This window comes from Vulpes vulpes, chromosome 12, assembly GCF_048418805.1.
Source record: "Vulpes vulpes isolate BD-2025 chromosome 12, VulVul3, whole genome shotgun sequence".
In the NCBI taxonomy this organism is placed as follows: Eukaryota; Metazoa; Chordata; class Mammalia; order Carnivora; family Canidae; genus Vulpes; species Vulpes vulpes.
The window spans coordinates 187,751,840-188,328,555 of NC_132791.1; the positions used below are offsets into that span (position 1 = coordinate 187,751,840).

The 576,716-nt window shown below is 40.7% G+C and overlaps 1 protein-coding gene and 1 long non-coding RNA gene across 4 annotated transcripts; one reads left to right on the forward strand and one right to left on the reverse strand.

The window, feature by feature from the left end:
- Nucleotides 1-5,741: 5,741 nt before the first annotated feature.
- On the reverse strand, nt 5,742-7,360 carry LOC140594933 (uncharacterized). 2 transcript variants are annotated; one of them, XR_011996206.1, is made up of 3 exons: nt 7,010-7,360; nt 6,139-6,247; nt 5,742-5,991 (listed from the first exon to the last, which is right to left on the reverse strand). It is a non-coding gene; the product is annotated as an uncharacterized lncRNA (long non-coding RNA). The 2 variants fall into 2 exon arrangements; XR_011996205.1 differs by having other exon boundaries at nt 6,139-7,360.
- Nucleotides 7,361-9,184: 1,824 nt separating this feature from the next.
- CDH8 (cadherin 8) lies at nt 9,185-366,632 on the forward strand. Of its 2 annotated transcripts, XM_072731755.1 has the most exons (12): nt 9,185-9,318; nt 24,717-25,162; nt 128,859-129,153; nt 169,419-169,538; nt 205,031-205,198; nt 208,613-208,800; nt 212,234-212,487; nt 232,483-232,619; nt 299,567-299,688; nt 312,873-312,990; nt 363,608-363,859; nt 365,984-366,632. In XM_072731755.1, the coding sequence occupies exons 2-12, from the start codon at nt 24,911-24,913 to the stop codon at nt 366,475-366,477; spliced, it is 2,400 nt and encodes a 799-aa protein (XP_072587856.1). In that variant the 5' UTR covers nt 9,185-9,318; nt 24,717-24,910; the 3' UTR covers nt 366,478-366,632. The 2 variants fall into 2 exon arrangements, with proteins under 2 accessions (XP_072587856.1, XP_072587857.1); XM_072731756.1 differs by lacking the exons at nt 9,185-9,318; nt 312,873-312,990; nt 363,608-363,859; nt 365,984-366,632 and adding an exon at nt 10,304-10,404 and having other exon boundaries at nt 299,567-300,513.
- The last annotated feature ends 210,084 nt before the right edge of the window (nt 366,633-576,716 follow it).

Genomic DNA, 576,716 nt, shown 5'->3' on the forward strand with positions numbered 1-576,716 from the left:
AAGGGCTGGTTTGCCTGGAGCTCAGAATGTGTTGGAGAATAGCGGACGATACTACTTATAGGATGGGCTGGGGTCGGACTGAATGCCCCGCGTAGCCCCAAGACAGCACTGTACGATTCGGAGGAGGAGTCTCACTGCAGAGATCTTGGAAGGATCTGATTCCTGGTCAACTGCTCTTCTTGGGTAGATATTGACAGGCTGGCTGGAGAGGAAATATATATATATATGCTGAGAACTAGACATTTTTTCCCCACTGCATCTTTTACTGCAACAACTCTGTGAATCAAACACTCCATAAAGCATACTGCACCTCATGCACAAGGGCCCATGAGCCTCAAGAGTGATTTTCGAACTGGTTAACCAGCCCACAGAACCAGTAGTATGCTCAGCCAGGATTCGAAACCAGATCTGTGACTGGTGTGTCCTACTCTTTCTTGCAGGCTTCATACCTCCTACCCCTCAAGGGTGTTAACATTTTCCAAGGAAGGAGAACTAGTTTAGCTAGTGCACGCAGGACCGATAGGTTGGGCTATGAAGTGATGGTGGAGGGATGAGCAGGGCCAACTGGGATTCAGAGAAGTAAAATACGCTTCCCTTCACAGCTTCTGCATCTGAAAAATCAGGAGGTGGTTGTAGATGATACGACATACGCCTTCCAGTCCCTAGAGTGCCCAGCGAGACATTAAATACTCACTGTAAGAACACTTACCGCAACTCCTAGCACCACTTACTATCACTTTCTATTCCAGAAAAGTGACTATGTAATTTTGGGGAAGAAAACGACCGGGTGAAAAATAAGGTGTTCCCTACTCAAGCACAATGAGATAATTTGGTGGCAGAAAGCCAGCATAGCATCATGGAAAAAATATGTAGAGGAAGAAGAAGAAGGAGGACAGGAGGTAATAGGCTCCTTCCTTTTGGCAAGTCACACGCATTTGTTTCCTCTTCTTTTGGTTCTAGAATGCGAAAGTCCGTCTTTTAACGTGGGCCTTCGAAATGAGTGGTTTCTGTTTGGACTTCCTATCGGGAGACACCAGAGAAAGGTTTAGGGTCCATCAGCCCCTAAGAGCACGATTGTTGTTTCTTACATCGTTTTCACCTGATTCCCCAACAATCCTCACCCCCCAAAATCTGCATCACACAAGAGCTGCTTTGAAGGAGACCCTGGGGCTGCATCAGTGAGCTAAACTCCAGGGAACTAAAATAATTCAAGCAAAACGAGACAGATTATTAGAATGAGCAGATACTAGGTGAAGGGAGTGAATGTATAATCTCACCAGAAAACGGAAGTAAACCTTTATTGGACTGCGTTACTTTGGACCTAAGTGCCTGAACTATTTTTTTTTTTTTTTCTCCAGTCTTCCAACTTCTTATCCTGAAGACTATTCCGATTGTTAGCTTAATGATTTTTCCCTGGGCCATATTTACAGGGACAAGTGACAGCCTGACATATCCTTTAATGACCAAAGACTTGGGATCTGGTGTTGACGGTCTTTTTTTCTTTTTCTTTTTTTCCTAAGAACTGGTTACATAAACTTAGGCTCAGAAGTCAAAATTCTTACCCAATTCTTTTCCTATAAAATGAAAAAGTTGAACTAGACAGTCTCTAAAGGACCCTTTTGGCTTTGGAAACGTGTGACTCTCTAAAACTGAGGAAATAATACGTCTTCTCGCCTCATCAGATTATTGTTGCAAGGATCAAATAAAAGAGCTGCTGTTTTTACAAACGTAGGAAGTGCTACTCAAATCTAAAAAGTAATAGCACAAGTAAGCGGGGCCTTAACCTTGGGCTCCAGTACTAAGGCGTAAGCAAGACCTTGGAGGCCATTTGATTTCGTTATTCTCAAAAAGGTCTTCAGAATGGTGTTTGTTTTGCTGAATTGGACTCACCTTACTTGCTTTTTAAAAATACACATTCTCGGGAGCCTGGCTGGTTCAGTCGGAAAAGCATTTGACTCTTGATCTCAAGGCTGTGAGTTCGAGCCCCACGTTAGGCGTAGAGATTCCTTAAGTAAAGAAAACTTAAATAACACGCAAACGGTACAATACGTTCTCCCTGGAAAGCTACTTAAGTAAAGAAAACTTAAAAGACAGACAATACGTTCTCCTTGGAAGGCCTGATTTCGTTGGTCAGCCGTGGAACCTGGGGATCTGTATTGACAAAACCACCCGCAACGAAAGATGCCGATTTGGTGTGGGAGCATAGAACGTTCAGTTCATCCTGCGTTGCGGTGTGCGGGTCCCTTCCACTATGGGATCACACGTGCCTCAAAAATAGTTTTAGTCACTCCTCGGTATTGTAATACTGAGAGGTAGTACTACACCACATTTAAGGTCGACGTCTCTGGGTTGAAATTGTATTCGTTCCCTGGTTACCTGTGTGACCTTGAGCCAAATCACTTCTCTGAGCCTCAGTTTCCCCATACCTTAAAGGACACCAGCGACGCCCTTTCCGTTCACAGCGCCTCCAGGGTAAAAGAGATGCTGCAGGTAAAGAAATGGGTGGAGTGTGTGTGAGAAGGTCGGCTCACCTTGCTCTTGACTCGCCCTCTAAAATACGGGAGCAGTGAGGGGAGCGGGAAAGCACAGGCTGCAGAGCCATCATACTACTAGTAAATAAACCTCTGAGTTGCATAACAGGCGCTCAGACATTCTAACCATCTGAACGGACGCCAGCCTATAGGTTTGTTTACAGGTATCGGCTTCTGTCTCAGAGACGAAGCGTTCAGTGGGTGGCGTTTGGGTGAATAAAGCTGCCTTCTGTCATTGTTAGCTTATTTTCAAATGTGCGGAGATGGGCCCACACGTAGGTCTTGCAGGAATCTCGCCTCACCGCCCAGCTGTGTTCCTCCACACACGGGCATGTTTGCAAAAGCAAGTACATTTGTCTTCTCCGAATATCCTTCCCCATCTCCTACCATTCCAAGCCTCCAGAGCAAATCCGCTATTTACAACAGAGTTGTTTTAACGACACGTTTATGAAAATACAGATCCCGACCACAGCTTCCCTCTGGGCGACCGAAGAGAATTGGAAACCCTGCTAGTGGATGTGAGATAAAAGGCGGGTTCAACTGTACATCAAATTGTATCCGAGGAACTGAAATTGTTTTATAAACCTCAATTAGGCCTCATACCACCCCCCTGAGGCAAGAAAGGAGTATTATGCACTTTTATGGAGACACAAACCGAAAACCCACGGAGAGGTTAATCAATCTGCATCGCATATCTTAGAGCCCGGCTGCGGTGAGTCGGGAACAAAACGGAATTTCCTCCCAGGGAGCAACTTACCTTCTTTTATTTGCCTGATTACTGCAGTGTATGAAACTTCTGGAAAATTATGATGAATGTTCAAAAGAGACCCCTGAGAAAGGATTAGCATTTGCTTCCCAGTTTAGTAAATGAGTGATTTGTTTTTCATGCAAAAGCAACAGCACCTTTCTTTGTTGTTTTGGCAAACACTTTGGTAGAAATGACCCCTTTGGAGGAAGGAGCCAAGGAAAAGCAGAGCAATTCGGGAGTTAGGAAAGCAATCGGCGGGATATTTCCTTTTCTTTCTTCCTCCCGTCTCCTTCTACACAGCGACCTGCCAGATACTGCACGCTAGAGGGCACTTGAGGTAGAGGAAGAGAGCCTGGACCGGCTCGGCCAGGGCAGCTGCCTCGGCAGGCAGGCGGCAGCGGCGCCCTGAAGGCGCTTCCCCTTTCCACAAGGCAGCGCAGCTCTGACTCAGGATCACCCGCTGCAAACGGAACCCCTGGTAGCACGGGGAGCGTGGCCTCCTGCAGAGACCCTCCTGCCTTCCCAGCAATGTGGTTTCCTTGCAGCTTCTTGGAACACGTGTCAAATGCATATATGGCATTCCTCTCTCTCACACCCAGCTGGGCAGCAAGTAATCCGAACCATAAATCCCATCATTTTAGGCATAATAAGAGATGCCGACGTGCCCCCCCCACGACTGCATCCCCCCCATGTATGAGGATACATTAGCCTACGTGTGCAAATTGCAATGATAACCTCAACCAGTCTTAAGATAAAACGTGACTATCGTATTTTAGTACAGAACATAATCCCAGACACCCAACAAGTGTCTCTCCGTGGGGGGTGCAGGGAGAAAGTCTCCTTTCCATTTCTTCTCTTCTTCTTCTTCTCCCCCCCGCTTTTTTTTTTTTTTAAACACAACGTGATTTTCTTTTTTCCCTCTTCATGGCCCTCGCTTTAACAAGAGGGGTCTGGGATCTGAATCTGGTGGCTGCTCAGTTTCGGAGAACAAAAATGAAGAAAGACGCAACACAGCAAAACCAACCCCAAAATGCTAAGTGTCTCACCCGCGGGGCCGGGTTGGCCTGCCTGAGAGCTTTGTACCAGTTGCCCTGCATCCATCTACTGGCCCCTCAGCCTGGGTTTCTGTGTAGAAGCTGAAAGGGAGCTTATCTCTCTTCCAGCACCTGGGAAGATGGGAGATAATGCCATGTTGAAAACCTTCTCCAAAATGCTCTCGGCACAGATGTGGTTTTCAGAGAGTGTTTGCACCTCCATTTACTGAAGATATAACGGCAAGCTCAAGATTAGCAATTACAGTTAATATTAAGAGATCCAGGCCTAATTCCAGGGACAGCCAAACCCAGGAGTCGGGACACGCGGAGCATCACAGGTCTGGACAGCGAGCTCAGTGATGATTCTACGCCAAGAATCTATGGCCACTTCTAGAGAGCTCAGTCCAGGTTTTCAGATCCTGTGATAGACATTGGTGGAGTAGTCACATTATTTAGGGTGCACGCACTTTTCTTCTCCTTTATTTTTTTTTAAAGATAGTATTCTGTCTTAGGATATTCCAGGACAAAAACAATAAGTATTCCTACGATACCCCACTTTATTTTTATTCTTCTCATTTTTTATATATACCACCTGAGAAAGGAATAGCCTAAGGCACTGGTTCTCAAAATACAGCAAGCAACAGAATCCCCTGGAGCATTTGTTAAAACCCAGATTGCTGAGCCCCACCCAGATGCAGGGTACGGGGATCTGCATCCCTAACAAGCCTCTGAGAACAGGGAGGCAGTATCTGGTCCAGAGATCAGTGGGAGAGCCACTGTAATTTGAGCACTAATCACATCTTTTCATGATTTTTAGCAAAGAGGCTGATTTAAAACAAACTCGTAAAGGAAAACTTTCCTGCGTATACTTAGACATTTGCAAACTTCTTAAAACTGCCTTCTTAATTTTTTTTTCATTCTTATGATCTATGTTCCGATATCAGACGTCAAAATGAGACTCCAAAGTGTCTTTTGCTTAATGACACCGTTGTTATTAATGGCGACCCCCACCCTCCAGGAAAAAGGGACATGGTGGTTTTCAGATCTCTTCATTAGGATTTCGTAACATGAAATCTGAGGGAAGTGTGCTGCATTCCTGGAAAAATTACATATTAAGTCGTGTTACATGTATGGTTTGGTCTTCTCCGTATTTCAGATTCTTAAAGTCCTTCGATTTTTATTTTAAACTACCCCAGGCAGGAATTACATTGTGATATATTTACAGTGGTGGAATCCACACTTTTCAACCTCACCTATAGGAGAAAGCCCACAAATTCATCAATTAATCTAAATTTAAAAGCAAGCCAAGAAACCTCAAAGTTCTCACAATCCTATCATGGTGAGCACCTGTTGTTTTTTTTTTTTTTTCCCCTGTGTGTGTTTTAGTTTATTTATTTCCATTTTTCATTATGTACTGAAGAATGAGAAGAAGAGAAGTTTGCATTTTATTTTGTTTTGTTTTGTTTTTTTTTAGAAGTTTGCATTTTAATCCAGCGAATGATAGGCTCCATTCTACCATTTTCTGCTCCAATGAGAGAAGGTGAAGCCTCCCTGTTCTCCCGCCTCCAGCCAGCTCATCCTTCGCTCTCCAAGAGCCAGTCGCCTGGTGTCCTCAATTATAACACGAGCTCTACCTGTAGCAGCAAAGGCTCACTGGGCTCCTCTCCGAGCCAGTCACCTGCAGTGGAGTCCCCGTCTGCCTGTCACCGGGCGGGTGGCAATTGCAGGCTGGAGGCCTCGTGCCCCCCCCAGCCTGAGCTGCAGCCCCCCCCCCACACACACACCCTCTCTGCTTAAACCCCTGCCCTGCCAGGTAATTCCTCACCCTTCCTCTCTGCAAAGCTCCACAGCTCGGGCGAGCTCAGTCTCCATTCTCCAAAGCCTGGGGAGCGCAGTCCTCTTCCTGCTGGAGGGCTGTGACCCTGGGGAGGATGCTGAAGAGAAGACACTTCCTTAGGGAGTTAGGCTCTCTCCGTGGTGACATGACACTGCATCCTATTAGGTGTGGGTGGAATTGTTAAAGAGGCAAATGCCTCGTCTTTCAGCATCCCTGATTATTTTAGAAATATCCTTATAGGGCTTTTTAACATCATCCTAATCCTCTTTCGCGCTGCTTAATCACCCAGACCTCTCCTAAGAATCAGGAGAAAATTATTAGGAGATTCCCACCGCAGTGCTTGGGGCAGAGGTTAGCACAGGCGGAGAGGGCTACCTGGAGTCCCAGGTGCCACCTTGGGGGGACGGGCTGGGTGGGTGCCCCGAGGGCCTGTGCTGGGGTGGGCCCGGCGAGCCCCGCCAAGCCCCTGGCTCTGTTCACTTTGTCAAAGTAGCTGCTGCTGTGGGTGGGGGGATGCGGCTGGGCGCTGCCTCTGCGCCGCCCACACCCGGCTTCCCCGAGGCGAGTTTGCTCCTGGACACCGCGCCCGGCGGGATCCTCCAGCACAAACTTTCCGGGTTCTCCGGGGCCGAAGGAAGGGCCCCGCGGAGGGTGTGGGGCGGCTCGCGGCGGCGGGGGGCTCCGAGTCCCGCGGCCCCAACCCACCTGCGGCCCCGCCCCGCCCCGCCCCGCCCCGCCCGCCCCGCATCTCCCCGCGGGGGTCTCGGCCCCTTCACCCTGCGAGATGACCCGCTGAGGTCTCCCCACGCGGTCAGGGGGTGACACAGACCCACGGCCCAGGTTCTCTCACGCGTCTCACCACGGACGTGGGGGCGGCGCCCGCAGGGGTCCAGTCGCCCAGAGCCTCGGGAGCCGCGGGCAGGTTTGGGTCGGGCCGCGGGGCACCGGCAGCCCCCACCTGGCCGCTCCCCCGCCCCTCCCCGCGGGCCCGCCGGGTCCCCCCGCCCCGCCCCTGCGCTCCGTCCGCTCCGCCCGGAGGAAAAGTGAGGATGCGGGGCCCCCGGTGCCGGATCCGCGGTGCCAGATGCCCGCCCGCCCCGCAACCCCGGCCCCTGCTCCCCCCGCCCCCCCCTGCCCCCTGCCCCCTGCCCCCTGCCCCGCGGGGGCTGCACCCCAGGACCCACCACCCGGCCCCGCGGGGACCCGGACGACTCGGCTGTCGGGCAACAACCCCCCCCCCCTCCGGCCTCCGGGACCCCGCACCCCCGGACCCCGCAGCCCCGGACCCCGCACCCCCCTGGCCTCCCGGGGCGCACCTCCCCCCGCGCCTCCAGGACCCGGGACCCCGCCCCCCGCGCCCTCCCCCTCTCCGACGGGCGCTGCTCTGCGAGCAGGAGGCGCCCGCACCGCCCAGGGGAGCCGCCCCCCCCCCCCCCCGCGTCCGCCCACCGGGAGCTTCCGCGGGTCCTGGACTCGCCGTCCGCCTGCTCCCCCACCCCCTCCCCCCTGCTCCCCCCGCGGTACCCCTACCCTCCTGCCCCCTCTGCACCCTGCTCCTCCCGCGCTGCCCCCGCCCCCTCCCCCCTGCTCCCCTCCGTTCCTCCCTCCTCCCCACCCCCTGCCCCCCACCCCCCTGCCCCCTCCGTCCCCCCCTGCTCCCCCCTGCCCCCGCCCCACTGCTCCCCTCTCCCCCCTGCTCCCCTCCTTTCCCCCGCCCCCCGGCTCCCCCTCACCTACTGCTCCCCCTCCCCCTCTGCTGCCCTCTCCCCCCTGCTCCCCTCCCCCCTGCTCCCCTCTCCCCCCCCTCTTTTCCCCGCTCCCCTCCCCCCTGCTCCCCTCTCCCCCCCTCTTTTCCCCGCTCCCCTCCCCCCTGCTCCCGTCTCTCCCCTGCTCCCGTCTCCCCCCTGCTCCCCTCTCCCCTCTCCCCTCTCCCCCGTCTCCTCTCCCCCCTGCTCTCCTTTCCCCCCCTCCCCCCTCCCCTCTCCCCCCTGCTCCCCTCTCTCCCTCCGTTCCCCTCTCCCCCCCCCCGCTCCCCTCTCCCCCCCCCTCCCCTCTCTCCCCACCTGCTCCCCTCTCTCCCCCTGCTCCCCTCTCCCCCCCCGCTCCCCTCTCTCCCCACCTGCTCCCCTCTCTCCCCCCCTGCGCCCCTCTCCCCCCCTGCTCTCCTCTCTCCCCCCCGCTCCCCTCTCTCCCCCCCTGCTCCCCTCTCTCCCCCCCCGCTCCCCTTTCTCCCCCCCTGCTCCCCTCCCCCCGCTCCCCTTTCTCCCCCCCGCTCCCCGCTCCCCTCTCTCCCCTCCGTTCCCCTCTGCCCCCCTGCTCCCCTCTCTCCCCCCGCTCCCCTCTCTCCCCCCCTGCTCCCCTCTCTCCCCCCGCTCCCCTCTCTCCCCCCCTGCTCCCCTCTCTCCCTCCGCTCCCCTCTCCCCCCCCCCGCTCCCCTCTCTCCCCACCTGCTCCCCTCTCTCCCCCCCTGCGCCCCTCTCCCCCCCTGCTCTCCTCTCTCCCCCCCCGCTCCCCTCTCTCCCCCCCTGCTCCCCTCTCTCCCCCCCTGCTCCCCTCTCTCCCTCCGCTCCCCTCTCTCCCCCCCTGCTCCCCTCTCTCCCCCCGCTCCCCTCTCTCCCCCCCTGCTCCCCTCTCTCCCTCCGCTCCCCTCTCCCCCCCTGCTCCCCTCTCCCCCCCGCTCCCCTCTCTTCCCCCTTCCCCTCCCCGCGGCGGCGCGCACCCAGCGGCAGGGCAGCGCCGGGGGCGGAAAGTTGGGCGGCCGCGGGGAGCGGGGCGGGCGGCGGCGGCCGGGGGCGGGGGCGGGGGCGGGAGCGGGAGCGGGGAGCCGCGGCCCTGCCTCCGCGCGCCGCCCAATGAGATCCGTCGGGGGAGGCTCCGGCTCACTTTTCCACATCACTTCACAGTTGCGTCTGGCAGGCGGGCGGGCTCGCACGGGGAGCGCTCGGCCGCGGTCGCCGGAGCCGGAGCCGGAGGGAGCCGGAGGGAGCCGGAGGGAGCCGCCCGCAGCGCAGCCCGCAGCCCAGCCCGCAGCCCAGCCCGCAGCGCAGCCCCCGCGGCATGAGCCGGGCCCGCAGGCGCCTCGGGGCCCGCCGCCCCCCGCAGCCCGCCCCGCGCCCCTGCCGCCGCCGCTGAGCCCGGAGGCCGCCCGCGCCCGCCGACCGCGCAGCAGTAAGTGGCCCCGCCGCCCCCCGCCCCTCCCCTCCCCTCCCGGCCCCGGCCCCGGCCCCGGCCCCGGCCCCGACGCGCACCGCCCGGGCCCCGTCCCCGCTGCAGCCGCGCCCGCCGCGCCCCTGCGCGCCCCCCTCTCGCCGCCGGGCTCCGGGTCCGCGGGGGCCGGGGAGGGCAGGGGCGGGGCGGGGGGAGCCCGGCGGGACGGGGGGGGGGACGGCACCCGCACCCGCCCGGGACCCGCACCTGCACCCGCACCCGCCCCGCTCCCGCCCCGCTCCCGCACCCGCGCCCGCCCGCTCGCCCTGGCCGCCCCTGCTCGCCAGCCGCGCCGCCCGCTGACAACTTGCCGGCTCCGCAGCCGCCCCGCGGGCCCGGTGGCCCGGACCCCCCCCCCCCGCCCCCCTGCACCCGCCTGCACCTGCACCTGCACCTGCACCTGCACCCGCCGGCCCGGGTCGGGACCCTCCGCCCGCCCCCCGCCCCCCTGCCCACCTGCGCGCCCGCCTGCACCTGCACCCGCCGGCCCCAGCCGGGACCCCCCGCGCCCCGCGCCCGCCGAGGTCGCAGCCGGGGACCCCCGCGTGGCGGCGCCGGGCCCTCGGGGTGCGCTCCCCGCCGCCGTGCACCGCCCCCGCCGGGCTCCGGCTCCGGCTCCGGCCGCGCGTAACAGGTCGGGGGCTCCGCAGGCCGCCGCCCAGGCCGGGACGCGCCGGGACCCCCCGCCCGCAGGGACCGCGGCCCCCGCCCCCTACCCCCCCTCCGGGAAGCCTCGGAGCGCGGGGACGGCGGCCCTGCCCGGGGCACGGAGCGGCTGCGGGGGCCCAGTGCGAGCGGCCGGACCGCGTTGGGCGAGCGTCGCGCCGCCGGGGCTGGAGACGCGGGGTCGGGCCGCTCAGTGCGCGGGGCGGGGGCAGGGGGGCGGGGGGGGCGGGGGGGCGGGCAGGGGCGCGGCGGCAGGGGCGGGCAGGGGCGCGGGGGGCGGGGGCAGGGGCTGCAACTTCGCGCCGCTCCTCGCCCGGGGCCGCCTCGGAAGGAGCCGGGGCCCACGTCCCTCGCGGAGCTGCGGGTCCCGTCCTGGCCGCGGTGAGCAGGACCCCGCGGGGGGCTGGGGGCGGGGGGCGGGGGGCGCGACCCGGTGCGGGGCCGGGGGCGGGGGCGGGGAGACTGGGGCGCCTGGAGCCGGGCTGCGGGGGGCTGGGTGCGGGGACGGGGAGCCGGGGTGCGGGGACCGGGGGGACTGGGGGGACTGGGCTGCGGGGCCAGGGCGCGGGGCCGGGATGCCCGGAGCGGGGCTGCGGGGACGGGGGCCGGGGAGACTGGGGCGCCTGGAGCCGGGCTGCGGGGGGCTGGATGCGGGGACCGGGGGGACGGGGGGACTGGGCTGCGGGGACGCGGTGCGGGGCCGGGATGCCTGGAGCGGGGCTGCGGGGACGGGGGCCGGGGAGGCTGGGGCGCCTGGAGCCGGGCTGCGGGGACCGGGTGCAGGGCTGGGGGCACCGGGTGCGGGGACCGGAGACCGAGCTGCCTGGAGCCTGGCTCGGGGGACCGGGAGGGACGGGAGGGGGCCGGGGGCCGGGCTGCCTGGAGCTGGGCCGGGGAGACCCGGCTGCGGGGACCGGGGTGCGGGGACCGGGCTGGGGGCGCGGGGGCGCGGGGGGCCCGGCTGCCTGGGGCCTGCGCGCGGCGCCCCGGCACGGCCCCGGCCTCGGCCTCGGCGGTCCGCCGCCCCCGCCCGCCCCGCCCCGCCGCGCCCCGCCGCGCCCGCCCCTCCGGCTCCGCGGTGGGAGCTTTTCAACTGGGAAAGTCTCCGTGGGCAGAGCTTTACGTAAGATGCCCGAGCGCGCTGCCCGGCCTCCCGCCGCCCGCCCGCTGCGAGCGCCCCCGGGCCCGGCCCTGCTGCGCCCAGGCTCGCGGGGACCCTAAGGGGCGGGGGGCGGGGGGGCGCGGGGCGGGGGGCGCGGGCGGGGGGCGCGGGGCGGGGCGCGGGGCGCGGGGCGCGGGGCGCGGGGCGGGGCGCGATGCTCTCCGAGGGCCGGTCCCTCCCCTCCCGCTGAGGCCGCTCTGCGGACCGCGCTGTCCGGGCACGTGCTCCCGCTCCCAGCCCCGCGGCCCGAGATGCTGGGTCCGCCCGCCCTGAGGAACGACCAGATTCCGTGATTCCTGAGCAGCCGAAGCCGCCCGGCCCGGCCCTGTCACGCTGGAGCGCCCGCAGGGCTCCGAGCCACCTTTGGGGCACATACGTGTGTGTATAATATGGACGTTTCTCCCCCTGGACTCCGAGGAGGGCTCGGAGTTGAGAAGAATCTCTGAAAACCGAGAGGAGCATCTCCAGCAACTCGGGGCATCGCTGCCTCCGGGGCTGCTCCCCCCCCCCCCCCATGACTACCTGCGCAGGTGATGCTCGCAGGATACCCCGTACCTCCCAGACCCCGGCTAACGTCCTCCGAAGCGCGGGCCGTGATGCTGTTCTTGAAACTTTTAATCTCGCCCCCCCCCCCCCCGTAATCTGGAGCTCGTATTTCCAATCGTTATTACTCTTAAAAACCACTTCCACTTTAAAGTCCAGCCTCCCCAGACTCTCGGGATATCAGCCGGGTAAACCTCTTATCATTTTTTTGCCTGCGTTTTTGGTGCCCAGGTTGCATGTTTTGAGTTCCTGGAAGTGTTCTGGGTTTTGATGAACAACGTCATAGCAGCCCTCGCTAGAAGAGCGGCTCCTTTTGCCTGCTTGACACCCATCAGCTCCAAAGGAAAGGAGGTCTTTAATCTGAAAGTGACTTTATTGGGGCGTTCTGTAGGGCTCGGGGCCTGACAACTCCTCTAAGGCATCCCCTAGGCCAGTCCTGAACTCGCTTGAGCCAGCGGTGCTGTGCTCGGTGGAAAAAACAAACAACCCATAAAACATGCTCAGCAGGATGCAATGGAGCACGTGAGGCAGCATTTGTAAAGGCTGCCGGGTGAGCACACTGTGGTACAAGGCTTCCTTGTAAGCCCTGCACACATTTAAGGTCTGGGATTCCTGGTTTGCAGGGAGCATCGGATTTGGGAGCAAAGCAAGGGAACTCCAAGGAATGAGGGTACACGGTTCTTCTCAAGACTGTACTTCAGGGCTTTGCTTTCCAGGTGCCGCTCGCTCGCTCCTGGCACTGGTGAAGAGAAAGGAGCGATCACAGATAGGAAAGTTAGAATCCGTACCTCACCCTTCGTTCAGAAAACCTTGTAAGGCAACTAAGGCTTTTAGGGAAAAAACAAACAAACAAACAAAAACAAAACAAACCTTCGTTCTCCTACTCCAGGTGGCACACCTCGCGGCTTTATCAACATTCCAGTCTGAGCAAACTCCCCATGCAAAACCAGAAGCTTTTCAGGGGTAAAATGACATTCAATTTATATTTCCGACCACGCTTTCCTGGCCCATCAGCACAGCCTCTCATTTGACAAATCAGGGAACAGGCATAATCAGAGTAGCCTTTTAATTATGGATGGAGTCCAAAGTCTCAAGACTTTCTTCTGAAAATCCTGTGCTCAGTGATGCTGTCGGTGGTGGCTTCAGTCATTTTATATCGCTTACAAAGTTATTCAGAGAAGCAGGAAAGAGGCTTTTTTTTCCCCCTTTGGTTTCAGCTCTGTTGCTTTCATAGCCACAATGCACTGATTTTGCTTTTCAGTTTAGGAGACGGCTCCTAACTTCGGTATATTATACAACACCTACGGACTGTCCGGATTAAACCACGGCTGGTCCTTGCTGCTCTGGGCCCTGTGTGGTGCACGCTCACCCACGGAAGTGAGCACATATGCACGCAGATACACAAAACTTCTAGAAAACCCTCAGAATGTGCCCAACTAACTCATTTGCTGGTTCAAGTCTAATCTAAGAGTTTCATTACGTTCCTTTTGCCATTTCATCTGCCTTAGATTGTTTGATTTCCCCTCCTGGCTTCCTAAATTTGTATATTGACCACTTAAAAAAAAAAATGTTTGTCGTGCTGGAATTTTTTTTTTTTTTCACCACAATCCCATAATTGTATCTTTGTGAAATAGGATGATATTTTGATGGGACAAGGCCGTCATCTGAACTCGTGGGGCTCAATTAACCAAAGAGCTATTAGTCTTTTGTCATTCAATTCCCATAGAAAGTGGTGATGAGCAGCATATTTCTGCTGAACTGTTGGTTCTTGCCTCTGGAGCCTGCTTCAGATATAACCATGAGGAGAAAATGAGTTGAACCTGGCAACTTCAAAAGGTCAGAAAAGAAATAAGTTCAAGGGATGCCATTCAGCCACTTCTCCCATATGCTGCCTCTAGCGAAATCTCCAGTGCGACTTCGTGGCAAAACACCAGGGCCAACACTGTTTCCTTTTTCTATCGTGTCCCAAGCTTTTATTTCCTGAGTTTTAAATGTCATATGCTGTTCCTTATCATAAATACCATCCACCTTCTTGCCTTTAGAAGTCTTGCTATTAAGTCCTATTAGTTTGTAGAAACACTTAGATGTGGTTTTTCTCTCTATCTTTTTGGAAAGCGTCATGAAACAGTAGCACTTGTATTCGGAACCTTCATACTTTGCTACCCTTTTTGCCAAAGACCTGCCCCGGGGATGTTGCTTCGTCGAGGGCTAAGCCCAGAGTCGGTGCTTGGTATCCATTTGTTCCATGCATCGACAATTAGCAAGTTAGCCCCCCTCCTCTTTACTACAGGATTCTCAGTAAAGGCTGGGAGGGGTGGGATACGATCATATCCAAAGTCCAGTATTTGTCTACCTCAATCTTCTCTACAGAAATTGCAAAAATTATCCTAGGTTGATCTTTAGATAGAACTCATCTTTTTTTTTTTTTTTTTTGATCAATTTGTGCATGTTCCACAAAGCATTTTTTTTTCTCCCTCAAAGTCATTTGTTCAATAATATGGGAACATAAAAGCAGCATAATTCAGCTTTGAGGAAAGGAGAATCCTTCCAAGACCAGACTTACATCGAAAATGCTATTAAACTGTGTGGGCTGTAAAGTTGTGTTTTATGGGGGAAAATAAATCGTGGAAGTGTCACATGTGTGACTCGGTGTCCACACCTTCCCCTGTTGGGGATGTATCCGATAACTGAGGGAAGGGCTTTGCCTTCTTTGCTCCTTCTCTCTCCCTCCTTTGCCTGTCTTTAGTCTATTTTATATTCGACTGCAACAGTCCACATTAACCTCACGTGAACTGAAGTCTGAGTGTCTTAGACGACAGTTCCGTGCTCCTCTATATTATCAGCAGGACCCCTGGCACTCACGTGTACACGCAGGAAAATAATATGTTTTCCATGATGAGGTCTTTCTGTGGACCTATTTATATTTTAAGCATGTTGAATATATTCGCAAAGGACTATTAAGCGGAATCTTATTCTTTCTGTGTATGTTATTAACTGAAAATGTCATCACAGTATGTTCACGTTCTGTAACGTGCTATAAGGTTGTAACACGTTGTTTCTTCGTAGGCAGATTAATGCATAAAATAAGATTACTGGGTTCCTGATGTGACACAAATAACACAAAATAAGCAGATGAGGGGGTGATAGAGATATCGTAAGGGAATGCTTTTCTTATGCGTGCAAACTCCTCTCCAGAATTTGATACGAAAATTACAAGGATGCATCCCATTCCTTATTTCTCTATTGATGTTTCACCCTGGCAAACAGAGTTTAGGTTTCTGTGCTCAGGTACTTCCGTCTTCGTATTGGGGATGCTCAAAAATGCAAACAAAAAAAAAATTGTACCTATTTTGGTCGAATGGGAAGACATACTTGTGTTTGTCTTCTTTTTGCATCTTACCAAAATGTAGTAGGGGAAGATAGTACAGAGCAGTATCCTGAAGATGCTTAGTTAGAATCCGAATGAGCATTTTAGGTGGTTTCCATCACCTGTGCATTCTGCGTTATATCTCAATATTATTTTTCTTACGTGATTGCTTGCTGTCGTCTGTCCATCCGTCATTGGCGTCTGTAGTTCCTGGTGATAGTGTCAGTGGGTGGTTCCTAAGCTAGAAAGTCTTTGCAACATGAAAGGATGACAGTAGGATGCCCTCGCGAGGGTGGTTACTACGCAGCGTAATCCAGCTGGCAGGGTCTTGACCTATCAGGCCGGGACACTGGGCTGCATTTCAGTTTCAGTGTCACAGGCTCCGTGGCCTCGGTTATGTGACACGCCTGATTTTAATCATTTCCACGTTACTTAAGAAGGGAGAGGTTCTAATTCTTAGCCTTTATAGTAGTGCTGAAATTCATTGGGATAAACGGAAAACATTTGTTGAACGCTTTTGGAGGAAGGCGCTACCTGAACCCAATCTCTACTTAGATTATCTTCCCTCAGAAGCTTCCTGAATGGTGTTTAGAAATCATTTTGGCCTCATCCCTGGGTCGGTAGGGACTCCCTACTGGGGCCATCTCCTTAAGAAGGTAGATGAGTATGGAATGCAATGGAATTTTTATTTTATTTTATTTTATTTTATTTTATTTTATTTTATTTTATTTTATTTTATTTTATTTTATTTTATTTTATGAAAGTATCTAGCCAGTGAAATGTTTGTCATTGAGTGATTAAAACCGGGTTGTGAAAAAAAAAATAATAAAAAAAAAAAGACCGGGTTGTGGTGCTGTTGTACGATACGACGTAGCAGACCGTGTTTTCATGGTTGGGATCCACGTGGATCTTGAAGGCTTGTGCGTTGTCCCCTCAGCAGGAAACAGTGAAGGGCAATGCCACGTGTTCCATGGAAGGAGACGTGGTTGGCTCTTGGGAAGGGGCTAAAAATACTGCCCTTTGGAAGCTTAATACAACTATTTGAAGTCGTTAATTGTGTGTTAGCTGTGGGTAGGGAAGGCTGTTGATGAAAGGCGTCATTCATATCCAACATGGTTCCTGTCACTTAAACCACGAAACGAGAATGAGAAATTCTTTTATTGACCTCTCTAAATAGAATCCTGGGAGTTTCTCTAGTGACCTACACAGCAAGAAATTGAAATAAGATACTTAAAAAAAAAAAAAAAAAGAAATCAAGAGTCTTTGTAAAGCACATGGAATAGTTGATAAATAGTAGCTGTTCTTGCTGCAGCGGTAGAGTTTTAGGTAGCTTATGGGATTTTCCCACGACCCCTCAGGTTAGAGTATGGAGCGCAGAGCACCTGTTCTCTCGTCTGCCCCCACTGAGATCCGCGTCCCCCTCTGTTGGGAGTGAGGGAACAGTGGCTCGAGCCACTCCTGACACCGGACTCTGTGCTTTCGGCCAGGGCGCCGCGGAGCCTCCCTCGGCCAAGGGTGGGGGCGATGTCTGCCGGTTGCTGTGATTTAGAGGCTCTTGGGTCCCTGGGAGTCCCCGGGGGGTGGGCCTGGAAGCTGGCTCTGGACGCGGTGGGCAGCGAGTGACCAAGGAAAGGCAGGCTGGTAGGTGGCAGTTGTAGCTCACGAGGCCACTCACATAGTGAGCCTCTCCCTCGGGTGCCCCCAGGGTGGGGACATCTGCACGCCTCCCTGCGAGAAGCTCAGGGTTTTATCTAGAGTCCCATGGGGTCAGGCCCCTGGTCGGTCCCGGTGGTCTGCACAATGCCTGCCTCCTTCCAGGCTGAGGTCCTGAAGTCGCTCCCCGCAAGGGGCGGTGGGTAGAATGTGGTGCCCAGGCCGGGGAGGGAACCCGAAGTCTGAGCCCTGGGGCCGGGCCTCTGACCCACTGGAGCTCCCATCCTCACCAGGACCCCTTCCAATAAAGGGCAGGCACCTTGGTGGTTTTCACTCCTTGGGTCTCTGACCATTAAGTTTTGAGCAGATGATTTAAAGACCGTGAAGGATGTGGCTTTCCAAAGGAGAAGGGGGGATTTAGAGGAGGCCCGAGACCCCTGGCCTCGTGTTCATCTTTTTTTGAGATGATCTCAGTCTAGTTGTGCCTTAAGGGAGCCCAATAGAATATTTATGTATCTTCGAGATCTTTATGATTTCAAGAAAGTTCTTATAAATACTTCTGGATCTACGATACTAGCAAAGGGGTCTTATTTTGACTTCGCCTTAGTCACAGGCCTGGTCCCCCCGTGCTGAAATTTCTGTAACAAATAAAAGAGCTTCTATGGGAAGAACGAGGTTTTAGGTTTTACCCCTTGGGAGAGGAGAAGGCAATTATGTGTGCCAAGGTCACCAAAACCTGCGGGGCTTTAAGGGGAAAGAGTAGCGTGTCGGTCACAGAGCCAGGTGGGCTTGGTAGGCATTCTGGGTGGCAGGATTAGCAAATGATGCGTGCTTCTGGGTGGAGGAGTAGCGGGGTTGAGGAGAGGGCGTGGCACCGCAGAGAGGTGACCACAGGGCCGCGGTGGTGGTGGTGGGGGCGGTGCATGGTGCACAGGAAACCAGCCATGAATCCAGCACCTGCCCTGCCCAGGGAATCCGGTTGGGGAATCCCAAAGGCTTTGGGAGGCAGAGCCCCCTTGAGTGGCATCTGCACGCCTGCAGGTGTCACCCCCCTCGGAACCCCAAGCATATCCCTGCTGGTTGTGTTCCAGTCCCCCAGAGCCTGGTGTGAGTTGCCGGGGGCCACGCGGAGCGGCGCACGCGTCTGTGTTCCTGGGACACCCCCCTGACCCCCCCCCGCCCCGTGCATTTACGTGTTTTGAGGCCGCCTGCTAAGGGTTCTGAATTCAAGGTCAGAAACGTGTCTGATGGAAACTCTCCGGGCCTGTGTGTCACTTTTGCTTCTGTGAAATAATCGCGGCCACTAAGCCCGGTGGATAATAAAAGCATAATTTGCTGTCAACCACAGTCATCTGCTGGATTGGATCCTAAAGTGTCCGTTTTTATTTTGGGCTTCACCCACCGGTGTGCGGCCGGCCCTGCACAGCTTCCATCCACGTTATTTCCCGGATCGACCGTGCGGCCCGTGGGCGCGAGGTGACCTCGCAGAGCTGGGGCCGGTGGGGGATGGGACCGGTGTCTCAGTGCGGGTGTGAATGAAGAGTCCACGGCCGGGACGCTGCCCGGCGCAGGAATTGGCTCACAGGGAGGGTTCCAGACTCCCCTAGTTGCGAGAACTCCAGAGAGGCTGTGAAACCTCTTCGTCGCTCTCTGGGTGTAAGTCGGGGCCGCAGCATTATAATAACGAGCATCACTTGGCCAGACATACGTGCTGCGGTCGGAAAACCTAAAAATACATTGATTTTTTTTTTCTTTTTCTTTTTCTTTTTTTTTAACCCAAGCTTTACAACCCAGCTCAGAGTCTCCTTCCCTTCGTGGAGTCCCGCAGTCGGGGTGTGTAGTCTCTGTTCACGATGGACCTTAATTCTGATGACGGTGACGGGTCCCATCGAGCTCTTTTCCGACCAGCACAAGGACACGGGCTCCCCGTGCACGCGGTGTCCGTGGTGTGACTCTGATCGTCACACTGGAATCTCCTTCGCCCCGAGCGAGGCTCTCTGAGCGGACGTCGCCAGAGCGAAGGCCCAGCTCTCAGCAGCCCCAGTCCCGCTTGTGCGACCCGCCTGCCTGGGCACCGAGAGGCCCACGTGGTGTGTGCAAGTGGGGGGGGCATCACGGAGAGTCCCGGGCACTCATTCCCGGCGGGGCGGCCGGGGGCCCCGGGTCCGAGAAGCCCGTGCTCCTGTGCGCAGGGGGCGGTGGCAGCGCGTGCACCCACCAGGACACCCGTGATGTCCCCGGGGAGAGGCCTGGGCTGGGGATGAGCTGATCTGCTCACACGCAGGCTGCCGAGCCCTGGTCCCGAGGCCTGCAGCACGTCTCCCCCCACGGGGCAGAGGTCCAGAGACACAAAGTCACGGCCCTGCCCCAGATTTTCTGGGTCATAATCTGCACTTTAGCGGTGTTTCCAGGTGATTAGTGTGCTTAGGTCTGAGAAGCGCCTCCAGGGGCGTCAGGGGGGCTCCTGCTAGGATTACAGGAGCCGCTGGGTAGGTTTTCAGGGACTGCCACAAGTCGTTAGTGGCCACACGGCCGGCCGGGAATCGGTGCGAGTATTTACAGTATGGAAATTGGGAACCAAGCATCCTTTTTTCTTTTTTGTCTGAGACCCACTGAGATGTGTAACCGCGTGCCTCTGCCTCTAAGCTCTGCTGCTCTTCCTTTTTCCCAGAGAGGTGACCTCAGGCTTCGACAGTATCAGATCAAGTGCGAATAAAGCATCACTTAAGATAGCGTCTCCCTGTGCTTCAGTCTGTGTCTCCCTGAGATGGGAACGGTGGTGGCAGAGGGACGCTCCCATCACGGTCCCCTGGGGAGCAGGTTCAAGGGCCCGGGGAGCTGCGTGTGTCCCCGCGACGTGTGTGCACGTGCTGGTGTTTCTTGGTGACTCGCCGTGTGTGGGCGCGTGTATGTGCATGACTCGGGGCGCCTGGGGGCTCGGCGGTGGGGCGCCTGCCTCCGGCCCAGGGCGGGACCCCGGGGCGCCGGGATCGAGTCCCGCGTCAGGTCCCCGCAGGGAGCCTGCTGCCCCCTCTGCCTGGGGCTCGGCCTCTCTCTCTGTGTCCCTCAGGAATAAATCAACAACGTCTTTTAAAAACCCACCACCCAAACGCTTCCTAGGCGCTCACTGTGCATCTCCGTGTAACCAGCGGCACTGGCTTCCCACTTTGGAATGGGCACTGAAGGGATAACCAGGACCTTGGGTCGCAGTACAGGTGATGGGAGAGGGCCAGGGGCAGCCGGGGTGCCGGGGTGTGCGCAGGTGCTGCACGTCCAGCCGGGAGGCTGGTGTGGGTGAGGGGGGGTCCCAGGCGTTGGGGCGACTCGACCTCCGCCAGCGGCTGTGGGACAGGAGTGCGTCCTCCGGTCCCCGGGAGGTGAGGAGTGCCAGTGAGCGGGGCTCACCTGGTCTGGCCGCCGGGCCCCTGTACTCAGGGCCCCCCTCCCGCCCTGGGGTTGGGGCGCTGGCACCCACCACCCATCAGGGTGTGCTCGGGTCGGGCAGGGCTCGGGGGATGGGCGGCCTCGCCGGGGATGGTTGGCCGCCGCTGCCCTGGGTGGGCCGGTGGTTGTGCTCCGCCGGGGCCTCACCTGCAGGCCCTTGCACAGCAGCCCCGGCGGCTGGGCGATGCCTCCTGGAGCCGGCCGGCCGCCGCCTCCACGGAGCCTTCCCTGGTGCTGCAGGATGAGCATCCGGGCCGGCTTCCCTCGCCTCCCCACCCGGCACTGACGCTGTGCACCTGTGCTCCAGGGCGCTGCGGACCAGGCCCTGGGACCTGGGACCTGGCACTGCCCGCCTGGCACAAGCTTACGCTGCCAGGCAAGGGCTGGTGAGCACAGGGGACCCTGGGGTTCATCCCTAGATGCAGATGACGGGCTGTGCCCTGCCGGGGTGGTCGTTTGTCCGCTCGTCCTAGCAAGTCCCTCGGCGGCGGGGTGCGTCGGTGTTGGGCAGGCCGCACGAGCCTGGGTGGCCCCGGGCCGTGGACACTGCACGGGGACCCCTCATGGCCCACGTCCTCTGGCCGCCTGGGGCCAAATCACTATGTGCCATCACTTCGGCACCTGGGCCAGTGGTCGCTGCCGACCCGAGCCTGCTGGGCTCAGCTGCAGAGCCTCCCCCCCCATTGCATTCATCCCGTGCTGGGCGCCCTCGGGGCCAGCGGAGGACACAAGCCGCGCGCGCGTGTGTCAAGCAGAAAGGAGTTTTCTTGCCCCAGAACCACTAAGGGCAGAGCAGAGGCCCCGTCGACTTGCAGAGTATGTGGCACAATTTAAAAAGAGCTGTAGGTTCCAGGCCTTCCGCGCTGCTTGAACGAGGTGACCCCTTGAATGCTCAGGGCCGGCCAGGTGGGCTACGTTGTGAGGCTGCTGCTGCTCTCATGGGGGGGGTGGCCCCCGATGCAAAGCCGGCAAGTCGACCTCAGGCCCCGGAGGCTGGGCTCCGCACCCACCGCCCGGGAAGGCCACGCGTGGCCCTGAGCCCCGAATAGGGCTGCTCTGTCCTACACAAGCTGTGCTTGCAGGGGACTGGCCCTTTTCCTTTCCTTTCCTTTCCTTTCCTTTCCTTTCCTTTCCTTTCCTTTCCTTTCCTTTCCTTTCCTTTCCTTTCCTTTCCTTCTTTCCTTTCCTTTCCTTCTCTTTTTTCTTTTCTTTTCTTCTCTTTTCTTCTTTCTTTTCCTTTTTTTTATTAGATTTTATTTATTTATTCATGAGACACAGAGAGAGGCAGAGACACAGGCAGAGGGAGAAGCAGGCTCCCTGCAGGGAGCTCGATGTGGGACTCGATCCCAGGACCCCGGGGTCACGCCCTGAGCCGAAGGCAGCTGCTCCCCGCTGAGCCCCCAGGCGTGAGGCTGCAGGATCAGGATCAGTCCCACGTTCCCACGCCCCCAGCACCACCTCCACCCACTTACACCACTGCTGGAAGATCCGTGAGTGCCTGGTGTCACGCCTGTGCCTTGGGTGCTCCACCTGTAGAGGCCACACAGCTTAACCCTCGGCTCTGGCATTTGACTTTCTGTTTTCTGCCTCCCAAGGGCAGGGAGCCTGTCCCCGCCACCCTCCCAGTCCCACTTAGGAAAACCACAGGGCCACGGCTGGGGGCCGTGCTTACCGTGTTCCCGCTGTTTTCCAGGACTTTGGGCTCTGACTGCCCCTGGGGCCCGGAGGGAAGTGGGATTTACTGCCGCCGTGTTGCAGAAGGACGAGTGGAGCTCAGAGAGCTAAGTGGCATCCATCACGACCGGGGCAGCGAGTGGGGCACGCTGGGGTCCCGACCCAGGCTTGTCTGCCCCCACACAGGCCGCGCAGCTACCGGGGTGTTCCCGCGGCTCATCCCGGCCGCTTGTGCGGGACGGGTCAGGGCCCGCGGTGGCCCCACTGCAAAGGCTGCTCAGATAAGTAGGTGGTCCTGGCAAGTCAGACAGAGATGAATACTTTGAGGTCTTTTCATGGAGAACTTGCAAGCTTTGTTTGGCTTTAAATTTGAGGCCTGCGGAGGTCTGCTCTTGCGCTGGACCTAGAGAGGTGTTGATGGAGATCTGCTTGAGGGACAGCTGGTCCTCTCTCTGTGCGCGGCAGCTCCAGGGGAGGGATGGGACGGTGCTCTTGCCTCTCGTTTGCTCCGAGGTACTTTCCTATTGAAAGCTTCTCTTCCCTTCGGTTTGTAAAGCAGCTGCACTGGTGCGGGTTCCTGGGTACCCATCAGGGTAGGGCCGCTGGAGGCCCCAGCCCAGGGATGCAGGCGGGCCCAGGGCCAGGGATGCAGGTGGCCCCAGGGCCAGGGATGCAAGTGGGCCCAGGGCTGGGGATGCAGGGGATGCAGGGGGGCCCAGGGCCGGGGATGCAGGGGGGCCCAGGCCTGGGGATGCAGGGGGGCCCAGGGCAGGGGATGCAGGCGGGCCCAGGCCCAGGGATGCAGGGGGGCCCAAGGCCAGGGATGCAGGGGGGCCCAGGGCCGGGGATGCAGGCGGGCCCAGGCCTGGGGATGCAGGCGGGCCCCAACCTGCAGATGCAGGGGGGCCTGTCCTCGGGTCCCTAGCTGGGTTAGAGCAGAGGCAGCCTGCATCTGCCAACCGTCGGCTCCGCCTGCAGCTGCCTGCGCCCCGGCCCTGACCCGTGTTCCAGACGTTGCTGCAATCCTGCCCTGCACCATGCCGGGCCCAAGACCTGGAGGCCAAAGGTTCCCTACCCCGTTACAGATTCCCTGAGCCCAACCTGTCCCGGTGGTGTCTTGAAGAATTATTTTCCCGTTTAATCTAATTCGGCAAGACTTCTCCCTGGGATCTGCAGTGAGCATTATTTCTTTAAAAAAATATATATTTTTTTTTGAGAGGGAGGAAACACATTTTGCCATGCTGAAGGTAAGCAAAAAATGTATTTGACACCTCAGGTAATGGGGGATTTTTTTGCCCATCCCTTTCTGTATCTCCTCAATTGGAAATTGTATTTTTACCATATTTCATTCCCAGAGGAGCTTTTCATAATTTAAATCTCCTGTTCAACTGTACATTTAGAACGGGAGCCCTGACACCATCCTGATTACAGCGCACATGCTGGACATTACCGAGTTTCTCTCTGGGAGCATTCTAATTTTATTCACTCATTATTAGCATCGAGGCACAGAATTGCATCCTGTACCCTGAACGGGACCGTCCCTCCTGATGCCTTGTGGCAGCTAAGACTGTAGATATGGGAACTTTCCTTTCCCAGTCTCGTGTTAAGTATATATTTTTTAAATTACCCATTAGAGGCTAGTGTCTTCACATAGCTCAGCAGAGAGTGAACTAGGACCCATCTTTACATTAGAGAGGGAGAGACAGAGAGAGGAAGGGAAAGAGGGAGGAAGGAAGGGAAAGAGGGGGGAGGAAGGGGAAGAGGGGGGAGGAAGGGGAAGAGGGAGGAGGAAGGGGAAGAGGGAGGAGGAAGGGAAAGAGGAAGGAGGAAGGGGAAGAGGGAGGAGGAAGGGGAAGAGAGAGGAGGAAGGGGAAGAGGGAGGAAGGAAGGGAAAGAGGGAGGAGGAAGGGGAAGAGGGAGGAGGAAGGGAAAGAGGGAGGAGGAAGGGGAAGAGGGAGGAGGAAGGGAAAGAGGGAGGAGGAAGGGGAAGAGGGAGGAGGAAGGGAAAGAGGGAGGAAGGAAGGGAAAGAGGGGGGAGGAAGGGGAAGAGGGGGGAGGAAGGGGAAGAGGGAGGAGGAAGGGGAAGAGGGGGGAGGAAGGGAAAGAGGGAGGAGGAAGGGGAAGAGGGAGGAGGAAGGGAAAGAGGGAGGAGGAAGGGGAAGAGGGAGGAGGAAGGGGAAGAGGGAGGAGGAAGGGAAAGAGGAAGGTGGAAGGGGAAGAGGGAGGAGGAAGGGGAAGAGGGAGGAGGAAGGGAAAGAGGAAGGTGAAAGGGGAAAAGGGAGGAGGAAGGGGCAGAGGGAGGAAGGAAGGACGGGCGGAAGGCAGGCAGGCAGGCACTTGCGTTCTCTAAGGGATACAACAGGGCCCATGTTCCAATTTGCGTTATACTTTTTTTTTTTTTTTAAGATTTTATTTATTTATTCATGAGAGACACAGAGAGAAGCAGAGACACAGGCAGAGGGAGAAGCAGGCCCCATGCAGGGGTCCTGACGTGGGACTGGACTCCGGGACCTCGGACCCCGGATCATGCCGGACTGAAAGCAGAGGCTCAGCCGCTGAGCTGCCCAGGGGTCCCCCAACTTGCATCACAAAAAAGAGAAAGAAGGGAGGGATGGTGACGGGGAGGGAAGGAAGAGAGGGAAACAGGGAGGAAGGACAGAACTTCTGGTGCTTAAGTGGGTTTTGATCAGCGTAGACCCGGAGCAAATACTGAAAGGCGAATAAGGCCTGACTGAGCGGGGGCCCCACGGGTCGTGATTCCTCGGAGGCTCCCGGCTGGAGGGCGGGGGCCGCTGGGCTCTGCTGGGGCCCTGCCGCGGGACCCTCACCCCTCTCGTCCTTGTTTTGCAGGGAGCTTCGATGCCAGGAGGCCCGCGGATCGGGGTGCTGGGGGAGCGGCCCAGGCGATGCCCGGTTCCTGAGCCCCAGGCCGCCGCGGAGCTGTGAGTGGACGCTGGGCGCGGCGCGGTGAGCTGGATGGCTGCAGGCCGGAGCCCCAGCAAGTAGTCGTCGGGCTGTGGGGCGCCTGCCCCGGCGGCGGGACCATGCCGGAGCGGCTCGCGGGGATGCCCTTGGATCTCTGGACCCCGCTCCTGGTACTATGGATGGCGCTGCCCCCTTGCGCTCCTGCGGCTCCCACGGGCCCGGCCCCGGTCTTCCTGGGCGGGCCCCCTCTGGACCCCAGCCGGCTGAGTGACGAGCAGCGGGTTTTGAACCGCTCCAAGAGAGGCTGGGTTTGGAATCAAATGTTTGTCCTGGAGGAGTTTTCTGGACCTGAACCGATTCTCGTTGGCCGGGTAAGCTGCGTGTCTAAGATCCCGATTTCAGGATCTGCTTCTCCTTCTTAGGTCTGTAACATCGGACTCGGCCCACCCGGTGGCACGTAGCTGTGGCCTGTTGGCCCGGTGGCTGGTGCAGTTACCCTGGGCCCCTCGGGAGTACGGGCAGCCCCACGGCCTCAGGTGTGCACCGGGCCCCTCGGGAGTACGGGCACCCCCACGGCCTCAGGTGTGCGCAGTGACCTCGCCGAAGGCCGGCTCCCCGCCCCCATCAGGTGCCAGCACGTGCTCAGGCGCGCTCAGCTTGGCCTCTGCCCCCCTTTTGCCCCGGGGTCTGCGTGCCAGCCGGACTTGCCCTCTGGCTGGAGCGTCCGTACGTTTCTGTTCGCTCGGAATTTCTGTGGCCTCAGGTCCTGAGACGTCATCTGTCGCATTTTGTTTTGAGGCCACGCAGCTTCCCGTTGGAGGAAGATCTGTCTCCCTTTTTGGTTTCAGTTTTGTTCGTGGCTTGTTTCAGTTATTAACCGGGATGCAGAACGGGACGTTGTTGGCGTGCGTGCTTCATAGAGCTGCGTGCCGTGGTTCAGTGAAGTTTGCACTAGGAGATGAGCCCTTCAGTGTCCCATGGGGTCAGAGGTGTGCAAAAGGAATTTCATACGGGGCTGTGTGCGGGCGGGTTTGCACCTGCGCTGCTGTCGGCAGGTTAGACCAACCTTCCTTGTGTAGGTGAGTGGTCCCCAAGATCACACCACTGGCTATTGACGCTCACGGGGTTCTCCCCCCAAAGCGTTCACAGGCTTCCCACACCGTCATCATAGGAGGAGTCCGAGTATTCGCCTGCCACTGGCTGATTTTCCTAAGTCTAGATTTTTTTTTATAATAAATTTATTTTTTATTGGTGTTCAATTTGCCAACATACAGAATAACACCCAGTGCTCCTCCCGCCAAGTGCCCCCCTCAGTGCCTGTCACCCATTCCCCTCCAACACCCGCCCTCCTCCCCTTCCACCACCCCTAGCTCGTTTCCCCGAGTTAGGAGTCTTCATGTTCTGTCTCCCTCTCTGATATTTCCCACTCATTTTTTCTCCTTTCCCCTTTATTCCCTTTCACTATTATTTATATTCCCCAAATGAATTAGACCATATGATGTTTGTCCTTCTCCGATTGACTTACTGCACTCAGCATCATACCCTCCAGTTCCATCCACGTTGAAGCAAATGGTGGGTATTTGTCGTTTCTGATGGCTGAGGAATATTCCATTGTGTACATAGACCACATCTTCTTTATGCATCATCTTTCGATGGACACAGAGGTCTAGATTAAGAAGTGAACCGGGCCAATGGTACTCATTTCCCAAAAGCAGGGATTTAAAAGGAAAATAGGAAGAGCATTGAATATTGATCATCAAGACCTGGGTTAACTCTCTGTGTCTTGCTGGGAGCTTGTGAGGGCCCTCCCACCTCACCTCGCTGTCTCGCGGGGCAATTGGAGACCCTCCCAGGACTGTGTCTTCTCACCTCATGTAGCTGGTCTGCTTGGACATAGGAAGCCTGCATGAGGGGATGCCAGCAATCACCAGGATTCATCAGGCCCTCTCTTAGGCACACGGGAGCATATATCCGAGACCAGAACCGTGCTCTCCGCCCCCGTTGAGTGTGTGGCCCATCCTGGCCAGTACCATGGGGGCACCTGGTGGGCACCGTCTTACTTGATCCTAGCAATAGCTTGCCCTGCTGTTTCTGCGTGTACATGTGTGTGTTTGTGTGCATATACGTACATACATGCATACACCAATAATATGTGTCAAATAGGTCTGAAGACCTTTTTCAATGTGTCTAAAACACAAAAATCTCCGAAAGTGTGTTCTTTTTGTTGTTGTTGTTGTTGTTTTTTGTTTTTTTTTTTTGCTTTGCCTGATACAAACTCAGGTAGCAGACTTGAGGTTGTTTGCAGACCTAGTGCGTCCCATTGCCACAACCGTGCTGGAACACAGGCCGCGGCCCACTCGTACTCATGTCGTGGTCACGGTCCTGCTCCTCCTCGCCGTGCGGTGTACGTGCCTTAATGTGTGTCTAGGTGTGAAAGTTGCTCAATTGCCAAACACCTCAGGCCCAGTGGGCTTTGAATACGGGCGTCTTGACCAGCATGATGCCCTTTTCGTGTTTTAAGTACGGCAGCCGTGAGCCTTAGAAGGATCGGTAAAGCAAGAGCATAGAGCTGGGAAGAGCTCGGGTTTGAATCGCGTTGGGCACTCCCAAGGCCATGATCTTACCCACCGTATCCTGTTACGCTTTTGAGGAGCTGCCATGTGTTTGAACCACAATTTGCACTCAAGAGTTCTTGCCTACGGGGATGCGGGACTGAGTCGGTCGTGGGACGTGCGCCGCTTGGATCTCAGGGTTGTGAGTTCAAGCCCCACATCAGGTGCAGAAATTACTTAAACATAAAACCCTTAAAAAGCAAATAATAAATAGTAAAGCTCAACCTTTTGTTTTTTTAAAGGAGCTATTGAATATTGAATTCAGAGTCCCTAACGTCCTCCCTCCTGGATATTTAGAACTTGAGCCAGCCCCCAGGCAGTTCGTTTTCCAGAAAGAAATTCTGGATCTACAGGCTCACGCATGTGTAATTGAGTATTTTCTTACCGTTTCTATTAGTTGATTCTTTATGGAAGTACATGACTGCAAATAGTATCTTATATAATATAAATAACTGAACATGCTATGCCCAGGAGAACTTTCCATATTTGTCTGAATAGAAAAGGTAATTAAATTGGGGTTTGTTTTGGATTCATAGGAGTCTGATGACTAATTTTAACTCTGTTCTTTCAATTAAGTGATAGAGCTGGAAGCAAACAGCCAGGCATTTAGCATCGATTTGTGATTTAGTAATGCTCAAAAAATTCTTGCTCGAGTGACAGAAATGTCACATGTGAACCCTAAGACTTTGAAGTGGCCAAAACACCCCTGAGTCTTTATGACTTTTTTATTTTATTTTATTTTATTTTATTTTATTTTATTTTATTTTATTTTATTTTATTTTATTTTTTTATGAATTAGCTCTTTCTCTCTTCTCTATCCTGGCCAGCTCAACTGTTAAATCAGAGTCGAACTCATTTTCTGAAGAAATTCCGGCAAACATTTCCAATCCTACATATTTCCCCTTAAAGAACATTGCTCCTGAGATATTGTAGCTTCGGGTTTGAGGCTCTTGGGTCGTAGCGAAGCCAGAACTACATCTCGGGTGACCGCTTCAGATTCTGAGTCAGGCTGGGGGAGAGGAGGATCCGCATCCAGGTGCCCACCGGTGCTTCAGGTGTTCTGTCTCCGTGCACGCTCTCCCGTGTCCAGCTGCAAGCCACTTCATTGCCGAGCTTCCCCCAGGCTGAGGAGCATCCGTCACGTAGGACCATACCCGCTGTCCTAAAGGCCCTCCTGTGATCGCTGTGCTGGGGCCTCAGTGCCGCGGGCTGTGCTCAAGCTCACGGGCAGAGCTGGGTTTTGAGCGATTGGCTTTTCAGAGCTTTACGTGCACCCTCCCGTGATCCGTCGTGTGTTTTCACTCTATCCCTAGACAGCTGAGTGCAGAGGAAGAGCAAGCCCTCGAGGTGCACTCTCCAGAAGTCCGAAGTTTGACTTTGTCACTTTCTGAATGTTAACTCTGCAGAAATTACTAAAAGGTCTTCAAACGCTCTCCAAGTAGGATAAATAAGAGTATGTGAGAGTCCATATCATCATGTATGCATAGTCTCTGTACATAGCAATTGTAGCCTTGACTGTATTCTTTTTTTTTTGTTTAAGATTTTATTTATTTATTCATGAGAGACACAGAGAGGGGCAGAGACACAGGCAGGGGGAGAAGCAGGCTCCATGCGGGGAGCCTGATGCGGGAGTCGATCCCGGGTCTCCAGGATCAGGCCCTGGGCTGAAGGCAGGTGCTAAGCTGCTGAACCACCCGGGCTGCCCAACTGTATTCTTTTTTAAATGGTTTATTTATTTATTTTAAAGCTGGGGGTGGGGCGGTGAGGTGGGGTGGGGTAGGGGCCGAGGGATGGACAAGCACACTGTGCGCTGAGCACGGAGCCTTAGGCAGGGCTCTCTCCCGGGACCCTGAGATCATGACCTGGGTGGAAATCAAGAGTCTCGGGTTTCACCGACGGGGCCGCCGAGGCGGCCCTCTGATGTGTTCTTAGTTACAGGCGTGTGTGCATCCATGTATGTGTGGGTGTCGTTGCAGTGGTGGCCAGAGAGTTACGCTGCCGGGTGAGCACAAGACATCGGGAGCCCAAAGAAGGGTCCTTTCGGGTGTCCCAGGGCGTGTTGGCTGGAGGTGATGTTTCGGTGTGTTTGGAAGGATGATGCGCCACTTGGGTTGAGGTGGGGTGGACTGGAGACCCAAGCTATGGCAGCAGGACAGAGGGGTTGTGCGGTGTCGTGGGGACACCATGGCCCTACTCAGGGTCGCCTTGCGTAGAAGCACGTGTGTTTCTGGCTGAATTAAAACGAGGTTGAAAGTCCCATTCACAGAGAAGCCTTCCCTGTCCCGTCCTGCCCCAGAAATAACTGCCCTCTCTAATATCTCACACCCCCTGGCGGTGCTTTACTTTTGTGTCTTCCTGATGATCGTTGCCTCACATACCCTATACTTTGTCTTGTTTGCGATTTGTTTCCGACGATGGTGCATGTTCCACGGACGAGACAGGTTTCGCCTCCTTTGTTTTTCACTGTTTCCCCAGAACCCAGAACACTGCCTGTAGACAGGGGGCGCTCAGGAAGCCTTGTGCACAAATACCTGAATGGGTCACCTAAATAACGGGGGAATTGATTAAAAAGTAGCATAAACCCAGTAAGATTTCATACAAGTGGCTTTTTTCAATGAAGGGGGCTGTGCAATCCTTTCATGTCCCCCTTTAGTGTCAGCACTTTATAGAGCAGCTGGTAGTTTGAACATTGTTTCTACTTCGCGATTTTAAAGGTCATTCTTGGGGCGCCAGGGTGGCTCAGCCGGTTAGGCGTCCTGCCCTTGGTTTCGGCCTCGGTCGGGGTCTCACGGGTCCTGAGACTGAGCCCTGCATGTCCTGGGCTCAGTGGGGGAGTTGGCCTGAGAGAGCGGGAGACCGGGAGACCGGGAGAGCACGCGTGAGTGGGGCAGAGGGGCAGGGAGAAGCATGGGGGGCCGCTGGCCGTGGGGCCCCGGGGGGCCTGGAGCCCCGTGACCTGGACGGAGAGCAGACACTCAGCTGGCTGGGCCACCCAGCTGCCCCTCAACTAAGTAGATCCTTTCCTTTCCTTTCCTTTCCTTTCCTTTCCTTTCCTTTCCTTTCCTTTCCTTTCCTTTCCTTTCCTTTCCTTTATTTCCTTTCGTTTCCTTTCCTTTCTTTTCTTTCTTTCTTTTTTTTTTAAAAAGATTTTATTTATTTATTTATGATAGTCACACAGAGAGAGAGAGAGGCAGAGACACAAGCAGAGGGAGAAGCAGGCTCCATGCACCAGGAGCCCGACGTGGGATTCGATCCCGGGTCTCCAGGATCGCGCCCTGGGCCAAAGGCAGGCGCCGAACCGCTGCGCCACCCAGGGATTCCTCTTTTCTTACTTTTCTTTTCTTTTTTCTTTTCTTTCTTCTTTTCTTTTTTCTTTTCTTTTCTTTTCTTTTCTTTTCTTTCTTTTCTTTCTTTTCTTTCTTTTTTTTTTTTTAATTAAATCAAAGCATTTCTTTGCATTCGTGCTAATGGGTAACTTGTTAACCCGGCTTTTGGAGGAGGCTGTGCCAAGTGCTCTGCAGAGACCGCCCGGACCCGTGCGGGCTGGTTCCACGGTTCACCATCCATCTGCCAGCTTAGGTTTGTGCGGGTGGCACGGGTGCCCCCAAACTCCTCTTTCTGGATTTCTGTAAAACCAGTGTCAGCCAGAGACTCCGCTCCTGACTCTAGTTCTTTGTGGAACAGGTGGTGCAGAGCCCACTGTCCGTGAGTACCTAGCGTGTCACAATCCTCAGGACCTTCACGTTGGCTTTCTTTGCCGGTGCTGGTGCAGGATAAGGTGGTGCCTGAGACTCTGTCCTATGTGCATATGTGTTCTTGTCTTAAAAAGGAGAGAGAGAGGAAAAAGAAAAAAAAATGATGGTTTTCATACATCTTGCAACTAAGACTGAAACAGTCACGTCCCTTGGGTGATACGCACACGAGGGGACCCGCCCGCTGTTATCCTGGGAGCCCTGTGCTGACTCAGGAGGGTGTTAGATGAGGGCACCCTACAAATGCGCACTGAGCACTTAGGGTCCCCCAAGCACCATGGATGAGACATTGTCTGCCCTGAGCCAGCCCCGAACCCCAACGCCCACCCTCTGTCATGGAACTGGTGGGGTGCTGTGGGGGGGACAGGCAACGGGCAACGCGGCCTGTTAGCGACTGTGGCACTCAGACTGAGACGGGGACCCCGAAGTAAAGGAGCCTGGCTCCGTGGGGCACCTGAGCGGGACGATGGTCTGCTGGGTGGGATGTAGGCTCCTCCCTAAGGAAACCACCTGGGGGCCGGACCATAACCAAGCTGGGAAGGGACAGGTGCTGCGGTGGAGTGGCCTTGGGAAGGTGGGGAGGGGCTCCTGGAGACCTGGCTGCCCTCTCCGCACCTCTGCCGCGGGGGACCCGTCAGAGAACCTCATGGGCCTGTCGTGTGCGGTTTCCTCACCAGTGATGGGATCGTGGATCACGAAAGTATATTTAAGACACGAATGAATCCCCGTGGAGCCGGCAAAGAGGGCGATATGAGAGAAATGAGCATGGGGTCTATTGATTTTCTGCCCAGGTCCCTTTAGCTCTTGTTCTGTGGTCTGTGATCCTCGGTTCCTCATGTTGCTTTATTTTGGGAGAAACCAGTTTGTTCTGCAGGTGGTCAGAGTCCCACCCTAATGGGCTCTCTTGCGTCAGCTCCCTGCTCTCTCCTCCCTCTCCCCCTCCTACCTGGGCCTCGGAGCAGTTCCTTATTTGGATAGAACTCCACTGCTGGTGATGCTCCGTCTATTTATAATTCTCTCCCTCCACGGCTCTGACTCATTTTCTCTCTTTAAATTTGCCCTTCTAACCTCCTCTCTTCTCTGTAACTTGGAAAGCCTTTGGGTGGTGCTGAGTGTGAAGGCCCAGGTGCCAGGCGATGACGCTGTCTGCAGCGGCGACGAGGTGGCTCTGGACAGGCCGTTCTGTGGCCGGCCGTGTGCACGCAGGGTGCTGGGGTACGCGGCCACTGCCTGCCGTATCCTGGCCCGTGAGGCCCACTCGCTGTCCGGTGTGCGAAGCCTCTGCCCTACGCAGCCTGGGCCCCAGTGACGTGGCAGGCACGCAGGTCAGCATCACGTGTCCCAGCCCGGCCAAGGCCACGGGAAGAGCTTGCCCCTTACCCAGTGGCCCGGCTGGGACATAACAGGCATCCCGGAGCTTGGGAAGTTTTCCGACACTCATAGAGAGGAATGAAATGGTATCAGTCGCGTGGATCAGAAGAAACCCTAAATGCACACATGCGCGCAGACTCGCATTTGTGTGTGATCTATCAGCAGGGCTTGTGCACCAGTAAAATCCCGAGTCACCTCCTGATCCCTTCTCTCTGTGGCCCCAGACATTCACCCTGTTTGCTTTGGTCCATACCCAGGGACCAGGTGAGTGTACCGAGAGTCTGTGCTTATCTCGCAGAAACCCCCCCAAAATACACTCACTCAAACCTCTTAAAAGTCTTGCATATATTTTCAGTCTCCTTAAGGGTCAACTCGTTGAGACGGGTATATTTTTCCCACTTGAAGCAAATAATAGTAGTCCTATGTTAATGGATGAAAAGCCGGATCATGTCATCTATTTTATGAATAAATGACAAGGTAATCGGTATCAAAAAATTTAAAAAAGCAAATGCAACACTGATTTCGATCGCAAGTATGGAGCTGAAGCTCACGGGGCAGAATTGGTGAAACGTAAATGCTACTCAACCAGGGAGGCCTTCCCGGTTTATTCACGTTAGCGGGATAGTCTGAATCATTAAACATCACTAAGATTTATAACACAGGGACATTGCGACTGAATAAATACCCGAAACAAGATGCAAAATGTGTGTAGACTATAATGCAAGACTGCGTGTGCGATATGAACAGAGTGCCTGGCGTATATTAAGACGTGTGTGCATGTGAAAAAATACATATATTCAGTCTCTTACAAAAATAATGAACTCCGGCGTACTGATCCCCCGATCATTCGTATGCAGAGATGTTCGCCATTCTGCTATTTGTTTTCTTGAGTTTTTCTCCTTTCACCCCTGAGAATGCCAGTACTCTTTATTTTAAAAATCAATGTAGGAAGAGTCCTATTCATATTTATAAGCACCACCCATTGTTTCTGAAAAAAAAAAAATTCCCGATTGAGAAAAATATGAGACTCAATGATAGGTATGTAACCCCCGTGAAAAACAAGTAACTTAAATTGTGACATTGATGCATATCAATGCATCAAATACCAAGAAAGAGGAGTCTGTAAGGAAATGTGCCATTATAGTCAACCTCCCCCCCCATTTATGTGATTAGATTGTCAGTTTCTTTTCTTAATAATTTTGCCCATTTTATTTTCTAGGATATGCTATTATTACGTCATAACACATTACAAAACAAAATGAGAGGAAAGTAAATGGCGATATGTTATATCATTCAATTTTTCTTAGAATATCAATGCTCCCTATTCATAGCATATTCTTGGAGACCGTTATTTAGTTTGAATCACATTTGGTAAATGTGATCTTATTTAAATACTTGGAAGGACAATCTCATCAATTAATAAATTAAAGAGCTAGAGATATTCGATCGTTTTTACAACACTATGAAGAGAACCAGGGCAGCCATAGCCTTGCTGTACCGCTAAGTGTACTTAAAGGACGTCCATTACCGTGGGACAGACCAAATATGAACCAGAAATAAAGGGTTTGTATCTGGCTTTGAAATGGGAACCTGTGTTTGTAATGTTCCGAGTATTATGGTCAGCCTGCATGCTGCCTGCAGCTTTTCAATAATTAAGAATAACCTAGGAAAGGTATTTATGGTCTCATGTTGTTTAAGAAAGATAACAAACGGTGCTGCAGCATTTCCTTCAGCCTGGCTATGTGTGTTTTCTAGACGGTAGTTTCTTTAATATTTTAGCATTTTCCTTCCATACATATCATTAACTTTAAAAATAAAACTCCCAGTTATTTCACCAGCCAAAGATGAGCTTATTGGAGAATAAAAGAGAATTGCCATCTGGGGTAAGCAAGCTGCAGCAACACCATGGGGGAGTCTGGAGAACGAAGGAGAGGTAGCTCTCCTGGGGGTGGGGGGGATAGAAAGGCTCTTGCAAACAGAACGTCCCTTGGAGTCCTCTGGGAGTTAAAAGCATGGTGGTGCCCTCTCTTTGGCTGAGCTGTCGCTGACGGGAGACAAGCCTGCCCTCCCCTCCTGGGCCAAAGAGCAGTATCCAAGTGCAAGGCCCATCTCTTCCTTTTGAGTATTCAGTAGGGTGTAAACTCTCCCTGCGGAGCCTCTTGACTCCACTTTAGTGAGCTTTCCTTTTGCTAATTTTCACATCGTCTCCTTTATAGCTAACTTAAACTCACCCTCTATACTCTTTCTCTCTCCTTCCCTCCCACCCTCCCTCACCCCGCGCCCTCCTTGTGATAGTCTGACCACATGTGTTTCTGTCCCGACTCCTTGAATGTCTTGTCAACGTTCACGTATCGGAATATTTAGTTAAGATGTGGGCATGCTTTCTCGGTAGCGACGGCGACCTCACCTAACTTTTCAGTACATGTAGAAGTCCTTTTAGATCTTACAACTGGGAAGAGAAATAGGATTCGCTACACTATTGGTACTAAGAATGAGGGGTCTGCAGACCCGCAGCAGCCCCTGGGAGCTGGTCAGAAATGCGGAATTTCATTCACCACCTGTATACCTGATTTACTGAATCAGAATCTGCATTTTAACGGTTTCCCCCAGGTAATTCCTATGCACATTAAGGCCTCAAAATATAGATATATTCACTCAGCTGTCAGTCATTCCCAGGATAGCTTGACTCATGCTTTTCGTTCTCTGTATCCAACTTGAGTAAATTTGGTGTACCGCTTAGTTAAAGGAATGGGTCATGGGCACTGATGTTTGGAAGAGCTCTAGGCAAGGTATAGGGTAGGAGCCACAGCTTATTTCATTTGAACCCCATGTGGTAGGTGCCGGGTACCATAGGCTGCGACATCAGTTTGCGGCTGGAACTCCTCCATGCTGCAGGTGAAGGCAGAGGCAACAGCCTATGGACCCCCCACCCCCCAGACTGGATCAGTTAACAGGAGCCACCCCTTGCTCAGACCCATGGAATCCTTTCTTTCTGCACGTATTTACCACAACATGGCAGATGTGCTCCGAAATCTGCAGAGTCTCAAATGTCACTGGGCTTCCATGGGAGGCAATAGCGGAATCCAAATGAGCCTGATGAGAAGGACTGAAGGATATTGGGAAACAGCAGGGGATAAAAGGCTAGATGCATACTTCTGCTGCTCTCTAATCCTAAAAAAGCCCAGCTGTGTTGCATAGATCTCTTTTTGTTGTGAATATATGTCGGAGACTATGAGATTGATGACATCGTGCAGAGAGACATTCGGGTGGGGGAGAGAAGGAGGTTTTTAAGTGACCAAAATAAACTGATCATATCTACTGAGTGTTTGCTGCATGGTAGGCACCGTATAAAGGCTGCTTGTTCAGTCCTCACAGAAACCCTGAGGAAGGCATCACCATCCCCGTTGTCAGGCTGGGAGAGCTCGAGGGAAGAGTCATCTCTGTTAGCAGCTGCAGGTTAGACACACGGTGAGTACTTGATGCAGCCTGGAGTCAGGCCTGGACACCGTGACCCAGGGTGTGTCCCTGTAACCACAGCAACACCTGGCCTCTTTTGAACCCCATATGGGAGGTGCTCAGTGGGCTTGGCTGCCACCCCAGTTTGCAGATGAGTAAAGTGAGTCTCGCTGAAGGTACAACCAAGTTAGGGTCTCGTGACAGGCCTGTAAAATCTAGTAGGATTTGAATATACGTTTAGAGACGTCTAGCTAACTGCGAGACCACTATGCCTGATCGTCCGCAGGCATCACTCTATGCCTCGCTCATGGGGCAGAGAGGCCCGTGTATGGCCCTTGAGAGAAGAAAAGTGTGCTGGAGGGTTAGGTGTATGGTGGCTCAGTTACATTTCCTTTACGGGGAGGTGAGATTGCGACAACGTGGGTCTGGGTAGAGCTCGAGCCGCGTACAAAGGGATTCGTGGGGGAGTGTCCAGGTACAGGGTAGTGTGCCCTCTGTCTTTTTTTGCTTTCTCATTTAAAAATATACATTTCAATACTTATGATAATGAAGTAAGAGAATAATGATGTAGAGGGAGTAGCAGGAGAACGTTTGTCCTGACCACTTTGGGCGTCTTGCTTGGTTTTTAAAATACATTTACAGGTGTCATTCTCACCGTTTGGCAGGTGAGGAAATTGAGACAGTTGCATTGACTTACCTCTTCATTGGTTGGGTGACGGTAGTGCAAGGTCCCAGCTTTTTCTTCTGATCTGGGCAGAGTTCGGCATCACTTGAGCTGTAGCACTATGCTAGAGAGCCCGCTGGGACCTTGGGCCGTGACTGGGCAATCGCGTGGGCTCCTCTCAAACGGAGGGTCCCCAGACAACAGAAAGAAGAGAGAGGGAGGCTTGAGTGGGGCACAAACCAAAATCCTCTACTCCAGACTAAAAGAAGACAAAAAGCTTGTCCCCTCCAGCTGCTTGAACTAATTGTGTTAATGCTGAATAATTCATTCACAATTCCCTGTACGCTTGGAAACCGAGCCGGTGACCAATACCCCAAAGGCTCCAGAGGTGGGATCTATAATTTACTTTTCTCTCCGCCGTGACTTCCCTGATTCCTCTTGCAACGCCGAGGGTCTTCTTCCAGAGGGATGTGGGCTCCTCTGTTTCATCTCTTCCTTCTGGACTCTTACTACGGAGGGGGACGACCTTCCTCTGGACGGTTCTGGTCATGTCCTTTGCTACCGGCGCACTTTGGCCGCGGAGAATAATTCCCTTGGGCCTGTAGCAGATTCTCCGAGGAGGAGTAATTTGGTGAGAAAGCAAACACAGCTATTAAAAATGACCAAATCCTATTAACTCCTTGAAGCAAGTCAGACTCCCCAGCCACTCAAGGGCTTTATTTAGAATGTGGCAGGGTTATTTATAGTGGGGTTTTCTTTGCTTTTATTTTTTGTGTGCTTCTGGGAATCTAAAAGTATAAATGAATTTCTCATTGCAGTTTGCTTCTCTGTTATACTCGTGTGTGTGTGTGTGTGTGTGTGCTCACATGCGTGTGCGTCCGCGTCCTGTCGCGTTTCCCTTAGAGCAGGGCTGCTTCGGCAGAGCTCATCCTCTAATTATGTCCCTGCCTTTGCAGGAGCGTTTACAATCAGGCTTGTGAGGTGCTTTCAGAAATCATTAGACGTGTGCAATGGCTGTGCCTGTTGATCACAGCCACTAGTTCGCTCCTCTTCTCTGCTTTTCCTGTCATTAAACTCCTATGTGAAGTTCTTAGTTGTTCTGTTTGGTGGTTTGTTTTATAGCTGAAGCCAGATTCCACATCCCAACTAGATTATGGGGAATGCATCTCAATGTTTGTGGCTTTTTCTCCATCCCACAGGTTGGATGAGAGACACAAGTTGAAGCCGGGGGCGGGGGGGGGGAACCAAACAGTAAACGTGGAGACAGCCCCTCCCACCCACACAAATGGGTCGAGATGATCAGAGAGTGGGACAAACGACAGCGCCAAACAGCAAACGTAGCCTAAGACCAAAAATCCTGAATGACAGAGAGAAAGTCACGTTACAGATGTCACAACCTAGGAGACGGGTTTAGACACAGAAAGCAGAAACTGAGAGACTTTCACAGGAGCCGAGGATTCAAAAGCCGCACAGGATCAGAAACAATAAGAGGAAAAATAAGACGGGGTGATGACGACGATGAAGAGAGAGTAAGGGAAGGATAGTGGAGGGACAGGGAAAAAGAGAGACGGGGAGAGAGAGAGGAAAGGATTTGGGTCCACTGAGTGGTTTTCGCCAGGAAGACACTAATTTCCTACAGGAAATCCTCTGGGCCCGTCCTCTGGGCAGATGGGCTTCTGCATAGTTTCATGGCTCTTCTGGTCGCTCAGCTCTGCTCTGTCTCGACGAGGAGTGGGTTTGGTTGGGGACACGCGGCGCTCGCCGAGTAGCCGTGGCTGCCACCACTGGGCATGAGGTCAGAACAATCTGGGTGAACCAGCAAGCCAAGATCTTCCTAACCTTTCCCAGAAACATGTTTTTGGCTTTTAAATTGATACACTTCCTAGCACTTGGTGCCAGAACCCGAACGGGGCCCATGTTACGTGCAACCCGATACAATGAGTGAAGAGGGTCTTGATCACCCAGTTCCTCCTGAGGGGCGCTGGCTTCCAAGAGAAGCCGGAGAGTGGCAACGGGTTATAGGTAAGCCCTTGGACCATTCGCATCTCCTAACCCTCTTTGAAATTGTAGAATGGGCTTTTGAAACACTGGAAGGACAAAAAATTCATTAGAATTTCTATTTCTTTTTTTTTTTTTTTAAGGTTTATTGATTTAGGTTGAGGGGGAGGGAGGCGTTCCCGTGTGTGTGGGTAAGAGCAGGAGCAGGAGGAGGGGCAGAGGGGGAGGGGGAGGGGGAGCTGAGCATGGAGCCGAATGGGGGGCTCGATTCCAGGACCCTGAGATCACGACCTGAGCTGAAACCACGAGGTGGACGCCTAACCCGCTGAGCCCCCCAGGGGCCCCTAGAATTTCTGTTTCTAGTACAGAACTGATTTGACTTATGTATTCAGTTGTGAGTAATCTGAAATGTCCATGGAAGAGGCTAAGAGCGTTTTCTGTCTCTGCTACTTGACAAATGTATTTGAATCAATATATTCGTCATGGCTTAAGGAAAAGTAGGCAAAGTGAAAGTTGAGGGACGCATGTAGGCAGGAGCAAGGGGAGTATTACACGGTACATACCTGATACCTTCCGGGATATCCAAGGTCTGACTTCATTGAACCCCGCGAGATAGAGCTGTTGACATCACTGCCCCCCACCCCACCCCTTAACAGATAAAGGGATGTCTGCTCAGAGAAAGGCAGTCACTGTCCCAGAATGACCAGTGAAGTGGGGGAATGGGTCCTGGAATGCAGAACTAGCTGATTTCAAAACCTATGCTTCTTTCTGCCTACACTGTACCACCCCCACCCTCCCTTTATTTGGTTCTTCCTTATGTTTCTTTGCACATGGGTATGCTCTTATGGATATGGAAGAGTTCTTATTTTTACACAACACAGTTTGCTCTTCCAAACACATATTTGGATCATTCCAACAACCCAGAGGCCCAAGTAGGATGACTGGGGTAGGGGAAACCCAGGGCTCCTGATCCTTTGCTCGGTGTTTAATGTCACACTGCCCGCCCAGGGTCCTCTGTGCATCACTCCGCGCTGAACAAGATGGGCATTTTCCTATGGTGACTCCTCTCTACTAGGAGGTGTGTTGAGATTACTACTGTAATTCCAGTTTGTACTACAGAGCCTGACGCTTAAGACGTGGGCTCCTTGATCCTGTGGCATGCCCCTGCCACGATGGGATGGGGTCAGGATGGCATTATGTTTTGGAAGACTACCACCCAACCATATGGTTTATGTGATCTCTCCTCTCTCTTTTTTTTAAAGATTTTATGTATTTATTCATGAGACACACACAGAGAGAGGCAGAGACCCAGGCAGAGGGAGAAGCAGGCTCCATGCAGGGAGCCTGATGGGGGACTCAACCCCAGAGCCCCGGGATCATGCCCTGAGCCAAAGGGGGATGCTCAACTGCTGAGCCACTCAGCTGCCCCTATGTGGTCTCTTAAATCTGAGGAGTCAACTGCTTTCCTACTGATGCTGCAGACGAAGACTGAGAACTTGGACTGTAATAGCCGTTATCCCAGGGGATATTGCACAAGGAGGCTCTCAGAATCTTCACTGCCGTGTGACCTCCTCGCTTCACATTATCCAAGATGGTGTCCCTTACACACAGCCTAGCACCCCAGGTTCTGGATGATGCATGGTCCAGTCCAGGAGCCCAAGACTGTCGGATTCGGTTAACATTTGAGGAAGTCCTTCGCCGTTGAGTTTTTTCCTCTAGAAATACTCACCAGGCTTGGATTGGGGTAGGGAATGGTGGAGCAGCTCTGTGTCGCTTGGCATGGCAAGCCCTGGGATACAGTTTGATCCTATGACCTGGCAATAAAAAAAAAAAAAAATTGCTTTGTTGTATTTGCAAAGGAAATCAGCATGCCTGGGAACTGCTGGCTGAGATGTGATAAGGAGCTGAAAGTCTGTATCTGAAGGCTCCCGCTCTCAGGAGAGAACTTTTGAGGTGGATGAAGAAAGCACGCCCACCTTGGAGTCGAAGAGTCCTTGCAAATGCAAAGTCCTCAGCTCCGTTCCTCCTTCCTCCGTGAGCTCCCCAACCTTTCTGGCCTTTTCTTTTAGATCTCATCCAAGTGTCAGCACAAGAAAAACTTCTCTAGCTCATCAAGTAGGGGGGCTAAGTCTTTGCTCTCTCTCTCCCCACTGCCCCCAACTAAGCATGAAAGTGCCACATGCAGATTTTCGATTCGAATCTCCTTCCTCTTAAAGGATTAGAGTTTTCTATTTTACAATTTACTCTTCAAGGTATCTTGTTCCACCCAAGACGTACTTGCTATGAGCTATAGGCTTCGGTTTGCAGCTCCAGGAGGCATAAACGCTCACGTAAATGCAGAAACAAACATTTAACACAACATTAGCAAACCGTATTTAGCACCCGTCTCTGAAGCCTCTAGCGGGCTTTCAACCCAACTTCTGTGTGTTGGGTGATGCCTGCGTGGCTAGCTTGCTTCTCCTGTGGTTATTGCTTTTCTGGGGCACTACAGGGTGCAGCCCCGCCGTCGAACCCTGCTAGTCCCAAGTTGAGGCTTGGTTTTGTCGTAGCTACAAACACGCTAGCCTGGACTGCTGTGGTCAGGAGCTCCGGCTCTAAGTCGGACAAAGTTGGGTTTCAAATCCTGTCATAGCAGACACACTCCAGCTTGCAGCCTCATTTAATTCTGTTAAGCCTCTGTTTCCTCATCTAGAATATTGGCTTGTAGGATTTTTTATTTTTTTCCACTAGGGATCCCCCAAGCAATGGGTGTGATCTGTCGTAGTTCACTTAGAGGGGACTAGATGTAACGGGAGGTGTTACTGTCCTAAGCATTTTACACTTGGGAGTTCTGTTTGTCGTTAGAGCTCTAGCTGCCGTGGCCCAGAACTTTCTTTCTTAGGTCGCGCCGTGCTGCGCCCGTGTCACTCAGCCGCAAGGTGACGTGGGTGACCGCAGGCCTCTCTCGAGCCTCTGCAATGCAGCGCCCTGTCTCCGGCCCCCGCGTCCCCTGCCGTGCTGGCCCGCTGAGCTCGGTGGTGGAAGGGACGGCCCCCCTGGGAGGCTGCACCCAGTGGTGCTTGCCTCTCCTGGCCGGAGGAGGCCGATCGGAATGACACCGGGCATGCCGCCTCCCAGGTGACAGGTGACCTGGTGTCGACGCCTCTACGTGTCACGGGACCCAGTGAGGACCTTGAAGAGCGAGAGGTGGGAGAGGTTAGGGACGTTCCCCACCTTTGGGTGCTGACCCTCAGGTGCTGCTGGGGCTGGAGAGGGGGTTTGAGTTGGGCCGTGCACCCAGTGCCCCGAGGTGAGCCTGGCGGGGGCTGATTCCCTCTGAGCCGCGTGGGGAGAGGCTCGGTGCGGCCTTACCTGGGCTCCAGCGGTCAGGTGCAGAGCCCTCGGCCCCACGCTGCTGTGGCCGGCCAGGCGATGCTGCAGCCAGTGCACCGGGCCGGCCCGTGCGGGGACCGTCAGCAGACGTCCCTGGTGAGAACCGTACCTCGCAGTAGCTTAGGGCTGCTCACGGGCTGTTTCCTTCCCTGCGAATTTTCGAAAAAGCTTCACCTACCAACTCTTGAACATGCAAAAAAAAAAAAATATCTGGAATTTATTGACAAAGAAACACATTTTATAAATATTGAAGGGAAGGAACCTTTATTTTTTTTTACAATTTTTTTTCTTTTTTTTAAATTTTTATTTATTTATGATAGTCACACACAGAGAGAGAGAGAGGCAGAGACATAGGCAGAGGGAGAAGCAGGCTCCATGCACTGGGAGCCCGACGTGGGATTCGATCCCGGGTCTCCAGGATTGTGCCCTGGGCCAAAGGCAGGCGCTAAATCACTGCGCCACCCAGGGATCCCCGGAAGGAACCTTTAGATTCATAATTAGATGAACATTTTATACCCTTCTACACACGCATACCCCATACCTACTCAAAAATTTTTTTAAATATTTTATTTATTTACTCATGAGAGATGGAGAGAGAGAGAGAGAGAGAGAGAGGCAAAGACACAGGCAGAGGGAGAAGCAGGCTCCACGCAGGGAGCCCGACGTGGGACTTGATCCCGGTACCCCGGGGTCACGCCCTGGGCCAAAGGCAGGCGCCAAACCGCTGAGCCACCCCAGACGCCCCCCAGACCTACTCAAATTATTACATTTCCCAGCAGTGGATGATTATTGTGCTGATAAGTCTGATAAGTATGTTTTTAGATACGATGATGGTTAAATCTGTGATCTAGGTTGTATCACTGTATACATTCACCTATGATTTGCCCTGAATGTCATTTTTCTGAAAATGAGGTGTTTTGTAGGAAGAAGGTCTTCTTTAGACTAATATTGTATCACGTGTATTGAGATTTCCATTCCACGGTTCTCAATTAGGGAAAATAGGGGATGTGACTGCTGTTAATGAAACAGATGACTGTCATTTTGAACCCTTCCATGCTAGCACTAGAATGAATACTGCCTGATACTCACAAAATCTGTATAAGGTACACCCGGCAATATATTTCAATTTGTAGGCATAAACAGACTTAATGAGGTTGTATAATTTGCCTACAGTGAGCCAGCTGAGAGTCGCTGAATCACATTTCGAACATAAATGTATCTGCCATCAAATTTTGTCCCTCAAAAGTTTCCGATATATAGTCTCTTATAAAAAAAAGTTAGAGTTCTTAGATAAAGTAGTCACGTCGTGTCATTTCATCGAACACGCGCACAAACGCACACGGAATTCAGAAACTAATATGACGTGCCACGGGTTTATTTACTTTTCATTTTCAAAATCAATACCGTTGACTGATGTGTTATTCTTTTTCTTTTTTTTAAAGATTTTTTAAAAAAATATTTATTTATTCATGAGAGATACACAGAGAGAGGCAGACAGACAGGCAGAGGGAGAAGCAGGCCCCATGCAGGAAGCCTGATGCGGGACTTGATCCCGGGACCCCAGGGTCACGCCCTGGGCCTATGGCAGGTGCTAAACTGCTGAGCCCCCCTGGGCTGCCCCTGCTGTGTTATTCCAAAGTGCTGGGTAAAAGTAGATCAAAATATTTGTCCAGCAGCATTTATCGGGGACGTGCTATGTGCTGGGGCCTTTGCTGAAATGAGGAAGACACGGGCGAGGGTTCCGGGTGACATCGACGTTCACTTTGAAGAAACGAGGTGGGGCTCTTCGGGGTGGGGGGTGCTCTTTGCTCTGTGAAACAGCACACCCCCCCCCCGCCCTCCTGCACGATCCATGCGTTTCCTTGGCGACAATATTGCTACCAGTTCACCCAAATTATCCAGATTTCACATCACCTCTGGGAAGGAATCAGGAATCAAACCAGCTTGAAATAGGAAGGATTTCTGTCTTCCCGACTCTTAACAGAGCACATAGCTGGAAGCTAGTGGAACTTTCCAGTCAGGAAGAGAGAGGCTCACTATGTAAATCATTATCGCTGACAAGTTAAGCCTCCAGTCAAAAGCAGAACGTACAGTTTGTGTATTTACCTCAGGCTATTTGTCTCCACAGGGTAACTGCTTGAAAAGAGACACTTGCAGCAGATTGGCTTCCACACACGTCCAGGCAGACACACACACGGGAACACTCCCATGTCGCCTTGGGTCGCCCGAAGTCCAGGGTTTAAATCATCCTCAGAATAAATAAATAAAATCTTTAAAAAAAATAATAAGTTATCCTCAGGACTCTTGACAGCCCCCGCCCTGTCCCCACCCAGGAATCCCAAGTCCGCGAGGTCAACTGAGCGATCCTTTAAGAACCAGTTGGAAATTATCTGACACCGTCTGCAAGTAGGAGGTGGAACCCGCTGTCCCCGCCCAAACTCCCCGGTTTCCTTCCACTCGATTGTCCACATCTCGTAACTAGGTGTGTTGTTATTATCCTGCACGTAGCATTTCTGTGTCTCCGTCGCCTCGCGTAGATGGGCACAGGATCGCTCCCTAGCTCAGTGCATAGCGGTCACCCTTGTGTGACCTTGGGGAGTCACGTGACCTTCCACGTGGGTTTTCAACATTCAATGAGTCATAGGAAATTGTTGACGGTTGGGCTAGTGCAGAGTGGTGCCATCTAATTGTTAACTATGATAATGATGGTGCAACTAATTATTCATATCCACCAACAAATAGCTGTTACTACAGATGCTACTAGAATAATTACCGTTGCTCTTAAAAATACCTCAGAATTTGTGCCTCCAGATATTACATGAGAAAAAAAAATGTCAACTTTGCTCAGCAGCCATGTGATGAGCTGAGCTCAGAGAATCGAGAAGTAAGATTTCAGCCAACTAATCCAACTAAGATGTGAGCCAAAGGCTTTATCTTTATTTATTTATTTTTTTTTTCTGTACCATGTTGTCTGCAGCAGCCTCTATTTTGGTTTCTTTGACAGATTGGGGGTAAAACTTTATTAATTGAAATATCTGTGTATCATTTCTGTTGCAATATTAAAAAAAATACCCAACACTAGTAAATGCTAAATAAATGCATGTTTTCTTTTCTTCTATCTGTCTCTCACATGTTTTGAAAAATTCATCTACTCTAAAGAAGTGAAGCATGAACTGTCTTAAGCCATGTGTTTCCAAGATAAGGAGGGGATTCATTATGACCTTATAATTATTTTGTTTGGAAAACATATTTAACTCGGGTCCTTACAGTTTACCAACAATCACAATAAGAGCATCGGAAACACATGCAAAGCTCTATGCATGTACATTAGCTTTTTTCCAGTGTCTTGTTAAAAAAAAATTCAGCTGAGTAAATCTTAAAGATCTCATAATTCATGGCTTCATGAATTGGGCAGCATCCCATCTAGCAGATAGAAAGGAGCCCCCAAGATGTGTACAAAGTGAAAGACTTATGGGCAGAAGAGACTGGGACAAGGAAGACACATCAGTAAAAAGTAGACTGGTAGTGGCAAGGCCGCTTTTCTTTAGGGGACGGCAGGGGTCTATAGGACAGATCACTTCACTAGTGCTGACCAGATGGCTCCTGATTGGCTGGTTTCAGATTCCATTTTTAGGAGAAGCTGAAACTGTAATCAGGTCTCCATTTGGAGGATGCCGGGGTGGCTCAGTGGTTGAGTGCCCACCTTCGGCCCAGGCCGTGATCCTGGAGACCCGGGATCGAGTCCTGCATCGGGCTCCCTGCATGGAGCCTGCTTCTCTCTCTGCCTGTGTCTCTGCCTCTCTCTGTGTCTCTCATGAATAAATTTTTTTTTTTTAAAGTCTCCATTTGGTGAAATGAGACTGAGCCCAAGTGACTCCATGTTGGGTCTGTTGTCTTATTTGTCATCATGAAATGATGATCACTCCCTGCCACTCTCATACTTCTCATACCCACTTCTCGAACCTAAAAGTTAGAGGTTATTATCTTTATATATTCTCAGTGACAAGAAACCCAAATGCACCAAGAGGTTAGGTAAATTCTCCAAAGAGGTGAAGACAGATCTAGATCTGCTCATACCTGATATGCGTCTGTCTAGCTCCAAAGCTGTCATCAGGCTGAATATGCAGAACTAGCCTAGCACTTCCACGACTCTCTTGAACCTGTTACTGTGAGAGTTTTGGTCTCCAGATCTCAACCCTCATTCTAATAACTTCCTGTTATTAGATGCAGTAACCTTATAAAATTTTGTTGGAGTTGTGTCACACCCCCAGATTCATGTGACCGTGAAAAAGCTTGTCCAATCTCTGAGCCCAGTTGTAATTTGTTGTTGTTGTTGTTTGTTTGTTGTTAGTTTTCCATCTGTAAAATATTTCCTTATTTTACATTCTGAATTAAATGAAAATGCAAATGAGAAATACTAGCACCGCGTCTTTACACAGTAGGCCCTCAGTAAATGGTGGCTTCTTTTTATTTTTCTTACTCTTCTGATTATTATTAATAATCAGATCATGTAGAGGTATCACTAATCATTATGAGTTTCATCCTTCTAAGGCTGTGCATTGGGCTCTGTTTGCTAATGAGACTCTTGGACTTAACTGATTTTATCTGCTTTGTCATGCCCCAGTATCTTAGTTTTAGCTTGATGTAATATTTTCTCCTCCTGATTTCTTAGAACCGAATCTCTGTGCTCCCTCTGCCCCCGACTATTGATTTCATTAAATCCTTCAGCACAATGAGTCATTCGTTTGAAAGATGTGGTCTTAGAGAAAACAGTCTTTGAAACCAGAAACTCAAAGTTTCAGTCCTGAGATGAGTAGAGGACTGGAAGAAGCAGGGACCTGAATTTCTTTTCCAGATGACAGGTAGCTTCTCTGTAGGTGTCGGTGCTGCTACCCATCGCGGACGTCCTTTGAGTCATGAACTCAGGTTGGGTATCTCAGCCTTCTCAGTAATGCCAAACAGATGATGGGCATGACTCATTTGTCTACAAGATGAGAGCATATGCACGGCTCAAAGGAAGCAAGAAAGGGCTACACCGAAGTCTACACCAGATTTCTCTGTGCCTAGAAATAGGGGAGGCTGGTTGAAGGCCACATGATAGACTGGGGAGTCTTAGATGAAGACAGTGCTGGGTTAAAATTCTGATTCTGTCACGATATTGCTCAGGGCTGTCCAGAGAAACTGAACCAGTAGGCTATGTAGAGATGTGTGGAAAGAGACTTATTATGAGGATTGGTCATGCGGTGGTGGAAGCGGCAGAGTCCTACCATCTGCTGTCCATACGTTGGAAGCCCATGAGAGTCACCGGTGCAGTTCGGGTGACTGAAGCCTGAAGGCCTGAGAACCGGGAGTCAGTGGTGTAAATACTAGTTCAACCCTGAAGGCCTGAGAGCCAGGAATGCTGATATCCAAGGGCAGGAGGAGCTGGATATCCCATTTTAAGTAAAGAATGGATTTTCCACTCCTCCTCCTTTCTGGTCTTTTCCAGCTCTCCGTGGATTGGAGGATGCACAGCTACTTCTTTATTCAGTCTCTCCCAGAAACACCCTCACAGACACACCCAGACATGATATGTGTTCTGTTTTTTTTTAAACTGTATGCCCGACGTAGAACTTGAACTCATGACCCAAGGTCAAGAGTCACGTGTTCTGCTGACTGAGCCAGCCAAGCACCCCCAGAAATAATGTTTTACCAGCCTGCTAGGCTTTCCCTAAGGTATTAATTTCTTAAATAAAATCAACGGTCACAGCCACCAACTAGTCCTGTATTCTTATGCAAATAATCTGATCTCTTGGAACTTCAGTTTACTTAACCTATCAAATGAGATGACACTTTGTAGAAGTTTGATGCACAGATGTAGTTATTATTTGCCATAGAGGGTCACCTTTTATTGTGATGTAATTTCAACTTTATTAGGAAAATTGGCAGAATAATGCAAAGATCTCCCCCATATTTATCAGTTTTTGCATTTTGATCCATTTGTTTTATCATTTGCTCTGCATATACCTATGCGTATTCTGTTATTCTTCGGAATCATTTGGTGGCAGTTCGGGGACATTCTATTACCTTAAAATACTTCATTATATTTTCTAATCGCAGGATAATTATCATTAGCAGGAAATGTAACATCGGCCCAAAACTATTATCCTATCCATAACTATCTAAAATTTCATCAGTTTTCCCAACAGTGATTTTTATAGACGTTTGTATTCCTTGGTCCAGGTCATGATGCCAAACTGCAGTTCATGGTACTTTTTTGTTCCCTTTGATCTGGAACCATTGTTTCAGTTTTTCTTGAAATTTATATTCTTGAAGGATTCTAGGCCACTTATTTTGTTTAATGTTCTTCAATTGGTGGATCTGATATTCCTTTGCAAATACATGCATGTTATGCATTTTTGCATGAAAAACCTGGAGAAGTGATACGGTGTTCTCAGTGCAACATATCACAACATGTGTGATGCTGACTTGTCCCAGTCTTGATGGTGCCACTTTGCTCATCTGGTGACGTCTTTTTGAGTCTCTCCTCTCCTAGAAAGTGACTGTTTCCCCCTTAGTAATTAGTAATTTGTGGAAAGATCCTGCATAAAAATTCTATTTCTCATCATACTTTTATCTAATAGTTTTAGCATCATTGGCGATTTTGTATCTCCATTATTGCTTGCATATTTCTTAATTGGCCTTCTACTTTAAGGAAGTTCATGATCATTTGACAGCTGCTCTCTATTAGAAGAAAAGCAAAGCACAGTAGGCATATGAGACAATATAGGGATATAATAGTGCATAGACCTAAGTGCCTACATGAATAACTGGTGTATGGGTTTCTGACCAGTCATTTTGATGGCATGTGTAATATAATACAGGTAGGACCTCAAAGAAATATGGATTATATTCTCATTCCAATAGGATGTCTTCATTTTACTTCGACAATATAGACAAAGCAAGGTGGTGGAGTAATGGGGGAATTCTTGGTAATCGGCAAAGTAAACACTAGGAGACTCTACATTGGAGAGGGTTGGATTTACCATTCGAGATTATGACTACTATTATTTACTTATTTGAGAGAGAGCGTGCACAGGCCAGCGAGTGTGAGCGGTGGGGAGGGGCAGAGGGAAAATGAGAGAATCTGTAGCATACTCCGCACTGAGCGTGGCCTGGTGCAAGGTTCGATCTCACAACCCTGAGATCATGACCTGAACCGATCAAGGGTCGGAAGCTTGACCGACTGAGCCATCCAAGTGCCTCTGTATTTGACATTAGAATTATGAATGTTTTTTAGAAAAATCTAGATCTTGAGAACAAAGAGATTAGACAATTAGATATTATTCTTAAAAATATGAAAACCCTATGGTGGTGAAATACTTGTTTGAAGATAGTAACTTCATATATGAAAGAAAGCAAAGTGGGGATTAAACTACCTAATGTTTCAGGATTGTTTAAATTTTAGAACCCATAAGGGATCTAATCAACAACCTTCATTGCCATTATACATAATTCAGTTTGTCTTTTGGAAATCGTTGTATAAATTAAATGACCTCCAAACTATGGATTTAGGTGAAAATATTGCCTATGTCTTGGCAACAATCTTGTCTGGCTTTGTGTTTGTGGGAAGCTTTCAGACTTTAGAATGAAAGCTGTTATAGCTTTAGGAAATATTAATATTATATGACTTCATATATTCCCAAGGAAAGACTATTATAGATGAGCATTCTTAAGTGTGCTGTGTTATGTCTCCTAGGAATGTGCCGAGGCTCTCTTAAGAAGCGAAAATTCGAGAGCGTGCCTTTGCTTCACGTGGGTACAGGTTGACGGGAATCTTTGCGTGTGGTCCTTCTTGAGGAAAGCCAAATTCGCCTCCAAATGCAGTGTTTGCCACTCCCTGCAGTGGCGGTGAAAGACCTGTGCTGTTCAGTCAGAATGCCTGGTTCTTCCCTTCTGGGTTCAACCTCAGCCCAGATGCTATTATTTTTATCCCTGCTTCTGGGGATTGGGTTTGGATGACCTGTCAGGTCCCTTCTAGCTCAGATATTCCAAACTCAGAAATAGAGAGCACACTAGTAAACATTTCCACAGGCCTTGAGTTTTGATGAATTTATCTGCAAGGATGGATTAGGTTTATTTTTCTTTGTCTTGAGGCGAAGGAGACATATGTCTTTGAAGCTGCCTAGCTGGACTGTCTCTTCAGCATGATTTGAGAACACAGGAAACTTTCACATAGGATTAGGGTCAGTGTGAGCCAATGAGAGATCTGACAAATTCTTTTTGGTGGGTGAGTGGATGAGGAGGCCAAGGGTGGATGGATTATGACTACTGAGTTGGGCGGGTAGGATGAGAGCTTGTGAGATTGAAGCGTGTTTCCCTCTATCTCTCTAACGTATTTTGAGTGAACAATAATGAGACAAGATACTGTTGAATATAATTACGGGCACTCAGTCTGCCCAGCAGAAGCTATTCTGTTCCAGTTTATCGGAATGAAGAAGGAGACGTGTGGAAAGTCAAAGGGAACTCCAACATGCTTGCCCCCAGCACAAGCCTGTCTTTGTCCTTAGAATCTGAGGATTAGATCATCTTTTGTGGGAAAACAGGAATTGCTTTGAGTAACCTCTCAACAATTGGTTTGATTTATTTTTATTTATTTATTTATTTTTTCCTTCTCTCTTTATTATAACTTTAAGTGATACCTGGAACGGTATCTCATTCATAATCATCTATCCTAAGAAGTGTTTCCGATGTCTTACAGAGCAGAGTGTTTCCTTTGTATGTATATGAGGCCTAGTCCCTCTTTAATCAGACGTTACCCGAGAGTGCCTTGGCTGGGAAAAAGAGCGCTAGCGATGATTTCACATAGTAATCACCTTTTTTTGAAACTTGGTTCATTGTTCTTAATCTCCCGGGGACCCAGAGTTAACCTCCAGCCAGTTCTGTTTGCTGGAACTAGGTATTGTGGGACACAATCAGAACTTCAGTAGGATTCAAAAAGGGGAGAGGTGATATTTTGCTACTTTTCCCAATGGGTGGTTCCAATGTGAGGAGCAAAATGGTTGTGGGGGGGAATAGACGATGTGAAGAAATTGAGAATTGAGAAAAATACTCTAACAAGTGCTTCAGAAAGTAGAGTGCACATCGGAGTTACAGAGAGGGCTTGCTGCAGCCGAGTGGTGGGCCCTGCCTTCAGGGTTTCTGAAGGGGGGCACGAGAGTCTTCATTTCAGACGACTGCCTACATGATGCCGATGCTGCTCGTCTAGAGATCATACTTTCAGGACCGGGGCTCTAAGAGATCTGTAAACTAGATCGATTTCAGTAGCTTTGGTCTGTAATAGAGAGAACATTCAGTTGGAGTCATACAGCTTTGTGCATTTTATCAGTCATTTGATGAATTTTCCTTGGCCTGTAATAGGTAAATTGTGGGTTATGCCCTGTGGATATAGAGATTAATAAGACATAATCTTTGCATTCCTGGAGGCTGATAGTCAACTAGGAGAGACACACAGTAAGGAAGTCCATCCATAACCTCAATACAGCATAATAAACAATCTAATGGAAGTCAGTACTGGTCACCGTGGAAACATATAGGAGCTGTGCCTGAACCCGCTTGCACCCAGGGCCTGCAGTCAGTGTAAGGTTCTTGGGAGCAGACCCCGAAAATGAGTTTGACCACCATATATAAGACCTATTAGATGGAGGGGCAATATCACAAGCAGAAAGAAAAGGGTTACAGGCACAAATGAGTGGAGTGACCATGCAATTTAAAAATAGTTCAGTAAAAGTAAAAGGTACTTTCTTCCTCCATGGCTTATCCCTACTCACTTCCCACCCCCTGACTTCTGACTGGTATTCTTAGGGGTTTGCACTCCACTGTGAATGTGACGGGCTTGGAGAGTGAAGTCGGGCATTGGAGTTATTATGCAGAGGTGCAATAGATTCGATTTCTATAATGAATGCCTAAATCAGTTATGATAGTCCACTCTTTGGAATACTATGCAGCCGTGAAAAAGGATGTGGCCACACCATATAGGCTGTGGACTGGTCTCTTAAACAAGATACAGAGTAAGGCTCAGAAAATGCTTTTACTCGTGTACAAGTTAGAATGAAAGCAGTATCTGCACGCACAAAGATTTGTCGAATACACAGATATTTCTTTGTGTGTGAGCACAGGTCCATGCACGAATGTGCAAAGTGTGACTTGATAGCAGCACTTGCCTCTGGAGAGCAGTTGGAGGACAGGGCTCTGCATTGGGGAGGACACTTTATATGCCTTGTGACCTTTTTGTGTGTGTGTGTGTGTTATTTATGTGACCTGATTTAACGCGCACGTTTTATTTCTGATATTATCACACATATTTACTATGACTCCAACTAATAACAGATCGTTTTAGAGTAAAAAGCTTACTATTATACATAATTTTAAAAAGGATGCCAGGATGAAGGCTGAGGAAGGACCAACAGGTGCCTCCTCTTTTCCTTTATGCCCCGAATATATTTAAAGTTTGAAATAAGGTGGTGCTAGGGTATAAGTAAGGGAAGAAATTGATCCGGGGAAGTTAATAAATCCCAGCTGTTTTCTAGAGTCACTCTGTATATACACAGTTTATGTTTGAACCACGTGTATGCACATGAAATAAAATCTGTCTTCCCCGTCGGACGGGATGCAACATGAGGGCAAGGGATTTATTTTTCCTGTTCACTGCTGCATCCCCAGCACCTCCTGGGTAGGTGCTCAGTAAATGTTGTTAGATGAATGACTCCCAGGGCTTTAATTCCTTGCCTCTCCTGAATTTTTATCTCTGAACCATGTACTAAATATATTTTCCCCCTCACGGTGGTGTAGAGCCCAAAACTTAATATATTTCTTCCTATTACAGAGCTTCTAAATAGGGGATATGGCTTCCTACAGCGGCCTCTCCTTGTCCATGGGGGGATATACCTTCCAAGACCCCCGGTCAGTGCCTAAAACTGCAGGTGGTACAGAACCCCATATAAATCATGTTTTTTTCTTACCCATGCACACGTGTGGTAAAGTTTAACTTATAAGTCAGGCACAGTAAGAGATTACCAACGACAGCGACTAATAAAATAAGGCAATTATTGCAATAAATTGTAATGAAATTTACGTGACTGTGGTGTTTCTCACACCTTTCTGTGCCATATGCACTCTTCTTGTGAAGGCGTGAGAGGATAAAATGCCTAAGCGATGAGATGAGACGAGTGAATGGCGTGGGCATCGTGACAGCATTAGGCTGCTACTGACCCAGTAATATCTATCACATGCATCAGGAAGAGGCTTATGGGCTTTGGACCTCGGTTGACTGCGGGTAACTGAAACCGTGGAGAGCACAACCGTGGGCAAGGGGACCGCTGTATTTTGCTTCCTGCAAAGATGACACCACTACAAAAAGGCTTCACGTGTATTTTGCTGGAAGCAGGTGGTTGTAGAGATACGTTCAATATATTGACTGGCCAACAAGTGAGAAAAGCAAAGCATTAGGCACCCCAGTGTTTCTTAAGGGCAGCTTGCATCTCCAACGTGGTAAATACATTTTGGGATTGCAGTTTTAGGAATCAGGTTAGATGAGAAAGGCAGAGAGGGAGAGAGAGAGAGAGAGAGAGAGAGAGAGAGAGAGAGAGACTTGGGTAACTCCCAACTTTCTGACGTCTCTAAAATGGTTGAAAGGGCTTGAGCAGCATCTTTGTCTCCGACTTGGTTGCTTTGGGCAAAACTCCCATCTTCGTGGAAACCCTCTTGTCCTCACCTGTAACATAAATGATGATCTGTCCTTCATCTGTCTGCAGATGTTGTTTTCAGTAGCCGGGAAGGTGAAATGTGTGAAAACATTCTGTGCACTTCCTCCGTGCTGCCGAGATTGAAGTCATGCCATTGTCTGCCTAAATGGAGTCTTTGCAAATTTGCATTCGGTGTTAAGAGCCACTAGAAGGTTATGATCACTTACGCTCCTGCTACTTTGGGTTTCTGTGGGGGAAATGAGAGCAGAAGTTTACAAAAAGGAAGATCTGTAGTACAGACGGAGTGCACAAAAGCGCCTCACACTCCGCCTGGCAGATGGTAGTGCCTTCATGGATGTGTTTCCTTCCCTTCCGCCCCTGCTTACCTAAAATGTCTGAGAGATGCTAACTCTGGCAGTTTGTAGAAAATTGGATTCCTGGACTTGCCAAGCTGGTTCAGGGTATGAATATATGATTTTTATCACAGTATTGTTAGTGAAGACGTATTGTTAGTGAAGGCACAGAGGCAAGGAGTCAAGTCCTGACTACTTAGGATTATTCAGCTAACGCGTACCTGGACACTTGGCTCTCTCAGCTTTTCCTGTCTGTACAATGAGAATACCTTCCACTGTATCGGGATGTTAAGAAGGTTCGAGCAAAAATATGCAAATTGCTTGTTAAAGGATCTGGCTAATAGTAGGTAAACTGACAAACAAGAGTGTGTGGTATTCACCAAAATAACCTGGATTAGTGGCTCTCTTCCTAATCTGTGGGACTATCAGCTCATGAGAACGCCCACGGGGTAGGGACGTAGTGGTTACTGCTTCGCCGTGCCAGCCATCGAGTCTTGGTTTCTGTATCTTGTGATGGAAAACTACTAGCACCTGTCAGTTAATCTTGCGCTTTGAAGAGTGTCTACACTGCTCATAGTAAAAAATCGAGTAGTTTGAAGCATAGCAGTTGGACCTATTCTCGTCCATCTCTAGAGACTTAGCTGGCTTCCAACCAGCATGTGATACTTGTGTTTCCTAAGAGCGTTAGAATAAGGACAAGGAAGGCTGCATTCTGGGTCCCCTCGCTCTTCGAGAAGGCATGTGTCGCAGGATCCCGAGCTTAAAACAGACAGAAAAAAAAAAAAAAAAAGTGTATCCTTAGCACGATCTCAACAGATGATGGGAAAGACCTAATTAATGTTTAGGGAGGGCTTCCTTGTTGGAACAGGAACATGCTTTTCGGTCCCTGAGCTCTAAGGGTCCCGTGCAGTTAATTTATCTCAGCCCCTCCCGGATCAGCCCCGGGCTGCGGGTGGCCAACCGGCCGGGGGCTCACCTGGAGCTGCCTCACCTGGAGCTGCAGGGAGCGGGGCCTTGGCTACGCGAGCGCATCCCCGAGGAAGGTGTCCTAGAGATTGGGGATGGGCCCGGCCCCGATGTCATCTCTGGGTGTGGACACAGCTCTCCCAGGTCCCACATGTGGGACGGCGCGTTGAAGTCGCCGTGGACCTTACTAGCCCCCGCAGCTTAGGGCCTCACCATTCCCGCAAAGCTGGCTGTCCAAACCCTGACGTCGGCCCGTTGCCCCTACCAGCCTCCCTGCACGGGGAAGCCCATTCAGTGGATCATGGTATTGATTTATCTGGAGTGTTTTGAATCACTCTCTTTGTCTAAAACTAACAATGCATCGATCGCATGTAGCCCCGCCTGCCAGAAGTCTCCAGATGTGTGAAATTACAGTCTCGGCATCCCCTTTATTTTTCTTCTACCTAGTTTATCTTCCTCCATCTGCCTTGAGGAGTTAGAACCAGTCTCTCCGCCCATTCACTTCCAAGGGTTTGCAGAGATTCCAGTGACTTGCAGATCTCACATAACCAAAGGTCCTTTCCCTGCCTGTGAGCCCAAATACAGACCCAAGAACGAATTGCTGGAGTGTTCTTAGGAAGTCTGTCCAAGTCTCATCTGTACCCTGACCCTGTTATTATTTTTTTTTCCTGCCAAAAAAGCCAATTCTTTTTGGAATGAAATTATATGGATGCTGTGCTTTCATGTGTGAATATCACTGGCCTCAGCAGCTTCCTTTATGTTGTGACTCAGCCTAACATTGGGATTTCCTAGATCACATTTCAAAAATTTAAAGGGTTTGGAACCACAGAGTTAAAGATTGCTGACGAATGATTGGCTGACAGCATTTACTACTTATTTAAATTAATAATAAAACATCATTTAAAAACTTCCCATTCAGGGATGCCTGGGTGGCTCAGTTAAGCGTCCAACTCTTGGTTTTGGCTCAGGACATGACCTCAGGGTCATGGGATCGAGCCCCAATCGGGCTCCGTGCTCAGCACAGAGTTGGCCTGAGATACTCTCCCTCTTCTACTCTTCCATAAATAAATAAAATCTCTTTTAAAAAGCAAAAAAACTCTTCCTATCCAAACTGTAAACTTCCCATCCAGTGTGTTACAACAACCTGTGTAATTTTTTTTCACATGTAGTTCATTGCATTTTGTGTCTAGAAGATGCTCCATTATTTGCACATGTTGGAGTTTCTTTCTTTCTTTCTTTCTTTCTTTCTTTCTTTCTTTCTTTCTTTCTTTCCTTTCTTTCCTTCTTTTCTTTCTTTTCTCTTTCTTTCTTTCTTTCTTTCTTTCTTTCTTTCTTTCTTTCTTTCTTCTTTTTTCTTTCTTTTTCTTTCTTTCTTTTTCTTTCTTTCTTTTTTTTTGTATTTATAGTTCTTAGAAACAGGCCAGGGATGGATGCTGGATTGTTTCTAACCGCTACATGCTTTTAGGAGTGGTTTCATTTTGTTATTACAAAAATATTTACAATTAAAATGCAGAGCTTGGTTTAAAGAGCACCTGTTTAATCAAGGGTAGAAGTCATATTTTGTATATGCCACTAGGTGAATAGCTGCTTTGCATACCAATTCTGTCCCCTGATGATGGCTTTGTTCTTGTGGAGTTTGCTCTCATTAGAAGATCATTCTTTGTAGAACCAGTGATTAAAATTTTAGGACAAATATTTCTGTACCGAAGGTTGCATGGGCACCAAGTTAGGTATTTGTTTGTTTGTTTGTTTGTTTGTTTTTAATATAACTTATGTGTAAGCTCCCTTTTGCCTTTAAAAATAATCTCATATAGGAACATCTTACCGGGAGGAACAAGCAGCAGATAACAGCAGTGTCCTGAATCTTCTGAGTGTTGTGATGATCGAATGTTTTTGTAAATTGAGCAGTATTGTTTTCTAAGAATAAACATAGAGTAAGTTGATCACAGCTTGGGCTCTTCATGTTATGAAGTTAGAGAGACTTGGGCCATTTAGTGGCAATGTAAACTTAGGAAATTTACTAACTTAGATTTTCCCTATTTGGAAAATTATGAAAATTATATTACATACCTCATAGTGTTATTGAGAAAATTAAATGAGGCAATTCATACAAAGTGCCTGAAATGAAGTTAGCACTTAGTAAATGCTAACTATTAGTGTTATGATTAATATCCAAGCAAAAACTAAATAAGGGGAACGATTTTCAGAGACTGAGCATTTTTGCCAATCTAAAACACCAGACCGATTAGAACGTGAGTAATGGGGAAATTTGTGTTTTTGACATCATATTGTAATGAGAGAAGCAGAAGACTGTAAAACAGGCCAGATACTTATCTGAGTCTGAGATTTACTACTTAATAGCTAAGCTTTACTTTTCTACCCTACCCAATGGGGGTAATAATCCTTGTCTCTGATGGTTATTATAAGGAATAGGTGACATGATATTTCCAAGCTGTGTGACCTGTAGTGAAAACCCAATCCATTTTCTTTATATTTTTTTAAGGTTTTACTTATCTTTTATTTGGGGGGGGGGTGTGGGAAGAGTGAGCACGGACGAGGGGCGGAGGGCTAGGAGAGGGAGAGAAGCAGACTCTCGGCGGAGCGCAGAGCCCAATGCGGGGGCTCGATCTCACAGCCCTGAGATCATGACCTGGACACCCAACCAACTGAGCTACTCCGGCGCCCCAAGCCCAATATATTTTCAACCCCTTATGCATTCTCTTTTAAACTCTTAATTATTAATTAGTACCACAGAATAGGTTAATTCAGTGGGAGCACCTTGTTTCCCCCCTCTCTTGAGTGACGTGGCTTTAACTCTGTGGGGGTTGGAAGCAGGACATATTGTTTTAAAAGCCCAGTGTTAGGTTACACTTTCTCAGCATTTTTCCATTGTTGTAAATGATAGGCAATCTACCTCACCTGAGGTTTGTATCTGAAGACTCTGTCACAAAACCGGAGTTAGAAAACCTGCATTAAAATGCTTAGACAAATTCCATATCTTGATGCCTCTTCTTCATCCTTTGAATTGTAAATGGCCTTTCCAGACAAAATCATTCAATATGTGCTTGAAAGCTCTTTCTCAGCTAGTAGCCTATGGAATCCTCCTTTACCTGGTCTGACTTTCTAATCCATCTTCACATAGTCCTGGACTCCCTGCCTCCAGTGCACATAGAAACTTCACCTGTGCTTTGTGTAACCACCTCCAAACCCATTACTATGATGACTCGGTTTGGACACATGTCTCCAGTTTTTACTATGATTCAGTTCTCATTATTTCAGGGTTGGGTCACGGAACACTTTTTGTTAAACCCCTGTTAAAGAACAAAATTCAGTTGAGTAAGTCATAATGACCTTGTAGGCTTTATTCAGCAGTTTGTGAATTGAGCAGCATCCAGTCTAGCAGATAGAAAGAAGCACCAGTTGAGTTGTATGGTTCAAGACGGTTTCACAGCCCAAAGTGAGCAAGAACAAGAAAATAATACTGGGCATTTATTGATGGGTTAGAGCAGAATTACTTCCCTTATATGGAAAGGGAAGTCTTAGAGCCAGGTTAGGTAATTAGTGCTAAGTAGGCAAGTGCTGATTGGTTGATGTAGACGTCCTCTTCTGGGAGAGCAGAACACTAAAGCTTAGTGATGTTTTTGTTTCCTGAAGTGGGGCTTAGCATGGGTGACCCCATATTGGGACCAACCTGGTTATATTCAACACCTGAAATAGCACATGCTCTTCCTTTCGCTTTCATCTATATACGTATAATAGACCTTCTTGCCTTTTATAGCTATTGTAAGATGAATAGAGAACCCAAGAAGATAATGAGTTTTTTGTCACTAGGCAGGTTCAGAGATCACTTATCCTGTAAGTTACCCACAGATTCAAGTATCCAAAGGGTAAAAGAGATAAGAAAGTTGCATATCAGAACTCTGAGGTCCAACCTACCCTTGAGGCTATGATGATTTTTTTTTTTTCTACTCAGTACACCATTATTTTTCAACTGCTCATATGTCGGAATGAGAATAGTTATATTCAGCAACAAACACATTACATGTGAGATTTTCAATAAATCCAAAGTAGAGAGTAAGAAAAAAACACCGAAAATCAGAAGACCTATTGTTAGGCTTATTGTTTCAGTGTCTTCTTCAAAAACAAATAAATCAGCTCTATTTTATCATTTTGTGTTAAGGGTCTGAAACAGCATTATCTGATAAAATTTTCTGTGATGATAGAAATGTACTATATCTGTGTTTTCCAATATGGTGGCACTAGCCACTTGAGGTATAGGGAGTGCAACTGAGTTAACTGAATATATGTATGTAATTTTAATTAATATGAAATTGTGTACGTATGGCTGGTTATAGTATGGGTTAGTTGCAGGTCCAGAATGTAAAATGGCTTTGTCAGAGAGATGTTTAACTCCCAAACAGTATTTCAGACCCCCCCTCCCCGCCCCCGCAGAGAGACTGCAAGCTTGCCATTTACAGAGGATAGAGGAGACATCCTTAAAAGTCTCTGCATTTGAAAAGATAATCCTTCTTGGAGAAGCAAACAAGGTAGGGGTAGTTGCACCAACATACATTGAGACTCATAGTGAAAGGAATATAAATTGTGTCATTGGCTCACTGATAGCCAAGTGGGACTGGAATAATGGGGCCAGAAAGAGGCTGTGCATATACCAGAACTTGCTGTACAACAGAAAACAAAACAAAACAAAACAAACATTATAGGTCAGCGAGCAAAGACTGGTCCATACTTGATAAATAGCTCAGGAACGGTTAATTGTCCACAGGGGAAAAAAATGGTTTTCTATTTTAAACCATCTTCTGCAAAATTAATTTCAGATGGAAAAAGGCCTAAGGATAAAGGATACATTTTGGAAGGCATATAAGAAAATATCTTCCTGTCTTTTTAATAGGGAGGCATTTATTAAGCAACAAATAAGAGAAAAGCTATTTGTTACATGTAACTGTCAAGGGTTTTCATCAAAATACGTACCAAGTAAGATTAGTAAGTAAAAGAACAAATAAAAATGAGCAAAAGATGCAGAAAAAGAGATACGTGTGTTGTCTTTAAGCATCTTAAAAAGTGTTCAGCTCACTAATCATCAAATTAAAAATCACAGATAAGTGATGTTGTATATCAACAAATTGCAAAATTAAAAAAAAGTTGAATAATATCAAGTGATGAAAACGTAGAGCAGAAGGAGTTGTCATAACTGATAAGTAGTGTAGGAGCTCATAAGATCGTTTCACGAAACAATGCAATACTGCCTTATATATAGATTTTAAGGTAGGGAAATGGAAGCTACGGAGATATTTCTGTTCCCCATGGGTAAATGCTGTAGGAACCCTCTTGGACATAGGCACTAGAGTCTAAGGCAAAGGTATAAATCAGCATTGTCGATATTGCTAAAAAATGTGGGAATAACCCAAATTTTCATCTGTTGTGGAATGGCTAGACTTGGTATCATCTTTCCATAATTTCCTGGAAATGAATGAACAATAAGGTAAAGCATCAGCAGGAGTGAATCTCAACGACAGAGTTGAGCAAAAGGAAAGTCACAGAAGCATTTATGGGGCTGAACTTAAAAGAATAGAAAGGTGTGTTAAATGCAGCATTCAGGGTACCAGTTGCCTTTATTGATGAAAGAAGAGGATGCTGTATTATTGTAGGGTAATATTTAAGGCTTCAAATATATTAGAATTGTTCAATTTTTAAAATTATGTGTGTATTTTTTTAAGATTTTATTTATTTATTCATGAGAGACAGGGAGAGAGAGAGGCAGAGACACAGGCAGAGGGAGAAGCAGGCTCCATGCAGGGAGCTCGACGTGGGACCCGATCCCAGGACCCTGGGGTCACGTCCTGAGCTGAAGGGAAATGCTCAACCACTGAGCCAACCTGGCGTCCCTCAATTTTTTTTTTTTTTTTTTAAGATTTTACTTATCTGAGAGAGACAGCGAGTGAGCGAGCATGTGCGCCTGAGCAGGGGGTGGGTGGGAAATAGAGGGAGAGGGATAAGCAGACTCCCCACACTCACAGAGCCCCAGCCGGCTCCACCCCAGGACCTCCGGAGGTCATGGCCTGAGCCAAAGCCAAGAGTTGGATGTTTCACTAACTGAGCCACCCAGGTGCCCCATGATTGTTCTATTTCTTTAATCTGATTGATAGATTCACGAATGCTCCTTTTAGCATTATTTCTTAACCTGACTTTTACATGTTATAGGTATAATTTGCATGTAGAGAATTTGTTTCACAAGAAAAGTGAACGTTAAAAAAAAAGAAACAGTTTTATGGCAGCATAGAAATTGCTTGATATACATCTACATTACTAACTACAGAAAAGTTCTTGGCTCGCTCATTAGCTAAGAGTGTGCAGGTTCAGTTCACCGTGTCACGTGAGGGCACGGGGACAAGAAAATTAAAAATAAGATAATACCTTTCTTTCCTGAAAGCCAGCAGTACTCAGGCAAAAAGAGAGGGACCAGAGAGGGGGATGGAATGAGGGAGGAGGAGAGGGAAAGAAAGAGAAAGAAAGAAGAAAGAAAGAAAAGAAAAAGAAAGAAAGAAAGAAAGAAAGAAAGAAAGAAAGAAAAAAGAAAGAAAGAAAGAAAGAAAGAAAGAAAGAAAGAAAGAAAGAAAGAAAGAAAAGAAAGAAGAAGAAAGAAGAAGGAAGGAAGGAAGGAAGGAAGGAAGGAAGGAAGGAAGGAAGGAAGAAAGAAAGAAGAGAGAAAGAGAAAGAAAGAAGAAAGAAAGAAAGAAAGAAAGAAAGAAAGAAAGAAAGAAAGAAAGAAAGAAAAGGGGAGAGAGAGAAAGAAAGCAGACCAGGGATTAGGAAGGAATTTAATTCCTTTGTGGGGTAAACGACCTTAATAGGACAGACAAGGCCCTTTATTTCTGCTTCCTCCTTGCTCCATAACCTGAGATTCTTAATCTACTGTATTACTTCGCAATTCCCGACACACGTTCTTAGGCTGCCCCTTCTGCCCAGGATACCTGTCTTTTTGCCTTTCTGTCCCGGTGCACACGTTCCTCACTACCCCCACCACCCCACACATCCTTTGAAAACTTCAGCTCAGAATGTATGGTTTTTTTTGTTTTTGTTTTTTGTAGTTTCCTGGCTCCCCTTGATCCCTGGGAAGGGCGGATGAATTACTGTGTTTACCGCATTCAGAGACAGGGAGAGAGACCACCTGGCTCCCCGGAGTGGTCTGGAGGCCCTGACCCGTGCTGTATAAACCCAACCTTCCACCTTAGATCCCTGCAGGCGACCAGGAACTAAGAGATTTCAGCCTTCTTGGGAAACATAGGGAAGAAAGCAATGTTCACCGTGTTTGCAACAGAAGAACGTGCCCAGCCAGCCCAGGAGGCCGAGTCGCTGACTGTTGTCACACGATGCGGCCCTCTTGTCCTTGGCCAGCCGGCCCAGGGGTTTCGCTGCCTCGGGACCATCAGCCTGCTGCACAGAGGCGCGCTGCTGCGGGTGCTGGCCCCCGGCCCCCGGCTCCGGGCCCCGCGCGGGCAATCCTGCGAGCCCCGACGGGAGGACGCTTGCTCAAGCAAACAGAGATAATGCAAATGAATGGGTGTGCCTGTGTTCCAACAAATCTTTTTTTTTTTTTTTTAGATTTGGTTCATTTATTTGAAAGAGAGAAAGAATGGGGGAGCAGCAGAGGGAGAGGAATAGTGTAATCCCCACGGACCGCAGAGCCTGACATGGGGCTCAATCCCAAGACCCGGGATCATGACCTGGGCTGAAGGCAGACTGAGCCACCCAGATGCCCCCCCACCGCCTGCTCCCAAATCTTTATTAACAATACGATTAAAAAAGAAAAAAAACAACAACAAAACAAAAAAACAATACAATTGACCATAATTGGCCTGAGGGTAGGAGAATGTGGACCTTGGTTTTATAAATAATTCTTAAAAACAAAAACAATACACTTCAAGTGCCATTGACTCTTCAGCTACACGGGTTTGAATCCACTCAATTGTGGATTTTTTTTTTCCTCCAATAAATGCAGTTCAGTCCTGCGAATGTGTTTTCCTAGTGATTTTCTGAATAGCATTTTCTGTTCCCCAGCTTACTTTATTGTGAGAATGTACTATCTAATACATGTCATGTAAACGACGTATGTTCACTGATTCTTTGCGTTACTGGTAAGGCCTCCTGTCCACAGTGGGCCGTGAGCTACGTTTTTGGGGGGAGTCACAGGTTACGTGTGGATTTTGCTGTGCGTGGGAGGCTCGTTGGTGCCTCTAAGTCCCGTATTGTTTGGGGTCAACTTTATTACTATTGGGACGACTGGGTGGCTCAGCAGTTGTGCGTCTGCCTTTGGCTCAGGGTGTGATCCTGGAGACCCGGGATTGAGTCCCACATCGGGCTTCCTGCATGGAGCCTGCTTCTCCCTCTGCCTATGTCTCTGTCTGTCTCATGAGTGAATAAATGAAATCTAAAACAAAAAACAAAAAACAAAAAAAACCTTTATTACTATTATGATGGCAACCGTTAAGCATAAGAGGAAACTGAGGTAAATAGGTAAAGTGACCTGCCCAGAGTTACACACTGGGTAGTCCACAGAAGGAGGGTGTGGAGTCAGCAGGACTGCGTTCTTCGTCGTTTGCGTGATGCTGCCTGCATTTTGGCCCGGAGGGTCCTAGATCCCTGGATTTGGGAGGCAGTAGGGGTGACTCACCGTCTCTCCAATCCCAGGGCGCTGGCCCGGGTCCCTGTATGAAATCTCCGTGCTGTGAGCCCTTCTAACGTTCATCACTGTTCCCGTCCTCGCCTTCTTCTCTTCCCCGGAGAGCCATGTGCTTTCCTTCTGGCTTCGACAAGGTTGCAACGCCTCATTATACAATCCCGAATGCCTTCTGCCACCTTTGTAGGCTCCTCTTTCAGCATCTATTTTCTCGTTCCTATTTTTGGGCTGTCTCTGGATGGAGTGGATCAAATGTTGCGCATCCTCCAAGCAGAATCTTTATAGGGCTTCAAAGGAGAAGGAAGGCACATTTCTGCCTGCTGGAATTACAATAAAGGAAGGCATAGATGGGTAAATTAGTCTGCCTTGAGGGTGGAATTTGACAAGATTCATCTCAGTTTCTCCAGCAGGTATTACAGGATCCGGCGTGAAATAGATGCTTAATATGTGTTTGTGGGATTAACTGGCGGCTGAACGTCCCGTCCCCTCTTATTTGATAGTCTTAAAGCATTTCTGAAACCACGGGAGTAGTCACCAATTAGAGCAGTGGCTGACTCTAGGAGTACCTGTAATTAAATATTGGGGACCCTTGAGAAAGTCCCTTCTGTTTCCACAGATGACTTCATCTATCTCTCATTTTCCTTTCCTTTTTAACAGATTTATCGAGGTATAATTAATATATAAACGCTGCACACAGTGTACAGTTTGGTGGGTTTGGACAGACGCAGACGCTTGTGAAACCATCGCCGTAATCAGGTCAATAGAAATGTCGGTCGCCTCCCAAAATGAAACAAAACAAGAGAAGAAAACAGTGGCTGATGTTATAGAAGAAGCTGAGGGTGAATAAAACAAGCAAATTAAAAAAAAAATGCAGGCATCCATATCCCCTGTCTCCCGTGTTCGGGCTGGACCGACGACTCTCTTCCTTTGTGCCTACGCCAGTCGATTGGTAGAGGCTGCTTGGAATGGTAGGTTGAAAAGGATGCTCTAGCCCTGCGAGGCCACGTCCCCTGATGCGCTAGTGATGCCTGCGTGTGATGTTAAGAGTTGAGGCCCCATCCAAGTGTCTGTTGATCTTCTCTAAAATTTATGTTGCTCTTTAATGAAGGTTTTTATTGGGGATCCCTGGGTGGCGCAGCGGTTTGGCGCCTGCCTTTGGCCCAGGGCGCGATCCTGGAGACCCGGGATCGAATCCCACGTCGGGCTCCCGGTGCATGGAGCCTGCTTCTCCCTCTGCCTGTGTCTCTGCCTCTCTCTCTCTCTCTCTCTCTCTGTGTGTGACTATCATAAATAAATAAAAATTAAAAAAAAATGAAGGTTTTTATTTTACTGATCGATGAGAAAACCTTTAATTTAATGACACATTATGAAACGGGGCCTTATTAGTGTTTGTCAAGTCTTTTTTTTTTACCGTTTATGTCCCTGGATGCACAGGGGATGGGGCAAGTCTCTTACCCTACCCTAGTTCCAGAATTCTATATGAGGTCCCATCCTTTCTAATATCTGATACATGTGTTGTCGGTAGCTGACATTTATCGCTGGGCCCACCTTACCGAAGACACTTGTACTTTGGGCCTGTTGTTCCTGGCTCTGGCTTTGCACTGGGGCTTTTTATTTCTCTCAGCCATTTTTTTTCCCCCCAGTTCCAAAGCAAATTGCTCTTCAAAAGTTTGAGGAGAAACCAGAGCATTTTGGATGGGTTAGAATTGGGGAAAATGGCTCATTTCATGAATAAATATTTGCCTGTGGTTCTCCACTTTGCAGCCTCAAACAGGGATTAAAAGGTAAAGATTGGCAGGAGGGAGGTGAGGAGGCTTTTAGGCAAAAACCAGCATGTGTGCTTCAGCTCCACACACAGAGAATGCAATTTTCCCTTTGTTATAAGTAAAATCAGCTATAAGTAGCCCTTTGTAGCTGCCACTACAAAGGGTCAGTCTACAGGTAAAAGCACAGGCTTTGAGCCCAAAATATCTAAATCTGGATCACTTGCAAGAGATGTGCACTTATGCAGGTGGCTTACTGTCTGCAAATGTCAGTTTCCTCATCTGTAAAATGGGGACCAATGCATGTAAAGTGCCATCCGGAGCCTGACATGCAGTACATAATCACCAGTAAGACTTGATTTTCTTATTTTTGCCGTAAGGAAAAATTGGGAATTAATAGGATGTGACTAATTAGAAGCTAGTCAGAATTACTCAATTTTAGAAGAGTAGCGTGAAGCAAACCTCCTCAAGCATTTTATTTGGGTAGTGTGTTTGCCATACAAAGACTTTACCATCACCACCATCATGACCACCAGCACCACCACCGTCATCACCATCATCACCACTACCACCACCACCAACAACACCATTACCACTAACATCACCACCACCACCTCTATCTCTATCACCACCACCATCACCATTACCGCCTCCAGCATGACCACCACCACCACCACCTCCATCATCTCCAACAGCAGCAGCACCACCACCACCTCTATCTCTATCACCACCACCATCACCACTACCACCTCTGTCTCTATCACCACCACCACCACCACCACCACCACCTCCATAAGCACCACCACCTCTATCTGTCACCACTACCATCACCATTACCAACTCCAGCACCACCATCACCATCACCACCTCTATCTCTATCACCACTGCCATTACCATGACCAACCTCCCGCACTACCACCATCTCTATCACCACCACCATCACCTCCATCAGCACTACCACCACCACCACCACCTCTATCTCTATCACCACCACCATCACCATTACCACCTCCAGCACCACCACTCCCATCACCTCCATCACCTCCATCAGCACCCCCACCACCACCACCTCTATCTCTATCACCCACACCATCACCTCTATCTCTATCACCACCACCATTACCATTACCACCTCCCATCACCACCACCACCTCTATCACCACCACCATCATCACCACAACAAAACAGTAGCAGCAAAACAGTCAGTGGGGAACTTCCCTGAGCAGGTATAGTCAGGGAGACACATCTTAGCCTTCTTATTAAATTGGCCAAGGAACTCATGATTTGTGCAGAGAGAAATTCACACACACTCACGCACACATACACATAATGAGAACATTGTGTTTCAGAACCACGAGCCTGATATACTCCCTAAAATGCTGGCAGAGCTTTTAAAGTTGTATAAAGATTTTAATAGAAGAGCAGAAGAAAATTTTGGAGTAGGCAAAGATAGTATGGCTTCCTTGCCAAAAAAGAAAGAAATTATAAATCAATAGATTCTGGACTTAAACTGAGCATGGATGTAGGTGGAAAAGCTGTTTAAGGTATTGGCACATTTCACATGATTCTGTGCTGCAGGAACAATTAAAGCAACAACCAATATAGCTGTGATAAAAATAACGATCACTAAAGCCAATATGTCCTGAAAGCTTACTAGTGCCAGGCATGTGCCAAGCCCTTTAATAAGCTTATAAGCACCTATGTGCTGTGGTTATGCAGGAAAAAAAATGAGTTAATAAATATAGTTTGTCCGCGGACACACAGTTCGGACGTGGTGGATCTAGCCTTGGAAGGGAAGAGTTCAGATGTCATGTGGCAACGTTAAGGGCAAGCATAATCCTAAGTGTTATTCTCCATTTCTGTACCTTTAACCTTAGATATGAGAAAACTTACCTTGATCCATTCACTTTACCTCCCAAAGTTTCTTACGGGGATTCTAGGGTATTTTTTTTCTCCCAAGGTACATTGTTTGGTTTCACACTAAGAAATGCTTTCATTATGGGTGTTGCATTTGTGAACTGATTTCAGTGATCCTTTACCTTTCTCATCAGGAAAAATCTATCATTTTGACAGTTAAGCCATCGTGTTTTTTTGGGAAACAAGGCTCGGGGAAGAGGCACTTCTCTTTGAAGTTGTTAGGAAGAAGCCTTTGAGATGAATGGTCTTGGAGAAATGTATAATAAGACCTTCTTCTTATGGTATTTTTCCCCCAGTGTGTTTCAAGATTTGGCCTCCTTGGCTTCCTGCCTCTCCCTTTCTTTTGTTACTTACAACAGACATTATTGAGCATTTATTATGCTCTGGACACAGCTTGGGGCTGGAGAATCAAAAACAAATAAAGTGTTCTTTCTGCCCTGGAGGAGCTGCCCTTCTAGCACTTCTCAGGAGGTTAACTGTTGCACGAGTGGGAGAAGATAGTAGAATCCTTGAGAAGAATTTAAGTGACTTAACCCCATAGCAGTGAGAAATCACGTTTTTTTTTTTTTTTTTTTTTTAGATCAATGTTGCCAGAATTCCATGCTTGTGTGTTTTTTGCAGTTCAAGAGCCCATTAACCATTAATTGCACGTGCTGTTAGGTGTTCTGGAAACTGATATTTATGCTGCGTGTCTGTCCACATTCCTGACCATTTTCTCAAATGGATTCATGTGCATTTTTTCTATTATATTTGAATTGTTTGCCGAGTGAAGCCCCCAATGATGAAGGAAAGTTACCACTGGCTTGGATATCAAGGAATCATGCTTATGAACGATTCGGTTGCTCGTACTCTTCCAACTTTGACTTGTGATTAAGGTCTCCATCAATGTCCGTTATGCTGTAGTTACGTGCTGTTGTGTTCTTAGTGTCACCATCACCAAATTATAAGCTCTCATTCTCAATACTGTTTCCATTCTGGAATTCCGGTCACCAGTAAAATGCTTTCCACTGGCTTAAGCCTAAAAAAAATGATAGAATATGAGAAAGTTCGTAGAAGCCACGAGAAATCCATCGAATCTCTCAGATAGCTGGAAAGCTTTGTAAGAGTCCTGCGGCTGCCCCCTCCAGCACTCCTTGCTGAAGTCTGGACTTCCCACCTAAATTCAGCAGTGGTGCTGGTTCTGCAAGACATCAGGGGAAGACTCGGGAACTGTGCCACCTGAGAGAGAAAGAAAAGGACAGATAGAGACGCAGAGACAAAGAGAGGAAGGGGGTGGGTCCTCTGCAGGATCAATCTGCCCTATTAAACTATGTACAGCTCTTTGAATCCACATTCCCAGTCTCCCCTGGTCTTTATAGATCAGAAATCTTCCGGAGCCGCCTCATTTTACCGTCATGCACTCAATGGAGCTGGGCGGGCGCAAGGACTTTATGGGCGTCAGATGACATTGGCCAGATGTTCTCCTTCTACTTGCTAGCTCTGTGACCTTCAGGAAATCAGTCTTCTACACCCTCATGGTACCCTGAAACAGGAAGGCTTCGTCAGTGCAGGGCCAGATCTAACTTTTCATGACTGTGGAACATTTAATGAATAAGCGAATGAATGATTAATTCATTTGTTAATTCAGTTTTTCATAATACAACTATTTACCACATTGAAAGTGTTTTGAGAACATCCGTGTCAATGGTACGGTTTCCATGCTGTTGTATTCACGCTATTTGGTCATCTTCCTTATTTCTGTACATTTATTATTTTCACCACTAGTGTTCCTTACAAATTGTCGACAACATGCCAGTCCCTATGCTTGGCCTATCGTATACACTAGCCCTCCTACGGGAAAGGGTCCTTCCCCGAGCACCGAAGAACAGAGAGTTCACTTACCTAGATATTAGGTGGAGCTAGAATTTAAGCCTATCTCCTGTATTCATGGTCACTTCTTTTTTCTCCTACTCCAGCATTCCATATCTGACGGTAAATGCCACAACAGTATAGATTTTCTACTTTGGATTTCCAGTGTCAAAATGCTGAGCAGCCTTTTTCTTGGCAGGAGGATGATCACTTTTTTTTTTTTTTTTTTTTTACTTTTTCTTTCTTTCTTTTTTTTTAATGTCAGTGACACTTCCTACCAACTCCATAGACCATTGCAGAACCCTGATGATCCAAAGGAAGACAAAGAGATTTATGGCTTCTTGAGATTGTCTCCTGCTTCTCTGAGAATAAAATGAAATTCTTTGTACCACACTTCAATATACTTGACATCTTTTATTATTTTCAGGTCATACACATCTTTCTTCCTATAAAGAGAGTCATTCTACAAGCATTCATTCATTACTCTTAAGGTCATGTCAAAAAGAATCATAGACTTATTGTCAACATACTCAGTGTAAAAATACAAAACCTTTTTTTCCCCCAAATCCTCTGTACGTTCTTATCAGGAAATCAATGTGCTGATGGGGCACTGAGGACTGGGAGACTTGGAGAAATTCAGTGCACTTTGCCATCTGCCCAAGCAGATGGAATTGGGATTGAGTGCTCTCACTCTGATCTCAGATCTGCTGGGTATTATCATCCTGGATGTCATAACTCCTAGACTTACTGCCCGTGAAAAAGATACCACTTAAGATGCTGAAAAAAATGTGTAGAGCATACTTTGCTGTTATATGGCTTCTATGTTTTCTATACTATTTAATTTATTGTGTGCTTTGGAAGGTTTTTTTTTTTTTTTTTCCCCAGGGAATATCTACAATTTCTTTCTTTTGAATCTGCTTTTAGATTTCCCGAAAGCTATGAGACCGATGGTAACAATGTCACATAATGTCCTGAATGGCTTAACACTTTTAGAACTGGGAACATCTTTGATTTCATGGTACTTATTACATTTTTTCCTCATATTAGTTCTTGATGTATGCGAGCCAACTGTACCCTGCATTCCCAGACTTAATAGATGAAGCAGATGCTATTATATATCCAGACCTGGGATCCCTGGGTGGCGCAGCGGTTTGGCACCTGCCTTTGGCCCAGGGCGCGATCCTGGAGACCCGGGATCGAATCCCACATCAGGCTTCCGGTGCATGGAGCCTGCTTCGCCCTCTGCCTATGTCTCTGCCTCTCTTTCTCTCTGTGACTATCATAAATAAATAAAAAATTAAAAAAAAATATATATCCAGACCTTTTCCCTGACACAGGTTGGCACCATTTTCATGATAATACCAGCCTGGTTCAGATAGGGCTGTCTATGCACTTAATGCAAAATTCCACTGTCTCATGGGTGGCTATTGTCAACCCAGTATACTCCCCATCCTTTTTGAAAACTCTGTTTTATTGAAAGCCAAATATATTGTCTCATTTCATGAATGCATTTCTTCACATGGTTGTGCTGTTCATAGCCTCTTGAATTATTATGTAGAGGTGTCAGCTAGACCCATTACTAGCCGCATTCATCAAGTTATTTACCCTCCCTAAACCTCAGATTGTTCCATTCAAAATGGGACTAATTATGCCTCCACCATAAAACTCTTGTGGTGGTTAATACATGCGAATTGCTTACTGTATTTTAGGCGCTGGGCTAGTGACTCACTAGATGATGAGTCTGAGAATTAGGCAAAACTGATGGAGGAGACTGAAGAGAAATAGGGCAACTATGTCCATTTTCATATTTGTGATGGAGGCGTTAGGGTATATGGAGTTCTTAGTACAAACAATTTGGAAAAGTGTCATGTAAGTATAGAATGGTTGGATATCAGTCTACGAATTAGAAATCTGACGGTAATGCCACCTACGACTTGAGACTGAAGAGTTATGGATATTTTCTCTAGGTCATTCAGGAAATTATATTTCTGGGTTTATTTAGTTCCACAACACTATTTTCGTAGACTACACTTTAGTTTCATAGCAACCTGTGGGTAATTCCTCTGTATTTTTGTGCATGTGGCTTTATGGGACGATGGGCTCTGTGGTTTGAAGAAGAGGTGGGTAGGTCTTTAGGGAATATCATCAATATATTTATGATCGTATATAAGCTCTTCCTTCAAACTCAAAATAGTAGGGAAAATTATGTCCATTATCACTGAGCACTCATGTCATTCCATGGAAGGATTGTGGTCAGCATTAATTGTGTGATATCTCTGCTCATAGTTAAGTCATATCATCATGGAAAAGGATATTCTAAACCTCCTATGAACCAAGCCCAATTAAGGAAATAAAAAACATGGAATGAAACATGAACACACACACACACACACACACACACACACACTATGTTTTCAGAAAAAGTACCATTTTTCTTGCTAACGGAGTGGGGGAGGCCGGAGTTCACCATGGGGTCACTCTCTGCGTCTTCACCAACCCCTTCCATTGTCTGTAGGAAGAACACAGGACGCTCACACTGCCCTCCCCAATCTAGATCACTACAAAAATAGAATCTTCTGCATGATGCTCCTCAGGGAGTTTAAACAGGTTGTCTTCATTCTCCTCTTATGTTGATGCGCTCCATTCTTCTTCTTTCTTTCTCGATTTTGGGGTGTCTGCATTTTTCCTGTTGTTGATGCTTTCTTCCTCATTTTTCTATGACTTCAGCAATCTCTCTTCAAGTTCCATTTACAAAAAGAGACATTTTCCAATATTTCCTGCTTAAATTTATTTTTTTTTTCATCCTTCCCTTGAATTTGGATTTCACTTAGATCAGGATAATACCCAAATATACATCTCTAAACAGATCTCGCTTTTAAGTTCCTAAAATACATGGCTAGGGGCCCCACCTAAACATCTACATCAATACATTAAGCTCAAATTATCTTGGTACAATTAAAGTACACGAATTATGGTGTCTTCTAGACTTTGTGTGGAAAGTCCAGCATCCTAAATCTAGTAGTGGGCGACCTTGTAGAAAATAGTGTGTATTGTAGCATGCTTTAAAAAAATTTTTTTTTTTTAATTTTATTTATTTTATGATAGGCACACAGTGAGAGAGAGAGAGAAGCAGAGACATAGGCAGAGGGAGAAGCAGGCTCCATGCACCGGGAGCCCGACGTGGGATTTGATCCTGGGTCTCCAGGATCACGCCCTGGGCCAAAGGCAGGTGCCAAACCGCTGCGCCACCCAGGGATCCCTTGTAGCATGCTTAATATGGTAATGTTAACAATAATACATGCCTTTAAGAAATACGTTGAAGATCACAGATGCTTTATATAAGATACTGAGCAGATGACCTGGCATATGGTCTTAAAGGTTATCGATATCATTAGGGCCTCTTACCCTTTCAGTTTCCACATATCAGTCCTAGGGAAGCACCTTAATTGGAGGCTTTGGCTCCTGTAACTCTCTCTCTGAGTCAAAACAGTGTTATTCAGATGGTTCGCCCACACCTGACTCATGGTCTCCTATCAGAGGCCAGGAAAGTACTTCCGTACACCAAAGTCATCCTCATGCCATTCCACACAAAGAGGATGCAGTATAGGGGCACCTGGGTGGCTCAGTCGTTTAAGTGTTGGCCTTCAGCTCAGGTCATGATCCCGGACCTGGGATGGAGCTGCATCAGGCTTCCTGCTCAGTGGGAAGTCTACTGCTTACCGTCTCCCCCTGCTACCTACTGATTACTACCTTCCCCTTGCTTGTGAATGCGCGCGCTCTCTCTGTCTCTGTCTCTCTCTCTCTCTGTCTCTCAAATAAGTAAATGAAATCTTAAAAAATTCAGTAGAGAGTAATGGCATCAGGAGTGATATCACACACATCCTACCCCACCGTGGCCTGCTCCACGTCGTATGTTCAGTCAGTCTTTGTTAGTTAATAAATGCGTTAGGAGACACACATATTTAGATCATTGTCCGGCTTGCGGAATTATAGTCTGTTAAAGCTAGAAGCAAAATCCGAGGTTATTCAGTACATCCTGCAGGTAAACCCATGCAGCATCTCTGTGCACGCGGCATATTCTTTGACGGATTTCAGGGTCAGTGCGGACAGTATATGAGGGGCCTGCTACGTGCTAGGATGACAGTAGCTCCAGGACCCCGAACACTCTTCCATCACACGTCTCGGTCAGCGTTGCCTCCGGGTAAAGGGAAGGAGAACAGAGGCCCGCAGCCTTGGGGCCAGCCTGTGGCTCTGTGCCGTGTGCCACTGGGTGTCCCCAGGTCACAGGGTGCACTTGCTCTTAGCGCCTGGCACCGGGGAGCCCCTCTCAACATTCCTGGTCCTGGAGGGAAGGTGCCTGCTGGGGGGGGGGGTGCACCCAGCGACGGGCGACGCCGGGCACCCTGTGCTAGTGATTCTCTGGGTTTCCTGCCTTCATGTCTGGGGACGTTCCATGGGCTCGAGAGTGTCCTTGTCGTCTGCCAACCGTCCTTCCAACCATGCGCAGCGTCCGTGGGGAGCATGCTGACTGGGTGCTTCAAGGCATCGGGGCGCATTGGAGGGCAGGGCAGGTCGGCTGCTGCCCCGGGGCCACGCGGCCACCACCCTCAGTCATCCCGAGCGCAAGGGCCCGTGTGGCTGGGCGGCCTGGCCTTACCACGGCCTGCGGTCCTTTGCCTGGCACCATCGGGCCCTGGGGCAGCCCCTGGAGGTGTGGGCCCGGCCGGGACACGCAGGCCCTCAGCAGCAGCTGCAGGCCGCTCAGTGCGGACCACAGCGTGCCGAGCTCGGGGTCCCCGGCGCGGTGCCCCCTTCGGTGACCCCAGCTGCACGAGCCCTGTTCCGAGTGTTAGCGCTGCATTTGCTCTGAGCTCGGCTTTTCCCTCAGTGACTCGTGCATGTGACCCTGTTGGCTTATGCTTGCGACAGACGGAGAGTGAGGTTTGGGGCAGGCGGGCCCTGAGACCGCAGCCGGGTAGGACTGGCTTTGAATGCAGGGACACCCTCGCGGGCTCTGGGTGCCTGGCGGCCCCAAGACCCTGGGTCACCCTCCCAATGGGTGCAGCCACCCGGCCGCCCGGCGCGGGAAGGAGACGAGAGGGCAGATCAGCAGCCTGCTATGAGCAAGGGGGACAGCTCATCCACACAAGTGCGGCTCAGTGGCCCTGGGCCACATCCCAGGACCCCCTTTCACTCATTCACTCATCCATTCATTCATGTATTCATTCACTTGGTGGGGAACTGATTGGAGGCTTCTGCATGAAACCATCCTCCAAGTAACCCTAAGTCTTGGTCAAGAACCACTAACCTTAAAGCCAGGGTCTCTATCTAAATCCAACTGTGAAATAAGCAATGGGAGCATATTTTAACCCCAGCGCGTGAGTTCTCACTAGGTGACTAATGATCAGTGTCAGCGCATCAGGAGGGAGGGAGTGTGGTGAGGTTGGAAACGGAAAACTGAAGTTTGGGATTTTTTTTTTTTTTGAGGGGGGGGCGGCATGTTTATCTTTCACTGACTATCTGACTCAGGCTAGTATTTCATTTCTTCTGAGACTAGTTTCCTCCTCTCTAATGTGAGCAAGTCCTTGTGTATTTGCACGATTGCTTTGATTAATAAATGAGATAATGCACGTGAAGACTCTAGCACAGAGTTTTGCACGCGACGGTCGTTTTAGGCCATTCTTCTCCCTACCTACATCCTAAAAATTAATAATTGCTCATTGTTTATATCTACAGTTCGGAACATAATTGATTTGATTGATTTAATTTTACTGGTTTGACTCAATGTCTTCTTGGGGTTCTTACTTGTGCACGGCTTTTATGATGATAAGTTAATTATACAGTTGGATATTTAGGTTCTCGGCGTGTGTGTTTCTGAATTATCGTACTGTTCTTTTTTTCTTTTCTCATTGCCAAATTCTATCAGTATACATACAAGTTGGTTTGCTCTCAAATTACTGCTGTGCCATGTTTCTATAAAAGAATCCCAAGAAATATGTGGACCAGGGCAGTGTTTTATGCTCTTTGGTTCAAAGCAACCTTTTCAATGAAGAGGTTCAGCCTAATAAGGCCCTTTGTGATAAAGCCGATGAACGTGTGTTTTAATTGATAATTCTTCCTGAATCTTGCAAACATGGTCTTTCATCCTAGGAAGCCGATTTTGCTAACCCTTTAATGGTGTCACATATGTGATCAAGGCATAAGGTGTTCCAAGAACAATTAGCTGTTAGGATTCAGGTGTAAACAGAAGGATAAAATCACAAATGCATTCCCCATGCATGCGATGTTAAAAAGCCCCTGCAAATGAAAAGAATTAACATACGTTATGGCCCATTTTCATGAAAGTGCCCGCTTGCAAATTAGTATACCTAGTTGGAAATGTACAGTCACAGTGCTCCCCAAAGTGCACTAACACCACCTCTTATCCTCGTCAGCACGTTTCATCGGGAAGGCGAATGCTGTAAGGTGATCTTGTGTGTATGTTTGTTTTAGTTCTTACTTTTGTTCTTTGGTTTTCCTTTACTTGGTATCAAGTATGTTTGTTAGGAGGGAGGAGTTCTTTTGAGCGGCATCCTCCAAATGGGAGCTCATTTTAGGATTTTATGTTTAGGCTTCTGAGAGCCATGACTTAAAGACAGTTGGGTAGCTGAATACTCAAGATACCTTGCTGTTAGAGACCTTGGAAGTCATGAATGTGTCTTCGTTGGAGACGTGTAATAAATACGTGGGAGACAGATGAGCCATTCAAGTCTCTTGCTGGCTCTGGAAGTTCAACAGTTACCATGTTGAAATGATTCTAGGCTTTTTGATCTTGCTTTCCCTACGAGAATGTAAGCACATTACTAAATTAAGCATCAGAATAGGGATAATAAGCTAAGCACCAGAATGAGACATCAGCTGAGAAAAAAAAGAAACAGGGTAGTGAAAAAAAAAATTAAAAAAAAGAAAAAGAAACAGGGTAGTGACAAGAAATAGCAGATGGGTAGGGAAAGTCTACTTGAAACGACTTGGTCATAAATTGACCACTTTTGACATTTAATTAAACCGTGATGCCCACTTGAGGGAGTTCGCGCTTGTTATTTCTTATATTTTGAACATTCTTGTCCCCGACTTGAACCCCATGAGCCAGAGAGAGAGAAGCAGATGTGGGAAATGGAAATTGTTTCATACTTAAGGAGCATCTTGCAGCAAAGGCCTTGAGGAAGATGGAGATGGGAAATAACGAGGTGATTTGAGGTACCAAACAACTGTGGTAGAGGTCAGGTTAGGCTGGCCAAGTCGACCACTGTAAGGAGTTTGGATTTTATAGTTCTTGCCCAGGAGAGCCATTGCAAGATTTTAAGCCAAAAAAGGATACAAATTAAAAAAAAAAAAAATCTATCTTCTACAGAGCATCAAGGGAGTATGAGAAGAGAAAGGCAGCCGGTAAGACCATCTGGAAGGTCAATATTTAGGGCAGGGGAGCAGTGATGGTATTTTATAGAGAGGATGGGGGCAGACATTGGATTCACTGCATATTTGGGGGCTGATTGAGGGCACTGATTTGCCTGCGGCCACTGACCCAGTCAAGAGTTGGTCCAGGATGCAGCCAGGTATCTTTCCCCTCTAAATCTGTGCTCATTGTAAATAGGTGAGGTTTGAAGGACTTTCTAGAGAGAAATGCCCAAGGGTATTATTGTGTTGCCCTTAGCTGCCTCTTGTTTGGTTGAGATAAGCAAGACAGGAAGGCTTCAAAATGAGTTTCTAAGTATTCGTTTCATAGGATCTGTTAGAAGGCCCTCCATGAAAGAAAACAACAACAAAAAAAAATCAGCGAAGGTTGCTGGTGTGTTTGGTTCCTTGAGTTTCAGAAACTGTAGGAACTTGGGAAATGCTTTGGACACTGGGTGGTTTGTTATTTCCCAGGGCATTCCCTCTCAGTTTTTGTTTGTTTGTGTTTGTTTTTGTTTTCCCAATCCTTATCACAATGGAGTGGAAAGTCTCAGTTTATTGTTAGTCTTTAGTCAGTGTTAAAAAGAGAGATTAACACTTCCCGGGGCCTGAGGCCCCTTCTCTCTTTCTTAGTGCCTTTGGCAGGCAACAGCATCTAGCCAGGATTTAATAACATTGCTTTGTTTTCATTGAATTTACTTTATGATTACATTTATTTATGGCCTGTGATATAGGTTTTCTGTTATGGTAGTGATATAGAGTGTTCTTTTGAAATAAATTTGAGTAAAAAGTCAATTTAAAGACAAAAAGTAAAAAACGTAACGGATGGTACGTTACAAACGGTGCAACATTTTCGATGCCCTTTGTCAGTTTCCTCATGATGGTTATGGTGACCTAGTAGGGCCCTGGTGATGGGTGTGCTAGGGGCCAGCTTCCTGGATCTGCCCCCCCTCCCCCATTCCTTTCCCTCTGCCTACTTTGCTCTTCACTTTGGGGGAAAAATCAGTTTTCCTTAGTAACGCAGGGCGTGCAAGATACAAAACAGCCCTGATCTTCAGAAACCTACTCTTTATGGGAGTGGGGATTGGGAGAGAAGAAAGACTTAATTCTGTCTTACACAATTTTATACCAGTGTCTCACTTTAGCACATTATACCATACTTTTTCTCTCCCAAACACAAGTAACAGCACATGTTCAACTTGGGAAGGAAAGGAGAAAGCAGTTATTTTAAGGCAAAGTCCTTTGAGTCCAACGGTGTGTGAAGCCCCCCTTCAGTCCAGCAGCCCCAGGCTACCTGGGCCTGCAGCAGACATGCTCCGAGCTCTCCCGCAGCAGCAGGTGCTTGCACATCATGTGATGGGAGCACGAAAGGCTGCAAGTAGCACAGTCTCGGGACATCCTCCTGTCTCTTTCTCTCCCCACCTCCATTGAGGATTCAATGCTGCACCACTCTTAGGGAGACCTGCTCACTTAGGATTTGTATTTTTCTCGCTTTCAACGATGACATACTGAGTTTCTGCTCTTTGCTAGGCCCTGCTCCGGTTGCAGTGCAGGAGACTGCCTTACCTAACAAGATTAGGGCGTGGAAGAAACAATTTACATTTGAATGGAAGAGAACCATACTCATTTACTTATGTGCTCCGTATAAGGCAGGGTTAGGAGATGAAGAGAGGAATACAGTTGGGGGATCCCTCTGAGAAGCAGTAACATCAGTGTGGAGACTGGAGTGAAAGAGTATTTATGTTTTCTTGGGAGACCATTCTGTCTTCTTTTTTTTTTTTTTTTTTAAGTTTTTATTTCTTTATTCATGAGGGACACACACACACAGAGAAGCAGGCTCCATCAAGGGAGCCCGACACAGAACTCGATCCCGGGACCCCAGGATCACACCCTGGACCAAAGGCAGACGCTCAACCACCGAGCCACCCAGGCGTCCCCCATTCTGTCTTCTTTGGGAGGAATAGACTACAGGGGGAGGTAGGAGTAGAAGCAGGGAGGCCACTTAGGACACTACTCTGATCTTCTTTGAACTTTCCTCTTAGAACTTTAAGGAATGCAAATTATCAGAAACTATGGAAAAGGAAAGAGAGCAAAATGGGGTGAATGATGCTAAAGCTAGCACAGAGAGCTCTGGCAATATAGTTTTAAAAATAAGAAGTGTATTGCTCAGCTTGACCATGGGGATCCAGTCACTCAAGGCTGGGATTGATGATGGATATAGTGAAGGACAGAGGATGCAGGGAAGGAGAAAAACAGGTGAGCCGACTGGCTTAAAAAACAACAACAACAGTCTGGATTAGCAGCAATTCATCCATTTCTTCAGTTATTTATATTGTGTTTCTTTCAACTTTGGAGTATTTTTGAACCCTAGGTTATAGGTCCTTTATACTATGCCGCACTGTTAAGAAAAATCATCTTTGAACATTCATTGCATGCTACAATGTGATAGGCTCTGTGCTGAAGACAAAAAAAAAAAAAAAAAAAAAAAAAAAGCAATATGGCCATTATGTCCTGGGAATTCATATTCTAGAGAGACAGAGCTGGCTCCTTGTGTGTGCAAGTTGTGGGATTGCATGGGCATCTGCTGCTCAGAAGATCCCCATGGCTGGAGTACTGCTCTGCTGTTGTTGTCTGGAAATTCTTAATTTTTGTACGTGAAATCCAGTGAGACAAAGGAGCATGCACGTAAGTGGAAGAGTCACGTGGGAGAATGGAAAACACTTTATTATATTTTAGTACCTAAGTGACACTTTCTTCCTGCCCTTTTTCTACATTTTCATTTTGCACAAGGCACCGCAAATTATATAGCTGGCCTTGCAGCCAGGCATGTGGATATAGAAACCAGTAGCTCTAGGAGACCATGACTTTTCCTGTATGAGAGATGCCTGTGAAGAGGCACAGAGTAGAGGCACTTAAATCAGACAGAGGTGGGAGGTGCCAGTGGTCAGAGAAGAATTTCTGGAACCAGTCATAATGCCATTGGTCTTTGAAGGAAATCAGGCCAAATGAGAGAAAGGACTTCGGGTAGAGAGAGCAGACAATAGGTGTGAATGCTAAGAGTTGTGAAGAGGCTGTGCCTGGGGGTTCCCAGTGGTCATTAAGGCTGTAGTCCAGGGAATGGCCTGGGGGTCATACTGACCGGAGAGGAGATGCAGCTGGAAAGAAATGGCTGGACTCCGACTGGGGAGAGCCTTCTGCTGAGTAGAGAAGCAGATTGTCTCTGAAATAGTGCTCTTGGTGGAGAAGCTCAGGTGTCTGCGGGGTACCGAAGGTGTTGGAGGAGAGTGACAGTCGTTGTTACGAGGTACTATAGGGCACTCCTTGTGCAAACCTTTCCCTGTGCACTCTCTCCCTTCATAAGGTGGTTCTGAAGGTTTATGAATAATCTCTGTCCTGGATGAAGAAACTGACATTGGGCCTGAGTTACTCTCTAGACCCGTGTCTTAGACCAAGGGAGCAACTGAGATTTGCGCAAAGTATTTTGACTCCAGAGTCCATGCTCTTAACCTTCCTCCTCCCTCTTCTCCTCCTCCTCCCCTTCCTCCTCCTCCTCCTCCCCTTCCTCCTCCTCCTCCTCCTCCTCCTCCTCCTCCCCCTCCTCCTCCTCCTCCTCCTCCTCCTCCTCCTCCTCCTTCTTCTTCTTCTTCTTCTTCTTCTTCTTCTTCTTCTTCTTCTTCTTCTTCTTCTTTTCTTCTTTCTTCTTCTTCTTCTTCTTCTTCTTCTTCTTCTTCTTCTTCTTTTCTTCTTTCTTCTTCTTCTTCTTCTTCTTCTTCTTCTTCTTCTTCTTCTTCTTCTTTTCTTCTTCTTCTTCTTCTTCTTCTTCTTCTTCTTCTTCTTCTTCTCCTCCTCCTCCTCCTCCTCCTCCTCCTTCACTATGGAATGCTGGGTAAACAGCAATGGTGGTAAATCTGACAAATGGACAGAGCTGAGTCGTAAGGATCTTAGATTATTATCGTGTTGCTATTACGGATGAATGTGACGACACTGCTTTCTTATATTGATACAGCCCTGCTTTGTTCAGCTGCTTTCCCACATATCACTGCACTTACAGAGAAATCCAACTTTCAACTAGATCAAGAACTCTCATAACTTCAGACTTACATACTTGCTTTTCTTTAGTCTGGAGAGCACTTTCAAGCACTCTTTTACTTAACTCAGTCTCTCAGGGCCCACCTGAGCTATCTACAGCCTCTGGAATCTTCCCTGCCTCGAGCAGACTCGCTTGGTTTTCCTTTTCCAGATTTCCTTAATGTCCCATCTTCCTCTATCTCTTCCCATCCACGTAGTTTGCTCAGGTTTCTCACCCTCTCCCACAACACAGGAGGCTGTTTGATCTCTGCATACCCTAGTCAGTCCCTAGACCAACGTATTATGTAGTCGGTGCACAGTTCCCTTCTGGCATGTGTTGCCATCATTTACCCAAGCGGAGTTCCTCATTGAGTAGAGCACCTAATATTAGCAGAAAATTGTACAATTAGTGCCTACAATAAGGCAGACACTGTGCTAGGTTCTGGAACTAGAAAGGTAAAGGAGAAGACATGGCCAAATTGAAGGGGAAGAGGAAGAAAAGATGATTTTAAAGATGGTGGTCAGCAAAGGTGGGGTAATCTTCCAACCGTATGCTGAAGGGCAAGAAACCAGCCAAGTGAAGATTTGTTTGGAAAGCATTTCATGCCCCGAGGAAATAGCAAGTGGAAGGGGTCTGCGCCACCAGGAGATCTGCCGTGCTCAGAAGCCTGTGGCTAGAACAGAGCAGGTGGATGTGTGTGCACAGGTGAGCGTGTGCGTGCTTGCCTTCAGGTACCTGCATAAGGTCCTTCGCGCGTGTTTGAGTGAGTCCATCCGTTTCCATCCTTACAGCCTGTGCTCTCCTCCTCTGCGCCTGTGCTGAATGGCTACTTAAATAGTCTGGAGTCTCTTGAAGTCACATTAACGGGTGTTCTTTTTCACAGAAACGGTGAACCTGACAGATAGGGAGGGTTTCCGATGTGTTCCTTTTAAACTACACTTAGCTGCTGCTAGTGGCTCTTAAATCGACATTCTCTCCGGCTTCCTTGAAGGGAACAATCAGATAGTCTGTAGGTGGTCTTGCTTAGACATTTGAAGCTTTATTCTTAGACAAATAGTGCCAGGATGTGCTTTGATTCCTGAGAGCCGCTAGAACCTTTCAAGGGCCGTGCGTGTGCGCCTGTGCGCGTGTGTCTGTATGTCTAAGGGGTGGAGAAAAGGACTATTAACTTGGATCTCTTGAGTCTCTGATTGTGTAATTAAGAATCAATTGGCCAAGACCTAATTTTGAACATTTAACCACTTCCACTAACTTGCTTCTGCTGAAACGATGTGCCGGGCAGGGTAGTACATTAACACCTAATTTACTCTGAAAGTCACAAATACTAGATTCCCCAGCTCGCCCCATGTTTCCCATGGAGTGTGTGTGTTGTATTAAACACCCACGTTGACTCCTCCACACTTACTCGCGTGAGAACGGATCCAGGAACGTGGACTGTTTGGGCCACGAGTGGAATGAAAGTGGGTGGGAGAGAGAATGCGGGCCCTCGTGTCACGTGCTGCTGTCAGGGTCCCCCCCCCCCACCCCGCCCTGTAGGCTGGACCTCCCGCCTCAGGTACTCGCGTCTGTTCCTGGGGGCACACGGTGAGAAAGAACCAATCCCAGTGAAAACACTATTGAAATCGGAATGGGTTGTATAGAACTGAGCATCTCGCTTAGCTTCTACTCTTCTCTTCCCCCCTCTTTCTTCTTTTTCTGTTTTTCACTTGAGAAGTAAAATAACTTCTTCTTGCCAAGGAAGTACAGACTTGTTAAGCGGCGTCATAAAAATGCTGTTCAGGGACTTGGTATTTTTACTGTAAAAATAGATACTGCTTTGTGCTTATGCAAACTAGGCTTAATTTGCCCTCATAAAATAGAATTTGCATTACCTTGGGTCTGCTGTTTGGAAATTAGATAACATTAAAGAATATAATAAAACACAATGCAAATTTACCTCCTCTCCTTCCCTTTTTCCAAGATGAATTTTCTTGGAATCTAGTGATTATTTGAGTCCGGCCCAGACATTTTCGCTAAGTTTACCTTAAGATTTTGCTGTGTGCGGCTTCTGCTTTTTCCAAGGCTGTCTTGCCTGCTTTAGAACAAAGTAAACAAACACTTCTGTTGTGCAGTGAAGACTTTCAAGGAATAGGATCAAATTAGATATATTGTTTTTAAGTTTCAGAGTGTAGGTATTTATAGTTAAAGAGTGTTTGCGTGTGTGATTGCACGTGTGGACGTGCGTGGATGCGTGTGTATGTTCACGTATTCCTTTCCGGCAACTAATTTACAGGATTGACGATGTCCATCTAATGATTAAAGTACACATTTGGACGTGTGTATTAGAGAAAATCAAACGCATTTTATCCATTTGAATATTTATTAGTGTTCAAGTAAATATTTGAGCACAAATTTAGCTTAAGTGAGCATGTGCAATTATTCCCATGCTTAATGGTGTTGGCGTAGAGAAAGAGGCTTCAGTGCTCCCTAACACAGGACTCATTTCTACTTGCGGGCTTGAACGTGGGCTAGCGTCTGCTCTGTGTCGCACGGCCGCGTTGGTAACAGCACTATGCTTATTTGGGCGTTTATCGGTCAAATGGCGCTTTCAGTATTTACGTATTTGCCACGGAGTCCAATAATTTGGGGTCTTCAAGGAGCCTCCTGAGACACATCATTACAAGGTACTAGTGCTGTAACTGGAGACGGTCTGACCTCCTACAGAATATCAAACAACTCTCCCCGCAAGGATTCTCCAATCCCAAGTTAACCATAGGTCTTTCCTTGCAGCCGCTTTGCAGTCACCTTATGGTTAAATCTTTCTCTTAAGCTGTCAGTCAAAAAACAAAAACAAAAAGCCCCAAACCTAGGCAATGGTAACCACAAAATAGAAGAAGGCAATGTGAGACAGTACATGAAGGTCCTGTCTTTGATACTAGGACATCGGAATGGCAAACTGGAGTCCACTGGGTTCTGTGCACGTGAACATCCTGCGGTGCAGGATAGCATGGTCTTTATCAGGTGGAGTTCCACTTCTTAGCCCCTGCGGGCTTGGTTTCCTAATTTCCCTAATTCTCTTTCACTTCCTCAACTGTGAAAGGGAGCCAGTGACCAGTTTAGGAAGTTATTGTTGAAATACAGTGAAAGTTATGGGTGAAATACAGTGATAGCTCCTTACGCGTTAGCTTTTACTACTGTTGCCCCCCAAAAGAGTTCATAATTAAAAACACATGCGTTTCTGCTTAGACGTTTCACTTCCCATAGTTAAAAACTGGGACCAAATTTATAACAATCAGTTAGTTATGGGAGTTAAAACTGATTCTCAGAAGTATTTTTGTCGTGCAGATTCGTTTAGAGCATTTATCATGACACGAGTTTAGTCCTAAGGACTAGGGATACAGAGATGTTTCAAGCCTTCTCCTCGTCCTTGTAGAAAGCTTAGTGTCACGGTCGGTGTTGGCCGTGGAACGGGAGAAATTGTTTTAACTTGAGCTCTTGAGTAGAGAAGAGGATGTGTAACCAAGAGGGACAAACTTCCCATCTTTTTCTTTTCTTTTCTTTCTTTTCTTTTCTTTTCTTTTCTTTTCTTTTCTTTTCTTTTCTTTTCTTTTCTTTTCTTTCTTTTCTTTTCCTTTTCTTTTCTTTTCTTTTCTTTTCTTTCTTTTCTTTTCCTTTTCTTTTCTTTCTTTTTTTTTCTTTCTTTTCTTTTCCTTTTCTTTTCTTTCTTTTCTTTTTTTTTCTTTTCTTTTCAATTTTAGTTTCAGTAGGGTTAACATACAGTATTCTGCTACTTTCAGGTGTATACTTAGTAATTCACACTTCCATATAACACGGATGCTCATCATGACAGGTGCCCTCCTTAATCCCCATCATCTATTTTACCCAATCCCCCCCCCCCAACTCTCCTCTGGTAACCATCAGTTTGTTCTCTATAGTTAAGAGTCTGTATCTTTGTTTCTCTCTCTTTTTTTCCTTTGCTCTTTTCTTTTGTTTCTTAAATTCCACATATGAGTGAAATCATATGTCACTTTTCTCTCTCTGACTGACTTATTTTGCTTAGCATTATGCTCTCTAGTTCAATTCATGGCAAGGTTTCATACTTTTTTTAGGATTTTTTTTTTTTTTTGAGAGAGAGAGAGAGAGACAGAAAATGAGAGAGAGAGAGAGAGTGAGCATGAGCAGTGGGAAGGGGCAGAGGGAGGAACAGTCCCCGCTGAGCAGGGAGCCCTATGTGGGGCTTGATCCCAGGACCCTGAGATAATGAGCTGAGCTGAAGGCAGACGCCAAACTGACTGAGCCACCCAGGCGCCCCAAGATTTCATTCTTTTTATGGCTGAATCGTGTTCCATTGCATACACATACCACATCTTCTTTATTCGTTCGTCAGGCGATGGACACTTGGATTGCTTCCAAAATTTGGCTGTTGTAAATAATGCTGCTATAAACATAGGTGTGCATACATCCTTTTGAATTAGTGTTTTTGTGTTCTTCGGGTAAATACCTAGCAGTGTGATTGCTGGGTCATAGAGTAGTTGTATTTTGAACTTTTTGAGGAACCTCCACACCGTTTTCAGAGCGGTTGCAGCAGTTTGCATTCCCACCAACAGTGCACGACGGTTCCTTTTTTCTCCACATCCTTGTCAACATGTGTTGTTTCTTAACACACACATTTTTTTTAATTTTTTAAAAGATTTTATTCATTAATTCATGAGAGACACAGAGAGTGAGAGAGGCAGAGACACAGGCAGAGGGAGAAGCAGGCTCCATGCAGGGAGCCCGAGGTGGGACTCGATCCCAGGGCTCTAGGATCAGGCCCTGGGCTGAAGGCTGCGCTAAAGCACTGGGCCACCGGGGCTGCCTTTTCTTAAACACCTCCTTTCTCCATAGTGGATAGATGAGAAGTAGACAACCAACTTAGCAACGTGCCCTCCTGAGTTATGGGAACTCTGCTAGGAAAAGATTTTAGCCTAGTGGAATTGTTGAGAAAGTGTTCCAGGTTATTTCCTTCTGTCCGACGGCCCCGGTTCCCCATCTGTACATTACACTTAATCATAGAGGTGATGCGATTTGATTTGCATTTTGGAAAGACCATGCAGGACACTACCCATCAGTTATTTTTCATTGCTTACAGGAGATTAAATCCTGAGGATCTAGTAGCCATTGCACGATTTTGCCCCCTCAGCCTTCTGTGCACCGCGCACCCTCCTCAGCGGTATCCGTGTCTCTCCATTCTGGCCTCTTTTCATTTCTTAATGTTTACATGGGTTGTTTTCTCTGGGTTTTTATATAGGCTGTTTTTTCTTCATTTGTTTTTATTGGAGTTCGATTTGCCAACATACAGTATAACCCCCAGTGCTCATCCCGCCACGTGCCCCCCTCGGTGCCCGTCACCCAGTCACACTGTCCCCCCGCCCACCTCCCTTTCCACCACCCCTTGTTCATTACCCAGAGTCAGGAGTCTCTGTGGTTTGTCTCCCTCCCTAATTTTTCCCACTCAGTTTCCCTCCCCTTTCACTATTTCTTATATTCCCTGTATGAGTGAAACCATAGGCTGTTTTTTTTTCTATCTTGAATTCACTTCCTATGTTATCCCAACTCCCGACTCTTAACTTCTAGCCTTTTTGAAAATCTCATTTAAATATTTATTTCACTTGGGAAACCTTCCCTAATACCCCTCCGTGAAGCCAAGTGTCTTTATTCATTTTCACATGATCTCCCATACTTATCTTTTATAATAGGTAACAACACAAATGCCAAAAATAAACACACATATAAGTAAAACCATAAGTCTGTCCCCCAAATCAAACTGTGCATTATTATTTTCTTGGTGTTCACCATTATAGCTTTGCTACCTCACAGTGAGGGAGCTCAAAATATATTTATTTTTGAATTAATTATTGAATGGAATTCCCCTGTGGTATTCTTCAGCTGTGGTACATGTATTTTATTTCTGTGTAATCAGCTCATACAAGAAATTATAGTTTATTGGCTTATTTTAACTCCTATTAATGAGAACAACTTCCACAAATTTCAAAAAAGACATTTTATTTCACCAGATACTTATTAAACATCAGCTCTAAAGAACTCTGCTTTGGAAACCACACAGATGAACAAGAAGACATGGCCACTGCCTTCAGGGTGTCTAATAATATTCAGTAACTGATTTGGGGTTTATTCAATTTCTCTCTACATCAAAGGTTTCTACTAGGTTATGCAATGAATGAATTCCAGCAAAGTTGGCAAATTCCTGTGAAGCAAATCCCATTTCCCATCGACTTCCATTATTAAATTGGAAATGCATTTCCTCTTGTGAGGGACCTGCAGTATTCTATTGCATAGCACAGTGGCTCTTTGGGAAATCATATCCCTTTAAAGGAGTAAAGAGAAAAGGAGGAGCGATAGGCATGGTAGGAATTGTTAACGTTCCTCTAAAGGTGCCGCGGTTAAAGGATAATGGGGGTTTAGAAGCTCTTTCTGGCTTTTAGCTTCAGTATAGAATGATGTGAGGCTCAGTGGAGGAGATAAGCAGGACCTTTTGATTTTGGATCCCAGTTTTTCCACACTAGTTGAATGATCTAAGTCAATTTACTTAACTTCTTTGAGTTCCATATATCTCAAGTGTGAAAAGAGGACAATATGCAGTCTCTCACAGGTGTATTGAGAGGATTAAACGAGGTATAGGTATATTGCTTAGCATGATGTCCAGTACAAAGGAAGCACTCATTCAAATATATTTCTGTTAATAAAGTAATAATAATAATAATAATAATAATAATAAGCCAAAGACTGGAGTGTGGAGTTTTAGTGGAAAAAGATTTAAAGAATAAGAAATTATAGTTCAACTGGTGTTGGGGAAGAAAATAAGAAAAAAAGCAATCTCACATCTTGATGCTGTATTTCTTTGTATGATCATTTTTGGCACTAAGCCATTTGAATCAAAAGCAATAGGGGGGAATAGACACCCAGTCACACTCCTCATGGTACTCTGCACTCATGTCATTTAATCTTTTTGACATCGATTCACTCAACAAACAAGTATTGAACTTCTATGCGCAGTTGCTAAATAGAGTACATCTAGCTCCCACCTGCAATATTTCCCTAAAGGTGTCTTTCTTATGAAGAGCTATTTCTCAGCTAAAAATATCCTATTCCCTGTCTTATCTTTACTACCTTCTCTCAACACAGAAGTCAAAGAGGGAAAAAAAATCCATTTGGGATCAAAAGGTCTTGCCTTCTGTATTACAACCTGTATCACTTACCAGGGAGTGTGCTGGGCTCATCCTTTATAGACAGAATGTGCTTTATCAATAATTTTGCTCTACAACCTCATTTACAGGTCCCTGGCTGTCTTGATTTCAGGATTATTCAGCCTGTACATGCTGTAAAAAGCCAGGCGGTAGCAAGGCACCAGTGTGATGTTGAGGTTCACTGAGCTTGAGCTGTCTTAGCTCTAACATGTCCCTAACTGCATCCTGTGAGGTATTAATACGTGTCACGTGAAATAGTCCCACTGTTGACCACAAAACCCATGAGTTCATTATATTTCAACATGTCTCTTTGCTGAAGGAGCTCAGAACTTTTAACAGGCTGATTTGTGTATCTCCAAATTAGGTATAAAGTCTAAATAGCAGATATATTTTTCTCCCCAAAATTTGGATTACTTTTTGTACTTAAGATTATTTCTAAAAACAACCACTTTCTCCATGGAAGGAGTATAATCCCCTACCCCACTTTTCGTCAAAAATATCAAGAGGGGAAAGAATTTGTCTAAAAAGATGCTGTATTGAACAACTAGAACATACTCTTATCTGTAGCATATTCTCGAGAGGGATTAAAAATATGCATTTGCTACCTGTGGTTGGACTGCTGACTGTTTCACTCAGCACGAGATAGGCTCTATGCCACTTGGAGCCCCAGCTGTATTATGGTTACACATTGGGAATATTTGGTGAATAATGAGTGAATAGCATGTCCACTGTTAGAGAGGCACTGTGCTACCTGTTAAGTTCTGGCTATATTCTAGACCCCTTTTGGGTGCTTCTTTCAATTTTGTGAGTTTTCGAGATCTAAATGATTTAATCAGAATTATCAGAAAATCAAGAGATCTGAAATTCTCAGAAGCTAGTTCTTATAGAAAGCTTAACTCTTTCCTACACATCTTGATGCCTCCCTGTTTTATTACGTTTTTCTTTACAGTGTCTGCTCTCCCCAAACATCTTCTTAGATCTTCCCCCAATGGGATGTCATGAAGCCTAGCTCACTTGGTCAGTACTGATTTCCAGTAATTATCACGCGGCTTTCTCATGACATTGTCGTTATCCAAGCGTGGTTCTTAATGACCTGATAGCCAGGACGAGCGTGTGGACAGGGAAGATTGAATGGAAACTGTTAAGTCCATGTGAGCAGGAGCCTCCGTGCTTTCAACCACTTGGTTTGCCTGACTGCCTCACTATAATACTAATTTCATCAGATGAACATGTCCTTGGATTATTTTCCTTTCCTTGTGACATCTGTTATTTGAGAACAGAAGTGCAACAGCCTTGTAAGTTGACCAATACTGATTCCGTATTGAAATTTAAGTACATTTTAACACTGTTTGACATTTATCTTAATCATAGACATAATTTGTAAGACTCTGGAGTAATGAGTAAAGCTTTTTAATGAATGAATTGAAATAAATATGTAGAATAAGAAAAAAAAAGTATACCCATATATCAAGTCTGAATAGGAGTATGTTACTTCATTTAGAGGAAAAATGTGATGTATTTTCTCCCAGATTTATAATACCTGAACCTCAAATTCTATTCCACTTTTATTTTCTACTGAATCATGTATTTCAGGAGAAGAGAATTCAACCCAGAATGAGAACTCCTTGAAGGCAGGGGCCTTGTTTTACTCATCATCCTTGTATGCAACTCCTCTGGAAATAATAGGGAAATAATATGTTTATTGCATCTGTATGACTAAAAAGGAGCTGAATCTATCCTTGAACGGTACAGTTACAAAAATATGTGCTTGGGGAATGGTCAGCATTTTCCTTGACACGTTCAATACGCTTTTTATTCATACTGTTTAAATATTTACAAAAAATCCTTAATACCTTACAGAAAAGTCACATTCACCTGTTTCCTCATAATCATTGTAATAATAATCATACTCAAGCCTAAAGTCAAATATGCTTCAATTTAGAAATAATATCTATAATAGTATTTCTGTATGGGAAATAAGTGATGGTTTGGAGTTGTTTTGATACTGTAGTGATACTGTTTTTGAGCAATCTTGAAATTTATGGCTTTAAGAAACAAAGAGCTATTTCAAACCCCCTAGCAAGAGAATACTCAGTAAACAAGTGGAAAGACTGATTCAATCCCTGTGGAATATTTCACCCAGTAAATAGAGTCGAGCACTTATCTGGGAAATAGACAATGAAAGTTGGTCGATCTTACCCTATAGTCTGATTCTAGATTTCACCTAGATGATCAATCACTTGTCTTCTCCTCTCTGAATTCTTCACCTAAGATTTTTTTGTACCATCCGACAAGAGAAGTTTTGCCGTTCAGTTCAACTCGTGTATATTAAGAGATACCAAATTGTCAAGATCTAGAGTCTGCAGATAGCATTTATAGGCCGTGCCTCCTTGGGCAAATTACTTAGTGGCATTGAACCTCAGAATAATCCTTGTTCTCCCTAAATTGCATCTTGTCTTTAGGGCCAACAGGGCTAATTTGTGTGAGAGGTAAAGGTGGAAGAAAACCGATACGCTGTACGTACTTACGTGTACCAGACAGTGTCCCTTTCAAACCTTAGCTTCTAGTCCAGTCAATAAGGATGCTGGTACCTGCCTACTTCAGAGAAAACAGATGCTTGAACAAGCATCAGCTGTTGGAGTTCTTGTACCTGGTTCAAAACGGTGAGGCAGGCCTTTGTGCTGGCTTGATGGTTCAGCCTTCAGCTGAAACATCAGCCGGGTGTGTGTGCTTGTGTGCGAGAACACACGTGTGAATATTAGGGATGCACCGTAGGTGGTAGGGGCTTCAAAGTAATAAAATGGCCTCAAATTTTTGAGAATCCTTTGACAGGCAGTGATTTTGAAGATGCTGAAATCCATTCTGCCTGTGACTTATTAAAATGAAGGGAAATCACAAAAGCATCCTTTGATTCAGTGGCGTTTCTTTTCACATTTTACAGCCATTCATTCTCCAGCCTTCCAGAGGATTTAGAAGAAAAATAGGAGGAAATAATGAAACAAAACAAAACAAAACAGAATCACCATGCCTGAGAAAGCTGTTAGAAAAGCCTCGTTCTCTGTAAACAGCTCGCTTTACCACCTTTTAGCAAGAGTTCTCTTGATTCACACCAGCTGCTCATTTCTGGTTTCCCCTCAGTGTCTTGGAATAACTACTTTTCCTTGAAGCAAATTATTCAGCCTTTGCAGATGACTCCCTGAGTTTGGAATTCCTGAAGAAGGTGTTAGACCTCGTCAGCTTCCTGACTGTTTCTGTTCTCAATGTGTTAACTCTTCAGCAAATTTGGCCTTCATGGCTCACCTTGGAGGAGGGATGATCCCAGGGATTTATGCTGCCTGTGAGTTTGGGTGACCTTTGGGAGTAAGTATGGTGGCGTAAGGGGCTGGCAAAACCCGAATCTCTGACTCTCTGTCCTGCACCTACGTACATAATGAAATGGACTGTTTGGCAGGACTGATGGAGGCCAGAGGACCAGGCCACCTACCACCTGCCACGGAGCAGTGACAACAGTTTTAATGGGGAAACTGATTTTATGGTGGTTTAAATGCAAATTCGGTTAACAAAGTAGAGCACATTTCTCATGTACTGTTGCATTTAATCTTTACAAGGATCCTGTCAGGTGGGTATTTTCATGTCTTCTTTAAAAGTAATTTCAAAAATGCTCAGAAAGCCTAAGAAGTTGCTAATATCACATTGCCTGTAGGAATAAAAATCTCATTCATACGCAGACTGTTAGACTCGAAAGCCAGATTTTTATTCCTAGTGAACAATGATGTCCAGTCCTCCGTGGGAATAAATCTGACGGACTTGCTGTTTTTTAAACCTATTTTTTGAACTTTTTTTTGTCCTCCCTTTGCCATTGGTAGAACTTTAATTTTATATGTATATAAAATTAAATATGAACTATAAATACATAATAAACATATATAAATATATAACAATGTATGCTTATGTACATATAATATATATAAGTGTGTGTACATATACACATATGCTTTTACTTGAGTTTTTGTTCTTGTATTATTGAAAGACTTCTGGAATTTGAGAATCCTTCTTTAGGAAATGAGGAAGTTATAACCCTGCCTGGTACATTTCTCTTATTTATTGTGCATTTAGAGATATCATGCTTTTTTAAAGTATAAGTGCTTGATATATATTGGATTCATTTAATATAATTAATTACTGTATTTGCTATATTTAATCCTTATTACCGAGTAAGCAAGCTACTGACCTCATTTTTGTTTTAAAAGAAGAAAGGGAGGGGATCCCTGGGTGGCTCAGCGGTTTAGCGCCTGCCTTTGGCCCAGGGCGCGATCCTGGGGTCCCGGGATCAAGTCCCATGTCAGGCTCCCTGCATGGACCTGCTTCTCCCTCCTCCTGTGTCTCTGCCTCTCTTTCTCTCTATGTCTATCATAAATAAATAAATAAATAAATTAATTAATTAATTTTTAAAAAAGAAGAAAGAGAGGGAACTTCAATAATTTGGAAAAGGTAACACAGCTTCCAAGGCAATAGACCACCATACTGTGTATCAAAGGGACAGTGGCCTCTCCCCCAGCAGTGTTTTAGCAAGGAAAAACTGAACCCTTCGAATAGAGGATTATTTTTTTGTTAAAAATGTCTTAGCCTAGAGTCAGCAAGAATTCTAGATTCTTTCGTAACAACTTTCAACTATTTTAGCTCATTTCTTGTCACTCTGTGCATTTTGTTTGGTAGCATTTATTGGTTACATTATGGACATGGATGTTACGTGCTTTGTACCTGCTGTTGTCCCATTCCAACCTCTCAATGCTCTTCTGAGGTGAGGGCAATGCTCTCAAAGCCTTGATTGTTCTCTTAGTAGAAGGAGACAGTAAGTAACTTTCTCAAAGACATAGGACTCAAGTATAGTGAAGCTGGAATGTGAACCTCCCTTTGCCTGATCTTAGAGCATCTGCTCTTCACCGTTACGCTGTGCTGTGCAGACTCTGTCTACACCCGTCTACTTACAGGCTTTGGTGATCTAACACTTTTCTTTGGTTGCCGCTATCCCTGATTCTATTTTTCGGGATTCTCAGCTAACTTTTATGTGGCTTTGACAATTAGATCCGGTCTTCACTTCTTCAAAAGAGACCTTCTCTGATAGTCACCCTGTGGGCTGCATAACATTTCCCGAAATATAATTTTACTTACTATGGTGAAATATTTATATTCTGTTGATTGTTTTTGCCACTCCCATTAGAGTGTGAGATCTGAGAAAAGGGGCTTTGTTTTAACCATATTTATATTTACCCAATTCAACCCAATACATGAAAAATAGACTGTCATTCAATAAACATCTATTAAATGCCTTGTATGTCTGAATAAGTCCAATTCTGACCCAGATAAGGAGTGGGATTATTTGGCATTCATGTGAGCAACTAGGTTTTGAATGAAACGATATTAGAATGACCACTCTATCAAAAGCTCTGTACCATTTTGACATGAAATTGATCTGCAGACACTCATCCTGAATCCCAGAGTAATCCAAAGGACAGAAGATATCCTCTGAATTTTACCTTTCCTGTCCAGAATCTAGAAGATAGAAATCCATTGTATTACTGCTATGTTCTTTGCCAATCACCCATTCTCCCATTCATCAATTTATTACATGGCACTTAATTTTGGTAAGATACTCTTCCAGATGCTGAGGTAAAGACTGGCAAAGACAGATAAGTCCTGTACTCTCATGAAGCTCATGCTATAGTATTGAGGCTTGGGGAGTAAGAAAATAAGATGAAACAGTGATCTAATATGGAATTTTCGATGATTAAACTTATTTGGGTTGTCTGGAAAAGCTTTGCTGATTAGTGATTTTTTTCTAAAAAAAATAAGGAAATATAATTGACATACAAGGTTATAGTAGTTTCAAGTGCACAACGTGGCAGTTCAACAATTGTATACATTGCTCAATGTTCACCATGGTGAATATAGTTAGTTACCTCTGTCACAGAATTGGTGATTTTTTTTTTAAGCCAATGTGTGAATGATGAAAAACCAGCCTTGGAGGAACTAATGGAAATGCCTTTAGCAGGAAATACAGTGAATTTGCTTTATTCTAAAAGGAATGTAGGGTGGCTGCAGAGTGGTGAGCTAGAAGTAGAATAGTATGAGATGAGGTTGGAGTATACGACCAAAGTCGGTAACAGATGCTTGTGGACTGAGATAAGGAATTGAGCTTAAATTCTAAATGTGATGGACGGGTATTAAAGAGTTTTAAGTGAGGGGCAGAAGCATATATATTTCTTTTTCTTTTTTTTTTTAATTGAAATGATCACCCAGTTTACAATATGCAGAGTGGACATTAGGGAGGTAAGAGTAGAAAGGGAAGATCATTTAGGTGACTCCTATGTGGTCTAGTCAAGGGATGATATTTCATTGGTCTGAGGATTTGAGTCACAAGGGAGATAGAAACTAGAATAGTTTAGGGATATTGTTGAGAGAACAAGCCAACACTTTTTTCCACTTGGATGTAGGACTTATGAGAAAAAGGGTCAAGGAGGACTTGTTGGTTTTTGCTTTGAGCAAGTGGGTAAATGATATTACCATTTACTAAGTGAGGAGCAAGTTATCAGTAGGGAAGAGTTCAAGGTATGGAGAACTCTGTTCATGGTAGCATTGAGGTTTCTTTGAAATATGCATGTGGGAATGTCAAGGGGAATATTGGGTATATGAGGTTAGGGATCTAGAGGAAGGTCATTCGTTAAACATGCACATTTTTGTGTCACTGACCATGAAGATAGGATGAGATCACCTAAAAAAAAGTGTGAATAGCGACAGAAGATTGAGGAGACCACTGTGGGAACTCCAGCCTTTGAGTTCTGGAAAAGGTAGGCACATCAGCAGAAGAGAGGAAGAGTTTGGGTGTGGAAAATGACGTGCTCTAGAAAAAGAAGTGTTTCAAGTAGAATATGACTCTTTGTTGTATTTTCTGGTATCATTATTTTAATTAAAATCATATTGAGTCAGAGCAGGGAGCTATTTGAAAACACTCTTTGAAGAAATCTTAACTTCCTAGAAAAGGGGGAAAAAAAAAGTATTAGTTGCATTTATAGATCACCTCTTTGGAAATTTCACCGTACAACTGAAACTGTCTTTTAAGTCTGCACATGCATAAAATGAGAACCAAACATGAACGTAGTCTGCCAAAAGTGCTTATTTTTTCTTGTGGATTATGCCATAATTATTTGAAAACAATGTTGTACTGTCAAATCATTGCTTATTTTTCTCTGTGTCAAGTTCAATTTGACTGAATTTTGTGTGCCCTTTGATGGGATGAGCACTGGGTGTTATTCTATGTGTTGGCAAATTGGACACCAATAAAAAATAAATTTATAAAAAAATGAATTTTGTGTGACCTTACAATGGTACAAGATTAATATGCTCATTTATGGTTCCCATATCTCCCAACATTTTATCATTATTCGCATTATTGTTACTTTTCTGGTTATTTTTATGCATGTGTTTTGCTTGTCTTTACGATGTGTGACTTCTTAAAACTTGGATTTGTAATTCTTGAAAGATTGACAAAGACCGGGAAAAGAGAGCCTCTCTTGGGGTGTTCCATATAGCGTCTTCTTGCCAAGAAGTTGTTGTTGAAGCAGCCGTGGTTACACTGGACCCAGGGAGACTTCAGGGATTCCAGCAGCCTGTGTTCTGGGCCTTTTTGAAGATAAAAGAACCCATTAGCACAGTTCTCCCAGCAAGGCTGTAAACTCTGGCCCTGGTAAGGAGCACACATTCAAAAGCCAATTTGGGCCAGTAATGAGATCTTTAATGTGCAAATAAATATTAGCTAGGGCAAGAAGCACGGTATGATTCCATCCTGTGGTGGCTCATTTATGTTGATGTGCACCATTTGACATAAGAAAGATGTAAAAGGAGATAAGAAGGGCATGTATTATTTTTAATGTATTCTTCGTTTGTGTAAACAATCCATGAACTATCGAACGAAATATAACTCAAAGACTGAGTTTTATTTTCTCTTTGATGTTTATTATTTTGGATGTGGTAAAAATTGGTGAATAAGAGGCGAGGCTGAGCAAGGGAATGCACCTTGTTTATGTGATGTTGGAAGAGAAGTATTAGGAGGAGGGTGATTGGTGAGCCAGGCTTTTCTTGCTTGAGTCTCAGCCCCATCGCTTAAAGTGTGTAAGTTTCTTAGACTCTTTGAGGCTCAGCTTCTCATTGATGAGAGGGGACAAAAAACGCTGATGTCCCTGGACATGGCAGATACTTACAAAATTTACAATATTGTTTCACATCTTTCTCTAAATTTCTAACCCATTAGCCTTTTCTTCTAACTTTATATGTAGCGGGAGAGGCAGATCTATTTGCATAGCCCATCATTTTCAGATTATGGTAGGAGATGGTATTTAGCTTTTTGATATTAACGTCAATTACAATTGATTTATTAGCTACTAGGAAGGTGCAGTATAAATAATAAACTTGAAGGTTATAGATAAATTATGTTTTTAATTGGCATGCTAATAAATTATAATGTCATGTTATGAAGAATGTAGATGAATTCTTCAAACATCAGAGTAAAAGTCACCTGATGAAAATGTACCCAGCAATGGCATAAAATTAAACTTAGCTGTCAGAATAAAATATGCCAGGGAGGAAAAAAAATAATCCTTTCCCATCTCTATAGATTATTTGAATTCAAAATGATGTCTACAGATCTATACTTTCATAAATCTGGAATCCAGAAATCATTTTTTTTCCTGGTTAGGTAACAATAAACCTTTTCCCCCAGAAAACTGTTTTCTCCTTGAGATGAGTAAGCCATATTCTGTTTGCAAGTATCGCCCAAAATTGAAATGTGTGGCTTAACTCTTAGTAGAAATAACTTGAATTGTTACGATAAATGGAAGCGTTCTTCTAGTACCTCTTCATGTTTCTGGATTCAATACCAATATCCATATTGAAGCAGGACTCTAAAAAGTGTTTGGTATTTGAGACGTAGCATCACCTCTGGGAATTGAGAAATTCAGATTCTGAAGAAGAGATGAGTACCTATGGAGCCTGGGCTTATTTCTTCACTTCCCTTGGCTTTCCTTTTCCTGAGTGACAGAAAGAAATGTTTATGGTACAGCAACGTGTAAGAGTAGCACGACTAACACTTACTAAATGCTGACTGCCTAGCGTGTACGAGGCTAAACACTTCACATGATTACCTCATTCAGTCTTCACAAACAACCCCGGGAGATCTGGACTAGCACCATCCCATTTTCAGATGAGCAAATTGCTTAAGGTCTCACGGTATATAGCTAACAGAGCCCAGGACAGAAGCCGTCTACTCCACGCTTAACCTCGGTTCAGAACCTCCACTTTTTGATGAAAGCCCTTGGAGACAATGATCTTTGGGCACTTGAGTGATTTTGCTCACCTGTGATTGTCTAAAAGAGGTTACCAGGCGGTTGCATTTCGTATTTTTATACCCAGTTTAGCTATTTGCTATTACCTTACATTTTAATATTATTCTTCAGATGCGTTATTTACTAATTGCAACGTTTGGGAGGTTCGTTTGCAATTCTTAGAGATGTGGCCAAGGTACAGGGCCTCTGCTTCTGTATCATGTGGAGCAAAACAGAAAACAGGGATATAGATCTTCTGCACTCAGAGAGAGATGCCAGCCGAAGTGATGGGGCGGGGAAGGGGGGCTCCTCATTAATATCTAACTGCAAGGAGTGAATACTTCCAATTTTATGGTATTCTTCTCCCTGAATGAGCTACTGCAGTTCTGAGATGACTAGTAAGAACATGGAAATCATGTATATTGTAAAATAAGTGTCATTTGGGATAACTGAGTAATTAATTCATTCCTCATCAACTTGTCTGTAGCTACTGATGTAGTACATAGATCTGTGCTTTATTAGGGAATCGGTGAGATATGCACTCAATGAAATCATTTTACATATGATTGGGGAATTTTTTTTATTCTGCATTACTTTATCTCGATGATGCAATGTGAGGTGTTGCACTTTTCCAGGGCATCAATGAAATATGGAATTGTACCATTTGTCTCTTTTAAACCGATTTAATTCCATTACATTTAATAATATTTAGTACTTATGGAGCATCATCTCCTTTCAAATGGAAACATTAACTGTTGTAATTAATTCCCCTCAGTACTTCTTCAGGCTAAAAATATAAATAGACATAAAGAAAGCAATTAGGAACAGGTGTGGCCTTGATAAAGGAAGGGAACACAATTGGATGTTCAGCCTCGGGCTCAGGACTCCTGGGTTCAGTTACTGCCTGTAGTAGGTTTGTTCTTCAGGGAAGAAGCAGTGTCCTCCGTGGAAATTGTAGCACATACCCGAACCTCGATTGGTTGGGAGCAGATATCTGGGTCCCTTTATAGATACTGTGAATAAAGCTCTATTGTGAGTGAAGAAGGTTAAAAAGTAGGTAACGTGGGCTCGTCTCCATGCTGAAATGCTATGATTTTCTTTTATTTGTATGTGAAAAATTGGACCACCAGGTATCCGCTGTGCACTGTCTCTTGTGGCTTATGCCAGTTTTCCAAGATCTGACAAAAAGCGTGTGTATAAGGGGTAAGGGGACATGCGGCCCGGAAGAGTTAACCAAAAAATGTCGTTTTCTTCGGTCACTTGGTGTCCCGCTCTGAGACTCATCATCTCTCAGTTGAACTATAACTCAAACATGATTGATTTTTTTTTTTTTGATTCCTTCTAAAATGTGAACCTGAACATTCCCTATTGTCCTTCAGTGATTTCCTTCTGTCCTCAGGAAAAAAAATCCCAGCTCCTTCTCATGGCACAGGACATGTCATAATAAACAACTCATTATTTTTTGTTGCTAAGTTTTTGAGGCCCGCAAGTCTAGAACCATGGTTTAAAGTTTCACACATATGTAAGTATGCTAGTTAAAAATTCAGATTTCTTGAAGAACACTGAACTAATTATAGCTGGGCAAGCGGCGCCCCACCAAAAAGCAGTGTGACACGGTTTTCAACCCGAGCAAACGTTAAAATTTCCTGAGAGGCTTTAAAAATACCAATCCCTCGGCCCCACCACAATTTACTATTTCAGAATATAGGGAAAGGGTTCCGGGGCGTGGGTATTTTACAAAATCCCCTAGAGACAGATGCCTGCAAGTTGCCTCCACATTTTAAAACCACCCCAGTTTAATAAGGGGCAGCAGTTAAGAATAAGGGCTGGGAAATGAGGCAACCCTGGGGTTCTCCGTGTGTTCCTAAATGAATTTGTAATTCAATATTTTTGTAGAGACATAGCAGGACATTGAAAATGGCCAGAAAAGTAGGACGCCTGGTGGCAGGCTTCGGGTGGGTCTTGCTGGCACTACCAAGCTCCTGGCCTACACTAGCTTGTGCCTGCCGCTCAGCAGGACGAAAGCCTTCGCTTCACTGGGCCTACCGACCTCAGACACCAGTAGGGAGATGCTCCATTAGTACTTGGACGGTCCTCTTTGGGGGGCGGGTCCCAACTGACTTCTCACGTTACTCTTTCCTGCCTCAGACATCCTCTTCCTGATGGAATTGTGATAAATCTGGTGTTTTCCCCATCTTGTTCCGAAAGCCAGTGATACTTTGTCAGTCCCTCTCTCCTAGCCCTCCTCGCGAGGATCAAATACAGCACAGCGCCTGACGTTGTTAAATGTTCAATACACGTTGGCTGTTGTCATTATTTTTATTTTCAGCACTGTGTATCTAATTACCAGAGTGCCTCATAACTGCGATTCTTTCATTGCTCATCATTTCTGAAATGCCATTTTCTTCTTTTACCAGGGAAATATACAAAGTAAGAGCTAGCACGCTCTAAGTAGAATGTAATGGGCACTACTTTAGGTACTTAATATATGTTATATATATTATGTAAATATATATTTATATGCGTAAAATAAATATATGTAAAATATATTTACGTGTATAAATATATGTAAAAAATATATATTTATTGGGATCCCTGGGTGGCGCAGCAGTTTGGCGCCTGCCTTTGGCCCAGGGCGCGATCCTGAAGACCCGGGATCAAATCCCACATCAGGCTCCCGGTGCATGGAGCCTGCTTCTCCCTCTGCCTGTGTCTCTGCCTCTCTCTCTCTCTCTCTCTCTCTCTCTCTCTCTGTGACTATCATAAATAAATAAAAAAATATACATATATATTTATATATAATAAATTATACAAATTATATTTATATATAATAGATTCTAGATCATAATATAATAAGTTATATGTATTTAGCTTATTTAGTTTTTGTACCTATGAGGTAAGTCTTGCTATTACCCCCATTTTAGAGATAAAAGCACTAAGTCACCAGGGCACGTACCTTTCTTTGGGTACAGCTAATATGTGGTGGGTCAAGGATTCGAACTCAGGAACTGTGATCCTCCTAAGATTTAGCACCCAAGTATTATGCCTATGTAAATCCATCAGACATCTCCCTCCGAAGGACAACAATCCGTTTTCTCCAGTGTCTCTTAGACCAAAAATGTATATATACTGTGTGCATTCCTTTTTCGAGGAGCACATTCCTTTTGCAAGGAACATTCCCCCAGTAGAGGAGCACACATGTGTCTAATTGAGTTGGGTGTCGTTAGTCCACAGTGAAGTATCAGGCGTATACTAGATGCTCAGCAAATGTTAACAAGAGAACCAAAGAGAAGAGCGAATAGTGAACTCACAGGAAACAGAAAATGATACCAATATCCAAGAAATAAGAGGTCCCTTCCTCCCTTTCTAATCAAAGGTGTACAAGTCGGAGTTGCTAGTCAGGATGGGGATGGAGGTGAGGAAATTTAAATATATATTTTCATTCTTTTTTTCTTAATTGAACAATAGTTGATACACAGGGTTACATTTGTTTCAGGTGTAGAGCGTAGGGATTGGACAACTTTATGCTATGCTCACCCAAGTTAGCTACCATCTGTCATCATACTGTGTTTTCGTTCTTGATGATGCATTACCAAAGTCCAGACATAGTTCTAGTTATATATTTTCAATGATATGCCACTGCCATTCATCTACATACAGCTGTATTTGAGCCTAATGGAAATTTAATGAAAATGTATAGGTTACTTCATTTCATGAAAAGTCGTATGATGACTGTATTTTTCTAGTTATGCACCATGCATACACATCTTAAAGTTGACTGATGCATTCAAAATACAATAATTATATCCTACTCTTACATTCATCGTGCTAGCTTAAAGCATATAGACTGCAACCGTTTTACTTTAGGCTCTTCCGAAGTCAGCCTGCAGAGTTTTGGCATATTGTCATCAATGATGTCATCTAAGGGGAAATCCGTATGTAATCATCACCCCCTGACCCCTCTGATGTCAAGATGGCATTCCCTGTGGCTACGGGATTTAATGCAAAAGATGAACGGATAGTTGATATCAGTGTTAACAAATTCAACATGTTGCCAGTAGGCAGTCCTCTCGGCAGTTTCCCATCTAGACTGTGTACTGGGGACGTGGTGCGGGATCTAACGCTAAAACCATGACCTGAAGTTGTAATTATTGCACTGGAAGCTGAAGCTCACATTTTTATCCTTGAAAAGCTCCAGGTGACAATCCGACTTAAATTTTCTGGTGATTTGAGTGCTAGAGATCATCTGATAATTCTACAGGCATGTCTTGAATACCAACAATACGCTAAGTCTTACGTTCAGTGCCGTGGATACAAAGAGGAGGGGAATGTGGATAGGAGTTCATGTCCATTTTGGGGAAGGAAACGAGTCATGGTACTCGTAGTCAGGGAATAATTGCAGCTTCCATTGGGTAATTGCTACATGCTAGACGCTTACGTCCCAGAGTTGATGACAAGGGGCCAAAATTCTGCAGGCTAACTTCGGGTCCAGTCTGGTCACAGGAGATGATTTCTGCCCCGGCTTAAGCAATGTTACTACAATCCCAGGCTTGGTTGTGTTCGTTGCCCTTTCCATTCAGAGAAAAAGCAAACCATACATTTAAAAATTGTTTTCTCTATACAACTTAAAATTAATTAGCCTCTCTCTCTTTGGGAAACACAGACTTAATACAAAATATGCTAGACCACATAAAATCTTAAAGTAGGAGAAAAAGTATCCTAGAACTCTGTCCCATTTGCTACATGCAAAAGTTGCAAAAAAAAAAAAATACAAAGCAAAACCCCAGGCATGTAGAGTTAATTGATATTCCCAATAAAATCCTATCTCAAGAAATAGTTCTTAAATTTTACCATGCCTCTCCATTTTTGCTGTCACCACCTTAAGCCATATTTCCATCCTTTCTCGCCTGATGTATTTCACCGTGTTTTTTTTTTTTTTTAATTTGATATCTAAAAATTTCTTTCCTGAGTTCTGGATCACACTCTTTCAATCAATTTTCAACAGCATAATGAGTGATATTTTTTTAAAACAGATATCTGGCCATGAATTGTCCTACTCTAAATCCCTCATTAACTTCTCCAACCCCCTTTGAGTAAAAGTCTAGTGTCCTCAATGTCTATAAGATGCCCCCTCGCATCTTATACCACTGCCTATAAATTCAGCCCTCTTTCTTGACACTCTCCTCATTATCCTCTGCTCCCCAACCATATTAGACTTATTCAGGTTTCTTGAAACTACTCAACTAATATTGATCCCCTTAGTTAGGTACACAGTGGGGTTGGTTGTAAAGAGAAAGAGCTTTAGACCTAGATTTGAATTTGGCTCTACACTTTCTCTTGGCCTGTTTTTGTGTATATTTCAAGTGGAGATGAGGAGGGTCTCACTCTCAGTGTCATCATGAGTAAGAAAGAAGGCAGCGTTCTTAGTAAATGGAACCTCTTTCTTCTAAAGCAATTGTACCTTATCCTCACCTTCCAAAGAATAGGTTCCTGCCTTGCTCTTCTGAGTGTGTGTAATGGGTTCCCTAAATCATACAAGTCTCACCTGGGAGCTTCTTAGAAATGTAGAAACTCAAGGTCCATCACAGACTTGCTGAATCAAAATCTGCATTTTAACAAGTTTCCCCACATAATATGGGTACACACCGGGATCTTAGTTTCCTGCAGAAGATTCTATTTCTTAACTACTATGTCTTCTTTTGGAGAATTCAAATCAAGCTATCATGTCAGATAAAATATATGTCACTGAGGGCAGGAGATATGTCTGACGCATTCATTGCTGTAACCCCAGGGTTTGGCACGGTGCGAGCAATGACAGTTTTTTTTTTTTTAAAGTGAGAGTAGTGGGGCCCAGAAAGTAAAGACTCAATTTTCATCACTCTGAACTATTGTTATATCTTAATCCTGATAGCTCATAAGCATCCAGTGGCATAATATTCAAGGACCCTAAATATATATCACAACTCAAACAACTCCAGATTAATTTTCCTCAGGACGTAAATATACTCCTGTGTGGAGAATATTTGCAGAAGCATTTACATATATATATATGCCTCAAGTATATCTTTGGAGCACAACATCCAAAACCCTTGAATTGCATTTTTAGACTTTATAGTGGTTTTTTTTTTTCAGTTTGTTTGTTTCTAGCATTCTCTCTAATAGCTCCCAGTGTTCTCCTCTAAATTAATAATATATTTTGTCATGGAGATGTTTTGTACCTTTTCATTATGTTTTATAACATCTCATTTCTAATTTAGTTATTGATTGGATATGTAAGTGTTAATCTGGTTATTGATTATGTGTGTTTGTGTATGTGTGTGTGTTTTCAGCTCAAATCCCAGGACTGTGTACATTAATACCGCTGATTTTTTTTAAAGTATATTTTATCATTGCAGGTTTCATATTCATGCTGTTTTTTGTTTAAGGTTTACCACTATTATAGTAAGCAAAATCCCTCATGACCTTTTTGATGGACCCAAATGGCATTGTGGTTCACAGTTACTGACAGTGGAAAGTGAGTGTTTCTCGTATCCAGAAAAAAATGGCACAGCATTGTAATGAGAGCCCAGTACAGTTTGCATCCCTCCTTTAGCGTGCCCCTAGACTGAGTGATTCCTAATAAATGTTAGAAGTCCTCATTATTTCAGCTTTTGTTTTTGTTTTGAATGAGACATATATATATATATATGTAATACTACTAAAAATATACATATATATATTTCAAATTGGTATAATTGAACACAGAGAAAAATATTGCAGTAAGTACTGTCTTTGATGGAAGTTCTAGCAAATTTTAAATTTCAAGGGTGTGGTTGTATGTACATTTAGCTAGTCAGGCCCAGCAGGTAGCGAGTCGGGCTCTTTTGAAAGCTTGCAGTTTGTCTCTTGGGCTATTCAAGCCAATGAGGAATAACACCAGGAATTTCATTGAGGGTGACATTTAGGGCCTTCCATTTTGTTTTGTTTTGTTTTGTTGCACTCAAATACCTAGAGACTACTTTTCTTAACTAGACAAAATTGTAGCTAGAAAATCCTTAATGGTCCATGGAGAAAGGAATGATATAGTACAAAGTCTTGCTTTAGTTGTTATTTTAAATCTGGACATTATTTTACCAGGATCAAGATAGAGTTTATAGTTTGTTTTTATGGAATAAAAGGTCCACACAGTTCTCAATACATATTCTATGCCCAAAGCAAGTGTCTCTTATGGTTTGTGAATGATGACTCCAGAATTCCAAAGGTCAATGCAGGGTTATAGACTTACATTCTTTTTGGCATTAAAGAAATAAGCTGGTTTTAAACATTTTTCAAAAGTGCATTGACAAATAGGCAATCTGATTGTAGTGCAAAGGTCAGCGACTTAATGTGCTAATTACGAAGCATTTTAATCCTGTTCTCAAATTGGAATGAGTCCTAGCAACAGTTGGTTAACTTGCATCTAAAGATGATATGCATTTAAATGTAATAAAAATGAATTTTTCATTTAAAAATATATATGTAAAATATATATGTATATGTGTGTATGTCTTCTCTCGTTTTGCTAATTAATTCACATTAGTGATTTTTTTTGAAAGAGATTTTTTTAAAGGTTCTTTTTAAATTTATTAATTAATGAGAGACACAGAGAGAGACGGACAGACAGACAGACAGAGACACAGGCAGAGGGAGAAGCAGGCTCCTCACAGGGAGCCCAATGCGGGACTCGATCCTGGGTCTCTGGGATCACACCCCGGGCTGAAGGCGGCGCTAAACCGCTAAGCCACTGGGGCTGCCCCACATTAGTGATTTTTACTTTCACTATTCATACTTCTTTCTTTTTTTTTTCTTTTTACTTTAAACATTTCTCTTTGTTCTCAGTTCTGCATAAAACATATTTAAGTAAGCAGTTGTTTTTAGACACTCATTTATAATCACCACTGTGATATAAAATGATCAATGACTGCCTTTCTGTTTAAAACTAGCCCTGTAGCATATAGGGATATAGTGATAGGCATGTATTTGTCACAGAACAGAGTCGTTGAGCACATGGCTAATTTGTAGATATTAAGCTGACCTATGAGTATACTTTATTGCATTTTAGTTTTTGTCTAAGTCATGTAATTGACATAAGTTTTATATGTATTAATCTATTGATTAATTAATTGATTCCTTTCTTATTAAAAATATGGTATGCTTTTGATTAGGTCTTTCCTTTGGTGGACTTATTGGAAATCTCTGCTGGCAAGCTCAATACAATGGGTTTCTTCCCAAGAATCTCTGGTTTATATGGGTGAACAACCAGCTGGTGAGACATTTGGGAATGAAAATACCTAGCTCAGAAAGTTTTTGTTGTATTCACTTGGTTAAGAGCAGGAGTTTGCAAGCCAAGTGATTGGCTTAATATCAAGTCAACTGGATATGTAAGCTGAGCCCCACTATACCCATTTGGAAACTGAGACTCAAGATGCTTGTATGAGTTTATACATACCACATAGTACACAGTACAATAACTGGCAACAGGTAAAAATCTGAAAACAAATAGGAAAAGCAAACATAAAACCAACCTGTATGTTCCATTAAGGAACTATTTAATGATTATAGCTCCAAAAATTGTTCTGCTTCTTCATAGATGCCCCTTTTCTAAATCTACCAGGTGCCCTCTTGGCCCCCAATATATCTGCCTGTTAGAGTATGGGCAGAAGGGAAATTTTGATGATGTGATTTCTACAACAGCACCGGTACCTTGAACATCTTCAGAAAAGTCCTAACATTGATTTTCATAGGGTTTCTAAAATATAATGCTATTTTCATTTGCTCACTCAAAAGGATGCTAACCCTTTTCTATTGACCATTGTTAGGTTCATTAATACTGGGGTGGAATCAGAGTGAGGCCACTCATTGGGTGTGAAGTCTGTCTTCATTAGAGGTGGACAAGAGGTAACAGGAAGTAGTGGAGGAAGAGAGGTGTGTAGGCATGCAACAGATGCAGTTACTTGGGACAGTCGAGAGTCCTGGTAAGAACAAGCTTTCTTACCAGTTTTTGAACTGACCAGGTTCCTTGATGGAAGAAATTATAAATAAAACATTTGTAATGTGCAATCGCCCCTGCATGTGGTATGTGTGCATTTGAGTATCTCAAAAGCAAGTTTTCTGTATTCACCTAGGCATATTAAAGCTTACCATAGATGAAAATACAAATCTAAAGAATTTAACCAAAACCTAACATAAAAGCAATGACTGGCCTTCATAAACTTGTAATAGTTGAGAACCAAGTCATAAAGATGGAAAACAAATGGGAGCAAAATAGTTAGTTTAGCCAGTCCACAAAATTGCATAATATACTTCCTACACGTTTGTTAGTTGTTGGGCCAACAGGCTGACTCTTGGCTTGCTGGTATCCATTGTGAAGCATAGAAGATGATTACTAGTACAAATCAGAGTGTCCATAAGATAAAACAAGCCAGTTCATCTGAAGAGATTCGGTTACCGGCTCGGCCTTGGGAATAGTTATTTATACTTCAGTGTTTTCTCCCCGAAGGACATTAGGCAATGGAATGAGCAACATCCCTGATGCTAGCTGTGTAATATCACACTGAGGTGTTTCATAAGGCTTTTAATTTCTAGCATTCCTTAATGTAGGTCACAAAAGTGCAACTTTGCATGTAAAGTACAATTCATTGGAACTAACTCTACTAACTCGACTGAAGGGAAGGACTGTTCGTAGGGATGGTTTTGCTCTTGAAGCTGTCAAGTGTTCCTATATAGTTTATTTAGCCATAAGGTTTAGACTATTCAGAGCAATGATTTTCAAATATTTTTAAATTAACTCGCCTTCTTGTCAGACCAGTTCTTAAATAAAAAAACATTTAAAGGTGATACATTTGAGGCTTCAGCATTATGCTTCGGGCCATGTAGGTCCACGTGGTTCCTCATGTTGCATCTCCTGAGGCATCTTCTAACGTGTCGCTACAGACCCTGCCCTTGGCACAGAGTCGTCCGTGTATTATGCATGTGTGTCTGTCTATCTATCTATCATCTATATCTATCTATCTATCTATCTATCATCATCTATCATCTATCATCTATCATGCTTGCAATTTAGCATTTGTTTGTGGGTGTGTACGTGCACACGTATGTATGTGTTTAATGACACATCTGTATTAGAAGAAATAAAAGAATGTTTGGCAATTCTGACCCCCACTTATACCTTACACACATATTATCAGTTAACAGACATCCTTCTAGTTAACATAAATCTCGCACTGCCTTTGGGAGATATTATTGTCCCTATTGTGATGTAGAAACTGAGGATAAGTAAAATGATTTGTTTAAAGTCACATGATGTTTAATTGCAAAGCCAATGTTGGGGTTGAGGATTGACTTCAAAATCCATATTATTTCCACTCTACTGTGTTGTTGAATTACATGGCAAGGCTAAATGGTGAGGCACTCAGACCACAGGTGCTCTTGCAATGCCTTCTAATGTGTCTCTTGTGTGTGTGTGTGTGTGTGTTTCTCTTTATCCTTGAAATTGTCATAAAAGGTATTCATGGCAGAGTTCAATGGCAGTAATTAGCCACTTGAAATAAAAAGTGCATAACAAATGGGACCTTTTGTAGCCATTTTCCTCTCCAATCTCACCATTAACTCAGCACACCCTAGATGCCAGTTTCCAGTGTGTGTCTACTATAGTTGCTATTACTATTAATGAGACTTATTTGAGCTCACAAAAGAAATAGGGGAATCTATTAAATCAAAATTATGAATCCTTTAATAATCCTTGTGAGGGAGCACACTGCATCCTGGTGATTCCTAGTGCATAGCCAACAATTGTTTAAATGCTGGGTCATTTGTGGGCATATGCTCCATCTGTCAGGTGTCACAGAAACCTAAGGACATAAAAAGCCCTTCTACCACCTAATGGTTTTCATCTGGTGAATTCAAGAGTTGACCCTTTAGAAGAAATAGCTAACAAGGACACAGATCGGGGTGTTAATTTGGAAGGTGGAACAGAGACAGGAAGAAAAACTGTCTATAAATAAGTAGGGAGACTTTAGAAAGGAATGTGAAGTATTGGAAATTAATGGGCCGGTGTCAGGCATACGTGGGTTCAAATATCTGTTTTGTTTGTTGTCTTCTGATGTAAATAATCTACCAAAGGATCAATTTTCAATAAGTATTCTATTTCCTTCTTATATTTAGGGCATAGATGATATTTAGGGCATAGATGGTTTTTTTCCCCCTACTATCCAGGAGGTATCAACAGAATTCAGGAGAAAAAATAGAATATTTATTTGAAATGAAGAAAATTGATTGAAATTTTTTATATGTATATTTTTTTATTGGAGTCGATTTGCCAACATATAGTATAACACTCAGTGCTCATCCCGTCAAGTGCCTGAAAAGTAATTGTAAGGAAATGTATAGCCCCACACACAAGCACACGTACCTTTGGAATTCAGGACCAGAACTCTATGATACTGCTTCTAATTAGCTTGTGTGTCCCGCAGTAGTTGATTTAACTACTCTGTGTTTCAGATTTCTTGCCTACAAAATTTAAATAATAAAAACCACCATGGAGAGTAAGAATGAAGCACTCATGTTAATCAATTAGAACAGTTGTTTGTTTGTTTGTCTGTTTGTTTTTAAGAACAGTTTTTTACATCCTATCAGCACATGGTAGGTGCTGTATTCAGAACATGGTAGGTTCAACTTCTCCTGCCACAACTTGACCTGATCCTGGTAACAATCATCTTTGAAATAATAATGTTAGAGATTTTTTACTGCTCTACAGCGGCACCTGCCTCCCCCCTGCCCCAAGAATACTTCAAAAGCCAAGTCATTTATGGGGGTAAACAAGTTATTTACTGTGAGTCTTAATTTTAACATTTCATTTCATGACATACATTTCCTCTAAGGAACAGTATATTGCACTTCTGTAGAAGAAAGTCCTTTTAAAATTTATGTTTTATGATGCTTTGGAATACATGTGGGATGATTCCTCTGTAATTAGGTAAGATGCATTAAGTATTTCCTAATGAGGTCAAATGAAGAAAAAAATAAAAAACAAAGGTAATGTAATATCACATTATTTTCTTTCCCTAACTAAAACCATCAAAAACATATATCTAAGAAGTAGAAATACTTATTCTCCTCCAAATGGTAGCTTGGTTTGGGGAAAGGTGAGCCTTTTGATTTTGAGCTATTCAGTGTTATCTATAATAACACATTATTCCATTGAGATTTGGTCTTTCCTGGGATAAGGAAAAACTGTGACTCTCCTGGTTGCCACTCGCTCCTTGAGGTTCTATTAAAACAGCAAGAACGACAAAAACTTCTTTGCTCTTTTTATTGTGTTTTGTCTTGTTATTTAATCAGCCTGGCCACGTCTGATAGGCACTTGACAGTGTTGCTGCCCCACAGTCTCACGGGCTTTAATTGGACAGTGGCAGTTTTCAATTAGTGTAAGCTCGGCTTCTTGGACTGCCTTTGCAATTTCTCTCACACATATATTGTAATTATGTGTGTACCTCAATGTGTGAGACTATAAACATATGCTATATATTTGAATAAGAGTGCTGTCAACACTTTATTTTAGAAGTGTATTAATTATGACTGAATAATAATGTGGATGCTAATGCAGAGCAATATCCTGTGCCTGGTTGATATTTACATTACCAAATGCGTCTCATTCTCAGAAGAATGAATTTTAAAGTAAGGAACAATTAGCAACTCTATGGAAATTGTGTATTAAGAGTGCCTTACAAATAATCCTTCTCAAGACAGCTAACAGCTCTTTATTTTAAATTGTTTCTTTGCCAAAACAGGCAGAGATGTTAAAAATAGAAGGTTGAATTGTATTTAGAGTCGCAGCAACTAAAGATGACTGCATGGCTAGATAAGATTTTTAAGTGTGTATAGCTCATTTTTTTAATGGAAACTAATATCCATTTATCTTGATTATATTGCTGCATCAATCACCAAGATCCTGTATATTTATGAGTGCAATTTTTGAGGACGATGCTCTTTGACCTTCACATGAGCACACAAAGATGATGCCTGGGAAGATGATTATTTTCAGCAACTTTCGATAGTCAGAGTAGATGTCAGGGGTGGGAAAAGGATTCTTTTATTAAACATCTCAGGTACTTGTGTATCTGGGCGAGCTGTTAAATTTGACCTGATATTTAACTCTGTAAGGACACTATGAATCTGCTATGTCCCATCACAAGTGGTTGGGATTGGAATCTATTCACTGGGCATCTAGTAGAAACACTGTATTTGTTGACCATATTTCCCAATAGACTATAGGGACAAATATGAATACTCTATTTCTATATAAATTAAGTGTTTTAGGATTCAGGACATGGATGTCTGAATGTCCCTAAAAAATGTTTGGAACCTAAAATTGATTATTGCTGGCAAAAAAACCAACTTGAGCCGTTTATTAAAATTAGCATTTGTTGTTATTGGATAAACAGTTCCACTTAGAATTTTTCAGGATTTAAAAGAAAATCACAGAAATAAATTACTTTTTGATTTCTTAATCAGTGATTTTCAAAGCGTGCCTGGACCAGTAATATTAGTATCACGGGGAAGATATTTAGAAATGCACTTGTTTGGACCCCAACCCCAAATTGCCAAATAGGATCCTGAAATGTGTGATTTACTTACAATTGTGATACTAACTAGTGTTTGCTCTGCTCAGGTATATATATATGAAAATATGTTCATTCCTCTTTCCTCTAGCCACGTAGATTGCCAGGGCTTTAGAATAAATAACCTGACCTAATATTCACCTAAAATTTCAGATGAGTGCCCCATGTCTCAGATTGCTGTAATATGCAAATTATTGTTAAGTTTGCTTCAAACAAGGACATTTTGGGCAGGGAACTTGAATGTGCTAGCTTTGTGCCATGTATAGTATTTCATTTAATATTCACAAAATTTCAAATAGCTCATTTCTCCATTTATGAAACTTGCCTCAAATTGAAACAAGATGAGTTTAATTTTCCTATGGTTGTCCGTTGAAACTTCCAAACCTAGGTTTTGTGAAGTTAACCCTATAATTTAAAAAAAATATTTATTTATTAAGATTTTACTGATTTATTTGACTGAGAGAGCATGCGCAACAGGGTAAGCAGCAAAGGGAGAAGGACAAGCAGGCTCCTCACTGAGCAGGGAGACTGAACTGGGGTCCATCCCAGGACCTGGGATCATGACCGGAGCCAAAGGCAGACTCGACTGAGCCACCCAGGCGCCCCTGTTTATTTATCTCAGAGAGTGAGCAAGCAAGCAGGGAGTAGGGGCAGAGGGAGAGAGTATCCTGAAGTAGCCTCCCTGCTGAGCACAGAGCCCAGCTGGGGGCCTGATTCCAGGACCCTGAAATTATGACCTGAGTTGGAATTAAGAGTTGGTTAGCTGCCTAACCAACTGGGCCTCCCAGGTGGCCCATATAATTTTCTTGTTTAATGTAATTTTAAGTTAGCTTTTTAAAAATAAACTTTATTAAGGTAATTGTATTAAATTTAGATTAGTGGTTCTCTAATTTTTTTTGGTCATAGGATTAAAAAAAAAACTTATTGAGGACTCCACAAAGCTTTGATTTATGTGAAGTGTATTTATTATACTTGCATGCTTGTCATTTTAGAAATTTACACTAAGTTTAAAGATTTAAGTCATTTAAAGATAAAAATAATAAACCTATAACATAAGTAACATTTGAATGAAAATAACTACTTTTATAGCAAAGAATCCTGAGAAGAGTGTTATTGTTTTACATTAAAAAGAAAATCTCTTCAATTTCTGGGTTTAATAGAAGATAGCTAGATTCTCCTATCTGTTTCTACATCCAGTCTATTGTAATGTGTTGTTTTCATTAAAAATATATGAAGAAAAATCCATTCTCAAACAAATGTGTAGTTGAAAAGGCATGGATATTTGAATAATCTTTTCAGATAATTGTAGATATTTTCCTTTGATATCATACCAAAGTTTCCACAAGTGGAAGTGTCTTAAATCTAGCTGCAGTGTGGAATCTGAAACCATATCAATACATTTTTGTTCTCTTCTACACTAAGACTGTTGGCTTCCCTTGTGTTTAGAGTGGATCTTTGCCAGTTTATAATTTTCTAACATCATGCATTTGGAAAATATTGTTTTGCTGAGCTATAGAGATCTTTCCAATTTTATTATAAAATAATAAAAAAAATCACATCTAAGAGTATCATCAGATCATTAATCTCACAAAAAATCTTTAAGTATCCTGAACCTTCAATCTCACAGAGACAGATGCCGATTTTCTTATATTCTCAGATTTACTATAAAGCTCAAATTCTCTCATGGACAACAAATAGCATTGCTTATCTTTGAAGTGATGAGCTTATGTTACTTATAAATTTTTAAATTTTATTTTATAAATTGTAAATTTTTGGTAAAATATATATATATATATATATATATATATATATATATATAATATACTCAACTCAGAATAGTTTATCCATTCTCATAAAAAGTGTGACTTTTTAGCTGGCAACTGAAATAATCAACTATGATATTCCTTGAGTCAGTCATCGTACCTCAGTATGGAGCAGAAGTGCCATATGGGTATTGCCCATTCCATTACACAGAATACTAAAAATGTGTGCTCAGATCTGAGATTTAATAAAATTAATATTATGAACTGTCTCATCAAAGACATCCTTAAGTGAAACTGGCTTTGTTTAAAAAAAAAAAAGTTAAGAGTATGTGGTAGTGAAGTTTGACTCTGACTCTTAGTATAGTTTGGTGTCGCGGCCTTGATTGATACTAACATGGTGACAGTTTTGTCTTGATTATACTTGTACTCTCCATCCAAGTGTCAATACGGTGAAGAAAGCAAATAAGTTTGACCACCCAGAAGGGGCTCAGGCATCCCTAGAGGTATATGGACCCATACTTTGAGAATTTCTGCTCTAGCCCTTCCTGTTCGTTCCAGCGCTCAGGTGGAAAGTGCTGACAGAGGTGTCTTCTATCCACAGAAGTAGAAGAGATCTCTTCACCAGCCTTGCAGCTTTGCTTTTTCCCAGGATTTTTCTGATACTTTGACAACAAAGACTAGTTACTTTCAAACATAACTATAGGCTATTAAATGTGCCCACCAGGATTATGGCTTTCAGTCCAATCTACCCATTTCCCCACCATTGCTCCTGAACTGCCAGGTTACACACACACACACACACACACACACACACACACAGAGAGTAATTTGTGCAATACTGACCTATATGAAGTCTATCTCAGTATATAGTCACTTTTTTAAAAAAGATTTTATTTATCCGTGAAAGACACACACATATACACACACACACACAGAGCCAGAGACACAGACAGAGGGAAAAGCAGGCTCCCATGGGGAGCCCAATGTGGGACTCGATCCCAGGACCCCGGGATCAGGACCTGAGCCAAAGACAGATGCTCAACCACTGAGCCACCCAGGCGTCTCACGTAGTCACTTTCAAAAAACCCTCAGTCTCACATCCAAAGATAACTGGAAAGCGATCTTCTTCTTTAGTATAATCACTCCATAATACACCAAAGTGAAATCTTTATTTTATTGTTAAGTGAAACCTCTTAGCAACCTGGTTCCCTTCTGGTATTTCTGGAAATCTTTCTCATAAGTGTTCCCAAATCTCTTTTCTCAAATACACCAAAATTGAAAGTAAAGAAATAATACACAAAAAAGCTAATATTTTCTTCTAACCCCTGCTCATGCAAACTCTTTGTCACTTTGATTCCCTCTCCTGTCCACATTTATTGCTTCTGTATTACTAGCTCTTGAACTTGCCATTGCAAATAAACTAGCATGTCTGATTAATAGGAAGGAGGTTAAAGGGACCATTTGATCTATTTTTAATGGCCAAAGACTCCACTAGGCTAGACACACCTTTTTTCATGATCAAAGAGGGTGAAGAAGTTATGACTGCGCACGCCCATTATAGTTTCTTATCACAAATACATAGAAATACTAGGAAGAAGAAATTAAGTGGGTTTCCCATATTCAAAATTACTCAGCATCCATTATGCACCTCAGTGCTGTTCTGTTATCAGTGTTGTTGAATGTACAAAGTTTTATATATATATATATATATATATATATATATTTATTTATTTATTTATTTATTTATTTATGGGGGGTGTGAATACATGGTCATTTGAGAAAATATTTTCCATTAGGAGATTCAGATTTGCAAAGTGTATCTTATAATTCTCTAGTTTGACACTGTTTTTTTGCAAATTCCCCATCGCTTCTCCCTATCTCTACCTCCTAGACTTGCTAGATTTCCCAAGAGCTAGGGCAAGTTCTTTCCTTTCCCCTGCTTGGGGAGGTTTCTATCATTAGGCTCCTTCCCACAGGGAAGTTGGGGGATCCAAGACTCTGAGGTGTTAATTGGATGTCATAGGTTTCCAGAGTTCATTTGATCTGGAACTCTGTTTCCTACTCGGTACTCAGAGTAGGACCCTTACCTTGACTATAAATCTCTTAAGACATTGACTATAAATGACCCTTACCTTGACTATAAATCTCTTAAGACTCTTTTTAAGCAAACAGGTACAATGTGAGATGTGTGTTGTAAAAAAAAAAAACCTATTTTTGTTTTGTGAACAGTGAAGTATTTGGTTCCTGGTATTTTTAATTTTTCTTACCCTGTGTTTGGTTCTCACACATGACATTAAAACAATAAAATGATTATGCGCTTCAGAACCAGATAGACTTGGATTCAGATCCTTTCTCCACTGCTCACTCTATATGATACTGAGCCATGACTTAAAAATATAATCTTCAGTTTCTTAACCTGCAAAGTGAGGAATCTAGTATGAAACTCATAGTATATTGTAAAACTGAAATGAAATAGGAAATGAATGTAACTAGTGGAAACTCATCAATGTTCTTGAAGAAATGGCTGGATAAGTAAATGGATAGGTTATCCCCTTATTTTTTAAATTAAGGAGGATATCCTTAGAAGAGGCAAGATCAGTAGATATCTGATATGTAAACTTCACATTCCAACAATTCCGTAACTATATTGACCGAAATACGGTATTAGTTTTCTGTTGTGGCTATGACAATTTGTCACAAACATAGTGGCTTAAAATAAATGAGTGTATTATCTTATATTTCTGTAGGTCAGAAGTCCACTAGAGATCTCACTGGGCTAAAATAAAGGTCGCTGACTGTGTTCCTTTCTCTAGCCTCCAGGAGATTGCCTTTTCAATCTTCTAGAGCTCACCCACATTTCCTGTTAGTGGCCCCCTTCCTTCATCTTCAAAATCAGCAAGCTTGAATCTCCGACCCTTCTGCAGTCATGTCTCCCTCTGACCACAGACAGAAAAGGTTCTTCTAAGGATCCATGCAATTAGTCTGGGCTCACCTGGATAATTTAGAATAATCTACCTATCTCATGTTCTCAAAATTAATCACATCTGCAAAACCTCTTTTGGCAGATAAGGTAGCATATTGGTAGGGTCTGAGAATTAAAACATGGGTATATCTGGGGAGGCTTATTTGTGTTCCACAACGGGATTCGCAGCATATCATTAGTAGCATCCAAGTCGCAGCCACCATTTTGGATAAGTAGGGTATTCGTAGATAAGTGGCTAGGATGCTTTAGGAAGACATACTAGTTTACTAGGGTTGTCAAAATAAAGCACAGATCGCTGGGTAGGTTAAACAACAGGTCTTTATTTTTTCAGAGTTCTAGAGACTAAAAGTTTAAGATCAAGGTTTTGGTGAACTTGGTTTCTGCTACTACTGAGGCCTTTCTCCTTAGCTTGTGGATGGCTGCTGTCTTGCTGCATCCGCACATGGTTTTCCTGTGCACAATATCCTTGGTGTCACTGTGCGTTTCTAAACTTCTTCTTATAAGGACATGAATCAGATTGGATTAAGGGTCATCTTAACCTTATTTTAACATAATCACCTGTTAATGGATCAGTCTCCAAATATAGTCACATTCTGAAGTATTGGGAGTTAGGGGTTCAACATACGAATTTTAGTATCTAGTAAATATATTTTTAAAGATTTATTTATTTATTCAGAGAGAGAGAGAGAGAGAGAGAGAGGGAGGGAGAGAGAGAGAGAGGCAGAGACAGAAGCAGGCTCCATGCAGGGAGCCCGACGTGGGACTTGATCCCAGGTCTCCAGGATCACACCCTAGGCTGAAGGCGGTACTAAACTGCTGTACCACCGGGGCTGCACTCAACATATGAATTTTGAAGGGAAAGAGTCTATCTCATAATACAGAACTTGAGAGGATTATTCTTGTTTCTTTTTAAAAGTCTAATAAACAGGGGCACCTGGTTGGCTCAGTTGGTGGAGCATGTGACTCTTGATCGAGGGGTTGTGAGTTTGAGCCCCACGTTAAGTGTAGAGATTATTTTTAAAAATCCTTAAAAAATGTAATAAACCATTTTTATAAAAGTTTGCTATGTTGATGATGATGGGAAATTTACAGATTTCCAACAGATCTATAGATCTGTGGTAGGAAAACTGAGAGCATTTTGAGTTTTCAGATTTTCTTTCAAGTTTTGTTGTTGCTGTGTGGTATTTTCTCAGCTAATTTCTAGGTTTTGTTAGTGTAATGGAGACAGAGATGAGAGATACACATTTGGAGCACTGCAAGCTATGTTACTAGTATTTAATTCTGATAATTTGATGGTATATTGGGCTCCATTTTCAAATATTTGCTATATAGATGATTGTACCTGAGAAAGGAAGAGTTTTAAAAAGGCAACTTTCACATACATGCTATCCTTATAACAATCTGAGTTGATTTTTTTATAATATTGCTGTTTGCCTTGTTAGAATCGTTTTAACAAGTAGAAACTAAAATAGAGAAAATGTATTATTTATTTTTGACAAGGTGTGAGCAAGCAGGGTTGGGGAAGGGGCAGAGGAAGAGAAGGAGAGAGAAGCTTCCTTTTAAAAAAAATATTTAATTGGGAGAGACGATGGGATGAGGAACAGAGGGAGAGAGAGAATCTCTCAAGCAGACTCCCCTACTGAGTATGGAGCCTGCTGTAGGGCTTGTTCCCACAACCCTGAGATCATGAGCTGAGCTAAAATCAAGGGTTGGATGCTGAGCTGATTGAGTCACCCAGGTTCCTCTAAACTAGAGAAAACTTAAATTAGTTGTTCAAGATAATATCTAGTACAGTAGTCTTCCCTTCTATGGGGGATCCATTTCAAGTCCTCCAGTGGATGCCTGCAACCTTGGTTCATACCAAACCCTGGATCTACTGTTTGTTCCTATACATAAATTCCGATGATGAAGTTTAATTTATAAATTAGGCACACTAAGAGATTAACAACAATAACAAATAATAAAATGGAACGATTTTAACCATATACCATAGTAAAAGTTTAGTGAATGTGCTCTCTCTCAAAATATCTTATTGTACTGTGCTCACCCTTTTTCTTGTGTTGATGCAGACTGATAAAATGCCTACACAAAGTGGAATGAATGGTATAGGCACTGTGATGTAGTTCTAGGCTACTGCTGACAGTCTGATGATAGTTCCGAGGAGGATCATGTGCTTCAGGACTGATGTTGACTAAAGGTAACAAACCAGGGGCACCTGGGTGGCTCAGTGGTTGAGTGTCTGCCTTCAGCTCAGGTCACGGTTCTGGGGTCAAGTCAAGTCCCACATCGGGCTCCCTGCATGGAGCCTGCTTCCCCCTCTGTTTATGTCTCTGCCTCTCTCTCTCTCTCTCTCTCTCTCTGTCTTTCATGGGTAAATAAATAAAATCTTTAAAAAGAAAAGTAACAAACCATGGAAAGGGAAACTGGGATAATGGGGAGCTTCTATAGTTGTACTTTAGGTCTTTTGATTCTCTTCTGTCTGAAAGGAAGGGTATTTGGGAATCTGTCCAGTTAGCAGTCCTCTCATCCACTCTTTCATGCACCTATACATTGTCAAGTAAACCATTTATCTACCCACCTTTCTCCCCTTAATTCTCTTATCAACACATTTATCCATTCACTCATCCAGCCATCAACCCATTCATCCACCCACTGAGTAGTCATGGATCAAACTTGAAATTATGATTATTTCTGTTAAATCTGAGCTTTGATCATGACCCTCTGCTTTCTTACAAGACTTTGAATGAGACAGTTTGCAAAGCTCAAGGGGTAATACCGGGTAACACAGCTAAGTTATTATTAGGCATTTTGATCCAGAAAAAAAGATGATTTGCCAATGTCACACCCTATTTTATGACCCAGACTAAACTCTAGGTTCATGTAGTTCTTTTTAAACTTCAAATGCAATGTTCTTTCAAGGTCACAGCATTTTGATTATCCCAGTCTCTTTATAAATATAGAATTTTAGAGAGAGGAGATGACTGTCATTTGGTTATCCACTGTGTTCTTTCCCACTGTGCTCTTGTCAGTTATTTGGATAACAAGATACATCCTGTTTAGCAAGTAATTGTGATTAGCACATCAGAAATCTAACTCATATTTTTGACTCCTCTTACTTCTCTGGTTAATCAAGTTCTTTTGAAACATAAAGAACACTGACACAACGTTCTCTTAACGTTTTCCTCCTTTTTCACAGTACAACTGAACGTTCCACTGTAAATTGACCTTTTGAAAACATCCTGGATGTTTTAAATATCCATATCTGTTTAGAATCCGCTTGTTTGCTTGTTTTATATGACTAATAATCATGTTTTTGTTTGTTTCATTTCTTTTTTACTCTTACTCATCTTGCTTGTATTGTGTATTATCACATTGTATATTGATTTGGCACAAAATTTCCCCCTTCCATATCTCTATATCCATCCACCATCCTTTTAAAAATATTTTATTACTTTTTGTGTGTGTGTGTGTGTGTGAGAGAGAGAGAGAGAGAAAGAGAGAGAGAGAGAGAGAGAGAGAGAGAGAGAAAGAGCATGAGTGAGGGGAGTGGGGAGTGGCAGAGGGAGAGAAAATCTCAAGCAGACTCCAAGCTCGGTGCAGAGCCTGATTCAGGGCTTGATCTCAGGACCATGAGTTCATGATGTGAACTAAAATCAAGAGTCAGACACTTAACTGATGTAGCCACCCGGGCGTCCCCATCCATCTTTCTAATTGAGGTAGATAGGTTTTCCCAGGAGATTTGTGAAGAGTGATTTGCTAATTGTTGAAAATCATGTGTGTGCCAAGAATCTTCATACAAGAATCTCTTACAATCTGTAGTTGAACTTCCAAAGACTATGTCTTGTTTAGTTTGAGACAGGGACTAGTAATCTGAGAGAGAATAATTTGTTATGTTTTTCCAAAATCAATCTTTCACTGAGAAACTCTGTGGTCCTTTTAGCCCGCCCACTCACTAACAAGTCCATCTGTTCATTCATCCATTGATTCATAGTATTTACTGTGTATTGGAATCTGAATAGGGATGGCTTAGAATCTTATTCAGTCAGCCAGTTCCTTATTCTGTTATTTCCTTTATTCATGAATTCTCCAATAAAACCATGTAGCTACTCATCCTCCTTTCCTTAATTATCTTATCAGCAATTCAGCCACTCATCCATCCATCCACTCATTGTGAACCTAAATCTAGTTTTAGTAATTGGTCCACTATGACAATTCACCCACACTCTTGCCAACACTAGCATTTATTCAATGACCCAAAGCACATCGACTACTGCCCCCCTACTTCTAGGCTTACAATTATCAGGTAACAAATTTAAATGATGTGCCCTTTATTTTTATTTGTTAATTATACCTCAATAAAACTGGAAAAAATAACTTCCATATGTATCTACTATTTTTGTTTATTAAATGAGTGAATAAGTATTAAAAAAAAGTGATTATCAAGTGCCTTACCCAACGGAAGAGTGTTAGCTCAGATCTCATTGTGCCCAGATTATTTAACTCAAGAGGTGACATTGTTATTTTTACTATAAATCAATGTTGTATGTTGAATTCTGAATCAGAATATGAAGTTAGGTATATTTTTTTTCCTGGAAAGCATTTCTAGGTTGGGGACCACCTATCATTATGATTCCAAAATTCCATCTTCACGAGAATTTTTATTTTAATATTCTATTTCCTAGAAGATATCATGCCTTTATCAGCATTATTTTTGTCACATTTTAGTCATTACAAAAACCTACAAGCAGGGCACTAAAACTATAATTAAAGCCCTTTTCAGATAAGAAAACTGAGTTTTGGGGATGGTTAAGTAAATTCCTAAGTATCTTATAGCTTTTTCTAACCTAGTTCTGTTCCTTATCGGCCCCTCATTCTAGATTCCATAATCTGGACTACTACTCCATAAATCTTTGGTTGCCTTACAGAAACATATTGATTTCCAAGCTTCAAAGATTTAATATAGTCACCAGGCTGTTATCAGAATATATTAGAAAAAAAATGTATCTAACAGAAGGGAAGAAGGGAGTCAGTCCATTGTTTGGTTTAGTTTTTTTCTTATGATTGCTTGGTTAATTGTTGGACCTCCAACACAGTACTTAGAGGCAAAGAGAAAATCTGAGAATATAAAAGTCCAGCCTGCTTAGAGCATTTTTAGACCATTTTTGGAAGATGAACATACTTAATAAGCTAGTTTTTGTATGACATCGTTACACAATTAATCCGTCTAATTCTCCTTTCTCTGAATGCTATCAGCACAGATAATTTGACTCCACTTGTGTGGGGGTCTTTCTATAAAGAGAAATTTTGCTCAACATGATAGCTTAAATATTTGAAATGCTATTTATCATCAATACGTTGCTCTAAAAAAATGGGAACTTTCTTCATTAGGGTTTGGCAAAGAGATATGGATTTGCTCTGGGGCTGACACATCATGTCTCCAAACCTGTGAAGTCCAGACTGAAGATAGCAAATTCGCCAAGGTCATGAATGTTGGCTTGGAAAGTCTCTTGGCAAACAGCCTGCCAGCCTCCTGTTAATGTGCTCCTTTTGCATTCCCATTTCATGGAGCAGCCTTCCTTTCTGTGTCTATGTCTATTCCATTTCAGACTTACAAGTTAGTTCATAAAATGTGCCTGTACTGTATAGTTTCATACACATGACTTGTAAATATATATATTAAATATTGTCATTCAGGAGCAAACCAGGGAGGCTTTCCCACTCTGCCTCCTTCCAGCTAGGAAAATGGAAGGTCCCCACCTAACTACCTATGCACTCCTGAGGATCTCTCTAGAATCTTGCTAAAGTGTATGTGCTCTGCAACCCGATTTACTAGGTTGCAGTTGGATCTGTCATTATTGATTATATGTGCTTGAGAAAGTCAGATGAGCCCCTCCTCAACATAAAGCCATTGCCAAGGTGCAGGATGTTAAGATAGGTCTTGTGCAGACAAAAAAATAAAAGAAAATAAATAGACTTCAATGAACGTTTACTTTGTGCCAAGGATGATGCTTGTTGCTGGGCATAGTGTTGAATATTATATATATAGGTCCTTCCCTTGTGGAAATATCTATCTATCATCTAGGTCTATTCAAATGAGTAGTGTAGGCAACACATTTCCTTTTCTGACTGTATTTTTAGGTCCCGGCAGCCAAAAAGGAGTTCATTTGGCCTTGCTTCCAATTTTCTGTTCCTCTGGACACCAGTCCCCATGGCCAGGTCAAGCTGTTCATTGCTCACACCAGCAACTGACAGAGAATGCAGAGAACACATGTTGAAGATACAGATACAGGTGCTTTAGGAAAAATAACATTTTTGTGAGGCAGGAATCATTTTCAGTGTGGGATGCTGTGTTCTATTTAATCAGGGACTATTTCTTCTTTGGCTTTTTTTACCTCTTAAGACAAACTTAATGGTAAGTTGGTTTATATGAGAATTCCTTGGAGAACTATTATTTCCCTGAATGCTTGTTTCCTTAAAGTGTATGATCACAAAAGTAACTGCATATTCCCAGCTTTGTTTTATGAAATGTTGGGGTGCTATTCCACCCATTACCTAACTTTAATCCCTGCTCCTAATTGGTGGAGAGCGGCTCAGAAATATGAAAAGAACCTATGGACTTTTGCTCTTTCTCTTCACCTGCCTTTGCAACCTCCCAGCAGCCTAAATATGTCTTTTATTTTGATTGAGGTCCGCATTCTTATCATTTTGGAGACTTAGGCCAAAAACTTAGATTGTGTCGAAGTCCCTGATGCCATCTTTGCTATTGAAGGGTTGTGACCCAGGATGAGAGTATTGGTCTGCTCACGGATAGGCTCACAGCCGTAGCTCAGTTTCTCCTTGACACGCACATACTAGATACGGGCAATATATGCTGAGGTGTAATTCGACCCAAGAGCGCTAAGCTTGCTCTCTTCTCCAGAGGCGAGCAGACTCCGGAAAAACAGGGACCAGTAAGTGACAGTTTTATGCTTCACTGATCCCTGTTAACCCCTTCGGATTCCGAGTGATGAGGATTCTTTCTTAGCGAGCAACCTGGATACTTCTCGAGGGCAAGAGCGGAAATGAGACTCTCTTCCAGGATGTCCTTCTGGAGAGACCAGACCTTCCAATTAAGCTCCGGTGCCAGAGCTGACCGATTTTCAGTTGATGAAGAAGTGATGAGTAATTTCCCTGCAGTTCACTGGATGTCATCCGTCATTGCTCTAGAGGAGAAGGTGGCAGAGTGGTAATTAAATCATTCTCTGGCATTCAAATAGGCACTAAGAGAAGAATTTATCTTTTCTAGACTCCCTTGTCCCAGGAGAACTTCAGTGTCCTCAGGGGTCCTATGTGAGAAAGTTGAAAAGTCCTCTGAACTGCTTATTGACAGCCACAAAAGAAACACAGGTGACATTGAAGTCTGTGGGGCGTGGGGGGCCCTTGTTCTGAGAATGGTGATTTCTGGGTTTCAGATGCTTATTATCTGTTATCCACGTAGCACGCGGCCAGTACCCATCCATCCACCATCCTTCGGTCAGCATTCCCATGTGCCGTGTTCTGGATCTTATGCTGGATGCTAGGGTTGCACACATATTTAGGGAAGTCCAGGGCTTTGGGTTTAGAGCAGATTAGAGTTTAGGTCACTGGGCCTGATTTTTCTAAATTCCTTTCTCTGTCCTTTAAATCATTGTTTTGGAAATAGATATTTTCTCCCTTGCCATCGCATTTACTTTATTCCACAAAACCTTTTTGAGCTTCGACAGTCTGACAGATGCCTTACTGAGCAGTGGGAATCCAAAGGACAATGCAAATGCAAGTGATTCTTTTCTTGACTTTCAGAGTCTAAACTCCTTTTAATGGGGGGGGAAGGGGGTATTATGCAAATATATGGAGGATGGTGAGGGTGTAATTATACTGATACTCAGAGTTCAGCTGGATTGTGCAGTGGTTCCGTTATGGTCCCTGAGATGGAAGACGTCATGGGGGAGACCAAGATCACCCTCGCACCCCGACACTGCCTGCGGGGAGGGGCCGGTGGGGCAGTTTGGTCTGGTTGTGGATGTGACAGGCTATGGGCATCAGAACTTGAGAACCCAAATCAAGGTGCTTTGTGCATTGGTGTGTAAGTGTTCTCCGTGACCTCCTCTCCTCTCTCTTTTGCCTGCAAGACCTTTGCTTATAGGCACACACCAGCCTCTGTGAGGTCACTAAGACAAAACCATGACAGCGTCAGGCTCCTAACCGAAGCCTTGTATCTAGGGACTCTTCCTACTGTTACAGTCAAATCTAGACTCCATCTCTTGTTTTTAGGACTCCATAAAATCAGGCCCCTGCCTTACTTTCTATTCTTATTTTTTTGCCACATTTTCTCTCCTTAACTCAGTGCTCTAGCCATATTAAATCATCTTTACTTCCTCTAACGTAGTGGGCCCTGTCTTTTCCCTGGATCTTTATCTGTGCCATTACCTGTGGCTGGCTTGCGTTCTCTCCCTTCTTTGAGATCTGAAGTTTTAATCATTACTTCCTTGGGGAGGCCTTTTCTGAGTTAAGTAAAATTTCTGTATGCTGTTATAGGCCTCCATATCATAGCCTTTAGAGCATGCATTTGAATCCAGGAAATTGACTCTAAAGCTTATGCTGTGAAGATTGCCACTCGCTGATAGTGCCTTCTGCGGAAAAGTTCCCTAAAAATCTCTGAATTGCAGTCATTTCTTTGGCGAAACGGAGAAATGCTCTCCAGTTTGCCATGAGGATAGCACCGCATTTATACCTGTAAAATGTTTATCAGAGAATAATGATGAGTAATAATACTAATAAGTCTGCTTACCCTAAATTTTCTGTTTGCATGTATCTCCCACTAACATACGGGCCTTTGAGAGCAGCGACCATACCTGTGTTGTGTGTAAACATCTTCTGTTCATATTTAGTAAATGAGTGGCTGAGATCTTTCTGTACCACAGCCAGGTCAACAAGCCCTACCTGTCAAGGAGAATTTGCAGGTGTCCCTTATCCTGCCCGTTCTTTCTTGCAGGAGCAACCCCTGGGAGAGGTGGTTTTTGCACTTCCAGATGATGCACAATATGTGAAACATTTGGGATATCTTGTGCACCATGATCTCACAGAGAGGGTCTTGAGGAGGATAAATTGATGGGAACAGTGGAGTTGCATTGAAGTGAGCGGGTTCTGACAGACATATGTGATGAACAACAAAGAAAACAGCTTGTCTTCATGTACCTCGAGTCCTTTTGAAGTCCAGACCTGGAGTCTTATGAGTATTTATTTGCTGCCCGTAAATTGTTATTTTTGCATACTCACAAGTCTTTTTTTTGTAATGTCAAATTGGTTACTTGAATAACCATATGCCAGAATGTGTCTGTGTGTGTGTGTGTGTGATACAAGCAATAAGATGAACCAAATAAATACAGAAACACAGTTTTCTGTGTTTCAAGAATACCATTAGCCGAGGGATCTGGATTTTACTCAGATTTGCTAAAAAATGAATTTCTGGAGGAAAGAAGGAACATACAGTGTTTACTAAGGGTTTTCTTTGGTTTGGTTTTTGTTTTGTTTTTACCATTTTTTCAAGAGAGTCTTGGGAAACTTGCTTTCACTGGAGTTGCAGCTAGGCTTGCTGCAAGGTTTTCAGAGAGCTGCACATGGTTGAGTATGACATAAAAATAGTTTTAGTTATCGTATGCTTACTTCGTCCATTCCTTTTTCACTATTTCTCAAATATTATCTCAGATTACAAAATTAAATCTGCAGAGTAGATGCTTTATCCCTAAATTATAGACAAAGTAACTGAAGTTCAAATAAATGCATTCATCTCTCCATTTCATATAGAGACATAAATATTAGCTTTTTTTTTTTTAATATTAGCTTTGTTTTACTGTTTTAGAAATCTATGCTCTTCCCTTCCCCTTCTGTTACTTTTAAACACAAGAGACCATCAAAACCTAACTTAAGACCGTATGCAACTTACTTATCAGAGGCTATGATAAATGAAGAAAATTATGACACAAATAAGTTTGAACATAAATGATGATAACACCATTTTGAATGACTTGAGTTTTCATAGCTAAAATGGTGTGCACAAGAGTTGACGCATACCAGTACTCCATGTCTCAGGATTGCCTTGTATGTGGATGGAAACCTCTTTGAAGGATATATTATTCAAATTTTCTTTTTTTAATAAAAATGCTAATGGAAATGTTAAAATGCACATAAATTAAAATGATCATAAATTAGGATTAATATCACATTAATGAATTATAATCCCACATTCATTAAGATAAAGTGGCATTTCAATATTTGCTCTTGTTAATAAATTTAATACAATAAATGAAAGGGATACATTTGGAGATTCAATAAATATTTGATGTAATCTTAGGCTTTAACTTTTTAAAATATTCAAAAGTAAAGTAGGAGATCTAGATGCATTTGGATTCTTTGTTGCTATTTTATGTCTTTTTTTATATTCTTTTCTTTTCATTTATTGAAGCGCTAAATACAATTTAAATTGGCGAAGAAAGCAATAGAGCCTGTTCTGAATAAAAGTGATCCCAGGAGAACACAATGTCTTTTAAGTTTCTAGGAGTTTCTTTCCACACAGCATTTTTTTTTTAAAGTAACAAGTATTTGAAATTCAAAATTATATGGTGCAGTGACTGGTCCCGAGTCCTGTCCTCCACATGCGCTCCTTCTCAGCCGGGAGCACCACGTGGTCCTGAGCAGCCTCCTCCCCACCCCTGCCCTACCCCAGGGTAAAAAAGAAAAAAAAAAAAAAAAAGATATATATTCTTGACTGAAGTCCGATTGGCAAATATCTCCTGTCTTTTATTTTAAGCATCAGATTGTTTTAGTTGATTTAAAAAGGAAAAAAAAAAATACAGAAAATAAAAAAAAAAGGCTGAGGGTGTTGTTGAGTGTCTGTTTAATGAGGAGGGTCTTTTTTTGAGGGTCTCCTAAGATAAAGTATTTTGATAAGCAAAAAAAAAAATATATATATATATATATATATGTATATATTTTTTTGTTGTTGTTAAACATGTAATTCAAGGTTGGTACAAACAGCAACTAAAAATGTAATACTTTTTTTTTTTCTTTTGGTGCATCCCCATGAAATGTACAGTAGTGCATATTATTCCGCTGGAGACTTCTTGGACATATAGAAAGTCATTTCATTAGCAGTGCAGGACGTTTAAAACACTTATTTGACAATGGGAAATGAACAACCCCCACCCTCATAAGGTTTTAGTTGCATGATAAAGTTTAGCGGGTTGCCATGACTCTAATGCTATGGATTTCAGACCACTTTAATGTGGCTACAAGGTTTATTAAATAAAAAAAGTTGAAACATTTCAGCATTCATATATATATATATTATATATATAAATATAATATATATACCAAATATACAATGTGTATATATATATATATATACCAAAAATATGTGCATGTAGGTACTATTTCATACCCTAGTTCAATGATTTTTTCTTCTGAAAATGCAAGCTATATATATATATATATATTAATATATTATGTATATAATATATATATGTAGTTTTATTTTGGTTTTTAAACAGGAGTCAACAGAGCATAGAGAAGATGAACTATGTGTCAGAACACTCCTGTCTCCCTCTTGAGGGTAAACTGAAAATTTTAAAGCAGGGATTCAGTTTTCCCTAGTACTTACCAAATGTTTCAGGTAGAGTAGGAGTTTAGTAGATTTTTGTTGCCCTTATAACTGAACTAACATGAGTTCGGTGCTTGGTGAGGCACAGACAGACACTGCACCAGGTGGTGGTGTTGCCCAAGGGACCTTTATTTGTGGCAGGTAAGGAGACCCTGGGGAGTAACGGAAGCCGTGACTTGTCGAGCAAGGGTGACTAGGTTCCTTTTATTTAGGGTTAGGATGAATATTTCGAAAGGGGAGCCTTGTCACTGGATGTAGAGGCAGACATAAAGAAACAGGGTTAGGCGGATATGTGTATGTCATGTAAATGAGGCTTGTGCTCGCCCTGGGGAGGAGATTTTACTATTATAATAAGATAAAGGTAACTGTCAGTCACTCCATGGGTCACTTCATGGTCCATCTTCTCAGGTGTGTGTCAGGGATTTAGTTCACACTGGGCTGGGTGGTCTGGGCCCCTGGAAGCTTCCTCCAGGCAGTTCTTACCATTTGAGAGAGTTTCAGTTTCCATCATGGGATGTTATGCCCATAGGGTCTATTGCCCGAGCTAAGAGATAAGCTGGAAAGAGAAAGATGTGGAACAAAGGTCAGTGGATACAAGCAGGTAAGCAGTAAAGGTCAGGTCTTGGGGTCTAGCTGGTGACACCCCAACCTGAGATGAGTCTGTGTTTCTGCAGTAAACTTTGGATTTTCCAAGGGGATCCCTGTTTTTTGGCCTTGGTGCTCTTTGTAAAATGGAAATAAATTTCCTGGACAGAAGAATTGTACAAATCAAAGAAAAGAAGGTACTAGAGAACATATTATCTTAATATGCATCAGATTGAGTATTTATTTATTTATTTATTTATTTATGCAAATGTAACACATAGATCTGAGTTGAATTCTGGGTCTACTGCACTTGATTCCATCAGATATGAACTTTGCAGAGGTTATTATGCGCCTTGTCAAACCTCACTTTTCTCATGTTTCATGTGAACTACTGTAGCTCATCAACTTTTGGAAAAACTAAGAGAATTATCATATAAGGGAAGCAAATCCCTTAGTTCTTGGTGCACAGAGTGTGATCCATCAAAGGTAGCTAAGAAGAACTTTAAAAAAAATGTATTAATAAATGGAAAATAATTCATACATTTTTGTGTTTTCCTCTTGATCTTTTTATCAATCTAAATGCACGTTAGTTTACACCAAATAAGTCAGAGTACTTCTTAGGCCTGTTTTAACTGATTTGTATAAATTTCATTATATTTTGTTTTGATTGATGTGCACACAGAGTAAAAACTCTTTGTGCAGTTACTCTTAGCGGAGATTGATGAAGTTAGGATGAATGTAGAAAGAACCAGCTTGATATTCAAACAGGAGATAGTTAAAAAGTAACTTTGCAAATTGCTCCATTGCTAACCCGTGTCACTTTTCCTTTTAGCTGCACACAGACCTGGATCCCGGGAGCAAAAAGATCAAGTATATCCTATCAGGCGATGGAGCTGGGACAATATTTCAAATAAATGATATAACAGGAGATATCCATGCTATAAAAAGACTTGACCGGGAGGAAAAGGCTGAGTATACTCTCACAGCCCAGGCCGTGGATTGGGAGACGAACAAGCCTCTGGAGCCTCCTTCTGAATTTATTATCAAAGTTCAAGACATCAACGACAATGCGCCGGAGTTTCTTAATGGACCCTATCATGCCACTGTGCCAGAGATGTCCATTTTGGGTAAGTATGCTTCCAATTTCACAGAACTATTAAGAATCATCTTTAAAATAGCTCCTGGCATCAGGGCTGGTGTGTTGCTGAATAAAAGACATTTATTACCGTCTTATCTCTAATTTGCATTTCCAAATCCCCTTTTTTGGCCTAAGTTCCACAGCTCAATAGCTTTAGTCCCTTAGTAATAGGAACTGACGAAGCAGTTTTTATTAAAATATGTCTCCTTACAACGACAGTACCTCAATAGGCTGAATTTGTATTCCTCTCATAGACGTGGAGTTTGAGTATTGTTACTGAGATGGATTTATCAAGATTTGTTCCAACATGCCAGACTAATCCTATTGATATTTGCTTGATGTTTAATTATTTGTTTGTGTATATTCACATGCAGATGCAGTGCATAGAGAAATAGAAAACGGTCTAGATCTGTAGTCAGCCAGATATTGGATTGAGCTGGTGGGTCAAGTCAGGAGTGAATTAGGAAATCACAGTTGCCAGAGACTTCTTCATAACCGAACTTTTTCTGGCAGTGGATATTTCAAAACATGATTTTCTCCCTTTCTTTTTTCCTTTTGTGGATATACTTATCTATTCCTCAACCCCTGGCGTTGGTCTGGGAAAACCCTGTTCCCAGACTTTATACTACATGAGAGGAGGGGTTTTAGGGCTCTTCCTTATGGGACAAAAATAGGCAGGATCCAAAGTTCAGAGTATAAGACCACAAGAGAAAAAATAATAATAATAAAAAAAAGACCACAAGAGTCATTCCTATGTGTATAGCATGTACCCTAGTTTGTTTCAAATTGCATTGAAGACAAACTACAAGAATACATGCCGTGCAGCAAAGTCACAGAAATTTGAAGCAGCTGAAATGATGAGGCAAATAAAAAACACAAGTAGACGTCTAACTTGAAGGCCAGCATTAGGTAAATAACCTGGCTTCATTTAATTTCTTCTCGTTTTACTTACAGTATAACTTTGGTAAAAATATCCACTGCAGCAGCTAAGGAGGACTGATCTTAGGTCTTCGTGTGTTACCCATGTATATCTCCTGCCGGGACTCCGCTTTGCCTATTTCTTCTGCAAGGAATACTACTTTTTTTTTTTAATTTATTCATGAGACACACAGAAAGAGGCAGAGACACAGGCAGAGGGAGAAAGGGAGAAGCAGGCTCCATGCAGGGATCCCGATGTGGGACTCGATCCTGGGACCCTGGAGTCATGCCCTGAGCCGAAGGCGGACGCTCAACTGCTGAGCCCCCTTGGCGTCCCCTTGTTTTTCCTTCTTATCAAAATTCAGTTGCTCTTCTACATCTGGTGGAAATGATACTTTTTCTAGGGAAACTTCTATGGCTTTGGAGTAGGCAGTTGCCTTTCTACCATCATCATCACCACCAAAAGAAACCCATAAATGAGCAAAAGCACCTCCATGTTTATAGTCCCTTGAGAACCTGACATGCAGACAGGAACTGAGAAACACTACCCTTTTCTTTCTTTTTCTCCCCCCTTTTCTTTGATCAACGCTTTAAGGGCAGAGAATTTCCCTAATTAATCTTTTTTTTTTTTTTTTTTTTGAATCCAGATTAGAGTAAAACGGCTTTAAAGGACTATTGATACCTACAATACAGACAGAACACTCTATCTTAATTGCCAATAAACAGTGAAGTATTATTTTCATCTCATCACTGGGATTTCTGCATCATAGTGACCAAATCTATATCCATTTATTGTAAATGTGTCAGAGGTTTCCATTTCTGTGTAATATGAGTCATGTACCTGATAAATATGTTGAGAAAGAAAACCCCAAAAACTTCTGCAGACTCCAAGGTCATTCAGCTAAGAAAAGGATATTAAAGATATTATTAGCTACCTAATGCAGTGTATAAATATCTACCTGTAAGTATATATATACACATATATATATATGCATTTTCCCTCTATTAAGATATTTTTCTTGATAAGAAAGTAGAGAGTAAAGGAAATAAACTATTCTAACATATACACAGTTATTTTTTTAAATATGTATCTTGTGACATCTCTTCCAAAAACCTGTGGTTTGTGCTACAATTGCAAGTGTGGTTTTTGAAGTTAGATAGATGGAGTTTTGAATCCTGGTTCCATCCCTTATTATCTGGTTGACTTTGAAGTTCAGGGAGGTTAAATTACTGCTTATTTTCCTGAGCTACAATGCAAAGATAATAATTTCCATCTTGCTCTCATTGTGTGAGAATCGCATGATAAAATACAAGGTAAAGATATGCCATAAAGTAAGTAAGTGTTCAAAGTCGGTTGTTGTGGTTTTTAAAATTATTTTTATTAATCTACTTTCCACGTTACCTTTGGACCTTTCCTCATGTATTGATTTTATGCATTGGGTGTCTGGTTTCTGTTTGACTCCAGCCTCTCTGGTTAAAGGAAGCAGAGGCAGCTGCACTATTTTATTGTCAACTGTGAATTATTCCCTTCATTTCTCATGAAGGTGAATATCAGGATGAAGGTCAGCTACTATCTCCTTTCTCTCCCCATTACCACTGTTCTCTCTAAGCCTGTCTCTTCCCTCCCCTCCTTAGTTCTTTCATTTTTCTTCCTTTGCTACTGCAGAAATGCCAGCACTTGCACCTGTACGCCCTGAGGAATGCCAGCAAGGACTAGGGATTTCATTGTGCAGAAAGTGAAGAATAAAAATTGTAATTGAGAAATTTACCAATATTAAATTGAAATGAATGTGATGTTCAAGAACTGTCTGCCAGTTGACAAGCTGTCAAGACAAAACACACATATATATTTGCCCAAATGGCAGCCAAATTATTTTAGAAATATCTTACTTGGAAGCTGGAGACACAGGTCTTTTATATTCTACTGTGAATTTCAGAACTTGATGAGAATTCATTTTTATAGCAATACCACATAAAGAGTGGCATGTGAGCCTGTCTGATTTTGACTGTGAATCCCAAACTAGCATTGTTGAAGTTGGTTTTCCAATGCACATTTGCCTACACTTATTGAGCTCCAGACAAAATAGATATTTTTAATGCCGTTGTACATTGGGGCGAGGGGGTGTTTAGCCCTGACCATATGCCTACACCTGTGTTCAGATAAAATAAAGTTTTTATTTGAGTTGAAAATAGAATCTCATATTATTTGGCTGCAAATGTGCTTTCTGTTTGTGTAAGTGACATAATCCATCTAAGCCTTACTTTATCTGTATAGTGTGCACAGTGATCTCTACCGAAATAAACGTGTTTGGAAAAATTCAATGATTATATTTAAAGTACTTAGCAGAGCATAGAGTTAGTGACCAACATATATTAATTTCTTTACAGCCACCCATTTGTAAATTACTTCTACCGGCAAGATTCAGTAAACTGGTACGAATGGCTTCGCCAATGAATAATCTCTCAGCGAGCCTTACCTTTGTACTTCAAAAATGTACATGTTGGAATGAACCCCATTTATTCAAAAATTTACATGTTGGAATGAACTCTGTTTTATTTTATTAGTGAAGGGCTGAGAAGCTAAGTAGTGCTTAAGCTGGTGGCATTACTGTGTTGCAGAGTACACAGTTACATTACACGTAACACTGAAGGTTTTTTTTTAGTTTTCTTTGAGACTCAGAGCTTCTCTAATGATGATCAATGTGTATTGAAAAGTTGCTATATGCCAGAAGCCTTTAATATCCGTGACAACCCTGTAACATCAGTACTGATATTAACTTCCTTATATCTCATTATTTTTAATCAGAAAAATGGGGGAAATAATAGCTAATCCAAATCCAGATATTAAGTGGAGGAGCTGGGATTTAAATCCAGACATCTGGCTCTTTCTCTCATGGGTTTAACCAGTATGCTGTACTAATCTTTGATAATATCTCTAGAGAATTTTGTTTATACGAGCACTCCGCTTCTGCTGCATATTTATAATAGTTAATATTTTTTCAAGGTGGAAGAGCACTTGAGGTCAACACACTTTGCAAATTAAATCGAAAACTAAGACGGGATTTGGAAAGGAAAAGTTTAGGTAAAGTATTACACAATTTTCAAGATAGGCACATAAGCACTTGAAAAATGTAAGAACAATACATCCCATAGAAATTCAAATAACAATAAAATTAATTAGCAGACATGTGGTGAACACTGGCATTGAAGTGCTGTTAATATAATAGAGATAAAGACTAAAGAGAGGAACTGAGATTGACTCTAGATTTCCTGGTTGTGCATGCAAAAGGAGAATGCACTATCCACAAAAAATTCTGTGTCAAAATATCAGAAAAAAGTTAAGAGATGATTTAATAAGCTATATTTTTTAAAAAGAGTATATCTGACTGCTTTCCAAAGGCTTATAACTGAAGTGGTTATGGAGGTCAGTACACGATGCAGGTGAACCTACTCTCCTTGAACACGAACTCAGCCAAAGGGAAATGTAAAAATTTGAAAATATTTTCTGTCTTCTTCTTTCTGTTATTCTTATTCTGTTTTATTTTGCCATTAATGTTAAGCCTCTTCTTTATGAATATCTTCTTTTTTGATAAACATCCTCCACTCCTCTTGAAGGAAGGCCCGTTTAAACTACATATTATTTATTTTGTATCTTCGTTATCTTTGATTTGGAATACATTTAATCATGGAGAATTTCTCTTAGTCTTCAAAAAAAAAAATAAAGTGAAAACATTAAATCTTAGAGAAAAGGGGGAAATGTAATTCAAGTTTTTTTTTTTCCCTTGCACCATTTGAGATTGAGTTGCTGACTTGCTGCCCCATCACCATGGAAAATCTCAGGAAGTCCTTCCCGCGTGGATGTTATTTTCCACAGCCATCACTATCAGAAATTCACATCAATGTACCATTGCTCTTGAAAGCACAGACCTCAGTCAAATGTTTCCAACTGTTGCAGTAATTTTTTTATATTAAAAAGATCAAAGCCAAGACTGTATGTGCATTACCGTTATGTCTCTAGAATGCTTCCATCTGGAATGGTTCTTTAGTCTTTGCTTTGCTTTTACGACCTCTACACTTGGAGATTATAGAAGAAATAATCTATAGAATTCCTTAGTTAGGATTTGTCTTGTTTCCTTGAAATCAGATCCAGAATATGTATTTTAGGTAGTGCTGTCACAGATAATATTGATTTGTATCAGATGGTAAAGGATTTTGATTTATTCCATTATTGGTGATAATAATTTTTGATTCTTTCATTAAGTTATCTGACCATGTATGTCCATTGCAAAGTTTTTTTTCTCTTTGTACTTAATAACAATTTTGTCAGCAGATATTTTGCCTCTGAGTAAATATCTTTTTCTTTATCAAATTAATACACCCCCCCAATTTTAGCATTCATTGAAGCATCTTGGCTGAATTATTACCATGACAGCTGCCAAATGGTGGTTTTGCTAATTCCCTCATTCCGTTTGCATTTATTGCTTGACATTCTTCTATAAGAAAAAGCTTTCTTTTCTTTCTATGTATTTGCTTGTGTATTTATTTATATTAGTTTGCACTTTTGGAGTTCTGTTTATTTAATATTTGTTACTTTCACTATTTATTGTGATGGTCTTACAATAATTATGAATATCATTTATACCAGACTTGGCCATGACATGCCCTTGAAGCTGAATCTGTGTCCTGTTGACATGCCTCATTATTCTTTGGGTACAATCTTATCACTGGCCAAAGTGTTCTGGGCTTCTTTTGTACTTTCCCTTATCCAGCCCTGGGATTTGCCATCTATCTATCTATCTATCTATCTATTATCTATCTATCTATCTATCTATCTATCATCTATCTATCATCTATCATCTATCTATCTATCTATCTATCTATCTATCTATCTATCATCTATCATCTATCTATTTATCTATCATCTATCTATCTATCTATCATCTATCATCTATCTATCTATCATCTATCTATCATCTATTATCTATCATCTATCTATCTATCATCTATCTATCATCTATTATCTATCATCTATCTATCTATCATCTATCATCTATCATCTATTATCTATCTATCATCTATCTATCTATCTATCTATCTATCTATCTATCTATCATCTATCATCTATCATCTATCTGAAGGAAAGCATGAACAGAGGGGAGGGGCAGAGGGAGAGGGAAAGAATCTCAAGCAGATTCCCCACTGAGCATGGAGTTGGACTCAGGCTGGATCTCATGATGCTGAGGTCATGACTGGAGTCAAAACTGCCTTAGACAACCTACTGAGCCACCAGGTACCACATGGAGTTTGCTATTTGTACAAAGAAACCTGGTTCCCTTTAAGTGAGACTGGCATTTGGTACCAAATTCAGGGTATTGGTGGTATTTATTGCTACCAGGGTGTTGCTACTCTCAAATCCTTTCAGTGGACAGGACAGGACAAAGTAATGTATGGGAGCATGCACACATGCACACACACACGCATTTATCTCTACTGAGTTTAATGCTGTTCCCTCCAAATTTTGTCTGCCCAGTACCTTAGATTGTACCTTTATTTCAATATAGGGTTTTTGCAGATGTAATTAGTTATATGGAGGCAGAGATTGGAGTTGTGCTCCCTTAAGGAATGCCAAGAGCTGCTAGTAGCTGGAAGGGGCAAAGGAACATCCTTCAGAAGAAACGTGGGCCAGTCAACACTTTGATTTTGGACTCCAGAACTGTGAGAGAATAAATTCTTGTCATTTATTCCCAAGAATAAATCAGCCAAATTTGTGATAATTTGTTATGGGAACCATAAGAAGCTAAAACACTATCGAAAACCATGAGTTTGTCTCTGAACCTCCAGTTCTAAAGCAACCTGAGGGGGTTCATTATGTACCTATTTTTTTTTTTCTGCAACAATGAAAAAGCTGAGTTTCTTTATCCTGAATATATTTGTTATTTGGATTACCCTTTAGGTCCTGTAATAAGGGATTTCTATTTACTCCTTCCGCCCAATCCCTGACCCCTCACATGCAGGTTGATCTGCTGTCGTATCTCCCTCTATCTTCCTGCCTTTACACAGATTCCTATCTTGCTCAGTCACACTGAATGGCTTTTGTACTACATTGGTCAGATGGTAGACAGGAATGGGAGCAGGAAGCTCCATAATACTCTCTACTTTTATTCCCCTGTATACCTCAATGATTTCTTATGATACAAAAGACCTATAGCAACATTTTCCAATCTATATTCAAAATAGGTTTACTAAAAGGAAAAAACAATCAAATTCAGTTGATAAACACTGAATTAATGAAAATTAAATGCTTTTTGTGCTTCCTGGTCTTTAAAGTATTAATATATCGTAATATGATGAATTTGTATTTTATGCTTTTTGGAGATTCAGACATTTATATGGCCACAGAAACTATTTTTAAAATAAATATCTTGCAGCACTAACATAATTTTACACTACAAAAGCTTTCCAAATGCATGTCTGATGAGAAAACATTTTTGATTCTATGCAAGACCACATGTTGGTTTAACATGCAGCTAAACAGTAAAATTTGCAATTTCTGAAGAGTGAATTAAAAATCATGATGACTGTAGCTTACATGGATTAACTTGTCATTCTTGTCACTGCCCAGTACTTACTCTAGTCCCATATAAAGAAGATTCCCAAAGTAATAAGGAGATTCATTTTCACATTCTTTTTTTATTATTAAGGAAACAATTTTTTGTCACATAAGCTTTAAAAGATCAAAGAATGTTTATATTAACAAACAGTCTTAAACCTAACCTTCTCTTTTCTTAAAATTTAGAGGTTGTGGATTTCTTTCTCTCTCTTGGCTAGATTTAAAAAAAAAATTGGTACTGTTTCTCTATTTTAAAGGAAAGAGGCAAAATGAGGAAGAGGAAACACATATCTTGATGGATTTGATTATATTTTTTTGTCTTGTTTGATTCAGAGTGATGAACAAAACTTAAATTCTTTAGGAAAACATGGGTGGGAAATCATGGGGATTGAAATAAATACTCTCAAAAGAAATCCAGCTGCTCTACCTGGTATGAATGCCTGTAACAGCTGTGGTTCCAAAGCTCTAGGATGACGTCAAGATTGTGTGGTTTTGTTTTGCATAAAGAGTCTAACCTTCGTTAGGGATACATATTTGAAATACTAAAATATTCTCCTATCAGTAAGTCTGTACTTATCATAAACAAATCTAAAATAATCTAGAAAACCTTAGTGTTGTAGGCGAAGGGTTGAATGGCCAAGGTCGGATTCCACCCAGACAATCCGATGATCCTGTTGTCTTCTTCGTCTCTTTGCCCTCATGTGAGAATTAATATTTTAGGACTCAACATATTTATTGATTCCAGAGGCAAAAGGGCAAATCCTCAGTAAGTTATTCAAGCCATGTTTGTGTCCAGAGCTCTGTGAATTACCATCAACACCTACAGTTTTATGAGTATTTTTGTTACATTGTGATTATAGGAAATCATGAATTAAAAGGGACCAGAGAGTAAAAGCTTATAGAGTTCAACCTTTGCTCACATTCGCCTGTTAGAGAAATGAATCAACTGCGTGTCAGGGCAGCTCCAAAACACACATTTGTGAAATTCTGATGTCTTGGCCGAAAATGAATGTTGGACATCTTTGTCAATATATTTTTGGTGTCAGCATGCTCTTCTCAGAACCTTGCCTCTTGGAGCTTGGGCCGGGGATGGGGGTGGGGGGGTGCAAATTCCTTAGGGTCTCTGCATGTATTAACATTATTTCTTTAACTTTGATGTTTGTGCATAATGGGCTTAATAATAGTACTTCCTGGATTCAGTGGACTTTAAAAATTACCATTTGATTTTTTTTAGATCCAAATACCTTTATTCCTTGGTTGATTAGCAATCACAGTTATATAAAATATGTATTGTTGTTGTTTTTCTGTACTTCTTACCAATAACTTCACCTAGAGAAAAACAGTAAAATTTATAGGGCAAGATAGCTACTTGTATAGATAAGCACATAGATTAAGAGATAAAATATGGTAGAGCTATTAAAATAAGTAAAGGAAAAAGATATTTAGATAGATGGCAAAAATAACTGTGTGTGTGTGTGTACTTGATATAGAATTAGATATCCTAAAATAAGACAAAAAAAATAGTTACATATGAGGCTGTAGATGAGAATATACAGATTGTTTCAGATACATCTCCCATAGTAAGAAAACAGGTTTTCATCCCTTGTGTCTGTATTTGAAGAGTCAAAGTCTGTATAACCATATTTGTGTCACCGTTGAAGATGATTTTATTCATTTTCTTTTTGCCGGTGAGCATGACACCAAGGAGTATTCCCTTTATAACCATGTCAGATTGTTCAGGTCCCATCATTATCTACCAATTATGAATCTTTGCAAACCACAAGAGTCATGCGAGTTCAAGAAATATATTCAGAGTGGGAGAAGAGGAGAGGGTTTGGGGAGGGGGAGACTACAGAAGTAAAGGTTCCATTTTCATCGCCTTGTATCAAGGGTACCTACTATTAATAGGATTTCTTCCTTTTGATGTTCACCTTGGTCACTTGGCTGAGGTATTATTTTATCAAGTTTATCTACTGTAGAGTTACTCTTTTCCTCTCCTTTCCATGATATACCCTTTGGAAGGAAGTCTCTTTGTGCAGCATTTACTTGAAGAGTGGGAAGTTATACCCGCCCCCGCCAGCCACCACACCACATAATGACATTACTCATGTGGATTTCTCATTTCTCGTACATAGGAACTTTGTCTCTTTCCTTCTTTTTTGTTTTTTTTTTTTCCTCTTTCATTTAATCAATATGTACTCAAGGGTTATTTATTTTACACTTTGGTTTTATAATCCAATACAGCTTTATTTTCTTGCTCAATTTTTTTTTTTCAGCTTTAGCAACTGGCAGCCCTTTTGGTTGTCTCCAGTGTTCCTTTGATGTGCATCCATCATCACTGTTATCATGATTAGTATTTGGGTTTGGACTTTAGCACTTATTTACTTCCTTACTTTCTTGCACTGCATGATGCTGTAGGCTTATCGTATATAATTGTTGCTCCCATTCTAGAATTAACTCTTTCTCCAAGGAGTTCTACTGGGGTATTGGAAGCCAAGATGAGTGTTGCTCCTGAGTTGCCTTTGCTTCTAGGCCCTTTCAGTTGATACAGGGAGAACAAATGAATGTGGGTGTAGTAATTTATATGCACCGCACATATATACATGTATGAATAGATATAAGAAGAGTATATTAGTGGTCACTTGGCTCATAGTATACTAGTCCATATATTAGTGTGTTGGGGTTTGTGTGCATATCATATGCTTCTACATACATACACTTAGGTGTTCTCCTCCCACCACCCTCAGTAAGTCTTAAAATACATATATAAGATTATTGTATTATTTTGTCACAGGTTGCATTTTATCCTGAGAAACTCCAACTTCCTAATTTAAAAAAAATGTATATATTGAGATTTACTCATTGTGCTATAAAGTTTAATGGTTTTAACAAGTACATTGTGCCATGGGCCCATCATTTCAGTATTATATAGGATAGTTTTAGTGCCCTGAAAATATGCCTTGAGTTTTACCTATTGAACTTTTGTATTTCCTTAACTCCTAGCAACCACTGATCTGTTTATTGACTCTATAATTTTGTCTTTCCTAAAATGCCATATAAAGGAATAATGTAGTATGGAGACCTTTCACTTAGTATTATGCATTCACGATTCATCCATGTTTTTGCATGGTTCAAGAGTTCACTCCTTTTCATCCCTAGGTAGTATTTTGTTGTGTGGATGACCATAGTTTGGTTATCCATTTACCTATTGAAGGATATTCTGATTGCTTCCAGTTTGGTGTGATTGTAAATAAAGCTGCGATAAACATTCATATGCAGGTTTGTGCCTAGAAGTAAGTTTTCATTTCAGTTGGATCAATATCTAAGAGTATGACTGCTTGACCATATGGTAAGCTTATATTTATTTTTGCAAGAAATTCAAATTGGTGTTGCCAAAATACTGACCACAAAGCCCTACCTGTAACCTATAAAACACTGTCAAGATATCTCTCTTTGGTTATCAGGAAGCACAATGGTAGAAAACCTAGAACAGAAAGCAGTTAATATCGAGAGGAACGTAAGGACTTGAATGAGTTCCAGTGATCGCATTATAAGCAGGAGCTATCTTAAAATGTTGTCAGACCTCTGGGATATGCTGCTTAAGAGGATTTTTTTTTTAATCTTTTTTCTTTCTTCTGGTGAAATTGGGTCCCTGGGTTCTTTTCTTTGACAGTGTATTCATGGACACTGTTCACCAGCTTGCCACTAACAACATTACTCCGCCTATACCTGCGTTTCGAAAGTTTATGTGAAGAAGGGGATGAGTATAGGGGTGAGTGTGTGAAAAAGGGGATGAGTATAGGGTAACCACCTCTAGAAAGCATACCTCCTTCCCGGTGGTAGTGAATACCCACGGGGTGTGTGCCTAACTCATGTTTGGTTTATTCTCTACCAACTTTCCATCTCCCCATTGACGGTGTGGATAATTCGTGGTCAGTTTATATAAGGTTGTTTCTGCTCCAACACAGGTAGACATTTCCTCAAATCTAATTCAGTCAGTCTCTACCCCAGCTATTTGCCATGAAGACTAAGAAGATATTGAAATAGTATCTTTCCAAGTAGCTCAACATGGAAATGGGTGAATGTGGAAACCCCGAGGTAGACACCATCTTTTCACGGTATATAGTAGAGAAATGGAAAAGCTATACTTCACAGTGCAGGGAAGGAGAGGAGACAGGTAACAACGAGGAAAAAAAAAAAGTGAGAGACTGGGAAACTTCTTTTTGGATTTTTTAGTCTCTGATTTTAGAAACATACTGAGCTTTAAACAGCTCCCATCTCTGGCTTCCATGATACTCCATCCATCCATCCATGACATCCCCAGAACAGGAGGGAGCGTAGTGTATTTCTTAAAAACAATACCGTCTCTTAAGAAATAGAAAATTGGCCTTTGCGTGCTGTCGGCACCTATGAAAAGAAGTTATTAGAAGAAAGTTTCATCTATTAGAGAGGGCACATAGAAGCATGTTTCTTCCTAGATATGTAAACAGTGTATAAAGATATGAAATATTTATGACCACTCAAACTGTATGCAGTTTTTTCATTATATGGAACTAGGGAATAGACCTCCTGTGTCTTCTCTTTGAAAGATCTTAGTCCTTTAGCACCAGGCGTGGTAGGAGTAATATGTAGTACTTATCTTCATAATATAATAAGAGTAAAAGAGGACGTTTTGTCTTTAGCTGGCACCAACTGCTGCCCATATAGAAACAATGAGCTGGAATGTTCTATTTTGAGGAATGTTTAAACCAGAATTGGGCAGGCATGCCCAAGGAAGGCAGGCATCCCTTCCCCCAGGATGTTGAGAGAGGATCATGCATCTCCTTGTCCTGGGAAAGAAAGAGAAAGTGAGAGAAGGAATATTCTCACTTCGATAAGAAAAAAAAAAAAAAAAAGACTCTTGATGCCAAGCTCAGTGTCACTCTTCCATCCATTTATATTCATAGATCCTATTAATGGATGTAAGATAACCTACAGTCTTCTGTGCTTTGTTCTTTTGAAAATTACTATTAAAGAAAAGCTGGATGATCAAGACTGAAAACAAAGGACAAAATTCATTCCTGAGTATGTCTTTATTGTCCTTTTTCTCACCTTGACAGAATCATCTGAATGATAATCACCCCAGGATCCTTTTTTTTTGTATTATTATTCCTGTATAATTATTAGGGCTGCTGATACCATTAGGTGACAATGAAATAATATTAAACAATCCTCACACATTTATGTATATGTAACAAGTTACAATGTCAGAATTCAATGAAAGGAGAGGCGCCAGGACCCCCCTTAGGAGCGGGTCTTGCGGCGTCTCACTGCTCCAGGAAATGCTCTGCAAGTACCTGCAAGGCCAGCACCTTTGAGGGGGACCACACAGGAAGGGAAGTGAGACCATGTGTCGCAAAACCCGCTTGGTCTCCCTTGCTTCACTGAGCGCTAAGGGCATTGGTGAGTCAGGAGTATCGTAGGCATGGACAACAATTCTTGTTCCTGTGCAGCTTTTCTACAGCCTTTTCTTGTCCCTTGTACATATTTTTTACATTACGCATCAAAAAGGGAATATCCACACAGTAGACTGCATATGCCATAAGAGCACATGGTCACAAGCTGCACAGATTCATGTAATTAAGCACCCAAAAAAATCAGAATAGTACTTGCCTTGCAAGATTCATTCTTGGGCTTCTCTCTTCCACCGTTCCCATAAGGGTAACCAGTGTCCTCACTTCTAAAATGGTCACAATTTGCCTCTTTTGCACTCTAGACAAGTGGAATCATACCCTAGTTTTGCTTTTGTGTCTGGTTTCTTTCTCTCAATACTCCAGTCGGGCTTGAAACCAGTTCTACCAAATTTACAAGATATGTGAATGAGTCAATGAATGTATTGATTTTTATATTCATTTATCCTATTGATTCCTGCCCCCTTTCTCTCTCTCTCTTTTTTTATTCTGGTGTTAGAAGGTGACTTTACCATTAGATATGTTATGTCGTGCATCCTCTCATGTACCCAGCTCAAGGCAGCTAAATGGGAACTTCCATATCAGGACCAGGATGGGTTTGGTAAATCTGCATCCATGGACACAGAAGGGGTCTCTAATCTGCCTGAAACAAATATTACTTATTCGTAAAAGGAATTTAGTTATTAAAACTACCTTTATCCCAGGGGCACGTGACTGATTCAGTCAGTGGAACCTGCAACTCTTGATCTTAAGAGTTATGGGTTTGACCCCCTTTTGGGCATGTACCTGACTTAAAAAACAAACAAACAAACAAAAAAAACAAAAAAACAAAACTTTAAAACTACCTTTATCCCAATGAGGGGGGAACAGTCCTGCCATTCTGCTTTTATTTTTTGTGAATTTTACCCCCCTTTATCTACTTTCTCTAATGTCGTCATCAAATACCTTTAACAAACATTGATTGAGCACCTACATTTATAGACAGTGAAGTCACAGGATTCAAAACTCTGTGTGCAGATATAAAGACCCAGTGGTAGGGATTCATTCTCTGGAGTCAGCAGGCCCTGTTGCAAATCCCCGGGAGTTTCCTTAGAGCACCAAACTCCCCTTAGTCCTTTGAAATTCACCTCTTGGATTTTTGCTCAGTATCAAATACAACATTAACCTCCATGGAGGCTATCATGTTAGAGAAAAGTATTTTAATTTTATTTATTTATTTATTTATTTATTTATTTATTTATTTATTTATTTAATTTTTTAAAAAAGATTTATTTATTTTATTCGGAGAGAGAGAGAGACTGAGAGGCAGAGACACAGGCAGAGGGAAAGAGCCCGACATGGGACTCGATCCCAGGTCCCCAGGATCACACCCCAGGCTGCAGGCAGTGGCAAACCACTGCGCCACTAGGGCTGCCCTTAATTTTATTTATTGATATAAATTATTATTTAAAAAGGGGACTTTGTTACTACTATCACTTGCCACAAATAGGAGATAAATGCCAGATAAATATAGTGTTAGATACAATAAACTATATACATAATATTAGGTAGATAGAATGTGAACTCTGTGTAAATATATAAAGTCAATAGCTTTCGTATAGACACTGTCACCTGCCAAAGGCTTTTACTTCCTTTTTTTTTTTTTTTTTTTTTTTGGCTTTTACTTCTAAGCTTTCTTGTTCCTTGATATATAAAGAGATACTGGTGAATGTCAGAAAGCTGTTAAACGCACACGAGCATAGAATGAGTGAACGCCGTCAGTATAAAAGAGCAGTGGAGTGGCTGTCCAGGTGCTGATTCCTTGTACACCCACAGCACCCTGCTGGATCCCCCCACCCCGGCCCATGTTGGAGACCAACAGGGTATGCAAGATGCATGTTCGCGTTCTGGTGGACGCCAAGCAAGGACTACAGGGTGGATGCTCTCTCTTAACCATACCTGGCTCCAGGGGCACATAGTTTGGCAGGGAAGGTAACCTGCTTCCAAGGCTTGCTGAGGATGTGAAAGGGGTGTCATAGGAGAAACCATGGAGCAGAAGGACCCAGAGCTGCCAGGTGTCAGTGGGAATCTTGCGCACCTAAGATCTGCACGGCAGGGCATCCATCACACTTTCAGGTTTCCTTATGACTCAGAGGGGCTGCAGCCATTTCTTAAGATCTTTGGAGCCGATGAGAAATAGGCCCATAGCATCATCCTCCTAGAAGTCAAGTCCTGAGAGTAGGTCAGAGGCTGTGCTTGTGGGGCTGTGTGGACTCTGCTAAAGGATCCCTTCCTATAAAATGGAATACATTTTAGCATCATTTCTCCATTCCTAGGCTTAAGCAATCCAGCCCATTCAAGCAATTAACATGGTTTCCAGTGACCAAGCAGTTGCATGACTTTAATAAGAGTGTGATTGTTTTAAATATTTGGCGGGAGCTTTTGCATCATAAGGATCCAGTACCACACACCCGATCAGAAGATATTTCAAGGTGTCATGATAAAAATGAGCTATTGCTGTGCTATCAGCAATGGTGAAAAAGATGGCTTGAAGCTGCCCTGTTCCCCACCAGAATGGACATTCTGGCACATTCGACAGCATCTGCTTTGAACAGAAAAGATATCCCTGATTAAGTTTAAGATTTGCCTGACTCTTTATGTATGTCTGTGGCTCTTTAACATCTGCAGAGCTTCTGATACTGGAAAGGCCAATTTGAGCAGGGTGGGGAACGCTCAGATACGTGGGATTCAAGGTTAGGCTTAGGACTGCAGAGAGAATATAAAAATCTGCTTCCCTGTGTCTGATGTAAGCCTCCTTGAAATGTTCAAAGATAAATGCTCAGGCTTTGAAGCCAGACTGTGTTTGAATTGAGGATCTTCTCCTAACCACTGGGTGACCAGGGGAAGGGAATTTACCTCTCTGAATCTGAGATTCTTTTTCTTTAAAATGGGATCTAAAAGGGAAAATTATGTGAAAGGATAAAATACTCCGCCTGGCGTGCAGTATTCCAGTAAATGTCAGCTGGCCCCGGCTCCGAGGCGCTGAACGTGTGTTGCAGAGATCACCCCCACTGGCCCTCAAAGGCAGCAGGCTCCTTCTGAATTCTCCAAACATCAGTGTACATGAATTTGAGTCTCCCCCCCCCCCGTATTTTTTGGTTTGGGGTACATTTTTGGAATCAAGCTAGTTCATCTGTTCAAATAGTAGATCATTCTGTTACCTCTTCCACCGATCGTATTTTTACCCTGTGTTTCTAGGATGCTGCCTACCCTTTAAAAGAACTTTTAACCTCTGATTTCTGGACTTTTTGCCGAGTTCCAGGCCTATACCTCAGACCGCCCACGTGACGTGGATGTGCGTGATTGTGGGGCGTTTTTAACAACCAGTACATTCAAAACTAAATGAATCTGTTGTTTGTTGCTCTGTTAAGTGTTGCCACAAACCTCATGGCTTTTCACAAGATTCATATATTCTCTCATACGCCCTGTGGGTCAGGATCCACCTGGGAGATCCGTAGGTGCTCTGCTTCTAGAACCATATGAAGTTATGATCAAAGTGTCAGCTGGGCCGAGATCTCATCTGAGGCTCGACCGGGGAAGACTCCCAGTCCCAAGGCCTCATGGTGCCTGGCAGCGTTCAGGTTCCGGAGGGTCTCTGTGTCTCTCCCGTCTGGTGACCATGCCCCCTTCCTCCCTGCATGGCCTTCCCATGTGGTGGCTCGGGTTGAGGTGGTGGCAGCTGGCCTCTTCCTAGTCAGCAGGAGAGGGGCTCCCGACCACAGTCCTTATGGTCTCACGTTGCATGTCGTCACTTGCTCCCATCACCTTTGCCATGTTGTATGGGTTAGAACAAGTCCCATGTTGGGGTCCTACGTGTTACCTCCTCCCCCGTGGCCCTACCGGGGCAAGAGTGCTCACCTCTAGAACAGGGTGTCGGGCCTGGCAGTCCCTTGCCGTGCACCCCCATGCGCTGTCCCGTTCCTCTAAGGAGTGAACGTGGGCAGATGGTAACCGTCTTACTATAAGGAAGGGCCACCTTCTACTTTGCAAATGCCGTGTCTTCTCTCACCGCCCTGGCCTAAGAAGCCGTGATGCGTCATCCAAACCCCCGCTGGTTTCCCTCCTGGTTGTCAGGGTTCTGTGTGTTCTATGCATCCTCTGCCCACCGCGTGGCCCTGCCCCTGTGCTTCACTCAGTGTGTCCCTGTGGCAGGCCTGTGTGGTGTCCTGCCTGGGCTGGCCTCAGGGCCCCAGCACGTCCCAGGGGTCTTGCCCAGGACAGCAGGTGCCTCTTCATCTTCCCAGTCCTGGTTGCTCACCGCCTCCTCCTGGTGTATAGAGACTTCCTGTCGTGCTGTCTTTTCCTCGGTCCACTTAGAGCCGACCAACCATCTCCTGGCCTGGGTGTCCGGCCAGTCGCAGGCCCTGTGCAGGTGGCCGTGCCTGGACCGTCCCTGCTGCCTTCCTGTGCCTGCCGAGGCCGCCACGCAGCTGCATCAGGAAATCAGTCCGTCCTGGGCCAGGAAAGGGAAGATGGGACCAAGTGATGAGCGACGTTCCCTCCAAGTATGTCAGCTGCAGTCGGGGGGACAGGCAGGGGGCCCAGGCCTGAAGGGCAGCCGCGTGCTGGTGGCCGGAGGGCCTGGGGTGGCGGAGGAGCTGGGCAGCTCCCGAGAAGGGCAGCGGGGGGCCTGGCTGATTGGCCCCAAGCCCCGGGCCGCAGAGACACAGGAGGTGTCCGGGGCTCACTGTTAGCAGGCCCCGTCCTGCCCCTCGGGCTCACAGGCAGCAGCCTTGAAAGGTGACCAGGCAGGAGCTTCTCCGACTCCACTCTTCCCACAGAAACCACCCCGACATGGAAGTGAGGACAGTGCTGTCTTCACTTAAGAGAGGAGATGTCCACGGCCTCCCTCGTTGGCCGTTCTTTGGATATTCACATTTCTCCCACCTATTTAGGAGAAACTCATCTGAAACAGTAACATTCTTTCCCTCAATGACTCATTATAAATAAAGCTGATTTATATTTATTTCTCTTTTTTAAAAAAGATTTTCTTTATGTATTCATGAGAGACACAGAGAGAGAGGCAGAGACATAGGCAGAGGGAGAAGCGAGCTCCCTGATGCGGGACTCGATCCTGGACCCCAGGATCACATCCTGAGCCAAAGGCAGATGCTCAGCCGCTGAGCCACCCGGGCTTCCCTATTTTTTTTTTCTCTCTTTTTAAGATTATTTATTTTAGAGAGAGGGAGGAGATAGAGATGCACGTATGTGGGGGAAGGGTGTGGGGCAGAGAGTGAGGGAGGAAATCCAAGCAGATGTCTTGCTCAGTGTGGAGCCTGAGGTCGGGCTCGATCTCACAACCTTGAGGTCATGACCTGAGCCAAAACCAGAAATTGAATGCTTAACCGACTGAGCCACCCAGGCGCTCCTCTTTATTACTTTTGGTTTTTGGTCATCACAGGCAAAGGTATTGTGGAAAGCTGGGGAAGAACAATGTAATAGTCTCCTTTCAAGGAAACTCATTTGTGTAGGATTTAGACAATGAAATATAAGATTCGCTGTATCGTCTTTTAGTTTTCTGTGGCTTTAGGAACTTAGGCAGAACATGGAGGTGAATACATTAACCTTACCCACGTGTAAGGGATCGGAAACTGCAGGTGGCAACTTAGCCTCTTATAAAGTAGGATTTAATGTGTAACATGAGATGCTAAATGGAGACTCCAGTGGGGCAGTGGGAAACATGTGGACTCTGGAGAGGAAATCCTGGAACTCGAGGCCACTCACCAAACACGCACATTTGGATATATTGACTCCCTTCGCTGCACGTCCAGTTTGTGATTTTTAAAATGATGTTCTTCTACCGTTATTTAGAAAACTAACATACATGTTGCAATGACACTTGGTAGACCTTCAGTAACTGCGTTAAGAAATAAAAATGTCACCCATAGAATTCCTGGGCTAGTGTCTTAAACACAGTAGGTGCCCAGTAAATCTGTGCTATTGACATCCTCATTACCAACACCATTATTACTAGTACCGGAGAACAACACTACGCGAGGCAGTTTCCCATGATTTGATGCGCACACTGATCTTTGAGGTTTATTTATTTATTTATCTATTTTTTTTTGATCAAGTAAAGACAATACAGCAATTGGCTAAGAGTCTTTCAGCAAATATGCAGTGAATCTGGGGCTGTGTTCTTACCAGTTGTACCACCAACACTTTAACTAAAACATGATTCTCTCTGCATCCTGATGGAGTACATTGTATGTTAAATATATATAAATAAATATTTATAAATATACATTTATATAAATATAACTGTATTTATAAATAAAAAATAAAAATTAAAATATATAAATAAAATAGAAATGTAAATAAAAAATTAAAAATATATAAATAAAATATAAATAAAATATAAAAATTAAAATATATAAATAAAATATAAATATAAATAAAATATAAAAATTAAATTATATAAATAAAATATAAAAATATAAGTATTTATAAATATTTATATATAGTACATTATTGTACTATATATAGTACAATATATATACAATTGTACATATATATTGTTGTATATAGTACGATATAGTACATTGCTGTATGTTAAATATATATATATTTAATTATGAAAATCACAGCTTCTTTGAAGGTAGGTGTGGTTTCACTCACTTCCCATCGTTCCCACACTAAGGCCTTTGCAGTTATACTGAAATACCTAAATCCAGGTGAGGAAGCCCAAAGTGTTTCGTCTATTTGGGCAAAATTATTCAGGGTACTCCTTGAGCATGTTTTTCGGGATGCTCTTTCTAGGAATAGAAAATGAAACTGAATGCTCAGTCCTCCATCCTTCACTAATACATGTATAGAGATCTTCAAAGGAAGATCCAAATTCTTCTAACATCTGACTAGGTGCTCAGCTCCGTGAAGGCCAGACCGTTGCTCACACACTTTGGCATGACATTTCCATGAGTGGTTTGCACGCAGCAAGCACTGATCTGTGTTTCTGTTTGCGATTATTATTATTATTATTATGTTTTAATTGCGATGAAGGAAAACTTCATTGTAACCCTCCTTCTTCTTAGTTTTTAACTTACCGTTTATGAACTGTAGGTTAATGCAGTTTCTAAAAAGAATGTTCTCTTACTCCTTGAAGGAAGCAAACATCTCTAATATTTTCCTTTTTCTGCACACCTTCTGTTCCTCCCCCTTCCCTCCCCCCTCCTGCCCTGTCTCTCTCTCTCTTTGTCTCATCCACACACATTCCCTCACCCTTCACTCTCTCTATATGTTCCAGCGTGTGTGTTTGTGTGTGGATTTGTGTGATATATACTCTGTAAGTTGGAGGGAAAAGGCTGCTTTCTTTCCAAATCAAAGAGAAAAATGCGTAGAGTCTGGAACAGCAACAAAAATAGCTGGCTTGACTCACAGTCTCTCTCTACTCTGAAATATAAATTCTATCCTGAAGGGAATTCTCTTTGCTGTCTAGTGCAGTCTACTCTCCATACATACGCACATAGTAAAATACGTGCAGATTCTAAAGTCTTCATAGGAACATGGGAGATCATTAATTTTGTATTATCTTGGCAAAAATGGGGGCGAGAAATTATTTATATTGTGGGCTCTAATTCGAGGCAGTCCAAGTTCCAAAGCATTGAGTTTCAGCAAACGCTGAGGAAGCCTCTGTTTTGAGAATCCCACATTGCCCCCCTTTTACTTCTTCGTGAGTTTGCCAGTTCCAAGCGTATTACGCGGTACGGGCTAGTCTTGTTCTGAGATGATGACATTATTTCTTTATGATGGCGCTTGAAGTAATTGCGTTTGAATTCGGCGGGTTTTATGAATGTAGTGGAAGGGGAGCTGAAACGACCCACCGTGCTGGTGGCGGAGATAGAGGCTCAGATGTAAGGGGACCGGCGCCACGCGTGTAAGTCCGGGTCACAGTTGTCTTTGCGGATTCCTTAATGTGCGTGTGAGACTTTCACATGTCGGGTGTTGCTGTTGAGAGCCCTTCGGATCCCATTGCTTTGCATCGCATTGCATTGATTCATTGCATTGATCCAGGGTAGCACAGTCATGTGAGGGAAGCAGGTAAGTATATATACACCTTATTCTCAGTGAAGGGCTCCCCTCCATTTTCCAGATCTTTCTTGCAAACAGTGAAATGGCACTAAGAGATTCAGAGATTTACGATTTGCTTTAAGTCTGTCTGTTCCAGCTCTTGTTATTTATAAGCCCCCCCAGAGACAGATCATCTATGCCACTGTGCTTCCCGCCAAATCTAGGACAGTGCTCGGATGAGAAAGAAGGGGCTACAGGACAGACACAGAAGGGAAGTTGAGGTGAACCTGCTCTTGGTGGTTGGCCACCAGGTAGTCATCTAATGACGAGAGAGGGGAACGTCTTTACTGTAAGAATATATGTGTAAGAGGATTCTTTTTTTTTTTTTTTTTTCTGGTCCACATCTCATAGTCTTGTTGCCTCTTTTGTTGCTCGCACAAGCACGTGCAGAGGAATGGGCTGAGCCCAAGCAAGCAGGGGCCATTTCCCTGATGATGGATTCAAACGGGCTTAGACCTAGGTTTGAGGGCTATTTGAAAACTGTCATATAAGCAAAATGTCTAGATTTCTTAGTCACCCGAAAGCCCCGAGGTATGTGGGTGCCTTCTATAATAAATGGGGGCCAGGGAGTTGTCATCAAGACTCTGAAGTCTTTTAATGTACTATGGGAGCTCGGAGAAGCAATTTCATTTCTTAAGGGGTTTGTGAAATTATGCCTGGAAATTTATTCTTATTTAATTCTCGTTCAACAACTTTAACGAAATATATAATTTTAATGACTGTGCTTAGCTGTATTATATTAATTTCGTAGAAAAAAGTATAATTAACATGAAAACTATACTGCATCCTCTATTTCTTAATTTGCCATCCTAAAAAAAAAAAATGTAGCTGTTCTGATCATGACACCCTACCATTTGGTGGTAAGATACCATAATTCCTGGAAAGCAGTAGATGAAAACAGGAGGATTTATTACTATATCCTTGCTGACACTAAACTGAAAATGAAAAGATTGAAAAGCACACCTATGTGTATTCCCGGTACCGGTACTTCCCGAACCACTTTTGAACACAAGGACGTTAGGGGAGTTTTTCAGTCTAATTTTCTGTAAAATCAGAAGCTTCGGAATTGTCTTACTTTCCTCAGAAGGTAGTAGGGTCGTCAAAAGAAGCTAAAGCATTATGAGCACGTTATATGAGGGGTTTCTTTTCTGGCTCATAGCCGCCGATGTTGATCTGATGTAATAGGACCACACTATTAATCTCTAATACAGGGGTTCCATCATCTGAGTGTGCATCAGAAGGACCTGGGGTGCTGGTTAAAAATAGTGTCACAGCTTCACCCTCAGAGTCTGTGGTTCAGTAGATTTCGAATAAAGCTAGAAACGTACACGTCTAACAGGTTCTGGAGGAGGCTAATGCTGCGGGCCTGGAGACCACACTTGAAAACCGCGTGCTCGGTGGGTGGCTATCATGGCATGTGTCTCTACTTGGAGCCCGTGGTGAGTGTGCCAGGAGATCCTGAACACAAAATGAGAGAGGTGTGACACATCTTTCTGAGGTGTTACCGGAACATTTGCAAGGCTACTTCATATTTTAAAGAAATATGTTGATATATTAGGGAATGAAGCGCAGCAACAGCATGACATATTCCGAGAAAAAACACAAAAACTCGGCGTTGTTCCAAGCTTGTGATTGTCTGCTTCTACCTATGAAAGCCGTCACCCAACCTCACTCCCTACCTCGCCAGAGCTTTTCAAGCATGTCCACGCAAACACGGTAAAATTAGAGGTTCCACGGGGCAAGGACTGTGCCTATTTATCTAATCTGTATCCCTAGGTTCTGGCGTGAGGTCTGGCAAAAAAAAAAAAAAAAAAAAAAGAGGCTCAACGATCTGTGTGGTCTTAAGCAAGACTTCTTTTATTTTAACCTCTCTTGTGTCTAGTTGCTTCAAGAGGAAAATTAAGGACGATGATAGAACCACTTCACTGGGGAGACAATATCCTAAGTTGGGCCTGTCCTACTGGTTCAAGACGATATTTGATATTCTTTATCAGCTACAGTAAATGCACTGAGAACTTGCTGTGGACCCCACAGCTATGTAATTACAGTTAATAGGCAAGTCGGGGTGTGCTATTCCATGTGAAATTCTGTTGGGGGGGACCTGAGGATTTCACGTGAACCAGTTCATAGTGCACTTCCCCACTAGCTGCGTGGCTCACAGTTTGGAAGACGCAGCTATAGAGGTTTTTATCCCTTCTAGAGACAATGCCTGCCTGGGGATATGCCGACCAGTAAAGGTCGGCTGAAGAATCCAGCCTACTTCAGGCTTCTTTGTGTAAATTAAGAGTCTAGTGGACGCTTACCATTGTCTAAATGACTACTCTTTTTTGTTATTTCTATATCAGCAACTGTATTCATCATTGACTTCCGTTAATAAAAACACACATTCACAGAGAGAGAATTAGAACCGTCTGATGCCTTCCTACTGCAGGGGAAAAAAAATTACAATATATAGGTTTAAATATTTACCAAAGTAAAGCGTAAGCTGTTATCTTTTGCAATTTGCTGGGCTCCCCTGGATGCTGTTCACAGGGTTTGACCCCCTATGCGTCCTACATTGCACTCACTGCTCTTTAGAATGCAGGTGCTAATTAACTTCTTAACACTTTCTGCACAGTACTAAAAGCCCAGCCTTCGTGTGTCTGCGGCTTCTCAGGTGTTTCTTTGAGTTACCTGCTAAAAAAAGGTGTATTTCCCACAGTGAGCATGTATTACTTTTGTAATTAAAAACTTGAAATAACATATAACTTTTAAAAGGGTTTTAGCATCCCTTCCTCTTCCTAACTCACAAATAGCTTTTTTTTTTCCCCCCAGGGGCCAGCATGCAGTGGAGTGAATTCCTTGCTCCCTCCTCTGATTAAGAATTGGTTTCCCAAAGGGTAGAACCTAGGGATCCATCTGCATTTTAAACACCACTTATCTAGAGATTCTGGTCCTGGTGAAGGAATCATTCACCCAGAGCTGAGCTCTTCTCAAACTAGATACGTTTATGTTTTCTGACATACAGTGCTTGGTTTGCTAGTTTCAAAATATGTCTAGTGAGTGTCTCCACATTGGGATTCTCAAACAGCTGCTAAGTTCTGGGTGATTTTTTTTTTTTTTTTGATCCTGTAGGAATAATGTAGTACGTATTACGTACTGCGCAGTATACAGCGCGTAAGGCGTAGCCTAGGACACGGTGTGCAGCCCCGGACAGTAGTGCACAGCACATGCCTTTTGCTGCCAATCAGTCAGCTTCTGATTGTAGTTGGTTATGGAAACCCATGATAGAGACCTAAACACTTTAGTTTCTTTTTTTTTTCTCTTTTCTTCTTTTCTTCTTTACTTTCCTCTCCTCTCCTTTCCTTTCTTCTTTTTTTTTTCTTTCAATAATATTTTTCTTTGTTTTTTTTTTCATATTGTATATCCTACTTTAGCTTTAGCTTTTCATTTTCTTTTCTTTTTCTTGACTATTTTAAGGTTTGTTCTTATAACTATTGCTGATGATATTCTAAATGTATGTATGTATGTATTTTTGAGTGAGAGAGCAAGCGAGGAGGGGGGGGGGCTAAAGAGAAAGGGAGAGAAAATCTCAAGCAGGCTCCACACCCAGTGCAGAGCTCAGTGTGGGGCGTGATCTAATGACCCTGAGATCATGACCGGAGCCAAAATCAAGAGTCAGGCACCGACTGCCTGAGCCACCAAGGCGCTCCTCTAAATGTTTTTAAATAGGTATTCATTTGTTCTGTCAACATGTAGCCCAAAAAAACTTACTCGTATTTTGGATTCTTTCTCTAAGATAACTTGAAAGAGGTGGAATTACTAAGTCAAATATTTTGACTATATATCTATCTACATTTATGCATCTATTTATCAATTTTCTATCTCCCTCCCTATCTATATATCAATCATTTGTTTTGTTTACTGTACTGTACTAATTACTGGAGTACTTGCTATTATAATTATGAATCAATTATCTGTAATTGAGCAGATGAATGAATTGAAAATAAACATTTATTGGGTATCTATTTATTCCTATTCTTTTTCAGGAAGCTAGAAGTGATTTAAATCTAAGTTTTAGGGTTTAAGTGAAATCTAAATGAGGTAATCCAAGTAAATTCTTGGGCCAAAATATATAGTGGTTCTTCTATATTTGAAGGTAATTATCAGTATCTAATTAAAAGAAAAGACAAATATTTGGAAGAAAAGGCCATTGACAATGAATGGGAAATAATGGTAGTTAAAATGATGTGGGATTTTCTAGAAACTTGTGGATTTTCCCTGTTATGCTTTTCCTTTGAAGGAATGCCATGAGTGAAGTTTGTATTTAATGACCATCCAGATTCCCAATTATTTTCCTGGAGAATCTGGAGAGCTACTATAGGTAGCTGTACATCCTGCATGAAACAGAGTTTTGAAAATATTTCTCTGGAGAGTTTAAAAACAAGAAAAGCTCAGAGTCCGCTGTTTTGAGACATATCCCGGTGCTCCTCATTTCACACATTTATACTCAAACATGTACAAAATCCTTGCTGCCACATTTTTCTTTCTGCCTGGAGAACAGCTGTAAAGATATTAATTGTGCTTCAGTTATAAATGGATTGCCAAAAGGGACAGAACGGGTTGTGTATCTCATCAGCATGCCCTGTCTGGTATAAATAATGAGACAGGAACTTGGTAAATTGGAAATTTGTGATAAAAACGAGATGTGATATTATAAAGTCCCACCAGTTCTTTCTTTGAACACATTGATTTTTAAGGCATTCTGGAGGACTGCTAAATCAATGATGTCTGTCACAAAACGTTGGTTAAAAGGGCTCTATTACTGGGGTCAACTGCAAATTAGCCCAAAGGGTAAACACAAAGGTAGTATAAATGTTAAAAAGAAAAAAAAAAGTCATAGATGTTGTGAAATAGAGTTGGAAAGGCACAGCTGTAAGAAAACATATACAATCTTTTCTCCCATTCCACTTAAGATTCTTAACTATGTTAAGTAGGAAGAATTGAAGAGTGGAAGTATAACTGAATTGAATGAGGTACTTTATCATTTCACTTGTTTATTTTTTATTTTATTTTTTAAAATTTTTATTTATTTATGATAGTCACACAGAGAGAGAGAGAGAGAGAGGCAGAGACACAGGCAGAGGGAGAAGCAGGCTCCATGCACCGGGAGCCCGACGTGGGATTCGATCCCGGGTCTCCAGGATCACGCCCTGGGCCAAAGGCAGGCGCCAAACCGCTGCGCCACCCAGGGATCCCTCACTTGTTGTTTTTTTTTTTTTTAAACAAAGTTGGGATTCTCTTTGATGTTTCTCCAAATTCTCTGTCTTTCAAATCTGCTGATGTTCACATTTACCTTTTGTGAGCACCTAGCAAAGCTACTATTTCTCAGCATGATATCATGATTAAAATTTAAACAAACCAAAGAAAATATTGATATTTCCAAATGTGTTGTACAAATAAGTGATTGCGTCTTGACTTCTTCTTTCTTAAATAAAACCCAACTTTGGGAGGGGTCTTACTTTAAAGTGGTAAAAAAGGGGGGATAGAATTAAAAAATCCTGTGACTATACACAGACATGTATGTTCCTGTTGATTTCTTTCGGTAAGCTTAGAATTATGAAATCACAGAGTACCCTTGAAGGTGAGCTACCTGTCATGTTATGTCGTCAGGGGAGGTCGCATCTCCACTCCTCCGGTCCGTCTTCCACCTTTCCCTAGGAGCCAGTCTCCTCTGCGCACACACTGCTGAATTGTAGCCTGTGCAGCGATGTCTCTTTCTATGACTCTCCTCCTGTTAGACTACGAGCCCTCCTCAGAGACTGTGGAAAACCTACATTCGTTTTTGAAATCCCATGGTTTGATGGTGTCCAACAACTGATAAACATCTGTAGAGCAAGAAGAAGGAACTAAGGAAGGGAGAATAAAGAGAGAGAAGGATACAAACAAAAGGATAGAGAAGAATAAGACGAAAAGTTAATTCAGTTTCCTCCTGCTATTTTGTTGAACTATTTAAAGGTATGGTCCGCATCAAAATCAGCTTCACATCTTCAGGATTAGAAGCATAATCAATCAGTTTCTGTCTCACCCTCTCTCCCTCTTTGTTCCTCTTTCCATCCTCTCAATTTGAAAAACACTCAAGATGTTGGCAGATCCTTAATCATTTTTTTTTTTTGTAAACTCAATGCCTAGTCTTTCACATATTCTTTTGTTTTTGCCAAAATTTTAATTAAGGCAGGTAGACTTTTCAGTACATTTCCCCCCACCCCCAACTCTCTCCAGGCTTACAGGTGTCAAGGTCTCAGTACATTTTTCTAGTATTTTTGTTTCCATGCTACAGTCTGCTTATTTAACATGATCACATTTAATGTCTTCATGTTCCACTGTAAAAGTCTCTTTATTTTTCTCATACATCGTTTAATATGAGCTAGGGGAAAGAAAACAGGCTCTTAAGTGCCAGCCACGAATTCCTGCATCCAGGAATGAGCTGATGGCACCAGAGCTACAAAGGATGGGGTTAGGAAATGACCTGAGTTGACTTGATTTCAAATCTGATGATTAGTTTTCCTCAAGGTGAAGTTTTCTTGCCAAGGCTGGTTATTTGTGAGGATTATATGTATGTGAATCTCTTGCTTGTATGGTTAGGTTTCAGCCACATGGCTAACCTTGACTATTTATGCTAAGGTGCTGCAACTTCAGAATCGGGTTCTTTGGGTTTGAGGAAAGAGGAAGAGTAAGTTAGAATAGTATCTCTTCACTTGCTGTCTGCCCCAGTACACGCATTTAGCTTTGTTGAGTGTCATTTCTCACACTCTTGAGTATCTTGGAGGCAGCAATATCAGGTTAATATGTATATCTGAAGTCTAAAAATGAGCAAGGGAAGGACACTGCATAGTAAGTGTGTAGCACATAGTTGAAGATAATTAATAGTCATGCTGTCTCTGTCCCAACTGGAATTTGAAAATAGGACCAGTGATATCTAACTCTTTTAGGTTGAAAGTCAAGGTGCTTATAAGAAGTAAAGTTTAATTTAAAATATACGAGTACCAGAATACAGATGCTGTATGCTTCCCTCCTCCCTCCCCTTTTTAATACAGTAAAAGAAGACTTGGTTTTGGGTCAGATGGAACTGGACTTGAATGATAGCTTCTTAAATTATAACCTAGACCCTGGTAGTAAGAGATGGTGATATTCTGTGTCTTATAGTCAGTTGGGACTATTAAAACAGATATTTGCAGACTGGGTAATAGCAAGCATTTATTTCTCGTAGTTCTGGAGTCTGGGAAGTCCAAAATCACGGTGCCAGCAGATCCAGGATCTGGTGAGAACCTGCTTCCTAGTTTGCAAGTGGCTGCTTTCTTGCCATGTCTTCACATGGTGGAGAGGAGAGGGAGAGGAGAAAGCTCTTTTGCCTCTTGTGAGGACACTAATCACATTATGAAGGGCCACCCTCAAGACCTTATTACCTCCCAAAAGTCCCATCTCCTAATAGTGTGCCTCTGGGGGTTAGGATTTCAACATGGACATTTGGGAGGAACACAAAGATGCAGTCCGTAGTACCCTGTTGCTGATTTCTACCCCTGTAAGGATTGAAGAACTTCTCTATTTAATGGTAGTGGAACATCAAGCGATGAGTAGCTAAGGTTCAAGACATGCTTTCTTCATTCATTTTCTCTAGTTTAAGTAGAATTTAAGTAGAATTTCCTTAAACACATTCATTTTCTCTAGTTTAAGTAGAATTTCCTTAAACACAGATAGGCAGAAAGTCCTTGTTTTTTTGTGAATCATAGGCAAATCCAGGAAGATTTACTTATAAGAGAGAAAGGTCTTATCAGACTTCAAGCTCCACCAGCAGGGAAGGTGAGGTTAGCCTTTTTTCCATCTGACGCCATAGTGTCCTCTCGCCCATCACCCATCCTTGTCCACTGCTACTGCACTTTACTGTCAGATGATTTCGTTGATTCATGCTTGATTGAGTCAAATCTCCTAGTCCAGTTCTCTGCTAAGACTACGCTTGCCCTGCCTGGAAGGTAGCTTTGAGGCTACTCATTTACTCCAGGTTAAGCTAGTCTCTGAGGCCTGATTTCCAGGTCTGGACTCTAACAGATTAGCCTTCATGGGTGTGACCGCAGCCTTCCTCAATGCAGGGTTGTTGAACCTAAAGAGGCTTCATTTTGACATCCATGGAACTTAACATCATTGCCCTTCTTCCTAGTCCCTTGGAAGGATCTTACCTCCTCCTCTTTCCACCTTCGCACCCCTGAAGTCAAGTCTTCAGGCCATCAGTTCTTCTACAGGAAGTTTTCATGAGCTCATATAAGGGTTCGGTATCATATTGGCTTTGGTTTACAGCCACAGAAGTGAGCCCATCCTTAGGAAGATAAGATCAAGACTCACCTCCTAAGAAGAAGAAAAATCCCTACTGTTTATTTTCTAATATATTTAAAATATGAAAATAAGATAAAACAGTGGAAACAACAAATCAGAATATCAACGGATCAACCTACTCATAATCTTTGAATATGTCTTCCTAAAGAAAACAACCGTTCATTCAATTAGTCATTTATCTATTTGACAAATATTTATATCACTTTCTGAGATGCTGGTGAGAAAAACAAAAATATTAGGCTATGTTCTCTGCACTTGAAGATCTAAAATCAGAAGCAGTATAGCAGTTATGAAGGTATAACCGGTTTTGTATATTAGTTTTATCCCTTTCTGTTTGAATGGAGATGATCTTAACAGATGTTCAAAGGCTTGTTACAAAGATTAGAAGAATAAATATTTTATACCAGGCACTGTTCTTAGCACTCGTACCACTAGGATAATGCGGAGGCTTGCCTATGATATAAATAAAGGGTGAGGCCACATTACAGAGGAATGGGTTAATTCTGCAGAGGAGGATTAGATGGGAAAGTTGAGGGAATAAGAAAAAAAAATATTATTTTCCAGAAACTTTCAGTCTGCAGGGAAAAAATCTGCACCCACTGCAATTTATATATGAAAGGAAAAGAAGCCCCCAGAGACAGTCAAATAAAGTGTTTTCAGCGTTGAGAAGAGAGGACAATTCAGCTTAGAGACAGCTAATTCTTGAACCTGGATGTGAACGAGTTAGGCAGATGTGTTAGGGAATCCTAGGAATGTACTTGAGCAAGTGTGGGGGGGGAAAAAAGTCATGGGGAAGATTAGAAACCTTTGGTGTAAAAGAATGTATAATCCCTTTTCTAAGGTTCTGTTTTCCTGAGATAAGCTCCAAACTTACCAACCTCCTTCATGAGGGCCGGGGGTTCCTGATTTGCAACCCTGCCTCTGAACTCTGACTCCAGATCATCCTGGTTCTTAACTGTCATCTCCGTATCAATGCCCTCTTCTCCCCGAAAACTTGCTTTCTCGGTTTAGCTGCCCTTCCCGGGTTACTCACTACCGGTTCTTTCCCCTACATCCAACATTTATCACATCATTTGTCATTCGTCATGTCATTTTCTAGCCTTCCCCTTGTCTGCCCTTTAGGAAAGCAAGAATGTAGGGCACCCGGGGGGGCTCAGTGGTTGAGCGTCTGCCTTCAGCTCAGGGCGTGATCCTGGAGACCTGGGATCGAGTCCCGCGTGGGGCTCCCTGCATGGAGCCTGCTTCTCCCTCTGCCTGTGTCTCTGCTTCTCTCTGTGTCTCTCATGAATAAATAAATAAAATCTTAAAAAAAAAGCAAAAATCTTGAAACTGTAAATTCTCATAGGTGCCTAATACGAAGGCTTGGCACATAATAGAAGCTCAGTACAAATATACTGTAATAATTAAGTGCCCAAATAGGAGATACCCGAACTTTCCTCCATTTTAGCTACAGACATCATGGATGGTGGCACATATGGGATGGTGTATTTTGTGTGAGTTAGTGAATGATTTTTAAAAAATCTTCTTGAAACCAAAGGTCTCTAATGATTGCCTAATTAAGCCTTTTTTTTTTTTGGTCTAAGACTTTGACTTCCCATTAGCTCAATGGCTCAGTGGTTTTTCACTTTGGCCAGGTATGAAATTTGGTAAGAGATTTACTCATTTTGTCTCTCAGTTAGGGAGGGGAAAAAGTAACCATGTGAGGTGAGGAATATATTAATTAATTTGATTGCGGTAATCATTTCACAATGTGTCCGTATATCAAACCATCAAGTTGTAGGCCATTCTATGTATATATTATGATTTTTTTGGTCAGTTGTATGTAAGCAAAGGTGGAGGGGGGTGGAAAGGAAGGGGTTGTAGGCACACTACCTGCCATTTTTAAAAGTCCTGGCTTTTGACTAGGGAATTGAGCTCATTCTAAAAGAATAAAAAATGAACAGCCACTGGAGTGGTTATAATTTTATTCTCATGCCTCTCAAGCTCAAATTCATCCTTCATCAAACGTACATAAAGTCGCATGCCATAGAGAGCCAGGGGCGCAGCTCAGTGCAATGTCCCCACACCCAAGGAAGACCGACTGTTTATCCACGGGGAGCAGAGTAAGAATAGGATGTGGGTAATATTCCCATTTCTTACTTAGGAAACTGAGTCTCGTAGATGTAAAGAATAAAAAAGAAAATCCTTGCTGTGTAGCAGTGACGAGTCATTAGTGAAGAGTATTATCTCAGTCTAATAATAGGAGGATGTGAATAAAACCTCTGACGTCTTAAGTAGAGCACATACCTGTTTTCTACTACCCCATGCCGGTGACTTCTAGAAACAAATTTAACAGAGATTTGCAGTTTCCTGTAGGACGGTGAAGCCATGTGAAAACAGAGCTGCACTAAACTTCAGACGCTCTTGGGACGGAAGCTCTGAGTGCTGCACATCCCTGTACCTTCCACACCTGACTTAGAGCTCGGCACACAGTGTCTACGATGCAGATGGCCTTTGTGTGAGTGAACGAAGGAGTCCGTGTGATAAAATACAGTGAAGGAAGCTTCCACCCGCTGCAGTCCTGACACACTGTAGAAGGCACCTGCAGAGCCCCTGGTAGCATAATTTTGCAAGGTCAGGATGGAAGTAGCTGCCAGCCTAGAGCATAAATGATGCTAGTTTACTTCTTAGGTATTTATAGGATTTCATTCCATAGGTAACGGATCAGCAAAGGCTTGATTGCTGGCAATAGGCAGCCCAAGAAAAGAAAATACACTTTTTTGGGTCCCATTGTATGATAAGAATCATTCTGATTCTGAAAGGGTTTAGTTATGCACACGGAACTATAACACAGACAGCTTATTAGTTTTCACAACCAGGCCTCCAATCGTCCTCATTATCTGTTTGCAAAAGCAGTGGGTAGGCCACCGTACTGGCTGTTTGTGGGAAATGCAGAAGGTACTTTCCTCCGGTGCATAGTAAACGTGGCTGAGGCTTTACAGTCACACATTTTCCTACAGTATCTTTCACTTCTCTCACCCAGTGCGCATTATAGATGTTCGCTGGGATGATGCATGGGTGAATGGAAGACATCTGTGTGCTCGAACGCGTTTTCTGAAGTGTTTTAATTGTTCCAGAAAGTTTCGGGCTCGTTTTATAAACACGAGGTCAAGTGTGGATGGGCGTTTCATTAAGTCTCAAAACTGCTTATACCTCTGAATGCTCCAGAATGAAACATGGAAACGGGATTTTATTTCCCCGGTTTATGTCCCAACTCATAGAGCCAGAGAAATGACAGGGTGCATTTCGGTGCTGTCCATCCGCCTGACTGCAGTTAAGAATCTGTCCCGGTTCCCATAATAAATTCAATTTGGAGCATGTAGAGTTTGGCAGCCACGTCGTGCTGCAGGCTGAGAGCTGGCGCGCGAGAAGAACACCCAGTGAGCGATGGTTGGGCCTTTGCAGGAGATGATGGAGGGGGACGTGGTGGTTTAGGATTTCCTTGTGAGGTGTGGGTCTCAAAGACCAGTTTCTGAAGTGAAACAGCAGGCACGTGCTGCCTTTGCCTCCTGTCTAATTGGCTTTTTATGAATCGAATCGCAGGATTGACCACCAAAAAAAGAGAAGGGTCTGATCTTCTATTATCACCCTGACCGTAACTTCCCTAGTGAACCGATGGTTGTTCAGAGCAGAAATTCTTAGAAGGAGGTAAAATCCTGCCTTTCTGCTCATAGATGGAACATTTCACTCTTTCCCCTCAGAGCTTGCTTGAGAAAGAATACTCCATAGGTAGGGTTAAAAAAGCAAGCCATAAATTTTACTGATCCATGTTTAATCCTCCTCATCCTCCAAAGATCCTCTAAGGCGTCCCTTGGAGGTTTGTCTATCTGGCATGTGTCTTCTATAATTAAACAGCAAAACTGAGGGGGGAAAAAATACTGGTAAGGATTTAGGCCATCGTTGCGCTGGGAGGATTCGCTCGAGGCCCTTCCGGAGAAAGTACTGACTCCGGTGTCACTTGGAGGGATGCAAAGGAAAGTGCCTCAGCTGCCTGCAATTATTGTCCGCTTTCCCGTAAGCATATCAGGTCTGTGTCCTCGTGTTACGGGGGCGGAGGTGGGGGGACAGCACAAACCAGCGACCACCCTCTAGAAGTGGTCCATACCGCCAGTCACGGACGGGGGCATCCCAGAGCACGTTTCCATGAAAGTAAAAACCAATGGAAAAAAAAAAATAAATAAATAAATAAATAAATAAATAAATAAATAAATAAATAAAACCCAATGGATTTGGCGTGTGACACCGCTAAAAACATCCGGGCCGGACGCCGTAGCTTCTAGTAAGCGATGATTTAAACGTCAACAAGTTGCGCAGAGGCCTCGAGAAACCGTTGCTCTGCTATTCAGCAACAACCAAAAAAGGTTGCCATGGCAACACCTGGGCCCCACTACCTCCTGCATCGCCTAGTACTGGGGGAGCGAACAAGGAGGATGAGCGAAGATGGGCCCAGGGCTTCGTTTCATTAGAATAACGAATGCCCGCTGCATCGCTGCTGTGACCCGGTCGGGCGACGGTCTCTGGAATGTGTGAATGCTTCACCGGGACATCTTCAGATGATGATGCCAGACACTCTGTCCGCAGACGGTGCACAGCGAACTCGGACCAGGGTAGCCGGCAGGTCAGATCAGAAGTTTGAAGATGATCACAGGAGGCCAAGAACATATGCCTCCCGGATTCCAGTTACTGCAAAGGTTCTGCTGCTTTATTTTCTCAGCTGCTAACGGAGCGCTTATTCTCCGAAAACGTATTGCAGATGACTCTTTGCAAATGGGGTTTGTGTTCCTCTCGTCATAAGAGTCTTAGCTTTTCCAGTGTGCACATTTTCACGCTGCACCAAACCTTTGTTTTCCTGCTCAGGGTGTCAGCACCAGCATTTTTCTTTCTGAATAATGTGCAGAATTGGTGTGCTGACTTGCTCATAAAAAAAGTATAGTCTAGCTAACGGAGCTGCACTACCCAGACCCAACATCTTATTTTCCCGAAGGCCTTTCATCTTAGTTTGTCAGCAAACTGGAACCTCTAACCTGACAGTGTAAAATTTTTGATGGTTAATTTTGCTTGTAGTGTTGGCTGTCATTACAGGGGGAAGATGTGCGGGTCCTGCTGTTAATGGGAGGGAACTTTCAGGTGTGGCAGGAGGCACAGGATACCATGAGCCCTATATTAATTAAAATCCAAGTGCGCATTGGCAAATCTCACTTACCCAAGAAGCTAAATGCAGAAAAATGGGCTTATTAAACACAGAATTCACCTTGGAATTGACGTCGTCGTACTTGAATTGATACTAGCAGGATGCATTGTGGTGACAGGGATCATTTTTGTTGACAACAGCTGGAAATACAACAGCTATATTATTATAATTAGGATCAGCATCAAGTTGGATCATAATAGGGGCTTTCTTGGAGAAATGGCACAGTGTCAAATTTATAGTCACTGGCTAAATGAGTCTCTTGTATCCTCGACAAAGGGACAAAAACAGTTCCAAATGAAAACACAAACAGAGAATCCTGTTGTTATATTTCCTGGGTATTACGCAGGGTCCTATTTATCACACACCAACACTTGCCGCTTTGAAGGAACATTATCCTGCAAGGTTTACACTGTTCAATTTGCCTCTGTGGTCTGCATTCTGCATGCATTTCCACGGAGAAGCCTACACCGCGGCTTGCCTAGCAATCTTTTCTGCTGCAAGATTAACCTCAAAGCATCCATTTTCCCCCCTCTGGGTAATCACTTGACAAATGCATCCACAAAACCTCTCCACGCATCTCTTCCAGCGTACAGGTGCATCAACAGTCTTGAATCACTATTAGGAGAAATATTATCCTTGACGGGAAGGAGTGTTGCCTTTTCATTTCCAGATGCCTGAAGGGTGAAGGATGCGGGTTTCCCAGGAAGCCGGGCATCGGGCAGAGATATGACGGGTGAGGATGCGGGTAAAAGCCCCCTTCGCGGGGTTCGTTAGTCCACCTTGGCCAGAGGGTGGGACTCGCGTGGGCTGAGACACCTGGCCTTCATCGGATGCCGCCTCTTCAGCTGCCGTCGAGACACTTGCGCTGATGGGGCGCTCGGAGCCTGGCCTCGTGCTGGCTGCCTGGAGGCACGTTTTCTCTCCGAGCCCACCGCCGTTGTGTACCATCCAGTTGGGATGGCCTGGATGGGAGAAAGTGAGCGTGTGTGTGTGTGTGTGTGTGTGTGTGTTTTCTGATTGACTTTCTTATTAAGGACGTGAACGTGTTATTACATTTGGGAACATCTTTTTGTGTTTTCCCCTCAAATTTAAGGAAATCCACCGCGATGAAAGTAATCAGGCAAAACTACACTCACAAACTACACCATCCACCACCACTTAAAATGATCAGACTCTGGTTGATATTCAGTCCCTCGTGTACACACACGTGGTGTCCGTGGGGTAACAGCGACAGTGGGCTCTCGGAAAGGTCCATGGTCAATAACTCTTCATTACTCTTTGCATGACTTATGACATTCAATCATCTCGGTCAGCCTTGGGAGGCAGCAGTTACTGCCAGCTTCCTTTTGACAGATTAAGAAACAAACCAAAGCTTAGAAAAGTGTTGTTGCTTTGGCCAAGGACACAGGACTGAGAGACGTTGAAGATAGCTAGAAAGCCAAGTGTCCCAGGACCTTGCCTGGGAGGCACAGTCAGTTGAGCATCCGACTCTTGATCTTGGCTTGGGTCATGATCAGGGTCATGGGTGGGATCGAGCCCCATGTTGGGTTCTGCACTCAGTGTGGTATCTGCTTGCACCTCTCCCTCTGCTTCCCACCCCCCCCCATAAGTAATAGATAAATAAAATCTTAAAAAAATAATACACGTTCCCTGGTTTAAGATAGTATGACTCAAGGCATATCTTCTTAGTCAACTGATCTCTACTTAATAGCATCATCTCATTTAATTCTTACACAGAACTTTGAGGTGTGCAAAAGAGAAATGGTTGTCTTTGGATGTGTAAAAAAAAAAAAAAAAAAAAAAAAAAAAAAAAAAAAAAAAAAAAAAAACCCTGAATCCCAGAGCCTGGGAGTGTTGGAAATCTGGCCCTTTACTCCTGCCTCAATGATCGGTAACATGATAGAACAATAAGATAACATCAAGTTACAGTAAACATTGATAATAGGATCATCCTCTGTCTTAGTAGTTTAAATAGTAAACTTCCCAGGAAGTATCTCCAGCTTCCATTTAAGGAGAAATGATCTCCATGGGGTTTATGCGGTATGAATGGTTTAAAAATATATATTTTAATATAGAAATATGTCTTCAAAGTAATTATGATAGAAATTAATGTTTCTTTGGAGAAGGGTGAAGTTAGGTCTTAAAAATGTGCGTTACCTACGTGGTCATTCTGAACTATGGCTTGTCTGAGAAGTTGTCTGAGAAGACATCTCTGCGCCACCATCCCCGTGCTGCCGTGCTGTAGGTCTGAAAGGTGCCCCAAAGACCTGCGTGTTTTTCGAGCTAGATTCCAAAATGTAGGCAGAGTTGGTACCCAAGGGTTTAGCGTGTGGCCATTTGTGTGCTAAGCCTCTACGTATATTATTTGGTGTAACCCTCAAAATAATCCCGATATATATAGTAGGTTAGAAGTTTGAGGCTAGAGCAGGTTAAACGGGTCACTCCTTCAGCACAGGCTGGAAGTGTTCCATCTGCAGAACCGCCACCCGCACATCACTCTGCCCAAACGCGCCCGCAGCACACACACATGCAGCGAGTCTATCATTGCTCAGAAATCTGATTTCTTTTTTTTTTTTTTTCTCTCTCTGTGAAGGTGTTTCTCAATTTCAGAGTCACCCACTAGTAGGTAATTTTGGTGATGATAGAAATTTCTAACTCCTTGTTCACCTTTTTGTTTCCGGCACCTAGACGGTGGCTACAAGAGAATGCTGACTTTATTTTTCTGATGATGTGTCATTCCATAATGAGGGGGAAATATTTCTCCTAAAAAAAAAAAAATTAACATGCGAGGCAAGTCAATAAAGCAAAGCCGTTGTTTCACGGTCGTCTGCATGGACGAGTTCACCCTTTCTCTTCAGTCTCTGAACTATGAGCGCTCGGTAACTCCTGAGTCTGTTTCTTGCGATTCAGTCTTTTTTTTTTTTTTTTTTTCTTTAAGTTCTTCTGAACTAATCTTAGACTTAAGGAAATGCTGCAAGAAGAGTTCCATTTACCTCTCAGCCAGTCTACCATCATTTGAACACCATGTGGAAAATTAGTGCAAGAATTAAAACTAGAAAGTGAGCGTTGAGATCCGTATTGATTGTTAATGGTTTATCACCCGGTACCTGCCCTACTGCTGTAACCTCAGAGCTGGGCCCAGGGCCTAACCCCAGCGTCTCTGCCTCCAATTAGATCCAAGGGCGCGAATAGAGGGGAGGCCCACGGCACGGGTCTGATCTCTAACTGAAATACCGTCTCTGTTTCCTGCAGGATAAGCCGACATTCCCCATCTTGGCGTTCAGGTGACTGCTGAATTCTGTGCTCCAGCTTACCCCCTCAAAACTAGCTCGGTGACTGATTTTTTTCAATCATCCCTGCTCCTAAAATGTATTCCCTTCACTTTCTTCCTCTTACCTGGAAGATTTTCCTTCCAGTTCTTCTCCATCCCACACGATACTCCAATAGCTACAAATATTGTACTTCCCTGTGTTCATCTCCACCAGCTAGTTGATGAGGTATTTGTGAGGATGAGTCTTATTTCTTTTTTTTCTCCTTGATACTGTTCCCAGTGCCTGGTGGAACGTGGAATGTATTACATAACCAACATTAGGTGCTTTTTTTCTTGCTTGCTTTTTTTTTTTTTTTTCTTTTTTCTTAACGGTAGATTTTGTAAAACCTCTGAATCATCCTTCTGAGTAGAAATTTCAATTTTACAGGACTATCCACTTCTCAACAAACATTATTACTCTGTACAGCGGCCATAATTTAATACCCTTAAAAGTGTCTTGATTGGCACAATCTTGCAAAAGCTCTATTCTATTTCAGTAAACAGGGAGCTCTGCTGCTCAGACCCGCCTCCACCTCCATGCCCTTCAGGTTGAGAACACTCTTCCCCCCGTGCTGCTTGAGAGTGTTGATTGTTGACATCTCAGGGCTGATGATCATCCAGCTGAAGAGAGCTGCCTGGTAAAGGCCAAGGCTCCATTCTCAGGGGGGTTCCTACATCCAATAACTGGTCAGTATTCGAGTCTAAAGGTCAGGCCCCGTTTGCTCGGTGACCATCCCCGCTGTAGATTGTCCAGTGGAGTCTGTGAAGGCATCACAGCCCAAGGGCTCCTTCTGCCCAGTATTGGCCTGACTCCCCGCAGACATCACTGGAAGAGACCTCCCCTATACAAATTCCTCAAGAGATCTATCTCCGAGTCTATTTATTAGGGAACTCGTCTGTGATGCTTACCTACCATTTCTCTTTAAATCATCGGATTATTCATTTGCCCACTCATTCAGTTATCAATATGTCTGATAGTTGTTATGTGCCTGGCACTTCCTGGATGAAGGACACTGGCCCTGCCCTTGCAGAACTTGAAGCCTGTTATCATACAAGACATCTCCGATTTCTCTTAGGTCCAGCAGTTCCCAGGATTTCACAGTCTCTCAGACGACTTTGCCTTTACTGATGCCTGACTTATTGCTTGGAGTCTCTTCTCTCCCCTTCTCCAGGTTAAACTCTATCCGTTCTTAATAATGTAACCCGGGGGACATCTGGGTGACTCGGTTGGTTGAGCATCTCCCTCATCCCAGGATCCTGGGATCTGGTCCCACATCTGGTCCCACATCTTCTCCCTCTCCCTCTGCCCGCGGCTCCCCCTCCTTGTGCATGCCCATGTTCTCTCACTCTCTCTCTGTCAACTACATAAGTAAAATCTTTAGAAAAATAATATAACTCAAATGCAACACGTCTCCGAAAGCTATCCCTGACCCCACTCTCGGTGGAGTGAGTGAGAGGTGGGAATGTAGTGCTCTTGCATTCGGCTGAATTTCTATCTGCATGTGTTTCTGTCCCTCTTCTTCTCTTTCACCAAAAAACTGCATATTTATTAAATGTAGATTTTATCTTAGTATATGTACATCACATCAGGCAAGCTGTATGTGTTCAGTTGCTGAATGGATGAGTGAATAGCAAATAGAAAATGAATCTGGAAAAAAAGTGTTTTTTTTTTCCTATTATCCATAAGACCTAATTACTTAAACATAATGATTAATTGGTGGTTCCAATCTAATTTTATATGCTGGGAAGTTAGGTGAAATGGATAAAATATATTCCTCTGATATTTTCATGCAGCTTTTCTCAGCAGCCATTTTTTTCCAGGTATATTCAGTTGTATTTCTGCAAAACTTAAATGCTACATATTGTATCATGTTATTAACCTGGTGTTTCATGTTTCTCTGATATATTTCCTTTTTCTATTCTCCAAGCTCATGTGAATCTGATATGTATCTTTAAAATGGAAACTAAACAGGATTCTTAAGTAATACAGGTTCTAAAAGGGTTATCTTTATAAGGTACTCCAACCTAGCAGTACTCTTCTTTTAAAAGACTTGGATATATCTGAAGTTATGACAGAGTAGTTTATCTCCATATTTTTGAAGAGATTTCTCTTTTTTTCTTTATTCCCACACATGGATTTCTGTATGATATGCTTGGCAAAATTTAGCTGTTGGCAAAGAATAATGTGTTAATTATTATCTTTTTCTCTCCCTCTTTTTCTTTTTTTTTTTTATTTTCTGTCCCCCCCCCCCCCCTTTTTTAGGTACGTCTGTCACTAATGTAACAGCTACAGATGCTGACGACCCAGTTTATGGAAACAGTGCAAAGTTGGTTTATAGTATCTTGGAAGGGCAGCCTTATTTTTCCATTGAGCCTGAGACAGGTTTGTGGCCTAAATTTTGAATTCTATTACCATGTTATTGCTTCAGGGAAACACTTTTCTTGGGATTTGGATTATGAAATGTTATGGTTAAGTACTTCACTGCCTGTATCAATAATATTTGAATGTGTTATTTCTGTGCAGTATGTAGTACATGGCAAGTCCAACAATCATTTTGATACTGATTAAAACAAATTGCAGACCCTTTGTAGAATATCACCTATTTAACAGATGGCCTGGCACCATTTCTCATCCTGGGGTGGTGGGGGGAATGTGCTTATACATCAGGCACACTCAACTATCAGAATGAAGAATAAAGTCAGGTGCTTATTGGTTGTATGATGTTTGGCAGGAAACACTTATAAATCTTTTTTAATGGAATCTACTTACTAATGTCATGATGAAGATCAAGTCAAGTAATAAACATCAGCTATTTATAGTGCGTGGCATGTGGTAATTACCCAGTAGGTGGATATTACTATTTATGCTATTAGATTCCTTATTTATGAATCAGGATATTGATATCTGCCCATTAGAGTTCTTCATGAAGATAGTAGAAGTAGCAGTAGTAGTATTAAACCCAGACAGTATCCTGAGCCTGGTGGTACAGACTTTAGAAATCATTAAGGCATTTTAAAAAACAAGACTTTTTTTTTAACTGATTAGAAAAATAACTCCATAAATTATAGTTTTTGCAAATGAAGATATATTTCCCTATTGTTTGATTTTGACAATACATTAAGAGAGTAAGTCCACTGTATCAGATTTTTTATAATCCTATGGGATTTTTTTTTGTAGCACATATAAAAAATACTACAAATAACATTATCCTTTGTGTGAATATTTTGTGTCTTAATTGTGTCAAAATTTTCAAATTGAAAGATTCAGTATACAGCTATATATACATGTAATTTCTTTAATTCATGAGTTTTCAGTATTATTCAGATAAATTTTCATGTCTTACCATTAAGTCAATTATTAATTAAATTAAAAATTTAAAGCCTCTCTTTGCTTTTTTTTTAATTCAAAGAGTAAAATTCTCATGCATTTAAAAGTGAGAAAAAGTGCATTTATATATAAATAGGTCATGGCTTAAAATTGAATTTAGATTTAGGAACAGGAAAGAACTCTTCAAAAACACATTAATTAGGGGCATAATTACATATTCGTCTTCAGTGAAGAAGGAAATCTGTCATAAACTTCATCTCATTTGGGCTCCTTGATGACCCTAGGGGAAGTGGCAGAGAAGCTAGTCAGCTGAAAGGGAGGGAGAGAGAAAAGGAGGGAGGGAGCGAAAACGAGAGGGAAAGAGAAAGAGAAAAAGAAAAAGAAAGAAAGAAAGAAAGAAAGAAAGAAAGAAAGAAAGAAAGAAAGAAAGAAAGAAAGAAAGAAAGCCTGGAGATGTTCTGATGTTCTTCTGGCCAACGTCACAGTGACAGAGTTGGAAACAGAACTGGGACTCATACCCAGGTCCTTAATTTCAAAGCCATCTTTGTACTTCACTTTCCTTAGGTAATAACTATGGCATAGGGGCTCCTGTAAAACAGAAATTGTTGATTGCTTAAGTGGACGTAAATCATTTTCTCCTTTGCTCCTTGCTTATTTGTTCACTTGGATCTTTTTGTTCACCAGGCCCACTGTAATCCAGCAAAAATTCATTCATCATTCACTGTGTGCCAGGCATTGAATTAAATATAAGGGGAAAAATTCACAAAGGCTAATGTCAGCCTGCAAGTATCTCACAAGCCATTTTGGAAGACAGAGTTTTGCTTTCCATATAAGCACAAGGAAGCATGGTGATACCATTTAAATAATTTATATATCGAGAATATATTGCCATGAGGTATAGATAATAAAAACCCCCACTAAGCCAGAGGATTTGGCTACTTTTAAGTCTCATTGACATCTATTGCCATTTGCTTAATCAAATGTCAGCAACAGTTAATATTTGCATTTTTGCCCAGCATAATAAGTGTCTGTCTCAACATACATTTATTTTAGCTTTATCATTTCTGATTTGAAAGTTACAAAATTATCTGGTTTATATTTTAGAAGGTTTATTCTGATACTACTGTAGGAAATGTAATGGGGAGAAATGATACTCGAAGAATATATGTAGTTATTGTTTAATAAATATCGGGTGAGTGAAGTTGAGATTTTTAATTAATGCAGACAGAATGCTGAAGGAAATAGAGGAAAATTTAGTAATCAGTAGCCACCCTAAATTCTTTTGTTGCAATATAAATATGTACAAGTGAAATATAAATATTTGTGTGTGCATGCCTACACAGTTACACTTGAGTGTGTTCAGATGAAAGCAGAGTATAAGTCGTTCCTATAGAATCTAAATTTGACTCTATCTGTGAGGCCTCTCTTTTTAAATTTTTTTTTTTTCGAGACTGGTATGAATGTGTGTGTGTGTGTTTCTAAGTGTTCTGCATAAGTGTTATGCAGAAACAGATTAAGAGCACTTTCTAAAATTTTTACATCAAGAAAGTACAGGAGAAAAAAAGTGCAAAGACCATTGAGCATTTGGGTTTTTTATTTTGTAAGCAGATGGAAAGTAAATATATTTTCTGGTGGCCAAAAGATGTGTATCAGTTACTGTGTCCTCTGGAAGGCATTGAGACAGGGTTAGGAGAACAGGTGGCTTAGCATTTAAGGACTATAAAGGATAAAAGAGGCACTGTCTTAGTTCTGGCTGCTATAACAAAATACCTTAAACTGGGTGGCTTACAAGAAACAGCAATTCGTTTCTCCCAGTTCTTGAGGCTGGAAGTCTGAGATCAGGGCGCCTGTGTTGTAGAATTCCAGTGACGGCCTGACTCCAGGGTGCAGAGGGCTGACTTCTTGGGTCGCGTGGAAAGAGACTGAGCTAGCTCACTGGCTTCTTTGAATGTGAGCACTAATACTGTTTTTAAGAGATTTACTCTCATGATCACATTGCCTGTTAAAGCCACTTCCCCCAACTACCATCACGTTGGGGATTGTATTTCAACATATGAATTTTGGGAGGGACATAACCCGTCCATAAGAGGCATGAAGCACCATACTGTGATGCAGATCTGATACCCATGCAAGTTTAGAGGAGAGGAAGCAGGATAAGGCAATATGTATGTGACGACATCTTGGCCAAACTTATGGGGATCCTTAGAGCAAAGATTTCTCTTAAAAGATGCCCCATACGTTACGTACACAGCCAGGTTTTAATGCCGTCATGCCATGCTCAGTCATTGGGTCCAATGTGCCTGGGAAGAGTGGTCCTCTACTTGAACAGTAAAACTAATCCTTTTTTTTTTTTTATTTTTTTTTAATTTTATTTATTTATGATAGGCACACAGTGAGAGAGAGAGAAGCAGAGACATAGGCAGAGGGAGAAGCAGGCTCCATGCACCGGGAGCCCGACCTGGGATTCGATCCCGGGTCTCCAGGATCGCGCCCCAGGCCAAAGGCAGGCGCCAAACCGCTGCGCCACCCAGGGATCCCAGTAAAACTAATCCTAAAGGTGATTCAGCTGGGAGATGTTAACTAACTGCGCACCTAGGCAAATTCTTTGAAACCCCAAGCACAGTGGGTCTCTCTGGCTGTCACAACATGTGGCAAACACAAAAGAGTAAATACATTTTTGCCCTATCAAGTCAGCAAATGTGATGTTTGAGACACTAACATGTAGGATTAGTAGGTGTTGGTAAATTACTTCGTCAAAATCTGGTAGTTAAGAGTATTAGTAAGTACATTTATTGAAAGAATTTGAAGGCTATATATCAGAACCACTAAGAATGTCCACTAATTTCGACCTAGGAACTTAAATTCTAGCAAAATAAAGCAAATTTCAGGAACGAGCACAGAGTCATTACAAAGACCTGTCTACCTCTAAGAGGGTGCCTGAAAGTGCTCCTCTTTGTGGTTGGTATGTCCGTGTGTTGAGCAAGTGACCTAAAATAACTCAGTCAGAAAATGTTGGCTTAAATACCAATACGCATTTCTAGTGAGGTGGGATCATTCCTCAGTTCCTTGTTTTGGTTGTTATTATTATCATTAAAAGAACCAGGATAGTGGAACTTATATTTTGGTAATAATTTTGAAAGATTGTTTCTCTTTAAGTTCTCAAATTTTTTTATGACTTGAATTTTTTAGAGCAGTATTTGGTTTGGAATATAAGAGGGGACTACAGAGATTTCTCATATATGTCTTGCCCCACAAATGCAGAGCCTCCCCCATTACCAGTGGCCTTCACCAGCGTGGTACACTATTTACCAAGAATGAACCTACATTGGCATATAGGAATCACTCCAAATCCACAGTTTGCTTTAGAGTTCATTCTTGATGTCATTGTACATTATACAGGTTTAGACATGTGTAAGGATATATGTCATTATAATATCATACGTGGTGTTTTTACTGCTCTAAAAATCATCTGGGCTCTTTCGGTTCATTTCTCCCATACCCCAACAACCCCTGGTAACTACTGATCTTTTTATTGCATCCACAGTTTTGCTTCATAACCTCATTTAGTTGGCATCATAAAATATGTAGTTTTCTTTGATTCCTTTATTTCACTTAATGATATATATTTAAAGGTCCACCATGTCTTTTCATGACTTGGTCACTTACTTCTTTTAAGGGTTAAACCATATCCCTTGTCTGGATATATCACAGTTTATTCATCCATTCACCTACTCTAGGACGTCGTAGTCACTTCCAAGTTTTGGAAATTATGAATAAAGTTGCTATAAACATCCATGTGCAGGTTTTTGTGAGGACAGAAGTTTTTATAAACACCAAGGAGTGCAATTGTGGGATTGTATGGTGAGGGTATATTTAGTTTTATAAATATAAAACTATAATAGTTTTATAAACCACACTCTCTCTCAAAGTGTCTGGAGCATTTTGCATTGCAGTCAACAGTGAATGGAAGTTCCTCACCTGAATTTGTCCAGATTTTGGCCATCCTAATAAGTGTGTAGTTGTACCTCATTGTTTTAATTTGCATTTCCCTGTTGGCATATGAAGTAATGAATCTTGTTATAAGCTTATTTGTCATCTCTATGTCTTCTTTGGTGAGGTGTCTGTTCAGGTCTTTGACACTTTTTTTTTTTATTATTAGTTCCTTTGTTTTCTTATTGTGTAATTTTTAGAGCTCCTCAGTATTTTAGATAACAGTCCTTTACCAGATATGTCTTTTGCAAACATTTTCTCCAAGTATGTGGTTTATCTTTTCATTCACTGAAATGTAGTACCTTTTACCCAGCAGAATTTTAAGGTTTAATCAAGTCTCACTTATCAGTCTGTTCATGGATTGTGCCTCTGCCATTAATCTAAAAAGTCATTGCCAAATGCAAGGCCATGCAGATTTTCTCCTATGTCCTAGGAGTTCTATAGTTTCTTGTTTTACATTTAGGTCTGTGACCCATTTTGAGTTAATGTTTGTGAAGGATGTAATTTCCATGTTTAGATTCCATTTTGTTCTGTTTTGTTTTTGCATATGGATATTTAGCATCCTTTGTTGAAGACATTGTCTTTGCTCCACCGCTTTGCCTTTCTTTGCTCCTTTGTCAAAAGTCAGTTGATCTGATTTATGTGATTCCATTATGGGCTCTCTATTCAGTTTCACTGGTCTTTTTGTGTCTCTCTCTCTCTCTCTCTTTTTTTTTTTTTTTTTTTTTCACCAATATCATGCTGTCATGATTACTGTAGCTCTGTGGTAAGTCTTGAAGTCAGGAAGCATAAATCTTTCTAATTTGTTCTCCTTCAGTATTGTGTTGGCTATTCTGGATCTTTTATGTCTCTATAAAACTTTGGAATCAGTTTGTTGATATCCATAAAATAATTTGCCAGTGTTTTGATTGGGATTGCATTGAGTCTATGGATCAATCTGGGGAGAACTGACATCCAGATGTTATTGAGTCTTCCTATCCATGAACATGGAATATCCCTCCATTTATTTAGTTATTCTTTTATTTCTTCTTTCTTCTTTTTTTAAAGATTTTATTTATTTATTCATGAGAGACACAGAGAGAGGCAGAGACATAGGCAGAGGGAGAAGCAGGCTCCACGTGGGAATCACAATGTAGGACTCAATCCCAGGACCCTGAGACCACAACTTGAACCAAAGGCAGATGCTCAACCATTGAGCCACCCAGGCATCCTGGTTATTCTTTTATTTCATTCATCAGAAGTTTGCAGTTTTTCTCATGTAGATCTTGTACATATTTGTTAGATTTATATTTAAGTATTTCAGTTTTGGGGTTACTAATTTAAAGGGAAAGCATTTTTCATTTCAAATATATCATTGTTATGTAGGAAATCATTGACTTTGTATCCTACAATCTTGCTTCATTTGTTTATAAGTTCTAGAAGGTGTTGTTGTTGCTGTTATTTCTGTGGATTTGTTTGGACTTTCCACATAGATGATCATGCCATCTGTGAACAAAGAGTTTTATGTCTTCCTTCCCAATATCGAACCTTTTATTTCCTTTCCTTGTTGTATTAGTAAGGACTTCCAATATGATTTTGAAAAGAAATGGTGAGTAGAAACAAGGACAGTGAAGATCATGTTTCGGATCTGATCTCAGTAAGAAAGCTTCACATTTATCACCTTTATATATAATATCAGTTGTTGGGTTTTAGTAGATTCTTTATGGAATTGAAGAAGTTCTCTTCTAATTCTATTTTTTAAGATTTATTTATTTATTTTAGAGAGAGAGAGAGAGAGAGAGAGAGAGAGCAAGCAGAGGGAAAGGGCAAAGGGAGAGGGAGAGAGTGTACCAAGTAGACTCCATGCTAAGTGCAGGACCCAACGTGGGGCCGGATCTCATGATCCTGAGATCACCTGAGAAGAGACCAACAGCCCAACACTAACTAACTGAGCCATCCAGTACTCTTCTTCTATTTCTATTTATTATGAGTTTTAAATCATGAATGCATGGTTAGATTTTGTTAAATGCTGTTTCTTCATCTGCTGATACGATCATCTGACTTCTCTTTTAAATCTGTCAGGGTGATGAATTTCATTAATTGTTTTTTGGATATTGAACTAGCTTGGCATATCTGAGATAAATCTCACTTAATCATGACATCTAACTCTTCTTATACTCTTTTTTTGGATTCAATCACTAATATCGTTTTGAAGATTTTGCATCCGTGTCTCTAGTTACTGTTTCTTGGAATGTCATCTGATTTTGGTTTTACAGTTATGATGGCCTCATAAAATGATCTAGGCAGCATTTCCTTGGCCTTTGTCCTCTACAAGAGACTTTAGAGAATTGGTATAATTTATTTATTAAGTGTTTGGTAAAATTTATCAGCAAACCCATCTGGGGCTGTCCTCAGTTCCATTTTATATCAGGATTTTGGCCTTAACAGTAAGAGCCAGACTTGTAGCTATAATGATCAATATTGTGACAGTAAACATTCTCTCAGCAGGCTATGGGACTTGAACATATTTATGATATTTATAAAGAAGATTGCCCATTGGCAACTGTCATCAAGTTCTTGATACTGGAATATTTTTAATAAAAAGAAACCAGAGCATAGGAGACAAAAAAAAAAAAATCCCATATGTGTCTTATTTTATCCTCACAAGAATGCTAAGAACAGCTCTGGACTTTGGAACAGATAAGTTCTTCCATCCTCTTACTTGTTACATTTCAATTTAATAGAATTATTTTCTGTTGCCATAACACATCAATCTCTCTACCTTAGGGAGAGTTCCTTCTCTTGTTTCAAATATAAACTTAAGATTACAGAGAGATTTGCCATTTGTTCTGCTTATTATCTCCTTTGAGCTTATCATAGTCAGCAATTATCTTGCATATTGACTTGTTTATATTTTTATGTTCTAATGCTAGAACGGATAGTCCATGGAATGGAGCTTGTCAGATTTGTTCCCTTTACGACCCTATGCATCGCAGAATTTTTGGCACCTAGCAGTCCTTCAATAAGTCTTTTAAATGTGAAGACAAGAAGGAAAAGAAAAGCAAAGGAAGGGAGAAGGGAGGAATGTATTAGTAGAGGGAAAGCAAAAACTTGCCATAACTCATGGAGATGTATGATGAACCAGGTAGGGAATACAGCTTAGTTTCCACACTGTATTTCTTCTGTTTGTTCCTGTGGTGAGAATAACCCTGCTGTAACCTTAGATGGAATTTTGTGGTGGTTGTTGGTGAGATTCACTTAGAGCTAAAATTCATGCCATTTCCAAGTCTCATGCTATGTCTTAAGTGTCTAGCCAACACAATGCTATTCTTGTACTTGCAAAAATGAGCCTTGAGACTGTGACAAACTCTTGCTCAGATTTAGTTCTAGATCATATGTTGATATAGAAAAGTTAATGGGCCACTGCACAAGGAAGGAATGGTTATTAACATATCTTCTTGTTCCAGAGGTCAGTGTGATGATAATAATAATAACAACAGCAGCAAAAGAAAAATATTTTTGTGTTTCTACAGTTTTCTAGGTTTGACAAAACACTAAACCAAACTGTAGAGGGAAGAATTTCTGTCCCCACTCTGCAAATGACAGAACTCTGTTCCAGAGAGAGTGTAAGGCAAAATGCTTTCTCCATCTATAAATAAAACCCCTTGTCAAATTATAACACCAAAAATATAAACAAAAAAACACCCCTCATTTATTGAATACTTACTATGTTCTTGGCATTGACTGGGTTTGTGTGCATTATCAAATTTCTTTTAATTTACTGCACACAATATTTTGAGTTAGTTTCTCACTTCGTCTCAGTTTTACTTATGAGAGAACAGAGGGTCAGAATTGATATATTTCTTACACGAAGTGCCTGAAGCAAGATTCAAAGTGAATCTGTCTAATATCAAGTTTCAATTTTTCAACAGTCTCCTATACCCCAACTTGACTTCCCAGTAGTGTAGCTGATCCCTTGGCTATCATTGGTTTAGAAAGGGACTTTTAAAACTTTGAAGCAGGTCCACGTATACTTTATACCTAGACATAGGAGGCGGTTTGGTGTGAGAGAAGATGTAAGCCTTAGTAATGGTAAAATGAATTTTCATTTTTTATGTATAGCTTTAAAAGACTAAAAAAGAGGCTTATTTGTATTCTATAAATACATTTTTGGTTGTTATTTTCCCCTTCATGCCACCCCAATACCATATGTTTGCTTGTGTCATCTTGGGCACAGACAGGGAGAGATGTGGCATTTATTTTAAAAGCACTAATTTGAGGACAGCCGTGAGGAAACAGTTGCCTTCCATCCCAAGTGATTGAAGATGGAAAGTCTAAATGAAACACAAGGCAAGTGAATAATAAATGCTTAATTATCTACAGAAACCAGGATAAAGTTGCAGGACAGTCTAAACTTTGCTCCAAGCAAGAAAGAGTATGAAAAATGACCTGCTTGAAAATAAACTAACTTAATTCATTGACCTTTTTTTTGAAACTCAGAACATCGTTCTTCACTGGATGCAAATAGCATTTGTCTCAGTAGACCCTGTAAATTGATCTAAGGAAAAAATACTCCTTGGGAAAAAAAATCCATGTAATAAATTGTTCTCTTTTAGAAAAATCACAGTAATACATGGGGATGCCTTCATGGAATTGAGTCATTTTTATGTATTCTGAGTCAAAGTGGTAAATTGCAAACACACAGAATCTTGTTTTTTTTTTTTTTTTTTTTTTTTTAATCAGTATTGCATGGATTACCATTTTCACTGCCAAGGGGTCTGGCTAAAGAATATTATTAGTGCAGATCTTTGAGAAGAAATATTCAGATAAATTCAAGCAGACCAACAATGCTATGATATACATTGATAAGTGAGAATGTCTTTGTAATTCACATCAATCAATGGAATATTACTCAGGCATCAAAAATGAAATCTTAGCATATGAAATGACCTGGATGGAACTAGAGGGTATTATGCCAAATGAAATAAGTCAGTCAGAGGAAGAAAATTGCCATAGGATTTTGTTCATCTGTGGAATTTAAGAAACAAAACCAGATAACAGGGAAAGGGAGGGATAAAGTAAGATGAAATCAGAGAGAGAGACAAACCATAAGAGACTCTAAACTGTAAAAAACAATCAGGGTTTCTGGAGGGGAGGAGGGTGAGGGGATGGGGTAACTGGGTGATGTAATGAGCACTAGGCATTATATACAACTGATGAATCTACTGACCTTTACCTCTGAAACTAATAATATACTATATGTTAATTAATTGAAATTTAATTAAATTTAAAAAGTTGCTAAACTTATAAAAAATTATAGTCAGTGTCAACACTGACAAGTCATGTTCTTGGCATCAGGGACACACTGTTGTATATGATAGATCCTAAAAGGAGAACCATATGGGTGGGCATCTTACATGATGTGGTGACATAGAACACAAGCCAGAATTTTTGTTAAGGGATGGAGTGAAATGCCAGCAAAGCAAACATGTAGAAAGAGAAGAACAAGGGAGCCTTTTTAAAGGTCATGACACCAAAGGCCATGTTTAAATGGGCACTTTAACAAATGATCAGTGTGAGGTGGGGAAATAGTTAAATAAAGCCTTACAGCAAGAGACAATCAAAAGGATAGTGGTCACAGGGAAAAAAAAGAAAAGACATTGGGGTCATATTGAGAAATAGTTTTCATTTACTCAGTGATATCAGAAGTTTTGTTTTTTGTTTTCCCTTTAAGAGGTTATTCTGTATAAAATAAATTTAGACTAAAATTTAAAAATGGAAGCCCCCACTAATATTCTGTGTGAATTTGGTTGGGTACTATCACCTCTTGGGATGAAGTATCCAGTCCTAAAAAACACTGATATAAATGCTTTTTCCAGCCATTCATAATATTAGGGGGGGTGCAGGAAGCATATATTCCATACTTTGCTTTTGATCTTTGCAATATAATATCTTTAATAATTATTATTTTTTATTTTTATGGAATCAGGCAAAGTATGATTTCTTTTTTTGATAGGACATTTCCACTTAGAATAACCCAAAGTGTTTGTTTGCATTAATAGCAGGTAGATAGAAAAGTAGGTCAGCAATATTAAATACAAGTCACATTTCTATTAAAACTGCTGGATTTCTGAAAGTGATAATACAATACATGTTAATTAACTGAATTTAAATTTAAAAAAGTATACATAAAATTTTAAAAGCCCTGCTGGATTTGGAGTTGAACGTTTGACTTCAAGGTCGGAGTGCTACGGAGAGGAGGAATGCTGATGTGACCAATTACCTAGGCAAGTTACATCCTAGGGGATAAAGACCTCTTCTTAAGTGCTGGCCAAAGGCTGAGGCAGCTCCACCCATCACACAACTGACTTGCTTTTAAATTCCAGAGCACCCTAGATCAGGCTTCCCCGTGACGTGGGTGGCCAGTAGTGGGGAAGGAGCAGTAGGCAAGGATGGCTTCTTACGTAACACGTGGAGTCTCTTCTAAGTCTCCTGGAAGGACGCGGGCCCTCCCTGGAGAAGTCAGGCCTGAAGCCAGAAGACAGGAGGGTTTGGACAGGGGCCATAGAGTGATTCTCTCACCTGGGGGGATATCCGCCTCCTGTTGACCTCTTCTTCAGTTTATGCTTTCTTTGACAGTGAAGTGCATAGATTTCTATAATTTTGGAGGAAAGGATACACACAGAGAGACATCTCTTTTTTTTGAGAGACATCTCTTTTCAAACATAATGTGCGCACACACGCACACATACACACACATTTGGAGCAACTAAAGAGGGGAGGAACATATCAGTGTGTGAATCTGCTTATTTTAGGCCAAAAGAGAAGATGGAGAAAAACAGTTAGTTGCCTTTCTTATATTTCTTACATTTCAGGTAGAAGAACCACTAGTGGATACATAGATTTTCTAGGAAACAGCAGACTTTGCCTTCACTGTCTTTATTGTTTTATTTAATTCCTATATCATGTAATGTGGCTATTCTAAGATAAATTATTAAAGATGAGGATTATGGGGATTTTTGAGGTTTGATGATACGGCAAAATCAGACAGGTAAAGTGTTTGGTACATATAGCTCACAATAAATATTTGTGGAACAAATGAATGGATGAATAAATTAAAGTGTGTAATTCCACCTGTACCTAACTTTATTTTTTTATTTTTTTAAGATTTTATTTATTTATTCATAAGAAACAGAGAGAGAAAGAGGCAGAGACACAGGCAGAGGAGAAGCAGGCCCCATGCAGGGAGCCCAACGTGGGACTCAATCCGGGTCTCCAGGATCACGCCCTGGCTGAAGCAATGCTAAACCGCTGAGCCACCCAGGCTGCCCCTGTACTTAACTTTAAATCTCACAGTGTTGAGATTCCTGGGTGGCTCAGGGTTTGAGCATCTACCTTCGGCTCAGGTTGTGATCCCAGTGTCCCAGGATCGAGTCCCACATCGGGCTCCCCACAGGGAGCCTGCTTCTCCCTCTGCCTGTGTCTCTGCCTTTCTCTGCGTATCTCTCATGAATAAATAAATAAAATCTTAACAAAAAATAAACCTCACTGTGTTGATAATGATGACAAAATTTAATTTTAAATATCTAATAGATCATTATTCTAATCTACTCAATATGTATAGATAGTATTCCCAGCAAAATCATATCCCTCCCCAGTTTCACTGATGATTAAATCCTAATATCCCGGTGAGCATGACAGCTGGCTGCTTGCATATACTAACCTAACAATCATTTATTTTTCCTGCTTGGAATCTCCTGTGGGAGATAAAGTAGGTTGAGTAAGTGTTGTGGTCAGTTTAATTGTTTTATGATTACTAAAAATAATCTCTCGACCTCAATGGCATAGAACAATTAAATATATTTGGATAAATTAAAAATAGTGCTATGTCATGTTACTTACACTTTTGGACAGTTTTTAAGTCCAGAGAGAGCTGTCCAGTGCTGACTGTAACTGAGGTTGAAGGGATGCATTTGTAGAGAAAGCAGGTCTTTGAATGTGCGTAGTGAACAGAAAGACTATGAACCACACAGACTCCACAACATGTAACATCTGCTGTCACACTGGGTGCTTTGGGATGGGTTTAAGTGGAAGCCGAAGCAAATGCTTATTCTCAGTGGCATCCATTCAACCTCAGCAGATCCACTAGGATCAAGGATTTTCCCCAGCTTACTATGTATCATGTCCCTAAAGAATTAAATTGTAATCTCTATCTCTATGGTGATATCCTTTCTGTCCTTTGAAATAGAGCTTTGAGTTTTATTTGGACTAGTTCATAATAACTTGGTGAAGAAAGACAAAAAACTGCATTTGCATGGATTTTATGGGAGAGGATGGTTTATCTAAGAATATCAGAGATTAATCAATATCCAAGAAGAGTACATTTTGACAGCCCTTATATCAGAAGTGTGTGTGTGTGTGTGTGTGTGTGTGTATATATATATATACACATATATATATAAATATATATGTATATATGTATATATATGTATATATGAATATATATATACACATATATAAATACACATATATAAATATATATATACACACACACATATACAGTCTGGTGTTTTATGGAAGGATAGCAGTAAGTCAGTATGGCATTGCTGATAACAGACCAGGGACAAAAGGTGTGCCCATGGGTCCTACCTAAGCATATACCACAACACCAGTGTACCTTTTTTAGATAATTTGTGTCTCCCCTTCCAGAAACAGTGATCTTTAACTCATTATAGTGGCACATAGCTCTGGACATTATAGCCTGTTCAGAAAATCAAACAGAAGGTAAGTGCCATTTATTGATCATCTAGTATATGCCATTTCTCATAGTTGTCTTAGTAACCAACCATGTGAAGTGGGTGGTAGGATCCTTACTTTACATAAAGGAAATGAGAGCTCTAGGGAAATTAATTTCTGGAAGATACCCAGATTGTAAAAGTCAGAGCTGATTTCCTGACCTCATCTGCCTGATCTCAGCTCTGCTACATTAGTCTATCTATCTCCTAATAGAGTTAAGGTTGGTAGGTGGGGTGAGGAATGATGAAAAGTCATTGTGTTCAGGAAAAAAAAAAGAAAGAAGGAAAAATAAGAGAGAGAGACTGTAAACAGTTTAATGCCCTCTTTTAAATTATCATTTATTTTAAATTCAGTAAATAAATATTTATTGATCACCTCCACTCTCAGGGACAAAATGATGTATGAGGTAGACATGCCCCTGATTTCATGGAGCTTATGGAACAACTAGAGAGATGTCAACATAAATAATTATGTTATAAATACATCAATTGGATATTTTCTTATTTATTGTCCAAAGTGTCATGAAAAAAAACATGTAAGGGAATGAGATAGTTGATTTATTATTGTTGCTGTAGTAATTTGAAAGATTGGGCTGAATTTCATGAAAGGAAAGTAGAAAAAATAATATTCTTGAATCATGAGAATAATTGGTTCAGATGAATATGATTATGGGTGGTTCTGAACTATTGGATAAGGGAGTCTTAAATAGAGTTGCTTGCAAAAAATAGTCTCAAGAGAATCAGTCTTTAAAATCAGGGGGACTTTCCACTTGGGGCAAAGACCTGATTCAGAAGGAGCTTTGATTATAAGTGGTGGCCTTTATTCCCTTGCAGTCAGAAAAATTTGTGGCTATAAGTAGGAGATAAATGGATATTTCTACTTCAGGTTTAGCCGATATTTATAGAGCAAATGGATTTTTCAAATTCGTATGTCCCTAATTTAACTGTGCTTAGATCAAGTGAAAAAGACACAACTTTTGAGTTCTCATAGACAGCAGCTAAGGAGCATGTGGCTACATAAATAAAGCAAAGATAAAACTTTTTTAATGGTTTAGGAGTTATACTAGAGTCACTTCATAATTTGTGATTATGTGTGATTTCCCATTCAAAATCTTATATGTGATTCTGTTATTATGAACCAGGCTGTTTTATATGACCACAAGGAGCAGCAATATGGAATCCAGTAAATTAGTGATTTTAGTGTTCATAAGGTTAACAGGGTTGAACTGGTTGGTAAATGTAAGCATAGCCATAATTAGATTATTTATTTATTTATTTATTTATTTATTTATTTATTTATTTAATGTCTGGAAGGTTTCTTTAAAAGTAGCTTCCATGAGCGGTAAAATTTTATTGTGTGTGACAGAGTACCATTGGCACTTTCTTTTCCATCCCATTAACTTTAATAATGTTGCTGTGGTATTATCTATTTTAACCGCTACCTTTGCACTCTGACACCTGTGGATCTCTTAAAGACAGGAATTGAGATTGCCTAATTGTGCTATTTAATAACAAATACATTCAAGGGCTATAAATGGAAATAATAATAATGACTATATTTACATGATGAAACAAAAATGCAAATTAGATTCCCTTGCTCTCATTCTCAGCAGAGTATAAATCAGCAACCCCAGACACAAATAGTAATAATAGAAAACACTATGTACTAGACCTTGGATAATAGAGGTGGGATGTTTAGCAGTGAAAGAGTTGGGATCGGACCTCACTGGCCCTCAGTTCCTCATTTTTACAAAGATGGGCTCAAACAAACAAGTAGCCCCACAATGTTCTAAAAGGAACTTACAGGAACTTGCAAGTTCTTCAAGGAACTCGCTCTAACCCTTTAGTCAAATCATTTGTGTTTAGATAACTCCACATCAAAGTAGCAATCTTAGTAACCACCTTCTGATAACTTCACAAAGTCCTATTTTTAAAATGTTTTTCCCTTTTGAGGTAACAAGGATTTGTTAATAATTGGGTATCAAGAAGATATTTAGAAGTGTGGTACTGGTTGTGTGCTTTTTCTCACCGTGTGTACCTATCTATAGTTAGCCTGTGATGGACAGAAGGAAGCAACCTCACTCACCACCGTGTTCTATTTTCTGTCCACGAGGTACACCAAACTGCAGTAATAAAACATTAGAATTGTCACAACGGAATCTATTCTGAGATGACATCACTTTCTATCACATTTAAAAATAGATAATGGGGGAAAACACATTTAAAAACAGCATTTGTCTTATTTACATTTCATATGAACTCTAAAGTAACGTGCCTCCTACACTCTGGAAGATAGTTATTGAAGGCTGTCATCTAAAGTAACTGAAAAATATGCTGAAAGAAAGCCAAGAGACAAACAAAGGCTGTGTTACATATAAACATTTATTTATAACAAAGCTAAGCCTCTGAAAGGTCACTGTGTTTCTGAGAAAAAGAGATGCGAGATGGTGACAGTCTGGCTTAGAGTTTCAGGGGAGACAACATGGTGTATGAAGTCCTGCGTGTGAACTTTGGAGTCAGAGTTAGGTTCGACTCCCATCTCCAACATTTACTACTTTATAATTATCACAAAGATATTTCATATCCTTGAGACCCTATTCTTTGTGTCTCAAGGAGGAAGGATGAGTGTAGCTACGTTTAGAGCTCTTATAAGATTCAGATGGAGACAACATCTGTAGCGTGCACAGAATACGATTTCCACTGAACTCGTTGAGTTCTCTTACCTGACATAGCTAGATTTTTTCTTAAAGTGCATTAACCCAACTACTGCCCCCTTGGATCTTGCATTTATCAATATCATGTCACACCAACTAAAGTTTTTTGGTGATGTAGGCCATTGATTTGAGAATGAATTTGTGCTTAATACACACACAAACACACACACACACAGCCCCTCCCTATTATCTTGGCGGAGCAGCCCTAGAATGCAGGGCCAGGAGGCCCAGGTGTATGTTCAAATCCCTGAGAAACTGATGGAGAAATGGCATCTTCTGAGCCAGTTTCCACTCCACTTATGTGACATCCTGGTTTCTGCATGATTTTTCCATCACTCGTGGTTGCTGCATTGACAAAGGACTGTCTTCCTTCGTGCTGACTGTCAACACCTGTCTCTGAGTCAATTTGTCTCACTCTTCTCTGCAACCATTACAATAAATGTCAGGGTGCTGAATTTTTACGTGTGCAAATATTTATGTAAGAGGGAGCATAAGCACAACAGTAATTTGATCCTAAGGTATTCAGAATGTTTCACAGGCATAAATTAATTACACCGTGCAGCTCCCTGTTAAGTAGAACTGTACTGCTCTGGCTTTTGAGCATTCTGTGGGCAGAACTTTCCACCACAGAAAGGAAGAAGTGGAGAAAATCAGCTCTACCTAGGCCCCCGTCCATCTTCAGAAAAGGTCTTCAGATAGTCATTTATTTGTATGTATTTACTTTTAAATAGGATTCCTCACAAGTTCACATGGGGAAAAAAATCATTCATGCATTGACTTATTGAAAAATATTAAAGTGTCTTGAGAGACTACTACTTGTCAGGTACTGTTGTAGGGCTGGGTGGACATCAGTGAACAAGACAAGTCCATTTGTTTATCGGGGGATCCCACTGGCAGGCATGTGGGCAGAGACTCTGATAGCCAGATAAGGAAGAAGGGACATGCCAGCCAAGCGTGGTGATTATTTTGTAAAGCTGGACAGGGAAGCCTCGCTGATAATGGGACGTTTGAATGGAGATATCACAAAAACGTTTCTGTAAGAGGGGGTCAAAGAGAGGAAGTGACTTCCCCATGGTCATGCTACATATCACGTGTACCTGGGACATAATATTGTGCTGGAAATTACTTCCATCTGGTCTTATGGTATTTATCAAAGTGTTCAGGGGATTAAACAAGGAATTCATTGTATATATTTTGGAATGAAAAAAGATTAGAGCAGGAATACTTTTACACAAGAGAAGATTCTTAAAGCCTCGGTAAAAATTGACAGAGGGACAGGCTAGTTAGATGTTAAAATAAGAACAAAAAACACATTGAAAAAAATTTGGTGCAATGAGTGTTATGATAGAGGAATTCATAAAAGGATAGCAGGGTTTAGAATGGGAGAGGATGAATTTGCATTTTATAGGCATTTGCTTACGCCGGCCTCATCTTTTGGATTATGAACTATTCCAGTGCAGAGAACTGTACCTCTCCTTTATCTTTGTGTCTCCAACCCTTAGGACAGTTCCTATTTCCTTAGAGGTTCTCTCTCTCTCTCTCTCTCTCTCTCTCTGTTTTTTTTTTTTTTAAGATTTTATTTATTTATTCATAAGAAACCAAGAGAAAGAGGCAGAGACACAGGCAGAAGGAGAAGCAGGCTCCGTGCCAGGAGCCCCATGTGGGACTCGATCCCAGGTCCCTGGGATCACACCCTGAGCTGAAGGCAGGTGCTTAACCACTGAGCAACCCGGGCATCCCAGAGGTGCTCTCTCAATGGCCATTGATTTGAATGACATTACCCAAGGTTTTGCAAAGATGAGGAATCAAGGGCCTGGGAGCTTGGTGGCATGGCTTCTTTACTCTTGCTGTGCTGTGGGCATGCGAAGAAATTAGAGTTAAATTTGGATTTTTTTTTTTTTTCAGAGTTAGCGTAAGTATGGAAGACCATTCAGGAAGAAGGAAAGGCTGACTTTATTTATCATCTTCTTGATTTTCTCACATGAGGCTTCTTTGGATATTAATATCACCCACACCAGAAATGGACCCCTAGAATTTCTTCCTAATAACATATCATTTGCATATGTGAATCTAGGGAAGCTTGTGAAATATTATTCAAAATCACCTAAAACATAAACGTCAGATTTGAAGACAAATTTATTCCTGTGCCCTAGTCCAAAAAGGTTTTTTGAATCATGTGGTTTCTCTTAAATACGTTGCACTGATGCACACTCAGAGGTTACTTCTAGAGGTGGTATTTTATTCAGTATAACACTGCATAAAATGGCACCATGCAAGTAGCGATGGCACATTTCTCAGAATCGGTGGCTTGCGTTCTTTGTATTTTTGGAAGACTAAAAGCATAAACATATAAATGTGTTTCTTACTTAACTTACCATAAGCAACTGATTGAGAGTTTGAAAGAAGCCGCCTTTCACCTACTGTGGGTACATCTTTAGAGAATCTCAGTGTGGGCCCTTTCACCAATGCCTTCTGCTTGGCACATAGGAGGTCATCACTGGGTGCCAATGGAATCGAACTGTGGGAAATGGAGATGTTGAGAAGGTGGAACTTCACCATTCATTTATGCATTCATACCAAATGTGTGTTCCCATGCTATGTATCTTCACTTAGATTTGTTGGAGCAAAGTCATTAACGGGAATACGTACAGCCACAAGGAGGAAGAAATGGAGAACAAGAACTGATTGATAACCAGGAAGGGAAGGAGAGGGAGTGTCACGTAACTGTTAAGAATCTAGAGCAGGAAAAAGAAAACGTACTTATTTGTTAGCTTTTTTAAAATTTTAATATAGAGAATAAAAATCGTGAGCCACTTAATGTATTTGGAGAAACAGTTCTGATGTATTGTGACAACTGTCATGAAGGGAACAATAGACATAAAAACCTGCTCTTACTAACCCTCCGTGTGGTAACTCTGCTAACTAGAACATCTACCTCACTTGCCGTTCTGACTGGTTTTGCCTCTGGCTTGCCTCCTGGGGAGGTCAGACAGCCTCCTGTTAATGCAAGTCTAATTATGTCTGTCCTGGAGGGACGCAGAGATCCGTTCCCCTGCGCTTGCCTTTCCATGATAGGTGATAATCATACTTGGATTTCAATACTCAACAAACGTTCTGGGTAATCATAGTTAAAATACGGCCTATGTATATGAGGACCACTGGTAATAGCTCCTGCGGGTGACATCTGTCGGTTTTGGTTTCTTTCCTATAAGACAAATTTTATTGTCCCAGCTTTACAAATTAAAAGACTGGGGCCCCGAAAGCCATGGAGTTGTGAGCCTGCTTGCCCTGCCTTGCGCAGCTCTGCACATTGCAATACGTTCCCCAGCCTTTATACTTGGAATGCAAGAATTGTGAAGTCCGCCTGCTTATCTGTCTTCTCTGCGGTATCCATAGTACCTGAAACAGTATTTGATGTATATTAGGTCCTGGAGAAACATTTGTGCAATGACAGAATTATTCCTTGTCTGTTATTTTGTCCTATGACTTCTTCTCCCTTTTCTGTGCAGAATAGAGCCCAGGGCATTTTGTGCCACCTGCCTTCTTAGGTCCATGAATGGGAGCCGAAAGGTGTTGACTGCATGAGTACAAATCATTTTGGGTGGGGAAAAATTTTTTTTGGGGGTGGGGAAAATTTGAAAATAAAAATAACAAAGCCCCTTATAATAAACAAGGGTGAAAAGGTATTATGCCCATGGAAGGGAGCTGATGGTGCTTCTTGCACAGACGCTGATCTGATTAAGGGAGAATCACACAGCAGCGTTGTTCGAGAAGACGCTGGAGGGGAGGAGGAGGAGAATTCTATTTTGAGAGAGAATGTGAAGGCAGAGAGAGAAGTCACTCCGCCGGGAAGAAAGAGCTCGCATCCCCAAAGAAGGATGTGGGAGGATTTCAAAAGCAGACCTTGCAGAATGCAACAAAGAGGTCAAAGAGAATCTTGGATCGAAAGGCACAGAAGGAATGGTGGGAAGATTATCCAGGGTTAGTTGTGAGATCTGTGCCCCTCCAATGATTTTAAACAAATCCAGTTGTCAGAATTTTCAGTGATTCTCAGATGTGACTCCTCTAGGTACTTGAACACTTTTCACTCTGTACATCTCAGTGTTTCAAAGGAGCCTTTGGCTGACAAGGGAAATGTAGCAGACGCGCGACAGTGGTAGGAAGCCCTAGAATATTTCTTTGAAGCCCAATCTGGTTCCTGATTCTTACTTTAAAGGGAACTGAGGCAAGTTCTCAGCACATTTTTTTGCCCATTGTGGCAGCCACCATAATTAAAGGAAGACCCACCCTTTGTGATCAAAGGTGAAGTTGCTGTGCTCCTCTGTCCTGTGTTAAAGTGATGGAAGCGGGATCCCTGGGTGGCGCAGCGGTTTGGCACCTGCCTTTGGCCCAGGGCGCGATCCTGGAGACCCGGGATCGAATCCCACGTCAGGCTCCCGGTGCATGGAGCCTGCTTCTCCCTCTGCCTGTGTCTCTGCCTCTCTCTCTCTCTCTCTGTGTGACTATCATAAATAAATAAAAATTTAAAAAAAATTAAAAAAAAAAAGTGATGGAAGCAAATTGTTGGCCCATGTTCCTGAAGTCTTGGGTTCTGATTTTATGCGTAGGAACCTCAGTCCCACCTAGAAATCGTCCATTTGTTGTGAACATGCAGTGACCTCGTGGGGCAAAGGCATGGTTTATGAATGAGAAATTTGTCTAAGAATGTGCGTTTGAGGATTTAGTTAATTGGGGATATTTGTGACAGGCCAGTCTTCCTGTCTGTAATTGTATAGATCCTTCAAATCGGGGTTAACGGGTCACTGGAAATCCCCTGAGGGGGATCACGGAGTTGGTTTAGCATCTCTGAGTTACATCATGAAAAGAGGAACAGCCCTAAGTATCACCTGAAGCCAACAGGCAGGTTTACCAAGCAGATGACTCTGAAGTTAGCAATCAGTGGTCTAGAACCCCAAAGTGCGGGGGAGACAGGTTGGCACACCGGGGAGTGCTGAGAGCAGCATGAGGTCTATCACCGTCTCAACCATGTTGAAACTCACAGAATATAAATAATTTAACCAAGACCGCAAAAGTTCGCGTTTCTTCATGTTTTAGTGGCGACTGTACCGGTCACCTAACAGGATGGTCACAAAGCGTTAAGATGAAGTGATGATGGTGATGTGATCGCTGTGCCGGCGAGTGCTAGGCCCTTGTCCGTGCCTCACCTGTGTACCTGGGGGCGGGGGGGGGGTGTCCAGCGCAGAGAAGGCTCACTGGGATATGAAGCATTGCCATTTTTAGTATGAACAATCCTCATAATCATCCAGCCACAGTGTGGTATTACTGGTAGTTCTAGTAGGGGTGGCGGTAGTGATCAGCTAATTACTGTCTTATTATTGGCCAAATATTTGCCATCAGCAATAATCATCTTAAGGAAATAAAACACCACCAACAACAACACCATGGGGTAAGCATTTATTTACATATAATAGATGTAACAGAGGAGATATTACATCTCATACGTGATGATGTAATACATCATCACATTTGAGCTCTCTGGATGTTAAGGAGCTCAAAGACGTTAAGAAGTCGCTCCGGTTACTTGCCGTGCTTGGAAGTGAAGTGGCCAGAAATCAAACCCATGGTCTGAGATCAAATCCTGAGCTCTAACAATGCCCCGTCCTGCGGGTCTCCATTGCCAGGCCTTGTTCCATGTGACAGCTGGATCTGACTGAGGTCTGAGGTCACAAGTTCCAGTGGAGCATGAGCCGAATCAGGACCTTGAGGATCATATCAACTCAATTAAATTTTGTTTTGAGTGTCTGTTATGCTCTGTGAACAGTGTTAGATGTAATTACGTATAATGTCTGTTAGGCGTTACTATTTCTAGTGCACTTATTCATGAGAGACACAGAGAGAGGAGGAGACACAGGCGGAGGGAGAAGCAGGCTCCCCGCAGGGAGCCCAATGGGGACTCCTCCGAGGACCCTGGGGTCACACTCTGAGCCAGAGGCAGACGCTGAACCGCTGAGCCCCCCGGGAGCTCCCCAGGTGTTACTCTTTCTGTTTTACAGATGAAGAGATAGAGGTTCTGGGTTGAAGAGTTGCATCTCAGTCCTCGCTCCATTTCCTAGGAGGCAACTCTAAAGCCTGTGCTTCATTCGCCCCACAACCCTGTCCTATCATTCTCATCTGCTTAAGTTCTCAATTCCGAGGAGAAAGCATCCATTTTTTTTTTATTTTTTTAGCGACTTTTACTTTGCTTTTTAAAACCACCCATACTTATTATGCGTATAATTAGTTATTGGAATTATGGCTTAAGGAAAGAATAGTGCCATCATGCTCTTCACAGAAATAATTCCACTTGATTGAGGAATCCCTGGAAGTGTTTTCGTTTAGGGGAAAAGAAATTTCACCTTAATTCTGAAAAGGAATAATTGCAAGCATTTCAGTGTAACTCAGAATTGGCAATTCGAGTAGCATCATTTATTGGCTAGCCATGTGTTGATGCTGTAAGTGGTGGCCTGTGCAGAATTATTTAATAGGAGAATCCAGGAGCAACAGAAGGGACAGTCCATACCCTACAGTCACTCTGCACAGTGCATGTAAAATATAGGGACAGGATAGCAGTGTTAATTCACTTACAGCTATTTTATATGCTCTTCCATAAGGAAATGGGTATAGATGTGACCACGATCCACACAGTGGGGTAATTAAGTGATAGTTATTTAGTCAAAGAACATACCGCTCTACAAGACAGGAAATTCACGTATAAGGATGCAATTTGTACACATCGAGACACTTGAATAATCCTCCGTGTTCTGATTTAAAGCTTTCAAGCTTGCTGTTCTCTAGAAACAGTTTTCAAACACAAATGGGGAAGGTCAACCAGAGGTTAATATATAAAATCTATGTGGAGAAGTCATGTCTGTCAAACAGATTCATGTTAAGATGCTGTAATAGCATAGGAGAAGATTATTAGAGAAATGTCTCACTAAGTACTTTGTAGAGATTTTTTTTGGCAAAAGGAGAGTATATGACTTTATTAACACATCATAACTAAGATCCTAGAGGCCCACATTTGGGTCTCTGTTCAGCCACAGTCTGTGTGACCTGGCGTAAATCCATTTTCATTGCTGAACTACATTCAGAATCCCCAATATTCATGTGACAATAGATTTTCAACTGTTTTCCTTTGAATTATTTTAGGAAAAATCAGATGTCATTTCTCTCTCCATCCCCCCTGTAGATAGATAGATAGATAGATAGATAGATAGATAGATAGATAGATGATAGGCACATATGTGTGTGTATGCCAAGAGAAATAAATAATAATGCAGTTTCAGAAATAACAAGTATGACTAGAACATCATTGCTAGAAGCATGTAGATCCAAGCAATTGTTGTCTCGTGAATTCACCCTCGATTCATGAAATGTTACTAGGATACATAGTTCATAAGTATCACCCCTTTTTCTGAGTAATCCTGGGAATTTCTGAAGTAGTAGAACACTGCACCACAAACATATACTGAGACATTTCATAGATATAAATGTCAATTATGAAGTGGATAAAACATCTAGAGAAACAGTGAGAACGCCTACGTTCTTTTGTTTTGTTTTGTTTCTGTTTTTGTTTTAATAAATTTATTTTTTATCGGTGTTCAATTTACCAACATACAGAATAACACCCAGTGCTCATCCCATCAAGTGTCCCCCTCAGTGCCCGTCACCCATTTCCCCCCACCCCCCGCCCTCCTCCCCTTCCACCACCCCTAGTTCGTTTCCCAGAGTTAGGAGTCTTCATGTTCTGTCTCCCTTTCTGATATTTCCCACTCATTTTCTCTCCTTTCCCTTATAGTCCCTTTCACTATTTTTTTATATTCCTCAAATGAATGAGACCATATAATGTTTGTCCTTCTCCAATTGACTTCTCACTCAGCATAATACCCTCCAGTTCCATCCACTTTGAAGCAAATGGTGGGTATTGGTCGTTTCTAATGGCTGAGGAATATCCCATTGTATACATAGACCACATCTTCTTATCCATCATCTTTCCATGGACCCCGAGGCTCCTTCCACAGTTTGGCTATTGTGGACATTGCTGCTAGAAACATCGGGGTGCAGGTGTCCCGGCATTTCATTGCATCTGAATCTTTGGGGTAAATCCCCAGCAGTGCAATTGCTGGGTCGTAGGGCAGGTCTATTTTTAACTCTTTGAGGAACCTCCACACAGTTTTCCAGAGTGGCTGCACCAGGTCACATTCCCACCAACAGTGCAGGAGGGTTCCCTTTTCTCCACATCATCTCCAGCGTTTGTGGTTTCCTGCCTTGTTAATTTTCCCCATTCTCACTGGTGTGAGGTGGGATCTCATTGTGGTTTTGATTTGTATTTCCCTGATGGCAAGTGATGCAGAGCCCTACGTTCTTTAATCTGAAGAACACACTCTCCTCACCAGCCTTCACTCAAGTGTTGTGCCCATGCTCTTGGCACACTGATCATGACCCTTGAGATGGTATGGAGTAGCCCTTGAGCTTTGTAGACAGCAAGACTTAAGTTTGAATCTTGACACCTTTTCCCCACTTAGTGGCTCTGCTACCTTATATTTGGCATTTTATTTTAAATTTAAATTTTAATTTTAATATTTGGTCATTTTTTAAAATTCAAATTCAAAATTAAATTAAAATTAAAATTTTAACATACAGTGCAATAGTGGCTTCTGGGGTAGAATTCAGGGATTCATTACTCAACATACAACACCCAGTGCTCATCACAAGTGCCCTCCTTAATACGCATGACTCACCTAACCCATCCCCACCTACCTTTCTTCATCAACCCTCAGTTTGTTTTCTATCTTTAAGAGTCTCTTATGGTTTGTTTCCCTCTCTCTCTCTTTTTTTTTCTTTTCTCTATTCCCGTAAATCCATCTCTTTTCATTCTTCAATTCCACATATAAGTGAGATCATTTGCATTTTTCTTTCTCTGACTTACTTATTTCACATACCATAATACACTCTAGCTCCATCTACGTCAGTGCAAATGGCAAGATTTCATTCTTTTTGGTGGGTAAAGTAACATTCTTCCATTCCACATCCTCTTTATCCATTCATCAGTTGATGGACTTTTGGGCTCTCTCCATAGTTTGGCTATTGTTGATAATGCTGCTATAAACTTCGAGGTGTATGTGCCCCTTTGAATCTGTTTTTTTTTTTTTTTTTGTATCTTTTGGGTAATGCATAGTAGTGGAATTGCTGGATCAGAGGGCAGTTCTATTTTTAACTTTTTGAGAAGCCTCCAGAGTGGCTGCACCAGTTCGTATTCCCGCCAGTAGTGCAAGAGGGTTCCCCTTTCTCCACATCTTTGCCAACACTTGTTGTTTTTTGTGTGTTAATTTTAGCCATTCTGCCAGGTGTGAGGTGGTATCTCATTGTGGTTTTGGTTTGTATTTCCCTGATAGTGAATGATATTGAGCATCTTTTCCTGTGTCTGTTGGCCATCTGGATGTCTTCTTTGGAAAAGTGTCTGTTCATGTCTTCTTCCCATTTCTTAATTGAATTGTTTTTTGTTTTTTTTTTTTAATTTTTTTTTTTATTTATTTATGATAGTCACAGAGAGAGAGAGAGAGGGGCAGAGACACAGGCAGAGGGAGAAGCAGGCTCCATGCACTGGGAGCCTGATGTGGGATTCGATCCCGGGTCTCCAGGATCGCGCCCTGGGCCAAAGGCAGGCGCCAAACCGCTGCGCCACCCGGGGATCCCAATTGAATTGTTTTTTGAGTATTGAGTTTGATATTTGATAAGTTCTTTATAGATTTTGGATACTAACCCTTTATCAGATATGTCATTTGCAAATATCTTCTCTCAATTTTAGTTCTGCTGTTTCCTTCACTGTGCAGAAGCTTTTTATTTTGATGAAGTCCCAATAGTTCATTTTTGCTTTTATTTTCCTACCCTACAGTGATATGTCTAGTAAGAAGTTGCTGTGGCTAAGGTCAAAGAGGTTTCTGCCTGTGTTCTCCTCTAGGATTTTGATGGATTCCTGTCTCACATTTAGGTCTTTTACCCATTTTTAATTTATTTTAATGCATATGTAACAAACTGGTCTAGTTTTCCCAACACCAATTGTTGAAGAGACTGTCATTTTTCCATTGGATATTCTTTCCTGCTTTGTTGAAGATTAGTTGACTAAACAGTTGTGGGTCCAATTCTCGGTTCTCTATTCTGTTCCATTGATCAGTGTCTGTTTTTGTGCCAGTACCATATTGTCTTGATGACTACGCTTTGTAATATAGCTTGAAATCTCTAGTTTTGTTTTTCTTCTTCAGAATTGCTTTGGCTATTTGGGGTCTTTTAGCTCTGCAAAATGCTGGTGGTATTTTGCTAGGGATTGCATTAAAAGTACATATTGCTTTAGATAATATAGACATTTTAATAGTATTTGGTCTTGCAACCCATGAGTATGGAATGCTTTACCACTTCTCTATGTCCTCTTCAATTTCTCAAGTGTTTTATGGTTTTTAGAGTACAGAACTTTTACCTCTTTGGTTAGGTTTATTCCTAGGTATCTTACAGGTTTTGGTGCAGTTGCGAATGGGATCGATTCCTTGATTTCTTTTTCTGCTGCTTCATTATTGGTGTATGGAAATGCAACAGATTTCTGCATATTGATTTTATATCCTGCAACTTTACTGAATTCATGAATTAGGTTTAACAATTTTTTGGTCTTTTGGATTTTCTGCATACAGTATCATGTTGTCTGCAAACAGTGAAAGTTTGACTTCTTTCTTGCTGATCCAGATACCTTTCTTTCCTCTACTACCTTTTAATGGACCTAAATGCTTCTGGTCCCCGAGACATGACAATTATTAACACTGAGTTCTTCCATAGTCCGGTGCTAAGCCCTCAAAACAACTAGAAAAGCCCCCGATTACCCTTTTAATTTGTCTTTTTCCTCCCTCCTCACTCCCATCTACCTTCTCTTTTTCACTTTGTATTGTTTTCTTCTCTACTACTTTTGTTCATACTATGTGTGAAGATTGTGTTTGGTTCTGCGCATGTGAGAAAGAATGAGGCATGGTTCCTGTCTACAGTGATTTGCTATCAGAACAGGTTGAAATCCTGGGGGAAGTGATGAAATGAAGAAGAAACATGAAAGTAAATGCTGTGAGAAAGTGGCTAGCAAAGGTGAAAAGCTCAAAAAGGAGAGAGTAATTAGTTCTACCTGGGAAGGCTTATTAGCCTCTAAAACATCAGAGCTGGGCCTGAAGGGATGAGTGGGATTTTAAGAGGTCCAGGAAAAGGCAAGGGTGGTCTAGGTTGCATGATCCACACAGAGTAGGGAAGGCGCTACAGTCTGTGGAAGAATCTGAAATAAGGTAAGTATCTAGGGATTCAAGGGCATATGCTATGCAGAATGTTGTAGTAAGATGAGTTTGTGTACAAATCGTACAGAGGTTTGAATACAAAAACTAAATTTCGTCTATCACCTGGAAATCACTGTGGGGCTGCTATTATTTTGAAGTTGATGAGGGACGTTCGTACTTTGTAGCATCGCTGAATATCATTGTTTCTAATTTTTAAAATAAGGTGAGTTTCTTTTAATTATTACCACTAAATTAACAACTAAATTTTACTTACATACCCATTTATATGTATATACTTATAAAATATAAATACAAAAGTACATATATACATCTGTAAGTATACATATTTGTAAATATATGTAAAATAAATATAAAATATATATTTACATATATCTGTGAAAGTATCATCTGTATTTATAGCTATATATATATATATATATATATATATATATATATATATATATAAATATAAAGAAAGACATCTGGCCTTTTACTTTTCAGTTAATAACATTTTACATATAATGTCGGTAAGCCTCAGAAAGTTTCAGTGATTTACCCAAGATTACATGACTGATAATCTCAGATCAAAATAAATTCTCATCTGCATAACCTCAGAGTTCATGTTCTAAAACGTATGGTCCTATGTTTTCCATAACAAAGTGCTGAAAAATATGAGGAAGGGGGCAACCTTCAACTCCTTTACAGAAACATGTCATGTCATCTTTGTTTATATTCTTTGCCAAATTTTTATAAGCACATTACAATATAGAATAATAATTTCATGTTATTTTTCAAATTTAAGGGTTGTTATAAACATTTTATGTTGCTGCAGAATTTATATAGCACAGTTTTTAACATCTGCTTAACATTGTATGCCTTTGATCTGTGTAACCTTCACACTAGTTTAATATTTCCCAACTGTTGCATGTTTAAATTGCTTGGCTTTTTCAAAATATCATAGAAAAAAAGGGAACATCTTACTCTAAAAATCTGAGGTATCTGGAGAAAGGAAAATTTATAATTTCCTTAGAATAAGTTCTTAGTTTCAAAAATACTAAATCAAAGTGTATAAATAAGCTAATTGGTTCCTGGTACATTTAACTCACCAGCTTTATAATCACATTGTAATATTTTACAAAAGCATGAGAGATTTATGAGAAATCTAGTTTTTCCAAATCCAGACCATTGTTTGTCTCTTTCTATTTACCTATCTGTCATCCATTTATCTATCATCGCCTCTCATAAGCTATAGTCACAAAGGAAGGTAAATGCACATTTTTGAACCCTAGAGAGGCTAAAGAGTTTTCTGACGATTTGCTTTCTCCTTTGTGATATATCTGTGCAAGTTGGACATTATTGCAGTTACTATACAGAAGCTATTATTTAGGGATAAGTTGGGCATTTCTGGTAATATATTCTTTACCCCTCATTCATGGTAGCATATAGTACCAATCTCACAGTTAGCAGAAATTGTGGGTACAATATATGGTGCCGAAAAGGAATTTATCCTGGGTGAATTTGTATCATTTAATCTCATAAATGAGAGGCTTTTTTTCCCACAGATAGTAAAATGATAATTGCACATTGAATTGGCAAGAGTTTTGGGGAATGACAAAGCTAGTGGTTTCATAACTAGGATAATGTGTTCAACAAGTCTTATTCAAAAGCGGAGTCTAGCACAGCATTTTATATCAACTGCAATCTTTGAACAGCACAATCTGGGAGACCCGCAAAGAGTGAATTACAGTAATCAGCCTTCAAAATGACAAAGGAGTTAATCAGCAGCTCCTTGCCTTTCTCGTGAAGCCTCTCAATCTGGTGATATCACAGAAATTATAAAAAGAAGTCTTCATGATGGATACAAAATGCTTCTCAAATGATAACACCAAAGACAATGGTAAACACACACACACACACACACCTACAAGTTTTAAATTTTTGAGACGACTGAAACTGGATTCTAATCAGAAGTACTCCCTGGATAATGAGACAGAAGGAACAGCTGTTTAGCACATAGGAAGACCTTAAGGCCAGCCTAGGACTTAAAATTTTAAACTACTGCAACAGGGAAATCTCCATTTGATTGAATAAAGTTAAGGCAAAAGCATGTCTTTTAAATACAGGAGAGTCTACTCACAGTAGGTTAATGAATGCCATTTACAGGACCAGTCAATTCCCTCTTTCCCTCCTTAGTTATCCTACTGGGGTTCACCTCCCAACTTACACACTCCCACCCCACTCTCCACGGACAAGTTCAAAATTCCCCATTGAATTAAATTCATGGAGAATGATTTGTTTTCATTCATTCTCATGAAATTTCTGATTAGATTAGATCTTCAAAATGAAGTTCCAGGGAAACTCTTCTAAAATATGATTGCTTATGTTCCCCTTTCTGAATTTACCGTTAACGGTATTGAGAAGCCAGCAGAATAGGCTCATCCTCCTAAACACCAACTATGTTTTTGTTTTGCTTTGCTTTGCTTCTCTTTTACAGTTTAGGGGCTCCTATTTTCAAGGAAAAATCTTTGTCCCAAGGATGCCCCATGATTTATCCAAGGGTATCTCGGAGCGGATCTAAGTATAAATACTAGGACCGTTACTGAGTTGGAAATTTATAAATGTCAAAGACAAAAGATGTAATATTTTTTAATTGTATCAACTCCAAGTCAATCCTGACATTATTACCATGTTTAATCAGCTAAGCTGATTTTCTTTTTTTGTGAGGCTATTTATCAAATGCCTACATCAGAGAGTTTCGCTGACTGCCCCAGAAGAAAGCATTTTGTCATCCTGCTTGCCATAAAATTGAAAACTCTAATTTGTTGCCAAGCTGATATAATGGAAGTTTAAACATAATATTTAAGCTTCCAAGAACATTACTGGGCATTGAAAATGTGTAACTATGATCATGTGGGAAGACATGAGTGTTAATTTTGCTTCACCACTTTGGTGAAAAAAGACAGAGACAATTCTTGTCTTGAGGAGTGGGAAGTTGTTTAAAATCTGCACCATCGAAGGTGTTTTAAGTTGGTTCATTTTAGCAGAAAGGGTGTAGGCATCTCCTGTCTGCTGTTTTAAAATGAATGTTGGAAATGGATAAAAAATGCTATTTAACTGAGGATTTCAGTAACTTTTTACATAGGTCAAAATTTTTGACTTCTCGAATCCGAGAGGAAGAATAACACGGTATCTTCTGCTCTGCTCTGTGCGAGGTGGTATTTGATAGCAAACAATACTTTTAAAGTAAGGAAGTTCTTTCTTTTTTCTATAAAATAAACAGCCTAAAGCATGGGAGAACATGTGAGCCAAAGCAAATAATTCAGGAAAGAAATAGAGGCAGCTTTTAAGGAAATTTTAAGTTTCAGTATCAGGAGTTTATCATCGTATTGCACCATCTACGCAGGTGAAATGATCTGCCTTTGAACAGGAATTTTAAAAAATACTTTAGTGGCATGTATACATATGCCCCAACATGAGGAGAAAAATGGGAGGGCCAAGGGCACTTGAGGTTTCTTCCTAGCCTGCTTTTATGGCTACAAGGTAGCTGGGAAAATGTTCCAGAAATTCTTACTTGAATTTTCTAATGAGTCATTGCTAGTTGTAAGGTTGAGACTAGAGGCAGCTCAGGAAGCAAGAGCTGTTCATTATACAGTTTGCGCTGAAGCCAACGAAGTGCGCCGCGTGCCCTAAAGAAAACTTGGAGAGACTCCTTGCTTCCCTTAGAAATCAGAAAACCCACACCCAGTGTTGTGTAAGAAAAGAGAAAGTGTGAAGGGTTCCATGTGCAACTTTCCAGCTGGGTCGTCATGAGCAACTTCACTTAACTGGATACCTGTTCTTCTCTTTTTACCGATGGGGAAGCACATACCTGCCCTGCCATGTCCAGGAGAAGTCCTTTGGGCAAGAATGTGTTATTGCACTCAAGACTTTGAACTGTAGATGTCTATGTAGGAATGACAGGCTGGAAACATGTTTGACCCTTGGATAGTGAGCCAGTATCCTAATTATATTTTTTAGGTTCTTGGCAGGAAAAGGATCATTGAGGAGAGTTTAATGAAGGAACCATTGACAAATCTTGGCCAGATTAAGAGAGACCATCAATGGATAGAGATGCACCCCAGGGCTAGCAGCAGCAGAAGTGCCATCATCACCCCTAGGCCTGAGAGAACAAGGGGTTGGGGTAGCTAGTGGACACTAGAGTTTTGCTCTAGCAACATCTGAAGGTCCTAACCATAAGGTGGCCGAACATATGACTGGGGTCTGTGGGGAGTCCAGAACCTCAGTCTGCTGCATCCTCACAGTCTTCTAGGGTAATGTATGTTGGTTGAGTCTAATGTAGAGTCAGAAAGTAAGGGAGTTCACGGGTGCCTGGGTGGCTCAGTCAGTTGAGTGTCCGACTTGATTTCATCTCAGCTCAAGGTCTGGGAGTCTTGAGATTGAACTCCTTGTCAGGCTCCCTGCTCAGGTGGGGGGAGTCTGCTTGGTGTTCTCTCCCTCCCTCTGCCTTTGCCCCTTCCCCTATTCCTGCTCTCTCTCTCTCTCTTTGTCTCTCTAATGAATAAATATACAAAGAAAGAAAAAAGAAAAAGAAAGAAGAAAGAAAGAAAGAAAGAAAGAAAAGAAAGAAAGAGAGAAAGAAAGAAAGAAAGAAAGAAAGAAAGAAAGAAAGAAAGAAAGAAAGAAGAAAGAAAGAAAGAAGAAAGAATTCATTAAGGCAGTCCCTAAAAGGTCACTCTTCCATGTCAAGAGTAGGTGGAAAAGGCTGGAAATTGCATCCGCAGGGTCAATTGGAGAATTCTTAGCACTCTAACTATCATTCAGGTAAACATTAAATGAATTCTGGTTGGGAAGGAAGATAGCATCGCTGAGTAACTAGCGTATGCCAAGGACTTTGAGTTATCCCACACACTCTTAGCATACCCACAGTGGAAGCCTGGTTACTGTTTCCACTTGGCAGGGCAAGATGTTGAGTCATGATGAGTTTAATAACTTGTCCGTGGTCACAAAGCGAGTCAGTGTGAGAATAACATGAGAAACCAAACTTGCTTGACTTCAATATGAAGCAGCATTATAAGGGGACTCAAGTCTGTCAACAGATTTGCATATTAGGTAGTAGGAAGCTGTAGACCTCGATGATGCAAAGCATAAATATTTCTGTAATGAGACCTGTGGAGCTGTTCTTGTCCCATTTAATCAAGTCCATCATAATGCTGCTCTCATATTTTGATATAAGTCATAGTCATTAAACCCTGATATGTAACTGAGCCTCAGAGCTGTTTTAATTCCAAGTTGTCTGAGAGACATCACAGGTTTTTGTTTTTTGCTTTTTTTTTAAACCTAATCCTCTCACAGTACTTTTTTTTTTTAAATGATGAGAATAATGCATATCACACTTTCTTGGGTCTGAGGAAATTGTAAAAATTCTTCCTCTGAAGTAACCTGAAAGGACTCATGTGTAGACTTCAACCCATCTGCTTATTTGAAAACAAAACAAAACAAAACAAAACTGCTACTCTCCTTGGGGAATTATATCAGTTTCCTCTGATTATTAGATGTTATGTGCCAAATTCCAAAGTCCAATGGATGGCTTTAATTCATGATGACCTTGGAATGTGACGGTGCCTAAACTTTACAAACACTCCTGTAAATATCACGGGAGTAAAACAATTTTCAAATCCTCATTGAATGGGGCCCATAATGAGGATGCTCTGAGTAATGCAATACACACCCATGGCAGAGTAGCCCTATTGGCATCTCATCGTGCTAATGACGAGGTTTTGTTGTTATTGTTGGTTTTTGCTCACATTTGTTTTCCCTCACAGGACTTTCAGTCTGGATGATTATTATATTTTTTGTTTTCTCTTAACTCTGTTTTTGTTTAGAGTCCTGTAAGTATGGTCTATTGAGTCATATTTTGATATGATCAAGTACTGAAACAAGCCGTTTGACTGAAAGATATTATGTTACCATCGATATTTCCTAACAAGCAGGGTTATCTGGTTATTGCTCCCAGAATGAGAATCTCAGATGTAAAACTGGTGTCAAGGTGTAATAAAGGACATCGGAACTCAGCTCTTCCTGCAGCCTGCCCACTGTCTGGGTGGATTAGATTTCACCAGGAACCCTTGCGCCCCGCCTGCTACTCAAGTGATTCAGGGATTTGAACTCCTTGCAAACCTTTTACAGACAGATGATTTAATTAGAGCATCAGAGTAAAACAAAACCAGAACAAAAGAAACCCCAACCGGGATGCCAGCATTGCCTCAGAAATGGCCAAGGGAGTGGCTCATCTACAATTTGAAATGAACAACTCTGATGTCCCTGGGGTTATCAGTGAGGGGGTATTATCTTCAATCCAGACAGTTTTCTTTAATTTGGGCCAGAGATGTAACACACGTTCATTTAACAGGAATTTTTTTGGCTGGTCACAATACTTCTTGTTATGGGCAATATGGTGGTGGGAGGTGCGTGTTATGAGAAAGAGTTAAGGAAAACTGCAGGACACAGAAAAAATAATCGCTGTAAAGTATCAAGTTGTTCTTTGAAATGGGAAAACTGAAATAACTGCAATATCCATTGTTATGGGAAAGCTTAAGTTACTGATAGCGTATTCACAAATGAACATTCTACAGCTGTGGGAAGTCACGGGTTGGATGTCTACATGCTGACCAAAAAAAAAAAAAAAAAAAAAAAAAAAAAAAAACTCAAAGATTTCCATTCTGTGATAAAAGAGAGTCGTAGAGCAGTGCCTATATCATGGCCACGTCTGTGGTTAAATGTTCATATGTACCTTTGTGTGCATGTCCCCGTAATGGCCTTGGAAATGTACCCATCCAAATGTTAGCAAAATTTATCTATAAAGAGATGTGAGAGTAGGGAGAGGGCTAAATAGAATTTTTTTAAAATAACTTCAAAAGTATGTATCCAAATTTTGAGTCTTTAACAAGAATAATAAATTGCTGGTGAAACACATAAAGAAGCAGATGGATGAAACCCTGAAAATACTGCAAAAGAAAAAAACACGAACATTTTTTGCTGATAATATTATGTTATTTTGTATGATTTTATGTTTTACCTCCTTTCTCTTCTCTCCGTCTTTTCATTTTTCTCCTAAATTATTACTTTTACAATATAGAAAATATAACAATTAAAATGTAAGTGTGACTGAACAGCACCTTAGTATTTAGACATTTGCCTGTATTAATTCTGATTGGTGTTTTATTCATCTGAGTTGATCCTAATAATGCATTTATTTCTTCCATCTCTCTGATGTATTTGTGAGCTTCAGAATAATTTATCTTTGACCTCAGAGCCTTCAAGCTATTTATGTATTTACTCCTCTTGTAGGGGAATTGGAGTCTGTGATAAATTGTAAGATTCTTTCACTTCCAGGGTTTTCCTGGGTAGATGAGGCTATGTTATGATTTATACTTTAATTTGGTAGGCAAGAGTATGCCATTCAGTTTACTTTCTAATGTATATTTTTGCAAGTTCTCTTTTTTTATACACTATAAAATGTATTTTTGCAAGTTAGCCACTAATGTCTGTGACTAACATCTTTCTCAGTGTTGGCATCACAGATGCACACCAGCTAACAGGCAAAAGAAAATAAAATTATCCGAGTGGGGACTTGACGTGTGCACGTGTATGTGTGTGTGTGAGAGAGAGTCACACATTTGTGTCGAAAGAGCCGTCTGTCTGAAAGTCCTTCTCCCATTTTTCGCCCTCAGCGATTATAAAAACTGCCCTTCCCAACATGGACAGAGAAGCCAAGGAGGAGTACCTGGTTGTTATCCAAGCCAAGGATATGGGTGGACACTCCGGGGGCCTGTCTGGGACCACGACACTCACAGTGACCCTTACGGACGTTAATGATAATCCTCCAAAATTTGCCCAAAGTAAGTGAGTTCCCTGCACTGGGTGCAAGTCTCTAAGTCTGATGTTTTCATTTGAATTTACGTTCTAATTTTCAGCCACATCCAAAAAAACGGATAGCAGTCATTGAATGCTTACTGTATGCAAGGTATGCCAATTTATATATAGATATGAAACAACTCTCCTGTCCTTTTGGTATTAGATGTATCCCCACGTTACAGACTCCAAAGAAGTTGGGAAAATTTCCAGATAGTAAATGTGTAAATGTATAGTAAATAATGGAACTATTTACTATACATCGTATAAAGGAAACCAAAATCTGTAGTGCTGGAGGTGGGGGAAGCAGATACGCAGGATACTTGCTGCAAAAACAAGCAGTTCTCCTTCCTGGGACTTCCTGAGACTCCTCCTTCAGCCATCAGGGGTCACTGACCTTACTCATCCCTATGAAAGCCATGCTCTACCTCAGAAGCAGCTCAACAGAATTGTAGGCATCCACCATCCATGAATCAGGGAAATAAGTATTTTCCAACTTCTTTTGTGCTCTCACAGTACATGTTCCCTTTCTTGTGAACACTTACCCAAATAATCTGACTTAGATGACTTGGGAGGACCTTTCCGGCCCGGAGACTCTTGAATTGAGATATGAACGATGAATATGAATTGGCTGGAACTAGGTGAAACCAGTGGCGTGGGGGTGGACACTGCAACCGGAAGAAGAGGATGTTGAAAAGCCCTGTGGAAGAAGGATGCATGGCCCTAGATGAGAATTAAGAGAATCTTACTATAATTGGAGTCTAGAGAGTCAGGTTAGGCAGGGGTTAGCTAGGCTTGGATTTGTAGGCCCTTTTAAGTACCATGATCTTTTTCCTAAGGTCACTGGGAAGCCATAGAGGTTTTACATTGTAGGGGAAGTAATAATGTTGGATTCCAGGGCAATCGGAGAAAATGAAATTGGACGCCCTTCTTCCAACGTGTTCCCCACACTGCAGCCGCTTAAATGATGTTCATAAGCTTTCGTGTAAAAAGTGAAATCAGAGCTAGCGAGCAAGGGTGGGCTCAGTGGACCTGGAGAAAGTATATGGGTGTGACAGACACTTAAGAGTTAATGATTACCAAAAATTCAAGGATACGTTGCATCTTTCAATTGAGGAAGTGAGTTATCACACTTCTGCCTTAAGAGGTTACATACAGGCTGATGCTCTTTGGTGGGATAAGGAAGCCATAGGAGGAGCTGTTTTTGAAGAGAAAAGAGAAGGAGAGGGAAGGAGAGGGAGGGAGGGGGAAGGGGAGACATATGCAGGACTTGAAAATGGCACATTTGAGGTATCTTTGAGGATTTATCTACAGAAAGAAATTCCAGGGTAGGAAGAACAGGAAGGATTCATTTTCATCAGTAATTTTAGAATTTTCACTTCTGGCCATGCATAAATCAGGTAACAAGGCCACCCTTTTTAACCAAATTATTGGAACGGGGAGCACTATTTCTCCTGTCCCTTCCTCGGTTCTTTTATTTGCTTTTCAGTGGCCATTACAGTTCAGGCTCTAGTATGCAACTCTTCTTTCTCAGAGAATGATTGTTTCACTTCAGCAGTGGCAGGTGAGTTCCAAAAATGTCCCCTTTCTTAGGGATAATAACTATTAACTGTGATCACACTGATAGAGATGATGAGTGAGCAGAATAGGAATGGATAAACGTTCCATTTGCTTGGCTTCCCAAGGCTCCCTGATGCAGGACTAGCAGTAAGGTGAAGCCCCTTGCTGGCTTATTTACTTAATAAGCATACCTAGAGGGATCGTCTCAGACCTTACCTGGGATATAAAGTTTGAAGGAAATAGAATCATTATACCAATTACGAGAGAATTGGGAGACTTGTGTTTGACATGAGGATTTTCAGTGTCTACCTTATGGTGAAACTATTTGGAAAACATGTTTGTTCCCCAGTCCCATAATTTCATGATTCTGAGACATTTTTATTTCATCATTAAATAAAAGTCTGTTAGTGCTACAAGAAAATCTCACCCATCATCTGAAATAATCTTGTTAGATCGGGTAAAATGAGCCTTGGTTTGTCCAAGGGACTCAGTGATTGAGTTCCAACTACAATTAGGTAATGTTCTCCAGACTTAATTTTTGCTTTTGGTTTATAGCTCATCGAATATTTATCTTTTTTTCCCCTTGTTTTGGTTGCCATGGGACTGAAACTTCCTGGTTGTCTGGAGTTTGGGTTCCCCAGAAACAGGCACTGAGACAAGAATTTGATTATTAAGTAGGTTATCTTGGAGATGATCCCAAGACTTGCCAGTAGCGAGGTGAGATGTGTGAGGGGGAAGGATAGAGAGCCAATAATGTGCATTATCAAGCCAGCTGGGACGGTGGGGAACTGGAGTTTTATCCTGTTGGGGAAACTCTGAAACCCTGTGAGTAAGCAAAAGAGAAGGAATAGCTCCATGTTACCCTATCAGAGAGGGGAGGAGCCTGGGATTTTTACCTCCTAAGTTGTGTGAGTCATTGAGGGCTGCTTCTGTGGGGACATTCATTTTCTGGTAGTTCTGGCCTGACAGGCGGTGGGTGAAATGGGTTCTGAAGTCCAGAAAAAAAGCCTCAGGCAAAGCAATGTAGGATTTGGCAGTTAGATATAGGGCAGGTGTGTACTGAAGGGGTGATGGCCAGGGGTTATGGTTGCCTCCCTCCCCCCCCCGTGAAATGAGTGACACCAATGCACCAACTAAAGCTGTTTGAGTAAAAATGGGACTAATACCACTAATTAGACACGTTTCACTGGACCCATGGGAGAATAGCGTATACTGTAATTGTGTTTTGCCTAGAGAGTTTTGGAGGTAGGATTTCTGGTCTTCAGAGCGATGAGGACTTTAGTAACAGGAGGGCTGTTTCATGTGTCTGAACAGCTTGCTGCAGGGCACAGCAGAAGTTTAGTAATTGGATTTTATCAAAAATGGTCTACAAGTCTGTAAATATAAAGGTAACTTCAAAAGTGACTTTCAGTGTGGTGCACATTGCATCTCTCTGTGCTGAAATTAGCTTAATATTTTATGTTGGGCAACAATGAATATCCCCACAGGCAGCCAATGTGATTATACAGCAAATGGGACAGAACATTCCACGTAGACTTTCTAATATCCTGATATAACTCTGCTCCAAACGTATGTTTGGTAAACATATGATTGAATAAGCTTCATATCTCAGAAGACTCTCGAAGAGAGGTCACTTCTTCTTCTGGGAACTCCTTGTCTCTGATTCATGTAAAGGACTGTACATTTTGCAGCAAAAGGGATACTTTTGTCTTTTCCGTCCCTGTATTCTTGATATCGATAGGCGTGCTCAGAGCAAAGAAAGGGCCCGATAAGTATTTGCTAAATGGATTAGTGGTTGAATGGAATGTATGCGATGCTCAGTGCTTCTTTCCTTTCCCAAGGTCTGTATCACTTCTCAGTACCCGAAGACGTGGTTCTTGGCACTGCCATAGGGAGGGTAAAGGCCAACGATCAGGACATTGGTGAAAATGCACAGTCATCCTACGACATCATCGACGGAGATGGCACAGCACTCTTTGAGATCACTTCTGACGCCCAGGCTCAGGATGGCATTATAAGGCTAAGAAAGGTAAGCTGAGGAAGGGTGTGTCCATCCTCCGAATACCTTTATGACACTTGAGTTTTGAAGTTTGCAGGAGCTGGGTAGCCTTCCTGACATGATCTTAGGGCTGACCGACGTTCAGTTTCCTTAACTGTGAAAAAGTCGAGTCTTTTCTGCACCTCATACCCTTGGCCCCACTTCCTATTTCAGCTGAAGCTGTGCCAGCCTGTTACCAGGCTGTTGGCAGCTTCCCGTCTCACCCATTAGTTCTCTCTCCTCATCTGGTCCCAGTGTTCTTCCCTAAGCCAACGGAATTCGCTCCGTTCCTTGCCAGAGCGCTCCAGTCACAAAGGGAAGTCAACACGCAGAAGGGGAACTTCAAGCCACGAGGGGCATAGATAGGAAGGGCAATTTGTATTATTCGAAGACATTATTCGGAGGCATATTTTCTAAGGTTCTTAAGAGGATTCCCAGTAGGAGGAGGACTCAGCTGCGCACAGTGGTGGCAAGTCCAATGGCTTTTTTTTTTAATTTTTAATTTATTTATGATAGTCACACAGAGAGAGAGAGAGAGAGAGAGAGAGAGGCAGAGACATAGGCAGAGAGAGAAGCAGGCTCCATGCACCGGGAGCCCGACGTGGGATTCGATCCCAGGTCTCCAGGATCGCGCCCTGGGCCAAAGGCAGGCGCTAAACCGCTGCGCCACCCAGGGATCCCAAGTCCAATGGCTTTTAATCCTTCTCCTATAACTCCCCCCTTCCTGCACGCCTGCTTCCTAGAACACACTTCCTCCACACCGAAGATCCCGGAGTTTATCCTGCAGGCCCTGCTTCCCGGTAAACTCAAGGATAGAGGACGCAGTCTGCCTCGGCTGCTCTGGCCAGCTCTAGCGCAGGAAGGGCAGGGCCAACCCTGCTTCCATTGCATACTCCAAACCACACGTCAAAAGTCTGAGCGTTATGGTAAATGCGGCTCCTTTTGCCTTGCTCCTGGGTGTGGGGCTTCCGTCGGAGAAAGAACTATCTCCATGAATAGAACAGATAATGTACAGCGATTTGCATCTACTTTTGCCAGCAGCCATTTCTTTTGTGATAGATGTGAAAAATTCTGCACCGCATTTTCCATATTTATCTATCATCATGACATACACATTCCTAAAAAATGTGTAGAACGCGTTTCATTATTTTATGGGCACTGGCATTTGCAAGGAAAATGTCCTTCAAAAAGAAAAGAAAGTGCCCTCTTATCCTCATCATGAGTATCTTTTTCAATATTACTCTTCATATCTTTTCCATGAAATACTACCAGTTAATTTCAATTAAATTGTTGGTTCGTGAATAAGAAGATAGATGGCACAGCAGGCTACCGGGAGCCAACAATTCTCCGGTCTCTTTGGCTCAGCATTGCAGTCACATGATTCCAAGCTTCCTGTCTTGTCCTCTCTGTCGTGTCGCACAGGAACGTGCTCCCAGTGCTCATGCCCTTTAAATCCCCCATCGGAGACATAGTGGCAATGGGAACCTTGACTTTTCTGGATAGACTTTTGTGTGCAAAATCAATTGTTTTAAGTGGATTTTGAGGGGGGAAGATGGCCGCCTTTACCTTGAGTCTGCGCACAGGAACACCAGCTTCCTGCCCGGCTTGAGTTTAGGTTAAGAGTTGCAAAGCATTTAAAAACTCATGTGTAAAACAGAGTACAGTATAATTATACGTGAGTCAATTATTGAATAACCCAGAGCCACATTTTCCTTGGTTAATGATTCCTAATGTCATTTTTATTGTTATTATTAACTGCCATCCTTTGCTACCATAAGGTGCTTTTATAAACTGAAGCAATTAGCCGTGTGTTGTAGTTCGATTCACTGTTATTCATAAATATGGAACTATATACTACATGTTTTGACACCAAGAAGCCCATGTGTCTTACTGTAGAGAACAATGTGTAGGGAGTCCTATTTCTACGACCCGTGGGTCTTCCTTTTCGTCTGATAAAATCCTGAGGACCCCGGGGATGTGTGTGGATACATTGTCATTATGCGGAGCTAAGAAATAAACAGAACATAATCCGCTATACTTAACAGTGTTTGTGAAGAATTCGGAATTGCAGGATTGTTACAGTAGGGGTGATTGGCAAATTATGAAAATGCTGATGTTGAATCCTCTATTCATGGGTACATGTGCCTAGTAATTTCAGAATAGACGGGGAGGTGAGTATCTGCCTTGTTTACTAGAAAATATTTCCCCAGAAAGCCAAGTCCCATTAGAACTGAATTCAAGTTGAAAAATCAACCCCAAATTTTGAAATATGAAGACATATTTAAGCTTGTACAGGGGCTCTGAAAGAGTTCACTGATGCCAGGTTGTCTTGCGATTTAGTTTTTAAAAATCTGCATTGCAGATTGAAAGTCCCGTTTCTTAGCAGGAATTGCAGCGCCCGCCTAAGGGTCTCTCCGAACCTTGACAGACGTTGATTCTTGAAAAGTGGCGTTTTACGGGTTGCCAAGAATTGCACCTTAAGGGTTCTGCTATGGGGGGGGGGGGCTTCTGAGTCTTGAGGGGACTCTTTGCTTCCACCTGCGTCTGTTTACGTAGGTCGTTAGCTGGAGTCTCGGGGGCTTTTAAGGGATGAGGTATTAATATGTCAGAAATGTTGTCAGTAGTGGTGCAGTGAGGTCATTTCAAATTGCTCTTAAGTGGCTGGTGGAGGCAAGGCCGGCCCCGGTAGTCTATACGTGCGGCGCTCCCACCGCCCCGTCTTCTAAATATACACACAGAGAACCCTGCATCTGTATACATATTTCTTTAGATGCCCACCTGCTTCATAGCCCAGAACGTATAATAGAGACCTTCGAAGAACGCCCTAAAAAATAAGAAGCCTCATTTTAGCCACATGATCAGTGGAGCCGCGGTGCTTTTCGACGCGGAATCAGAAAACCCTCTTTGTTGGGATTAGTGCTAAATGATGCTTTATAATGTCTCCTTGGACTAAACAATGATTATTTCTAGTTCCTTACATTTCACACACGGTTGCGGAAATGATAAAATATTCTTCCCAGATAGAGATTGTGTTCGATGCCGCCTTATCTCCCACCAGCAGAGGCCCGATTAACTGGCTGATTGGTATGCAGGTCATGCCGCCACTAGTAAAATTTTATTATGACTCTGAAGTGAAATTTTGATGGCACAATTCATGACTGTGAATATTTTGTGAATTCCAAGTGAAATGAGCAAAACAAAACAAAACAATAGGAGATTAGATTCACTGAGCTTGTATAATAAACAGATATCAATAAATGCCTGTAAAATTTACAGGTCGAATCTGAGGGAATGCAGAGTGATCCCATTAAGGCTCACAAATGGCCTTAAATGCACACAACTATCATCCATCAGCGTTAGACTCATTTGTTCTTGCTGCTGTGGTCATTAGCGAGGGGCATTCATCTCTGTCATTTCCTAACAGCCTCTGGACTTTGAGACCAAAAAGTCCTATACGCTGAAGGTAGAGGCCGCCAACGTCCACGTTGACCCACGTTTCAGCAGCAGGGGGCCCTTCAAAGACACGGCGACGGTCAAGATCGTCGTGGAGGATGCTGACGAGCCCCCGGTCTTCTCCTCCCCGACGTACCTCCTCGAGGTCCACGAGAACGCGGCTCTCAACTCCGTGATCGGCCAGGTGACGGCCCGGGACCCCGACATCACCTCCAGTCCCATCAGGTACTCCTTCCTCTTAGAGGCAGGCGGGCCGCCGCCGATGCCCAGCATGTCCCTACAGGACGTGCTCGTGTGTGCATGCTGCGTGGCCGCCTGGGCGCCGTGGGGAGCAGGGCGCGGGTGTGCAAGGGCGTGCAAGGGCGTGCAAGGACGTGTGCAGGTGTGCACGGGCCGCGTGGTCATGCTCGCCTTCCACAGGCCGTGTGCAGCCCCAGGGCCGCGGTGCCAGGGGAGCAAAGCTCCTGCAGCTCTCAGAACTCACTGCGAGCGCACAACTGCGTACATTTTATGTGGACCTCAGTGGATCTTTTAGAGATGTCTGTATATGTCTCTCTCTCTATATATATATTTTTTTGTAAATATTGCTGGTTCATTTTCTTTCCTTTTTGACAGTTAAGTGAATTACATATAAGAATTTTAGGGGTATGAGACTCCTGTCCCAGTGCCTAAGAGTCCCCTATATTATTTCTTTGTTTGGTGTTTGGTTTTAAAATTATTTTCTTATCAATTTATGGGCATTTCTGATAGGTCAACATATCTGGGTTGGTGCCTTTCTCTGCTTTAAAAAAAAAACAACCTTTTGTTTATACTTCCCTTGCTCAGAATTTTTTTTCCAAGATGAAATAGTCCTTTATTAAGACTTTTCTGCCTTTTTTTTTTCTTTATAAATGAGGCTCAATTCTATTATTTTTTTCCGTTGAGCTGTGTACATCTTTTCTCTTTTGCCCGTCATCCACATGACAGTGTAGGTGCTTGAGCTCAACAGCTTTCTTCCGAAAGATCACTGAAAATCTATACCTTGTACCCTGGTCTCCAAGGGTGAAGTGTTGGCTAATGAGGTGCCTGAGTGTGGATTTCAAATGCGTCTTAGAAATGTTTGTCAGGAGAGAAACAGAGAGATGATGGAATATAGTTTTAAAGGGTTGTCCATTTAATCTGTGAACTAAATGTCAGTTCATCCCAACCTATTGAATGGAGGCATTTCCAACTATTTTCATCAAGGAAACTCTGGACAAGGGAGTTTTCTGGAAGTCTTATTTATTCACTTCTTTTTTGTGTACTAAATCCCTGTTGCGAGTCTAGAATCGAAACCCACAGAACAGAGAGTGTCCTAAATAACTTTAGTTCGGACAAAAAATAATTATTTTGAGATGCAGAAAAGCTGGTGTTCATACCAGCCACTTCAAAACTCAGGGTAACGTTGAGTGTGACCCAAAAGGATACAAAGAACGTTTCCCTCCAAAGAGCCCAGCCTCTGAGAAGGTAAAATCTGGCCTACGGGTTTCGAAGACGGCCGGTTGTCCCCTGTGGGTTCTCAGCAGTCCCACAAGCTGCGGCCCGCAGGGTGCCCACGCCTGCGAGGGGACTCCCTGGGCTCAGGGCCCTGGGTGGGTGCAGGTGTGCTCGATGCCCAGGAGACCATGGATGCACGGCTCCCCGTTGCCCGCCCATCTGTGGAGGTTGAGAAGTGGCTCTGCAGGGAGATGCCGACGTGGGTACAGGCAGGGTCCCCCTAAGTCACGGCCGCTGCACCTTGTGTGACAGGGCCCGGGACAGGACAGGACAGGATGCCGTCGAAAGCAGGGGGCCCAGTGAGGCAGCAGGGAGGGGCCTGGCCGGCCCAGGGGCAGGATTTCTGCTCCTCCAGCAGGGGACATGCGATGTCCCAGCAGGGCTATGCCAGGGCCCTGGGGACTGGGGTCAGTCCGCGGGGCCATGTCCCACGAGGGCCGAGCGTGGCAGCAGCAGTGACCTGAGCCCTGCCCCCTGGACTCCACTTGGCAGAGCTGCGGGGCCAAGGCAAGCGACCAGCCACATGCCCTACACCCGTGGGGCCGAGACAGGCGACCGGCCGCATGCCCTACACCCGTTGTCACCTGTCCACTTACTGACACACCCTGGAGGTCTCTGGACACTGATTCCAATGCCCGGGCAATCGGGCGATGACAGTCATCGGAGCAGCTCCTGCTGTTACTGCTGTTTGTATTTGTATTATGACCAGTGCTTTGCATTCATTTTATTTTAGGTTTTTAGAAAGGGAGGTAGGGAGGGGCCGAGGGGGGCAGTCCCAAGCAGCAGGGGGGAGCCCAGCCACTCGCGGGGCTCCATGGCGACCCCAGAGCACGGCCTGAGCGACCTGGAGACTCAGATGCTGAGCCCACAGTGCCACCAGGTGCCCCGGCTTTCAGAGGCAGGTGGAGGTGGGGGGCCTGAAGCTGCTGAGCACCAGCTGCCCTCTTACAGGCAGCCTAGTGGGGACGTGTGGCTGTGTCACCAGGAGACACGGGCAGATAAAGCGCCTCCAGTGACACGCACGTGTCTGTGCCTCTGCTAGTCTGTGGGCGAGCGAGTGCTCCGTGGCACCCGGGGCCCCACCCAGCGGTGGGGGGCGGTGGACACGGTGTCAGGGCTACCACAGGGCCCTGCTGTGTGGGCTTCGGAAGGCAGGCCCCACCCAGGCCGGAATGCAGGCGGGGCGCTGCGCGGGTGAGGATGCCGCCAGCACCGGTCTGCTGGCCTGCGGTTGTTGCCCCCCGCTCCCCCCCACAACCCCAACTCATTGGGTTTTGGAGAGCAGCTTCCTCTCTCTTTACACAACTGCTTAATTTCGGTAGAAAATTAAATTTCCTGAGTAGCCAGAGCAATGCACGGTTCCTTAGGAGCCTAGCAGACAGATTTAGAGCCGTTTAACCTTTTTAAACAGAACTAGAGGACACAGATATTCAGGGAATTACTGAGTAACAAATAGCTAGGCCTCATGGCCTCTTCACAACTCTTGTATTTCACCCACCTTGTAGGGGAATGTTTACCTGCCCTCCAGCGGGAGACGGGCATTTACTGTGGCATTCGCCCCTTACACGGCCAGTCCCATATGGGCTCGCCCACTCCCCAGACGACTCAACTTCTTTTTAGGGCACCTTGTCAAGCTGGAAACATCGTGTGCTTTAAAATTCTTACACTTAGACCTCTCCCTCTCCCTCTTCCTCTCCTTCTCCCTCTGTCTCTCCCTCTCCCTCTTCCTCTCCTTCTCCCTCTGTCTCTCCCTCTCCCTCCACCTCTATCTCTATCTCTCCCTCTTCCTCTATCTCTCTCTTTATCTCTCCCTCTCCCTCTTTGTCTGCCTCTCCCTCTCCCTCTACCTCTATCTCTCCTTCTATCTCTCCCTCTATCTCTCCCTCTTCCTCTATCTCTCCCTCTTCCTCTATCTCTCCCTCTACCTCTATCTCTGTCTCTCCATGTATCTCTCCCTTTACCTCTATCTCTGTCTCTCCATCTCCCCCTATCTCCCCCTCTATCTCTATCTCTCCCTCTCCTTCTATGTCTCCCTATCCCTCCCTCTCCCTCCTCCTCTCCCTCTCCCTCTATCTCTCCCTCTATCTCTCCCTCTCCCTCCCTCTTCCTCTCTCTCTCCCTCCCCCTCTATCTCTCCCTCTCACTCTCACTCTATCTCTCCCTCTATCTCTACCTCTATCTCTCCCTCTCCCTCCCTCTTCCTCTCTCTCTCTCACTCCCCCTCTATCTCTCCCTCTCCCTCTCACTCTATCTCTCCCTCTATCTCTTCCCTCTCCCTCTCCCATCTGTATCTGTGCCTGTACCTGTATCTGTATATTCCCTTTCAGGAGAGAACAGAAAGTGACATAGAGAGCCTCAGCCCGCCCCCCCCCCCGGAACATTTATTAAACATTTGCTACTTTTTTCAATATCATATATCTCTCAGTAATATCAAATAATGACGGGTAAATTATTTAAAAGATGATATGTTTTGAACTTGCGTAGACTAAAGCTCAAATCCTATCATTGCAACTTCCTCCGGCAGCCGTTCTCTGGACTTCTCTGAGACTCAGTCTCTTCATCTGTATTTTGGGATAATATTGTGTCCCTCACAGGGTTCCTGAAATAAATGAAGTTACTGGATTTAAAAATGTAGCAGCTATCAGCGTTGCTGGCTAATAAAGCCACGGTCGATATATCACAAATGTAAATGGAAAATCCAGTGCTTATTTGGACAGAGATTCTTCTCCTAGGGTTGCTGACTGTGCAGCATTATCTGTTTTCCTATAACAGTTACTGGCTAAAGAGGCTACTTAACCTCAGTTAGTGTAATTTGCTGCTGCTGCTACCGTGCTGTTGTTACCAGGGAGTGCCCAGCCGTGCCAAGGGTGTGCCAGATGCACTCATCGCATCCCCTAACACCTCTGTACAGTAACATATATACTCAGTAACTTAACAGATGATGAAACTATGGATAAAAAGCCCAATTGCTGAGTATCACACAAATAATCAAGAGTGGAACTTTGCTGCATGCCTGGGTTTTTCTGACAACACAATGCCTGCCCTCTGTCCCTCTGCCACACACGCTCGTCCCCTCTGATCTCAGTGACCGTATCTCCGCTTGTTGGAACAGCTTAGCAGGACCGATTTTAATTGAAATCGTAAACCTCTCATTCTCTAAATGGCCTCATTCCATTTGAGACGCATATCAACAAGGAAGGGGAATATCCCAGGTCTGTGGCATTAACCAGAATATGGATGGAGTGCTCCTTGCTCATCAGTCTAGCGCCTTTGTATGGGTTTGTTCCTACTGGCTGTAAACCCAGTTGTGGTTAAGGAGGTAAAAGAAGAAACAATGGTCTAACAATAGCATAAATTAGACATTGTGCTAAGTTCCTGCTGTGCATCATTTCACTTATTTTTCACACACACACAAAAAAATGCTGTGAAATAGTATGATTTTAGTTTTAGGGAGAAGGAAGCTGAGGTTCTAAAAGGATGGATTCCCTGTGTATGATTTTACCGTAGGGGGTGCAGGCCCAGGATTTAAACCTAAATTTCTTCTAACCATTCGCTGCCATGCCTGTGCATGCTTCGCTGTGCTCTGGCGTTTCCATGTGGAGTGGGATGATGACAGCTCAGGTTTCCTGAGCCCGTACTTTGTGACAGACACTTTGAAATGCTGTTCTAAGCAGTTAACTGTTTATCTGTAAGGTAAAAATCCTCAGCACAGAGTAAGTGTTAAAATATAATTCAGTGCCTTCATGTGAGTCTTCTATGGTTCATTTTGTCCTTTAAATAAATTTATTTCAAGTGTGTATTTGGTGTTACCATGGTGTTGAGATGACATGTGACTGGGCTTTTTTTTTTTTTTTTTTTTGGTAGTTGCTTCCTGTTTCTTTCAGAGCATTCACCTTAAGTAAGACTATACAAGCTGCTTAAAATAAAAGTGGGGATGGTGGCCATTCAGCAGGCACAGTAGAGTGACACATGACCATGGTAGCCACAGTGCTCTGTTGTCCTAAGTCCTCTTCTGAATGGAAGTGCCCACTTAGCATAAGAGAGTGCATTGTTTTCTTCCTACTTGTACTTGGGCACTTTTATGATTCACTGTAGTTCTCTGGCTTGCTGTTAATGAGCTCTTTTCCTGAAAACACTCTCTTTACAACCCCATGTCCAATGATGCAAATGTGGGAGTATTTCACACAGTGGAGAGCCTGGCACCAGGGTAGACTGTGTATTGACTGACTTTCTTCTCAGTTTTATACTAACTCCCATTTTTGGTAAGGACCTAGTTTTTTTGTCTGTTTTAATTTAATATTAGATTTTTTTTTTTTTTTTGGTGATAAGAAGACTACATAAATGCTACCCTTTAACAGATTTTTAAGTGCATGATATAGTACTGTTAATTCTAGGCACGGTGGTGTACAGCACCTTTCTAGAACTTACCCATCATGTGTAACTAAGACTTTATACCCAGTGATTAGTGACTCTCCATTTCTCCCTCCCCCCAGCCCCTGGCAACCACCATTCTATACTTTTATGAATTTGGCTCTTTTATGTATGTATGTATGTATGTATGTATTTTGAATTTGATGATTTTAGATTATCTCCTGTAAGTAGAGGCATGTGGTACTTATCCTTCTGTGACTGGCTTATTTCACTTAGCGTATTGTTCTCCAGATTCACCTGTGTTGTGACACAGTATAGAAATTCCTTCTTTTTAAGGCTGAAAAGCATTCCATTCTATGTATATACTGCATTTTCTTTCTTGATTCATCTGTTGATGGTCATTTAGCTTGTCTCCACATCTTGGCTCTTGTAAAGAGAGCTGTGGTGAACATAGGAATGCTAATCTCTCTTTGAGATCCTGATTTCAGTTGTTTTGGATAAATACCCAGAAGTGAGATTGCTGGATCATATGGTAATTCTATTATAAATTACTTTTTAGGAACTCCCATACAGTTTTCCATAGAGGCTGCATGTCTTTGGATTCTCACCAATAGTATGCAAGGATCTGTGCAATGACTGAGTCTTTTTAAAATAATTAAAACTTGATCATTTAGTTCCTGCACACCCTTAGCAGATAACAGTTTGACTCCCAATTCGGAAGTACCAACTCTTCATTGTTCCAAAAGAACTGACTGTACTTGTTAATTCAACTATCAGTGATTAATGCGTAAATTAAGTCATACATTTATTTAGTCAGATAGCTATTCAGTCATTCATACACATATATATGTTGAGCCACTTGCAGTTGGCTCAAAATTGCATCTTTCTATAAATTTTCCATATAAAGCCTGCAAACCAATGTTTAGCAAGACATTTTTTTATTTTGTGCTGTGTGTTATATAGGGTTTATTTATTTTGTACAACTAATATCATTGTAACTCACACTTATCTAGGGAATTTCTGTGAATACAAAGCCTCTGCTCTCATGGACCTTATTCTATAGTAGGGAGGCTGGTGAATAGCTATGGAAAACCCAAGCTTCTCACATTTCTCTAATTAGATGCATGCTATCTAAAAATGATAAATAAAGATAGACGATGGAACTTTAGGGTCACATGTAGGGAGAAGTTTCCAGTTTCATAATGGATTTGAATAGAAGCAACTATAGATATCTAGTGATGCTAAAGTGGAACTATCTCACACTGTAGAGAACCTCATATTAATTTGGATAGTGGACTATATATATATATATTTCTTTACTCTCATCCCCTCTCCCCTCTTCCTCTCTCTATTTCTCTAAAGAAATGCTTTGGATTGAAACGGGCTCCTTTTTCTCCTTGAGGAATAATAAATAATATGTGATGCAGGGACCTTAGAATCCTGGGACTAGCAGAACCAGATAATATTATTTATTAAAGCAGTTAGAGCAACCAGTGGAGCAATTAGAGGCAAAAAGCTGAAAACTTGTAGATGGAATTTTTGATACTAAAAGTGCATGTGAGAAAATGTTAAAATGGTTTCTTTAGGCATAATAACAAAAGCTAGAATGAAATTAAGCAGTGAGAAAGAAACAGTTGGAGTTCAGTGAAATATAATAACTGATTCATAACTAAGGGGTTTATTTCATTATAAGTGGCTCTAAATAGCATCTTCACTTGCAGTTGGCTCAAAATTGCATCTTCCTATAAATTTTCCATATAGAGGCTGAAAACCAATGTTTAGCAAAATATTTTTTGTTACATAAAAGTGCATTTATGCCTGTTAAATTTGAAAAGTAGACATACGCTGCCTTTCTCCAAGAGCAGCATCTCCCTAACTGTGTTCTAAGGGACACTATTGGGATTAAAGACGCTGTGGCCAGATCACTTTGAACTCAAGTTTCTTTACACTAGGACTTCACAGGTATGTTAATTTGCCAAAGTGCCTTGCACTTTTTAAGAAAGAAAAAAATGAAAGCAGCGCTTTCAGTCTTAGAAGTCCGTGTGGTTTTCCAGAGCATCTGGAGCATATGGTGTGAGGGAGGGACACTCAGGCTCCGGCGCTGGTCCTTGCCCTAGATGTTAATGCAGTGAGCCTTGCACGGATCACAAGACTTATTCCTCCATGTGTAGCAGGATATGTATCTTTTTTGTTACTATATGAGGCTTCCTCCCCCCACCCTCCTTTGTTTTCCTTCTGTAGGACATGACTTTAGGTGAATACTTTGACTCTATCACCTTAGGCCAGGAGTCAGCAAACTGTATAGTTCGTGTTCCTAAGCTGATCTACTACATGTTTTTTTTACATGAAATTGTATTGGAATACAACCATCCTCATTCTTCTATGCCCAACAACTGCATGGTTGAGTAGCTGTGGGAGAGACAGAATGGCCTGCAGAGCCTAAAATACTTACTCTACAAAGAAGTTTGCCAACCCCTACACTAGACAAATAAGGGTTTGGATTCCCATCAGGAATTTGAATAGTTGGTTCCCATATCATTCTGGGGTCTTATTCTATCTCAGAAACTCCCTAAAGATAAAAAGAGTTAAATATATTTTTTTAAAAAAACCTGTAGCAGTCAAAGAAATTCTTCGTATGAGAATCCAGCTATATGTGACGGGAATTGGCATCTCCCACACTTTCCTGAGGGCACTTGGGACAACGGTCCACATGGGACTCTCGGTGCTGTATACTCATGTTGAATCTGCGAGAAAACTCAGGTTTTGTTTAGTGCAGCTTTGGGGCCCATCCTCATAACTATCCTTACAGGCTACAAAAGGTATCCTGAAAAGTGCTGTGATGCTTGGAGTGGGGCATTTACTTATTTCTTGCATGAGTTTATTATAAAACCCCATTTTTTCTCCATTCCACAGACCTCAGTAATGACTACAATACAGGGGTTTTCGGAATTGAGGCTGGTGACTGCCTTAGCCAAACCCTGGTCTCTGCATTGCAGTGTCTTGGTAAATTCTCTGAGTAGCAATGTTTCTCTATCTAAAAGTGTAAGACGGCATGAAGTAGAAATTCACTTGGACTAGACTGGCTGTGGTCCGCTCAACAAACTCTAACATGCAGGCTCCAATGCCAGAGCAGATACTCAGTGAGTGACACTGGAAGTCATCTGTGGATCTTTACCCTTGCCTATTTAGGAGTTTAGTATAGTGCCCTGCATACGTATCTCATTTCTACTTCATTAACTCTTTGAATCATCACGTATTCTGTTTGCATGAAACAAATTATTATAGGTGGTTTTCCCTGGAAGTAGATGGGGTCTGAAGTACAGGAGGTTTGGTAGGCATCAGCACCCGCGGATGGAAGGAGACAAAGAGCAGGATGAGTGCGGGGGAGAAATCAGACTGCATCACAGTCCCAGCAAACAACCGTGGCCCAAAGCACTGGTTCTCTGGAATGGATGTTAGTCACCAGAGGAGGATGCATCATGCCAGAAGGGCCTTTACCCCTGTCTCGCTTCATCTCCAGATAAACTCTGAGCTTAGGCTCCCAGACTAAGGAGTGGATAGCTGAAGGCCGCCTACTGACCCCTCTCCACACGGCTCAGGGATCCTTCCTTGAAGGAAGAGCTGCACGGTGTGTTGCCATGTCAGTCGTGGGGAAGAGCACGAGGCCTCTTTATTAGTGAAGTGATTTGACTGGATTCCTACTGCTAGCCATGTAGCTCCCAAACCCATGTTCCCACCACACTATGGCATCTTCCTTTAGGCAAATATATCTCTGCTCTGCATTTTGGGATGCAAATGGGTGCAGATGACTCAGCTGAAATGCTATTGCTGTGGTAGGGCAGTAAGTATCCAGCACCATGGAGCTGCATGTATTCATAAAATGTCATCAAATATTGTAAAACAAGTGATCTACAGTGGTAAAAATAGCATAATAATCTAGAAAGAAAGATTAGAAAGTGCTGATCTTGGTTTTTAAAAGTTTCTGTGATTTTTTTGTTTGTTTTCGTTTTCTGATTGGTGAAGTCTTTGTTTCCTCTAGGGAACAAAATTTGATAATAATGTTTATATTCCAAGAGAGACAAAGATAGCAGTATTATCTAACATTGTTGTAAAGCAAAATAAACCTTCTATTTTGCATCCCAACAAGGGGAGATTGACATCCTTATCTGATGTTCAAATATTTATGGGAGCCCTTTCAACTGAGCCATTATTTTTTCTTATATTTCTACACTCTGATTTGACACTGGGTATTATACAACCTTGCTTTTGATAAAGGACAATCAGATTTGACTTAGTGTTACAGAGGAAAACATTACATTGCATATTTTAGAAGAGAAGATCTTAAAAATGGAGAAATGCCGTTTCCATCCAGCTATCAGAAGTTTATTAGCTTTAGTCTATGTGTCTGGAGCCGCTTGGCTGGGGAGTGAAATAGTTCAAGTTGAAGTGCCTTCCAAATGGGCCTTAGGGTTCAAATCAAGTTTTGGGATGGTCTGCTGAGGTGAGTAGTTTCACAGAAAATGAGAATAAGATTTAGGAAAGTCCTTAATGAGGGTCAAAGTAATGGAAAATATGTTTAATAGTGCAAATGAGTGAAAGACCTAATTTGGCTTTGTCGTTTCAAAGCCAAAGGCCTGAAATTAGACATAGCAGGTATGGAAAGGGAGCAGGACCTGGAGAGTCCTGACATGTGGGAGATGTGCTCACTGGAAAAAGAGGAAGCCTGTCTGGATCACCTCTATTAAACATCAAGTGTTTGATATTAGGCTTTACACTTGCTTAGATGCGCAAGGCAGGCATTGTGTCTAGGATGAGTCTTTTTGGTGGAAAAGACTTTTGTCTCCCTTGAGAGAATTACATCTGCTTGAGCAGTGGAATGGTGTGCTTGTATTAGTACTATTGTATGACAGTTAGGTAAACAAGCTCTTTCAGTATAAATGTATTTTCAGCCCGTAAGAGTTAAAGGCCGCATCTTATCTGCTTGTTAATTCCCAGCATTTACCCTAAGTCCTTAGCATTTACTAAAGGAGCCTAAATGTACTAAATGTCCAATGAAATTTTCAGTGCATATGTAACTTTATGACATTAAAAAAATACTTACTTTAATATAGTTATGTACCACTCTTATTATTCCTTGGGCATGCATGTTTCCCATAAACACTACTTTTTTTTTTTTACACTGATGATTTTGCCCAAAATTGGACAAATATATAATCAAATACCACTGTCCTCATAGGTGTCTAATGCTCAGTGTCAGATACTATGGTCAGGATTTGATATTTAGTATCTAACTTTATGACTGAGGAAAAAATGGGTATTATCTACATTTTACAACCACAGACATTGAGAGTCAGGACAATTTGTATGGGCTACTCGAGTCATTTATATGGAGGATCAAATAAGAAATTAATATATGGGGTTTAGCAGAGAAGCTGAAAATTAGGAAGTCAAAAGTGCTACAGGAGGTGCTTTCTTTCCCCACACTATCTCCGTTTTATTGTTAATGTAGCTTCATCAACTCTGAATATCCTTCATATAGATAAAAGTCATTATTGACATGATGGGCAGCCCCAGAAAGGTATAGAAGAGAATTCAACGGATGCTCTTCACTCTGGATTCCCCCTGAGAAGAGGAAGAGGCTGTGAGCCTTCCATAAGGGCATTTCTTCAGCATTTCTCCATCTCCTTTACTTTCCACATCCAAATATTCACCATGTTTTGTTTATTTTACTTTCTAAACTCCCAACACCATCATCTCTAATGTGAGCACTTACAAACATCCCATTTGCCTGCCTCCGACCCCTTGATATCCACACAGCTGCCAAACTAATCTCTAAGTCAGTGTAGATCTGTGTTGTCCGACAGATTAGTCACTAGTCACATGTGGCTTTTTGAATTGGAATAAAATTAATTTAAACTAAACAAAATACAAATTCCAATTGCTCAATTATGCTAGCTAGGTTTCAGGGGCTAAGCAGCCACATGTAACAAGTAGTTACCATGTTGGTCAGCTCAGAGCATATTTCTACATCACAGAAAGATCTATGAAATTCAGCTGTGGCTTAGATCCTACCAGTTTCCTGCTATATTTCTTCAAATGGTTCACCATTCCCTACAGGTACAAAAAAAAAAAAAAATCCCCCACACGCAAAAGGACTTTCTAACATCCTTCATGATTGATTCTTTTTTTTTTTTAAGTTTTTATTTATTTATTCATGAGAGACACAGAGAGAGAGAGAGAGAGAGGTAGAGACACAGGCAGAGGGAGAAGCAGGCTCCATGCAGGGAGCCCGATGCAGGACTCAATCCTGGGACCCCAGGGTCACGCCCAACCATTGAGCCGCCCACGTACCCCCTTCATGATGGGTTTCTTGATGTCCTTCCCCTGTTGAATCCTGAACTTCAGCTACACCATGCTTTGTTAAGGTCTTTGAGCACAGTGAACATATTCCTAACTCAGACTTTTCACATTTGCTGCTGCTTTTGATATGAATAATTTTAATATTTTATGCATTTCAGCCTTTTTCTTTGTTGTCTTCATGAATAGTCACTGCAAGCTTTGAAAAGACTTACTTTCATTGTCTTTCTTCATCTATAGACTCAGTGACATGAGCGTGAGGCCATACCTGTCTTTGCACCTAATACAATGCTGCCTTCCTTGTACATGCGATACTCAATAAGGAAGTAAAGGAAGGAAGGAAGAAAGGAAGAGCTGAGATGGAAGGAAAGGATGGGAATGAAGTGATAGAACACTCGCCTGTCGGACCTGAGCTCTTCCCACACTTGTCTAGTCCTTTAATTTCATAGATTCCTAGACAGACTTAAACTCAAGATTTTCTGCTTGCATTTCTTCTGCTGAGGATGCTGTGCCTGCATATTCTACCTAGAAAAGTCCTGCTCATTCTTGTGTCCCCAGACAGGTGCTGCACCCTCCTAGTGTCACCTCTAACTACACCTCACTCAGTCCAGGCTGGCTTAACTCACTTAGCTCACTGCAGTGTGAACATTACTTCATTACACAGCTTGCCACTTTTCATTGTAAGCAATAAGGTCACACCGATGTGTCCAAGAAGAGAGTTTTTATTCAAACATTTAGCATCTCACTTGGCTCCATGAAGCAGCCACTAAAACTTTATTGAAATTTTAAAAAAGAATAAAAATGTTGCTTTTAATCCCTTCACATTGTGTAAATCTGCATTCTACTTTTCCCCCATATTTTTACAATCATATCATCATGTTTAGAGTTTTCAGTTATGAATGATTATTTTGATGACTCAGACAATTAGAATTTCTCCAAAGAGATTATATAAATATTGAAGTATTAACCATGCATCAAATTTTGCCTGGGATTTACTCTAAAGAATTCTTTTGTTGTTGTTGTTCTTTTTGGTTCTGTGACTAAAGAAAGTTGTACACAAGACTCTGGCTTTTGTTCTCTATTTTTCCAAGATAAAAATGGAACTACAAAACAAAACACACACAGAAAATAGGATCTCCTCTGAACTGACAGATTTGGAATCTGAGATTTCTATATTTGACCCTAAATTAAGTAAAAGGTACCTGAGGATGATTGTGTTGGGTGCATCTGCTTCACTCTTTAGGTGAAAAAAAGCAAGTCAAAATATGACAACATTGTCTTTCTCCATATGAACACCAAAAACCAGAATCTTTCAAATATGTCGCTATTGTTTAAAAATACCTGGAGATTTGGCAGAGCCCCTTCTGGAAATAATGATAAAGGCTCAGTGTAAAACCACTTTTAAAAAGTGTGAGTAAATTTAGAACCCGTTACCTAATTTGGGATTCACCTTAACCTTTAAAAAAAGACAATCATGTTGTTCTCATTTTTAGATGAAGAAACTGAGGGTTGGCTATATCACGTGGCTTCACAGAGAAGTTAGGAATGGAAGTGCCATTTCCCGGGAAAATCAGCAGGCGTTTCACAAATATTATAGTGGAAAGAATATAGTCTGGGCTAATTTTTTTAAGGAAAACTGTTATCACTTTATCTGATTGTCAAGGTAATCGGTGGAGCACCTTGTGTACACTCCACAGTTTACCTTGCACAGTTTGCTCATGTTGCACTGAAGTCACTGGCAGGGAAACGGAATACTCCCTGGCTTTGGGACCTTAGTTATAAAAATGCTTAAAATGTTCTTGCCATTGTTACAGACCACGGAGCCGCAGTTGAACAGGGGATATAGGGCCTCTGTACATAGTGTTGGTGGTGTGATTGGTAAGAGGAGGTTGAAGATGCTTTAGATGAGTATGTAGGTAAAATATTTGGATATGGACAAGAAAACACACAAGTTGGATTTTGGTGCCTAATGTTGGTATGAAGTATAAATAGTTGAACTGTGTTAATGGAGGAAACATATTACTCAGGTGATTTAATGGCCATTCAATATAAAATGGGAGCAGCATGCAGAATAGGATGCTGTTTCCCACACAAGGCTATCCGTTGTCCGCTTTGATCTATTCTCAGCCCCTTCACCATTGGTATCTCCTTATATTTACTTCTGAACCCTACAAGCTCCCTTTAATTGGATAAACTGGTGACATCAGTTTGTGCTCATGGTCAGAATACTGTAGGTTGAATGAATCTCCACACAAGGTGCTATGCATCTAGGTAGGTCTTTTCTTGCATCTGTAGCCTTAATTTCACAGAGTAAGATGATAGAAGTTCTTGCCATTTACTTGCAAGACATAGTACTGTAGGTTAGTGAAACAGTGCTGTGGAAGCAAACCAGGGAATTTGTTGGAATAAAATGAGAAAGTTTAAATAGGGCTTCTAAAACACATTCATTGTACTAGACAGAGAATGTCTATTTCCAAAACTTCCATCATTAGAATTGATGTTAACATGACCCAAGGAGCCCATTTTCTCACATGCCACTTCCCACTGTGTTAATAAGAAGTTCCTTCTTACTCTGGCAGGAAGATGACTCTCCAAAGTGTATTCTATTCTCAAAAAACGAGATCTTTTGTCTAACACATTTTAAGTAATTCTGCAAAGGAACAGCAAATCCAAAACATGCATATTTTTGAGAAATTAGAATGGAGACTTCAGTACCAGAGATACAGATCCTGTGACTTTGAAGACATGAATTAGGAAGCATTGAATTTTTCAGTAGATATAACATGAACAAAATAGTTCTTTCTCATTTTTTATTCTTTTCCTAACCCATGGATTATTTTTCCTTACATTTCCTTAGCACCATATTTCACACATAGTAACAATCCGTGCTTGATAAATATTTGTATTGTACATCCTTTCCACAATGAGTCATTGAGTAACTGCAGTGCAAGACCCAACCAACGTGATACTACAATACATGAATCGAAAATTTCTCCTTGTCCTAAGGAGAGTGAAAGTCTGGCAGATGTTTAACTGCAGAAAATAGAGGGATCCCTGGGTGGCGCAGCGGTTTGGCGCCTGCCTTTGGCCCAGGGCGTGATCCTGGAGACCCGGGATCGAGTCCCACGTCGGGCTCCCGGTGCATGGAGCCTGCTTCTCCCTCTGCCTGTGTCTCTGCCTCTCTCTCTCTCTCTCTCTCTCTCTGTGTGACTATCATAAATAAATAAAAATTAAAAAAAAAAAGAAAATAGAAAGGACATCCTTGAGGAGACAGTGGCTCAGGTCACATGCAGAAGGCTCCTTGTGGGTGAGCTGTGAGCTGTGGAACCCAGAATAGCCCTTCATTTCATCAGCCGAGAGCCTGTGCTCCATGGAGGTACTCAGAGGAGTAGCAGGTATCGTGCAGAGGTGAGGACTGGTAGCGATGGACATCGCAAAGGGTTCTAGGATAGCTCTCTAGGGTCACGTGTGAAATTCTCCCTTTCCCGAGGGATGTGAATGATAGTCCTTATTTATATATTTCCATTTCCAGAAATTTATGTCTACAGTTAAGTCTGGGCTTGAAGGCATCTCTTACAGATTGAAGAATTGGTTCATCATTTATTTTATTGCTCATTTATTTATTTGCCTAATGTGAGTCATATATCAACTCATTTACTGCAAACCACCACTCTGCGAGGAAGATATTCCCTCCTATTTACAGAGGAGTCTGTGAGATTATGAATAGTTACATAATTTGAGTGAGATTCTGCTAGAGGTTCTCATTTCTCTGATTTTGCTTCTTCTGCTTATGTGCTGCTACTCAGATACTCATAGGGAATCCCAGGAAACAGAGTGGCTTATGGGTCTACTTCCCAGGTATCTAGCCAAAACTGTGACATTTTGAGATTTTACAGAGTACACTGGATCCTCCTCAAGTTTCAGTTGTTACCCCAGGTTCGCTTTCTTAATTCACTCTGGACTTTTTGGAATTATTTTCCATTAATCGACCTAAGGAAAGAGCCTATATTAGTTTCTGATGTGAGTGTTGCCCTTTATTGCTGCTGATGTGACCATATCATATGGTGGAGTGAGTGGGTGGGAGGAGAGGCGATGATGTGGATGCTGGGAGCTCAGAGGACCAGAGGCAAGCAAGCTGGTTCTTTGCAGCCAGAGATGCAGTGGGTGGCCCTGGAATGTGTGCGTGTGGTGGGGACGTAGGGTGGAGCAAGCACCTCCTGAGAACATTCCTGAACGTGGTGCGCTTTCGGTTTCTTTTTAGTGTAATCGTTAGCTATGTAACAAATTATAAAAAATTTCAAAAATGTAGTTAATCTTAACTGCCATTAAAAAAAGATCATATGTTGTTCGATATTAATACAAAATTGAATGTGTCCAGGAAGTCTTTGAACCTGCAATGATGAGTTCATGAGACAGAGAAAAGTTGGTGGGAAAATGAAGACCTAAATGAACGGTGCCAGAGGTGCAGGTATCATGTCCCCACTTGCTCTCCCTTCTCGGCTCTATTTTTCATCCCTGAAGCTGACATCTTTTATGTGTTTGCTTCTACTGACATGAGAACCCGGATGAACTTGTTGAGGGACAGGAGAGCCAAGACATGAAAGGGGTGCAACTTTGGAGCAGAGAGGGGGATAGGGAACCATCAGGAGAAACGTATTATCATGTCCAGATAAGTAGTGAAACATTACAGATGTTTAAATACAGATTTATTGAGCAATTACTATGTGTCAGGTCCTGTAATAGTAAGTGCTCGGTATGCATTACCTCATTAAAGCCTCAAAAAACCTATTGTAATTCCCATTTTACAGATTAAGTAGCAAAGACACGGGCAGATGAATAGTGTGACTAACTTACACCTATGTAAGTGATGAGATCAGAACACAAATTCAGGTAGTGAGACGAGGGCCCGTGTTCTTTATGATGAGATGATGAATGGGTGTGGATTTTACCACCTTGGACCGTCCTGGTAGCCTAAGAATAAACAGCCAGAAACCCAGGGCATGCCCTTAAGCAGCAGAGCAGAGTTTTCTAGAAAATAAAGTGGGTTGAACACTTATCAGGAGGTTTTGGGGCATCTGGGTGGCTCAGCCGGTTAAGTGTCTGCCTTTGGCTGAGGTCAGGATCCCGGGGTTCTGGGATCGAGTTCTGCACCAGGCTCCTTGCTCAATAGGGAGCCTGCTTCTCCCTCTGCCTGCCGCTCCCCCTACTTGTACTCTCTCTCTCTCTGACAAATAAATTAAAAAAAAAAAAAAGATGGGAAATGGAGGCTTCTTAATTCCTAGCTTTCTGGAGAGATCTAATTCTTTATCATCTTATTTAATAAATCATATTTCCTTAGATATATTTCACTGTATGAAATCATATATATTGTAATACATATATAATATATGCTATGCTAAAGAATTCTATATATATGTATATATATAATGTAGACATCTGTAAGATGTTCAAACCGGTTGCATTCTAAAATAAAAATAATCACAATTTTGGGTTTGGAAAATTGAGTACACAGGTGACATTCGATGATGTCACTGTTACACAAAGGGTGTGAGAGCCCTTGACCCCTGATATTTAGAGGTCCACACACACGTATGGACAAAGCATGCCACACTAACCATCTCTTCCCAGTCCTCACAGCAATCCTATTATCTAGTACTAATATCATCCCTATTTTTTTAAAGATATTATTTATTTATTTGAGAGAAAGAGAGGATGAGGGGAAGGAGTGGCAGAGGGACAAGTATACTCCCCACTGGGAGGGAGCCCAATGCAGGGCTTGATCCTGGCACCCTGAAATCCTGACCTGAGCCGATGCCAGATGCTTAAACTAGCCACCCAGATGCCCCATCATCCCTATTTTATATGTGAATAAGGTCGGCCCTTCCTGTACTAGCTGGCGTATACATGGACTTCAGAGGGAATCAAACATGGATATTCATTCTGGTTCTGGTATTTACTAGTTAGGTCACTTAAAATGTCCTCTAAGGGTTTCATTTTTCTTTTCTTCATTCTATAAGAAACCAGAGAGAGGAGGACAGAAGAAGGAAGAGGCATCTAGCCTGTGCCTGGTCTACACTTGGTGTTGAATGCATTCTTGTTGACTCTGTTGAGTCAGGATTCCGGGGACATTTGGCAATTCTTAGGAACCTTTATCATAAAGTCTACTAGGCAATAAAATGTCTGAAATGTCTACACAGGCAGCAAGGGGCTGGTTTCTTGAAATAGTTGAGGTAGATTTTAAACTGAATCTCAACAAAGCCATTTTTCCCCCATCAAGTTCTTCCCATTGTGTAATCTCATAATATTATGACATTCTTACCTGTGATCTTACTAAAGGGCTGTATTTATAGCCTATTTTATAAATTCTCATGACTCACCCCATAAAGTCAGTCATGAACTGGAACTTTAGAAAATGGGAAAAATATCTGCACCTGTTAGAGTTATGAGACTTAAACGACACCCAGATGTTTTTCCAGTTTTATGCTATTTACAAGCTGTTAAGAAAGGGACCTTCTCTACCCCCTCCCAAGTAGGAAAGTTTGTTAAAGTTTCATATAATCCGACATGGTGATTCCAGTGAGTGTGATGATGGTAATGATAAACATATCTCTGGTCCTTTTAGAACGCATCTTAGAGATTTATTTATGCTTATTTTTAGTCTGTAGCCATATTGGATCCGTGAAAAAGTTGAGGTTCAGTGAATCTATTAATTATCCCCCAAACAGCAATACATAAGTGATAGAGATAGAATGACTGTCTTCTCATTGTATCCTCACTGGTGGAGAGCAGAGACATCCTGTGCCTCCTCCTTTTTTTCATAAAGGCATTAATCCCATCATGAGGGCCTACCCTCATGACCTCATGTTCCCCTGTTACCTCCCAAAGGTCTCATACTGCACATTAGGAATTTAACCTATGAATTTTGTGGTGACACAAACCTTCAGTCCACAACACCCTTCCTTCATTCTATGAGAAAGCAAAGAGAGCAGGACAGAAGAAGGAGGAGGCATCTAGCCCTGTGCTTGGCCCGTGATAAGTGGTCCCTGTTTCCATTCTATCCTGTGTTAGTTTATTTCACTGCTTATATATGGGCCATTTTTTCTAAATATGTCTTGTGTTCCTCAAGACACTTAGCTTACTGGATTCAGCATTGCATAACCAAAACACAGATCTTGATGTATAAAGAGGATAGCTATAAATGTTGGGGAAAAAAATAATTCCTGTGTTATCTTGATGCCTAGTGTTCATGAGAAGCCATTGGTTCTAGATACAAAATACCTTAATGGTGTCTTATCTGAAAGAGTTTCCTCAAAGGGGGAACAACTAACCTGTGCACTTAAAAACTGTTAATTTCATAGACTCTAGTGTAACAAATATGCTCAAATATCTATTCCAAACTTCAAAAATTCTTACTAGAGAATAAGCCACCATCTTATGTCTATGGACAGAAACTAGTAGAAATCCTAAATATGTACTTAATGTGAAAACAAAACAAACCAGCAGCCACAAGAATAACACATACATGTTGTCTAGTCAAATATGTGTTTAACATAAACACACATTTCCTTTGAACTGCCATAAATAAAATGCTGCCCAGCATCATCCCGCTTTGGGCTTGAGTTTATTGTTTTCTGTGATATTTTGTGGCAACTGCTAATTATCATAAGCTGTCCAATAAATGTGATGGATTGTCCAATTAACTCTTCATCAGCATCCGTTTTTGAAGATGCTACCTATTGAAACTGATGGCAGTTTATGACCTCCACGTGGCATATGTGGCTAATTACTCCTTGGACAATAATTATTAAGTTTCTTGTGCCTCATTCAGTCATTTTATTTCACAAATTATGATGCCACCGAGTTTCCCAATCCATTTGACTTCACAACTATGACTCTCCAAGGATTACTAAAGGTCTGCTGTGGAATATATGGATCATATAAACATTGAAGTAGATTACAGATGTATCTGTTTTGTAGGTTTTCCATCGACCGGCACACTGACCTGGAGAGACAGTTCAACATTAATGCAGATGATGGAAAGATAACGCTGGCAACGCCACTTGACAGAGAATTAAGTGTTTGGCACAACATAACAATCATTGCTACTGAAATTAGTAAGTGCCTGGATTTAATTTCTTCCTTGTGTGACCGGGTTCAATTTTTGCCTCCTGATCACATGGTTAATGTGATCCCTGTTTCCATCAGATATTTTGACATTGGAACCTATTTTATTGTTCCCACGGAGACTTTGAATCAAATATCTCAATAAGAAATAACTTGCCCAGTGGTCAATTACCAAAGGTCGCAATGTATGTGGGAAGGAAACATTCTTATATCCAAATAATCTTATATCATGTATCTATTATTCTGCCATTACAAGTAATGTTTTGCGTTATTGAAATACGGGGAAAGATTTCGTATGACAGGGTAGGTAAAAAAAAAATAGAACTTAAAAACTGTACACCACAATTTAAACAAATGGACCAAACATAAATGTTATATACAGTATAGAAACTATTGTTTATTTATTTATTTATTCATTTATTATTATTATTATTATTATTATTATTATTATTTTGGTTCATGTATTTAGACCACATGCCTGCATATGTGCCTAGGCAGACAGAAAACCCAGAAGGAAACTTTGTACTATTGATACAAATTATTTTGAAGAGATGAAATTATAGATGATTTTTTGTTTTGTTTTTAGGGTTTAATACACAGTAACCATAGACTATTAAAACTGTGACTTCAATATAATTGCTTTCGTAAATTACATGTGAAACTGTGACTTTTTCTATTATTTTTTAGAAGGATGTTCTAGGGTTGTTAAAATAACATGTTAGCCTTTCAGTCAATTTTCAGTGAACACAGCTTCTTTGATTGCCCGGTAATGGCGCTGCTGTTGAGTCTCTAAACAATAGCTATATGGTGGAATTTAGGGCTGACCCATCTCTGGGAATTTGCACTCTGTCTGCCTCACCAATATACCAATATTTTTTTAAAAAACATATATACCAATATTTTATTATACCAAACATGCAAAAGGAACATAGTATTCATTTTATTTCCAAACAAAATACATTTTGCATATTATCTGATGTTCTTTCCATAAAGGACCTGATAAGACCTTTACAGTCGACACCGATTCAAGGGAGACAATACATTCTTACAGGAGTTGGGAATATGAATAAGGAAATAAAAATCAACATTAAGAAAAATTCATGGGCATATATATAATATAGAGTGTAAAGATGACAAATGTAAAATGTGGGACCTAAAATCTGCTGTTTATTCTCTCTAAAACCTGCTCTGTTTTCATAGGTAATGTGAAATCAGGGCACACGTCTCTGAGACACCCAGTTAATTTTGCTGGACATATAAGAGTAATCCATGCTTTGAGGAAGGGCACAGCTTTTCCTTATTCTTGGATATGAGAGAAGTGTCCTCCAGGGAGCCTTATTAAAAAACAAACAAATAGAAACACTGTGCAAAAAAGTAAAGATTTAAGAGTTAAAAATATATCTTTTTTATAAGAACCTTGCATGCCAGCAGAGAACATGCAGTCAGGTTGACTGGTAACTTCAACTCTACCAAGTGGAGGGTTGTAGAGAGAGGATGCTCTTTGGAAACTGGTATTTTTCCTGGTTTAGAAGTAGTATTCTCTTCCCTGGCGTGTTATTCTGGTTGCAGGTTCCTCTTGATAAGATTAAGGGATAGAACAACCTGTTTATTAGAAATGTTAACCCCATCTGGAGAGGGACAGACATGAAATGTTTGTAATTTACAATGTTGAAGACATATTATTGCCTTAAGCCTCTGAGAAAAATGGTATACATTTAGATTACTTTAGAGCTTTATACAAATGCTCTAAAGGATCACTTTTTCCTTAAACTATGTAGGTAGTAATTACTTTTTAAAGAACCTCCTCATATTGAATACAACCTAGGTGAGTTAGCCTTAATCCGCGACACTTTTTTTTTTAATGAGATGGATGCCTTTACTTAATATTCATGAGGAGGTCGTAATTATAAGGATCTGTAGTAGTCCATCCTGAGGAGTAAAAGTAAATGAATATGCAGAGCAGGTGGGTAAGAAACATCTCAGGGACAATCAGGAAACTAAAGACTCATTTGCAAGGAATCATAGACCAGTAAGAGGACAGACAAACGCAGATGCTCCCAGGGAATGAGCTGTTAACTCCAGGGTGACAGGGCACCACCCCAAGTCTGAGAAGCCATCCGAGGGCTCGTTCACTCCATAATTATCTATTGAGTCTGTACTACTTGCCAAGCACTCTTCCAGTGACTGGGGATATAGCAGCGAGCAAAAGAGACAAAATCCCTGTTCCTCTTGGAGTTTTCCTTCTTGTAGCTCCTGGAAGCACCTGCACATGAAAGGGTAAGTGGAAATCTGCTGAGATATCCGTAAAGAAAGACAGAGGGGTGAGGAAGATGACGGTGTCAGGACCACAAGCAGTTCCATGTGGACGGTGTGGAAACGTACGATGATGGAACGCCTTCCATGAACGTGTGATCACACTTAAAAATGGATCATGATAAACATGAAAAGGGAAAAACAAGCCTTCATGTGTACCAGTAAGATAATTAGGCAAGGTCATTTTTAAAGTGGAAATGATTATTGTCATTAATAAATGCAGTATAATAACCAGATTACAAGATCTATCAAGTGTAGACCGGTTAAAATTTTCTTCATGACTTGAGATAAATCACTCAAATATGTCCCAAATTCAGCTTTACAGGTGGTTTCACGTAAGCAGCAAAGACAGAATGACCCTGCCCACGTAAAGACCCTCGGCTTGTCTGTGAACCTCACCGGGTTTAAAATATATCAGACTCTCTTGAAACAATGAGAGTCATCGCCAAATTTTAATTCATGACCTAATTAATTTTTACCCAGAGACTGAAAACTAAACAAACCACATAGGCATATTTTGGCCAATAAGGAAGTTTAACTCAGGAGGTCAAATGTCTCAAGAAATGTGGGTCTGTGAACTTAGATATCAGTCTGCTTTCCTTGGAATGTTTGCCTGTAACCTCCTTAGCACCAGCAAGCAAGAACATACAAAAAAAAAAAAAAGAAAGAAAGAAAGAAAGAAAGAAAGAAAGAAAGAAAGAAGGAAAAAAACCTTTAATTTTTAGCTGTAATATATAAGCTGAGGTGAGCATAAATCAAGGAACTTTAAAAGCACAATTAAGCCATTTTTCCCTCTAAATCATAAAAGGAAATAGAAATAATAAGATCACAGAGAACTTTAGGACAAATTGGAGTCACATGAAAATGGCTTAGAAACTTGTTTGATTTGGTTTTTAGTGTTTAGCCCATCATATAATGTTTATCTTCCAAAGCCACAGACCAGGTCTTGGGTAAAAAAAAAAGAAAAAAAAAATTAAAGGGAGATTTATTGTATTTGGACAAGTCAGAGATTAAAATCACCGAGGACAACAGAATCTATAGAGAGGAGGTCCTAATAAAGATAAAGAAATAATCATTCCCGGAAGAACAATTTAAATCATTCTCAGGATGCCATCTCATCAGACAAAGATTTAAGCAAGTGAAATTAAGCTTAAAAAGAAAAAAAAAAAAAAAAGGATCCTAGGGAAGTCCATCTGTTATCTCTTAATGAGAATGGGGATGTCGTGCTTTATCCTCTTGTGTCAGATGCACTTAACCAAGGCTGAGATGCTTCGCCGTGGCCTCCGCAAGCCCCTCAGTGGTAACAGGTCCAGCTTGCCGTCAGTCGGGCACAGCTCCCCACGTGAGCCGGCAGGGAGACGTCCTTGGGCTAACAGGAGATCGGGCCTGCGCAGCGTGTCTCTGCTGCTAGCAACCCCGTGCTCTGCGACTGTGGTGCGTGGCTGCCGTTGGCCATGGTGGGGAAGGTTGAAGGCAAATGTATCTGACTAACTAAACACTGGGGAAAGGATTATGGAAGTCCTACGACGCATTAAATTCTCACAACACTCAGAGAACTTGGCGTCCCTCAACAACACGGCTTATGCCACGCAGGTCCACTCGTATGCAGACTTTTTCCGGCAAATATAATACTGAAAGTGTGTTTTCTCTTCCTTCTAATTTCCTTAATAACAGGCTCTTTCCTCTAGCTTACTTTATCATAAGACTATGGAATATGATACACATAACCTACAGGACGCGTGTTAAAAGCTGTTGATGTCATCATAAGACTTCTGGTCAACAGTAGATTATCAAAAGTCGAGCTTTTCGAATATCTGGATTTTCAGCTCTGCAGGATCGGGGGTGTTGCTGGGACCCCGTAACCCCCACATTGCTGACAAATCGACCATGTGCATTTTTCAGATGAGGAAACTCAACAGAGTTAAATAACGTGCCCCAGGTTTCATCACAAGTGGGTGTTGGGTGAAGGGGCAAGACCGGCACCCATGCCACTGAGCTGCAGATGGCACGTTCTTGGACGCCCTCATGGAAGACACCTCTCTCAGATCTTCTTTCCTTTCCAACTCATGTTCTAATGGAGCTTCCAGTATGGCCACGTCGTTTGCTGAAGCAGTGAAGGAGCAGGTCCTGGGTGTGAAGCCAAAGGCCGTGGCCTGGACGGGCTGCAGTGGAGGAGCACACACTGGGCCGCAGCAGCCCCTCGGCTCCAGCCCGTGTGACCGGGGCTGGGCGTACTGCCTCAGCACATAGCAGGGCCCTGGGGTTGCTCACACAGCCGTTCTTCAGCTGTTTCAGAAATCGGGGAACAGAGGAACAGAGAACCGAGGACGGTGCACAGTAGTGCGCATTAGGGCACAGCGATCCTCGGTGACGACCGCAGAGAAGGCAGCTCACGCAGCGGCCCTGAGTCCCCTACACTGGAAGCCTTTGTGTGAGGCCATCGCCCGCTGAGTCACACGCTCAGGTGACAGCTCAGGAGCCCGCTTTTCTGAACAAACCGCATCTTCTCTCCCCCCAGTCAGTGGTGCCTCGGCGCCCTACAGTGCCTTGAAGGAAGACGGAGAAAGCCCAGGTCTTCTTTTGTAGGTTTTTGTGTCTGTTTGTCGTTATTGCTGCAGTGATGAGGTTATGTCTCGGTGAGCTGCGGTGGGCCTGGCGCCCATCAGACAGACCGAGCATAGGTTTCTTCTAGGTTGAACGGGGTGCTGAGGCCTACCTAGCAGAGCGACATGCTTCACAGGAGGGGACATCAGGAACACTGGGGAACAGGAGGGGAATCCACTTGCTTAGAAGGGTCTCCACGGGGGCTTTTTCGGAGGCACCGAGTGCCGGTCTTAGGGTGGGGAGACTGGTGATGTGAGGGCACAGTGCGTGGGAGCTGGCACTTGGCACGTAGAGGAAGCACCCCCGTTGCTTACCTGAAAGCATGTTAAAGCAGGAACGTGCATTTGCTCCTGGGTTAGTGATGATGCATCGCTCTGGCCCACGACGGTGGGCTGCACACGATATTGCAGACAAGGCTTTTCACTAAGGACGGCCGACTGTCCCAGGGAAAACACTAGCTCGGTGGCACTCGAGAAGCGTTCCTCCTGGCGTGGGGCCCGGTTGCCAAGACAATCGCTGTGTCTGACCCAGGATACCGAGGAGAAATCTACCTTTGTAGCTCGTGCTGTAGAGAAATCTCTAGTGGTGGCGCTGGCCTTGTTCGATGGCCATACGACTCTGGCATCTTAGGTCTCCTCAGCCGCTCTCAGTTTTCTCATCTCCAAAATGGGAATCATAATCGTTCTGTAAAATCTTGGGTGTAGTGAGAATTGAATGAAAACTGAGAGTCATGAACCGCCTAGCTCAGAATCCATCTGAAACCTCTAGAAGTTGATAGACTGTTGCTGTTACGGCAGCCCTAGTCCTGGGCTTGGAGCCACTGCTCAATTTAAAATGGTTTATTTGGTTTATACCGTGTGTCCCTCCATCTCCTGCCACGACAGCGAGGCTGGCACTCAGGGGCCGCGTGTCCCTGCGAGTGGCTGTTTCTTCCTTGTGCTTAGATGCCTAGTGGTGAAGGAAAGGCCCTCACGACGAAGCGCGCGGATGTTCGTTGGTCCTGCTTGGACCCCAGACGCTTCAAATTACGTCTGGATCCCGTTCAAAGTACTGAATCTGTCTCGCTATCGCCCAAGGCTAGAGTTCCATGGCGCTCAGTGCCACTCCCCAGTGTCCAAGGGCTGGAAGCACATGGACGGCCGCGGTTGTTCAGTTGTCCAGCTAGACAACTCGGACAGGGGGAAGGGGTGCTGGGAAGCAGAGGGGGCTGTGGCACCCAGGTGCAGGGTGCGTCAGGGGCTCCCAGGGATCAGGGGCTGAGGCCATGTGGCCACCCAAGCACTAGGCCCCACGGGGAACGAGCTCAGCAGGGCTGCTAAGAGCAGAGGTGAGAAGAGGTTGTGGGTGACAGGGTGCGTGCAGGCCAAGGAGAAGCTGCGGCGCCTGGGGAAGGGGCGGGCTGGCCCCCAGGGCCTCCAGTTGGCCCTCGCAGGCCCGGAGACGCCGATGACCTTATTTGCTTACAGTTCTGAGGATACATTTTGCAAGAAAGAAGCCAGTGGAGCTCCTGCTCCCATGAAAGGTCTTATCACCGCCTGAGTGCGGGCCAGCTCCCTATCCGGGGAGGCCGCCAGCACGTTCTTGGTGCGCCCGGCAAACACCTGCTAGGTCAGTGAGGGAGTAAAGGAAGCAAAGTGTCACCCCACTCTAGAGTGCCCTGATGAGCTCCGGCTGCGAATGGACACTATTAACTGATGAAGGGGAGGGGTCTCTGCCTCAACACACCCCCCCCCCCGCTCTTTGTTAGAAGTCGCAGGCAGAAAATAAATAAATAGATAAATAGATAAATAGATATATAGATAAATCAAATAAATAAATAAATAAATAAATAAATAAATAAATAAATAAATAAAATAATATAATATAAAAATAATTTTAAAAAGTCACAGGCAGGCCAACCCGCGTGCTGAGGCTCCTGGCTTTCCAGAAGTCGCTCTTGTCGGTGACTGAAGCCGAGACACGCAGGGCGGCAAGAGCTGTGCTCCCCTTGCATGAAGGCGCTGGGCCGTTGCCTGTGCTCGGAGGGCGGTGATCCCACAGAATATCAGTTGATCTTCAGAACCAGCACCAGTGAGAAAGGTGCTGGCAGAGAGGAGCCTCGCGGCCCATCCCCTCTCCTGCCCCAAGGAGCCCTGAATGGCCCAGCCCAGCTGCATCCCCCGCAGGCCCCTTTCTCACTTAATCCGACCCGATCCATCAGATCCGTATTGAGCAACGGGATGCAGGTTACTCAGCAGCGAAGCCAAGAATGAAAAGGCGGCAGTGTGTTTCCTGATGGCAGGACTCCCCCGTCCAGAGCTTGGAAACTGGGCCTGAAAATAGGCACCGGTTGTGTCCCCTTCACCTGGGGTTTCAGTGCCGGCTCAGGGGACCCCTGAGCCAAGCGGTAGGCGATGCTCAGACTGGGCCCCCTGGCTTCCACGCCGTTGGGGTGGCAGGCCCTTTGATGCGCTCGGCCCTCCCCGGCTCCCGCGGGCCCTGTGGTCACGGATGCACCTGCCGTGTTCCCCAAGGTCAGAGGTGGCGCGTTTTCCCCCGGAATTCGTTGTGCCTGTTCCTTTGACACCTGTCCTCTGTCTCCCTACGACCTCAGGTCAGGGAGAAGCAGGGACCCCCTCCTGCGCCCCTGGGCCCGAGCCGCGTGCTTCACCAGCACTCGTGTGGGGCCTCCAGGAGCCCCAGGAGGGTGCAGGCAAGTCCCCGAGACCTGTCGTGAGCATTCCCGGCCTGCAGGGCCCGAGTCCAGGGAGGAGGTCTTGCCAGGACACACGCTTGCATGTTCTCGTACCAGTGCCACTTTTCTAAAGTCTCCAAAATGAAGAGACACCCAGCACCCCCAGGGTGCAGCAGGTGCTCCGCAGGCCCCGCCACGTGGCGGCCCCGGGAGTCAGCGAGGCAGGACTCCCTTCCGGCACCCAGATGGGGTACAGGGGAGGCCTTTGCCCCAGGCTTGCATGAGATGACAACACAGGGCTGCTGGCAAGTGGGCGCCCGGGAGAGGGTGCGGCTCCCACTGCACGGGAAAGGGCCTGTTCAGGATCGCGAGTGACCACAGGCTTTCGGTCAGGGATCTTACAGACTCACATCTCGAGCTAGAGAGGAAGAGCTTAGAGTGTCTCCGGCGGTGCTGAGGGGGACCGAGAGGGAGGAGGACATACGGTTGGGAAATTAGAGGCAAATCATGGTCGCCTTCTGATGACAGGTCGAGGACATTCTCTTATTCTGTGTCACAGGGGCCCCTTGTACACCTAAAAAATATTAAAGTAAGGGGAATCTGGAGCACAGAACATTCGGATCCAGATTTAGGAGAAGAGGTTGTTGAGCGGACAGTCTGCATAGGAGAGTGGGGGGAGACTGAGGCAGGGGTGGTGCTTTTCATACCAGTACAGTAGAGGGACAGGTCTAGGTCGGGTTCAGGTGCACGGCGTGCTGGCTCGCTCCAGGCGCTACCCCATGCCGGTCGGGCTGTGCGTGCTCCTTGATCTGTTCTCCTGTTTCACCCAGCTCCCCCCATACCCCCGACCCCTGCAACCACCAGCTGGCTCCCTGCAATTAAGAGTCTGTATTTCTCTTTTCCCCCTTGATTCATTTGTTTCTTAAATTCCACATATGAGTGAAATCACCGAGTATTTGTCTTTCTCTGACCTGTTTCACTTAGCGTTACACTCTCTGGATCCCGACATGTAGTTGCAAGGGGCACGCTTTCATGCTTTCATTATGACCAGTTAATACTGCATCGGACCCACGTACCACACCTCCTTATCCACTCATCTATTGAAGGATAGACCCGGGCAGCCTGGGCGGCTCAGCGGTTCAGCACCTGCCTTCGGCCCAGGGCATGACCCCAGGGATCCTGGGATCGAGTCCCACGTCGGGCTCCCTGCATGGAGCCTGCTTCTCCCTCGGCCTGTGTCTCTACCTCTCTCTCTGTCTCTCATGAATAAATAAATAAAATCTTTAAAAATTAAAAGAAATAAATGAAGGAAATAAAAAAGGACAGACCTTTGGGCTTCTTCCATAGTTGGGCCGTTGTAAAAAATGCTGCAATACACATAGGGCTGCATGTATCTTTGAATCGGTGTTTTTGTAGTCATTGGGTGAATACCAGGTAGTGGAATTGCTGGATCATCTGGTGATTCTAGTTTTGATTTTAGAGGGACTTTTATACTGTTTTCCACAGCGGCTGCACCAGCTTGCATTGCCACCAGCAATAGACAGGTATTATTTTTCTCCATTGTTCTCATGAACACTTGTTGTTTCTTGTGGGTTTTTGTTTTGTTTTGTTTTTTCTTTTTCTTTTTCTTTCTTTCTTTCTTTCTTTTTTTTTTTTTTTTTTTTTGCCATTCATTCTGACAGGTGTGAGATGATACTGTGCTTTTGATTTGCATTTCTTTGATGAGTGACGCTGAGCATCTTCCCACGTGTCTGTAGAGCTTTTGTATATCTTAATGGAGAAATATCCATTCATGTTTTCTGCCCTTTTTAAAAATGGATTATTTATTTTTCTTTTTTTTTCTTTCTTTGTGTGTGTGTGTGTGTGTTGATTAGTATCCATTCTTTATATATTCTGGATACTAAGCCTTTATCAGTTATATCATTTGTAAATACCTTCTCCCATTCCATAGGCTACCTTTTAGTTTTCTTGGTTGTTTCCTTCACTGTGCAGAAGCTTTTTCATTTTGATATAGTTCCAGTAGTTTATTTTTACTTTTGTTTCCTTTGCCTCGGGTGACATATCTAGAAAAATGTTGCTACAGCCGATGTCAGAGCAATTACTGCCTGTGCTCTCTCTCCTCTGGGATTTTTATGGTTTCAGGTCTCACATTTAGGTATTTAATCCATGTTGAGTTTCTTTAGTGTGTGTGTGTGTGTGTGTGTGTGTGTGTGTGTGTGTAAGGTGTAAGAACGTGGTCTGGTTCCATTCTTCTGCGTGTTGCTGTCCAGGTTTTTCAACATCATTTGTTGAAGAGGCTTAATTCCCCGTTGTGTGTTCTTGCCTCCCTTGTCGAACATAAATTGATGATAAGATCATGGGTCTATTTCTGAGCTCACTATTCTGTTTCATTGACCTACATGTTTGTTTTAGTGCCAGTACTGTAATGTTTTGATTACTGCAGCTTTGTAGTATGTCTTGAAATTGGGGATTGTAAAAAAAAAATAATAATAAATTGGGGATTGTAATACCTCTAGTTTTGTTCTTATTCAAGGTTGCTTTGGCTATGTGGGGTCTCGTGTGGTTCCATATAAACTTTAGGATTACTTGTTCCAGTTCTGTGAGAAATGCTGTGGTATTTTGAGAGGGAATGAATTAAATCTGCAGATGGCTTTGGGTAGTATGGTTATTTTAAAGATATTTGTTGTTTCCGTCCATGAACATGGATATCTGTCCATTTGTGTCAGTTTCTTTCTTTAGTGTTTTCTAGTTTTTGAAGATCAGGACTTTTACCTCCTTAGTTAAGTTTCTTCTTAAACGGGATTGTTTTACTTTCTTTTTGCCTACTGCTTCTTTATTAGTGTGTAGAAAGGCAATAGACTTCTGTATATTGATTCTTGTATTCTGTGACCTTAGTGAATTCATTTATCAATTCTGGTGGTTTTGGTTAGAATCTTTAAGGCTTTCCCAAATATAGTATGATCTCTACTTCAAAGAGTAGAAGTTTTACTTCTTCCTTACCAATTTGAATTCCTGATTTTTGTTGTCTGATTACTGTAGCTAGAACTTCTAGTACTATGTTGAGACGCAAGAAGACATCTTTAGATTGCTCATGACATTAGGGGAAAAGTCCGTTGTTTTCTTGTTTAGTTTTTTTTTTTTTTTTAACCATTGAGTATGATGTTAGACTCAATGATGAGTTTTCATATATCGTCCTTATCATGTTGAGATATGTTCCCTCTAAACCCACTGTGTTAAGAGTTTTCATCATGAATGGATGTTGTACTTTGTCAGGTGCTTTTTCTGCATCTACTGAAATGATCATGTTTTATTTTTTTTTTCTCTTGGTGATGTGTTGTACCATGTTGATTTACTTGCAAATATTGACTCATCCTTGCATCCCAGGGATAAATCTCACTTGATTGTGGTGAATGATTTTTTTTTAAGTATTATTGGATACAGTTTGCTAATATCTTGTGGAGGGTTTTGCAAACATGTTCATCAGAGATAGTGGCTTTCACCTATTTTTTTTTTTCCATCTGTTTTTGACATCAGGACAATGTTGGCCTCATAGAATGAATTTGGAAGCCTTGTTTCATCTTCTGTTCCTTGGAATAGTTTAAGAAGAATTAGGTAGTATCACTTCTTTAAATGTTTGATAGAATTCACCTGTGATACCATCTGGCCATGAACCTTTGTTTGTCGGGAGATTTTGTTTACTGATTAAATTTCATTGCTGGTAATTGGTCAACTTAAATTCACTATTTCTTCTTGATTCAGTTTTGGGATGTGATGGATATAGGTTATTTCTACTCTTTTCTTTTGAGATTTATTTTGGAGTCCCCCATCACCACTTTGTTGTTGTTGTTGTTTTTTTTTTGTTTTTTTTTTAATGAGTCTAAGGATTTATCAATTTTGTTGATCTTTTCAAAGAATCAGTTGCCAGATTCATGTTTATTTTTTCTTTAAGTTTATGTTTGGATATTTCTACTCTAATCTTTCTTTCCTTTGTTCTACTGGTTTTGAGTTTGTTCTTCTTTTTCTAGCACCTTCAGGTATAAGATGTATGGTATGACTATGACTTTAGTATTTTTTTAATTTGTTGAGACTGTTTGGTAGCCTAATATGTGATCTCTTTTGATGAAGATTCAATGGACACTTGAAAAGAATATGTATTCTGCTGTTTGAGGATGGAAAGTTCTGAATATATCTCTTAAATCCATCTGGTCCAGTGTCATTCAAAGCCACTGTTTCCTTGTTGAGTTTTCTGCTTGGATGATGTGTCCATTGGTGTAAGTGGGGTGTTCAAGTCCCTTACTATTTTTGTATTACTATTAATTAATACATTTATGTTTGTTATTAGCTGCTTTATAGATTTGGTACTCCTGTATTGGAGCAAAAACATTTACAATTGTTAAATCTTCTTGTTGGACTTTCCCCTTATGATTATATAATGTTTTTCTTCATCTTTTATTAAAGCCTTTGTTTAATTTTGAGACCCATTAGAATAAAAGTTTAATGAAAAAAAGAGAAGCCTTTGTTGTAAAGTCTGTTTTGTCGAATGTAAGTGTTATTCACCTGGATTTCCAATCATTTCCATTTGCATAATCAACGCTTATCATCCCTTCACTTTCACCATGTGTGTGTCTTTAGTTGTGAAATGAGTCTTTTGTAGGCAGCAGCCATGAGTTTGGTATTTTTAATCCATCCCGTCACCCTATTTCTCTTGGAACATTTAGTTCATTTACATTCAAGTTATTGGTAGGTATGCACTTATTGCCATTTTGTTATTTGTTTTATGGCTGTTTTTGTAGTTCTTCTCTTTCTTCTCTTGTTCTTTTCTCTCACGATTACTTGGCTTTCCTCAATGATGTATTTTGTATTCCTTTCTCTCCATTTTTTGCTAGCTATTCTGGGTTTTTGATTTGTCGTTACCATTAGGTTTATATATAACATCTTACACATCGAGCAGTCTGTATTAAGTTGATGCTCACTTGAGTTTGAACCCACTGTTTACTCCTCTCCTATCATGTTTTAGGAATATGGTGGCATATTCTATATTGTTTTGTGAATTCCTTGAGTGATTTTTATAGATACACTTATTTTTAGTGTTTCTGTGTTCCTACTTTTTACTCCTACTTATGGTCTTTTTCCCCAGCTCAATATGTCCCCTTTAACATTCTTGTAGGGCTAGTTTAGTGCTCATACTCCTTTAACTTGTGTTTGGGAAACTCTTTATCTGTCCTCCTTTTCTGAATGATAGTCTTGCTGTATGGAGAGTATTCTTGACTGCAGGTTTTTTCTTTTGGCACTTTGAATATATCATTCAAATGCATAGTTTGCTACATAGTTTCTGGCCTGCATAGTTTCTGCTAAAAAATCAGCTGTTAGCTTTATACGGTTTCCTCTGTATGTAATAGTTCATTTGTTTTGTTTTTCTCTTAGTGCTTTAAAAATTCTCTTTATCTCTACTTTTTGCCATTTTAATTACTATATGTCTTAGTGTGTACCTCCTTTGGTTGATTTTTGTTGAGGTTTCTCTGTGACTACTGGCTCTGAATTTGTTTTATTTAGATTAGGGAGTTTTTAAAATACTATATTTTCAAATAAGTTTGGTGTCCCTTTTTCTTTTTTTTTTCTCTTGTCCTTCTGGGATCCCTATAATGCAAATGTTATTATGCTTGATGATGCCACTGAGTTCCCTAAGTCTATTTTCATTTTTATTCTTTTTTCCCCCCTGTCTCCTGTTAAGCTTGATTGCTTTGCATTACTCTGTACTCCAGGTTGTTGATATATTCTGCTTTCTCTAGTCTACTTTATTTATTCTGTCATCTGTATTTTTTTTAATTTATTTATTTTTATTTTTTTTTAATTTTTATTTATTTATGTATTATAGTCACAGAGAGAGAGAGAGAGAGGCAGAGACAGAGGCAGAGGGAGAAGCAGGCTCCATGCACCGGGAGCCCGATGTGGGACTCGATCCCGGGTCTCCAGGATCGCGCCCTCGGCCAAAGGCAGGCGCTAAACCGCTGCGCCACCCAGGGATCCATGTCATCTGTATTTTTAATATCAGTTATTGAGTTCTTCATCTCTGATTGGTTCTTTTCTCTATTCTGTCTCTTTGTTAAGGGTCTCATTGATATCCTCCATTCTTTTCTCAAGCCCAATGAATAACTTTATGATCATTACTTTAAATTCTCTAGCTGTCATATTAACTTATTTCCATTTCATTTATCTCTCACAATGATTTAGGGCTGATCATTCATTTGGGACATAGTCCTTTCTTTCATTTTTTTTTCTAATTCTGTGTTTCTGTGTATTAGGAAAGTAACCTATGTCTCCTGCTTTTGAAAGTAATGACCTTATGTAAAAGAGGTTCTATAGTGTCCTATTGTGCAGTGTCCTGTGTTCATCGGAACCTGGCCTTTAAGGGTATCTCCCAGTGTGTGTTAAATGCAGCCTAGTTGCTGCACTGCTCTTTGCCTTCAGTCTAGTTGTCTAGAGTGGACTATTTGCCTATTATAGATATGGTTTGGTCCCTGTGGTGGTAGTGGGCCAATTTGAGGCTACCATTGGCTTACAATGAGTCAAACCAGATGTTTACCAGAGATGCAGTAGCATCAAATTGCAGGGCGTTTTCTCTGCGTTATCCCCTATGAAACTTTGTTTGGTGGGTAGGCCCTGTGGTCAGATCCAATGTCTGCCCCCAGCCCACAGCTAGTTTAGCAGTCAGACTGCTATCTGTGGTTATCTTCTTTTCTCCTTGGGGCACGAGTCACTGTGGAGTGGTACTGGAACCTATCAGGGCTACCTACACTGCTGGGCTTGTGGCACTGCTTTGGGTGGGTTCAGGCCAAGGATATATTGGTGGAAGCAGGTGTGCAGGAGAACGTGACAAGCAGGGCAGGCTGTTAGCAAGTTAGGAAGTAAGTGTTGGTGTTGGCTGGTTCCCACATGTGTCCCTGTGTCTAGGCTGGCAGTAGGGGAAGGAAATGGTACCTGAAAGCCCTTTTGTTCCTGGAGAAGTCTCCCAGTGATCCCTGCCCCTCTTGTACACTTTAATATGAGTATATAACTCTTCTTCTCATGTATCTTAAGTGTTTTTCAAACTGCTGCTTCTATGCTATGTCCCCACGGAGCTGTTTGTTGTACTATCTCTTTAAGGGCAGGTATTCAGTTTCCAATTGCTCTGGGCTTTCTCAGAGTTGTACCTACTGATTTTCAAAGTTCTAGGTTTTAACCCCTGCTGGTTATAAAAACTCTTAATATTTGGACCCTCTGGTTTTCAAGGCCAAAAGTTATGGAGATTCATCTTCCCTATGTGGGTTCCCTGTACCTGGGGAGCTTGGTGTGAGGGTCTGTTTTTCCCCTTTCTGTGCTGGTGGTGTTCTTCCTTCCCATGGACAGTCCTTCTGTCTAGCTCTCAACTATGTCTCTGTCCTTTCTACACTCTTTGGTGTGGTCTTTTCTCTATAGTTAGCTGTGGAGAGTCTGTTCTACCAGTCTTTGGCTCATTTTCTGGGTTATCTACACTGATGTGAGTGTTGCATTGTTTTATCTGTGGGATGAAGTGAGTTTAGGATCCTACTACCATGCCATCTTCCTTGGGAGTCCACTGTGAAGATGTTTCTGAAACTTTATGGTGTATCAGAGTTTGTTAAAACAGATTTCTGGGCTAAGAACTTAAATTCGTAACAAGTTGCCATGTGAAAGATGCTACTAATCCAGGGACCGCACTTTAACAACCATTGCTATAATCCGTGCAGTCCTAATTCAGAGTAAAACTAAAGCTGCATTAGATATGGAGTTTGAAAGAACAGAAATTGGCATCTGATTAAAACTAATGAGCAGAAAGGAGAATCCAATACTCTTGGTGGTTGCAAACCTTGGTGATGAGTAAGAAAGTAAGGATATAATTAAAAGTATTGTGCTTGCTATATGCTAGACTGTGTTCTAGCTCTTTCTCTGCCCTTTATCACATTTAATTTGCATAATAACTCCTCAGGTTGGAACCATCAATTCTCTACTGTAATAAATAATAAAGTATTCCAAGTTCAAACTCCCTGGATTTAGGTGGCTGAGTTTGGATTTGATCCTAGGCTTTTCTGTCTCTTTACCCCCAATCTCTGAACAGTTAGCCTCTAACCTCTCCTGATAACCTAGATGTTATTGAGACCTACCATGATGCACATTAACAAGCCAGAGAAAGAAAAGATGGCCTTTTGCTTCCAAAGTTGAAGAATCCACAGCTTTCCTTTAACCAGGATTTTATAAAAGTGGTTGAAACACAACAGCATATCATTGGTAGGCTTTTATCCCCACTAAAGTAACTGAATGAGATGAGTGTGGGCAAGTACAGATGAGGGTGATAAATTTAAAATTTACATTTGTGAAGTATCTATTATAAAGGAATTTGTATTTTTAGGAACTTCCAGCTCCTTACTTCAAGAAAAAAAATGAAGTCTAAATGAAAGGCTAACATTAAAGTTTGAATGTTCCTACAAACCCACTGAGATAAGCTTGGAATGATGAGGTCTGCCGCATACCCGCTATTGTAATTTGACAGTTAATGCTTAATAATAGACTGAAGAAAAGAAATGTGAAGTAAAACCAGGGATGACAAGTGAGTGAAAAAGCATTGACTTTACAGTAAAATAAACATGATTCCAGTGTAGGTTCTGTTAACAACTCTCTACTTGAACATAAACAGTTTCCTTGACCAATCTAATGTCTTTTCTTACTGATTAAAAGGAGACTGTAATACTCAATAGGGAGCTAAAAAACTCAGATGATATAGAAATATATATATTACATTATTATATTTACTATAATTATATCAACATAAAATTGTTACATTTTATTACATATAATATTATGACTTATGATACACAGTTAAACAGTATATTCTCTATATCTGTTTTTAACAATGGTAATAATAATAATAGAAGCCTCATCATTTGTTCTTTGAGGCACACTGTTTTGAGCATGATGTTTAAGAACCACTGACTTTTTTTCTTAGAGCCTTTTCTCTCAGCTTTATTTACTTGTTTAGCAAAAACAAAAAGGAACAACTCTAATGCACTATTTAAAAAATGTGTTTTGGGGAAAAATGTTCTATCTGAGCTTTTTTTCTTGGCTTTTAAATAAGGTTTGTCATTAGATTGCATGTTAGGCACAGTATCCAAATCTTTTTGCCGGTTCATATTTGAGTATCTGTGGTTATAAAAATACCCATACTGAGCCAGCATTTGATTTCCTGCTGAACTGTTTTTCACATTTCCAATATAATTATGTAGCAGTTACAAAGAAACAAAAACTGAACTCCAAAGAATACCATAGAAACCCACACTTGTTTATTTAAGAAAAGATATAAAAAGCATCCAAGACAGAAACTGATGTGTCGGGTGACTTCTCAGGGAAACTCATACCTAAAATAAATCTGAACATATCTGGATATTTATCAGAAGTAATTGGTTAGACATGGGTTTTAAAAGGCAGTTAGATATTCTACAGATGGCTTTCGGCATATGAATAGGAGACCTTAGTGAAAATGGGAAGTGATAAATTAGATGTTTATTTTATTTTTTTCTTCTGATTTTTTGTTGTTGTTGTTCCTCATAGTGTCCAGCATAAAGAGGTTTAAGGTGTAGAATATAATCAGTGTACCGAATAGTTGCTGACTGAACACGTAGAACATTAGTGAGTCAAGCACATTTCTGCATAACGTTGCTAGATACTATGGTCCAGGTGGTTGAAGCCCGAGTTCCCGGTCTAGAGCTGGGGCTCCTTTAGTTGGGAGACAACTCCTGGATTACAGCCAAGTCTTCTAATGGAAACAGAAAGGATTCAAACAACACAGATGAAGAAGAAATGAGTTCTATATGATGCCTTCCCCAATTCCCTTCCAACCAAGCTACTATGGGACAAGTGAAGAAGAAAAGCAAGGGTGTCACAGCCAAAGGAATGGGCATGAATCCACTCGGGATGTCTTGGGAACTTGGGGATACCACGGAAGGATTGTTGATCTTGGCCTGTTTCAGTCCTTATTTTGGTGGCCTAATCCACTGTAGGAGCATCATATTTCCACCTGACCTTTCTGTTGTACTTTAGGAATGCATAGAGGGCCAACGGGAAAATATAAATGAATGCCCAAGGTACAAATTTTTGGCTGCAGAAGGGCTAGAGATGCTTACAGTTTTTTTAGACATTGTAAGAATTAGGATTTAGGAAATTTGCATAGATGCAAAGGAAGCTGTGGGTAGTGCACCAACTCTCTCATGATCTCTATCGACTCCGTCTTCCCGATAGAGCATTGAATGATATCTCAGTGTGACAAGGAAATAAACTAGCATTTGAGATGCCACAGGATCTCAGGAAGAATGCTACTCACCGTGTGTAAATCTTTGTTTCATTTACTCTTTCTCACAGTGTTGAGATGGCTGTCTCTCCAACATTGTTTCAGAAGCGGGTGAAGCAAGATATAGGGAAGTCAGGGAATGTATATAAGGTCACCCACCAAGTTTGATGTCGAAGACTGGGCTCTCCGTGCTACTAAGGATGTGGCCTATGAGTAAACATCCTTTGAAAAACATTAATCTCAGCACAAATTTTCAAATATGTGAATAATGGCAGGCCTTGTACTAGATATTATACATAGTGGAACAAAAGTCAGGAGAATGGAACTGCCTGCAGTTGATGTGGGATAAAAAGCATAAAAATAAATAATCATAAGGTAGTACATTTATTTAATTCAGTGTAGTTCTACCATGAAATACGGCTCCCCATCATCTTACTTGGTCTTTATAATGTACACATGCTAGAATCACTCCATCTGCAGTAGGAATATCAACTTTTAAGAGGCATGATAAAACCACTTTGGGAACTTAGGTTCAATTATTGGGCCCAGTGTAACCATAACACTGAACTTCAGAGTTCTCTGTAGTATGTGGGTGAAACCAGACAGTTATTAAGTTCTCATTCATCTCTGGTTGATATATTTTTGGTGGCTGTGGTATAGCATGATAATGAATAGTATAAGTTTGGGGACAGAAAGGAGATAGTAAGCTAATTACAAAGCTCCTAAGTTATGTGCTGTTGAGCAAGCCACTCATCTTTCCTAAACCTCAGTTTCATCACTTGTAAGGTGTGGATAATAGTGTCTTTCTATATAGTTGTGTGACACACTTACAATAGTACCTAGTCTTAAATAGAGTGGTTGAAATATATGGGGGAGGAGGATGAGGGCAGCAAAAAGTATTTTATATATATATGGGGGGAGATTAGGATAGCATAGTCAAAGTGTAGTCCAGAGGGACTTAAAGTCTTTGAGACATTTTTAAGGGACCCACAAGGTCAAAATTTGTCTGATATTATGACACTATTTGCCTGAGTGGACAGTAGAGTTTTCTAGTGTCTGTGTAACATATGTTGATATCATTATTTCATGGCCAATAAAATGTGTTTGTGTATTGCTGTGTTTTAAAGAAAAAATTAGTTGTGACTTCTAATTGGTAGGTATTGAGGATGATAACCCTGTAACATACATTTTTAAAACTAAAAGCTTTTTTGGTTTCTTCAATTTTTTTTATTATTATTATTTATTTTATTTTTTTTTTTAGTATGAAGGAGGCCCTGAGACCAAATTGTTGGAGAGCTATAACTTAAGGAAGACCTTTATTTTCTCAATTGTTCTGAGATGTAGTAACAATCTTTATTGTTACTATCTGTTTGATATCAGGTTGATACAGTAATTTATCACCTGTAAAATGCAGGTTGGATATTGAAAGAAGTAATGCATTTAGTAGAATTCTTGGTATAGATTACATAGTAAGAACTCAATAGATGCTAGTCATTGTTAAGAGGAGAATGAAAATCAAGGTAGTTCTGATGAAAATAGGTTAACATTATAATTTATATTTCTAATTCTCATCAAATAAGGATGCCTTCTCAATAGCAAAATTGTTTCAGGCCAGATCAAAACTTGACTGCGGCTGAATCCCTGCTATTACCGTTTCAGAGAGCTCTATGAGCAGGCGTAGAGAATTACGATGGCCACAGACATAGAGCCTGTGGGTAATCATCCTGGTTCTGCCAGAGAGACCAAGCCCCAAGACTGAAGTGCTCTTTCAGGGACCAGCCGTGTCTATGGGAACAGACACAATGTCAGAGCATTCGGCCACCAAGATTTAAACTATACACCTAACACGGTGCTCTTCATGCTTTTTAAGCTACCTTCTTTGTGATTATTTTGTTCAACTTTACCAATAGCTGCAATAAAATATGCTGACCCAGATCATCATCATCATCATCATCATCATCATCATCATCATCACTGCCATCTCATCACTTCATGAGATTTACTCAGTGCTTAACTCAAGCATTTGGCTAGAATTGCCCATGTACCTTGCAAAACTTCCCTGTGTGATCATGGGTCATCGTATCAACATCGTGTGAATGAGAGAAAGCAGCCAGGTATTATATGTTTATGGGCTTTCAGGACTTTATATTAATATTTAAGGCTTTTCATTATAAATGAACATATTAGCTTTCCTAGGCAAATGTCTTCTAATAGTTTGAGTAACACGTGTGTGTGTGTGTGTGTGTAAGCAACATGCACTCCAGGGATGTGCTGATAGACTGAAGTTTGTTTCTGCAGAGCTGAGGACAAAATCCTAAATCTCGGTGAACCTAGCAAGGTGAATGAACTTTTGGAAAACTTGAGTCAAAAAATTGAAGCCCTTGCCAGATAAAGATAACTGTGGCCTCTAGACATCATTTCTGCTAGTAATTGGAATTCCTTGCTTTACTATTATATATTTCATAAACGGATTCTTTATGCTTCACTACATTGAAAACTCAAAATAAATAAATGAAAATAGGCCAGGGCTGGTAATATTATCCTGCATTTTAGGTGATGCAGCTGAAGGTCAGAAAGCTTAGGCTGTTTCCCCAAGATCATTCAGCTAGACCGTGTGAAGTCATTTTGCCCTCCTAAGACTTTCCATGAATTCATAATTGGAGAGTGCTTCACTAATACTCATTTTGCGAGAACAGATATTCACCAGATCGGTTCTAGTAACACAAACTGTGACAGTGGTAACAATAATAGCATCTGTTGATCACGACGTGTATTACCATCAATTTTGTGCAGTAGCAGTTTTACCTAGGAAGTGTGTGACTAGTGTCCTAGCCCCTTGACGAATGATGCAGTGATCGTCTTGGTGACTGTCAGCATTTCAGAAGAGACAGAATTGAGAATGTGCAGGTCTCTGTTCTCTACAAGGGAAGCAGATGCTGGCCGGCTTGCTCCTCACAGAGTACCCATCCTCTCCTCTCTCTGCAGATTGTCTTCTCCTAAGTGCACAAATGCATTTCTGGAGTTGTATATGCTTTGCGGTTCAAAGGGATGGTCCTGTACTGAAAAGTGGCAAGATACACTTGGCAGGGGGCTCCTATTCATGAGTGATTTGCACAAATAACCATTTGACTTTTTTAGTACAATTCCTTTACATATAATGACGAGATATCGAGATAAGAGACTGTGAAGTAAATAGGTTGCGTTATCCTCAATTTATAAAATGGAGCCGTAGAGAGGTGGTTCCTTCAAGATCACTGAGTTGGCAACTTATGTATATAAAACGTTCACCAAGTCTGTCTATATTAATAGACTATTCCCAAGTCAATATCACATGGGCTACTTGTGGATTTCATGATTTATTCGGGATATATTCTGGATCTGGACTTTCTCTTTCTCTCCAACTCCTTTCCCTCATGGTGTGGAATCAACCTGCAGTTTCTCAAGGAAATATAACTAATTTAAAAAAAATATATATTCACATCCATTGTTGAAATCTTGGATCAAGAGAGCTATGAAGTTCAGATCACAGTTCATATTTTAAAGTTATTTTATTTATCATTACGGTTAAAGCCTAGAAAGCAGAAAACAGTAGAACACTTTTGCATTAATCTTGCATATTTTAACAATCATGCACCTGTAGCAATGGGATGCCAAAACATCTGGAAGGAAAAGTGAACAATCCCATCAACTGGCATTTTACCCACACGTAGCAAGCAACAGATGTAGGGGAAAGGCTGCATGAGTATCTCAACTAATTCATGAATTCGAGGAGAAATATGCCCTAATTATCCATTAAGTAAGTCACTAGAATCACGGATCTAATGACCACAATCTCATCTGAGATTTAGATGCCAAACCAAGTGTCAGCCTGAAGCATTGGAAGGTCATACCCTTCTCAATTTCTCTATTCTCAGATGTGTTCAGTCTTTTTTTTTTTTTTTTTGAGGAAAAAAAATCAGTCACTCAAATAACTTTGAGATTTAGAAATTTGATTGCAGCACTTGACTTAAACAACAAAGACAGACTTCTTTGAAAGTTACATTATTGCCACATTCTCACATCTGCCTTATTCACAAAGGTTGAAGGGTTATGGTTCTACTGGAAATTTTATTAGAAGAATCTAATAGAATAGTGGTGATGCTCTCTTAATTTATCCAGCTTACAAATCTTAACAAATGTTTCATTAATCCTTGCAGTTTTTTCTCTGAGGTATGAAAAGGGCAAGTATTATGAGACCCATTTTTCAAGTGTAGAAAGCAAATGACATAGAAAATAATTTTCCCAAGACAGCAGCAAGAGCCTTGCCCAGACTACTCCATGTTTGTCATTGCTTTGTTGTCTTGAAAATATTACAAATACTAGCTAATTAATTCACTTGTAATTTTTTTTTAAGATTTTATTTATTTATTCATGAGACACAGAGAGAGAGGTGGAGACACAGGCAGAGGGAGAAGCAGGCTCCATGCAGGAGCCCGATGGGGGACTCGAGCCCAGGACCCTGGGGTCACGCCCTGGGCTAAACCACTGAGCTGCCCGAGGCCCCTGTTAAAATACTCATGTTGCGTGTTTCTGTAGTTTCCTCCTTGGATCTATGCTTGTGCTCCGGGACTGAGGCTGAAGAGGGAGGGGGGTAGTTTCTCGCATCAAGAGGAGCACAGGAGAAGCCAGGACGAGTGTCACCCATCGCTGCCCACATCATGCCACCTGTTACCTTCGCCCTGTGTGGGTCGCTTTCCTCCACCTGTCCCCCGAAGTCCGTGAACCCCCAGGCAGAGGACTGAGGCTCTCAGGTGTCCTCCCGCATGGATGCAAAGGAAGCGCGGGGCAGCACCCGGCCCAAAGGCGCATTGTGGTTGTTGCACGGCGGCCTGGGCTGGAGCTGGGGGGCTGGAGCTGGGGGGCTGGGGGCTGGAACTGGGAGACTGGGGGGCTGGAGGACTGGAGCTGGGGGTCTGGACCTGGGGGGCTGGAGGGCTGGGGGCTGGAGCTGGGGCTGGGGGGCTGAGGAACTGGGGCTGGGGGGCTGGACCTGGGAGACTGGGGGGCTGGAGGACTGGAGCTGGGGGTCTGGAGCTGGGGGGGTGGGGGGCTGGAGCTGGAGGGCTGGAGCTGGGGGCTGAAGGGCTGGGGCTGGGAGGCTGGAGGGTTGGGGCTGGAGCTGGGGGCTGGAGGGCTGGGGCTGAGAGGCTGGCAGGCTGAGGCTGGAGGGCTAGAGGGCTGGGGGGCTGGAGGGCTGGAGCTGAGCTGGAGGGCTGGGGCTGGAGGGCTGGGGCTGGGGGCCTGGTGCATGCAGAGTCCGCGGCCCCGTGGGAAGCCCAACGCTGGCCGGCTCGCTGGGCCCAGTGCCGCGGCCTCGTCGCCTCCGTCAGGCAGCAGAGGAGGGGGTGCCGGCCGAGGGCCATCTGTCCAGCCACCTCCCTGCCCCTCCCTGCCATGGGCTGGGCAGAGGTCGCCTGCGGGCTTCCTCAGGCCCTGGGCTTCAGGCCCCTGCTGTGTGGCCGTGCCCCCATGCCCGCCTGTCCCCGGTGTCCCCTGGAGCCCGAGGCCCGTCCGCTGGAGCCGCCGGGAGGTAGACCAGCATCACCTGGTCATCGTGGGTCCTTGAGGCCCAGAGCGGGGGCAGCCACTGCTCAGGGCCCGCGGTGCCAAGGACGGCTCTCCGCCCAGGTTCACCTCCTTCCAGTAGCTGTTTGTGTTGCTGTCACGGATATAAACCTATTTTTATTTCACTTCTGAGGATCCCTCCAAATACATGGAATCCCAGTCTGGGCTCTCACAGCTTTTGGGGCAGCCCCCAGCCCTGCATCCCCACTGAGTCAGCAAAGGGCTTAAAAGCAGCTCCCCCTACCCTGGAAACCCCCGAAACATTCACTCAATGTGAATTTGGCTTTTTATTTTTTTTTTTTGAAGTTAAGCCCTAGACCTAAAAATGGTAAATGATTTTTTCCGCTGTCAGTTGTGCATTCGGATAACACTGGGTCCTTCCACAGAACTGAAGTTTGGAAGGTAAATAGGCAGAGATCCCCTTCACCTGCAGCCCCCGGCAGTGTTACTTTGCAGCTGGGAGGCTGGGTGGGAGGCTCAGGGGGAGGAGGAGCACCTGCAGAGCCTGTCCCTTCCTGAAGCCGGAGGGGCCCGGGGGAGCTTAGGTCCCCTGGCCGCACCGTCGGAGCCGCCTGGTAAGGCTCGGGCCCGGCTGACCTGGCTGCGCACCTGCAGTGCCCGCCTTTGCGGCCGTAAGTGGCTGGAATCAGAGCTGGCCCTCGGGGGCGGCCCAGGCCAGGACAGACTGGGCAGGAGCCCCACACCTGCGGACACAGGCCAGAGGGACCCACACCAGAGGGATCTCTCCTGGTGTCCTATAGGTCCCGGCGGCCCAGCCCCGGGTGGGGCTCAGGAGATGCGGAGAGGTGACCACTGGCTAACGCCCCTGCCCCAGAGGAGGAGGCGCCCAAATCCCCTTGCTCCACTGGGAACACAGCTGCGGGCTTTGCACGCTTTAACGTGTCTCTGAGGTACGTGGAGATCTTGTGCAGATGCGGATTTGGACGAGCTGCGTCGATAGGACAGACTGCATCGCTTCGGAGCTGGCAGGCGACACTCCTGCTGGGGTCAGTGGGCCCACTGTGAGCAGCAAGGCGCTATTCACGCATTTAACGGTCCTCACAGAACCGTAAGGTGGGGGATTCTCAAAGGTCAGCTTGCATTGCAGGCCCCGGAGAGCTGGTGGAACGAACGCCAGGCTGCTGGGCCTCACGCTCAGAGCCTCTGATCTGTTGGGTGTGAACGGGAGGCTTAGACTTTGTATTTTCCCAAGTATCCAAGTGCTACTCCCACTACAGTGCGGACCGTAAGCGGAAAACCCCTGACCTATACCAGTTTGTTCCCTAAGTGAAGACTTCTGTTAAGAGCTTTGGAAATCCGTCAATTTTTTTTTCTTTGATCTTAGATGATGACCGTCAGGAGGTTAGATTTGTTTAAATTTTTATTGTAGATGATTATATATTTGCATCCAGTTGTAACCCCCCCCCCAAAAAAAATGAAGAGTTCCTATGAACACTCTATCCAGTGTCTCCCAATGGTAACATCTTACAGAAATATAGTGTGACCTCACAGCCAGGACGGTCCTGTTGGTACGACGTGCCCAACTTCAGTGCCCCCAGTTTTACTGGTACTGCATGCCTGTGCGTGTCTGTGGTCTTGTACATTTTTAACGTGGGTCAGTTTGTGTGTACACCACAGTCAAGATATGGAAGTTTCATTATGTCCTGCAAGGATTTCTCTTACTACGCTTTTGTAACAAAACCACTTCCCTCCCAAGCCACACTCTCCATCCCCAGCTCCTGGCATTCGGGAATCTGCCGTCCAGTTCTATCATTTCAAGAATTTTATGTAATTTGAATCACACAGCATCTGACCAACAGGAAGTTTATAAGGCTTGTAAGTGCTCACCATTACAGTACAAGACCCATTTATCTGTTTTTTTTTTAAAGATTTTTAATTAATTTATTTATTCATGAGATGCACAGAGAGAGAGGCGGGGACCCAGGCAGAGGGAGAAGCAGGCTCCCTGCAGGGAGCCCGATGGGAACTCGATCCCAGGACGCCAGGGTCACGCCCTGAGCTGAAGGCAGACGCTCCACCGCGGAGGCACCCCGACGTCCTTTACCTGTATTTTCTGAAGCTTTCCAAGTGAACCCAATATTCAGAGTTTACAATTTCCCTCTCCCAATAAAGAAGGTCTTTAATTTTAGGGATTGTTTACAGCTGAGAGCTCCAACAGCTCTAGCCCCCTTCTGACTGGCCAAAGACAAACCTGTGGCTGAAATGTTTAATATTGAAACCATTTAAAATCAGAAATCTTCCCGGGATGCATTTTCATCATTCCTTAGACCTTCCATTTGTTATGACAATCATCTGTGGGCACTTGGGCTGCTTCCATAATTTGGCCGTGGTAAATAATGCCGCCGTAAATAGAGGGTGCGTGGATCCCTTTGAATCTGTTTTTGGGGCTGTTTGTATAAATACCCCGTAGTGCAGTTGCTGGATTGAAGGGTAGTTCTATTTTTAATTTTTTTGGGGCACCTCCCTACGCTTTTCCACAGCGGCTGCACAGGTTTGCATTCCCACCAATAGTGAAAGGGCTTCCTTTTCCTCCACATCCTTGCCAGCACTTATGGTTTCTTGTGTTTTTCTATTTTAGCCAATCTGACAGATAGGAGGCGATTTCCCTGAGGTTTTGGTTTACATTTTCCTGATGATGAGGGGTGTTGAGTACCTCATCCTACAACTACGGATCACTTATATGTTTCTTTGGGAGGAAAATACCTGTTTCTGTCTTCTGCCTATTTTTTAGTTGGATCATCATTTGTGGGTCGTGTTAAATTGTGTAAGTTCTATGTTTTGGACCTATTAAAACACATATTTATATATTTTACTGAGTATGTCATTTGCAAGTAACTCCTCCCATTCCTCCGTCGGTTGCCTTTTAGTTTGGTTGTTTCCTTTGCTGTGCAGATGTTTTTTATTTTGATGTTGTCCCAAAAGTATATTTTTGTGTTTGTTTCCCTTACTTTGGGTGACATATCTAGAAAAATGTTGCTACCGCCGATGTCAGAGCAATTACTGCCTGTGCTCTCTCTCCTCTGGGATTTTTCTAGTTTCAAGTCTTACATTCAGGTCCTTAATCCATTTTGAGTTTCTTCTTGTGTAAGAAAGTGGCCTAGTTCCACTCATCTGCATGTTGCAGTCCAGGTTTCTCAACATCATTGGTTGAAGAGACTGTCAGTTGCCCGTTGCATCCTCTTGCTTCCTTTGTCGAAGGTGAATTGACCATAAAATCGTGGGTTTGATTCCGGGCTCACTGTTCCGTTCCATTCATCTATGTGCCTGGTTTTGTGCCAGGGCCATAGGGTTTTGATTACTACAGCTTTGTAGTAGATCTTGAGACTGGGGCCTGTGACACCCCCGGTTTTGCTCTTTTCACGATGGCTTTGACTCTTCGGGGTCTCGTGTGGTTCCACACAAACTTCGGGATTTTTCTCATTCTGTGAAAAATGCTGTGGAAATTTGAGAGAAAATGGGTTAAATCGGTAGATTGCTTTGGGTAGTGTGGATAGTTTAACAATATTTGTTGTTCCAATCTGTGAACGTGGATATCTTTCCATTTGTTTGTGTCATCTTCAATTTTTTTCCACATTCAGGATGATGTTAGTTGTGGGTTTTTCATATGTGGCCTTTATTATGTTGAAGTCTATTGCCTCTAAACCTACTTGTTGAGGGTTTTTATCACAAATGGATGGTTTACTTTGTCAAATGCTTTTTCTGCATCTGTAGAAGTGATTATATGAGTTTTACCCTCTTATTGGTGAATTGATTCGCAAATATTGAGCCACTCTTGCATCCTGGGAATAAATCCTACTTGAACGTGGTGAAGGATTTATTTAATGTAAAACGGGGTTCACTTTGATGCAAAAATCCTCAACAAAATACTGTGTATGTCAGAGACATTGGCCTGTAGGGTTTTTATTTTTTTGTGTGTGGGTTTTTTTGGGGGGGAGTGTCTTTATCTGATTTTGGTATCAGGTGATGCTGGCCTAGAATTAATTTGGAAGTGTTCCTCCTTCTTCTAGTTTTTGGAAGGTATTAACTCTTCTTTAAATGTTTAGTAGAAATACCCTGGGAAGCCATCTGGTCCTGGACTTTGTGTGGTTGAGAGTTTTTGATTAATGATGCAATTTCATTGCTGGCACTTTGAAGCAGGATGTAACAGAAAATTTGAACAGTTTTGGTAGTTCATATATTTCCAGGAATGTGTACATTTCTTTTAGATTATCTGATTTGTTGTTACATAGTTTTTCATAATATTTTAACCTTTTTATTTTTGTGATGTCAGCTTATTTCTGATTTTGTTAGTCCTCTTTTTTCTTTTTTAATGAATCTGGCTAAAAATTGAGTTTTATTGGTCTTTTCAAAGAATCAGCTCCCGGTTTCATTAATCTGTTAAATCGTTTTTTGGATTCTATTTTATTTCCGCTCTAATCTTTATTATTTCATTCCTTCTATTTTTTTCCAGCTCTTTTAGGGGTAAGGTTATGGTTGGGATTGTTTCTTGAGATTGGCCTGTTTTGTTATAAATGTCCCTCTTAAAATAGCTTTTGCTGCATCCCAAAGATTTTGGATCATTGTGTTTTCATTTATTTTCATATATCTCTGTAGTTCCTATTTTATTTCTTGGTTGACCCATTCATTGCTGTATGTGTGCATTTACAGATTTTCTGGTGGCTAAAACATTTGTGATTTGAAAAGATAAACATGGTATGACTTAGAGGCTTGTTTTGTGGCCTAATATGTGATCTATTCTGGAGAATGTTGCAGGTGCACTTGGAAAGAACGTGGATTCTGCTGTGAGGATGGAAAGTTCTGAATACATCAGTTAGATCTATCAGGTCTAATGTGTCATTCAGAGGCACAGTCTCCTTGTTTTTCTATTTGATCTGTCCATTAAGTGGGGTGTGAAATGAAAATTCCTTACTATTATTCCATTACTATTGATTACTCAGCTGCTTTATATATTTGGGTGTTCCCATATTGGTTGTATAAGTATTCACAATTGTCTTAACATTGGTTTTATTTAGGAAAAGAAGCATGGGTAAGTTATAAATTTGCAATGTGAGACTTTTTCTAGAAAGTTTTCTTTTTCTCCATTCCTGTCTCTACTTAGAACTCACATTTTATCAATAAGGTTTATCTTTTCCATGTTTTCAAATTGATACTAACCTACACTTAATATTAAATGTATAAGGTGCTTTGATAGTTACTGTGTTCCCTCAGGTGATTATGTTTACATTACTCATAACTAATATGGCAAACAGTGTTACTTATAAAAATATTGAGGTAGGATGTCTATTTTAGTAAGTTTTAAATTCAGAAGGAATTGTTAAAACTGTTTAAAAATGTTACTGCACTATAAATACCCTCAAACTTAGTAGCTTTAAATATTAGCAAACATGAATTTGCTCACAAATCTAAGTGAGGAAAGCTTATTTCTGATGTGCATTATCAGGAGAGGTAGTGGCTTGACTGGGGCTGGAATATCCATATGGCTCCCTCAAATAGCTGGGAAACCTCTGTTTTTATCAGAGAGTAGTTTGAGGCCTGGGATCCACTGTGTCTGGATTCCAAGAGCAACCATCCGTGGAGTGATGGAGAATAAAATCTGCCAGTTTTTATTTTTCTTTAATGCCCTGCACACCTCTAATACTGACAAAGCTGTACTTGTGTCTATTTAATTCCTATTAAACAGTATCAGCCTCAGGCTTACAAACAGGTGTGCTTCTGTTCAGGCAAATTCCTGCAGGAGTTCTTCTCTGTTGGAAGACCTGAGAGAGAGAGAAGAATAGATACATTAAAAACCCGAGAAATAAAGAATAGATACCTTAGACCATTTTGTTGTGGGTATGTGGACCTTAAGGATAATTTCTACATATGCCATTATTCAGATGGAAGTTATATAGCAATTACTAGTCAACAGCAATTCCTCAGTTCAGTTGGACACTTATCTTGGGTTCATTTATCCAGTACTTGTCTTAAGGACCTGACTCTTCCAGACTCTGGACTCTACCCTACAGAGCTCTTGGTTCTGTCTTCTGAATCATTCCTTTTTTCATTAACTATGCGTTTGTAGCTAAGATTTCCTCATCTCCTTCCTGCTTATAAGTGTTTGAGACTCTAGTAACCTCATTTCTTTTAAAGACTTCATAAATTTGGGAACCCTAGGTGGCGCCTGCCTTTGGCCCAGGGCGCGATCCTGGAGACCCGGGATCAAATCCCACGTCGGGCTCCCGGTGCATGGAGCCTGCTTCTCCCTCTGCCTGTGTCTTTGCCTCTCTCTCTCTCTCTCTGTGACTATCATAAATAAATAAAAATTTTAAAAAATTTTTAAAAAAGACTTCATAAATTTATTTTTAAAACCACTTATAGTCCACTTCTTTAGTTACACTCAGGAATCTCTTCAGGTTGAGCCCTTATTGACCTTGGCAACCTAGGTAGGCAGGCTGCTATGGTCAAGGCTCTTAATCATCTTCACAAAGAAAATCTGTGAAACATGCTCTGTTTTTAAAACCTGACAGGGACTTTCATCTCTCTGAAAGTTCCCATGAGGAAGAACTGCAGATATTTCTGAGATATTAACAACAAAGGATCACATTGTCCCATTCTGTATTTACTCTATGGAGTGAAGCATCTCTCTCTCTCTCTCTCTCTCTCTCTCTTTTTAAGCATCTCTTTAATTTAAAAACTTTCCTGTGAAGGCACAAATGAAAAAGTTACTTCCAAATGCGACCAACTTGGTGGAAGAGTTCTTTTAGCTAATTTCTCTCCATTTGCATTTTATTTTGGCATAGAAGCCATGTGACACAGAGAAAAAAAAAAAAAAAACAAAACCTCTCCCAGGAAGCCCTTAATTAGATAGAACGTGCTAAGTACATTTCCTTTTCCCTACATGACCTCCAGGTGACATAATGAAAATTGGAGCTCCTGCATTCGTGGGCTCCTTTTCTCTGACTTCCGGTAATACACGGATTGTTTTCTTTACTATAAGACCTTACCAACAGCCTCCTCACATTCTTTATTCTTTCAACACTTGCCCTGGGCCCCTGTAGGCTTTTACTAATCTGCTATGTCCACCTACCTCTTTTTTGCCACTTGGTCCCAAGACTGATGCCACATGTTAAGTTTTCATGATGGTAGCACCTTATAAAATCTGTCCTGATTATCTACTTTTACATTAAAAAAAAAAAACAAAACTACTCTACACCCTAATGACCTAGAACAAGCAACATTTATTTTGCTCAGAATTCTGAAATTCAGCAAGGCTTGTTGGGGTCAGCTACTCTCTGCAGAATGTGGTACTAGCTGGGATAGCTGGAACATAGCTGACCATCAATTCCAGAATGGCTCACTCACCTGGTTGGCCAACTGGTAGTTGTCCTCACCTGCCTTTCCAAGAGGCAGTGCGGACTTCTTCATGGCCTGGAGTTTTCGTTCCATCAGTGAATATCCCAAAAGATAGGAAGTGGAAGCTGCCAGCTTTTTAAGACTTGAGTCTAGAAACTTTTCCTGTACTATTTGATTAGTAACAGATTATAATTTCAAGGGAAGGGAACATATACGCCCACTCTGCAATGGGAGACAAGTCAAATTTGAGGCCATGTTTCCAAATCACCACATTGATTTGTCCCACCCAAAAATATTATGTTGCAGAAGACAGTTACAGTAGTCTCAAAGTACATTTTAAATCTTCATATGAAATACTTAAGTACTTTCAGTAGTTGAAGTCCAAAATCTTGAGCATTCTAAAAGTTAAGCATTCACATAGTTTTCGTGTTCCTTCATAAACCCCTTAGATACATTCTTTCTGTCTTATCTCTGGATAAAATAAGTCCTGTTTTAAGGCTGGCCTTTGCAATCTAACCAGCTATGTGAACTTGGGATTGTTTTATATCCACTGAAGCTCTTTTTATTTTTCTGTAAATGAAGAATATTAATAACATTTGTCCTACTTAAATCAGAGGGAACATGACAGGCAGTAGAGCCGATGTATTGGAAATGAAAAAAAAAAAAACAGAACATAGACACTAATGCAGGGTGTATTTTCCTTATAGGAATGACATTTTAATCTAGAACTCCGAGTAGCTAATAAGGAAGTCTAAAATACTGAAGTACAGGGGTCTGCAGAGGCCCAATTACTGGAAATATGGTTAAGTGAAGATTTTTTCGGGAAGAGATGAATTTAGGCAGACAACAAGCTGGAGCTATGTTTGTCAAACTTCCAAGAAACTAAGAATCCTCAGCCCATACCATAGATTCTTACTCACTGGGATATTTTTGGATTCAATTTTATATGCTTTTTACAAACACCTCAAATAATTTCAATATGAATGACTTATACAGCACACTTTGGTAAACGTTGTAGACAGGGAATGATGAAGAGAAACTAGAGATTCCAAAAAAATATGTTCTCCATTTAACCGATATAGCACATTATGTTACATATGACACTACCATATAATCGCTATCTTTAGATGAGAATGTTGATCTCGATATTACATATGTAATGCACAATTGCAATAATGTGGAATTGGATGATTATTCATTGTAGTGTGTGTGTTGCTATTGCCTCCTAAAGTCTAGAAAAGAAATTATCCTTGGGATTTCTCTTTTCTAATAATTTTCTATGCAATGTTTTAATACTAGGAATTTCTGGACAAGATTTTCAGTGATTATGGAAAGTAAGAGGAAGAGGCAACATGTGATTAAAAAATAAGAAAAATCTTAGGTTTTATTGACTCGTACTAAATGTCATTGTTTTTGAGAGAGTGGAAATAACCTGACTTATTTTTGTAGATTTAAAAATATGTATGGATAACAGAAAATATAAAAGAAAGAAAAATCATTAAAATCCTATGATTGATTTTTTTTCCAAAATTTTAACTCTTCCTACATGCCTACATGTTATTATTCTTCCTACTATGCCAGAAAAAAATCTTTACATAAATTTTATTAATAACTTTTAAATATATGAAACTTACATCCTCTGATTTTGAAATGTTTAAGTAGAACAAAAACGTGCCTTCACCATGAATACAAATAAGTACTAATAATCAGAATCACATGGATCACCTAATTGTTTTCTGATTGTTCTGAATATTTTAATTGTGAATCTTCATGATAATTTCAAGACCAATACTCACCCACTGACTATATTTGGTCTTCCACCTATAATTTGCACTCTTCACTAGGCTTGAGCTTATCTACAAACCACATCTTAATTCTTAGGAACTGAGCCCAACATGAAGCTTTACTTCTGAGAAGAGTTGTTATTTGCTTTTATCTCTCACCTTCACTTGAGCTTCTGAATGACTTTATTTTGCTGTAAGGAAATATTCTGCTCCTTGTAAAATTCTTTAGACTTACCTGTCTGCTCATTCAACTGTTTACTTCTCTATCATTTACATTTTTATTTACTATTGATTTAATAACCATTTATTGACCATTATATGTAAAACACAGGGCCATGTTTTGTGGGAGGTATGAAGGAAATCAGTAGTTTGTTTCTCAAAGATAAAATTTTCTACTTGAGGAACGCAGAGGGATTTTATATTTGGAGAGAACTAAGTTTCAGGCCACACACCAAGATCCAGAAATGTGGGTGGGTCCTGCCTTTATTTTTCACAAGTCCTATGTGTCATTTCTACATCTTAAGTACAATCGTACCACTTTAACTTTTGCTGTGTAAATACATAAAATATAAGAGGTAGTATATTCTAATATCTAATGTGACACCACATCGATGATAAAGACGTGAAAGCTGTTTTTAACATTACAGTGTTTTCTTATCCTACAGATATAAGTACCTTACATACTCTGATATTGCCCATTTGTATCCTATTGTTTACTTCTGGCTCCATGAGCTGAATTTGAAACCATAAAGTGTAGTATTTACTGATCATAATGTGAAGATCAAAAAGACTTAGGTTATGAAAACTAAACTTGGAGTTTCTTACAACATATCCTCTAAAGGCCTCTTTATGAATAAAACAGTTTAAGTGAAGAATAATTCCTTTAGAAATATCACTAAATATGTGGCTATGGTTTTAAAATGAAGGAAGTGTTTTGAGATTAACTTTTCCTCCACCCCAAAACCACATTGATGCTTGTTGCTCATCACACGTCCATCAGACACAGAAGGCAGTGGCCTACTTCGGGCCATTTCCTCATGTTATTTTTTTCTTGCCTTGAATATCCTGTCTTTTCTCTGCAATTCCAAGTAGTACCCTCCCTTCACGTTTCAGATCAAACATTACCTCTTTTTGGAAGCTATAGATGTTACTCCAACTACATGGGGGATCAGAAAAGGCAGGAATGATCTCATTTATAAATATACTTCTTTGTGTATGTGCCTTCCATTTCCTCCCAAACTAAAATCATCAAGGGCAGAAACTGTCTTTATCTCCTTAGGTTTTTCTGTAATCCTCGTAGCATATCAAGTATCACATTATAAATGAGTGGCAACTATTTGTTAAATGAAATACTCGTTGGATGCAATGACAAGGTTTTAACCACATGCTCAGAACATGCTAAATACCATTCAGAAAGAGAAAAATTCAAGATGAAGGAAAGAAAAGGGGCATAGGATTCCTATTTTCTGAGGTGGGGATAGAAGACAAGAAAGGTTCCCTAAGCTAATAAAATATCCTCCAAAAACACAGCAGTTGGTTGTATATTTTAAAGTTAATAACCCACGCCTAATTCTTTATTAAAACCCAGAGTAGTTTTGCCTTACGTTATCTCAATTCAGTCATCAAGAAAAGGAGGTTGCTTAATTCTCTTCGCAGTCTGCCACTATTATGTGCGAGTCTATTACTACCCCTAAGAAAATAATTTTGTTTGCTAACCATCCAGAAATCTGTGACTGAATACTTCTAGACTCCCTTTGGAATCATTACAATAACGGTTTCCTCTGCCTGGAATATGCATCTTCTTGCTGCTGTCATGATTAACTTCAAGTCTTTGTTACCCCTTACCAGTGCCACCTCTTGCTTACTCTACGGGATTTGTGTTATCAGCATTTTATCCTTCCTTACCTACCATAGAATTTACTTTTCATGTCTGTTATTCATGAATTCTTTCCCTGGAGTTAGGCCCTCTGCTGTAAATTATTAACTCCCCAATAGCACAAAAATGTCTGATAATACTAAACCTTTAGTAAATATTTATTGGCTAAAGGAAGACTTGATTGAATAAATGAAGAGAACATATAAACCAGGACTAGACTATCAACGTTTGTCATTTGGCTTAAAGAAGATTGCCTGACACCTAATTCCATTAGATGATTAACTGGTGGTATAATAACAAGCTTAGTCTTCGTGGGCATCTTCAAATATTTAGATTACAATGAGTTGTGGTAAACCTTGCAATTTCATAAAATGTGGTGTGAATCAAGCCCAGAAAGAAGTGTTGCCCGCTACATACAGTTAACATTTTATCATATTTCCTCCTTTCTTGTCCAGAGTTCTTGTCACTTCGCTCTTTACGCAGCTACCCTATACATCAACTTTTGACTCTTCTTCTTCTTCTTTTTTTTTTTTTAATCTTTACCCTTTTTATTCCTGCTTTGAGGACTGCTTGCCATCTGGAAAGGCTGGGTACCAAATGACTTTGGTACTTTGTACAGCTTTTCCCTCTGACTTAAATCATAGCAAATATCCTTTTTTTTTTTTTATTTTTTTAAAATTTTTATATATTTTTTAAATTAATTTTTATTGGTGTTCAATTTACCAACATACAGAAAAACACCCAGTGCTCATCCCATCAAGTGTCCGCCTCAGTGCCCGTCACCCATTCCCCTCCAACACCCGCCCTCCTCCCCTTCCACCACCCCTAGACTCTTCTTATTCACTATGTTACTACCCTGTGCCCATTTGTACCTTTTGAGTGCAAATGTGATAGGAGACTCCTAAAATAAAACCATTGGCTTAAAGGAAACTGGATTATCTTTTATCTCTGAGAGTTTTTAAACTGAGAGAAGGTAGTGTATTTGTGGCGAATTATTTTGCGCCAGGTAGTAAAGGAACATCCTTTTCAGCTAGTATAGGACTGAACTCCATTTCTAATGGTGTCTATCAAGCTAACACTTAGAGCAACTATTGTAAGCACTTTGGAATGAAGCATACATGAATTTTAAACCCTGTGTTATATCAGGTTTTCTCAATACCTTTAGGTTGCCATACGTATAATGGATGCTGACACTAACTCAGCATCTACCCTCATAAGCTTCCTTTCTTTCCTTTCTTAGCCTTCATTTTTCCATGGTACTTTGAAACTATACTCATTGTTATTCATATGATGAAATGATTTGTTTAACTGCCTTAATACATTAGGCAATTAATTCTTTTTAGTGTTGAGCAAATTCCAACAATTTCCTGAGAAGAAATTATAATGAAGGTTTATGTGCAAGAAATGAAAAGTTATAGGATCTTTTTGTTCTCACAGCCATAAAAAAAATCACCTGGGTAGGCATTATTTGAAATTGCAAAATTCTGAATTGCTCTTACGCATTTAATTAGAAATAAATATGGATGGATGGGATGAGAAACTAGACTGTGGAACATATTAGTAGAGTTCTTAATTGGTTTCTTTCTTTCCAGTATGGAATTCTGGGAGCAACATCCTCACCAGTCTAAGGATTTAGTGGGGGAAAGTCCTGAAAGGATGTGTAATAAATCAGAGTCAATATGCTTATGGGAAAAACAGGCATTTGTAGTGCTGTGAATGCATGATCTGTAATTTCAATGTAGCAGCAAACGAGACATAAAATTATTTTAACAATTCCTAATTTAGTTCACTGAGTCAAATCTAGATATAACTTTACTGGATTTATGTGGGAAAACATAAGTCAGAATAAATAGCAATGTGTATTTTAACAATCAGAACAGATCTTAAAACCTACCTGCACTGCTACCATTGGGTACCCCACTTGCTTCTACCACTGCCCTATCTTGTGATTGCATACTTGCAGTGGTCAGAAGCACATGACTTTTTGGAGACTTTTTTTTTTTCTTCTGAGTAGCTGTGTCAGAAAGCACTCGCTTACAATGAGCCAAAATGTGCCTCCACGTATAAACAAGTCTTATTCACTCCCCTTTTGCCTATTAGAACATGAAGTTTATTCAAAAAAAAAAAAAAAGTCTATGTGACATGCTTTCAGTTTCCTGGAAAAAAATGGTCGAATTAGGTACTGAAGAACCAGGACCTCAGCAGAAGTTGAGTCAGGAAGGAGGGAACTTGAAAGAGTGAAGCAAAATTCTTTTAAAATCCTGCAGTTTGCTTCATGTTTTGATGTATGGTTTCATCCTATACTCTCAATAACTTCCTCAGATAGATATTTTCTTTACTTTGAGGTGACTTGCTAGGAAGCAGGTACCGTTCTCTAGGCAAGTTACAACAGTCAACAAAAAGGACCTAAAATTCCTACCCAGGTGGAATTTACGAGCTTGCCAAACCATAATACGTGCTTACTGGTTGGCTTAGAGTATCAATTGCTAATAACAGAGGGGGGAGGAGGACAGATTCTTTCTTCCTAGCATGAAAGCTTCAAAGAAAATGTATAGAATATGGCAGGCATGAATGCGGTTTTCCAAACCTTCATGAGATCCATGATATAGACAAGGAAGATTCTTAAAGAAGGATTTTCTCACTATAACTTTGATCATATGAAGTCTGATCAAAGCTCTGGATTCTTGATTTTTTTTTCTAATAAAAGCTTCCAGGCTCGAAATTAGACTGAGTCAAATTTTAACAAAATTTCTGATACAGAATTCAAGAAAAACTTCCTACATTTTTATTGTAGATGTTTCAAGTGAAGTGAATTTACTGCTCTACACTGAGTTGTAAGTGTCAGTTGGAAATGGAAGGAAAATGACAGGTTTCCCACAAAGTTGACTATGTCCTAGTCATAGCATCAGTTGGCAGAAGTACACAAGGGTGTCTCTGACCTCGGAAAGCCATTATTCTGGTCATCACTGGTTACTAACAGGTCTGTGAGTAGATAGATTTCTAGCTATAATCAAGGAGAAAAAGCCAGTCTTATTTCCATATGGGGGATGAATTCTAGTGTTCTAATTGTTATATTTGTAGGCAGAGAATTGAGATAAGAAAACAGAGAAATAAGGTCAACACACCTATAACTTGATTCTGCAATCCTCTGTCGTAAGCACAGAGGAAAAGGACTTGGATGGTAAAATGACACCTACAAGTGCTACATACTTCTAACATTTTTTTTTCTCTTTTACTTTACCTGGCTTTATTTTTGTTCTTAAGCTTCCATCTCCATGGGAGAGCACACCTTCTTTTACGTATCAATAGAATATGTTTGTTTTCTATTTCCTGTGCCTAGAAGAGGACCTGACACCTCCAAGGTACACAATCAATGTTTGTTGAATGAATGAAAGTTGTAAGAGTTACTTTCAAAATTATCATTTTAAATATTTGAGAATATTTTATTTTCTCCCTTGGATTTCATAAGAATGAAAGCATGTTACCTGGAGAGTAAGTGTACCCTAAACACCACATTGTTTTAAGATGATGGTGAGAGTGATGATGACATTCTAATGTGGCAAGCATGGAGTATCAGTGGAGTAGGGATTCAAGTAGGATTTCCCTGTCTGAGGGGTAACAGGTCAGGCTTGTGTGAAGAATACTCAGAGCTGAGACTTCAAGTGCATACTTTTTTCTAAGATAATAGTATTGGAGTTGAAAACTACACTAATGTGGTCTTCTGATTGATTCAAGTACTTTGATGGAGAAAATCTACATCAAACTCATGTTCTAAGAGGGATATTCCAATATGTAATGATAAATGAGGCTACTTTTTACCAACATATCTTTGTTCATGCCAGGCCATACCTGGAAGGAGACCACCACAACCAAGTGGTTTATTTGCAGCAGCCAAAATGTCGATGCCAACAGTAGAAGTTAGCATTTTGCTGGCAGTGCAGTTCTATTGCATCTTTGTTTCTTGGGCTGGTATGTTAAGCAAAAAAACAAAAAACACTTTTCTTTTTTGTCTTTAACCTCATATATTAAAAATGGAGGCATTTCTGTAGCATCTTAAGGGTTATTGTCATTCTCCATAAATTAAGTAAAATAAGCCTCTGGCAGTTTTCATTTGCACTATTGTTTGTAATTATTTTGCGAACAACATTGAAGACTTTAATATTGGCCTTTGTCCTCTCACTTTGTCCTAATGTGTTGAAATAAGCTTGACAATTTGTGTCCCTGTCAGTATCTCTGTGCTCTACATTGCAAGTTTGCATGATAGATTTATTGGGCCCACAAAGAGTTTATTAATATTCCTTTAACAGGATAGGTATTCTGAAATTGAGTTTGTCCTACTAGCTCCTAATTTTTACCTATAATCAAAAAAAGACATCTTGAGCTGCACAATGGCAATCTACAGCAGTGCTTTACACTGCCTCTGCAAATACATTAAAAAAAACCCACAATGTCTATTATAGATTTGCATATTTCATCTAATATATCATTTTAAGATTTAATAAAACACTACCTAGCTTTCTGTGTCTAGTTACCTTTCTGACACACCTTGATAGATGGTTTTGTGGATGCAAACACAATTGGACAAAGTAATGATGTCTACATGTATGTATATCTAGATTTATACTCACATTCAAGCCATTTAATGTTAACATCTGAGAATAAATCAGCATCATCCATTTTATTATTTACATCACACTGGTGGTGGGTTATACTGCTATCATCTCAGCCACCTCTGCTGATCATTTATCTTGAATTGTTTTAACTTAGTATCATAGGATAGATGCAGAATTTTGTTGGCCAACACATATATTGAGCAAAGGCAGTCTCTAGATCAGTCTGCATTTATAGTCCGTACTCATTAAAGATAACCCAATCTTAATTACACTATAAACTCTGCTGGGCACTAACTTATAGAAGATTAGAGTCATTTTATAGTATTATTTTGCCCTTTGTTCAACAAGTTGAGCATGACTTACAGTTTAATTTTTAGGAGGAAATAACTGACCTGGTATATACTCCTATGTGATGGGGGAAAACACGTTTCTCTTGTGTCTATGATAGTAGCTTATGTTTGACTAACTCTCTCAGGGAGAAGAACTATAAATTTAGAAGAAACACAATTTGAAGACAGCCAGTACTTAAGCCAAGATACTGGGGTGGGGAGGCGGGGGTGTGGGGGGATTGAAAAGACTCCTAAATTTATCTCTACTTATTCCCTTAAGGGCTTTAACTGATTCAACTCATGGGGTGTAAAAATTAAGCAGCAATCAGTGACCTGTAGTTTATGGTGGTTTCATAGGACTGTGGAGGTAAAAGTTAGAGTTCAAAGTTAGCGAGGTGTCTAGAAAGCAAGAAGCCAACTCTATACTGAGAGGGTAATTGAAGAGAAGCATCTGAGCAGTATGGATGACTATTTCCTACAATGCATTGACCAAATCTTAAAATGTAGAGGAGTAAGATGATTTGCAGCCTATCAGAGAGCATGCACTAGGAGGAAGATCTAAATAAATACTTTAAGTAACTCAACAGAAAGGATGGGCTCTAAAAGTAAGAGAAAACCAGAACTTAGATCATCCCCCACAAATTCTGTAATCTAGTCTTGACAGTTTGAAGATCTATACTTATTTCCCTGTGAGAAAAAAAAAAATCAAGCTTACTCTGAGGAAAGATAACACCTTTTCATATCTTCCTATTTTTAATTTTCAAATTGCAATTTTCATTTTCAATTCACATCGTAAAATTTCCAAAATTAAATTAAATCAGCAAGCATGGCATAAAAGAAAATTAAACCACCAAAACTCAGAAAATAGCTACAGAAAAATATGTGAGCTGTATTGGAATTACCAGATGAGGACCCAAGAATAAAGTTATTAAAAAAACAAAACAAAACAAATGAGATCGATACTTAGGAACTAGAATCTATAAAAATAAGTAAGGGAAAACCATAAAGCTAAAAAAAAATCAGTAAAGTTAATAATTTATAATTTGAGCATGAGGCTAGCAAAAGTATGGATATAGATCCAGATTTAGAATGGTAAATTAAAGTTAGGGGGAAAAATCACAAAATAATGAAAAATAAGTACCCACTAAATATAGAAGTCTGTCATAAGTAACTAATGTTCTAGAAAGAATCAGAAGAATAGGGAAGTAATATTTTGAGAAAGGGTCACAAATCTTTTGAGTATAAGACCTCAAACCATGAATGAAAAAATTTAGCCAACTATCACCGAGACATGTAATAGTAACACTGCTAAAAAACAGACAATGAGGATCTAAAAATCAGCACACACACACACATATACACCCTCCGAAGTAATGTATTTGGATATCAAAAACAGCAGATTCCATGGCAGAAATTGTGAAGGTCAGAGGGGGAAAATTGACATTAAAAGCCCAAGAAAAATAAGTATCAAAACTAGATTTTTAGGAAAAAGAAGTTCAAATAAAAATAATTTTGTTAAGTACTTGTTATAATTTATCCTCTTTTCTTTCTTTTCTTTTCTCTTTTCTTTTTTTCTTTTCTTTCTCTTTTCTTCTTTCTTTCTTTCTTTCTTTCTTTCTTTCTTTCTTTCTTTCTTCTTTCTTTCTTCTTCTAGAAGTAGTGAAAAAAAAAATGTTCTTCAGACAAAAAGAAAATCAGCCTAACTAGCACTGTAGAATGTAGTAATGTTGAAACGTAGGTAGAGAAAACATAATGTTTACCATTTAATATCTTGCTTGTGTAAATTAGATGGAGTTTTAGAATCTTTAAAAAAGGGATGCCCGAGTGGCTCAGCAGTTGAGTGTCTGCCTTCAGCTCAGGGTGTGATCCTGGGATCCGGGATCGAGTCCCACATTGGGCTCCATGCAGGGAGCCTGCTTCTCCCTCTGCATGTGTCTCTGTCTCTTTCTGTCTCTGTATCTCTCATGAATAAATAAAAATCTTAAAAAAAAAAAAGAGCCAGAAACAACACATTGAAAAAGTCCTCACATTCTACATAAACTTTTTCTTTCAGGAAGATGGCAGAGTAGGAGCACCATAAGCGCATCCTGCCCCATGGGTACAATAAGATAAGCCTCACATCAGGGTATTCAACAAAGAAAATGACCCAAGGACTGACGGAACAAACTCTACAAATAAATGTAGAAAAGAAGCCACAGTGAAGAGGGCAGGCAGGGCAGAGACATGATAGGGAGCTAAACTGGCCTGGGGGATGGTACACATGGAGGAGGAAGACATGGACACAGAAAGAAACAGGCCCCTCACTCAAGGGAGATCCCGTGGGAAAGACTAATCCTCATAATGTTTAGCTTTGATAACCAGAGGGGGCAAATTGTGAGTTCTTACAAGCAATGGGACATAAAACCTGGAGATTTAAACATCAATAGGCTCATCAACATGCTACTCAAGTCCTGGTGCAGCAAGGCTCCTCCAGTGGCACACAAAGCTGGCTAGTAGCAATGCCCTGACACTGCCTTCATGCTGTGTCTTGGGATGTTGGACCTCCTCAATATGCTCTTGGCCACAGCCCATATAGGGTGGTGCCACAGGCCTGGCAAGCAGTCCTTACAATGGCCAGCACGCACGGCTCCAAAGTGACTCCTGTACCATCCAGAAGAAAAGATAACCACATTCACCAGTCACAGGCCACAGCCATGGGCTGGAGGCAGACAACTCATCTGGCCCACCAACCAACGAGAAACAACACAGGGAAGGGACCCTGCAGTATGGGGCTAGTGCATCTCAGGTGAACACCTGGTATGACTCAACTCAAGCCAAAAGCATCCCCAGAAGTCCACTAATACAGAGACCAAATGCTGCCCACACCAGGCATAAGGGATCCATTGCAGAGGACTGAAGGACAAAGTAGCTCATTCAACATAGGGCACATGCGTCACACATAGTAGATCCTCGTGAAGCGCCATGTTCTGGTGAACAGGGGGCACTACCCAGCAGGACACTACAGAGCCTCATAAGTCTACTACTTTCCAGCGCAGGAGGTATAGCTCTTTCCTAACACACAGAAACAGACACAGAGAAAATGGGCAGAGAACTATGTCCTGAATGAAAGAACAGGACAAAACAAGAAGAGACCTAGGTGAAATGGATGTAAGTGACAGAATTTAAAGTAATGTTTGTAGATACAAGACTAAAGAGTGACGATATCAATGAGACAACGAACATGAAGATGGAAAACAAAAGTCCAGAGGTGAAAAACACAGTTAACAAAACAAAAAAATACACTTGATAGTAAACAGGCTAGAAGATAGAGGGATGAATTAATGACCTGATAGAGAAATTATTTTTTCTCTAGTGTTCAGCTCAGTTAATCAAAGAAAACAAGATTAGATTTAGCAAACTCAGTCACTCGTTAAGCATAGTAACATTTGCATTACAGGGAATCCCAGAAGGAGAAAGAGAAAAGGGGACAGAAAAAAATATTTGAAGAATAGCTGAAAACTCTAATCTGGGGAAGATATCCAAATCCAGAAGGCAGAGCTACACCAACAAATTCAATGAGGGCCATACTAAGAGAGAATTTACATGGCAAATAGTGATAAACAGAATTTTAAAAGACAACAAGAAACAACAGTTACACACAAGGGAAACCCTGTAAGCTGATTTTTTTAGCACAAACTCTGCAGCCCAGAAGGGAGGCTTGATACATTCAAAGTGCTAAAAGGGAGAAATCTGCAGCCAAGAGTGCCATATACAGCAAGGCTATCGTTCAGAATAGAAAGAGAGATAAAGGGTACCTTCAGTTTGCCCTTCAAGAAGTATTAAAGGGGACTCTTTGAAAGGAAAGGAAAGAATATACATGACAGTAGGACAGTTTATCTATGTAGTGTGTAAAATATGACAACATATGAGGTAGAACATGGTGGGGTATAGAATGGGCTCAAACTTAAGTGACCATCCACTTGATATAGAGTGCTATATGCAGAAGATGATATGCAAAAAAAAAAAATTGAAGAGAAAAGAATCCAAGTATATAACTGAACAAAGTCAATTGTAAGAGAAGACGACAATAGAACCAAGCATCAGAGAAAGACTGTAACCAATTGGCAATAAATATAGATCTTTCAATAATAACCTCAAATAAAAATGGACTAAAATAACAATGGAAATTAGCACATTTTAAAAATGAAAGATGACAAAATCATGACATACCTAACCTTGTGAGATATCACTAACACAGTGCCCAGAGGAAAATAAGTCTGAAATGTCTATACTGGAAAAAGAGAAATGCTAAAAATCAGTTACCGAGTCACATAGGTGACAGACTGAATTTAAAAAAACAAAACAAAACATATATACCTATAAGAGACAATTTCAGACCTAAAGCCCCCTGCAGATTCAAAGTGAGGGGATGGAGAAACATTTACAATTTGAATGAACATCAAAAGAAAACCAGGGTAGAAATGCATACATCACACAAAATAGAATTTAAAACTGACTGTAACAAGAGACAGAGAAGGGTACTATATAATTATAAAGGACAATCCAACCACAAGACCTAACAATTTTATGTATTTATGCACCCAACAGGAGAGTACCCAACTTCTCAGAAGAAACAAAGAACAGATCAATGAAACCAGGAGCTAGTTCTTTGGGGAAAGAAAAAAACAAAAAACAACTGACAAACCTCTAGCCAGACTCATTAAAAAAAAAAAAAAAAAAAAAAAAGACTGAAATGGGAGACTTGACAGCTAACACCAGAGAAATACAAAGGGTTTTAAGAGCATATTATGAAAACTTATATGCCAACAAATTCAACAACCTGGAATAAGTAAATCCTAAAAAATATAACACTTACCAAAGCTGAGAAAGGAAAAAATAAAAAATTTTGAACACAGTAGTTACCAGCAATGAAACTCAATCACTACTCAAAAAACACCCAGAAAAGGGGCACCTGTATGGCTCAGTGGTTGAGCATCTATCTGCCTTTGGCTCAGGTCATGATCTCAGGGTCCTGGGATTGAGTCCCTCATGGGCTCCCTGGAGGTAGCCTACTTTTCCCTCTGTCTATGTCTAGCATTCTCCCTGTGTCTCTCATGAGTAAATTTAAAAAAATAATAATAAATAAAAGAAGTTAAAAGTCCTCCCCCCCCAAAAAAAAAATAAAAACAAAAATCTAGGTATAGACAACTTCACAGCTAACTTCTTCCAGACATTTAAAGAATTAGTATCTCTTATCCAACTATTCCAAAAAATATGGAAGGAAAATTTCCAAATTCATTTTATGAGGTCAACATTATCCTGATACCAAAACCAGATAAAGACACTACAAAAATTAAAAAAAAAAGAAAACTACAGGCCAGTATCTCTTATGAATGCAGCATTTTGTTGATGATTTTTTCATCTACCAAAGTAAAATCAACAACACATTTAAAAAAATTAAACACGATCAAGTAGGATTTATTCCCAGGATGCAAATAGGACTCAATATTCCCCAATCAATCATTGTGATCATCACATCAACGAGAGAAACAAAACCTATATGATTATTTCCATAGATGCAGAAAAAAAGCACTTGACAGAGTACAATAGCCACTCATGATAAAAACACTCTTAACAAAAAGTAGGTTTAGAGAGAACTGACCTCAACACAACAAGGCCATCTATGAAAAATCCACAGTGAATATCATACTCATGTTTGAGAAAAACAGCTTTTCCTCTGAGGCCAGGAACAAGATAGGGATGTCCACTCTCATCACTTTTTCTCAACATAGAAGTCCTAGCCCCAGCAACCAGACAACAATAACGAAAATATATAGAAAGTATCCAAATCTATAAGGAAATAAAACTTTCACTATTTGCAGATGACATGGTATTATATAGAGAAAACCCTAAAGACTCCTCCAAAAAAAAAAAAAAAAACTATTTCAACAGATAAATGCAGTAAATTTGCAGGATACAAAGCCACTGCATAGAAATGTTGCATGTCTGTATACTAATAATTTTTAAAAATAATTTATAATTGCACTAGAAATATAAAAAATGCTGAGTTATAAACTTAACCAAAGAGGTGAAAGACCTGTAGTCTGAAAACTGTTATGCAGTGATGAAAGAAATTGAAGACAACACAAATAAATGGAGACACACTCCATGCTCATGGATTCCAAGAACAAATATTGTTAAAATATCCATACTACCCAAACAACCTACAGATTTAACGCAATCCCTATCAAAATACCACCAGTATTTTTCACAGAACTGGAAGAGATAATCCTAAAGTTGGTATGAAACCAGAAAAGATCCCAAATAGCTGAAGCAATCTTGAAAAAGAAAATCAAAACTGGAAGCATCACAATTTTGGACTTTTAAGTCATACTACAGAATTTTAGTAATCAAAACAGTATTGTACTGGCACACAAAAAAGATACATAAACCAATGGAACAGAATAGAAAACCTAAAAATAAACCCTCAACTATATATTCAATTAATATTTGACAAAGGGGGGCAAGAATATGCAATGGAAAAAAAGTTTATGTTACAAATGATGCTGAGAAAATGGACAGCTACATGCAAAAAAAATTAACCTGGACCGTTTACACTGTACACAAAAATAAATTCAAAATGCATTTGGGATCTATATGTGAGACTTGAAAGCATTAAAAAGTTTGAAGGGAACATAGGCAGTAACTTCTCTGATCTTGGCTCTAGTAACAGTTTTCTAGATTTGTCTCCTAAGGCAAGGGAAGTAAAAGCAAAGTTTAACTATTGGGACTACATCAAAACAAAAAGCTTCTGCACAGTAAAGGAAACAACTAAGCCAAAAGGCAACCTACGGAGTGGGAAAAGATATTTGCAAATGGCCTATCAGATAAAGAGTTAGTATCCAAAATATATAAAGAACTTCTACAACTCAACACCCTAAACCCAAACAATCTAATTAAAATTGGGCACGGATATATATACCTCGCCAAAGAAGACATACAAATGGACAACAGACACATGAAAAGATGCTCAGTATCACTGATCATTAGGAAAATACAAATCAAAATCACAATGAGACATCACCTTGCACCTGTCAGAGTGGCTAAAATCAACAACACAAGAAACAAGTTTTGGCAAGGATGTGGGGGAAAAGGAACTCTTGTGCACCGTTGGTGGGACTGCAAAACTGGTGCAGCCACTGTGGAAAACAGTGTGAAAATTCCTCCAAAAATTAAAAATAGAACTACTCTTATGATCTAGTCATCATACTATTGAATGTTTACTTTAAAAACACAAAAATACAAGGGCACCTGGGCAGCTCAGTTGGTTAAGCATCCGACTCTTGATTTCAGCTCAGGTCGTGAGATTGAGCCTTGAGTCCAACTCCACACTCAGTGTGGAGCCTGTTTAAGAGTCTTTCTCTCTCTCTGTCCCCTTCCCAACCTGCTTGCACTCTCGTGCTCTCAACACACACACACACTAACTCAAAGAGATACGTGCACCCCTTTGTTTTATGGTAGCATTATATACAACAGCCACATTATAGAAGCAGCCCAAGTATCCATCAGTTGACGAATGGATGAAGAAGTCAGATCATGAGCACACACACACACACACACACACACACACACACACGTGCACGATGGACTACTATTCAGCCATAAAAAGGATGATATCTTGCCATCCGCAATAACTTGACGCTAGACAGTATAAAGCTAAGCTAATCAGTCAGAGAAATACAAATACCATATGACTTCAATCATGTTATTTAAGAATCAAACAAATGAGCAAAGCAAAAATTAAAAATGAGAGAAACCCACACACTAAACCAAGAAACACTCTTTTTTTTTTTTTTAATTTTTTTTTAATTTTTATTTGTTTACGATAGTCACAGAGAGAGAGAGAGAGAGGCAGAGACACAGGCAGAGGGAGAAGCAGGCTCCATGCACTGGGAGCCTGATGTGGGATTCGATCCCGGGTCTCCAGGATCGCGCCCTGGGCCAAAGGCAGGCGCCAAACGGCTGCGCCACCCAGGGATCCCCCAAGAAACACTCTTAAGCACGTAGTACAAACTGATGGTTACCAGAGGAGGAATCGGTGGGCAGATGGCTGAAGTAGTGATGAGCTCCGGGCGAGCTGTAGGATTACTGAGTAACTGCTGTACCCCCAGAACTAACGGAGCGCTGTATGTCAGCTACACTGAAATTAAACTCAAAACTTAAAAAAAAAAAAAAAATCAATCAGGCTCAGCTCTGGGAAAGGCAGGGTGGCCTGAGGAGACTGAGTCCCTGACCTTAAAGAGATCCCTAAGATGCAGCATAGAAACAAGTTTGAAAAACGCCTGGAGCATAGGGATGTGGAAGTAGTTCACTAATCCTAGCATATGGTAGTGGGGCAGGGATTCTTTCAGGACTTCTCCAGGAACAGAGGGGCTGCCAAGCACCATTTCCCACACAGGACCACCTGGAATAACCATCCCAGAGCAGATATCTGCTTCTAACTCACTAACACCTGCACTGCCACTGCCCAGCCCCCTCTGGGGCGTTCCCCCTCCAGCCAGGTGGCCTTGGTCCTGGTGCTACAGGCCCCTTCTGCAGAAGACCAGCGCCAATCTTGACAATGTCATGCCTCCTGCTCTACCTCCACCTGCCACCCCGAAATTTTGCAGATCTGCCTCTACTACAGCTGGCCTAGGCCAGGGCAACAGTAGGTCCCCTCTCACAGAGGGCTGGCATGCAAACAATACTACTGCTACATGCCCCACCCCCACACACATTGTGGATGCACGACGGCCACCACCAATATGCTTGTGGCTGGAGCCTGCCCCGTGTGGTGCCGCAAGCTTGGGAATGTGCAAAGCTCCCAACAGGGGCCGGCACCAATCCAGAGTGACTCCTGCCCTGGGAAGAGAGAAGGATCACCACACAGACCAGACCAACTATGACCCCAGCGACCTGCTGGTCTGACTACAGGCTGTGTCCACCAACCAGAGTTCCTCAGAGGACAACACAGGAAAAGCACCCTGCAGTACGGGGCTACTGCATCTCTGGCTAATACCTGGGCTCATTCACCCAGAGCCCAGGGCAGTCTCAGACTAGCCCACAACAGCCACAGGGAAAAATCCTGTCCATAACCGGCAAAGAAGCACTGCGAACAACCAGACTGAAGAGAAGCCCCTCATCCATAACACAATGGTGCACGAACCCTACATGGGAGATACCCTTGAAGTGCTAGATCCTGATAAATGAAATTAAAAACACACTTGGTGTAATAAATAGCAAAGTAGAGGAAGCACAGGAGGACAGAGGACAGAGCAATGGAAAGTCATCCAGCTGAACAGGTGAGAGAACAAAATAATGTAAAATGAGAATAACCATAGGAAATTCAGTGACTCCTTCAAGCATAAGAACATCCTCATTATAGGGATCTTGGAAGAAGAGAGAGAGGAAAAAAAAAAGAGCAGAAAATTCATTTGAAGAAATAGCAGCTGAAACTTCCCTAATCTGGGTAAAGAAAAAAATATCCAGAAGCAGGAGGCACAGAGAATCCCCAACAAATTTAACCCAGTGAGGTCCACACCAAGACATGAAATAGCAGAAAGTAGTGATAAAGTGAGGATTTTAAAACCAACAAGAAAAACTTACATACAAGGGAAACCCCCTAAGGCTATCAGCTGCTTTTTCAGGAGCAACATCGCAGACTAGAAGGCAGTAGCAAAATACCTTCAAAGTGATGAAAAGGGAAATATTGGCAGCCAAAAACACTTGATCCAACACGGATATCATTTAGAATAGAAAGAGAGATAAAGAGTTTTCCAAACAAACAAAAACCCACAGCTGATAGAGTCCCTGACCACTAAACCAGCCCTAGGTGACATCTTAAAGGGGACTCTTGGAGTGGAAAGGAAAGACCTTTCTTGAATAAGAAAAGTAGGAAACAAAAAAGCAGTGAAGGTAAGTTTATCTTTAAAAATCAGTCAAGGGCATCACAAAGTAGGAGAGGGTAAGTGTGGTGCAGTAATCCAAAACGCCCATGTCGGGGGCAGACGAGTGAAGTACGGGTTCGAACTTCAGCAACCACCTACCTAATACAGACGACAGTGTGCAGAAGATGTCCCGTATAATCCTAATGGTGACCAGAAATCAAACCAGTAAGAGCAAGAAATGAAGAGAAAGGAATCAAAGTGTATCACTAAAGAAAGCCAACTAATTGTGAGAGAAGACAGCAAGAGAAGGAAGGATCAGAGAACTACAAAAACAAGTGGAGATCAAGGGACAAAATAGCAGGACGTATCTTTTAATAATTACTTTGAATGTAAATGGACTCAATGCTCCAAAAAAAAAAAAAGGACATTGGTGACAGACTAGATAAAAAAGCAAGATCCATGTCTCTGCTGTCTACAGGAGACTCAGTTCAGATCTAAAGACATGCAGATTGGAAGTGAAGAGATGGAAAGCATGTATTATGCAAATAGATGTGAAAAAAGCCAGGGTAGCACTACTGACATCCAACAAAAGAGATATTAAACAACAACTATAACGAGAGAAAGAAGGACACTTTGTTATCACAAAGGGGACAATCCAGCAAGATGACGGGACTCCTGGGTGGCTCAGCGGTTTGGCACCTGCCTTCAGCCCAGGGTCCTAGGATCAAGTTCCACGTCGGGCTCCCTGCAGAGAGCCTGCTTCTCCCTCTGCCTATATATATCTCTGCTTCTCTCTGTGTGTCTCTCATGAATAAATAAATAAAATCCTTTAAAAGCAAAAGATGATATTGCAGTTGAAAATATTTATTCACCCAACACGGGAGCACCCAAATACATAATGGAATTAATAAGAAACATAAAAGGAGTGATTGGTAGCAATACTAGTAAGGGGCTCTAACACCCCATCCTTCATCAATGGATAAATCATCCTTGCAAACAAGGAAACAGTGACTTTGAAAGACACCTTGGACCGAATAGAGCTAATGATTTATTCAGAACTTTCCATCCTAGGCAGCAGAATATACATTCTTTTCAAGTGCACTGGAATATTTTCCAGAACATATCACATTATTAGGCCACTAAAGATGTCAAAACAAATCCAAAAATACCCAAGTCATACTGTGCATCTTTTCTGACTACAGTGTATGAAACTAGAAATCAACCACAAGAAAAAAGTCTGGAAAGAGTACTAGTACATGGAGGTTAAATAACATGCTGCTAAACAATGAATGGGTCATCCTAGAAACCAAAGAATAAATAAAAGATTACGTGGAAACAAATGAAAATGAAAACATAATGGTCCAGAGTCTTTGGGATGCAGCAAAAGTGTTTCTCAGACCTTTACAGCAATACAGGCCTACCTCAAGAAGCAAGAAAAATCTCAAGCAACCTAACCTTACACATGAGCATCTAGAAAAAGAAAAAGCAAAACCTCAAACCAGGATAAAGGAGGAAATAATAGAGTAGAGCAGAAACAAGTAGAAACTAAAAGGACATTAGAATAGGTCAATGAAATGACCTTTTCAAAGAACCATTAATTAACTTTTACCCAGAGTCATTCAAAAAGAGAGAGAGAGAGAGAGAGAACTCAAATTCAAAAATGAACGAGGAGACATAACAACCAACACCACAGATACACAAAAGATTCTAAGAAAATATGAAAAAAATTATATGCCAACAAATTCAACAACCTGGAAGAAACAGATTCCTAGAAACGTAGGACCTACCAGAGCTGAAGTGGGAAGGAATAGAAGTTTTGAATAGACCAGTTACCAACAATGAAACTGAATCAGTAATCGAAAAAATCCCACCAAACCAAAGTCCAGGACCAGTAATTTCTACCAAACATTTAAAGAGCTAATAACTACTTCTTTTCAAACTGAGAAAGACAGAGGAGAAAGAAAAAGTTCCAAATTCATTCTATGAGGCCAGCATTACCCTGATACGAAAACTAGGTAACACTACTAGAAAAGAGGCTGGTATCTCCGATAAACATAGATACAAATATCCTCAAGTGAAATACTCTCAAAGTGAACCCAGTAATACATTAAAATTCGCCACAATCAACAGGGATTAATTGAATATTTTTCAATATTTGAATAATTTGCAACGTCATACATGAAATCATAAAGAGGATAAAACCCATAGGATCATTTCTGTAGATGGCAGAAAAAGCAGTTGACAAAGTACAGCATCCATTCATGGATGCTGTCAACCACATAAGTTTAAAGAGAATAGACCCGAACATAATAAAGGCCATCTCTGAAAAAACCCACAGTGAACATCATTCCCATGGGGAAAAATGGAGAGATTTTTTTCCCCCTGAGGTCAGGAACAAGACAAGGATATTCACTCTCACTATTTTTATTCAGCATAGTATGGAATGCCATAGCCACAGCAATCAGATAACAAAAAGAAAAAGCATCCAAGGACCACGTAAAATGTTCACTATTTGCAGTTGACTTGATACCATAATAAAGAAAACCCTAAAGATTCCACCAAAAAACTGCTAGAATTGAGAAATGAATTCAGTAAGGTCACAGGATACAAAAATCAATGTACAGAAATCAAATGCATTTTTATAAACTGATAATGAAAAAGTAGATAGAGAAATTAAGAAAACAGTCCCACTTATAATTGCACCCAAAATAATAAAATGCCTAGGAATAAACTTCCTTAAGGAGGCAACAGACTTTTACTCTGAAAACTATAAAATATTGCTGAAAGAAACTGAAGATGACACCAATAAATGGGAAGACATTTAAATCCTCATGGACTGGAAGACAAATGTTAAAATGTCCAAACTACCCAAAGCAATCCTCAGATTTAATATAAACCCCATCAAAATATTGCTAGCATTTTTCATAGAACTGCAACAAGTAATTCTAAAGTTTGTATGGAACCATGAAAGACCTCAAATAGCCGAAGTAATCTATTTTTTTTTTATTTTTAGAGAGAGAGAGAGTGGGAGGCAAGGTCAGGGGAAGGCAGAGGGAGAATCTTAAGCAGGTTCCATCCCTGCCGAGCCTAATGCAGGGCTCAGTCTTACAACCGTGAGATCATGACCTGAGCTGAAATCAAAAATTAGACACTTAAACTACTGAGTCATCCAGGATCCCCATAGCTGAAGCAATCCTGAAAAAGAAAAGCATAACAGGAAGTATCACAATTCTGGACTTCAAGTTATACTACAAAGCTGTAGTGATCAAAACAGTGTGCCACTGGCACACACACACACACAGCGTAATGGACAAAAAGATCAATGAAACAGAATAGAAAACCCAGAATTAAACCCACAATTATATGGTCAATTAATCTTTAACAAAGGTGGCAAGAATATACATTGGGAAAAAGTTTAACAAACGGTGCTGAGAAATCTGGATAGCTACATATAAAACAATGAAAATGGACAACTGTCTTTCATCACAAAAAAATCAAAATGGGTTAAAGGACCCATATGTGGTACGTGAAACTAAAAATCCTAGAAGAGAGCATAGGTAGTAATTTCTCTAGTTATATTTTCCTAGATAGATCTCCTAAAGCAAGGGAAATAAAAGCAAAAATAAATTGTTCAGACTACGTCAAAATGAAAACCTTCTGCATAGCAAAGGAAACTATCAACAAAACTAAAAGCCCACTGAGGGGTAAATAACATAGCCGATACAGGGTAAGTATCCCAAATATAAACATAAGTCAACACCCGAAAACAAATGCTCCAATTAAAAAAAAATGGGCAGAAGACATGAACAGACATTTCTCCAAAGTACGAAACGCAGATGGCCGACAGGCACAAGAAAAGACGCTCAACATCACTCATCATCAGGGAAACACAAATCAAAACTAATGTGAGATATCACATCAAGCCTGTCAGAATGGTTAAAATGAAAAACAAACAAGTTTTTCTGAGGATGAGAAAATGAAAAATGAACCTTTGTGCACTGTTGGTGGGGAGGCAAACAGGTGCAGCTACTGTGGAAAAGAATATGGAGGTTCCTCAAAAAATTAAAAATGAAACTACCCTATGACTCATCAATCACACTACTGGGTGTTTGCCTAAAGAATGCAAAAACACTAATTTGTACAGATATATGCATCCTTATGTTTACTGCAGCATTGTTTACAGTAGCCAAATTTTGGGAGCAATCCAAGTGCCCACTGATAGATGAGTGGATAAAGAGTGGTGTGTGTGTGTGTGTGTGTGTGTGTGTGTGTGTGTGTGTGCTTATTTGCATGCATTTATATTATATATAATTCATTTTTATATTTATATGTAATACTATTGTACATAATATATATAATAATGAAATCTTGTCAGTTGTAACAACATAGATGGATCTAGAGAGTATAATGCTGAGCAAAATAAGTCAGAGAAAGACAAATACCATATGATTTCACTCATATGTGAGATTTAAACAAAACAATCAAAGGGGAAAAGAGAAAGAGACAAACCAAAAACCAGATTCTTAACTATGGAGAAGAGGTAGAGTTAGTTACCAGAGGCGAGTTGGGGGTAGGGGGTGGGTGAAATAGATGAAGGGGATTAAGAGTACACTTACCTTGATGGGCACTGAGTAATACATAAAACTGTGGAATCATATTCTAAATAAAACAAACTAAAAAAAAACTGTTAACTTACTAATATTAATATAAAAATAAATTTGGTATTTAAAATTACAACTGAAATAATAATATGTCTGTGTAACTAATTGGGTAATGGGGAAATGGAAAAATTAAGGCTTATCAATCTAAAAAAATATAGAAAGGAAAAATAGTAAAAAACTGATGAAGTATAAGAAATTAAAACCCAGATACACAACCAATCACACTAACTGTCAGTAAGCTACATATTTCAGTTAATATTCTTTAATTTTTAGACAACAAAAAGCAACTTTTTAAAATCACATTTATCTATTCTGATAACTTTTTTTTTACATTTAAAAAATTTCTAGTTATTTAGTATATAGTGTATTATTGGTTTCAGGAGCAGAATTCAGTGATTCATCACTTAAATATAATACGCAGTGCTCATGATAGTAAGTGCCCTCATTAATACCTATTACCCCATTTAGGCCATCCCCAGCCCACCTCCCCTCCAGAAACCCTCAGTTTCATCTCAATATTTAAGAGTTTCTTATGGTTTGTTACCCAACCCCACTTTTTTTTTTCTCCTTCTCATATGTTCATCTGTTTTCTTTCTTAAATTCCACCTATGAGTGAAATCAAATCAATCAAGGACACCAAAGGCATCCGAGGATTAAAAGAAGCTCCATCATGCCAATTAAAACCAAAGCAAAATAGTTCAGCTATGGAGTAAGGAGAAAGAAATATTACCAAAACTAAAGAGAAAAATTTAATTGTCAATGACTAAATTCAGCAGGAATATATAAAAATCTTAAGTTTATTCGTTCTTAATAATGTATTTGTGAAGTAAAAAAAATTGACAAGAACGTGTCTCAATACATGCAGAGAATGCTTTTCTAACACAATAGAATTCAATCAGAAAACAAACAACACCCCCCCCACACACACACTAAACCAGAAGCATCCCCAAGTATTGCAAATTAAGCCAGACACTTCTAATTAATCCACGGGAAACATAATAAAATCACAATGAAAATTCGAACAATTTAAAAATGAAAGATAACAAAATCATGACATAGTTTTTGAGATAGCTAACACAGTGCCTAGAGGAAAATAAGCCTAAAATGTCTATATTGGAAAAAAAAAAAAAAGAAATACTAAAAATCAGTTATCTAAAGGGGCTTCCAAGGGGCTTAAAGTATCAGAAGTCTAAAAACTAGTAGAAATGTGGAAATAAATATAGTATAGGGGATGCCTGGGTGCCACAGTCTGTTAAGTATCTGAGTCTTGGCTTCCACTCAGGTTGTGAGCTCAGGGTCTTGAATTCTAGTTCCACATCAAGCTCATGCTCAGCACAAAGGCTGCTTGAGCCTCTCTTTCCCTCTCCCTCTGTCCCCCACCACACACACACACCCACAAACACACTATCTCTCAAATAAATATTTATAAATAAATATAGAATATAATAAGACTTAAAATAGATACAGTAGTGAAATTCAACAAAATCAAGAGCTATTTATTTGTAAAGATGAATAAAGTTGACCGAATCTTGCAAGGAAAAATGGAAAAGGTACAAATTACCAACATCAGAAATTGAGGAGACGTTACTACAGACTCTATAGATGTTAAAATACTAATAATTGGACATTATCAACTTGTTTATGCCCATAAGGCTTAATCTACATATGAAATAGGCTAATAAGGTAAAATATAGTTTTTGCAAACTGGCATTATTAATAAAGTATAAATAGGCTTATCATTTTCTCTACTGAATAAAATGAATCTGTAATTCCTAACTTTTTTTCGTAATTCCTAACTTTTAACAAAAAATCATCATGCCCAAATGAACCAGACACAAACTTTATCAGAAAGAATGAAAAGAGGGAGCATTTTCTACCTTACATCATGAAGCCAGGCTAATCTTAATGCTAAAACCTGATGAGCATATTACAAGAAAGGAGAAGACTTAACAATTTGCTTCTCAAACAAAATCCTATGTAACGTATTGGCAAACCAATACCAATAGTACAAAAATATAATACTACAACCAGGTATTACAAGGACAGGCTATAACATTTGAAAAAAGCTATTAATGTAAATTGAAATATTGAGAGGAAAACTATAAATTCCTATCATTGATCTCAGTAGATGCAGAAAAGTATACATATGATTCTCTTGTTCATGAAAAAAAGCTCTTTGGACCCTAGAAATATCAAGGAATTTAATCTGATCAAGGGTAACTTCCCCCCAAAAATTGCAAATATGAGACCTCATGGTATAAAAAAGTGAAAGCTTTCTCCCTGAAATTGGGAATGACACAAGGTTGTCTACTATTGCTACTTTATTCAATTATGCTGTAGGTTTTAGCCAGTACAGTAAGATAAAAGTAAGGAATTACAGTGAAAATACTGGAAAGGATGAAATAAAGTTGTCACTTCATAGACCACATGATTGAGTTGAATGCGTAAAAATGAAAAAAAAAATCTACAGTGAAACTATTATAAGTTTACATGATTATTAGTTATAAAGTAATCAGATTCCATTTTCTAGTAATAGGGAAAATAACAGCACTGCTCTGATAGTAAAAGGACTTCTATTAAATAGTAATAGAACCTAAAGAATGATGTGTGAGACCTCTAATCAGAAAGCCACAAGACAGTGAGAGAAATTCAAGAATTTGTGTCTACTAAAGTGGAGAAAACTAAGCCACACAGTGGGGGAGGGGACAGTGATAGTACATCTAGCACAGGACCCCTATTCATAACGTACAATGTGCTTGACACATAAACATAAACCAACCGCATTACAAAATGGCAAGAATCTGAACACGGACTGCACAAAAGAGGATATCCAAGTGGACTTATTACCAACAAAGTTTCTTAGCATCAAACCATCAAGATACTGTGAATTAAGACCTAAGTGAAATACAGTTGCACATCACTACGATGACTAAAATTTAAAAATCATAAATAACTAGCTTTACCAGGTGTTGCTGAAGACTTACAGCAGCCTGAGCTTTTACACATTGCTGGTCAGAGTATAAAGTGCACATCCTCATTAGAAAAACATTTGGACACACACACTAAAGTTGAAGCAATGCATATCCTATAATCTTTCGCTCTATTCCTAAATATGCAATGTAGCTCGATTCATTTATCTATGCACCAAAAGATATACACGGAATATTTAGAGTTGTACTTTTCAAACAGGCCTGAGACTCAAGAACCCAAATGTCCACCAATAAGATAGTGAACAAATAAATTGTAGTATATTTATATTATGAAATTATTTTCCAAACAATGGGAAAAATTAACTCTGATTACATACAACCATGGGAATCATCGAGCTAAAGAAGCCAGTGTATAATCTATTAATTCAATTTTTAAAATATCCTGAAGAAGGCAAATTAATGTAGTATTAAGTTACTGAAGATGTTACCCTAAGTCGTAACAACTGGCATGGGGTACAGGAGATGCTTTTGAGGAGCTAGTGATGCTAAGTGGATATATCTGGATGATAGTTATATGGGTTTGTTTGTTTTATAAGATTCTATGGGGATAAAACCTTGAGCTTTATACACTTTGTTTGCATAACTGTCTTCAAGTACAAAAGTTGACCCCACACAAAAAATTTAAGGGAGTCACCCCGAGATTGTGTTTTTAATATGGCGACTATATCTATATAAATTCACTAATAGAAAATTGCATGTTAATGGAAAAATCAAACCTTTTAAAGTATTGTTTGTTGATTTATTATGGTCTTGTATTGTTTGGGAAGAGATTTAGACTGAAAGTGTTCCATTTCAAGATAATGTTTTCTATGTAGCGTATTTTAGTAACTAGTTTTGTTTCTGTTTGTTTCCTTATTTGTTGGCCACACTGCCGTGGATTCACATTTCAGCTTTTCCACTTCCTAGCTTTGGATAAATATGGACAAAATGACTGGAATCCATATAACATACCCGTTTTTTTAGACTAACTGGATGTTCAAGAATGGCCACTTCTATACTACATGCCATGATTTAACTTACATCAGTTGATTTCAGTCCATACCTACTCTGAGATCATATTCACATTTGAGAGAAAGTATCTTCACAGTAACCCAACGAAACCCAAAGGGGTCGTACATAGCAGATCATGCAACAAATGCTGGGCAGTTCACGGTATTAGTTTCCTTTTTTAATAAAGTGTATTTGTTCTTGTGTGCATGCACGTACACGTTTTGGCGCACAGCTGTTATTATAAGCTGATGCCGAGGAACACTTAAACTGAATATTGGGAACATCTTTGCATTAATCCCTCCAAGAGTAGGAGTCTCCCTAATTAAGATTTGAATATATAAGGGGTTTAAGCTGAATTGCGTTGTCAAAGTAACTTCAAGATATTCAGTTCCAATAATCTTGAATCAATCCTATTTGAAATAATTAGAGGGAAAAGAAAAACCACTGAGGATTTGGTAATAAAGGCATAATGCAATTTTGTTGGCAGAGTAGAATGAGAGATTTTTGCAAAGAGGACTTACTTAGATTATCAAAGAGGACATGGGAGTTATAAACTCAACCCAATTTTATTCCCTCATCTGTTACAGTTGGGAGAAAGAGGAAATATGTAACAAAGCTAGAAACTTATTTAGGACTGCACAAGAGAGAGTCAATATGTGAGGGGCGCCTGGGTGGCTCAGTTGGTTAAGTGTCTTCCTTCAGCTCAGGTCATGATCTCAGGGTCCTGGGATCAAGTCCCTTATCAGGCTCCCTGCTCAGTGGAGAGTCTGCTTCTCCCTCTGCCTCTCCCCCTGCTAGTGCATTTGTGCGTCCTCTCAAAAAAATAAATATCTAAAAAAAAAAAAAAAAAAAAGTACAGCACCTGCTGTCTTCCAGAGATGTTAAATAAAATTGAAGAAACAAGGTACCAGGATTGCCACGCGGGGAGGTCAGGTCGACAGCCGTGAGGGTGGGTGTGTGTGTCCAGTGTCTCGGGCTGGCGTGAAGCAGCTTTCTTCCCCTGGGGTCTGTGCGCTCATGGACACACACACCACTTCTGAGGTGAGGCCTTGACTCCATCTACACCTTGGGCACCATTTTGGGTGTGGATGTGTGCACATGTCTCGTGTGCACGCGAGGGGAGTCTGCTTCACCCTCTCCTCCTACCCCTCCCCCTGCTCATGCTCTCTCTCACGCTCACTCTCAAAATCTTGAAAAACAAAAGTCAATATCCAAGTCAAATTTGGGCAAAAGCAATACAGTAGAATGGAGCAGCACACCTCAAAAAAAACACACTAAACACCACACGTGTACACACACATACCTGCGGCAACAAGTATATAGACAGGGAAACCAAATTTGTAAAGCCTCCAAAATTAAAAGTACGTAATATTTTATAACAGATATTAATAGAAAAATGGAAAGTCTAACTCTGTTCTCATTAGTATTGATTTTTCATTATAAACCACCATAGATGCTGTCTATTTACAATATGACTGTTCAGATTTTATGTTTAATAAAAATATAGAAGAAGTTCAAGAAGTTCAAAAAGTTAGTTCACACCTCAATGGCTTGAAGATTCTTCCCATAGCATCAAACGTGTACAACCATAAACTACGTAGTTTTAAGGACCTCACCTCTTGATCTGAGGAAAAGGATGAGGGTTACTGTGGAGAAGAGGAAAATGGTGGAGTGGAGGACTTGCCACGTGGGTATGCAAGACTCTCCAATTTCCAGGTTCACGTAAGATGAATGTACGAAAGGAGAGCTACGCGTTACCTCCCCATTTGGAGAGCATTTGGAAATGGTGTAGCCACGTAGCATGCTCTTCGGCAGTCCGCGAGGAGACCCAGGCAGGGGCCAGTGAAGACTTGAACCAGAGTCACCCGTAGGAGCCTTTTCTCCTTGGAGCCTAAACCATTTTGAAATATGTCTAAGTCCACGAGTTTCTCGGGGAAAGAGAGCATTTCTCTCCCTTTCTCGAGAGCACTACTATTTAGGTAATAGAAAAGTAGGACTTAGGAGCTTTATTTATTTGATACTAAAGCCCCCCTCTGACTCAAGTTCTAATTTAATTCTGAAGTACTCTCTGTAAATAGGACAGGTTTTAAGAAGTAAAATAGAATGACTCCTCTTTATAGTCTGGCTTGCTGAAATTCTCATAATACTACAACAGAAAATCATGGAAATCCTGGTGGTCAGCTGCTCCCTGGGTGCATTTTAGAAGGCAGAAATGTCTTGGTATGCATTGGAGGGGATCAAAAGTCTGAATATCAGCCATGACTGTGAAAAGGTAACACATGAACATACGTTGTCAAGAGAAAAACCAAACGTCCTCAGGAGCATCTCTACCCTGCTGGCATCCCTGGTTATTTACATTCTAACTTGTTCCTGTTTAATAATCTGTAGACTGGTAAACCATCTAGTTTAACCATTTAGAAATTATCATGTCATTGGTGGGCATAGTAGATCTCAAAAAGTTTTATCTCTAGTCACTAAGGAGCTGACATCTGCTGCTGAAATTATTTTCCAGGACTTTTCACATTCTCAACAGTTTTAAGTCTCCAAACTCGCTGTCTTTTTCTATCACATATTCAGTTCACATCTTCCTATTTTATAAACCTCCACTGTTCCTCTCATCCCTATTCAATTATAAATTCTCTTATTTTGCATTCCCCTGTTGACTATAATTTACTGCTCTTGGCTTCCACCCTTCTCCTTGTAGAAGGCTCTAGAATTATTTATTGAGCCCCACCAGTATATCTAAATTTGTCAAATCATTTTTTTTTTCTCTCTTACAGTCTGAAAAGGAGAGGCTGTTTATTTCAACCGATGCCTGCAAAAACAGCTCATGGAAACTAGTTAGAAGCAAATTCCCAAGTAACTTAGACTTGGCAGTATGCCATTACCTTTGATTATAAAAGGGCAAAATTAATGGGCAATTCATGAGGCTCTGTGACACAGAGGTGACAGGAAGTCACTACGATTCAAATGGTAGAAGTCAAGGAGTTGTTTACACTAGGTGCCATTTCATTTTTTTCCTCCCATCGTATGTGAAAACGGTCTGACTTTTGTGGCCAATTGAAACGGGTTTCTCCTTCCAGACCACTTTGTCGCATCTCTTGTGTTTAGAAAATTAATCTTTAATGAATGCTAATCAACTTTCTAATTATAATATCTTTATATTTAATGTTTGTGTATCAGATGAAAGGCAAACATTTTGGGGCCAGTCACAAAGGACATGAATAATTTCCTCAGAAGCTTATCTAATTAATTTTATTGCTCTATAATATCTTTAAAATTTGAACTGCCATCATTTCATTAGTTTAGATAAAAGTGAATCTTCAGCACTTAAATATGACACTCGCAGTAATTTCAATCGTGCGTGTTCATCTAATGTAGATAATGTTAACACGTTTGGGGGATATTTGGGGGACATGAGGGACTAGTTTTCTGGATTATTTCATTGTTTTTCTCCCAGTTTAACAGGTTCAAGAAATAATCAGTACATTTCCAATATATACTTAGGGAAGCAAAATAAAACCAAGCATCTTTTCTTACTTGTCTTCTTTAAGCTAATATTTTAAAAATGTAAATCTCACCAAGAATATTTCTATGGCTTGACCAAGATCACATGATATAGCCTATACTCATTAGCATAGAACAGAAGACTCTTCCTGAGTTGCCCTCAACTCTGTGTCCTGGCATCACTACCAACTCCTACTCTGGACGCTCTCACTATTGGGGCTACTGATTTCTTGGTGATGGCATCGTCTCTGAGCTTCTGGGCCTTTTCAGATGTGGCTAACTCTATCTGAAAGATCTTTCCACCTTCCTTTACCTAGGGTACTTCTATTCATTAAAGTTAATTCAAAGGTCATTTCTTCCTTTAAATCTTTCCTGTGACTACAGGACAATGACTTTGCCTCCTGTGTTGTTCTGCAGCACTTTGTAAAGTATTCTGTAGATAGATAAAGGTATAAAAAATGATTGTATTTCCTAGAATACTGTGGATTCCTTGCTAATAGCTTTGTCTTAGTAACTTAGTAACTTAGTAACTTAGGGAACACAAATGAAATTATTTACTGGTTAACTGAAGAATGATGAAAGAGTAAGTGAATGAATGACAAAAGGGTATTATCAAAAATCTCACAAGGAAAAAAAAAGATCTCACAAGGGAGTTGCGAGCTTTTTATTATTTTATTTTATTTAATTTATTTATTTATTTATTTATTTATTTATTTATTATTTTTTAATAATAAATTTATTTTTTATTGGTGTTCAATTTGCCAACATACAGAATAACCCCCAGTGCTCATCCCGCCAAGTGCCCCCCTCAGTGCCCATCACCCAGACACCCCGTCCTCCCGCCCACCTCCCCTTCCACCACCCCTAGTTCGTTTCCCAGAGTTAGGAGTCTTCCATGTTCTGTCTCCCTTTCTGATATTTCCTACTCGTTTCTTCTCCCTACCCCTCTCTTCCCTTTCACTATTATTTATATTCCCCAAAATGAATGAGACCATATAATGTTTGTCCTTCTCCAACTGACTTACTTCACTCAGCATAATACCCTCCAGTTCCATCCACGTCGAAGAAAATGGTGGGTATTTGTCATTTCTAATGGCTGAGGAATAGGTGTGAGCTTTTTAAACCCCCTTGAGCTTTTACCTTATAATATGCTGAAGAATGAATTTAAGGAGCCATGTACAACTAAATTAATGTCATGTATCCTTGGATTGTTTTGTTTTGTTTTTTGTTTTTTGGGGTTTTCTTAGGACAGGAACTAGTTTGTGATAGTATTATCCCATCCTTGTCCAATGTAGAACCATGAGTAGGGACTTGGTAGAAGAAATCCAGTCCCACCTGCAGTTGCCCAAAACCGTCTCTGCAACAGGGATCTGAGCAGGATGAGAAATGCTAACATCCTGCCCCTCCTGGGTATAGAGCCCTTGACTAGCAGCCTGGGGGAGAGGGAGCCCTGTGTTCATGATTATTTTAGCCCAGAGGGTATTTTTGATCTTCCTGAGCTCTAGGAGTAGGGGGAATGAGCAAATATTGGTTAAAATACCACCTATATTACCAACGTTTTGTAGATTTTCTAGAATAAATGTTTTTATTTGCTATATGTCCTTAGGACCTTTTCCAAAGACTTCAATTTAAAATACATGTATTTTTTTTAACCAGTTTTTCTGGGAAATGGGATGGTGGTGTTCCTCATGCTGGCATGACACAAGTCAAAATATATAAAACACAAAATTTTTTTCTTAAAAACCTAAATTGTTTGTTAAAAAGCCTTTGGGAGAAGAGATGTAATTTGGGCCCAGTCTTAAAGGCTAACAAGGAATTCAACAGTTATAAAGAGAAGGGATTACGTTACATTGTTAGTTCGGGTTAACTGACCAGTATGTTTTAATCACTCTGCTAAGGCTACAGAAAGCCCTTCTTGTCATAATCCACCAGCATATCATTTTTCAGTGCCAAGATGTACAGTTTAGGTTTTATATGTTTTAGTCAGGCATACTATAAACTACTAAATTAGAAGGAAACACCTAAAAATATATCCAAGTCCACTGTATAAGCAATTAATTTAGTACATTTGGGAAACTATTAAGTGTGAAAAATACACTGAATTTCGGTAAACATAATACACAAAGTACATAGTATGAGATTCTTTACAGTTATGAGCGGTAGATTCCACACTGAGTTCTCAGTTTTCCATAGGCCAAAGCAAAGAAGAATACATAATCATTTCCAAAATGCCCATTGTCCATTGGATTACAAGACATTATTTACTTGTGGAAGTGCTAGGACCTATTAAGTATCATAACTGGCACAACATTCTGTCACTCATGATCTTCTAACAGTACTTACAGATCCCCATCCCATGTTACTTCTAACCAAAAAATCAGAAAGATGTTATTCCAAGGCTCTGAGCCCTGGAACAGTTAAATACCACCTTATCTCTGACACTACGCATGAGGAAAGGTGTGGTACTTTAATGCTGAGAGTCAGCCCAATAAGCACCTTACAGAGCGTTTATCGTATATGCTGGAGTCTTACCACCTGTTGGCCATCTAGGAGACTACTGCAATTATTTGCAACTCTGAGACCAGGAAAGAGGAGAAAAAAACACAGGCTTTACTCTAACCGTCCCTTGACAAAATGGGAGAAAAGAAGTATCTGTGTATGCGCGTTTGGCTGTCAGGTGTGTGTGCAGCGTAGAGGGAAAACAAAGGCTATTTGTTGGTAGACTTGACCCAATCGACCATTGCCTGCGAATCTGACTCCTCAAGGTTGGCATTTTCACTTTACAAGGAGCAAAATCATGTTTAAAGACAGCTTTTCCTTGTACTTAACAGTTTCCAAAGACTATGCACTTATTTTTCACTGTCTATACTGTATATATAGTTTATGAAGCCTTTGTTGATCATTGGCTATCTGTTCATTGAAGGGTAGAGAGATGGAACACAACCTAACAGAAGGCTCCTGTCATCATTTATATATAAATGATGGAGAGTTGGTCCAGGTTATGGAACAGAGAAATGAAGGCTAAATAAGCAACTTACAGAATGGAGATACAGAAAAAATTACAAAATAAAATTCACCAGTTGAAGGGACTCTGCTTGGGTTAATTAGTATAGTACTTGGGCTAAAAAAATGACATTTAAATTGTTCAGTCTCTTCAGGGAGGCTTGCAGACTACTAGTACAGTTCTGAGGATGTTAAGGATATAACCATTTTGGCATTTGATATTTAGACCCAAACTTCAAATAGTGGCCATTCATAAGTATTTTTAAGAAAACTGTATGTATTCTCGAAGAAGTGGCAGTGATTAGTTACCTTTAACAACTGTACTTTGTTTTGAACTTCATCAGTATTATACTGTGCAAAGTCTCATGTTTGGGAGGCCAAAGCTGCATCTTGGGGTGAATTTTTAACTGAATAATAATGGTAAACGTGTACATTCCTTTGAATGTCAGTCTCCCCACCTGAAGTACGAAAACTACGTTGAATTGAATGTGGTTCATAGCTCTATTCGATATAGCTATGATTTACATAGGATTGAATGATACACTAATGTAAATATCCCATTGTATATACTCAGCAGTATGCTTGAGCTCATCACGTTGACAACCACAAAGGGTAAAGGCTGAAGTCACCTTGACTACGTGCCTAATATTGTCTGAAGTTTTACTATTCTGGAAATAAAGTTCTTCAGTTTCCATTTTCTCTGGAATAAAAGGAGGTTAAGTAACTTGTTCAGGATCATGTAGTGAGTAGAAGGCAAAGCTGGAGCCCTAAACATTGCTGTTTAGGGCAAACAGAATATTACCTTTTATGCTCTAGCAGCTGCTATTCAGCTAATGGTCAGGCTAGAAAAGAGGTATAAATCTTTAAGGATATAATTGTACTTTATCTCAAAAACCTTATACCATATTTATCCATCTTATACAAGTGGATAAACATAAAATGTAAGTTCCTTGACTTAGGATCAAGTAATTTTTTTAAAACTTCCCTTTCCATCAAAACTAGAGAGGTCCACGATTCCTCTCTAAATGAAGAATAAATTCATTTATTAGAGATAGGATAGTAAAAGAGAAAGGGTTTATCAGGTGAGACATTTAAGGCCATTGGCTTGATTTTCAGGAAGCGAGGTTATGTTCCATGACTGAGGTGGTAGGAATTCCACAGAATAATATTCATCCATCTATAGTTAATCAAATTAGAATATTGGAGAGTAGCCATGCTAGTTAACTAAATTCAAATCTTGTAGCATTGCCAGTAGGTTTAACCAACTATAAATTTATAATATGGCTAAGATTATTTTAGTGCGTAATTTAGAAATATTTTCCTATATCACACACACACCAAAAAAAAAAAAAAAAGAGTGAAGGGTTTTAGAGATCTGCATTTAATCAATTACCACAAAGACAACTTTGATATATCAAATACAAGTCTGTTTCTTCATATTCAAAAGTTATACACTTCCCCCCTCTTGGTTTACATATAAATTTTCAGTGCCGTAGAAACACAAATAAATAATTGGCCATCACCAATGCCTTCTGTGTAATTCATAAGAGATCAAAAGAGTATTACGTGGTACAAACTGTATTGCATATATTACAGATGAAAAATCATCACATGGCCAAAGTCAGCAGTGGATCAGTGCACCAGATTTCTGTGCAGGCATGTGTGTGCGTGTGTGTAACTTTTAAAATTTAAGGACTTAAGGATTAAGGATTATATATTAAATTCTCTTGCTATTGGAATTGACCTGGAAAGATGAGAAGATTATTATTATCTGTTTACACTGATGAAAATCTTTATGAAAATGACAATATTAAAATGACTTAGGCTTATCTTATACAAAAAAATCCCAAGGTCAATTTTTGATTAAAAAAATAAAATTCACAAAAGGTATGCTTCCCCATCTTTAATATTATCTTTATCATAAGGAAACATGCTCAACAAGTGATTTGGTTCTGGCCTTTTCCTGGGTTTTTGATGTTCACCTTTAATATATGGCCGGTCAAATATGGCAATAGCACAAAAGTGGCTTGAGTTCTACCCAAGATAAACAAAGAGATAAATCTTTGTTGCATAGGGCATTTTTTTTTATTTTTGTATAATGGATTTTAGCATTAAAATAAAGCTCTCTTCATCTTGGAAACCTCTAAATTTTTCAGAGATGGTCTTTGTCAAGTTAAGCTCCAGCAAATGGGGTTTGAAATCCCAACTTAGACCTCAAGCAGTCAAGCTCATGCTGTTTTTCTCTATTGAATGGTCAGATTCCATCATCACTATGTTGAAAACACCCTAATTAAAGGGGAGTTGAAACAGACACACATGCTTTCAAGAAGAAAGTTGAGTTGCACGTTAAAAATGAAGTACCCTCAATGCTGATGTTATTTTTTCCTTCCCATAGGGAACCACAGTCAGATATCACGAGTGCCTGTTGCTATTAAAGTGCTGGATGTCAATGACAACGCCCCTGAATTCGCATCCGAATATGAGGCATTTTTATGTGAAAATGGAAAACCCGGCCAAGTAAATATCTCCATGTTGTTAATGCTGAATATGTTTGTATACAACTGTCTCATATTTGATTAACCTGCATTATAGAGAGCATCTCATCATTTATGGTCTACAAAGTCACAGGCAGGAAACATCCCAATGGGAACAGAGAAGGAGCATTTTTCTTCTACGAACTTAGGACCAAATTGGCTCCTGAATTCGAACCACCTGCTGTGCCATGACCCTACAGCCAAGTAACTATCTTAAAATAGCTCGGGCTACGGCTACAACAGGGAGGTCTGGGGGGGTGGGGCGGTAGATTTTTGCCTTCACATGACAGGAAACAAGAGAAAAGCTCACGGGGAGGGCAGATTGGTTTCATACCAACCATAAGAACAACACCTAAGAGTGGAACCCTTAGGAAGACCAGTGGTAGAAAGTGATTTTTGCAATCTGTAAAAATGTAGATTTAGATAAACATAGGATGAACAGCATGTTTTAGACGTGCAAGTAAAGCATCTGAAAATTGTGTATTGATGAATTTTTTTAACCTGTCTTATTTAACATAGATAGGGACAAGGAAAACAGACAAAAAAAAATTAAAGAAATCGAGAGACAGGAAGGAAGGACAAAGGAGGGAGGAAGAGAGAAGAACAAAAAGAGAAACAAAACCTGCTCTACTCTGAATGTCAAAATGGAAATAGTCTATGTAAAGTTCTAAAAAACACAAATGTAATAGATTTATTTTAACAAGGTGCCAAAGTACTGTATGTTTAAGAAATTTATCGTTTTTCAACTTCCTAATTTATTTCTGGATGGTGACATTTTAATTTAAATAAACAGCAGCTGACAGCATGACACTGGAGTTGTTAATCCAACTATTCTTGGGCCTCATGTGGGTGTTAGGAATTAAACTTACTATTTGCCAAATAGCTTACCTGACAAGAGTCAGATTTTTTTTTCACCTAAAGAAAGGAATAGCACTGTAGCCCTATACTTTAATTATTACAAAAGATCAATGTGTTACCCTCCTGTGAAACAGTGGACAGTTTCCCTTAGACTACTCCCCTAGATCTGAAGGATTAGCCTCATTTTCATCTCCCAAAATAAGACACTAATACGTGCATGCACACACAGCAAGTAAAGCTAAGATTCTAGCAATAAAACTGATTAATTTCAAATACCGAGGTCCCATAAAGGTTGTTATAATCAAAATATTCATGTTTAGCAGTGATACACTCTTAAAAATATTCTAACATTGACTTAAATGTTGCCGATTTCATCATGTGGAATTGCCGTCTATCATATCTTTTGAACATTTTCATTTGTAATCTTTTGAGGGTAGAGAGTGTATGTGTATGTGGGGTGTGTGTGTGTTTGGCAGTAATTATCATCTGGCTAAGTTGGCAGATGAGTTGGCAAAGAGAGTTCGATTTACACAGGTTAGTTTCAAGGGTATGGTTGTGTGGGCCAGATTGTTCCCCGGGTAATGTAGCCAACCACAGACTTCTAAGCCAGACGTTTTTGATCACACAGAATCTGTCAAATGCTTTAGAATTTAAATAAAGCCCCATTTTCATGCAAAACTCATCACACAAGTTCAGAGAGTCAATGGCATTGATATTTCAAAATTCCCACATTGGCTTCACTTGTGATATTGACATATGCGTGCCTTTGGACCTCCAGGAATCTGGAGGTTTACCCTGTGGATTTTGACTGTTTCCAAGGTTTTAATGATTCCTCAGCAGTTCTTATCCTCAGAAAAAAAAAAATGCATTGTTTCATCATCTTTCCTCTGCAAGATCAAAATAAAAAAAATCAGTTCTTTGTTTTATGATTTTTGCACATCAAAATGACTCATTCTGTGAAGAAGTGTTTGTTGTGTATCTGTACAATGTCATTACCTTATCCTCCAGTGAATCTATTTAGTTATGTTTATCAGAGTTCATATTTACATAAAAGAACAGATTTTTGACTGTTCACATAAACTTTGGACATATGACTGACTGTACAAACTTCATCGATACACACGAAGTTGTTCCGACAATTCCTACAATCCCTGAATCTTCTGTGCTAGTCAGAACTCATGTGTGATTCATTACACCATTTCTAGGTCACTTTTAATGGCTCAAGTAGCTCGTTTTTATATTTAACATTTTCCAAAATTCATACTTGTTATCGACACTAAATAGTGTTTATGAAAGTTCAACATAGATGCACTTTCAATCATCTCTCATAACACCACAAAAAACACTTACTCACTTTGAAATCAGAATATTCATTACGAGGTGATCACACACTCATCAAAAACAAATGTCAATAACTGAATTAGCACTAAATTCATAGTTCTATCGCATTTTCAACCATTAATGCCTGCTTTGAAACAGCCTCAGGGAAGGGAATGTAGGCGACTCTAAAATGTCTGGTTTGCCTGGAAGGTGCGGATTTAAGGCTGAACTCAAAGAGGATCAGCTTCCTGAGAAAGGCTGCAGCTGGAGGTCGCTAGTCATAATCAAGGGCAAGCCCCTAAAAAATCTCAGTCTGTAAAAACCTTCTGGACTGAGAACACCTCTAGGAGGAGGTTTTTAAAACATCTCACGAGATGAAAACCACCATCAACGTGAACACAGAGAATCCTACTATGCTTGATTAGCCTTTTCCACTGAACTGGACTCATTTAAAGAATCAAGTAATAAATGAAAATTTTAACATGGAAGGAAGCACGCCACTTTCCTCTTCTCCATTCATAGACCTCCAGTACGTGATGCCTCTGTGCTAGAATTGTCATAGGTTCACTTTGAAAGTAGAATTGGGATTCCTGGCTGCTTTTCCCACCTTTTCATTACTGTGAAGGGAAAGATGACATTTTGAGTTTCTTTTCTTAAGTAACAACCACCCATGACAGAAATAGTTCATAGTCCATATTATACAGAAATCTGTGTGAATCGCTTTTCACTAGAATCATTTCAAATAACCTCTCCATTACATAAGTCAACATTAATATGGTATTTTCTGTTGCTAGTTACTTCTATTGAAATAAAAATTTTCCCCAGTAGTTATAGGTAATTTATCTCAACTCAAAGTCTTAAGATACCTTTAGTCTCCAACTCAATCATGGGATGATCTGATCATCTACTGACCACTTGATCCTCAGTTTAACAGAAAAATAAAAAAAATGATTCTTTCCACTGACTCCTCCCTACTGGCCAAGACAGAAATGATGTTATGGATTAAAAATTTCAAAATTAGAAAGCAAAATATGTAACTACAGTTTATATGTCTAATTAGATGGCAGGCTTGGGTCAGTCAGTACATTTTTATTAAACGAAAGCTATGTACCAGGACTTGGTGAGGTGCTGGGGATTTAGTGGCAAACAACACCCTAAACAACTAAACAACAGTCTTTTTCCCTTCTAGAGTTTTCTCTCTGGCAAACACGTAATAAAATTAGAAATGATAGAATTGCATGAACATGCCTCAAATCCTCCGGGCAGAAAGGAGGCTGAAGAGCTGAAGGGAAATGGAGCTCTCTTCCTGAAAGGACCTCTTAGTATAGGACCCGTCCCACCAGAGACAGGAAACATCTATCAAGAGCTGAAAAGGAGTCAGCTGGGGATAAACCAGGTTCTCTCTGAAGAGAATGGTAATCTGGCTGGACGGGTGGAGGAACAGGTAACAGCTGTGGAGACACCAGTATCTTCCTTCAGCGTGCTTGGCAAGAGCTCACTCAGAACCAAACATGCGAGAAAAACAGAGAACTTTAGTGACCAGTATTGGCCGGAGGGCCCTCCGTAACCTGTCCCCTTAGCAGAGTCTTTCTAGGATTTTGTTTCAGATGCTAACCCCTTGCTTACCACACATACGTAATTAGGATAATTTGCTCCAGACGGTTGCTTGATGCCAGGACTACACCGAGAATGTATTTCCAGGTATGAGTCAAGGTCTCTTATTTAGTCACAGAGAATATTTTATTGTTTGGGAACTAGTTCGATGACAGATTGCTTCAGCTCTTTTTTTTTTTTTCCTTCAGGAAGGAGCTTCCCCTTTTACTATAAATAAACCCAGTGGCAAATAATTGGAGCTTTATCACTCTCTAAAGAAGTTGAGGTGTGCTGTTTGGCATCAAGTTAATGACGTCTGGGTTAAAAAAAAGGCTCTAGTTTACCTCTTTTAATCAATCTCTTTTGTCTCTGACCAACATGATGCTTGCTTATCCTAGGAATACCATAGGTCCACCAAAAAAAAAAAAAAAAAAAAAAAAAAGGAAGAAAATAACATCTTATGTTTCTAGATATGTATCTAGCCAGTGCTTGACATGTAATGAATATTCACAAAATTTTAGAATCACAGTTCTAATTCATTTGATTCAGCAGTGGCAAATATTTCAATAACTAGTTTCTCAGATATTACCATGGAAACCCTTGTTTTACTCACAGACACATAGTGCACAAACCAACCTCTTCAAATGAAAAATCATTTATTTATTTACTTGTTGAACAGTATTTCTTGTGCATCTACAAGATGCTAAGTATTGTAATATGACCTGAGGAAACAATGTAAAAAGGGCAAAAATGTTCTCCCCTAATGGAACTTAATGAGGAAAAGGGCTTATTAAAAAAAAAAAAAAGTAGAATGAATCCGTAATATAATTTCACTTTTGAAAACTAGATTGAATGAAACATTAGCACAACTAGACAGAGGGGAACAAAGAAAAACAGAGATTTGCTTTGTATAGTGTTGTCAGAAAGTAACGTTTTAAATGGGTATCATTTAAGCTGAAACTGAAAAAAAAAAAAAATAGGAAAGGGTTAGGTATTTAAGACCTGGAAGCAAGAGCCTTCTAGCTACCAGGATAAGCCTGTACAAAGACCCCAAAAGGAGAAAGACTTTGGTGGGTTTTTTGTTTGTTTGTTTGTTTTTGCTTTCTGTTTTAAGAATTGAAGACCTCTGTGCTAAGTATAATCATAGGAGTGCAATAAGCAAGACTGGGTTTGACAAAGAGAATCTTATTTTGAATAAAAGGTGCACACATGCAATTAAGCAGGAAAACATTGAGGAGGCTGTAATTGCAAAAGATGGCAGTAGCCTGATCTAAGGTGGTGGCAGGGGGGATGGAGACTAGGAATTGTGAAAGCTGTGCGCTTACGTGAATGACATAATATGGACAGGTGTCCAACATGCAGTCTCATCATAGCTTCGCGGGGGCGTGTGGCAACCACATTCTACAGATAAGGGTGCTGAGGCTGAGAAAGGGTGAGGGGTTCCCCAAGGCCATTAAAAGTTGCACAGATGGGTCTCCCAAGTCCTTGCACTTCCTAGGATCTCTCGGTGCTTCCCAAGGAAGCAGACTTTGAGAGTCCATTGCCTGTGTGGCACACTTCTTAGAAATAAGATTCTGATTAAGAGTGAGCAATTTTCAAAGAGGAAAAAACCCAGCTCCTGTGACCAATAAAGACACTTTATCCACAAGCATTCCACAAAATCTCCAGTGAAAATAGAGAAAGCTTAGGGAGAAAAGTAAAAATAATTGTCCGTCGGTAAACACCAGCAATGAATGAGTTCGCTACTTTATTTTTAAAATTTCTGTTGGTCTTTTTCTAATAAATGTGAAACAGTGAATCTAAAATATGGCATTTTATAATACTCATGAAACAATAAATTTAGGAGATTTAATTTTAACTTCCCTGCCAGCAGGCATCTTTCAGGAGCTATCTGCATACACAAGAGCGAGACAGGATTGATTTTAAAACAGATGAAATTGATGGCCTCAACAAAATGCATAAAATACTATTTTCATTTTGGGGGGATGGAGAAAGGAGATGGTAAATTAGTAGAATGCATAAAATGCTTTTTGGGAAAAATTATACGTAACAAAACATATTCAAGATAGTCATTAACAGAAGTATGACTTTTAGAGCTCACCTTTGACAGAAGGGGAAGCATAACTAAAAAATACAGTGGAAGGATTTGAAACTAGAACAAACCGTGAGTCACAGCGTTGCCATTTACTGATTTTGTGACCTTTAGCCTTAACATCTATTAAATTCTCGTATTTTAGAAATATCTAGTGCAATATTAAGTACTTAATAAGTAATTGTATTATTATACTTATTATTAGCATATATTTTAGCAAATTTCATAATCTAAAAAGCAAAATATAGTTCATTAGCATTGTTTTGTTATTTTGCTCTTGTTATATTTACATGAGTTTGATTTGGAGGAGAACATTATAAATAGTCCCTCAATAGGTCAATATAACAAGACAATCTAGTTCCTTATATTGGGATAACTCTTCCTCTGATAATCTCCTAGTATTTTATTTATTGATTGAAGGGAAGGCTTGTACTTTATTCCTCTCCATATGAATTTGTGAGTTAACATTTTTTTTTTTTCAAATATGTTTGAGTCAACTTACAGGAACACATACGGTCTGAATCTCTTTGTGAAGTCATGTTTGCAGCTGACGTACATACCGGCTGAACCTCTTCTGGGATTCCGAATTCCATGTGGTTTTTTTCTGGCCCCTAACCTAAATGAGATCAATGATCCAAAGAGACAATGGTATCAGGGCTTGTTTAAAAATCTTGTTCTATTTCATACAAATATATTTTCTTTGTACTATTTTCAACCTATAAGTTACTGAACGAGAATTTGGGATGGAAACAAGGTGGGCACATGGGTATGCTCCTTTCCATTTGTTCTTAGAAGCCATGTTGATCGTGTTTTTGAAGAAAGTAAAATCAACACTTGATAGTACATGACCTTAGGTCTAGGCTTTGTGCTAGTGACAAATATTGGTTACGATGTGGTACCAAAGGAGCTGACGTACTCTTGGAAGGTCAAAGATGCACATGCAAGCGATGCAGTAACCACCAAGCTATGCAGACACGATGCCTCCACACAAGCGGGAAATCCTCCAGGCCTTTAGGTTTCAGATGGAGTTTTGGAGGATAGCATTTCTCAACGGGGTGCCTGAGAAAATCTTGTAGGGTGTAACACATCGGTATGGCGCGGCGTGTGGGGTGTGTGTGTATGTGCTGTACCTCGTAAGGTTGCAAAGCACTGGATTAAAACATTCACAACATTGTCTTCTGCTTGTTTTGTTTAACTCTAAGATTCCCTTGCATTTATAGGTGCATATGAATCACGGAAGGGCTATGTGACCTTTGGCATTTAGCAAATGCCGCTGATTATAAAATCTTTCCAACTTCCTTCAGAGGAAACTTGATAATAGTGGTTGGTATATGGAACCCAGGCAGAAAAATCCTGCTCCAGGTGGATAAATGACACCACACAGGCTCAGCCTAGGGAGTGATGTTTATGAGGTTAAGGAGGCATCAGGAAGGATTCCTGCGAAGTGGTATCATGGAAGATGGAGAGAAGAGATTGAAAGGAAGCTGAGTCTTTTCAGTTATGTTAGAAACTGTGGGTTTTACCCTGTTATGGAGGTTTTCAAAGCAGAGCAAGTGATGGAATATTTTTTAACATTAATTCAGAGATGCACAAAATACACGGGCAATATACAGAGTCCAGAAGAAAAAAAAGGGCATGAGAAACTGGAAACTCCAGACTTTGTATAAACACATTCTTCAGAAACCCTTGCATTGTGTCATTTTACCTCACCTTAGCTTTAGGAAGAGAAGGGCAGTGAAGGAAACAGAAACAGAAGAAAATATCAAAAGGCCTATAAATGAGTTTGTGCAGGCACAGCCCCCCAATGTCTGCCCAAAGGACTAAGGATTTCACTTAGTCTTTAGAAGAGACATGTCAAATCATAGCTGTAGCCTCCTGCTGTATTTTCCATAGGTCAGGCTTCCATGGTATATGCTCTGAACAGCCACCTAAAGGTTTTTAAAGACAAGAATGTCCTCATGGGGAAAAAAGCGGGGGGGGGGGGGGCGGGGGGAGGCATGTGAATGGAAAAACACTCCAGGTAGGAAAAAAAAAAAAAGTCTTGGTAGAGATTGGATTACCATGCAAATTATAAAACAAATATCCAGGAACTATCCATTAAATAGCTATGCACAGTGCTTATATTTGAACTATATTATACATGTTTGAAATAATGGAACATAATTGGGTCATTGTGTGGATTTAATATAATTTCTGAAATTCCAGTATTTCCTCCTTTTTTAATTTATCATCATTGTTATGACTTGACTTCTCTTGTGTGCATAACTTATCTTCAAGGACCCCTCGTTTAGAGGATGGTACTTAACCTATTTTATTTCATTCACTTATAGAAATCACTGATCGTCTGGGAAAAGCTATGGACCTTCCCCTCCTATGTGTGCTTTCCATTCAACTTTACTTTCAAGTTGAAAGGTTTGCACCATAGGATGGTCATTCATAGGTCATCCTTTCCCAAGTTAAAAACTCCTGCTCTAAGAAACAAAATTAGTACTTCAGGAAAGCTAATATTGGTAATCAGGCGTAAGCTGGCAGTAATGGGCAGACGAATAAATAGGAAACCAAAGACCATGCTGTCCTTCCTGCAGCGGCTTTGGCTCCCTCTCATTCACCCCACTTTCCACCACCTTCCATTTCACACCACCACAGAACGACTTGCCAAGAAACAAGGAAATTAAGTTCCATCTGAGAAAGTGACAGTGTGCTGTGGTTGCAGATACTACCTTGGCTATCAATGTTGAGTGCTCCTAGAGCACAGGTGTACAGTCCACAAGCTCTGGAAAGCATTCCGAAAGCTGCAAAGGTCCTTTCTGACCTTGTCGACACTCACAGGGAACTCTGACTTCTAAGTCTCCATTCTGTGGTGCTATGTGTCAGCATCAAAAGAGGACCTTTATCCCCGCAAAGCAAAGTGCATGAGCAACAAGAACAAGAACGGATGAGTGCAATGTTATGTGCTCTCCAAGATATCGAAGGTCTAAGCCCCGATTTAACTGAAATATGCGTGCAGAATGTATGAGTGTCTACAAGATTTTGAGGCGGCCTCATGTATCGGGGCAGGAGGGTGCAGGTAGTTATTAGATACATCTGGGATCAAATGTTCTATATCAAATCGTTTATGCACTAGGGCCCCAATCGTCTCTTCATACCTACTTCTCAAGGTTATGTGAGAGTTAGTGATGATGATAAAATATGCTGACATCATTTATTCACTCATTCATTTATGCAATACATGTTAAATAGTTATCATGTGCTGTTCTTACAGCTGTGAGGGGGATACAGATCCAACCAATCATATATAATTATGCCTGATATCTAAGAATAAATCAATGAGTAATATCTGTAGAATCTTATGAGATTTCTAATAGATCTCATGATAGTTTTTTTTTTTTTTTTTAAGATTTCCTTTAATTATTCATGAGAGACACAGAGAGAGAGGCAGAGACACAAGCAGAGGGAGATGCAGGCTCCCTGCCGAGAGTCCGATGTGGGACTCGATCCCAGGACCCTGGGGTCACCGCCTGAGCTGAAGGCAGATGCTCAACCACTGAGCCCCTGGGTGCCCCAATCCCATGATAGTTTAATGGTTGTAAACAGATCGGATCATCAGAAAGGTATTTGTTTATTGAATGTTTGCCTTTCAAAAAGTTAACACAGTGATAGCCCACTGTTATTTAATATTTTTGAAGCAACATAAAATAGTCTAAAGTTTATCTCTGCTAATGAAAACAATCTAAGGTTTGATGTTTATAAAGAACAAATCAATTTTTAATAAAAATAGTCAGAATTATGATGTGGCCCCATAATGCTCAAATTTTTTTCTTTTTTTAGTTCATGCCTTAGAAAGGTTATTTCATTTCAAACTAGTAGTCTCAAGAAATAGGATAGAGTCTGCTCCCATAGAATTCAAAGCTTGACCCTGAAATCCATTTCCTTATCCCAACATTCCAGATATAATATATGTATATAATATGTATACCAGTTTATATATGTATATAGATACACATTATATTTATCACAAATGTGTGTATGTATATATATATATATATATATATATATATCAGAGTGTCTCTATATATAAACTTTCAGCTTCCCTTGAAATTAGTTCACAGTAAATTATTAAACATTAGATTTTTCAATTGCATCCTAACTTTTACTGGTAGAAAGGAAAAATATTTACACTAAATGTTATATACGTACTCTTAAAAATCTACGACTGGCCCAGAAATTATGTCATTTCCGTTGAAACAGTATTCCAATTATCTAAAAGTTAACTGACATCATAGCAGCTCACCTGGGGAAATGCGTGTGATTTTCATTTGCCATCTACTCAGTGTGCCTATAAAATCTCTGTAGAGTGTACTTCTTTGAATAAATCTGTTCTTTTTCTCCCATTGTTTAGAGTTAAGTGTATTCAGATGTTATTACATCAGTGAAAATTTCAGCCTTTTAGATAGGAGTATCTTCATGCATTTTAATAGCATTAAGTCCTTCAAGTGATTTACCGAGTGTCCACTTTTAGATAAAATGTCTAGACAGTAGGCATCTGCATTAAGATAAAATGAAGTGTCAAAAATGGTTTAAGCCAAATTCTTAGCTTGTTCATGGGTTATTTGGAAGTTGATTTTAAGATTCACCATTTCATCACTTTTTCCCCAACACAATACAAACTCTCCTAATGAATAATAATGAGGAAGCTGTAAACACCAATCTTCTCCCTTAGTGAAAAACAGTTCATCTCAGACTTCAGCATGCATCAGAATCACCTAGAAGGCTGTTTACAATGTAGATTTCTGGGTCCCACCCCAAGGCTTTCTGGTTCAGTAGGTTCAAGAAGTTGTATGTCTAACAGAGTTCCTGGTTAAGTAGAAAATATAGGTTTAAATAGGAAAAAAAAAAAAAACATATCCATTGCAGGTATAATGCTTAGACCGAACTTCTGAGACCTGGCATGACAGGTAATTATACCCTTTAATGCAGGTAACCTAAATTATTGCATCTATTATTTTGGTCCTGGTAGCTTAATTAATGAAACAATTCACATAGATCCACTTGCTGGCACGTATGAGTCTTTTTCATGCAGATTATTTAGAAGTATTAGTGATGGTATACAGGAGATCTATCCACTAAATACACCATAACAATGCATTTAGCCATGAGTGGTTTTCACCCCAGGATATCAAGAAGTGCTCTTGCATTGCCCTTCACTTGTGCTCACACACTTCAAGAGTTACTTTTTCAACTGATACACCTGGACATTGGAGTCCTTTTGAAGCAAAATTGGATAAAGGGAGAAGGGAATGCTCCATATGCTCACAGATAACTTTCCCCACTTCTGTTCTTTATAACTGCCTCAAAGAAGATTCCTGTCCAATCCTTCTCTTAAATATGTGTACATGCAGGCTAGCCATGAAAGAGTTCTTTGTGTTTCCCAGCTTCTCCCCTTGGGTTTCCATTCTTTTTTTTTTTTTTTTTTTTTTTTTATAAAACTAGAAGCCCAGGGTATCTCTCTGCACTTAAATGTCAAGGCAAAGGTGCTAGGGTTCAGATACAGTAAATATAATTATATTTCCATCTAATCTGATGAGGTTAGCTAACTGGGTAACAAAAGCCGTTACACTTCTCATGGGGCTATGTCATGAATAAATGGTAGTGACTCTAATAAAAAAAATGACAATAATGATAAGGACAATGGCTGACATTCATTGAACATTTACTAGGAACCAGATTCTATATTAAGAGATTGACATGAATTTATGTCAGCCCGTTGAGAAAGGTACTTTTTATTTGCAATTTTAGGAATCCATGAAAACTGAGTTTCAGAAAGACTAACGTAACTCCCTCAGTATCATGCAATGAATAAACGGTAAAACTATGTCTTCTATGAGGGCTGCTCCATTTCAGAGTCCATCACTTTGATGACTGCTTCACTGTCTTAATCATAAATTATATTTTGCACTACTTTTTGTTATATTTTTATTCGAGCTAAGCACGATGATAAGACATTTTACAAGGTCCTTAATAAAAGTAAGACACCTACCAGGTAAGAATATGTCCCAATTTAATAATGAAGGAATGGAAGTTGAGAGAAGTTATGTCTTTACTCCTTAACCTTAATGCACTGCTCACCATATAGTATGTGCTCGATACAATGCAAAAGTCACAGCTATTGTGGTTCTCACAACTATTTATATGATCAGTTACAAGGCAAAGATACCCTTTTCTCAAAAAGAAATGATCTATTTTTTTATCTTTAATGAAATTGGCAAAGTTGAATGGGACCTTGTTGTTCAAACAGTCCTAATATATTAGACATTGTCATTACGTTCTCTAAATTCCATAAACCTGAGAGCATTTCCCTGCTAATTCTTTCTACAATATATCTGATATCACCTTGATTGTCATGTTTTACAGGCCTTTTTTTTTTTTTTGGTAGAAATTATGTTGTAGCTATTTACAGTAGTAGTATAAACTATAATTTTTACTCTATTAACTGTTGTCCAGTGTTTCATATTGAAGTGATTAATATCACAGAATCATAAATACGAATTATTAAGCCGACTCTCTGACATCCCAAGAAACAACTTAGCACTAAGTTAATGCAGCTTTGCAAATGAAATAAGCACATTCAACCGGCACCAATTCCAAGTATGTGTATCTATCCAAACAGTTCTCTGCACAGTGGTAATTCTCCTAATCCCTATAATTTATTCATCTCAGGATACACTCCAAAGCATTGTTTGCATGTGTTATCCACTCACTTTAAAAACAGTATTCATTATTGGGAGGGAAAAGATGCAATTCTTCAGAAAGGTTTGTTGCAGGGATGTTTGTGCCGAGGAACATTCTGTTTGGCAAACATTTGTAGCCAACGAGTAAAAAGAGATGTTTTGAGGGTTCAAGATTCAAGTTCTTTACTTCCAAGATCCTCCCAAGAGCCACATTACAATCACTGTAACAATTCCAAATCTCATTTTAGATGCCTGTAAATACTCAAATTGGAAAGAAACCTGTAATTACCCAGTGGAATTTTCAAATAGCCTTAAATTTGCTATTTTGAGCCACAGACACCAAGTGGACACAAAGGTAATGACTTTAATTCTTATCAATTTATCAAAGCTGAGGTTTTAATGCAATAAATGTTTCTCCTTGTTCTTGGCACAAACCATCCACAACAACTCAGAAAAACTGAAAAAAAAAATATTGGACCACACTATTAGTCCACTAAAGAGATGTCACTCACCTTAAAAGTCCGTATAAGCCCTCTGATGTCATCAGAAATGCTGACGTCAAGTTTTATGTTACAGGTTATTCAAACAGTGAGTGCCATGGACAAAGATGATCCCAAAAACGGACATTATTTCTTATACAGTCTTCTTCCAGAAATGGTCAACAATCCGAATTTTACCATCAAGAAAAATGAAGGTAAATATATTAGCCCTGTGAAACAGGGTTGAACGTAAATTGGAAGATAGGATGTGATTTGATAATTTGACTGAACATATCAGTAAAATAACTTTTGTTCACCCATGAGCAACTGAAACTTAGCTTATCAGCCTAGCGGCTCGGTAATTACATCACTTCCTCTTTCCAATATTGAAACAATAGATAAGAAAATTGTTAATGTGAAAGTTAATTTTATCCTAGGGAATACCTCAATCACCTTACTCTGAAGAATGAACAGTAAGATTTAACCCCTGGGAAAGTTCCAGGAATTTTGAGATACTGAGATATCTGTTAGAGAAGGAACTGGCTTATACTTCGCAGTCGTTAAGTTTTAATTGAATGTTTACCAAGTCTTTAGGGAACGCCTATCCTAATTTTGCCTGATTTGTGGGCACACATTAGAGGTATTTGTTTTAAGCCTGTACCAACTTTGATAATAGCAATTAGATCAGGAAATCCTTCTTGAAGGACACTCCTTATCAGTATTATTTTGGAGCTAATATAAACTGATTTTATTGTTAAGTCTTTCACTCGTGGAGAACATTTAATCCATTTCATTATTTCTTGAGAACCGAGTTTGGATTAACTATTTCCCCTAACTATTGTCTATTACACATGAAGGTCATAGATCTCTCTCTCTTTTTAAAAGTCTATCTCATCCATATATTTTTTGTTTCCTAAGCTGCTGTATATTCAACAAGCATTTTTCACTGTTTATTTTGGCCCAGGTATATGTAAGTCTTAGTTTCAGCTGATTTGGAATGATTAGCAAAATAAATGCATTGTCTTAAGCTGTCTCTCGGCTTTACTATAGGTACTTGTTTGGATTTCTGAATGGTCTCCATAAGAGCTATAGCCAATTAGAAGAATAAAATTTGGTTCATGACATTTGTTTGGGTTATTTGCTATGTTCTGTTTCAGGGAGGTAGTGAATTTTGCTAACATTTCCTTCATGAAATAAAATAACATTTTATGGCTCTTGTTAAATACATTATGACCTTACCTTTTAACAGTGTGGTACTTAGTTCTTTGGGGAATGCTCTGATAGGTGTGAATGCATCACCAAAAATGAAATGACAAAGTTGTTATACAGATAGTATTCAGCTGGCTTCCACTATTCTAAGCGTTAAGGAGACAAAATCCTGTTCTCTCTCCTCAAAATGGAGTACTCCTTTGTTAGCCTCCCCTAATCAGGAACTGTAATCCAAATACATTGTCTTTGTTTTTCAGTTAACAACATTCTTTTTTTATGAAAGTCACATGGATATGTCTAAGATGAAAGCCAACTCAGAAATCCCAAGCTGCACTAAAAGTCTGTGCATAAGTGTGGTCCATTCTCACTTTGATTGTGAGCTAATAGGTATCAGTCATTATTTTTGCATATGAAATGCCCTACATTTAAAAATTCTCTATGAAGAAGTGTTTTCCCATCCCAAAGGTTCTGAGCTTCTTGGCATTTTCCGTGCATGCAATATCAAGATATGCCTGTAACATAAGTATGGCCCATCAAAGGCACTACATAAACATGTGTTGAGTGAAGGAGAGGTTTTTTGGCGTGTATGGAAAAGTGTGGTGTTGTAGTATATCTGTTATGCCCTAAACCTATTAAAGAGGAGATTTTAGTTCGACAGTGAATGAGTTTTGCGTGGTTTCACTAAATTTTGGAATCGATAGAAAGTAAAAAGTTTATACACTTAGATAACCTCTTTTTGGCCTATCACACGTTTCAATAAGCCCCTTAATAGAATATTTAAAAGGCTGAGTGTTATCTGTTTTGTTTTGAAACTAGAAAATGGAAGTTCCACTTTTATTTATGTCACAGGTTTGTGTGTGTGTGAAATAATTGGGAAAAAAAAGATGCCAGGTGTTGCAAAAATTTTGTGGAAAGAGTACTCTCTGTGCCACAATTGTTTATTTTAAGTTGTGTGTTTATTTTGCCGAGACTGACCACATAATTTATTATTCCAACTGGGACATTTTTTTAAAGTGAAAGGGGTTGCTGTGGAAACCAGGACATATGTTCACTGTGATTCTGGATTTAGGATCCAAATATTCAACATCTCCATAGAGTAAATCATGAGCCCACTGGTCTTTGGAATAGATATGTATAATTTATATTCTATCTTCCTTTTCCTAGATCAGAAATTCATGAGTTTTGCTCCTTAGACCTCAAACTTTTTGGCATCTGGATAGTTACTATAAAAATAGGAAAAAAAGGTGGTCCCTTCTTCATATGTAGAAACAATGAAAATAATGGGAAAAGGTTGTCAGATTTAAAATGTCAAAGATATATAGATAAGTAGATAGATAAATGACTATTTTGTTAGCCTATTACCCATTCCCTGTTAATGATAAGAGAATATAAATACCAAAAAAAGTACAAATACTAGACATGATTTATTTTAAAACTATGGTATATTTTGTGTTTGAAAGATGGAGAGAATTGGGAGGTCATCAGAGAGGGAGAAAAACCATGAGAGACCTTTAACTACAGGAAACAAACTAAGGGTTGCTGGAGGGCAGGTGGGTGGGAGGGTGGGGTAATTGGGTGATGGACATTAGGGAGGGCATGTGATGTGATGAACACTGGCTGTTATATGCAACTGATAAATTACTGAACAGTACATCTGAAACTAATGATATTGGCTAATTGAATTTTAATAAAAAAAGATGGAGAGAATGAAATGGTATAATCATATTTAGAATTGTTTTTTTTCTATATAAGATGGACTTTAAAATGGGCATTAGCTGATGTTTCTCCACTGGCAGTGTCATGATTTACAAGTACCAAGGTTAAGATTTTGAGAGAGCCAGTATATCCAAATTCATAATTGATGAGTGGACGATCCCACCATTTAATTAGATTCTTATGGGAGATGGTTTTAGTATTTGGCATTTTCTGAGGAACTTGTAGCCACGTCATTCAACTTGAAGTTACTGTGATCTTTCTCCTCCTTCATATAGATTGGGCCTTCTGCAATTTTCAGCTGACTAATTTATAATCAAAGACAAAATGAGATAGAAATTAGCTGTCTCTTATCTCCTACACAGTTGAGTGATTTCACAAATAATTCTCTTTCTGAATGTATGAGATTCACATTTCATCCACATTAAGAAGGCAACTTTCAATACTAATAAAGTTGAAAGCAAAGGTCGAAAATCTGATGAGTTATTTATACTATATATATATATATATATATATATATATATATATATATATCAACCATAGCACCTTAAGTTTGGTCAATTATATGGCCCAGTCATTGGTTTTTCCACCTTCCAGTTGGGTGAATTTAAAAGCAAGAGGAGTTTTGCTGACCATATGTCATATTGGCTTCCATTCTAACTGTGAAAATGTAAGATACTCAACAATTACATATAACAAGACAGGGAAGATAAATGGACCTTCTATAGATACAGAAATATCTTGCTTACAGAACATTTCAGGTCTGCCAGAAACCTGATCTTCTCCAGCCTGGACTGCAATTAAAAGATTTGATTGGAATTGCCAGAAAGCAGTCTAGTGAAATGGGAGTCTTCATGTTTTATACCGAAATATTTGAATCATGTGTATAGAGAAATGAGGAAAAACATAAAACTTTGCTCCTGAGAGGATATTATGGAAAGGAAAGATGTAGATGCTAAACCTGAACTTAATTACAGCTTGGTAGACTTAAGAGAAGAGAGCAGGAGAACCAGAGTACCTGATACAACTAATATTTTTTTCCCCTCTTCTTGGTATCTCCTTTTTGACCAAGACCCTATTAATAAGGACCTCACTCTAGAGATATCATTGGGACAGTAATTTGGATAATGTTAATGCTGACTAGAGCTTTGGAATAAATGCATCTTGGGTTAACTCAATGTATATAACATGCTTACCTGCTTAAAATATAATTCATGCTTCGTTTTGTGAGGTTTCTATCTCAACTGACTGGCCAATTTCAAGCAGAGTGTGTTATATGTGTTTTTATCCCCTCAGTGCATCCCTTAGAAGAACATGGACTATAGGCCAATAATCTTAAGCATTAGCTGCCTTATCTGTAATATCAGGAAACAATACCTATTTACCCCACAGGTGTGCTGTGATAGATATGTGTGACCGATGTGCTAGACAGCTCTTAGCAAAATGTCTGGCACATGAGAAAACATTCATCAGTAAATGGGACAAGATCCCTATTAATCTATTAATTCCTAAATCCCCATGCTATTCTCAACCAGGTCTCCTTGCAGCTTGAACTCTGTTAATTTTTGAATGTTGTAAGGTAATTATGAAAGTGGTCTCATTGGTAGCTTTGAAAACCTTCATACGGACCAGAATGCATTGCAAGAAATCTGCGTAGTAACGTGTTGCAATCTAAAGAGTATTATAATAGAAAGATAAAAGAAAAAGAAAAAAAAAAGGAAGAGGAGGATAAGGTGGGGAAAACTGAAAATATTTGCTAGCCATGGAAATAGCTGCCTGATTTTTGGATCTGTTTTTGGATATAAAAGATTTCTTTTCTTTCTGCTTTGCCAAACATGAAACTTGGATTTCTCCACACAGAAGCTGACCCCAACTTCCAATCTGAAGGGATTACTTTCCATTCTGGCATGTCAAGTGCTTTCAAACACTCACAACCTCCTAACACACATACCCTGTGGAATCGTGTTGCATGGAAGATTAAAGACAATCTTCCTTTGCTCTTTTGAAGAATGTCTACTTAGCTCACATTGCTCTCACCACAGAACTGACATTTGCAGCCTGAAGGTGGAAGTGGATTCCCCTGATCCCAGGCCAGCCAGAGTTGGCCTTCTGTCCTCCCTCTTTCCTCAGGCTGAATCTGCATGCACGCCTCTGTTGTACTGAGGCTATAGGTGCTGAGGCGGACAAAGCCCCTCTCTCATCTTCCTTAAGCCAGATGTGCCCCCAGCTGGGCAGAACTGGATTTGACAGGTCTTCCCGATGATCCACAGCGCCAAGGGGTCCACTTTGTAAGCCAATTGTCCTCTTTCCGGCCTCCTCGGGGCTGCTTGAGTTCTTCCATTACACCAGGCTGCTTTGAAGCTAGCACAGGACTTTCCAAAATAACGTCTTTCCTCAAGTGGCCTTCACAAAAGCCTCTATCCCTCAGTCACAGCCCAGCCATTATTGTTGGGTTTCCCAGGCAACCATACCTAAGCAACAAGTGAAAACCGTGTGCTGGTATGAGTGTGATAATGAATACCTACACATGTATGTTTGCAGTATGGTGACCCTGTCTGCTCTGCTCACATAGAGGACTTTTCCACAGCACCACACAGTGCGAAACATTGACTAGAGATCTTTTCCATATAGGGTGTCAGCTCTGACCCATATGAGGCATGGCAGTGTTGAATCACAAAAGGTAGAACTCAATTTGCATGAAACAGGAGGTCCAACTGGGATCCCAAATATGCAGAATAGCATTATGCATACATGATCCAAAAGGCTTCTGCTTCAGTAATTCATAATTTATTGTTTATGCTTCCAGCAATGTTCCGTTGATAAAAAGCCATTTATGTTTCATTTTGTCGTCTAAACTGTAATTAAGGATGATGTGCAAGCTAAGAAAAATAGATAACAGATCTGTACTTCCATTCTCCAAGTTGCATATGATTGTAGAGTTGGTTCAGAAAACTAGATTTTCTTTGCTCAAATAGTTTAATAAAACTCTTGTTATTTTGCATAGTTTCCATATCTTTTTGGATTGCTTTCCTTTTAAAATCATAATTCGAGAGTGTTTTCAGAAGTTAAGAATTTCCTTTACAAATATTAAAAATCCTAAAATTTTTGCTCTATTTAGACATAGAACTGCTCTTAGTATTTATTTTTTTTTAGTGTATATTATGGGAGACAATTTAATGCTGAGATTACTGACTACCAAGGATATAACTTAGACACATGGAATAGACATATATGTGGTTGTCCATATGCTATTCAGGGCGATAAATTAAGTCAGAGCTCCTCAGTCAATTTGTTAGATCATTTCTAGTCTGTATAGAGCATTCTAAATCTGAAGATTTTTGAAAGAGAGAAACCAAGAGATAAACTGGCATATGCTTAGTTACCTTAAAGTCTTCACAGTTATTGTAAAGATGCCTGAGGACATAGAATCTTTTCTTTGAGAATTTGCTTTCTGAGACTTTTGCTTCAAAAGAAAAAAAAATGAAAAAGAAAGAGATCAACAGAACATCAGGAGGAGTAGAAAGAATTACTCAGAGAAATGGTTTTTATTTATCAAATCTTGTTTGGACCACTTTCTTGTTTGTGCCATTAAAAAATAATGCTGTTTACTGATTTAGAATCTACTTACAAGTATAAAAATAGGTCTGGGGATTTTGTGGGTGCCAAATAAACATGACTGTCCTTTTGGTAAGCACAAGCAAATATTAAAATTGAATGTGGAAACAAAATGAGCTGTCAGGAGATGCAAATTCTCCTTTTCTAAAAAAGTATTAAATGTAGTTGACAATCATTTTATTCCTTTCCAGCACAGGAGTTTGAATTAATTTTGAGCACTTCATAGACACAGCATTAGGCATACATGACATTCTATCTAGGGATGTGACCTGAATAACACATATTATGTGCTTTGGATCCTTTGGTTTATTAAAGTGGATAGAGAAAGCAGAGAAAGAATTTGGAAGCCGTAAAGGGGACACTCACATAGATAAACATCTTAAAAGTTGATTTGGGATGAATTACAATGAATACTCGGAGAGAGGTGCTGTAGAATACAGAAGGCACAAGCTTCATGGTTGAGTATTTTGCTTTGAATCCTAGCTCTTTTGATTATGATCTGTGAGAACTCTCACAAATAACTGAATAATCTTGAACATCTATCTATAAAATGGAAAGAATAATTACCCATATGTTGTTTTGAACAGGAAAATATTAATTTAAGTAAAACAAAACAAAACAAAATGTGCTAAGTTCAGTGTCTGGTAAATTGAAGACACTCAATGCATATGAGTTTCCTTTCCCCCCTTTTTCTTCTTCTTCTTACAATATTCCTGAATCTCTCTCATCCCAGTGCAACAAACCCATGCCCACACCCAATGCAACAAACAAAAATATTAATAAACTAAAATAAGGCATTTGGGTGATAATTAATGCTGTGCTATTTAACTGCCCCTTACCTGAGTGGCCAGTGATTGAACATGTGTGTGAACGTTGGCCATGAGTAAAGTAAAGGAGAAGAGAAATGGTAAAAGAGAATATGTGGGTAACTGAACTTGTTCTTTGAATATAATCCTCATTACCATAATATACATAATCAATGGATAAAAATAAAGAGGACTTAAAAATGATAGGTCTCCATAGGGCTGGGTTTTCTATCTCTAGATCCAATGGCATACAACTCTCTATATGCAAGCAAATGAAACATTTCAGAGTTGATACAATGATAGAATTTTTTACCTAAGAGCACCTTAGTAAGACAACAACAACAATAATCCAGATTGTGAAGATCTTCAATGCTAACTATGGAACATTAAATGTATTTTAAAAATCAGTGATGGTGTGCTTTAAAAAAAAGGCAGTGATGAATGGCACTCTCTCCCCAATTCTATTATCCATCCCTCTCTCCCTCTACCTTGTTCTCATCTTCTATATTCCTTTATACATTATTTGAGTTGAACATGAAAAACCAATGATGCTTTTTAAGTCCACTCTCCTGGGCACCTGAGTGGCTCAGTCAGTCAAGTGTCTACCTTTGGCTCAGGCCAGGTCCTGGGATCCAGTCTTATATGGGGCTCCCTGCTCAGCAAGGAGTCTGCTTCTCCCTTCCCTCTACCTTTCCTCCCTGCTCATGCTCTCTCTCTTTCTCAAATAAATAAATAAAATCTTAAAAAAAAACTTGAAAAAATCTACTCTCCTTTTCCTTTATCTGCAATACATATCTTCTGCTCCCTCCATTTTCTATCTAGCTAATTTCCAATCATTCATAAGAGCTCAGCTTCCCCTCATCTGTGAGCAGAGCAAGGGAAAGTTTAACAGTTGCTACAAAATGTGTTTTCTTTGCTTTTTTCTACAGGACAGTGTGGTAACTGTGAAGGCAGACACACGAGTCAAGGACTATCTCCCCCATTATCCTTTGAGGTTATTTGTAAGAGACATTATATCCTAATTCACTCATTCATTCAATACGTATTTATTAAGTGCCTACCATGTGCTAGTCACTCCCCTGGAACTGCAAACAAAGTAGTGAATAAAATAGGCACAGTATTTCTCCTCCCATACAGTGTATTTTTGTTCTCACAACTCAGTCTTATACTAATTTGAATTCACAGAAAGGAAGGCTATAATTTAACATGGATTTTTGTCATATAGTGGAGAAATTCACAGGTTAGCCTGCAAAATACTGTGATTTAGGGAGGAATGATCACACACATTCTAACTTCTATACTGTCATAAACAAAGTTCCCTCTTAGACCTTACCCAACTTGTAAAACTGGCGCTACAGAAAAGAGAGTTTTCATCTTTACAAAGTAATGGGCTGGTAAGAGTGGTGATAACATCCCTAGTCACAGATAGCTAAATCTCTCTGGGAGTTTCAGGCTGGTGTCGTCTCTATGGCTGTGATCAGACAAGTTGAACCTCACTGCTCAATGTGCTTCTGGCTACAGTCAGATCATGATGGTGAGTTCTTTCCAAATTCGAGTTGATCCATAGGCATCACTATAATTTGTACAGCAGCACTGCCAGTGAACTGGGGCTAATGATTCTATTTTTGCAGGTTTATTAGATTCCATTATAGTTCTGATGCAAGCTTTGTTATATATTGTTTATGTCTTTTTCAGTTCCTATGCATCATTGGTTCAAACACTTGTCAGTGACCAGGTTTTAGCTAACTGTCAATGTTTAATGTTTATTGAAGGCCCCAGGCAACTAGAGGATAGTATTATGTGGCTTTTTGGACATGGCATTGGTTTCATTTTCTATCTCTTCCCTAACGTGCCACCAGAATGAATGTACTGATGCACTTCATAGAGAGATATAGTAATTATTGTCCTTGGACCTTTCTGGGTCACCTATTGTCTCTACTTTCATCCTAATAGATTGCTTACTAGAATTTTCTCTTTCTGTTGCTTGAGTATATTATTCTCAGTGTTTTGACGACAGTTTATCTTAGGGCAGTCTGAGAAAAAAGTGATATTGAACCTGGTATGCTGAGCACAGTCATCTTTCTCTGAGCTTCATGCTTTCACTTGGCCAGACTGTCATTGCTAGTTCCATCAAGGTCACATGGTGATTTACTTCTCCGTAGACTTCAGCTCCCTCTCCTACAAAATGAATGGGTTAGTGCTGGAGAGCTAAGGATTCATCTATTCTAATATACTGCGTGTGTAAATATGTGGTATTTGGAGAAATATCATAAACTTTGAAATCAGACAAGTTCTGCAGCCACCAATTAATGAAGATATGACTTTGGATGGAGCTTTTAGCTTTCTGTAACAGACTGTGTTTGATAATGTTAAAATGAAATTGCTGTGATGAACAAATGAAAGAATATAGGATAAATGCCAAGGGCAGTACCTGGAACTTATGAGATATCCTAGGTACTTTGTCTTCTTTATCAACCTTCAAAAGGAATAATGCATATGGAAGACATCTTTACACCAGAAATTATTATACCAAATCTCATTCATATTAAAATATGAGATAATATTACTAAAAGATATGCTTCTACAGTATCACAGGTTCTCTTTCTCAGTATGTTTGGGCAGATTTCTGGACATATTAAAGAATTAAATCATCCCCATACATCAAAAGAACTCAATAAACATATGATATATGGTTCTAATAGCTCAGAATTTGGTAGTCTTACTTATCTTCTAAGGTTAGAGACAGGAAATACAAGAGTTTTATGAAGATATGTAATTACTGGATTAGTTTCATCAGGAAGGTCTCTCAAAAAAGTAGGGCTCGAATAAAGTCTTGCAAAAATGAAAACACTGTTATGTGCAGAGGTACTTATCACAATTAAGGAATAATGGTCAGATATACAAGGAATTTACTTCCAGGAATGATAAGGAATGGCCAAAAATATCTTTGAAAACAAATGCAATGAAACATTTTGTGGAGATCCATAAAATCTATTATCATAAGACTTTGCTTGGTTCGAAAAAGATATTAATGATGTGGCTCTTAGTGTTTTGAGTATGTCTGCACACATTCTTGATGTTTTTCATAGCATAACAAATATGTCCTACACATTTAGGAGGTTTTAGCACACACACACACACATACAGATCAACTAATGGAACTGGAAAGTACATTGATATAAACACATAATGTGTATAACAGTAATATATATGTATATAAATGAAAACCTTTGATCAGTGCATAGATTCAAATCTTAAAAATAAAAAAAATAACTTGGCCATATTCTGATACATATATTGTAAATTGATCTGAAACTTGCCTTTCTTATAAATGTTGGTAGGCTACAGTTCAATGAAGAAAGTTTTAGAATGGTTAGGAGACAATTATCTAAAATTCATTATCTTTTTTTCCCCAAAGCAAGATGACTAAAATATACACAGGAAATTATGCAAAGTTCACATCTTGATTGTGTAGGAGAGAAAGAAGAAGAAAATCTATGCCCCTATATTCATTCTGTTTAGCCTGTCTTTCTAAAATATGTATGTATTCCAAAATGGATGTTTAATTTTGTAAGAAGTTATTTTCAAGGAATAATCTAACATTGCCTAGAAATATGATCGCTTATAAAATATCCTTAATTGAGAAATATAAAAAAAGATTATAAAAATTAGAAAGTATGCTCACATCTCTGCTGAGGATTTTATTTAGAAGTCCTGCAGTTATTTTAAGATAAGTCTGTATTCGATTACTCTGCCTGGGTGAAATGTCAAATCACAAGAAAAAAACAATAGTTTGTTTTTCTAGCACCTACTATATCATTTACAGTGTGTCTGTCTATCCATCTGCTTCTAAATGCATACACTCAGGGTAAGGATTGTCATTGCCATTTAGCAGATGGGGAAACTGAAGCTCTGTTATGTTAATTGACTTGCCAGGCACAGAACTGGGGCTCCAAGCTGCTGAATCTGCCTTCGCGCCAGTCGCACCTACTGCCTTTCAAAGCCTTGCACTTTACTCCCAGAATATTGGTCCGGCAAAACTGCTGATATTTCATGTACAGTTTTCAAACACTTGTAATTCCTTTTCTCAAACTATAGAAGGCTAGAAGGTATCAGCTAAGCCTTTAGAGAAGACCATCAAAATATTAATTGGGTAAACCCTGGCAACTCTAATCTGATGCCTTAAAACTTTAATATCATCAAATATACAATATTGTTAAAGAGATATACCACTAATTTATGTCCAACTGAGAAAAATAACGTTCCATTAAAAAGCTGACAATAGGGATCCCTGGGTGGCGCAGCGGTTTGGCACCTGCCTTTGGCCCAGGGCGCGATCCTGGAGACCCGGGATCGAATCCCACGTCGGGCTCCCGGTGCATGGAGCCTGCTTCTCCCTCTGCCTGTGTCTCTGCCTCTCTCTCTATCTCTCTGTGACTATCGTAAATAAATAAAAATTAAAAAAAAAATTAAAAAAAAAAAAGCTGACAATATACTTGCCTTCAACTATAAGACATGGCCTTGTTTCATAGATATTCAAACATTAAAAAATAAAGTTGGAATCAATAAAATACAGTATTTCAAATAATAAATCTGAAGGAGAGCTGCAGGGGAAAAACAAGAACTGAGGCATAAAAATAGTGCTGGGTGCAAAGTGGAGGTAGTCTAGACCAGCACTCCCCTGGAGTCAAGTACAGACACACTGTGAGGGCCATTTACAGAAGCACATTTCCAAAGGCAGTCATTGTCTTTATTATATTACTCACTTGCTTAATCTCTTACAAGAATGCCTTCCAAAATAAGCCAGGGGCCATTAGCAAGGAATTACTTATTCATATCTCTCAAAAGCACAATTTCCAAGGTTGGAACTACAGTGTGAGAATCTAAAATCCAAGTGTTGGCTGCGCAAGATCTTCCTGGAGATGCTTTATTGGGGTACGTGCTGGGTCTTGTTTGTAAATACAGAACATGGAGTTTTAGTATCAGCCATTTCTCTTATCAGGGCCCTTCGTCCTCAGCAAGGTGATGGTAATGCAGAGCGGCTGAGAACAGAAAACTAGCAAAGGTTTTTAGCACTGTATTCCAGGGGACCTACTCGCAAAGTCCATGGGACTTAATGAGAAAAGAAGGAAGCTGACATCGGGTAAGGATGGACTTTAAAGGATAAAGCTAGCTATAGAAAACCTACCCTGAAATGTATCCTAGACTTCAATATGCTGATGGTAAAGAGGAATAAGGACAGTCAAATTAGTGAGGAGAGTATATATATTCCAAAACATTAAAAGAAAAAAGGAAAAGGAAAAAAAAAAATCTCCCTGCTAGGGACATAGGTGCTCCTACCTCTGACTCTCCTTAAGAGCACTACCCGGCCAAGATGCTTAATACACGGGCGACACGTGGCTCTGCCAAAAGGCAAAGATGAGAGGAACAAAGTAAGATGAGATGCAGGGAAGTTATCAGTATTTTTAGGAGACCCAGTGAAATTCAGGAAACCAAGGCCAAGAGCAAAGGAAGTCCACTGTGTGCTAATCAATCCCTGGGTCCCTACAAAGTCCACTCTTTTAGATCCCTGAGTGTTAGGCTCACAGCAGCAAGACGACTCACAGTGCAGGGGGCCTGGGCCTCGTGCTGCACAACATGCACCAGTTTGCTCTCCTAGAGGATGGAGAAGGAAAATATTATGATGCAAAAAATGCAAAAAAAAAAAAAAATCACGGGGGCGGGAAGACCATCACACAAGGCAGGGAGGCCATCTCCCACAGGTTGAGGACAGACTGGGCTCTGTCACTTGCTAGCTGATCTCTGGTGAGCGATTGCCTCTCTCAGCCTGAGTTTTCTCTTAAAATGGTTACGTCCAGGCAGTACTCGCAGTGTTGCAAGGAGCTTTTAAAGATTATGCAAACTTAGAGTATCATACCTGGGCTCAAAGGAAAGTTCAATACATGGGGGCTGAGTTTAGAGAATGTAAGAGGCTGGTGAATGAATGAATGCATTTAATGTGCACTCACACAAGAGAGCTCGTGAAAAGCTTATCTTCCAAGTCTTAGGAAAAAGTAAATGGAGAGAGCGCCTATATCTATTAAGACTTACTTGCTTGCAAGACAAAACAAAACAAAACCAAACCCACTCAAACTACCTGCGCTATAAAGGTAAATGGGCCCAAATAACAGGTCTAGAGTTGAACTATCTTCTCTAGTGAGCAGATCGAGGTGGCCCAGGGATAGGATAGGACTCTGTCTTTCCCTAGTACTTCCACTTTCTTTCCCTGTGTTAGCTTGCCTTCCCTGCACAGTCTTTAAAGAGAAAGAAAGATTGCTCGTGGAAGGGTCAGTCCTACGCAGATTCCACAGCTTGGTGTTTTTGGAGGAGAGATCTTCTTTATCCTCGGCTTCCTATCAATGCCTGTTTTCCAAGAAAAAAGGTCCATGCTTGGCCTAGGAGATGAGCATGTGACTCAACCGAGCCACTCTCTGTGTTTATGGAGGTGAAATACCCTCCGAGCTGCCGTGAACAGTTTTGTGAGCTGTTCCCTGTACAAGGCCCCTGGCCCTGGGATGAACAGCGGCTGAAAACCAGTTCATTCTCCCCTTGAGAAGCTATGACCCCAGCGAGGTCTTCTTTCTCTCATTTTCAGAAAGGCTTCATTTCATCACCAAGCCCTTGAACCCTTTGAGGCTGTAGCTGCCCAAAGGTGAATCCATCTTTTAGTTCATACAAGTGCAACCTCAGGCTAGCAGCAGTTGGAGACCCCTATGGGTCAGCCTGGATGAGTCCCCACTTTCCACAGAGGCAAGCCACTTGATTGACAGCTCCATCACGCTCAGAAGAAATACAGGAAGGTCAGTTTTAAAAACGAGGTAGGTTGGAAGAATCAAGAGTAAAGACAGGATAAGAAGAGAAGAGTCACACATAGGCCAGGAGCGTCAGTGCCGTGAATGACCCCAGGAGAGGGAATCCTGCGCTTCCCTTGGGAAACTTCTCAGTAAAGAATGACTCCCTGTTCGGAAAGTTATGAATTGCAGTTGTCTATTATGTGACTTACATTGCACCACATTGCAATATGTCATTGTGAGATGTGATATAATATAATGTAAGTGACAAGCAGCTAAAATTTTACAGCAAGAAAACTTTTTTTTTTATATCCAGGATCTGCTATCAAATTTGATAGCAGCTATCAATTCATTTTTTTTCCCCGCAGATAGATCAAAAATTTGATGTTCATGAAAAGCAGGTCATTTTGAAACATCCACAAACACTTCAGTGCCTGCACAACTCGGTTACCATAAATCAGTTAAAAAAACAAAACCAAATGTTCTAAAAGCTGCATTAGTCTTGGCTCAAGTTCTGTTTTTGCTTTCCATGACTAGTGCAAATATTATTTTAGGTTGTGAGTTTAGTTTTCTTTTGGATGACACTAAAAAGTGATGATCAAATTATTTTCGTGCCTAGATCAGACCAGTGGTTCCCAACTGAGAGTGCCTTTGAAGGCCAGGAGACATCTGACCGTGTCTGGAGCTGTCCTAACTGGGGAAGTGGTGGGGGATTACTGGCCTCTAGTGAGCAAAGGTCAGAGATGCTGCTGAACATCCTTTGATGCACAGGACAGCGTCCCCAAGGTCAATTTGGTCTAATGTCTTGGCAATGCCTCTGATCCCAAAGGTCACTGTAAGTTGGCCTACATATGGTCAGACATAGTCCAAAGGTGGCCCAAATAAAATTATGATGAAGCTAGAACTAGTTTCTTCCATTTGCTCCATCCTCAAAACAGGTCGTGGTAATTCATTATTTAAATATTCAGCTAAATCTTTTGGATCTAAGGGACACTTAAGAGAATCTCCTTGCACATCAAGATTGACTGGGGATGTCATCTACTAGTAGCCTCACAGAAGGTTCTACAAGGGGAAGAAAGCCAGACTTTTGAGGTCTAATCTTGTCTCTATCCTAAGTCTGTCTTCGAGAGTCTTTACAAAAGTCTCCACCTTTGGGCCTCACGGGTCTTATCTATACTCTGGGCATTTGCATAAAACAGAAATCCTCAACTTTGGTGTTGCTGCTGTTTAAAAAGAGAAACACTTCTGTTAAGCTATATTTTTCGATGTACTGCAATGACATAGAACACATAGACGTGAAGATTCCATGATTGAAACATGAGTGGGGGACAGGGCCAGACACATTGTCCATTTCCCATAACCCCCTCACTCCTAATATGATAGAACCCAAGACAAAATTTGAAAACCAGTGATGCAAAAGGCACTTTCTAGGAGTAAATTCATTTGGTTTAATGCGTCATGCCCGGCAAGGACCCTGGAGAGTCGATACTGCCCATGTTAACACTCACTATGGAGCGTGGACGGCTTCCCCAGCCTTCCCCTTTGCTTCTAGATAAGCACTTCTGAGAACAAAGCAGACAATAACCCGTTGTCCGTGCTCATGTGAAGCTGACAAAGGACTCTCGCTACCTAGGATTTTCATCTGCCAAGATGCAGAGTGGCACCAGCCAAAAGAACATAGGTTTTAGATTATGACAGACCCAAATAGGAATCCTTGCTCTGCCACTTACCAGCTCTGTGTGTTTGGGTCCATTATCTAAGGTCTGCGTGCTTCTGTTGCTTTATTTGTGAGGTTGGGTTAATAATGCCTATCATAGAAGTGATTTTAAGGATTAAATGTGATAATGCTGTAAAGCATTTACACAGAGTGTGATGCATAATAATAGCTATCATTTATCGACTGCTTAGTAGTATAATTGTAAGAATTAGAGATAATGTGTGTAAAGTGCCTGACATGCAGAAGATGCCCCATATATAAGAACTATTGCTATTATTCAGCTTGAACGCACAACCAGAAAAGTCCCAGAAACATTTATAAAATGGAGATGGTTTAATTTCACATCCTTAAATCAAACTTCATTTACCTTTTTCCCCTTCTTTATGGCAGAGGATCTCTAGGCTGCCCCTGGGATTTCACTGTTCAGCTTCGACGCTCAATAGAGCTACCTTACACATACCTCATAACAAGAAGATCACAGTGCCTACCACGGGGTTTTTTTTGGGGGGGGAGAGGGGAGTGTCTCCATTTTGCAGATGAAGAGGTACAAGCAGGAGGTGGTTAAGTCCCGTAGCCAAGGTCAATTAAACACTAGTGAATCCAAAACTCAGGTTAAGTCGGTCTGCTCCGGAACTCGGTGTGAATCGTAGAGTTGAGTGTTGCCAAATCAAAGCCCTCTTAATACCGGTACCCAGTAATGGCATAAAACAATGACCCTTTAACTTTGTCCCGATTCTGTGCATCAGCAAGTCTGCTGCTGTGTTTGTCTTCATAGCTTGTCTGGTCTGACTAGGCTTAGCTAGTCGCAGCTTGGTTCACACACCTGCCTGGGGCTTTGGCTCAGACAATTGGGAACTCACTCCACATGGTTTCTCCTCCTCTGGAAGGTTAATTTGGACTCAGGTGATAGACGGTTCCCCAGATCGAGAACAGATTCTTCAGGTTCTCTTGATTCTCAGCCTTGGACCTTGCACATTGTTACTTTCACTAAATGCTTTAGTCAAAGAAAGTCATGAGGCCAACCCACATCTGGGGTTGTGAAGAGACACTCTGCTCCGTGACAGAAAAAGCAATAAATATTCTGTGCCCATTTTCTGTAGTCTACAATGTCTACCTTCTATCCACAAACCCTTCACATGTTTCTCACATTTGATACATGCTCACCCTTAACCCAGGGCTCCCCAAAACCTCTTACAGTTATAGCGTCAGCTTTAATGACCCGTAACAGATCTGAGTGCCGACTACAGTCTCAGTCTCAGCTTCTCCCAATCAGGAGACTGTGATCTGAAAAAGCACATTATCTGAACCCCATATACAGCTAACATATAGAGGGGAACTCAAGAAAGACAGTTGGACTAGAGATTCACATTGAAATAGGGGAGGGATGCTAGATCCAGAGAGGCACTGGGCCAAGCCATTCTGCAGTCCACCTGGTTACCTGTTGACAGATCCTCTTACTCTAAAGGTAGGGAGTGAGCCAGGTTCTGTTTCTGGGCATGGCTCCCACTTCATTGCCCACTACTGCTCTTGACTCTGCCCTTTAGATTCCTAGGTCAGCCTTGAGAAATCCTTTGTTTTCTACAAGAAATATTTCATGTTTTCAGCTGAACGTCTTATCTGCCAGGTATCTGAAGCTTCTTTTCGAACTACAACTGTTTTAGTCAATTTTAGCCCATGCTAAAGATGTGTTGTTGTAAGATTGTCTTAATACTTTGCAGGCTTCCTCTAAGTTTAATCAGTAGTTTCCACTAAGAAGCTGATAGTTTCCTTGCTGATTTTCCAGCATTTGCTAAACATTTCCTGCCCTCATCTCCCACCTGTGCACCAACCTTATCCCAAAGCTATTGCTACATGGTTTATTTATTTATTTGCTTATTTTAAATATTTTATTTATTTATTCATGAGAGAGAGAGAGAGAGAGACAGAGACACAGGCAGAGGGAGAAGTAGGCTCCACGCAGGGAGCCCGATGTGGGACTCAATCCCAGGTCTCCAGGATCATGCCCTGGGCCGAAGGCAGGCACTAAACTGCTGAGCCACCCAGGGATCCCCAATTGCTACATGGTTTACATTTTTGCTAAGACAATCCTATTTTAAAGTAGCCATGTCGGGATCCCTGGGTGGCGCAGCGGTTTGGCGCCTGCCTTTGGCCCAGGGCGCGATCCTGGAGACCCGGGATCGAATCCCACGTCGGGCTCCCGGTGCATGGAGCCTGCTTCTCCCTCTGCCTGTGTCTCTGCCTCTCTCTCTCTCTCTCTGTATGACTATCATGAATAAATAATAATAAAAAAAATATTAAAAAAAAAAAAAATAAAGTAGCCATGTCTTCATCAGTTGGCTTGTCTAACAAACTAAGTTTGAGTAGCAAACTAACTCAAAACTTAGCAGTTTAAACAATAAACTTAAAATTTCTTGTGATTCCATATATCACCTGGACGATTCTTCTCATCTAAGCTACTTCAGCTGCGGCTCATGGTCTAACATGGCTTCCTAACATAAAGGTTGATTGCTTTAATGTTAGGTAGGCAATAGGGATGATTTAACAACGTGTATCTCATCATCCATAGAGCCAGTCCACACTTGTTCATATGGTATTGGTTACAGGATACTAAAGTAGGAAAAAAGGGCAAACACCAATACTGAGCCATATTTTCTGTTGCCCCATTTGCCAAAATAAGACACAGGATTAATTCCAGACTCAGTATGGGAGGGGATTATCCAGGAGGCACAATTACAGAGAGAAGAATTATTGCAGATTTTTTTGCCAAAAAAAAAAAAAAATCTGTAACCAACCTACTCATTATTCAGCACCCATTTTCTCCAGAGAGAAACAGATTAAAGGCATTCTATAGAGCAATACAACTTTCTTTCTTTCTTTCTTTCTTTCTTTCTTTCTTTCTTTCTTTCTTTTGTTGGGGTGGTGGCTTCTACAACTTTTTGTTAAAATTGTTTAGTCTTGTGACTATGGCCAAAATCTCAGGGAAATCAGGACCGAGTCTCCTTCCGTCAAAAATGAACAGGTATTTCTCTTCTAAGCTACCAACATTAGGACACAACCCAACAAATGTGTGCATACACACACACACACACACACACACACACACCAATGCAGGAATTCCAGCATAGCCAAAAGATATATGCATATTCTTTCCAGATTCTCTGAAAGGGGAAATACAGAAGAGCAGTAACGCAGTATATATATTTTTTATACAGATAGGTCTGCAGGAAGGAATCCATCAAACCGTAGTAATAATGCATAGCACCAGTGACTATGAAAAATATCTAATAGGTTTATAGGCAACTTCAGACACTCAAATAAAAGTCTCTGATGGGGAGGATCTTCATACATTTGGCTATCACATTTGCCTATGGACATTGAAATTCGTGTCAGCAGAATGACATTCATAAAAACACTGTCTTTTTCCTCGTAAGCTTTCAGCACTGTTTGCCTGGTTGATTCCAGGTTTATGCCTATATTGTTCTAGCATTATAGCTGTTAATAATGGCATCTTTTGTTTCCAAAGTATTTGGATGATAAGTTATATGGTCGCCTAGCCTCTAGACTTCATTTTTGTACCTATGATGGAAAATCACTCATTTTACTACATATTAATAATTTCCAAGTAGATAGCAATGTGCTTCCCTTGAACGTTACTGAATCTTTATCTGCTCGGCCAAAATATTCAATGACTGTCAATGTCTGGCAAGGTGGTCAAGAAGGTGGTCAAGGTGGTATGAAATGTTTGTTGAATGGTTAAATGCATATAAGTTGTGCATTTTTACTCTTATCCAGTATGTTTTCAAAGAGTGTTATGACCAAGAACTACAGAAGAAATCCTTCACACATTTTCCTTTTATTCATCCATTCATGCACATTTAACACACGTTGACTGAGTTCCTGTAACTTATCGGGACTAGGTCCTGTGACAAATATAGGAAATACAGAGATCAGTGTCATGATCCATATCCTCAACAATGCTGTTGGAGTTCTTACTCTATCTTACATTCATTGGTTTGCTTGTCTTAAGCCTGTGGTTTTCAGAGGACACAACAAGATTACAGACAAAGGGATCCCAATATATCAAATAAGAAAGGGGGGCAATGAGGATTTCTAGAAGAAGGAGACACCTGAGCTTTGTCTTAGATGGATTACCAGATGGAGAAAGTAAAGACTCAATGGTGTTTCCATCCAAGAGAAGAAAACTGGGAAAGAAAAGATAAAATAAAAGTATGACATATTTATGTGCCGACCACAGTGCCTAGTAATGTGAGTAGATAAATTCAGTTCAGCAATGGCCCAGGTATACCTAAAATACACGAGGCCTTTTGCCTTATTAGAGGCCTCAAGAGTAGAAAACCGATAAGCAAGGCAATGAGATGACTAGGCACAGGGAACTTGAACACAGAAAAGAAGCCCTGATGCTCAGTTCTGAAAGAGGTAGCTCTGGGCTGATTCTTCAAGGAAAGTGTATTTATCAAAGGGCAAGAGTTACCTAAGGAAGCAAAAGTGGGACTCATCTAATACAGAGGGAACAGCTTGGCTAGGAAAGAGAACCATAGTCTCATTGACACTACTAGAACTATATAGTGAGGGGGCACAGAGGCATTGGCAGCTGAAATTGAGGCTAATAGGGGAGGGAGCCAGAGACATTTTGAGGAATTATAGGGTAGAGGTGGTAAAATAAGAAAAAAAAAAAGGAGGTAATTCTTATAATGATTTTGTATACCACAATCAGCCTTCAAGGAGGAGTACTTACCTATAGTCAGCTAGCCCTTCTAGGAAAATTAAAAATCCCACAGAATCCAAATATGAGTGACATAGATAGAGTCACTCTATCTCTTCATTTTCCTGATTGAAGTGTTCTTAGAATAAACATATGGTCCATTAATGAACATGTTACTTGGCACAGGAAAAAAAATAACCCAAGTAGAAAGACCAAAACCTGAGAGATTTATTTCAAATGTTTAATCGATAGCAACTGTAAAGGTATGTGTGCTTATCGAAGGAGCATAAATATTTTACAATTCCCATTCCTGCAAACACTGACCAAACTCTGCAGATCATATCATGCATATTGATGATAATGGTGTTCTTCCAAACCTCATTTTGCTCACATGAAATAGAAGAGCTTAGATAGATGAGAGAGACCATTTTAAGATCATCTATGTGCGGGAAAACTCACTGAGCAAGGGAGTTTATAACTTGCCACCACTGTGCCAAACTGTTCCGAGGCTTCAGAAAGCCAATAATGGCAGATATGCAACAAAGATCAATAAAGAATCCAACATTCTAGACTAAGAGGGAGAAGCATGATTAATCTTCAGAGTATATCTTTGTATCTCCCAAGAATTAGATCCCTACTTCAGAGACCCTCTTGACCTAGGCAACTTGATCATCTAAATCCTTTTAAAAAGCTCCCTGAGGAGGTATTATTAACTCCATTTTAGAGCAACAGAATCTAAGGCTCAGTGGGGTTGAGGTTAAGTATTGCCCTAAGTCACAAAGCAAAAATGTGGTAATTCCTTGGAGGAAGTAGGATTCCATGTCAGTGTGCTGGGCATAGCGGGAAGTTCGAGGGAAGAAACGGGACTTGGCTCACATTAATTGTGTGCCTCTTATCAGCCAGATACTTTATATATCTTACCCCCTTTTAATCTTACGACGGTCCTAAAAAGGGGCTATTACTTGCTCTGCCTTACATTTATGGAAACTTCAGGGGTGTGAGGGGACATTTCTCAGTCTACGGAAGACCTAATATTCAATCATCATTTACTTTGATTCTAAAGCCCTTAGTATTTCATTGAGAAATTGTGTTTTGGATGATAGAGATGACGCCAGTTAAACTGCCAAATGAAGAGGAAGATCGCACCTCCACATTTTGGGGCAATCTGACAGCCCATGTGCCAATAAGGGGCTAGCTGCCCTGTCCCACTTATGTTTTTCACCCCCTGGAGGCTGTACTTTAGGCTATTATACACTGGAGACATCAGAAGTGTGTGGCTCGGGGGTGAAGAGGTAGGCAATATTGGGAATTAAAGGTAAACATAAGCTCACAGAAGGTGATGCTTCCACCCACCAAACCCCGAAAACCTACCTCAGGGCTTTGACTGAAAAAAAAAAAATGAGTAAGAATACAGTGGGTTTGGGACATCTTAGGGCTTTGAAAACTTCACTTTCAAAATGATAAAGAGCCATTGGAATTGGTGCTAAGGGTGGCCCATCAATGAAAGGCAGAAAGAAGGAAAATGCTCTTTTAAAACGGGTTGCATTTTCTCTGTCAGTCACCCTAAGATCCCTCAATACAAAGCACTCCCTTAGCTGGGGACAGAGGAGAAGGGAATTCACACTGTTCAAATCTCAATCTCCCCACTGCCACCTCAATGGAATCATTCTGCAGAAACCCAAACCGCAAGGGGATACTAACAGTTACTTTCAGACCTCGGGCCTGCTGTGTTTGGGGTTACCCCAGACAGTTAAGTGCATTGCATTTCCTCCAACTGCTCAATGACCCACCAACAACATGAAAAAAGAAGTACTCGAAAAAGGAGCAAATCTCTTCCTTTTTAGACTCCTTTGAAAACAAACTGCTTTGCAGGCAAGTCTGAGCCCTGCAGGAGGTTAGGGGCAGAGAGAATTGCTGCTGCTCTACATGTCTTGAGTGTCTGTATTCATAGGTGAAGAAAGCTGGGCTCTTGCATTAGAGTTTCCAAGGGCACATATGCACTCATCACATGCTTGGCTTGCATCTGACCTGAATGAACAAGATGTAAATTAGTTGCTCTGGCAGAGAGGTTGGCTTGATGGAGGCGACGCTGGCACATGACATACGAAAGGCATAAGTAAGTACAAATAGGCGTGTCTCTTTGCTTTTCCCTTTCCTGGGTCAGCATAGTTTGGAAGTTCCTTCTCGGAAGAGACTTCCAAGTGTTTGGAACACCCGTTCTGGGGACAGAGAGACGTGGATATATAACGCTCCCCGTGCCCATTTTATGAGCCTTCAGTAGCCTCATTTGCCAAAAGGGACTGAGGGTTTTCCTCGGTGTAACATATGGGAACTGCTCGAAATGCTGCATGATAAAAACAAATATGATGAGGCCAAGTGAGGTGAAGGTTAGGAAGATCCCACCGTAGTTCCTGGCATATTGACTGATCACACGTACTCAATAAAAATCATTAGAATTCACTTACGCCGGCACTGTTATTTTCTCCATTTTACAGATGAGAAAACTTAAAGCATGGGTTAGGCAACGTGCCTGAGGCACTTGGTTGATGACTGCAGAGCCAGAGTCAAACCCAAGTGGTCTGACTCCAGGATACGCAAGCAAATGCACAGTGTTAATCAGTGTTTCTTCTAGTGTAAGATTATGATAGTAACTCCTGGTGGGAAGGGTTGAGTGAGAACTAATGGAGTCGTATGTATAAAATCACCTCGTAAGGGGTTTAGGTTGATAGTCTCCTCATGATAATCATCAAGGCCTTCTTAAATGCACCTTAAATTCATGAGAACAACGCTAAAGCCAGAGGAATCCCGGATGCTCAGCGCTATTGCCAAAGAACAGAAAGACTTTTAGAGAGCCACTTAGAGTATCTGAGCCTCAGAGTCTTGATCTATAAAATGGGTAGAGGAGGATCCACAGCTTCATGTATAGTGAAGATGGTTGGGTAAAGCCTGTGTATGCACAGGGCATATTAAATAAGGAAGTGACCTCCATGAACTCTATGAAACATGTGACTGAATTTTTTTTTTGGCTTTGGAATGGGGTGAAGACTGAGAATTGCCAGATTTCACTCACAACCACACTTCATCACTTTTTCGTTGTGATGATAAAGAGAGAAAATAAGGCAGACTCCAGTGAGTCCATTCCAACCCATCCTATTAAATGGTTCATTTAATCTATCCTAATATTTAAGGAACGTATCAATACCATTTTATAGTTTACAGTAGTAACGGGGGAAAATGATGTAATTTGCTTCCAACTGTATAAAGCTGAGGAGCTGGTCTACAGGATCCCACTAAAACCCATGGTCATGGCGTTCTTCAAAACTGCGGTTCACAAACATTATATTCCCTCTTGTTGCAAAAGCTATTTGGTTAAACATAGATTCTGCTTTCAAGCCTCAAAAGGACATACATGTATATGCAGAAATGTCCTTGTAATTTCCAAGCACACTCTGCCTAACCTAAAACGCATTAACTCTAATAAATATAAAGAAACACAAAACCCCGGCCCTGTCGAGGTTTCCAGCTGCAAGACTTCCAATTAAAAATTTCTCCTTTTCTTTACTCAAGTAACATTTCCAGCTTAGATAACAATTTTACTGCGACATCTTTAATACCATTAATGATTTGATCTTTCTGCAGAGAGCTTAAAAGCCTGCAGAAGACAGAGACAGACTCGAGGTAGGTAGGTGGAAGGTTACACAGCAGGAGTATCTAGTGATCTGAACATAATAAAGAGAGTGCACCAGAATTAAAGGAACCAGATGAGGGGCATTTACAAAGTAACACTTGAACACAAACCAACTGCTGATTTTTTTTTTTTTTAAATAAGAACTTTGGAATGAGAAAGTAGATTTTCAGTATCTCTTTGGTTTTATTTTCACAGGTAAAATCAAATGGATAGATGAGGCAATCAGTACTGGGAACAGTGCCCTATACAGAGTAGGTGACTAATACATTTGTAGAATGAGTAATTCAGACCAAAAAAACCCCAAAATCTTGCCGTCATAGACTGGAGTGAAAAAAAAAAAATGAATGCATTCCTGCATGAATCGTGATCATTATTTAAATAATTATCTAAACATTTAGATTGCTGTGGTGTTTGTAGATGTGCCTTTACTTCCGCTTTGAGAAATCAGATTCATAGACACAGAAATATCCCAACACGAGTAAGACCCTTTGCTTCAGTGACGGGTGAAGGCTGGCATCTTCACGTTCATTTAACTTCCCCAAATTAGATAATCTGGGTGGACCAGAACATTCATCTTCCATTCTACAACCATTAAAGCTTTACTCACAGCCCCCAGTGCTAGAATCTTCAGATATAAAGTCATCATTTAAGACATAACCCCTCTCCTCAAAGGAATCCACCATTTGACTCCAATGAACACAGTAGAAATTAATTAGGCTAGCTTCTTTCTCAGGTAAAAGGGCACATTCTGCTTTGGTTTAAAGCCACTGATTCTAAAAGCCAACAGTCGCCTTCCAAGGGAAGTACGTGTGGAGCAAGGTAGACTCATCATCTCCACCGAGGGGAGAGAAAACACAGGAAAAATAAGGAAGAGTAGTAACAACGACAATAGTGACAGACATCTCGTTATGGGTCTGGTCTCTGTTAAGCCCTTTGTCACGTTATCCCCACTATTACAGTGTGAGGTTAGTCATATTATCCCCATTTTATAAAAAAAAAAAAAAGGAAACTGAAATTTCGGTGTTCTACAAAGTGTTATAGAAACTATGTGACAGTAAACATAAGGTCCCTTCTTCATCTCTTGACGTCATCTCCTTTTACTCTGTGATCCTCTTCACTCCAGGCACCCCCCAGTCACACTGACTTCCCTCCAGTTGTACTCACTGAACTCATCCCAGGCATGCCTGCCTGAGGGCCACTGAATTTACTACTCCATCTCTTGACACACTGTCGTCTGCCCTCCTCCTGGCCTGGATATCCCAATGATTGACTCTCTCCTCATCTCCCTCCTGTCTGCTCACATGCTGTCTTCATTGATCATGCCTTTTCTCTACTTTCCTCGTCAGTTCTCCAAACCTGCTTCTGTGATAACTCATGGGCCAAGCTCTGGCACCCAGATTTGCTCTCCAAAATAAGTTGGATAAGACTTGTGGTTTGTTCTTTATGTTTTTTTGTTTTGTTTTGTTTTTTGTTTTTTGTTTTTTTTGTTTTTTTTTTTTTTGTTTTTTCCAGATAGGACCCTTTCTGGACCCCAGAGAAAACAAATCCTTTGCTTTCAAATTCTCTCTGTTCTCAATTCAAAACTCTGTATTGACTCTCTACCAAAACAACAGAAACCACTCCCAAGTATTTAAAACAGGAAAATTTAATACAAGGCAATGATGACAGAGCTAAGAGAAGATGCTGAGAAGCCAAATGGGGGAAAGGAAGACAACCTAAAGATTGGCAACAGGAGGATGTTACTGCAACCCCAAAGCAGACAGACAAAGGGAAGATGCAAAATTCCTGGAGCTCTGGGTCTAGAGGTTACTAGGAAAGCTAGAGGCACAAAAGAAGCCATGGGAAGGGAGGGACAACTGAGGCCACTGAGGAGGGCCAGCTGCTGCAAGAAGTGCCCACCTTGAGATAGAGAAGAGGTGAAATGAATAACTTGGAGTTCTTTTCTCCAACGCTCTAATCCCCAGCCACTATCTCCCATTAGCTGAACCCAGAGGAGCTCTGGGTGACACAGGAGTGGTCAGGTCAGCACCTCCCACAGTACAGAGCAGCACAACTGACAGGAACCGAACCTGAGTATCAGCAGTCGGATAAATGTCCCAGTCTGAGGGACGTGTTGGGCTTCAGCCTGGTTCTAAGACTGTCTGCTGTAGCCCCACCATGTCCCCTGGCTCCCTTATTACCTAGCACATGGCACAATTGTAATGAAAGAAATATGTGTGATTTCTGCATTTGCCATTATTGTTGTTTTGCTGTGTCAGCCACTAGATTGTTAACTCCATGAAGCCATCTGAGTATGTTTTATTTCTCTATCTATAATGTCTAGTCCATGAAAGAAACTTTCAAAGAGTTCTTCACAACAAGTACCAGGTAAATGGATAAGTGACAGTGAATGACCCGAGATTTAGCAACATTGCGATTTACACACACTTTATCGTCACATTGCAATAACCTGTTACTGCTTTGGGTTCCGCTGTTTAACCTGGTCTTCTAACCTCCGAAAGGCAAGAAAAAACAACTGATCTCAAGTTCTGAAGCACATGTTATTGCTTACTCACAGCACCGGCATTCATGCCAAATCTACAAAATCCTACTATGTAATTTGTGGGAAAGTAGGAGGGAAGGACAATAGAGAAGACACAATTCTGTGATGACAGGAACCATCGCTGTTGAACACCAGCAGTGTGGTGGTGACTCATCCTGGAGGGAGGGTATCTTCAAAGATCACTTTGCTCTGTGTTCCATTGGCTTTTCAGAAATTACCAATTGCAGGTCCTACCCTTCTTCATAGCTGGTGAGAGTGGTTGAGATCCTGCCTTTGGTCAGAAATTGCAGCTGTGCAGAAAGAAGGTCAAGTGGATTTCAAAACCTTTCTATCTATAAGACTCCTCATTGGAGAACAGCTAGAAATTTTTAACCATGAACCCAACAAGGATATGCATGGATACAATGCATGATGGAATGAATAATATCTGGGGTCAGCACCTCTGAAAAAATACTTAATGATCCCCCCAGTGTCCTTTAATACTTAAAAAAAAAAAACAACTAGTGTATCTTCTAAGGGCCCTATGTCTTTTAAGATGCTGGTCAGATATTCTTTGATTGTGGCTAAAGCATACCAAAGAGAGGCGGCAGTCCAAATTATATGTCAGTGACTACGAGTGACATTGTATTTGGGGGTAAACATACATTATATTATCTGCTTCTCGTTTAAAAGTATACATGATTATTTCCAAAGGTCCATGAATTAAACCATGGGTACCATTGATTGACTTCAGGTTTTGTACTGTGCTCTATTTTTTACATATCTAGTATTCTCTCTGATGTTCTTTTTTTTTTTAAGATTTTATTTATTTATTCATGAGAGACACACAGAGAGAGGCAGAGGGAGAAGCAGGCTCCCTGAGGGGAGCCTGATGTGGGACTCAATCCTGGGACCCCAGGATTACGCCCTGGGCCGAAGGCAAGCGCTCAACCACTGAGCCACCCCGGCGTCCCCTCTCTCTGATGTTCTAATAGTCCTATTGGTTGGGTGTCATTATTCCATCATTCAAGTAAGAGAATAGAGATTTCACAGACGTAGAACATCTCGCCCAAGTTCACAAGGCCAATGAAAAGCAAAGATGTATTAGAAACTATGTACCTCGGCTATTTTTCAGTGTTTCACTATGGAAAATATCAAAAGTGTATAAAAGTAGACAAAACATCTTATTAAACTCTATACACACATCTTAAATTTCAACAATTGTCACCTCATGCCCAAGCTTACTTCATTTATTTTCTTACCACCTTCCCCCCCACTTCTGTTTCTTCGAAACAAGTCCCAAATATGATAGCAGTCATCCAAAAACATTTTGACATATTCTATATAGGCTCTTTTTAAAAATGTGCCAACTTTTGTATGCTACATATAGATGGAACAGCTTAATGCAGAACTAGTTATTACTAAGAAATGTTAACTAACTTTCACTTTTCATTGTCACTGGCAAACCACCCATTTCAGCCTGTACACGGATGGGCAATCATTATTCTAAAAATTAAGTAGTATCATTACAGATGTCCTGTTGGCTTCTTGGACAAGAACAAGAATTTACATAGAAACAAATGTACATCAAAAACACATCTGTTGTACTTTTCTTTCAATGATTTTGTCTTTAAATAAGGGTTGGGGGAAAGGAGAAGAGTAATCAAGGAAAAACATCATGATTGTAATGAACTGGAGGATTTAATTGAAGATATTGTAAAATAAATTTTGAAAACCTTAAAAATATTCAACTGTAAAAAACATGGTAACAAAAGCAACACAGGAATTTAAGCATCACTTATACATACTGTGGTGGGTATTGGGACCTTGGCAAATGCATGTTTAAAAGTAAGAATGCAGAGCAATTAGCAGAAAATCCACATATGACATCTCTTGGGAGTCTTTTGGAACCAGTTTCATTTATCTTTAGACTTTTAATATTTTCCAACTCAAATTAAAAAAATAAAATAAAGTTACTATTTTTTTTTGCCTAATAAATAAACTCTCATTGCTTCTGATCACTAAAAATTAATGAGCTATTAAATGTCCACAGAAATTCTTTTGAGTCTTAAATGGCTTCTTGTAAAAGGAAAATGCTATAACTCTTTTCAGAAGATTGGCTTAGATTTCACTTTTCAACAAGTTAAAAAAAAATTGAATAAGCTCCTTTCTGTTAAAGGAGGGCAAGTTAAACAGTAGAACCTACTTAGCAAATTCTGTGAATATCAATTTTTCTAAAAATATGGAATATTTTAGGAGCTTATTCTTCTTTACTTGGGAAGATTATTTTCCCAGAGATTCAATGCAGTTTTGCAAAGCATTACACCTACTGGTAGGATCATCCAGGTTGCCATATGGGATTCTCCCAAATTTAGGAGCCAAATATTGTCAGCTGTCAATCCATCTACAGTGTTGCTCAGAGGAACATTCTATGTATAGGTCTTAGGGTCATGATTGCTTTTGCAACTATTCTTCCAGTCTTCCAAGGGATAGTGCATATGGCTCTCCTATGTGAATGCTAAGACAAAAGTGAGAGAATCCTTTTTGTTTTCAAAAATTTAAGTAGTTTTTTGAAATATAATATACATTCCATATAGTCAATCCACCTGTTTTCTGATGCAATTTAATGATTTTTAGTAAATCTTCAGAGTTATGCAATGATCACCACAGTCTAATTTTAGAACAGTTCTATCACCTCAAAAAAAAAATAGACAGATGTGCTGATATGGAGGCTAAAATGCCATCCAACTATGTTTGCAAAGTGAATCACATTTTAATATTCCAGGATTGGGGGTTGTTGCAATTTATTCACTGATGAGTGGTGCCGTTTTCTAATTTGTATAAAGTCGCAGCTGAATGTGGGATCATCTTAAAAGAACTCCCAGTCCTAAAAGGGCAGAAGGATGCAAATAGAATAAGCCTAAGATCAGTTTGGGAACTTTCAGAAAAAGGCACCATTTATATCAAATGAATGAAAGTCAGAGGGGTTGCCAGTGGGAGAGTCTCTAAGGAACACATGAAAACTCCCAGTAAGCAAAGGTACCACATTGATAGGGCACCTCTCGAGGGCACCAGCGACAGCTGATAGCTATATCAGCGATGCAAGATTGTACCCTTTCGCTTGACCCATGTGTTCCCGGGGAAGATCATGGAGCAGTCAGAGGCAGAGTCAGGTACAGCTGAAGCCTGACCGAAAAAAGAATTAGAAGGATAGAGAGAGAGGACAACTAAATATCCTACTTTCGGAAGGATATCTTCACCCCTGAGGCAAAATGAACTGTAGAGGAGGAAGATGTTTTAAATGAACTGAGAAATTTTTAAAGTCTTTGTCCTACAATAAACACTCTTTTTAACTGCGCAGGCCAAAGACCTTGACAAATGCCTACAGCCATGTCACTATCATATTTTCATCACCCCCCAAAGCACCCTCATCTCTCTTTACAGTCTATCCCTTGCACACACATGGCACCAAACAGTGAGGGCACTTTGTGGGACCGTGAGACTATCCTACATATTAATTAGCATTTTTTATGTTCAGTATTATGTTGTTAGTGAATAAGACAATTTTTGTTTTCTCTTATCATCTGCATGTCTTTTATTTCTTTCACTTCCCTTAATTTTTCGATAGCAGAACATTGAAAACAAATGAGTACAACCTTGCCTGTTGCTGATGGTTGGGAAGAACTATGCATATTTTTCAACATTATGTATGATGTTAACTGCAAGTTTTTATGGATGACCTTCATTAGGTTGAGGAAGATCTCTTACAGCTCGCTGATAATTTTTATCATGAACAAATGTTGAATTTTGTCAAGTTCATCTTACTGAAATGATCGTGTGGTTTTTCTCCTTTCTCAATCTGGAGACTAATTTTCAGAGTTAAAAGAAAAACAAAACTGTATTCATGGGAGTAGCACCACTGGGCAGTGTCAATATTCTTACGTATTTCTGGATTTAAATTGCTAAAATTTCCTTAGAATTTTCCCATGAAGGTAAACAGAAGATATTTGGTGCTCTGCTGCCCTTCTTTGTAAGTAGCCCATGAGACCAGATTTTTAAGATTTCAGGAATTAGGGAGCTGGTTGGTACTGGATTGTTACAAGCTTGGAATCAACCATATCTGGAATATCTGCATCACAACAATTGGCAAGTGCTATAGATCAGTATCGTTTTCCTACCTCAGAAGAGGTTGTGAGACATTTAACTTCATAGGACTGGGGATATTGATGTGTGACGTGTCTGCGTGCGTTTGTAATAACTTTGCCTGGTTTAGGTATCAGAGCAATGCTGGTCTCATAAAATGAATTGAGAGGTGTTTTTCCCTTTTCTATTTCATGGAAGACTTTGTGTAGAATTGGTATAATATTTTCCCAAAGTGTTTGATAGAACTCCCCAGTGAAGCCATCTGGGATTGTGGTTTTCTTAACGGTAAACTTTTTGTTAGTATAGTCTCTTTAATTGATATAAGGCTATTTAAAACTTCTGTTCCATCTTGAGGTGGTTTTGGCACTTTCTTAATGTCAAGAGACTTGTACGATTCATCTCGTTTATGGAATCTGTTGTTATGAAATTGTTTATATCACTGCCTGACTTCATATCTCAAATTCATAATTTGCGTTTTCTTTTACTTCCTGATTAGTCTAGTTAAAGTTTTATTTTTAAGTTACTTTTTAAGATTGATTGATTGATTTTTAAATTTATTTGGGAGAGAGAGTGCACACATGAGCAGGGAAAGGAGCAGAGGGAGAGGGTTAAGCAGATTCCCACCGAGCAGCGAGCTCGGACCCTGAGATCATGACCTGAGCTGAAATAGAGTCAAATGCTTAACCAACTGAGCTACTCCGGCACTCCTATAAGTTTTATTGATCTTTATAAGTAAACAATATTTTATTTTATATTTTTTGTTTATTTACCCCTTCATGGATACTTATATCTTTGTTAAACTCTTTCATTTATATATTTGGATTTAACTTGCTCATCTTTTTCTAGTTTCTTCAGGTGGAAGTTGGGTCACTGATTTTAGGACTTACTCTATGTCTAATATAGGCATTGAACACTTTTAAATTTTTTCCTAGATATTTCTTTAGCTCCATCCCACAGATTTTAATGGATTGTGTTTACATTCTCATTCAGTTCCAATTATATTTTCTAATATTCCTTATGATTTCTTCTTTGACTCATGGATTATTTAGAAGCATGTAGCTTTATTTCCAGCTTTTTTGGTGATGTTCTGCATATACTTTTGTTACTGTGTTCTATTTTAATTATTTCATATCAGGGAACATAATTTGTTTACTTCAATTCTTTTGCTTGGAACTTTTTATGGCCCAAAATGTAATCTATCTTGGTGAATAGTTCCTATACATTTGAAAAAACATATATGCTTTCTCCTGTTGTTAAGAGAAATCTTCTGTAGATGACAAATTATAACTGAAATTATCAGGTTCAGGTATTCTGTGACCTTATTGTTTTCTTCCTAATGTTCTATTAATTACTGAGAAAGGAGTGTTGAAATCTCAAAGTATTATGGGATTGTCTGTTGCTACTTTCAATTCTGTCACTTTATGTTTTATGTATTTTTCAAGGTGTAGTTGATCATCACATATTATACCTTCTTGTTGAATTGACTTATTCATAATTATGGAATAGCTCTCTTTATCACTGATAGTTTTCATTGTTCTAAAATTCATTTTGTTGGATACTAATCTGCATTTCACTCCCTTATTGTATTAATATAGCTAATATTAACACGGCTTTCTTATATGAAGAATTTGCACAGTATATTTTTTCTTTTTTTTTCTTTTTTATTATTTTCTTCAATCTCTCTCTTTGCATTTATTCTTCCTATTTGGTACTTAATACAAATCAAAACCCATCTTTGTATCTTCAGCTCAATGAGACTATCATTCTCCCTTTGGGCTTTTCTCAAGTTAAGAGCTTTCAAATTACATTGAATAGTACTTTTTAAATATTAAAATGAGATGTCTCATCATTAAAACTCACCCATAATGTTGCAGAATATGCTCCAAATTTCTTCCAAGATCAATAATCCAGTTGGGTTAATATTCCTAGATAAGAAAGAGTAAAATTTGTATATGAATGAGTTATACTTGCTATAGTTGTTGTTTGACACAATAACAACAAGAACAAAAATAACAATGTAAGGCTAGCACCATCAAAGGACTATATTTAAATATCATTCTATTTGGAAGTGACAGGGGGAAATGTATATTCTTTCTGGAAATTTTTTTAATTTTTTAAAATTTTTATTTATTTATGATAGTCACACACACACACAGAGAGAGAGAGAGAGAGACAGACAGAGAGAAAGAGAGAGAGAGGCAGAGACATAGGCAGAGGGAGAAGCAGGCTCCATGCACCAGGAGCCCGACGTGGGATTCGATCCGGGTCTCCAGGATCGCGCCCTGGGCCAAAGGCAGGCGCCAAACCGCTGCGCCACCCAGGGATCCCTTTCTGGAAAATTTTTGATTTAGTTGGATAAAGAATGAAAAAAACCTAGACCATTTTACGGAAGTGATGGATAAAATGCTCTCTACTGATGGATAAAATGCACTGTAAAATGACATGAATAAAGCTTCCGAAGAGGATTCTCAAATTTTCCCCTTAATTGTTGGAATATTTGTGTTTCCAGTCAGTAGAGATGCATACATGTGAAAATACTGTAAGGAAGGAAGAAGAGGACTCAAGACAAAAATCAATCAATCAATCATCTTTCAAGTGATACCAGTGATCTTGTGCTAAAAAGGCTTAAAGGTAAAATAGAAAAACTGTGCAATTTAGCATCACCTATTATGTGCACTAGATGCTGGTAATGTAAGATGGAAACTTTAATTGTACAGTCTTCTCTTTAGGAGCTGTCATCAATAGATTTTCTGAACCTAGCTCAAAACTGTAGCAATTTCCTAGTGGTTCTTAGCTTTTTCTTAGGTGATACAGGAAGCTGTGAGTTAACTTTCACCTGTGATTAAGATAAAGTTTTATTTATTTTTTTAAATTTTTTTTAAATTTTTATTTTTATTTATTTATTTATTTATTTATTATTATTTTTTTTATTTATTTATGATAGTCACAGAGACAGAGAGAGGCAGAGACACAGGCAGAGGGAGAAGCAGGCTCCATGTACCGGGAGCCTGATGTGGGATTCGATCCCGGGTCTCCAGGATCGCGCCCTGGGCCAAAGGCAGGCGCCAAACTGCTGCGCCACCCAGGGATCCCCAAGATAAAGTTTTAAATCAAAATCTGGATTACCAAAACCAGAGACTGATTTTTGTTTTACTAATTAAGTTGAAGTCTTCTTTGGACCCCACTTAATATTGCATCCGGATTCCATAAGAATCAAACCATATTCCATCTTGGAAACTCTTCCTCAGCATCCTCGAGAGTCTTACTCCTTAACACGCATTTTCTTAGTTCTTTACTTTATATTCTACTTTATATTCCAACTTTGAAGCTTTCAGGTAGAAATTCACTGTAAAGTATAAAAGTATGAAATCCAAATATTCTTAAAAGATTACAGATCTTTGCTTCATTTCAAAGTTAAGGTAACCGATAGCCTTACATATATTAATAAAAACCACTATTATTTTAAGTTTTGTTAAACACTTTATACATGACATACCCTGAAAATACACTGTAGGTGGAAAATCACATTTGTTCCTCAAAGACCTTCTGACCCTCAGTTCCTTAATTAGTACTTTGGGTACAATAAGAGTTTTTGCTGTGACCTTGGGGAAATTATTTTAAAATGCAACCAGGTAAGTAATGAAATTGAGATGGAAACACAATTAGGAATGATTCCAGAGCCCGAGTATTATCTAATATGATATTCAGAAGGATTCTGAAATAACACAGCCTAAAGGAATTATACCTAAGATAAGTTATTCAAGAATTAGAACATTGAAAATTGAATAAATCCCCCTAAACTTATATTTGTGAAGCACACCTATTACAGTTCCAAAATGGGTAGTATTTGATGGTAGGGATCTTTAGATCACTGCCCAGTATGAGAAAATACCACACATACATTGTCAACGGGGGATGGCAAGCTTGGAAAATCAAATATCATCTTGAGGATATTTTAAAAGACTCATAAAAAAAATCCCTTTTATTTTAAAAGAAAGTATTAAAATGAAATCATGCATGACTTCAAAATGTATTCAGATTTCTCCATAGTGTATAACAATAGGGAATTTTATCAGATTACATTTTCAATAAAAAGGGTTTGAATGAGTTTGATGTGATTTCTATTTCAATCATAAGGGTGACCTACACAGGTATCTTCTTCTTCGATCATTTTATTTCTGCTCTCTCCATCTGTATTTTAACCTGTTAATATGTGGGTGAATTTGGGGAAAAGCAAATAAGTTTGACCTTTAATGTAAAGTCATTTTTGTATGATCGAAACAGTACTATTCCAATACTATAAAGAATGTGGATTTTAAGATTCAAAAGCACGTGCCATTCTCAGCAACCTGGGAGGAATGATAATGTGACCACTGCTTGAATGATAATTTTATCTACATAACTGCCTTCCATCCTCTTGCCTTCACTGTATATTAAGACTTCTGCCCAAAGATATATGTTTAGCCAAGCTGTTTTAATATAACATATTAAACTTTAAAATGATTCAAGGACAAACACTGGACTTCAGCTCGCTGTAGGATGCCACATTTTCTTGCATCTTTCCCTCCCTTTTTTAGCAGCTATTTTACCACTAAGCCAGAAAAGAAGGAATTATGCAGGAAAATTGCTATCAGCTGCTACCCCTGCTGGATTACAGAACCCAGAGCATAATAGCTTCCCCAGTGGAGCTTCTAAGGGCTTGGGCCAAGCCATTAACCACTGCAAACACCTAAGGGAAGAAATGGAATAGAGTAGAACAGCTTTCAAGCATCCCAGAAGATTTTTATGCAAACAAAATTTATTTGAAATGCAGATGTCCAGGGCCTATCCCCAGAAATTCTTATTCAGTTGTTTTGGGGGAAAATCCAAGAATAGGCATTTTTAATGCACTCGGATATCTGTATGTGAATTACTGCCTGAATTTTAGAGTTGGCTTCTGTTTGTGTGAATATTTTCAGAAACAAGTTGATAATTAAATTGGCTTAAAATTTACAATGTCAGGATGGACCAGATATCTCAGAGCCTAGTAGATAACAGAAACTTTATTTTTCAATAAAAGACTAGTGACTATGTTTCTCTCATTGCATTCTATTTTTGTAGGGTTAGACATATTTTGGACTTCTCAAGGTTCTGCTCTGCATTTTAAGTCTCTTGTTACAAAGTGACTCACTCGCAGTCACTGATGCCTATTGTGTACTTATTCAAGAGACCAATTGAAACCATTATATTTACTTTATAGTTATAATTTCTTTATACTTCAATCTCCATTACACCTCTGAATTAGAAGTCGGTTTCTACTGCCTCCTTCATAAATGAAGTAGTAGATTTTCAGCTAGTTACTGAGGGATGGCCAGAACTTTCAAACATGGAAAATAAAAAAGGGAGGTTATTGGACGTGAGGGAGAGATGCATAAAATCACACAGCCACAAAGATGATGCAAGGAATAGAACCAAGAAAGGGATTTTTGGAAATGGGGAAGAATGTGATTAAATATGATTAATTCCATTATTGAAAGATTGAATTTGTGCTGCTGACCATCCAGGTGTATATGCCCAAGAGGCAAGTAGAAGAGACGTAGGGTAAATTTTAGAAAGAAATATTGTCTGGTATTTGAAATCAAGTAAGTGAACCAAATTCCAACAGTTCACAAAGAGGTGTTGAGTAACAAAAATTCAACTGAGGAAATCTGAAGATCTAATTGGCTTTATTCAATGATTCATGAGTTGGGCAGCATCTCATCTAGCCAAAAGAAAGGAGCTCCACTGAACTCCAGGAAAGAAAGCTTTTTAAAGTCAGAGAAGAACCAGAAAAAAAAAGGAAATTATAAGCAGAGAATGCACTGTTAGGCACTCTAAGGGAACCGAAGGGTTCTAACAGTGGACTACCTCCTAGTGCTGACCACAGGATTCCAGGTTGGTTGGTTAAAGGTTGCATTCCTACAAGATGATGGTGCCAGGGGTGGGGGCAGTTGAAATTGCAGTTCGCTTAGGTCTCAAGTCAGTTTGCTGATGTGGGATTTCAACACAGTGACTCCATTTTGAGCCTGTGGTTTTCCTTTTAACAGAGGTTAGACGAAAAGGCTGAGAGCGGAGTGCTACTGAACAGAAGTAGAGAAGAGGGAAGAGATGGAATGCCATTCTCTGTATTTCCACCTTTCACAAACCAGCTGTGTCTTTCAACCCAGCCCAGGGGCGCCCCCTCCCTTAAGGCTTCCTCGTATCTGGATCTGTGATGCTAGAAGTAGAAGTCAAGGTACGGAGGGCGTAGTGGACCACAGGTATGAGAGCTAAGACAGGGATCGCAGTTAGAGAATGGACCACCAGCTGACTGACATTTTGGCTACTTATATGCTATTTTTGTCTCCCCTTCTGGCTCAGAAGTTCCTTGAAATCAGTAATCACATTCTCACTTACTTTAGCCACCTACCCGTTTGGTCATTCAACAAGGATTAGTTAACATCTTGCCATAGAGGCTTCCGTGTAGTGACACAGCTGACCAACAAAAGGATGCATTTGCTAAAGAAGAGAATATCTCTGCATTCAAGGATCATTCCGTTGGTAAGAGAGAAAACCATCGTATCTGATTATATTGCAGCATGCTGGGGAGAAAGTGTGCCAAGGAAGACTTTCTTCTGACAGTGAGGACTTGGGGCAATGGGCACTGAAAACCTGAGGACTGAATATACCAGAATAGGTTTGAAATAAGATGGAGGCATGGGTGATGTCAAGGGAACGTGGATTTGCACCATTTTTGGTGGCTTTCACTTGATGGCTTATTTTCATATGTGCAAATTCAAAACATTCAGGGAGCTGATGGTACCTAACAAAGTGATGATGTGCAGGGATATTTGACCTCCTTCAAATCAAAGCTGGTAAACTAGATAAACTACTTACAGTAATTCCTTTATTTTATAGCCTCAGCTCCCCATTCACTGTATTAAATGATTTCAGTATCTTATATGCAATGTATACCTCACTTAAATTGTCATTTTAAAACAGTGTTAGAGGGCACTTGGGTGGCTCAGGGTTTGAGCATCTGTCTTTGGCTCAGGTCATGATCCCGGGGGGTCCTGGGATCGAGTCCCACATCAGGCTCCACTCAGGAAGTCTGGTCCTTCCTCTGCCTATGTCTCTGCCTCTCTCTCTGTGTCTTCCATGAATAAATAAATTAAATATTTAAAAAATAAATAAATAAAACAGCCTTACTCTCTGGTCCAACTACCATATATATCAAGTATGTTAATGAACACAAATTTATCAGCTCCCGTGCAAAATGAATTAATCAACTCTAGTGCAAAATGAATTAATCTCTGACTCTCAGTTTCTTAAATATTTAGAGATATGTACTCAATCAATAGAGATGTGGTGCAAGTCATTCTCCTGACAATGCTAGCTTTCTGATGTCTGGATTTGTCATCATTAAGAGGTTGTTTTCTGGAATTTTGTCAAGAGATTCCACTAAGGGCCTTAGTATTTCTTCTTTTCTTTTCTTTTTTCTTCTCCTTCTCCTTTCCTCCTCCTCCTCCTCTTCCTCCTCCTCCTCCTCCTTCTTCTTATTCCTTCTCCTTTTTTTTAACCTAAATTGCTTGCACACTCAAAAAAACGTTTTTTTCACATCTGCATAAATCCAAATAAATAAAAAAATATTCTTTCACAGATCTGTTGATACTTATAAAGGCTTTAACATTTCCATTCAAACAAATTAGAAACTGACTGTTGGTATAGTTTTCACTTTTGGCGGTTAGTTAATACAGGTATTCCTGAAATAAAATGGTCATATTAATCTTCATCCCTCGTTCCCCAGTGCCTAGAGAACAATAAATCTGCTTTTCATATAAGCATTAAGGGATCTGCATAAGTTTCATGGAGCATTTGTGTAAGAGCAAGTACGAAAATTAAGTACAGGCAAAAAATAATCAAACTCAGAAGATCTTGGGCAGTGTGATTGTATCTAGCATGGGATTTGGACCCTATAATACTTCTGTTTCTCTCTTGTACCAAAAATAATCACTTTTAATAATTAATTCATGGTTATATTATGCTATGCTGTGCTGTACTCTGGTCTGTTAGGTGGACTCTCAGGATATGGGATTTAGATCTATAGAATATTGTATTGAATACCTTTTGATCTTTCTAAAATACTAAATTTTCATCTGCCAGTGGTATTGACCATTTAGTTTTTCCTTGTCTCTGAATGAAAAAAACCTCCCTCTGCACACTTTCTCTTTTTTATCTTATCCTTGAGCTTTAATATAACTTTCTTAGAGCTCATTTTCCTTGTTTTCCAAGGTGACTTTTGTTAAGATGGCAGAGTATAGAATATGCCTTGGATTTGGTTGTTAATTCTTAGCTGCCAGATGAGAAACCTTGAACAAGTTTCTTTTATCTTTCAAAAACCCTATTCCTCATATGTAAAATGGGTAGAAGTATGCCCTTCCCTGTTTCTGTAAATCATATTTAATCAGATTTACTAATTATAATAGTTTATTAGGGCTGCCATAACAAATTATCACAAACTAGGGGCTTAAAGCAACCAGAGATAAATTATCTCACAGTTCTGGAAGCCAGAAATCCTAAACCAATGTGTTGACAAGGCCCTACTCTCTCCAGAGATTATAGAGGAGAAATCCTTCTTTGGGTCTTCCAGCTTATCTGTTGGTTGTACACATTCCAAGGCTTGTGGTTATACCAATGTCTGCCTCTGTGGTCACATTACATCTTCCTTTACCCTGTGTCAAATCTACCTCTGCCTCACTCTTATAAGGACACAGGTTTTGAACTTAGTGCCCACCAGGTCATCCCAGATGAACTCCTCATCTCAAAATACTTCATTTCATTCCAGCTGGAAAGACTCTTTTCCAAGTAAGGTAACATTCACAGATTAAAAAAAAAAAAAAAAAGGACTTTTTGGAGATCACCATTCAAACCAATATACTCAACATCATCTTCATATAATCTTAAAAAAAAGTCATTTTATATTAATTTAAAAATAGTTAATGTGACCTCTCAAAGATTTTTAGAAGATGCTTAACTTTTATAAGTTACTTGATGAATGCTAAGCATGGCCCAGCCTCTCTACAGTTCCTCTGCAAAATGAAAATCATGCAGATATTTATAGAATTGTAATGCTGCATGGTTATAGTGGAGTCAGTTTTTCTGTTAAAAAAGTGTTAATTCATTCTATGTGTACTTGCAAATTTTTGACTAAACATTGTTTGGTGTTAGTCTAGGAACTTACAAAAGAATTCACAATGATTTTTTTTTTTTCTCCTAAGAGCAAAGTAAACCTTGGTTGATGTTTTATGGCTAGATATACTTATTAAGTATTAGGAAGTTTGATAATGAGTTAACGCTCAATAAACATTGGAATTATTGACATCTGGTGGTATTGTGGACCATCTAATGAGAATAAAAAAAGAAAAAGAAAAAGAAAAAGTAACAAATGATCTAATTAGGTGGCTCAGAATATCCAGTTGCTTGTTGCAGATTTAGTATGTTAGTACACTTTCAATGAATTATGTAGGAAGTTATAATGGTACTGGAAAAGATTGGCTTCACAGAGTCTTAGTTTTTATTAATTCATTGCAGCCTGATTGTTTTCAACAAGATTTAGTGTTTAGAGTAAAAATGTATACATGAAATATAGATGGTATGATCTTCACTCCGTATCTCCGTATTCTTAGATATTAGGTATTACACATACATATATCTATACTAATTTGCTGAAAGCCCATAGATTTGGTATCTTTATTGCTTTTCTAGGTTTTTAGAAATAAACAGCAGATATAACATTGTGATAAGAACTTAATTAAATCTCTTGTCCATACCTACTGAACAGAGTGCCAGTTCCCCTTTGTTTTGACCTTCTTGCCATTTTCATTCCATTCTACTTAACCAAGAAAATTTGAAATAAATTTGCAAGTCAAATGCCAGGAGATATTTCTCAAAAAGACAAAACATCTAGTGATCTTCTCTTCATCTACTCTTTTTGTCATAAATATTTGTCTGGCGAATGCCTTCATTAACTCTGGCTCCTTGTTGCTTTTGCTTGCATGTAAGAGGATAAACAAAAGCCATAGCTCCATGATTTCTAATAAATAGGACTTAGGCAAAGGAAAATTTCTGCATCAGGGCAACAATAACAGAAGAACTACAGTAAAAACAATAGAGAATTTAATTTGCCTGCTTTATTTTATCGGGGGGGGGGAGACAAAAAAGGACAATGTGGAAAGAACATAGGATATTTAAATAATAACAATAATGATCTTTTTTTTTTCTATTAAAAATACAGAGAAAGTAAATGGAAGGAAAGAAATTAGTTACGATACGACTGTGGGAAAATTACACAAAGTAAGTTAAAGAATTACCCAGGTAGACACAGTCTATCTCCTTAGATAGACTTTGTATTTTTCATGGAGTATGCATACAGAATTAATTAGGGACTACGATGCTATTTTAACCTGCTCAGGCTGCTATAATAAATACTGCAAACTGGTGGCTTAAACCACAGACATTTATTTCTCACAGTTCTGGAGGTTGAGAAGTCTCACATCAAAGTGGATGCAAGGTACGTTTCATTCTGAAGCCTCTTCTCCTGGCTGCTTGTAGGGCGCCCCTATCTTGCTGTGTGCTCACATGACCTCTCCTTTGTGTAGCCCTGGGTGAAGAAGGAGAAGCACGCTTGTGTCTCTTCTTATAAGGGCACCAATTCAAGGCCCCACCCTATGATGTCATTTAACCTTAATTCCTTATAGGATCTATCCTATAAGCCTTGGGAGGCAGTGGGGCTGGAGGGGGTGGGTTAGGGCTTCAACATATCAATTGCAGATGGGGATAGGAGCACAGACATTCAGTCTATAACAAATACTTACTGACTTATTTACAAAAGGAAACTTTTTTTTGCAAGGGTATTGATGTTCCATGAAGGAAGCCCCTTTGATTGTCAACTCCAAACGATTCAAAGACTGAATATTAACCATCAAAGAAGATTGTAATTCCTCCTAAGTTAACTATAGAAGATACTAATTCGGACTATGCACCGCCCTCTGAATATAAGACTAAATCATTCAATTTCAGCTCAGTAAAAGGGAATTTTGGTATGCACCTCTTTAGCATGATGATAGTTCACATATTTTAGATACCTGAGATGGTATTTCAGATATTCTCTCCTCGGTCTTCTCTATTTGAATCTAACCTCATTCTTAGTCTATTGCTCGTATTACATGATAAAAGGTTTGCCCAGAGTAAAACTAGAAACCATGAATATTTGTCTTAAATTTCCATATGGGCTCAGGCTCTATATCCTTTCCAACAGCCTAAAATCAAACCTTCTCATGGACTTAATTCAGAATCATATATAATTCCCTGTGACAAAATAACATGAAAGGAAATAAATACGAGACCCACAAAATGTGGCTAATGATTACCTAGTCTTTCATTCACTTAACGAATATTTGCTGAGTATTCATTATGCATCTTAAAATGGCTATTTATACTTGGAAGTTCCTCAGTTTATTTCTGCATCCCCAAGGTCTGTCACATTCCTATTACTATGTTATTTCTTTGTAAAAAGTGCTGATGAAAATATAAAGGTTTTTTCTTTTTTTGTATAAGATTGCATAACCAATCTATCTGGCAAGGTTGGGACAATTAATAAAGGAAAATATTCACAACAAAATGGCATTTAGGCACAGACATAAAGAATGCATAAATATTAATTCAAATTAGGGCTGAGGAAGGGTAGAGAGATTATCAGGCAGAAGAAAGAGCAATTACGAAAGTGCTGAGGAGTGAGGATGCTTGACTCCTAATAGGCCAGGATGGCCAGCACATAGAGGAGCGGTAGGACAGGCCGCTGGAAATGAGGCAGGGGCTAACCATGCAAGTCACATGGGGAGAAAAATAATCTGTAACAGAAATTCTAAATGGATTTAGCAAGCTTCTAATGCACGGTTAGTTGATCACTTCCTTAAAACTGAAACATTCCAAATAAAAGTGAATAAAATAACCCGATTTATTTAGTATGAGGATCTTTGCTCTGTGTCTGGTCCTGTGCTGAAGGCTGGAAATAGAGCCTTGACTAAGGCTAGTCTCCCTACAGGGGTTTAGACTCTAGTGAGATAATACACACCTTTTACGGAGTTTATCTATGTGTCTCTACAACATCAAAAACATTACGTAAAAATTCTAAGATGGCTGTATTTGTTACAGCCTCTAACAACTTCCGGTAACGCTCTAACAAGTAAATCTGGAGGGGAAAAAAATGACAGAAACTAAGCACATAAGTGAATATACCTATTTACAATGAATCTGTTATTAGAATCTTAAAGGAATAAAATTAAAAAATAAAAAAATAAAAGAATCTTAAAGGAATTTCACACATAATGGCATAATGTAATGTGCTATCTGAAATAAAGCAATCCTATATACCTACTGTTTATCTGGTCCCTACTTTACTGTTTATTTGGTGTAGACCTTGTATTACTCAGCCCAGGAGCAAGGAATCCAGTGATTCCACTATTTTGGGAATACTGTCATTTGAAGTGTGCCTGGTGCTGCTGGGCCTCTTTAACTCCCCACCAAGATCTTTCCCTTAATAGTCAGTCATAAGCAGAAACAAATGGGTTTGGAGTAGGAAGCAAGATTCTGGAAACAGTCATTCATCCTCCTTGGTGTAATGCTCATAAGCCAAACATTCCAGGAGGATGAGAAAATGTGAAAATTCCTAACTGGAGGAGACATAGGGAATACAGATATTTGACTACTTCACCTACTAAGACTATAAGACAACCAGGTGATACGGTTAAGATATGTTGCAATCTCAGGGCAACACAAATGCATGAGATGGGCGGCAACTGGACTTTGCTCTCCACCTGGATATCGGTCCTCCCTCCAGAACGCCAAATGCTTTTGTTCCACCTTCTTGAATAGATCTTGATAAAATACCCTTTTTCCCCTTCTCAAATCCTGTTATTATATACTCAATTTCAAGAGATTTAAATTTAAAAAAATCATTACATACATGTCTATGGGTTCTCAGTGATCATACATTTTTCCTCGTAGATTTTCCCGTTTTAGAAAATGTGTTTTCTCCAGTAAGTCATTATAAGGATATGCTCTTCTGTTTGCTCAAAAGGAAAAAAAAAAAAACAAAATAAATGCAATAAGTGCAAAAATCAGAAGCAGAAGCCAGGAGGATAGAATAGGTTACAATGCAGAGGCAAGAGACAGAAATTGGAAATGCATGAAAATATGAAGGACTGAAAAGAAGGTTTTTAAATAATACTATAATGCAATTGAATCCACGTTTAGAGGTATTGAAGAACTGTCCTTTATATGACTGTCTTTTCCCTTCGAAGCATTGGAAAGAAAAATAAAAGAAAAATTAAGGAGAAAAAAATGCAAGCAAACCGACAATAACAAAAAGTGCCTTCTAATAAACACCATCAATCATCTTAATGTTGAAAGTCAAAAGCTGTTTTCTTTTTTAGTATCAAGAACAATGTACAGGTGTTGCCATAATTTCTTATGTTCAGGATCGTGTCAGAGGGTCTAGTTACAATAGTTCAATAAGAAAGAAATTAATATAGGCATTTAAAACTATAACTTTCCCTCTAAGCATTGCTTTAGCTATATCCCTTGCATTTTGATTTGCTGTATTTTATTTGAACTCTTCTTTTACAAAAGTAATTACTAAAGAATGAGTTGTTTAATTTCCACGTTATTTGTGAGTTTCCCAAATTCCTATCACTCACATTTAATTTCATTCCATTATGATCAGAAAACAGATTTTGCGTTATTATCCTTTTAAATGTACTGGTTTATTTTATGGTCTTGCACATTGTCTACGCTGCAGGATGTTCCATGTGTACTTGAGGATATTTATTGTGCTATTGTTGAGCGGAGTGTTCCATGGGTATCTCTTAGATATTGTTGGTTTATACCCCTTCTCAAGTCCTCTATTTCCTTGTTCATTTCTGCCTTGTTGTTTTATCCATTATTGGAAGTGGGATACTGGCATAGCCAACTATTGCTTTTGAATTTCTAGATATTATATGCTCAACAATATATTATGCACCTACTGTTTTATGCAATTGCTTTTGAAAACAGAAAAAAAAGGGAGAAAAACTATGTATTTCATTTTTATAATGACATAATTACTTTCCTGATGCTCTTTGTTTTTAATGTAGATTTGAATTACCATCTGGGGTTATTAGCTTTCATTCCAAAAAAGTTCCTTTAGTGTTTCTTATAAGGCTTTTCTGCTGATGACAAATTCCCTCAGCTTTTGTTTACTTTCAAAGTCTCTATTTCATATTCTTTTTGTTTGTTTTGTAAGAAGGCTTTGTTGAATATATGATACTGGGTTCAAAGTGTTTGCTTTAAGCACTTTTGAATATGTTTATCCCATGTCCCTCTGGCCTCCATTATTTCTATAAAACTTCAGTTGGTAATTTTATTGGGGGGTCTCTTGCAAGTGATGAGTCAATTTTGCCTAACTTTAAAGTTGTTCTCCCTGTCTTTGGCTTTCAGTATTTTTACTACGATATATCACTTGTGAGTCTCTTTGTGTTTATCTGCTTAGAGTTTGTTGGGATTACTGAAGGTGTAAGCCTAATGTTTCCAAACATTTTTTAAGTCAGCTTTATTTTTTTCTTTTTTCCCTCCTGATATTTTTCTTCCACATGTATTGGCACACTCAGTGGTATCCCTCATTTTTCTGAGGTTCTGTTCATTTTTCCTCATTATTTTTTCCCACCGTTCTCTAGCTTTCATATTTTCTATCCATCTATCTTCAAGTCTGTGGATGCTTCCTTTTGCCAATTCAAATCTACTGTTTAGACATTCTAATTAATATTTTATTTGTTATTGTGCTTAACCCAGAATTTCCACTGTGCTCTTTTTAAAAATAATTTCTATCATTGATATTCTCTATTTGATATGACACTATCACCATACTTCTCCTTTTTTTCCTTAATTGTGGCTAAGTTTAATTTATTAAACACATTCTTATAATGGCCCCTTAGAAGTCTATTTTGTCTGATATCGGGTTGCTTTCATGAATAGTTCCTTTTGCATGCTTTTATTTTTTTCCCCTGGCGTATGGGTTTCTTGTTTCTTTGTGTGTCTTGTAATCTTTTGTTGGAAACTGGACATTTTAGATAATTTATTATAACAAATCAAGGTATTAGCATCCCACCCAGAGCTCGTTATTGCTATTTACTCCTTTATTTGTTCAATGACTGGCTGGACTGCTTTCTTTAAGTCCATTTCCCTTCTGAACTATTAAGCCACTGATATTTTACCTGAGGGGGTTGCAGCCTTAGGAATGCTCACAGTCACCCTTAAATGACAGTGGTTGTGGTAGGGTTCTCTTGGTCTCTTTCCCTGACCATGCCCCAGTTTTTAAATTCCACTAATTTCCAGATGATTTCTGTACTGTTTTAAATTTTGGGGGGCCAAGATTTGCCTACAGACCCATCCAATCCAGTTTGGGCTCCTTCTAGAATGTTTCTCTAGATCAGTGTTTCAGATTCGTTTTGCCCAGGCATGTTCCTCCCCTAATCTCTGTCTCAGGTTCTCTGCTTCCACTGAGGCAAAAACTGTGAGCCACTGGCTCTAAAGCTGAGTTGGAAACTATAATGTGTTTCTCTTAGCGAAGCATCTGGTTTAGACGATGAGCACTTAGTGCTGGGGGATGGTAGCCTCAAGTCTTTTTGGCTTGCTGCTCCCAAAGCGCAATTGAGGCCCTATATTCCCAGCGGAACCCCGCCCAGGGAGATCCTCTGTCACACAGGAAAAGGCTGTGAAGAAGAAAAGAGCCCTCTCTTGGCATCACTCACCCAAAATTTAGTTTCAACAAAAGATAGGAGTAGGATGAAACGGTTGTCACCTCCTATCTCTTGGTAAGACAGTACTTTACCTGCTAGCTGAGGGGAAAGGGATTCCTGTGTTCTTAGCTGAGCCAGTTAAGAGTAGAATTTCCATCTCACTCACCGGGGAGGAGGGAGGAGAGAAGGTTCTGCTTGACGCATCATGGTCTCATTATTCTTACCAACCTTTGGTAGATTCTCTTGGATAAATGTTCCTTCATTTGCTGCTTGCCTCCAGGACCATTTCCAGGGATGTTAAATAGTTTCCCTTGTATGATTTTCACCATTTTCACTAGGGGACAGTTCTGTGGCACTCCTTACATTGTCTTGCTGAAGTGGAACTCTGTGTTGAGATATGATTTTATAAGTAAGAGGAAAGGTTTAGAAGATTGTTAGAATTAAAATCAACGTGGGGCACCTGGGTGGTTGAGTGTCTGCCTTTGGCTCAGGGCATGATCTTGGGGTCTCGGAACCGAGTCTCACATCAGGTTCCCCGCAGGGAGCCTGCTTCTCCCCCTGCCTGTGTCTCTGCCTCTCTCTCTGTGTCTTTCAGAAATATTTTTTTTGAATCAATGCATAAAACAAATTCACTTTATACACTAGCAAGAATGATTTGAAAGTGCACTTTCAAAAACGTAATATTATCAGGCAACAAAATATATACAGTACCAATGACAACTCTACAGAAGATATGAAATTATTGTGTAGCTAAAAAAATACACTTTATTGACATATATGAATCACTGAACTCTACCTCTGAAATTAGTAATACACTATATATTAATGAATTGAATTTAAATAAAATTTAAAAAAAAGAAAATAAGGAAACTAAGATCTTGAAATAGAATACTAAAGAACATAAAGACGCCAATTTTCTCAAAATTGACTTATATTTTAATATAATTTCTACTGATACCTGGGTGGCTCAACAGTTGGGCGTCTGCCTTCGGCCCAGGGCATGATCCTGGGATTCGGGATCGAGTCCCACATCGGGCTCCCTGCAAGGAGCCTGCTTCTCCCTCTGCCTGTGTCTCTGCCTCTCTCTCTCAGTCTGTGTCTCTCATGAATAAATAAATACATATTAAAAAAACAAGAAATATAATTTCTACTGAAGTTCTTATAGTAATTCCCATAGGATGTGATAATCTGATTCTATACCAGAGATAAGAAAATGAACAAGAAAAGCCAACATACTCTTAAAGGAGAGCACGGTGGGGAAAATTACCTACAAGTTTACAAAAGCAGAGCATTGGAATATAATAAAGAGCCCCTAAAAGATGAGGTTGCACAAAAATTTGACTTGTGAGAGACTGAGTGTTGAAGAGCAGTAGGTAAGAAGTAAGGCACTCAACAATTAATCTTGGGAAAATCAATTACCAGTACAGAAAAAAAAATTCCTTACAATCGCCCAAATGTGAAAGATAACATTATAAAAGTATTTTGTATATTTCACAATTTAAAAAATAAGGTTAGGAGCACTAACTGGTAAAATGGACTATATTAAATTAAAACTTTTTGAAATTAAAAGGCACCCTAAGTTTTCAAAGAAACTAACCACAACTTGATAAATGGTGTGCAACATGTAAGAAAAAAATGTATTTCATTTTTTTATAATAAATTTATTTTTTATTGGTGTTCAATTTGCCAACATACAGGATAACCCTCAGTGCTCATCCCGTCAAGTGCCCCCCTCAGTGCCCGTCACCCATTCACCCCACCCCAGCCCTCCTCCCCTTCCACCACCCCCAGTTCGTTTCCCAGAGTTAGGAGTCTTTATGTTCTGTCTCCATTTCTGATATTTCCCACACATTTCTTCTCCCTTCCCTTATATTCCCTTTCACTAAAAAAAATGTATTTCAAATACAGGATTTGAACTGTGTGAAAATGCTGATATTTGTTTTTAAAAAATATACAATAATGGCAATTTCATTTGGCATAATAACTCAAGTAAGTCAATAATAAACATGGACACCAATCAAAAATAGTAAAAAAAAAAGGGGGGGGGAGGGTGAATAAGCAAATAGGGCATTGACTTGCTTGAGGTAGCAGGTAAAATCTGGCAAAAATGACTCACAGACTTCCTCTATTCAGTCAATAATTCTCTGTAGATAGGAGGGTAACAACATATGCATATGCCAGGAATGGTAAAATAATATGAATTCAGTGGTGGACCCATCAATGCTTTTCTAAGTACTAATGAGCAATATTCCCGCTGCAGTTTCTAAATTATCATTATAGATTGTTTTAAAGAGAGAATATGCAAGAATAGCTTCCCATATAAATAATGTCAACCACAAAAAGACAAAAAGCCTCACTGTAATTTTATTAATTGCATCTTGAGGAACAATTCCCATCTTCTGTTTTGAACTATGGTATATGAAATCATCCACAAATGTTCCTTGCACTAATTAACTGTACTCAGACTTGTCACACACTTTCTGAAAATATAACACGGCTGTATATTCTGTATCTGTTTTGAGATAATGTTCTCCTGTTTTAGTTTAGTGGTATTTCCTTCTAGGTCATGGAAATAAAGATAACTGGATCATTTGGTACATCACTGCTGAATTCTATTAGGGACCTCTTTTCACTCCTTAAATTACTAAATAATGAGGCAAAACCAGAAGAGATTTAGAAAAAAACAATGTTAACTCCATCTGGTATTTTCTTCTTTGCTTACTAGCAAGGCATTACAGATCCACTTATATCTTAAATAAAACAAAAACAAATATAATTTATACATCTATTTTGGGAGAATGGCTATCATTTTTTAAAAAATTATAGTCTAGCACTGCATGGCACAGGAAATGTAACACATTTATTTAAAGTCATTTGAGTGGAATATCTGTTCATGTATTTGAGGGTGCTGGAAGCCAGAAGGACACTGATGATCAGGAATTGGACAACAGTGGTTTAGAATCTCTGCTTAATATGCAACAGTGAGGTAGCCAAGCATTCCGGGGTCTACCGACTTGCCAATATGTGAAAAGAATCCTAACAGAAATCATCCTTTTGCCCAAATAACATCACACACATTAACCGATATTATGTTTCCTTGCTCTTGCCTAGAATATCCGTAAGATAATGTGCTCCCATGTTGAATAGATGTAGGTCTTCCGTTAATGAAAAATGAGAAAATACTAATAATTAACATATACGACGTGACTACAGTTTCAGGAGGTGGGCATGGATGACCACAAAAAATTTATTTTGGGGGTAAAACTGTGGGAACCGTCGGGCTAGCATGGATCCAGGAATTCCTCACTGACAAGGTTTACCTTGAACTGACTTGTGCCCATGAGTATTTCTTAAATCCCTTAAAGTGTTGCCCTAGATGACCAACGTATCTCTCCATGTTAATTGATTAACATGTGATATGGAACATCTGCTTCTACGACTCCTCATTTGATTCTCATTTGTGTAACCACTACAGGTCTGCTTGACAGAATTTTAATACGTGTGGCGCATCCCCCGCAATGGAGGAGGGACTTTTGTTATATCTTAGTTTGCATGCTCAAGGGCATGAAGGGCTCCTTTTAGGTACCTGTGGAAATCCACCAAGTGCCCCGTTTCATGTGCCATATTGTCATACGGTCCACCTTTTAATGCAAACGTGCCTTTCAAAGGTGGTGAAATTCTGTCCGGTGAATTTTGCATTGTCAGGATAAATGAGAGAAAATTAAACTTATTTATGGAGGTTTCTCTTCGTTTTTGTCTTCCGAAAGGGCACTTGAAAATTATTTTTATAAAAGAAACTGTTACACTTGCAAAGTGATGGGAAAACGTCATTTGCTCATCGTGGGGCCTATTCATTAAACCCGTTAGGGTGTGGGTGTTTCGGTCCACGCCGACTGGCAAAGGGGGGAGAGGGAGGTGGAAAGAATCTGAGCGGTCCAGCGGACTTGGGATTGTCTTGAGTTTCGCAGAGGACTTTTGAACTAGAAAAAGGCATTGTTTGAAGGGATGCAAACTATTGTGATTTTCACTTTTTCCAGATAATTCCCTCAGCATTTTGGCCAAGCATAATGGATTCAACCGCCAGAAGCAAGAAGTCTATCTTTTACCAATCATAATAAGCGACAGTGGGAATCCTCCTCTGAGCAGCACCAGCACCCTGACCATCCGGGTCTGTGGCTGCAGCAGTGATGGCGTTGTCCAGTCTTGTAACGTTGAAGCTTATGTCCTTCCGATCGGACTCAGTATGGGCGCCTTAATTGCCATATTAGCATGCATCATTTTGCTGCTCGGTACGTATTTCCCTCATAGCTTGATAGTCATCGTCTTTCTGGTTCTTAAATGACTGTAAATAAGGACAGCAAACCTGAACCCCAGTCAGGTGTCAGCATTCTTTTGGGGGAAAAGAAACTTTCATGCACTTCTCCAAGCTCCTTAATGGAGGGGTGAAGGGAGAAAAGTGCTGTGATAGCCAATGTCCACCAGAGAGGAAAGTTCAGTGTCTTTTTCCATCCCAGTGCGAAGGAAGGTAGGCTAAGTCTCAAGTATAGACTGAGTTGGTGGACGTTTTCTGTGGTTAAACGGCGTCTGTTATACCAGAAAGCCTGCGGATCTCACGTGCACCAATTTGCTGCAGTGGGAGGCTCTCCTGTGTCCAAAGTAGTCTTTTGTCTACAAAAGGCTCAGAAAAAAATATCCAGTTATAAAAATGAGAGGAGAATAGGAAGATATACAAAAAGAAAGTCGTACCTTGCTGCGTCCTTAAGCCAAATAGTGTCAGTTACCCTGTCTCCAGTGGCATCTGTCCTGATCACCCAGAGTCTGGATTAACGCTATTTCTAGACATGTCCCACCCCAGGAGCCCCACCGCGTGTGATCTGGCTAGCTTGGCCTGTGGGGTATGGGTTTCTTGCCCTGTGCCCGCCTGTAGGCCCCCCTTTGCAGCCGGGGAAGGAAATCCTCCACGGCGACCTGGCATCCATCTCGGTACATCGCTTCATCTGTGAAGGAACCTGACTCCATCGGGAGGGTTTTGAAGAGCTGACACGACACGAATATGCTAGCTACTGCTCTGCTGCTCCTTTCGTGTTTTAGAAGAAGGGCATGGAGTCGAGGAGCCTTAAAGGGCGCCCTAGGCTCCCCAGCAAGAAGCTGTGTGGTCTGCGCTCTCCTCTGTCGGGTGCCGTTGGTTCTGGAGCCCAGAACCGGGTTGCCCACAGGCTTCACCACGGGCGGGTGCAAACTCGGTCTTTTAACCCAGCTCCGTGGCCACCTGGTGCCTGGCAGGGCCTGGGACGAGGGTCCTCCTGCGCAGTCCAAGCCCTGTCCTTGGAGAGTGCTGAGCGAACCGAGCCCCATCCCCGGAGGTGCTGAGCTAACCAGACCTGGTCCTCCAGAGGTCTTGAGCTCCCCCAGCCCGGTCCCCCCGAGGTGCTGAGCTCACCCAGCCCGGTCCCCCCGAGGTGCTGAGCTCACCCAGCCCGGTCCCCCCGAGGTGCTGAGCTCCCGGAGCCCGGTCCCTCCGAGGTGCTGAGCTCCCCGAGCCCGGTCCCCCCGAGGTGCTGAGCTCCCCGAGCCCGGTCCTCCCGAGGTGCTGAGCTCCCCGAGCCCGGTGCTCCCGAGGTGCTGAGCTCCCCGAGCCCGGTCCCCCCGAGGTGCTGAGCTCCCCCAGCCGGGTCCCCCCGAGGTGCTGAGCTCCCCGAGCCCGGTCCCCTCGAGGTGCTGAGCTCCCCCAGCCCGGTCCTCCCGAGGTGCTGAGCTCCCCGAGCCCGGTGCTCCCGAGGTGCTGAGCTCCCCGAGCCCGGTCCTCCCGAGGTGCTGAGCTCCCCCAGCCCGGTCCTCCCGAGGTGCTGAGCTCCCCCAGCCCGGTCCTCCTGAGGTGCTGAGCTAACTGAGCCGGGTCCCCCCAAGGTGCTGAGCTCCCCGAGCCCGGTCCTCCCGAGGTGCTGAGCTCCCCGAGCCCGGTGCTCCCGAGGTGCTGAGCTCCCCGAGCCCGGTGCTCCCGAGGTGCTGAGCTCCCCGAGCCCGGTCCCCCCGAGGTGCTGAGCTCCCCGAGCCCGGTCCTCCCGAGGTGCTGAGCTCCCCGAGCCCGGTCCCCCCGAGGTGCTGAGCTCCCCGAGCCCGGTCCCCCCGAGGTGCTGAGCTCCCCGAGCCCGGTCCCCCCGAGGTGCTGAGCTCCCCGAGCCCGGTCCCCCCGAGGTGCTGAGCTCCCCGAGCCCGGTCCCCCCGAGGTGCTGAGCTCCCCGAGCCCGGTCCCCCCGAGGTGCTGAGCTCCCCCAGCCCGGTCCCCCCGAGGTGCTGAGCGCAGTGCCGCAGGGCGCTGGCCGGGGCTGGGCGGGGCTCCCGCTGGCCGCTGGCCCTTTGCACGGCCGGTGCCGCGGGCCCCGCTCGCCGACTCGTGTCCGTTTCCCCCGCAGTCATCGTGGTGCTGTTCGTGACCCTGCGGCGGCACAAGAACGAGCCGCTCATCATCAAGGACGACGAGGACGTGCGGGAGAACATCATCCGCTACGACGACGAGGGCGGCGGCGAGGAGGACACCGAGGCCTTCGACATCGCCACGCTGCAGAACCCCGACGGCGTCAGCGGCCTGGCCCCGCGCAGGGACGTGAAGCCCGAGCTGCAGCTGCTGCCGCGGCGGGGCCCGGGCGCGGGGCCGGGCGGCGTGGACGTGGACGAGTTCATCAGCGTGCGGCTGCACGAGGCCGACAGCGACCCCGCCGCGCCGCCCTACGACTCCATCCAGGTGTACGGCTACGAGGGCCGCGGCTCGGCGGCAGGCTCGCTCAGCTCGCTGGGCTCGGGCGCCTCGGACTCGGACCAGAGCTTCGACTACCTCAGCGACTGGGGGCCCCGCTTCCAGCGGCTCGGGGAGCTGTACGCGGGGGGCGCGGGCGACGCCGACACCTGACGGCGCGAGCAGCGCGGCCCCGCCCCTCCCCGAGGCCCCGCCCACTCCCCGGCCCCGCCCCGCCCACCTCGGGGGGGCTGTACGCGGCGGGGGCGTGGTCACCTGACGGCGCGAGCATCGCGGCCCCGCCCCCACCAGGCCCCGCCCCCACCAGACCCCGCCCCCGGCCCCGCCCACCTCGGGGAGCTGTACGCGGGCGGGGGCGTGGTCACCTGACGGCGCGAGCACCGCGGCCCCGCCCCCTCCATGCCCCGCCCCGCCAGGCCCCGCCCCCGGCCCCGCCGCGGCCCCGCCCACCTCGGGGGGCTGTTCGCGGGCGGGGACGCGGACACCTGACACCTGACAGCGCGAGCATCGCGGCCCTGCCCCTCCCCGAGGCCCCGCCTACTCCCCGGCCCGGCCCACTCCCCGGCCCCGCCCACCTGGGGAGCTGTATGCGGGCGGCGGCGCGGTGGGTCACTTGACGGCGCGAGCATCGCGGTCCCGCCCCGCCCGAGGCCCCGCCCCGCCAGGCCCCGCCCCCGGCCCCTGGCCACGCCCCGGCCCCGCCCACCTCGGGGAGCAGTTTGCGGCGGGGGGCGTGGGCCACGCATCGCGGTCCCGCCCCACTCCGAGGCCCCGCCCCGCCAGGCCCCGCCCCCGCCCCCGGCCCCGCCCCTGGCCCCTCCCATCTCGAGGAGCTGTTCGAGGGTGGGGGCGCGGTCACCTAATGGCGCAGGCATCCCGACCCCGCCCCGCCCCGAGGTCCCGCCCCCGGCCCCACCCACCTCGGGGAGATGTACGGGGCGGGGGTAGCGCAGACACCTGATGGCCTGAGCATCCCGGTGGCCCCGCCCCCGAGGCCCCGCCCCCGTCCCTGAGGCCCCGCCCCCGAAGCTCCTGTCCCGCCCTTGGCCCCTCCCAGGCCCCGCCCACCTCGGGGAGCTGGATGCGGAGGGCACTGCGATGCGGACACCTGATGGTGCGAGCATCCCGGCGACCCCGCCCCCGGCCCCCAGCCCCGCCCCCCTCCGGGAGCTGTAAGCAGGGGGCGCCGACACCTGAGGGCGAGAGCATCCCGGTGGCCCTGGCCCCACCCCCGGCCTCGCCCCAGGCCCTGGCCCCGCACCCGCGGCCCCTTCCCTGGCCCCCACCCACCTCGGGGAGCTGTACGCGGGAGGGGGGGGCGGGCTCGGACACCTGAGGGCACGAGCATCCCAGCCCCGCCCCCGGCCCTGGCCCCGCCCCCTCCCGGCCCCGCCCCCTCCGGAGCTGTTCGGGGGGCGCGGGCACCTGTCGCCCGGAGCATCCCGGCGGCCCCGGTCCCGGCCGCGCCCCGCCCCCCCACCCCGCCCCGGCCACGCCTCCTCCGCGTCGGACCAGAAATCAATGATAAACGTCCCCAGTGTGTGTTAGGAGGTTACCGGTCTTGTGGAGTGTGGAAGTACGTGCAGTGTCTACAAGTCTTTGGATATTTGACGTTTACCGACCACCGCAGAGACGGGGATCCTGGCTAACCCTCCGAGAGGTGGCTTCAAACGAGGAAAAAAATCGAGATTACAAGGTGCTTTCCTAGGGAACAAAAAAAAAAAAAAGGACCTGCAAGAAACGTGCTGCTGATAGGTGTCTTCTGCGAGGATTTTTACAGATGCAAACGGTGTTTCCCCTTCTCCAATAAGGATCCCGCCGCAAACGATAAAGCAATACTTGGTCCGCTGTTCGCTGGACTGGGGTGCGGGGAGGCCTCCCGGGTCACGGCACGGTGACCTCCCGGTGACCTGACTGCTGGCCCCACTCATCAGAGACTCCATAGCATCTCTAAATATTGTGTCGAGCCTTAAAATATTCACGTGTGCGTGACCCATTCCCGGGTGGGGAGTGCCACCCCGGTGGTGGGAGGAGAGAAATCCCCCTTCAAACAGGCTTGTTTTCTGGAAGCAGGATTACTCGTCCCCTCCACCCCCACCTTCTCCCACAAGGACACAGAGACCACCTGGATCACACAGTGGACTACACAAGAGACAGATGGTTTTATTGCTAGCGCGTGAATTTATTTGTTTAATCCTCGAAATAAATATTTTATTGATGTCCATTAATGCTTTTATTTATTAAGGTTGGTAATCTATAGATTAAGGGACTATACGGAGAAAATCCTAAATTATATCCATTAATAATCCTTTAGATTGTTTTATATAAATATATATATATATACACACAATGAATGTTTAATACATGTACATTTTGATGAGATGAGTATGGCAGGCAATATTATCAAAGGGGGAGCTAATAGTCTCTTTAGAGTAGAAAGTGTTATTGTGGCTGGTGATGGCAGGAGCGGCATTTTCCCAGAGAAACTTTTGGACTGTTTTCTATTTTGTTCATAATCCTAGTATTTGGTGTTTTTACTACAAGCACAAACATCTGAAGGTATATTGATTCATGTGAATATTTAAACTCTAGACTTTTAGATACCCACACGATACCCTGCCCAACAAACACGCTTCAAGTTGCCCCCACTGTTTTAGAGCAGGAACTGGTTTGTACATAATTTTACTGCCTTTTGTTTTTAGCACTTCTGTCCCTGACCTTCATGGTGATGCACAGAACGTCTTAGACTCCAAAAAAGGACAGCACTAGAAGATGTGAGCATATTCAATTTGTAACACGACCCTGCCATTTAGAAGTAGAAAATGTATGATAAAAACCAAGTACTACATGCAGATCATTTTAATTTTCTACTTTGCTTTAATGCAATATTGTTTATTTACTTCATGTATTGTATTCAGAGAAACTCCTGTATTGTTTCCTACTTTGTGAAATATATTTTTATAAATACCTTTGTTGTCATCACTTTTTTTTTTTTTTTTTCTGATCAGATGAGGATCTGTTAACAGAGACACCAACTCTAATCAGAATTCTGGAAGGTTCAACTAAGTCATCCCAAGGATCACTTTTATTTGTAAGGGTCTTTATCACAAAGCAGCAGACAAGAGAAATGACCTAGCAATGATCACACGGCAAGTTACCAGCAGGGACACTAAAGGAGCGTGGTATATGGGAAGGCCACTCCGGTAGTGTCGGCTGGTGCTCCTGGCAGCAGAAGCTGAAACAGAGCTAAGAGTTAAAGAAAGAAGCTGCAGGAATGCGCAGGGCAAGGCTTCAGGCAGGGACACGGGTCTAAAACGTAGAAGTAAAAGGACCAGTGAGCAGGACTCAGCAGCAGAGATCTAAACTCCAACATGCCATATGGGTTCGGAGTGGAAGATGGCCTGACCAGGGGGTCTCTCCTCGGGGATAAAGCAGTTGGGGTCCAGGGGAACTGGACCCATCTCAGCCCTTGGCTTGGGGCTGCCCGGGAGGAGCATGACTTTGATAGCCTATGGGAGATGCCAACTCCTAAAGAGCACCTCCACTGTGAAAGGAACATGATGCTTGAATATTAGAATTTACAACGATCCAGGGACTGAGTTCCTGTCGCCTGAGAATAGCTCATGTTTTATGCTTATCACTCTGGCCACTGGACACCTTGTTTTGAGGTCAAAGCGATGGTCCAACGTGACTTCACGCCACGGCCTAGTGCAGTGTCTAAAACAAATATTTAGTGAACACAGATTATTAGTAGTAGTCGTGACAGTGATCGGTAGTAATAGTCTGAAAATCAAGGTGAAATCATTACCGTGTTTCTTATCTCTTGCTTATCAGACCCATGTCCTGTGTACTTCACAGTGAAGCGCCACACATGAGACATACAGACACGCCTAACAGAGAAATTACATTATTTTTAAGGACTATAAAATCTATATCCTCCAGTCTTGGCGTTCAATAGGATAATATTTATACGATGATTTTTGTGGGCAGGACATGATGTCTCGCATATTAGTTGCCTAAATCTTACCTCAAGAAAGGAGAGAAAATGAGTGAAAATATCAGTGAGGGAGACAGAACATGAGAGACTCCTAACTCTGGGAAACGAATAAGGGGTAATGGAAGGGGAAGTGGGCGGGGCGTTGGGGTGTTGGGGTGACGGGCACTGAGGGGGGGCACTTGGCGGGATGAGCACTGGGTGTTATGCTAAATGTTGGCAAATTGAACTCCAATAAAAAATTTCTTTTTTAATCTTACCTCAAAATTTACTTTGCCCAGGAAGGGAGAAAAAAGGTGTTACTCTCCTGGCAATTTACTTTGCTACCACACTAGCGTTTGTGTTTACAAGTCCACTTAAGGTTTTGTAACATGGGGTCAAGTAAATCACACCATGTTCAAAGATGCATTTAGAGTACCCCGAATTCACATAAAGATGTGAAGAACACACACACACACACACACACACACACACACACACACAAACTTGCCTTAAGCACCCTGTATTATAGCAATAGAGTTGCTAGGACTTCCTCAACCAAGAGAAGGGGATGGGATTCCCAGCGTTTTTCAGGATTTGAGTGCCCGATGCTCAACTCTTTACGACATTTTTTTTTTTTTAGTTCTATCAAAGTGACTATTTTTGTCTCTGCATTGTTTTCTCTTGCGGCAATACTGACCTATGTCTTCCATATACATGTGCGGTTGTTTTCCAGATAAAATGCTTATTCAGTCCACAGGCATTTTAATGTGACTGTAGGTCTTTATTGGGTCCTAAACATTAGTCATTTTCTATTCTTGAAATTCACCCCCGTGCAAGGTTTCTCTGCCTAATGGAAAAGAACTGTTGAGTGGGAGCCAAGTGAGAGAAAATTCTCTCCCTCTGCCTACCTTACAACTCCAAGTTCCTGTCTGGGGAACTGATGCATCCTTGGGTGACTGGATACCACATGGAGCCAATTCAGCCTCAACCCTTGTACTATTTGAGCAAATCAAATTACAAAAATGTCTCTTGAACATCCATGTATGTATACTCAAGGGTGTTAAAAGGACACTCCGTACAATAATCTTTTATTCTTAATCTTTTGTTATAAGATTAAGGATGGTTTATAAGAGGATGATTGAAATATGCTAGAAATTATACTCAAGTATTAACCTTGCCACACGCAATTGTGGTTTCTGAAATATAAACTTGACTGTGAAAATGATTTGGAAAAATGTGTGGGCAAGTGTTTGTGCTTATGTAAAATAAGAGAAAAACGTAGATCCACTGGCATCAACAGTGAAATCAGGATGCTTAGAAAGAGCCAAACGTGTTTTTGGGAGAGTTTCCTTAATCAGATGCTTAGAGTAAGAGAAGTCTCTGCGTGAGATTTGGAAATCTCCTAGGAGCAGCCAAATTCCACACTGAGACTCAACAGAGTTCTGGGCTGTGCTGTATTTTGGAGAAGGAAAAGCGGGTGCTGGGAGCTAAGTAGCCAATTACTCTTTATAGCCACATAAGGACTGGAGGCAAGCAGGCCCTTCCAACAAGTTGTGTTATGCGATCACTGGCTTTGCAGGGAATCTCACGAATGTATAACCTTCTGATTGCCTTTTTGATTGAAAGTTCCATCTGAGATCAGGACAGTGCAACCAGTAATAAGATTTCAAAAAATCCCATCACTGGCACTGTTGGAAAGGCTGAGTGTGACTGAATCCCATCATTGTCAGTCAAAAAGATAACAGTGGGCATCGCTATAAAAGACATATAAATGCACGACTTAAACACGAATATCAACCTAGAAAGAGAATACACGTTTACATTCCTCTTTATTTTTCTTTATTTTTTCTAAAGTTGTTTTTTTATTTTTATTTTTTAATAAATTTATTTTTTATTGGTGTTCAATTTGCCAACATACAAAATAACACCCAGTGCTCATCCCATCAAGTGTCCCCCTCAGTGCCCACCACCCATCACCCGCACCCCCCGCCCTCCTCCCCTTCCATCACCCCTAGTTCGTTTCCCCGAGTTAGGAGTCTTTATGTTCTGTCTGCCTTTCTGATATTTCCCACACATTTCCTCTCCCTTCCCTTATATTCCCTTTCACTATTATTTATATTCCCCAAATGAATGAGAACATACACTGTTTGTCCTTCTCCGATTGACTTACTGCACTCAGCATCATACCCTCCAGTTCCATCCACGTTGAAGCAAATGGTGGGTATTTGTCATTTCTAATTGCTGAGGAATAATCCATTGTATCCATAGACCACATCTTCTTTATCCATCATCTTTCGATGGACACCGAGGCTCCTTCCACAGTTTGGCTATTGTGGCCATTGCTGCTAGAAACATCGGGGTGCAGGTGTCCCGGCGTTTCACTGCATCTGAATCTTTGGGGTAAATCCCCAACAGTGCAATTGCTGGGTCGTAGGGCAGGTCTATTTTTAACTCTTTGAGGAACCTCCACACAGTTTTCCAGAGTGGCTGCACCAGTTCACATTCCCACCCACAGTGCAGGAGGGTTCCCTTTTCTCCGCATCCTCTCCAACATTTGTTGTTTCCTGCCTTGTTAATTTTCCCCATTCTCACTGGTGTGAGGTGGTATCTCATTGTGGTTTTGATTTGTATTTCTCTGATGGCAAGTGATGCGGAGCATTTTCTCATGTGCATGTTGGCCATGTCCATGTCTTCCTCTGTGAGATTTCTCTTCATGTCTTTTGCCCATTTCATGATTGGATTGTTTGTTTCTTTGGTGTTGAGTTTAATAAGTTCTTTATAGATCTTGAACACTAGCCCTTTATCTGATATGTCATTTGCAAATATCCTCTCCCATTCTGTAGGTTGCCTATTAGATTTGTTGACTGTATCCTTTGCTGTGCAAAAGCTTCTTATCTTGATGAAGTCCCAATAGTTCATTTTTGCTTTTGTTTCTTTTGCCTTTGAGGATGTATCTTGCAAGAAGTTACTGTGGCCGAGTTCAAAAAGGGTGTTGCCTGTGTTCTCCTCTAGGATTTTGATGGAATCTTGTCTCACATTTAGATCTCTCATCCATTTTGAGTTTATCTTTGTGTCTGGTGTAAGAGAGTGGTCCAGTTTCATTCTTCTGCATGTGGATGTCCAATTTTCCCAGCACCATTTATTGAAGAGACTGTCTTTCTTCCAGTGGAGAGTCTTTCCTCCTTTATCGAATATTAGTTGACCATAAAGTTCAGGGTCCACTTCTGGATTCTCTATTCTGTTCCATTGATCTATGTGTCTGTTTTTGTGCCAGTACCACACTGTCTTGATGACCACAGCTTTGTAGTACAACCTGAAATCTGGCATTGGGATGCCCCCAGCTATGGTTTTCTTTTTTAAAATTCCCCTGGCTATTCGGGGTCTTTTCAGATTCCACACAAATCTTAAAATAATTTGTTCCAACTCTCTGAAGAAAGTCCATGGTATTTTGATAGGGATTGCATTAAACGTGTACATTGCCCTGGGTAACACTGACATTTTCACAATATTAATTCTGCCAATCCATGAGCATGGAATATTTTTCCATCTCTTTGTGTCTTCCTCAATTTCTTCCAGAAGTGTTCTGTAGTTTTTAGGGTATAGATCCTTTACCTCTTTGGTTAGGTTTATTCCTAGGTATCTTATGCTTTTGGGTGCAATTGTAAGTGGGATTGACTCCTTAATTTCTCTTTCTTCAGTCTCATTGTTAGTGTATAGAAATGCCACTGACTTCTGGGCATTGATTTTGTATCCTGCCACGCTACCAAATTGCTGTATGAGTTCAGGGTTGGTATGGGTTTGGTATGTAGAGTATCATGTCATCGGCGAAGAGGGAGAGTTTGACTTCTTCTATGCCAATTTGAATGCCTTTAATGTCTTTTTGTTGTCTGATTGCTGAGGCGAGGACTTCCAGTACTATGTTGAAAGCAGTGGAGAGAGTGGACATCCCTGTCTTGTTCCTGATCTTAGGGGAAAGGCTCCCAGTGCTTCCCCATTGAGAATGATATTTGCTGTGGGCTTTTCGTAAATGGCTTTTAAGATGTCGAGGAAAGTTCCCTCTATCCCTACACTCTGAAGAGTTTTGATCAGAAATGGATGCTGTATTTTGTCAAATGCTTTCTCTGCATCTAATGAGAGGATCATATGGTTCTTGGTTTTTCTCTTGCTGATATGATGAATCACATTGATTGTTTTATGAGTGTCTACATTCCTCTTTATGTACACACATATACCTAATTAAGTTATTGGGGTTAATTTTATATTTGCCATTTTTCATCTCACAATTCCATACCCTGGAAGGGGGCTCCTTGTTCTTCTGAATCTAACCTTGAATCGGGAAGAAATATGATTGAAGGTAAACAGTTTTACAAATAATTATTTTTATTTGAGAACAAAATAATGGTTCATAATACCTGGGATTAGAATGAAATACATCACATTGTGAAGCTAGACTGAGATGTTTTTTATATTATTGCGTTTTTGTGGAGAAAATAATTGTAGAATGTGTTTTAAAGGTAATAGTTTTCAACATATTTTTATTTTCCTCAATTCCAGTATGGTTTTATTTGCTATACTAAGTTTCTTTGCAGAGTGACTCAGTTGGCCAAACAGTGCGCACATATTGCTGTCACTGTGGGCATTGTTTATTTGAGGATTGTGGAAAACAGAAATTCTATCATTAAAGCAGATGTTTATTTTTATTATTTTCTTCTTAACACATATTTTATGTATTACATGGTCTACTATTTTTTTTGCTTGTTTTTGTTTACATGATACAATCCTTATAGTAAAGATATTCTAGTCCTAATATTTCTGACCACTCCAAGTATCAAGGATTTCAAATCCTCCTGGCTTTATGGACTATCTTCAAGAAAATAATTGTGTTTCCTACATGTATTAAGCAACAACCATCTCAGGAAATAAGTTATATATTTGATATATGATGAATCTCATCTAACCTAAATGTTGAAACACTCTTTCTCTATGGTCCTGTATATAGTATTTTGAGTCTAGGTTTAAACTTACATTTGTCTGACATTAAAGCCCATAACGTTGAACTAAATAACATTCTCTATAATTATAATGTAAAGCTTTTAATGATAAGAAATAGAAACCAAGTTTTGTAGGGTGATATGGAAGGACTGAGGAAAAACTAAGTGTCTTTACGTGAGAACACTCAAGAAGTCTTCAAGAGTTTAAAAAAAAATGATAATGAAAGAATGGGTGGAACAGAAATCACAGCTTTTCAAACATCCAAAACTAAAAGGGAGAAATTATAAAAAGGTTACATTTACAGATTAACCGACAACATTTTGGACCTTCAGAAAGATCCAGAAAATGGATGCTCATAGGACACTCCAGCTTTGCCTAAAATATAGTATGTTTTGTGGATAAGAAAAACAAGACTCAGAGATGTCTTAAGGAATTTCTCAGGGTTAAGTTACACATGGAAGAAGAGAAATAGGAATTGAACCCTGGTCTGTCAGTTCATTACCAGGATCGAGAAGTTGTGTTATTGTGTATAGGCACCACCCCTCCACTTTATTTATGTAAGCTTCATCTAGGTCACAAGGGTAATAGGCATTTGTCGGAAGAACCAATGTCTGGGGCACTCTACTTCCAGCTTGAGAGACGTGCCATCATGTGACACACATCTTCATTGTAAGTATTATCTCACACAGGTAACCTTATTAGTAGGTAACGGTTATCACTATTACTATCCACAAATGACAGAAGGAGGGTTGTTAGAAGGAATAGCACGGGATGCTGTCTGAGGAGAAAAACTGTAGAAAACAAAGTTTTCAATGAACCTAGAGACCAGTTAGCAAGAGAAAATGAGAGATCACTGAAAGTAAATTTTAATTCCTTCGGGTCTCCTCTGTACATGCGAAGATATCCAGGGCCATCCTATGAGTCTTCATAAAATGAGCCAGATTTTAACAAGTATATTTTAATTGAAAGCAAGAATTTAGGAATCATTGGGATCATTCTCTCTTCCTTTTTTTTAAAGAGATTTTATTTATTTTATTTTTTTTTAATTAATTTTTATTGGTGTTCAATTTACCAACATACAGAAAAACACCCAGTGCTCATCCCGTCAAGTGTCCACCTCAGTGCCCGTCACCCATTCCCCTCCAACACCCGCCCTCCTCCCCCCTTCCACCACCCCTAGTTCGTTTCCCCGAGTTAGGAGTCTTTATGTTCTGTCTCCCTTCCTGATATTTTAAGATTTGTGTGGAATCAGAAAAGACCCCGAATAGCCAGGGGAATTTTAAAAAAGAAAACCATAGCTGGGGGCATCACAATGCCAGATTTCAGGTTGTACTACAAAGCTGTGGTCATCAAGACAGTGTGGTACTGGCACAAAAATAGACACATAGATCAATGGAACAGAATAGAGAACCCAGAAGTGGACCCTGAAATGTATTCATTTTATTCATGAGAGACACAGGGAGAGAGGCAGAGACACAGGCAGAGGGAGAAGCAGGCTCCCCATGGGGAGCCTGATGCAAGGACTCGATCCCAGGACCCCAGGATCACGTCCTCAGCTGAAGGCAGATGCTCAACCACTGAACCACCCAAGTGTCCCCCATTCTCTCTTCCTAATATATGCATTCCTAACTACAACTTCACCTAATGTTTTTCTTTTCTTAATTCAACCTCTAAATTTTGAGAACAATTCTTTATTTGTGAAGTCTAATTGTTGTACGAGTGAATGGATTATCCAGGCTCAAACAAAGAGCTATAAATAACCATCCTTCAAATAAACTAGGAAAAAAAAAACTTTCTAAATTTATTTTCTACAAAATACGTGGTATGACAGTAAAACACTGTCTTGCCTTTCCAAGACACAGAGTCTAATTGGATAAATTATAGAAGCGAATAAATGAAAAAAAAATTAGATCTGTCTGTGCTATGGAAAAGATGAACAGATAGTTTAATGAAAGGACAGATAAGTAATATCTAACCGTGCCAAGGCACAGTATCTTGCTAGAAACTATGTTACGGTGAATCTTGGGGAGAGCATATCAGTAGAATGTGAGTATCAATAAGTAATGTCAAGCTGGGGTCCTGACACTTGACAATGAATTATGCTGCTGGGCTAGGAGACCTCTCAATGGACTTTACTGTTGGTGTTTTTTGTCATATGAATTATCCATGTGACAAAACTTCCGATGCTCTTACTTATTTCACAAATACTTGCTTAGGATTTCCATAAATCTAGGTGCTGGGAATATAGCTGTCAACAGGACAGGGACGTCTGTTTCTTCAAAGGCCTGGTGGTAGGGGAGAAGTAAAGATGAGTGGAAATGAGGAAAAGAGAAGATGATATTACAAAACACAAAGTGGATGGGAAATTAAATATTTTACAGGGCGATATTTCAGTGTCATGTGAAGTTGCCATGATAAGAGCAAACCATAGCAAGAGTCTTGGAGAAGTTTGTGTTCACTGCCGTGCTGTACTAAACCAGTGGACGTCTACAAGAAATGAAATGCATAGAAAATGCATAGAAAAGGCATAGATCATATTGGATGAGGGCAGGAGGAGCATAATATGAAGTGGAGAGGTAGTCGGAGACCATGTCATGTAAGTCCTTGGCAACCAGGGCGAGAAGCTCGGATTGACTTTGTCTCAGAGAGGACGTGATTGAAGGGTTCTAAAAGCAAAAGGATCATATGATCTGGCCTATATATTTAAAAAGATCACTCTGGATCTCAAATGGAAATGGATTATAGGAGACAAGGATGAAAGCAGGAAACCTAGATAGGAGATTGCTACAGCAGCCCAAGCCAGAGGTTATTTTGGTTGTGACTACTGAGATGGTATTAAGATGGAAGAAGTAGAATCCAGATATATTTTGATATAAAATTGGCAGTAAATCCTTAAATTTATGAAGGATAATCTATCCAAATTTGGTAGCAATTTAAATAGTTAATAGAGAATTTATAAGGTACTGGCGACTGGACTGCATGTGCAAGATGAAGGAAAGATGGATTTAAGGGTGATTTCTAGAGTTTTTTACTTGAATAACTATGTAATTAGTGGGGTCATTTATAGGGATTGGGGTGGTTGGGGGAGGGTCTATTATCAAAAACAGACATCCTGACTCCTTTAATGGTCCATAATAGAAGGGATAACGGAAACTAGAGTCACTTAGAATTTCCCAGATGACATGTATAAAGGACTTCTAGAAAATGTTACTACCTACTGATTCTTCTATATATCAATACTGAATCAATACAGATCACAAGAGACATGATTAATCTCAGGCAGAAAAAGTCCAGCTGACATTATTATTATTATTATTATCATTATTTTCTAGAAATGGGAAAAATAAAAAGGCTCCATATTAGTGAGTTCATTCTTGGCTGGAGTAAGATGGATTCACTTATGTTTCTTAATGGAAATGAGAAATGATAGTCTGAAATATTTATATGCTAAGTTACATATGCCATTTCCCCCACTTTAAGATAATTATAGATAAATGTTATGTTATTCAGAAAGCATTCCTAAGCTATGTCCTTTCTCTTTGGACTGAAAGCTAATTCTCAAGGGAAGAAGTGATTTAGTCTCTAGTGGTTTAACTATGATAAAATATATATAGCAGGAAAAAAAACATACTCAAATCTTTTGTTTATTGCCACTTACTGATAAAGTTCATCTGGTTGTCTGGAAGTGAGGAGACAGGCATTGAGTAAGTTCTGGCTACAGAGAATTGAAGTGATATCAGTCTGGAGGGAAACATACAAAAAAGTAAGAAATTTTTATATAAAAAATACGTTTGGGACACTGGGGTGGCTCAGTGGTTGAGCATCTGCCTTTGGCTCAGAGCATGATTCCGGGGTCCTGGGATCAAGTCCTGCATCAGGCTTAGGGAGCCTGCTTCTCCCGCTGCCTGTGTCTCTGATGAATAAATAAATAAAATCTCTAAAAAAAATAAAAAAACAAATATAAAAGGATGCATCTTGGGACACCTGGGGGGCTCAGTGGTTGAGCGTCTGCCTTCGGTTCAGGGCGTGATCCCAGGATCTGGGATTGAGTCCCACATCGAGCTCCCCGTAGGGAGCCTACTTCTTCTCCCTCTTCCTGTGTCTCTGCTTCTCTTTCTGTGTTTCTCATGAATAAATAAATAAAATCTTAAAAAAAAATAAAAGGATGCATCTTCCTTGTTACACCCTTATTATATTATAAGCCCTATACCACATGTTTGGGGGTTGATCAAAGATAATAAGATTCAATCTCTCTCCCTGGGAGTTTCCAGTCTTCAGTGGAAGTATGACATATTATTATTATTTTTAAATCACAGCATTCTGTTTTGATATATACATTTTTGCACTTTCAAAGTACTATAAGAATATGGAGTCAAAATAATTAATGTGTTGAGACTTTAGGGAAGGTACAAAAATAGTTATTGAACTATGCCATACAGAAAAAGTTATCTGGGTGAGAGATGGGACAAACAGGCAAAGATAATATCACATGGGAAAAGCAAGAGCCCAGAAAAGACAGAGTGCATCTTAAAATGTGGCAGAGTAAACCAAAAACTGAAAATTATAGATGCATGTATTTTCCTTATAGAAATATCAGTGGAATCTAATAGTATATATTTTTTCTAATAGTATATTAATAAGTAATGCCTCTTACTTAAATGTGGCTCATCCTAAGAATAGAATTTAGTATTATTTAATTGACTATCAAAAATAAAACTATCACTGAACATTTCAATAGATGCATTAAAAAAAGTCTGAGAGAGTTCATGACCTGCTTAATATTTATAGAAACCCTCCAAAACAATCATGTAATAAGCACAGATGTGAACTTCCTTAAATTGATGAAGGATAATCTCTCCAAATTTGGTAGCAATTTAAATAGTTAATAGAGAATTTATAAGGTACATTCCCTTAATATGGAGATAAGAAAAGAATGGCTATCCTCACTGCTTTGGTTCAGTATAATCCTAGAAGGCCTGGCTACCACCATTGGACAAGGAAAAGCAAAAATTGAAACAAAAATTTAAGATGTATGGGGAAAACAGAAAAAAAAAGTATCAATATTTGCAGATGGTATTGCCATAAACATAGAAAAGTTATCAAAAAAAACTATTAATACTAAGAGAATTCATCAGCATAGCTAAATCTAAAATAAAAAGATTTAAAATGTTAAACATGTCAACTGTGTCTAAAATTTAATCCATAACTTCCACTGCAATCAAAATTAGAGCAGAATTTTGTGATCAACATTTTTTTCTCAAATTCAATTTTAGTATTTACTGAGCTCCATTCTTTAATATAAAATAATTGAAATAAGGCTAGTGTATTCCTCACACTACCAGATAAGGAGGACTTTCTGCCACTCTGTAAAAGTAAAACAAGAAAACTAAAATAAAAAGCAATAAAAAGAAAAACTGTGGCATTCCTGTTGCAGGTGCAGAAGCATATTCAAGTACCCTAGCTAATAATCACACTTAGTAGGACAAAAATTACAAATGTAGAAACAGTCAGCTATCGCTGTAAGTAGTAAGTTATTACCATAAATTCACAATGTCTAAAAAAGGTGGAGACAGCTAAATGTTGGTGAAAATATTAAAAGTGAGAAGCTTCATCTACTGCATCTATCTTGTGATCCAGCGCTGACATACCATAGGTAAGTCAAAATGCCTGATGTTGGTTTTTTGTTGTTGTTGTTTTGTTTCTTTTAAGGAAGGTCCTCAAGACACTCTACTAATCTATGCAAGGAGAATGAACATTGATTATGACTATTTAATAAATACTGAGGGCTACTATTGGACATTTAGAAGTAATAAAATAAATACATGTAAGCCAACTTACATCTATTTTGAAAACAACGTCAAGTGAAAAGGCCAAATACAGAATGGACTTTACAGCAGAATAACATCTGTATTAACTGAAAACATAGTCACGCAAATATGAATTTTACAAAGGACATTTGTTATTGCATCGTGTAAGAAGAAAGAACAGCCCATCCTTTTCACTTGAGGTTCATAGGTGAGTACATTATGTAAGTGCATATGTCAATAAAAGTAGAACCTAAGCAAGTAATATAAATGTGTTTAGGGAAAACAGTCAGTAATGTATGTCGTGGACTTAGTACTGAGTGGAGGAGAAGGAACAATAAAAATAGGATGAGCGGTGCTCTGCTGATGGGACTTACGGCTGCTAAGGGGCCCAGACATACACAGACGCTCCCACCCACGCAGTTTGTTGTATAGAACAGGACCCCATGTGATTTTAGTAAGCATTCCTACTAAAAGTCAGAGTTTCAAATATACTTCACAATTCGTGAAGTGCCCAGATTCTCCATCCCCCTGTTAGGGGTCACAGTTCACAGTCACAAACCAAAGACCCTTAGGAATCCTACTGTAACGACGACTTCTTAATTTGTTTATCCCAGGATTTCTCAAATGCAATTATATTTTTGTTTTGTTTTGTTTTACTCAAATTCCAGTTGCATCTTTCCAGACACATCTACGTGGTAAAATAGGATATGAGCATTGCTTTGTGATCAATAGACAAGTAGGATTTTTAAGAAGCAAAAGGATACGGTCAAATCTAATTTCGTCCCTTTCCTCTTGATGGAGACGTATTAAGGCTACCATCTACTCTGTATTGAACATCTACACTGCACACGGCTCCGTGATAAGTGTAATTAGGAAGGAAACAGCGGAATAAATCATAGAGCTTACTCACACAGAGCTAATTGAAGAGAGAAACTCAACACATGGAGATAATTAGGCGAAGTGACCTACTGTATAGGACAGTATCCAAGGAAGTGATAAAATGCGGGGAAGCTGTCAAGTCAATTGACATTCAGGAAAGAAAAAGCACAAAGAAGGTCATGATGGCTAGAGAAGGCCATTTGAAAGAAGTTAAACTTGTTTGTTGAGCTTCCTTCCCTATTTAGGAGAGGGGGGCTGTCGACCGATTACCTTCCATATGGGTTATTGCAGGTCTACTAGATAGTTCCTTCATCTTTTAACCCTCTCTCTGCTCAACCTTTAAAAATTTCTATTATCAAATCAACTCCCTAAAATATCACAGTTAACTCCTCATTTTTCCGCCATTAATTTAAGTGGCTCCCTAATCATTTTCTTCTTTTAATTTTTTTTAGGGGTGAGGTCAATACACACTTGCAGAGCTTATTATGGACCGCATCCTGGTAAAACAGAGTCCCTGAGAGAGAAACTTCCAGGCTTATGGAAAAGGCAATAGTGAAAAATGAGGGCTCATTATATTGAAGACTGACCCCCATGGCCACAAAAGCCACTCAACTTACTCATTTACAGTCTCCCCCTTTGCTTTCTAGGACTGGATTCTTCTTCTTAATTCCCGTGCTGTAGATATCCAGGGATGCTCTTCCCGGGGCCGCTCAACTACACACATTACATTTATCTTCCAGGTTCCATTTTCAGTGTGGGTTTGTGATCACAAGGTCGGATACGGACAGCCAGTACTTGGGCAGAAGCTCTGATAAAGGTGAAAAGGGTCCAGGGTGCATTAGGTTGTAAATAAAGAGAAAAGTCCTTGGAGGTTCAAATGCTGGAAATGAAAAATATTTAAACTAGCTCAATATTTACATTGTCTTTTTTTTCAAGATTTTATTTATTCATTCATGACAGAGAGAGAGAGAGAGAGAGAGAGAGGCAGAGACACAGGCGGAGGGAGAAGCAGGCTCCATGCAGGGAGCCTGATGTGGGACTCAACCCCGGGAGCCCAGGATCACGCCCTGGGCCGAAGGCAGACGCTCAACCACTGAGCCCCCTGGGCTACCCTTTACATGGTCTTTAGATGACAATAGTTAACTGCGGGGGTGGTGGTGGCATCTAATACAGCAGTGACCTTATTCAGGGGAGGCAGTCCTTGGTCATAATTACTGAGCATAGAAATGAATGAGCACTTTGAGTTAAAAGAAAAACTTATAGGGCACGGTTTTTAGATTGCATTCCCTTTTCAATTGTCTTTCTTGAGTTCATTGTCATCCTCCGTAAAATGAAGAGAACTATGGAACATCATTTTCTTTCAAACAGTGCTCCCCAGAGCCCTGCCCGGCTGCGGCTGATGGAGGAGATGAAGAGAAAGACCCGTGAGCAGGGTGGTAGACTCCCCACCACCACTACAGCCATCACTTGTTTTTAATCACCCAAATAATGTTTTATGTGTTGAGGTTACGGGTAAACTACACTTGAAAGAAGTTTTTTTTTTTTTTTTTTTTTTTTTTTTTGGCTGAGGAACTTCATGAACAGTTTGCTCAACATTTTTCAAGATTCTCTTCTTGAATTTTATTTTTTAAAGATTTTATATTAAATGATCTCTATACCCAATGTGGGGCTCAAACTCAGGATCCTGTGATAAAGAGTTGCCTGCTCTACTGACTGAGCCAGCCAGGCGTCCTCCACCCTTCTTGTGGCTTATAAGTTGATGTGTTTCATTTAAAAAGCTGCATATTTAAATATGACCAATAGAACCAATATGACCAATAGAACTTCATGACAAGGGCACCTGGTGACTCAGTGGTTTAGCGCCTGCCTTCGGCCCAGGGAGTGATCCTGGAGTCCCAAGATCAAGTCCCGCGTTGGGCTCCCTGCATGGAGCCTGCTTCTCCCTCTGCCAGTGTCTCTGCCTCTCTCTGTGTCTCTCATGAATAAATAAAGTCTTAAGAAAAGAACTTCATGAAAAAAAAAGGCAGAAAAGTCACTTGAAGTCTTCTAAATAGGGTAAAGATAACACCAGAATACTTACTTCCCAGTAAAAAGAATGCAGAGTTTTCGATCTGTGGTATTTTGTCTACACTTTCAGAGAGTTCATTCATTCATTCCTTCATTCATTCATTCATTCATTCATTTTAAAGATTCTATTTATTTATTTATGAGAGACCCACAGAGAGAGAGAGAGAAAGGCAGAGACACAGGCAGAGGGAGAAGCAGGCTCCCTGCAGGGAGCTCGACGTGGGATTCGATCCCGGGTCTCCAGGATCATGGCCTGGGAGGAAGGCAGGTGCTCAACCCCTGAGCCACCCAGGCTGCCCCAACAGAGAGACCATTTATATACAGGAACGCAGATGTTGCTATAAATTGTTATGGCCACCATATCATTGACTTGAAAATCACCAATCCTATCGATGTTTGCAGGGGGAAGAAGTGTTTCCATGTTACTGTACTTCCTACTTTCTGGAATGTTCCTGAAAGCTCTATGTTGCATAGATGGAGCAGTAGTCTTTTAGAATCTGTCATTCCTGTAAGTTAGGCTCATAAATTCTGGGATTGCAGAAGGTAGAAGCTAATTTTTCCAGCTTTTTAATTCATGATGGTTTTATAATCACACTGTAAAATAATCACTCTCTTTTATCCAATGCTGATAGTGCAGGAAAAATGGCACAGGCTCAGACCCAAGATTCTCAATGAAGAATTATAAACACTCTTACAAGGGCACGTAAGGGACAGTGATGAAGATATTTTTAAGACTGTTTCCTAAATGACTTAGGTATGCCGTATGTAGAAAGGGATATATAAATACCATCATTTTTTTTTATAAATACGATCATTAAACCAATTTCACACACTATGCCCACCTACTTATCAGTTTCTTCAAGTCATCTTAAATCCCTCTGATCAATCAGGGGAGAATGTGGTAAGTGGTACAAAGTTAAGGAATTTAAAATTGTCTCTTCTAACCACCCAGCTTACTTGTAACCACAAATGTTCACTCCATGGCCATATGAAAAAATAGAGACTTCTCCTCATCCACACTGAAGCAACTAATCAAGAGCAATAACAACTTCCTCTGATCCCACTTTATTTTTTTTTTAATTTTTTTTTTATTTATTTATGATAGTCACACAGAGAGAGAGAGAGAGAGAGGCAGAGACATAGGCAGAGGGAGAAGCAAGCTCCATGCACCGGGAGCCCGACATGGGATTCGATCCCGGGTCTCCAGGATCGCGCCCTGGGCCAAAGGCAGGCGCTAAACCACTGCGCCACCCAGGGATCCCTGATCCCACTTTAAAACGGTCCCATTCCTACTTTTTCTGATCATTTCCTTTGTGACTAACCTACTCATGGCCCAACCTTCTCTGATATCATGCTTTGACCCTTGCATTCTTTTCTTCTCCCTACTCTGAAATTGAGTGACCAACAATGTGGGAAACTCCAAAGCTAACCACAGAAATGAACGCCCTAACATTCTCAGTCCTGACTAGACAATGAGAATAAAGTCATTAGAACTTGGGGGGGGGGTGATGTTTTATTTGTAGAATGGGACACAGGAACTGTGGCAAAGAGAAGTCTTTGTTCCTAAGTGTCTATCAATATCAATCAACAAATGGGTAAGAACGACATGCCATATACATAATATTATGCACCTGCACAAAAGGAGCTCTTGACGTTTGTGACGACATGCATGGACCTGAAGGGTAATATGTTAAGTGAAATAAGTCAGGCCGAGAAAGACGGATACCATACAATTTCACTCATATGTGGAATCTAATAAATAAAACAAATGAATAAAGAGAAAAAGTAGAATCAGACATGTAAATACAGAGAACAAATTGATGATTGCCAAAGGGGAGTGGGGTAGGGACATTAACAAAATGAGTGAAGGGGAGTGGGGGATATAGGTTTCCAGTTGTGGAATAAGTCTGGAAATAAACAGCACAGCATAGGGATACCAGTCAATGACATTGTGATAGTGTTAACTGGTGACATATGGTGGCTACACTTCGGGGAACATAGCGTAATGTATAGAGAAGTTGAACACTATGTTGTATACCTGAAACTAATGTGTGCCGACCACACTCAAGTGAAAAAAAAATTAAAAAGGCAAGAAAAGTGGTTGTTCTCTTTGATTTTGTACAATCTCATCACTTACCAGAGGATTGAATAAGGATATAGAGAGAAATAACCAAGAACAAAGAAAGTAGAAAACTGTTGAACTGTTTATTGATTAGGCATTATGGGATATTGTGTTCACGTGTTTGTAGGAGACGTCAAAGAAATGTGCTATTTTTTATCACCATTTTACAAATTAAGAAACTGAGACTCCTAAATATAAAGTCACTGGACCAAAATTTTATTTTCACCTGATTACATAGCCTGACGTTTCATAGCCATGGATGGTGGTGGTACATTGTCATCAGATGACATTTCTGGGAGGAGCCCAGAAATATGATCGCTCATTTGTAGTGACAGGGTTTCTGCAAAATTCTTGAATCACCTCCATTGTTGCAGTTTTGCAAAGTTCTACGTTCAAATACCATTGAAATATCCCTTCATTTTCATGGAATCCTTAGCCTGCAATTTTCTCTCACCTCTAAGCAAAATCATGACCCATGGACAAATTGAACTCTGTCACTTTTTGTTGGGACTTCTGTTTAGGAGCGATGTTTTCTGGCTTACTCTTATTTCCTGTGCATGCATTTGGAGAAAGTCCTCTTTGCAACTACAAAATTCAATCTGATTCAATCCAATTAATCAAATTCAATTCAGCAATCAAGAATGTTTCCATGCTACTAATACTCAGGATGTAGGTAATAGCTGTGACATCATGCTTTCCAGAAGCCGTGAACCTATGCTCCCCTCACCTACTGGGAGGAGATAATGTTTCCTGAACACACGTGACAGGAAAACAGGCTACACTTGGCCCAAGATACTAGGATACAGTCTATTAAATTCTCTTTCATGGAAGAGGCAATAGCAGATATATACTCGAAATAATTCTCTAACCATGTGGTACTAAAAACTTCTGTAAACCTGTCCACCATGCAAAAAAAGAATAAAAAAAGAACAAATTCTACCTGTGATATTGTTGCTTATTCAGCTGATGTTTATTGGGTGCTCCTGTTGGGGGGTAGGAAGCAACAGCTTAAATGTCCACGTAAATGCATATATATACACACATGCTATGTATGTATAACACACATGTACACATACCTATATATTAACTTTATAATATGTTTAAATATTATTGAAAGTGTTTTCTGGTTGGCAGTGTAACGAGCAGAGGTGTTCAGCCCAAAGTGCCCAGGCAAAGGGGCACAAGTGGAGGCAGAAACTGAGGCTGACTGCACAGCCATGCCATGCTCACGGTGCGGAGCTGTGCCAGCTGGGGGGAAGGACTTTTACTTGTTCATCCAGAGAGGTTGCCTTTTTGCAATCCATCTCCTGGAGAAGGAACATTTTTCTAAGTCATTCAGAGACACTCTAAGAAATAGAGAGTTCTGAAGTACTCTGAAGAAACATTTTAAGGATCCATGAAAGAAAATAATAAGACAGCCCAACTTAATTGGGTTTTGGGAAAGTCCTCAAACAAGAAAAATGACATTTCAGCTAACCATCAAGGGCAAGAAGACGTTAACTAGGTCAACAGAAAAATAGGGAGGGTGAGGGAGAGTCACGGAGAGAAATCCCCCGAATTGGGAAAGCGTTTGAGTAATTTGGAGAAAGGCAAGAAGACTGTAACTAGCCTGTCTTGGGACAAGGGTAATTTAACAAGAGGTGAAGCTGGAGAGCTAGGCAGGTGGCAAATCATATAGGATCTTATAGGACACTATGGTGCATGCTTTTATTCGGTCGAATGAGAAGTCACATCTTAATGGAAGGATGAATGTAAGTGCTGATATTGAAGAGGTGGATGCAGAGACAAATGTGGAGCATAACAAAGTTTTCTCCTGAAGATGTGATTCTAGACATTATCAGCATGTAAGTGCTACTTAGTAGTGAGATTGCATAGCGGTATCGGTACAAAGGAAGGCCCAGAATTGAACTAACAAAGGAAAGAAGAAAGTGGGAGCGAATGCAGAGCTACGGAAGAAAGCCCAAGGGAAGGATGTGTCCTGGAGGACAAGAGAAGAGAGGCTTCAAGAGTCATCTACTTGATTAAAGGAGCCGAGTGGCCTCGGTGGATGAGGACTAAAAATACCTACTGAATTTCTCCTTGGTGACTCTTGTAAGTGCACAGGGCAATAGAGGGAATTGAACTAAGTGGAATGAACCAAATGCAGTGGATGAAAGTAATAATGCAAGTTTAGGAAATACAGACAAGAGATATACAGGACAAACCCTTTTCTCCACTCACTGAATGCTTCTGTACTCCAACCGTGCGGGGGATTTCCCACACCAGGCAACCCTTCAGGTCTCAGGTGGACACCAACTGTACAAACCAGGTCGGTTCTGGTACTATCTACCCAAAGATAGCATGAGACCCGCAGACTGCCTGCACTTTGGATGTGAACGGCAAATCCAGCTTGTTACCTGTGCTTCTCACCAACCAGCCTTCAGCTGGCAGTTCCTACAACCCCCTCCACCAGTTGGATCGTAAGTTGGAATTGCACACAGAACTCAGCAAAGCAGTTGGCTTACTGTTGCTGATTTATAGGAAAGGATATTCAAAGGATACAAATGAACAGCTAAACAGAAGGGATGCATAGGGCAAGGTTTCAGGACTAGGGCACAGGGTTTCCATACCCTTTCCAGGTGAACCACACTCCCAGAACCTCCATAGGTTCAGCAAACTGAGAGTTCTCCAAAGACACCCAACTCCTGTATTTTAGGACATTTTAAAAAATATTTATTTATTTATTTTAGGGAGAGAGAGCGAGCGAGCATGTGCGTGTGTGCAGGGAAGGGGCAGAGGAAGAAGAAGAGCATCTGAAGCAGACTTCCCACTGAGTGCAGAGCCTGACACAGGGCTTGATCTCATGACCCTGAGATCATGACCTTGACCTTGATATTATAACCTGAGTCAAAGCCAAGCAGTCGGAGGCTTAACTGACAGCATGACGGCAACCCAGGTGCCCCGTATCTTAGGTTTGTGTTTTTTGATTTTTGTTTTTGTTTTTGTTTTTGTTTTTCACAAGGCTTCATTTCTTCGATTTAATTGGTTAAATTTCTGGCCACAGATGATTGGTTCAAGATCCAGCATCTCTCCTCCCTCTAATTTCATGGTTAGTTCCCCCTGGAAACCATCCTCCACTCTTAGAGCTTTCCAAAAATTACTTCAGTAACGTGAACTCAGGTATAGTTGGAAAAGGCTTATTGAGTATATCTAATTATGTATTCGTTTATTTAAATATTGAAGACATTGGATCCTACGTTATGTTATTCAAGATAAGCTAGCTGAATAAAGATAGGTGGAGGCTGCAATCCAGAGAAGCTATGCATTCATTCATTCAGAAAATAAAAACAAAATAATTTGAAAAATCTTACTCTATTTATAGCCCCTGTGATACATTTGGACACATGGAGTTTCACAATATCAAAGTGGTCACTGCCCTCATAGGGCTTTCATTCAGTGGCACGAGACAGATGAAGGAAAGCCCATCTCAAAAAGGGCCTTGGTGGCATAAGGATGATTTTAGGCTGATTATTTTTGAGAAACAGCAGATACATGGAAAGCTATCAAAACGGAGTAGAAGTTACCCTTTTTTAAATTCACATTTATAAAGAAAATCTCCAGTAAGTCTCCTCTGTACCAGGAAGAGAAAATGACTAAATCTCCAGAAACTCTTATCATTGTAGAAGACAAGGATTTAAATCTGCCTAACAGCCATACCCTTGTTTATTGTCCTTTTCCTGGAAATTTCCAATAACTACCCTCCACCTTCCCCCATCAATAATCCTCTTTCCTTTGTCTTTAGCTAGAGATGGTATTGAAGGTGGGGGGGGGGGTCTGGGCCATTTCAAGGAGTTCCTCAGTTTTCCTGGGTCTCTCTCGTGTACAGGACACATATAAAATATATATATTAATATAATTAATATAATATAATATAATATAATATAATATAATATAATATAATAATCATATATACATTAGGAAACTTTGGTTTGCTTTTCTCCTCTTAATCTTTTTTTTTTTTTTTTGAGGGGGCCGAGGACGAGGAAGAAGGAGTAGAAAGTGTCTCAGCCAAGAACATAGAACTGTAGAGGTAAAATTATTTTTCCTTCCCCCCCCCCATACACAATAAAGAAACAAAAAGAAACAAATAAAGGGAATGACTTCCAGAAAGAAAACAAAACCAAACACCCAGCAGGTTAAATGGAGCGAGAGGGATGAGAGAGGCCAGCTTAGAGCACACAGAGAGGCCTCCCTCAGGAGGCAGCATTTGCACCCAGACCCAAGTAGAGGTGCGAGCCGGGCCAGGTCTAAAGGAGGATGGAGGGAAAAGCAAGAGAGGGGAGATCAGAGACGTTCTTCCTACGCAGAAGCACTTAGGTACCCCAGCAAGGGGAAGATGCTGCTGCAAAATCGCTTGACGTCAGCCGATTGAAGGACGAAATCTCCTGATAGCCCGTCCTGGGGCATCTGGCCCTGGATTCCTTCATATGCTACTGTTTCCCTGTGTATTTGGGGGTAAGTCTCAGCCTGGTGTACCCCTTTCTGCCCATTTCAATGCTCTGTTTAACTAAAAAATAATAACAATAATTAAAAAAAAATCCTCTGGATGTCATGCAAAACTTGTTCTCAAATATATATTAAAAAAACACTTGGGTCTCCAGTAACCAGCCGGTGAAATGCTGTAACCTGATGGTTCAGCTGCCGCAAAGTTTCTTGGTTCCTTCAGGAATGTTTTACATTTCATTAGTATAATGATAGAGTTTACAGTTATCTACAGTATGTAATTACATCCATTAATAGTAACAGTGCATTTTTACATTAATTATAATGAGAATTAATGGGTGGTTATACGGGTTTTCAGCTCCATGGAAAAGTTTTGCTACCAATTACTCTTGTACGGCTGAAGATGAATTCATGCACAAATTTATTTTGGTAATTATTTTAGGAAGCGAGGAGATTTCAAGTTCCGGTAACCATGAATTACAAAAATTAGAGGGGGGGAAAAAGTATATAGGGTAGGAAATTAGCGTTTGGAACTCTGAAGGGAAGGAAGGAAGGACGTTTACTGTAAGAGGAGGCAGTTTGGCAAGGAGCTTCAGGAGGTGAAAGCAGGCAGCCCTGAACTAGAATCCTCTCTCGGCACTTGCTAGCTCTGCTTTAAACTCTCCCACACTTTTCTTCCACATGTTAGGGCTCAGGGTAGCTACCGCCCTGGGCTGTATCAACGTGAAAAGATGATTTAATACGTTTTTAGCATGCGGCCTGGGACCTCATAAATAATAAATGCCAGTTACATATATGGAGAACAGGGAGGCAAGGGCTTGTGCAATAAAAGCTTAGGAAATACATAGGTGCTTCCTTAAAGATATAAGAGAGGGTACACCCATGGCAAGTGGAAATGCACGTTTTGGTAATGCGGACCAGGGGTGAAAGTGAGGCTGAGAGAAGCAGGAGGTGGCCGTGGAAACTGCATTTCATGGCCCACAGAATCAGAAAGGCATCGCAATTTTGAACGCAAGGCCAGCCACGGTTAGAAAATCCATTGCCTCCTGGCATGCATATTATCCATAATAAGGTAAAATGAATTTACAAGCATCCCACTAAACACGCGGGAATAAGATACCAGGACTCCTCTAGGTGTCCAGGGCTGGGTGAAGAGAAATTGATGCCTAATACGCATTATTACTAATTTAGGACTTGCAAAACGCCTCTGCAGGTCCAATCAAGTAGCAATTCCCTCTCAATCTGTCTGTCCCTCCCCTACGTTTCCCTTTCCCGGTCTCTCTCCCTCATCAATGTTCTCTAGAGGACTGCTTTCGCCCAAAGATTTGCAGGACATTTGTCCCCACGATGGGGAGAGATGGGAGTGTTTTATACCCCTTAAAGCTCTCAGAATCTTAATGGTCTCATTTTTGTGTATTGAATCATCCAATCCTCATGACAACCCCTGCGGTAGTTAGGGCAGGGGCTGTTATTGCCATGTTTGCCACTGGCAAATATTTGCTTCTGACTCTATTAAGCTACAGTCCCCTTTCCTCATCCAATTAATCACAAAGGTGATTTTCAGACCATCAAAACAGGAGGCACACTCCCTGAACAACCCGTGTGGCCAGCAACAATCCTCTGTGTGAGTTGGTCTCTCTCTCATCTACTGCCTCAATTAAGAACACATCAGCAATATGGGGAAAATACCTTGACATTTTCCAAATCTCGACAAGGCACAGAGCATTCAGTAACGAGATTTCCGTTTCCTTCTGTATTTCCTAGTGCGGGATCTCCAAGTGTCCCGTGCAGATGGCTGTCAAGCAAGCCTGGGAACAACATTACAGACAAAGCTGCCTGATGGAGCCAGAAAAGGAACCCTCTGTCCTCTGCCTGCAGATGTGAAATGACCTCTGCTTGAAGCCTTTGTCTTCATTAGTGGAAAATTCTTCACTTCACATTTGGAGACATGGGCTCAAGGGATGCAAGCTAATGTTCTCTAAATTGGGTTTAAAATTAGACCTCAGTCCCAATATCCTGCCATATAGGGAGTCTTAGAGGAGCCTCAATTCCTCCAGAGGAAGTCTAATTTAATCCCTCGTCCAGGTGGGCTGGGGGAGATGTGTGCCACGGCACAGAGAGATCCTGGACCCCTCTTCTGCCTCCAATACCTTCAGTTAATGGGCATCCGAACAGCGTCCCCTCCCATGAATCAGCAAGCAGCGGGGAGATTTTCTTTTGGCCTCATATGGCACCATGTCTGTTAGACACATGACCCAATAAAAAAGCTGGGCCCATTCCAAGGAAAAGGGTTTTGAATTCATTAGACAACCTGCTGTCTTGCTGAATTCCCAGCTGCGGGGAAGACAACAGGCTGTATCAATAATAAGAAAGGGTGACTAATCAGCTCTTAAACAGAGGAGGGGCCAATTCGAAGGTCAGTGGGCAACAGAACATCAAGGTTCACGAGGAATCTCCATAATCCACCTCAAAGTGAACCTAGGGAGTACTTTCCTTGACCATGCCTCCTTCCCTTCCTACAGTAAAAAAGGTAAATCGGAGGCTTTATGATCACTGAAACAAAATAATGCACATTTTAACAGCATAGAATTGTCATTGTAAGCCAAGTAACAGAGCAAGGAGATGATGTGATTTCAGTAGATGCTCCTTTTATCGACTCATTCACTGGCTCTGAGCATTCGCTGTCACCGTGCCGTGTGGTAGGCACTGTCCTAGACGGCTGGGTGGCGTCCCTGCCAGGAGAGCCTTAGCACCCGCCGCCCTGGTAACTAGAGTAGGTGAAGGAGACGGACAGTAAGCAGGGACTATAGAGAATATCCTCTTGGGGACACATGTGGGGACACATGCACAGTCACTACATGGTAGTCTACTTATCCTTGTTTTTATCATGTTTCTTCAGCCTCTCATAATCCACTTATCCACAAAAATGCTATCTCTTTATAGCACTTTTAAAGTCAAATTGATGTGTGTGCCCATGCCTGTACGTGCATACGTGTGCACGTGTGTGTGTGTGTGTGTGTGTGTAGGGGACGGGGTGACACAAGAACAGGAGTTTGCCTGAATTCAGGTACTGACTCATGGATAAATGAGAAAACTGAGGAAAAGGATTCTCGCCAGTGTGTTTGACTCTAAAGTCATCCTGTTACCACTGTGCTATCCTACGTCTAAGACATAATGTGCCCATATAAACAAATAAAGATGGGATTGGGCTTTTTAAATTTAAATTTACTTTATTTTTTCTTTCTTTGAACTCTGTATCCCGATAGAATTCAGTGTTCCCACATTCCTCTTTTTTCTTCCCCCCCTTTTTTTCTTTCTTCCCTTCCATCTTCCTTCCCTCTAATACAGTTCCTTCTTTCTTCTTTAAAACATGTATAATATATATAATATATACATGTAAAACATAAAACATTTAATACATAATACATAAAACATATGTAAAAACACATATATAACATATATACATATATATAAATTATGTATAAAAATACATAAACATATATATATAAATTATGTATAAAAATACATAAACATATATATATATATATAATGTTTCAAGGCTCCTGGAGTACTTAAGCTAAGAGAATCAGATACAGATTTTTATTTCTGTTTATTGTTTCTTTTCTGGTCTCCAACCCCTTCTTGTTATAGGAAAAGAAGCTGAAGAATTTCTGTTTTTGTTTTCTTGCCTTTCTCCTATGATTATCCTTCCCCTCAAAAAACAAACTAACCAATAAGAAAAAAAAAAACAAAAACAAGGAGCCCCTTTCCTTCCAAAGTGAAGTTCTTACCAAAAATTCTTTGACTTTAGCAGTTGGGCTCTAACCTACGGTCATTTTCATATTAGAAACAAATATTTTCTACTTTGCAATGAAAACTAAAGTTCCATTGAGTTTAGAGATCTCCTAACATAAGGTGACAGTATGTATCTTTCCCTGTCTCTACATGATGTATTTAAGTGAAATAGTGACCTCTTCTCATCGCATTTTCAGGAATCTACTTCCGGCATCTCCGTGTTTTCAGAGTGACCCGCTGCACACCCAGCTCTGCAGAGAACTTACAGTCTTCTGCAGTTGTCTATTCACTAGTAGGAGGTAAGGGCAGCTGGTGGGTAAGAGGTAGGAGAAACTATTTGGGGAAAAACTCTCCGTGAGAAAGGTAAGCAAGTCTTGAGATCACACACATACACGTACTGTTCAGACCTGACACACTCTCCCTTTTCCCCACTCTGTGCACATGTAGGAGCTATATACAGTTTATGGTAAAAAACAAAAAACAAAAAAAAAAAAAAACGTGTTTCGGGCATGTTTAAGTTGCTTACTGAGCTCAATGATCTTCCTTTCCTGGAAACCTATCTTATAATAAGTGATCTTGTCAACACAAAACAAGGCAATTATAAACAAAATGACTTTCATTTACAACATAACAGCCTTCAAAAAAATTTTTTAAGGTTTTCAGCTGTTTCTGTTCTGCAGATATTTACTGAAATTATGTATATGGGAAGCAATAGTTTTAGCATAAGGCTTAGAGGCCAGAACTGCCCACTTGGTTCTCTAAAAATATCTCCATAATATCATTGCACTAACACCGTGATAGCCTATGACTAGAAGTCTCCTATTTCCCTTCCCTCTTTGCTTTCTTCCTTCCACTATCCAGGTACATTTTCAGCTGCCATGTCACTACACCCATTTTCTTTCATAATTATCTGTAAATAATAAAAAAAGTGAAAACCTGCAAGTCAAGTGGTTTGCCATATTGCCAGATTTATGAGGAAATTCCCCACAGTTGATATGGACCTGAATTTTTTTTCACGAAAACTAATTTTTTAAAATTATCTATTTTGGGATGCCTGGGTGGCTCAGCGGTTGAGCATCTGCCTTTGGCTCAGGGCATGATCCCGCGGTCCTGGAATCAAGTCCCACACCGGGCTCCCTGCATGGAGCCTGCTTCTCCCTCTGCCTGTGTCTTTGTCTCTCTCTGTGTCTCTCATGAATAAGTAAATAAAAATCTTTTAAAAAGAAAAAAAAAGAAAACTATGTTTTATTTTCCCAGTTGGGAACCTTACAAATAGTGTACATACAATAAATGTTGCCCTTTTATGATCAATGCTGCCAACCTCAACACAGACCAGAATTCGAATGACAGCAATAATAATAAACTGAGAAGTAGGGTAAGGAATCTAATTTACATACTTACCACATCATAGTATTTAATTTGTCTAGTATTCAACAATAAAAAAAATAAAATATGCAATGAAATAGGACAATATGGCCTTTATACAAGAAAAAGAAGTCAATCAATATAGAATGTCCCTGAGGATGCCCAAATTCCACTTAATAGGCAAAGACTTTAAAGAAGTTATTGTAAATATGTCAAAAAAAATCTAAAGGAAACTATGTCTAAGAATTAAAGTAGGAGAATAATGTTTCACCAAATAGGAATATCAATAGAGAAATTATTTAAAAAAACAAAAACAAAAATGGAAATTATGGAGTTGAAAAAATATAATAACTGAAATGAAAACTCTACTAGAGTGACTTAACAGTAGATCTGAACTGCCAGGAGAAAGAATGGTGCATTCAAAGATACATCGGTAGAGACTAAGCAATATAAAAAACAGAAAAATAAATAAAAAGTATGGACACAGTGGGAACTAAGTATACTAAAAGATGGTCAACATCATATGTCATCAAGGAAAAGCGAATTAAAATAACAATGAAATACCACCCTACATCTATCAGAATGACGAAAATCTGTAACATTGACAACACATCCTGGTGAGGATGAGGAGCAGTGGGTGCTCTCATACACTGTGATGGAAACACAAAGTAGTACAGCCATTTTGGAAGATAGTTGGGTGGTTTCCAACAAAATTAAACATACTCTTAACCACACAGTCCTGCAATAAAGTTTCTTGGTATTTACCCAAAGGAGCTGAAAACACACACACACACAAAATTTACACATGGAAATTTACAGCACCTTTATTCATAATTTCCAAAAATTAGAAGTAACCAAGATGCCCTTTAATATGTGAATGAATAAATAAACTATGAAGAATCTAGACAATCGAATATTATTTGTTGTGCAAATAAATGAGCTATCAAGCCATGAAAATACATGGAGAAACCTGAAATGCATGTTACTAAGTGAACACAGCCAATCTAAAAAGGCTATCTATTATATGATTCCAACTATAGGACTTTCTGAAAAAGATAAAACTACAGAGATAGTAAAAAGATCAATGGTTGCCAGGAGTATGTGTTGGACAAAGAGAGATAAATACACAGGACACAGAGGACTTTTGGGGAAGTGAAAATACTGTGTGATATTACAATGATGATACATGTCATTATACATTTGTCCAAACTTATAGATGACAATACCAAGAGTAAACCATAACGTAAACTATGGACATTGGGTAATTATGATTTGTTGATCTAGGTTCACCAATTATAACAAATATATCTTCTGGTGAGTAATGCTGAGGATTAAAGAGGCTCTGCATATGTGGAGGCAAGGAGCATAAGGGGGATCTCTGTATCTCCCTCTTAATTTTATTAGAAACCTAACACTGCTTGAGAAAATAAAGTCCTTTAAAAAAATAATAGGGTATCAACCTTTCAGAACAACATCAAATACACTGATATACACCCAATGAGAATCCCAGAAGCTGAGGAGAAAACAAAGGACAGAAGAAATATTCGAAGAAATAATGCCTGAAAACATGCTAGAATTGGACGAAAAACCTTCAAGCATTCCACAGGTCCAAATAGGATAACTTGAAGAGGTTTACACAGAGATATATCATTGTCAATCTGTCAGTAGCCAACGAAAGAGTTTTAAAAACAGAAAGAGGCAAACCCGGACTCATTGCATGCAAGAGAGCAGAGGTAATATCTCATCAGTATCCATGAAGGACAAAATACAGTGAGACGAACTATTCAACATATTGAAAGAATAAGACTAAATAGGAATTTTCTATCAAAATTATCTTTGGAAATGAGGAAGAAATTAAGACATTTCAGATAAATAAAAACAGAGAACCTGTCACTGTCCGACCCACTGCATCAGAATCACTGTAAGGAGTCCCTCAGATAAAAAATGGGAGAACACGAGGTAGTATCACAAATTCACAAATAAAAAATGAAGATAAATGGAAACATAATTACATAGATAAATATGAAAGTATTAGTGTATATTTGGAGATTTTTTCTTATTCCATCTGCGATTTGAAACACAACTATATAAACTATAATTATAATATTGTGTTAGAGGTTTTATATAAAATGTCAGATATTAAGAAAAAGAAAGGGAAAGGCACAGAGTTATACTGAAGAAATTATATATAGTATATACTATTGAAATTAGTTTGATATTAATCCAAACTACAGTTTTAAGATAGGATTTTAATTCCCACATCAACTAGTAAGGAATATTTTTAAGTAAAAAAAAAAAAAAAACAAAGATAGAAAAGAAAAAGAAAAAAGAAATCAACAATGAATTAAGATGTTATACTCCAAAATATTTAATAAAAATAAAGTTGATACAGGAAATGTAGGAAACAATAATGTATAATGTAGGAAAATAACAATAAGATATAATAGTGAAAAGGCAGACATAAATGGTAAACTATCAGTAGTAACACTAAAAAATAAATGCACTCTACACTCCAAATAAAGGTAGAGATAGTCCCATCAGAGAGAGAAGTGCATGACCCAAATATGCCGTCTCTAAGAGATGTACTTTAGATTCAAATACGCAAATGGATTGGGAGTAATGGAATGGAAAAACATATAACATGCAAACAGGAATTTTTTAAATGGTGGAATAAAATCAATAATCTAGAATCTAATCTAGAATATAATTTGTCATTAATTCATTTTTAACAAGGAGCCAAGGAAGTCAATGGGGTGAGGGAGGGAAGATTTGTCTTTTCATCAGGTGATTCTGGGACAGAGGCACACCATATGGAAAATAACGAACATTTGAGTACAAAATGGTTTATAAAAATGTACTCAGAATGGGTAAGAGACTCAAATGTAAGAGCTAAAACTATAAAACTCTTAAGAGAAAACATAAACATACATTTTTAAGTATCTGGATTAGGCAAGGTTTTCATATATACACTAAACCACAAAGAGCAAAACACATTGTGGTTAAATCAGACCTCATCAAAGTTAAAAAAAAAAAGTTTGTATTTCAAAGGACACCATCAAGAAAGTGACAAGACAACCCACAGAATGAGAGAGAATATTTGCAAGTCATACGTCTGGTAAGGGACTTGTACCTGGAACAGTTTTTTAAAAAATACATGCAACTCAAGAGATACTGAGACATAAAATGAGGTAGATAACAAAGGTTGCTAAGGACATGGAGAAGTGGAACCGTCCTCTAATCATGAGGGGATTTTATAATGATACAACCACTTTGGAAACCTAAAAATGTATAAAACAACAACAAAAAAGTGTCACCATATAACTCAGCAATTCCACTCCTAGCTCAATACCCAAGAGAACTTTAAGCATATATCTACATAAAAATTTGTACTCCCATGTTCATGGAAGCACTATTCACGACAGCCCCAAACTGGAAACAACTCTAATATTCATCAACTGACGGATGGATAACTAAATGGGGTATATCCATGCAGCAGAATATTATTCAGCATAAAAAGAAATGATGCCTTGATACATGCTACAACATGGATGAACTTTAAAAACATTGTGGTTGGGTGAAAGGAGACAGACAAATAAAACCACACAGGGTGCCATTTTGTTTGTGCAAAGTGGTCAGCAAAAGAAAATCGACGGGGGCAGAAAAAAAAAAATTACTTCTTGCCAGGGGCTTCGGGAAGAGGAAGAGGAAAGGTGACGGCTAAATGTGTATGAGTTTTCTTCACAGGGTCATGAAAATATTCCAAACTCAGATAATTGTTATGTACAAATCAGCAAGTTTCATAAAAACCACTGAATTGAACATTTCAGAAGTAGGGGTTTTATGAGCTGTGAATTACGTCTCCATAAACACCATTAAAGGATAACACAGCTTGAGTTCCACATTGTTTTGGGCAATTATTTGATTAATCTGTCTTCTCCCTTCTAGGGAATCAGAAAAGAGCAGGAGCAGTATCTTTCTGCGCATTTCATGTTACCAAACTGAGTGCCCTGCATCTGATGTGATTCCTAGCACTTAGCAGACATGGAAGAAATGCTAAAATAGCGAAATGTGAAAATGTGTATTAAATGAATAATTTAATTTATTTTAAATTTATTTTAAAATTATATTATTAAAAAATCATGGCACTCAAGAGATACTAAGACATACAATGAGATAGCACAGGTTGGTGAGGACACGGAGAAGTAGAACCCTTGTGAAATCATGACGGGGTTTTATAACGATACATCCACTCTGGAAGCCCATGAAAATAATCTTCTTCTACGTGCAACACCTACATATGCTTGACCATGTGTTCACCTATGGCCACACTGACGTTCTAGACCAAGTGCATCTCTGATAAGATGCATGGGCCACATTTAGGGGATAAATGATAACGGCTGCATATAATTTTCGAGTAGACTCCCTCATTTCCCAATACCTGAAATAAATAGAACTGCCCTGATTAAGCAGTCAGGGCCCACACGATACGCACGGTCTATGTTACAAGTGCAAAATGATGAAAGAGACATATTTTCTAAATATATTGCTCCTGGGTGGATCTATTCCATTTTGCTTCACTAACCGTTCCTACGATTACTCAGGTGACAAAAGTCAAGTCACAGTGATAGTCACTAACTACTCAGCGAGGGAACTGGGAAAAATGAATGTTGTGCTGGTTTGCCCTGTAAGAGGTTTTACTCTCGAATAGAGGCAATTATCTTTTGTACTGTTGCGATCTATGTATTATTCGACCAAGTAGTATAAAACCACTGGTTGGCACAGACATGCTTTGCTTTCACAACATTCCCGGTAATTGATAATTGAAGCTGACCTGTGAATTGCTCTCCAGCGACAGTGATGTCTTAAGCTGGATATCCTTGCAGTTTAGAGCAGGATCTGACTGTGACTTCAGAGTCTCTGTATCTTAGAATTCTAGCCTATTTTTAGAACAATTTTTCTGCCCAGATTAAAAATGTATACATTTCAAAATACCGTGCAGTACTAAAAAAAAAAAAAAATCAAGTTTTCCCTCAATCATTAAAAAATTTGAAACAGGGTAATAGCCAATATTTTAAGCTACTTACTACATATCAGGTGCCGTACATACTTTAAAAGCTGGATTCCCGAATTACAGATGAACAGGTTAATGCCTCACATCCTGAGATGGCTTATCAGTGGAGGAGAGCTTAATCCCACAGTGGTAGAAATTGGATTTAACCCTACTGGAGTTTGTTTCTTTCCATTACACCACTGATTCTCAATCAGGGATGATTTTACCCCCAGGAGACAACTGGCAATGTCTGCAGATATTTTCCAGGGATATTATGTGGGTGAGAAGCATGACTGGCGTTTAGTGGTAGAGTGTGAGTGCAGCCCAACACCCTCCAATGCACAGGACAACATCCCAGGACAGATCATCAGCTGGCCCAGGTATCAAGTTGAGAAAACGTGCATTACACCAATAGTTCCTGACTTTTCACATGAGAATCAATCATCTAGGAAACCTAAAACACAATGATGTCCTCTCTGAGGTTTTGATTGAATTGCTCCGACATGCGATCACGATATTAGGATTTTAAAAAACACCCACTGAATTTCACATACAGTCAGATTTGAGAACCACAGAGTATACGGTGTCCCGTCCACACACCCTGGGGCTAACAGACTACTTACCGCAGGGAAAGGTCTATAAGCACGACCTGTAGCGTTTGGGAGAGGAGGGACAACACAAGCTCATGCTGCTGCAGAACCAGTGTGGGGCCTGAGTCCACCTGGAAGGTAGACCACAGTGACTGCAAGAGTGGCCTGGAGGCGATGGAGGGAGGGTGCCTTCCACCCGGAGAAGAGCGTGAGCCACTGCCTGCTGGATGGGCAGCGGCTGGCCACTGATAAAACCAGCCTCACCTGTGTAGCCTCCCGGAGCATCACTGTTTGCACTAGCTGGTCAGTGCAAAAAAAAAAAAAAAAATTTTTTTGCAAAAAAAAAATTTTGCAAATTTTTCAAAGAGTTGGGTGACCTTCTCACTAAGCTGCACGAGATGGAGGACCCAGAAGCCAGCCTGGCAGCGTCTTTCTCGACAAGCTCACCCTGGGTGCTGGCAGTAAGAGCTGAGGGTGGACTGGGATGCCCGGGTGGCTCAGCAGTTGGGCAGCTGGATGCCTTCAGCTCACATTGTCATCCTGGAGTCCCGGGATCGAGTCCCACATTGGGCTTCCTGTGTGGAGCCTGCTTCTCCCTCTGCCTGTGTCTCTGCTTCTCTCTGTGTGTCTCTCATGAATAAATAAATAAAATCTTAGAAAGAAAGAAAGAAAGAAAGAAAGAAAGAAAGAAAGAAAGAAGAAAGAAAGAAAGAAAGAGAAGAAAGAAAGAAGAAAGAAAGAAAGAAAGAAAGAAAGAAAGAAAGAAAGAAGAAAGAAAGAAAGAAAGAAAGAAAGAAAGAAAGAAAGAAAGAAAGAAAGAAAAAAGAAAGAAAGAAGAAAGAAGAAAGAAAGAAAGAAGAAGAAGAAAGAAAGAAAGAAAGAAAGAAAGAAAGAAAGAAAGAAAGAAAGAAAGAAAGAAAGAACTGAGCATGGACTGCCTTCCCCATGTGCAAGGGGTGGATTCCCCTGGTCACCATGCAGTGCATGCAGATCTAAATCTAGATCTATTTATCTCTATAATATGCATATCCGTTTATATATCTAGATCTAGATCAATTTCGAGGGAAAGGAGTTTGCTATAAAAATTGGCTCGTGTGCGTATGGATCCTGAGAAGACCCCTCTGCAAGCTGGAGGCCCAGGACAGTGGTGGTGTATTTCCAGTCCAGATCCCAAGGCCTGAGAACCAAGTCAGTCCTGGTCAGAGGGGAGGAGAAGACCCAGTCCTCCAGCTCACGCAGTAAAACACGGAGCAAATTCACTCTTCCTCTGCCTTTTTGTTGTGTTTAGGCCCTCAAGGGATTGGATGATATCTAGGCACTTTGGGGACAGAAATCTGCTTAGCTCTTTATAATTGAAAGGCTAATCTTTTCTAGAAAACATGAAATATATATATATATATTTTCTGGCTCTAGAAATAATTTTTAGAAATAATTTTTACCTGGCTCTCTGGACATCCTTTGGCCCAGCCGAGTTGAGTTTACATAGAATTAACTATCAACAGTTTCCAAACCTAAAGTCACACACATGTTGTGTTGTATCTTGGGAATCCTCGATGGATCCTCCAAATAAGGCCTCATTATTCTTCCTGCTGTGCCCCAGAGGGAAGAGCTCTGCAGACTGCTCCCAAAAGGTCCCCCCAAACTTTGTTTCTCTCCCTTCATAGCTATAGTTTTGCAGTGACTGCTTCCAAGGATACATTACCATCCCCTTCTTGTGAACTGATTCTTCATTAAATTTTCTTTGTACATCCCTTTTGAATGGTCCACCTTTTTTCCCGCTGAGTAACTAACCAAAACAAAGTCTAACGAGTAAAGCAAATTTTTGTTTTTGTCGTTTAAGTCTTGGATTGGCTTTTTTAGAATGAAAAATAATGAGTAGTCTATCACTCAGGTTTCCAGGGAAAAGATCTCAAGATAAGGTATTTTTAAGAAAGTTTATTTGCAATGGACTATACAAAAATAAGCCATAGCAATATACACTCTGACCTTAACTCCATACTCTGTTCTCCTATTGGGAATGCCAGGGCTGATTACAACTAAAACTATAAGGACAGAGAAATTTATCAGCACACACACATGATATTTCTGGCTTTAAGATAACTGGGAAGAAGGGTGGGAAGCAGATCTGGAAGGAAAAGGCAAAGCCATTTGGCATAGTGGTCATCATGCTATTGGTTCCTTTCTCATTTATGCATATTACTTAGCTTATAAAATATTTCACAAGAAATATTTCATGAGATCATTAAATCCTTAGATCTTAAATTAGCCTTAAAGTATCTTTAGTATCTTAGGAGTATCTTTAGTATCTTATGTGCAGCATTTACAAATCTAATGGAAAATGCATAACTCATAGTTTATATTTTGAGGGACAAACTCTATAAAATTATTAACAATTACAATCTAATAAATCTTACAAAAATAATTTTAATTATATTTTTCTTTCACCCTTTCTTCATTTATATATTCATCTATTTACTCCTACATTAATTTAACAAAAATCTAACTAGCACATTCATTGATTAGCTACTGTATGTTAGAGCTTGAGATCTCACTAAACATATGGTCTCCGCCATTTAGCAATTAATGGGAAACAATTAAATTTGAAAACAAATGAAGAATGTCTTATTGAGATATTTTTGAAATTGGTTCAATCAATGTTATCCTGTCATCCTTTTGTCAAACATTTTATTTTTGCTAATTATAAATGATTCCATAGTGTTTAGTTTATAAAGCAGAGTGTAGAACTCAAAGTTCCTGACACCGAGGCCAACATTTTCCTAAATTCAATTACTGACACTGGAATGAATTTTTCCATTAAGAATTAATCATCCTCACCTATAAATGCTAGTTGGTTCCTGCCCTCTTTTTTCCTTGTTTTAAAATGAAATCCCAGCCTTGACTTCTACCCTTCTACCAAATATATAAAATACTTGTTTCTCACAAGACCTACAATATCATTTTTATGAGAAAAAATCATGAGTAGAAGGATATCCTTTACTTTCTGACCATACTTAGCCAACCGCAGAATACTGATAGTTTAATGAGTACCTTAGATTTTCAATAATCGTATAAATGAAACTTAAAATTGTGAATCCTTTCAACTACCCAAGTTAATTCTTTAGTAATTGTTCTGAACTCTATATTTTGTTCAGAACTATTCAATCTGATTTAAATAAATAGGAAGTACCTATAAACTGTGCAGAGAGAGATTTCTTTTTTCAAAGAATGAAATCATTTAATGAACCTCCAAGAGTAGAAAGCTCCATTATGCACTTTCTAAATAGGTAATTCTTCCATTATTGATGCTGCCCTCATTTTAATTAATAATCTTGAGATAGGAACAGGGACTTCAGAGTCTGTGTCTTGGTTTTGCACTTAGAAGTTGATTTGGGCATCACTGTTTAAATGAAAGTGTGTTTTCCCACGTAATATATCAGAATGTTAAATCAGACAATAGGTTAAGCTAGCCAAGAAATAAATAACCAGATTAATAAACATTCCAAAAATATGAAAGCTCAACCACTGGAAGGAACCCACCAGGACCCAGAGTGAGTAAGCATTCATACAAAAGCTGAGAATGACCAATAGAATTTGCGTATCGTGTCTCCCCTACTGTGTTCATGGATACTGTTATCAGCTCCTTACCGTGACCCACTACATCATGTATGACTCGTTCTGTGAACACCTTTTCCACACTAACTCCTGCTACTCTTCGCTTGCATTCTCCAGCCGTACAATCCTTTGCTCTGTTCCTGGAATATGCAGAGCTTGTTCATGCCTCCAGGCCTTTGTATCTGTTGGCCCTTCTGTCTGGAATGTTCTTTCTTCCTCATAAGGCTGGCTACTCATTATCCCATTAACAATTCATAAACCTTATCCTCAAAGCTTTCCTTGTTATCATCTCATTTTATAGTTTTCTGTTGATTTTATCCCATATTTTATCTGAAATTATTTCATGTATCAGTCCACTTACCCACCCTTCTCTCTGCCACAGGGATTTAAGTATCAGGAGACCTGGATTTTTGAGTGGTTCAGTTCTGTAGTTGTGGCACCAAGAATAGTGCCTGGCTTATAGGATGTGCCAAATAAACATATGAAAAATTGAAGTAGATCACAAGAGACAGTCTAACACAGTGACCAACCATGTGAGACCTGGGGCTGGAGTCCCGGAATTCAAAATCTGGTTCTGCTACTTCACAACTATGTATCCTTGAATGCTTCAGTTTTCTCGTCCCTAAAATGGTACTAACAGTATCTAAATTTTAACTTTTTATGAGAATTAAACATGTTTATATTTGTGAAGTGTTTAGGATAATGATAGACATAGGGTAAATGTGAGATAGGTATTGGAAAAATGACTGTATGCGAACGTGTGCATATCTGTGTGTGTTTCTCATAATTTCTGCAGTTAGTCTTAGAATCTCTCTCAACATAGCTGTGCAGGCTTCCACTAACTATTCATTGTCACCACCTAAGGTGAAACCTCTTTGCCATGCCCGATCTGAAGATCTATTCACTTACATTCACGTACAAAGGTATGTGTGTGCATATGTGCATGCATGTCTCTGTGTGTGTTTCATCAACGTTAAAAATGGTGTATTTGATTTCTTAAATAGTGACTATATAAGAAAATGAAACACTTCACAGGAGCCATTATGCAGAATCTAGTGCCACAGATAAGAATCTAGATACTTTTATAGTTTCAGACATAAAGGTTTGGTCTTGAACACCTTTTGCAATCCCCACTTACCCATCCTCCCAATAACACTGCCTCTCTGGATTCAGGTATTTCCCACACAGGTTTACCAGTGCTCTTGTCTTGACTTTCCAGACCCACCCCTTGGCCCCATCTCCTGGTGGTGAGGTCTGCTTGAGTTCCCTCTGCCCTTTGATCCACCTACTCAGGGCTGTTACCAATAAGAGCAACAGCCTTTTCTTGCCCTGGTGCGTTTAAAGGTCTTCCCTTCCAAGCTACTTGGGTCTTGCTCAGCTGCATGCTTAGCTCTCAGAGTAAGTTACTTTCCCATAATTCCTTTGCTTAAACTCCCATCTAGGGGGCTCAGATAAGTAGAAAATACAAAAGAACAATTTGTAAACACATGTTTCTATCGCTCTGAACACAACGTGGAGGAACAAAGGGGGAACCCGAACTCCCTGATCTAATCTTTGGAATTGTAAAGAAGTCATGACTATTTTGACTTATTTAATTTTGTGGAAATAACTTCTGAGCTTAATGTGAATGAGGTTTTCGTTTCCATGTGTTAATTGTTTTAACATTTTCCTCATTTAATAATGCACAGAGTAAGCGATAGGAGCAAAATTATTTTGTATTTATGTTTGACGTTTTCCTTCAAAACTGCAATGTTAAACTGTTTAAGTTGTAGAAAGGGGCTCAAAAAACTAGTCAGTGAAAAAGAATAGTGAAAGAAACCTTGAGTAAGGACCTAGGGTATATGTTTTGTTGCATTTGCTTGTTCCCACAAATTGCTATGTACCAAGTATTTTGCTCGCTGTTGAGGAGATATTTTTAAAACACAATCACTGCATAATAGGAGCTTAATCTCCTGGGGAGCCTATAAAAGGCATACAAATAACATGAGATATGAAGTGAAAGATGATATAGAAAGAGACACTTAAAATTCCCTGAGACTGGAATAAACTGGTTTTAAATTTAAACATTCCCAGCGAGATCTCTTGTTGTCAAATGAAATCCCATCCCAGTATCTTGGTTAGTGTTCTGTGAGTAGGATCCGGAAAATAAAGGAACCCACGTAGAAAAGAGAAACTTTGAAATCCCGAAGATGAAATGAATTTTCTGTTATGAGTTTCTGTGTTTTCATAGCCAATATAATTCTTTGTGGGGCTCAGAAACTTCATTTGCAAATAATGGATCTGGGCAAGAAGTAGCTAAGAGGTTTCTAAGATCTGATAGTCTATGTCTAGTGAAACCTGTTTCCCATCCCATCCTATTATTTTTCAATATATTTATCAGATTTGTTAACTCTCTACCTTATCTAAGGCATAAAAATACTTTTCTAGGCCTTAATGCTTACAGAGATATGTCAACGAATAGATAAAGTGCTTTAACAAGGGCAGAAAATCAAATAAATTGAGAGAAACAATGCACGAATACCTGGTTCTCAGAGTTTTACTCAAGTTGTTTTCTTCTAGGGAAGCATTATGAATCAACCGCATGGTGAGAGTATATAATTTACTTTTTGGAGCTATTTCGTGGGTATAGTGAAATAGATTAGCATAAGGTTGTAGAAGAGGAAAGAAAAGAAATGATGAATGATAAAAGATAGAGCGTTGTCCTGGGAACTAATTAACTTTTCTACTAAAACGACCATATAGCTGAGTGCCTTACCTATGGTACTTTTCCTGTATACGTAACTGGTTCAAATCCATAACATGCTGCTAGTAATCAAAGCCAAATCTAACAGATCACTCTTCTTGTATTTGTAAGAACTTAATTGATGGTCAGAATTCAATCTCTTAAGCCAGTGCCTGTTACAACCAATACGATGATCTTGCGTTACAAAAATATCAAGAGGGAAGGTCAGTTCAATCTTAAAGCTGAACTTCTCTTCCTTCTAAATATTAGTAAGTCAACTAACATCGATTGACTGACTGTACTATGCAGGTACTTACTAGGTGACGACCATAGCACGTGCCAATTGAGAATGTTGTTCCTTTTACAGGGTTTATAATCTAATGGGGGAAGGTAAATGGGAAATGCATTGGGGGAACCCTCCTTGCTCATCATGATAAGCAGTGATACTTGGGCACAGTGGGAAAATTTCCAAAATTTTCGTGGATCGTGACCTGAGCCAAAGGCAGATGGCTAGCCGACTGAGCCACCCAGGCGCCCCTCACCCACATCCATTTTCAATCTTTTCTACCTTGCTGTAAGCCCAGCGGACTGAAAACAATCAGACTGCATCATCCAGATTCCTTTGGACACCAGTTGAATTGGGCCACTGGGCAGCACCAACCAGAAACTGGAGAGTCAGTAGAAAGAGAAATCAGGATATTTTTTTTTTTCATCTGTTTTCTTAAATGGCTGTGGTTCTGGCAAGGGCTTAATTCCTTTACCTATTACCACAACTTATTTTAAGTAGCTTCTCTTTCAAGCCTCCCGACCATGCCCGGCTCTTGTAACACCATTTGATTCTTTGCCTTTTTAGGTCTCGGGGTGGAAATGTCATCCAATGACCAGAAGTCAGATGTTTCACTATCCATTGTTTACTTCCTTAAATTTGCTCATACATCTGCAAATGTCCCTCCGTTAAACTCTAGTGAATTAAATCATATTAGTATCCACCATTTGTTGAACCTTGGTAATATGGTTAGCAAGACTAAAAACATGTTTAAACTGGGAATCATAATGAGTATTTCACATCTCAAACACAATTTTTAATTTAAACATTTACATTCATTAGTCTTTCAATGTGAGGAAAATATATTTTGCAAGATATATGCTTATTGATTAGACATCAAACTTACTTTTACTGCACGATTCTCCCCGTCCAATTATTTTTTTTCAAATTTTAATGTAATCAAAGATAGATGAGAACTTACACATGTAAAATAAGTACAGCATCAGTTTGGAATTTCTCCCACTTTTTGATATTGCTTCTTCCTCACCTAACATAGGACTATTTTTTCAACATTCTTTATTGTGTCTTTATGAAATATTCCAATTTGTTTTCATAAATACAGCAATTCTTTCTTGTACTGTAATTAAATATTGCATAAACACAATGAAATATAATAAATAATTGCAATGAAAAGTGCAAATGGAATAAATAGGGCTGAAAACAAACATAACATATTTGAATAAACAAACAATGCAAACAGCAGTAACACATCACCAAGGCATTCTGGAGGAGTCCATTGGCTGTGTGTCTATGCTTTTACTCAGGAAATGTACAGTGTTGATTAAACCAATATTTTGGTTAATTAGAAGAGGATTATGAGAGTTTTACCATTTAATATGAACATTTATAAATAAAATTACTAAGAATATGAAAGCATGAAGACTGTGTACCTAATAGCCTAGGAGAAGGAAAACTAGGAACTGTTCCCAAAAGAAGTAATAAAGGAGTTAATACCTGAAGGATGAGTAGGAGTTATTAAGACAGGGAGAGAAGATTATTCACCTAAAAAGAATAACATACTGAGTACACTGATATCTAAAAGGGAGCATCAGATTTAGAACAAGACAGTAAGTTCAATTGAGATGCATTGATATCATGCTACTTGGCCAGTGTTTTCCCTCTACAATTAGATATTAAAAACCACCTTATGGGGATAAATGTGGGTTAAGTGAGTTAGAACATATAAGAAGTTTTTAATAATGGTTGTTCTATTGAAAAAGTTAATCCAAGGGTGGCGGGTGGCTCAGTCCGTTAATGTCTGACTCTTGATTTTGGCTCAGATCATGATCTCAGGGTCATGTGATCAAGCCCCATGTCAGGCTCCACACTCAGCCGAGAGTCTGCTTGAGATTCTCTCTCTCCCTTTGCCCCTCACCTTGCTCATGTGAGCTCTCTCTCTCTCTCTCTGTGTCTCTCATAAATAAATAAATAAATAAATAAATAAATAAATAAATAAATAAAATCTTTAAAAAGTAAATCCAATCTTGCTTTAATCAAAGAAAATGAGTTTGTCTCTAGTTGTTATTAAAGTCCTAGAAAGACACACTCTACGTATTCCTATCCACATCTGTCTCCCCACCAATTGGACTGGAACTTGCATCATCGTGATGCTTTCCCCAAATATTCTGATACCCCAGAGGACACTCCCATGCCCCTTCCCTTAATCAGATGCACCTCACCCCAGTGAATCATGCTATTCAATTAATCTCCTTTCTCATTGGCATAGGAATAACTGCAGAAATTGGAACTGGGGTGGGAGGGATTACAACCTCATGCATGATCTATCATGATTTATATAGAGAGGTCACAAAAAGCCTAGAAACAATAGCTAAATCCATCCTAACTATACACATCCAGTTGGAGTCTTTAGCTGTATTTGTTTTGCAGAACCATAATGGTTTAGATCTCCTAGCTGTAGGCCAGGGGGTATCTGTGCCATGCTAAAATAACAATGTAGCTTTTGGATCAATCAGTCAGGACGTATCCAAGAAAATATCCACAGTCTGATTAAACAGGCTTCTTCTCTCTGGGACCATGCAACCCAGTGATGGTTTTCCAGGAAAAAACAAAAAAAAACCTGATCATAGCTGTCCTGGCTTTTTCCCTTCTAAGGACCCCACCTCAATTCTTATACTCCTCATTATTGGTCACCCCTTTTTAATCTGTTAAATCTGTCTCTTCTATAATCCAACAATTCTACATAAAAAATGATGATCCAACAAGGATTCTAGCCCAGACCATCACAGAATCCCCTCCTGCTAAAGACCATGGACCAGGTCAGCATGGAGTTTGACTGAAATTGCCCTTCAGCACATAAATATAATACCATGCTCTGGTCTCTAACTGCGCTGAACCCCTGATGGATCAACAAATTTATATAGGGATAACATGCCCCCTCATCCGACATGAAGCAGCTGAAGACTTGCACCCAAGTGCCAGATATTTACTATTGTTGATCTGTCAGGGGGGAACATAGAGGCCAGTTTTAGGCAACAAGCTTGAGCAATGGAAACTTGAGCAAGATAAACGGGCCCACAATGACCACTGAACTGAATACACACAGGCTTATTAAGCAACCCAACTTGAAACCACCACAGGCCCTAACTCACCAATGGGCAAATTTACAACCAGGACCCTTCCTAAGATGACCCAAAAAGGGAAGATTCCATGTATTTCTCTACTTCCTCACTCTGCCCTATGACTATAGCCCCTTACCACCACCTCGTGGCAGACAGTCATTCCTTTGCTGCTGTGCCACTGCAGCAAATCCCTCGCACTTTTTCAATAAACTTCTATCTCCTTTGTTTTACCATGGGTGATCTCTTTCACTGCCCATGCCACTGACCCCCACCCAATCAGAACACGTCACGCCTATTATTAGAGTACAACCAGCCGCTATTTAAAATGTGGAAAATTCCATATTTCAATAAGGCAACAGCTATTCATTTGGTCCTTATTCAATTTGTCATGAATGGCTTACTTTAAAATATGAAAAACACTACAATGTACTACAAATCTGAGGAAAAATTTTAATAGCACCCCTAAAATAATGATTATGATAATTACCAACATAATGTCTATTATTTCTCAGAACTGTTCCAGTTGTTCATAAGTAGACCTATCATAGGTACGCATTATGTCGTTCATTGTGACTTGGGTTGCCCTCTGTCTAAATCTACTCTGTTGTCAATAAAATCAGAGCTAAAAGCTTAATATTCAACCACTCTGGATTTCACTTCTTCACCACTACTGGCTTCCCCTCCCATCTACTTTAATTCTGTAGCTGTGAGAAAGGCAATATCTTGCTTGTGATATTGGATTGAAAAAAATCTAACAGGCTTGAGAACTGAAAATTTGTTTTGTTTTGTTTTGATTTTTAAGGCAATATACTGTGGTTAATTTTTCACTTCTGAAAAATATTGCTATGCAAATTCCTACAAATTATTCTGAACAAAATTTCCACATAAATCCCTGTGTTCCTTTATTTTGCAGCATTACAGTTTGAATGTGAGACTCAGTTACTGATTTAAAATTCTTCCAGGTGAAGCTGAAACTGTAAGCTCTGTGTATAATGTGCTTCTGGGTGTCCTGTGTATGTGTGGAGTTGAGAGGAGATTGTTACCCCCACATCCCATCTTTGTCCAAAGAGAAGGACAAGGCTAATGTGTTTGGATAGGATCTCTAAGAGATTAGAATCTTACTAAGGTGGGGGGATGCTATCCCTTAAGTATATAAACCGATGAGCTTACATGTAAATAGATAGGATGTCCTAGATCTTCCTTAAAATAGTTTATGGCTTGATGTGTAGATGAAACATCCGTGCTTTTATTTTTATAACTGAAGCTCCATGTTAAATCCACTAGAATCCATTTTACAAATCTCTGTGCTTTTATGTATATTCACAACTTTCCAAAATAAGTTTTTGTTCTTTTTGTTTGCTTTGTTTTTAGGTTTACCCATGTGACTTTTCCTGGGGCTCTGTTGCTCACTGTACTGCCTGAGGTCAGACAGGGCCGTCACATCTCTAGCTCATTTCTTCTCTCTCCTGTTTTCTTTTTTTTTTATTTTTTTATTTTTTTTTCTTTTATATATTTATGATAGTCACAGAGAGAGAGAGAGAGAGAGGCAGAGACACAGGCAGAGGGAGAAGCAGGCTCCATGCACCGGGAGCCCGACGTGGGATTCGATCCTGGATCTCCAGGATCGCGCCCTGGGCCAAAGGCAGGCGCCAAACCGCTGCGCCACCCAGGGATCCCTCTCTCCTGTTTTCCTCCAGCCTGTGCAATGGCTATACAGGCACATTGTTCCAGCTACTGCACCAGCTCACATATCATCACTTCTAAAATTTTGCCAGACTCAATCATGCTTCACCTTTCTCTCCACATTTGCACACTCTCCCCTTCCTCATAGTCCTGCCATCACCCAAAATGGTTATATTCTGCACCGTTTATTTTGCATTATCCCAAGTTCATTAGCTTATCTACAAAACTCTTCCTTATTTTCCCTTGAAGAGATGAGTCAATATCGAAATTATTTGCATTTTAGTATGTCTAGAAAATACTTCATGCACTGGGCAGATGCATTTATGCATTTATTGTGTATATGTGCTTATGATTTGGTACATTAACATTTCCATGGCCAACATAGCTATGGGGGCTCTTCGCCAAGACTTCTGAAAATCTGGTTATTAAGAACAATGTTCCACGCTGCCTGAGACAAAGTCCAAGCTCTTTAGTATGGTATGCAAACTCTGCAGGGCCTGGCACCTGCACGCCTCTCAAGTTTTCACTCCAGTCAAGCGTGTCCTCCTACTTTAACCTTGATCAATAATGAACGACCCACCTTGCCCTTCAATACCATTATACCGGCTCATCGTTCTCCCATTTTACCTTCGCGTACCAGCTAACTTCCACAAAGGGGGACTCAGCTTAGTCATCATCACCTTGTAAAGGCTCTCAATAGCTTTGTTCATGCAGTTCCCTTTTGCAGAGGTGTTATCATAGCTCTCTTGTTGCCTAATAGTTACATTTTTTTGAGAATGCATCATAGTTTGGAAAATAATATGAAGTCTTCCTTGGATTAGCTGACACTGGCCTGTCTCTTCAATTTGTTTACATCAAATTTTATAAGCTTGTGTGTGTGTGTGTGTGTGTGTGTGTGTGTGTAATCTTTTAAAATATACTCTCCTCAGTGGGAAGGCTTGTCTTTGGGTCCACCCTGTGCCAGCCACTCTGCTAGATAGTTGCCACAAAGAGTAGGAAATTAAAAGACCTGAACTTTATCCTGTGCCTGGCTGATGGCCATCTCTATCATAGACAATCCCATCTTTGGTTGCTGTTTTTCTTTCTAACTCTTGACTGTACCCTCTGCCAGTATGAAGAAAGACAGATAAAAGAATAGCCTTGCTGAGATAACTGCTCAAAAAAGTACTTGCTTTCTCTCATTTTAGCCCTATGGAGAAGAGGTAGGGGAAGGAAAAAGATACCCTTCATTAAACAATGGGAGTGGAGGATTCATCACCAAAAAGGCAAATCTTTGGTGGTGAAATTTCCATTAATAAATATGAAAGAGACACTGGGACAAGCTTGCACTTTGGAAATAAGGGCAGGATTGAATGCTTACCTCTATTGACCTTCTGCTATGGCCGAATCTACTGCTTCATTCAACAGCATAGGGTAGAGCTAGGAAGTGGAATTTTAAAAGTCACCAAACACATCCAGTCAAGACTTTGTCATTGCAGAAAGTCCCAACCACCTGGAATATAGGTAATTACTTATCAGTACACTGAAGCTGACAAATGCTTGGAGAGAGGAAATACTGGGGACACAGAAAAATGTTCAAGACTGAAGTTATTTTGCTTCTGTTGAGGTCATCCCACTGACCTATAGGAACTGGCCTCACAGAAGGAAAAACAAACCCTACAAAAATATAATTTTTTGTGTGTGTATGCAGTCACCTCATGTTAGGAACTGAGGGTCATCCTTGCTTACATATGAAAGGAAAGAAGATGGGATTTGATGACAAAATGATAAATATAAGCCCCAGGTCTGCTACTTTATTCTTGAGTAACCTTGAATAAATCACACCACCTCTGTGAACTTGGGCTTCACTGGCTGCAAAATGTAAGCTCTAATACTGGAACTTGACAGATTCTAAGGGTTGTGAGAGGTTCAGTTAAGACAATTAGAGGGAAAATACTCTGTAAACCATCAAGTGCCATGTGGATTTTGTTATTAGTATTGCTGCTATGTGAACCAGCCTAGGAAGTCTGGGACTGAGCAGGATAGGACATGATATAAAAATTGTATGACAAACAGATGGATGGTTCTGGACATCTAACTTTCAGAAAGCTCCCTGCACTTCCACGCCAAAGTTTCTCTTATTTTAAAGGTTTGCCCTTCTCTTCTCTGAAAGGCTGCGTTTAGAAAATTAAGTCATTATCCTTAGACTTTGTCTAGGACTCTTCCACAGTGAAATTTTCATAGGGTAAACATGAGACAGGTCCTGGAACAAGCTTGGGTCTCTTTTGGGACCAGTGGTGTGGGCTGTCAATGCTCTGTGCAGCCCCAACCCCCAGGGACTTACTCTCGGTTCTCTGTGTCCCTCTGCCATCTGTCTTCTCTCTTGTCCTGCAAACTGCTTTCAAGACAGCCTTTGTGTATCGGAGCTGCTTCTCCCTGAAAGCACACAAACTAGAATTGTCTGGTTTTTTGTCATCCCTCTACATCCAACCAGAGATGGCTTAAAAGCAATGATAGATTAAAGGAAGCTAATCTAGGACTACGAAAACCTCGCTTCCTTTCCCAGAGTTTGGACACTCCAGAGCTTACGTAGGTATTGGCTGAGGCTGAGACTATGAAATGTCACCTTTGCTGGGCTTCTTCCTCATACCAAACTTTCTCCATTTCCTCTTGTCCCATTTTCTGCACTATTTTACTTCTCTCTCTTAGAAGCACTCTCTTAAAAAATGACCCTCATTTCTACAAATCTAACCTAAGGCAAGACCCTTTAATTTTAAGAAGGAAAGATAGATATACTCTAAGCAGTTGGTTAAGGACCTCCGGAATGGATTTGTCTAAATAGATGGGAGAAAAATGGCTACAGAAAGGAGACAATTATTTTGGTGACAATAGAGGCATTATCTCAAAATTTACCCCATTTGAGACCATGTGAATGAAATCTAGTGTTATTAAGTGTATTTAGTAGTAACTAAATAACTCCTCTGTGATATTTATTATAACAAGCATGGGGGGTATATAAGACATGATTTATCAAACTATAAGAGGACGCATATTACTTGACAGCTGGACAGACTAGAATTTTAAATCGTACTTAAAAATTAATACATGCTGTCTCTATAATTTATGAAGTGTGAAGAAACTTACATTTATTCAGAATAAATTTTCTTTACATCCATTATCTCATTTAATTCTATCCCAACCTCGTGAAGCAATTATTCTCATTGGAAGGTGAAGTAAATCACAAAAAAGCAATACAATAACTTATGTAAAAATACACAAAGTATGGGATTGATTTACTGCAACCCAAATCAAGTATACTTCAAATCCTTCCTCATTGTACTGGGCCATAGAATTTCCCAAAACAGGGCATGAGAATCACTCAAAAACAAACAAGCAAATAGCACCAGTATTTTCCTAAGTGATTTAGTAAGTTACTGGATGAGAGAAGATTTATATTTTAGCTCCATTAAATTGGATGGCGCAACTTCCTCACATTCACATGCATTGCACTGAGACAGATGCGTGCACGCACTTCAGTATTCTTTTGGTATTTAGTGGTATTAAGTGCATGGAAATTTTGTCCCTTCCTCCTCTCCTGTTCTGAAGCCAAGACTCCAGAAGGACTGGCATACAGAGGATATGGTCTATGAATATAAAACACCGTCTCCATCGTCAGCCTAGAAAGTGAAATGATTATTATCATTTCATTAGTTATAGAATAAGATAGAATTAGTTCCAAATCCCAACTCTGACATCTACTAGTTATGTGATCTTGTATGAGTGAAACTTGGTGATCCTAAGATTTCATTATAGGTAAAAATAGTCTGTGAAGACTCTCAGGAATTGTTACTACATTTAAGGGAATATATATGTCTTAACTAAGAGAATTAAAAGACTATGTATATTTGGTGAACAAGGGCTCTATCCGAGAAGAATGTATGCTGAAGTAATACTCATTGTTAATTTCCTTTTCTCAGGGATCTTAGAAATGGATATTAAATCATAGTTATTTGTGTTCTGGGTCAAATAGAAGATGAGAAGCTTCCTGGCCATGGAGACATGGACACTGTCATGGGGAAGTTCAGAAGAAGGTAAGGGAACTTGCACTAGACTGTCAGACCCCTTTGAAATATAGGATTTATACAAGGTTTGTCTGAAACTTAGAGTACGGGGTGTGTGCTAGTTGTGAGCATGTTCTAAGTTGTCAGATAGTGATCACACAGACACAAGGTATGGCAAACAGACTGCCTATTTTTTGGGGTGGGGAGTGGGAGAGAGTTTGTCCATATTTTTAAGCAATTAGGACAGATACTTAGGATCTACAGTCACTTCACAAAAATAAAAGAGTTTTCTTAGACATATTTTCCGAGATTTGAATTTTAGTAGTTATTTGACAGAGATGAAGTCTAACACACAAGAAAGGAACAAAACAAAACACAACAAAACAAAACTCTGCTTCTTTGATTGTCCACTGAACAAAGGCCAAATGTGACAAAGAGGCAAAGGACATTCTTTCAACTCCCTTGAAGTAAAAACCTTTTGTGTATTTTCTGGATTTATTTGAACAAAGAAAAAAAAAAAACAACCTGAATTGAGACAAGGGATGAGAAGTTTGTTTACTCCTATGGCTGTGATATACCGGGGCCATCTTTCATTTAATAACCCACATAGAGAAACAATTCCTCTTTGTTCTCTTCTCTACCCGCTAAACAACCTGAGGCCATGCCCTAAGAAGGAGATTAGCAGACCTTGCCTGTGATTCATTCAAAAGGCTGTAATTGGGCAACTTCAAACCCCAATTAAAACCTTTCTTTGGTCCTTGAAGACCCACTTCTGTACAAATGCTTCTGTTAACTCCTTCCTAGGAGAGGACCTCATCATCACAACCTAACATTGGTGTGTTCAGAAAAATTCAGCATTAGGAGCAATTTTCAGTTTTAAAACACATGCATAGTTTAATTTCCTTTGTGAAACAATACTAAGAGTGTGTCAGGCCAGGCATTTTGCTCTCTGTGTTTTACAAGATTACTAAAAGATAAGAAATAGCCTACAACTCAGGGATACTGTTTTTAAGACAGGGTTCTACACTGTCCCCATTCTTACATTAATAGGTGCCCCATTCCCAAAGCCTCATTAATCCTGACCAAGAATCAAGGATAAATAAGGAGGATTCCTTCCCCTGTAATGCCTCCTTTGGTGAGAGTGAGTGAGGAAAGAGCACTGTTAGGCTATCAGCCTCTCTCTGGCAGGATTTTCTAGCAAGGAGCTCCCCTATCTCCCCCATACCCCCATTGTTCATTTTCCTAAATATTCCTTCCTCCTTCTCTCTTCATTGTAGAAGATAACAAAGTCTATCAACCTCCCAACACTGTTCTGATGCTTTCCTGGCAGTTAGGAATTAGATTTATCTACATAGGCTTCAACAGAGTCCAATACACTTTTTTTTACAGACCTTTCCCCCAGAATTACTCTCCCTTTATTTTTCTTTAGTAAGCGCATTATTATTTTTCTTCACTATAACAGACACAAATGAAAATTCCACGTCATTTTTAAAAGTAAAAAAAATAGAGATTAATCAGTCCCAACAACCAAAAATATTCAGCATTTTTCTAATAACATTATTCATAGTTCTAACATACTGAATATTATTGTACTGTATACTGCAATGTATATACTAAACATGTAACATATAATACATATTATATACTACATAATACATATAATATCACATAATATATATGCACTATGTTTGTATATATATATACACACACATACACATATATATATATATAACTGTGATTTTTTTGCCTAACATACAAATAATGTTTGAGATGGCTTCATAGTATTGTAACATAAACGAAGTCTGTATGATAATATAATTCATAAATTAAATTCATCAAAACTTATGTAATCTAAAAGTCAAATATTAGGTAATTATTACATAGTCTTTGTTGTAAATACATCACCATATGTGAATCTTTCTTGGTGCATATTTATGCATGTGTCTGTGTGTATGTGTGTGTACTCGACATATATATGCAGGAAGTACTGTACGGTGCGAAATACTGCATATACGCACATATACAGAGCTGTATACTCTTGTATAGTATCTATAATATAATATGCATATATAATATATATTGGATAATATATACTATTGGTAAACATGTCTTAAAAAATGATTTCTTAGCTTTAAGAATATGACATCTTTAGGATCCTTGATACATAATCCCATAGAGGTTTAAAGAGGTTTTATTAACTTCCATCGTGTTTCATGTAGAATCTACCACATATTTCTTTATCTGTGCTAAATACTTCAGTTGAATTTTTGTAGGTAAGTATGCTTGGGATAATCCTGAATGTTCTAGAAATTGTCCTGGTGAGTGGCTAGATCCCAAATGAACTGGTTTTGGTAATGATTTATAGGTTCATGCATTTTGGGGAGGATATATATTCCTACATCATCTATTTTGTTCTTAGGATCTCAACTTTCAAGACACAAATAATTCCTGTATATGTGCTTTGTCAGAATGACTTTGACACATTCATGCAAACACACACAGAATGTATCATGCTCCCTCACTCCCAATCCATATACACCTAAATAGAAGTCTCAATTTTATCAGATGCCTGCTTAGACAAGCACCCCATCAGAATCATATGTCTACCTCAGTTTTGACACATCTTTCAGAAGCACAAAGCATTGCTCATACCTTGAGTTCTTTAAAAAAATGCTCAGGACAGCAGGGCTCCAGGTAGCAGTCAGCCATAGACGCAATTCTTTTTGGCAAGACTATCAACTTGGTAAGTTATTTATTTTAAATAGTTTGTGGGGGATGTTATTCTGTTCAGTTTGGTCACTCATGGTTTACCAGAGCTCGAACAGTTGAAAAATTTGCACCATCCAATTTTTAGAGTATTTTAATGGAATCCAGTGTATATATGTATACATAACTTCAGCTCAGTTTTGAGAAGAGATAATATTAAATATTTAATATAGAAACAATAAATGAGTGTCCACATAGGAGTATTGAAAGATAGATCTTCTAAAGTAGAAGCTTCTGAAATACTATCAAACTTTGAATACCTATCTACTCTCTATCTATAGCGTAAGATATATGTGCATCCACAAAGCCAGTCACTGACATTCACTTACACATAATTTTTTTGTAGTCAAAAAAGTATTAAGATAGGCATCAGATTAAAACATTTCTTTCTAAATAATAAATTCAAAGTTCTTCGAGAACCGGAAGTATTTTATTTTATTTGTCTTATCTACAGAATTGAGCACAAGTCCATTCACATAGTAAACACTCAGTAAACAGTTTTTTGAAATCAATTATTGAAGACAGGGAGGAATTAAGGAAGGCGCTAATCCTACAATGCACAAGAGAACCTCCCCAAATAATTTCTCAACCTCAAAGTTCAATAATGCCAAAGTTCAGAAACCTCGATGTAGATGGAAGCATAAAGAACTTATAAGAGTTGAACAACGAATACCTGTTTTTTGTTTTTTTTTTACTAAGAGGAATTAATAAAATATTTTACCATCTTTGGAAAAAGTTATTAAGCTTTCCAAAAGAAAAAAGAAAGTAATTTTGTGCAGTTTTTAAAATGTTGGAGATAAGAATTGATGAGTCTCAAGGATGCCTAAGCCACTGGATTGGATTGGGTAGGTATATACTTTGCAAAATGCGGCTGTCCACACCATGGCCTTCACATATCATTCTCTTAAGTCAGCCAGTACCAAGAAGTTTCTGTGCTCCATTTAACTGACCCAGTCAAGGAGATGTTATAGAAGTAAAGCCTCATAGTGAATCATGTTGGCCCTTACTTAGACTCCTGAGAGGGAATGACCTTTTTAGTTTCCAATAAAATGGTCTTCATTTTAGCCAGTTTGTACTGCTTTAGTCTTTAAAAGAGAATCAGACTATGAACAGTCCATTTTCAATGAAATTAACAAATAGAACACTTCTGCAAGAGTGGGTTAGAGCTAGGTCTCTAAAGCTACATTAATTCAATCAGAAGTATTCTGTGCTTGTCTTCTTTTATCCAGTTATTAGGAAATTGAGATCCTTAATGCTGCGGAGAGATACATGAGGCTTCCACCTGCATTTAGAATTCCATCTCTAGGAACATGAGCTTGATGACTTTAAACTTTCCTCAAAGAAACTTTAACTTGTCTTCAACCATCTTAGTGATGCCCCTAGAAACCATTCCATTTTCTGCCCACCTCTTAACTACTGGAAATAGAAACTGGTTGTACACCTTTTATTTTAAAAAAGAAAAAGCAATTCTAGACCTCAATGTTCTGATGGAGAATCCATGACAAGTCATGCAATCCTCTTTGCAGATGTTACAGCACAGAGATTGACTTAGCAACAGAGATGCAAGCTGTAGTCTTAGGAGAGAGGAAAAAAAAGATAATTTGAATCCTACTTCTACAACTTAAATGGATATGGTGAGGGACATGAAAACTATGAGTGCTAATGTACTCATTTATAAAACAGGATGATTATCTTCCATACGAACAGAGAAGTTAACTCCATAAACAAGTATCGCATGACTTCTAAATTACACAAGTATTCAGTGCAGGTAGGAATGCAGAGTAGTACACAGCTATATTAGTAAGGTTCTTCAGAGAAATAGAATCAATGATAGAAATATATCAATTTATATATATATAATACATATATAATATAGAATGCATATATATTCTACATATATAATATATATAGAAAGAGATTCTTTTTATGGAATTGGTTAATGAAATTATAGAGGCAGGCAAGTCCAAAACTTCTAGTGAGCTGGAAATGCAGAGAAGAGCAGATGCTGCAAGTGTGAAGGCTCTCTGTTGCGAAATTCCTTCTTGCAGTGGGAAGGTCAGTATTTTTTTTCCATGAAGACCTTCAACTGTTTAGATGAGATCCACCCACATATGGAAGGAAGACAAAGCGCTTTACTGATTTCAATATAAACTCATCCAAGAATACCCTCACAGAAACATCTAGAATAATGTTTGACCAAATATCTGGGCACCGTGGCCCAGCCAAGTCGACACATAATTAGCCTTTACAGCCACTTTCACACACCGCTCCTTCTCTTAGTTATGTATCTACGTGAAAGGAAAGCCAGTGTTTACAAAGAAATCTCTATGTAAATGTTTATAGTTATTTTATTCATAATTGTCCCAGTTGGAAACAACTCAAATATCCTTTAAATGATAATGTAGTCATCAAATAGAATACTACTCAGCAATTAAAATGAAAAAAAAATTACTCTTACAAGCAGCTACATGGGTGAGTCTCAAATTCATTGTGCTAAATGAAACATTCCAGCAAAAAAGCTATACTCCATTTGTATGACATTCTGAAAAAAAGAAAAATATAAAGAAAAATCCGGACCATTGGTTAACAGTGGCTAGGATGAGAAGTGTTGATCTCAATGGCAAGCAAGTGGACATGTTGGGGGGATGCTGAAACTACAGCATATCTCGATGTTTCACAACTTCAAGCATTTGACAAAAGACAAATAGCAAATGCTGCTGTACTAAAATTATATTCCAATAAAAGTTTTCAATGTAACTCCACAAAAATGAAGTCATTACCCATTTAACATATGAAGATTATGTTATATAATCTTATCTAAATATAGTTTCTGTAATATAACTAGATAAAACTTAGTAATACCAGGATCATAGGATGAAAATCATTACTTTTCTTTCTTTCAAATTCATTTTACTCAGAAGAGGCAGTTTTGTTTTTGTTTTTGTTTTTTTGTTTGTTTGTTTGTTTCTTTTTTTTTTTTTTTTTTAGAAGAGGAAGTTCTGCTATGGACAAATACTCAAACTAAAAATGAATTATACATGTACTTTTACTATTTTTAGTCATTTGTGTTCTTATAGCTTCTAGTTTGAAAGATATCCCTCATATATACCCTTTTCCTATTAATTTCTTCCAAAGAACACATGAATTGCCTTGGCCAGTCTTTCAAGAACTTTCAACTTAAACTTATATGCAACAAGTATTGAATGCCTGCTGTTTACGAGTGCTACATAGTCTCATTAAGTCATTTACTGCTAACAAGAAACATCAGGACAATTAGGTTCTTTATTTAGAAAATGGAGATAGTGATGCTTAAAATGTTTGTCTTGCTCAAGATCGCTTAGCTAATAATCTAATGACCGAAGATGTTTACCAAAACCTGTTTGACTACAGATTCCAAAATATTTTTCTCTGAAGCTTCCCAAGGAAATGTTCTAAGCTGGAGCCACAGATACTTAGATTCCTATATTCCCCATTTGGTTGCAACAGCTTAAAGCAACCTCCCAGAAAATTTCTTCAAGAAAAGATAAAAATGTTGCATCCAAATTTACAAGTAAGATGGAAGTGATTGAACAGTGGAGCCCATCCTCAGAAGAACGTGTTTTCTAACCCTTTATAACAGAATCCTCAAAATGCCTCAAAAAAAAAATAAAAAGAAGAAGAAGAAGAAGAAGAAGAAGAAGAAGAAGAAGAAGAAGAAGAAGAAGAAGAAGAAGAAGAAGAAGATGATGATACAGGAAAAGTGGCCTGAAAGTCTGCCACATAGTATGGCTTATGTTATTTCCAAGGCTATTTGTACTAATTTAGAGTCTTACCAGTTAAATTTTCAACTTCTCCAAATGGAGAATACAACAGTTAAATAATTTGTTCACATAGTCACACACAAAGGGCTAAAATAAATAAAATTGCTTACTGCTTTGAAAACAAGTAAATTCTGTTCATTGTAGTTTTTCGTTTTTTGTGTTTTTTTGGCAGCATTGTGACATAGCTTTTTCCCAAGCTACAGTAGTGCCTTTGGACAGAGTTGGAAATTCTGTATTCAGTTAGTATAGCAAATTATCAACAAGATAGAGTCTCCCAAACAGGAGGATTCTTGTTTATGGCCGATAACTGCGGTCCACCCTCTGGATTAGATAGGCACTTCCGATAATGACAGTAGGCAAATAAACAGAACTCTACGTGCTTCTACTCACAACAAGGCAATCAGTGTTGACCTTGGTTGGTCATGTCATCAGAAGGCCGAGGAGCAAATTGCCAAAAGAGACTGGAAATCATAGTGAATCTACTAACCTTCCAGTCATGCCAGGTATCTCTGTCAAGCTCTTCTTCTATAGGATGCCATTAGTGGAACAACAAAGAGATGGAAGTCAACAGCCAAGCAAAGGGGTCATTCATGAAAGACGAGAAGAAGACAAGTGAAAATTACAGTTTTGACATTGGTAAGGGGGAATAAATAGAGATGCTCTCAGAGTGTTGTTTGTAAGCAGGGAACAGGTAATTGCATATAATAAATGCCTTGGAATTGTCATTCTTGGGCAGGTATACACTTTCTCTATTTCACTGCCTCCTCGGATATTTTGTGAATTTTTTTTTTTTTAATTTTCTCTCGTCTTCACACTCTATGTTGATAATGAAGCCTCACACTTAACAAAGAGTCACTTCTGCAAACTGGAGTCCCCCTTCTGGCGGGAAGAAGCAAAACTTCTTTAAGAATGTATGTTTGATTCCTTACATCTCTGTAGTAGAAGTTCCCAAGTTGTTTATTCAAACACACACTTTTCGGTTCTTTTATCAGCCCCTGTGATGGTACTACTACCTGCCCTTGGGTTGTCTAATGTTCAGTGGAGAAAAGAGGAAAGAGAACCAAGGTTTACTAAAATCCATCATGCATCAGATACTGTATTAGATGCTTTTCATGACATCATGTATTATCTTGTCAATCAAAACTAACAGGAAATTCCAAAACTTAGAGGTTGGAAATTATTATACAGAGAATAAAACATAAAGTCAAAAAATATTTATGTTCTTGTTTATCCAGTTCACATTTATGTGTCCTACTTTTTGTTGATGAAGAAACCAATGGGATCATTGATACAGATCTCCCAAATCTTCCTTGTCTACTGTACTCAGTGTGACTTAATTTGGGGTTGGCTGCCTTCAAGGTTGCAAGAAGGATGCTGCGATGCTAAATGTCACATCCAGGCATGACAAATCCAAGGGGAAGAAAAACAGCATCGGCCTGGATAAAATCCTTTCTCAGGAAACCGTGGCATCTTTCTGAATTGGGGAGAATTATATCATAGGCATGTTACTAAACCAATCATTGTCAGACAGGATAAGAACATTGTAAATGACCTCAACTAGTAAAGGTTACCCTCAGAGAAGGGCTGGGCGGCTTGGGGGAGGGAAGGCGCTGGAGCAAAACTGAGATTTTATAAAAAGTGGGAAGCCACAAACAATCAGTGTATTCTAGAATCAGTGATTCTTTTGACACTGACAACACAGAGCATCTAATGACCTGTGTGGGAATATGGAAACCTAAGAAGCAAAGATAGAAGTATTTAATTTAATCTCTTTATCCATTATGATATTATCCCCAGTGTTTTCTCTCTATTTGACATGATGGTTTTAAGCAAGGGTTTGAAGGGTAGGATGTGCGATTATAAAGTCCTAAGTCACCATTGTGGCCCATTAAGCTTTTGAGAAATCTGTGCCTCAAAATCTCATTCCTCCCAGGCCATGTGCAGTGACCTCAGTGCTTTGTGGTTTTCTGGGAACAAACATAACTTGGTCACTGAAATGAAAACCTCACTGGATCCGACAAAATGGATACAGAACAGCAAAAAGACAATAGGTGGTTAACCACAGACCATGAAGTTCCTTCTGCTTAGCTCTGCTAACATCTGAAACTCTTTTCTCCATCATTGCTGCTCTGTTGGATCTGGTCTAGGAGTCCATCATGTGAATATGGAGAATCATCGTGAGGCTAGCACATTTTTGATGAACTCACATAGAAATCAATCTTCCCAAACCTGTTACATGCCTATCGTTTTGTTCCCTGTTTGTGGGTGAATGAAATGTTGAGTTTTGTTATGTGCATCTTGAACAACCAAAGTGTGGCTTTCAGGACTAACTCTCGGTCCAAACATGGTGACCAATCTCTTAGCAGAGTGGGAGGTGGTAAAGTCAGCTCTTAGCTGCTGGACTTCTGACACTGTCAAAAGGCAAACACAATTTAGATCAGGTTTACCTTGTTTAAGTTATGAATTTCAGGATCATATGAAATTCTTCCCGTTTTGTAGATGAATGATCTGAGAGCAGTTGGAGAGATTTGCCCAAATCGAAGTACAGTTATAAAACAGTAATGAATTTAGCATGGCCTATGGCCTTTGATATCTGGGTCAAGAGATGGCTATGTTGATTTTAGAACTTCAACACAGCAAGTAGAAAGTACCAAATGAACTTGGATTTAAATCCTATTTTACTGACTAGTGGTTTTGTGACTTGCAGACAGTATTACTTAACTTGTAGGGTTATTGTAGAGATGATATATAATGCAAATGTGGCTTTAATGTAATGATAAGAGTATAGTAGACTTAAAACTTCAAAGAATTTGTGAATACAAAGAGTGGATATAATTTAATGTGTTAATCTTGTCCCGGTTGTCATCCCAGCTGGATATCTTGTGCTCTTCTGCTCTGTTATGTGTTGCAGGTAGACTTAAACCTGTAGGCTGCGTGTCTTAATCTTCCCTCTGCCTGATTTCAGTCTTGGTAAAGCTTTATGAGGAGATGTGAAAACAAGAGCAAACGAAAACCAAGTGCAATATGGCATCCTTCCTTGGATCCTGGAACAGTAAAAGGGGGTTAGTAGAGGGTTGGGGAAATCCATCTGAAGTTTGGAGATTAGTTAATAGTACTGTACCACAGTTATATTTGTTAACATTAGGGGGAACTTGGTGAAAGTTATGTGGGAACCCTCTGTACTATCTTTAAAATTTTTCTGTAAATCTGAAATTATTCAAAAATAAAACATATACTTAAAAATTCAGTAAATAAAAGGCAGGGATGCTTATCTTACAGGCCTTCGCCTGCCCTTTATCGAGAAGCTTCTCCAGCAATAGGGTGTTTCCTCCATGGCTCCAGTGCCCACTGAATGACACACCTGTCTCCATTTTCCTCTGGAATATGTTAACACTGCTTCCAATTTCTTTCTTTTCTTTTTTCCCCTTTTAAACTTGAGATGAACTTCAGAACCACAGGCTTAGTGACTTGGACTCTTTACTATTTCTGGGTTTATGGGATTTGTAAAGATTGATTCAGGGTAATCATAAACCTTAGAGATGATCATAACCTAAACAATAAGTAGTCTCTTTGGACTTCTGGAAAGCTCATTTTGAAATAATCTGTATATCCTCTCCCTATTAGCTTAATATATTCAATTTAAAATATAATAAGATGGCTTCTCGGTGAGCATAGCCTAGAAACTAGAAGAGTTAGTCATAGGATTTTATTATTCAAGGATATCTGGATAAAAATGTTTATAATCTTCTACATAAGGGGAGTATATCTGACATGAAGACATGATACTTCTATAGCCTTTTATGCAGACAGTGCAAATAAGACCAAACAAAGCAGAGGGCAATCAAGAAGTGGTGCCACTTCCTCATAGATGACTCTCTTCTCCTCTATATTTTTATTAACCTTGGAGCTTGATCAACTTCTGTCTTATTGAAATATTTCATATATTCTAATTCATCCATTCATTTTATGCCCAAATTTTTTATTCTCGTTGCATATATTTGTGCTGACAATTGTACATAGCTCAATTTATTTCCAAGCTCTTACTGGGCATCATATTTACTTGATGAAGAGTTAGTAATATTTTATTGTGTTGTTCTATTGTTATTGTCATTGTTGTTTATATTGTGTTTCTCCAAATAAAAATGCCATAAATCTGTTCAAAGAAGTAAGGTGGATAGTTGAAATTGCTAGGTTCTCAGAGCTCTGGGATCAACCTTCACCAGACAAGTTCTAATTATTCTTGTCATGGCTTTTTCCTACTCCTCTGGAGCCTACAAACAATTTCCAATGGCTGTCACACTAGCAACAGGGGGCAAGCACAATGATTCAGCCATCAGCACAGCTCCCTGCCGTCCATGTCCTTACCCTAGCTAATGAGCACCCAGGTGTGGAAGGAGCATAGGCTCGGAAATCACAATGTCCTAGTTTTTAAAGCATTAGAAGTGGGATCTAGAACAAGTCACTTTGACCTCCAGCTTCTTCATCTGTGAAATGGGATGAGATTTTTATAGCTCTTAGTAAATTAAATAGGGGGTAATTTAAAACAAACACTACACAGTTTTTGAGATATGGTAGATATTCAGTGTTCATTAATTTCCTGTTATATGTAGAATAATCCAGTCTATTCCTCACCCCTTGTTCCAGGATCCAATAAGAGTACAACAAATAAACATTAAAAAACAACAAAAATAATCTTCAGATGGTATTATATGGCTAGTTTCTCTAAACATCTCATAATTTCTCATCTTGACAATTTGTAACCATGTCTCTTAGGTGTCAAGGTCCCTGATTCTTGTGGAGATGTTTGGGCTTTAACTTAAATTCAACTTATATCTGCCAAATGCTTTGATTTCTTTACTGGTAGGAAAGGAAGTAGACATGTATCCATATTATTCCAAAAAGAGATGTAGAGTCTGACAGATGTGGATTTGAATCTTGCTCCTGCCAATTATTATCTGAGCAGCTCTAGGATAAGTTTGATCATTTATAGAATTATAACAATAATTAATACTTCACAGGGTATTTATGAGTATGAAGAAAACATGTGAAGAAATGAATGAAATCTTTTGACTTAGCAAATGTGTTAATAGTCAAGTCAGTTAATGCTATTTATTTTTGTTATTATTGAAGCTACTTTCTTAGTTTTCATTTTTTTTTTTGGGCGGGATAATTGGAATTATATGATTAGACATTGAGATGTATCCTAGATACTCTGCATCTCACACTGTTATCCTACAGCAAACTCATGATCTATCGCCCTTTCCTCCTACAACTGGCATGTCTTCTCACCATACCATTCCCTTGTTAGCCTATAGGAATCAGGAGTTACGGAAGTATAACAATATAAAAATATAGAAGTAAAAATTAGTTAGCAAAGGCATACCAGAGTAAATTCTTCCTCAGGCCTGAAATTATGAACTAATGGTCTACTAACCAAAAAAAGTGAGAGTGTAGTTGGCTAAGAAGGATACATCTCACTATCTTACATTCATTAATTCACTTGTACTTTTAACAAATATGCTTGAACACTTCTAATATGATAACCCAAATGAATTCAGAGGAGAAAGAACAAGACTTGGAATGTAGGAAAGCTGGATTCATATCTTGCTTTGACCCTAGGAAACAGACTCAATATTTTGAGCACCAGTCCCTTGGATTAAACAAGAGGATTAGAGATACTATATTTAGCGTGTTTCACAGCATCTGGTATACTGTACATGCTTAGTAAATGTTGTTTATCTTTGTTTCTGTTGTTATTTTCTTGCCAAAGGGAAATAGATGGGCCATATTTAGAATAACTGAAAGCTCTTCATTTTACCATTATTAAAATAAGATTAAAACACTATTCATTTTGTACTCTATAATTATTATAATTAATACTTATCCATTCTAAATATTAACAAGGGACCATGGCTTCAGTGGCCTTGACTACAGATGTGTCAAGAGAGGTCTTTGCCCTTCCATACAGCAGGTGTATATCTGTATGTAATGGGATGGTGATGAATTTGGTAAATATTATTTCTAAGTGAAACTGTAGGCACTTAGAAAGGAAACTGGAGTTGAAATTTGGCAGATGAGTCACTTTTGAGACCTCTGTGTTGACAGAGGAAGGATTAGAGTGATGCAACAAGGAGGAGACCTAAGCACGTATTCCTCTCATCATCACAGAGAATTAGAATCAGTAATAGTATATAGATCCATGAAATAGTTGTCTTAGCTTTCAAAATAGTATATTTTTGGTAAAAACAAATACAAAAACAAAATAAAGAACATGAACAAGCAGAACTATTGACTACTGGGGTCTCACCAGTCTGCTTACAGACTAAAATTTTTTAAATACCCAATCTAAGACGATATAGTCAATATCATAATCTGACAATTTGAAGAACTGTTAGATAGTTACATACATTGTACCTACACTGAAGATTCACCCTAATAGTACATACTGGTTTTCAATATGCAGAAGAGGAGATTTTATCTGTGGATGCTTTTATAGACCAAATGCTTGTGTTCCCCCAAAATTCAAGTGATAAATCCTTATTCCCAGTGTAATGGTATTTGGAGATGAGGCTTTTAGCAAAAGGAATAAAAACAAACTTAAATTTATACAAAGAAATGATGAAGAAAATGGTGTACTCTGGAATATACTATTTGTCTACAGTAACTATTCTACAATTATATTTTTCTACTTTTTTCTTCTCTGTAATAGGTAACTTAAAACACATCTCATGATATCCTTATCAAAGACATTATTACCACACCAAATCCTAATCCGTAAATTCTACTTTTTTAGTAAATGTTCATCTCATCCACCCAAATCCTAAGCCATCCTCCCTATCTTCTTTATTACTATAAATTTCCAAAATTTTAATTTTATTTTTAACAGCCTAAGTAGTCTTGTACTTTTTTAATACACTGGATAGTTAATAGTGATATTGAGAAGCTTACTAGGAAAGACTACTGTATTATCAATCCCACTGTTTATAGGACTCTGACCTAAGAGATGTTAGTAGGTTTTCAGGCACAAAGACAGAAATAACTCTAGGTACTTCAGTTATGTATAGATAATTCAATTATCTCGTAAAAGATAAACAAATAGATACTTGTTTACATTAGTAATGGAAAGACTAGAAGGCCCAACAGAGAGTAATTGAGGGATCCCAGAGATTAGCAACAGAGGGATGACATTACCACCTTCAGAACTGAATGTTCAATAGGGAGAGTAGGTATATCAGAGCCCATGTGCAGAGTCATCCAAAAGGAGCCAGAGGCATGGCAGGGGTTTTTCAGTGTGAAGGGGAACCATGGATGGTGGGGCTATCTGATGGGAGCTGGATCCACACAAGCAATGTAGACCCTTTCAGAGGCAACATAGGAAACCAAAGGAAAGGTAAGAAGTAACATCACTTCTCTCTCACTTCAAACTTCTACCACAGTGACTTATTGAAGGAAGAACACTAAAAGTCAGAGAAAAGGGGATTCTGGAAACAAACAAACATACAAAAAAAAAAAACAGTTATTCTGAAAAGAAAACAGAATAAGGAAGGGCAGGCAATACATTGGAGAGTATATGGATGGTTCACGGGCACACTCTCTAATCCATCCTATAGAAGGGATGCATAGTCATTAGTATTACAATTGCATTTAACTCTGACATTATCCTGTCAGTGGCTTTCCCTTTACAAAGTTATTAAATATTTTGCACAGTCTTATCTCCCACTTGTCTCCATTCTGCAAATTATACTCCAGAATTACTCATACATTTACTTTTATAATATTTTGCAACCATAACATAGGCTGCTTACATCCTCAGCTGGACAGGATTCTCAAGACAAAATACTATTTAACTTGAAGTCTCTTATCAAATAACTCATCCTCTATGTTTAGTCTATAAGTCAACATAGCCATCACATAAAGACACAAGGGCACTTGTAAAAAAACTCATCTTGTGGGTTGTCATACTGTATGATCAATTTTTCCTACAATGAAACTAACCACCCTCATAGGCAGCAACTGCCAGTTTCAACTCTGCATCTCCAGTACCTAACAGTATATGTGACACGTGTTAAAACTCAATACATACCTGTGGAAAGAATGACTAAATAAGACAAAAATGAATGAATTGAAACTCTGCACAATGTACTCTTCAAAATCTGATAACATTTTTTCCCCAACTCCATTATACATGTTATAATTATAATACAATATGTGAACTCTTCATGATTCATATCATGAGAAGAAAAAAAAATGTAAGAGGGGATTATCAGGATATCAAAAAAGTGCTGAAAGTTTTGCCTTAAAAGCTTGCTAACGTGCTCTATATTCACCTGACAATCTTGGCTTTTTGACTACCCTAGGTTACCCAACAGGTTACCAAATAGTAACTGAACATGGTGGCCACCATGGCAGTCAGTCTTTGCGTTGTATCCCCATGAATACTAATACTCAAAGGAAAACTGGGTGGCACATATTCATGTTTATGTCCCTACTTATTTATGCCAACATACCATGTAGAATCCTAATTTATGATTAAATATTTCTAAAAAAAATATTATGCTTAAGCAAACATTCGGAAGAAACTGAGTTGACATTTAAGTCAATCACCTCATTAGCAACCAGTTTTTATAATAGCATGATATTTACAGGAAAAGTACTTACAAGTTGTTAGATTCAACATCAAATTTAATTGTCTAGAGGTCTTTGCCATCTGACAAAACTTCCCCTCAGGTGACAAATCAGTACTTTGCACTGAAAAATATCAAAGAAAATAATACTCATTGTTGGTTTGTATATATGTTTCTATGGCTTTTTTTCCCTCTTCTCCTTTCTCCTTTTGCCTGGCTAACCTTTATAGAAAAAAAGAAAAACAATCTGGGTAACATAGAAAGCAAATTTCTTTATAACAATACATAACCCAAGATAGAAAAGTCTGTAATTAAAATTCAGAAGCTTCATTTTAGTGAATCTTAAAAAAAGAAAAATGCACACAGTTTGCTAATTGTTTCTCCTTGGTTTTCTAATATCATCACAAAAGGAAATTCAAATCCAGTATGTAACATGTCCATTAAGCAACATTTTATTACTTTATCTAAGTTCTTTGGAAATAGGTGGTCTTAGTCACATTAGGCCACAATAACAAAAATGCCATAGACTGGGTGGCTTGCAACATAAATTTGTCACTGTTCTGGAGGCTGGAAGTCCACAATCAAGGCAATGGCAGATTCAGTGTCTGCGAGGGCTTCCTCATTGAGGGTCACCTTCTTTCTGTGTCCTCACATGGCAGAAGGGGCAAGGGGGCTTTCTTGGACCTCTTTTATAAAAGTACTAACCCCATTCATTAAGGGTGTGCCCTCATGACCTCATTATTTCCCAAAGGCCCCACCCCCTAATAACATCACCTTGGGGGATAACATTTCAAAATATACGTGGGGGAGGGGAGCATATTCAACCTAGAGCAGAGACATTTACTTCTCTTCCACACCCTATTTTTTCAGAAGACAGAAAGGAATATCAGAGTGATAACAATGGGAGATCTTTTTCTTCAAATTTGCTTTATCTTGTCTCATCCTTTTATTGCTTTTAGAATCAAAGATATATCAAAATATGCAACTGTACACAGGCAGAAAGGAGTAAGTTGACTATAGACAAAAAATGTTGCAATGTTACCTAAAGGCAGAATTAATGAAAGAGGAGAGGTCATTAGCCTATTACTGTTCTTTCTTTCTTCTCTATTTCTTTCCTTTCTTTTTTTCATGTTGGTTTTTTTTTTTTTTTTTTTTTTTTGAGTTTACTTTCAAATTGGTAAGCATATGTTGGTAAGGCTGATGACAATTTCTCACAGAGCTGGAAAGGGGAAATGAAGGAACCGTAATACACGTGTGTGTGTGTGTGTGTTGTCCTGAAGTTTGAAGACCTGGCTAGAGATGAGTCAGTTCCCCTTCTGGAGCAGCAGAGTAAGCCAACATCCTCTACGAGTTCCCTTATTAGGCTCCCCCATTCCAGGCCCCTATAAGCCCATGGGATCTAGGTATCAGATAACCAGGGACAGCCTGTATGCCCCAGAGCCTGCTGAAATTATTGAAATTAGCCAATCCTAAACCTGCTTGCCCTGCCTTGCCCTTCCTGCTGGAAGAAACCACAATAAAGGCTTGTCCACAGTTCATTTCTCTCCTTCTAACCCCTGACCAACCCTAGCCCTTCCTTTGAGTGATGACTCAGGGTACTCTGTATTCTCTCCAAGAAATTGTGAGCACAACAGAACCGCAAAACTCTTTTTGGTTTCTCTCTCTTGATCTGTGTCTGGCCTCACCATACCTCAGCCAAGGCAATAAAGTTAAAATAGGAAACCAGAACTTTTGCTTATATAAAAGGCATTTTTACTGCGGAGAGGGGCACATCAAGTTAGTATAACTTGGAAAGTCTTTCAAACATCTAATTCTTTTGATTGTAATTCCATGGTCACCTGGTAGTCAGCAGTTCATTCCATTCCTTTTATTCAATCATTCATTTAAGTGAATACTTATCCAATGACTGTCAAATGTCGATCGCGGTGCCTGGCACATAGATGAGGAAGGAATGACACCCGCAAGGTATTGGGCTCCCTGAGGACAGAGACTCTATGTAATATCTTAAGCTTGTTAATAAAAAAGAGAATACAAAATTCGTATACAAGTTTTCTGATCCACAGGGCAGTTAGGGTTTTCATTGCAAATCAAAGAACTAGAATTCTGGTAAATATGTGCCTTTTTGAGCAAGAAATGACCCATCTCAATGTGCAGTCATCCAAAATACATTTCCTAAGTGATATAAGCTGATTTTGGAAGAAGGAAGGTATGAAGACAGAGAGAGAGAGAGAGAGAGAGAGAGAGAGAAATGAAGAGAAATGAAGCAATTTCTATACTAATGGAGCATGAAGTATATGCTGTTTCCTATTCTTTGATGAGGAGGATAAAAAGTGGAAATGTACCAACAGTGCTGAATGAGGCATGAACCATTTTTTTCTGGAGTTGGGTGGGGAGGACAATATTTACATTTCCCAAAACCCAAAGTTAAAATAGTCCCTACCAAAATAATAATTATCTTCTATAGATTATTGTAAAGGAAATATAATAACGTGTAATTTTGCCACCTGTGTACCATGCAAAAAAAAAAAAAAAGAGAGAGAGAGACAAATTATTTCCTTGCTCAAATTTTTTAGAGTGGTAACAAACCTCCCTCACTTTGTGTTGGCTGAATGATATGACCCAGTCTCCATTTTTATTTTTTTAAGGTTTTATTTATTTATTTGAGAGAGAGAGAGATAATGCAAGAGCATGAGGGGTGGAGGGAGAAGCAGATTCCCCACTGAGAGGGAGCCTGATCCCAGGGCTGGATCCCAGGACTTGAGAGCCCAAGGTAGCCACTTAACCAACTGAGCTACTCAGGTACCACCACGCCGTCCCCGCCCCCACTATCTCCATCTTTAGTTCAGTAAAGTCTTTCTGGGTCTAATGGTAAAACAATAATGTACATAGTGTCTTCTGAAAGACCGAATTGAAGTCATAATTAAAACCCTGTAACTTTAAACAGGATAACAAGCCATGAAAAATATAGAGCATTATCTCCTGGGCTAGCAAGAAATAATTCACCTAATTTGTTCCCTATTAAGTCTAACTGATTCTATTACTTAACAGCCTTAGGGGGGTTTTATGAGGGGAGCTAGAAAGTATTATTTTGGATTTTTCTTCTGTAAACATTTTGTAGATTAAGGTAGTGTTTAAGGCAGTGGAATACTAGGTGATTCTGAGTCACTTAGATAACTAGAAAAGTCGAATCTTAAAAAAGTCTGAAGACATTAGAAGAGTACCAGTCAGGTAAGTGAGGAGTTAAGGGATCCACTCTCAGGTGGGAGTGAAAGCTGGGGGAGCAAGTCCCGCCTCTGGTATGGCATTTGCAGCGAGGCGCTGATGATTTCCAAATATCAGCAGAAACACAGAGCTCAGTGGCTTCATGTGGCTGGAGAGACACAGAATTCTGGGCTTCTGAAGAGGAGGGGACTTGGTGGCCCCATCATGGTTTCAGTTAGAATCCCAAGGGAAACCCCATCAATGCTAAGACAATAAGGACAAAGTAGTTTGGGAAACATGTGAAAGACAGTTTTGAATCACCTAAAATATTAATTGGATGAACGTAACACGGAATTACTGGAGCCCATAGTCCTGTTGTTAGCCAGAAACAAACATCGATTCCCTCTAGAAAAACATGCTCTCATCCACAGTGGTCAAACGACTTCTACGATATTGGCGTCCATAAGGCTCCAATTTAAGTTAGGCAAACATATATGAGAAAAAGGAACAAATAATGAGAGAGAGAACAAGTGGTGGGGAGGGGCAGAAGAGGAGGGAGAAGCAGGCTCCCCACTGAGCAGGAACCTGATGCGGGGCTCCATGCCAGGACCTGGGATCATGACCTGAGCCAAACACAGATGCTCAACTGACAGGTACCCCACAAACACATAAAACTTAATAGAAACAGAAAGTTAGGGGGATAAAGAGAGATGTAACAGCAGATAAGATTCAGCTAAAGAGCAAATTAGTTAATTTACAGAAAAATTGGACAAAACTATGCAGAATGAGGATATAATACACAGTTTTGGGAGCACCTGGGTGGCCCAGTCGGTTAAGTGCCCAACTCTTAGGTTGTGATCTCAGAGTTGTGAGGCTGGGCCCTCCACCAGGCTCGATGCCCAGTATGGAACCTGCTTGAGAGCTCTCTTCCTCTCCCTCTGCCCCTCCCACTTGTGTGCTCTCTTTGTAAAATAGATACTTCTTAAAAAAAAAAAAAAAAAAAAAAAAAAAGAAGACATATAGTTTGGTTAACTTTTAAAGCTAAATATATGCACACCCTATAAACTTTGGTTCTACCCTACTTATGTGCATCACGTAGGTATGTAGATACGTATACATTACGTACAAGGTTATTTATATGATTATATTAGTACTGATAACAGCCAAAAATCTAGACACAAGTTGATATAAACAATAGTCTGGATAAGTTAAATCTATAATCACACAATGAAGAGTACACAAAATAAAAATAAACAAAAATGGAAATACACACCATTCCGGATAAATGTCACAAACATATTTATGAACAAATTAGCCACTAACAAAAGATACCATACTCTGCGATTCAGCCTCTATGATTTCAGAACCAGGAGAAACTAACCTATATTTTAGATAATAAAAGAGCAGTTGGTTTGGGGAAGAGCTGGGGGAAGGATTTGGAGAGGGACAGCTGGGATCACTGGGTGCTTATGATGGGAGCATTACCAACCTGTGAAACAGCACTGAGCTTACCCTCACGGCTTGTGCACTGCTCTGTATGTTTCATATTGATAAAATATTTTATTTACAAAATAAAAAAAAAGGTAAATGTAAAGTGCAAAATAGGAAAGAAGTTCTTAAGGAAGTAGAACATAGTTATAGGACTTAGACTGTCTGGAATCAAGACTGATGTGAGAGCACTAAGAGAGAGTGGTCCTGGCCCAAGGATAAGGTAAAGAGACCCATGGAAGAAAATGGACAGAAATAAACAAACCAGCATACCTAGTTGCTTTTTCATGACAAAGATTACTTTGCAAAACAGTGGGAAAGGATGATATTTTCATAATGTTGTTGGATTAATTCATTATTGAAAATGGAAAAAAAGGAATTTGATTACTACTTACCTTGTACTATGCACACACACATACACTCCTTCCCCTAGAAGAAAATAATGAACTGTAGGTAGATTTTAGGTCTAAAATAATAAAACCTCTACTAGACAAATGACTAAACAAGGCCTCTGACCTTGAGATAAGTAATGTTTTCTTCTTAACAGGACCCAAGAAAAAAAAATCAATCATAAGGTAAAATATGTATAAATTGGACTACATTAAAATTAACAATGTCTATTCATTCAGAGTACATTAAGGAAGTGAAAAGATAAACCATGGAGAGGGGAAAAGCCTTGTAACAAATATAATCAAAACAGGCTCTATTTCATTATATTTAAAGAACTTTTACAAAGTAATATAGGAACCTAAGTTAAACACTGGGATAGAGACTTGAATGGCTCTTCATTAAAGAGCCCTACAGTAGGCATTGCATCAATACTTGCTAGATTTGTAAACGAAAATAAAATTAGTTATAGGATAGATAAATACAGAGACTACCAGAAATCTCCATAACCTGCCTCTCACATGGGCTACCTCTCTGAGGCATGGAGATCCTCTTCCTTTTTATCTAGGGAAGAATTTGGTGCTAGAAAACTTCTCTTGCCAACCTCTTCTGCATAATGTGACCCTCACTCTAGCACCCGGGTCAGGCTCCCTCTGCGAGGTGTAGGTCCGGAGGCCAGCATGAAACCCAAGTCCCTTTTAGTACTCTCAGTTTACCACCTTAGTAGAGGCCTTTCGTTGTTGTTCAAATACACTATCACCCTGACGCATGGACTAACTGCCACACAAACTGATAAGTTTTGTCAATCTACGTAGTAACGTGTGTGTGTCATAGGGCTTCCACATCAGTGATCTCACAGTGCTTCAACTTCTCTTTGATACACAATATTAATTGATCTCATAAAGACGCAAAGTCTCAGATATTTGGCTAAGACCACTCTAGTGTGACGCTGTCAGAGTCCAAGATTATTGCAGTTCCCCATTCCACTACGCTGCTTATTCAGGAATTAAGATGAAGGGACAAGAGGAATAACAAAATATGTATATAGTCTATTTACTGCATAACAAATTGCTTAAATATCCCTAGTTTTTTGAGATTTGTCAACACCGACCTAAAGACTTAACTTTATTATTATTGTCACTTTTTTTTTCTTTCCACCCCCAATGTTGCTGTCTGTGACAAAAGCCCATGAAGAAGTGAGTTAAGAAATAAGGATCAAAGAGGAATACGGAGAGAAAAAAACCAAGAGAGTAGCCAGATAATCCATAAACTGAAACAATCAACCCCTAATTGAATGCACATGTGTAAACTGAGCTGCTTCCCTAATAGTGAGGCAGTAGGCAATGATTAATGACGGGGAGAAATCAGTAAAGAATTCTTCCTGAGGTCTGCATTGTGCCATGAATATCAAAGTCTGCTGGAACAGGTGACATGTCGCCAAGGGTTCTGAGGAGCAGACGGAAGAAATTGCAGATCTGCCAACAATTTATTTCCAAAGACAGAGAGAAATGGTGACGTAGCAATGTCACAAAATAAAACAGAAGGCTTTTCTTTATTTTTCCTTCTGTCTGAAGAATAGTGAGCCAGACTATAGTTTTATTATCTGAGCTACAGAGAAAGACAAAATGCAATAATTAAGAAATCCGAAGACTGTCATAAAAGACAATATAAAGCAGGAAGTTGAACAATTACTTAAAGTACTCAAAAAGCTCTGCTCAGAACTTCACTGCTCTAAGTATTTCGGGGAAAATGAGGAGTTATCTCAGGAAGTAGGAAATATTAAATTCCTAGAAAAATAAACATGATTGCATAAGAATATTCAGTCATCCATCAAATATATATTGAAACCCTACAAAGCCTTCAGATGTAAATTTTGCAAGAGAAGAAACCTGAGGAAACCGGTCCTTCTCCATCCACTAGAAAAGAGTCTTACATAGAAGATGCTTCAAAAACGCCTAATCAAAAAATGAATAAAGGGGTGGCACTGCTCTCGTGGAGTTTACGAAGGAGTAAGACAGATGTTTGCTATAGTTCTAGATTTTCCTTGTGACTTATGCAATTGTAAAGGAGAAGGAGAGGTACGTGCACGTGCACCTCATACCTACCCACACATCCGGATCACCTGGAGGACCTTGTAAGAAATACCAATGCCTATTCCTCGACCCTCATGAGCTGGATTTCATGTGGCTGCATTGGGCCTCGGCAGGGGTATTTGAGAATCCTAATGTGCAACGAGGGTGGAGAAACACATGTGAGAGAGGAACTCACCTAGGCAAGAGGTTCTGGGAGAACAGGAAGGGTAAACCGAGGCACATGTAGCATGTGGGGGTGTAGAAACCCAGACACAGTGACAAATACACGCAAGGACCCCGTGGCTGGAGAAACATGGCACTGTTAGCCGACTTTAAGGGCAGCCTGGCTAGGACACAGAGGGAAGAGGCACGGGATGAAGTTGGTGATAAGACAGACAGATGCGGGGATGCACAGGTTTTTGTCTAAGTCTCTAAAACCTTAGTGCCTTGTTTTTAGGATCAAGGAAGTAGGGGGTTGCTGAGAGGGATCTTGGTTTGAGAGTCTTCATGTTGCCAGCAGATTTGAAAACAGAATAGGAGGGGTAAATATTTATGGAAAGAACAGTTAGGAGACCATTGCATTTTTTTTTTTTTTTACAAGAGCTAATAGTAGCTTGGAGTGGACATAGGTGGAAGTGAGCAGTATTGCTCGGTATGAGTCCCAGGTAACGATGTTCTGGGTCCTAGGTGCTCTGTTCCCCACCAACTTCATTCTTCCCCAGAGACCAGCCTTCCTCAAAGACCTGGGCCTACCTCCTTCCTCCCTAGGGTCTCCGAGGGAGGTCCCATGACTGGTGCAAAGCTGCGCCGAGGGGCTGCTGTTCGTAGTGGATGGTGTGATCACACACACGTGCACTAGCTCCTTGAGATGCGGGTGAGAGGTTGGAGCACAACAAAAGTAGATTAGGCTTTGGGGTAAGGGTCAGACCTGTAGCTCATATATTCTGAGTACAATTTTGTCAGTGTCCCTGCACATACAGTAAGGGCAGGTCTGGCAGGGAGGAGACAGAGAGATAATAGACAAGTCCATAATTCATGGAAAGGCCAAACACACAGCAGCTTCATCCTCTGAAATAATCATATTTTTTTTTAAACTCAACATTTGCAATATCCCAAGCTATTTTCTTACTCATATTTTCACCAATTATTTTTGCAACAGTCCAATAAGTTAGTCAAGACAGGCGTTATTTCCCCCATTTGCAAATGAAGAAATAGATATTTCTATAGATTAGGGATTGGAAGACGCTTTTTTCAATAAAAGGCAAGATAGTAAATATGTTTGGGTTTGCAGCCTCTGTGCACTCTGTCATCTCTGCCGTCAAGGCCGCTCATTTCTGACACCGGAGCTCAAAAGTAGGCAGACACATGATGCAAACGAACGGGCGTTGTTTAGGCAGAGGCAGCGGGTCAGGTCTGGCCCGTGGGTTTGCAGACTCCTGAGGAAGGTGGTTATCAGTTCACTGCAAATAAGCAACCCATGTGGTCGACTAGAAGGCGGATCCGTTGGCTTCTGGTTTGTTCCGGCTGCTTCCAGCGCTTACATGATGGAGACATGGAATGCCACGTCCAAGGGAAGCAGAAATCACCTCGCCTGAACTTATTTTACAGATGAGAAAACTGAGGAGCAGAGCAGAGGAGTGATCAAGTGAGTTGCTCCCCAGGTTCTTTGGGGCCTGAGTAGCCTGAGTGGAAGCATGAACAGCACTTAGGGCTCTTTAATCCTGCTCGAGCTCTTCAACCCACAGCAAAATCAGCGACCCCGTAAGTGGGACCTGAGCCAACCTTGGGCTTGCTGTCGTGTTCTCGTGTTACGAGGTCTCCTTAAAGGAGGCTGAGCCAGAAGCTAAAGAATATGATAGCAAAATAGCAACAGACTGGATAAAGTTGGGAAGGACTTTTTTTTTTTTTTTTTTATCCTCCAGGTTTCCCAAGTGGTTCGTTCTGGCTCTGAAATGCCTAATTCTGCTAGTACTTAAAAAATACTTTTTAAGCTAAATCAGTCAGAAAAGCACTTCAGATTCCTATTTCCTTGAACGGCTGCATTTTATAGCAGCAGCCTAGGTTTCCCTTGTTGTGTCTGTGCGGCTCTGATTGAATGAGAGCCGCTCCTGCAACTTCCTTCAAGCTGTAGACCCCTTGATCCAAACTCTGGGCAGAGCTGCGCTCTAGAAGACACAATCAGGAAGGTGGAAATAATTACGAGTTAGCCCAAGGGTTTTGCTTCCATGCCCCAAGCATGATAGAGGGGACCTTTTTCAATTTCATCATTTTCCCTTCATCACTTTCCACAGCAGTCCATGTGTCTATGTCCCTTCTCTCGCCATCGCATTTCTTCATCTTCCTGCTTCTTCTGTTTCCAGATTTTGCGTCAAAATGCAAACAGGAAGCAGTGGCAAAATACTTTGCAGAGAGGGGGGTGGAATGGAAATAAATAGAGGAGGTAGATAAAGCCAGAATCTTCTTTAGAGAAGAGAGAAGATAAAGGCCGGGATTACTCATACCCAGATAATGTTTGCCCAGACACATTTAAAAAAATTACCCTTTTACTTAGAATGCATCAACGTTCATAGTTGTTTTAATGAATGTACCAAAGGCCTCTTTTTGGAGACATCGGGTCTGTTGGCTGACGTAGAGCATTTGATAATAAAACTTGAGAATGTCAGACATAACTGATAGCCTTCCTTCCCTCTTGTTATAGTTGGAAAGCAATTCAGAAGGTGTAATTTATTTAGAGTTTAGCAAACCATTCAAAAACGTTCTACTGGGAAATCTAATACAGAAATTAGAGGCCTTCTGTCTGATTGAAACTACCAGCGTCTGTCCACATAAAACTGACTGACAGACAATAAAATAGGTAATTACCATCAGTACAACATCAAATGTAAGATAAGATAAGAAGATTAGATGAGAACAGCCACCTGCAACGGTAGAACTTGGAATGTAAAATGCATCTGTAGCCAGACAAATAACCATTTAAGAAACAATTTTATATATTTCACTTCTATTAGCAAGTGAAACACAATGAAATACCAAGAAAAATGTTTTCAGGTTCAAGATTTTTCTTAAGAATAAAAAGAACAAACAAACAAACGAAAAAGAACTAAAACCATGTTCACACAAAAAATTCCATGCACGTACTTAGAGCAGGTTTATTCAGAATCACCAGTAAATGGAAGCAACAAAGAAGTCTTTCATCAGTAAAGGGATCAAACTGTGGTACATCCATACAAGAGAATACTAGTCAGGGATAAAAAGGAATGAGCTTTCACGCCCTACAAAGGCATGGGTAAATCTTGGCTGCATAATAGTAAGTGAAAAAAAACATCTAAAAAGGCTATGTACTCAGATTCCATTTATAGGACATTCTGAAAAAAGAGCTCTGCGGCCATAGTAAACTGATCTGTGGTTGCCAGGGACCAGACGGGAGAGGCTAAAACCCCCTGAAGCACAGAGATTGTTTGTGGTGGCACAACTGTTCTACGTGATGCTGTGTTGGTGATACAGGGCACTGTATTTGTAACACCCAGTGAAATTTATAGCAAAAGAGTGAATCCTAATATATGCAAATTAAAACAAAGAGTCATTTAGAAGATTGAGGAGTCTCAGAATGGAATGTAAAAGCGCAACCAAGGCATTGAACTGTAGTAGAAACGTATAAACAACCTCATTGATGGGGTGAGGAAAAGGAGGCTGGCCTCAGTAACTCTGGAAGTAACCGGAGTCTGGAAGAGTACAGGCAGACAGAACCATGCAAGCACTGTACTCTAGTTGATAGAGTCCCTCTTCCCCACGGCGGTGTGGGTAAAATTTCTAAAAACCATGATGCGTACATACTGGAATTGGATGCTTAAGTGAACAGATGGTGGCTGGTAGGGTCCCGGCTCCCACAGCTGGAGTGAGAGGTTGCAAACAAGCAAGGATGGCAAGGGAGAAGGATCTAGGTAGGAATGGTTTAGAGTTGGAAACATCAACCTCCACTCCCGTGTAGTCTAATGTACACACGGAGATACCTACTGACATGTGGGTTAGCATATACGCTCGTATCCCTTCACTCTGTCAGCTGAGAGATCCTACAAGCAAAAACATTCCAGTAGCGATGAGCATGCTAGTGTCTAGAACTTTCTTTCTAACACCACTTTCCAAAGAAGGGAACCCAGGGGTCCTTGGGGAAATGGCCGATTCTAAGATGAGGATGGGATAAGACAAGATGAATCTGGAGCATCTTATAATTCCAGAAAGGAAGTGAGTGTTAATGCGTACACGATGGTGGAAGTTTGACGAAGGGATACAAAAGCCAACTGGAGGAGCTCCCAATGGCAAAGTTAGGATCCAACAACAAAATAAATAAAGCCACATTGGATTATAACCCGAAGTATAAAATAAGTACCCAGGAGTCTGTACTGTTATAAATAAATGATTGAATTTCCAAAAGCTGGAGAAAAGACAAAGGTCTCCCATGTAGAAGTACTCTAAGTAAGGTATGCCGATAGCTCACCCTTAAGGAAGTGGAGTGGGGCATCTGCGTGGCTCAGTTGGTTGCGCACCTGCCTTTGGCTCTGGTCACCATCCCAGGATCCTGGGATCGAGTCCTGGGCTCCCTGCTCAGCAGGGAATCTGCTTCTCCCTCTCCCTCTGCCCCTTCCCCTCTGCTCGTGCACGCTCTCTCTATCTTCTCTCTCTCTCTCTCTCTTGCTCTTTCTCTATCAAATAAATAGATAAAATCTTTAAAAAAGGAAGTAGAGCATAACTCTCACTGTGTGTATTGCCTTCCTTCCAAAAACGCAGAATGGAAATGGAAGAGAAATATTAACTTTACATTGGCCAAGCCTCCCAAGCACTGCATCAGCCAGTTAGGCCGATGCTAACACCAACAGTGGTAAGTCACATAAATAGGATGTACTTGATATAATATAAAGAGAATACGTTCCCATTATAATCTTCCTTCCAAAACTCCAAACGCTGGTCGAATAATAACAAAATACCAGAGAAATCCCAGCTGAAGGACATGCTACAAAAACCTGATCAGTTCTCTAAATTCCAAGGTCATCAAAAACTTTAAAAAAGCCTCAGAAACTATCACAGCCCTAGAGGAACCTAAGGAGAACTGAGAACTAAATCTAATGTCGCACTTTGGACAGGATCCTAGAACAAAAAAACAAACAAACAAACAAACAAAAAACAAAAACAAACAAACAAGAAGAACATTAGGTAAAAACTTTGAAATCTGAATAAGTCATGGATTTCAGTTGATCCTGATATATCAATGTTGGTCAGTTAATCGCGACAAATATATCACAGTAATGTAAAATGTTAACAATAGTAGAAAGGGTGTGAGGTGTATGGAGCCAACAAAACTGTGCCAACATAAATTACCAGCATAAATGAAAATCTAAGCCTGTTGTAAAGCAAAACTCTTACTGGAAAGCTATAGAGGATTTTGGTTCAGCAAAACTCTTACTGGAAAGCTATAGAGGATTTCAGAGGATTTCATAAACAACCCAAAGCCAGGTCCTACGGAGCAATGTGTAACTAGTCCATAGGTTCTCTCTGTAGCAGGTGACAGTTTGGTTTTAGGATCTCTAACATCCTTTCATCTGAGACGTACATGTCAGGACAGTGGAATGTATCTTATCCGTCTTTATATCCTCACGGGTCTAGCCCACTAGTTCACAAATGTAAATGCTGAAAGGTTTGGGGAGAAGGGTAGTAGCACCTATTAATGGTCCCATAGAACTAGGTGATGAATGAATCGGGAACAAAATGAGTATGAACATTTGAGAATGCTGTGAAAATTCTAAGAGCGATCGTTGATGTACCACCCGGGTTTAGAGGTCAGTATGGAGACCAAGGTCCCCTGCTGGCTAAAGCGAGATCACATTTTAGCTGGTTCCTCAAAGTTCTTCGAAAACATTGCCCAATGCTTGGTTCCAGAAAGAAGTGTCTCCTGTGTGTACCCGGCGCGCGTCAGTGAACGTTCACTCACACAGTAGACTTGCAACGTTCATCCATTTAACAGTCACCAACCCTACTCTTGCAAGTCACTTGAAACATGTATGACATAAAGTCAGTTTGAGTCAAGTTGATGCCTCTGTATGCCTAAGAGCATCGTGTGGTTGCCGAGCAGAGCTCACGGAGCTAATCAGGGCGTCTTGCTCCACACTCGACATCTTCACAACAGACCAGTCCTAAGCTAAAACCAAGAATCAGAGGCTTAACCTACTGAGCCACCCGTGTGCCACTTTTTACTTTTGTTTAATAGTCACATTGCCTCTTATACCTTCTGCTTACAGACTGTCTTCTGGGTCATTTCAGTGGATGTTAAGAAGCTTTAAAAAACAGCAAAAGTAAGTTTTGCACACACACACACAAAAACATTAAAAGAAATGCAAAAGTGTGTTCGATGAAAAAAGTCTATTTTCTGAAACAGAACCACAGTGCACCTCTCTAGATATAACCCCTATGTTTTATGTTCCTAGCCCATGCATAGAAACTTGATTTCTTTGAAAGGTGGGTATGCTTCATTATTCTTTTTAAATAAATGGCTGTATTCTACTGTGTCACTATCTCCTAATTTAATTAAGTACACCCCCAGCCATGGATATCTATCTTTAGTCTAGTGCTCTTGCCAAGAGTGTGGGGGGAAACCTTCCTTTGCTTACAAATACGTGTAAAGGTATATGACACATGGATATGCATCTGTAGGAAAATTAAAAAATGTTTTTGCTCGTAAAAGAACACATGTGCATTCTAATTTTGGAGAGATATTGCCAAAGTGACCTCAAAAGAGATTGTACTAATGTACTGTCCTACTGACTGAATCAATTGTCCTTCATCCTTACCAAGTCAGTCTATCTTGTCAGCAATGACGGAGGTTCACGTGTAGATTGTACAGATATGCACAGGAAGCGCGTGATTTGTGTTTGAAAAATACATGGGAAAAAAAATCAAAAAAAAAAAAAAAAAAGAAAAAAAAGAAAAAAAAATACACAGTAGCATGTGTGACTTGGTTCTTGTCCTGAACAAAGCAGATGCTTTTTTCAATTCCCTTCAAGTGTTTAAGGCACCAGCTTTTCTCCCAGAGTCCTGACTAATTTATACAGTTATCTAGTTTCAAATAAGATTTGTTTCTTGAGGGATGCCTGGGTGGCACCATGGTTGAGTGTCTGCCTTCAGCTCAGGGCATGACCCTGGGGTCCCGGGATCGAGTCCCGCATCGGGGTCCCCGCAGGGAGCCTGCTTCTCCCTCTGCCTGTGCCTCTCCCTCTCTCTCTGTGTCTCTCATGAATAAATAAATAAAATCTAAAGTCCAATGCTTGACTGTAAATACAGGACAGTGATCTCCCTGGGGCCTGTGAGCTCTCTCTCCACCTATTCATGGAACAGCTTACTCCACTGGCAGGAATTGACACTTGTATAGTGAAACATCCCTGTTATGGTTGATCCTTCATGACACCTCTTTTCTGGGTAACTTATGGTTCTTCTGAATAAATACAGTGGTGATCTGTAATGGAATAGGTGAACTAATCTTAGTCTACTGTCCTGCCAACAAATCATTTTCTGCACAGAATATTAGTTTTCTACCAAAAAGTACAATAAAGATTTTTCAACTTTAAATAAGTCACGTATAGGTGCATGTGTGTATCCATTTGTGTATTATATGTGTGTGCATATTTTACTATGACAATAAAAATAAACAGATTATATCATACAGTAAAATATAAATATATATTAACTCTCTTTAAGAACAAGCAAATGACATTGGACATAGATTTATTTCATTGCACCAAAAAGTACTGTTGGTTGGAGTATCAAAAATAAACTGAAAAATAAAATAAACTGAAAAATTCTTAGAACGAAGAGATCACTTTCAAATATTGCCCCCCACCCCCACACCTTCCACTAATTTACACATGAGAAAATTCAGGAGATTAGGGTAAGAAACTCTGATTCTCTGATTTGAGAATTAAAATTGAACTTTACAAATATTTTCCCATGCAAAGGATCTAAAAGAAAAAAGGGTGGGATGAGGGGAGGGAGAAGGTGTGAAATAGTCCAAAGCATGTCTGCTGCACTGGGTCGTTCGGTGGTAGAGAATGTGGGCCCAGAGAAACCAGCTCCCCAGTGGGAAAAGATACTGCGACAGAGCAGAGAAAAATGTACCCTGAGACACAGGGAGTGCTTACCAGCTTTCTGGTTCTGGCCCCTGTAAATCCTGGTGGTACTTCTGTTCCCAAAGCTATAAAATATTATTGAAGCCATGTTCTCACATATATAATTGAGCAAGCTTCAGGGAGTTTCTAGTTTTGATATTAAAAGAGATTTGACTGATACAGAAGTTCTCTGTGTTCCCATCTGACATTTTTCCTTGTATTATAAATTTTGGTTACATCAAATGTAATACCCCACCTTAAAAATGTCTAATTTTTAAAGAGATCTATAGCAAGCTGATAGAAACCCAAGAAAAATCCATGTATTATTGTAGACATTTGCACACGAAGCAGAAGTGACCTCCATTAAGAGCGTATTGGATCCAGACATTTTTTTCTATGAATTTTGCTCTATCTACTGCAAGTGTTTTCTAAAATCCAATGAACTTATGTGTTTGTTTTTTTTTTTTAATTGTCTTTCCCATTATCATGTTATCATGTCCTATAAAAATTTTTTTTGAAGACAGGCCCTTTGGAGGAGTAGAATTATAGATCCAAAAGGTCTTCATGTCCTCCAACATCTTGTGATCATCATACATGTTCAAAGGCTTTGATGAATAGTCAAAAACAAGATTAGAGAACCAAGTTGCCAGGAGCTCTAAAATCATTTAAGTGCAACCTCTTTTTGAATTCAGCCACTATTCGATATAGTCTGGGTCTAAGAAATACTAAAATTTTAGAAAATCTCAACCATCCATCAGCTGGAAAGTAAAGGCTCTAAATTCTATGCCTGTTACTCTTCTCCTGGGTCTCCACCCACAGATTATATGGTAGTTTGGAGAAGGCTGAAACATGCTTACACTCTCATTTGAAAAAGAGGAAAAAGAGAGAAAGTGAATGAAAGAAAAGGGGTGTGTGTGCTAGACTTGGAATGACTCTCAGGACTCTTACAATACTTTCAAACATCTTCCATTCCCCTCGAAAGTTTCACTAATGATCAAAGGCTCAGAGAATGAAAGGCATTTTCCCCCAGGGTCACACAACTTATTCTAATGACTGAAAAGATCTCAAGTCAATCTGGTTGCAGGGCATGATTAATAAGGTTATGCGCTCATGCCAAGCCCGGATGGGTAGCACAGGTGCCACTTGACTCAGGTGTTTAAAACAGTCAGCTGCCCTACGCCTAAGCAGAAGCGGCTCAACGAGAAGTGTGTAACTAAAATTCATCCAACTATGCATTTGGCTTTTGTTTTTGTCTTAGTTTGTGTTGTTTTCCCCCATTCTATCCTTCCACTGTATTACTTGGTCCCGATATTGAAAAATAGAGGGATTGCCCATAAAAGTCTGGGTTTCTGGAGTAATCCCATCAACACCAAGCCAGCAATGCTGACTTTGAGGGGTAGCCACTCAGGCTAGACATTTGGTGTTCCCTCAGGTTTCGTAGTGACAACATCACATCACTTTGCCCTTCTACACAACAGGCTTCTATAGACAGTGCACCACGTTATATTTTTGTGGCTAAGAATGCAGACTTTGGAATCAGTCTGCTTTGATTCAAATTCGGACTTTCTCACTTCCTAGTAGTGTGAGTAGAGCAAACTATTTAACAACTTTCTGCCTCAGTTTTGTCATCTCCAGAAAGGGTTTTGTGACACCATCAAGTGATGGGTGTTCAGTGAGTTAATAAAGAATACATTTGCCAGAAAATGTCCAGTATTCCTAAACATCTACTTTGCTCATTTCTGCATTTATAAGAACCTAATATATGCACTGCACATAAAAGGAGGCAGGAAAACACACAGAAGAGATGAACCTTAAACTAACTTTAAAAAAACAACAACAGCATTTTTTTCAACCTAGGTAATTCTGATCGAATATTAAGTGGAAGGGAATATTAAAACTTTTGATTGAAAGGAATTTTATGTATTGTCAGTATTATGTATTTTTAATTATTCAGGTTCTGACACTTACCCGAACAAATCTGGAATTACATTTGACCTAATAATAGTTATTTTAGTTTGACTATATATATATATTTTTTTTTAGTGCTTTAATTTTTCTTTATTTTTAAAATATAAAAGCTTATCTCTATATGATACCAACAAGAACTGTCAATTTGAAGCATTACTGGAACTAGCATTCCTACAGTTGGCTCAGGATAGCAAGTGGTCTCTAGTCTTCCTTTCGAGTTAATGAGGGCAAATGCTTATCACTCACTTTGCTTGCTGTACCTCCAGTTTAATTTAAAGTAGGGCAACCAGTAAAGTCATAGATCAAAGGATCACAAGAGAAAGAGAAACATAAATCAGCAGCTTGCAAATTCTGGTATTGCCAATGACTCCTTTCCTCCTTTAGTCTTAATAAAACAACAAACTGTACCAATGAGGGATTTTATTTTTTAGTTAGCAATTCAGAAACTATTCTCAATATTGTGTTTTTTTTTTCTTTCAAGTAATTTTACACAAATGTACATGGCACAGATATACCTAACACTCTTCAGTATTTCTAAATAGGTAATAAAATTCTGTTTTTCTGAATCCAAAAGTGGTATGGTCCCATAGGGAGCTACCTAGACTTGGAGCTAGAAGAGTACATTCTAGCTTGAGTACTTACTAGCTGTGGGACGCTAGGGAAGGAATGAAGTTCCACGTAGGTTCTTAGAGCAGAGACCTGGTTACTAAAGCCAGTTTACACAGAGCAAGGAAAGAATCCATTTACTCAACTTGGACTACAGGTAGGATACGAAGGTAGGACTTTGCCTGTAGGTACAGCAGGGAGATGGGTCACAGTCTTCAGCGTCACCTCCTATACTGTCAGTACACACACATACACATCCATTGATGTGATTTCCGTAAGACATAGAAGGCATTTTACACAGGCAAACTTTCTGTTCTTACAATTTCACAACAGAGCAGGAGTCATCACGGCATTTCTGCACGATTCCCTTTGCCTCTATCCTGGAATTGTTGTACTTTCAGGAAGGAAATTGTGATGATGTAAGATATTGGTTTTATATCCTTGGTTCAGTGGTTAGATAAGAAAATGTACAATGAATTAGAATTTTAACAAAATTGACATGATGATTATATACAAATGGTACCAAAACGGCTAGAAGAAAAAGAAACTGGTTTGTCATCCACAGTTCGAAAGGGGGCAATGTCGTGTACAAGTGACATGAACTTAATAGAACCTGCTGTAAATTTTTGTACATTTTCCAAAGATACTATTGTAATGGACTTTGGATTCTCGGGTACTGTGAATAGTTCAATATTTCATCAATAGTTCAATAGTTCATAAAATATGGTATCAAGTGAAACTCAACATAATTTCATTAAACAGAGTTGAACACTTAAATCACTAAAAAGCCAAGACACATGGCTAGATGAGGAATCCACCACTCTTGGATATTGACACATTCTGGTAAACTCAGGGCGATAATCATCAAATGCTCTTTTCAGGGATTTACAACCAATATGATGTGCAAGATTTGGAAAAAAACAACATCAAACTGTTCCCTTCAGTGGTGTCCTCAGGCTGACAAAATTCTTCTCGGCTTACTAAATGTTGTCAGTGTGTTTCCCTCTTATGCTTTATAGGTTTGCAGGTCATCATAAATATAGGGTATCCATTAAGCAGTCTTGCTGCAAATCAGACAGTACAGATGATATTTGAACATTTCCACTACCTAGTACTTAAAATGTTAATTTGTTCTTTCCCAGGAGCAACTGAAACATCTGGTGCTACTTCCAAGCGAAGTCACTGGTGCAGTTTGCTTTCTGAATGGGAATGTGCTAGGTGAGCGAGAGGGTAACCCAGTACCACTCGTGACAGAAAGCAGGCACATTGGAAAAAAGCAGCAGGTATTTTTTTAGTAGCATAGTTTCTGTAAAAAATAGCTGAAACATCCACTAAGTTATTTCACTTGCAAATGATTCTCATCTACTTCAAACACAATTCTGTGATTTTGACCTATAAATATGAAATAAATAAATAATAAATTTATTTTCTGTGGTGAGGGCTCTAACAAAAGCACCATGAGGTGGCAATTTACATCTTCCTCAGCATATGGCTTGTCGCCGTACTCAAAGTTGGATACTTGAGTTTAGACCCACTGTAAGAGACTTAGGCATGATTAGAGTAGAACTCTGAGGTTGCTTATATTCTCAGGAGAAAACAAAGAGAGAGCTTAATATTAAAGGTATGAAACATTGTAGATAAGATTAAAAATTAAGATATTTTTTCCATCAACTCACAAATCCACACTTCTATTTCAGACAGAGCACAGTCAGTAAGATGCATGCTTGTTCATGCAACACGTATCAGAAATCATGGGACTAAACCCTTGGAATTTCTATAAAAACGTATTGAGAGCAATAATTCTATAGTATAGAAGCGGAGGACGGTCTTTCCAAAATAAGAAAGGAGCACGTTTGTAGCTCTTTTTCCAGCCCTCTGATGGTTGATGCTGTGAAATTATATCTTTAGACACTGTACGCTCAACAGTTTAAACTAATAATCATTTAAATTCATTAGTTTCTTAAATTACATAGAGAACAAGATTTGGAGTTACAGACCAAAGTTACAGCAGTACTAGCTTTACACTCATATTTTCTCTTCTTTAAGTGTATTAGTTTCTGAAATCATGGAGAAAACAAAAAGTGAACGTACAAACCACTGTTACAGTAACACCACGTTTTGTAATTGTCCTTGCACTTAGTTTTGTTGAGATCTTTATTTCTCCATATAGTTTCCAGTTACCGTCTAGTGTGTTTTTAGTTCACCTTGCAGGACTCCCTGGAGCATTTCTTGGGGGGCATGTAGAGAGGTTGGGGATTTCCTCAGTTTTTGTTTTTCTGCAAATGTCTTCATCTCTCCCTCACTTTTGCTGGATATAGGGATTTTGGTTGACAGGGTTTTTTTTAAGCTTTATTTTTTGAGAAAGAGAGAAAGAGAGTGTTAATACAAGCAGGGGGAGAGGCAAAGGGAGGGGAGACAATCCTCAAGCAGACTCTGCACTGAGCACAAAGCCGGACACGGAGCTTGATCCCAGGACCCTGAGGTCATGACCTGAGGTGAAATCGAGATGGGACATTTGACCAACTGAGCCACTCAGGTGCTCTAATAGGTTTTTTTTTGTTTGTACATTTTTGCTTTTGCTTTTGCTTTTCTTTTAGCACTTTGAATATATCAGCTCCCTATTTTCCAGGTTCCAAAATTTCTAATGAAAAATTTGTGGATACTCTTCTTGAGGATCCCTTATATGTGACAAGTTACTTCTCTCTTGCTGCTTCCTAGACTCTTGTCTTTGTTTTTGTCTTTCAAAAGGTGGGTTATAATGTGTCTTGGGGCAGATCTCCTTGAGCTTATCCTGGAGTTCATTCATCAGCTTGGATGTGCTTATTCATGTCGCTCATCAAATCTGGCAAGTTTTCTGCCATTGTGTCTTCAACTATTCTCTCTGGTCCCTTCTCCCCCTTCTCCTTCTGAGACTTTCACAATGCGCACGCTGGTACTCTTGATAGGTCCAGAGATCTCTCAGGGTCTGTTCTGTTTTCTTCAATCCTTTTTTCTTTCTGTTCCTCAGTCTTAGTAATTCCAATTATACTATCTTCAACCTCACTGATTCTTTCTTCTGCCCAATCAAGTCTGCTTCTGAATCCCTCTAGTGATTTTTTTTTTAAATGTTTTTTACTGTGCTTTTCAGCTCTGGGATTTCTCTTTCTTTCTTTCTTTCTTTCTTTCTTTCTTTCTTTCTTTCTTCTTTCTTTCTCTTTCTTTCTTTCTTCTTTTCCTTCCTTCCTTCCTTCCTTCCTTCCTTCCTTCCTTCCTTCCTTCTGTCCTTCTCTTCTTCTTCTTCTTCTTCTTCTTCTTCTTCTTCCTTCTTCTTCTTCTTTCTTCTTCTTCTTTCTTTCTTTCTTTTTTCTTTCTTTCTTTCTTTCTTTCTTTCTTTCTTTCTTTCTTCTTTCTTTCTTTCTTTCTTTCTTTCTTTCTTTCTTTCTTTCTTTTTCTTTTCTCTTTGTTGATATTTCCATTTTGCTCACAAATTGTTTCCTTCATTTTCTCCACATCTTATTTTGGTTCTTTGAATATCTTTAGGACATGTGTTTTCTTTGTCTAGTATATCTGCAATTAGGCCTTTTTGTTTTCCAGGGATACTTTCTGTTTTGTTTGTTGTTGTTATTATTGCTTTTTTCTTGAATAGGCTATACTTTCCTGTTTCATTTTATGCTTTGTTATTTTTTTGTTGAACACAGCATTTGAACCTAATATGTGGTAACTCTAGAAATCAGATTCTACATCTTCCTATGGTTTTCTGTTTTTTAATTGTTTTTATTTATTGTTTTTGTTTGATTTTTGTATGTCTCTGAGCCTTTCCCTGAATGTGTACAGCCACTTTCTAATTTTCCCTGTATATGCATCTGATTTGATGGACCCAGTGTTTAACCTAGCTTCTGAAAAGGCAAGAAACGGCAGGGGGGTGGAGATGGGCAGTCCTTGAAGTCACTGGAAATACTTTAGTTCGAGGGAGGGGTGCTTGCAAAAATTGAGGGATGTGCAACAATGGCTGCCTGTGTCTCTGCACCTCTGTGATCAGAAGCAGCAATCAGTGATCAGAGCAGAGATCTCAAATATTTAAAGGACAAGGCCTTTTTTTTTTTTTTTTTTGTCCACCCTGGTTCTCACAAGCTATGTGTAGGCTGCTCCAGGGATGTCTGTATTGCTTCCTGCCTGACATGTGGCTGATGTTGGAGAATGGGTAACTGCTATTTTGCCAAGACCTCAAACTGACCAAAACTAACCATAATTTACCATCAAAGCCCTTCCCTGGAAGTTTCTAGCTTTTGACAAAATCCAGAGTTCCAAAGTAATTAGAAACATTGTGCTGGTGCAATTGTGGTCTAGGTGGGGCGACAGACTCCTCAGGCTTCCTGCTTTACCATCTTCCCAGAATCCTCTCTACTTTCCTCATCTTTTAAGTTGGCATTTATCTGTGTGCATAATAAATGCTGGAGATGTGATTCCACAGGACTAAAAATAATTGGGACTGATCTCATCTTTTCATTTTTAAAACACTGAAGGTGGCCATTAAAAATCAAATGTAGTGGAATACAGTGTTAAGATTTCATTTACTGATAGTATCACCTAAATTTGGTTACCAGTTTAACAACAAGACTCATATACTGCGAGTTTCCAAGGTAGATGTCACTGAGTTCAAGAATATATATCTGTTTCCAGGAATCTTATTTTTCATAGCTTAATTGTAAAGATTGGTCTCTTAAAAGGAGAAACAATAATTCAGAACTATAAGGGCTAAGCGTTTAGTTAATAATATATGGTTCAAAACTGAGATGAATTTCAGAAGGCAGATTATTAGGAGAATAATTTATTGAGGAAAGTGATGCTTGGTCCAGGTCTTAAAGGATACAGTGTGGAGAAAGCATATTGCGAATGACATCTGAAGTATGCCACTAGTGTATAAAAAATGGCATTGTTAGATTGTTTATTGTATGCTTTCTTTCCTCCTCCAAAAAACAGAGTGTACTCTATTTTTTTTTTTTCCGGTTTTACCATCACAAGAGTATCTTTTGTGTCTCATGAGTGACTAGCTAATCTTGAAGTACAGGGACTTAACAAAATAGAAATGTGAATTTAAATCAGGATTTGGCTGCATTTTGCCTGTGTTATCATGAACAAGTTGTTCAACTGAAAAGCTGATCAATTGCATCTATCCCATATGTTCACTTGAACATAAAATGAAATAATGCACCTAACTTACTTGGCCAAGTGTCTTCTATGTATACATGTCATACACGAGCACTGCATGTTTTGGAATTTTGATAGGTAGGAACACTAATCTCTAACAGCATTTATGGGAGATTTATAAAAATAAAGACAGATACTCCTCTTATTTTCATGTGTTTGAATTACTTTCTTCTTGAGCATGGCATAGTAGACTAACCAGGCTGCCAAGAACTCTGCCAAAAAGAGGGTCTGCTTCTGATAGCTCTAGAAAATGCTAAAATTAGGCATGTGAGGAATCAAGGCAGGTGGGAAAGTTATGAACTATAGAGGGGAGCCTAAGGAAGAAGAATCCACGAAAACCTTTTGGGTAGATCCAAAGATAGAAAGGACAAAGAAATGAAAATGGAAAATCGTAGACCAGGAATTCAGTATACTAAGAACAGAATTTCTCAGAAACAGACATTCCTTCATTATTTTCCATAGTACATAAAAGCTGACTGTGTTGCAAATGCTAGGGATAAAGGGGAGATTTACTGAAAATAAGTGTAAATAAAGAATTTAGCATACAGTGAAATAAAGATAGTAACTAGTTTAAAAATAACAATTTTCTATGGCAGTCAAATGCTAAGTTGTAGCCAAATCTCCGTAAATGTCCACAGCTGAAAGGATGGAGTATAGTCTGTGAGTCAACAATCTTACCTGAAGCACCTTCCAAAACTTCTAGAATCTACTGGTAACTATGTTCTTTATGTCACAGCCTCTACTCATTCTTCAGAGCCTTTTTCCAAAGAAAAAAGAAATTCCTATTCCCAAAAAGTGCATTTCCTTATTTGTCACCATCTTTTATTTTTTCCCCATTTTACTGCCCTGAATTGTTCTTTGTAGGTTTTATAATTGTTTTCTTTCCATTGGGCAACTTCACTTTCCAATCAAACCTTTGGCATACCTATTCTAAATATTCTTATGTTCTAGATATGTTATTGATGGTAGAAATTTATAAAATGTTACTTTTTGTTTCTCTTTCCCACTTCTTCACCCTTAACTTCTCTTAAGTATCTTTGGAATGGATGAATGATGAAAATCTCAGAGAGGCTGTTAAGAAAAATCTTTCTATGTATAGGAGAGAATAATAGTCCATATAAAATTTATCGAATTTCATATGCCTAATAAATATTTTCACTCATAATCATGTTTAATGTTGAAAGAATTGTAAAAATTTTATGAGAAAATTAAAACATATATTTATAGGCAGGAATATAATTATATATTTATAGGTTGACCAATGAGTTCATATGCCATATGCCACTATCTTTTTAACTTTCAGATTAAACACTGGATTTTGGTATCTAGAACATGAAGTACATTCAAATGATCCTATTTTCTAGTACAAGGGGCCTCTTGAAAGGAAAGTGTTAAACATAGGAGTTAAAAATATAGATTTTCGAATCATTATTGGGTCATAATCCACATTTTGTTACTTACTGATGCTGTGATGTTGAATAATCATTAACTTCCTTTGAGCCATAGAGTCTTCATATGCACATGTAAGGAAAATAGTTTTGAGATAGTAAGGGAAAATATATAAAATAGCTCTAATTTCTTGCTTTCCTATTCCACAATTTGGGCAGAAGAACAGCTCTATATTTATTGCTTTGGGGGAGAGTAATGGGGCAGGAAGGAAGGTAGGAAACTCTTCCAGTCTTCTGTTTTTGGTTTTCAAAATCTTAACCTCTTAGGAAGGTATACTTTGTGGCTCTGAGACTAAACATGAAGATAGAGAGTGATAATGAGTATAAAGAAAAAAATGAGTGAAGTTTAATAAGAATTTGAGGCTTATATGTGGCATCTAAAAAAATCAAATGAACAAATAAGCACACACAAAAAAGCAGAAACAGACCCATAAATATAGAGAAAAAAACTAATGGCTGCCAAAGGGAAGACGGTTGGGGGATGGATGGGCAAAATGGGTGAAAAGGAGCAGGAGGTATCAGCTTCCAGTCATGAATGACTAAGTAACAAGGATGGAAGGTCTAGCACACGGAATAGTCAATGGTATCATAATAGCGCTGTATGGTGACAGATGGTAGCTACATCGGGGGTGAGCACAGCATAATGCATAGACTTGACACATCACTAAGTTTTATACCTGAAACTAATGTAGCATTGTGTGTTAATTATACTTCAATAATAGTAATAATGAAGAAGAAGAAGAAGAAGAAGAAGAAGAAGAAGAAGAAGAAGAAGAAGAAGAAAGAAGAAAGAAGAAGGAGGAGGAGGAGAAGAAGAAGAAAAGAAGAAGAAGAAGAAGAAGAAGAAGAAGAAGAAGAAGAAGAAGAAGAAGAAGAAGAAGAAGAAGAAGAAGAAGAAGAAGAAGAACTTATCTACCCTGAAGACTGGGGACCTACACTCTACCTTTATCCTTCAGGCTGGTGATTGAGGTTGGGGATGGGTAGCTAGGGAAGGAAAATATGCTAAAATAAAAATATATACGCTTACAGATTAAGGGATATAAATATACTATGTATGTAGAAACAACTAGGAAAATATCTGCAAGGCTCGATCAGGAATTGGAGCTAAATCAAATTTCATAGATGGTTCAGCCTTCCCCAGACAATTGCAGCCAGCTATCTTTCATAACAATGACCTGTGGCCCGAGGAGCCGGGACCTTGCCTGCTATGATACCCAGCCCAGTGACACCAGCCTCACCTTGGGATTCTGTAAGAGAGGGCAGCCTATGTAGATACAATCACCTAGAGAATGAATAGAGTCCTAATGTCGTAATAAACCTAGAAGATATGTTGTTGGCTACCAAATAGGAGCAAGAGACACTCTCCATCCCTAGCTAGGGTAGCACGGTGGGAGTGGAGCTGTACAACTTAAGACCTCCACTGAGCTAATATAGTGGTTGAACATCGCTTCTCCATCACTATCACCATGAACACATATGTAAAATGAGAATGGGAATGCATCCTAATGAGGGCTACAATTAGGATTACCTAATCTTGAGAGAGAGAAAGAAGAGCTGTAGATATAAGCCAACATTCATACGTGGTGGCTGGCATAATGCCTTGCAGCAAATATATGTTCAACAAACAGCATTTGTTTTCTTTAATAACTTGTCTTTGCCATCATCACCATTGCGATCATCATCACCATGACAAATAAGGACACTGAGGCTCGCAAAGGAGAAAAATCACCTTTCCAATAGCACATAGCATGTCGGAATACTTTTGAAGAGGAACTGAGCATTTAGAATAAAGATCCCTGAACTGGGGTGTGCGGATGCCTAAGTTCTGGTGGGCTGCACTTGGTGGCCTGAGAAATTACAAAGTTTAGCTTGAAAAGTAAGACAAACCTCTCAAAATACACTCAGATGTGCTTTATATTTGTTTTATTACTTTTTTTTTTTTTTTTATAATGAGAGCATTCGGCTGTCATACCTGATGAATGCCAACATCTGCTACTCTGTATTTAATGTTCCTAAAAGGAAAGGCTCGGCTGTGTGCCAGGATGTCAGAAACACGAGGACTGAGTGTACGCCTCCGGAGGGCAACGCTGACCCTTGTCCCTCTGGTCAGGAGAACCAGCTTACGATGACACATGCATGGGTCAGCGTGTGGCTCCAACACAGCACGACTCGGGTGGATTTAATCAGTTGGATGGTACCAATTCTCATAGAGAATGAGACGGTAAATGTCAACGTGCTCTTCAGCTAACTCAAAACTACCCGTATTGGAGGTGATGTAGCCACAGTAGGCACTGATTGTTCATGCTCGCCAGGTTTTTCTTTTTACAAAATTGTGCACATTCTGAAGTCCTATGTGTGGCTTTCATTGTAAGAAAAAAAAAAATAATTCCCAGCTTCCCTTAGAGCTACAAGGCAGACTTATGAGTTGGGTTCTGCCAACGGGTCGCGATGGTATGAAACTTGACTTTGATGTCAGTAGACAGGGGCAGTAGGGGCGACGGCAGAGGCAGCTTGGTTCTATGGCCTGTGGTATCGGGGACAGCTTCCAGTATGCTGCAGAGACACACCATAGTGCTAACGGCTGCTCTGTAACCAGTGAAATCTCAAGCGTGGTTCCAAAGTTGCTCCTGTTAACTCGCAGCAAACGCCTGCAGCCGTCCCGAAGATTCTATTGAGTGCTCCATAATTACATTAAATTTCTCCCAGCTTGCCTATGTTAGGGTGGTTTCTTCTGTCTACAAAGAAAAGTCCTTTACATATACTAGAGCAGTGATAAAGAGCTCCATCATCCAGAAATTATGAGCTGAATCCCTTGCATTTGCAAGAGGATAAGGGATTGGATCTGGAGAGGGGGTAGAGAGAGAGGAGGGAGAGACTTGGGGGAGGACTCTCCATCTTTCAGCTCCACTGACCCCCTCAAACCTGAAGTTATGAGACCCCCACCTGGACAGAGCCTACTTATATTCTCACAGTTTAGAGCAATCTAAGCAGAGAACGAACTTCCCTGGTAGTTCCAACAGTGGCCTACAAGAGCGTTCCTTTGGTCTCACCAGTTTTGCACACCAACCTCTGAAACAATTCAGTGTGATCAGAGGACACAGATTCACACAAACCGCGTGGACGAAAGGTGGAGAAGCAGCTGTTGCCTGAGGAAAAGTACGAGGCAGTTGGTGCTGAGCAGATCCGAATAACTGACTAATTCTAGGTGTTCAAGGAGGCCCTCTTCTTCCATCTTGACGGAGTCATAATATCACAGCGGGGTCCTGACCCGCATGGACACACTCTCTAAAACGCTATTTTTCAACAGTGATTAAGGTACTATGTCAGACAGATGATTTTTAATCTGTGATTTTTAAAAAAAAAAAAAAAAGAGACACCAGATAAAGCACTTTTATGAGCCTGACACACTGCTCGGCGTTCCAAGACTCTGTGTGATAAAGCAATTTTAAAACAAGACTATGAGGCGTATGGAGAAGCTGGTCAAAGGATGGCACTTTCCATAGCACAACTGCCAATTCCTGAGCACCAGCAGTGCTAACTCCGCCTCCCAGCGTCATCCCCACTCTCCCCGGATTTTAGAGGTTGAATTAAGTCACCCCCTTCTTTCAGGGATCCGCTCCGCATACCCTACATCCACCCATCTGCACCAGGAGCCTGCGTACCCAAGGAAATACCACTGATCGGTGATAATGAGCCTATTTAAACCTAACTATAGGGGCACCTGAGTGACTCAGTTAAGTGTCTGTCCTTGGCTCACGTCATGATGTCATGATCCTAGGGTCTGAGGTTCAAGCCCCATGTCAGCGGCTTCTCCCTCTCCCTCTGCACCTCCCACCACTCCTGTGGGTGCGCTCTCTCTCAGATTACAATTAAAATCATCTAAAAAAATAAATAAAAATAAAAATAACTGTAACCAATGCAAATCATCACCCCTCAGGCTCACAGCTTAACGAGGATTTATTATTATTGTTGTTGTCGTTATTATTCCAGACAACCCGAGAAGACTGAGAGGTCAACTGTACTCAAGAGAGCCTTGTGTCTAGAAGTTAAAGCCTGAATTTATTAAGCGTGTAGGTCTACACCGATGCATTTGTGCTGACGTGCCCACTGTGACAGATTCCCATTCACGCTGGCGGGCGGAGCCCATGGACCTGCGCACACGTTTCCATCAGATTTCTTAATTATTCAGAAGGAGAGGAGTTGCTTGGGGCTGGGAGGCAGGTAATCCGACTAACTTGTAACACCGGAACACTTACTGTAATTTACACTTTACAAACAAGCCTAAATATATCCTCCCTGGAGCTGAAACAGTAATTGAGCTTGTGCTTACCGTGGAACTTAAGGTAACACTCTCTTCCTGAGGTTAGAAATTATGCCTAATACATGCAATGTTCCTCTTTTGTGATGCTAATTAAAACAAAGACAGAAGTAGACAACCGACTCAGGTTATTTCTGCCGAACTACCCGCACCGCCCTTCGTTTTCATCAAAACAAAATACCAAGCTGGTTTTTGTTTGCACCAAGGGCTACGTCAATGTTCCCTACATTTTTTTTTTTTTTTTTTTTTTTGGATGTGACACTTCAAAAAAGGGATCTTTGAATGTGATGTTAGTTGAACGTGGATTGTCAGGTTTAGTCTAGCACCTTACAGATATTTCTATACCACCGCGGTTTAGATACTCAATAAAATTTTAAAGGTTGAACCCAAATGTCTCCTTTTAAAAAAAGATTCTTTATTTATTCATTCATTTGTTTATCTACTTGAGACCAAGAGCCGCATGCCCAGGGGGAGGGGGAGGCAGGCTCCTGGCTGAGCCCGGAGCTGCACTGGGGACAGATCCCAGCGCCTGGACTCCTGACCTGAGCCAAGACCGTGACCTGAGCCCAAGTCCAGAGCTGTGCCCAGGCGCCCTCCCTGTGTCCTCCTCGCTCACAGGGAGAGCTTCACTGGCCGTCAGTCCGATGCGGTGGGCCCACCTCAGGCTTAGGAGAAAGGGGGAGAGATGGACGGGGTCCTGATATTTATCTTATTTTTTTGGTTAAACCAGAGGCCTAGAATGAGATGCGATTACTTGTGCTTGAAATACCTTTTCTATCTTCAGACTGAGGAATTACTGACGTGTTACTGTTACTTCCTTTTCATGAAGCGTGGAATGGGCAAGCACTTTCCTTCTGGGTTGTTCCAGAGAGTTTGATCTTTAAATAGTATCACAAAGGAAGGGCCATGGCGCCCCCGCTTCTGAGGGCTCCTATGCTCTTCCCGAGGAGGGCAGCAGGATGGGCCATTGTCTCCCCGGTGACAGGTGCAGGGACGGAGGAGGGGCGGCCTAGAGGCCCGTCCAAGCGCTGAGCGGACAGGTGGACAGAGGTTTCACTCTCCAGGCGGCGCAGCAGGTGGGTAGTCACTTCTGGGTATTAGATGCCTTGCTTGGAGGAGACACTCAGTGTAGACATTTCCTTTAGTAGGCGAGATAGACATTGTTTTAATTAATTAATTTATTCATCTAATAAAATAAGATGAAGATTAGCCACCCGGGGACCCGGGGGCAGGTGCTGGGAGTCCCTGTTCCTCCCTGCACCGCTGCCGCAGGGCCACCCCGCCACTGGGCTGCAAGCACAGGTGTGTGGCCCAGAGCCCGCAGCAGCCCCCAGCTTCCCAGCAGGACCAGGGCCAGCGCCTGGACGACCTGAGAGGACGCGGGTCCAGCTGGGGGCTGTTCTTCCAGGGGCGCCTCATGCACCAAGGGTGTGCAGGCCTCTCCCCAGGTCAGGTCTTCTCCTCTCCTACCAGGCCCTGCCTCTCCTGGGGTGGGGGGGTCCCTTTAGCCAACCCCGCCTCTCCAGTCCACACAATTCTTACGTTCACCTCTGATGCAAACTGACCTTCTAGCTGGAGGTTTGGAGATGGGGCTGTGAGAGCTCTTAGGAGCTGTCACCTCGCGGACAGCAAACACTCCCGCTCTCTTGGGGGATGTTTTTCTCTTGTGCATTTGAATAGCAGACAGTTGGAGGAAGTCTCCTATGATTTCTAGTTTCTGTTTCTTTCTCTCTCTTTTTTTTTTAAAGATTTATTTATTCATGAGAGACAGGGAGAGAGAGAGAGAGAGAGAGGCAGAGGGAGAAGCAGGCTTCATGCAGGGAGCCCGACGTGGGACTTGATCCCAGGTCTCTAGGGTCACGCCCTGGGCCCAAGGAAGATGCTCAGCCACTGAGCCCCCAGGGATCCCTCTGGTTTCTGTTTCTTATGCTATCTACATTCCTGCTCCTGAGTCATATAACGACGAATTGTAATAGCACCTAGATTTAAAAACAATAGCCAATATGACTTGGTTTCTGTAACTTAGGAAAAAAAAACAACACACTTCAATTAACACAATTGATTTAAGTAACCTGTATTTTCTAAACTATTATTATTATTATTATTATTATTACTATCATTATTACTTTGACGGAAGAGGCTAAGGCTTTCTTAATGATGCTTCCTCATCTTTTATAAGAATGTAAGGTAGGGAATCCTGCCAACTTGTATAATAAGCAGACATCTGGACTACATAAATCTTATATAAGTACGTAAGATTAGATTCTGGAGCTTAATCAGGTAAGGCTTATTCCTTTCAAAATGCGGCTTTACAAGAATTTAAGACGTGCTATATTTCACGTTATCAAATGCCTCACAACTCCTTACTTTACTGACTATGAATACATCATGAATGTGCAGTGAAAAAATTCAACCCAAGATGAAGAAAGAGCAGTTGACACAATCTATCACCTTGTCCAAGTATAAAGTTTGATCTTAATTATACTAATTAGAAAATAGACTCTAAAAACTGTGCATAATTTTCAACAGGATAGTAACATAACTTTTTTATGTTTCATAATCAGTTACAGAACTGTGAAATTCCCCATTGGTACCGTTGCTAATTTGTAAGCCTCATACTCACAAACTTACATGAGCTCTTATGAAAAAGAAAAAAAAAAGTGAACACTCGCCTTTCTCTGTGCGTTACGCAGGGATTAAAGGATGAGTATCCAAATAGACTCTGCTAGTTTGTGTTCACTGTGTGATGCAGTAGGGAGCCCTGAAAACAGCCATCCGTTGTTTGAGAATGAGATCATCTACGATTTCAGTAGGATCCCTTGTTGACTCAATCCAGTAGGACTGCGGTCTTGATCATGCCGCCCTGTGAGGCTCCGACTCCCATCAGCCATGCTCAGATGCTCTGTGATAAAGACGGCGTGTGTGGTAGCCAATGGAGAGATGACCAACAAAAGTACATAACACTTAAAATTAGGTTTTTACTCCTTTGCCCATTATATTGAAATGACTGACGATGACCTCATAACTATACCTACATATTTATCTCAGCCAATTCTGAAGGTATCTTTGAGATAGGACCTGACCCAGGGCCTCATCCTGGAGACCCGGGATCTAGTCCCCCGTCGGGCTCCCTGCATGGAGCCTGCTTCTCCCTCTGCCTGTGTCTCTGCCTCTCTCTGTGTCTCTCATGAATAAATAAAATAAAATTAAAAAAAAAATAGGCGGGTTATAAAATATACCTGGAATTCACTCTAGTGCTGTGGTTCTCAAACTGAGGAGACAATTTTGTCCCCTAGGGAACATCTGTCAAGTTTTGGAGACATTTCTTTGTTGTAAGTGGAGTAGAAAAGTGAAGCTGGCTTCTAGTGTTAAAAGCCAGAGATGCTGCTAGAGCTCCTCCAGTGCACGGACTAGTCCGGCATAACAGGCAAGTCTTCCACCTAAAATGTTAATAGTGCTGAGGTTGAAACTCTGCTATCGGAGGCCCTTCCATCTTCCCTAAAGAGCTATTTTCAGTTATTTCGCATGATGACTGAGTCAGAGGAAGGACCCCTATCTTGCCGCTGGCTGGGGAAACTCGCACATAGGCAGGTGCACAGTAATGTCAGACGTGAGGCCCTCGGACATAAGGGCGCTCCAAATTAAAGAAATTACTTTTTGATCAAGTGGCTGCTTCCATGGTCCCATCTTTATGATTTACCCTGGAATGAGAAGCAGCAGGTATGTCTCCCTTTAAATTCAATGATATGTAATGAAGTTTCTAGGCAATAGAGCGAGAACAGCTAGTATGATTAATCAATGAATTACATGATCATTTACATAGAATACCATACATTTGTCTCAAAGTACTGAATGGACTTCAGTTATTTAGATATTATAAACTCTCTGAAGTGGCAGAAAAAGTGAGTGATTTCACTGTAATTTTGTATATGGAAATTATGTGTCTCGAATGAGTAAACAGCCAGGACCCTGAACTACTTCTGCAAATAGGGTAATTTAATTGTGTAACACTTGAGGTGTCATGGCCCTGTGCAAGGAAAGACGATTTTCATTTGAGACCCCGTGCAAGCACTGACTCTGCCCATTAAAGGGTGAAACTATAAACCATCCCCAGGGACCACATGAGCAGAAAATGCTGATTGTGACAGAGAAGGTGACACACAGAGACAAATATTTCAGGGCGCAAAATAGCTGCAGCACAGGGAAGCCGTCCCGAGTCTTCTGAGACGGTCAGCCCGCATCGGATGCAGCGTGCTGAAAAGAGGCAAAGGCTCTGTAAGCCCTACACCCGCAGGCAACTTTAAGCTGGTGTTGGTCACTTCCTTGTTCAAGTGTGCAATTTGCAGTGAATTCTCGCTCTTTGCTAAGGCTGAGAGGATGTGAGGAAAGAATACCATTAGCATACAGTGGGAAGAAGCCAGTGGCCCTAGAGAAAGTGATCAGTGGGGCCCACCCCAGTCCTCCTGCTCGTCCCCACGAGCATCGTTCTGACTCAGATTCTTGTCGTCTCTTACCAGGATTCCCGGACCACATGGCCCTAAGTGGTAGTCTGCCTCCAGGCATCCTGTGTTTCTCCTTCCCACCATCTATAAGCACACAAGACACTCAGAATTTTAAATTGAAATGTAATTCTACAAAGATGATAATGACAATCAAGAATAAACAAGAGTTCCTTCGGGCGCCTCGGGGGCTCAGCGGTTGAGCATCTGCTTTGGGCTTGGGTCATGATCCTGGATTCCTGGGATCGAGTCCTGCGTAGGGCTCCCTTTGGGGTGCCTGCTTCTCTCTCTGCCTGTGTCTCTGTCTCTTTCTCTCAATCTCTCTCATGAATAAATAAATAAAATCTTAAAAAAAAAACCCAAAAAATAGTTCCCTCAAATTCACTATTCTAATAAATTACATTTGTTTCCACTTTTTTCACTTCTTTTACTTATTTCTGATCTAACAATACAGCAATCAAAAGATGTAACTTTTAATTCTAATTTGTCTCTTACCCTATAATAACATTTCTATGTGCTTTATAATCTCCATTAGTAGATATTTTGTGGATTAATAATTTGCAATATAGTTAAAGTGTGACAAATTTTTTACTATATGGGACGTTTAAAGGAAATCTTGCTTATTGCCTTTTGCTTTATTTTTAGATGGAGATGCTCATTATAGTGTTTCTTATTTTGAGCAATTTGGATGGTTCTAAAGTTACCTAATAGCAAATCAGGATTACATGGTCAACATATAGAGCATTTTTTTTCTTTCCTAGCTTTATAGAAATAACCAACTGCTCTCCAAAAAATGTTGTAGTGGTTAACATGGAATTTTGGTAATGTGTTTTATGTTATCTTCATTTGCCCTTAGTGTCAATCTTTATTATTGACTTTCATTAATTAAAAAATAACATATAAAAAATAAAAAATAAAAAATAACATACAGTCACCTTATTGTTAAATTGGAGTTTTTCACAGTGAGCCTGATGGTTAGGTCTCGCTCTGAAAAGCTCATCCTTGCGAATATTCAGGGTTTAGTTTGCCACAATTCCATGTTTGTGGTCATTCATTAGAAAGCTGAAGCTCACTTATATGCAAGGTTCAAAGCTATGTGTTCAGTGTCTTCCATAAGTTTTTAATTGGTAGGAAAAAAGAAACAAGTTATGTGTTCAAATAACTATGTTAATGTCAAACACAAGAAATTACTGAAAAAGAGATGTTACAGAAATGGAAGTGTAGGAATAGGGAGTAAAATAGGGAAGGCTTCAGGAAATCATGGCATTGCAGCTGGGCCTGAGGAAAAATAGTTTAGGAAAGGAAGATGTGGGATCCCTGGGTGGTGCAGCGGTTTGGCGCCTGCCTTTGGCCCAGGGTGTGATCCTGGAGATCCAGGATCGAATCCCACGTCGGGCTCCCGGCATGGAGCCTGTTTTTCCCTCTGCCTGTGTCTCTGCCTCTCTCTCTCTCTCTTTCTCTCTCTCTCTGTGTGTGTGACTATCATAAATAAATAAGAATTTAAAAAAATTTTAAAAAAAGAAATGGAAGACATGCCTTGCAAGGTACAGAAATCCCAACAAAGGCACAAAGGCAAAAAATGCAGAGCAGTGGCTTCTAATTTTCAACGCCTACACCCTCTAAAATTATAGTGCAGTGTGTGCATATGTGTGCACACACGTGGTCCAAACGCTTTCGTCAGATTTTCATAGTATCAGTGACTGCTCCACCTCTAATTTTCAAAAGCAGATTTGAAGCAATGAGCAGAGGGAGGTGAAATCAGCAGTATATGGTTCTCCTTTATCTTAAGAAAACTGGGAATTCTCATGGTAAGTATCTATTTATTCAGTATGCAAATCAGCAGGAATAAGATTAGCTTACAAATACCCAACATTCTTGGTGTATTTTAATGTCCACTATCTTTTATTTTAGTGATAATATTTGAGAAGCTGGATTGAAAATCATTCTTTGGTAGAAATAATGTCTTATGCATGATAACGGTATTTTTTCCCTTAAAACTTACTTTTTTCACTTCTCTCTTTTTTTCCTTTTTTCAGTGCAGATCTTTCAAAATAAAACTGGGATCAAATCCAAATTCTATGAAAAAGAACTCTATCACCTGCCCCAGAGGGTAAGGTTTCTTGGACTTTAGGAACTGGGGCTATGGGGCCATAATGCACTTGAAGGCCCCCTGAATGCCACTTTCCTCACTTCCCATTTCTGACAGCTGCTTTCCCTTTTTCTTCTCTGTTTTCCTGCTCTTCTGTGCTTTGCCACTTCTCTGTGTGTGTGTGTGTGTGTGTGTGTGTGTGTAGAAAGAGTGCATGCCTCTGGAGTGGGAAGGGGCAGAGGGAGAGAGAAAGAATCTTTTTTTTTTTAAGATTTTATTTATTTATTCATGAGAGACACAGGGGAGAGGAGCAGAGAGACAGGCAGAGGGAGAAGCAGGCTGCATGCAGGGAGCCTGATGTGGGACTCGATCCCAGGACCCCGGGGTCACGACCTGAGCCAAAGGCAGACGCTCAACCCCTGAGCCTCCCAGGTGCCCCTGGAGAGAGAGACAATCTTAAGCAGAGTCTGCGTTAAGCCTAGAGCTTGACATGAAACTCAGTCTCAGGACCCTGAGATCATGATCTGAGCCGAAATCAAGAGTCCTTGGGCACTCTACTCTGAGCCACCCAGGTGCTCCTGTTTTGGATCTTATTTTCGAAAGACATATTCCTTTTTTTTTTTTATTGTAGTAAGAAAACTTAACGTGAGATCTACCCTCTTCACAGAATTTTTGATTGTACAATACAGTATTGCTGAGTACAGGCACAATGTTGTGGAGCAGATACACCCTAGAACTCATTCGCTTTGCTTGACTGAAGCTTCATAGTGGTTGAAGAGCAGTGGCCCCAAGCCGCTGGCAACCGTCTTCCTACCTCCTCCTCCATGGCTGACTATTCTAGATATACAAGTAAATGCTAGGAGGGTTGGCCCGTCTGTAGGCGACTTCTCTCAGCACAATGTCCTCAGGGTCCGTTCATGTTGTATGTGCCAGGATTTATTTCTTTTAAGGCTGAGGAGTGTCCTATTGTATGTATGTCACACAATTTTTTTTTTTAATCCACTCACCCACTGATGGACATATAGGGAAAAAGACAGGAATTAAGATTATCGTACTGGTATGATGGTGTCCACTTGTCTTAGTAACTTCCATTTGACTTTTATTTCCCTTCTCTTTCCTATGACCATGCTGTGTGACCATGGATGATAAAAAATCCTAAGGCAGATTTCCTTTCATAAAATATCTTTCTCAAAATGCACATTTCTCCTTCATTTGTAGGATGCCTAGAAACCAACATGATGCATCTCTTCATACTTTAGATGTGGATAGATTCCAGGGGTTACATATTTGTTGAATTAAGGAATTGAGCAAAGAAAAAGAGAAAAATAAGAGACCTGATGTGCCACCGAAAAATATAATGGAAACACAATTACTAATTTCTAAAGTGTCTCAGATATAATAAGGAGAAGTTGCTTCTTGACAATTTAATGATGTAGAATAGAGTAAGTTGGTAGAATTGTCATTTGAAAGTGGAAAATTAGGTTTTATAAAAAATATTGTATCATCTTGATTATTATTCAGCTGTAATGTGAACTCACAAGATCTCTAGCAGGCTGGGAATTCCAAAGGCATGAGTTTTGTTGATCTTCAAAGGTTTCCGATTTTACACTGATATTTGTCAATGCTAGTGTGAGGATTTAGTTGGACAGTTAGGTAGTCAGGGCCAGGTCCCCAACCAGAGAATATGGAGTCAGGACGGCTAAAATAAAACAGCACTGACATCTTGTTTTGCAACGTAGACGGGATGCACTAACATTTGGCTTTGCAGCCTTTGCAAAAATGACTTCTGCAAAAGGTCTTAAAATAAGGCAATTAACCGCAAAGCTTCTGTCAAGATCACCCACAAGGGGCAGTTAAGATATAAGCCCCCAGATGTCAGCAAAAAAAGACCATCAGCACATGGGCATTAGCCTAATAGGTAGACAGGTATGGGACCAGAGCCCTGATTGGCACGACTCAGGACATCCTGACAAAAGAGCTCATAAGAGCCCCTAAACATAGAAACTCTGGGGGTAACCCTCAAGCCTTGCTCCCCCTCCAAGAGCTTTATACTTCTGCTCCATACACCGCCCACCACTCCTCACCTGGGCTACCTCTTCATCCTTTGGAGCAGTGTGACCAAGAACCGCGGACACTAAAGGCAGACAAACCCTGGGACACTGGGAACACGATGTGGAATCTTCTTCAGGATTTTCTTTTATGATTTTAGCTACAGTTTCTTCTCATATATATATATATTTTTTTTTCATTTTCTCAAGGGAGAAAACAACTGTTCTATGTGATTTAAACTATACATTGTCCAGATACTGTCAAGAACCATTCGAAATGTTCAAAGAGTCCAAATCTATTTTAGCACTTCTGAGAGTGCTCACCACTCTCGGCGTATCACCTGGGTTTCCCCACAACAAGGACGAGATAAGAGGGTTTCATGTCAGACTGTGAGACAGACATGACCCTGACTGACGTTTCCTGATGCACTCTGATAAGACAAGCATGGGGTCGTTAGGTGCCACATAGGAGCCACGTATACCTAGATTAAAAGTTTAGCGTCCTAAGACTTGGACTGGCTATGTAGCAGTCATGTCATCAAGCTCCAGATAGGGTGAACAGCTTGCCCTAATTTGCTGGGATTTTTCTAGTTTAATACTGAATATCATGTCCTGAGAATACCCCCGGCTCTGTTTAAATCAGGACAGCTGGTCATGTTATCTCTACACCAAATATAAACTAAAACATCATGTAGACTTGCAAGAAGAGAATCAAAAGAATCCCATGACATGTATCCCACTTTGTAGCTTGTGTGAACACATTTTACCACCCTTACAATACTGTGCTATTTATTATCACCTCAATTTTACAAATGTGAGCATTTTGGTAATTACGCTTATCTAAGGTGCCACAGCTGTAAGGAGAGCCAGCTCTTGAACACAAGTGCTTTGGATGCCAACCCATGAAAAGTATACCCACCACCTTCTTCGCCCTGGTCAATGAAAGCACAAGGCAGATCCAGCCAATTGTACGGGCTCTTCTCTAAAAAACGAAATCAAAACCAAACCAAACAAAGCAACCTAGCATTTTAGGCCTGGTAGTTGAAGAGGAAAATCTGGGTATGCTGAAGTTTAAGTTGCCATCTCCTGTTGATTAGAATGGGAAAAAGGTAGTGGGCTTAGTTAGTTATACTATAAGCTCAATTACCCTTATCTTCCAAACCTCAAAGTTTGAGGATGAATAAGGATGATCTTCAAGCAACATAGAGGTCTGCCCATCCCAGCAAAGGCTAAGAACATGGCTGAGGACCAAACTGTTTTGGAAGAAAGAGGGTGGGAGATGAATGTTTAGATTAAAATATATTAAAAATATAATATATATATATATAATAGGGTTTCACTCATATGTGGAATATAAGTATTATACTAATAGAAATATATTTATATATATCATTATAACTGTATATTTATATGCTTATATGATATATTAAAATATATATATTATATATACAGCATCTCATACAGTCTCATATGTGGAATATAAGTAACAGTGCAGAGGATCATAGGGGAAGGGAAGGAAAACTGAATGGGAAGAAATCAGAGGGGGAGACAAACCATGAGAGACTCTTAACTAAAGGAAACAAAGGGAGGGTTGCTGGAGGGGATGACAAGGTAACTGGGGGAAGGCAATAAGGAGGGCATGTTATATAAGGAGCATTGGGTGTTATATGCGACTGATGAAATCACTGAACTCTACACCTGAAACTAATGATGTACTGTATGTTGGCTGATTGAATTTAAATAATAGTAATATGGCACAGTGATTAAAAGCTAAAACATAACAAATAAATAAAAGTAGGTTGAGTCCTTGTTAGGCCACTCACAAGATATATGATCCTGAGAATACTCCTTAAATTATTTGATTTCAAGGTTTGTTTGTTTTTTTTTTTTTTTGTATTTTTTAAAAATTTGAAATGATAACATCTGGGATGTTTTCTCTGAGAATTTGAATAAAATGATTTATAAAATATTTAGCAGAGTTCTTATCCTTTGGTAATACTGAATAAAAATAAATGATAATTCTTAGTGTTGTATTGAAAGGTCAAAATTTTACTTAAAATTCGATATAAATACTTATGGGTAAATATGTGTGAGTACATATATATACAACAGTCTGAAAGAACATAGAAAAATATAACTATCATTTGTAATAATTGGGCTATACATTTTCTTTTGTTTTATTTTGGGGAAGGAGAAACAAAAGTAAATGAATATTTCTTTAAAAAACAGTATTTGGGGAACAATTTAATGCTCTAAACTGTGGCAGATAGATGGCATGTGTTTTGTGGAAAAGCTTATATTCATCAGTGGTATTTTCTTTGGTAGTATGTAAATATTTTTAGTAAGAGTTTAATCAATATTTACATATTTATTTTAATTGACAGATTTATCTATTTATTCAGTTTTAGCAAAGCCAAGCCCAGAGCTGGTGTGATTTCTGAGCTATCTGGTCATGCCCCCTAAAGGGGACAAATTTGCTTCTAGTCAGCTGTTGGATTCTAATGACTAATGAGTCTTACTTCCTATTTGGCTTTGCACACATCAATTACTCCTTGGAATCTCAATTTCCTGTCTGTTAAAACATTAGGGTTAGAGTAAATAGGTTTCAGAGACTCAGACATGCCATTCTGTTTTGTTTTTCTGTATTTGTGTAGAAACATATGACGAATCTCTTCATGTACACCATCCAAGAGAGGAGCAAGGAAATGGCTCTGGGGAGGGATGGAAGCAAAGAGAATAAATAAAGGTCCCATAAATCATGCACAACAGAATGTGCTGGTAAAAGGCATCTGGGTGAGAAAATCACCCTTAGTGTGGGCAGGATTTGATCTTCTGTGCTTTGCTGCAACTTCAATGTCAAGTCTCAAGTTCACAGAAAAGCATGATCCTTCCTCCTCTACTAGAACATTCTAAAAATGTGTTAAGTAATGGGGTTGTCACTGAGGTGTAGAGGTGCAGAGGCTCCAAGAGTTCAAAGATGCAAAGAAAGAAAGGTGACTTCTCTGAGGCAAAAGACTACGGTGATTCGGAAAAGACTTCCTGAAATGCAGCCTTGGATCTAATGCACTTGAAGTCCGTCCACTCTTCAGGCCAAAACACAACAGAGGCACATGGTGGAAATGGAGGAAGGGGAAAAGGTGAGGAGTTCCTGACACACGTGTTCCCTGGTTGTTGGGACACGTTGATCCTGCATCAGAGTGGAGGTTTACTGTTGCTATGTGTCGGGAACGTTCACATATTGGCTATTTCATTCATTCAATAAACACTTATTGAGCACCTGTTATGTTCCAGATATTATGCAAAGTGCTAAGGATACAGATACCACGGAAGACTTTAAAAATCTGTGGGACAAGAAAAGAAGCTAACAAGCATAATTATATTGATACATTGCGAAAACTGGGAGAAATTAAGAATCTTCGAATTAGAAATTTGGAATATAAAAGGGAATTGGGAGGATAAGCGTTTCTGCCCAGAAGCTGTTATTTTGCAGTAGTAAGAGGGAGAACAGATCAATGATGTATGCTATGGTGGTGGAGACAGTAGTCAACCCAGGCAATTTGCTCCAGGATCCATGTTCTTAGTCACTCTGCTATGTGGCTTCATAAACTGTCAGTAGCTGTCATTTAAATAATAATAACAATAACAGCTAAAATGTATTGAGCACTTACATGTACACTCACTCTCAATTGTCACATTTAATCCTCAATACAATTTTATGATGTAGGCATCACTTTAAATTTTATTTTACAAACAACCAAACATATTAAGAAAGATTAAATAATTTGCCCAGGGGTTGCAGAGCTGGAAGTAGCAGATCCAGGATCCCAGCCCAGTACTGATTAACATCAGAAACTATGCTTTTAATCACAACTTATATTATGCTGCTGGCATGTCATTTCCCCTCATAATCTATGCCTCCTTCCCTCACATTGAGCATATGTCTGGTGGATATTTCAGATTCTGATTTCCCAATGAGCCAACATCTTTTTAAGAAAATATTCGTTCAACTTTATAGTATATAATGTTGTTTGTTATAAATTAAACTTGCAAAAAAAATAAATTAATTAAACTTGCTATTTTAATAAAAATACATTTTGTTTTGACTCTTTTTTTCAATAAAGCGTTCTGTGAATGAGAACTTCACAAACTGTCAATGCACACACATGACTCCTTTTGCTTTGAGTCAAGACCAAAAGAGGCCACATGAATGGGTCAAGAATAAATACTCTTTAATCTGTAACCATAGTCGTCAGCTATGAAATAGAAGACTGGAAATGCCCTGCTCCAGCCATCATGGGAGTAGCTCCTGTCCCTTGTGACGCCCCTTGGGTCCCCGTGTACACCTTCCAAAGAAGACTTTCCTGATACTCATGGTTGGTTGTTCAGTTTCCATGTCCCCCTCCTAGCTAAGAATCCTGTTAGCTCTGTCTGACTTGTTTTGGGCTTCATCTTCAGCATCAACACCTAATGTGATATCTTAAAATATGCTTTAAATCTAACCACATCTTACCTCTTTCACATGATCATCATTTCTCATCCAGTCTCTATTTCTACTCTTATGCTTCAACAGTCGCTGGTCTACAGAGTATCCAGAGTGATTTTTTTTTTTTTTTTTTTGGAAAGTTGATGCTACACCTAACCTGGGGCTTGAACTAATGACCCTGAAATCCAGAGTTGCATGCTCTCCTGACTAAGTCAGCCAGGTGCTCCCAGAGTGAAGTTTTCAACGCACAAAGCAAATCATAGCTTCCCCTGAAAAGCCTCTGGTGACTTCCGTTTGCACGTGGCATAACACCCCGCTTCATATGCTGGCATACGCATGAAGGTTCCCTTTTCCTCAACTTCTTAGCCTCCGTATTGCCCTTCTTCGCAGTGTTTTCCAGTCATTCTGATTCCTTGAACAGACCAAAGGCATATCCTTATCTTCAAACATTTAGGCCTGCTGTTTGCCTCAAAATCGTCTTGTTTCAGATCTACACGTGACTGGGTCCCTCGTATCATTTCATTTCGCTAGAATGTATTCTCTGAAAACTGAAAATGTGGCTATTTTCTACGTACGCGGAACTAAGGAATAATGATTCCTAGCAAATATTCAAGTATTAATTGAATCACTGACGTATGCGTGTTAGTGTATCGCAGACGGTGTGTCTGTGTGGAGTATCACCAGTTAAGAGGCCCACGTGAATAAGTGGTGATGAACATTGGAAATAATTTGGCTTCAACAGCTTAATATATCTTTTGGGGGAATATGGGGTGTTACCTCTTTTCCCAGTTCACTTGACTCTGTGTGGGCCTATATACTAGTTAGTTTAATTATATTTTACCTCCCAGGAACATAGATCTGATGGAAACACACAGTTACAGAAGGTATAAAAAAGAAAGAAAGAAAGAAAGAAAGAAAGAAAGAAAGAAAGAAAGAAAGAAAGAGAACAACATCTGATGGAAGTGAAAGCAAGTGGAAGTTCATGGACAGGTATCCTCAGCCAGTGTCCTCTTCCAAAGGCCCTAACTTTTCATGGCCTATCTTTTGCTTGTGGAAGCTTATCAGTTGCCTTCTGTTGCCAAGAACCACAAGACTGCACCTTTATGGGAAGGATATGATCTCAAGAGCTTAAGGTGAAGCAGAGGAATTGAATTCAGTCCCAGGAAAGTGGAGTTAGAGCAGCAGGTGGACTGTTGCAGTCTTGGTGGGTTCCAATGACTCTAGCAGATGTTTAGACAGTCCTTTTACGAACAAATCAGGTTTATTTAAAGGGGAGGAAAGTGATGGATAATGGGAGGTATGGCCTCTAGTCAGTGTGCCAGGGATGCTATATTTTTTTAAAGAAAAAAAAAAAGATAAAGAATGAAACCATTTTGAAGTTTCCAGTAATCTCATATTGTCTTCCTATCACTCTGACATTTTAAATATTGCTGCGGAGTAAATTTCTCCTAAGGTATTCTATTTACATTTTAAAAAGCCAAAGCATGCAAATATCTCTATTTTGCATCTCTAAGAATGTAAGTTACACAATCAAAATGAGGTTCCTTGGGGCCCATCTCAAATGTCTCTTCTCCTTGATATGTGTGTATTTCCCCAAAGTCTCTATGATTTGGGTCAATTGATTATTGACGCTTAATATCTTCATTCTTCAAATGGGGATTTGTTATAAGCGGACCCCAGTTAGAACAAAGGCAGTTTCATTACACTGGATAATTATACTTTTGGATATAATTGTCTCCATTGGGATCCCATGAAAACTTAAAGCAACAGAAATTTTAAAAGGCTATGGATATCCTTCTATTAATTGAGAATATGATTTTTAATAGAGAAAATCCCATAATAAAAGAAAATGTTTCCTTGTATTATATACCCTGGAAACAATGGTTTTCCTATTTATTTTATTTACTCCCTTATACTTTTATTCAGTGTTTAGTTCTGCTCCAGTTTAATCCCATTAAAACTATTAATACTGTTAGGTAATTAAAACTCACTTAACAAAAAATTCTCTCCCTAGATACATTTTCCTTTATACATATGCCTTTCTCTGCAATTGCAATATGAGAGATTACTGACCTTTAACATCAGTAATAACAATATCTGCATGGTGTTTTCTGGTTAACTAGGTGCATTCACTTCTGCTCACTCACTCGGTTCTGTACTACAGTCTATGTTCAGTATCAACGTGTTCATTTTACAGGTAATGAAATAAGGCTCAGGAGGTAAAGTACTGACCCGGGGTCATGTGGTTAGCAAACAAAAGAGCAAGGATTTGGAGCTAAGCCTGCAAAATCTGAAAGTGTATATTCTCTTCCTAAAAAATCATAGGAAATCTATGATCATATGAAGTTAGAGTATTTGGGGAAAGAAAAGAGTGGTCGATAAGGCGATTCTTCTCCCTCCACTCCGGAAAAAGTAAATTGCTATTTTCCACTAAAATTATCCATTATCCTTGCAGAATTCTGATTCCAATGCCCTGTCATAAACACTCATCTCCTCATAGACTCAGGATCTCCAATGTTTATCTCCTCTTAGTCTTATTATCATGATAAGCAGGTGTAATATTAAAAGGGGGTGTTTTCTCACAATAACGGGACACAGTGATGAGCGTGTTAGCCCCGCACCACTGGCAGGCAGAGGAACCCGGGGAGCAGGTTCCTGCCCCTACTCAATCACACCATTTCAAATCTCCAACTGACTTTCAGGGCGCAGCAGCTTCTAGTGGTTCTCCGGAACAGAACAGTAATCCTGAATGTTATAAATAGGTTGTTTGGTCAAAATATTGACAACCTAATTGAAAAATATATATCCTACTGCTTCACTGTTTGCTAGCCAGTGAAATGCGACAGAAACCCCAAGGAATCACAGAAGGCTTCATATGACCTGCCACTTTGACTTATGTAACTGCATCGCCCCTGTGAATGGAAGTCCCTGTTTATTTTTAGTTTCTTATTTTTCCCCATCAATTTGGCCTATGAGGCAACTGTAAACAACAAATGTTGAGAAGACAAAAAAAGAGTCGTTAAAACTTTCTCAGCTTAAGTCCTCATCTGGGTTCTTCTTAAAGAGACAGAGAAGAACATTCCCCCACGTAGCTTTACCTGGCCCCAAATCCACACAGTAGAGCCACGGCATTCCTAGAGTGGGAAATACGATAACCAAGCAGCTAAGGAACAGAATTAAGGTTGTTTCACAGGATGGGGGCTTGGGGAAGGTCCTTCACATCTGCCGCCCTGAGTTGATTAATGATGGATTATCTACAGCTTATGTGTATTACAAAAGTGCAATTTGCTGACTTGACTCCTTGGTTTTGTCATCGTATTAGGTCGAACGAACACTATTTGGGGCCAAGTACTGAAGGAGATCCAAATCCGAATGAGGATGAAAGCCAGGAACGCTCACTAGCTCCGCTGATTGCAGCTCAAAGTGGGGTCTGTGGAGGAGCAGCAGACACGTTACTCAGGTAATCTAAGCTTTGGCTTCCTCTTGTTAAACTGGGGATAAATTGTTTTACTTTGAATCTTATCCTTAGACAAACACAAATACAACCCTCCCAATATGGTCACTATTTCTCCGTCTTTAACTCAAGGCTACTCCTAAGCTTTACACTTTTTTTTTTTTCACCACATCATACTGTATCTTAAAATAATAATCCAAATTCCTTTGGGGCATGGCTTCCCTTCCCAAAACTTCTTACACATATTACCCTGTTGTAGAGACTACGAAAATCTCTATTCTTCTAATTAACATTACTGGAGTTTGTAGAGAAAAGTCGTATGCTTAATTAAAAGAAAACAGAGCCAAACAAAAATACGGCATTTAAGGAGATTTCCTGAAAGTCCGTTCCAGGTGTGCCTCGTATTACCCATGACTTTAGTCATAGTCACATGCTCCTGTCTAACTCTCTAACAGGGGGTGTAGGAAAACGTACAATATTTCTTGGTTGCCACTATATTTTTCACACTGATACGATGTTTTCAACTTTTTCTTGAGTAAATAAATAAATAATGTCACATGCATTTTAGTACAGTAAAAAGAAACCAACATGACTAAAGTAAAAAAAAAAAAAAAAAAAGTATTGAAGCTTGAGACCCTCTAAGGAGAAATTATATTTTCTTCAGAGAAGTAGATGTAAAGAAAAGTCTTTCTAAAAGACATCGCTCCTTCCCTTGCTTTGCATGGGAAAGGATGGAAACACACCATCCTTTGCTTTTTACAGTGAGTCAACCAAAAGGAGGAAAATTTCAGTGATGTGGCCGAGATGTTGATCTTGACCTCAGTGGCCACTGAACTGCCGATGTCAGCCGCCCCTTCAGAATGCACGTTGTAAGAGCAATAAGCCTCAATTTATTTAAACTACCAGTTTTTTGAAGTTGAAACTGTCCCTAATGAACACACTCAGTCATTAGGGCTGTGCTGGATCTCAAACGAGCTTCCAGTTCCAGAAATAAATTCCAGATTCTACGCTATACTTATGTCATTTACTCTTCTTTTTTTGAAGTCCCTCAGGTAAGGTGCCTAGCTCTCTGCCCTGTTGCTGAATTTTAAAAGCCCGGTAAGTAAGAAAATGGATATGATAATTTGTCCCTTGCAACCTAAAGAGTGTAACAGAGGACACCTTCAGAGTTGGCCCAGCGCCGTAGGACAGGCTTGAGGAGGCCACTGAGCCTCAGGGCCTCATGTAGGGGAGGCCTATGCGGTCTCTAATCCAGTGTTCCTCACACCCGGTTACCCACAGAGTATGCTACGGAGGCAGAGGGGGAGAAAGAAAAAGAGAGACACAGAGAGAGATTTCCTGGCTTCTCTCCAAAGCAACAGAATTTGTGGTAGGAGGAGATAGTTGATGGCAGCCAGTCTGAAGGAATAAGATCCGCATGTATTTTTACATGAACCTCTCCAGCTGGATCAGTGATTTCCAAGGTCAGTTTCATAACTGGAGGGATTCGGGTCTCATAAAGGAAATGACGCCTTGGGGGTCAGAGCCGTTGACCTGACTGATGGCACAACCCTACTACGAGGCTGCCCATCCCAAATTCGTCCCACAGAGCACCTGCCTGAGGTCCTGAGATAGTTCTGTCTGGCTCCTTCTCTATGAGGAACCTGAAAACTGAATATTGGGCAACCTCTTTGCACATCCCCCATGTGTTTCTCATATGCACAGACTGAGACTCATTTTTCTACCCACCTATAGATAGAAAGAAAAGGGAGAAGGAAAAAAGGGAAAAATGTGAAGACCCACTAGGTGAGGCATAGATCTCATTCGTTCCTTTTTAGGGGACCAGAGTAAAGTTCAGGGAGTTTAAGAAAATTACGTAAATTCACAAAGCTCTAGAATAACTGAGCTAGGATCACAAATCATCTGAATGCCTTCAACCTCCATGTTCATTGTCAATATTGTGCAGCTACTGATGATGGACGTGCGGCTTGTTGCACATGTCGTTTAAGTAAATAAAGGACTTTGGAAACAAGGATTTGAAATCCAAAACAGCCCTGACATTCTTTACTTGCAGGTGTCTCAAAGCCAACTAATGCCTAAGTGTCAGAGTAAGATTTTAGAGTTGGTTTTGTCCAAATATAAATCATACACCGTTTTTCTTTAACAACATTTGCACTGAGCTTGAAAGAAAAAAAAAAAAACTAGAAAAAGCAGAAGTTCCATATTGAAGCCGTTTTCAGGGCCTCTAATTTAGTTTCTAACTCAAATTCTCCCCTCCACTGTAGCCCACGGTTCTTCCAACTGCAGAGAATTTGTTTCAAAGCAGGAAGATGAGAAAAGACACTGTACCTTAGGTACTGATTCCAGATTCTCTCCAAATGAAAATGGTCAAATATGAATTTCTGTACAGAACAAATATGCCAGGGGCAGGAATAAGACAGGACGATCAATTAAGAGAAACATCTTCCTAAGCCTCGTGTGCCGGTGTTACACTGTTGACAATCCCCTCTAGTCCTACACAGAATCATGGAATTATTTGATGAATGAATCTTGATTTCCCCGACACCCAAAGAGAGTCAACCTCGGTCATCTCCGAGGCTCCATAAGGGGAGCTTTGTGCCCTACCCAAGTCGTATGAGAGACCTAATTGGAGTCCCTGGTTCTGCTCTTGCTCTCCTAAAACTCTTTCCATAGCAGCACGAGTTTAAAAAAAAAGTAAATCAGATCATTTTTCTTCTCATTTAGCCCTTGAGACTTCCCTGGGGCCCCACCTGCTTCTTACGCTCTGGCACACTGGCCTCCTCTGTTCCTCCACACAGCAGTGTGGCCCTACCCCAGAGCCCTTCACTTGCCATTCTCCCGTCTAGGAAAGTTCTTCCCAGATCTCTCCATGCCTGACCCCTCCTGCTCAGGTCTCTGTTCCCAAGTTCATGCCTCAGGGACACCATCCCTGTCCAGCTCATGTCTCCCTTTAAAAAAGTTCTGATAAAAAAAAAAAATCTGATAAAGATACATAAAACACGAAAATGTTATCAACATTTAAGATTATAGTTCACATGTTGTGTATTCACATGTTGTGGAAATAATCTCCAGAATGTTCTCATCTTGCAAAACTGAACCTCTGTGTCCATTAAATAGCAATTCCCCATTTCCTTCTCTCATCAATCGGCAATCACCATTCCGCCTTCCGTTTCTGTGTGTTTGACTACTCTAGATGTGCCGTGTACGTGGAATCATATAGTTATTTGTGTCATCGTGACTGGTTTATTTCACTTCGTGCTGGTCCTGAAGGTTCATCCTTGCTGTAGCATGTGTCAGGATTCCCTTCTAATTTACGGCTGAATAATATTCAGTTGTACGTATATATCACAGTTTGTTCATCCATTCATCTGTCAGTGGACATCTGGGTTACTCCCACCTTCTAGCTATAGTGAACAATGCTGACGTGAACAAGCGTATACTATTACCTATTGGAGAACTTGTTTCCAATTCTTTATGCCCAGAAGTGAGCTGCTCAATCATAACGTTGTCCTTTTTTTTTTTTTTTTTTTTGGAATTACCATACCTTTCCCCATTATGGCAGCACCATTCTACATTCCCACCAACAGTGCACAAGGTTTCCACTTATCCATATCCTTGCCTATGCTTATTATTTTCTGTTTTTGTGATAGCAGCCACACTAGTGGATGTGAGCTGAGACCTCTTTATAGTTTTGATTTTCATTCTCTTAGTGATTAGTGATGTCAAGGATCTTTTCCTATACTTGTAGGCCACATGTATATCTTCTTTGGAGAAATGTCTATCCAAGTCCTTATTAATAGATTCTTACTATTTCATGTCTAACCTACATTTGGTAAATGTAGATTGTTTACAATGTTCTCTTATTATGATCATTGATATAAAAATACCATTGTACATAAATATTAATTGATAATTCTAATTTTTCCCTCAGGAAAAATTTCCTAAGAGCAGAACTACAATTACTAGGTCAAGATGTATGAACATTTTATAGGCTTTTGATTTGTGCTTCCACAGCTTTCCCGAAGTGATACACCAATTTACACTCCCACCAGCAGGGTATAAAAGAAATATCTCCACTTTAAAGACACAGTAATAAGGGTGTTATGCATAAAACTGAAAAAAAAAAACAGAAATAAAGTTACTAATTTGAGAGCTAAATGTCCTCCTATCCTGCCTTGACTCACTCAATAGAATGTTTGCCTTTTGCTCGGTATAAATTGGCTTTATTAACTCTCATAATGGAGAAAATGTAGTGCTAAAAGTCTTCCCAAGAGCTAAAATTCACACATCAGTATTTTCTGTGCTTTTTTGTCATAATTATTTAGACATCATTTCTAAAGAAAACACTGGAGTGTAACTATATCACCACTTGGAAGACAGTAATGACTGATACCTTCTCAACTGAACGTGAGGTCTCTCTGGTCTTGATATGGGTCAAAGTCAGAGACTAATTATAAGGCAATTCCGAGAACTTAGAGAGAATCTGAATACTACAGATTAGTGTTCTTCAGCAACTTAGGATTTGAACTTTTGTGTCTGTAGCACTCTTTGAAATATTGTTGTAGAACTTTCTACGGCATTGTGGGAGTGATTCAAAGCCATAGACAAGTCAGTGATATTAAAATATAACTTCTCTCTTAATGTCTATCGAAGTAATTCATGGCTATTTCACTGTTCTCTTGGTTGTCATAATGCCTTATGCAGCAGTGAGTCTTCAACCAAGGCATTAAAGAGCTCAACTCACACTATTTCCCCACCTGTAAAATGCGACATTGAACTGCATTCATGATTCTCAAACTGAGTTCCCCAGAGTCACAAGGGTGCTGCAGTAGAGCAGTTCATTATCTTCTGGGATGGGGTGGGGGTGATCTATTGTAAGATTCCTTAAAATATACAATCTTTTAAAAATAAAACAGCAAGAATCTTGGACTAGACCAGGTATGTGTCTAACCCTGAGTCTATGGCTCTACCCTTTCCTTTCCACACCTCATTACACTTAACAGCTAATGTTCATGATAGTTACAGGCAATAGAGAAAAGATTAATTTCTAGCTAGTTACTTTTTTTCCCTTTTGAACTCTAATACATATTTTCACAATATTATTACTAGTATAAATCATATGATACCTGAGGTTTTCTGGCCCCTTTCAGACTGATCTATCTACTAAGGCCCCTCTTTTAATCCCTGTAGAACCCCAAGCTCTCTAGTAGGCAGATTTCAGCAAACAAATGTTAGGTAGAGAATGGGGAAGGGTAGAGAGATGCCCTCCCTTGATCGCTCTGTTTCTATACCAGCATCTGTGTGTTCTCTCTGTTCTGAAAAGTATCAAATGAAATCATTTCCTCACATCCCTTAAAAATCCTTTTTCACAGAAGGCATTGTGTAGTGTAATGTACTTTATGGAATATAGAAGAATGGGCTTCTGCTGGGATTGTGGGAGTTGGGATATAATAGGAAATTGGCTTACATCACAACCATAACAACTTCAAAATCCACATTAAATAGATGGTCTTTAAAATAGACTTCGGTTATCCCACCACGAAAAAATTTAAACTATATTTCAGTCACAATTGCCTACTTCAAAACCTCTCAAGATGTCATTCTTTTACTCTCTTTTCCCATTTCTCTTTTCCCCACTCCCACATGGACTGCCAGGAAGTGAGTAGAGTCTTCTTAGTGAATAAGGAGGAATCATTCATTTCTCTGACACTCCTGCTGCAATCTGCTCCAGGCCCACCTTCATATACCCAAACCCAGCAGCACAAAGAGAATTTCCAGGTAACAGGATCCACTCTCCTACAAAACATTTTGTTTGAAAATAGTTATGTTCCCTTTATTTTTTTCTATCTTAAGTTCTTTGAGGAAGATCCCTATATGACGATACCCATAATCACCTGAGTCACATGGGTACTATTTCATATGAGTCATGTTTCCAGTATGTAGAATTTTGTGCTACTCATGATTTAAATGTGTTGTTTCAAATAGTTTTCCAAAGGTATTTTGCCCTTCAGTGACCCAAAGTTGTTTTTTTTTTTTTTTTTCCAATGTTTCTTTTAATAACACTCTTCCCTGATCGCCAATGATTCAGTGTCCTAAGTGGGCATTCAACCGCTATGTCGAATCCATTTGTAAAACCTTTATTAAGTTTAACAGCAAAGTCTCATAAGTTTGGCTTGGCTAATCTATCAATTTAAGGCTCATTAAGATAAGGAATGACAAAGCTGGAAAATAATGCCTCTCTTTTCTTTGAAAATACTTATAAAATCAAGCACTCAGCTGTTTCTTCGTTGTATGCTACTTTGGAAATGTCAGGCGAGTTTGAACTGTCAAAGCCATCAAAAAACCTGCTGAAATGCAAAGGAAACAATGACTACCCAGGGAAAACAGTACATCGTAGGACCCAGGAGTCTGCTTTTCCCATAAGAAGGGAAGTAAATTTTGAAACGGTAAAGTTGGAGCCAACTTATTCCATTTGACATCTGCAGAAGATTTCTTAGTTGTGGGGCCATGTGGTGAGGAACAATATATTCATTGCTAGAACAACTGTCTTGTAATGACTTCCCTTGCCTCTCCGGGATCTGTGCTTCTACTGTATCCTGCCCACCTCTGCCAGCTGTATTTTCCCTAATGAATCAGAAAACCTCTCCTGGTTTTTCCTCAAAACCTTCAATCAATCATCTCTATGTGGGTAACTGCTCTGATATGGTGATACAGTATAAAGAAGATGGACATCTGAGCGAAATATAAAATCATGTTCTGAAGTATGGATGCAATCCTACCCAGGGATCCCTAGAACCATTACCCAGATGTTCTGACTACCTAGATTTCTTCGGAAAGCAGATCCTGAGATAGGGACTTAGTTCTTATTGTAGACAACTGGGAATCGATCCTCCTGGCTGTTTTTGAGGTACTATGTGGGATGTGTCATTCTGAAGGATGACACATAAAAAAATGTTTGTTCATGATTCCCATCTTCCACTAGACATGTGACCACTAGGCATGCCAACCCCTTATATGTTTGGACTGTCCAATGTATTAGCTGAGCAAGTTGCCAAGAATTTTTTTTGGGGGGGGGAGGCATTCCAAACTAGAAAAACAGAGATTTAAGGCAACAACTTTAGATGTAGCACTCTTGTAATGCATATGAACTGTCTGCCAGGGTTGCAGCCTGAAATCAGAGGTTGGTCTGAGACAGGTGACAGAGATGATCAAATGTGGCTGCTAGAGTGTATCTTAATATTATATCCATTGTAAAGACAATGAGAAACCATCTATCACTGTGAAACTTGGAAGTGGTTTGTGTCAAGTATTCACACGGTGAATTATACATGAAGGGTGATCAGGAAAAACTTGTTAACATGATAAAGCTGAAGTTTTGAACAAAGCATTCAAATTCCTCTGCTGGCTAACAACAGTTGCATTTCCTTCCTTATCTCCTTCTCGCCTCTTTAATGTCATCTTTGCTCCAGCCACATTAATCTATTAGAAGCCCAAGGTCCTTTTCCTTGACAGTATCTGTGGGTCAAGTCTCTTTCTAATCAAAAAGCTCTCAGTCTCATTGGACCCAATGGAGAAAGGAGAGTAGATAGTTCATAAAGTGAGCCTCATAATTTCTATTTTATAACCTCATTTGTTTTGCAAACACTAAGATATCCCATTTTGTTAATATCAAATTCCTGAACACAAATACCGTAATGTCTGACAAAATTAATAGTTATTTTTCATTTGTTTTCATGAATAGTTGGTTGAATTTGATTCAAATTGGCTGCATCTTTTAATTAAATGTCCTAATCTCCACACTTTGAGTCTCTTTATTTTCAACTCACTGCTCTTTGTTTTCTTTCAGACTTCTTACTTTGCCTACTTCTTAATAGTAGTGTAGGCCAACTTTCCATCCTGGCCCTTTGGACTTCTCTGAAAGTCCTTTCTTAGGCAACATGGGGAAAGAAGAGATCATCTGGTCTGCAGATTATTTTCAGATTTCACTGTAAACTGCCCCATACTGACAACAATGCACTAAGGGCTTGAACGGGTCACTTATAAGCTGAATCCATAAAGAAAAATGTTTTATTTTATCCATGCATGCTTCTAGCAGAAATGAAATATGTCACAAAACAATCCAGATTTTCTGTTTCTCAGGGAAAATTAGACAATCTGCAAAGCTAGGCCAGCATCTCTGTTCATAACAACTGGCTGCAACTGGAGTGAAAGTCTTCTACCTTCAGACCAGTGAGTTCCTAAAATATGTACACATATCCAGTTCCCGCTCATGTTGCATTTGTCCTGCTCCATGCCACCTATTATACGTCTTCAGTTTATCATTCAGTCTTCATTTCTTTCAATTTCAAAGCCGATATTGTTAATTAGTCCTTCTTCAAGTCCTGATTACTCTTAGATTCCTTTCCTTCATCTTTTCTTCCTAAGTTTCCATATAACACTGAAATTCTTCCTTCATGGTATCCTTCCCTTGCTTTTTCTTTTTAGGATATTATCTATTTATTCATGAGAGACAGAGAGAGAGAGGCAGAGAAACAGGCAGGGGGAGAAGTAGGCTCCGAAGTAGGATTCGATTATGACCTAACCTGAGGGCAGACGCTCAACCACTAAGCCACCCAGGCGTCTTCCCTTGCTTCTATCATGATACTACATTCTCAAAGACTGGCATTCCTTAAAGTTTCATTCTTGGAAAATCTATCATCTATCTATCTATCTATCATCTATCTATCATCTATCTATCTATCTATCTATATCTATCATCTATCTATCATCTATCTATCTATCTATCTATCTATCTATCATCTATCTATCATCTATCATCTATCTATCATCATCTATCTATCTCGTTTGTAGTAACACTTGCAGACAGCATGGCTTAGTGACAAGAGCACTGGATTTGGGGTGACAGATTGTGTGTCCTAATCTTTCCTGGGCCAGTAAGTAAGACCTTTGGAAATCACTTCACATCATTGGCTCTTTGCAAACATAGAACTTAATGTTGAACTAGATTATTTTGAAGGGCAGTTTTGGCTAAATTGTTCTAATTGGTCTGACTTTCTAGCCTGGAGAAGCTCAGTTTTCAAGTGGGAAGATCTCCTAAGTAAATTCTGACCAGGTTTACAGTGCAATTTATTGTGCTTTTGACAACTTTATGCAACTTTATGTTTTCATTCTTAATGTCCTCTTTTAGTGTGTATTGACAGTTCAGTTATTTTCAACAAATATTTATACTCTAGTAAATATAAGTGGGCTGACATGCTTTTTCAAAAACTCTCCCCCCCCACACACATAAGCCTGAGGGAAATTTTTTCAGAAGTGAAATAGTGGGTCTCCAAGGAATTGAAGCTAAATCGTAAGTGTTGAACTGTAGTAAACATTTTTTTTTTTTTTTTAAACAGAGTTAGAATAAGCTAACTACTGCCTTTTTCCTCCTGGTTTTCCCACAAGTCAATCCCAGCATCTGAGCTTGGATCCAATGGCACTGACCCTACTTGCTTTTCAACTCTCATTTAGAATATGTTGATGCTTCTGGGAAGAAGGTGATAGAAACGCGGATCTCCAGGTGTTAAAAAAAATTGCATGCAACATGCCTACTGCAATGCTGAACACAAACTAAGAACAAGATACATGCAAATTTTATCACTGAATTCTCTCCATCCGCCCCCCACTCCTTATATTATATCTTTAGTCCTCTTTTACTCAATGACTACTGAGGTCCATTGCCAAGTTACATAACTTCTGTCCCCAAAATTTAATAATGTTCCTCTCCACCTTTTGTGAAGATTGAGTCCTAGGAATGGCAGGGGTTGAATAACACACACCGATTGTGGATTTGGTAGCTTAGTTAATATATTTGGGGCTCAGTTTCTCCAGGAGACACAATAAGGCACTTGGGAAAGATCTTTCATTCTTCTTCTGTCCCTCTGTAGTGTTCTATGATTTCAGAATATTATTTCAGGGGGTTCTCTCCTGGCAAGTAAGAAAGATTCATGCCTTTATTTCCTATTAATCCTGAAGTTCTGTGATTTATTCCCTCAAGTTTTATGAAGTAATTACTTGCAAGAGCTCTTCCTTGTATGAACTGTAATAAAAATGACTTAAGAAAAACGGTTAGTCCTTGCATAAAATTATGCAGAAATTAAATTAAAAGGCAGGACATCTGTTCATTTCACATCAAGCCTTTGTGGATGTTCCCAAAGAGCTTCAGAGATTGTGATGATAAGGAAAATTGGGGCACATTTAGATTCCTATAATCGACCTTTTCTGTCTCCATGCTGTGGGTCTCTCCATTCCCTATTTTTTGCCTGATCTGGGCCAAAAGTTGTAATTGTGACACAGGAATTCCCATGATCTGATGAATGAACTGGCTCAAGAGGAATCTTTGCCTTTTCAAACAGACTTATTCAGGAGAATACAGGGAAATGTGTGGTTATATAATGCAAAAATAATGAAATATAATATAACTTTCATTTATTAAGAACTTAATTTGTGTCAGGAGCTGTATTTCTGTTTACCTTCAGTATTTCAGTGAGTCCTCAAAACAAACCAGAACATAATTACATAAGTCCAAGTGTTGGTTTGAACCATGGAGTCATCCTCTACAGAAAAGTTCTTAAAGACTGTGTAAAATATGGGCAATAGGATTTAAAGCTTACTGAGTACCTATTTTATGTTAAATAGTGTATGAGGTGTCTTTTTGACCTAATTCGTCTTTCTAAATCTCAGACAATCCTACAGGGTGTAGTATTACTGATCACTGTTTTCTAGATTAGAAATATAAGCCTCGAAGTTATTAGTTTAAAGTCACATGGTAATGAAGCTCAATTGGGATTAAAGAGTGATAAATAATTATATATCTTGCCTCTTCAATTTTAGAAATAGACCCAGGTTCCCAGTGCTTTCCATTTAGGGGTTGAAAGTCCCTTCAATATGAGGACATGTGGACATAGGGTTTTCTCTAATAAGCCAGACACAGAAACTCTTGCTCTTATGATCATGTTATATAATTTCCAGACAGACTAAAAAAAAAAAAAAAAAAAAAAAGCTGATCAGAAGATATTTATGGAATCGATTCATTTTGGAAGGAAGTAAAGACAAGTGTAAAACTGCTGTTGTATTCTAATATAACTAAATTTATATGTTATAGCTATAAAATAGTTAAGTTTCTGTATAGGCTTCTTTGTTTTCCCCTAGAATGGAGGGGGGAATTGAGCTTATAGTTTATTTTTGTTGTTGTTTTGTTTTTTACTTTAAAGATTTTATTTAGGGATGCCTGGTGGCTCAGTGGCTTGGCATCTACCTTCTGCCCAGGTCGTGATCCTGGGGTCCTGGGATCGAGTCCCACGTTGGGCTCCCTGCATGGAGCCTGCTTCTCCCTCTGCCTGTTGTCTCTGCCTCTCTCTCTCTGTGTCTCTCATGAATAAATAAATTAAATCTTAAAAAAAATAAGGATTTTATTTATTTATTTTAGAGGGAGAAAGAGTGGGTGGGGAGATGGGTAGGAGAGGGAGAGACAACCTGAAGCAGACTCCGTGCTGAGCATAGAGCCTGACGTGGGGCTCCAGATCATGACCTGAGCTGAAACCAAGAGGCAGATACTTAACTGACTGAGCCACCGAGGAGCCCCTGGGCTTATAGTTTTCATCAAACAATTTTCCTCTAGGTTAGAAAACAAAACACAGACGAGGAGGCAATGTGACCAATAAACCAACTTAAAGATTGGACAAGGAATTTAGAATCATGTCCCTCCCATGAAAGTAGTCTGCAGAAGCAAACACGGGTACACCAAGGTACATAAAATGGTAACAGGGAGAGAAGGGAGGGAGGGAAAATAACTTCAGGAAAGAAAGAAGTTGTACCTGCTAAGACCCTGAGAGTTCAGGGAATGAACTGGCAATGGTCACCATCAAAGGATTAATAAAGAAGGCATCTGCTGGGGACAGGTGGCAGCCCAGCAGAAAGGGAAACAGAGACTTTTGGTATCAGGAAAAAAAAAAAAAAACACAAATAAAAAACTCTTGGTTTTATACTTCCACTAAAAAAGCCCTATTGGGTGTGTATTAATTATAATATTTCCATGTTTAGTGAGAATAGGGATGATGCAAGGTTTTGGCCTCCATAGGTTATCCTTATATGAAATTTTGTTAAAGAAAAAGATGTCATCCAACATGTAGATTCATAATCTGATGCTATATATAGCAGGCATTCCCAGGAGTGTTGGGAGGAAAAATGTCACATTAAATAGAAATTTTTAGAAACTGTGAAGGAGAAACTGAACAAAATATGCTAGAACAAGTTTCCCCTCATCAGTGAACCATGAGAGATAAAGGTGCTTGCCTTTGCGGAAGCGCCTCGTCTCCTGAGACGTGAGGCCAAGACTACCCCTGCTGTTTGCCAGCACGGAGGGCAGTGAACTCTATTCCTTCTTCCCATCACCCCCTCTGAGTCCCTTAGGTTTCACCAGGTTCCAGCCCCGTTTTCCTGAGGAAACGCTCTTCCAGCAAAATTTTGATTGGGTTTATCTATCACTTTAGTTACTTGATGCAGGAAGTGTAACAGCTAATTAAATTTAAAAAATAGAAAAGCAAATAGAATCCATTGAAGCACCATGATGGGGGGTGGGATCATGGACAATATAAACTCTGCTTTTACCTGACATTGGATTGATGCTGCTGCTACTGTGGGTCAAGGGAGATGTCCCCTAAGTGAGTATCCTGTAGTTGTCAGGATTTTTGTTTTGCTAATACTCACCCGCCCGACGCTGGGCCAAGGTAAGTGTGTTCCAGCTCTAAATACTGATTGCTGGGAGATCTCAGGAGCCTTTTCAAATATGCTTGCTTTTTTATTCCCCCATTTTTCTCTTCCACATTACCTGCTTGAACCTGCATTTCACAAACTAACAGCAGGCACCAAATGAAAACCAAACAGACATATTGACGGTGTCTGGTGAGACATCTGTGTTTCTGGTATTGTTGCTTCTTCTATGGGAAATTCTCACACATGCCCTGGGGGGCGTGCACATGGTCAAGATACCCTTAGACTCAGGCCTGGGGCTTTGGGGTTGAAGGCCTCTCTAGATTAATATGCAGTGTCTCCCTGTGGCAGGGGGAGGTCTGGTGAGGCCAGAGACTGCGTTCTGGCTTTTGAAACCTGCACTGAGGCCTCAGGGGGCCTGGGCACGTAGGACTGCATACAAGCTTCCGCCTCCAGGATGGTGTCCTGGAGCGTGGGTCTGACGCTTGAGTGCTAGTTCTGTCCTTGAACAGAGAGTTTGTTCCCCTTTGAAACAGACATATGGCTGACAGGAGCTTTAGAAGTTTATAGGAACTTACGTGAGAAGGGCTCTGGTCACTAACGGAGACTTTAATTAAAATCCTTGACCCTCCTTGAGCTTCTGGGTGCCTGGCTTCTCTAAACACGGCAGGGAAGGGGCACCTCTCTTTGGCTGGGCCAGGGTGGGCACCTTTGGCTCCTTGGAGTCTGGGTTAAGCTCCTGCGTCCACAAGGTCATTGTTTAGGTAGCCCGTTAGCAGCCTGCAACACACAAACACAAACAAGTGTCCTCAACTCTGTCACGGAGCATCTTAAAGATTTCCTATCTGGAGTGCAATGAATACGTTCTCTGTTTGACGATCTCATGGCACCGGAAAAGCAAGACTTTGTTCGTAGGTTGACCTTGACTTCTTTTATTTCTTTGCTTAGGATGAAGGGTTTTCCTCCAAAAGCAGCCCCGCATGCACGTAAACAGTACACAGGTCCATCGTAACTCTGTCCCTCTTGGGCTCCTCTTGGGATTTGAAAATATCAAGGCACCGTGACACCACCAATGATCACATTTTCCCAGATTCTAGCCAGAGATGCAAGGCGTAAACAGAGGAAGAGAGGTATAGGGGCTACAACTGGAGTTTCCAGAGTATACGAATGCATCACTGCTTCCAGCATTAACCACGGAAAGTCCAGGACTATGGACTCGAACACATCTTGCTGCCTGACAGATGGGCTCCAGAGCGGAGATGAAAATTCCAGGTCCGCAAAGCCAGAGCAATTGCAAAGTGATGTCCCTGAACGACTGCCCTTTGTTCAGATTCCGTCATTGCCAAACCCCTCTCTAGTCACTTTGATCACTCTACCTCAGTCTCCTCCCCGCCAGACATGTGGGTATAGAGCATACAGCAGTGAATGGGACAGACCATTCCCACCTTCACAGAATTTCCGTTCTTCTGAATGGAACCCTCAACCAAAAAATACGTGACCCGTTAGGCTGTGACCCACACAATGGAGAGCAACGACATGTCGGAAGGAGGATAAAGAATGCCCAAGGCCGGGCTGTGGTTTTAGGTGTGGTCCTCAAGGAAGGCCTCACCACAGGATGGGCGTTTTAACAAGGATCTGAAGAGGCAAGGAAGTAATCTTCCTCACTGTTTGGAGGGAGATTGTCTCAAAGAGAGGGAACAGCAAATCTAGAGACCCCGAAGAAGGAAAAAGGCAGAGCATTTCTGGTAACTGAGGAAAAAGAAAAACAGCGTCAATGGGGAGAGTGGAAGAAAGGGTGGGAGGTCAGGTCAGAAAGCAGCCGAAGGCCACGTCCTGGGAAGGGCAGGTGACCCTTGTATAAATACGATGCTTTTGCCCCAAACAAGATGAGATTTTGGAAAGCGCTGAACAGTGGATTCGCATGATCTAATTTACACTTTACCGGGATCATTCTTTCCAGCATTTGACACGAAGGCCACAGGTAAATGAAGTAGGAGATAAGATGAGAGACGGCAATAGAAACTTCTGTTGTGTGGAAATTAAAAGCATTTTTGTGTGAGCTTGGAGAAAACCCACTCAATATCATAGAGGGGTATTAGAATGCAGCAAAGAAACATAGGAGGATCGCTCCAATGATGCAAATTAAGAAGAGGAGGGATAGGATCTAGGAGATTGGTGGGAAGATTGACTTGTATGAGAGGCAAGACAAATAATCCAAATTAATACGAGAGAATGCAGACCTACATACGGGGCTGTACATAAAGGCGAATACACATGATGGCTTGGCTCTGTGGATATTCTTCTATTTTCTTGGGAACATAAGAGGCAAGATTACTAGCTGGGAGTGAGGACTAGGGAGGTCATATGCTTTTTTGCTCACTTGGCTTTTCTTCTCCCAAGCCCCTTCCTTCGGCCGTGTCACCCTTCCTGGGACGCATAACAGATCCGACCTGTCCTACTGCTGCTGCAGCACTGGGCCACCTGCATTGTTCAGCAGTTTGCGAGCATCGCACAAGTTTGCTCAGGAAAAGTCAGCGGGATTTACGTCACAGTCACACTAGGAGACTTGTAACACAAAGCGGTTTTTATTTCCAGCCAGAGATGCCTAACCCTCTTGAAATGTTCTTCACACAGGCAATCAGATCCAGAGTCCATATCTTTAGAAAAGCAGCCTTCCTCTTTCTCAAAGCAAACCGGGCACGTAAGAGGGATTCTGGGGATCGCTGGCCCTGCTAAGCCACATAAAACTGGGCCATTATTGCTTGTGTCCTTGTAGGTATTTTAGCCTTTAAATGGTGATACTATCATTTTAATTAACGCTGCAGTTTCTTCAAAGGGAGACTGCAAGTTCTACAATAGAAACTAAATCCCCAGCCCAGGAGTAAAACAAAGTGTATGAATGAAGGTAGGCAGGTTTGGGAAGGCTTCAGGATTTGATGGTGGGAGATCATGTTACAGGCCTGCTGGAGGTACGCACAGAACGAGGAAAGGTAGACTCATAAGATTCCTTTTGTGAAGCACAAGATGAGATAAAATAAAAGCTAAAAACCGGGGGGGCAGGGTAGAGAGTAAAACAGACCTTGTAGAGAACCTTGACCTGCCTTTTGTTAAATCTCTGAGTGATATGAGTAATTTAATTAATATGCCAATTTTACACAGAGAATATGGAGATACTTAGATCTTTCATCTACATAGTACTAGCAAGTAACATGGCCCAGTGTTTTGCAAGATCATCACTATTACCCTTGTGAGTTGGGAAACTTGTTGCTGGAGGCTCTCCTATGTTTCACAGTTCCCCTGGCCCGCACCCCGTGGACGCCAGCAACACTCTCCTCCTAATTAACAAAACGAAATGCCACCAGACACTGACAAATGTCCCTTGGAGGGCAACATGGCCATTCTGGTTGAAAGCCACTGATCAAAGTGCCAAAGTGCCCAGCAGAGTACCTGGCACATAGTTCTTGTCCTACAGAAAATAGTTTTATAAAAGTAATAAGAGCCAGACTTTTCTTTTTCCCATTTCGGCACAACAGAACAACTTCTCAGTGAAGTTTTTGTTTCAACAGTTTTAAAACTTCTATAATTGATAGAATTGTGTATATTTAAAGTGTACAGTGTGACGACTGGATATACCTATATTGTGGAATGATTACCAAGATCAAGACACTTTATACATTCGTCACCTCATATGGTTAACTCTTTTGTGTTTGGTGAGAATGTTTAAGATCTGCTTTCAGCAACTTCCATGTACACAACACTGTATTTTTTTTAAGATTTTTTATTTATTATTTATTATTTATTATTTATTATTTTATTTATTTATTCATGAGACGCTCCACCGCTGAGCCACCCAGGCATCCCACAACACCGTATTATTGACTATACTCATCATAATGTGCATTAGATCCTCAGAACTTATTCATTTTATAAATGAAAATTTGCACTCTTTGACCTATATCACCCCATGGCCCCCTCCCTAGAACCCCTGACCAACCCCATTCTATTCTCTGTTTCTATGAAACTGAAGTTCTATATGCAACGTGTCAGTATTCCCGCAGATTATTTAGTGCCTATCTCTCTTACAGACTCATCAATTCTTGGATATAGTTTCCCTTGAACCTGGTAGGTGGGGCCCATATCTGGGGCTTTGTGCCTCAGAGGACTCCATACTCATGAATACCTTTTGAAATTTTCTACATCCCCTCCAGTGCCTACGGACCACCAGACTGGCAGTGACAAGTGGCATCGTGACCCTGGGCCAGACGTACGTTGAGTCTGGTGCTCAGGGGCTTGCACAGTTCAGGGATGGCCTTGTTTGGGTATATGACAAAATTAAATCTAGGATCCTTCCACATGCTTGTCTCCACTTCTCCCATGAATCTTCTTTGGGGTTACCGTGGCCAATTACCGATACAAACTTTATTAGCAGATTGACACAATTATCAAAATTGTCAGATGATATATAAACCAGGGGTTATTCATCTAAGTGACACTGTGAATTTCAAGGTGTCTCTGAAGGCCCTGAACAAATTTGTGCATGTGTCCAAATATAAACTATATACATTATTCTTGGGAAAGTGTCTATAGATTTCCTCTGGAAAAGAATTTAAATTTGGAAAATGGGAGTCCACTTTGGGCATCTAGGCTCTTACATGTTAACCTTACAAAGGTGTTTATCTTCTGGGAGTTTTAGTAAATTCCAAAGTTCTCCGCAAAGGCTTTTAAGTTTAATGGGTAATTTGTGAAACACACAAAGACTTTGGCATGTTTAAAGGTAAGCTAGCAGGCTTAAAGTTGCAATTACCTATTTTTCATCTCGCTTAGATCTCAGAAAAAGCGTTAGTCTGATTTTTCAGAAGCATTCCTAGTCCCCTGTCCTTTTCTGAAAAAATCTCACTTTGATACAGGTGGCCTTATAGAAAGAGACTCACTGGCATATTTTCCTGTGACTTGTGGTTTTCATATCAGATCTGCTCTCTATCCTTACTAAAGGTCTTCGCTGGGCTAGATAATCTTTGCTTTCTTGAATTTTAAATGTTAATAGTTCATTAAGGAAGGTTTAATTAAAGTTCTCATGCTAGACACTTTGTGACAGTTGGGTATTTGTACTACTTAATCCATGACATTCTCTTTCAGTGTATATGCTCATTACCTGAATAACATGTCTTAGTCGTATAGCTTTTATACATTTCAAATTCCATTAGTGTTCTATTACTAAATCTCCCTATTTTTACTAACCCATTTTTTTTTTAAAGCTCTTTCTTTTTCATCCTGTAAATGCCGGTGTTCCTATAAGACTTGTAATATACTATAGTTGATATAGAAAAGGGTTATCAAAAATTTTGGAGCTAGAAGGAAAACTAACATTTATAGAACATCAACAACAGGCCAGGCAAAAATCTCATTTATGCTTGATGGTAGTTCCGTGCTGTTGTTACCAGCAATCCCATTTTAAAGGGGATGAAACTAAGGCCAAAGGAACACTAAACTGGTTGTTTCTAAGTATGGAAGACTCCAATCGGTGGTTCACCAAAGAACACACTTTCCCTTGGGTTATTTTGAAATATTTCAAAAGAGAGAAGAAAATAATAAAATGATCCTTGTTGCGGAAATAAAGGTCAGGAACCACAGGACCATCTGGCCCTGGTCTTCCAAACCCATGAAGTTTATTAAATAATAATTGACTACCTATTTATTATTAATCAAAAACATATACAGCCCAGAAATCATAACCTTTTTTTGTTTACATGAGAAAGCCAAAGTTTTCAGGCTTGGTTCAAATAAGAGCACTCATGTTAACAAAAATATGAGGATGCTTTGGCTCGGGCAAGGATTTCCCCAGTTTATCTATGATTCTTAATAGATTTTTAAGATCTGTTTTTTAAAAATAGTGTAAAGAGCCTCATTGTTATCTCTTTGTTTTTTTTTTTTATTTTTAGAAATTTGGGAACTTAATTTGGAATCAATGGTTGGTTGACTTTCTACTTATTTGAGTAAATGAAACTTATTTTCACTAAGTGCCAGAAGACAAATTAAATGTAGAACCTGAATTAAAACCCATGTGCTCTGTCCCCCTGATCTTATTCTCATGATTACTTTGTCCCTTTGTCTCTTCTTTCATGACCCCAGTGCTATCTAACATTATATCTATTTTATTCCCCTAACCTCACCTCCATATATACCCTCTCCCCGCCAATTAAAGTCTTAGTATAAAATCTAAAAGAAGAGGTCATAGTACTAGAGAAAGGGCATAACTAGCCCAGGGAATCCTGGATATTTATTACTAGTCATGTTGCTTAAGACAGTCTAAATAAGATGTCCTTCTCTAATGAAATAAAAAGTCTACTAATTTAAGAAAGTTGTTTAAAAATAAAATAGAAAGGACGAGAGAGTGAGAGACTTGCTGGCTTCAATAACTCAACAGTTAATGGATTGTCACTTCTGGCACAGCTGGATTCAGGTGCTCTCCACATGTTTGCAGAGCTCTGCATCTCCTATATTTCCTGGTGCTGCTCTTTTCTGTGCAGACTTCATTCTTGAAAAGACCTTACTCATGGAAGATGATCAAAAGTAGGATTAGGTTTAAGTGGTTTTTCCAACTTCCCTTCCTAGATTTACTAGATTTTATACTTTGTTTTTTTTTCTTTTTTTTTTTAATTTTTTATTTATTTATGATAGTCACAGAGAGAGAGAGAGGCAGAGACACAGGCAGAGGGAGAAGCAGGCTCCATGCACCGGGAACCTGATGTGGGATTCGATTCCAGGTCTCCAGGATCGCGCCCTGGGCCAAAGGCAGGCGCCAAACCGCTGCGCCACCCAGGGATCCCTAGATTTTATACTTTGAAATGAATCTGAAGAGTACAGCTCTGGTCATGTCTACCATGTTCGGAATAATAGTTGTGGATGCAAAAGATACCATGTTTGCCCAACCCAAGTCCTTTTATCATACCTGCAAACACTCTCAGTCTCAAAAAAAAAAAAAAAAAAAAGATGGGCTAGAGGGAATAGGGGCAAACATCTTCCATTGCAGCTTTCCATGGAAAGGACCAAGGGTATCATAAAAGGTCCTTTCTTGACAAAAATCACTTCCCCAGCAGAGTCTCTGCTCAGTAACCCACATTTTGCTTAAGGTTAAACTCCCCCCCAAAAAAAAATTAAATAAACTTCCCCTAAAATAAATATCCACAAGCAGTTTGAACTTATAATGTATGTCCTTTTCTAATGCAATGAATGGAAAATTGCTTGGCTCCTCTTTCATGTAATAATGATCATATCAATGATACTCATAAAATGAGTATCAATGCACTTTCCACAAGAGCAGCATAAGAAAGTCTAGCTTCCCCCCTCAAGATGTTTTATACATTTCCTATTGTAACACGTAGTCTAAGGCATAGAAAGTCCAATTATATAGGTGAAAATCAGCCTCTACATGTGATTTCTGAACTACCTGCTTCAGATTCTGTTGGACTGATAGGTACAAGGAGATTAGAGTCCTTTGTCCCTAAATTCCTGGAGGAAAAGGGAGAAAGAATTTCCATTTTAACAAGTACCACTGTATAGTAAGCATCTGGGATGAGAAATAGTATAACTCAGATGAATAAAGTACAGGTTAGCTGTACTCCTCAACTTTCTGTCTTTTCAATATGTTCATTTATCTGTATTTATTCATCCCTGTATCACTAAGCATCTAAAATAGCTCCAGGCATTTGATAGAAGTTCAATAAGATGTACTCACTTTCCTCAAGGAAGGAGAGATTGGCAAGAAAATCAATGATGATAATGCAAAATATCAAGTGCTTTGATGGAAGAAGTAGAACAGAGAAGGAGAACCTAATCAAGCCTCAAGAGTTGCCATGGAGTATTTACATAAGAGATATGGGAGACAATTCACAATGGACCTCTTACGCTCCTACACATCTTTCTGAGTCTGTCAAAATTGCAGGGCCCCAATTCTGATGGTTCTTTCATCCAGATCACTCCTCAGGACTGATTATGTAGTTGTAAATCCTGAAAACGAGAAAACATAATGCACAGCACTGTGAGGTCCTACAGCGCTCCTGGTCGTCCTCTGTTAATGTGCCTGCTTACATTTGCTACAAAAGGAAAGGAAATCTACCCTGAAATTGTACTCAACAGTACAGAGACATGTACGCACAGAGTAATTCATTATAGTACAATTATTGCTTGTAATTGTTTATGATCTACTCTGTGTCCTTACACCGAGGAGTTGCTAATTCCATCACATCCACACAGTGGACTACTATCTATCTATATGTGAGAAGTGAAATTCTATGAATCAAAAAAAAGAGTTTCTAGGATATATTGTTAAGTGAAAAAAAAAAAGGATGTTAGTATCGTTATGGTGCTGTCTTTGTGTAAAAACAAGAGGAAATTTGAAAATATAAAAGTGTATTTTTTTATTAAAAAATAAAAATAAAAAAGAACAGAAAACTCCAAACTAGTGAGATTGCTTATCTACAGGGAATGGGTGGGAACAAAGTGAAAATGAGGAGGGGTGAGGGCATTTCTCTGAATATACTTTCAGGACAGTCTGACTTCTGGAATCATGTTAATGTGCTGCACATTCTAGAATGACGAGTTTTTTAAAAAAATTAACAAAGCTGGTCCAAACCCCAAAATCACAAAAGCAGATGAATCAAACCAAATTTCAGATGAATAACACAATGGGAAACAAAATAACTGTAAACAAATATTGACCTCTAGTAGGGAGGCTTTTTACTTCACAGTAATACACCTTAACGATTCTGACACTACAGTCTGTATATTCTAGGATAAAGCAAATTAGTAAACATATTAGAGATAAGTATCTTCCATTTCCCTTCAGATGGCTCAGAACAAAATTCATAGTTACAAGTGTGGATGCGTGGATGCGCGTGTGTGCACGGATATGTGTGTGCATTGAAAGGGCAAGAGCAAATTACAAGTGAGAGGCGTAGTCCTCCTGGTTGATAATAAGGGAGGGGAAGCCCTCCCTTTATCTTAGAGTGTTTACTTTAAAAAAAAAAAACTAGTCATTCTAAGCTCTTTCTCTGTCTTTTTGAAATGTGTATAAATCTTTCAAGAAGCTAAATATGTCTCTTGCTAGTTTTATAGCTCAGGAATGTCTTTCTCAAGAACCTGGGAACAATTTCTTTGAAATGTGATCATCAAGGAAGACAGATAGCAGCCTTATTTCCCAATTTCCGTGGTGGTGGAGAAGCCTAGCTCTGGTGGTCTCCTTCATCCCAGCTGTAAAACTAGCTCTTGTCATAAATATGTGAGGAACTCCTTTTTCCTTTAGTTAAAGCTAATTAGCTAACACAGATGGTCATCCCAATTACCAAATGAATCCAGTACGAAGCATGTGCAATTAACGGTGCTGTCAGGTCTTCTTACTTGAGGACTAGGTATTGATTGGGTGTCTTGAGAACACCTATGCAATGGGTTGGACCTCCTTGGCTCTGTGAAAGGGTGAGATCTCCATCTGTCTAGGCAGTCCCTTAGCACATTGTCTGTGATGCGAATCGCATTCTGGCTGCATGTTTACTCACAAGGCAATTGTTTTCTGTCTGAGGAGTGCTCAGATGGCCAAGATGGCCAAAAAAGACATCCTATAGATGGCCAAAAAAGACATCCTATACCTGTATCCCCCACTCAGCAACAATTTGGCATCCATCCAGGGACAAAAGTGCTTCTGTGAGAGCAATGGGATCCAGCACATAAGCCAAGGGACCCAGGAGGAATCTCACCTACCTGTAAAACAGGTAATAGCAGATGGACCTCAGTCCTGGCCGTGGACACTGCAGTGGCCTGTACACTGGCTCCAGCCTCTCTGGAGAGTGCTGTCTTGGGTTGTCACCCAGAGGCGAGAGAGCATTTGTGGAGGTTCCAGCACACTGTGAGAGAGGGAGAGGGAGAGAACACAAAGTCGAATGTAGTGAAGAGGGAAAGGAGCAATTTGACTTTGCCCATGTGACCTCTTCCCCAAAGAGGCACAGTTCAGTGCCAAGGGAAACCTTCTTGGGCCCCCAATTTCTCCCCCAGGGGTAAGTGAGAATGTGAGAGCATGAGAGCATATGCACCTGCTTCCCCAGCCATGTAGGATGCGGTCAAAGACACCATTTGCCCCCAACCAGAGTACTAGGTCCAGAGGTGCTTCAGGGCTCAAAGAGGTGGATAAAAAGGCAGATAGGAATTTCAGAGAGCATTAAAGGGATATATTTCCTTCAACACCTCCCCTGTGGATTCCTCCGACTGGCCCTCAGGCACCCCAAGCACTCTGCACGCCTCACCCCTGCATACCCCCAACCTAGGGCCTACTCCTTGTGCCAGCCCTGGCCAGCAGAGACGGGTTTCACAGAGAGGTAGTGAGCATGTGCAGAAAGCTGCCCCCACCCCTCATCTCTGAGTCAGGGAGAGACCACAAACTTGAGCTTTAGCATCACATTTGGGAAAGCAGAGAGGAGGCATTGGCCCAGTGTATTGCAGAGTACAAAATCAGTTGCCTTTCTATACACTAACAAGAAAATATATTGAAATGAAATGAAGAAAATAATCACATTCATAGGAGCATCCAAAATAATAAAATACTGAGGAATAAATTAAACCATGAGGTGAAATATCTCTACTCTCAAAATTACGAGAGTTTGAGAAAGACATTGTAGTAGAAACAAATGAAAGATATTCCATGTTCTTGGACCCGAAAACTGAGTATTCTTGAAAGGAACTCCTAGAAATCAGTAGCAAAATGTCCCAATTTAAAAATGGACAATGACACAATTAAATAATGACAGTTAAAAAAAAAAAAAGGACAAAGGCATTGAATAAATATTTCTCTAAGAAAGACATACCGATGGCCAACAGGTGCATAAAAAGCTGCTCATCATCACTAATCATCAGGGAAACACAACATCTAAGGTATGGAAACAACCTGTCTATGTAGACATGAGTGAATGGATAAATAAGATGTGCTTCGATATATATATATATCAATATATTTACCATACTGTATTACATATTTGAAAGCTACTAGAAGAAAAGAACTTAAATGCCCTTGTCAGAAAAAATAAATAGTAATTATGTGAGTTGATGGATTAACTAATTAATTAACTAATCCTACTATGGTAATCATTTTGTGACACATAAATGTATCAAATCATCACTTTATAAACCTTAAATGTTACATGTCAATTATGTCTCAACAAAGCCAAAAAAATGTGTCTTCAAAAAATTTAGAATTTCCTCTGCTACCTATACTACAGGTGCTTCTCCATAGTGTACCCCCTCTGCAGTTCAGGATCCACATGGCCCTTCCCACCGACCTCTAGGGTCTGGGTTCGGGGTGTTGAGCATGAATGGACAGCAATTAGGAAGATCGTTGTAACTGGGGCAGGATGCTCGCATCAATCGGTTACTAGCTCATCTGTTCGTAAAGTGTCGTGATAAAGCAGGTACAGTGGGCGTGAGAATGCTCTCTTGGTAAAGTAGAAATCCTCAGAGAGAAAACGAGAAAGTAGGATTCTTGACATATTCAATGTCCCGTAGTAAGCTTAGACGGCTCTGAATGTCACTTACTCGAACCGCAGACAATGGTATGGCTCTAGTAGGGACTGGTGTCCGTGGTGAGTTCATCCAGAGGATGAGTCAAGCTTACTTTGTCAGGTGGGACGAGTCACTGGAAGAGCCAAGTGGTTAGTTACATTGTAAGTCACTCAGACCATCTCAATTTTTTTTTTTTTTTGTAAGATTTTACTTATTTATTCCTAAGAGACCATAGAGAGAGAGAGGAGCAGAGACACAGGCAGAGGGAGAAGCAGGCCCCATGCAGGGAGCCCGACGTGGGACTCGATCCTGGGTTTCCAGGTTCACACCCTGGGCCCAAGGCAGACGCTCAACCACTGAGCCACCCAGGGATCCCCTATTCCTAAACCTCTTAAAATTCACACACAATGGTGAGAGAAAACACTTATAGATTAGGAAGCAGACTCAGAAATGTTAATTGATTTGCCCAAGGTTACACTCTGATGATTGATGACACTGGAATGTGGGTTCATATCTGTCTCAATACAAAGGCAATATCTGCCTGACATTTCACATATCTATACTGAACTGCATCATTATTCAAGGGTTTTACACGGGCTGTGCGTAAAAGTCCCTCCTCCCTCCCACAGAGCTAACCAAAATAGCCTCAGGGTATTTGGTTTCCACACACAGGAGCCCCTTCCTTGAAGCAGAATTGTCGCCTTAACACAAAACGAGCAAGCTTTCTGGTCTCACACGCGTGTCTGGGAGGGACACCGTATAGTTCTGACATCTGTTACTAATTTGTGACTTTAGGCCTCAAAAGGCTGTAAAATAAATGAAGCTCCATCAGATGTGTTTAGATAAGGAAGCTGAGAAAAAATAGCTCTTTTTCCCTCTCCCCACTACAAACCTAATATTTGATGAATAGCTGTTATAGATGAGTCCCCAGCAAAGGGTCTACGTGTCTTATCTCACTCCACGCTTCACAATTAACTCCTGACTCCGTCGTTTTAATAGAACGTCAACTAGGTAAATGTAACACTCACACTTCTACTGATGGGGGTCAGAATCTTACTTTCAGGAATCCCGTTTGTTGCCAAGTGTATGCACACACTCACCCACACACAGAGTAAAGAAGGATCCGGAAGGCTACTTTTTCACATCAGGGCAAGATGGGTTGTGTGAGGCAAGAAGGACAGAAGCTGCCATTATAACATCCAACTGATCCCCATGTTCTCAAAAGACAGGTGTCCTTTCACCTGGATTTCAGGTCACTCGCACCAGCTTTCATTATGAGTGGATTGAGACACATTGAGATTTCTTTAACCCAAAGGAAAGCAACCCTGCCAGTCTCCTCATCCCACTTCTCCTCCTCCTATCTCTATTCAGCTTTGTTTCCTTAGGCATCCCTCTGGAGGAGCGCGTGGGATGACGTAATGGGGAATTTATTCCATGTTTGTTGAAACCTTAACAAAACAAAGATGGCCGTTTCTAATCAGGGATCACAATTACAGGCGTGCAGGAAAAAAATCACTTCAATTCAGAGATGAGTACACACTTTTTTTTTCTCACCTTTATTACTCTACGTTGTTATACATATCCTGGAAGATTGGGTAGAGATGTTAGGGGAAGGAGAAAATGCTGTCTGCCTGCCCATAGGTGAGGAACAGTAGGTTCCTGTTATTTATTTCTCTTAAAAGTTTATTTATATTTATTTATTTATTTATTTATTTATTTATTTATTTATTTATTTATTATTTGAGAGTGTGCATGCTTCAGCGCAAGCTGGGAGTGAGCAGGAGATGGACAGAGAGAAGGGGAATCCCAATCAGGCTCTGGGCTGAGCATGGACCCTGAGGCGGGGCTCAACCTCATGACCCTGACATCACGATCTGAGCCAAAACCAAGAACAAGACGCTCAGTGGACTGAGCCACCCAGGAGCCTCTAAGTTCTTGGCATGTAAGTCTTGCTGGGTGTGCTGGGTCTCTTCTACCTGGCCTTCCAGACACTCTTTCTCATCTTTACCTTGATCTGTGCCCCAAAAGGCATCCTGCAGTGTCTCCGTGGGCTCTCCATGCTCTGGATCATGGCTGAGTTAGACCAGTGACAGATTCGGGAAGGAAATTAGAGGGTAATAGGACAGTGGAGTTGAGACGAGTGGTCCACAGGTGGCCTGTGTGCTCTGTGTCTTTGGTGGGTTATTTCCTGGCCATAGTTTCCTAGCTAACCCCCCTCATCAGCTTCTCTCTGCCCTCTGACCCAGGGGGTCTCTCATCCCGACCCCCTCATGCCTAGAGATGGCAATATCTTCCCACTGTTACAAGCCTTCTAGTCCTGTAGCATCCATTACTTCTTTTTCTGAATGCTACTGGTATTCTTCCCAAATAGCCTGTTTTAGCATTCTCCTCAAGCTACCCAATTAGTGGGCACCACCTTTTCATGTCAAGATCATGGCTGACAGATTCAAACTCCTCCAAACAAATACAAAACCCAAAAGTCCTTCTTGGGGAGATGATAGATAGTGCAATGGTCTAGGTGTTAATGGGTCTGTTTGATTTCTTGTTTTTTTTTTTTTTTAATTTTTCTAAAGCAATTAGTATAATGCCAGTCACCAAATGAATATTAATTATTTAGTGAATAAATGATTCATAAATGAATGAATGAGTGGATGAGTAAAGAGATGGATGAATAAGTAATAAGTAAATGAGATCATCATTTAGCCATTCAACTTCTAAAAGCAAATTCTGCTATTTTTTCTTATTTTTTTTAAAGATTTATTTATTTATTTTAGAGAAAGAGAGAGCATGAGCACGGAGGGGAGGGGTCAATGGAGAAGGAGAGAATCTCAAGCCGACTGCTCACTGGGTGAAAAGCCAAACTTGGTGCTCGATCCCACAACCCTGAGATCATGATCTGAGCCAAGATCATGAGTTGGTCACTTAACTGACTGACCCACTCAGGTGCCCCTCTGCTGATTTTTCACTTTCTTTCTTTCTTCCTTTCTTTCTTTCTTTCTTTCTTTCTTTCTTTCTTTCTTTCTTTCTTTCCTTCTTTCTGTCTTTCTTCTTTCTTTCTTTTTTTTTTTTTTTAATTTATTTGAGCAACAGAGAGAGAGAGAACCCGCACATGCACAGGTTGGGGAAGGGCAAAGGGAGAGGGAGAAGCAGGGAGCCCCGACATTGGGCTTGATACCAGGACCCTGGGATCGAGACCTGAGCCGAAGGCAGGTGCTTAAGCACCAGGTGAGCCACCCAGGCGCCCCTGAGTTTTCTTATAATTTATGAACTTGGCTGCCTGTGAAAGCTGTAGATCTTAGATGTGAGTGTCTCTAGGCAGTTTTACTCCCTTCTGTCGCCAGTGGTTAAGTGACACATCTTTTTCCTTGGGGCTTCTGATTTTATTTGCTCTCTCATCTTCAGGTACTTATTGTTACAGATGCAAACCTTTCAATAGGATTAAAATTAAGTTGGTTTCAATTAATGCTACACACTTTCAACAGGATAAGAGCTATTTTTTCTTCTTTTCTATTTTTTTTGACATTTATGTATTTGCTGTCTTTATTATTGGTTAGATGAATATGAGTTTTATCTTGGTCTACAAGACACAATGAAGTTATGATATTTGCTTAGGAGAGATGTCATAACATATGGATGTGCATATAATAACTTTCTGACCAGATATTCAGAGTCATTTAACTGAAATAAATCACTAGGGTAGGAAACTCACTGGAAACCTCTACAGATTTATGATTCAAATGTCAAAATCTTGGGGCACCTGGCTGGCTCAGTTGGTAGAATGTGTGACTCTTGATCTTGGGGTTGTGAGTTTTTGCTCACTTTGGGTGTGAAGATTACTTAAAAAAATGTTTAAAGTAGGGAAAGCTTAGGGTGAATGCCTCTGCATGTATGCTTACAGTTGTATGATTTAATATCTACTTAGAGGGTATTTTTCATATATAAAATGTTAAGAATTAAATGAGATACTTAGGTAATATGTGTTGAGAAGTGTCCTAGCTACATGCACTACGTTATCATTATTATTGATATTGTTTGGCATTTTGTTAAATTCAAAATGTCTAGAGTCCTTTGTAAAAGGTTTTATTTTTTTTTTCTTAGAAGTTTTTACTTTTTCTGTTTTACCTAGAAGCTTTTGACATCTGTAATTTCAATTTATTTTTTCAAAGCCATGAACAATTCTCATAGTACTTCGGCTTCATGCACTGAATAGGTTGGGTAACCCACTATTTCATCAAAAAAGTAAGAAGCTTTTAATCCCGAAGAATAAGATCCGGTATGAGCATTATACTTAGTATCCTCAGAACCAAATGCAGATCTTAAAACATGGAATTTATGTAATATTTCAAGCCTTTAGAAATATGGGTTCATAATCCAATCATTAATTCATCAAATTTCACTTTATAATGATTGATGCCTGCTGCAGAAATTTCCTTTTGCAAATTTTGGTTTGAATATTAAATATAATCTCATAATTCTGTGATAATTAATTTCAACCTTTTAATTACCATATAATTAGAAAGTAAATTTCCTTTCATTGACCCGTCCCACTCCTCAGAATTAATTCTTTTAATTCATATAAAACCTATTTAATATGACCATTATGAGGGGTACATTAGCAGAGGAGAATCTGATGCTCAAAGATACTAGGTAACGTGTACATGATTACTCAGTTTTACATGGAGTCACGCATTAAACCAAACAACTTGAATCAATGGACTGCTCTCTTAGACTTCACTCTATACTAGTTCTTTTCTCGTGGGTCCTAGGCACATGCAATCACTTGTCTTTATTTGTCAACACATATAGATATACTTCATTTTTATAGTCTATATGTTATACTATTTCTTAATGTACCATATTTCCCTTAGATGATGGAAAATTCAAAATAATGTAAGTGTTTCAATAGGTAACAATCATAAACAGTTTCCCAAGGAATGCCCTTAGACATTACTGTTGGAAACGGGCAAACACGTCTGTAGAATAAAATTGTATTTGCAAATTTACTAACACAAAGGCTGTGTGCACTTCAAGTTTGACAAATAATTCCTCAATCGCCCTCTGGAAAACTTGAATAAATATATATTATCAGCAATGATGTATGAGAATTTATATTTCAGCATATCTGCTTCAACACTAGATATTAAACATCAGCTACTTTCCACCTATCATACTAGTTGGCTTAATCTGGACTTTGAGGGTTGCTGTGGGTTTCTAGGGGGAAAAAAATCTCATTGAAATATTGATTTAATAGTTTCATCAACAAGTAGTAGGTCTTCCCAGCAGGGAAAAAAAAAAAAAAGCCTTACAATTTTTTTCTTTTATGATCACACTTGAAACTATTTCTAAATCTTTGAGGCCTTCTACTGACATGTTTGTCTCCAGTATGTGATTTTTCTCACTAGTAGAGCAAGAAGCAAGCAAATATCACTTAAACACCCCTTTTCAAATAAAATAGCATAAAGTGGAAACAAATGAAGTTGCCTTTTAGACAGATGCAAGCTGTCCGCCCAGAATATGACCTTTTCTCTGAACTTTCTTCTCAAGCTACCCTGGAGGGTGGCATATAAAATACTAAGGATTCTGCAGACACACGATGAGGATTCGGGGGTCGTGTTCACATCTAAGCCAGAAAGACACCAGACAGCCTCTTTACAAGGAGAAAATACCAGCTTCTAGCCATACATTTAAGTTGCAAGTAGGAAGAAACAATGCCTGGGAAGCACACTGATACCAACCTACGTCACACAGCTTTGTCCTGCGTCTGATGTGTATCTTATGACGTAAGCATATGGGGATATTTCAGATGGGACAGGCCAGTCACCACATATTACCTTTGCTTCGGTGATGCCTTAAATATATCGATTCCTTGAATTATGTAAGATTACCTGCTAAATCATACTATGTTCGTATTTTTGAAGAAGAGGAAAAACACACCCAAAAAAGCCTCAGTTAATAATGTTTTCTTTCAGGGCACCTGGGGGGCTCAGTAGGTTAAGAGGCCAATTCTTGGTTTCAGCTCAGGTCACAACCTCATGGATTGTAGCATCAAGCCAGGCATCTGGTTCTGAGCTCTGCCGGGAGTCTGCTTCTCTCCTCTGCCTCGCTCCCACCAGGTGCTCTCTCTCTCTCTCTCTCTCTCTCTCTCTCTCTCTCTCAAATAAATAAATAAATCTTTAAAAAATAATGTTTTCTTTCTCATTTATTTTAAACTTCCCCAAACTTGGAAATAAAAATATATACTTAGGCTGTGTGGTGTGTGTGTGTGTGTGTGTATGTGTGTGTGTGTGTGTAGAAAATAAATTCCTGGTTGAGTGTAATACTAGGAGACATTTATCAAACCAAGTTACAAATAAAAATAAAAACAGAATTCTGAATTCTGTACACTGGCTCTGGGGTAGGACCTAGAAAAATCAAAACCAGTCATCTGCTATGGGCTCATACTGTAAAAGCTGTAGTTGAAATGTCCTTTTATCTTGGAGGGACTTTGACAGGTCTTGAATCTCCCTCTGCCCCTCAATGCACTTAGCTATCAGAATGGACCAATTTTAAGAGCTGAAGTGGGATGAGCACCAGGGGTCGGAGTCAAGAACAAGAACGAGAATCCAGCACAAAGGGGAAGGCCTACATCCCTCCACTTTATGAAACCGAACCACCAGTGAGACAAATGATCATAAGCCAGGTTTAGAGAAACAGGATCACCTCACAGATCTGACGTCTAGCATGGCTTCTTCAGCTTGAACATCCCTGATAACGCTGAAAAAGATTATCACATCCCAGCCACATGGTATAAATACCCTGTCTGTCGAGGCCCCAGCTCCTTTGACAACTTTATTTTACTGGTTTCATTGGCTGCCCCCCTACAGGGTCTGACACACCGTTATGAAAGGGAAGAGTCATGAGCAAAACACACATGTTGAAGAAATAAAAATATTGATGCTTTTTTATTGTTGTTGAAGTTGCTATGCATTTATTCTCTCAAGACTCTGTTCAGCACCTACTACAATATGCCAATTCCCATATTTTAACATCTCTTTTATTTTATTTTATTTTTATTTTTTAAAATTTTTTTTTAACATCTCTTTTAAATCCAGACTCACTTTTTGCTTGTGTATACAGGCCAAGTTCAGTTTACTTTTCCTACAAAATGTAGGTAGTTCTACCCCACTGGAGATCACTGTGAGTACTTTTAAGAGATGACAATACTACAAAAGTTGGTATTTTTTAAGAGCTTCCAAGGCTCCAAGAAATGTGCTAAGCCCTAAAACGGGGTTTATGATAGTAATAGTTATTCTGTGAGGTTAGATGGTATCATCCTCATCTTAGAAGAAATGAAAACTCAGTGTGTTTCCTGTGATTTATCCTGAGTCACAATGAAAATATAATGATTAAGGCAGCTTACGAACCCAACTCAAATGTCGACCTCCACCTATCACCCTCATCTTGGACAAGATGCTTTACCTGTTCGACTCTCAGGATACTTCTTCGATTGTGCAGACATCTGCATCTGTAGGGTGGTAGTTTCCCGCTAATGCTTTTTATTGTCATTGGACAGGGAAAATAAGAAAAAAACTACCGTGTTCATTCCCAAAGATAATCCTCTTAAAATTTTCTCTTTTAAGCCTTGAAAAAATATTGAATGGTTTCCATATTATCACTAATTATATTAATAGATATGTGGAAACAGGGTATTAATAGATATGTGGAAACAATGGAATGGCTTCATGTAGTATTCATGCACTAATGGATATGCCAAGCTATTATTGTCATTCAAATTGATAGGGCATTTTGTCTTTAATGGCTCTGAGTGAGTGTTCATCTTCTTGAGAAGTTTTAGAGTCCATGCGAGTGTTTTAATATAAGCCCTCCCTGTTGACTTGATATTTCACAATTAAAAAGAAAATGCTCTGAAACGAATGTGTTTTAAAAAGTAACAGTCAGTATCTTGTTGAAGATAAGTCACAATTCTGAAGCCTCCGTGTTTGCTAACTTTCAGCTGTCAAGGTAAATTAGTATTTAATGAGGGGGTGCATTTTGATCGGTGATTTGGAAATGCCTTAGCTGTATCAGTGGGGATGGAGACACTACAATAATTGTTGAAGTTGATAATCAACTCTTGCTTTTTAGGTGAAACAAGAATTTCAGGAGTGTTGGATGAAGAGACAAACGGAAAACGAAAACAAAAACAGACACAAGAGTTATTGCTAAGTTGCTTCGATCTGTTCTCATTTCCTAGTATGATCCTAGATGATGAGAATGTTGTCATCTACAGCTACTCTCTATCAAAATATGCCAGTGGATTTATTTCTCTTATTTTGACTCTATCAGTCACATTGTATATTGATAATTATAGACACAGTGGTTAAATACAATGTGACATCAACCGTAAAAATTAGGCACATATGTTCTTTCTCCCTCCCTCCCTCTGCCTCTTTTATCTCCCTTCCTCATCTGAGGTTTCTATTCAAGAAAGAACCATCTCTATTTTTGAAAGAAAGGTCTTCATTGGAGCTTGTTTTATTTGTTTAATTTTCTTTAAAGATTTCATTTATTAGAGAGAGAGAGTGAGAGAGAGCACAAGCTGAGAGGAGGGTCAGAAGGAGAGAGAGAAGCGACTCTCTGTTGAGCAGGGAGCCTAAGGTGAGGCTCGATCCCATGACCCCGAGACTATGACCTGAGCCCAAGGCAGACACTTAACTGACTGAGCCCCTCAGGTGCTCCTGGGCTTGTTTTATAAAATGAAAATTTATTTTAAAAATTCATACAACCACCAACTATGGTATTGTTTTGGAATATTGATATACAATATTTATTATAGAGCTTGAATAATGTTTGGATAAAATAAATCTAAATTTGATACTCACATAACTTTCAAAAATAAGAATTGTATCTGTTGGAAAGAAGTCTCCCTAAACCATCTACATCTTATGTATAAGGCAATCCCCTGTTTAGTTAACTTCAATAATTTTCCCATGGGATGGAAAAGATTATAAGATATTGTGGTTCGAATGTTAAATAAACATATGAGTACTAATATTTCCTTTAATGCATAACACTTTTTTAAAAAAAGCAATGAATATGAGTGCATTTTTCTCAGAATGTGGCAAATGTTTAAATTATTGTTATCATGATCACAGATGATTAAAGCACTCTCCATGCACATAGAAGTACTGTCTTGCTTTGCCCATTCAGATCTATCTTCATGGTTGGCGATTTTGGTATTCTTTCTAACAATTTAAGCTTAATGAAAAGACTTCAAGATATGACAATGTGTCCAAATTAAATTTTAGAGAAACAATATTACCTTGAATTCAATAGATTTGTGAATCCCAATTATAAGGGAATGAAGGAATTTAATATACTAAATATATAGCAAATAGGCAATGGTCTCTGGAAAGCTTGTCCAAAGTAGCATGACACCAGACACTGAGTTGATGTCGAGGTAGAGGGTTTCTTATCATTGACGTAGACAGACACTCGGCAAGGACGGTCTTATCAGGACTAATTTAGAGATAAGGAGACTAGGGGCACCTGGGTGGCTCAATCTGTCAAGTGTCCAACTCTTGATTTTGGCTCAGGTTGTAATCTCAGGGTTGTGAGATGGAGCCCAGGGTTGGGCTCCATGCTCAGTGGGGAGTCTGAGATTCTCTCTCTCCCTCTGTCCCTCCCTGCCCTCTAAAATAAATAAATGAATCTTAAAAAGAAAATAAAAAAGGAAATGGGGTGATTAGATCAGACACGTGGTCTTATAACTAGAGATTCTTATATATTACAAAGTGACAAGTAGTTCATCAATCTCTGACTATTGAGTGACATTTAGTCCGGTGTTGGGCACATAGAGATAAATATTCAAAGCTGGGCTTTTAGAAATCTTAACATCTGATTGAGGAAACCATCAAGAAAATCAACAATCTGTAAATATCAAGGTCACCAAACTAACAGTAAATTAAGAGCAAGGGATCTAGAAGTGTGCTGTAGACTCCACAGGAAATAAATCCTGACTCTGCCACACGATTAGGTGTCTTGATCTTGAACAATGAACCAGTTAGGAAGGAGAATCCATGCTAGGTCAACACTGGGAATTTAATATTCATGATTTATTACAAAGGTGTTAGAAAAGCTGATAGGACAAAAGTGACAAATGAGACAACCAAGAGATTAGGATCAATAGGAAGCCATTATCACACTCATAGCTTGGGAGATAAAAAGAAAAGGTAGTTACCAGAGCTGAGTAGCTGAAGCCATTTGGCGTCAGGGGCACAATGTCAGTGGAGGAGCTGTGCAGTAGGCAGCGAGACGCCTGAAGGATTGCAGTCATTTCTGAAGATGCTGCACCAGATGGACAGAAGGAATGGGGTTATGCTGACTTTTACTATGACCCACCCTCCAAACTCCTGCCCAGCGCCTTCTACCGTACAGAACAAACTGGAAACCAGTTGGTAAAGGAGACTAGGAAATACAGATTTCAAGATATTCTCCTCTCCCCAGAAAAGAGAAAGTGTAAGGAAAGTATCAAAGAAAGAAAAATGACTCTGTCTAGTGCAGACGCATTATTTAAGGTCTTCGAATTCTCTAAAAGTCATCCAGTGTCTTCCCCTGGCATTTAGACTGAAATACTTAGACCCTTGCCTTGACCAAAACAAAACAATGCCCTCGTCCCCACAACCTGCCCCCCACCCCCAGCCTCAAAGCTCCATGTACTGCGTTCTGCATAGACTCTTCCAACATTTCTACGCACTCTGCTACACCGACTGCAGTTCAGCCTTCCTTCTTACGTCGGCTTCTTCATGTTCCCTCTATCTGGAATGGAACTTTTCCTACCCTTGGTTGGCTCCATGTTGTCACGCGAATCTGTTTCAATAAGACCTCCACACAGCATTTTTTTCTTGGACCACCTGGCACAATCATGTCAGCAGATTTCCATTCTTTACAAAGCTTTTACTACTACTTGATACCACGTACTGAATTATGAAGCTATATTTAAAAGTCTAAAAAAAAAATCTGCTTTTCCTATAGAATATAAATTCTATTTGGGCAGAGATTTTAACCTGCATTATTTGGTATCTAATGAATGCCTCTCACATAGTTGCTCCTCAAAATATATATTTTAGCAACTTGGATGAGTAACTGGTGCTATGAGAATATCAATCCCACTTTGTATGTGCAGAAATTGATGTTTGGAAGATTTGAATACAATGAGATATGTGAACCTACATGGTAGATGTGTTTGAAATGCAGGATCGAAAGTAAATAATTGTGCAATAAGAGGAATTTTCTTTTCTCCTCATGCCAAAGAAAAAGACAAAGATAGACTCCTATGTATAAATCTGTCTTCCTTTCCAGAAAGACAGTGGAAAAATCACATCATTAAGGGCTTGACAAATTCCTCAATAAAATATATATTTTATAACAATACTTTGAGGAGAATTCCACTGTTTAATTGTAGCTTTATTAAAGAGAGAAATTTATCTGACTCATTTCATTGTTAAGATTTACTAGGGTGGCGTCTGGCTGGCTCAGTTGGTTAGGCAGCTCTTAATTCTGGCTCACGTCAGGATCTCAGGGTCCTGAGACCAAGCTCCACCTGGGGCTCTGCACTCAGCAGGGTGTCTGCTTGAGGATTCTCTCCCCCCCCCCCACTCTGTGCATGCAGGTGCTCTCTCTCTAAAATAAATAAATAAATATTTAAAAAATAAAAAGATTTACCAGGATCATGGTGATTATTATTATTTATTAATGATAGGGATTTATTTATTTATGTTGGTGATTTTATTGTAAATATATGCATGGCATGATGCATGATTTCTCTTTGATCCCACATACCAACTACCAGGTTGAAAAAGGTCTTGTGGTAACCTGAATATGAAGCCCCATTATCATTTTATGTTCTTACTTTTCATCTTTGGCATTTCTTCTTCCCTGATCTCCTAAGTTGTTCTCACAGAACAGGTTCATTTTGGTTTGATTTTGGATGAAAAGATTCATTTCACTTTAAAATAAATATATTTTATACGTATTAGAAATTATGAATAACACAAGAGACCACTATTGTTAATTTGGGCAGAAGAATCAGTTTCTAATTCAAGCTCTAATCTTCTTAGGGTTACAACCTTAAAAAGTATACATAACCTTTCTAAGATTAAGTTTCTCATCTCTACTTCTATCTTAGTACTGGTATGAGGATTAAGTGAAAAAAAGGCATATAAAACCCTGAAAAGAACCTACCATATAACAACAACAGACAGTAATTAATATCTTGCTTTTTAAAAATTTTGGTAAAAAGAGATAACAGGAGATTGACTCTCAACAAATTTCTGAATGTATAGTACAATACTGTTAACTATAAGCACAATGTTATACAACAAATCTTTAGAATTTTATTATCTTGTGTGGCTGAAACACTATATACACTTTGAACAGTAACTCCCAATTTCTCTCTCCTCCTTTCTCTCTCAGCCTCTGGCAACCACCATTTTACCTTATGTTTCTGTGAATTTGACTACTTTAGATACTTCATGGAAGTGGAATCACGCAGCATTTGTATTACTGTGACTGTCTTATTTCATTTAGCAAAATGTCCTCAAGGTTAGTCTGTGCTGTAGCATGTGACAGGATTTCCTTACTTTCTACGTCTAAATAACATTCCATTGTATGTATGTGCCACATCCTCTTTACCCATTCATCCATGAATGGACATTTAGGTTGTTTTCACCACTTAGCTACTGTGAATAAGTCTACTAACATGGTAGTGTAAACATCTCTTTGAGATTCTGATTTCAATTCTTTTGGATAAATACCCAGAAGTAGGTTTGCTGAATCATATGGAAGTTTTACTTTTAATTTTTCTTTCTTCTTTCTTTCTTTCTTTCTTTCTTTCTTTCTTTCTTTCTTTCTTTCTTTCCTTCTTTCTTTCTTTTTTAGAGAGAGAAAAAGGGAGGGGGGGAGGGGCAGAGGTCCAGGGAAAGAATCTTAAGCAGGCTCTATGCTCAACATGGAGCCCAACATGAGGCTCAATCTCCTGACTCCAAGATCATGACCTGAGCTAAAACCAAGAGCTGGATGCCTAAATCATTAAGCCACTCAGGTGCCCTTATTTTTAATTTTTTGAAGAACTGCCATACTGTTTTCCATTACATACGCTGGAAAGAGATTCCCATTTCTCCACATCCTAATCAGCACTTGTTATTTCGTGTTTGGTTTTTGACACTAGACATCCTAACAGATCTGAGGTGGTATTTCCAAAGACGAACACCAACAATTCTCCCATCCATAAATGAGCACACTGCTCCTCTCTTCAAGGAGTGGGGTCTATTTCTGGCCTTCTAACTTGTTTGACCAATAGAATGTGGTCAATGTGCCATTGCACCAGTTCTGGGTTTATTCCACGTGGGTTGGGGAGTTTCTGATTTTGCATTCTTGGAAACCAGCCACCTTACGAAAAAACCTCATGCTTGTCTATTGAATGAGAAAAGGCCATATGGAGAGAGAGTGAGAGAGGTCACATGAACAAAAGCCACAGCACCCCACCTGGTTGTCAGCACCAGTGTCTCAGACATGTGAGTGAGGTCATCTTGGAAAATCACTGTCCTGGCCAAGTTCACAGGCCGCATGAGGGACTCCAGGTGGAGTGCAAGTGAAACAGAACTGCTTAGCTGAAGTCAGCCAACCTACAGAATTATGAGAAATGATAAAGCAAAACTATTTTAGATTTCTAAACATAATTTATTAATAATTAATATTATGAGTAATATTAGCAAATAGCAGATGATAGGAATGTTCACAATCTCAAGGTGCAGCTGGGTCAGATACAAGGAGGATGAGAGGTGATGGGAGTGAGAATGGAGTAAGAGGCATCTCATCTATGGAAGCTGAGAAACTTGACTGCCAATCTTCTTCATTAGAACTCCCTCTCTTCATGGAGAATAAACCTTGGAGTTTGTGAAATGTAGAGAATATTCACTAAAATTCATTGTGGCAGTTCAACTAATATAATTCATGGTGTCATCTTGTTTTTTTTTTCTCCAAAATATACATGTTATTAAGTAGGCTTTATTTGACATCTGCATTATGAAAATTAAATGATAAAATCTGAGTGACCTTTATTACTTTGCATGGGGCTGCTCTCATCTGCTTATCTCAGTTTTTGAAAAGGTCATCACCAGTTGTACTATGGGATCAGTTAATAATGTATTAATACTTGCTTTGTAGGCCAAGGATTATCCACAAATCAAAACATACAAACATTATGAAAATAGAGGTTACCAATAGTTGTGAAGTAACTCATGTGGAATAGGTGTGTTATTCTTATATAAATACGTTAAGAGATTAATGATACAGTTATAAAATACTGTCTCTTTTAATGCACAAGCCCTACTGAATAATGTCATATGGTGGCAGAGGTGGGGGATGATAGTGTCAAATTGAAATTCGGACAGCCTGGATTCCAGAGCAAGTTGCAACAATGATCGTATGACTGAAAACAAACTCCTCCTCAATCACCTTGTCTACAAACGGGGCTAAAGCTCCTTTTCAGGCCTAACAATAGTATAGCTGTGAAAATCAATTGCAATTCTGTTCTGTTTGTGAACCAGAAGGTTCTTTATTTCATAACTTACTCCAAACTATTGAATGGTCTTTGTTCAACAGACGTTATTCCAATTTTTCTTATCTTTTTTTTTTTTTTAGAGACTGTGGGAGGGATGGGTAGTGGCAGTGGTGGGCAGAACCTGAACTGAACCCAAATTGAACTTGAGTTGTCACTCTTCCACTCTGACTCTTGATTTCTTCAACTGAAATAGGAGATATTTTTAGGGGTGCGGTGAGACTTAATTGAGGTAGAGCATCCTGCAGGTTTTTCTTCATTTCCCCTGATTACTCATAGTTCCTTCCCTCTACTTTTTAATCACTGGCCTATGGCCCCACAGGCTGACCTCTATAGACTGCACACTCTGGGTCCCCCATGCTTTGCAGCTTCTTATTCGGCCCAGCTAATGGGACCACTTATAGGAGATTGTAGAACAGGAGGAAAGAGAGGTCAGATTTTTTACCACTACTCATGTCTGAGTTCCTCCAAGGCTAAGATCCCCAATGAGAACTCTTCTGCCTCTTTAGCTGTCTTTGGCCTCCAATAACTGCCTCCTTTGGCTTCTTCAGGTTTCAGGATGTCAAAAGTTTCTCTGAGTCATGCCTTAGTGCCTCGCCAACCCTTCTCAGTGTCTTCAATGTTTTAGATTCCTTTAATTTTGAAACGGTTTCTTTATAAACCCTTTTGAGCATTCCATCTGTTTTCCTGACAAGATCTTAAAGCTTCAAAGTGACAGTCACATAATAATCTCTAAAAGCTGTTAGAATATATTATTATCATAATTATAATATTTAAGGTAGGAAAAAAGTCAGATCATTACAAACTGCCCTTCTATTGTCTATCTATCTATCTATCTATCTATCTATCATCTATCTATCTATCTATCATCTATCTATCTATCATCTATCCATCCTTTATATTGTTTGTTGGAGTGTGTTTTGGGGGACATCAGATACCTGAAATCATTAGAAAAAGAAGAAAATGCCTAAATTTGTGGGACACAAATGAGTGAGGAAGAAGTCAGAGGAGTGTTTGTCAAGGAACCAGACAGAGATGTTGATCCCAGACACCTTGGCTGATTGTTGTGAATGATTTGCATGTATGACTGTCATAAAAATGCACTACTATAATAGTTTGACCCAAAATCCAAGTTTCCATTTCATCCATATCAACACTAGACCAGGGATCAGAACAGAGGCATACCATGAGCCAAACTGTCTAATCACACACCCACCCAGTGCTCATGGTGGCGAGGCTTACTTACGCCTTTGTGCTCTTTAGTTCTATAGCTATATTAAAATGCCTTATATTTATTTGTGCCTTTAAAAAATTCCCCTAAACTACTCCAAACATTTATTAAAAATTGTAACTGTCTTCATAATGTCCCTCATTCACCAGGTAGAAAAGCAATGCGTATAATAGATATGCAAACAAATAAATACAATAATATTTAGCTAACAAGCTTATTAGATAGTAGGAGGATGGATAGATAGATGATACACAGCAAAGTAGGTAAGACTATAGTTAGATAGCATATCTTCTCTATGAATATTTAAATTTCATTGAATTCAATGAAATTGAATTTGATCATAAGTCTATTAAGAAAGAAACAAACTTCCTATCTGTCTCCATTCTAAAAATTTCCAAGCCACTATACCATTATTTCCATGGGTTATTCAGTTTTTCTCTTAGATAATATAATTTTCTGAATCTCTACCACAACCCTTCCCCAACATGCCCATTAAATATTATCCAAAACACTTTATTTTGAGCCACCCCTATCTTGGCTCCTTTCTTTTTGTTTGCATCTGAAACGGAGCAGACATCTTGTTTACCAGGGACCATAGGAAAGTGAATTCACTTATTGATTGACATTATCAAGCAGTCAGACAGACACTGTAGCAGTTAAAATTGCTTTTTGTGTGTGTTGTTGTCTGCCAAACTTTAACAGTGAAAGTGATGTGTTTTTGCCAGGCAGGGCTACTATACAAGCAGGTAATGGGTCTTAAAAATGCTGCAAATGTTAATGGTGTTAGATCAATAATATTACTATCACAGGTAAGATGCTATTACATGTATTATTAAGACATTGTTCAAAATGCAGTGACTCAAAGGACTTTGAGAATGTATGAGTAATTGCTGTATCATTGGTACAATAAAATGCTAATGGAAGTTTTGTCATACAACATGCTGTGTATATTTTTTCACGAGATTTCATACAGAGTGCTTTTGCCTTAATGCACTACAAACTAATTGCTCAATTGCAAACTCAATTGCTCCATCATAGTGTAATCTTCCTCCTAAATATGAGCCAACTGAAAAGGCAAAAGATGTTATTTTTCTACTCACTCATTATTTTTTTTTCCCAAAATCTCTCATGAAATGGAAGGCAAACAATGGAATACCATTCCTCATTTTTTGTTTCTATAAATAGTTAATATGTTGTTTAAATAAAACTGACCTTAGTACTTTCACCTGAGTACAATATCACATATTAGCTCCAGAAAGCATTGTAGGTTGCCACAAAAATGATTTCTGCATCAACTAATTGATTCCAAAGGTAGGCAAATAAGTTCCTTCAGTGAAGTTAGTAAATCATGAGCTCGACTACTTTAAAGTCTAAAAAAAAAAAAAAAATTCCTTCAGTTAACTACTTCATCCTTCTATGTTCTATTTAGAGACCATATACACACACACGATGAAAAGTTAAGTAGCTGAATGAAAAGCTCAATAGATATGAGAAGTCCCAGGTTCAAGTAGTGTCGCTCTTTCCCCACTACTTATTTATTCTTTTTTTTTTTTTTGCCTTAAATGTGTACCATTGGATTTTTCCCATTGAAATTCTGTCATTTTGCAGAAAAAGATAAAGAGGAAAAGAAAGGAAAGTAGCATGGAGAAAGGCAAGAAAGAGAGAAAGAGAAGGAAAGAAGGAGGAAAGAGTCAGATAAGCAGTTCAATAAGAGGGAAAAAATTCACTTAGCTATGAATATGGAAACACAGGGCCGATAAGGGTGAAATAGGCTTACGGGCTTTTCAGGAAGAATTTATTCCCCATAACTTATATTCAATTCTATTTCTAGCTCAAGCAACTTGAGCACTGTATTCCTGGTATCAATTTTAGCTTGTGCAAAATACAGCTGTCTAATTGCTAACTGAGAGGGGAAAAAATATTTTTTCCTCAAATTTCTGATGATCTCCATTGGTTTCTAATCCTGTCACATCTTTATTTTAAAAGTGCATCCCTTTTGTCTTTCTTAATAACTGGATGAATTTGTTATTGGAATAGATGCCTATTATTTGCGTATTCTAAATTATGGAGCTTATAGTACAAAAGAGTACACTGCTAGTTGGTAGAAATGGGAAATGATTTTTCAACTTTTCAGAGTTCTTATTCTATAAAATATCAGTGTAGACGTATGACTGTTCTGACTATGAGTCAGGCAGGAGGATAGAAAGACAAATTATTCCAGGGCACAGGTAGTAGCCAGCTCCTGAGTTTGACTAAGGTCTCTGTCAGGATTCAGCTTTTAGAATTAATAAGATAACCCACTTACACTCCAACCTTACATGAGTTAACCCTACTTCCCAGCAGTAAGCCCAGGTTAATTACAGAGCTGCCCCACCCGAAAAATGGAAATAAAATGTGTCAAGTACAAATAAATAAGACAAATCAAAATCAAAGTTACCAAATTTTAGGAGGGAACAGTGCTAACAGGTATGCAAATGCAGAGGGAAAGAGATGGAGAGATGACCAATGAATCTGTAAGTTAAAGTAGGTTGGCAGGAGGGCTGAGCAGCTGAAATGACGGGGATTGCCAAGGTATCACGACTATTCATAGACTCACTGTGGCTGATGGAGTAGACCATTCCTAGGGGCTTTTAGAGATACGGATGAGGACCAGGCCCTCTACGCACAGTCTGTCTGCATTTATAGTTGTTGCCATATTTATGTTATGTCACTTTAGTCCATGTCAAATTCTTTCTAGAAATAGAAAAAAATAGATATATATAATCAAAAAGAGATTACATCTATAGATGTTTTTAAACTACTAAAACTGTTTAAATACCTTTCTTGAGTATTGGGAAGTACTTAATAAGTGAATAATTAATGATAAGAACTTTTATGGTCTAAGCACTCTGTGTGAATTATTCCATTTAATTCTTGAATAAGGTCTATGACATGGATTTGAATAATATCTCTATTTCTAAAAGTGAGCTAAAGCATTTTACCTAAGATTACCTTCTGTCTGAGTCTGCAGAGCTGATGTTTGAACCCAAGCATAGCTGACACCAAATCACAAGGACTTTACAATACTTCATATGTTCAATTAGAAAATATATATCCATCTTTACTAATATGGAAAATGATGATTTGAAATACTGGGGATATTTCAACCAATCCAATGAAGAGATGCAAAAGAGTTTATGAACCAGTTCGAAGGCCAAGAGATTAAGTGTCCTTGTTTTAAAAATATAACAGTGGTTTTATATTTTAAAAATAATGACTTTATTTGCATAATCCAACCTTAATATATATTTATAAATTGATACACATAGCATACTTCTAGTAAGGAATTCAGAATAGTATCTGAAGAATGAATCTTTATAGCACATGGGACCATTTTGGGACAAATAATGCATTTAAGTGCTTGTAATTATTAAGTGTGTCCAGGGACAATTGCCATTTCACACAATTGCTCTCTTTATACTATCTTCTAAATGTTGCTAGTCTCATTACTTTAATTATTTTTGTAATTGATTCCTAAATTTTACCATTAGGTAATTTAATTAATGATTCCATTGATAAGTCCATGTTGTTAAAGTATTTTTAATGCAACCTTTCAGTTTGGGTAAACGGACTATGGATTTGAACTTTTTTTGTTGTTAATAATTATGAAATTTGTACCCAGAGTACAAGAATGACCCTTGGGGGATTTTCTGTTATTGTAAAGCAGATAGCATTAAAAGAACACTGAGCATTGATCAAGTGGAACAGTCCTCCAGTGATTAAAGCATCAATGAAGATAATTCTCTATCCTCCTCTGATGGGCAAAAAGGAGAGCAAAGATAATTACAGTCCAAGAGTTATCCTAGCCATTAATTAGCTTCCTTTTCTAAGTAGGTTTATATCTGGGAGGAGGGGACCGACAGCCGTTGTTTCCTTTTTAAAGCATGTATCTGATAGTGTCACCCTTTTGATTAAACCATTTGAAGGAATTGCCATTGCACCAAGATGAGACTAACCAAGACGAGCTTAGTTACTTTCTGCAGCTCGACCTCGACTAGCCTGCTGCTGGCCTCTCTGGCCCAGCGTCCTCCAGTCTTTCTTGCCATAGGGCATTCATACCATGGTCCCCCTGCCTGGAAATCCCTGTCTTACTCTTCCGAGTTACTTTACCCTTTCAAAGTGAAGTCATCCTTGACTACTCATATAACGCCAGGTTTCCTTTTCATTAATCTCTGAACACTACGCACGTCTCACTCATAACAAGAATTATAACTTGAGTAAAGTATCTCTCTCTCATTAGACTGTGAGTTCAGGTGAGCAAACACCACGTCTGTTTCTACACACCAACAGTTCCATTTCTGTATCATAAAACATAGCCCATTGTGACTACTTGATGGACTAAGACAATGAGTGAATACATGAATGAATGAATGAATGAATGAACACAAACTAAACTTTTGGATATTCCAAAAACATCACAGTATGATGAACATAATCTGTTTGAACTGAAGTTTAATATGATGTGTTTTAGGGACAGAAACATTCATGTTCAAATGATGCCTCTTCAATTTGACAACTGTCTTGTTTGTATAGTGGGCATAACACAAAATGAGACCATTTTAAGGACCAAACAGGTTAATTTTGTCATTGTGCTTTAACCAGATTTGGCTAATTAATGAAGTGTGGTGAAACAAGTAACTTACTGATTTATTGATTCAATACGTACTGTGTGTGTGTGTGTATGTATATATATATACACACACTCACACACACACACATATCAGTCTGTGCTATAATGTTCTTTGTTGTTGTTTATTTTTTGTTGCTGTTTTTTGTTTTTGTTTTTTTATGTGCTCTGGGTTTTAAAGCAAAACTCTTCAGGACTGTTCCCTGCCTTCACAAAGCTGTCCTGATCTCATGCTAACTGTATTATCACCATAGCCACGAAAAGACTAAAAAAGAAACCCACATGAGCCATGGAGAGATCGTATAAAGCTGTAATACTTTAGATTCATATGAATTATGCAATATTGTCTATTATGCATTTATTTTAGTGAAGAAATATCAGTCATATTTTAACTTTTGACATCCTGGGGTTGGTTCTTTAAGTTGAGATCCACAAACTCTAGTATGTCATTTTGACCCCACAGTTTTATGTCTGAATGATTAGAAATTTACTTAGCAAATTTTGCATTTTGTCTTTTTCCTCCAAGTTTCCCTAGGCTGAATGGCTGCCGCTTGACTCAATGACCACTCTCTATTTAGAGTGGGAAAGTGCTGAGCAATGTGAATCATTTCCAACAGGTTACTAAAAAACTGGAGTGACCCAGATTGAAAGTATGAAAGTAGCAAACCACATGTCATTGGCAATCGTGCAGCTGAGGTAGCCGATCTACTTATAAAATGGCTGGCGTAGTAGGAGAGAGAAAGTTTAAATGGTAAGAGAGTTATGGAATCTGCATCCCACTTTACAAGTAGAACTTCAGTGCTCTAGAAAGGACTATTTATATGATTGATTTTTATTTTATTTCTTGAACCATAAGATTGATTTTGCACGTGAATCTTAAACTATATTTTTGGGATACAATGGTATTAGTTATATAAATATTCAGGCAAAGTACTAAGCAATATCTGAAAATAACATTTAAAATGAGACCAAGAAAGAGAAATATTAGCTACTTGATTAATTGTACCAGACATTTAGTGTGTGCAGGACCACCAGTTATCCCAATAGCCACTAGATGTGCATATTATTTGCCCCCATTTTATGGATGGGAAAATGAAGGCTTAAAGGTGATAAGTAATTTGAACAAATAACATTAATGATTAATTATAAAATTAATTATTTACTATCTGTTGTTCTGCACTAGAATATTACCTCCAGGAGAGCAGAAATACTTCCAAGTTCACATTTCTGAAAATTCCTCAGAACCCAAAACATGGCAAACACAAAATAAGTGTTTCATATTGTTTTCTTGGATCAATGACCTATTTTATATATTTTAAATAGTCATGACAAATTGTGATCACAAAATAAGATTAAAACAAAATGGTTGCACAGCTTTACAAAGTCAATAGTTTCATTTTTATTGATTTTACTCTTTTAAAACTGTTAGCTCAACAACCTTTGTAGTAGTGCAATTATTTTTCAAATTTGTATACACTGTTTGAACTTAATAATTAAACACTTTATTAAAAACTTTTTTTTTTTCCTGATTTTAAAACTCACAACTACATCAGCCTAACCTGGAAACAGGCTAATCGTCATACTGCCTCTTGATGTTTTACTTCCTTCCATCTACGGGCCTCATTATATTTGCATTATATAATGCAGAAAACGGACTGACTTCATTGTGTCTTCAGCAGTGATTAAACCATTTAATGTGGGGTTAGTTACTTCCTACCTCCTAAATAGGCCTTTTCAGCATCGAAGTTAGAGTAAGCTGTTTTGCGGTATGTCGTGTGGCCTGCCCAATTTCTCATCTCTACACATATATTCATTGAAAGTTTTTATAAGTCAACAAGTCAATAACAGAAGGGAGTTAATCTGGATCAGGAAAGAAGTTGAGGGGAGATACAATTAGGACCAAGTCAACATAACGCTAGCTGTGGTAGCTTGAGGGAATTCCTGAGAATTTGAGGTGTATCTAAAGCAGATCGTAGTGATCACTACAAAACGACATACATTCACTAAGTGAAAGCCACTTCCCTTTCTGTATTAATTCTGTTAAATTATTTTGTACAGCCTTTTCCTAATTAGTTTCTTTAAGGGTATCACTAGATATTGTTAAGTAAAGCAGCCTATTAATTATGGAAACAAACACGGCATAAGAACTGGATCTATGTGATGGTTGACAGAGCTTGACTGATAGTCTGAGGGGTGGAGAGCATTCAGTCTGTCAACAGGGGGGAAGGTCTTTTTTGAAAGGCTACAGGGGTTTATTGTTTAATTGTTCATTTTAGTCCTGTGAATAGATGGTTGTACTGGGATCCTTTCATGAGTCAAGCACTGTACTAGACAGAGAATGAAGACAGGGGCTCAGAATAAGGGAAAGAATAGATCCACTTAATCGGTGGTATTTTCACAATGTGCCTCTAGATCTTTATGACTTCCTTGGCAATGTCTTAGCTTTCAGGGTGGTCAAGGGTAAGGCCCAGCAGCAGGGCCCCCACCCCAACACTGTAGTCCCTTCCAGGGACTTAATTTTCATTTATTTCATATATTGATTGGCATACAGTTTCAGTTGATGTTTAAATTCAGTGGCCCTGAAATGTTAGAAAACTGCTATAATCACCAGAGAAAAGACTCAAGAATGAATAAGACTTGTAAAACGTGAACAGGGTGGAACCCAGGAATGTAGCTCCTAATGTGGCAACCTGGATTCAGAAAGCCATGACGTCACAGGTGTTTATTAAGGTAGACATTTTCAGTTTTTCAGAGGAGGGGACGGAGGATCAGAGGCGGTTTGTGACTTATCCAAGGGCAAAGGCTGTATTGTGACACAGGAGGACCCAGTCTTCTTCATATCAATCAAGGACAATTGGGCAATTAGTCAGCAAGCTCTCCACCCAGTGATCTGAGAGGACAAGGACTCCAGCCCCTTCTTCACAGGAGGAAGGTGAAGAATGATGTCATCACTGAAGCAAACGGATCTGCTTCTGTTATTGGCAGAAACGTGCAACCTGGTCTGAGACCATACTTAATAGCGTGAGATTTGAATCAGAGGGAAAGATCTGAGTCTTGATCCTGTTGCTTATTAGCTGTAATAAGGCAGAAGAGCTACTTCCCTCTTTTAGCCCTCCTTCCCCTCATCTATGATGTATAGATAATAACTACCTCACAGGACTATCGTTTGTGCTAAAAGTCAGTAGTTTAGAAGAGAGACCAAAAAACAGATGGCAGTTTCAGGGTGGTCTACTCCAATTTTCTCTACTACATTTATAAATATAAATCCCAGTATGTAAGCTCCAAATGTATTTCATAATCCACAGACGGGCTCAAAATGTTCCTTGACTCTTCATTTATAATATCGTTAAATCGGGAGCAATGTAGGTGTCCAACAATACAGAAACATTTATGTATGTCCTTATTTTTACTGCATGTCTTCAGTATATATCCTGTTACTAAAATAGATACTTTCTATATCAAAAGAAAGATTTCAAAACTCATATCTATAATATAAAAAATAGTTAAAAATTAATCTTAAAAAATTACCTATGACTTACAGAGTCCAGGGGTATCATTCTGAGGAGGGTCAGATTTAAATAATGTTACCCATGGGACGCCCGGGGGGCTCAGCAGTTGAGCTTCTGCCTTCAGCTCGGTGTGACCCTGGGGTCTGGGATCAAGTCCCACGTCGGGCTCCCTGCAGGGAGCCTGCTTCTCCCTCTATGTCTCTGCCTCTCCTTCTGTGTGTCTCTCATGAATAGATAAATAAAATCTTAAAAAAAATTAAAAATGTACCCAGATAATGACTCACTGGCCAAAGTAAGTACAGGACCAAGGCCAGAATCTGTGTGGAAATGGACTATACAAAACTGTAGGTTCTTGGAAGAAGTAGGGAGGGAACTTTTTGTTACCATATTTGTAGACAATCTACCAATCAGAAAGGTTAACAATAACACCTACATTATAGATTGTTGAAAATTTAGCAAAGAAAGCATGAAAAGATGCTGAGAACAGGACATGACTTTGAGATTAACATTTATTAAACCCTTATATTTGAGCTAATGTTGGTAATGAGGCACTGAAGATATTTAAGCTAGAAATGAGAAGAATATAAGAACCGCCTCCATATGGTTAAATAATCCATCTTAAATGTCCTAACCCTCTAAATTTCTGATTTAGGTGTCTGGAAGCATACAAAGGGAAGAAGCAAGTTTTGGATCACTATCATAAATACATAAAATACTGCAATTGCTCTCAATACAGCAAAATAAATTCTTGCTTTAACGTGGATTATTTTGTTTTTAATACTGTGGTCAAGATCCTATGCTGGAGACTGAGCATGTCCTTACATGGCTAGAGAATTTATCTTCCCTCTGGATGAAACTCTTATACAAATTAGAAGGTGATTCTTTTTTTCTTTTTTCTTTCTTTCTTTCTTTCTTTCTTTTTTTTTTTTTTTTTTTTTTTTTTTTTTTTTTTTTTTTATACAAGCACATCACATCCATTTAGGAGGCTGAGGAGAGAATTCATGAACGGAGGGACATTCAGGACAAGTTGAACCCGGCGCCTGCGAATCTCTGCCGATTCCACCCTATCTACCCATGCCTCTTCACATGAGCAGATGTCTGGAAGTACAAGGTTGGAGGTCGAATGCGGCCTAAGTCCTTGGTATTACTGTCCAGGTGAGTTGGGAAACAAGGAGAATTTCCTATGGAAATGGTAGGAATCAGGATTACTCTGTATAAACCAATGTGCCTCTTATTTTGAAATTTGGAGAAAGAGCAACGGAAGGGAGACTCTTGCTGGGTACTAAACTATCTATGAGTAAAGCCAATCCCTCTCAATTTTCCCATCTAGGAACTTGACAGATGTGATCAAAAGCCAAAATGCAGGGCTCCTTTCTGAACACGAAGCATCACATTGAATGCACACCCCTGGCTGCCGTAGCAGAATATGAACATCTGACTCAGACCTGGGCAGGCCCTTCTGTTGCCCAACCTCACCGGGTACTGCAGCTCATGTGCTACGGGCGCATAAATTAGATTCTGAAGTTTTGGTTTTTGGGGATTTTTTTTTTTTTTTGAGAACCTTATGTGATCCGCACTGCAGTCTTCTGTCATTTGTACAAACACATCCTCCCTTAACTTGCATTTACTGAAGATGAGCTGGGGCTGTTTCTTGCCTTTTGGAAAAAAAAAAAAATCAATAGTCTCTTTCAATGTTATTCTGAATGAATTTTCCTTCACTCCACAAAATGACTAATCACAAAGAACTCATCTGTAATCTGCTACATAATGAATCCTTTTCATTATGCCCTTTCTATGAAAAGTGCTTTTTTTTTTTTTTTTTTTTTTTTTTTGGCAAAAATGGCACATGGTTTCTGAACTGTGACAGTCATGTTGGAGTTGATAATGAAGCCCTCGGTTGAAAGCGGGGGTTGGTGTCAAGTTGGTAACTAAAATCGCAAGTCAGAATTCTTTATTAATTCCTATTTGAGGAATAATATTAGTGGTATTATTTAGGATTCATGGGCCTTGCTGTGCATTATACAATACCTGAAAAATATTTCCCTATGCAAAGCTCCATTAAAATTAATGATGCAAGGCAGCAGCCTCATAAAATTATGCGCTCATAGTCTCATAAAGAGCATGGCGGTTGTGATCATGTTTACCAGGCAGCTCTGGGGTATAACCTGAGATACTGTATCTGTGGGGGATTTGCTCAGTGGAGGCCTCTGTAGCAAACCTGATGCTAAAACTCTCCTTCTGTGCATTAATTTTGCTCCTGATAACAAGAAGTCCCCTCCCTTTAACATGAGATACATATGGTCTTATAACAATCTGTAAATTCATCAGGTCTTGAAATAATATTTCAAACTGTTAATGGGTATTAGACCTTTAGTTAAGGAATTAGTACAGTTATAATCCTTCAGTGGGTAACAGCCCTGGCAAGACACCTAAAGCTATCCCCCAGCACGAGGTACTTTACCTCTCTCCTGTGCAAAGAAATATGAAATGGTATGTGAATGTTTCTGCCCCTAGTATTACGTAAATTTAAGTCTGAACCCCCAGCAGTTAGGATATTTGTGATCCTGGAGGTTGTGCGGATTCGTTAGTTGTTGTCCATACAAATAGTTCTGAGCTCCTAACTCAGGGCTTAGTGATTTGTAAATATGTAATGGAAGCCGTCCTCTGAAAAAACCCTGCAGGCCACCTCCTAGGGTAAAGGCCCGGTATCAGAGACGAAGGCGAATTAACGAAATCATCTCTCCTGATTGTGTTACTTAAAAAAGAAGAAGGAAACAATACAGCAACGACAAAAAATAGTGCCTTTCAAACCTAAAGTGAAACCGTTTAGTTCATTTGATTTCACCCATTCCCCTAAGGATTTTGTGATTGGTTTTGATTAGGATAATTCAAATCAGGACAGCACAATTTCATTGACGACCTGGCGTGTGCCAGGCCATGGGTTAGACAATGGGGATGCCAAGAAGAAGTATTTTCTTTTGTTATCCAATAGCTCCCATTCTCGCAGCGAACCAAGCACAGAGCGGTGTTCTCAAAAGCCTGTTCCACTATTTTTCTAGAAACCGTGTCCTATATTTGGTGTCATCTGTAATGACTGTAGCTCAAGAGGATTTCCAGACATTCTGCTTGCTTTTTATGAATTTTGAGTAAGTCTGGATGGTAGCTAAGACACTCAGATAAACAACTACTAATCAATTTATGAGTTTACCAAAACAAAGTTCTAAATCTTCCTGCTCTACATTTAGTGTATAATGAGAAATATATGATATTGGCCATTTTGTTTTAATATGTTAATATTTCGTCCTTCTACCATAAAAAGGTGATAATTGCCACCTCCTAGTGTTGTTTATTCGAGATGTTATTAATCTCTTTATGAGGTCGGGCACCTCATTAGTCGCTAGGATGCATTGGCAATATATACAATTGCTCTTTCCCTTGCATCATGAAATCTAAAGATTATACATATTTAGAAGCCTCGCTCTTTACACAAACTTCTAGAAAGAAGAGCACGAGATGGATTATTCTCACAGGAGACCTCAAGTTTTCCACTCTAAGAATCTAGTTTTCTGACACATACCACATGAGCATCCTTAGCCAATACAATCTGAAAACACATTCTCAATCTCCAAAAATCCTTCATGGCTAAACTCAGTAATCCATAATTTTAAAGTGACTGAAGAAATTCTACTTATCAGTGGAGATTTGCTATTCTATTTTTAAGTTAAAACATCTCAGGGGAATTACACTGAGTGAAAAAAAAAGTCAATCTCATGAAGTTATGTTGGTAGGATTCCATTTACACAATATTCTTGAAATAACAAATTTTAAAGAGGAAGAAAAAGTTAGTAGTTGTCAAGTATTAGGGACAGGGAAGGGGCGGGTGTGTCTGCAAAAGTGTAGCACAAAGGAGTCTGGTGGTGGCAAAATAGTTTTGCATCTCGATTGTGTTGAGTCATGTATCAACATAATCAACATATGCAAAAAAATCATATAAAAATACACACACACACACACATACAAATAAAACTGGTAAAATCTGAATAAGCTCTCTGGACTGTACTAATATTAACTTCCTGGTTTCGATGCCGTACTCCAGTATTAAAAGATGTTTCCACTGGGTTTTGTGTACCTGAGACCTCTTATACATTTTCTCAAAAGTTCCCATGAACCAAAATTATTCCACAGTAAAACATTAAAATTAAAGAAAACACTTATTTCAGAAAGAACAATAGATAATAAAGCAAAAAATAGTTAAAATAAGACCTCGTTGTTATCGGTAGTTCCTTTGCCTAGGCAACTAACTTAAATGATGACTACAGACAATGTCCAGATTGGACATAAATTAAAGTATTATATGTATACCTATTCACGCTATAATTTTGAAATTCCCCAGTGCTGTTGACATCTCATAGAATTCATTTATTCAAGTCACAGTCTGCTAATAACTATTCAACTCATACTAATGCTACAGATTAAAATTCTATGGAAAAATATGCAATTTATGACTCAGTCTCAGACAGATGGTCTGAATGATTATTCCCAAAAGGTTCAACTTTGTGACAAGATCAATCGCTACAGCAAATATATATGGTGTTTCACATCTCACTCAGCTTGACTACGCAGAAATGAATATGGGAAAACCATCCAATATTGAATATATATCTCATGCTTGCCCCTATTAAAAATGGATCTCAACATTCAATGATGTGGGTCTCTTCCCTGAATTTGGGAGGATAAAGAGAGCTTAATTAATGGCACAAGTGGTGTGAAAATATTGCTGTGTGACGGGAAGCACATGGAGTTTTTAACTGTGCAACCAAAGAATTGGCAGGGATTTCTCATGTCCACTGCCAGCAGTTCTCTTCCTCTGTTCCTCCAGATTTTGCCAGCTGGAAAGCACAGGCTGTGCTGTCTTTCCGCTTTCCCCCAAGCAGTGAAACTGGCTTTACTGTTAGACACCCGTACAGATTCACACAAATGAACCTTTCCTGGGTTTCAAGAAATCAATAATTCAGAGCATTGAAAATGGTTAAAGGCAACATATAGAAATAAAAGAATAGGAATCTGTTATTAATTTTTTTAAGCATCTTTCATTTGGTAGTTTGCTCCTCAGGAAAACAGACCCACTTGCCAACCACATAGAAGAATTTCATGGTCACAAGTTTTACTACTTAATGTTAAATTTTATCAATAATTTTCCCCATGGTATGTTAATCATTCTTTAGTATCTGACACACTTGCGTATCTTCTTCTTCTTTAAACATTTTCTCTTTTGTACCCAGTGACAAAAAAATTCCTTGGGAACTTGTCTAATTTTATGTACCTTCCTGCTCCATATCTCCACAGGCCTCTCTTTTTAAAAATTTTATAATAGTCTTAAATTTAGAGAAAAATTGGAAAAGATAGTAAAAAGAGTTCCCACATGCTTGTCATTCAGTTTATCCTATGACTAAAGCTTGTATTACTGTGGTAATTTGCCATAATCAAAAAATCATCAATACATTATCATTAAATAAGTCCATACTTTCTTTTCCAATTGTTTAAATTTGTACCTAATATCCTAGAGTTCTCTGACCTCTAAAGTGATTTTTTTTTTAATTTGCAGAAGTATGAAGGATTGCTCTTTGTCCTGTGGGCTCTGATAAAAAAGAGAAAACATTTGTCACTTTTTCAGCATCAGAATGTCACAAAAATTTCAACACCCTAGCAATCCCCCGTGCATCACAATTTCAACAGTTTCCCCGATCCCCTGTAACCAGTGATTTGTTTGCCATCTCTAAAATGCCACTTTTTCTTGAATATCACAAAGGCAGAACTTCACAAGCCTTTTCAGACTGGCCTCTTTCACAATGGCCATATGTGATTGAGATTATCGGTATCTTGGTATAACCTAATAATTCCTTCCTTTTCATCCCTGAGTATTGTTCCATTGCATGGATGCACCAAAGGTTGCTTATCCACTCACCTGTTGAAAGATACTGTATCGCTTCTAGTTTTTGGTGATTAGAGAAAAAGCTGTTATAAATAGTCAAAGGCATATTTTGTGTAGACACAATTTTCCAAATAAGATGATCAAAGCTCAATGAGTATGATTGCCGGATTGTATTGAAAACCATATTTAGTTGTGCAGGAAACTCACCTTGTCCCAAAGTTACGGTGCCACTCTCTACGTCTATCAGTAACGGATGAGAGTTCCTGTTGCTCACATCCTTTGTAGTTGTTCCAGGTGGTTTGTAGTGATATCCCCTTGTTTCTTTAATTTGTATTTCTCTAGATAAATATGTCGTGGAGCACCTTTTCGTGTGCTATTTGCCACCTTTATATTTGCTTTAGTAGGACGATCTTCAGATTGTTCCAGTACTTTAATTTATATACGAGCATGGTTCTGAGGATTGCTTTGTCACTTGAGATTTTATTTCTTCTTGCCTTAGGCCTATCTCTGAATATTTTTGTTGCAAACTGACATACTGTATTGAGTAACTGGAACCGAGATACATAGACATTTTATATCTTTATGTTCACCTGGCTAAGAGTGAAGGTGAGTATAATGGTTTTTGTAACTACAGGTACCAGAGCCTTCAAATTCTTCTAATACCTTGTTTTTCCATTTCCTCTGTTTCTCCTGGGTTTCCCTACATATTCCCCTTCAAAGAAAGTCTATGTGGTGAAGCTCTTTCAACTACAATCCACTGTTAACACACTGGATTCCTATTGCTATAGTACAAGACGATGGGATGGGAGCATCCTACATTTGGCTAATTTAATTTTTGTCTTTTCATGGAGCTGTGTCTTGAGGCTGTGACCTTAACAAGTGTTTCTACATCAGTATGCCAAATTTCTCTTGATCCATATTCCCTTTCCTTGCTGCGACATCCCCAATCAGTTTTGTTGACTCTCTTATTCCTACTGACTATCGTTTCTTTTCCTTTTCATTGCATATAGGAAGAGTAGCAGTGGCTGGAGAAGGGAAAAGCCTCTTTCTCAAGAGTTTGGAAAAGGCCGTGGCAAATTTTTGATGGTTGTTTGTTTGATCTCCCCCTGGACAGTATGCCTTTGATATGGAGAAGGTTCTGGACATACTTCACAAGAACTTATTTTCACATCTCCTCCCGCTCCCCAGCATCAGAGAATCTCCAGGGGATCTTTCTCAGATCTTCACTGTGAGAACCTGGTGGAATTCCTGGAGATGAAGGCTATTGAGATGTAGAAACCTTTAAGACAGTGGCTCCAGCAGTTTTTCAATCTCAAGCAAGTCCACAGTCCTACAGAAATTCATCAAAAATTACCACTTAGTTGTACCTAGGGTTTATGGCTCCAGTGGTCTCTAACCAGGGTAGGCAGATCCCTGCTGTGTTTCTCTCCAACTATCTGCTTTTCCAGCTTTTGGTTTGGCTCTTTGCCCTGAAGCCTCAGTTCTCTGATGGGTGCCAGAAAAGATGCTGATCTTCAGTCCGCCCATCTTGCTCTTGCTATAAGGATGGGAGTGATGACTTCTAAATTCTTTCCATTAGTAGCTGAAACTGGAAACTTACTCTTTTTTTATGGCTTTTTTATTCTCATTTGATATATGGACCATTGGATACACTACATGACTTGTCTCCTTATGATATATCCTATCCAATCTAATAGGTTTAATTTTATCACCTGACCAAGTGTCTCCTATAGCTAAATCTTTATTATTTTCCTACCAAGTCCTCAAGCTTCTGATTTTTAGCTACTTTTTTTTTTATTTTTAGCTACTTGATAAAAGGATGCACATCAGTGAACTCCTGAAGGTATCTTTAAATCTAATGTTCAAAACTAGACTAGGTTTTGAACATTAGGTTTAAAGAGAAGTAGGTCTCTCCTACTTCTATTCAAGACCCTTTCCAAAATTGTCATGTATACTAAACAGCATATGTTCATTCCTGTAACCCATGTTCTGATCCTCACCATCATTTTTGGTGTGTGCTACAAAAGGGAAAAGGGAGTCAATTTACAAACCAGCCTTGCAAACTGATACCATAGTCTCTGCAACAGCTCTATAGGCATTGTGGCTTCTCTACTTCTCTTTGTAATTCCAATCCCAAACTTTGGAATTTCCAATTTCAATCTAGTTTTAACTCTTAGGAAACCCTGAGAGTAGCTCTTTATCACCTTCGGTTTCTCTGGTTTTCATAGTCTCTCTCTTCCATGCTGTTTTCAGAGTACTTGCATGGCAATGGAGACCACTAAGAGTTTAGAGCAGAAGAAGGAGTGGTCAGCCCTGGAATCAAAAGTATTGTTATATTGCTCAGAATCTCACTCTTTTTTTTTTTTTATTTCCCTTCCTTCTGCTCCCCTTCAAGGATCACACACTTCAAGGCAATTAATTCACATAATACAAAATGCTTGATTTTTTATACTTTTCATCCTTCTTACCTTTACTAGCACGATGCCACCACCTGAGACAGACCAACACCCCCTTCACACGTGTAAACTTTACCCTTCTTCACCACCAAGTTCAAATGTCTCCCTACATGATAGCTTTCCTGAGCATTGGAACATAGAAATGCATTCTGTATATGAAGATTTATGCATTTCCTAAAACATATATTATATTCTGTATCTCATTCATTATTAAGATTTCTTTTTTCCACTCAAGGGAGTTCCTTGAAGGTAAGGATTATAGATAGTCTCACATCTGTATTATACATACAAGTTTCATACCTCTGTAGCATCATCAGTGCACTTTGTACATACTCAAAATAATTTCAAAGGATAAATAAGTTATAGCATAAACTTACACCTTTGTAAATTGAAAGAGAAATGTGAAATTATATAAAATGCCAAATGTTAAGTGGTTAAGTGTGGCATCTGAAATAAAGTGACAACAATGACAAAAAAGAAATAAAACAAAACCCAAAGGTTTTCCAGGCTCTGAATGTCATAACCGAATTGCCTAAACTCAAGTTATATTTACACTTAAGATTTCAAATGTTTAGTCATTTTTAATCCTTTGATAGATGAGCAAAATAAGGTGTCAAAATTCTTTTTTTTTAGGATTTTTATTTATTTATTTAAGAAAGAGAGAGAGAAAGAGAGAATGAGCAGTGAAGAGCAGAAGGAGAGAGTGAGAGAAGCAGACTTCTTGGTGGTCAGGAAGCCTGAGGGGGGCTCCATGCCAGGACCCAGAAATCATGACCTGAGCCAAAGGCAGATGCTTAACTGACTGAGCCACCCAGGGGCCCCAAACTATCAAAATTCTGAAGGTGTTTACGGTGACTATTGCTCTTGAAACTGAATTAAACGTTTGGGGATCTATAAAAGCCAACATTTTTAGGCATGATCTTGTAGAAGAGAAAGAATACATATCCATAAGCTGTGATGAAGTGTTTAAAAGCCTCAACAGAACATCTCTCAAAATGAAGAATATATGAAATTCTAGAGAATTCTTGGAAAACGGCAGCCAGCTTATGGAGAACACTGACTGTGACTAAGACTATGGTCTGTGCTTTTCTCATCAACTACTTCTCTCAGTACCATGGCTCTGGGAGAATATGTTAGTGAGGTAAGGGGTCGCCCTTGCCCATTCTTCAACACAGAAGAGAGAAGTAACTTTTAAAAAGATGTACAGTCTTCATTTAGAATTAGTTTGAGTTCTATTTATTCAAGGAGGGTTACTTAAACATGAAAGTATATATCAATTTATCAAATGTGCGCCTATAAATAATGGCAATTGATTGTCATCAGTGAATCGGTCCATTGCTCTGATGTTAACACATGTCTGGAAACTTCTTCTCATGGTTAAATAAAATGAAATAATTAAATATTGTCATGGAAAATTGAAATAGTGTCAATTTTTTATAGATACATATCTATAGAAATCATCCCCACAGCAATAGCATTCTGCACATATACCTCAGCCCTAAATTGGATAAAAGGTAATGAGCTTGTCTAAAGAATTAATTTCGGAAGAGAAATACTTGCATATCAAAAATATTGTATTTTTACAGTACCTGCAAAATATCACCTTAGCATTAAAAATCCAGGCAAAATTTTGTAGAGCAGCGCCTTCCACAAATTATGTTAAGTTCATACAAATTATAATACGTATATTAAGGATTCTCAAAGCGCATCAGAAGCCTGTGAAGTCGAAAGTTGTGGGCACTGTGGTATAAATGGGGAGAAGAATAACAAGCAAAGTTGAATATTCTTGTTCTCGTGACTTAGGTATAAAAGATGACTTCCGCCCAATGCAGGGAGTGCCGAAGCCTGCCAAGGCGAATGCAGATATATGAGGCATTGTGAAATTGCACTCATATATTTTTCCATGCCTGTGATTATTTGCTGATTTACTGTTGTCAAACTCTGGTGCTCATTCATTTAATCACAAGTCCCTTCATGACATAATTTAAGGTGATCACTCATGAGAATCTGGGGTGTGCCAGGAGCCCGAGGAACCACTGTGAGTTAGTGCTTTTGTGGATTCCTTGAGGAGCAATGAATTTCATGACTCAAATGGGTCCAACATGAAAATGAGGTTAGTAGCCATGTGTGCTTGCAGATTTTCAAGCACTGACATACATTTTGGCAGAGTGGGAAGGATTTCTTCTCAAGAGACTTCTGGAACTAGAGTCAGCAGGCTGGTGATGCCCAACTGCACTTTCTGAAAGCTTGTGGCCAGATCCTTGGCAAAGGCTACCCCTCTGCCTGTACAAAGTCTCCTTCGGCATCAGATTCAACTGCCCCCTACCACGTTCCAAGAGGGATTGAAAACAGATTCTCACTTCTGAAGTGGAGCCCCAGCCACTTGTGAGAGTAAATGGATAACCGAGTTGTCATAAAAAAAAAAATGTGTCAGGCAGAAATCAGCATTTTGTTAAAGACTTCTGAATTTTTATATTTATGGTAAGGGGTTGATGGTGCTTCGAGAACCCTGGATAGCACAGCATGACATTTTAGTTGTGTTTCTTAGGATCCCTGGTGTTTATAATACTGTGTTTTTATTGGTTTCAATTATTTCCATCCAAAATCCAACTTCTCAGCATTGTCAAAGTCTCTTTATGAACCATGGATCCAATGATAATTCTACCCAACATGTTTGACAGATCCTTTTAGGAATTTTTACAATTTTCCTCACTCACCTCTTGAGAAAAAATATTTCACAGAATTTAAAATCCAGGGAATACTTGGGACACAATGGATTAGTAAAGTTAAAGTGTTTACCTGAGATTGTCAGAATCTTTAATATGGGAACACACCTTGTTAATGTCCAAGAGGAAGACAATGAAATACACTTAGGAGACACTATACATCATTTAGAGCTTTGTAGGACTAAGTATTCAGATCTTATACCCCAAAGACATTAAGTCACAATCTCTTATCTTCGGCCAATCGAAACCATCAGCCTATTAAAAATGAGATCACATACCCCAAATCACTTAATGAGCCCATTTGTGTATGGTAAAGTTCTATTTGTTTGGCTCTGTTTTTCAAAAACATCTTTGATCTTTCTGATTTCATTGTATATAGGATAAACTGTATAATCCTTAACTACGGTTTAGCATCATCTCCCTTTCCACCTCCTTGTGTCTCTCCTCTCTTCCTGTCTTCTTTCCACTCACACACATTTCTTTGAGTCCCTACTATTTTCTCACTCCTTCTGAGTTAGGATCTTTACGTTGGCTGCCTTTTCAGCCTCGAGCATTTTATGACCTCACTTCCTCTCTTAGCCTGGACAGTCCCTATTGATACCTCCAATCTCAACTCACAGGCCACCTTCTCAGAGACGTCTTTGAACCTCAACACTTGACCATATGCCTCAGCCGCTTCTCCCTATCATCACACCAGTAAGAACTAAGTAAGTGGAGTATTTATATCATATAAATATAAATACATACATAGTTTTTCTTTATATGTGTGTGTGTGTGTATGTGTGTGTAGTTTTTCTTACAAGCAGTGGAAGACAAAATTGTCTTCTGTCCATCATTATGTTTTTAAAGCCAGGATAATGCTTGATACATATAGTAGATGCTTATAAACACTTGTTGGATTAATAAATGACTAAAAATAGAAGCATGTTAACTGGTTAACAAGAATTATCTAGAATAAATCCAGCCCCAGATTCCCAGATTAGAGAGAGAGAAATTTATAGCCTCTCAAGGCTTAAGAGCTATGAAACTAAACAAACCTCTTATTGATAAAACAATTTTCCACTGTGACAACATTTAAGATATATTTTTATGTCGTAAGAACGAAACACAAATCTTTCATTTTAAATTCATTGAAAATCGTCTTGGTTCCCTGACAGACACTTTCTCCAGTGCTTTCAAAGCTTGGCACCTTAACGGGCATCTGTCTATATTTTGTCAGTTCTCTGTGTCATCTGCAGGCCAATTTCTGATATATTCCATACATTTTACTTCTATTAATATTTTTCAAGTGAAAGGTCTCCTTCTTATTTGTGATGACTTTGACTCCTCATTTAGTCTTTCAATTTTCTTGCACAAATGCCCAGGGAAATCTATATTTTCTATTTGAAAATGTATTTTATCCATTTAGATAAAAATTCCTTTCCATATCTCCTATAGAAAGAACCACATATCCTTTTATTCTGCTTTTGAAGATTTTTTTTTCTTTTGCCTTCAATCCTTTCACCAAAAGAAGTATAAAGATTCATTTTATCCTGCTTAGGGAGTGACAAAAAGCATTCTTAACCCTTCCGAGGTCTGTTTTTGCTGAAATTTACCAGGACATCGTTTTGCATCATAAATTAAATAGATTATGTTTGTCCTTCTGTGGGAAAAAAAAAATCCTAAAGCATCTCAATTCATTTCACAAAGTTTTAGATTCAGTTTCTCCAGGGCAGCTGACAGCCAAGATCATGAAAATGGGAAAACGTTGATAAAGTACCCGGGAGCCCGATGGTATGGACACAGCCTCAGGCCCCTAGTCTGTGTGTTATGTAGACTGGAGGATGCGCGTAATTAAACAGAACATTTTAATAGTGTTTTACTTTGGCCATGTTCACCGGGAAACTTTACTCCTCTCATGATTCTCACTTCTTGGAATGAAATCTGTGCAAGTTCTACGGGCTGCTGCCGAGCATGAAAAGCTTTGTGGATAATTACTAAAGGAAATACTTTGTGTTTTAATAGAGATACTTTCAGATAAAGTCTCTGTATTTTGATTGCAGATCATGTAAAAAACAACAACAAACAAACCTACATTTATTTATAATTAGAAATCCTAAGGGGAAAGCAGAACTCACCTATAATGTATCAATTTATCCTCATTACATCAAAATAACTTTTTTAAACACAAAAGTGCATCGCCCTACACTCCAGTTTCCCCTATCCCCTCCCCTCCAAAGGCCATTGTGTGGATGTGGTTTTGTATAGTTTTTTTTTTTTTTTTTTTGAGAATTGTATCATGTGAACCTTTCCTTATATCAACTATCTCACAGAATTATGAAATAAAAATATGTCAGTGGGCTTCCAAATATCTTAAGGTATAATGTCTTTATCCCTCAACTACCTCTGCTCCATTTTTAACCTAATTATTTATGAAATTTAGGAGACTTTCTCCATTCTCTTTTATCTCTACTAAACTTCCATGAAAAGAGAAAAATGGCACTTTTTATTAGCTTTTTTTTCCACAATTATTGAAATAAATGATATATCAAAGATAATTTGCACACATTGTGGGATAAGTATTCCCAAGTGCAAAATGAAGATCAGAATTCAACATTTATCAGTTCAAGGGGGTAAAATGTAAAAAGTAACAGGTTAAATTAATTTGAATAACATTTACTCCAAAACACTAAAAATACTGTATTTCAACAAGTCATCAATATTAATAATTATTAATGAGGTTTTTTGTATTAAGTCTTTGAAAACCAATGTGCATTTTGCTCTAATATTTCATTTTGAACTAGACACAATTCAATGGCTTAAGAGCCACGTGTGGCTAGTAGCTATCATACTGGATAGTGCACACATAAATATTTTTCTTTTATGTGGAAAAAATAGTCTACGGGGAAAAACTGGCTTCTAATTCAGAAATAAAATTCACAATATGAAAAATAAAACTGGTTTTTGATACTTTCACAGTGTTCTTCCAAGGAGCAGTCCTTTCTAATCTTCACGTGTCATGGGTATCACAGAATGGTGACCCTCCACGTCCAGTCTCATATTTGGCAAAAGTAAATTATCTTTAATGTGTACCAAGCTGCCATAGCTTTTTCTGTATAATATTACTCTTCAGATACTTAAAACAGTTTGTGATTATCATCATCATCATCATCATCATCATCATTATTTTTATTAATTACAGTTATTTTAGAGACAGAGAGAGGGAGAACATATGGGGGTGGGAGGGGCAGAGGGGGAGAGAGAATTTTAAGCAGGTTCCATACTGGGCACAGAGCCCGCCACAGAGACCTCAGGGAGAGGATGGGGAGACCCACTGGGGGCTGGATCTCATGACCCTGAGATCAAGTCCTGAGCTGAAATCGAGAGTTGGAGCCTTAAGCAACCAAGCCACCCAGAAGAGCCCCTGGTTATTGGACACGTAGATCACTGCCCAATTTGGCAAATGTTTTGTATTATTAAAAGTCTACAGCCCTGTGGGGAAAAAGCCAAAATGTTCATTTCAAAGACAATCTAGAATTACCATGGAATTATGGGAGGTATGTTGAGATCGTTGCCAAAAACTAGGGGAATGTAAGCAAAGGACACCAAATCTCACCAGCTGCCTATGATTATTTTGCTGAGATTTACAAGGACAAAGATAGGAATGGAAGACAAAGAACAGAATGGTTGTGATTTTTTTCCCTCCTCCTTTAACTGGGGAAGAAAGAATTCGAAAACAAAATAATGCTAATCCATTATTTAACTGAAGTGTTATTTGTTATATGCTTTTTAATTTCAGCAGTGAACCCGACATTGTCTAACCCTTAAAATTCCTGCAATCCACATTTTTTTGTTTTTCCACTCATGAATTGTGTTTGCATTTGCCTCGCTGATAGAGTAGCTGAGGAACGGGGACATAATGAGATGAGAGAGTTAAGCTTATATCTACTTATATAACTAAGTTCTCTGAGCTTTCGTTTTCTTCTCTATAAAGTGACATGATCATATTCTTGAATTAATCATTTATTCCACGCATGAAACTTGAATCTTTATGTCAATTAACCTCCTGGGTACAGATTGCAGCTAAATTCAAAATGTCCCACCTCTGCTCCATTTGTTAACTTATTTTTTTTTCCTAAAATTCAGGAGGCTTTCCTCGTTATCTTTATATATACTTGGAATGAATTAAAGGAAAAAGAACGATGCTTTGTCCTGATACAGGGTTAGATGTTATGAGCTTGAGGATTGAAAGGGAAGATGCAGTGGAGAACTCTTTTAGACATGCACAACACTGAGCACATGTAGGGATTATTTTTGTAAGAAATGCGTTCTGTTATTTGGAGACCAAGAAAATGAGCCTCCCCTTCTGTCTTTATCCTCGGTTTGCCTTCCCTCGGGCATCCTGAACTAGGAAGCCACGCGTGTATTTGAGGTGGAGAACACTGAGCAGGGGATCCATCCTTCCTGCGTGAGCCTCACATTCACAGTAGCTGACACTGCACCACTTGGCTCGACCACAGGTCTGCCCAAGCCGAGCAGTGCTGAGGTCCCATCATTCTAAAAATTACTTGTTGCCAAAATATCACATCAATGTCTCTTTCTGGAGGTAAACTGGGCACAGGAATTGGAACATCACCTTTCAAAGCAAGTGTGGGGTTCGTTTTTGGAAAAGAAAAATTGGTCAGCTTACAGGGAGGTTCCCAACCGCGTTCTTTGTTGAAGTTGTGTCTGCAAAGCTTGCTGCTTACACTGCCTCAGTGCAAGGAGACGGCCAGGGGAGCCCTGCACACTTGTCTGTATATGTTTACTGTATCGAGTCAATTTGCATTAATAAAGATTTAAAACTAGCAAATTAATTTGTGAGGTGGCTTGTTTGAGTGAAGGCCTTTAAACACCCTCGGGAGAGCTATTTTGAAATCACTGAACGCTTGGCACTATATTGAGAGCGTGCGTTGTGTTTCTGAAATCTCAACAGCTATGATGTGCCAGCTCCTGGTGAGGACTGCCTCCTTGTGGGATTCCATTGGGAAGAGAATCCAGAAGATCCCGACCGAGAGTGACATATCCTTAGCCGTCGAGTGGAGCTAGCATGGTCTGCAGGTTCAGAATCAAAGACGTCTTCATTCATTCTTTCAATGAATATTCAATATGCATCTAGTAAGGGCTGGGCTAGACGCTATACTCTGGGAAGACAGCGCCCAAGGCGTCTCCTGCCCAGCCACCCCCCGCGGAATTTGTACCCTACTAGGAATTCAAGTGAATTAATCAGTTTTGATAGTGAGAATTGCAAAGCAGGAATTCAACAGGTGCTGTGATAAGGACGAGGGAGGCCTTGCATTTTATTATCGTAGTAAGAGTTCCTCACATGAGATGTAAGTCTTAACACATTTTACGTCTGTAAGACAGTGTCTTCAGTTGCAGGCACAATGCTGTGCAGTAGATCTCTAGAAGTCATTCACGTCGCAAGGCTGAGAATGTCGTGCCCATTGAAGAGTGACTCCTCCTCTCCACCTCTCTCGCACCCCTGGAAACCACCGTTCTGCTCTCTGCTCCTATACGTTTGACTTTTCCTGATGCCTCCTACAAGTCGAATAGTGAAGTACTTGTGCCTCTGTGACTGGCTTCTTACTCTAGAGTCTTCATACCTTTGATGGGGTCAATCAGTTAAGGTTTTGCTTAAGAGATAGATCTGAGTCCTATTAAGAAACCAGGGAACCAAAGGAGACGCCTGCAAGAGACTTACTGGCAGGGGGCTCGCAAATTGCTGAGGTCAGAGAGAGCTTTGTGTGCAGGCCCACCTTGGAGATACTGTGGAATCAGTTCCAGACCACCCCGATAAGGCATATTTTGCAATAAAGCAAGTCAAATGATTATTTTTTGGTTTCTCGGTGCATATAAAACTTATGTTTACACTATAATGTAGACTATTAAGTGTACAATAGCATTATGTCTTAAAAAACGGCAGGACACATTTCTCAGGAAAATAATCCTCACATGTGCATGCCTGGAAGAGTTTTCCATGCATCTTCTCACAAAACCCTCAGAGCAAATAGCATATAGTGCTTTCAGGACAAAGTGTCATTTCTTAAGGTACATACCTTAGTTACAAAATACTGCATTGCTAAGAAAAAAGAATGCTAACCATCATTTGAGCTTTCAGCAACTCAGAACTGATGAACTCAGATCATGATAACAAATATAATAGTGATGAAGAAATTTGAAATATTGTGGGAATTATCAACATGTGAGACAGAGCCATGAAGTGAGCAAATGCGTTGGAAAAATGGCACCACCAGAAGCGATGTAAGTTTCTACAAACCTTCAATTAAAAAAAAAAATACACACACACAATATCTGCAAAGCACAGTAAAATGAGGTATGCTTGTATTTGATAATCAGCTGAGAGATCACATTTTAGGCCATGCCTGAAGTTTAAATTTTAAGTAAAGATCCAATGGATGGCGATTAAATGATTTTTTTTCCCCAGAGCAATGTGCTTTCAGGAGTAGCCTTCCATTAGTGTTGAATGGCGTGTAGTAAGACAAAGTGGTGGAGTAACATCAACAAGATGGGTATCATAGTGTCCAGATTGGTGACAGTGGGAGCTTGGACTAGAGGAGTAGCAATGAAGGTGGAATAGAGTAGATTTCTTCAAAGTGTGTTTGGAACAAACAGATAAGAAACTGGCTGTGGAGGTTAAAGAAAAGAAAAGAAAAGAAGGGATTGCAGTAATTCCTGGGAACTGTGGTGAACAACTGAGTAAGCGGTGAGGGAATATCTTGGATGAAGACCATAGGAAAAAGGATAGAGAGTGTATGTAAAATATGATGTTGGACATACTAATTCTGAGACAACAATTTTACGTTCGTCTTCCTATTGGATATCTAAGTCTAGATTTCACGAAAGACCAGAGTCACCAGAGATATAGGACCTGGGGAAAATTCATGTTTAACAGAGAAGAACTAGCTTGGTAGTCAGTGTCACTTGACCACTATTGCCTGTGTGGGTAGAAGTCGGTGCATTGGGAGTCCTGAGTGCTTGGTAAATACTACATTATTTATGGATGAGAGAAATTTTTAGTGCAGAATGAGTCCTACAGTTTTCCGGGGACAGAGCAATTAGATGGAATCTCATTAGTAGCAATGTATCTACCAACATTTATATGCAGGCAAGAACCACAGCTCTCCCAGGTCTGGCTCAGGACTTGCAACATCATAGTTGCTCAGCGAATTTTCACGGAATCATCTACTTGAAGGCACAGCAATCGCAGAGAGTGAGTTTTGAACGACCAACTTTCTCTTTTCCTGGAGAATAAGGAACTGAAGCCTACTAAAACTGGCGTATGTATTTCTCCCTCTCCTTTTCCTTTCATGTCAAATGTTATGTGAAGTAACATAAAAAGGGTCTGTAAAAGAAACAAATAAGATGAATATTGCTGGTTGCCGCTATCACTAGAGCCCTTCTACTAGCCTGCTCAGCTAGGTCTCCTGAATGTGTCTAGGAAGAGATGGACTGGCACTTGCCGTGTGTCTATCCTCAGAAACACACTTCTCAGGGTTGCCGCTGAGATTCTCCGGGGTGGGCGTGGGGGCTCCAGTTTTCTCAACGCTACTAGTCCTTAGAAACCAAGGTTGAAGGTATTTTTCCCCCTTTAGAGTAGGTCAAGCAAAAGTCCACTTGCTGAGACTCAGAGAATACTCGGGAAATCTCTCGCTGTCATTCCAGTTCATGAGCTTGTTTTATGTATTTATAATCATAGTGCATCTTTGAACAAAAACAAACCTCTTCAAATTTAATTATCTACGCTATTCACCCACATGATGGAGCTGGGTTTTTGCTATTCCGAAATGTTTCTTTGGATCCTCAGAGAGGGTGTTTATTATAATAGAGCAAGGGACTCAGAAGACACTTGCACTGATCCCTATTCACTCAGGGTGCTCAGTAGAGGGGTTTACAGTGCACACCGTCAGAAGTCTTCGACTATTTAGGTTCTAAATTTCCAGAGCTCCTAAGACGCTTCCCACCACCCACCCACCAGGCTAGCAATTATGTCTGTCCTTAACTAATCATGTGGAGGACACCGAAAAATGTCCAAAAGGACTTTACACATATTTTGAGAGAAACCCTGGAATAAGATTCCAGCAACCAACGAGATCACTTGAGAAATAAGGCACAACTTGGACATATGCATTCTGGAGTTTTATTTTTAAAGGCCCTTTTTGTTACATTACTCGTTTATTCATTATTTGAAATATGTATTGAGCCCTTACTAAATGTAAGCCCTAAGCAAGGAGAATCTTGAGGACCCCAATAGTCACTGCAGCTTCCTTGCTGCACTTCTCAGTCTGAATATAATAGAATGTGCTTACGAATACTTCCATTCCCTAAAAAGAAAACAGCAAGTCCTGTTTCTGTTATTATTAGCACGAGAGGCTTACATAAGGGATGCATTAAAAAAAAAAAAATCACACCCAAATACGACAACTGACAGTCTGTGACAATCTAATTGCATTTCTGCTATACCAGAGAAGCTATTTGTTGTCACTAATAATGATACCATAAATTAACAATCAGCCAGAAAGAGACAGTTTTCAATGCAACCTCTTCATAATTTAAAGCAGGTCTTTGGTACTGACCACGTTGCCAGTAGGGCTAAGCGTTCTGGGGGAGTGAGCGGCTCCCCTGCTCACCTCCCAGTCCAGGCCACGATCAACGGGGGGCTGCGAGGCAGCAATCCTCTGCGGAAGCACCGCCAGTGGGGGGTGTGGGTGGCATTACCTCTCTTCTTTCTCTGTTGGTGATAGAGAACACCTGCGTCAGGGAGCCCAGCCAGCACTAGAAAGGGAGCAGCTCAGGAAGGCCAGCGGTCACGAACACAGACTCTTGAAGTCATGTCAGTTTGTTTGTTTGTTTGTTTTTTATTATTAAAAAAATTTTTTTTTGAGGTCATGTCAGTTTGATTTCCATTGTTTACTTTCTGGAGCTCAACGGAGAAACCAGTAACCACGCGTGGTATTTAAACGTACATTGATTAAAATGAAATAGAATTTAAAAAGTGAATCCGGCAGTCATGCTAGTCACATTTCAAGGGCTCCAATATGGGTCATCGTCACAGAAAGTTCCACTCATCGGTGCCATTGTGAGCAATCATTCTTCACTCCCACTGCTGACACCCTAACTCAACGCATCTCCACCCCCCGTCTGCTCTGGAGAAGCAGTCTCTCTTCTTCCTCCACTTTGCTCTCCCATAATTTCTTCATCAGAAGTCACTACATCAGAAGTCACTGACGTCATTTTAAAGCTTAAGTCAGGCCATGCCGGCCTCTTCCACAGTTTCTCTTTATATGGGAATAAAACCCAAGCTCATTACAGAAGTGTACATAACGTGGCTTATATAGATCTTCCTCACCTTATGTCCTACCTCTCCACATGGTACACCCCAACCCTACTTCTTCCAAGCCACAGTGGCTTCTTTTCAGTCTTTGGATGCTCCGACCTTTAATGGTTTTTACCTAGAAATTCCCATCATGAGAACTGTTCTTCTTCTTTATTATCATATGATTTACTTTTTCTGTTGATTTAATCTCAAATTAAGATTAATTTCCCCTAGAAGGCTTTTGCATGGATACTTTCTTACGTTTTATTATTTTAATTTCTTTATATAGCCCTTACCCTACAGTTAATTTGAATATTTACATATTTTGTTTATTGCTCGTCTTTATCTACTATAATATCTCCATGAAATCAGTATTCTTGTATCTTTTGTTCTGTGCCGAATCCTGAGTGCCTAGCAAATTGGCTGGCATAGATGGAAGCTCAATAAATAATTTCAAATGGCAGCATTTTAAATGCTCTGAGCCACTGAAAATTTTAGATGCATTAGAGAAAACCGCTCTGAGCCACTGAAAATTTTAGATGCATTAGATTATTTAATTCTCAGTTTCCTTCTGAAGGAGATAATAAGAATACCCTTGTTCTTCAGATGTGGAAAGTGCTTAGGTACTATTTAGCGCCCTTCACATGTTTAACAAATGGCAGCGTATAGCAATTTCTCTAGACTCCCCACCCCAAGCAGATAGTGGATTGTGAAACACAAAATCTGACAATTGCTAAGGAAGCGGAAACAGAGCGAACATTAGGTGTAATCTGGTTACTATCTCCTTAACATGAATTACCCACTCTTAGCTTTTGCCTCATCTGTATAATTCCTAAATTATATCTACATAGTTCCTCCTGTCACATACCTGCCTAGGATGTGACCTAAGTCGAACAGTCCAACCCCAGCCCAGCTGATCACATTGCTCATTCTCAAGAGCAAGTCAAAGTTTGAGGTCTAAATCAGAATGATTAAGTAGACAACACTATAGGATAACAGCACTTGATGACAAATTGCACTAACTTCTCTAAAGGTTTCTCTCTTTATATAAACTTCTAATCTTATATGATTACTCATATAGACTCCAATCAGCAGAACAGTTATATGAGCTAATTACCACTGCAACTTTCATTTTTGTTGACTTTAAAAAAAAAAAGATTTTATTTATTTATTTGAGATAGAGAGGAAGTGAGGGAAAGAGAGAGAGAGAGAGCACGCGAGCAAGTGCAAGAGCACAGAAGGGGGAGGGGCAGAAGGAAAGAGAGAGCAGGCTCTCCACTGAGCAGGAAGCCCTACGGGGCTCAATCCCAGGATCCTGGGACCATGACTTGACCTGAAGGCAGACGCTTAACTGACTGAGCCACTCAGGCACCCCTTTGGTTAGCTTTCATACACAACTATGAGATGACCAAGCCCATTGGACAGACCAGAAGACACAATTAAGTATTTTCAATATCAAAAATACCTCCTATGTTTGACTATTTACACATATAACACACCAAGAGGACTCAAAATGTTTTCTAAGGTTAAAACATAAATATATTGAGGATTTGAGTTATGGATTTAATTTCTGTGGTCATAATACAATGATCCACCCATTCAAGCTCCTGAAAGTTCACTATTCACTTTCTGCAGATTTTATGCATGGAGGAAATTAATTTTGACACCATTCACTTGACCTACCAAACAAGTATCCTTCTTTAGGGAGTGTACATTCAATGATAAATCCATTGGTCCATGCAGCTCTAACAAAAAAAAAAAAAAAAAAAAAGATGGAATTGACCATATTCAGGAAGCTAAAGATGGTCTGGCCTGCTAGTTAGAAACAGAAATCAATTCTGTTACCTTTTCTCTTAAGGGAGCATTAGCTTTGTAAGATCACCAAGGCAATGCCTCAAACTTTGTCAAGCATGTGAGGGCAAGAGGTGGACACTCACAGGTGAGGAAAGACACACTGGAGAAGAAAGGGACGGATGCCTGGGGTTTTGTTCTTGATGTTCTTAGAGGACATGTTATTTGTCACAAACTATCATCCCTAACCTGTCTCTATCATGATTCTATATTTGGCCTAAATCCATCTGATATTCCCCATACCCCTAATCCCACAATCTGTTCATCATTTCTCAGATGCATCATACATTTTTTCACCTGACTACTTTACCCAGGCAGAAGTTTCTGCTTGAATTTTTTATTTCCACACTTATGGTTAAGGTGCAGCAGATTTCAATATTTAGAGAAGTGGAAAAAATAAATAAATACATATAAATAAAAAGAGAAGTGGAAGAAGAAGAGTGTTTTCTGTCCTACAACATGAAAATTAGTAGCCCTTCCTCTAGCTTTCTCAGTAGCATGATGACAATTCCGTTCTAGGACTTCCTTAATTTACCAATAGTTAGTGAATGACTACTGTGCTATTAGACCCTTACGGTTACTAGTGAAACAATCTGTTTTACATGTAGGAGTTTATAAGCTTCTTAAGGTCATGGAGCACATCTAACTCCTTTTTTTTTTTTTTTAATTGCCCGGAGGTTCTAGAGCTATTCCATAAACATACTAGAAGGTCAATGTCTATTAAATAAACAAAAGCACGACCCATCGATTTCAAATTACATCTTAGCCAGAAGGAACCCAAGAAACTTCTTGACAGAAAATGAACAGCTCAAATTCACTGTGAACTGTGGCCAAAACGCATGCCTCGCTTTCAGAAATACTGAATCTGTGTCATCATACATTTGGACAAATCTCCGGCATCAAGAAAGACTCACCATATGACTTTCCCCCTGGTGGTTCAGGCAAAGGCAAATTGAGTTGAATACCTGGCCAAATAGGGGCATTCCTGTGGGGTAGGAGGGGCTGAGGACTTTTGAGAAGATTTTGATCAGCATGAGATTCTCCTCAGGAAGGGAAACAGGGAGGAGACGGCATTTGTTAGGCAGCTTATGGATGGATGGACAGCCAAATGGCTTGATGGGATAAGAAGGAAGAGTTCTAAACCCGCTTCCCTTGTCCCTGTCAAAAAAATTTTCCCATCCATGTGACAGGACTGGGCTACTTTCCAGTACTTTGGTTTACCAGACTATATGTCTTTTTATTCCTCAATGGAAAAGATATAAATGCTAAGACTGGAATTACATTTATTATGTTGATGTGGCTCTGAATAGAGATGGAGACTGATATCTATTGATATAGACCAAGATATTATCTAAGTATCTGTAGACAAATGATCAGTATAGACTGGAGTGTATCAGAATCATTTGTGGAATTTTCAATATAAATATTAACAGGTAACTGATATCTGAGGTCTGTAAAATCAGCATTCTGAAGAAGCACCTCATATAACTACCATGTAAAATCTTGGAAGCCCTCGTAACCGTCCATTGAGATGACTGTGGTTCTCTCTTCCCATTTCTATCCTACAATGATGATTGTGACCAAGTAAGACCCCTAAGAAGAAACAATTACCTCATATTTTAGGTGTATTATACCTTTTTAGAGCAAAAATAGTACACTGTAGAGTTTAATGTCACTATTTTGCATTCATTGATAAAAGGGATTATGTGGGGAGGTAGGGATTTATTTGCAGATTAAAACAAGAAACACATGCCAAAACCATCATCATTAGGATAATCCTCATTCTTGAGAATCTTAAACCTGCCCAATAAGATAACAATGATTTCTTTCTTATAATTATTTACAATAAAATATTTATTCTTTTCTGAGATGCAGAGAGTGAATTGGTTAGTTCACTTGTTACTGCAGATTTTACAGGATGTGACATAAAAATACTCAAGATCTAGGATTTAAAGGAGAGGAGATGGAAGAGAACTGATGCTCATTAGTCACTACAAAACAAGTTCACGTAGAAAAACTTACATAGGGATCCCTGGGTGGCGCAGCGGTTTAGTGCCTGCCTTTGGCTCAGGGCGCGATCCTGGAGACCCGGGATCGAATCCCACGTCGGGCTCCCGGTGCATGGAGCCTGCTTCTCCCTCTGCCTGTGTCTCTGCCTCTCTCTTTCTCTCTGTGTGACTATCATAAATAAATAAAAATTAAAAAAAAAAAAAAGAAAAAAAGAAAAACTTACATAAACTCAAAAACAACTACAAAAAAATCATTATACCTAGTTTACATATTAAGACAAACCTGTAGAAAATACATTTTCTGTGCCTTTAAGTATATTAAATAACAAAAATTCAACTGAATGAATTTGAAGATCTAATTGGCTTTATTGACCCATTCACAAATCAGGTAACATCCGATGAAGGCAAATAAAGAGATGATCCACAGAGCTAAAAAAAACAAAAAACAAAAAAACAAAAAAAGATTTTTAATTGCAGAGAGGGCTTAAACAAAAGAATTTATTAACAAGGAACACATTGCTTGGCAAGGCTGCTCCTCCTAAGGGGAGCAGAAGGATTCTATTGGTAAAGTCCCAGTACCGATCAGCACATCCCATCTTGACTGGTGAAAGGTTATGCTCCCAGTGGGTTGAAACTGCAGTTGGATTAGGTATTAAGTCTTGGTTTGCCAGACCTGGCCTAAGTGACACCATTTTGGGCCTATGGTTTTCTTTCTAACATATTTCAACTGACATTTATTATGTCTTTTTTTTTTAAGACTATTTATTTATTTGAGATAGAGAGAGAGAGAGAGAGACCACAAGCGGGGGGTTGGGGGGCAGAGGGAGAGGGAGAAGCAGATTTCTGCTGAGCAGGGAGCCTGATGTGGGGCTCAATCCCAGGACCATGAGCTGAGCTGAAGGCAGAGGCTCAACCACTGAGCCACCCAGGCGCCCCTGCTGAGCATGTCTTATGTGGTGGGTGAAGTACATGATATGGTGGACAGTCTCTCAAATGGACCAATAACCCCCAGATCCAGGGAATTCATGTCCTTGCAAAGTGTCCTTCCTTTCAGTGGGACCCGGACTGAGCGACACTCACTTCTAATGAGCAGGACTAATTGTGGTCAGTCGGATGTTCATGCAACATCTGCTTCCTTCATTTTGCCTCCGACCATTTTCCCATTTTCCCATCAGTCTTGCACAGACAGCTCGGTTGGGACGAGGTGCTAACATGCTGTGCAGCTTTTTTAAGCGGCCTGCCGCCTGGGCTGCAGCGGGGAGCACCTGACCTCCCCAGCCAGCTCTGATGGGCGTTTGGATCTTGACAAGCACTCGTCTCTCTGAATGCCAATGCGGGAGTGACTGTTGTCACCACCACACTTCAGGTTTCCACCCTGCGTTTGCCCTGCTTCTTGAAAACACCCGATCCGCCACCGATCCAAGGTTGAGCCATTTCCCCCGATTGCCAGGCAGGGGTGCCTTTGGAGGGGACAAAATCCCAAGCCCCTTGTGCTCACTATAGATTTAGAAAGTATCTGGGGTTGAACTGGCATCCTTGAGTCCCATTTTAAATGCTTGGTACTTATGCCAATCAGCCTCTTTAACGCTACCCAACACAATCTGTGAGGATTAGTTCACTTCCTCATCCCTCAGTTTGTCATCTATGAAATGGAGAGAATAATTAGCCTGTGTGTATAGAATGCTGATCTAAGTTTGTCTGACTCATTTCTAAGATGGGAAGAAATAATCTCACTGTTTTGTTCCTCTGACCCTGAAATGTAGCAATGCATAGCCCTGAACCCACACGCGGTGAGCACGCACTGCGTACTGTCTTTCTTTTTTTATAAAGAGAGGATAAGAAGTGGCCTACATGCTTGTCCCAGGAAGGCAAGCGTATTTTGTAATTTCCTTTCTTTCAAGGGTGAATGTGAATGTTACTGGCAAAGGGAGTGGAGGAAAATTAGTAGAAAGGCTGTGATCCCAAGGCTGCTCTTTAAAATAGACCTCTCCTCTCACTGAGTGGGATAATAGCCATTATTTATGGAGAACTCACCAAGCCTAGGATACTTAATCTCCAGTTCTCACATCCATTCTTGCAGATAACATAGTTTCTCAGTCTACAAAATGGAGATGAGGATTTAGATAAATGTCCCAAGGTCACAGACGATCCGTAGTACTTAGGACATACAAGATAGTTTATTTTTCTTTTCCTCATTCCCAAAACAGAACCTGTTCGCTATCTACATCTGGCTATTATAAGTAGTACTAATAGTAATAATCAGAAAGGATGAAGACGGAATGGAGAATAAAACAATAACAATAAAGAATGAAACCAAGAGTAAATTATTCCAAAAAAAAAAAAAAAAGCAGAAACATAATGTTATATTCAAGAGCAAATTTGACAGGGGAGTGCAGGAATAAATAAATAGGTAGATAAATAAATGAACCTTGCTCACGAAGTGTAGATAGTAAGAATCATAATAGCTCAGGATGGAGCAGGTGCTTTTCCATTGAGAAAGTGGGTACTTGTCTATTCTTTTTTTTTTTTTTTTTTGGTACTTGTCTATTCTTGTTGCAAAGGTTGAAGAGGCATCTGTACTGTTTTGTCTCTATGTCATTTTATGTTGGAAGCATCTCAGGGTTAGAGAAGCCATGTAACTTGCCAAAGGCACACAATGAGAATCAAAGGGACACAGATTCGCCAAGTAGTCTGACTTTTAGGCCGTCATCTTAATCACTTGGCAAATACAGTTTCCTGTCAAATACTGATCTTTGTTATCCAAGGAATGTTTAAGGATATGTGGGACTTGGTATTAAAGTATCAATTACATTGGGACTTGATATTAAAGTAAATGACCCAGAAAAAGATGAGAAACTTCTATCAAAGATGAAGAGGAAGCTTATTATATAATCCAATGCTGTGCTATGAACAGCACATTGAGTATTTTACTGAAAACAAACTATATTATTTTTTTTTTTCATAAGGAAAACATGATAGCAGACTATGATTAGCATGCCAACACAAAAGAAGGCTTTAAACATAATTTTTGTTCCAGGTGGAAACATGATGTACTAAAAAAAATCAATAAATTATATCATAATTTATAAATGCATTTAATAAATAATAATAATGATTAACACGAGATATAATGCATGTTCAAGGTAACTGTTTTTTCCCTAGATTTCAATACCTTTTAATCAAATTCTGTACTAATTTAATTAATTGTATTGGTTAATGGCAAAGGAGTACACCTAACATACACTCAGGATGACAAGAAAAGAAAAAAAATGTGTATGATCATGGCTTGGAAAGATCACAACAAAAGGACACCTGATCCGAGTCTTTATGATCATCCTTTATTTGACACAGGTAGTTTGGTTAGGTCACTGTATCGATGGTTTCTGCTTTGCTAGGTATCTAAAATAGGGATATTGAGTTGCCATTACCCTGTGGCTGGAAATTTTGGTGGCTTAAAGTCACCATTTTAAGCCAGTATGACATATTAGAAAGCATGATGGGTGGAAGGGGAGGAGGGCGGGGGGGGTGAATGGGTGACGGGCACTGAGGGGAGCACTTGATGGGATGAGCACTGGGTGTTATTCTGTATGTTGGCAAATTGAACACCAATAAAAAATAAAAAAAATAAAAAAAAGAAAGCATGATGGGCTTGAAATAAAAAATGTTTCTGAATCCTATAACTACTTCGACTATGTGTATGATTGTCAGATAAAAGGCAGAATTGCAGTTAAATTTAAACCTATTTAAATACATAATTTGTTGTTTGTTTAAGCATAGGAATATTCCAAATATGGATACGGGGCATGCTTATATTAGAAATTAGTCATTATTTATCTGAAATTTAAGTTTAAATGGGCGTCCTCTGTTTTTATATGCCAAATGTGAGCTTGAGAAAGCTCTTGGATTAAAATTCATCTATTAAATATTGCAGATTAAATAATATTTCTTTTTCTTTCTTTTTTTTTTTTTAATAATATTTCTTACCTACCTCACAGACTTGGCTGAGAGAATCAAGTAGTGGATCAACTTTCACCAGTCATGTCAGTGACTGTGTCAATAATTTCTGAACTTACTAAAATAAAGCTAATATTGCATTACATTAAATAATGCATTAAACAATCCTTGGCCTTGAGTATGACATTCCTTGTCCCACTGATAGAACTTTCCATTTAATTTACATAAACGTTTCTATACTGTTCACTTGCATATTATTCTTAGATTCATGTAAGTGTATTCAAGGATATAAATTGGGGTGGGAGTGATACTCACACTTTATGAATGGCAAATGCCAATGGATCTAAGGGGTGATGGTAGACCAAAGTATCTCTACCTTTGAACAAGGCTCCTTGCACAGAGGAAGTGCTTGGTAGGAATTTGTTTTGTGATGCACAGTTATATCAGTAAAAAATAAATGCATCGACTAAGAGACACCTCAGGAGATGTCTGTCCAATGATGTGGATATTAGCTGTTACCTAGTTAATTCAAGCATATACACAGAGTGAAAAATAGTGGTTCCCAAACTAGATATGCTGAATTAGCTTAGTATTTCTATTAAAATATGGGCAAAAAAAGAATAAGTTGGAAAAAAAATCAGGCAGTCTGAGGTTCTGAGCCATCTAAACTCAGAAGTGTTAGCAAACTCTAGCATATTGCTTACACATTTAGTTGAGAGGAAAGAGACAGATTCACTTCAACTTTGTGTTAGGGTCCAATTGGTCCATATTTATTTAAATAGGACTTAGATGGTGCAGGTGTCAGCAAAACATTAAATGGTCGTGGACATGCATTTCCATCTCAGTTGTCATTGGAATCCTGGGTCTCTTTCCAGTTCCAATTTCTAGAGGTCACAATTAAATCCTTTAAAATTCTATCAGCCTGAACTATTTTGCATGAACTTTAGATTTAATTTTAAAGATTTTTTTTTTTTTGTGGAGAAATGCTGAAGTCAATAACATTTTGAATATTGTAGAGCAGCAAGAGCCAGATTGATAATAAGAGTTTAAGTCAGTTTTCCAGTGGACCTTGCAAAAATTTAAATAATTGAATTTTATTGTTCTTTTGATGAGTGGCTTCTATGTTTCAAACTTGCTTGTCAGCTGAAATTTATTTTCTGAGTGAGGCAAAGACCAAAAAAGTGTTATTCATTGCTGTAACCATCTGAACATTTTTCAAGCATATTTGTAAAACTACAGAGCTAATTCAATAATTTATTGAAATTATCATAAAAGTTTAGCAAATCATGCATTGCATTCAGATCCTGATATATGCTAGATTTCCTGTTTTTACGAGTCAGCAGCTTTATAACTATAACCATTTGAATTTCAAATGACAAATTTATATCTACCACAGCCCTAGAATGCATAAAAAATGATAAGAGGGCACCCTTTAGAGAAATTTAAAAAGAATTGTGCACTTCATAATTTGATATATGTAACCTAATCCATTATACACCAGGGTTTACATCGGGCCAGCGAATGCGGACTCCTGTCTGTGGCCCGCACAAGGCTGCACGACAGACACACGCTCCCTGGGTTATGAACCACTGGCCCCCTGGTGTGCAACGCTCGGCGCCTCTGTTGGAAGGGGCGCGTGTGTAACACAGCGAGCGGCTCTGTGGGCTTAATTACGACGTTAGACTTTGGCAGAATGAGAAAGAAGAGATGCCAAGCAAAGTGAGAAAAAGAGCTGTGTAGTCAGGGCCACAGAGCTAGAGGGCCCCTAGAAATTCGGTCCCCATGTGCTGCACCCCAGACGCCTTCTCTCCGTGGGTCCCTCTTGCCAGGCTAAGGCCACCTTCTCATGTTTATCTCATCCCAGGGTAATCACTATCTCATCTGATTTCTTGTTGAATTTTCCCTGCCAAGACCCCGTAGCAGAGCCACGTACACGCAGACACTGTGAACACGGTGGGCTTTTCAGCTCTGCTAAATATGAAAATTCTCAAGGACGGGGTTGAATTCTCATGGACACAGCAACCCGAGTAGCTTCCCAATGACTAGAATAATGGCAGGGGCCCACAATCACGGGGCAGCAGCCTGTGAGGCCACAGACTCGGGCCTGCAATCCCACGTGCCCACAGCGGTGTGTGGTCAAGTCCACTTACATTCCCCGAGTTCTACTGCGATTGTGTAAGACGGATGTGACACGGTGGACACTGCGAGGATCAGACCAGAGTGATTCATCAAACGTTGGTGCTCACACAGTTTGCGCCGACTGTTTCCGTAGACTCGACCTCCAGGGCACAGCCACCCACGAGTTCATGCCTGGACACGGCGACCTTTTGGCCCAGGGTTGTGGCTCACGGAGGGATCTTGGATCAAGTGCTGTGCACCTACTCATTCCATTCATAGGCCGGCCGCCCGCCAGCCTAGGAGACTGTCCAGGCCCACAGTGAGCCGGGGCTCAGAGGGGCCCACAGCCCTACCTGCGGGGCCCTCCACCTGGGATGGGGACGGCCTGCAGCTTCAGGGTGACCCCACCTGGGATGGGGTACTGGCCAGCCCACAGCTCCAGGGCACCCTCCGCCACCTGGGATGGGGGACTGGCCAGCCCACAGCTCCAGGGTGCCCCCCACTTGGGATGGGGACTGGCCAGCCCGCAGCTCCAGGGTGACCCCACCTGGGATGAGGGACTGGCCCACCCACAGCTCCAGGGTGCCTCCCCCCACCTGGGATGGGGACTCGCCCGCCTGCAGCTCCAGGGTGCCACCCTCTCTCTTTCCCTCACCCTGAAGTCCTGCCCTCACCGCCCTCAAAGGACGTCTACTGGGCATGAAAGGGAGTGGTTCCGTCCACTGAGGATGGGGTGGGGGGCCTGCACATCGGGGCAGGGACCCGCTGGAGGGGGAGGGAGGGGACACCTGGGGCACAGAGCCGCTGGAGGGGGAGGGAGGGGACAGCTCTCTGATTATCAGAATTTAACCTTATGAACACTGACTTGCAAGGACCTGATGAAGTCCGGTGACAGATAATTGGTCAATTCCGCATTGTGGGAGTGTTTTTGTTCATTGACCTAGAAGGGCACTGGAACGTTCTTGGCCGCAGCGCCTGTCTCCCGCCTAACCGCCTATCCCATCTTCCTAAGCATCACAAGTAACCGCTGCTGTGATTACCCATGCTTCAGGGCTCATCTCCAACGCCAACCGGATTGGGAAGCTTTCGCCGCCTGCCCCACAGCAAGTGAAGATCAATCAGCCCTATGTCAAGTCCAAAGGATTCACCTTTCTGCATCTCCTTTAGATAATCCTCCCAAATAAATACAGGGATCGGCTTACTTAGTCTGTATTTTAGGCATCTCATTAGGTACCGGGATATGGTGGTGAAAAACAGTCTGATTGAACTTAAAAGTTCAGTGTGTGCAAGGGAGCCCCCATGATGACGCATAGTTAGGACAGAAAAAATATAAAGGAAATAAAACATCTGTAAGGAGAAAAGTAGTAACTACTCCAGAGGGGATCAAGAAAAGCCACAGAGAACGAAGGCAGTGATAACAAGAACAACAAGACTTGGGTTTCAATCCTCATTCCAACAACTACTTAGACGCTCAGTCTTGAGCAAGGCCTTCAATCATATTTGGCCCAACACGTACTCAAAATATTGACATTAGTAACTAACCATCAGCTGCATCCTAGGTCGAGGTGCCACAGCTAGATAAGCTCGTGCGTATCAAGCATTTAGTGCCACAGCTAAAACTTAAATAGTAGAAGCTTCAATAATATTGGGGAAAAGGGGGCTGCACCAAAGTACAAAATGACCCTATCGATGACTCTGGTGGAGCGTGGTCAGCCCGTAAATATGGTGACTAGGTCAATGGCACTGGCATCAGCAGGTCCAGAATGGATGAAATTCTGGAACTTATGAAAACTGGTCTGAATAGGAGAACCTTTCCTGTCTGACTTCAGCATCTCCACTTCCGTTCATTACTCGGAATGGAAGACCTGAGCTCCGTACAAGGAATTCTCTCTCGTGTGTGTGTGTGTGTGTGTGTGTGTGTGTGTGTGACGGTGTGTGTGCGCGAGATGGTGCATGTGTAGGGGGGCGGTTATCATGGTAAAGACAGTGACCAAAATCCAAGGATGCTCCCTCTGGAAGTACGGGCTCTGGGTGTGGTGGTGGTGGCGGTGGTGGCGGTGGAGGTGGTGGGATATGCCTTGGATGATGTTGTTCTGACATCTAACATGCGGTATTTTTTTCCCATTTTATGAGCTCTTTCTTGAATTTTGGTATAATTTTCCTGCTAAAAAGCTATATTTTGCTTTAATTCTATCTTCAGAAGAAAATGGAGCTAAAGAAATTATCTTGTTGGTAAGAAAAATGCAGTGGTCCAGGCCACTCACTTTCCAATGCCAGCTGGATTCATAATTATGTGGTTGGAAGAAGTCAAAAGAATTTGACTTCATTGTGAGCCAGGTTTTTGGCCAGATCATGGTAACCAAGGAAAGAAGAGTAAATATCTCATCTACCTTTTATTTTTTTTTAATTTTTTTTATTTTTTTTAATAATAAATTTATTTTTTATTGGTGTTCAATTTGCCAACATACAGAATAACACCCAGTGCTCATCCCGTCAAGTGCCCCCCTCAGTGCCCGTCACCCATTCACCCCCACCCCCCGCCCTCCTCCCCCTCCACCACCCCTAGTTCATTTCCCAGAGTTAGGAGTCTTCATGTTCTGTCTCCCTTCCTGATATTTCCTTTTAAATTAATTCTGACACACAGAGTCTTTCTTTCTTACAAAATGATGATTAGGAAAGGAGGAAAAAAAGGAATTCTTTTATTTTCTTTTAATTAATATTAATTTTTGAATTTTATTTTTTTATTCCATTCTGTAAGGCAAAGGTTTAATCCTCTTTGTTTTCAGCCTAATGTGTGTAGCAATACGCAACAGTATAAGAGGAAAGAATATCCAAGAGCAGCACTTTATAAGTCTAAACATTAGGTAAATTTTCTTCAAAAGAAAGCCGTCGAGCCTTGGAACAAAGCTGTGGCATTGGACAAGTCTTCCTCTCCTGGATCTAAGCTGTCAGTTTGGACAAACGATTTAAAACTCTTGGCATCGCATACATTTACCTACGTGACACCTGTTTCATAGGGTTGGTCTGAGGGTTACAGTCAGGACTTGACACACTTTGGTATCTTAAATCTTTCTTCCTGTGCCCTTGCTCTCAAATCAGTGCCAGACACCTAGTCTACGGGCAGCCTGGGGCCCACTACTACATTATGACAGTAGGAAGAGTGACCAAGAATGTGGAGCAAAGAGCCCAAAGACCTAGGACATCAGCCTGTATCTTATTTTGGGAGCCACACAAAGGGATTTTTTAAGCTGAGGATAAATGACATTTTGAGGCATAGCATTCTGGGAATGGCAAATAGTTGACAAATTGGACTCAAATGAGAGCTTGCTAAAACGAAGACTAAGAAAGCCAATAAGGTCAAAACTTGGACAGGTACAATGACACGGACTCCAACCAAGAAGCTACATTAAAAAAACAAAAACAAAACAAAACAAAAAAAAAACATGATTGGCCTACCTAACTGGTGACTCTTAGGATAACCCATTGATCCCTTCCCAGAGCAATCTGCCTTCTGCATTGGCCAGATTGATGTGGTGAATAGATGTGATGGGAATCCCTGCCCCGGGACCCTTTGCGTTCTGTATTGTGGGTTTAATCTTTGCAGTTCCTCCAGAAATCCACAAATGCTTTTGCCTTATCATCAAGATAGAAAAAGGCAGTACTCCAGGCTGTCGCTTGCCCCTTTCTAGACATCAGTGTGAAGATTTGGCCAGTTGCATTTCCATTACGTGTTTCAGAACTGGGAAAAGAGCCATCGCATGGGTTCTGGGACATACCCAAACTCACCATGGAGTGGAACAGATCCAACATTTTATTAACCACTGACCTCTCTCCTTGGAGTCTCCTGGCGAACCACACCAGAATCGTGTGTCTTTACGGTTGAGCGGCATTTGGGATCAGTGTCAGTAATCTTTGCAAAGACCGGCCATTCTCTCTTTCCCAGCGCACACTTACTTTTGGAACTGGTCACAGGACCGTCTGGCAAAAGCTAGGGGGGATATTTTCAGTATAAAATTCTGGTGGTAAACTGATGCAGCCTCGTCCCTCCGCTCCAAGGTTCTGAGTCTGTGGACCGGTGAACATCTTGAAACTCTTTGAGAAGCTGCAATTCTTTATTGTGACTATTCACTTAAGATTTTTGTTCACCAGATTTCCTGCCACTCGTCATGGTAACCGCAACCACCTTATCTCTGGCAGGTAGGAATCATGACTCAGCCCCTGCCATCTGGCTTCTCATCATCTTCACTGGATTCGGGAAGCAGTTAAGTGGCAGCAGTATCTAGTGTTTTTCCTGGCCTGCAGAAAAGACGTATTGCAGAGTTTCTCAAGAATGTCATTGTTCCCCTTACTAATACATTTCTCAAAGTCTTAGTGCAGAGAATATTCTCTGGAACCTCTCAAGGGACATAGCTCAGAAGTGGCCAAGCAGGTGAGTTCTCACCAGAATTCTGATTTCCCTAAGCCTTTCAGTAATTTTCTATATCGAGAAAGGCTAAGAGTCTCAGCTGAATTTAATATAAGCCATCTCTGGAGCCAGCTTTCAGTCAATCAACCAAGCAAACTGTAAACCCAAAGAAACCAATCAAAGCAATAAGAGATACAAACAAACAAATAAAAACACTTGCATTTGAAAAGAGCTTCTCACTTTTTTCCCCTAATATATACTATCAGGCTCAAGTGGAAAAATAGAAATGACACTGGCTCTAGAGTCAGGGGGAAAGGAATTCCACACGGGCTTCAATATTTTTAGTTCTGTGCCTTAGACATGGGCTTCCCAAGGGTACAGTTATGTGGTAATCACCTCCAATTTTTTAAATAAAACATATTTTTGAGACAATGAATATAAAAAAAACATATCAGACCATACTCTAGGAGTATCCATAGAGCTAAATGATGGCTCATCAGATGCCACTCTATTCCCTAGAAGTGATCTTAGTGGTCACACATTGCAAATCCCTATTTTAACAAAAAAATACCCTGAGGTCTACCCTACAAATATGGTGTAGATTCCCAGAGTAGAAAATTCGGTAGTATATAAAAAATGATTTCATGATGCACAGAATTCCTTGTGAGATCATTTTACATGATATTTGAAGCAAATGGTTAAATTTGAACTCTCTTGAATTAGAGAAACTATATGATGGAAGTCTCAAAAAACCAACAAGGTAATAGGTGTAAAACTAATACTATTTTGGGCAGATGCAAAGTAAACTTGATCCAAAGATGATATATTTTATCCTGAATATGCATGAAGGGATATGTTAAAAATCCAAGAAAAAATATTAAGCAAAGAGCAATACTCATTTTTAACCATATAAAATATTATAGTAATTAACCCAAGCTTTGAAAAGTATACAGATTAGGATTATTTTTAGCCAGTTGGAACCTTCCAGTGTGGCATAGATGTTATTAACAGAGCATGTGTTTATTTGATCATTGAATATTCAGTGAGCACTTGTCCTGTGCCAGGCACCATCAGCCTGTGTGCGAGGCACGTAGTAATGAACAAATGTGAATCCTTGGTCTCCTGGACTTTCTACTAGAGCCAGGGATGATCGATAGGTAACAAGTAAGTATGTAAAATTTGTCGTAAGTCTTATGGCAGGAGAAAAACAAGCAAGTTAAGGTGATAGAGAGTGATGGGAAGGGGAGCCCTCGTTGTTAAGGCAACATTTGTGCAGAGATGTGAAGGAAGAAGAAGTGACATAAAGCAGTATGTGCAAATGCCGTGATGTTGGAGCTTGGCTAGAATGGCCCAGAAGCAGCAAAAATATGGGAGGGTTGTAGAAGATGAAGTCAAATGTGTAATGGACGTGAGGTCAGGGGGAAGGTTAGCAGTGGACACACCATGCAGCGCCATAATGATTGAAGCATATACTCTTCGTGGTATGAAAAGTCACTAGGGAGGGCTTTTGGTTTTGGTTTTGCTTCTTTTTTAGAGTTTATTTATTCATTTGAGAAAAAAGAGAGAATGAGTGGGGGGAAGGGGTAGAGGGAGAGGAAGAAGGAGAAGCAGACTCCCCACTGAGCCAGGAGCCTGACAGATGTGGGGCAGGTGAGCTCAACCCCAGGACCTGGCGATCATGACCCAAGCTGAGCTGAAGGCAGATGTTTAAGCCTCTGAGCCACCCAGGTGCTGCCATCTGGGAGTTTTGAGTGGAGGAGTAATATTTAATTTACATTGAGATCATTATGGTTGCTTTGTAGAAGACAAAGGCTATTTAGCAACGATGCAATGAGAGTGTGCACCTTGTCCTTTCTGCATGATGTTGGGCACAACATGGCACATCGGCTCTACCTGTAAAATGGGGATATTGACAGTCTGACAAACCTGACAGGGTTGTGGTGATTTCCTTGGATAATGCATGCAGGTCCCCACTCCAAAGCCTAATTTTGGAGAAAGAGGGTGAGGGCAAAGTATAATTGACCTTAAAAAGACAATCATAGTATGGACAAAGCATGCAGATCCCACTGAAGTCCTCTGTGTATTTTTAGTTCTTGGAATTAAAACAATTGTTAACGAGAGAGAGAGAGAGAGAGAGACTCATGAGAACATAGATGTCTAGTTAGGGCCATATTTTCAGCCCAGTCTCAAGTGTTTATACATTTAATATTTATTTAACAGGCAATCTATAGCTAGTTAATTAGATAGCATGCTTAATATCTCATTTTCTTTAGTTGTATGGGTAAATGCTAATTAAATTCCTGAGCATTCCTCACAAGTGTAATGTAATAATAGGAACATCGTCACACACTTATTGGTTCTGCAGATTTGAATTAATTACATTGCAAGTAGATTTATCTTTCATATATTTATACCTCAATAGGTGCTCTTCCCCGACAATCATGGGGGATTTAATTTTCATACCACCACCTTATTAACTCTAAATTAAATATGTTTAGTAGGAGTTTAATACTTGCTGAAGCTCTAGTTAGCGATACTTCTTCCACACATCTGGATTTTGAAATTCATTTTGCCTGATGCTGCTAAAAAGGAATAGAGACAATTAATAAGGCAATGAGAGAGGAGACGAGATGTAATTTGGAGACAAGCCAAGGAATCTGCTCCTCGACTGTGTTTCGTCAGCACCTTTGGGGACATCTCTTGGTTTGGTCCACCTCTTCTCTAGCCCTGGGCATAGGATGATCCCTTTATGAAAAACAAAATATATATTTGTATCTCCCACCCTCACATCGTCTCTCCATCCTCACAGATGCCACAGCCTTAATTCCAAGCTCCATCATCTCTCACGTGAGCTGATTTAATAGCTTTTTCTTGATCCTCTATGTGTCAAGTCCAGCCTTCTTCCATCTACTCTGCCTTACAACTAACTACCGGAGAGGTATTTCACCCTCAAAATGATGAGCCTGGGTCACCTGAGTGGCTCAGCGGTTGAGTATCTTCAGGGCGTGACCCCGAGGTCCAGGGGTCGAGTCCCGCATCGGGCTCCCTGCATGGAGCCTGCTTCTCCCTCTGCCTGTGTCTCTGCCTCTCACCCTGTGTCTCTCATGAATGAATAAATAAAATCTTTTTTAAAAATGATGAGCCTGCTCTTCCCCTCCTGGAATGCTTTACCTCCAGGATCTACTTCCGATTCTTTACCAATGTCACATAACATCTTCCTGCTTACCCCTGCAATCTAACCGCTTGCCTTTATTCTTCTCAGTCTAATTTCCAAAGCATGGATGCTTCCAAGTGACTGCTTGGATTGTCTCCTCAGTTTCCTGGTTCACTCCTACCCCGTCGCTCAAAACTCAGATGTGTGCTGATTGAGTGAAGAATGAGATATTTGTGTCGACTTTGAAGTATTTAATGCCAAATCTGTTTTATTTTTCTGGGGTCGGGGACCCCAGGATATAGACTGTGAAAATATGAGAAGCTTGTCCTTCCTCTCATGACCAGTTTGCTCTTTAATGTGTTCCTGGAGTACTTCCCTCTTTAGTGCAAATGATGGCCCATTTCCTGTCCCCTAATCTGTCACTCACCTTGAACCCAGGGACTACCTTATAAGTATTCAATATATTTGTTCAAAGTTCATTTACTGTGTCCACTGAGTACTAGAAACTGTGCATGCCGAATGCTGGAGAAAAACACGCATCATATTACAGAAGAGAAGCAATGAACAGAATGACAGAAAAAGAATCATGATGAGATTAACTCCATCCACACCATGAGGTAATGGTTAAGAGTCTTTTGCTGAGTAAGTTTCTTGTTAACATTAAGTCTAAACTCTTCATCAAAAATGGAAATAGAGGAGAACTTAGTAATCTATGAGAAATAAATAAAATAATTCAGGTTAAGCACCTGGATGATTTACTCACCCAAGTTATCTGGAAAGGGTCTATCTCAGCCTTCTGATGAGTTTGAGAACTATGATATTTTAATAAATGTGATTAAGCACACGTAGTAGGTACTCATAAATATTAGCTTATAATGATAAATAATTTTCTTATACTGTAAATGAGGAAACAAAGGTTTAGTGCCTTCTTCCAAGGAAAATGGTATATGACAAAGATAATAATGCCTGTCCTCTTATTTATCACTAAATAATAAATGCACAAAACATATAAGTAAACAAGAAAAAATAAATAATAGACAGCCTGCAGTTTCATCAATAAATTATATGTTTCTCCTGGGTTGGATAGAGAATTTACATTTTATTTGATGGTATCCATGATTGTGATAGTCTGAAAATTTCGAAGAAAATTACAGTTAGATATTTCAAAGAGAATAACTGCAAAAGAGTTGATAATAATTTATAAGTGTATATATCTATATGACTAAATTATGAATTTTTAGCAAAAACTCAGAGGATCAGAGAGCTGAAGAGCCAGGAGGAAAAAAAGGGTAAGAGTGGTCTCAGACCAGTGTTCTCCATAAAACTGTACCTAGCCCTTTGCAGTCTTAAAATAACTTTCTCAAGGGTTATTGCGTTTAATGCTGAGACTTAGCGAAAGGTAAAGGGCTGTATTTTAATGAATAAGGAAACAAAAGCTTAAGGAGAGGGATAAACTCACCAAAAGTCACAGCAGAAGTGGGGCTGCAACTGTATTTCAGCAATACAGGACTCTTTCCACCCCCACTGCCGTGCCCTTCCTCCCCTTCCCTCACGAACTCTCGGGAAAGCATCCATTTCAGCCCTCCATTGACTTTGGGAGATTTTTGGTTTGTACAAATTTAAATAATTTAAATAGTAAGATGCTGTCAGCTTTTATTAAAGAAGTTATTCAGGATTTCACAACAAGAAGCCCCTGTGTATATTTAATAAGAAGATGCCCATGCTTTAGTGGCCACTAATACAGGATTCTTGGCCTTCTGTGCCCACACTTCTGTCTTCCAGAGACTTCTTGGCATTTGGGTGTGGAATCCAGGGCTCAGTGCTCCACAGCTTAGGGCTCTAAGATCATCTATTTGAGATCTCTGATTGCTTTCAGTGCCTCCCGGTCTCTCTGCTATGCCCCCGGATCTGGGTGGTTCAGCCTCCCCACACCCCCCCCCATCATGCCTACTTCACAGTGTGTCGCCTGAGCCTCTCCTCGCCTAGACTCAGCTGCATTTTCCACAATCCCTGGTCCTGACTAGTCATCCTGATTCCTGTGCATCTGTGATGAGACGCAAGTGTGTCTGTGTGGGAGACGTTGATGGCTTCAGACCCTGAGAATGAAGGGAGGGGAGAAATCAAATCTCTTGTCCTGTCAGCCTGTGATTAGAACAAACAGCCTGCTAGAGATATCAATCATGTCCTTGCCACTGTAATTCCATTTAGGCCTTTAAACAAAAATTTTATGTAGTCTAAAGTGTAGATAACAGAACCAGCATCTGCTTTCGAAGCTATTAGTTTTCAAATTTTACCATGCATGAGAATCACCTGAAGGGTTTGTAAAAACACACAGTAATGGGCCCTACCCCCCACACACACCAGGGGTTCTCATTCAATTGATTTTCGTGGGACCTAACAATTTGTATTTTTAACGAGTTTTCAGATGCTGTTCACCTCATTGATCACACCTTGGGAACTACTTCTAAGCACGTGTTGATCTCTTTCACACCTACGACTTATGATCCTCAGCTGAAATATCTTTTTTTAAAAAAAATGGTTTTATTTTTAATTGTATTTAAAATACAATTTTTAAATTTAAAAAAAAATATTTTTATTTACTTATTCGAGAGAGAGAGTGAGAGGATGCGCATAAGTGAGGGAGGGACAGAGGGACAAGCAAACTTCCCTCTCAGGGAGGAGCCCTGTGCCCGCTAGATCCCAGGACCCATGGATCACAGCTTGAGCCGAAGTCAAAAGCTTAACCCACTGAGCCACTCAGGCATCCCTGAGACACCTTTGAACTCCACTGCCACAATTTCAAACCAATGCAGCCACTAGAACTCCCTTAAATGTTGTCTTCACTAACCTACTTATTTACTGAATATGTATGAAGGTTCTGCTATGTGTCAGGCACTAAATTTGGTCTGTGGCCACAAGAAGATTTGATTACAAACCATCCTTAATTTCTCCAGCTAGGAAGAACTGCTGTCTTCTTCCTCATAGCGTGACTACTGCCCTCCACCGAAGAACTGTCCTGAAACCAGCATCACTGGCATCACTTGGAACTTGATAGAAATGTGATTTCAGATCTTACCTCAGACCTACAACATCAGGATCTGCATTTTATTAGAATCCTAGTTGACTCGCTTGCAAATTTGGTTTTGAGAAATATTGTTTTACTATACCGTGAACTCCTTTATATAAACAATCTAGGTTTTATTCAGCTGTGAATCTCCTAAAATACCTAGCAAATGTCTTGCCCTGTGATGGAAGGAGAAGGAGAGAGGCAGGTGAAAGATCAGTATCATTTTGTCAAAATGTATGTAGAATTTTAGCACAGTGCCTGACACAAGCTCATTTAATTTTTACAGCCCAGAGTAACTAATGGTTACTTGAAATATTGGATCAAATTGACTTTGTTTGAGTTTATTCTGGAATGAAGGCAAGCCGCAAGCATCCCATCAAATTATAGAGGAAATTGAAGATATCTACAATCATTATACAAAAGACATTGCTTCAAAATTATATTTTGTTTTCTTAAGAAGTGTAGTGATTACTGTTGAGAACAGTGATCACTTACGGAGCAGAGTGTTAATCACAGAGGTAGGTGTTTTGTTTGACAGGGTTTTGTTATGATGGTTGATTGAGGAAATGTTATTACTTCTCCTCCTTGTTTACTAATGAAAGTGAAATGACAGTGAAATGACTCAAGATCATTCAGGTTTAGGCGGGAAACCTACATAATAAAACGGTCAAGATTTGAATGGAGAAAAGTTCATTTTCTTGGCTAACCAATAGTTAGTGTTCAGGAACATCCGGAGAGCCATTTAACTTTGACTATGTCATGAGATAAAGTTTAATCCAAAATTCTGGTTGTAGACTCCTTTCAAATAAAGAAAAAAGAAAAAAAAAAAAAGACTCTACTAGTTTTCTTGAGAACGAGCCTCACAAGACAAATACAAGTCGTAGCTGTGTCTTGAGTATCACCCAGCTCAATGATCTGCAGTTCTTAATTAGGATGGCAGGATGGTGTTTGCCCCCTAGAGACATAGGGCGATGTCTAGAGATATCTTTGCCCATCACAACTGAAGAGGAGGGTTCAACTGACATCTAGTAGCTAGAAACCAGAGATGTTGTTAAACCTTTTACAATAGACAAGGCAGCCCCACCCACGCAATCATCTGGCCCAAAATGTCAATAGTTTTGAGGTGGAATGCTATGATCTAATTAATGTGCTATACAGAATAAAGACAATATTCATTGAATCAAATAACCTGAGAGCAGAAAAGGGCTTCTGAGGGAGTAGAACGTATGAAAACTCCTGTCTTCTGTCTCCCGGGCTGATAATTCTGAGGCATACTCGGCTCGGCTCCACAGAGGTCACCCTTCAGAGTTGAGCCCCCGCTGCAACCAGTGTGGGCCAACTTAATAACATCTTTGGATTTTTATTTCCCTCCTTCATTGTCAGCTCATCCTTTTCTTCCACTATTGTTTCTTGGAATCACTTCTCAAATAATAATCTATTGTACGGAAGCCCTTATCTCAGGAATGCTTTATAGAAAGAGAAAACAGGCTAAGAAAGCAAGACTCCACCTTTTTCTTTTAGCACATTGGAATTCAGACCTGATGATTCAAGCTTATTGAACGTCTTACAAAGCCAGCTAACAGAAAAATGCTCTAACTTGGCTGATGGTAATGGTATTGGCCTTTACATTATGAAGTCTCTTTTGCTTTCCTAAAGGAAGAAAATTTGGAGAAATTCTAGATATGGGTATTGGTGAAGGCCCCTACATTAAGCGCCACACAAAACTATGAAAATACACACACACACACACACATCCATTCACACATATATTGTTTCCCCATCTGTTAAGCAAAAAGAATAATAGAAAATATTCATTTCTATGAACAGAAGAAGAAACTATGACAAAAATATCCATGTATATACAACCAGTAAGCAAGTGGTAAAAATCAAATTTCACATGCTTCCATCACTTCTGTGTGATTATATGCATATATTTTTGTATTTTCCTTCTTAAAAGGATGATTGGAGAGTGGTATCTGTCCATATGCTAGACTTTGGGACTAATCATACAAGTTTCTGTTTAGGTAAATTAAAATGTAGCATCATTAAGGTATGAAGGAACCCAGATTTTGTTTATGTTCACTAATTTTCTAGAAGTTCTGAGCTCATTGGGAACAAACATCTGTTTGCACATTGTTTACATAGTCACACATTCATATAATAATATGACCGGACCATACACTCCACTTGTTTAGAAGAATGCTGACTTTGGCAAAGTTGAAAAAAGGCGTGCAATAAGATAAAGTCAGTTCATAAGTGCCTGAACTGGAAGAAATCTTAGAGTTACCTGACTTGTTTGTCTCTTGTCATTTTACAGGCAAGAAAACTACATCTAACAAACAAGAGAGTGACTTCCTTGAGATCGATGATAGCTAGATTGGGACTAGAACTCGGGTCTTCAGTCCCACTTTAGGGTCTTTTTAATTACACCAAATAGATTGGATTAACCCAAGACACTGTGTCGGCACCTGTCTGTCACCTCCTGCTGCTCCATCCCCGTACCGTCCCCCCAGAATCTCCATCCACACTCTTCCATCTTTCCATCCAGGTCTTCCTTACTACTCATGCCGCCTTCCATTGCCCTGAGGAACACTTGCTTAAAGCCCAAGCGCAAACCTGCTTACAGGAAATTGCAGGACTGAATGTTTCAAAGATGCCTGGGGGATGTATTTGGTTATTGATGCTCTGAGAAGCATGAGCTGTATTATTTTGAAATGGACTCATGATGACAACAAGCTTTTACTTGCATGCTGCAAGTCAGCATTCTTACTGCAACAAGCTGCAGGAGGTACGTGAAATATGAAAGGATTACTTCATTTTGTTTATTTATTTAGTCTTTTTATTTTATTTATTTATTTACATATTTTTATTTTACTGCATGTGGCCATTGCCTCCTCTCATCAAACTCTGACCCACAGATTCAATTAGAGAGCTTTCCTGGAAGTTTGCTCTTTCTTGAGGTTCACCTGCAGGGTAGGAAAGAATATATTTTGGCCAGAAATCAAAGACACTGCAAACATCCTCTGCTCAAATTACTTTGAGTCCATATTTCTATTAAATTTCCAGTAAAGTATGCTCAATAAATCATTGCATTTGAAATTAATTGTTTCAATGAGGCATTTAATTTTGCACAATCCATTGCTCTGGGTGTATATTAGCTAAATATTTATGAGTTGATTATTTCTAAAGCAGTCAGATTTGTTAAGGACGGAAGATAACCATCTTCCTGTATGATTTGCCTAAGATTTTTTTTTCTAAGTGATTACTGAAATGTCAAAGTTGTAAGGAAGATTTGTACATTTTACACAGAATGAAATATAATGTGTTAGACTTTCAATTAATGTCCCAGGCTGTTTCATAAAGCATGACAGTTTTAAGCTATCTTGTACATCTCCATCCATCAAGTTCCTAGGACTTAACACTAAGGGTGTCCTCCTGAAAGCTCACTTGATCTTTGGGACACCAGCAAACTAACCTAAACCCAAAGCAGGAATTCCACTCCATAGCTGGAACAGGCAATCAGGTGTATTAAACATTAAAGTATTGAAAAAATAAATGAAGCAACAGAAATGGTTATATTCGAATGTACTATTTCCCAGCCAGTGGATATATCATCTAAAACATGGGAAAAGTTGAAGAGTTTCTGATAAAAATCCTGGTATAAACTCTTGCCGGTAGCTGCTTTATGAGATTTTAGAGGTCGTAACCTTTCCCCCATCCCTTCCTTCTTTACTGGAAATTCTTCAAAGGAATCAAAGTGCTGTCTGTTCACTCTAATTTTTAAGTTTTGTAAATTAAAATTCAAGTTAATTAACATACACTGTATTATTAGTTTCAGGGGTAGAATTTAGTGATTCATCAGTTGCATGTGACACCTGGCGTTCATTACATCACGTGCCCTCTTTAATGCCCATCACCCAGTTACTCATCCCAGCAACCCTCAGTTTGTTTCCTATAGTTGAGAGTCTCTTATGGTTTGGCTCCCTCTGTTTTTGCATTATTTTATTTTTCCCTCCTTTTCCCTGTGTTCATCTATTTTATTTCTTAAGTTCCACATATGAGTGAAATCATGTGGTATTTGACTTTCTCTGACCAGCTTGTTTCATTTAGCACAACACCCTCTAGTTGTACCCATATCATCGCAAATGTCAGATTTCATTCTTTTTAATGGTTGATATTCCATTGTGTATATACGTCATATCTTCTTTATCCAGTCATTTGTTGGTGGACATCTGGGCTCTTTCTATACTTTGGCTATTATGGACATCGCTGCTATAAACATCGGGGTGCAGGTGCCCCTTTGAATCATTATGTTAGCATCCTTTGTATAAATACCCAGTAGTGCAATTCCTGGGTTGTAGGGTAGTTTTATTTTTAACTTTTTGAGGAACCTCAACACTGTTTTCCAGAGTGGTTTCCCCCAACTGCATTCCCACCAAAATGTAAGAGGGTTCCCCTTAGATATTTTTTTAGGAATTAATAGAAGGTCGGGGTGCTTTAAAAGGTTGGATGGGCTAAATCACGGAAAAAAGATAAAGACAGCCAGTGGGTCACAACTTGATGGCACAATCCAGAAAAAACTCAGAAGCAAAAAAATATCTCTGTGTGTACATAATTTAGATTATCAATTCATAAAGATGGAGCATAAAAATTCACTCATAAAAACAAAATTCAGAGGCCTACAATGTGTAAGTTTCAGAGCTAGGAAGATTCCTAATTTCTTTTCTCTTTTCTGTAGAGTCAGAAATATCTGATCACAATTGACAAAATGATTTGAAATATCTTACGTATTTTAAAACTCAAAGATAAATGTACACTTGTAAACAGGAACTGGATGCTAGGATATTTTATCTTTTGACCTATATACGTCTGTCTGATAGTGAGGGTTCCCACTACCACCTGTGTGGAAACCCAGAGCACATCCTAAATTTTCCCTTCCTTTTCTCAAGCACATAAAAGAGATTATAAATTCATATCTAATTTGCCCCATAAAGCTATTTCTCGTGTGACTTCTCTTTATCCCACAAGTACTGCTCTAGTTCAGATCTTCATTATTTTCTCCTGCCAATTTCTTCAGCTGGTCTTCTACGATCCCCTCCTAACACATCCCTTACCACCTAATTCACCACCATCCCCCATTGAAGCTAACCATACTACCGTTAGCCTTGCTAGAATGTTCAAACTTTCATAGATATCTCACAGAGAAAAATGTGAAAAATTTAACATGGTTATAAAGACCTTCTGAGACCCAGCCCTACCTCTCCAGCCCCATCCTCCATCTTTTATTGACCTGATTTTGATCAAGGTAACAACTCTTGAGAAGTTTCTTTCCTCTCTTTTCTTCCTATACATACACAACTTTGCACTGGGTAATTCCTTTGCTTTGAATTCCTTCTCATTTTTGTTTGCCTGGGGGATTCCTGCTTACCTCTTCGGATTCATGCCATGAATACTGTTGGTCTGCTCTGACGTATTTCCTGATCCTTAACACAGCTACAATCTCTCTCTCTCTCTCTCTCTCCCTCTCTCTCTCTCTCCCTTTCTTCCTTTTGCCTCCATTTGTGCTCATCTTTATTGACTTTATTATTAGATCTATATGGACTTCAATCTCTTATAAGTTGTGTAGCCATGGGAGTGCCTGGGTGGTTCAGTTGGTTAAGCTTCTGGCTCTTGGTTTGGGCTCAGATAGTGATATCGGGGTCGTGGGATCGAGCCCCACCTTGAACTCTCTGCTCAGCTGGGAGTCTGCTTGGGATTCTCCACTTTTCTCACTCCCTCTGCTCCTCTCCTCATGTGTGTGCTCTCTCTCTCTCTCTCTAAAATAAATAAAACCTTTAGAAAAATGAGCTGTGTAGACACAAGCAAGACAATTTGTCTGAAATTATTTCTTCATCCAAATATGCTACAAAACATGACCAATGTCAGTTACCCTATTTAAGGACCAGAGTTCACGTATTAAAGCCCCTAGTAGGGTGCCTGCAATTCAGATCAGTATTAGACAGTTAACCTGGTGAAGGAAATATTAGCTATTATTATTAAATTCCTCTCAGTTTCCCTTGAAACTCACTTTTCTTTTTTTTTTTAATTTTTATTTATTTATGATAGTCACAGAGAGAGAGAGAGAGAGAGAGAGAGAGAGAAAGAGAGGCAGAGACAAAGGCAGAGGGAGAAGCAGGCTCCATGCACCGGGAGCCCGATGTGGGATTCGATCTCGGGTCTCCAGGATCACGCCCTGGGCCAAAGGCAGGCACCAAACCGCTGCACCACCCAGGGATCCCGAAACTCACTTTTCTTCCAAATTGATACAAACATTTAACTATTCACATTTCCTAAAATAATTTCCAATTTAGGAAACATCTGGTTTCAATATTTTTGCAGAACAGAAAAGAAATATAGCTATCTCCTTGCTATAAGTAGTAATGCATGTGTTAAATAGTATTGAATCTGTCTTGACCTTTACAAATTTCATTTTTCAAAGGGAAAAAATGATGATGTCTCTTACATACTATGTCTGATATCTGTATGATTAGAACTAAGTTTTATACCTCATTGTATGTAAGAACTTCATCCATCCAGCTATCCATTCTTTCACTTAACATATTCATCAAAATGCATTCATGTATTTATGTAGGGCACATATTGTGACTTCCAGATATGTTAGAAAATACCTAAAATGTCTCCCTTCCTAAGCTACAAAATGGGCACTATGATTGGAGGACTAATGCAGCTGAACTTATTGCCATTAGTTATTTAGAAATTAATATTTCTTTGTGACTATAAATGTGCTGTCTTCCTTACCTAGCTAAATAAATTGATATATAAGTATATTTATATCAGAGATATAAGCACTCTAATATTTTAAATTTAGTATGTGTCATTTATCAATTAATTCATTAAGAAAAGATTAATATAATGACTGTGTGCCAGGCATCTAACCGTGTGCCAGGTACTGAAGATTCAGTTGACTAACATATGGTCACTTCCCTGGAATATTTCCCAGGAAGCTTGAGGAGACAAATAGACTGTCATACAACTATTTACTTCACTGCAGTGTGGTATGAGATGGGCACACGTGTGTGCTTCCTGTAGGAGCTGGGGAATCCAGGGACACCGGGTGGCTGGACCATGGAGTGACTGCCTTCAGCCCAGGGCCAGATCCCAGGTCTGGGAATCGAGTCCCACCTCGGGCTCCTTGCAGGAGCCTGCTTCTCCCTCTGCCTGTGTCTCTGCCTCTCTCTCTGGGTCTCTCACATATAAATAAATAAAATCTTTAAAAAAAAAAAAAAGGAGTTAGAGCATTCCGTTCAGAAGGGAATGGGTTTGGTCTGGATCAGGATATCTGGATCTTGAATTCATGCAAGAGGTCTCCAGAAAGGCTGAACATTCAGAAAGAAGAGAGTTGAAATGGTTGTGGGTTTAGAAATTTTGTGGGGCATGTGTGGTACTATGAATAAAACATTATTTTTTAATAAGACTGTTAAAAAATTATTTTTTCTTTTCTTTTTCTTTTGAGAGAGAGAGAGAGAGAGAGCTCGTGGACAGGAGGGGCAGAGGGAGAGGGAAATAGACTTTTAAGCAAGCTCTATACCCAGCATGGATGTGGGGTTCGATCTCACAACCCTGAGATCATGACCTGCGCCAAAATCAAGAGTCTGACCCTTAACCAATTGAGCTACCCAGGTGCCCCCAAACTGTCAAAACTTCTTTTGAAAATCACTAAAAACCCCATTGAAATATTTATGCTTCATCCAGCTTGTCATAATGGAGAAAACACCACCTAGGAATCAGATATTATGTACTTTTAATAATGGCGACATTTATAAGATCTTCAGAAATTTTCACGACCTATGTGAGTCACATTTCCCCCATCTGAGTCTCATTTTTAAAAATCTGATAAAAAGCTTTATAGTGACACCTAACTTGCCTGGCTTTCATCAGAATTAAATGAGGCAATCTATTGAAACTATTCATAAAGTGCAATGTCAAAATGAGCATTAAATAAATGTCAACCCCCTTCTCCTTTTGCTTACAAGAAATACCAAGTGGAATCCGTTGCTATACAACCTTTACAACCTATCCCCAAGAACGTTACAGGAAAACACCTATTTTTCTTCAAACGTATCTCATGCTTTGCCTTTTACATCCCAGATTAAACTCGCATTCAGGATTTCACATTTGGTTAAGGTCTTGGTGATTTCCGATCAGGAAACAACTAGGTTATTTCACACTTTAGTGGACCAACACATCAGCAGCGGCTTTAAGGGAGAGAGTAGCTGTACGGACAATTGCAGATGCAAATCTCTTCAGTGTTTAACAATATGAACTATGAATTTTTGGGCATTTAATAAAGTTAGATTTCTAGACACAAATTATAGGGTACATATCCCCAGTGAAATCTTTTGAATCATCAGTCGGAGAAAAATTAGTTTTATTGTCATCGTTATGTAAAGAGGCAACTTTGGCCTCACACGATCACAGCAGTCTTAGGAAGGCTGACAGTTGTTTATCTCACAAACACGCAGAGCTCACCCTGCCTTTCACCTTTCCACACTTCTTCTGTCAACAGCAGACATTTATTATCTGCAGGAAGAAAGAGATTACCTTACGCATTGCTTTTACTATGATTAATGTGAGGAATAATCATTGGAGGGTACAGTTTCACAAAGGAAACAAATGTCTGCCTTTATGGATTATTGAAAATCATAATGTTTCATCTTCCGTAGGAAAATGAAATGATCAAATACCAGTTTGCACTATTCAAAGGAAATATAGATACCATTTAGATACAGTCGGTGTTCATCCATAAAGCGGGTAAAGCATTATGCAGTATTCATATATACGCATTAAGGCTATTGAACAAGATGCAATTGTGCTATAGAGGACAGAGCTGGAACACAGTCAAGCAAAACTGCTTTGAGTTCTTGATATGTCAGTAGACATGACATGGCATGAGAATTTAAGAGAAGCTTTATATTTATAAGGCACTTACACGCCAATTATTTCATTTGACCCTCTTAAGATTCACTCAGATAAAAATGGGAACCCTTCTTTGCGACACATCCATTTACCATCAAGCTCTGGCTGCTATCTTGACCTCAAAATAATTCCTGAGTCCGTTCACTCTGTGCTTCCCTTCACGCCACCTTACTCAAAGGCTCCGACACGGCTCACACCGACTAACAGGGTAGTCTCCTAACTGGTCTATGTCAACTTGAATCAATGACGTCATTCTCTCGGTGAAAGCCAGAGTAATCCCTCTGGAGCATAAAACATACCATGTCCCCTCCGTGTTTAAACTACTCAGTGGTTTTGCTCTGATCTTCAAATAAAATCTGCGTTACCAATGTAATTCTACTAATTTATCTGATTTGGAGTCAATGGGCACGTGCCCTGGCACCTTGTTTGTGGCTCTTGATCCAAAAGAAGGCCCCTTTCTCCGTCCCTAGGCCTTCCAAGGAACCTCCAGGATTCCATTAATAGTCTTTTTTAGGCCTTTTACATATTCACTGAGAATTTCCTTAAGTTCTTTTAGCTTATACTTGATATCAGACTCCCGAACACACGTTTTAGGCTTCGTTATGGTAGTGGACATTCTACTCCCAGGTACCAAAATATCTTCCGGTTGCCTGATGCCACGAACCAAGTCACGGCAAGATGTGGTGGCTCTGAACAGAAACAGGGTTCAGTTTGTTAAAGGATCTCTAGTCTGGCCTGCAGTTGGCAGCGATAGCTCACCTCTGCTCCGTTAGATCCTGGCTGGGGCAGTTCAAAGGCTGGAGCTAGAGTCATCAGAAGACTTTCTCACTTATGTGTGTTGCTGGTCCGGGAGGCCTCGAATGACTGACACTGGAACAGATGGGATTCCCTGGGCACATCCCTCTACCTCTAAGATAA

Coding starts and splice junctions, on each gene's coding strand:
- CDH8 (XM_072731755.1), top strand. CDS start 24,911: ATGCCGGAGCGGCTCGCGGGGATGCCCTTGGATCTCTGGACCCCGCTC. Junction 129,154..169,418: donor GCCAGAGATGTCCATTTTGG/GTAAGTATGCTT, acceptor CCCCTTTTTTAG/GTACGTCTGTCACTAATGTA. Junction 299,689..312,872: donor AAAATGGAAAACCCGGCCAA/GTAAATATCTCC, acceptor TTTATGTTACAG/GTTATTCAAACAGTGAGTGC.